Source organism: Cyprinus carpio, chromosome A17 (genome assembly GCF_018340385.1).
Source record: "Cyprinus carpio isolate SPL01 chromosome A17, ASM1834038v1, whole genome shotgun sequence".
NCBI lineage: Eukaryota > Metazoa > Chordata > Actinopteri > Cypriniformes > Cyprinidae > Cyprinus > Cyprinus carpio.
Genome location: NC_056588.1, coordinates 22,469,398 through 23,034,083, shown reverse-complemented (window position 1 = coordinate 23,034,083; position 564,686 = coordinate 22,469,398). Strand labels below are relative to the sequence as shown.

Sequence of the window (564,686 nt, the reverse complement as noted above, 5' to 3'; positions counted from 1 at the left end):
TACTTTTGAGAATAAAACATGTTTATACCTGTTCTCTGCCTGTGCTTCGCTCTGCTAGTTTCTGACTGTATATAATCGAGCTCAAAACTGTGTAGATGTTTCTAAATGTATTAACAGCAGGTACAGTTGCTTATAGTTACTCAATACCAGCGAATACAAGTAATCCCAGTGATTTCTTAAATTTAGCTTAAATGTCTTTAAGGGTGTTCAAAGGTCATATTGTTTTCTACTTTGTGCTCTTTTTTTCAGTGTAGAAATGTGGTGAATGTGTAATGGTTTGGCTCTGTAACAGCACTCTTCTCTCTTCAGGGTGCGGTTATGTGCTGTATGCACTGATCGATGCAGCGCCTGCCCAAGAAGAAGGCTTGAAACACGCCTCCTCTGTTCATGTGTCTGATCCTCTGATCCGAAAACCATATCCTGCCTGTCAGTTATTCTCATTACAATGGATTCATATTTATTGATTGTAATGTAAAGCGCAATCATTATGTAATAAAACGTTCCACTGTACCGGCAGTCTGTGCGTTTTGAAGATGTGTTTCCATTCAGTTTCATTCTATTTTCATTTCATTCTTTTCTTCCATCCCTGTGAATCCTGTGCATCTGATTGAAAATGGATTATGGGAAAGGATGTAGGGTGGGACTTGGGTCTGTGCATTTGTTGTTGGTTGGATGTTGGGATGTGGGCGTGGTACTCGTGGGGCGGAGCTTACCGTCCTAGTCTGCATCTCCAGAGGAATGTCCTGTCATCCGGGTATGACACTGGATTTAAACAGTTCAACACATAAAAAATACATATTTAAACATGTTCATGGATGAATCATGCATTTAGAGAATGGTGAATTTTAATCATGTTGACTTTAAAATATAAGTACCTCTCAAACCAGCATCTTGTCTTGTTCCCATTCTTCAAACTTTTTCTTTGAACTGAAGAAGGAATATAGTCCCTATGTATATGAGCCTCCATATTATATGGTGGATAATTGTTCAGCTCTGCTCATAGTGTACTACAAATTAAGTTTTAAATAATAGAATCATTTTCACACAATTTTCCATGTTTTATGTCGAAGAGGTAATAGCCAACAAGTTAGGCTACATATTCCTTAATTAGTATTGTTAGAAATAATGAATTTTAGTATTTATATTTGCCAGAAAAAAACTGATCTGCACTGAAAATAATATGTTTGTTGGTATAATTTCCTCAGAAATTGCTTTTACAAATAATATAAAGAAACGGCAAGTACCCATAAACAGTGAAAATCCTTTAAGCAGAAAAAGTGTTGTGTGTATTATATGTGTGTGTGTATGAGAACATCGCCATCTACCGGTAGCAGGTAGTATGTACTTGTAGTAGCAGATGTAGGTGTAGTGTGTCTTTGGTCGCGTCTGTCTGTCAGCTCCAAGCTATCTCATTACAGCCTAATTAACACGCACTGTCGAACCAACACAAAAAACTATAATCGACTTTTCCCCCCAGTATATCTAGTGTGTGATTTAATTCCATTACGCTATGGAACTTAGCCTACATTTCACAAGAAAGTATATTTCAGTCATTCCAATCATTTTTCGAGTTAGTAGTGTGCCCTTCTTTTTCTAAGCACATCCTGATACCCAGCATAATTGATCTCATTTAGAAGAAAGTATTTAAAACTTAAAAGGGCGGGGCGCCATTCTTGAGGAATTTTCGTAAGGGAGTGATGTTGGGAACATCCCACTATTTTAGTGTGCAGGTTAGAGCTCATCAGCTCCGCTCTGCCATTCACTGGCTGGAGAGAGCGAGAGAGGCTCTCACAGCAGCCTGGACTTCACGTGCGGACACTGTGCCGGACTAACAGCAGGTGCTGGATATGTATTTCTGCATTTCATTCAGACATCTCAAAAAAATGATTTAGATTTGTGTGGATTTTTGGATTTTTAGTAAACGTGTCCAGGGACATTAAATAGCCAGGCGTTAAATGATAGCTATTACTCGGGAAGTTTTAATGTCTGAATGGTTTCTACGTGAGTTTGGGATGTATGCTGACTATAAGAGGGGTGTATATCACAGTTTTTTAATTCACTATCTGCTGGCTTGCTTTATCCCTGCCACGTTTTTTTCTTTTTAAATTTATTGATAAATACGACAGGTTTTAAACACGGTATGTTTATGTCTAGCAGAAAAGCGATACTGAACATGATTATTAGGTTGGTCACGAAATGAAAACAATAAAAAAAAGAAAAATTCATAGCTGAAACAAACTTCCATAGAAGACTGTATAATTGCTTGCAAAATCATTATAAAAAAAAAAAAAAAAAAAAAAAAAAAAAAAAAAAAAAAAAAAAAAAAAAAAAAATTTATAGAGAATGGTTAGCATTTCTCAGTGCACGAGGAGGCGGGCTCGTGACCGTCACGGGCGGCATCACCGGGTTTCTCTAGAAGTTATTCTAGATGTTAATTCTCGTGTTCTAGAGTAGCTAAGTGCCATTTACATGCTCAGTTGTTAAAATTGATTTAGCGCTCTATTTAGTCACAAATAACAGAAAAATACCAGGCACACTCTTGAATTGCAATTGGTGTAATAATAAATTAAAATAAGTGTACTAATGGCACTATAGACGGTCCCATACTGCATGAACATAATGATTTTTTTCTGTCTTTTCTTTTTGTCTGATTTATTAATGCACGTCGTGCTGTATCTGTGTCTGTGTAAACGTGAAGATCAGGCTGTCTTTGGCTGTCTCGCTGCAATCTTTGCTATATTAATGAATTCCGTAGAGGGCGCAAGGTTATAGTCCATTCTTGTCATGCCTGTCTTCGCTTTCTTCAACTTTTTAAAAACGTGGTGGGGGTGGGGGGGTAAAATTAGAGTTTTTTTTCTTTTAAATATGTTGTTCATATAATTGATAGATCCAAGAAGACATCATTTACTCTTTTGAAATATTCTAATATAAACTTGTATTTTCACTTGAACTAAAAATCAACTTCGGTCCCATATCTAATTGACTTCTGGTAGTTTATATAGTTCACAATGGGAAAGTCTTAGAAATAGTTCTAATAATAGGAAGGCTATTAAATGAACAATGATGTGCTCTGTTTGTTTCAAAAAAGTGTTTTACTCTTGACCAGCCAACGTTGTCTGTGATATCCAGTCTACTAGTAGGACTAGCACCCCCCCTGGCTGTGTGCTTCTGGCACACGTCAGCAGTCGATTACAAAAGAAAAGATGTCTAGTTTAAGTACTTTATAACCCTAGACATGTTACGCAGTGAAAATAGTCGTTCGGCCGCCATCTACTGCCATTATGTTTGCGAAGGCATTTCCTCAGCAAGTTCTTGGCAGTATATGAAACAAAGGCTGTCTGGGATGGTCAGTCCCGGCGACCGATTGACCTCCTTCTTATGAAAAGCAGTCATTATTGCGCCGCCATAATGACACGTAACTCATTAGTGCCTGGTAAATTACAGGAGGGCCGAAATGAAAACTTTGTTACAAAGAAACAAAAGGTTAACACTGCAAACACTTTGGCAGTAAGTTACTAACATATAGCTACACAAGATTTTTAACATGCTCTATAAAGTGTTCATTGGCATGGACAGTGAAGTCTCGTCAAGTTCAACTTCAGTTGTGTGCAGTTAGATGTCAAGAGTCAGAGTACGATGCTCAGCAGCACTCGACCGTCAGTTTTAAACTTTGTTGTGCGTGGTTCGCTAGATCAAGGGGGTTGGGGGCGATGCCAGATTGGCAGATATATTTTTCAGGAGCTCGAAACAGGCTCAAAACTCGCAGCATATAGGTACAATGAAATCTAGCTCTAGATGTTCCAATGCCAGTCCAATAATAGCTGACAGATGAGTTAAAAAGCACGTTAAATGGGCGATTACTAATAATCTTGTATATACAATTCTTCATAATAAGCATGCAAATTACATTCTCTGATAATTCTCATTTCATAGATGTATTAATCAAAACACCCTTGGCAACCCTGCAGTATTGGGATCCACGCATAAGAAGATGCTTAAATAGATCTAAAATTACTTTTAATAGGGCCCTAAGATTGTATTTTATGGGGCTTAACATAAATGGGCTTCCAGAAGTAAAATGGGATAAGTGTTTTGTACCATCATGATATTAAAGTTGTTATGTTTAAGATGCGAGTCTGGTAATTAAAGTCAGCCCACACACAGTGGAAGGGCATCTAGTTATAGCGCCATCCGACAAGGGCTGTCTCGAGTCGGAAATGGGATGTGAGAGAGCACGTGAGGATGGATGCTCTGATTTCAACTGGGGGGAAAAGCCAAAATGGAAACAATTCTCTATTTTGTGCATGCTGTAACAGAATGGAAAGAATTGTAACACGAGAGCCGTGCGCCTGAATTAGTTCTCTCAGGACTAAGCACAGAAAGAGCCAACAGGGAGCCTTTTTTACGGTTTCTCTGTGTGTTGCGTGCAACATAGCGCTCAGCGAAACCGCTTATTTGCATCGAACTTTGTGACAGACTGTTGAAAGTTAATTATGCAGCGTAAATGTTTAAGTGTCAGCATTCAGCACAGCTTTGTTGTGGAATTATCTTTGTTGCAATTCTTGGGTCTGCTGGGGGCATATGTGCTCGTGCTTCGTTGCTCCGGAGCACCTCCGAACCGTGTCTTTTCGCCGAGTCTGCCTGCGCACGGGTTCTCAGCCAGACAGAAGAATGCTCCCCCCCGCCCGACTTGGCTCGGAGGTTTCTATTGACATGGGGGCAGCTTTCTTCCGTCTCTGTTCCGGGGGACATTTTATGTAGTGTCAGTCCTGATGGGCTCCTTGATGGGCTCTCCTCATCTGAAGTTACCGCTCCGTCTCTCTCTTGCCGGCACGAGCCGACGTTGTGTTCCCTTTCGTTATTAAACACTGTCTACAGAGGACAACAAAGGCGGCTCACTTCCGGATTAAAATACACAGTTGCTGAGCGCTCGTATTGAGAGGCTGCAGGTATACGGTGAGCCGTTTCAGCACATGCGTTTGGCTGGGCAGCGGAAAAGTGCTGGTCCCGGTGGTGGGCGGGGTGGCCGCCGTGACACAAGAGCGCCTTATTCGATCTGTGAATCGTCAAGACTCATGGGTTCGGCCTGTTCTTCGGACACATTGAAGGGGAATCGGCCTCAGACCGTTAAGAAGTTTGACGCGTCAGGTTGGTTGAGATTTCTTCTCGACCCAAGAGGCAGGTCGTGTCGGTTGGTTTGTCGTTTTTCCTGGTGTGTTTCCTGTTTTCCTCCACCGTTTATTTTTTGAATGGATATTCTACTGCTCTGGCCTCCATTCCACGCACACTTCGTTTCCACCCAAAACTTTCCTTTTGTCTTTGCGCGATACGCGGCATGACATTTTTGCCACGTCCATCGCTCATTTCAGGCTGGCCCCCTTCAGTCGAATTAAGAACAGTAGTGCTATGGAAGAAAGATTGATGCAAGATTTATCTACAGGGAAGATCTGCTCATGAGACTAGTTGATTGAGTAAATCGGTATAGGGCAGACGCACTGTGGACTCTCTCATCGGCCCTATGTTGATGAGAGTAGTAAATAAATATTCTAGTTTTACAAAATCTACATTCATTCTTAAAAATAAAGGTTCCGATTTCTTGATAAAAACTCCATATTCTGAGGCTGCAAAACACACAAAATACTGATCCTGAAGAACCTGTAATGTACGGTAACATCAAAAACTTTTTAAATCTCCAAAGAACGCCAACGTTTCAAGTGACCTTTACTTTTAATAGTTTGACGCAACACTATTGTAAACGGTCTTAAAAATAAAGGTTCTTTATTGCGCATTGATGATTCTAAGAGCAGAACCTTTAACATCATTGGATAAGACTTTTTTTAATTGCACAAAACGGTTCTTTATTGTGGAAAAAAGGTTCTTTAAATCAAAATGTTATTCAACAGTACAGTAACAAATTGGTTCCTTTGACGAACTCTGTTCACTGCAAAGCGTTCTTTGTAGGGCACCAATATCTCGGTTCTTCTGAGTGGCCATTTAGGAACCCGTTATATTTAAGAGTGTAATATTGCATGCTGGCACTCTGCTGGTTTAATATATGGCTGAATTCATTTCTGTAGATATACAATCATGTTTAATAGCATCGTTGATTAGGACAGGTTGCCTGTTTTTTCCTATGCATTTCTTTATGCATTCAAGACATTATTCTGACAGCAAGGAGATTTACATCAGACTCATCAATAGCATTCTCATTGCATGCAGATGTACAGCATGGATGCGGAGTACGTGAGTGGACATCACCGACTGCGACCTGCTGATGATGGTGATCCACGACTAGGTTTGATGTAGATTGCATGTCAATAATGTCTACTGACGAGAACTATCATTTTGAAAATACATTTTGTTGTGTTGTCCTTTGTGTTGTACATGGAAAACGTTGTAATAAGTTGTGGTCACCGCCATGTACATACGTGTGCATTGACACGTTTTGACATCGACCAGAACGAACCAGATGCGGATCGATTGACCTCCTCATATACATGCGTGATTTTGTATTTATTAATTTGTTGTGTTGTACATTTTCCTTCATATACCACTTGACTTATTAAGGAGTGTTTCTTGTCACACAACCATACATCTATCTTGTTTGAAGAGGGAACACTACACACAAAAGTCTGTCCCTACAAGTTGTGTATTCGTGGGGGAGATTTGCGACAATGCTTACCGTGGCCTTTTTAAAACTCGTATTCACCTTTACAAGCTTGTTGGAATTATGTTATTCGTATACAAACATATATATAACAGATAATGTAATTTTTCTCAAGTATATAACATATATGTATTTTTCTTACTCCGGTACAGCCTATCTGGACAGTGCTTATGACATCTCATCTCAAAACCGCTCGAGACACAACTGATTCCATTGTATAGATCAATATTTTGGGAATGGAAACATTTTCTTGATATGATTCTTTTTTGTCACCAGAGTTCATTTTCCAGTGACTAGGGCATATGCATCGTAATTGAACGCAGTCAGCATGTATTGGATGGTTTGTCGATCGACATTTTGTTTGTGATGAGTTTTGAATAGTGCTTACTGTGCTTGAGTTGCAGACTGTGAGATTTTCCAGGTTTTGCAACCTCAAGAAATGGCATTGAACGCAATGTCTTCCGGCACTCTCGGGTTATGGTTATGTCGTTTTTGTCACCTTTACTGGTGGTTCCTGTTTGTTCTCGCCCAACAAAAATAAACTAAACTGCAGTCCTGAAAGTGTTTGTCGTTGGGACTGGCTTAAAATCATCCAATGTTTTCTCTTCACAATTTATTATTAATTCAGGATATTTAAAGTTGGTCCTCATCGATTCTTGCACTCTATTACCCTTTGATGTGCCAGTGGAGCGGACTCCTTCAGTACTTGAAATTTAAAATCCTGAATGAAAACTGCAGTTGCATTATCTGTCCATGGAGGAGTGCCTTCGTCTCGATGTATTTACAGGGCAATACAGAACATACAAGGTCAAATACAGATACACGGTGTCGGGAGGTTCTACACTAGCCTGATATGTTTTTTGATCAGCTTTGAGGACTTCATCTTTCTGACTTTCTCGATATGTCATTAACCTGTTTCCAGATGATTTGAAGATTTGAGTCTTCCTGCCTCCCGGCCACGAGAGACCTCAATTCACAGATTTAACTTACTCAGACTGTCTGACCTATTCAGCTGGCAACTCAATATTCATATTGGATGGGTGTGGAAGAAAGTATCTCCCCTATTGTGTTGGACACAAATAACAAAGGTAAGTGCACACCAGAACCCTCCTCAGTGTCCCGTTTTGTCCTAGTTTCTTGTATTTGTAAAACACAGCAATATTAGCATTGCACGTAATGTATGGTAAGGGATTGTTCAGTTCCTCTTCAAAAATTTTGGCATGAAACTTCTTGACATGAGTGATATTTACAAAAACAGTTCCTGTGACTTATGTGGATAAGAGTAGAGATGGTACACAATCGTATTTTCATGTGAAAAGAGTGTAAGTTTTTATTGCGTCTGATGTTGATACATGCCGACTGTGCAAGACTCACATGTTTTACGATTTAATGTCTTAAAACATGGATCTCTTATTTGTGTTTATTAGACTATCAAGTTATCAAGAACTAATGTTAACCATGAGTTTCCCGTGACATCTTAAAACAACATGTGAGAGTACACATCTTCTATTATAATTTATATAATATTTTATTTTCACAATAGTCTATTAAATCATATATTTTTTTTCACCACAGGACGTTGTTACGAGTCTCACTTATCTACGTCTTTGGTGGATGAGCACACCACATCACACCATCCCACCACCACACAAACAGGCTATACACCACTACAATATACATTAACTAAAAGTCTTTTCTAAAATATGGCTTATACAAGATTAAATACTTTAGACTCAGGCATTTGAATTCGATAACAATGAACACATAAATTCATAAACATAATTGCTCATAAGTAACAAGATTCATTTTAGTCATTGAGTCTCAGAAATATCTGTGTTGAGGAGTGTTTTGATATTGCCTACATAGGCACCATTTGTAACAAATCACAAATCACATAGCAATGCACATAAAATACCCAAGACTCATGGCAATGCTACTCTTTTCAAACCACTCACAACACACTTCAATTGTGATTGTTTTGAGTTTTAGTAAAAGCACCCTTCATATTGCTGTTTCAGAAAATGCAACAAATCCATTTTAGTGTTGTGATCTTCTGAACAAAAATTACAATAAATTGATAGGCCAATTTGTTGATGTCTAACATTGTATTGGATAACTCCATTTTGTCTCAAAGCAACCTGTGAGCCTCCAAGAACAAAATACTTGTAGACGATCTATAAATTTCTCTATTATATATTCTCACTATGTCCCAGTATCAAATGCCAGCAACGACTAGTTTGGAACAAGGCAAGGACAGCCGGTCAGAGGACTATCAGTGAGTATATTCCATTGCAACCATGTTTTCTATTCTTCATTCCAAAACATGTGCGATTTTTCTTGCCATTCTATGTCACCCACTGTGAAAATGAAATTTTTTATATGCAATGTATTAGGATCGCAAATTTTGACCTCTTCTTAAACATTTCTTTGCCTGACCAGTGCAAGACCTTTACATTGGACAGCCTTACTGGCTTGCAAAGAAGAAAGATTGCATCAATGATGTGGTTTGGCAATGTACCAAAACGGGCCTGTAATTAAACATGTCCTTGTAACATAGGTTACCGAGAATCAGGGCGCCTAACACATTTTACTTTGTACCAAATAGCGTACGGTACCGAGTAGAAAAGAGACCCCGTAACCAGGTTGTAGCACTCCAGAAAAACTTGGGGGTGCCTTCAGTTTATATTGTCATATTATAGGTGCTTTCGACAAAACCACACCCAAACAACTGGGAGATCCATCCTATACCACTAAATAGAGGATCAGGATCCGCCCAGTTAACCAACCAGCACTATACAACACACATTGTCACATAAAGCACCACTGTGTATACACTAAAACCAAATAATACAGGTGGCTTAGCCTAACCTTTAATGTGCCCTGGTATATAATACTGGCCAATGAATGAACTGGCAGAAAATACATTATTAAAAAAAAAAACAAAAACTTTATAAATCTTACAATAGGAGAACCTACTAGAGCCTGTGGGGCTGACTTTTTGGTCTTTGGATGCATTGTGCTTCCAATATTGCAGGTACACTATTTAAGAATACAAGAAGTAATTGTTCTTTTTTTTAAAATTAGTGCAACTATTCTTATTCTTCTCCATATCTTATACATAGACTTACTCCAAACATAGAAGTTGGATAAGTTAAGGGAACAAGCTCTGGTCGCTCTTTCTACACCCTCATTAACTTGTTCATGTACATGTTTCCGCCCCCCTTCCTACCATTACTTATATACCCCACAAGTCACATCTAGCACTCCTCACTTTTGCACCCTCAGTCTTACACAACTAACTCCCCTCGCCCCCACCATTTTTTCTTCGGCAACATACGCCCCACGTCTATTGTGTCTCACCACCCCCCTTCCCCCCCCCCCTCTTTCCCCCCCCCTTTCCCTTGCCGTAGCCTGAGCTGGTTGTTGGTGTGGTTGCTCAATAGAATCAATAATCACGTTGCTGCCCATTCGCCCAAACTGAATTTGCCCCGAAAATAACAAAACGCGGGTGGCGTCGAGTCCGCTCGCTGTGAAGTGTGAGCGACCTCGGCAGAGGATTCCAGCTTCGTTGTCTTAAAGCTTCCTGTTCTTGTCGAAAGGCTATGTTATGCAAATGAATACAATGATTTGCGCCAAAGAAGAACGTCAACTAGCAATGTGGAGAAGTTGTGATGCGTATTGTCTGGTTGTCATGCAGCTTGTTTGCCGGCACAGACAGATACAGCACGGTGTTCCATTACTGCGCTTTACAATTCAGAGCGCTTCTTTAATTGCATATACGGCACACTACTCCATATTATACACAGACGGTTTGGCAAACACCTAGCTTTGTGATATCCAGGCCTCATCCTCCGCCTTGTGTCTCGGTCGTCCCATCACAGGCCCAAATTTTTTACTAAAGAATTTAAGCAAAGAAGCTCTGCACAGTTTTGCGAGCTAGCAAGATTCTAGTCGAAGATGCTCTACGTGTTTAGAATGTGTGGAAAACATCTCGTCAAAATTATGCTGGGTTCACAACGTCACAGCTCACAGCTGCTTGTTTGGCGGATTGGTTGGCAAGTCCGAAGGTCTGCAGATTTTACTCCCAATTTTTGATTTCAATAAAATCATTTAAAATATTAAATTACATTATAAAATAACAGCTATTGTAAGCTAACCAACACTAGACCAGTTTCTAGTTACAAAGACCAGTTTTTTATTAAGAGTATACATAATTCAGCTGTCATCTATTTTTCATAGGGTGTCCAGCTGCCACTGTGTGGTGGCACTGAGGCCCCACTCCTTGTCACTACCTGTGGCTTACAACCACACGGTTCTTGCTTCTGTTAGAAAAGTGGCTGGTATATGATACATAGCGGAGGCGTCAAGAGAGAGCGCGATTTTCTCAGTCTCTTATTTTATTATTCACTACTTCCTTATAATTCGGCCAATCGGGAGAGTAACCGCTGCCAAAAAACATCGCAATTGGACAATTCCAGACAACCAGTTCTCCAGATATACATTTCACATCAGTACAGCAGTTGCTTTTGGAGTCCAATCCTAAGAAACAGAAATAATTTTATTGAAGGTTTTACGGCCTGTTGCTTATTTTGACGATTTCATTTTTTCATTTAAACTGTCCCATTATTTGTAAGAAAAACAAAGAAGGAAAAATGAAGCAAAGACTGCTCACTGAGACTCACAAAAAACCGTTTTTCCAGTACTATTAGATGACGTTCTATAATGCTTCTCTGCTGGTTCCTTGGCATGCAGAGTTGTTCCAGTTAGATTGTGCTATAGCTGTATCTGGTTTTTCCGGATTCACGATGGCTCTTGGGAAGCGTGCGTAAAAGAAAACTATTTAAATCATCCGGAGTTTTAATTTTGTGTCTCCTAGCCAAGAGTCCTTTGACATTCGAGAGGCTGCAAAGAAACCAGTAGTCGTCTGTGGTGCAGTACAGCGCAGATACCATGAGACAGAAGTTCAAACCCCATGAGAAAACGGCCCTTATACATTTTACATTTACACAGGCGGGCCCTGATGTCTTGCGAGCCATTTAAAAATCTGCCCATACAAGGCTGAGGCGTAATCCCACTACAGGTGTGTAGAAGTGATTCTAAGAGATGTTACCATCCGTGTAATTTGTTGACTTGTGTTTTCTCGGTATTGGACAAGATCCTCCTTGTTTGGTCCTGGCAAAAACACGACATACTCAACATCACCAATCCCTAATTCAGGGGTTATGGGTCTATTATGTGAAATGGTGCACTCAGTCGGGTTTTGGTTTGTTGGGTGTTATGCACAACATTCAGATATAATATCAAGCGGTATACAGGCAAGTAACCCATGTTCGAAACTGCACACAACTGCCTCAAAAGATAGTTAATGATTACCCTCACAAAAACTAATTAAGCAAAAGGCACGTTCACACAAAACTGACGAATAACAATCCCCACCCAACACTAGTTCAACAATACTACGCGCTTTCTTCCTTCAACATTAATGAATTTGTATATTGGATTCTTACATGCGTCACCCAGTTGATTGCCATGGACCAATCTTACTGTGAAAAACACACCGTCGACTTGTGGGGGCTGGAGGCCATGAAAGTTACGCAAGTAAGTATAAGCCAGGATCATATCACACCGATGGAAAATCAGCAAGACTCAATTGGCGTAGTTATGCTGGAACGGGCTGATAGAACATTGGAGTCAGAGCGTTTGGTCTGTATGTGTCAACAGCATTGCGACCAATAACATGATAGGTGAATCAGTTTTGATTGTACTTTATTGCTTTTGTTGGCCGATGGCGAGCTTTGCTATCCGTAAATCCCAAACTATATCGGAACACGTGTTTCAAGCCTACAGTTTATATGTCTATGCAGGTAATCAAGGGCCCCTATTATGATGAGCTAACATCAAAACAGATAAGAGCCGATGTGCCTCCGCTCTCCACCAGCAAGCATATCTATAGAGGTCCCCAACTTCAGACCTTAGACATCACCGACATCAGGTTGCAGATCTGGAGCTCATCAACTCAGGGTGATGCTTCACCGTTGTGGCTACGACACTTCCACCTCAAAATGTTCTCTCGCAAGCGTCTAGGACGGCAAGTATTACTACTGCCCGTGCCTCACATAAGCCCACTAAAGCTCACAGAGAGTTGACACAGGTTGTACCTGCGAAGATCCTAGTAAACATAAAATATTCTTTTAATGTCCTGTTGTTGCTATCCCAGGGGTGCGTATGAGCCCAGGCTACGGAAGCTCAGAGTAACTTACCGGGGGGGAATCTCCTCTCCCAATCCATCGCAGACTTACACTGCGGTTCGTCTCCTGGACATCTCAGGCTATAAGCTGGGCAGGTCTTCCCCACAGAATTAGCTGCCGCTAAGTCGCGGTTGCTACCAGTATAGCAGAGTTCGTACACTGACTGCAATGGTTAAGCTCTACTGGGACCAAACTCTCTTACGCACCCTTCATTACTTCGTCACTAAACTATGATGTGCTGAGAGGGTTCACGCGTGCGGCGTTAAACGCCGACGCCGTATTGTTTGCCCCCGCCTGAGACGAGCGAGAATCAATCCTGTTTGCCCTCAAAGGATCTGACCCCCTAGTAGTCCACAATTTTGATCCAAACAGCTAGAAAACACAGCCTGTGAAGGGTTGTCTACAGGTAAATGCTTAACAACATGTGGTCATTTTCAGCATGCGGCTGAAGGCCGTGTTACAGCTGGTAGTAAATGCGATCTGGTCCACTTCCATCACCTCTCCTCGCTCGCGTCGCCTTGGGATCGCAGAGGAATCCAGACAAGGGTGAGTACACATGCCTGTTTTACACCTGGATGTTTATAGGAGTATCTCAACATTGATTTTTCCATTTCGAAACGTGACGACCATGCCTGGCCTGAGATTTTCTGAGCGGGGAGGATTATGGGGCGCAGTCGTTATGTATGTGGTATTTTTTTTTTTCTCCTTTTTTTTCCTTTTCTTTTTTTTCCACGCTCCTGAGTCTGTTCGATCCTAATAGTGTGAAAGAAGCTTTCGCAATTTACATAAGAACCCAAAGGAGTGCAGATCGAGGGAAACAAATATGGAGAGCAGGCCAGCTTATAAAAATCACTCTCTGGTAATAAAGCATTGACATTTGTTGGTTGCCTTAAAAACAAACGTATGAGTTCAGATGGCAAAGTTTTAAATCTTGTCTGGCTACACGTCCTGCAGTGTTGTAGATTTAGGTCAGTAGCAAGAGAGAATGCTTTGTTGTGGCTGTTTGATGTAATTCTGACCAATGAAGGGGCCACCTATAGTGTCGAATGTTGGTGTTCCTACTAGTGTAACCCTTGTAAGTGGTCAAAAGTTTACAAGCTCAAAACATTTTACAACCCCATTCACACCTGTATTTAGTGTATTTACACACAGCTTAATATCAGGTGTAAAAAGGCCCAAAGTATTCATGTCACGGTGCATTAAGTTTGAAGTGCAGACAGCCTATGAACAGAGATCTTGGTGCACACTACAATAATCTTTGGCCGAGTTGAATTGTTTTGATCATGTATCGCAACTTGTTCTTGGGTATCGACCTTCTTATGGATCGTGAATCAACGGGATCCTTTTCGCGCATATGCGCGAGCCTGAAACTATAGCCGTCAGATCCTATTTAGTACTGAGTTTGGAATAGTACTACATGACTTGTCTGACCTAGTCATAGCTGCTAATTGTTTTTTCAAAACCTCCGCCAGACCTGTCACACTGGTGGTACGAATAATGGCAAAAAGTCTGGGTAAGATGTGTTACCCAAGCCATAGTTTTATCTATGGGTACTGGTACTTGCCATTGTTTTGTCAGTAAGTCACTATGTTTTTAAACTTTATCCAAACAGCACAGCGTTTGTATGATCGTGTATTGTGTTTTGTCTCCCACTATAGCAGTGCGCCCGTAGATCCGTCAACATGGTCCACGCTGATATTGTGTCGCGCCTGGTCGATGGCTCGTAACAGTATAGGACTGGCTAACTTTGCTAAACGTTGAATTGCTTCCTTGAAGGGCTCGTCCCATTTTCCTTTTGACATCGGTCATCGCTACAAAGTTGCCAGATCAGGCTTGGGTTTCAGCTAGCATGCGGAACATCCGCAAACTGAGTTTCCCATGAACAAGGCTCCCCCCCGGCAAACACAATAAAAAAAAAAACCCAAAATGACATGCAGCTGTGCTCATGCAGTGAGTCCGCACCTTCCGCCCTAACCGCGGAGGCCTTCCACCAACACTGGCAAGGCCATTGAACGACATAAGGGAAAAAGAGCGTCATTTCCAGCCCTTGTCTCTCGTGAGAACGTGGCCCCGAGCCATGGTGCTCATCACAGACGGCAATGTTCCTCAGATTCTTTTCAAAAACCCTGCCAACAAACTAAGGGAGGCAGACGTGGAGATTTTTCGCTGTGGGAGTCAAGGACGCCGTGCGCTCCGATCTGGAGGCGATTGCCCACCACTCCCTCTGTTACCATGTGTTTGAGGTTGAAGCACTTTGACTCTTTTCCTTCAGCGGATATCCAAGGAACTAACCACATCCATCTGTCTAAGAATTGAGCAGGGAGCTCCATAACATCAAGAAAAGAAGTATGTGCCACCTAGATTAATATCCGTTTATTGGTTTTTCTGTCATTTTTGTTCATGTTTATGTGAGTGAGATTTATTGGATATCTTACCAGTGCTTTCCAAGTAGGACTGTTCCTGGGGTTGGAAACATCCTGGATGGACCTGGAATAACATTCTTATCCACCAATAACATTTTACGATGCAGAAAGTGATTAAGGTTAGGCCAGGGTTAAGAATCGTAAATCTATTCCCTCAGATAAGCAGTTTACCTACTGGGTAGTTAGTTAAGGGATAGGGTTTCAGAACCCCCCCCCCGATTTTTATTTGATGGGGAATGTTGTTCCAGGATCAACAAAAGATCACAACACCACACAGGCTCTGGAAACAGCTGTTGAGGACAGATTCGATATAATAAACAATAAATAATCACATCTCAACATCATCATAATCAATACTAACTAAATTGTTGGTATATACACCACAAATATTGTCAATTTTATTATTGTTAACCGTCGTCCCTGTATTCGCTAGAATGTAGGTTCTCTTGGAGCAAATCTGCAAGCAGAACAATCGTAAAGCATTGAGATCCAGATGATAAACGTTCATGAAAATATACAGTGTAAATGTGAATTATAGTGATGTGTTTCTGTCATACAGGTTTGGTTCCAGCCAAAGTCGCTAAGCTTCTCTGAAGTCACCTCCAGAATGCTTCAGACCTCGGTGGATTTCTGATGGAGCGATATCCTGGTCTTTTCTGGTGACGCTTCATGCCAGCGCTGACATAACTGGAGACTACATCTCTTTGTGGTGGTTTCCTCATGACACCTCCTCTACGATTTTGCCCAATCTCACGCCCCTGGCCACTTACGAGGTTAATGTCATCGCCCAGTATGATAAAGGAGACAGTTTTCCTTTGACAGGCGAGGAGACGACTTTAGAAGGTATGTAATCATAGTCAAAAGTCGTTTTATTCACTGACTCTACAGACAGCTTTTTTGCTGTGGCTGATAACACGCACCTGCTCTCGTCTTCAGAATTAGGCTCTGTCCGTAACCTCGTGGTGAGTGAAGAGACTGTAGACAGCTCCGCGTGTCGTGGAGAGCCGCTCCTAGGAGCAGTGCTGAGGTACAGACTGTTGTATGATCCAGTGGTTGGAGGAGATAAACTGGAAGCAGAGACTGATGGGAGTTCAGGTCACCGGACCACTGTGCTCCATGAATCTGCTAGCTACCCGTCACCACCTACCGTGTCACAGTGGTACCCTGGGAAAGTATTGCAAGCGGAATGGGTCTCTCTCCATGGACACTGAGGGCAACCACCAAAGAATGTCAGCACTGTTCGGAAGTTTTGTTGTTATTTACTTTTGGATTCTGTTTTCTTGAAAATTCAAAAACAAGTTAATTAATACCATATTTATGATTCTTTCTAATTTCGGGGCTCTCCACGTGACCTGAGGGGTCCGTTCAATGAGACCGTAGCCAGCATGATGGTCTCCTGGCGGGCAGCTCCAGGGCAATGGTGCTTCAATATCATGTGGGGCCTCCAACCCTTGATGGTGGGGGTGAAAGGAAATGAAATGTTGTTAAGGAGACACCAAAAAAGTCTACACAAACAAACTAAGCTTTGCTGCAGAATTTGTCGCCGGACACCGAGTATGAGCTGTTCGTTAGTGCCCGTTACACCTCTGGCCTCGGAGCTCCACTGATGGGAACAGGCACCACTCCTGGAAGGTAAGAGACAGTTCTGTATTACTTTTGAAGATTGTGCTTTCTACAAAACAATTCCTTGTGTCTGCAGTAACACTGTATATAATGAAAATACAAACTGATGGGGGTTGGCAGGCATTAAGACACCCGTGATGCAGTCTGCACACAGTGGTTGACCTACACACTGCTTTTTTTGGCTACTATGAGAATGCCGATCTATATGAGATAATACACATATTGCTGACACAGTTATTTTAGCAGCAAAGTCACTTTCAAAATTGGTTTGAAAAAAGTGCATTTTCAACTGACAAGGGCTGTCAGAAATGCTGGCAAATTCTCTCAAAATACGGATCATTCGCCCAAGATTGGCCAGATATTGAACTTTAGGAAGAAGTGGTGAAGGGAAACGGCACTACTGACTGCTACCCTAATTGTGTCTTGTGCACACTTCTATATCACACTCTTAACAGAGTACAGACGTACCTAAAAGACTTTCGGTGATGTCTGTCAGAGTGAAGTAAGCTCTAAATTTGGGAGCCCAAATGGATGATCCTTTTGATGTGTCATCTAATGACTGATCTCACTGTGTGGATTCCCCCATGCTCTGGGTTTATACATTTGGTGTGTGGGCAGGCAGATGTGAATTAGCTGATCTTGTAAAAATGTCCTCACTCATGCTTGGCATTGCAAGAAGAGCGAATGGAAACAAATCCTCGAAAGATATTGGTTTGGATTCATCTTTTCTAGTGTCTAACCGTGGTCTAGCAATCAGAATTTGGGGTTTTAAACTTAAATCATACAGTGTATAGTTCTGTTCTACTTTTCTAAAGTTACTAATTTAAAAACCACATCATGTCAATATATAGATTGCATACTTTTTTGATACTGTGCTGGATTTTTAGTGATTGCTAGTTATTTGTGTCTGGCTTATACGAGTGGTCTCGAACCACTAAGAGCCAGTTTATTTAACGTAAAAAAACCCTTCCTTTTTTGTGAATTACATGTCTCTCTCAATATTCTCTTGATAAAACGTCATGTCAGAAATATCATTACACTTGTGGGTTTGTTGAATATGAGCCACTGCCATAACATTCATCCCAAGGTTTTAGCTTGAAAATAAATCGCCCCAAACTCACTGCACGTCTTTCTTTTCTTCGGATTTATTGCAAGCAGTGTCATATTAAATGACTGATTACAGCATCTCTAACCGGGACCGCTCATGACTGTCCTCCTCTCTTTGTACAAAAGCACATATTTTCAGAGGCTTGTCATTAGGTAGTGCTGACTCAAGCCGCCTTTCAATGACGAGTTAAAGGAAACATGTGACTTAATTTTTTGGCCGATGACAAGGCGTTTTCCGAACGGAGCTTGCGTTAAACATAAACTCCTATCCTGAAAGAGCATAACACAGCTTTCTTTGTTTCAGCCCCCAGAAAACTCAGTCAAGGCAATTAGGAAGTGACCAGTTAAACAAGGGCTGTGTAAGGGCGGACCGACCAGCGTCACACTCCATCCATCTCCTCTTCAGCAGCCTATTAAACTGAATTGTTAAATAATGCCATTACACAATGCCGTTGGGGCTTGCATGTCCTTCTTAATTCAAAAAATGTAACTTAGTTTTTTCTAAATCTGCCAGTTTTGGTCCAGGGGGTCTCGTAGCATCTTTGTGTCTTAACATCTGTTGATGTGGTTGCAGTCAGCATGAGTTTTGTCTCATGATGTAGTTTTTGTGGAAAAAATGGGCTTGGCTGTGAGATCTTTGTCAGCACCAGATCTCTTAACCAAGACTCTGCCCTGTTTTAACTGAATATGAGCTGAATTCTCTGCCGAGAGTAGAGAGGAGGGTCCGACCTCATTTTCTCATCAAGTGCCTGTCACGTTTAGATCCCAGGCAAATTTTGCAAATCTTAATCAGTGTGCTATTTGATATATCCCAAGTGTAAGTCATGCAAGATGAGTTTGAGTATTTTTCGTCAGCTGATGTATGGCAGTTGATGTTCAAGAGATTTTTATTACCACCAATAGTGTTCTCATTTTGTGGCCACCCCTCTGGTGTCATAACTTCTTAAAGAGCGATTCTTAGATGTGGTAATCCTTTTCAGTGGCAGAGTTTGGCTTTTCTCTGAATATGGACACTGGATGAGAAGATCCAGAAATTTAACTCTATATGAGTCTATATGGCAACAGCTTCAAAGAGGAAATCAATGGAAAATGGTGCTAAATTGTTCATTAACGTAGATATAATGTTTGTTTTTAGCTAAATTTGGCACCTATGACCATAAGGCGCAAGCTTTAGCTGGTTCGATTTAGCCCCTGCCTGTTATATGTACTTAAAAAGCTGCACAAAGAAAATGTAGGTTATGTAAGCAACATGTAAAATATGTTACAATATACGTCCAGTTCTGACTTCCTGTATGGTTTGAATGAGGATGAATATGGTCCCTTGGTAATATGCATGAGGATGGTCAGTCAGAGTTACAGAGTGACCTTGCAGGCAAGTGGGCAAGTTCAAGTCACAGCTCTTTTCTGACCCTGATCTCTCCACTGCCTCCTGTGGTAGCCTGGCAATCTCATGGTCCTGTTCGAATATATAGGGCAAAAATCCTTCATATGCATGAGGTGGTTGGTCAGACTCTTCTGTCAAGAGAATGTGTTAAGGGGACAGCTAGGACATAGCCATTGGAGAATTTGTCTTGCTTCCAGGCACTCCAAACTTTTCCAAAGTGAAATAATTCAGGGTGGAGCAGTCCACGTTATGTGCTGAAAAAACTCCCGGTTCCAGTTAACAATCAACATTTTGGTTGGATTGGATTTGCTAAAACAAGGATAAAAGAGGGAAAAAATAGCATAATGTGAAGGTCCGAAAGATGTCTGGTTTTTAAATCTGGCTCGTCAACACATAACAATATCAGGGACAGCATTAATAAACTTCATGCATGGTATTGCACTGTTGTGTCTACTGTTTTAGATTGGTGCTACATGGTTTTTAATCAGTGCAAACCACAAATGGAGTAACCCATTAATAAGCATGTTGTTTTCTGAGTAGAGGTTGCCTGCAGGTGGCATGGCATTGGCGCACTTTGTCTTTATTTTAAACAATCAAAAAGCATCCCGTCAGAAGGCAATAACATACAATCTGCTCTCTTCCTGTGCTCCTTCAGTAAAAAAATCAGACCTCTATGGCTGGACGTAGAAACAACTTCAGATCGTCAATCAACCCTGGCATCAGAGTCCCTAAATTCTCGTCTGATTCATCTTGAAATTTAGTTATTGGTATTCTAAGGCATGCATCATTGTATTGGCTTAGTTGATTTGAACAAGCACTTTCAACTATTAACTATTAAACTGTCAGTTCATAACTTTGGTGTTACAAATACGAATGTGTGTGTTTGCTAGCTTGTACTAAGTAATTATGTTTTTCACGGTCTGGTGGGTAATAAAGAAAATGACCGAACCAATCAACACATCATGCAATCTCACCAACTTTTGCACAGGCAACCACCTTCTCACATATTTAACTGGAACACACTCCTTTCAGAAAGCAAAATTGGGATATAATTCCGCTCAGCAGTATTCCTGTCATTGCAGTTACCCTAACCTCCCAGGTCTGTGAGCTAGTCTAGGTCCCTGTTTTAGCTATACTCAGAGCCTGGTAATTGCACTTTGACCTGGGCTTGTTGTTTTAGAATCGGAAACTGGCCCGTTGGGTTTGTTTAGGCCCAGCAGAGCTCAATATGTGGGAGAAAAGGTGACAATCCTTAAAGTCAGGAGAACATGAGGACTGCGGTGTTGTAGAGAGGAGAGGTATTATCCGTTGGACGTGTTTAAACTGCAAGTTTATTCTAGTTCACGATGCAGTCAGCACAATTTCATATCATTTCAAGTCCAGTCTCCTCTCGTCTGCTTCTGGCGGGCGACGCAACATAGGACTGGCGAGAGAGAAAGAGAGGAAAAAGATAGGTAGGTGCGTATGGTGCAGATCAAAAAGCGAGCTACATCGGCAGTTTTAGCAGTCGGTGTTTAATGGATCGGGTTTACTTTGCAATGGAAATAAAGGTGATTGACAGATGTGTGGCAGCAGGGAGAGAGAGATTATGTTTGCAGAGATGTTGTTTCCGGGTATTCATTACTGACAGAGTAAACAAAGCACATCGACAAGATCCCGGCGTTTAGAGCCCAGACTAGCCGAAGAATTAGATATAATGATCGATTTAATTGAAGAAGTTCACTCAAATCCCTCTAGATGCTTTTGTTGTTATAAACTATATAGTTTTCTTACTTTCGGGGGAACACTGAAAAGAGAACACTTGCGTCCTTTTCTTTCAGTGTAAAGGATAACTTTTATCCGTCCTGGCAACCTCCAAAAAGTACGAAAAGCCTTATGGGCCATTTTCCAGTCAAGTTCCAAAATCAAAATCACAAAATGATTCTAAATTGCACAATCTACTAAGCGTTAATGTAATAACCCTAAAAAATCGGGTCCTTATTTTGGCTAATCCGTATCTAACCTGGCCAACGGGTGTGTTACAGGTTGTAGGTGATTAGTATGTTCTGTCTCCGTGTTGAAAAACCCAGCACTGGTGGTCACCAGCATAGGTATGTTTTTGCATGCTGCGACCAGCATTTGGATTTGATTTTTTGGTTTGCTAGTCCCAATTAACGGAAGCAAGAAGTGCTTGGTGAACCTAGCTACTTCAATTCATGGCGTGCTTGAGAACAGAAATAAAGCGCTGGGTGCTCCACCAGCTAGACCAGAACTATACACCTCTAACCACAGCATTAACCAGCCAACCGCTGGACCAGCATGGAATTCATGCTGGTTGATGCTGCCAGAGACGATGAGTCATCAGAGCTCTTAGCTCTGACTAAGGGTGTCAGAAAACATCCTTAAAAGCATCAAAACATGCCCGTCTATACAAACTGGGACAGCCTGGTTTACCAAACACAGCCTGGATTAGACCCACCTACAGTATTTCAACCAAATCTTTTGTGTCTTTTGTTCTCAATCATTCAGAACTTGGTTCACCTACGAATCTGGTTACTTCGGATGTCAACGTGAGAACAGTTTTGTAGCATCCTGGACTGCTGCCCCTGGTTCACACGTCTACCGCCGCTGTATCGTCACCTGGAATTCCTCTTTTCGGAGGAAGCTGGAGCGAGAAAACCGTCCCCGGGGACATAACCACCACTGTTCTGGACGGACTGACACCCGGAGACCCGCTACACGGTTTCTGTCTACGTCTGCCTACAGCAGTAAGGAGGGGTAGAGCCGCTGCATGGAGAGGAGACCACAGATGGTAAGTCCATTCCCACCTGTGTAATGAACTGCCGCCGTATGACCACAAACGCTCTTTTACCTCGCTCTGTTGTGTCTGAGGTGGGCCCTCTCGTCCTGAGGTAACCTACCCCAGAGAGGAAAAAACTTGAAAATACTGTATATAATGTCAGAATATTTCCACTGACATGCCACATAAACCTCAGGAAGTATCTGCCCCACCCAATCTGAAGAAGTCTGCGGAAAAATTAAAATACACGCAAAACAATTCAGCTACTGGCAAATAGAGTTCAGTCATTTATTTTTTTTGCAGACGTGAGTGATGCCTTGACAATGAATGAACACATTTTTTACCTAAATGATGACGAAACCCAAAGACTTACACCCAAGTCAACAAGCAACCACTTAGGTGCAGTCAAATCGAACATTGCTTATGAAATCCTCCTTGGGCGAAATCTAGTAATAAGCATAGAAATCTATGTGTGAGGGTTAAAAATTTTAATCAAGCAAATTTCAATCATGTTCAGGTGGCTCCATGAGTTGGTGCAACAGAAAGCTGCATTGCTAGACAGTTTCACCGAAATCACTTTTTATCTTTTAAATTTGCAAATGACTTGTGCAAACTTTAGAACACCCAAGCAATCAATATAGAAATATGCAACTTGGACATCTGGGGCTCCCAGTCAACACCCTACCAAGAGTTTGTGGATTTTGGGTGTTAAGCATCCACTTACATTTCCTTCAGAAAATGACAATGTCATTTCTCAAGTTTACTGTCTGTTTGAGAACACTTCTGGCAACGTAATGACCTGCTCTCTGAAGTATGCTGGAGACAAAAGCTCTAAAACAGAAACGCCTCAGTGTTCATTTGATGTGACAAAAAAAGTGAAAGAGTGACTTCCATTTACTTTCATGAGCTCAACACCAGGACGGGACAGAATGTCATGCCATGGGTTTTAAGCGTCATTGCCTCTAAAATACCTTTGCTGTGGGCTATTGTAACATATGGGTAATGTCATGGAGTGTGTGTCGTGGTGGATTTAATGATTTAATCATGCTCGCTATTATCAAGGGATGCAGGATTTCAACCCACTCATACGCACTTGCTGTTCACCTCTTACTTATTCAGTGGGCAAAAACTCACTCAGTTTAGAACTGTTATAGCATGCTGTAAATCTGTAATGGGTTTATCTTGCTGTCTGGTGGTTTATTGATTGTCCTGTCATCTAAAAAAGTGCAGCAGTTTGAGCTGAAAACAGTCTTCTGGCTTAGGCAGCTCCATTTAATGGATGCTGCCATCACAATATTTTCTTCTTACGCCTTATACCAATACATTAAACACACATTGTTCTGGTTGGATCAGGGAGTCTTTTGTTGTCATTTGCCATCCATAAAACCCGGTAAAACACTTGTGTCACGGCATAAAAGAGAACATTGCAGACAGTCTTAGAGTGTCTGTGTTATGCATGACGTACAACCGTTTCGGCGTGTCTGGATTCACCCCGGTTTGGAGATCGTGGTCTGTTTGTTGGTATCAAGATCTATCCTTGGCAGACAAACTTTCTTTATTCAGGTATGGTTTGCTTTTCATGACCCATAGGAAATGTGCTTGAATCAGTCCAATGTTTAATGGACATTGTCTTTCATTTATCTCCCCGACAACACCCCCCCCAGACATATTACATACAGTCACAGAAGAAACAGAGAGGACCATGCGAGTGACATGGCAACCAGCACCTGGCAACGTTGTCAATTACAGAGTGACTTATAAACCTCAGGGTGAGACACGCCAGTTGGCCTCCAAAGCACCAGGGGGCACTAACACTTTTAGTCTGAGACGACTGCAGCCACCTACAAACCCCCTACGTATATCACAGTGGTTCCAGTCTACAAGTTTGTCGTTTTGGAAGACCCAAGACAAGGAGAAGGCACCACGTGTAAGTTAATAGCAGATATTTGACAACTTGAGGTGAGCTAGAAGTTGATATTTGACTGTGAACATGTTCATCCTCTTTGCTGTTTAATTAGACACCCTTTATTTTCTCTGCAGTGTCTCTATATAAAGCTCCCAGAAACCTGCAAACTTCAGAACCAGACTAAAACTAGTTTCAGGTGACTTGGGGCTCACGCTCCTGGGGACAAAGTGATGGGTACAAGGTCACCTTCCATCCCACTGGGGAGGAAAGGGACCTGGGAAGAGTGCTAGTAGGCCCCTAGACAACACAGTGGTTCTGGAGGAGCTAAGGTAAGAGACGCCGGTGCAGGATGCACATGCAAAAACTAACAGACGTCTGTTGCTCACTGAGATATGCCTTCATAAACACCTTCAAAGTCAGTGTAAAATCAAATGGACAACACGTACCTTCTTAAAACATGTTAATGGTAGTTTTCAGTCACGAAGACCTGTAGGGCAAAACATCCATAGAACTTCAGCACAGGTCTATCAATTTTCCATCTGCTTCAAGCCACAAATATTTACGATTGAACACTGGAAAATCAACACATTAAACTAAATTGAGCTGATAATGACACTGCTGTCGTCTGTAGAGCTGCTTATAGCTTGAATTACATTAAATTTGTTTCTAATTAAAAAAAGTAATACAGTGATATTAAAAGATCAAATTGCAGTTGAACTCAGAATATGAATGCAATGCACTAAATAGATTTTTTTTTTATATTATGGTTTTCTATGGGAAAATGCTTAATATGAAACTTTGTGTTGCTTTTATATTCTGTGCTCTTTTGCTTGCCTATACATTTTATGTTTAATTAATAAAGTGTATACTGAATTTGGTCCTAAAGCATTAAGCTACATAAAGTATTTTCTTTATAAAAGTTTTCTATGGAAAAAAAAATTAGTATATTGTGTTCATTTTCCAGATGCAGCTGCTTGCCTGTATATAGTATGCAACACCAATAATGTATTCTGAATTTAGTCTTTTAAAATCAGTCTTAGTATATGAGTATTTAGTATAAAAAATTAAATAAAAAAACAGTGGACAGCAGAGAAGGCCTTGTTTTGCCTTCCAGGTGGCAGCTCCTTTAAGGGTGTGATGTCATGTGAAAACCATGAAATGTGGATCTATTAGCCTTTTAAGGTTGATGAATAAGAACGTTGACTGATTGTGTTCTGTGTCTCATCTCAGGGCCCGCACTAAGTATACAGTGAGTGTGCTTGGTATGTGTTGATGGAGGAGAGAGTATGGCCTCTGGCTGGAGAGGAGAAGACCACCCTCTCTGATGCCCCTGAACCTCCAACCTTTGAAACTCCAGGTGTGATTAATAAATTAAAAAAAAAACTACTCTCTTTCTGAGAAACCAACCAACTGGATCTCAAGTTACTGCAGCGTATTCAGCTCAATATATAGAAAGTTACTTGAGTTCCAAAACAATTAGCATACAGCATCCCTTCCAACAGAGATAGATGGAACAAATCTACTGCATCTGCTCTTCATTTAGTGAATCCATATATAACAAAGCGTAGGTTCTTTGTCAGTTTTTGAATTGGAAAAGCAGGCTGCAGTCTAGTGCTTTGAGTGATGGCAAATACCTTTCAGCACAGCTAATTGTGTTGTGATAAAGAGCAGACAGGGTGATCTGCGCCACATGGTAGCCATGTCTCTGCCTTTGCATGGAAGGACTCTTGAATTTCAAGAGCGAGGGAAGATTATCTGCTCACAATTACTACATGCTTTACAACGGAAAAAAAAAGTGATACAGAGAATGAAAGCTTTGCACGTGGTCGGTTGACCCTGGTCTGGAATGTTGCTCCTAATTGGAAACAGATCCGATGGTGAGGGTCGGGTGACTGACACCGGCAGGAGAGGGGAAAAAGCAAAATATTCCCAGACTAGAGCTCTGAGGTTTAACACTCAGCTTGTCATTTGCATGTGACACGCACTAACAAAAAAAATAAAAAATAAAAAATAAAAACGCCACCAATACTGTGACTTTTTGGACTAGTTCTATGGAAATATTGGGACATGGTTAACACTGGTTCCCATTAATTATATTGAATTTCTCATTATATATATAAAAGTTGAATGGTTTAATTTCTAAAATCTTCAGGTTATTTTTGTGCAGTGTTAAAATATATTTGCTATAGCAGATTTTCAGTATTATATTTTGGCTCCACTATGTATTAACAACATCCACTAGCATTCAAAAGTTTGGGGTCAGTATTATTATTATTATAATTTTAATTAAATGAATACTTTTATTTAGCAAATGCATATTAAATTTATTAAATTGAATGTATAATATTACATAAGATTTCTATTTCAAATAAAATACTGTTCTTTTCGACTTTGTATCATGAAAATAATTGAAAATAATGTATCATGGTTTCCACAAACATTTGATGCAGCAAAAAGTGAGAAATGCTGATTGAATCAGCATATTAGAATGATTTCTGAAGAATCATGTGACACTGAATACTTGAGTAATTGAAATGCTGAAATGCTGAAAATACAGATTTGATCACAGCAATACATTTATAATCACTTTTTAAAATATTCAATAAAGAAAACATTACTTCTAAATTGTAATATTATTTCATAATATAACTGTTTTTACTGTATTTTGGATTTTTGAGGCTTAAGGACACTCACCTTTGTCTTTCCTTTCAGTTATTCACAGACATTTTATTTTTCATCTTCCATTACAAAGAGCATTTCACTGTATCTTTATAATAGTACAGAGAGGGAAGGTTGCTGAATATTGATTGTGTTTTCATTAGCTGTTAAAAGTTAAATCTTTAATTTAAGGCATATTTTTAATTATCTTGTATTTTATTTTGGCGTGCGGGGGTAGATGACCGGTTTGCTTCTGTGTTTGCTGACTTGCCTAAAGTATGTTCCTGGCTTTAGTGTTTAGGGTACAAGGGGTCATAACTTAAATGTGAGTATTCCATATTACAATGGAGGATAAGCACCTGTTTGGCTAATAAATCTCTTTTAAAGCCTTAGATAGAAATTCCCACACAGGTATGTCTAGATAACACATTTTATAAACATAATAACCACAGCATTTTAACATATTAGCTGGCTATATCCATTGAATATTATCTTTTCTTTTTTCTTTTTTGCTTTAGGGAATGATCTATAAATCAGACAATTATGCAACATGTTGTTTTTGAGCAGGGCCAGACGGGCGGCACTTTCCCCTCTTTTCCCTTCATTCAGGTGTCTGGAGAGACAGCAAGATGGGACACAGACAAAGACATATCTTACAGAAATGGATTTTATTTTAACATAAAATGTAAAAAAAAAAAAATGAGTGTTTCCAAAATGCCAAATAAACAGTTTTGTCATGTTTGCATGATTGTGTGAATGTTTTGTGTGTTGAAGTATGTCTAATCTCTTCATCCTTTATTACAAATCACATTTTGATGTTTACATCTGCTTGCAAGTTTAATTCTTATTTTCATTATTATTCAATTTTATGATAACTGACTGAATTGTTCTCTGGTCAAACAGAGGTAATGTGCAAAACCACAGCCCAGGCTGATATTGTCCTGCTTGTTGATGGATCTTGGAGCATTGGTCGTCTGAACTTCAAGACCATAAGGTCTTTTTCATTGGTCGCATGGTGGGTGCCTTTGACATCGGGCCGGATCGTGTCCAGATTGGTAAGAGAAATTTATCCTGTATCCAAAGTGAGAAGATCCACAACTAAGTGCCATGCACAGGAAAGAAAAATCACAAAACATCTCAATTCTTTCTTTTGAATTCTCTCTCAAGTCTCAAGTTTCTCAGATGTTGATTTCTCCTGAGAAAAAGACGCTTGTCATCTCATATGTGTGCTTTAGAGTTTCAGAAGATATCACAAAAATGTCTAAATCTTTGATTGAGTAATCAGGATACTACATTCTCTAATCAAAAAATCAGATCTCAGTATAATCTCCAAAACCAAATGATCTGCTAAATTATGTATTATAGCTGTGTACTCATACTGGATGTCAAATATTCTCTCATATGTGTCCCTTGAGCACAAAACCAGTCTTAAGTCTCTGGGGTATATTTGTAGCAATAGCCAAAAATACATTGTATGGGTCTTTTATGCCAAAAATCATTAGTATATTAAGTAAAGATCATGTTCCATGAAGATATTTTGTAAATTTCCTACTGTAAATATATTAAAACTTAATTTTTGATTAGTAATATGCATTGCTAAGAACTTCATTTGGACAATTTAAAAGGTGATTTTCTCAATATATATATATATTTTTTTTGCACCCTCAGATTCCAGATTTTCAAATAGTTGTATCTCGACCAAATATTGTACTATCCTAACAAACCATACATCAATGAGAAGCTTATTTATTCAGCTTACAGATGATGTATTCATCTCAGTTTTGAAAAATTGACACTTAAGACTGGTTTTGTGATCCAGGGTCACATTTGTTTCTTATAAATTTTTTACTGCTCTTCAAACATTTTAGGATAAAAAAATGTGTGTGTGTGTATATATATATATATTAGGTCTTTTGAACTATAAAAGAGAAACGAGAAACTTCGAGCAATGGCATCTTCTTATGTGTTTATTCATAAAACACTGTATTTTGTCCGTTTTATAGGTCTGGCACAGTAACCAGTGGAGACCCAAAGACTGAGTGGCACCTAAACACTCACAGAACCAGAAAAGAGCTGCTGGATGCCGTGGCCAGTCTAACCCTACAAAGAGAAGGGAGAAACACTCTGAGTAAAAGAGGAGGAAGCAATTGCAGGCAATCAGAAGAAGTTTACAGATACCATTGTGACGTCTCGTAAAAGAGGAGGAAGCAATTGCAGGCAATCAGAAGAAGTTTATTGATATCAGAGTCCAGAATGTAGGCAATGGAAACGAAGGTCTACGGTGGCGTGAGAAGAGCTGGATGGTGAAGTCGCAGGTGAAGGTGAAGACGGTCAATGGATGAAACCAGGAACAGACCGGGACACTGACACGAAGACGACAACACGAACACAATCCAGCACACGAACACGGAAGACGGTAATCCAACTAGGAAGTGGAGACATGAATGAGGGATCTGACAACAGACAGAGAGATGGGTGAGTATATGTAGCTGAGTGGAGATGAGGATCAGCTGGAGCGAGACAATCAACACACAGGTGACAACAATCAACCAAACGAGCACATGGAGACTACGTGAGTACAACAACAAACACAAAACATGACACGGAGGAAACAATGGATTTCCTACCGTGACAGTACCCCCCCTAGCCCCTCCCCTAGGACGTCACCTGACGTTCCCAGCCTGCTTTACCTGTAGATTGTAATCATCAATAAGGCGGTGATCCAGTATGTCCCGAGCCGGAACCCACCTTCTCTCCTCCGGACCGTAACCTTCCCAATCCACCAAGTACTGAAATCCGCGCTCCCCTCCGTCTAGAGTCCAGAATACGATTAACCAAATATGTGGTTTCCCCATTAACGATACGAGGCGGGGGGGGGAACCGGGGCAGGCGGGGTAAGACGGGAAAAAATCACCGGTTTTAATTTGGACACATGGAACACGGGATGAACCCTCCTGTACGCCGGAGGAAGGCTAAGACGCACTGTTACCGGATTAATGATTTTGGTAACAGAAAAACGGGCCAATAAATTTGGGAGCAAGCTTATTCGAAACGGAACGCATCTGAATATTCTGGGTAGAAAGCCACACTCTTTGACCGACGACGTAACGGGGGAGGCTTCGACCGGTGGCGATCGGCCTTAGCCTTGGTGCGCGACCTAGCCTGGAGCAGAGCTCTTCGAGCTCTGGTCCAGGTGCGGTGACACCTCTGGACTAGTGCGTGTGCGGAGGGGACCGAAACCTCGGATTCCGTACTGACAAAATTAGGTGGTTGGTACCCTAAACTACACTTAAAATGGAGACATGCCCGTAGATGACACTGGTAAAGAATTGTGTGCGTACTCCACAATTGAGAGTTGCTGACACCAGGACGAAGGATTATTGGAAGCCAAACATCGCAAAACCCTTTCGACATCCTGATTGGCTCGCTCGGTTTTGACCATTGCTCTGGGGATGGAACCCGGAAGAAAGACTAACAGTCGCTCCTAACAAATTTACAAAATTCTAGCCAAAATTTGGACACAAATTGGGGACCCCTGTCAGAAACCACGTCTGTCGGAAGGCCATGTATACGGAAGACGTGGTCAATGACAGCTACCGCTGTTTCCTTGGCTGATGGTAATTTGGGCAAGGGAATAAAATGAGTCGCCTTCGAGAACCGGTCCACTACGGTTAAAATCACCGTATTGCCCTTAGAGGGCGGGAGGGCGGTAATGAAATCTAGCGAAATGTGGGACCAGGGTCTCGAAGGGACAGACAGCAGGTAAGAGTAACCCATCTGGAGGTCGATTGGAAGTCTTACCAATAGCGCAAACTGAACAAGCCAAGACGAAGTCGTGGACGTCACGAGCCATACCAGGCCACCAAAATCGTTGCTTGACTAGAAACCCTAGTTCTACTAACCCCTGGGTGACAAGCAACACTGGAACAATGACCCCACTGGAGAACGTCTGACCGTACCCCCTCCGGCACAAACAATCGGTTCGGTGGGCAACGAGCCGGGGGCGTTACCCCCTTCTAAGGCAGTCAACACCTTCGATTCGACCTCCCATCTGAGCACGGAGATAATGATGGTCCCCGGTAAAATGGGCTCGGGAGTAGCAGTACGATCGGAAAGCTCAAAAAGACGGGATAAAGCATTGGGTTTGATGTTTTTGGAACCCGGCCGGTAAGAAAGTGTAAAATCGAAACGACCGAAAAAAACAATGCCCACCGAGCATGCCTGGAGTTAAGTCTTTTGGCGGTTCTAATGTATTCGAGATTCTTATGGTCCGTCCATACAATGAAAGGTACACCCGACCCTTCAAGCCAGTGACGCCATTCTTCCAGTGCAAGTTTGACTGCCAACAACTCTCGATTGCCAATGTCATAATTAACCTCTGCAGGAGATAAACGGTGAGAATAATACGCGCAAGGATGCACCTTTCCGTCTGAGGATGCGCGTTGGGACAACACTGCTCCTACCCCCACCTCTGACGCGTCGACCTCCACTATGAATTGACGTGAGCGATCAGGGGTGACGAGAATGGGAGCTGAAACAAAGCAGCTTTTCAGTTTGGCAAACGCAGCCTCGGCTGCGTTTGACCACCTGAACGTCAAACTAGGGGAGGTCAAGGCGGTCAGAGGAGCGGCTAGTTGGCTGAAATTGCGAATGAAACGCCGGTAAAAATTGGCGAACCAGACAGAAATCTCTGCAGGGCCTTGCGAGACTCTGGGGATGGCCAATTTACCACAGCCTTAACCTTCTCAGGATCCATGCGAACACCCTCAGTCGAAATGATGTGTCCTAGAAAAAGAAACAGACTGTGCATGAAAAACGCATTTCTCCGCCTTGACAAACAATCCATTCTCTAGCAACCGCAGAAGCACTCGTCGTACGTGTTGCACGTGTTCCTGGAGAGACGAAGAAAAAAAAATCAATATGTCATCCAGGTAAACATATATGAACAGATCGACCATGTCTCGCAACACGTCATTAACGAGTGCTTGGAAGACTGCCGGCGAGTTCGTTAGCCCGAAAGGCATCACGCAGTACTCAAAATGGCCTCTAGGGGTGTTAAATGCAGTCTTCCACTCATCCCCCTCCCTGATGCGGACCAAATGATAAGCATTACGTAAGTCCAATTTAGTGAAAACGGACGCTCCCTGCAACCTCTCAAAAGCTGAAGACATAAGCGGCAAAGGATAGGTATTCTTTACCGTTATGTTGTTTCAGCCCTCGGTAGTCAATGCAAGGTCGCAAGGATCCGTCCTTCTTTCCCACAAAAAAGAACCCCGCCCCCGCTGGAGAAGAAGAAGGGCGGATGAACCCCCCCGTTGCTAGAGAACTGGATATATATTTCTCCATGGCCGCCGTCTCTGGAATAGACAAAGAATATAACTTGCCCTTAGGCGGAGAAGTTCCTGGCAATAACTCTATCGCACAGTCATAGGGACGATGAGGAGGAAGAGAATCAGCCCGAGACTTACTGAACACCTCCTTCAGGTCGTGGTACTCCGCGGGCACGTTAGCCAAATCCACTGCTTCCCCCTGAAACACAGACTCAGAAACATTAACACCAGCAGACAAAAAGACAAGACAAATGACACTCCTCGCTCCAGCTAACCACAGATCCGAGGCGCCAATCGATCCTGGGGTTGTGTTTCTGGAGCCAGGTGTGACCTAGAACAATGGGGGATTGAGGTGAGTCCGTGATGTAAAAATGAAATCTCCTCCGTATGGTTGCCAGATGTGATGAGAGAAACCGGTACAGTGGTCTGTGTGATGACTGGCAGTCTGTGTCCATTGAGTGCAAAAGGTGCAATGGGGTGTTTGAGGGAGGTGAGAGGAATGTTGAGTTTAGTAGCCAACTTACAGTCCATGAAACTACCCTCTGCCCCAGAATCCAACAATGCGTGATGATCGAGTGCGTGGGTGGACCACCGTAGACTCACCGGAAGGAGTGTCGATGTAGATGAGGTCTTCCTGGCAGAGATCCCACCCGATAGTAGCCTCCGTTTTACTATCGGGCTTGGTCTTTTACCGGACAGCGCTGGATGTGATGTTCTTGGCTGCCGCAGTATAAACATAGTCCCAGGGATCTCCGCCTGATCCTCTCCTCCCGGGAGAGCCGAGCTCGCCCCACCTGCATGGGTTCAAGATCTCCCGGTGGGCTGACCGCAACCTCTGAGCGCGCTGACGCTGAGCCTCCGGTCTGGTCGCGAGAACTGCTCTCCCCCCCTCCGTCTGGCGGCTTGGTCGAGTCGGTTGTCTACTCTGATGGTGAGGTCGATCAGGCCATTGAGAGAAGTGGGGTGCTCGACGGCGCGGATCTCCTGTTGGGATGCGGTCAGCCAACCCATGCAGGAAGTGATCCCACTGCGCCTCTTCGTTCCACTTACACTCCGCCGCCAGGGTGCGGAACTCAATAGAATAGTCGGCTACAGGACCTGTCTTCCTGACGTAGGTCCGTGAGAAGTCTAGCCGCCTCCCTCCCGGCGACGGAGCGGGTCGAAGACCCGTCTCATCTCCTCCGAAAGGGCGTGGAACGAGGCACAGCAGCTGTCTTGGTTCTCCCACACCGGCCGCCGTCCCCCAGAGGGCAGCCCTCCCCGTCAGTAGTGACAAGACGAATGCCACCCTCATTTCCTCGGTGTGAAACGTGCGGGGCTGCAGGGCGAAGTGCAGAGAACAATGAGACAGAAATGATCGACAAAACTTTGGCTCACCCGCATATTTCTCAGGGATGGGGAGGCGTGGTTCGGACTGGGAACTCCCTCCGGAGACGATCGGCGGTGTGGGTGGCGTGGGAGGCGCAGCGGGTGGCGGTTGTTGTTGTCGTTGAGCCTGGAGAGCGAGCTCGGACACCTTCGTCACCATTGCTTGGAAAGCTCGACCCATCTCATCTATCGCCTTGTCTTGGCGATCCATGCGATCAACGGCTCTCTGCAAAAAACTCCTCTAGATGAGATGGGGAGCGATCGCCTGCTGCTTCCATGATGGTCAGATCCTACTGTGACGGCTCGTAAAAGAGGAGGAAGCAATTGCAGGCAATCAGAAGAAGTTTATTGATATCAGAGTCCAGAATGTAGGCAATGGAAACGAAGGTCTACGGTGGCGTGAGAAGAGCTGGATGGTGAAGTCGCAGGTGAAGGTGAAGACGGTCAATGGATGAAACCAGGAACAGACCGGAACACTGACACGAAGACGACAACACCAACACAATCCAGCACACGAACACGGAAGACGGTAAACCAACTAGGAAGTGGAGACATGAATGAGGATCTGACAACAGACAGAGAGATGGGTGGGTATATGTAGCTGAGTGGAGATGAGGATCAGCTGGAGCGAGACAATCAACACACAGGTGACAACAATCAACCAAACGAGCACGGGGTTGGAGCTGAAATCTGCAGGACGGTATCTCCAGGAGCAGGGTTGGAGACCACTCACTTAAAACATTAAAACGTGTGGTGAAATCCTCAAGTTTGTATTGAAAGTTTGTCTTCCACTTGTTATGTTGATGCTTGCAGCACCAATTTAAAAAATGGAGCAGTTTATTGAATCCTTAGAAAATATCTAAAGAAAAAAAAAATCTTTGCATGTGTTTTGTTGGGTATTATAATTGATACATCAAGTTTTATGGCTCTCATAGTAAAATAGAGTAAGAATAATGGAGCTCAAACTTGTGAAGGAAAAACACCTCAGTTTTATTCAGAGACCCAAACTAAGCAAAAATATGCAATTTGATGCAGATGTTGATATTTTTGTGACTAAAAAATAAGATGTATGTAAATCAATGAGATCTACATAACAGTAGACTACTGACATTAATTGGTTCTTAATATAGGTTTTCACTCTATCTCCCAAAATATGTCTTAGTAATATGATATTTAAATGATCAAAACATATAATGCAATGCAATACAATAATGATTGAGTGATGATCATATTTGAGACTCACATTTAAACATTTTTTCTACAATGTAATTTATTGATAATCAAGTAAAAGGTTTTCTTCAGTCAAGTGTTTATCTTACCTTGTATTACTAACTATATAAAAGTTATTCTTATGTGCACTTTATAAAAAATTAGTTAAAGATTACACAGCAAAAAAGACACGTGAAGCACGAGCTGAAGGTGGAAGTTTGTACAATTACATTAAAAGGGCTTTTACTTGCAAAAAAGTATAAGCTATTAATCAGACGACAGAAGGCATTTTTTTTCAGCAAGGTTTTTATCCTGTCAATCCTTTAGAGGCCATATAAATTTGCATATCAAATATGATACAGTAGCTTTATATGGTCAATACTGGTCTTCAGTAGGTTGACTGCTCGTATTGTGTATTTAGACTAATATTACCAATATTCTCTTATTCCGCAGGCCTTGCTTTAAACTACATCCTTCAGAACAATTTCAAGCCTAATGTTGGAATGCGTCCGAACTCTCGGAAGATCGGCGTCCTGGTTACTGATGGCAAATCTCAGGATGACATCACGGTAAACTCTCAGAACCTGCGCGACCAGGGCATTGAGCTGTATGCCATTGGTAAGAACTTGATCTGATATGAATAGTCACTGAAAGACAATGGATAATGAGTTTAATTGGGCTTTAACATGTCTTTTGTGGTTTTGATCTCCAGGTGTGAAGAACGCAGATGAGAATGAGCTGAGAACCATTGCTTCCGATCCCGATGACATCCACATGTACAACGTGGCTGACTTCTCCTTCCTGCTGGACATCGTGGACGACCTGACAAACAACCTGTGTAACAGTGTCAAGGGTCCAGGTATTACTGAGGTCACACTCGCTAAAACAATGAGGCTGAAAGATACAGTATTTCTAATGGAAAAGGGATATGCAATAAGAAAAAATGTAGAGGGAAAAATGGACTGGACTGTGAAAAGTGGGCGATCTATATGAGAATGAAGGTCTAATGCCAAATTTACACTGATGTGTAACTGATGCGGCATTTAGGCATCTTTACAAAAAAAGATTGTTTAATGCTGCTCGGAGGTGGCATGAATGCATTTACACAAAAATCACAGTTGAATACTTTAATACTAGGTGTTGAGCTGGGTCAGAGCAGGCATAATTTAGTCTGGCTTTTATGTTGCCTTACATCTGTATATTATATTACATTACATCAAGCAGACAGTCTAGTGAATGCAAAGTTACTTATTGTTGGTAGAATGCCTAAATTGGACTATCCAAATAAAGTGTTACCTGTATTTCTGATCAACCTCATTTTTAAAAAGTCCTTAGGCTAATGATACACACTACTTAAATGTGGTGAATGGTGGATAAATGCAGTGTCATTATGTCAGCGACGGGGTTGATGGGGTGCCATCCATAGCTATGTCCTAAAAGCTTCAAGAATTAGTCTTTCCCTTTCTTTTTCTTTTTCACCGAAATTTAACTACCTGAATGCTTTGACCTTTCCTTGGTGAAAACTTTGACATGCTGAAACTCGATCCATGCGCAGACAGATGTTTACAGGCTCCACCACCACCACCACCAACAACAACAACAACAAAAAAAACTGCTAGAGGTAGCCCAGTTTAGAAAGTAACCTGGAGAAAAAAAGACATAACACTGCTAATATTCTCCGTACTTGAGTTTATGACTGATTAATAGTATCTTATCCCATTTGAAGACTCATTAGAGTATTGTTAGAGTATTGTTCAGTGTAGCAAAGTAAAAATATGATACATGTAAAATATGAGTCCTGTCATGGACCAAAACAACCAGCTCTGAGATGATCATACTATTACAAAATTCCAAATCTGATTTGAAGCAAAAACGTTTTTGACAATCAGAAACTCTCAGAGCTATAGACTCATTGTGAATGTAAGTGTAAAAAAAACAAAACAAAAAACATGTACAATACAAAAACCTTGACTTATCATTGATTATACATAAATCTTTGAATGTAGCACATCCAACTCGGCTGTGTTATGTGTAATGCTGTATTGTCATCTTATAGTAACATTGACTTCTCTGAGCTCCGTTGTGTTTGTTTACTAACTTCAAATTTGCTCAGAAACAGCCCTGATGTGACAGTCTAATGTTGGAGCATGTGAGGGGTCAAAGGTTAAACCCTAATCACCATCATTACCCCTTATAGGAGGAGGCCCCGAGCCACCACCACTGATCTACGACCTCAGAAGTGACCCAGTACTCCTTCCGTGCCACCTGGGTTCGGCCCCGATGACCCCGTGGAGAAGTACAGAATAGAGTATGTGAGCACTGCAGGAGGAGAACCACACAAAGGTATGAACACGTCACATGTTTGAAAACGCATCACAATTACTATTGCCTATTATGGAGGTTTAAGGATTTGAAGCGACCCTAAGTACTAAACTTTATTGTGCAAAAAACTCATCTAAAGCTCTTTAAAGCAATGCACATTAACAGCAAGAAAGAGCAAAAAAGACTAAGTGAGGCTTGATGCATTTTCATGTTGAGCCAAAACTATCCGGAGACAATTGAAAAAAAAGGCTAAGTTTGATAATGAGTCTTCTTTGCAAACACAGTCATGTCCTGTTCTTGTGAGTTTCTCACTGTTTCTTCTGTTCCTCTGTTGCAGTTGCTTGTCGACGGGACGGGGTGACGACTGTGGTCTTGGAGAGACTCACTGTCCGCTGACGGAGTACATAGTGAAAAGTTCACTCAGTGGTTGGGAGAGGACAGCAGCGACCCCCTCAAAGGCTCGGAGACAACATGTAAGTATGCATTTAACCCACAATCCACTCCACACCCAGAACAGCCAGAGCCAATTACTCAACAATATGTTTCTGAACACCAAAAAAACACTGAAATCATTCATTGTTTTTGCATAACTGACAAATGCAATTGTTGTTTTAGAAGTACATATTAATGAGGATATGGTTCTGCACTTCTATATACCATAGTAATACAGTTTACTGCATTGTAATGCCTTGTTTTTGGACAGTTTATACAGTAATACTACAATATTCTTAAAAGTACCTTGGAGTACCATGGAAATACCATGATATTTGAATGCAGTAATCATTTCAATAGCAGGTGGTATTACAGTCTCACACCATTAACTTTACCATGGTATGCCACAATACAAAGATAGACACTTTAGTAAGTATTGTATCAAACAATAATCAATTTAATCTCAAAAAAACATTTCTAATTTAAAATAATAAAATAAAAAATGGAAATACAGATATTTAAAATTCTACAAAACTACAAAAAAAATCCGTACTTTTTAACACACTAATAATAAAAGAAAAGATTTCTATTTCCAATAAATGCTGTTCTTTTGAACTTTCTATTCATCAGAGAATCCTGAAAAATAAAACTGTATCATGACTTCTGCAAAAATATGAAGCAGCACAACTTTTTTCAGCATTGATTATAAGAAAAGTTTTTGAAACAGCAAATCAGCATATTTCTGAAGGATCGTGTGACACTGAAGAAAATTCAGCTTTGATCACAGGAATTTTAATTATAACATTTTAAAATATTGTGGTATTTCACAATATTTCTGTTTTACTGTGTTTTTCGAGTTGTTTTAATGCAGCCTTGGTGAGGATAAGACACTTCTTTTATGAAAAACATGAAGACAATCTTACCAACAGATGAAATGAAAGTGATTCTTTTAAATAATGTGTCAATACAAGAACTGTAATGGTACTGAAAAGGCTCTTAATTTTTATCTGCAAAGTGTCATTTCCTATATTTTTCCTTAAATGCTATTGAGTTCTTGTCAGGTTTTGATACTAAATATCTCTGTGAAGTGAAATTTTACTGTTTAAAAATGATTTTGTGATGTTTAGCCAGTTACTGCAAATAAAATGCTATGCAGTGTGTATGTGCTAATGCTGCTGTACCCTTTTTTGCCACATTTATTATTTTTAATTTACATTATGACTTAACCCTAACGTCATCATTCCTTTCACAGCGCTCTGAATGTAACAATGTTTCATACCGGCATGATGCTGCTTTGCACCGCAAAGTGTCAGGCAATTATTTCATTTCTTGATGTCTGTGTGTCGACATTTTTGCATATCTGTTTGTCTGTCTGTCATTCATTTCCATCACGGTGAGTACCCCATGATTATTCTCATCCAACCATTGTCTCTCATGGCATTCCATTCCATCTTGTCACACATCCATCAATTCCATCCGGAATGCTTCCATGTTCCCAATTCGAAGCTTCAGTCTGCTTAGATGGATAGTCAGGGATCAAATTGCACAAGAGAAAGAGAGAAAAGTCATGTTTCCCCTCTGTAGTGCCTCTCAGCGCTGTGAGGAAACATGAACATCTACAAAGAGCGCTCCACCACCATGAATGTGAGATGGGATGCGGCCGAAGGGTGCCACAGGCTACATGCTTCTCTACAGCGCCCTTAATGGCACCTGAACCCTCTGTGGAGCAGGAGGTACGGTTGACGCCCACACATTTCAACCACTGCCCAGTCTGCTGTCCCGCCGCATCTAGTTAAGTCAGCCTTTTGGAAAAAGTCCAGTCTTGAAGCTGAAATTATTTACAAAAAATAAACACAAAATGTGCTAATAGTTTTCATCTGGACTTACTGGAACAGAATAAATGTTCTAATGGGAACCCAATGGTGCCTATGACAGCTCAAATCTGTCCAACAACTGTGACATACTGTAGCAGCAGAAGAGGAAATGGAAAGCATTTTTGGGAGACATTATAGATACCACAGGTGGGCAGGTCTACATTTATTGGGGTTCAGAATAACAGCTCATTAGCGCTGTGGGGCTTGTTAGGACAGTTTCTCTTTCAAGTATTTCTCATATTGAGCTGACCCAGAGGTCTCGACGTCAGTTTCTGGCTCTGAATCTGATGTCCACAGGGCTTGTCTAAGAGGGCTTGTCCTAAAAAGCAGATGTTTCAGAATTGCTCTTCAATTTTTATTTTCGTTTGTGGGTGGGTGGGGGGGAGAGAATATGCTTAGAGTTTATGTTGTAGTCGGTAGACACAGAAACATTCCATGAGAAGCAAAATTAAGTCTTGTTTTATGAAAAATGTCCAAAAAAGTTTGTTTAGAAAAAGAACAAAATCCCAATAGGGTAAGAAACTTTATTTTTATCCTTGTTTTAAACAAAAAAGCAATAAAAAAATAAAACATATTTAAAATATATAATAAAGTCATCATGATTTAGGAATGTTTAGATATTTGTTCTGGAAGTATGAAAATCTTTTTTTGCTGTTGGGATACAAAATGAAATATCTCAGTTAAGACTGAAAATCGTAATTTCTAACATTATAGAAAACGGTAGAAAGGATTTATAGGTATTTGTGCTAAAACTATCCTGCTGAAAAGACCAGCGAAATGTTGTGTTTTGGATATTTATCCCCTGCATTTCGGCACCCTTTTCTTGAATAGCTTTACATCAACATGAAATCAGAATGAACATGAAACTTATTTACTTTTTGGCCATTTTTCTTCATGGTAACTTTGTAACTCTTTCTTCTCTGAAATGATTTTCATTTTGGTTGACATCATGGCCACGAGAACTGAGTTCAGCCTAGTGTTATTTTAGTATCACTGATAGCTTTTTTAGTAATCACTGATATTTGTTTGTTTGTTCATTGGTTTGAATAGATTTAATTAGTGGTAATAACCCTGGTTCAGCATCTACATCCATTCATAAACTATCTTGGAAATTTATGCTGGTTCAGCTTGGTCAGCATTTTTTCCATTATGTTTCCCTTGATCAAGTCTCCACCATCCCTTCATTTGTGATGTGGTTGACTTTCACAGATGCGTTGTGAAAGGAACAGTTACTGATGTCCAGCTGAAGAAAAACTTCGTCCCAACACGGCCTACAGCGTTTCCCGTCTTCAGCCTGTTCGGCGATTTTACGCCAGTGACCCCCTCTCTGATCAGGGGGTGACCCGTAGGTGGCACTAGGGCTGTCTTCCCCTCAGCAGGGATGTTTAGCTGGCCTATTTGTTTCTCATCGTTTGTTTGTCTGTTTTTTTTTTTGTATCTCTCCCTTCTCTGTAGTGCCTATTCCTCCATCTGGTGAGTTGAGGATCACAGACATCACCCACAGCACCATGCCAGCGGACTGGGATGATGCACCCGGGCGCTGTTCGCAAATACATCATCACTTTCAAGCCAGATGGCAGGAGAGGCGAAAGAGGTAAGGTCGATCCTGTCAGCTTTCTGAGAAATTTGTCCTTTTTTTCTGACATTTGAAATAGGACATTCACGTGATTTGCAATTATGTGAATGAATATCTTACTGTTTTCAGAAATGTTTCAATGGCATTTTCTTTTTCATCTTACCTCCGTATGATGCCTAAAATTAGTGTTTATAAGTGCAGTGCTGCTTTACATATGATGTGTCCAGGGTAACCACTGTATTTCTGATTTTCCAAAATCACCACCTACCGTCCGTGATTTGCATTTTCATTCAGCCCATCTTTAATTTTTGTTCAGATAAATTACATCTAGCATACATAATCACAGATTAGGCAGAAATGTAAGGTTTATTATTTCATAAAACTGTCAAATCTCATATGACTTGAACTGTAAAGTTGTTTAAATCATAGTTTTAAATGATTTCATAAAATCTTTACAAGTTTTTCCACAACAATATATTCTGTTCTAATATCAGAATTATCCTAATTGACTTCAACTGCTGATTCCAGTACATTTTTAGAAAAATCGCCGGTCTGGACTTTGAACGTACAGTATAATAACCACTGAAAGCAGAAAGTTCTCAAAGCAAAATAAAATCACAAGAGAGTGTGGGAGGTCTAATAGTGAAAGTAATTTGATCATGTAATATTTACATTTGTTTGATGATCATATCACACCAGCCACAAACACAAGTGGTCCGAGGGTGAATGTGGCCTGCGTCCACATGTTGTGTAGCACTGCATTTGGGATTAATTGAAAGTGAATGTGACGTGTGGCTGAGTATGGTGAAACCATACCTGGAATTTGTGCTCTGCATGTAACCCATCCACGTGCACACACACAGTAGTGAACACACACCTGGAGCTGCTGCCCGGGTGCTTCTTTTTCTTAGGTTGGCAGCCATATTGCTGCGGTGCTTGGGAAGCGTTGGGGATCCAGTGTCTTGCTCAAGGGTCTCATCTCAGTCGTGGTATTGATGGGACCTGGGAAGAGAGTGCTGGTCATTCACTTCCCCCACACCCTGCCGGACCCTGAGACTCAAAACCCGCAACCTTTTGGGTACAAGTCCGACTCTCTAACCATTGGGCCATGAATGCCAAATGGCCAATGGCCATGACTGCTGTGTGCACAGCTTATCAGCTGTTGAGCAACAGTCTTGTTTTCAAATGTGCAAAGCCTTCCTGGGTCACTGTGGAAGCCTTCCTGTGAAAAGATTCCTGTCTGTTTACACAATGCATCCAGGCAGACAACCAAGAAAGAGACACATGTTGACTGAATTTGGGACCTTTTAACATATCAGCAATTACTTGCACAAGTCAGAGAGAATACAGCTGCTCTCCAGAGCTTCGGTTATGGCAATCGTCTACCAAAGATTGGGCAAGAACAGACAGACAATAAAAAAAGATGGCGTTTTGAGTGGCCACGCAGCAATCCAGTGCTTTGAGAAGTGTATTTTATGGGTAGGATTTTTTTTCCCTATGGTTGTTTTTTTTTAACTCTCAGTGGCAGTTTTGGCCTCAGCTTTGCTCCACTGTCCTGAGGCATTAAATCATGACACAGTGCTGCTCATAACTCTTCGTTCTGGGACGAAAGATGAAACAAACAGGTGGATGTAAGCCTGAGAAGACCGACAGATGGCGGCAGCTCCTGTTACCTGACACTGGATCAAAGATCAGGTCTAATTCTGCAGGAACTTAAAGGGCTTTTATATCTATTGAGGGCTCCATTCCTCCTCTCAATTTCCAACCCCTCTCTAGCAAAAAAAATGCATCACAAAGGTTGCTGTCATTCGTGATTTTGGTAGGACAGTCTAGTTTTGAAATATCATGTTTCGTTCCTGAATGATCAGTGTTTCGGAACGAATGGGGCGAGTGATGATTCAGTTAGCCATTAATAAAGACAGCTGGCGTAGTAGTATACTGCTTTACTATTTTTAGCATATCTTTCAATGGCATAAATAGCAAGAGTAGTATGCTAGTACACAGTGCTGAACTCAGCAAGTCACTTCATTCATTCCTGAATGAATCAGCTGTTTGAACAAATCGGTTGAAATGAGAAAATTCAGTGACTCTAAGGTGAGAGACTTGTTGCCACCTACTGGTGGTTATAGTTTCATATTTAAAGTATAATTTCATAGTTTTATATTCCTAACATTATTTATGCAATGGCAGTATAAATGCATCTCTGAGTTATATTAACCATTCAGAGTAAATACATCTAAATGCCACTTCAAATGCAGTTTGTGTGTCGCTTCAGGAGTGCAAAGATGGATTTTGTTGATATTGACTCAAATTGCAAATTATTGAATACACAAAATATGACACAACAAAATTGTTGTAGGATTTACAGTTTTCACTCAGAAATTGCTAATAATTACACAAATATTTACAAATAAAATGGCAAGTAATACATTGAATTAAATGTGACTTTTTGAAATAGAAAAACTGTAATCTGTGGCACAGTTTTTTATTTCCAACTTCTGAAAATCTATAAATAGATCATGTTTTTTTTCAAAGTAGTAAGTGATTACATGTGATCTGGATTATGTAATCAGATTCCAGTAATTAGATATTATGTTTTAAAATACTCAATCAGATTTTAATAACATACAGTATTCAAAGCTATGTGATATAAACGAGTTAAGTTTAAAAAGTAATTAATGAGTAGTCAGATTACATTACATAAACTGTGTAGTCCTAATAGATTATGTTATGTCCTTTGGAATCAGTAATGGATTATAATTTGTAAGTAAATACCCGTCTAATGGCTAATTTCCAGGTCTAACCAGTTCAAACCTTGACCTTCTCATGCTGCCAGGTCTCTTAGATGTGGTATTTTTATGGCCATAACTGCACTTCTCATGTTTCAATTTAGCTCGAAGTTGACGGAGATGTAACGTCTAGAGGACTGGATAATCTCATTTCCCAAACGGAATATGATGTGGCTGTGACTCCTGTGTATGACTCTGGGCCCGGAAACCCAATGCTTAACCAAGCCATTTACAGGTAACAGGCCCAGGGGTCCATTATCTATGAATAACCTCAAAACTGAATTAACATTCGACTGCTAAATATTCAAATGCGTAATTGTAATACCTGAACTCAACTTATCATCCTGTACATTCCAGATGTTGTCCCTGCTCCGAAGAACTTGAGGTTCTCTGAAGTGACCCAGACCAGTTTCAGGGCTCACTGGGAGCACGGCGCTCCTGATGTCTCTCTCTACCCCAAACCCTACCCAGCGGAGACCACAGCTGGACCAAGAGCGGAGAGAACAACTTTCAATCTGTAAGAGCATCAGAGACTAAACTTGAGTCCTGATTATCAGGTTGATCAGGTTGAAGTACTGAAGATTTACCTCTGATTGGGTATTTGAGTAATTGTACTGTTTTGGGGAATCTGAACTGAACTTGACATGGCATATGTGTACTATATAACTCAGTAACATGTACAAAAAATAAATACAATATTTGTTACTCCATTTTAATTTGTCACATAGACTTAAAAAAAAACAAAGTACCACACCATATGACTTTTTTGCTAGTTATTTAAAAATGTAAATCTTTGTAAGACGAGGGTGAGTAAATGATGGAAAAAGTACATTTTGTTGTGGAATGAACTCTTTTCAGACACAGACCCAGTCTGAACTGCAGTAATATAATGTTTTATAATAATCATAATAACTATTGCTGTAGATAGATGAACTTGAGTCAAGTGTGAATGCTGTTCATGATTAGGTTAGATTATTTGTCTAAAAATCACTATTTTCAAGTGTCACTGTATCATAATTTGCTGCTAATTTTTAGCTGAGATTATTCAGGTAACCTGTTTTAAGGGTATTGGCTTGAGTTTAATATCTGCTGTGTCCTAGAGTTGTATGTAATCAGAAGAATGAGAAAATAGTGATTTTTGACAGGAGAACATTTTAGAAAAAATACTAAAATTAAAAAATCACTTGTTTTCAAAAGTCAATTTAAAAAGCTAAGCATGTTTTAAAAGTTAAAAGTGTTTAATTTCTTAGCTTTTAAATACTTAAGTACATTTAAATGTGGATACCACAGTGTTATTTTAGCATAATTAGTAATTATCATAATTTTATTCATATTTTGAATAGTATATATATACAATCTTCCCAATTTCATTTTAATTTTAGTTAAAGTTTTAAGTTTCCAGTTTCCAACTATTTTAGTTCTTCAACTTAATGTTGTTTTTAAATGTTGTTTTGGCAACTAGCTGAAAAAAAAGTTTACTTTTTTCACCGAATGAATTTTTTTTTTAAGTACTTAGTAAATACTTAGACTTTTAATTAAATAACAATTTTTGACAGTGTCTAAATTTTTGACATAGTAACTGGTACTTTTTACTTTAAGTACAGTTTCTCAGTACTTTTTTTTCTTACATCCCTGCATGTAATAGTTTGATTGTTAGTATCCAGCAGTAGTAGTATTTGTGTCTCAGTTTTAATACCACTGTCTTCCTCAGGATATCCTGAACAGCGAGGACACCACTCTCCTTCTAGAGAACCTGGAACCAGACACTCTCTATGATGTTTCTGTCACTGCATTTACCCCCAGATGAGTCTGAGAGCGAAGATCTTTTGGGCAGCCAAGCACATGTAAGAAACCCCCAAATCCAAATGATAGACTTTTTCCATCTGCTGCACTTTAGACACCACATGTGCATTTGACAAACTCTCACTCTCTTTCTCTGCACCCTTCTGACTGCAGTGTCCAAGGTTATTACACCCGGTGAGTCTGTTGTTTTTAAGCTCTATGACATTTGATATTTGGAATGCATATGGATACGAGGATGTGTTAGAACACAAAACTGAATATCAAATGCTGTTCCTTTCTTAGCTCCTAGTGGACCTCCTCAGAACCTCCAGGTGTTCAATGCGACTACCACCTCCCTCACCACCAAATGGGATCACGCTCCTGGAAAAGTGCAGAACTACAGGATCACTTACGTACTGATTGCAGGAGGAAGATCACAATCTGTAAAGAACATTTCAACATTTTTTATGTTCATATGATCTGGCTGACTGATAACAGTATTACAGGTGATGTGTAGCACCAACCACAGTTTCTGTATTGAATTGAACCAACATTCGTTCATTTGGCAAACAAGATGCTGACTGCTTCCAAATGTGATTTGAATGATTATCACAAAATGTTTTGGATCCTGAAATTGTATTGGACCAAGAATTGTGCACATCACCTTTAATTTATGATTCAATGCAACACAACGATGAAATCACAGAAACAATCTGTTGGCTTTATCTTGTTAATGCAAGTACTGTACAGTATTCTTAGCTGAAGAGTCGTCAAGAGTTCACCATTAAAGATGATGATATGAGATAGATTAGGATAATTATAATAATGGCTGATGCTTGTTGGTAGTTATAATCATAATGCCTATGAGCATTTTTATCAACATCAAGAATGTAAAATAAAATTTATAATCAAAGGTCACAGTTTATCACCATTTTAAGCACTTTTTTTTTTTTTTTTTGCTCTAACTAGTTTTAAATGTTACTATGTGACACGTGCACTGTTGAAGGTACTGATATACCATATAGCCTTTTTAATTGAATTAATTAGTCAATTAATGACTAACTGAATCTACATTACTATCAAAACTTTGGGGTCATAAGGTTTTTAATTTATACTTTTATTCAGCAAGGATGTATTAAATTGATCAAAGGTGAACCAATCACAGGTTTTTGATCACAGGAATAAATTACATTTTCAAATATATTCACACAGAAAACAGCTGTTTTAAATTGTAATATTATTTCAGAATATTACTGTTTTTACTGAGAAAAAAAAAGTGCTGGTGAGCATAAAAGATTTCTTTCAAAAAATTCTTACCATCCCCAAATCTTTGAATAGTTGTGTATAATAGCAGCTTGATATTTCTGTAGATCTGTAGTTTGTATTATGTTTTAAGATTAATGCCTGAATCTGAATGCACATTTAATATTCCCTACAGGTTGCTGTTTTTTCAGTGGCATGCTGGTCCAACTAAAACCTTAAGGCAAATCTTAAGCTGTCTTATGATGTTTTTATCTGCAGGACTACTATCATATTACTCATTCCATGTTATCATGCTATCAGAATGGGTGAAGAGATGTTGTTTTTCTATACTACAGTCATTGCAGTGACTTTTCCAGCCTCTGTTTTCTTCATCAAGAAGGCAGAGGATTTACACTGGCAGCAGTCATAGGAATAACAACATAAAACTGCACGGTGTTTTTCGTCCTATCTGCGATCATATTTGTGATGTGCCTTTCCTGACATTATCCAGCATTGCTGAAAATTGCTTAAGCTTATTTAAAGGAATACTCCATTGATTACCACAGAAAATGAATATAACTCGTCCAAAAAATGAAATCTTGTGAAAACGAATATCAAATTTAGAATAATATGTATGTGTGGCTCTACATGTGTTTGTTTTATCATGCTGAGGAACGAGTCAAAATAATTCATAATTTCATCATATTTTGTGGGTGTCAACATTACGTCACAGATACAGCTATAGATACACTCAGTGGAGCTGATCCTTTGACTCATTTGACAACACAATTAATTCTCTCTGTCACAGACACAGATTGGAGGGAAGAAAAACACAGTTATTCTGCAGAAACTGACTCCAGACACTCCCTACTACATCACGGTTGCTGCAGTCTATGCGAATGGAGATGCCAAAGACATTTCTGGCCAAGGAAAGACATGTGCGTCACATGATTTTTTTATGTTTTCATGTATCATTTTCAGATAGTATGTAAATTACATAAATTAGGTCTTTGTCAACATGTTGAACAGAGTTTTATGTGTGTTCCTATAGTACCGCTGGGCAGTGTGAGAAACCTTCAGGTCACGGACCCCACGGTCAGCACTCTGAATGTGCGCTGGGAGCCGGCTGAGGGCAGTGTACGGCAATACAGGATTTACTACCAGACCGTCACAGGGGGCGCAGAAGACATGGTACATCCCACGGCACCTCTTAAGCCTTATATTTCGTTCCGGGGCAATTTGACCCGTGTTTTTGAGTTGTCTGGATGTTTTTCTTGAAATTGTGTGAACGTTTTTCAGTTAGGGTCATAAACATGCTTGCAAAGTTTTGACATGCTGAGGTGTTGTAGAATGTGCGTTTGAAATGTCTTATCATGATTGTGATGTTGGAGTGTCAGTTTGATTGTCTGACATGGTTAAAGGCAGGTGCACCAATCCGAAATTAAGAAAAAGTTATTTTGTTAGGTCAGTTGCTCAACTGCCCTCTGAGGGCATTTACATTTATGCATTTGACAGACCCTTTTATTCGAAGAAATGTGCACTATGTTGAAGGCATAAATTTGTATTATAGTTTATAACGTGTATTTTGCTGAAAATCAAACACATGATCTTGGTATTTTTTTTTGTGCAGTGCTACATTGTTATATATTTATATATATACATATGAATTACTGTTTATAATATTCAAATTCTGTGTAAAAAAAAAAATTGTTCAAAACTCCCATATACCTACATTGAAAGCCAGAATAGTATAATAATATAGAAATCATAGAGACTTGGGGTTTGGCTCGCTTGGAACAGTAAGCCCCTTTCATTCCGGAATATACACGAGTAATGTGTCTTTGCAATTCATCCCGGATCGTTAGATTTTAGTTTGTTCACACTGCCAGTGATTAACCAGAATCTGTGCGTGCGTGCGTGCATCTATACGTGACATCAGGATGTGAGGTGTAATGTACGAGTCGAAAACGCTAGGCTATATTGCAACAAATCGTAGAAAGGCCATTCTAATCTTCCGCTGCCACTCTTTCTGTTGTGATCCAGCACCTGGTGGAATTTTTATTTTTTTCGCAAAGACTTGAGCTTACTAATTATCTGTGATTTCTCACTCGAGAAACCACACTGTTGTGTTTACCGCATCATGTACCATTGCACTGAGCTGGCGAACGATCTCAGCTTCAGCATGGATACTGAGGAGGTCGTAGTCTTTGCCTCAGTCCAGTTTCCGCACATTTCTGTTTATTTATTTTAGTTATTTTTTTATGCGAACACCACTCTCTGCCCCTCTGGCGCTGCAGGGTTGTATTATTGAAAACACCCGCTCAAAGAGTCGCAGGATAACTACGTCATCACTACGACACATCCGTTACGGCATTGGTTCCAGCTTTTGTTCACACAGATCTCGTTCCGGGGCTGAACCCGGCAATGTTACTAGGTCCCCAACCCAGGATCGAGCCCGGAATCAATCCCGGGACGTATTTGTGTTCACCAGAAGGCACTCCAGCAATTTTCGACAATTTTTCGGGACCAACGTGGCAGTGTGAAAGGGGCTTTAGAAAAAAGTGCATAGAAATGTTCTAAATACACATATAAACACTTTAGCAAGTCACACTCTCTGAACCATCCCAAGCATTGTGCAATCTTGCAGAGACAAGAAAATACAAAACGCTTTTTTTTGTTCTCTCAGATCCAAGTTCCTGGAAGCTCCACCAGTACCGTTCTGAAGAACCTGCAGTCTGATACCGAGTACACAGTAACAGTGGTGCCAGTATAACGCTCCTGGAGAGGGCAAGCGCATGTCGGAGAATGGAAAAACCTGTGAGTTGATGCAGCCTTTTCTTATTTAAGCATTATTGGAAAGCAACAAATTCCCATACTCACCCATCATATACGCTCCAGTAACAGGAACGCTTTTGCCAAAGTTTTCAATCCAGAAAATGCAAAGTACAGTCTTCTGGCTTCAACTTTTGCACTTATAAATAGAATCTCAGAGACTTCAAAGATTGAATCAGCTTTATTGGACTGATCACTAAGGGAGGAATGCCGATGGTGCTGGCAACCCATAAATGTGACTCCAGTCTGGGCTTAATGAGCCTTCTTTATGGGGTGTAATGACTGGAGATGCTGGTGTGAGGCTTACGAACAATCTCTTTTACCAAATGGAAAGCCCAGGGAGGCACAAGGACATAAAAGCTTGCCTTATTTTTACTGCTGTCAGCTCAATGATCCTCTTTCAGAGTCAAACTAACAGGTTTTTGTTGGCGTCATTGTTTTTCCACCAGGGAATAAACGTGGTGCTTTGGCTTCCCATCATCTGAGGCTACTTTGGTCTCCAGTTTTGTGTGCCATGTTAATGCAAGTGTTTGTTTTTGGTTTAAATCTGGTACCAGGGTTTTTGCTGGTGGAAATCTAAAGCTTATTCTGTTCTGCTTTTTGTTTTCATGCACCATTCACGATGTGTGTTATTGAAAGCTGTGTGCATTTACTGTTAAGGCAAGACACCCCAGTTGAATAGGGTAAAATATTTCAGTAATAGATATCGTCTTACGTCCCCAGTTGATTGATTTCATTAAGATTTGCAAAGAATTGTCAGCATACAAGTTTTCTTGTGCAAATTTTATGAATTATTTAAATAAAAATGCATTACTTTGCATATATTTCCAGAGCAGAAATGTTTCATTTTGTTGACATATTAGAGTCAAAGGTTTGTAAAAGGTTTTGGATATCTAATTTAAATCAGAAAAAACTGTCAACAACTAGAAAAAAAAAAAATGTTACCATGTTTTTAGGAATAAAATGTTTATGATGTGTACGACCAGGTGAATTGCATATGAACAAACCCCTCTGGAAATAAAGAAATAAGTAAAAGCTACAGATGCAAACAGATAAATTGCATTAAATTAAACACTTCTCTGTCGGCATCAACAGCCTTATGGGCAGGAATGCCAACATACAGCGCAGTTGCGCTACAGGCGTCCTGATTTTGAGTCCCGACTCCAGGACATTTCCCGATCCCACCCCCCTATCTCTCACAACACTTCGCTTCCTGTGAGTTATGATTTGTCCTATTGTTAAAAAAAAACAATTAATAAAAAAAGTAATAAATAAACAAAACTAAAGATTTACACGTTTTTGGATATTTTTCTTCCCACTAAATCTGAAACAACACTTGAAAATGAAAGCCAAATAATCCAAAATCTCAAAATTGACTAGTGTACTGTATACTAAAAAAACAAAACCTTCAATTTATTGTAGATAAAAAAGCTGAACATATGTCTTTCTTTTGATTTTAGGGAGAAATCCACCCTGGATATGCCCCCAAAGCTGCAATATTTCTTAAAACAAGCTGACTATCAAGTGTTTACATCGGTTTTAGTTTAAAGGCCATTTTAATAAAAATAAGACGTCTCTCTTAAAGCCTTTTTGAAATGTTGTTGTAACTGTGGTAGTTGACATTGAAACTGTTATTGTGTTTAGACCTGTATGTGTTATCACGTAAGTAATCACATAAATCCTGTTTTCAGGCTTTTGTAAGTAGTTTAAATTTCTGTTCTGCATTAACCACTCTAACCACTCACCGCTTTTACTGTCTTTGTTTTTTATGATGCTGCTCCCGCTCCTGTCTGAAACAGTGGTGCGGACCCCTGCCAAGAACATCCGGGTTTACAACCCCGGCACAAACACCCTGAACGTGCGCTGGGAGCCGGCCTCCGGAAATGTTCTGCAGTACCGCGTCGGCTACACCCCCCTCTCAGGAACCCGTCCCCTCAGTCTGTAAGGCTTGTCATTAGTCTCGCACGAGAGGTTGTTCAGGAAATACTGTCACAACAAATGTCAGTCTCTCAACCTGCGCGTAACGATCTGCTCGCAGTCTTGCCCCTCTGAAAGATGTTTGTGTTTTTAAATGTCGTGCAACCTCGTTCTCACATGAACTTTATTGCCTGAGAGGAATTTTCACTAAGCTCTGAAATCCATAAATGACTTTTATTGTCGTCAGAATCCTTGCATAAAGAAAGCAGCTGTGGGAAATCTTGAGCCCAAACCTGTTTTATTTTCACCACTGAGGAAAACGGAGTTCCACATTCAGTCTTAACAGAACTAGCTTCTTATCTGCAGCCACAAAGCTTTGTGGAATATTGTTATGGACGGCAGAACCTTTTTTCCGTTATTATAGCCAGTTTTCCAAATTCTCTGCGCTTTTATTTTAAACCCTCTGAACCATGATGAATTTTTTAACTTTTCCACTGGAACCTCCAGAAGTGTAATCAATCGTCCTGGCCTTAGTCTTCAAAATAAAAGGACAGTGTTATCCATTAACTGGGAAGTCAGTGACCCCCTGACCTGGCATTGTGAAGAGCAGTGAAAGGAGGTGATTGCGTGACACTGTCAGCACATCATTCACTCGAATTGCTACAACTGCTGCACTATTAACACATCAAAGGAATGTTTCCACTGCACTGGCGGAGTAAGTGATCACTAATGGTTGGGTTGGAAATCAGTCGTGACACAAACATCAGTAAGTGCAAGAGGTCATCTGTTGAAAAAGAAAGACAGACGTCTTTCTCAGGATGTAATATATCAGAGATTTGAAACCAGCAGTTGTGCTGTTGTGTGATCATAAGAGATTAAATATTGATTTTGCATAAAGATTTTTTTTCCTTTTTTTGCATGAAGCACTCCTCTCAAATCAACACTGTAGTATTTTGTTGTAAACACATGGCTGGACAGAATGATTGTCTTCGCGATATTTACCAAATAAGACTCCAATAAGAATAAATGGTAGATTTTCGGTGAACAGTACAATTTGTAGTAAAATATGCTGATTTAATTGTATTTTTATTAACTCAATTGTGAACTCAATCCTTATGTAAATGAATTAACATTATTTAAACAGTGACACTTTATTTTTAGGAATAATTCTCACTATGAACTAGTTGCTAATTATCATGAGTACTAATAGCGTATTGGCTATTTATTACTACTTATAAAGAAAATAAAAAAAACCTATTAAATCTACCCCATACCTAAACTTAACAACTACAATCTACCCCATACCTAAACTTAACAACTACCTTACTAACAATTAATAAGCAGCAATTACTGAAGCAGAAGACATAGTAAATAGTTAGTTAATAGTGAGAATTGGTCCCTAAACTGAAGTGTGACCAATTAAACTTGATGCTAAAATAAGCTTATTTTTGGTACAATATAATATGATCATTAATTTTCCTTTAAATTTTTGCTCAGATGTGACATATTCGGCATATCTCTTTGTGAGCTTCACTGCATTATTTAAGAAGTATTTAAAGTATCATAAGGTGCTAGTTAACAAAGACCGCCTGTGTGTCCCTGGTGGTTAATTATTACTTTTTATTTTGTGGGTTAGGTGCTCGTTCCAGGGAACACCCACACTGCCTTGCTGGAGCAGCTCGATTCAGACACAGACTACGCTGTGAGTGTGGTGGCTCTGTATGCTGATGGCGAGGGCTGCTCCTCTGCGTCTGATAATTGGGAAAAAACATGTGAGTCTGACTGCAGGAGACGCCTCTATCAGAGCTCCGTTTGTTTTGTGGGCACTCTCAGTGACATTGTCCAAGAAATGTCAGCATTTATATTTGTTATTTAATTATTTCAGATGTAAAGGTAAAACAGCTGAAATCTCAGGAAATCTAATTTTCCAACTTAACCCAAAAGTACGAGGGTTGTGATTTATTATATATTTGTTATCATATTCAAAAAAAAAAGTTTTTTGAGTTACTGCCCCCAATCCAAAATATGAAGTTGTGGCCTTAAAGTACAAATTGCTATTTACTGTTATGAAACCCTAACCCTGCTACATTATTTCTACTGCACCACCGCTACATTTGTGCCAAAACCATTTCTCTAGGGGAAAAAGTTGTTTACAATGATTTTTTCCCATGGCAGAGAAACTTTGAAGCACTTGAAGCAAATTTAAGGGGTAAACTAGAAGTACTGATAGAGAATGTAAAAATAAACTGGCTGCTCAAAGACTTCAATGATTTCTCTTTCTCAAAGGATGTCAGAAGGAGAAAAAATATTTAGATGAGGAATTCCATGTCATTAGGACATCTTTTTTATATATATGTACAGTATATATTACCCGTTTAACATTTGTATGTAGACGTATAATGATTGTTGAGAGAATTTCTGATGTGATCGCAGTGCCCCGCGGTGACCCCAGGAACGCTGCTTTGTGTATGGATCCGACCACCAGCCACGTTGTCCTGTCAGCTGGGGAGCATGCAGAAGACCCGTGCTGCAGTGCCAGACAATTGGCTATGCACCCACCACTGGAGATCCCATCGAGGAGTTATTGTAAGTGTTGTTGTATTTTATAGTAGTGAATATGAAGGACAGCGGCATTATATGTTAACATTAGGTATTGAGAATCAATGAACTTTAATACGAGCCCATGGACTTTATTTGACTAAATTGCATGCTAGAAAGCTGATCTTGGTCCTGCTGTTTTTCACATAGACAAGTGTCCCTGGCAACAGAAACTCTGTCATCTTGCAAAACCTGCAGCCAGACACTCCGCTACAACATCAATGTAGAGGCATTTATCAAGAGGGCCTGGAGGACGTCGTCTCTGGAGATGGAAAAAAACATGTAAGGACGGTTACCACAATCAGATTTCAGCTTCACAGATAGATAGATATAGATGGCTGAATGGATGGATGGACGGACGGACGGACGGACGGACGGACGGATAATAGATAGATAGAGTAGATCTGTTGATTACTATCACAACATTATGATTACTATCACAACATTAGAGCAAAATTTTCCCCCCAAATTCCAACAAATTAAACCAAATTTTATAAACATTTTTATGGCAAATTTTATGGCATTTATGATGAAAAAATCAAGTCCACATTTTTAGCGGCGAAATTCCAAAATGATCACAACAGCAGAGCAAGATATGTATCAGCCTGTCACAAAATAAGACTGTCAGCCAGTGGACAAAAATGAAGCAAGAGCATTTCCTGACATGTACTGTTGTGCATGCATAGATAGAGAGATAGATAGATAGATAGATAGATACAGACAGACAGACAGGGACAGACAGGACAGACAGATAGATAGATAGACCAGACAGACAGATAGATAGATAGATAGATAGATATAGACAGATACAAATACAGACAGACAGACGACAGACAGACAGACAGACGACAGATCAGATAGATAGATAGATAATAGATAGATAGAGACAGACAGACAGACAGACAGACAGATAGATTATAGACAGACAGACAGATAGACAGATAGACAGATAGAATAGGTGAATAGAATGAGGAACTGACAGATAGATTGTTGACTGTAACAAAGAAGCTGCTGCTGAAAATCAGTGCACGCTGGGAAAATTTCAGTGTCTTGGCTCCGGGTTTAATGTTCTTTTCTTCTCCTTCAGTGGTTCTCCTGGAGCCTCGTAACCTGCGTGTTTCAGATGACATGGTACACGTCGTTTCCGTGTGTCCTGGGACCCCTGTACCTGCGCGGGTCCACGGTTATAGATCTGGTCTATAAGCCAGTGGGGTTTTTTGGGTAAGAGACCATTTTAGATGATTTTACCGTGTTGTCATAATCTAGACATCCTTTGTAGGTCATGCTGACACATGTTCTAGTAGTCAAGTGCGTTCCACGTGTTGTTCCAGGCACGGATACAACACCATGGAAGTGTTTTTTGTTGGAGATGTTACTACACACATTCTGCACAAAACTGCAGCCTGGCACCACGTATGATCTGAAGGTTTTTGCTCAGTATGACGCAGGCGTGAGCGGCGCTCTGGTTCGGACAGGGAACACACCTGTACGTGCTTGTTTCTTTGACTGAGAAATCGTAAGGGGACATGTTACGAGATTGTTTTAAGCACCTGCTTTAACTGTGGAATGCTGTTTTCAGTGGTACCCTCAATGTGACGACCTCAACACATACAACGTCGGCTATGACTCCTTCTGCATCAGATGGACCCTCATCGAGCCGCCACCTCTTACAGGACTAAAACTCAATCCTTTCAATCGTAAGTTAATAGAATATGAGAGACGGGAATTCATTGAACATAAAACTCTTTAAGTATTTGCATTGCATATATATATTATCTATATAATTATATATGTGTGCTAATGTGATGCATATTTATTAGTCATGATAAATGAAACAGGTCAGATTTCTGTAATAGTAACTAATAAATTTAATGTTTTTAAACAATAACCAGGTTTCTATATTTATTACAATGAATCAAAGTAAGCTTCAATGTCATACATTTTTAAAAGATATTAATAGATATCGCTTGTCCACAAGACAGTCTGATTTTAACCATGTTCATATTTTTATAACTGAATAAATGTAATTGTTTTCAGAATGAACAGATTTAGCTGATTCTAAACTATTTGAATTTTTTTGTATTTTAATAATATATTTTAAATAATTTTAATCTCCTGTTAGTTTGTCTAATAATATTTTGAATTGTTATTAATATTTTGTTTTTAATTTAATTTTAATTTCTTAATAGATGAAAGTTAATTAATAAATGTCGGCTTATTTATTTTTTATATTTGTTTATTTATTGCATCACTATTAAGCTTTAGTTTATTTATATATTTTATATATTTATTTTCTTTTTTCTGATTGTTGAAATGGAAATGCATGGAACTTGCAGTTCAAATAACATAAATCTCAATGTTTGTATAAAGCTTTCTCACTTCCCTCTCATCATTAGCTTGCTAACCGTGGGGCCTGTAAGAGGTCACTATCACCGCTGTCTGAGAGCCCAGAACTGTTTTTGACGGGCTGACGCCAGATCGTGCCTGTACAATGCCACAGTCTACACACACAGACCCCCCAACCAAGAGGGGCCTGGAGTCAGTGTCAAAGATGCGCACATGTAAGTCACGATGCCGTCTAGAAGCATTCAGTCTAGCAGTTCACAGTTTTACTCATGGTTTATTGGTCTGTTCTGTCTTGGTGAAGCCACTGTACGCCAAACACTACTCCAACTCTCCACCAAAACCCACCATCCCTTCTGCACGCGAGGGGAAAGACACAGATCAAACAATTGCAATACTCTGAAAACTTTTGGACACTGTAGAGCTGAATGGAATTTTTAGGTCTAGGTAACAAAAACACTTTAATGCACAGTGCTCCCACAGTGGGTAACTAAACGAAGATTGAAAGGGGTGATATGTGTAGTAATACCATGCATTACTCGTTTCACTTGTTTTGTAATGCCAGTGTGCAAAGGCGCCAAGCGACCTGGTGTTCACTGGAGATGGCTCGTGGATGGAGTATTGGAGAGATGAGAGCGTAATTAAAGTCCGTCAGTTTGTCTTCCAGCATGATCGGAGCCGTTGACGTCATCAGCCCCCGTAAGGCATGCAGGTAACCGACCTGTCTGTAGTCATGTGATTGATCTGCTGCTCCTGACGTGCGTGGATCATTTGTGGCTTTTCTATGTAGCTCTCTGTGCTGAAAAACAGTGCTCCTTCTGTGTCTAGTAAACCAGTGATGATAGCTAAAACAGCAGTACAAGAACACGCTACACGACAAGGGAATGGTGCTGTCCGCCCTCAGGATTTGAGGATCAAATACAAGATGAGGGAAACACCCAAAGCGGGTTTGTGAAACATTGTTTTTTATCGTTCCCTACCTAAAGGTGTCAAAAGAAGAAGAAAACAAAATGGCTATGAAATGACATGCTTGGTTTGTATATAGATAGTCTGTCGTGTGAAGTGCTTGTACACGGGTGTTGCGCTGAAAGCATATCCGCGGAGCTGAAAGTGTTCACATCAGTACAGTGGCAATTGTAGGAGAAAGCGTTATCCCAAGGTTCTGTGGTCGTAGTAACTGATTGGTCGTTCTCGCGCAAGATGAAGGAATGAAGAATGCTGCGAAACTACAGCATGCATGCTGTAACACTGAGTAAAACAACAAAACAAAACAAAAACAGCAAAAAACAAATTTAAGGACAGGATTTGCAGAGCAGAGTTTTTAAAATCAAGCTCATGTGCTTTTTAAGGCCTTTATTTAGAGACCTGCATTAAACCAAATGTCCATCTAGAGCAAATTAGGGTGGGCGATATCGCCAAAACAAAAAAAAAAAAGATCATGGTTATTTCTCTCCCAAGGCAGATATTTGTCTGTTCCCTGGGTCCGTCCTTTAACGTCTGTGGGAGGAGTGTAGACACCAGACTCGTTAATTGTGTGTTTGTAAACTACTCTTTCGAGTATGGTCATGACAGTTCATGGTTCCAATCATTTTAAAAGAATATAGGGTAATAAGGTTTGTTTTCTCTGTTCTGATCAGGTTGTTTTGCCTGACTTGATGACACCGTATCTTCAGCACAGTTTTGCATTGCAGGCTTGCAATATCAATAATATTACTTTTTATGGCTCGTTAGAAATGCCACTTTTGACAGAGCTGAGCGTGGTGTTGAGTTGACCGTAGTAGTAGCAGCTTGAAGTTTTGGATGCAGATGTAAATTTTGGTTGGTTATCCAAAAACGTTTTGTAAAAATGGTAACAACCTCATTTTTATTATGGTGAGATGTAATTATTCTGAGTGTTAGAGTTTTATTAAAATTAACCATTGGCCTTCCATCGTAGCATATGTTTAGCATAATGAGAAACCACAGTTAAAACCACACATAGCACCTCAATACCATGGGTAAAAATATAACTACATTGTTTCAAGGTATTTGTATGGAAAACAGCCGTCTAAATACATTTAGTATAAATGCACAAATGCTATTAGCTTAATCACAAAAAATACTGTAATTATATTCCCCTGCTAAATTAATAATAGAATATAATTCGAAATGAACTATCGCCACATTTTCTGACACATTGCCGATCTCAGTGGTCATGCAAAATAGACCTTACTTTCTTTATGCAACATATAATTGTTAACTTTTTTGTGAAATACGACCCTGGAACAGAAAGTTCTTGACCAGGTTTGACAGGCAATGTATCTTCAATTACTTCAGACAAGTCTCTCTAACATGCGGACCCTGTGTGTGCCTCAGTGTTGTCTTTTCCACAGGCTACAGTGTGTTTGGTTGTTGGTGTGTCGCAGACGTGGACCACCGCTGACTCAGGAAACATTGGAAGGCAAAGCCCAGCGAGACGACACGTCTTCATGCGTTGATGACTTTGAAGCCTATGTTACTAATATCCAAGACACCATCACTCATACATTCTCTGTGAAACGGCCAACATCCAGTAGGAACGTCATTCTTTGGGTAGTCTGCATTGCTTTGTTCACCATTATCGCCAACATGAAAGACAAGAGGTGAAACTAGTTTCCTGAATTCTTTTACAGCTTGTCCTTTGATTTACCGCCTTCGATGGATTCACCTCACCAGGTCAAGAAACCAGACTGCTGAATCCATATCCGATATCTATCATAACTAGTCCTTATTTTTCTCTGTCAGTACCGGTGCTGTTGTGGACCCTCGTGATGTACCATGCTTTTGATGAAAACTTACAGGATTCAGGATGTGCTGGCCAGCTTTTAACATCACTCTGACAAGACGTTAATGTCTGGCATGAACGGCGCGTCTCCAATGGAAAACTGGCCTCCTTCACACAGTTTACATTGCATACAGACTCCCATAAAGGGAAGCATTCATTTCCCCCATCCAACAAAGTAGGTGAGAAGTGCAGTGCATGTCGTCTGCATAGTTTTACTGCGCTGCTCTCCCTACAGAATATAATAGGTAGTCAAGCGAATCACAGTTGTTTTTAATGCTTTAAAGGCTTGCAGTCTCTGAAGTCGCTTTAAGCGGTGCATTTCTTATTGTTTGTTGTAGCGTTTGTGTGATATAAGGGTCAGATATTGAGAAAATCACTTTAAAGTTTTAAAATGAAGTTATTAGAATGCATATACCAATCAAAAAAGTTAGTTTGATAATTACAGTAGAAATTTACCAAACTATCTTCAGGGAACATCATCTTACTAATTCCTAATGATTGTGGCATAAAAAGAAAAATCTAGAATTTGAGACATACCAGTATTTTTGGCTATTGCTACAAATAACCCCAGCGACCTTAAGACTGGTTTTGTTTCTCCAGGGGTCCACCCCCCCACCAAAAAAAACATATACTAAAATAGTTTTATTATCATTTTATTATAGTTTAATAATAATTATTTGTGTATTATTAATTCACTAATTACATTTTTGACAGTGCCAAATTGGTGCTTAACTATACCTGTATTACTCATTACATTTATTTATTTATTTATTAATTTATTTATTTTTACAAAAGTAATGCAAATGATTACTAAAATTACTAATTATTACATAAAAACCTCAGGCTTTTTTTTAGATTGTTCACATTGCAATTGTCAAATATGCTAGATTGATTGTCTGTACACTCTTAGATCAAGAAGTGTACTGTACCTAAGCCTAAAGATGGGGTGTGAATGTCTCCGGCCAAAGCATGCTTGTTTAATTTAGCTCTAATGATTTTTTATTTGTGCGTGGGCTAGCAGCTTTTCAAATGGAAACATTCTGAGCACCAGAGGAGGAAAAATACTTCAATGTGTTGCCATTACTCAAGGCTGCGAGTCTGTTTGCATTTTTCTCAAAGGACACTACATGAATCTGTTCTGCACTTTTTGATTTAAGTCTGGTTTCACTGCACAACATTACAATATACTGCACAACTGTATAAAGCCCTTAATTATTTTCTTGTCATCAGACACATGCAATATTCCCACGAAACCCATCAGTGCAGGTCATATTTTGCCGTGGTCCCATGATTTTATGAACATTAAGCTGTGGGCGGATGATCAATGAGCTTGGTTTTCTTTGAAGGGAAATCAATCCAGATGGTCATTGTCTCCTGCCTACAATATGATTCTCCTCTTACGTCTCCTTCCCGACACCGGCAAGGATGCGTTGATATTTGGCAGATATCAAACAGGAACAACAACCATGAGTCGGGCTCACATTGACCGTAAGGAACATGTTCATCTCCATGTCTAGTGTGTGTTTGGTGTGTGTGCATGCAGTAAACTTGTGGTGTCTTCTAACTGATTACGTAGAAACAGAAAAACCCTCTACAGGGGTTCCAGATTTTCAAGATTGCAATGATTTTCTAGCAGGTAATATTCAGAAAGGCATAATCAGCCCTTTTGGAGCATCAAGGTCAGCTCTTAGATGGAAGTTCCTGTTTGGTTTTTGTTGGATTATGTATATATTGTTTTTGTAATGTTTGCCCGGCAGTCAGAGCAGAGCCCGTCCTGTAAGGGCTGTGATTGTGTTCTCAGCCTCCAGCAGAAGCACTTAATTCTTACAATAAGGACAACCAGAGGTGAAATTCAGAGATCCGCCTTTGGATAACGAAACCAGGTGAAGAAGAAAGTTTTCCACGGCAGTTTCCACAAGTTAGGAATGGTTTTCTACTTGGTTATTTAACATTGATCTTAAAAAGAAAGGTTCCAAAATAGTGTTTTCACTGTGATGCCATAGAAACACCACTTTATTCTTGACCTTTCCTTATCTCGTCTTGTGAATATTTGAATTGTCTGATTGATTTGAACTTAGGAGCATTCTTTTATTAATTATTAAATAACTCTTGGCTGGATAAATTCAAAATACGTTTCCAATTGATGACACGGTTTTAGTTCTTGGAGATCAAATAAAGATTTGCCACTGTTGAATTTTGCCTTTGGCTTTAAATTGAGGATTTTAAACAACACGGGTCATATGGTGCACTCAACACCCACCAGGCAATCAGTCTAGCGTCAGGTTTGTGACAGAGCAGCTCCCCACTCCTTCATGGTGATGTGGTTCATGAGAGTTGGGCAACATCAATTGATCTATTGACATGGTGTAAACGAGGACAGTAATGCATGTTTATTTTATATATAAAGGTTTTGCGTTCCCAGAGGTTTGTTCTAAAGCCCAGTGCACGCGCAGATTCTCTTTTAAAGCTAAACATGTTCAGCATTTGTCATGTTGTTTTCCCAATGACCCGAGGCATAGTTGAATTGCTGATGCAAAAAACGCATGACCAACCAGGAGACTGTAATTTATACTGGCTGGGATTTGCAGTTTGAGTTTAGTTTTGGTCTATTAAGGTGCATGCTGGCAAAGCAGATTTCAAGATGTGCTAAGTTTTACAACCAACCCATGAATAGAGTTTCCCTGTATGTGTGGGAAATTTGAAAGCACACTTGAGCAAGTGGGGTGGAATCTCAAAGATACCACGGTAAAAGTCAAGAAAAATAATTATGATGCTTAAATTAAATGAAGCCTGTTGATGCATACTGAAGCTTTATTGCACCCCAATGATCCTTACTGTAATCATGGGCCGTTGAAACAACACTTGACAAGAGCCACCCCACTTTTTAAGAGCAATGTCCTATATATGGAAGTACATATGGACCCACGCACTTTAAGCGCCTCTAATCATAGTTGTTAAAACTTTCAGAGCGCCATCAGTCAAATCCTTCCCACTCGAGGAATGCACTAAACACAACTACAAGGGGGGTCCTCCCGTGCATTTTAAGACCAGCCGTGATTTCAGTACGCTGCTGCTATCCTCAACATCCATTAGATCGCGCTTGGTGCTCTTGTCACTCCAAAAAGGGACCACAATAAATAAAAAAAATACACAACTACACATTTCCGGTTTTTTAGGTACTTTAAGGTGCTGCCACTGGGCATTAGCCCCACCCACCCCACACATAACCCCCGACACATCAAAGCATAAATTCCGCTCAGGTGGGTCTGGATGTGGCTCACATAGCTACTGTCACTAAACCAAACTGCTATTTAACTGAATGTTCATCAGTTGTTTGCCTGTGTAGATTTGAAAGGCCGGCATCATATAGGTCTTTTGTTGCAGCAGGAATGAGCCAGGTACACTTACACTATGTTGGAGCCACCCACTTGTGTGTTGGCAGGACCTGTAAGCCTAAAAATGATGATAAAGAATGTTGGGGTAAAAATTGTTAAAAGCAGCGGTGGAGACAATCAGTGCATATAGGGGATCCGTGCACTGGTTAACCGAGAAAGCGATATTGTAGTCAGTTTATACAGGTAACAAAAAAAATTATGATTACACACAGGAAGCCACAACAGCAGCGGGGCACCACACACAAAGGGGGGCAACACAAACAAAACACCACACACGACACCGACACCACACACACACACACACACACAAAAAAACAACAACTTATTTGTAATTGATGTGGTATGTAGAAAAAACTGTGTGTCAGTGGAATTCCACTATTGACAATCATTTACAGACACTTTCAAGTATAACAATGGAAGGTTTGCATGCCAGAGAATCTGGATTGTGACGGCGGGGGCCCCATTGGGGGGCCAGGGGTCCAAATAAAGAAAAAGTGGTTGGCCACGCGGTGCCATTTTGTTGTGCAGGAACCGACTGCAAGCCATGGGGAACATGACACGAGAACAAAACAAACATGGGACTATACAACATACAAGGGGTTGGGAAGTATGACATAGACACGGCCGGGGGGTTGGGTTGCAGAGGGGGCGAAACTGGGACTAAGGAAATCGTGTGGGGGGACAAGACAATCATGCTTTGCGAGATCAGAAGTTGAAAGAAAGTGAAAAGAACTTTTCTCTTGTCTTCCCTCTTCAGGTCTTGTTTGTGCTTACTAAGGCAAGCATCGCACAAGGACAATTTGCTCCATATTTTGGTGTTAGGAAGTATTGAAAAACCAGACCCTAACAATAAATATTAAAACAAGGGAGACACTGTTTACCGCATCATGCGCCAGTTGTAACTACAGGAGCTATTGAATGTATTAGCTTCGATGAGGGTTATGTTGGTTTATTTCTTGTCTAAATAACTGGACGTATCGACAATCATTAAAATGAACAAAAAACTCCCACAGAACTGGAGGAACAATGAGGACCGGAAATCAGAGGACTGCGGGTTTGATTTGGGTCGCAGTAAGAAATACTTTAGCAACCACAGAAGCAAACACCCTAGCATCAACGGTTGGTGGAGAGTTTTGGCATGGGGAAAGCTTATTGAGTGAAGCTCATGAAATATGTCAGGATCACACGGCAAAGGCAATAAAAATCATATTGCTGTAAAGGAAACAAAGAGTATTGGCTTTAAATGTCATTGGCACAGAATCATGCCACTGCCAGTGGCGGATGACCACAAGGGCCCTGACGGCAGGGGTAGTTTGATCATTTTTTTTGGAGTAGTAGTTAATGAATAACATGACAAGCCATTAGATTGGAAGGAAGATGCGAAGAAAAGGAGAAAAAAAGGGAAAAAAAAAAAAATAAAACAAAATGTGTACACTGTGGCCATGATTATGGGGAACGAGAGAGACTAGGGAAAGACATCAGCTGAGTAAGTGGGATTCTGTGGGCAGCCACCACAAGAACACACAGAACACTGGCCTTTCTTTGTGTCATTTCCTTTACTTTCGGTATAAAATCCCAGAGAGGATGACATTGAGTAGCGAAAAAATCAAGCCCGGTAATAAAAGCTTTCCAAGTTAGATTTGAAGTAGGTCAGGTTCATGTGAATGCGTTTGGGGGAAGCACTGTTCACAAGAAGCTTGAGTGAGGCAAGACGCATAATTACTTGTAGGTTTGAAACTTGGGGGGGGCCGAATTGCCCACGTGATCTAAGGGTCCCCCCAGAGTTTCCTTGTGCAAATTTGCCGTTAGTGTTGATTAAGGTTTAAGGCGCTGTAACATTCAAAACCAGTCATTTCAATAGGTCCTGAATAACCAGGAGTTTGTGCAGGGGAGGGTGAAAACGTTCCCCCATAGATGCTGCTTGTGTTCAAGTTGGTCTCGCAAAATCACTGCCATTGACCAGAGTTAAACTGGTTTTGTTTCATGAAAATATTATGATTACTTGCTTTTGAAATTTATTATTGTGAACACTTATTATGCCTCATTGCTATTATATATGTATTTTAAGTCATTTAAAATTCTATTGTTGCGTAGGTCTATTTTTATTACCACAAAAATTCCCATTACCTGCATGTGGTCAGGGACCCATCAGAACAATCAAATCTATTTAACAACTGGCTACATTAGTGCCTGTCTGAAATTCTTTAGTAGGGGCACAAAGATTTCAGAAGAGGCAGGAGAGATATACAGGAAGCAGAGAGCAGGAGGAAAGTATAGAGACATAGATAAATATAGGTGGATATATATATATAGATACCTCTGTGAAAAAGTTTTTGCCCCCTATTTTTTGGCTATTGCTACAAACATACCCCAGCTACCTGAGTTTTGCAGCCTCCAGGGTCACAAATGTGAATGAACTCATTGAATTCATAGATGGCCAGCCAGCCGCAGCAAACCATGAAATGGAGGCCGACAGATATAATGATGGCCTAAACATTACAGAGGGGGAAGCACTTAGAGCAGAAAGCCGGTAAAATGAAACCACATGCCAGGTATATCTGCCATTACGGAAGCTGGTAGAATTGAGGATTCGAGGGAGTGTGAATGCACAGTGCCATACAACTGAAATCGCATTCCAAAACACTTTGGCTTTTTTGGCCATTCTGGAAAGTCTGAGTTGCGGACACACACCTTATTCATCACAAAAATGTCTCCGCATGAAAAAGGGAAGCTTCTGAATGAGTTGGTCTGTCACATTTCCTCAGCTTTCTCCATGAGCTTTGAACTACTTATGGTTAAGCTTCTAAAACTTTCCATCTAAAGCCAGAACTTCAGACCCCTTCTCCTTGTGGGAAGCCAAAAGCCGGTTGCCAAAGATGTTGACGGTATTGTGGCAAGAAATATGACCTTGCCTTTGGAGTGCTGATCTACAAAGTATGAATATCAGATGTATGAGCTGGTCCAGACTTTTTGACTGAAAAAAGCAACTGCTCAAGTCAGGGGAATGAGCACATTAGACGGTCAGCCGCAGAATGACATAATAGCAACATGTGGTGACGCTACATAAAGAAAACGTTGTATTCCCTCTAGAAAAAAAAGGATGGAAAAAGCATTTTGGTGGTTGCTTCCGAGTCTCATGGTGAATGCAATGGGGCAATTACAGTCGGTAAACCAGTTAATATTATCTGCTGACATGAAGATTTGTATTTGTGTTTGGCGACTGGCATGTCTTTACATAATTAACTAATTAAACTCATTATAGTTGGACAGAAACTGTTATTGGAAGAACTGAGAGCGTAACTCTAAACATAGTTTACAGGCCGTAGGGTTGATGTTCTCAGGGATCATGGGAAAGGTTTCCGAAAGGATGGTTTTTGCAAATTTTTGTCAGTCGGGCAGTTTTGTGAATCCTTTTCATGAAGATTTAGGAAGCAAGTCAAGATGCCCAGAGTGCTGAGTAATAATTAACTGATGCTTGGATTGCACCGCTGAGGTATTCACACTAATGCTGTTTTATTTTTGCAGCTTCACATTTCTGTTTCACCGAAAAATGTCAAACTCAACATTGACTGCCAAGAGGTGGCTGAGAAAGAGATCAAAGAGGCCAAAAACATATCCACAGATGGCTATGAAGTCCTCGGAAAAATGGCAACGTCTGGCGGTTCAAGGAAGCAGTCAGCCACAGTAAGTACAGATTGCTCTTTCCCTTCAGTACACCAAAAGATCTAAACACACACTAAATGATTAATCCAAGGAATCTACCCTGCTGTTCCCGTTGTCCCCTCATACTCAATCAAGTGCAGGTCCTCCCACCCATCCAAGCCTGAACGGATTCGATTCTGTCTGTATTGCTTTTCAACACACTGTTGGGTACATGTGGGGATGTTTTTTTTATTTTCGAGTCCCGGGGCTCAATGCAAGCCATCTGTAACATCCGTCTGTGTTCCATTTTTCTCTCTCAGTTCCAGCTCCAGATGTTTGATATTGTCTGCAGTTTGGGCTGGACAAGTCGAGACAAATGTTGTGATATTCCAGCAATGGTAAGTAGGGATTGTATATAGATTGTCATCTTAGGGGTGGGTTTTCTGACTCTTTTGAGGTTTCGTCTACTGTTTGGTCAGTACGTTGGAAGCTTTTAGTGAAAGCACACTTAACCCCTGCTAAGAAAACACTGAGTTTTAGCCTAAAAAGAACGGAAGGACATTTAAATGCTGCCTGCTTTATAACCGAAGTCACGGCGACGTCTTCTTTCCCTGATGTCTTAGGGGAGTCCCTCAGGGCTGAGTCTCCAGTCTTGAAATCAGGGAAACACCGAAAGGCAAGCTCAGTTCAAGGTTCTCATCTTCCTCACCATAACGATCACATGCCTGATTCTGTTGAAGTGATCGGAAAATAACACACACTCAGCAACAGACTATGGATTAAGATATATGAAAATATAAATGAAATACAAATAAAACAGTGTAATTTAGGCATGACTTTAAACACCTCGCAACATGTACACAAAAAATGACTGTTTAAATGAACATTATGGTACAAGGGAAGACGATGCAAAAGTCAAAAGTCATGTTCCCTGACATTCACCCCAATGAAATTTGACCTTTACATTAACGATAATAGGGTAAATATGGAAAGAATACTGACTAGAATCAAAATATTTATATACAGTTTAGACATTTCTAGTATTTCACAGGAACATTAACCCTCACGACAAACGCCGTTCCAAACTTACAGTCTTCCTTACACGTGGATTTTGTTTTTCCTTTACATTGTCTTCACAGGAATTAAGAGCTTAGCCAAAAACCCGTTCATTAGATGGAGTGTCGTGCGCATACTTCTTAGGCACTGAACATAGCTGAATAGGCAGGTAGCTTACACCACTGTGTTCCTCCTGTGGCCCAGTGGCAGCATTTATTGCTTTTATCTTTATTGAAACTGTTACTTTGATACCTGTAAAAAATCTGTAAAAAAAAATAAATCAAAACTAGGCAAACTGTGTTGATACTTCGAATCCACTAAACACACATGACACTGCAATAATGCAATAAAAAACCATTAATGTTAACAACATAATATGAAAACTAAAACCCAGAAAAACGGCCTAAAATGAAAAGTTGTGTTTCACTGAAAAACAGCAACAACTACGACCTGGGGACGTTAAATTTTGCATGTCCCCATTAGATCCCATGTGTACAGTGTTCAACCGTAGTACATAAGTACAACTAATTAACAATGTTTTACCTTTGAAATGACATCATACCTGCCAGCTGTCTGTATTATTGCGCGGGCTTGCTCCTGTTGTTCTCTTTTTTTAAATCTGTTGAGGGTCCGTTTAACATTTTCAGGAGGGTTGATTTGTAGCGGTCCATACACTCTGTAGAGAGACAGCAAGACCAATATTGGTCCCAGAAGCTCTTGGCGCACTCACGAATCGTCTGGAGCGGGGAGAGGCGGAGGAAAGCCTGCACCACAGCATAATGCTGGTCCTCCAGGCCCCTGCGGGCCCTCCTGGCCTAACGTCATGGTCAACACAGTTGAACTCCCATGACATTTCCGCAGTCTCTGAAGTCCATCTGTGCTACCCGCTGCAAATCTCGCTTCTCCACGATGAGGAAGAAAGGTCCAAGTTCCAGGGACGGTGGGATTATCTTCCCCAAGCCCCAGTTGCGGTAATTTCAGTCCTGCCTCTTTTACATTAAGCACAGGACTATTTATTATGGGGGCTTCTTCTCTCCACACCACTATTATGCATGGATTGAACATCTGGGGTTTAGGCGTGGGTTAACAGCCAACGCGTGAGCTAGATGACTAGTGACTTACTCGTGGACATTAGGGAATACGCGTTAAAGGTTCAGGAAACAGAAGTTGAAGACTTAGGTGTGACCTTAAAAAAAACATCACTCTCTTTAAAAAGCGCGTTTGGACAGTTTGTCTTATAAAATAGAGAATCCTCTGAAATTCTTTTCTCTCTTCTTTGTGTTTACAGGGCCAAGCCCCTGGTACAAAAGGCCCACGAGGTGGAGAAGAGGAGACTCCTGGCCCCAGGTAAGCTGATCATCCTCCATCCATCTCAGTTTTCATAACGACCTGCTGAAAAATGTCAATTGGTCAGATAGTGAATTTGAAAACAGGTTCCTCCATCGATACCATCAAAAAAAACAAGTTCTTCAGCACTTCTTCCTGGAGTGCTGACACTGGGTAATTTAACCAGGATTTAATTCAACCTGTTCAATTTTGCAATTGCAGGGTTCATATTGGGCCCAAGTGGGGAATCAGGGTCAACCCGGACAAAATGGTACCACCAGGCCCACAGGGCCCTAATGGGATCTGTCCTATTCGTCTGTGAACCAGTAGTAAAGCACAGCACGGACTTAGTAGAGGGGACCGAATTAGTAAAGATTAAAGTACCTTTCTTCAAGCCTGAAACAGGGTTTGAAAATAGTGGTTGGTATTGTTCACTAAAACTCAAACTATTACAAATGTTTTTAGTTTAATGAAATTTAGCTGAAATATGAATAAAATAAAATAAAAATAAAAGAAAATAAATGTAAAATGTTAGATTAAACTTAAAATGAAAAACCTTGACCGGAAATTGCCGCTTTGGCAACTAACTGAATAAAATAAGTTTAAGTAACTAGAATTTACTAGAATGTATTCTAAATCTAGAAAAGAGTAGATATAATATAATATATATATATATAGTGGAGTATATATATATATATATATATATATTATAGATATGCATAGACTAAACAACTAAAAAATTGTACAATGTAAACAGTTAACCTAAAATGAAAACTAAAAGTAGAAGAAAAATAAAAGCTAATATCAATCAAATAAATATTAAGAAATGATATTTAATTATATAAACTTTATAATGAAATAAACTATTTGAAAATCAGGCGATGCTTTACCTTTAAGAAATTTTTTGCTCTATCTCAGGAGGTTAAACATAAATAATTGATTTTTTGCCAACTGAAAATGCAACAATGTTCTACAAAGACTACGCCATGGTTTTTATAGACTGATTTGTTGAATGTCGATGAACACATTTCAGGGGAGGTATCAGGAATCCATGTGCTATTTTTATGTTATGTTGTATTTTCTCTCATTTTTATGACTTGTCAAACAATTTATAAGGACACCAATGCCTTCTGGTTTGACTTTCTTGTGGGGCGGTAAAATCTTAAATCCTGTCCTGGCTATCAGTACTTGCATAGTTTTGTTGTTGTATAATGACTAAAAGAACTCGGAACCCATTTATTTAAACTAGCCAGCACTTACTCGCCCCCTCGCTCCCTTCAGCCACTATTGTGGCTGAGATGTAAAATTCCGTTGCAATGTCATGTAACAGAGGAATGAGTGTGAAAGCTTGCTTCTCTTTCTTTTCCGTTTTCAGGGCGGCCTGTACTAAAGGGAGACCCCGGTGACCCAGGTTCTTACCTGGACAGCGTTAAGTTGGGCTCTTTTGTTTGAGCTTGTTGTTTTAAGTGCTTGTGGTTGTATTGGATCCTGGAAAGATTGTGCAAGTGTGGGATTCAGACAACCATTTTACCTGTGTATTGTATCAGATAAATGGCCTTTTATGATTACATTCATAGCTTAAATAACAATCCAGGCAAACACAACCCACATCCTCATAAGCAGAACAGACTTTACAGTGGGGTAACAAAACAGAAGCGGAATGATTGCTAAACACCTTCATCATGACGTCATTTTATTTTGGCTGTCCAAAAGAAAAACCACAGATCAGAAACACAGATTTCTGTACTTGATTTCTGTTACAGGATGAAGGCACTTTTTTACTTTTCAAGAAGTTTATTTTGTACACGTATTCATATAGTTTAGAAAAACCTTCCTTCTCTTCCATGGAAAGGGTTGAATTTAGTCATATCCCTGACAATATTTGAAAATTTGCTCAGATTTGATCCATAAATAACGCAATTGTTGTTTGATACCGAACACTTGTAATGAATGACAGTACTGTAAAAGTATTTTTTCCTTTCTTTCGCAAGGGCTCGATGGGTGCTCCAGGTCCGTTTGGCCCTGTTGGACCCTTCTGGAGTCAAGGGTATATTGAAGTTTTGAGTCATAGTGCAACGACCCGCGCCCAGTGTCACGGAACCTCGATTTTGAAAGTGAGATGTTTTCCAGTTTTTAGCATTAGTCAGCTGAACATCTGAACTCGCTTGTCTCTTCATAGGTGTCGGAGCAGCACTGAGGCAGAAAACAAGCGTGGATATATCTATGTGAGGCCGGCGACGGCAAGGGGCATGCCTAGACGTTTCGCCAAAGGAGACGTGAATCGGGGCGAATGCTATTAGTGGTGCATGCCTGGACAGTTTCATGATGGCATAGTTTTGGTCAGTGTGTCCACCAGGAAATGAAGTCCCTCCAGGATCCAAGAGGATCCATCGGGAACCAATGGCTATAGAACTGCGCGGGCATATGAATATCTGATGAGTAGCAGACTGTCATTGATCAGGGGACTAAAAAAACAATTGGTGCAATACAATGCGCGCGGTGCAGGCATCACAGGTTTATGACTGTCTGCGTGTACTCGTAAATCATACGCAGGCTCCCAGTGGTAAGAGGGTTCTTTCACAAATACAGTGACTTCAAGGACTTAATGAATTATATTGGATATACAAGATATATAGACACCACACACAACACAAATTAATAATATAATTTTGTAATATAATGCAAAGACATTTTACACTGTTTTATTATGGCTTAACTGTCTTACCGACTTTTTGAGGCACCACTTTAATTTCAAAGAAACATAGTTTGTAAGTAAGAACAGTAACATTGTGCATACAATACAACAACCAAACCCAAACATTAACCGTATAATAATTATACTATAACAGCAGGCATCCTTAATATTAAATGTAAAGCATTTTTGGAGCCACTGGAATTGACATTTTAAGAGTTATTATTACCCAGTAGAATTTAAATGTGTGTATGGTTTTTACCACAACTATGCAAGCTGTCATGTCTAATAAGACATGTGCTGTTCGTAAGCCTATTATAGTTTACTAATCCTAAAACAAGAAACATGTCACTTAAAGTAAATGTTGACATAAAAATACGTTCGTTTTCCAAAGGAAAATGTGTTGTTTTCATTTAGTTTAGCTTGATGTACTAAAATAACTAAAACTAAAATAAAAAAGACATATATAAACAAAAATTAATAAATAATGAGAATGACAAAATGCACCCACATTACTAAAACTTTAAAATAAAATAAAATTAAACAACAACTAGAAAAATATAAAAAATAAAAACATAATTTTTCATACTATGAATAAAAAACTATAATGAGTATCTCAGTGATACTAAAATAACACTGCTGTTTATGATTTCAAAGTGACCTGTGCTGAGCTGGTTCTCTAGTGTTAGTGATTGTGAATGAGCTGGTATTGTGAGTTCAGGGCTATTTTGTCAGTAACTGAATGGTAATTATAATTTATATGAGTAATTCTTAATGAGATGAATATTTTTAGGGACCACCAGGATCACCTGGAATGCCAGGACTTACAGGAAAACCAGGAAAGCCTGGAGACACTGGCCTCCCGGATGTACATTTGGCTCATTCTAAATATAATAGACTTGTTCTTAGACATTTATATAAATTAATAACATGTAAAAATTCGATAGCAACCTCTTATGTGCCATTCAACCTACCAAACCTATGGTCAATAGCTATAGGTGATCGTGATTGGAGTGATTTCTGACTCATCTTTTTACTCATCTGTCAATCCAGGGGCTCTGTTGGCATGAAAGGAGAGACGGGGGAAAGGGTATGTGCCACGTACATACACATTTGCATTTTTAAAGTATTGATGCAATGTACAACCCTAGGAAATGCTTAAAATAAATACTTTAGCAACCCACCCTGCATATGTACCTAGTAACCATGAAGAACACTCTTGCAACTGCACTGCAGCAACTCCTAATAAAATCCTAGCAACCAACCAAGCAATGCTTTTGCTTGAGCAAGAACAGTCTGAATTATTCTGTTTTCTGTTTTCCAGGGAGACACTGCGTCACAGAATATGATGCGCTCTGTAGCAAGACAAGTCTGTGAACAATTAGTCAACAGTAAGGCACTCAAAATAATAACAAAAAATAACTAAATATTCCAGCCACCGCTGCATCAAGTTTTGTGTTCATGTTACGCAAATGTCATTTGCTTGTAGGACAAATGAGCAGAATCGATATGATGCTGAACCAGATCCCCAGTAACTACAGGAGTAATAGTCCTGGTCCTTCTGGACCTCCAGGCCCACCTGGCAACCAGGGACCCCATGGAGAGCAAGGTCAGCCCCGGACCCAACGGGTTCCCAGGAAATCCAGGTTTGCCTGGGCTCCCAGGAGAAAGAGGTATGCAGTTACCTCACATGGGAAGAAGTCTTGTTAAAAGATGGCAAAATAAGGCATCTTTATGTATCATAGTCATAGAGATTTGAGGGTGGGCTCAAAACACCTTGAATGTATTTGTGTATTTTCTTGGTTTATTTTAAAAAAGGGGGTTTCACAACTAAGATTTGCCTCAAAAACGACTGAAACAAATGTTTGATGCACATGATTGTAATAGAATTAATTTTACCCTAAAATCAGTCCTTATGTATATACTTACCGTTTGACGTTACTGCCAATCAGACACATATGGTTTGCATTTTTTTTAATGCATTTACCCTTAACATCTTAGGATCACCAGGAGAGAAGGGTGAAAGAGGAAGTCCAGGCATTGGCACTCGTGGAGAGAGAGGATTACCTGGACTCCTGGTATGTCTTTGTGCAACCGAACGCTCCACCATCAGCCTAACCGGTCCATTTCACTGCTAATTATAGCCAGAGTTTGTACACACACTTGCCTTTCCAAGGCTTCCAGACACAGACTATCCAAAACCCTCCGGATTAATGGAACCAATTCAAATTATTCGTTAACTTGTATTTTAACAACTGTGATTTCTACGTTGTTATTCCATATCACCAATGTTTCTCCTCTGGGACTGTTTAGGCATGATAGATGACCATTAGCGCAAATTGATGATCATTAAGACATGAATGGCCTGTTACACAACTGCTACCATTAGTTTTTCCAAATGATCAGGAAACCACTTAACCCACCTGGATTGTTTGGATAGGTTGGCTCAAATGAGTGCTAAACTCATCAAACCCATGTTGTGACAGCTGGGAAGAGGTAATAAAGATTGCTATCAAATAGCACCCCTAGGTTCTTAACTGATGACGAGGAATTAACACTAGAGCAGCCATCAAGTGTTAGACAGTGTTTTAGGTTATTACATGCAGAGGTTTTTGGTCCACAATAATAACACTTTCTGTTTTTTTCAGAATTTAGCAGTAGGAAATGACTAGTCATCCAATTTTTTATTTAATTTAATTTAATTTATTATTATTTTTTATTTATATCAACTTTGCATTCTGTTAGTTTTGAGAATTGGTATGGTGAATTGGTATTGGGGTTTTGTCGGCCCATGAAGAAATAAGAGCGCTGAGTATCATCAGACAGGAAGCAGAAGTGATTCCAAGCATACAAGTATTTGTATTCCTCAGTTTTGATTAATCTTAGTCAAGTCAAAGTCACCTTTATTTATATAGCGCTTTTAACAATACAGATTGTGTCAAAGCAACTGAACAACATTAATAAGGAAATAATGACAATAATGCAAAATGACAATAGTAAACACTCATTTTTCAGTTAAAGGCAGTTCAGCATTGAATTCAGTGATGTCATCATCCAGCTCAGTTCAGTTTAAATAGTATCTTTGCAATCATTTTGCAATCAAGTCAACGATATCGCTGAAAATGAAGTGTCCCCAACTAAGCAAGCCAGAGGTGACAGTGGCAAGGAACCAAAACTCCATTGGTGACAGAATGGAGAAAAAACCTTGGGAGAAACCAGACTCAGTCGGGGGGCCAGTTCTCCTCTGGCCAGATGAAACCAGCAGTTCAATTCCAGGCTGCAGCAAAATCACATTGTGCAGAGGACTCAACTGGTTCCTGTGGTCTTGTCCCGGTGGTCATCTGAGACAAGGTCTTTTACAGGGGATCTGTATCTGGGGTTTCATCTAGTTGTCCTGGTCTCCGTTGACATTCAAGGCTGTAGAGGTCCTTTCTAGGTGCTGATCCACCATCTGGGCTGGATACATACTGGAACCGGGTGACTGCAGTGACCATCTGACCTGGATACAGACTAGATCTGGTGGCTATGGTGACCTCGGAATAAGAGAAAAACAGACTAATTTTAGCATAGATGTCATTCTTCTAACGATGTAGCAAGTACATCGGGTGTATGGGAAGTGTTCTCGGTTCCGGTTTTACCTAATTAATGCAGCCTAAAAATCCTTTAACGGATTTGGATATTAGAAGTGTATTAGTGTGTTACAGTATGTGTAAGCCAGGTTAAAGAGATGGCTCTTTAATCTAGATTTAAACTGCAAGAGTGTGTCTGCCTCCTGAACAATGTTAGGTAGGTTATTCCAGAGTTTGGGGCGCTAAATAGGAAAAGGATCTGCCGCCCGCAGTTGACTTTGATATTCTAGGTATTATCAAATTTCCAGAGTTTTGAGAACGCAGCAGACGTGGAGGACTATAATGTAACAAAAGCTCGGTCAAATACTGAGGTGCTAAACCATTCAGGGCTTTATAAGTAATAAGCAAGATTTTTAAATCTATACGATGTTTGATAAGGAGCCATTGCAGTGTTGACAGACCGAGCTAATATGGTCATAGTTCCTGGTTCTAGTAAGAACTCTAGCTGCTGCATTTTGGACCAGCTGGTGTTTGTTTATTAAGCGTGCAGAACAACCACCCAATAAAGCATTACAATAATCTAATCTTAAGGTCATAAACTCATGGATTAACATTTCTGCATTTGACATTGAGAGCATAGGCTGTAATTTAGATAGATTTTTGAGATGGAAAAATGCAGTTGTACAAATGCTAGAAACGTGGCTTTCTAAGGAAAGGTTGCTATCAAAAATAGCACACCTAGGTTCCTAACTGATGGCGAAGAATTGATAGAGCAGCCATCAAGTCTTAGACAGCGTTCTAGGTTATCTACATGCAGAGTTTTTAGGCGCTATAATCAACATCTCTGTTTTTTTCAGAATTTAGCAGTAAGAAATTACTCGTCATCCAGTTTTTTATATCAACTATGCATCCGTTAGTTTTTCAAATTGGTATGTTTCGCCGGACCGCGAAGAAATATAGAGCTGAGTATCATCAGCCATAACAGTGAAAAGCTAACACCGTGTGGTTCCTTATGATATTTCCAAGGGTAACATGAAAAGCGTGAAGAGTAACGGCCCTAGTACTGAGCCTTGCGGTACTCCATACTGCACTTGTGATGACGATATGATACCTCTTCATTCACTGCAACGAATTGATGGCGGTCATATAAGTACGATTTAAACAAGATCCAATAGCAATAATAGAGAGATACAACCACGATCAGATGATAAGAGCAGGTCATTTGTCAATAGTGTCGAACGCAGCACTAAGATCCAATAGCAATAATAGAGAGATACAACCACGATCAGATGATAAGAGCAGGTCATTTGTAACTCTAAGGAGAGCAGTCTCAGTACTATGATACGGTCTAAATCCTGACTGGAAATCCTCACAGATGCCATTTTTCTCTAAGAAGGAATATAATTGTGAGATACTACCTTTTCTAGTATCTTGGACAGAAAAAATATAGGAAAAAAAAGAGTAAAAAATAAAACTAAATATATTGTAAATATTTTTTTTGGAATACAAAATAATCCAAACATCCCCCCCCCCCTTAAGTACAAAAAAATAAAAATGAAGAAAATAGAAGTAAGAATATATTTTATTCTAAAAATATTTATGTTCATATTTAGTTCCATTATCAGTGGAACATCTGCGTTCTTTCAGTCGACGTGGACAGAAAACCATATACTGTAACACGCAAATATGAGCAGCAGAGCCACTGTTAGGTCAGTCAGCACGCTTATTTCCTGCTAGCTCTACCTTAATCAACAGTCCAAATGATCTTTCTGTTCAGTTAAAATCTGAATGACCTCATGAAATGACTCCAGAAATCTATGGGTAGTTTATTCAATAAGAACAGAAGACAATAGTGTTATTATTTAGCTCAGTTCAGTTCAAGCTTTGTTCTCACCTGGCAGAGCACTAAATTGATAATATTTCTGAAATATTCTTAATATGAATGGTCTTTTAATCCCATTGCCTGTTAGGGGCCAATGCAGAAGATGTCACAGATGTTGTAACAGTAATAATCTGCACCCAGGCCTCCTGAAACACAAAACCTGGAAACAATTCTGTTTTCAGTCAACACGGCACTTCCATTATCATAAGAAGCAAAGCTGGCCAAAGTGGTAGTTTCCATGCTGAGCCATGATCACAAAGCCGCAGTAATCCAGTTATTATTGGCGAGAGAATTTGTACAGACATGCTTAGCATTCTGAACGCAGTCACTCCTGATACACTCATCCCAGAGCAACACAAAGGCTCTGAATGAATGATTCACTCCATGGTAACTATAACAAACACAATTCTGCACTTTCTCCAGTGGACGCATTTAATTACTATCCAGTCTGCTTAATGTTAAAACACACACATTTCCAGGAGCTAGAAAAACTTTTAAGAAATGGAAACATCTCCCTGGTGCAACAATGCCAATGATGTCTCCATGAATGAAATACACAGCGATTGTATATGTACATAGGAGGAAGCTTGCGGTGACTCACTGTTTGTAGTTTGACTTGTGTTTTCTGCGCGGAGGCTTTATTGGCAACACATGTGCTGACTTCAGAGTTCATGGGAGCGAGAGTCGAGGGACAGCATTCCAGTTTGGTTTATACCGTCTAGACAGAAAAGGGTTGGGGTGGGGGAGATTTACCCCTTCTTCCTTTTAATTAAGAAGTCAAAATATTTAAATTACAGTGCTCGAAATCACTTTTCCCCATTCACATCCAGTGAAAACCTAGAGGCGAAATAAAGGGCACTTTCTTATACCTCATCTGTCTGCTTTTTTCCAGGGCCACCAGGGCAGTCTCAGATAGGACCCCCCTGGTCCCTCAGGACTCAGCGGGGCCCGTGGCCCACCAGGGCGGCAGGGGTGGACCGGAATCGGAGGACCACCTGGACCTCCAGGGTACTGTGACTCATCTCAATGTGTAGGCATCCCTTACAATGGACAGGGTTACCCAGGTGAGCACAGTACGGTTGATTTGAAAAGTAGTCTTGAGCTCTTTCCCAAAACCTAGTGAGACTGACCTCGTTGAGGTGGTGTTTGAGCTTCTAAGGCAACATTCTAAATGAAACAGAAGCCTCAAATAATTTGAAAAACAAACAAATCCACCTTATTTTTTCTTTTAAAGTAACATGTAATGTAATATAAGAGCATTTGACATTTATTTTATTAATTTCATTATAAGATTGACCGAATTTGAAAGCTTTGTTCTCACTGATAGAATTGAAAAAGAAAATGTATTGTCTTGCTACATATACCTAATAAATTTAATGTGTCCAAACAACATAATACAATATAAACAGATTATATAGACACATGATTAGATCAGTTAACCTAAATACCGTTTTGACTGAAATGTTGATATTCAGCTGAAATGACAGAATGAAGAAGAGCATATCTATTAATGCAATGTGTTGAGGTGAGATTATGACAAATCAAGGTCTTTTAGAAGGCAGTATAATGCCGTCTAGCTGGGCAGATCAGAGGGGTTTGGAACAGAACTCGAGAGTAAGCGGCTTATCATATGATTACTGTGTCTTTGCTTAATATTATAGCTAATCGATGAAGAACTGCATGTTATACTTTTGAAGGTAGCGGTTTTGCCACTGAAATGAACTAACACAATCTTTAACCCATTTCAGGTTATGCATAGTTTGCTATCTAGACTGCCTGATCCCTTACACATCCCGTGTCAGCGAGATTAGCACTCGCTCTGAGCTAATAAGGATAACCCACCCATGGATATGATTGCTGAATGATTGCCAACTCTTAAAAAAAAACAACCAAACCAAAGAAAGGACTGGACTGCCACTAACACCAGCTGAGCGCTACTATATCATACTGGAGCCAGTTTTATACCCGTGGCCTGTTTGCATCTAGAGCAGCAAGAAAGAGCTTCGTTTGCTGAGAACGCATGTGAAACTACTAACAATGAGCGTTTATGTTAAAAGTATTCAACAGTGGTAGCTCTTTATGAGGGTGAGATGACTGTAAATTAACTAATTTTGCCTTGTAAATGTTATTCGATGACACAGTGGGCTAAAGTTAACATGTTAACAGCAGTCATCAAGCTTGCTCCTGATAACTTGCTTCTTGCTGACATTTCATTTTAATTGTGGTTTTCATATTTGATGATACATGTAGGCAACGCTCAGGTTAAAAATGCAGTGTGTGCTATTAGCATATGCAACCGTGAAGTTTTCGGTATGTTTGCAGAGTGCTACGGTTTTCTTTCATTTTTTGATATTGTGATTTATATAATTGTATGATACCTCACAGCAAGTTTTCACAAATGCCATTTTTTATACGTGTACGTTAGATTAGTGATAGTTTGGGGGGGAGGGGAATAGTTTTTGGTTAATATAGTGCTCTGCCATATTTTTTTTTATTAACACTATGTATGAATGAAGAGTTGAAATGACATGTTGGAATCCAAAAAACACATGCTCAGCTGGCCAAATAATATTTCCAAGCAGGCCCCTACCAGCCAGAACCTGACACCTACGTAGTGCCCATACCAGCCCAGCCGTCGGAAGATATCGAGACACAGTCACCAGGTTTACGAAACCAGCGTGGAAAAAGATCGCTATCAGAAAGGAAGCTAAAAGTATAGAAAATATAGAGTGAAAGTGTATCTCGTGTACTGTAAAACTGCATTTAAGTCCAGATCTAGCCTCGTTCACATGCACATTTAACACAGTCAAGTGGAGAGGCTCGTAAGAAACCTGTGTGCTTGCCGATGGTTTCACAGTGTGTCTTTGCTTGTAACATAACTGCATTTTGTATTTGTAAGAAACTCATGTTTAGCACTATGTCCTATAAACACTACGAAACTGATTTGCTGCACATTTGAAAGTTTGCAAAGTGTAAACGAGCTTGCTGCAGTGCATTGTGTTGTTCTTTCTCTCTCAAGGAAAAATGGACTCTTAGTTCTTAGACCTGGCTTTTGTTTTGTTATCCTAAACCGAATATTTATCTGTTGTATACCAACTCACACCAAAAGAAGAATTGCATGCCTGTGTTGTATATTTAGTAAGGACGTTTTACAATCAGAATATAGTTGTTTTTCCACTGATATCAGTTGAAATGCAGTTGGAATTTGTTGCAAGTCTATGGACATAGAAGAGTTTTTTTCATGTCTGAATTGCACATTGTGAATTCCACAGCCTTATGTTCTTATTTATTTCTGAATCAGAAGAGGCATTTTTCAATAAAACTACTGAAAATGTTTAAGTGCTATTGTCATCTGTTCTCTTATTAATAAACTATATTAAAAATTACATTCAGTTCCTAAAAACGGGATGCAGAATTGTGAATTGAAATGGAATTAAATTCTAAGAAACAGCAAAAAGTCTAGCTTTTAACAAACAAGATAAACTGGTGTTTACCTAAATACATAAATTTATTTGGCCATAGCTATTCTTTATGGGGGAAAAATCAGGAACTAATAGCTCTTCAAGGTAACAGTTGCAGGTTACCTCTTTTTTACAGTCAAATAAAGCACTTTAGGTGACCAGTATACAGCAGTGGAGCGTGTATTTCCAAAGAAAACAAAGTATAGAGGAGATCAGATGTTCCTGCGAATGCCAAAGATGTTCATTAAGATATATTTTGTTCTGCTACATTGGAATTATACAAGAAATCATTGTAAGAAATCACCATTTGTGCTCTGAGATTTACTTGACACATTAAAGGATATTTGATATCTGATAAGAGGAGAGGGTTCTCCGTAAAACACACTTCTGAACTGCTCGTCTATTTCAGTGGATATCAAGACTTTTTTATCAAAGGAACAGAGGAGATCTGAATAAATGAATGTTGAATTATATAACCCTCAGGTTTTTGATATTATACTTGCCTTATAGACACTGTTTAATGCAGTTTCACTTTCATTTTAACTCTTTGATGCTGTTGTTTCACCACAGGAGCAAATGTTTTCAAGCCAAATTTTTACCATTTTATGGTGAAAAGTTGCATCCAATCCACCACGGGTGTTTCTTAACCATAATTCCATTTTACTGACCTCTTTTGACATTTTTTTTTCTTTTCCCAATATGAAAAGTTCCAGCTTCTAGAATACCAGCCTTTCTTTTATTCAAGGAAGGGTTAAGAGCCATCAGTCAATGAAAAGTCTTTTTATAACCAGCCTATAACAAAGCAACAGGAGTTCATAGGAAAGCCTAATACAAAGCTGTCTGTTCCTGGCAGTTAGCCTAATTCACATCTTCACAATTAACATTTATTCATACCGTTTTCATCAGAAACTCTAGCAACATCCTCAGTTTGTTGGCTTTTTCTAGCAGCTGTGAAGCCCCTCAAGGGATCTCTTGTTTTCATGGTGTTTCCTCATCAAATACATATGCTCTCAATTAGAGCCGATTGTTTTATGTGGGCTGTTTCCCTCCATCTTAAGCCATAAACTGAAAAAAAAAAAAAAAAATCCTTTAAAAGCATTTGCCACAAATGGTCTATTCCTCTGTGCACTTCCTCATCTCTTTCATCTGTTTCAAAGGAAAGCGGTTAACTTTGATCGTTTCACCTACTGCTTTTTTATTCTAACTCATAAAATAAAAGCAGAGTGCATCACGCTAGTACATACAGTAATTATTGTACTTTCGAAGCCCAGATAGGGAATATTTTGTCATTCTGGAGAGTACGGCATAGAAGATGATTATCAAATCAATTTTTCAATTACTACATCACGGTTTATGCGTCCACACTATAGTACTATACATCCCATAATTGTGTGTTTAAGTTGCAGGATAATTGCAGGGTTCTGTGTTCACGTGCAGAACAACATGCACATGTAACACATCTTTAGGCTAAATATCTAGTTCAGTCATGAAACTCTAATCCTTTACATACAATCTGCAAACAATCACATCATTTCCCTTCATGGCACAAGCTGGTTAGCCTCTACTGATTCTGCAGCCAATGAGAATAAATGGTTTTCCTCTGAAACCCTCCACCTCCCCCAGCACCACCTGTCTAGATCTGCAATGGGAATTATGTATGCCTTTTGATGCAGCAGCAGCATGTGAAGCAGATCTAGGCCACCAAGACCAAAATACATTACCATTGTCATATCCATTACAATGCTAAATCTATTCCGAAATTTGTCATGATTAAAATGTGTTATTAAACACATATTACTGTGTTCATCCTTTGACTCACATGTTGTACTACTGATTGGAATAACAGCAACCATTCAGAAGATACAGGAAAACTGGACAATGTTTATGTTAGGGAATCTATGTCTGAAACAATAGCTCGGATGAAGAACAGCCTGGTGAAACAATTACTATGGTTTTTGTGCTCTTTATGTGCGATTGCTTTTCTTGTATTATACTGTAGGTCAGATTTCTTTTGGCAGACAATAAATTGAGTAAAAAATATCACAAACATTTATAATGACCAAATAGGGACCACAATATCAATAAGCAACCAAACAACCTAGCTGCTGCATAGCAACACACCCAAAACCTCAACACAGGCAAATACTGCTCACTTATTCTTTTCAGAAAATATACAAATCTAGTTGTATTACAACAATCTGTTCAGGTTCAGCAGACATGACCAATGCTTTCCATTTCATGCGACATTTCATGCAGCTTGTTGCTGTGGGACTTTTCAACGATAGGGATAAAGTAGAAACTGTATGGTCATGTCATGGCCATTTTGACCCATGAGTTGGCAGTCTGTGGAAAATTCCTTTGACTTTAATCATGTCATCATGGGTGAATCATGGAAAAGCATGAGAGCAATATCCCACAATCTCTGGGAATCTAAACAGCATCTGATATATTTAGTTTTGACAGTGATATAAATCGCTTCAGCCTGATTAGGGGAATGTACAGTGCTGGATAGTAACCAGGGGCGATTCTAGGATTTTCATTTTAAAGGGGTTCAGCCCCCAATAAGGGTATAAGGTTTTGTTGTTGTTGTTTCTTTTTACCTAAACTTCATTAGGTTCAGACCTGATCATTTTGGGATAATGAACTGCCTGTACATGATTTTTATTGTGTTACACTGTAAGAAAAAAAAACGTCGGTGATTTTCAGCCAGGACATTATCCATTAATTTACAGACATTTCATTGAACCCTTAAACACAACATAGTGCAATACGTAATTCAAAATATGGGTAACCAGTAAAAGCATAAAATACTGTAACACCAGTGAAAAATCAATATAGAAATTTCAGTACACTTTATAATAACTTTAATAAATAAACCATTAAAGGCACAATAACTTTTCGCTGCTAGTGGTCGCATTTTTCAAAACAATAACAAAGGCGAAGCTTGATGACGCTATGAAGGATAGAGTGGAACGATGAGAGATGTCTTTCCACCCATATTATATATATACTCGTGTGTGATTGGTTAGAATGCGCAACACTGTAAAAATGCAGAAAAAGAATCATGGTGCAACATTGAGCAGATTTAAATTTAATGCTGCAGTCATCACTTTTCATTTCATATTCCTTTTACTTGCAACAGCTGTAGTGGATTTGTTTAACTGAACAACAGCATTTTTGTCCACGTGTGTTGCCATAGTTTCTACAAGCGGGAACCGATAGCATGGATATTACGTCATTGATAGGCCATCCATTATTTAAAATGGGAAAATTTACACAGCTTGGGAACTTTTTGGGATAACGTAAGAGCACAACTGCATGAAATATATAACACTGTGAAGGTAGTTTTTGGATATTTTATTCATAAAAACTTACATATTTATCATTAAACAAACATTATATAATGTTTAGCAGATCATTAGTTAACATATATTCACATAGCTAGAAACATGAGATAATGTGCTTGTTAATGATTACTAATGTACTTATTAAACATTATCTAATGATTAACAAATCATTATTTCATGTAAATAATCATGCTTACAAATGTCATTCAATTTATATGATCACGCACTTCTTGAAAATCTTCAAATGATTTTAACAGATGTTACACAATAATTTAAAGCTCGTGTTAATGCAAAACACTTTTGCTGCTATTGAGGTGTGATACAGGTAATGAAGACCAAATATGTGACATTTACAGACTGTGATTAATAAATGTATTTATTTTTCTTTCCCAAAGCATTTGTAAATGTAAAAAAGAGCATTATGAAAAGTAAAGTACATTAACAAGTAAGCTTGTAATTATTGTATAATTTCTGTTAAAATCATTTTTAGATTTTTAAAAAGTACATGATCATATGAATTGAAAGTTTAATGACATTTGTAAGCATTTCAAATTACATTAAATAATGATCTGTTAATCATTAGGTAAGGTTTAATAAGTACATTAGTAAAGATTAACAAGCCTGTTATCTCACTTTTCTAGCTATGTGAATTTATATTAATTAATGATCTGTTAAGCATTATATAATGTTTGTTAATGATTTATTGATGAAAGTTATTATAAAGTGTTACCAAAAATTTCTTCATATTTGCACAGCATTTTATGCCCTACTTTTACAGACTTTTCTTATCTGATCCCAGTCATTCAATTCAATCTCATTGTCTTATATGTAAACGTAGGAGACACGGAGTAGAATTCACAGTCTTTAATGATGAAAACACGGGATAATCCTCAATAGGAGCTGGGCAAACACATGTAGAAACAAGCAGACCCGACAGAGACAGACTGCACAGACTGGGACTTAAATACAGGGGATGATTGGGAAAACACTAAGAGATAATCAAGCTAAACTAGGAAAGGAACATAACCAAATAAGGAAAAAACAGAAACAGAAACAGGGGCAAAACACGACACAGAACAGTCCAGAAACCTGACAATATCATAGTTCTTATGTTTCTCTGATTGGTTATTAAAATGATATGTTTCAGTTTATCCCTGGTGCCCATATGTTATCTAGTAGGCTAAGATAATATAAGCACTGATAAATCTGCATCCTAACAACATTACTCATAACAGCGTCCCTCATCTGTGTGCCAAATGGAAAATTTTACAGTGTGGTTCTGATGCTGGTCATCTTCCGCCCTGTTGGTTGGCCTTTGAACGCTGATGGAGCTGTGAGATAATCGAGGGAGTAATGGGAAGTCAGTAACTAGGCCATGGCAAACGGTCAAGCAACTGTCAAGAAGGACTTTTCCTTTTCTCCCCTTTCTTGTTGCGTTTTTTTCAGTTTCACATCCAGAATCTGAACCATGTTGCTTGACGTTAAAGAGGTCAGCACAAACTTTTCCCTTGACAGTTTTTGGCCTTCTGTAACTTGCATACTGCATGAGCTCAGCTTCTGGAGCGCTCTCATGTAGCTGCTCCCAAGAAGTACACTTTACTGAATCACAATCTCAGAGGAAATGTGTTTTTATTCCCTTGGCATAATTCAAAGAAGGGCATTTATTTAATTTTAACCACATATGTAATCATTTTAGGGTATGATTTTTTTGAAATCCCTTATATTTCATGGCAGCGGCTTCATTTGCGCAATGTTCTCCAAAAGCGATGATGGATCTGCGGATGGGATGAATTTGGAAATTTTGCATAATAAAGGCACTGAAAGAAGACATCCTATAATAAAAGTGTGCCCAAAGTAGTGCTGATTTTGATTTTATCCTTTAAAATTATGCCTAATTTTTGGCTTATTTGATTGGCTCAAAACAACCTGGCTGCACAACCGAGCACAACTGAACTGCAATTTTAGTTAATAATAACATATATTTTTATGGCCAAGCCTTACAGACTACTTTAATGACACTTTTAGAGGGTTTTTGAAGCTTTTGGAGGCATGGCCACTATTAACTATTGAAATAAGTCAGGTTTAATAAAGATTCCATGAGTTTTCACTTGCACATTTAAATTAGAAAGCTATAAGTCTGCAGAAATGGCTTGTAGCATACAGTTAAGCCAACAGGTTGTGACCTGAAGACAAAAGCTTTGATTGTTTCACAGAGTATGAGTGAATCAGCTGTGATTCCTCCATCTGAACATTAGCCATCTTGGCCCCTGTTCATGTGTTTTGGTCCACTGGGCCAAGTTTACAACTCAAACAAATTTAGTGCTGCGCCATGAGCGCTGAATTGCCCTCCCTGTGTTGGCTGAACTACTCAGCTGAGTGTTAACCGATTTCAAGGGTCTTTGCACACTGAGTTTAGTGGCAACGACCTTTCTGAAGCCTTTTCAAAACCCACTTAAAAGGAATAGAAACTAGACTATTAGTTTTCAGTGTCCGATCACAGTTGAGAGCAGCGAGATTCCAAAACAGGGCCTTAAAATAAATGTTTAGTATTGATTTAATTTATTCTATTATTCATTCCTTTTTTTAAAACATTGGATGATACATTGTTTAAAATGTGAATATAAATATGAAAAAAAAATGTGATTATGTGATACACTGCCATCCATAAAAATTTCTACTATACAGTATATCAGCAAGAATTTTGGCCCATTTTAAGCAAATTTTACTTTTCCATTACACAGTTCTTTTGTTATGTTATTTCATTTTATCACAGTTTTTTTTCTCAATCACTTTAGCTCAATTCTCCAATGAGAGTTTTTCTTCCCACTCAGAACAATAATTTTAAAAAGAATTTAGATTAATATATATATATATATATATATATATACATATATTAAAAACAACAACAACATAGCTACGTGTTCTGTGCTAGACTAACTGAGACTTGTCATGACACTTGTATACTGTTGTTGTTCTGATTGCTTATATTGTTCATTTAATCATTTAGCAGACGCTTTTATCCAAAGCGACTTACAGTACAAGTGATTAAATGTGAATGTAGATGTCTGAACAATCAAATGTGTTACATGTAAACTGAAAATTCCCAGTTGCTTGTTGTGGAGGAGGAATAAGAGAGATATGTAAGAAAGTGTGGTGGTGGTGTTAGGGGAAGACAACAGGGTGTGTATAATATCAATAAAGTAAGCAATGGGTGAATTTTCAGTTGACGTAACACATTTCTACAAAAATAAATATTGCTAATTTGCTTTTTGTGTACCACAGTACTGACTTTTCCCAATACAGTTTTATGTACTGTTGAAATCTATATCTAAAATGCTCAGAGTGATACAGAGACAAAACTGAGATTCCTAAATAGTACAGAAGGCAGTCTGTCAACAACAACAACAACAAAAAATTGCATATAACAAAATTAAATATGCATATAACTTGAGATGAAATGTGCATATAACAAATACATCCATGGTGAAAAAATATCTAGACATTTTGACAAGTGTGGCTCACATGATGACAAAAATACTTTTTAATTTTGTTTTGTTATTTCTGTTGGGGTATATGGGCGTGTTTGTTTTGGTGCTTTCAAATATCAACATCGTTTGGCAAAAATCACTTAGTGCACCTTTAAATGCCTCGTGATTACCATTTCCCAAGCATTTCCCCATTACAGATGTGTGTGTTATACTTCTAAAATCATTTTACTTCTTTAGCTGCCAGCGAGAATCCACCATATACCCATGGCTAAGCCATATACAATACAGGGGGGGGGGGTTCAGTAATCACCTTAGATTCAGTAATCCAAAAAATGCATTCAATTCATCAGCAAAGAACCCTAATCAAACACACCTGAACAAGCTGATCAAGGTGTGAAGGGTTATTAGAAACCAGAGTTCGCCACCCCCCTCCTAACCATTTTATTTTTCTTCAGTATCTTTAAGAACTGTATGGTTGGGCTACAGGCGATGAGATTTAATTAGGATTGGAGCTGAACTCTGCAGGGCTGCGGGTCTCCAGGAACAGAGTTCACCACCCCTGCATTATATGAATGAGTGGGATTCGTTTTCTTTTTCCTTCCTTCCCGTCCTCACATTCAATCCCCCACATGCTTGCTTCGCATTACCCTTAAAAAATTACCTTTGGTTCTGGTTTTGTATTCAAATTTAGCACTTTAACTTTTTGGATTCATAATTTTTAGATCTTAGATGAACCAGTTCTTATTATTTTGATATACACTCTATGCACAGTTTTTGACTTGACACACAATTACCCTCACAGAAATTTAAAAATAGGATTAGTAATATCATGAATGTTTGTCACTTGTATTAAAAATCAATTGCCAGTCCATCTGTTCAAAACAGCCTCTCAGCTGATGAATGTGGGTTTAATGAATGTGAGTCAAGCCAAGTCAAGTCACCTTTGTTTATATAGTGCTTTATACAGTACAGATTTTGTCAAAGCAGCTTTACAGTGTCAAACAGGAAAAACGTGGCTGATAATGCAAGGACAACAGAAAACTTGTTTATATCAGTTAAAGACAGTTCATTAGTGATTCAGTGATGTCTTCATCCAGCTCAGTTCAGTTCTCTTCCAATTGCGTCTGTGCAATTCAAGTCAACAATGTTGCCAGAAATTGTGTCCCAACTAAGCAAGCTAAAGGCGACAGTGGCAAGGAACCAAAACTCCAACACTGCGAGAAACCTCAAGCAATGATTTCTGATGTGAACAGGGAACTTTAGGACATTCTAATGAAGCCCAGCTCACTCTCCTCCTCGTGTGAAAGCTCTTCGGCCGCTGCCACAAATCCAGGGCCCACACCCTCCTCCATCTGCTGTAGGTGAACCAAAACACCTGATAACCTGGAACCCAGTGTGCCTGTAGCGTACTCTTTTATCTGTTTTTGTAATGTGATAGAAGGCCTTCTCAAGCTGTATGGCAACATGTATCTAATCTGCATAGCCTATTATGCATCAAACTAAGGGTGGTCACACTTGATGTCTGTTTTTGACAAGAAAAAGTTGACAAGGGCGTTTTTTTTTTTTTAGTTAAAAAAAATTTAAACAGGGAGGATAATGTTGGCATATTTTAGACTAAACAAAACTCTAAACTAGTATACTGTAAGTCTATTGCTACTGGCACCTTCTACATTTTTTCTTCTTGTCGACTTGTTGTTATGGAAACGACTGGTCTCATACTTGTTGAAGGTCAGCTGTGAAAAAGGTGCTTGACGTAGGGTGTTTTTTTTTCAGAAAAGGTGAACTTTTTTCAACTTAAAAAGACGCTGCGAGCTGCTGAAAAAAGACGGGTGGCGGTGGCGTTTAAAAAATCGCTCCAGAATTTTTTGAAAACACTGTTACCTTGATACGATTATAATGTAAACAGACACTGGCAGCTTCAAAAAGAAGCAAAGTGTGAACATAGCCTAATATTGTTGTGGGGGACAAAAAGTAATGCCGTCAAGTAAGCAGGTTTTTAAACAATTTAAATCTGGTTTCTGGACCGCATCACAGCACAGAGACAGTCCTTATAAAGATAATAAATTATACAGTATTTGCTAAATACTGATTCTGGCAAAATATCAGAGCTTGTACTATTCGATCTCAGTACTGTGTTTTGACACTGTCGATCATAAACAAACTTCTAGAGAGACTGGAAAACTGGGTCTGGCTTTCTGGGATGGTACTCAAAGTTCAGGTCATACTTAGAAGAGGAGAGGTTATTATGTGAGTATAGGAGAGCATAAGTCTAACTGGACATCCATGACATGCTGAGTCCCTCAAGGCTCAATTCTGGCACCACTCTCGTTCAACCTGGTATATTCTCCCACTAAGTCAAATAATGCGAACCAAATTGTGTTTCACAGCGATGCAGATGATACCCAGATTTACCTAGTCTTATCGCCAAATGTCTACAGCCCCACTGGCTCCCTCTGCCAATGCATTGATGAAATTAACAGTTGGATGTGCCAGAACTTTCTCCAGTTAAACAACAAAATGAGAAAACTGAAGTCATTGCATTTGGAAACACAGATGAAGTTCTCAGGGTGAATGCATACCTTGACTCTAGGGGGACCAAAACAACTAAAAATCAAGTCAAGAATCTTGGTGTGATTCTGGAGACGGACCTTAGATTCAGTAATCTCTAAATCAGCATACTGTCATCTCAAAAACATTGCAAAGAATTAGATTTTTTTTCCAGTCAAGACTTGGAGAAACTCGTTCATGCCTTTTTATCACAGCAGGCGTGGACTATTGTAATGGTGGTCCTCACCGGCCTTCCAAAAAAAGACCATTAGACAGCTTCCAGCTCAACCAGAACAATGCTGCCATGATTATGAGTAGAACCAGAAAAGCTGAGCATAGCACACCAGTCCTCAGGTATTTACACTGGCCTTCCAATTACATTTAGGAATTGATTTTAAAATATTTTTTCTTGTTTAAAAAATCACTAAAATGGCCTAGGACATCAACACATTGTAGATATGCTCACTAGAATATAAATCTACTGTAACAGACCACCTCAGGACCATTATAGAGTCTCTAAGTCAGGGTAGACATACCAAGGTTTACTTCAATACTAGGGGAATCTGCTTTTAGCTGTCATGGTCACCCACAGTTAGGAAACCAGCTTTCCTTCGAAAAAATCAGATGTGCTAAATCAGTAGCTTTAGTAAATCCAGACTCAAAGCACATCTGTTCAACCCTGCATTTACTAAATGAGCACGGTGCTATTGTCCGAAGGTTGGTCTGCAGTGTAGTTTTTTGTGTATCTTTGATTCTTAGGCGAACTGGTTTATTTAATTTTTTTAAATCAATTTTTAAGTCTTTGCGCTATGTATTTGTAATGAAGAAACGTTATCAATAAATGTTAATTTTAAATAACAAATATATTTTTGTACATCAAAATAAATGAAAATGAAAAAATATACATATCCAAAAATAAATACAAAAAAATATTATATATAGATATATCTATATATATATTATATTATTATATATATTATATTATATATATATACCATTTACTGTAATCCAAAGTAACCTGTCTGTAAAATTCCAGATGTTGGCATAATTTTTAGCGTGAAGTTTTGTAAATGACTCCTGTCCTCTCCTTGACTTTTGGATGGTAGGTATTTTTATTCATTTTTGAATGTTCTAAACCCAGGGACATTCTGATTGAGTGAAAGTCATCATAGTATTTTATAATCATTAAACCTTGAATCATGCACAACAGGACATTCTTGTGTGTAACAGCTCTTGTAAAAGGGAAAACCATTTAGAAAAAGTGAATATAGCCAAGAATGGACACCATTTTTGAGAGTTGATCTTCAGCTGTGCTTTGTCAGACCTTTACACACAGCTGCTTTCCCCAATCATGTTAGGAGTATGAAGAATAATGTCACATGAATGGCAGAATGATTTTTCCGAAGAACTGAAGTTGCATGATGTCAGTTTCCCAGCACTATACTCCGCACATTGTCGCATGAGAGAAGGGGACCATCTATTAGTGTTTTTCTTTATCAGTAACATCGCACTGAGGCAGCCAATAGCAAGCGAAAAACTAACGGGTTTCCCTCTAAAAATAGATGTTGTAGGATATATATAAAAACAAAAGTTCAACACAACACTTTGATGTTGGCTTGACAAAAAATCCTTCCAAAAGGCATTGTAAGACAATAGATAGATAGATGGGGAGATGGATAGATGACTAGATAGAAGATAATAGATAGATAGATAGATGATATATAGATAGATAGAGATAGATGATAGAGAGATAGATAGAGAGATAGTGAGAGGGATGGAGGATGGATGCTGGCTCCTCCTACGACGTCACTTCCTACGCAAGCACTCTCTGCCTGCTGCTTCCCAAAAGACAGCAACTCACTCTTATACCGTACTTTGAAAATTCAGCAAATCCAGACTGAGAACGGTGCAACATGTTTAGGTCTGACTTCACCATCTCCGGGCTCATTATTCCGAGTTACGCACTGCTGGTGAAATGCACTCATCTTCATGATTTACAGAGACACGCCGGATCCGCCCCCGTTCTATAACACTCCTGTGTAAACCTCTCCACAGTTCCATTCTCACTGTTTCCCGTTTCCTCCCACTCATCCAACCGGTTACAAGTCAGAAGACGATTTCCATCTCTTCTCACATTCTCCTTTCACCCCTCATACGCAGGCTTACCGTTCACTCATGCGGGGGGCCGATATAATAGATCTGCTGCTCAATTGAGTTCACGTGAAAACACTCATGTGCTCTTCCAGATAGGTTGCTTGAGTCGCTAATTGCAGCAAACGGACCGAGAAACCAGCCAATCGATTTTGGGCTGGTGAACGAGAGCTTTTTGCCGTCCCATTATGGCCACAGGCTGCCTCTCGATACTTTTTTCCTCTTCTCCATCCTCCGACCCTCTCGGCCACCGCTGCACTGTCACCAATAGAATCCACATTACCAACGGTAGCATATGGGTTGATCCGGGTTCCATATTTTTGGTTTTGGTCCTGTAAATGTTTTCTGATTTTTGGGGCAAGTGACTTTGGGGGGGGGACTACTTGTGATCTTCGGTTTTTTCATGTTTTCCGATGCCTGGCAGGGTGGAGGGGGTCCAAGGGTGTGGAAATCAGGTTCTCGGTTTCCCCTGTTGTTCCCGATTTTTAGAGGTGCTCTTTTGGGGGGCGGAAGTCGGAGTCAGGGCTGGGGTGTGGGGGTTTTTTTTTTTTAATGCTGTATAATTGCAGGGAGTCAGAGATATTCTTGGTTATAGGGGATTTCAGGGTCTTTTGTCGGGGGAGGCGGGGTTTTATGTTGGGGGGGAAATGGAAAAGCGGCGCCGTAGAGCGGAAACGAGGCGGGTCTGAGACTCCACAGCCGCCACCAGTGCCTTATTCGGGAAAGGAAAGGGATGGGAAAACAGCATAACAAATATCACACCAGCTTCCGTTGTTTGTCAAGCTATAGATTGTTATGTGTGAATATAAGAGATATGATCCATAACATGACCAGTCAAATTTTTTTTCCTTACCTCTGTAATATAGTTGAAAATTAGTTCTTTAATTCTTACTTTATTTTATTCTTTCAGCATCATCACTCCAGTCTTTTATTGTCCATTATCCCTCAAAAGATCGTTCTAATATTTAAAACATTACAATTTTTTCCACCATCAGCACCAGGATCACTGTTGAAAACAGTTGTGTTCTGTTCCTGTTGTTTTTTTGTTGTTGTTGTTGTTGCTTGTGGGAACCCGGTTAGACTTTTTATCAGGATTTTGTGATGAATAGAAAGTTCAAAAGGACAGCAACAACACATTATAGATAGATTTTCTATTCTCATAGTTCTTCTATAACTGTATTAAGTGGCACTTATTATGACCTACGTAGGAGGTATGTAACTACAAGAGGAGGTCTGTATATTTTAGACGGCTCCAAAAAAGGAAAGAAAATAAGGATTAAACTCAATATGTGTATCCTCAACACCAGTGCAAGAAGCTTTAAATCAGTGTGTATTCAAGTGGAAAGGCCGAAGAAGCATTCATGATCAGTATAATCGAGCTGTTACGTATGCTTATTTAGAATGTACTGAGTCATTATTGTCCTCAGTGCCTTGTGAAACATTTTTTTCGACTCTGGGCTTTTATGTCTTGTTGATTATATTGGGTACGCAAATTAATGTCCCACAGCTATAAAAGAAACCAAAAATGTCAAAGAGCTTTAGCTCACGAAAAGGGACTGTGGGGGTGCACCGCTCTAACTCAACTAACTGAACTTTCTAAATCGCACGACGAGGTATGTACTTTCCGATCGAAAAATGTATACAAGTTTTGTGTAATGACATCATAGATATATGCAAAATGGTGTGGGAACGGTTTTGAGGAACATGATAAAGAGTTTGAGGTGTTGCCATTGACCTATAAATTCCCCTGATCTCAATCCCCTGATTGCAGATTAAATGCAAACCCCACAAATCCTGTCCAGGAGGCCCGAACCTCGCAACTTGAAAGACTGCACAATCTACTGATGACTTGGTACCAGAAAACCCAAGGACATGTTCAGAAGTCTTTTGTAGTTCATGTCTCGATGCATCAGAGCAGTTTGGGCAGCACCTACACAATATTGCCCCTCTAGAGGAGAAATGTTTTTTCATGCCAAGGCAACATCACTCTCAACGTACAGATAGCACAGCTGAGTGAGGTTACTGCTAATGCAAAGAAAAAGTTAAAGATCCCTCTGTAAAACACTAGGTGTGGGCTGTGAAATAACATGAAACCCATGAACCAATTCACCTCAAAACTAATATGTGACTTAACATGATACTTGAGATCACTATAAACTTGAACTCAGTAGTGATCTTGAAATTACCCACAAATGGTCTCATTCCCCCAGTGTGTAATGTCATTTGTTTACCGTGTTACAGCATACCGTAAACTCTGAACACAAACGTTTTTCACAAACAAAATCAAGATTCACCAGACAAACTTTCATAAAATGTATGCGGGATCAAGACCTGCTTGGAACTACTTTAGCCATCCAATTTAAAGCATTCACCCAGCCCCATAATGTTAACTACTAGGTTTAATCACTATCCATGTGAAAGAAGAAGACTTAGCTATGCTATTTGCTCAAGCTTCTGAGGTTTCTCTGTTAACCCCCGTGCGATTACATGCATGCACATGTTACCCTCAATGTCTAATTGCATTTTTTTCCAACTTCAAGTTCTTTTCGACTCCCCCACAAACTCTAAAAAACACATAGATTAGATCAATCTCAAACACCTTCGGACGTAAATTCACCCAATGTGGATATTCAGATGAATGATCGCAATACCTGCAAAAAAAAAAAATAGTGTAGCCATTACTACGAAGATTTGAGATGAGACTTTGGGCCGTCTATGATCAAGAAAAAATAACCCTGGAGCCTTTCCTCTCATGGCCCTAAATGCGTCTGTAGTTGGCTAACTGTAAAAACTGATTACAGAATCTTCAGACACGATCAGACATTGCAAGACACCCTGATGATTAATAATGGCATGTTAGAGGGTTGTGAAACACAGATATGATAAAACCCCTGTGAACTTCTAAACCATATAATTATGTTGCAACTAGTTCCTGTTTTAGCGCATTACAGGCTTATGGTCAGACAGGAGTTTTCATTTGTGGAAAAATAAAGTGCTCAATCTCAAAGGAGCAAAAGCTGTAGGGATGATCGAGACTGACTGCGTGAGACACACAGGCTATTTGGTTACAAACCACAGGGCTCCAGTCGGGTTCCTGGATCACTCTGTGTGTCTCCAGACACTCTCGACCCACTCATTCCCCCGTCCTAAACTCAGACCTCCACGCCCTAGAAGCTCTCTCTTTGAACTTTTAATTTAAAGAGCTCCCTCTACATTTCTGACATGGCAATATGCCCTCATAAGAAGGAAGCATGCAAGTTAAGCAAGAGCATTACAACAGTGAGGGACACATCTCATAGACTTCTGCTGTTTTCATATCAGGCTAAGGCACAGTGGCCATCGCACACACTACAGCTAAATTCGGTTGTCAATGCACATTTGTAGTTCGTAGTAATTCCTCTGTATGTACACACACAGGTTTAGTAGTTTACAGGAGTAACAACAATATTCTACAACCAAAACCTGTCTCCCAAAATGTGTGTGTACGAAGTGATGATACTGACACTGAGTTGTTGATGCCATACTTATTCTGTTATACAGAGTTGTGGTACAAGAACTCACAAGAAACGAGGTATGTCTGCCACATCTTGCTTAAAACATAAAAATATATAAATGATAAATGATAACAAAAAACTTTATGTAGCCCCCACCTCAGAGCCCAGAGTTTACTTTTTTGGGGAGTCGAACTACCTATAGCTTTCCCGTTGTCTTAAACTAGTGAAAGTATTTTTCAAATTTCACCAAATTACATATTTTTTTTAAATATCTTCAAATAACATTTAGTTATATGTGCTCTGTGGCCACTGTTTATAATAGTATTCTAAATAAAGAAAATCTTTCTGCATGTGAGTATGTAATTCATCACTCCCAAACTCCAAATGTTCCAACTTTAAACACCATTTTGAAGTGTGTGCTAGTCTTTTATCAACGACTGACATGTTTGGCTTTTGCAGCCCAGCAGCCATTTTAGATGTGGTCTGCGACATGTGAGCTGGCAAAGATAAAAAGCATGAGCTGGAAGAAGGAAAACTGTTTGACAGACAGTGAAGCTCGGACAGATGGAAAAAGAGGTTACAAAATCAATGTAAGTGCTGCCATATGTTGATGTAAATCGGATTTGTAGGTTACTCCATCAAATTGTCTGATCACAGTACCTTGACTTGTGTGTGACTGCATGGATATTTTAATATGGGCCATGGAAAACCCAGCGTGTTTTGCATTCTTGATGTTAGCATTACCTTAAAGGTCATGTGCTAGCATATGAATAGTTTTTCTGGCCCTTGGAGTTCTTCTCACAGTGTACTGCCATATGAAGATGTTACTCATAACTGAGATTATTCTGATTTTTCATAATCATTTAGTTTGGAATGCACACACATGGACAACATAACTTTTACAGGAACTTTTAAAAGAATAGATCTTCCAAAGATGACAATTCTATCATTTACTCATCTTTATGTTGCACTTTCCTTCCTCAAAAGGAGATACCATTCTCATTGCATACAACTATTAGGCTGATGATACACAGGGCAACTATTTGAGCAATGTTGCCAGGCAACTTTGGCTAAAAGTTTCCATTAATGGGCCAACCAGGTGAGACACAGGGCCCATGACCGATCTACAGTCGGGGCCAAAAATATTGGCACCCTTGGTAAATATGATCATAAATGGCTGTGAAAATTCATCTGCATTGTTAATCCTTTTGGTCTTTTATTTAAAAAATTCACACAAATGTATCCTTTCATTGGATAATAAGAATTTAAAATTGAGGGAAATATCATTATGAAATAAATGTTTTTCTCTAATACACATTGGCCACAATTAATGGCACCCTTTTATTCAATACTTTTTGAAAACTCCATTTGCCAGTTTAACAGCTCTAAATGTTCTCCTATAATGCCTGATGAGGTTAGAGAACACCTGACAAGAGATCAGAGACCATTCCTTCATCCAGAATCACTCCAGACCCTTTAGATTCCCGGCTCCATGTTGGTGCTTCTCCTCTTCAGTTCACTCCTCTCATTTTCCGTAGGGTTCAGGTCTGAGGACTGGAATGGCTATAGCAGAAGCTTGGTTTTTGAGCTTAGTGACCCATTTCTGTGTTGTTTTTGAGGTTTGTGTTTGGGTTATTGTACGGTTGGAAGATCCAAACATGGCCCATTATAAGATTTCTAACAGAGTCAGTCACTTACTGATTTTTTTATCTGTTGGTATTTGATAGATCATGATGCCATGTATCTAAACAAGATGTCCAGGACCTCCAGCAGAAATATAGGCCCACAACATCACAAATACAGCAGTATATTTCATTGTACACATGGGGTACTTTTTTCTCTGTGTTCACCCAAACCCATCTTGAGTGTTTGCTGCTAAAAAGCTCATTTTTTAGTTTCATCTGATCATAGAAGCCATTCCCATTTAAAGTTCCAGTCGTGTCTGATAACTGACTATGCTTTAGTTTGTATTTTGAATGAGCTAGGAGAATTTTTCTTGTAACCCTCCCAAACAACATGTGTTTATTGTAGGTTCTGTTTGACAATTTTCTAAGGGTTTTCTGAACCAGAGACTCAACTATTTTCTGCAATTCTCCAGCTGTGACCCTTGGAGAGTCTTTAGCCACTCAAACTCTCCTTCTCACCGCACATTAGGACGATATAGACACACATCCTCTTCCAGGCAGTTTCATTGATTGGAAATTCTTAATTATTGTCCTGATGGTGGAAATGGGAAATTTCACTGCTCTAGCTCTTTTCTTAAAGCCACTTCACCAATTTGTGAAACTCAATTATCTTTTGCTACACATCAGAAATATATTCTTTGGTTTTTCTCATTGTGATGATGATTTGGGCTTTGTTTTCCCTCCTCTTTATTTTCCGTGAAACAGGAAGCCAGAGCTGGATGATTTCATGTTCATAATCACCCTGGAGTGCTCAAAATTGTGAATATGAATGGGAATATACTTCAGAGATATTTTACTCATAAGAATTTATAGGGGTGCCAATAATTGTGACCAACGAGTATTTGAGAAAAAACATTTATTTCATAATGATATTTCCCCCCATTTTAAATTCTTATTATCCAATGAAAGGATAGATTTTTGTGAATTTTTTAAATAAAAGAACAAAAGGATTAACAATGCAGATGAATTTTCACAGCCTTCTTTGATCATATTTACCAAGGGTGCCGATATTTTTGGCCACGACTGTAAAGTGTCCAGATATAAATTTGTTACCCATTCTCAATGGGAAAGTGCCCAAGCAACATTGCTCAAAAAAAAGTTGCCCCGTGTATCATCAGCCTAACGGCATTTTTTGGAGCTTGACAGTTTCTATCCTGTTTTACTTGCATTGTATGAAAAAGAGCTGTGTGAAGCTCCTTTTGCGTCCCATGGAAGAAAGAAAGTCATGGCAGAAAAAAATGTTGACAGGATTCAATTTGCCTGAACTATTCATTTAAGAAGAAAGGTAACTGTGTTCTGTACAAGGCTGAGCCTGTCAGATGGGTGTTTTGAATCACTGAATACATTCTGTTCACTGACTACATTTGCTTGTTCTACACATGTACTCTATAATGCAGTCATTCAGACACTAGAATGAAAAATGGAAGCACACAAGCCATCTGCATGCCATGTCAGCTTTGTTTAATTGAACTGCTTGTTTCATCTGGCCAGAGGAGAACTGGCCCCCCGACTGAGTCTGGTTTCTCCCAAGGTTTTTTCTCCATTCTGTCACCGATGGAGTTTTGGTTCCTTGCCGCTGTCGCCTCTGGCTTGCTAAGTTGGGGAAACTTCGTTGACTTGATTGCAAAGATACTATTTAAACTGAACTGAGCTGGATGATGACATCACTGAATTCAATGAGAAACTGCCTTTAACTGAAACATTTTTTGTTTACTATATTTTGCATTATTGACACACTTCCTAATTAATGTTTTTCAGTTGCTTTGACACAATGTGTATTGTTAAAACCGCTATATAAATAAAGGTGACTTGACTTGACTTGACTTTAAAAAACACTCCTTTCCTTGCATTTCTTACTAGCATTTCATAGCGGATGTTGTGGTATATATTTATTTTGTTGCATAGATTATCAGGCCATAGAATGGATCATATAAGAACCACTTTTGGTTCGCCAAAGAAACATTCAGTGAAGAGTTCTCTGAAGAACCAATTTTGCCTTAGATTGAAGAATCTTTATATATATATATATATATATATATATATATATATATATATATATATATATAATCTTTTGTGCTTTGAAAGTTTCTGTGTAGTTTAAAGGTTCTTCATGGAACCACTGATGCCAATAAAGTGTTCCAAGTCTTCTGGTGTGAAAAACTAGACTAAAATGGACCGGCAGTGAATAACAACTTAAAAATAGCAGAAGATCATAGTTTTACGGACCATGTTTATGATACTTTCATGATGCACACTTGAAGCTTGAACACTGCAGTTTCCACTGTGTTACAGTCCATGTTCCCTGTGTCTTATCTGGACTTTTATGTTGAAGTGTTTTCTGTGCTTTTATTTGTAGTAATTTTTTAGTCCATTTGTTTATTGGTTCCCCTTGATTAGTCTCCCCAGGTGTATCTTGTTATCTTGTGAAGCTTGTTAGGGTGGAAGAGGGTGAATTATGACAACATAAACAGGTAGCTACAGGAATATAAAATGAGTGGATGAACTCAAGCACAAATTATTGTATTCTTGAGGTAAATTGGGTTAATAAATAGAATATAAAGTATATATTTTTATTTTTGTAAAGTTCTGTTAGTCACTCTGGTCCACACTCCAGTATAGTAGGTGGCGGTAATTCACCTTAACGTTGGATGCCACCTGCCATAAAAGAAGAAGAAGAAGAAGAAAACTAATTATTTGTTTGCAATCCGCCATTAACCAAGAGAAGAAGAAGAAGAAAAATTCACTTTACAAAAATGGTAAAGCACATCTCAGAGTGTCAGCTTCCCAGAATTGTAGTAATATCAAAATGCTTCAAAAGTTGTAGTATCAGTAGTACTTCGGTGCTGTTGGTTGTGAGCAGACTGTGAGAGTGTGAGTATTTACACAGTATAAATGGACAGAGATTTTCCACTAAGATCTGTCAGCATGGAATGAGTGAAAGTCTGTTTGGATCACGTCCACCAAAGGAAGATTCCAGATTAATGCTCTTGCCAATAATTTAATTCAGACCACATGTGCTGGACAGCAGAGAAAGGAAGCTTATGAGTGAGAGGGAGAACATAAGAAAGTCCGCTACTGCATTTCTTGTGAGTATGAAAAAAAAAAGACTCTGAAACACTCATTGCCTTATGCATTTCACTGCTTTATCTTGACATTTTTCTCTGTGGAAGCCATCTATAATCACCCAAACAAGGGCTGAATGCTTGACAATAAACACCTCACTGATATTGTCTGGGTTAGAGAGTTTCTTGTGTGTCTGGAAAATGAATCAGTGATGACATCAATTGAGGAAAAATCATGGAATGTTCTTGTGGCTCTGGACAGACGAGTCATTGATTAATCTGACGCCATTAACGAACATGCTTTGGCCGGTGTTGGTGTGAATTGAAGCACATTTGGGTTTCAGCATCAGTAGATCTCATTGTAATTTTGGGAGTCTCTTCTTCAGGGTGGCCACGTCTCACATAGTTGACTATTTTACTTTCTGAAGTGGTGGTATTAACCAATATGATTCATTATTTAAACTGTTGATGGTGGTGTTTTCATTGAAAGTATGAAGCAAATGGAGTGGTTTGTGGGTAAACTAAAAATGACCTGTTTGTTGGTTTTTGGTGTTTAGAGTAAAACTGTAGTCACATGCTTACAGTCCTGTAAAGACAAGTTTAAAACCTAATCTGGAATTTAAAAAAAAGATGTATACAATGTTTTTGTCCTATTTCAGTAAATAGTATGACACCATTACTAAAATTATATTTTCACATTTTCTGAAGAAAAATCCTCTGCAAAACCTGTTGATAAAATGCCACAACTTTAGACATTAGATTTTTAAATGTTCACTGAAAGGCTCTTTGGGGAACCAGAAAATGGTTCTTGAGTGGCATCACTTTGAAAACCTCCTTTTGGAACCTTTATTTTTCATAGTGCTTGACCGCCAATCATCTATCAGCATTATTGATGTACCTCATTTCGACTCTAATATAGACCTTCAGGTAGCAGCCAGACTAAATTAATACAACGTGAGTGCTGATGATTGAGAAATCACTATCAGTAAATTAATGGCTGACAGAACATTTCAAACACCCTATAATTTAGATGAATCATTGGACACGTCTCATCATTCATAGACTAGAAGTAACATATGCGCACAAGCATCCAGAAACTATTATATTTCTTTGCTTTTGACATATTTGTGAGAGGAGCCCATTTGTGCATTGCACTCCAAAGGAAATATGTTTCACTACAATAAGTGTGAAGAGATGAGGAATATTATTTTAATGTCCTCTCTAAAGGTATTATTTATAATATTTAATTATATATATATTTATAGATTTTATATATGTAATTATTTATTTAAAAAATGCAAATCTCTCAATTCCACAACCCTCAAGTTGTTTCAAACCTGTATGAGCTTTCGTCTTTTGTTGAGCACAAAAGAAGATAATGTAAAGAACGTAAAAAAGGAAGTGAATATTTACATCAGCTATTACAAACGTCTTTCAGTCTTCAAATATCTTTTTTTTTGTGTGTGTTCAACAGAAGAAGGAAATCCATCCGTTTGGAATGAGTGACAGTGAGCAAATAATGGAAGAATTGTCATTTTAGGGTGAACTATTCCTTTAAGGCTGTAAGTTTTGCAGATATAAGGTTTGAAACACATCAAAGAAAGGCAACATTTCTAATGCTTGTGTAGTATTCCTGAAAAAAAGGAGAGACATTATGAGACAAAGGAAGAGATGAATACTGGCTTCCTCAGCGGTGGTTCACCATGAATGAAGCACATCTCAGATGTTCTTTTTTTCAGTGTGCGTGCCAATGCATGCATGCAATTGCGGATGCGTGACTAATCACATGCACATAACAGATTATTATTGCTTATAACAGATTCAAACAACTGATTAATAATTATTACATCAGATAATGGGAAATGATGAATCTTTTCTTTTTGTAATGAAGCAACTTTTCCAGAAAATAAATGAAGAATAAAAAAATGGAAATATAAAAATGTACAAGAATCATATATTTCAGTATATCACACTTTATAAGCATATTCTTAATTCATTATAATGCATGCATAAAGCCTTATTTACAAATAAAATAAAATTAAATAAATAAAGCCTGCAGAGTATCTTGCATCTTATGAGTGGTTGTTTACTAGTAATAAGTAATATGTTGTACATACATCCAAAAAGCTTTATTATGTAGTTATGATAATGTATTATGATAAAAATCATAATAATGTAGTCATAATATTTACAAATAGGTCTTTGTCTGCCTTAAATAAAGCAACATGCTAAGTCTTCTTTTAAATAGCCATTGGATATCATGAATAGTTTATATGATACATTTGCTTTGAACATTTTTATAGTAATTTCAACAAAGACATAATGCATTGTTTCAGATGTAAATGAATATTAAACATTCTCATGAGACGTAGTAAAATACTGTGCAGATTAAATAAACAATGTCACGATATGAGACTTATAATACATTACTATGGGAAATTTAATCCATTATAACTTCAGTGGAAAACTGTGTGTTAGAAATGTATAATAAATTATCATATCCTTAAATGTTATAACCACCGAAAGGTTGGCATTAAAATGTATGAATGTATGCATGCAAATGAATAATAAATGCTTTAAGAATTGTGCCATAATGCACTGTATACAGGATTCCCAGAAAGTGTTAAAACAATTAAATGCAAACTTATTGTTAAATGATGATTCCTGTAAAAATGTTCATATATGGGTTGTACAAACAAATACTTGTGCTTACGCGCAATTAGTGTATGAGACCTAAAGTGTGTGTTTGTTTTGTTTGGTCTGTTTTATGTTCTGCAGCATGGCTTCAGTTCTAGAGACACAGATTTAGTTTTTTCTATCAGTCAGGAGAAAATAACAATAAACCATGGCTGACTTCAGTTCACAGGTTAGATTACAAGAGAGAGGGAAATAATATTCTGTGTTTGATATGTAACATTTACGAAGGCTTTCCCTAAATATCTCACTGATCACAGAGCACACAAGCAAACGTTGAGCTACACAACCATTTTATGGTGCCCAGATTACCATGCTGTTGTACTTCTCAAAGCTGGAAAGAAGAGCATCATTCCCTTCCTTGAGTTCTGAAAAGTACAACTCTGACTGTATCATGGGTTTCTGTTTCTCTCCTCTGATGTTTCTCCTCCAGCTGTATGGAATGCATGGAAGAATCCCTCCCACAGCATAAGCCAAAAGATGAAAATCCTAAAAATGCTCCCGTTATGGAGTTGTACATCTGCTTCAACATTGACAGCTTTACTATTTTGTTTCTTAGATTTAAAGTGGCAAAGGGAAACAATGTGTTACAGAATGTGGATTTAGTTTAGTTAGGTTTTACTTTTAGTTTTCAGTTTGTTTGAAAATAGCTGGGTTTCCATCCAAAAATGAAGTGAATCTTTTCAAAGTTTGCAAAAAAGAAAAAGAAACAAATGCGAATTAGGTGCTGTTCCATCAATGATTATGACGGTGGTATTGGTAACCTAGTAACCACCAGTAAATAAAAAAAAATGGAAAGGCACCATCAGCAGAAACAGCCGTTTAGTCCCATGGGTTTAATGTTCGTTAAGTCATTTATTCGACAAATGGGTTTCCATCTCCCATCATTCACATTAACTCTTTTTCAAAAGCCAAAAAATGAAATGACGAGTGTAAAAATCTTTCTGCAAAATTAAGGGATTTTTAATTTTCTTTTGAATCAGGTGTTTCCATCACTCCGTTTTGATGCGATACTTCAAATAGGCATGAAACAGGGTGATGTAAACATAGCTAACAAGTCAAGTCAAATTTATTTGAATAGCGCTTTTAACATTACACAGTATCTATGTTTCTGTCTGAAGTTGTGAATGAAATTTAATGCACAAAACTGGAATATCATATAAAACATTTGCAAATAAAGCACTGTTTCCATCCAGTGAGTCTAAGAGAACAAACGCATCACTTCCTCATAAACTGGTGCTAAATATCAAAAAGACAAGTAGGAGAAGACACCGTGGGCATTTTTTGTCTATAATGAACTACTTGTGACTCAAAGTGCACAGACTAAATGCAATAAACATGGTCATGTGAGCCTGCTCTTTGGAAATGCAGTGAAGTGAGACAGTTCTGGGAGGTAATTATACAGAATACATGCTCTTTTTCCCATACACGTCCTGGCCAGGCTTTCTATATTGCCTAAAATATCCAGGTTTTGGCTATAGGTGTGTTCACGCCATAACGTGATTACGAGATACCAACTTGTAAAAAGCGTTCACGTCCTCGTAGAACTTGTAATTACGGCTTGTGAACTGGGAATTTTCTGAGAGATACAGTATGTCTGAGCCTGTCCTCCAACTAAAAACGACCATATAGGTCGTTTGTGCAAGCACCTTATTACGACCTATTTTTACGTTTTAAAGTTAAGCAACCTCTAGCGGGCGTAAAAATAATGACAGTATCGCATTGCGTCTCGTGTCATGAAATGACGTATAACGTCATTACCAATCAAAACGCACGTTTATTTAAATGCAATGTGTGGATTTTTACTCCGATCTCACAGTAATTCATACATATTTTACTAGGTGGCTTATTCGTTCGAATGACCACACCTAACCCCACCCCCTAAACCTAACCCTCACAGAAATCATGCTAAATTATGATTTTTTGAGCATATACATTTTACGTGCACGTCCATTCTCGGGGATCGAACCCATGATAGCATGATTGCATTTCAAGGTATAACGCAATAATCTACCAAACTGAGCTACACGAAACGCAAATCACGGTGCAAATAAAAGAGTACAAAACATTAATATGAACACGACCTTTTGCCGATAGGGGCGCAATTGTAGTATACGCTCTGATGGGTCGTATTTCAGGGATTTGGACAAACGACCTATACGAGCGTATTAGTTGGAGGACAGGTTGGAGCGTCTTGTACCACTTGACCACGTCAGATTAATTAGGTGCTATGTTTAGGCATTGATAGTGCGATAGTTCCGAGTCCAAGGGTGTGAACAGCTCTAAGTAGAACGTCCCAAAATTACAGTAATTACGACATGGCATGAATGCAGCATTTGTTTTCCTGTTTTCATACTTGCTGAAGGTAATGATCAAAAAGTAGGTTGACCAATAACATGCAGGCATTGTACAAAATCGACCAATCGTGGCACGTGAGAAGGCGGGACCTACAGAGAATGGTCAAAAGCGATACAAATATGTGTACATATTAGATGTGTTCGTCTTGAAGCAGTACTGTGCAGACCAATCTGTGTTTGACATCAAAGTACCGCGAGAGCGATTCGAATGCCATCTGCTCTCTATAGCTCTCACGGGACTGTGATGCCATACACCGATTGGTCTGCGCAGTGCAAACAATACAGAAACCCTGGTCAGGACGCGTGTCCAGGAAAAAGGGCACACATTAACTGAGTCTGAAGGTCCAGATACAAGAATTTCCATTTTATTCTCATTGAAATTCAAGAAGCCTAGAGACATTCTGAAAAGCAGGCCATGAGAGTGTCCAGACTGTCTGAATTTCATTGGCAGATAAACTTGGGTGTCATCAGCATAACAATGGAATGACAGCCCATATTTCCTAGAAATAGAACCAAGGGGGAACATGTATAAAGAAAAATAATAATAATAATAATGGGAGCCGATTATGATGTATACCCTGCTGTATGATCTACTGTATCAAATGCAGCAGTCAAATCTAAGAGCAGAAGTTGCCAGAATCCCAAGTTACTAAAACATCATGTAAAACAGTGCTGTCTCAGTAGAATGATATAATCTAAAATCAGAATTTTCAAAAATCATATTATCAGCTAGAAAGCTCTGCTACTGTTGGAGGACTGTTTTTCCCCAAATCTTGACAGAATGGAGATTGGCTTTCACCGTGGGGTCTGGGTTCTGTTTTTTAAGCAAGGGGTGGATTATTTCATGTTTTAATAAATCAGGTACAATACCAATGTCTAAACAGCAATTTGAGATGTGGACCAACTACATCAAAAAACTTGCTAAAGGAAATATATAATAATAGATATTATCAATAATATCAATATATGTGAGTGTACTGTATTTTTGCTAAAAAAAGGACATTCTTTTATACCTAGCTTTAAATAGCACTGAGAAAGATTATAATTACAATTGAGAGGCAATTGAGATTTGTTATATATTGCTTTATGTGAGTGAACTGTATGAATGTGAATAAAGTTGGATATAATATATACTCTAACTTGATATAGATATAGATATATAGATATAGATAGAGCTGTGCAATAATACCGTTTATATGAGATTTGATATACAGTATATATCGCTATACATATGCATGTATGCAAGTAGTATATACTATTCACACTATGAAATCATACATGTGTATATATATATATATATAGAGAGAGAGAGAGAGAGAGAGAGAGAGAGAGCATGTGTGTGTGTGTGTGTGTGTGTGTGTGTGTGTGTGTGTGTTTGTGTGTGTGTGTTTAAACAACACAGAATATACATACACAGAATATACATAAAGTATTCAAGCACTCAAAAATCCTATAAAGAAACCACAGCTCAGTGTGCTCAAGCTCGGAGGAATTGTCTGTAGAGGAAATGCTGTTGAATGCAAGTAATTTCACAAGATTTGGATGTAATTGTTTTTCCACAATTCAGCGCTGTAAAATGGTTTGTGGGCTGAGTCGAAGTGGACACACTCCAAGAAAAGCTGGAGCTGTTGTCAGACAAAAGATCTGGTTATTAATCACATACTCTACACAGTGAAGTCTTTAAATCTACATTTGCCAATGCAACACCCAATAATGATGCTGTTTGAATGTCATTGATGTAACGGTTATGAACTTTTTTGTTGTTTTTTACTCTCTTTGGTAATCAGGGGCCCGTTTTAGAAAGCTGGTTAAGTGAAAACTCTGAGTATGTTAACCCTGAAATGAGGGAAACTGGGTTTTTCGTTTCAGAATGGGAGGTTTGTCAAACCCGAGAAAGCAGGGTAACTCAAGCCCGTTTCTGAAAGAGAGGTAACTTTTAATCAAAGTCAGTTACTGTGGTAACTTACTCTTTGAACCTTACCTGGTCGGGAGAAAGTTTTCTTCGGTAAACCCAGAGTTTCTTATGGTTTCCTCCCCCTTTTAAAGTGTAAGTGATGTTTAAATACCTCATTCATTCATTCATTCACACTTTAAAAAGGCTTTTCTTACTGAGTATTTCTGTCTTATTTTAAGTACATATATCTAAAAATTCTTAAATCATGATGCATTTTATATAAGAAAAATTATATTGCCTAACTGTGTGTCCACACCGCCACCGTCGAGAGCGTCAAAATGGCCGGAAGTCATGATTTTCAATGTGAGCCAGCGTCGAGCAATGTCGAGGAGCGGCGCGACTTGGCCGTTGAGAGCGTCGAGGAGAGTTGAAATCAGGGCAACTTTATGGTAATAAGCTATGACGCGGTTCGACAGCAACCAATCAGATTGTAGAAATCCACCGCTTGAGAGGATTCCAGAGAACGCAGCTCCGACCACATTAGTTCCCAAGAAAAATATAGGACAGGTTGATTATTGCTGTAGCGGGTTTGCAATAATCTATGATGTGTCCCTGTTTGCGTACAGGGACATAAAAAAAATTAATAAAAATAATACGTATGATATCATAAATAATAGTACATTAGTCCCAGTTTACTTTTAAACAAATTTCCTTGATTATACTTACATTAAGTAATGTTTATACTTGGTTATATTAACTTAAGTAACATTTTCAATGCAGGACTTTTACTTGCATCAGAGTATTTTTACAGTGCTTTATACATTATTAGGTAAAGGATCTTAATACTTCGTCAACAACAATATTTAATGAGGTTAACTTATAACGTTACCCTCATTGTGGTTAGTCTGCACAAGTTTAACAAGTTTGTTTGCTTTGCGCCGCTTTAAATACAAGATAAGCATTCGATCTATGTCAGCGTGTCAGAGCACTCACGAATTTTTCTGCAGCATTGTGAGCAGGGCGGCCAGAGCGATTTTTGATGCTCTCGATGGCAGCAGTGTGAACGCACAGTTAGATGTTTATTCTTGTTTCCTGGGGGGATGCAAGTGCATTTAAGTGCATTTTACTTAAAACAAGTAAAATTATCTGCCATGGGGTAAGAAAAATCATCGAATTCTGAGTATGGGTCACCATACTTGGCTGTATGTAAAAGAAAGAAACAAAGAAAGAAAAAAAAATATTTGATCATGATCATGACTTCTCATAGTCATGGTGCACGCACTAAACTCAGAGTCAACTTACTCAGAGTTGACTGAACTAACACAATTCAGCTTTTCTGAAACTCAGGGTAAATCAACTCAAGAGTTCAAGTTTTAACTAAGAGTTGGTTGAACCTCCTTATTGAAATGTGCCCTTGGTCTGTGATTATTTTGTCTGTGCCCATTGTTCCTGTCCTAGATTAGTTCATTGATTCATTAGTACTCATTAGTTAATTCCCATCACCTGTTTGTCATCAGCTCCCTGCCTTATTTATACTCACTCCTTTGTTCTATTCTTTGTCCGGTATTCTGTTTGTATTGGTGCGTGCGTGCGTGCGAGAGAGAGAGAGAGAGAGAGAGAGAGAGAGAGAGAGAGAGAATACCTCATCTCTGTGGATTATCATCTTCCTGGATGTAATTAAAGTACTTATTGATTCTATCATCATTCTCGTGTGCCTTTTTCGACACAACCGTGACACAATACCAGACCATAAAAAGTTAAAGTAGCAACGCCCCTTCTCTCTCTTTTGTTTTTGTTTTTTTGTCAGTTTTTATTTTTGTTTATGGATTACCTGCAAGATCTCCTTCCCCTCCTGAGGCAGGGACATCATCCCCATGTCCTCCTACTGCTGCAGAGGGAGATGCCTCTCGAGGTCCACTCAGTGATCTTCGTAGAGGTCGCCAACCATTCCAGCAAACTGGACAGCAGCCTCTGCAGGTTCTTCCTGGTGAGCCTCAGTGAGGAGTGCAGAGCGTGGTTGTCCGGAGGTGGACTTCGGGATTCATTCCCTGCCTTTGTGGAGTGGGTGCTGGTGAGCAACAAATCGCCATTCACCATCAGCCCCACCGGGAAGCATCTCACCAGTCCCACCCCAGAACCCAGCCAACCATCACCCCGCTGCATGGAGCCAAAGCCTGAGCCCATCACAGAAGGAGAGCCAGAGCCGCCGCGACTGATGAGCCATCGCCAAAGGGAGCAACAGAGCTGAGATCGCCTCAGAGCTTGAGCCTGACCCGTCTGACCAGGTGTGAGAGCCAGCAAATGAGCGTGCGCCGTTGGAAGATGCAAGGGAGCACGAGGGCTTTTGAGGATAGCCCCACCCACTGCACCACCACTGAGGGTGAGCTGCTGCTGGACTCAGTGGACTCTATTGACTAGAATTTGTATTCATATGTGGACATGCTCATTCTTCTCCCACCATTCTATGAACATTCTATCTGTCCTGTTGCAACCATGGAGGTCATTCCCCTGTCTGCTGTGCTCCCAATGTTGGGAGTGGCAATCTGGTGTGTGTGTGTGTGTGTGGGCAGCACACCATCCCTGAAAACCCTGATGCTCACAAATCCCCACCCACCCTCCCTCTCCTGCCTCATATTACCATTGCTGCCTCAACCCTGCCATCTTCTGCCCATTTGCTGCTGCTGCCTGTCAGCCCCTCTGCTCACCCTCAGCCCACCGTCTGTGCGGTGGGATTGCCGCGGGTCTGTTAGTCTCCACCAGCATCATGGTTGGAGGCTCTCTCGTCTCCTTCTCCAGCCTCCAAGTCCCTGACTCGGTCTCGGCCCGTCGATCCGTCTGCTCCACCATGGCTCCTAGCTCCCTCGTCTTCACCGTGACCCGTCAGTCCACTAGCTCGACCGTGCTCCATCATCCCTCCGGCTCTACCTTGATCTGTTGTTGACCAGCCGCCGCCTCGGAACTCTTCCAGCTACACCTTGTCCCTCCGACTCTTTCAGGTTCCTCCTTCCTTCTGGCTCCACCTCAGTCCTCTGTCGGTCCTGCTCCACTGCAGCCTTCCGAATCCCCGCCTCCACCGCGGTCGCTGGCACCATCTGCTCCGCCTTGGCCCTCCGGATCCTCCCCGTCACCCTGGCTCTTTGGCTTTCCGCCTCTGGCTCCTCCTCCACCTGCTCCGCTGCTGTCGGTCAGCCCCCTGGATTAGTCAGCCCTTCCTCCACCATGGCTCTTCCCTCTGTTGGCTCCACTGTGGGTCGCTATCATGGCTGCAGCCTGGGTCCCACCTGGCTCCAGTTCCCTTCTGTCATCACCCTGGCTCCTCCCTCTGCCGTCACCACCTTGGACTCTGTCTTTTGTCCTTCTCCCTGTTGGTTCTTCTATTGCGTGAGGTCACGCCTTCCGGGAGGGGGGCGAACTGTAATGGTTATGAACTCTTTTGTTGTTTTTCACTCTCTTTAGTCATCTGATCTGTTTAGTTCGTCTGTGCCCCATATTTGTTTTTGTTTTTGTTTTTTTTCCTGTCCTTGTTAAGTTCATTGATTCATTAGTGCTCATAATTTAATTCCCATCACATGTTTGTCATCAGCTGCCTGCCTTATTTATACTTAATTCTTTGTTCTAGTCTTCATCCGGTATTACGTTTGTATTGGTGTGTGTCATCCCCTCATCTCTGTTGTTTATCTTCTTTCCCGGATGTTATTAAACTACTTATTAATTCTATCATTGTTCTCGTGTGCCTTCTTCTACACAGCCATGACAACTTAAGTATTATGCCCATAGTCAGCTAAAATACTGTTGAAATAACAACGGGATCAGCAGCATAATCAATTACACCCAGCAACCTCCAGCTCACGAAAAGCTGGAAAGGAATACCTGCACAACCTCCCACTCTCATGACTTGGTGGAGTTCTCCCATGATGCATTTTGGAAGAGAAATAACTATAATATTTGTTTGTGGCTTTCAAGTCTGGATATCAGTTTCAAGACTACACTGCACTTCTAAATCAAATGTGCAATGGTTAAAATAGTATTTATAGTATAAACATAGTAAAGTTTGAAAGTATTTATGAATAATAATGCTAACAGTGAAATGTGTCAGTCAGAAAAGCAAAACATTTCATAGCCAGGGATATTAGAAATGTGAGATTTATGAGGTAGCTTTAAAGGACAGAACCATTTGGTCTAAAATTGTTCTCATTTCTTGTCTGCAATAGTTCAAAATAGATAAATCATAATGACTTTTGCCATGTCTCTGTCAAAGCTGTTTATGGGAGCAGATGCCAATCTCTTGCTTTATATTGCAATTCTGAATGGAAATTAGATGATATTCTATCATAGATTTCCTCCGGTATTCTATGTCCTCTCTTGTCCCTGTGCCAAAGTGGTGGGAAAGTTCCTTGAAAAAGTCTCCAAAAGCAACAAGAGCAGACGAGCTTTCCAGGTGATTTTGTGTTTAGCGGAAACGGCGGGGCTCAGGATCATGGCGACTTCAGCAAATTCAGCGCCTGAGAGCCAAAGTGTCTGGGGTCGCCCATTACTCACAGAACACTTTTCATGAGACAACTGATATATTTGTGTGAAAACAGAACAAAGAGAAAGCTCGCTTGGACTGACATTGTTTGCACAAAAGCTGTCATTTTAGATTTATCCATACATGATTATGTCTGCTGTCTCACTATATATATCATCATATGCTGTTATTGCTGTTTTTCTGACTGTCAGTCATTTTAATATTAGAAAAACAAACTGCTGTCTAATGACTTACGATCAGCTACAGATGTTCTTTTAAAATGGCTTTAAGAGGTAATATCTTAATCCTCTGTTTTTATATGTGGGTTTGGCATTGTGTTTTTGTTGACAGTAAATCTAAAAAATTATGACCAACAGATTTATTTATGTCATAGTTGTAATAGCTAACTTAAAAGCTGCAAAACTACAAACTTAATCTAAGCTTTTTCAGTAGTGTAACAGTAGTTCAGATGCATTTAGTAACTTTACCACTTTCTGACTAAAGATAACACTGTTTTTTTTTGTATGTGATTAATTTTAGTGAATAAATAATTAGTAAAATACTATAGTTCGCCAATTTTAAAATCAGTTATATCAATAAGAGCATTTTCTAGCTTAATTATTTATTTTTCATGTAAATTTGTCTGTTCAAGTTCAGTGTGTCATTATAATTGAGATCTTTGCTTTGTCTCATTTAAGTACTGCTAAATATTAAAGTCGTCTGATAATAATAATGATAATAATAATAATAATTATATATATATATATTGGTAAAATATTATATATATATATATATATATATATATATATATATTTAATGATCATCATAACCTTCACTGAACAACGTTTTTTTATTATTATTATTATTATTATTGAGTAAATCACAGCAATAAGGACCTGTTGAGGAATAACAGTAAATCAATTCTGACAATTTGCTGTACAACTACTAGTACCGTTATGAAGCTTGTGTGAAAAAACTCTGAATATAACCAGTATAAGCAAGTACAAGGTCAGGACATGCTGATGTAAGAAATATGCTCTGGGCCAATAATAAATGTGGTGATGAGATTGCTCCGCTCTGCAGTAATGCCTGTGACACCGAAGTAAAAAAAAATAAAATAAAATGTCAAATTGGACAAATTGGTGCAACTAAAGTGCTTCAATTCAACATTTAAAGGTAATTTCCGATTATTAAAATCAGTCATTTTATTTTGGTACTGATATATGAATGATATCTTAATGGTAAAAAGATAGCAGATGTGGTAAATTAATCAGAAAAAGTAATTTACCCAGGTTTAATGTGTTAAAGCTATTTTTGTCTTTACCTGAAGACATTGTAGAATGTTGACCAATAAATACTAACCAATCAAGGATAGAAAGTAAGCTGTCAAAGAGGTCACATTCTGAAGACACATACAGTTGACAGAGTAGTGGATACTGGGGGAGCAGATTCAGACACAAGATCAGACTCAAGAACATGGGCCGTCGAGCCACTAAGTCTGCATTTACGCTGCAGATCTGGATGCCCAAATCGGATTTTTATTGATGACCCCCGCCTACACCTTCTTTTAATAGTGACCCATATCTGATAACTGCATTTACAATACAGGGCCATTAGACAGTGATATTAAAAGACGAAACTCTGCACACACTATTAATAAAGCATACTTTGTATAGTTAAGCAGTTGAGTCCAGAATATGAACGCAAAGACTTTAATTTATTGACAGAACTCATAGACACATTTTTAATGCAATAGACTAGTTTCGTCCTCACATCAAAATCATTTAGTACCAATTCTTCACAACAGTGATTATATACACAGATCTGCAGGTACTAATGGTCAAAAACTAGAACCTGTGCTAAGTTAGCGGATCTGGGTTCTAATTTGTCCTCACTATTTTTTTTAAACCAAATGTTTATCAGTGATTGTATATCAAGAGCAGAGAGATGTTTGTCTGCATTTTATTTTGTGATTTCACCCGAACAAATAGAGAGTCTCCACAAGAGTTAGCAATTGATTGAAGCACTCGTCTGTGCACAAACCACCATCACAGTTAACAGCAGCAACGAGCACTCAGCACAATCGCAAAAGCAACACATTTCAGCACCAGATCGCCTCTTATTTAACAAGAAAACCAAATTAATACTCTGCTAGTCAACTAGAGATATTTCATCTGTAATAGATATATCTGTATTCTGAGATGTTTCAAAAACATTTGACATCCAACTCGCTTTAACAGGCGAATATCAGATCTGTCAGCTTACACGGCAGGCACATGTCCGATTCATATCTTATTTCCACATATGAATAAAACCAAATGAGAATATCGGAATCCATGTGTTTATTTCCTGCTTACACGTTCAAGGGCCATATTCGATCTATGCCACATGGGAGGAAAAAAATCAGAATTGCGTCACTTCAGCCATGCAGGTGTGCTTGAGCTGGTTGGAGCAAAACTTTGCAGGACGTTAGCCCTCCAGGACCAGGATTGGACATACCTGTTATAGATTCAACAACCCCCAGCAACCAACCCCCCATACAATGTCTCCCATAATCAGGAAAGCTTTTCATGTTGGATGATATCATCTTCCTGCTTTCCTTTGCCTAGTAGACCCCGCTGGGCTCTTTTTAGGAAGTTCAGCTTTTCACCTGAATAATTCTGTATTCCTCTATCAGAGGGGTGTCCAAACCTGGTCCTGAAGGGCCAATGTCCTCTAACTTTTCCCAACAAACTTGCCTGAGAGATTCTAGTAAAAACCTTGATTAACCTGGTTCAGGCATGTTTAGTTAGATTGAAGCTAAAAATGTAGGAGAGTGGCCCTCCACACCCCTGACATGGACACTCTCCATCAGACAGAGAATTCACCCTTTTAGCAACGACTCTGATCCAGTACCTGATTCAGGTGTGTTTGATTAGGAAGCGTTTGAAAATATGAAAATGTGTAGTTTTAGGGTGCCTTTATTAACATGGCTGGGAAATGCCTGTTCTAACATCCCAATCACATGGCCTAACCCTTTTCACCAAGTTGTTAAAATTTCAACTGTACTCAGCCACACCCACAGAGCTCTGCCAAAAGCTTATTAATTTAATAACTGGGTTTAGATTATTTTCAGGCATTCTGTAAAGTAGGTGAGTCTCAGACAAGCAAAGGCTAAACGATGTGCATCTTTGTTGAATAAATCAGTGCTACAATTATAAAATTCCATGAAAAAAAAAAATCAAAAACAACTGCAACTGACCATAAATGACAGAATGAAACTGGCAAAAAAGACTCACCAAGAAAACACATGATTCCATGGAAAATGATAAAGTGACAAAAAAATAACATTTGAAAAGGACCAAGAGAAACACAGGACTATTTATGCTAATAAACAAACTAAGATAGAAACTTTGTAACCTTCCCAATAATAATCCCCAAAATCACAAATCATCCTTAACATTAATGGTTATTGGTACTACTAGAGCTGGGGTAAATTCTCATTCATTCACCAGAGCAACAATTGGTGTAAATCAGGGATTTTCTGACCCTCAAGGTCCACTCTCTTGTAGAGTTTAAACCCTAATCAAACACACCTGAACAAGCTAGTCAAGAGGTGCTTCTCAATATTCAAATTGATGTTTCCTTGTTTCCTCACTTCTCTGTCCTCCAGCCTGTGACCCAGAAACCAATCAAAGTTAGCCATCTTGAAGGACACCTGGGGTTCCTTAAGATCGTAATGAAACTTGAACTGATGATTAAGCCCATGATTACTTTCAGCTGTATTTAAAAGACACTCATGTGCCTCTGTTAAAAAATATTGTGAACAAGCATTTGGTTTTCATTTAGACTGTATTCTGCAAAAGGAAGAGGGAAAAAAAATTATGGTAGTCATTATAATCTATCATTGCAGATTTTAGACATTGACAAATCATACCATCAATTCAATTAGAGTTTCAACTAGTCTGGTTTGATTCAGCCCTGAAGAATAAGATTTAATGAAGAAAGAAACAGAAATAAAATATGTAAAAAAAAATATATATATATATAATATATATATATATATATATATATATATATATATATATAGTCAAAGAGAAAACTGAGACAGCTGAGGCTTTGAAAACGCACTGCTGTGTATATGGGGGCAAAGGTATTTAAAAAGCTATTTAAAAAGCTATTTAAGTTTTTTTGGGGTCAAACGCCCAAGCAGTCCCCTGAACTACTTGGAGGTCTCAGACCTAAACCATCTAGTGCCACCATCAGCTCAAATTTGACTTTTCTTAATTTTAAACGTTTATAATGTTTTAGACCTTTGTACTACAGTAGAAACAGACAGAATTAGCCTTTTTCTATTTCATTTTCTCTTCTCATCCTGAGTTGATTCATTCAGGTGTTAATTTACCAGTTGGTCATGTTAACAAAAAAATTGAATAATAATAATAATAATAATAATAATAATAATAATAATAATAATAATATATTTTAATAATGCACACTTAACTGAAAATTGCAACATTCAAAAACAGCATTCGTCCATTTAACTTTTATTGAGCTCCAATGAACTCATCCTTGTTTAAGCAACACATTTCCCAAAAACTCTTACCTCATCTAATAGGAAATTCCCATAGATTCCCATAATAACAAAACTAATAATCACACAGCCGTGCCCTTTGAGCCAGAGTTTAACAGCCTTGTGGCCAAAGGAACAAAAAACTTTTTATAACGATTGTATCTAGACCTTGGGTACGAAAATGTTGACCACATAGAAGTTGATCAAATTCTGGATAAAGCACATGAGAAGGGTCGAGTCATTTTCCTTGCCTGTTTAAGAATAATTTTGTTAAAAATAGACTGAAGATTGGGGTAAACCCCCAGACCAACCACTTTCATGTGCCGTATCCACCAAACGGTTCAGCTGAGATCTAAAAGTAACTGTCAAATTACTGAACCAGGCTGCTATACCATACAGAAAGATGGATACAGGGATGATAAAACAACAACATAACCCTCTGAGCAACTCAAAAAAGTCTGAACCGCCGTAAAAAGAAATTTTTTTGCTACACCTTTCGACACAGATTATCCACATGCATCTCCCATGAAGGTTTATGATCGATAAGAAAACCTAAATATTTGTATGAAGTCACCTGTGTAATGGGCTTGTTGTTAATCATGATAGATGAGTGGTTGCCTACTAATTTGGAATTAAAAATAATTTCCTCTGTTTTTCTAACATTAATTAAAAGACTGTGTTCTTTACTCCATGTAACAAAGTTAGCAATCTCTGTAGTATAGTGTTAAATTTCCTTATACAGGAAACCAAGAATGGCAGTATCATCCAAGAATTTTACAACAAAATTTTTCTCAGGATGGTGACTCCTGTATTCATTGGTGTACAGTGTAAATAAGAGTGGTGAACATACACACCCCTGGGGGACACCAATACTGATAGACCTACACTCAGAGAGAGTCTGCTTGATTTTAACTTGTTGAGTCCTGCCAGTAAGAAATGCATGGAATCATTTGATGCTCTAGGATTAACAGACATACTATTTAGTTTGGAGAGCATAAGGAGTGGCTGCACGGTGTTAAAAGCAGAGCTCAAATCAAGAAAGAACAACCTAGCATAAGCATTGAGATCCTCCAGATGTTTTACAATATGATGCACCACTGTAAGGATACCGTCATCAGTGCTCCTATTGATTTGATAGGCAAACTGATAAGGATCAAAATGGTCCTTAACCTTTTCTTTAAGCTTCCTCACCATAATCTTCTTCAAACACTTCATCACAATGCAGGTCAAGGCAACTGGGCGATAATCGTTATGCTCCTGAGAACCAGGTTTCTTTGGGACTGGTATAATAATTGACTTTTTCCAAATATCTGGAAAAATATCTGGTGAATCAATAGACCTCTGAAAAATGTCCACCCATGCAGGGGCTTAGTCCTCTGCAAAGCTTTTCAAGATAAAAGCAATAAGATCATCTGTCCCAGTTGCCTTTTTAATGTCAAAGCCTTTAAAAACTTTAGCAACATCAATCAAACTTATTTGAGGTTTAGATACAGAATTGTCAATCCTAATAGCCCCCAATACATCACTACAGTCATAAGAATCAACATCGAACCTGCAGTAAAAATCATTAAGCCTATTTTCCAGAGTCTCCTCATTTGCAACCTGCATACTTATCCTTTTAGGTATCATATTAGTTATACACCTTACTTTAGACCACAACCTGTTTGGATTTTTACTCAGATCACTATCTGAGTAAATCTCTAATTGGTTAAATCTCTGTAATTTTTATGAGTCTCTCTTATTTTATGATTAAGCTTTTTCTAAAACAGTTTTAAATGTTCAGGGTCCCGTTGTTTAAACGCCAAGTGTTTCTGATTTATACACTCTTTAACCTCATTGGTGATATAAGGCTTGTTATTTGAAAAATGCTTAACCTGTTTAACTGGAATCACAGGATCTACACAGAATTTGACATATGCAGACCTAATTTCAGTATGCCTGTCAATATCTGGATCATACAGCACCTCCCTGTCAGTACAGAGAAAACAGCCCTTCGATATCCCCACTTTTTCCGAAGACCAAAGTCTCACTGCCTTGTTCACAGGCTTTATTGACTTCATCAAGGTACGGTAAATTGGAATAAGCTTCACATTATTATGGTACGAGTTTGCTAATGGTGGTTTAACTTTCACAGTGTATGCATTTGATATGAATCCAGAGCAGGCAGGGCTGAAGACCACCATGGTGGAGCTCAAGAGCATAAGGGTGGAGCTGGTGGAGCAGGAAACTAGAGAGGAGCCGTTAGAGCAGGAAGCCATGGCAGAGCCGACAGAACAGGAAGCCAGGGCAGAGACAGCAGAACAGGAAGCCAGAGCGAAGCTGGCAGTGCAGGGAGCCAAGATGGAGCCGGCAGAGCCAAAGACCACCAAGGCGGAGCAAAAGAGCACCAAGATGGCACAGACTGTGCAGACATCCATCAACGTGGAGCTGACAAGGCACGTGACCACCATGGCAGATCAGGCAGGACTGCAACAGGGAGCACAGAGAGGTTAATGATGGCCTTTGCAACCAAAACAGGACAGGCAGACAGTTCAGAGATGGCATCTTTGGCAGTCATAGGACAGGCGAAGAGCTAGGAGACGGCCTCCTTGGCCCTAACAGGATAGGCGAAGAGCTCTGAGATGGCCTCCTTGGCCATGACAGAATAGGCTGAGAGTTCAGAGTCTCATTGACCATGGCAGGGTAGACAGGGAGTTCATAAGTGGGCATCACCACCATGAGAGGAACTGAAGTGGACGCCTCTGCCTCTGTTCTCCAGTGGAAGCCGCCACCTCAGGTGGAGCTGGAGAAGGTTCTGGAGTGGATCCATGGAGTGGAGCGGGCTCAGAAGTGAATTCATGGACTGGAGCAGGCTCAAAAGCAGACTTATGGACTGGAGCAGGCTCTGGAGGAGTAGTAGAGCAGTGTGTAGCCCAAACACACAGGATGTCTACCACCATTACAGGGAGCACTGAGGATAGGGAAACAGTCTCTGTGATAGCCAGGAAGTTCTGCAGCGGAAGCCGCCACCTCAAGTGGAGTTGAAGAAGGCTCTCCAGTGGATTCATGGACTGGAGCAGGCTCAGAAGTAGATTCATGGAATAGAGCAGGCCCAAAAGCAGACTTATGGGCTGGAGCAGGCTCTGGAGAAGTAGTAGAGCAGTGTGTAGCCCAAACACACTGGATGTTTACCACCATTACAGGGAGCACTGAGGATAGGCGAACAGTCTTTGTGATAGCCAGTGCTGAGGCCCTCGGGATGCCAGCTGATCCGAAAACCAGCGGTGGGTCTGCCAAACTGGAGATCAGTCTCTGTTGCCTGGGTACTGCCTTGCTAGCTTCATGTGCATTGTTGATGACGGCTGGAAACACTGGTATGGCGTCCATGACAGCTGAAGTATGTGGCCTAGTGTCTGTGACGGTTGGAGACTCTAGCATGGTGGCCATGATGACTGGAGACTATGGATTGGTGCCCATCTTGTGACGAGACTCTGGGCTGGCGACCATCTTGTGAAGAGGCTTTGGGCTGGCGGACACCTTGTGAAGAGGCTCTGGGCTGGTGACCATATTGAGAAGAGGCTCTGGGCTGGTGGCCAACTCGTAAAGAAGCTCTGGGCTGGTAGCCATCTTGTGAAGAGGCTCTGGTGTTAAAACTACTGGGCTTGGGGTCCGGGTATGGCAAAGCATGTAACAGACGAGCGTAGCAAAGGACTGGAGGATCCAAGTGCAGAATTTATCAAAAAAAGAGCGTAGTCAAAACAGTCAAAGGCCAAAAACGACAAAATCCAAGAGTCAGACAAACAGAGTAATCCGTAGTGATGTTACGCTCAACACGGAAGCTCCAAAGCTTGTATCAAAAAAAAACAACACATTTTACATAAAAGCACTGTAATGATGTGAAACCAGCAGCGGTAATGGAACACAGCACTTTAGAAGGTGTTATTCGTTTTTTATGACCACTAGATGGCCACAACATAAACCGTGTTGAAAAGCTTTGAGTAATGAACCTTTTTCTGATGCAAACTGTGTTGAAAGCTTCACTGGTTCAGAACACTTCACTTTGTGGTTTATGGTCACAGGTTCACAGGTTATGGTCAAGGCATGCATTCAACGATCACAAAAATGCAAGAATTACAGTCCAAGATCAAAAAGATTGGCAATGCAAGAACAAAGTCAGGTAAACAAGGGAATCCTGGTAATGTCCGCAATGCTAAACAATACTTCACAAGGTGTGTGTGAATGAGTGCAGCTTAAGTAGTCTTCTTCTTCTTCTTCTTCTTCTTCAATGTTTTATGGCGGTTGTAAATTTGCATTTACTACCACTTGCTGGGAGTGTGGAGCATTGATATTATGGCAAATTTAAAAGTGCTGGCTAATGCTAAACGTAGATACAGTAAGATTGTTATTCACGCCGGCGCTAATGATGTTCGACTTCGCCAGTCGGAGATCACTAAAAATAACATTAAAGAGGTGTGTGAACTTGCAAGCACGATGTCAGTCACTGTAATATGCTCTGGTCCCCTCCCTGCTTACTGTGGTGATGAGATGCATAGCAGATTGTCATCACTCAGTGGCTGGATGTCTAAGTAGTGCCCGCAGAATAACAAGGGTTTCATAGACAATTGGACGAGCTTTTGGGGCAGACCTGACCTGTTGAAAAGAGATGGTCTTCATCCCTCCTGGGGTGGTGCCGCTCTTCTCTCTAGAAATATGGCACATAGTCTTAGAGTTTGTTACTTGACTAACTGGGGCCAAGGTCAGGAAGCAGACAGACTGGCTAAACCGACCGTCTGCTAGCCGCCTCACGTCAAAGAAGTCAGTTAATTCTCAGCACACAGAGACTCTTTCACCTAGATATCACACTATAGAGACTGTGTCTGTTTCCCGAACTAGAAAATACAAAAAAAATGTCCAAACCAATTTAAAAGCAACAATTTAATTGAGGTTAAACAAATTAAAAAAACAATGCAATACGGATAAACAAATGATAAAGCTTGGCTTATTGAATATCAGGTCCCTTTCTACGAAAGCACTTTTTGTAAATAATATGATCACTGATCATAATCTAGATGTGCTCTGTTTGACAGAAACCTGGCTAATACCTAGGGCTGGACGATTATGGCCTAAAATCAAAACCTTGATTACTTGAACATTTTACCTCGATAACGATTAATGAACGACTATTTTTTTTTTTTTTTTTTTTTTTTTTTTGCCCTCATAGTTCACTGACAAGGTTTGTACTGTAAATATGATTGACTATTAAAGGTGGGATATTTTTTCCTATTGAAAGAGTGATCTGACATCATAGCTTACTATCAGCAGTTATTTTATCTATGTTCGTAACATTTCTTACAGATTATTGCTCGTTGTAAGAGATAAATAAAGATCAGATAAATTAGCACAGTACCAGTACGAGTGATTGCGTGTGTGAATTAGTCATACCGTCTCTATATTAATTGTGAAGCTGTGGGTTGTAAATAGCCTAGTTCCTTCAAAAGTAGAAAAATATGCTATAATAAGTTTTGAGATTCTAAGCTACTTTAGTGATACGTAAATCACAGGACAGCGCTGACAACTAGTTTCTGCATTCCTCTATGTGCGCAAATCTCCACAGCTACTGTTTATATGAGTGTTCGTGCGACAATGCAGCTGCGCGAACATAGTAGCTCGATATAATAATACACATCCGATCGTCTAATTGCTTGAATGTCCAGACCATAAAACAAAATACAACTGACAAAGTTTAGTGAAGACGCAAGGCTCACCGCTCGCACCCTCTCACTATGTGTTGAACCGGCGTTCAGCTCCGAGTTTTGCTTTTATGCCACTGACTGGACGGGGCAGAGTCATGTGGCTACACACGGTAGTATGTTTTTAAGGGAGAAGTATTAACAGGATTAAAAAAACGAAATAACCGACATGGATTTCGATTACTTTTCGATTAATCGTCCAGCCCTACTAAAACCTGATGATTAAATTATTTTAAATGAGTCTACACCCCAAGATTACTGTTATAAACATGAGCCACATCAAAAAGGTAAAGGGGGAGGTGTTGCTTAAACTTATAACAATGATTTCAGGATTTCTCAGAGGGCAGGCTTCAAGTATAACTCGTTTGAAGTAATGGTGCTTCATATAACATTATCCAGAGAAACAAATGTTAATGATAAATCCCCTGTGATGTTTGTACTGGCTAGTGTATACAGGCCACCAGGGCACCATACAGAGTTTATTAAAGAGTTTGCTGATTTTACATCCGAGTTAGTGCTGGATGCAGATAAAGTTTTAATTGTTGGTGATTTTAATATCCATGTTGATAATGAAAAAGATGCATTGTGATCAGCATTTATAGACATTCTGAACTCTATTGGGGTTAGACAACACATCTCAGGACCTACTCATTGTCGAAATCATACTCTAGATTTAATACTGTCACATGGAATTGATGTTGATGGTGTTGAAATTATGCAGCCAAGCGATGATATCTCAGATCATTATTTACTTTTGTGCAAACTTCATATAGCTAAAACTGTAAATTCTACTTCTTGTTACAAGTATGGTAGAACCATCACTTCTACCTTAGAAAAAGACTGCTTTGTAAGTAATCTTCCTGATGTATCCAAATTCCTTAGCATATCCAAAACCTCAGAACAACTTGATGATGTAACAGAAACTATAGACTCTCTCATTTCTAGCAGTATAAATACAGTTGCTCCTTTAAAATTAAGTAAGGTTAAGGAAAACAGTCTGACACCATGGTATAATGAGCACACTCGCACCCTAAAGAGAGCAGCCCGGAAAATGGAGCACAGCTGGAGGAAAACAAAACTAGAGGTATTTCGTATTGCTTGGCGGGAAAGTAACCTATCCTACAGAAAAGCATTAAAAACTGCTAAATCTGATTACTTTTCGTCACTTTTAGAAGAAAACAAACATAACCCCAGGTATTTATTCAATACAGTGGCTAAATTAACAAAATATAAAGCACAAGTTCCCAACATCACAGCAGTAATGACTTTATGAACTACTTTAGAAGTAAAACCGATACTATTAGAGATAAAATTGTAACCATGCAGCCATCAGCTACAGTATCGCATCAGACAGTGCACTATAGATCCCCTGAGGAACAGTTCCACTCATTCTGTACTATAGGAGAAGAAGAATTGTATAAACTTGTTAAATCGTCTAAACCAGTGGTTTTCAACCTGTGGGCCGTGATGGTATTGCAGGTGGGCCGCCAATTACTATTAAAATAAATAATAATATTGTTAATATATGTAAAATGTCTAAGTCATAACATAATAACATCATTTCATATATATAATTAAATAAGCCCGAGTTATTTTCTGTTCATTGCCAGTTCTAGGGCTGTGCGATAGAAATTGTCATAAAATCATGATTTGAGCGTGGGCGATTTCTAAATCGCTTTATAGCACGATTTTCCGTGGCCCTGACCTCCCGCAGTATGCCATAGGTTCACACACTGTCTGTGATGCGCCTTTTTTTTCCGAGCCCATGTTAACGGATCAGAGTGTTCACACTGCACGCGGTAAAAAGGTTAGAAATAAAAAACGTGCGAAAAATAATTGATATCTAGCACATGAGCATAGAGAGAGTTGTGAGTGCACACAGGACGCAGGTTGAGAAGACACGTTTTAAGTGTGCGCGCACTTTCTCCGGTCGAGAGCAGCGTGTATCTGAGCAAGCGCATCTGGTTTTGTGACAGAGCAAAAGAAATGTGCGTGCGTGCGTGCGTGCGGACAGATTCGCGCTCGCGCATTAATTTAATGTGCTTTCGCGTTACATTAATGCGCTCTCGCTGCTGCTTCTGAACTGCATACACATACTGTATACACACTGCAAACGGAGTACGTGTGAACCTGTATAATGTACAACAAATCTATTTCAACACCTGAGGCACCGCTACAATTAATGAGCTCTAAACGGCATGAACAACGTATGGCAAAAAGAAAAAAAGTCCCTGGACACAGGATTTATTTATTTATATTTATATTTATTTATTTGTATTTATATATTTTTTGCCATAAGTCTAGAAATTTTGTTACACCTTTACTATAGTGATTATTTTGACTTATGTCTGTTCTAGAGACATTACAACTTTTTGATAAAGCTGTAATTGGTTTTCTTTTGGAACTATGTTTCAAATTCATCCTGAATGCATTTATGACTGTAAAGCATATCTGTGTGTGTCAAAATTGTGATTAAAATCGAAATCGCAAAATTGATCAAAGAAATAGCAATAGGTTTTTAGGGGAAGTCGTGGCCTAATGGTTAGCGAGTCGGACTTGCAATCCAAGGGTTGTGAGTTCGAGTCTCGGGCCGGCAGGAATTGTAGATGGGGGGAGTGAATGTACAGCGCTCTCTCCACTCTCAATACCACGACTGAGGTGTCCTTGAGCAAGGCACCGAACCCCCAACTGCTCCCCGGGCGCCGCAGCATAAATGGCTGCCCACTGCTCCGGGTGTGTGTTCACAGTGTGTGTGTGTGTGTTCACTGCTGTGTGTGTGCACTTTGGATGGGTTAAAAGCAGAGCACGAATTCCGAGTATGGGTCACCATACTTGGCTGTATGTCACGTCACTTTCACTTTTTTTTTTGTCCATATCGCACAGCCCTAGTTCATTCAATAATTACAGTTAACAATCTAGCTTCTGAGTACTAAGTTATTAACCCAACAATAGCGGGGTCAGTTATTTTTTTTTTTGCAGTGGGCCGCGCAAACATATGTGTTTGGTTGTGTGGGCCGCGAGTTGAAAAAGGTTGGGAACCACTGGTCTAAACCAACAACATGTATGGTAGACCCTATTCCATCTAAGCTCCTAAAAGAGGTGCTTCAGGGAGTCATAGATCCTCTTCTGACTATTATTAATTCCTCATTTTCATTAGGATATGTCCCCAAAACCTTCAAACTGGCTGTTATTAAGCCTCTCATCAAAAAACCACAACTTGACCCCAAAGAACTAGTTAATTATAGACCGATCTCGAATCTCCCTTTTCGGTCCAAGACACTAGAAAAGGTAGTATCCTTACAATTATATTCCTTCTTAGAGAAAAATGGTATCTGTGAGGATTTCCAGTCAGGATTTAGACCGTATCATAGTATGGAGACTGCTCTCCTTAGAGTTACAAATGACCTGCTCTTATCATCTGATCGTGGTTGTATCTCTCTATTAGTGCTATTGGATCTTAGTGCTGCGTTCGACACTATTGACCACATCACTCTTTTGCATAGACTAGAACACTTTGTTGGAATTAATGGAAGTGCATTAGCATGGTTTAAATCGTACTTATATGATTTAAATGATTTTATGATTTTATCATAGCAGTGAATGAAGAGGTATCATATCGATCACAAGTGCAGTATGGAGTACCTCAAGGCTCAGTACTAGGGCCTTTACTCTTCACGCTTTACATGTTACCCTTGGGAGATATCATCAGGAAACACGGTGTTAGCTTTCACTGTTATGCTGATGATACTCAGCTCTATATTTCTTCATGGCCCGGCGAAACATACCAATTTGAAAAACTAATGGAATGCATAGTCGATATTAAAAACTGGGTGATGAGTAATTTCTTACTGCTAAATTCTGAAAAAACAGAGGTGTTAATTATAGGACCTAAAAGCTCTCCATGTAATAACCTAGAATGCTGTCTAAGACTTGATGGCTGCTCTGTCAATTCTTCGTCATCAGTTAGGAACCTAGGTGCTATTTGATAGCAATCTTTCCTTAGAAAGTCACGTTTCTAGCATTTGTAAAACTGCATTTTTCCATCTCAAAAATATAAATAAATTACAGCCTATGCTCTCAATGTCAAATGCAGAAATGTTAATCCATGCGTTTATGACCTCAAGGTTAGATTATTGTAATGCTTTATTGGATGGTTGTTCTGCACGCTTAGTAAACAAACTCCAGTTAGTCCAAAATGCAGCAGCTAGAGTTCTTACTAGAACCAGGAAGTATGACCATATTAGCCTGGTCCGGTCAACACTGTACTGGCTCCCTATCAAACATCGTATAGATTTTAAAATCTTGCTTATTACTTATAAAGCCCTGAATGGTTTAGCACCTCAGTATTTGAATGAGCTCTTGTTACATTATACCTAGAATATCAAAATCAACTGTGGGTGGCAGATCCTTTTCCTATTTAGTGCCTAAACTCTGGAATAACCTACCTAATATTGTTCGGGAGGAAGACACACTCTTGCAGTTTAAATCTAGATTAAAGACACATCTCTAACCTGGCTTACACATAAAACACTAATATGCTTCTAATATCCAAATCCATTAAAGGATTTTTAGGCTGCATTAATTAGGTCAACTGGAACCGGTAACACTTCCCATAACACCTGTTGTACTTGCTACATCGTTATAAGAATGGCATCTACGCTAATATTAGTCTGTTTCTCTCTTATTCCGAGGTCACCGTAGCCACCAGATCCAGTCTGTATCCAAGTCAGAGGGTCACTGCAGTCACCCGGATCCAGTACGTATCCAGACCAGAGATGGTGGATCAGCACCTAGAAAGGACCTCTACAGCCCTGATAGACAGCGGAGACCAGGACAACTAGAGCCCCAGAGACAGATCCCCTGTAAAGACCTTGTCTCAGACGACCACTGGGACAAGACCACAGGAAACAGATGATTCTTCTGCACAATCTGACTTTGCTGCAGCCTGGAATTTAACTGCTGGTTTCGTCTGGCCAAAGAAGAACTGGCCCCCAACTGAGCCTGGTTTCTCCCAAGGTTTTTTTTTCTCCATTCTGTCACCGATGGAGTTTTGGTTTCTTGCCGCTGTCACCTCTGGCTTGCTTAGTTGGGGACACTTCATTTACAGCAATATCATTGACTTGATTGCAAATGATTGCACAGATACTATTTAAACTGAACTGAGCTGCATGATGACATCACTGAATTCAATGTTGAACTGCTTTAACTGTCATTTTGCATTATTGACACACTGTTGTCCTAATTAATGTTGTTCAGTTGCTTTGACACAATCTTTTTTGTTTAAAGCGCTATATAAATAAAGGTGACTTGACTGCGGAACATAAAAAAAAAAAAAACTTTTACATATTCTTTCTTAAATCCTGTTTATTAATCCTGTATCTTTTACATATTTTAACATTATATTGAACACTTTTGTATCTTTATTTAACAGATTTTTCAATGAAAGCTATGCTTCTACATTTCTAAGAGCCTCTATTAGTTGTTGTCTTTCAGTCTCATATACTTTGCATTTTATTAAAACATGCTCGACTGTTTCAAGTTGCTCACATTTGACACCACACCCATATTCATGTTTTCCAGCTTAAAGTAAATAGTCTGTCTGATGGGCAACAGGTAAGCATGTAATTAGTTCCTAGGGAGATGATTATGGGAGATGGAGTCAGGGGTGAATAGGTGATAGACCAGGTGACCTCTGATGGTGAATGGGAGGAATGGCAGGGACCAGATTCATGACAATATGGCTCTGAGAGTGCAATTACAGTAACTTCTAATATACTATGTGAATTCAATTCATTAATTTAGTGTGATTGATTTAAAAAATATAACACAATAAAAAATTATGCTCCCTGCCCCATATACAGAGTACTATTTAAAATACTACATATATTTTTACTACAGTTTTTTTCAAACGCCATAGTTGAAAACCTTCCTCACCAAGACCCAGTTATATTGTTCAAAACATAACTACAGTACACGTGATGGGGGGGCTTTAGAATTCAAAAACAGCTAGACAAGTTTTTCAAACTTAACGTGTAACACAGTGTCTTTAAAATGTGGTGCTCATGACATGAGACATTGAAAAACATGACAATGCAATGGACTGCATGTACATATAGACCGATGGTTAAAATATATTGCAGGCAGAACACAAAAGCACTCTGACAAGTTCAATAATACATTGACTTTTAAAGTCACCTTTTAAAATGTTTCTTCAGTGTCTCTACTAATAATGTAATGTCTTAGAATTATCTTCATTTGGAGGCTTCATTTTATATTTATTTATCGATTGTCTTAATAAATACACATTGTATACACATCTGCTCCATTCTTTTTTTTATTCATCCCATGACTGACACTATTTGTATTTGTCTTTGTACACATTCACCCGTATGCCCAAGTTATTTTTAGGCCTTATAATGGAAATAACATGACAGATGCTTGTTCTTTGATGTTTCTCTCTCTCATAAGAGTAGTGTAACTATCTACAATGATGCATGTAGAAGAATGGGATTAATGAGCAAATCAAAAACATTTTGAACGTTTTGACATTTGCATTTATATTTTGCTATTTATTTATAGGTGTGTAATTGCTGGCATCACCAAATAAGACTGCAAAAATAATGACTGTTTTCTGAAAGTTTTCCTAAACATTTGTCTGGTCAGTTTGCTCAAAGAAACAGAGTGCATTTGGAAAACGCTACAAAGCCACAATGTTTACTGATTTTCAGGAAATCAACCCACAAATCACATGTTTTACTTATACAGGTAGTTTCTTTCATTTTTTCTTTTTCTCTTTCTTTCTTTCTTTCTTTCTTTCTTGCTTTCTTTCTTAATTTCTTTCTTTCTATCTATCTTTCTTTCTGCAAATTAAACTGGAAAAGGGAAAAATGCAATTAATGAAAGTCTTTTAACATAGTGGGCAATTCATTTACAGTTTATTAACTTATTGTTATTCTATGAAGTCTCATCTGGCAAAAACTACATAATTTCATGTTGCTGATATTTTAAAGAATTATTAGTGTACCCAATCAAACCCTTGCTTAATGATGTATAGATTTTTACAAGTCATTTAAACCAGTTACAAGCAACCCTTAACCATAATTCTATTTCTCTCTCCTCTTTATATTTCATTGTTTCATTATGACAACAAAAATCCAGCATAGCTGAAACAAGTGGCAGTGCAATCAATGCACAATTTAAAAAGAAGAAAAAGTAAAATTCTTGAAAAAAACATTGACTCTTAGTTACCTTACCATTAATGCCATTTTATTTAAAATACCATTTTATTGTAAAATGAATTTTTCAGTTATTTACTTTTACTTTATATGTAAAGTAATACATTTATAATAAAAATGTAATTTTAATTTAAAATTATTAAATGTATTTAAATCCTATTTTGTTAACAGTTATGTATATTGGAGTGTTTTTATGTTGGATTTTATTTATTGATGTTAATTGCATTATTTTAGTGTTGTGTTAACACTGTACACTATATCTGTTATTCAAGATTTGATGTTATTACAGTTTTCAAAAGTGTAAAAATGAATATTATGTAAATTATACATTCACCAGAATCTGTATTTTTTTTTTACTTTTATTTTTTACTTTTAAGTTCGCAACTAAAGCAATTTTTACCGTAATCTAACAACAGGATAACTTTTTGCAATTACCTTTATTTCTTTACTGCTTATCTTGTAGTGTAGTGAACAGATGTGTAACTCTGTCAAACATCATTATTTTCTTGTTTTGAAAGATTAATAGGAGGGCAGCAATAAATGCAATAAATACAGTGAAAGGGATTTTAAAGTCTAATCTTAATGCCAAATACAGAACAGCAGGACCTTCAGGTGTGATCTTTAGTATTATGTTACATCTTGAACCAATTTGGAGCAACTAGGGGTTAATTTAGCCTTGTTCAATGGCTACAAAGGCAGATGAAGTGCACTGTGGCTCCCTGGTTAATTTTTTTGGATGACCCAACTGAAATTTTTGCCAACAACACCGTAGCTCTACACCACTGAATTCATTAATAGAATTAATAATGTGAAGTTTAGCGTGAACTCAGCAAACATAATCAAACATCTGTTACAGGGATGTTCCTCCATACTGACTTGGTCTTTGATGATTACTGTGCATAAGATGAACTGAAAGCTATTTAAGTCTTATCCTTTTGGAGTTAAATTAGCACCTATGTATTTTTAAAGCCTGACACTTGCCTGTTTATCATGTACTCAGCATTCTGTCATAGCCCCTTTCTTGTTGTATTTGGCTATCATTCATTTAACATTGCACAACTGCTTTGACAGCACTAAAGGTAAATTATTGCACAAATAACAATCAAATTTTTTTCGGTTTCACAACAGGCACTTCCCTATTTTGAACAATTAAACCTTTGTTCCAAATTAATAGTTAATGATCTCAGTGTTCTCATTTGAACTGCTGAATGCCAAGGATAACCCAAGAGGAGACACAGTGCTCCAGAGAACAACAGCGCTGATCAGCAGAGTTAGGGGAGGGCAGAGATAAACTGCTTAATAAATCTAATAAATGAAACATTAAGAAACATATGCACAATGAACGCTGAAAAAGGTGAAATTATATGAAATTATAGTGAAAGTTGGCCATAACGTGCAATAAACCAATCAGAGTCTCATCTCCCATTCCCTTTAAAGGCCAGTTGCACTCGTGCCATGACGGATTCGCTATTTACATGGCAGAATTTTCAAGAGTAAAGACTAAACGCTTCTCCAGAGATGAAAGGTTCTGCTCATGAGGTTAAAGCACGTGAGCAGACCATCTACAGGGCACTACATAATTTTTTTACATTGTAATACTTTCATTTTTAATATTTGGCATGTTTGTGCAATGCTGCATGTCCCTATGTGTGTAATAAACAGGGTGTATGTGCATTGTTCACCCGCCTATAGCCGCATATTACTAACGCGCTAAAAAAAAAAAATATTGCACCAATGACTTTAGACTAGGTTTTAGTTGGTCAAAGGCGCAGTCTATTTCCGTTTGTTTTAAAATAGCAATGCATCAACAATGCACCTGAACACGCCTCGTTTTCAGACCAGCACGCCCATGGGCACACAAATGGGTGCAAATGCATTTGCTATTAAAACAACGTTGTCACGACACGCACACAAACAGGTAGATCCAATTGCAGTGTTTTATTGAGATAATCCAAAATCAGAAACAGCCAGGCAAAGGTCACAATCCAGGTTAGCAGTCCAAAAACAAGAAACATAAACATCGGCCAGGAAACACGAAAAACCAGGGTGACATTAAACAAGGACTCTGTAACAAAGACAGAAACAAACCAGGTATTTATAGACAGGTGCAAACAATGTAAGTGGGAACAGCTGAATACAATGAACAGTGATGAGTATCAACAAGACTTGTGGGAAATGTAGTTCTGTAGTGGGGTGACGATAAGGGGAAGTGAGACCTCTAGTGGACACCCAGGGATACACAAACCAGACACTGTGACATTACCCTCCCTCTAAGGAGCAGCTTCCAGATGCTCCTAAGGACACAAAAAACAAACCCAAAAAGACCAGGAGGGAGGTGGACTGGTGGAGGTAGAACAGGGGGAGGGATGGAGGGCCAGGCCCGTGTAGGGGAACAGGGACAGGCACCCGAAAGTTCAGGGGACCACGAGGGACCTCAGTCAGTTTCAGGGGGCCAAGGTTGGACCCGAAAGTTCAGGGGACCATGAGGGACCAGGCAGTTCAGGTGGCCACGGAGGATCCGTCTGTTCCGTTTGTGCCGACGGCCAGGGAGGAACCCGCCATTTGAGCAACCCGAGCGGAACCTGCCATCCCGGAGGCCCTGCGGAGACGTGAGGGCACTCTGGACAGCCTGCAGAGACGTGAGGCGCCTCGGCTTCGGGCACCGCCTCGGTCACGGCATCGAGAGCGGCATCGGGCACCGCCTCGGGAACGGCCTCGGGCACCACCTCGGGAACGGCCTCCACATCGGGCACCGCCTCGGCCTCCGGAACAGCATCGGGCACCGCCTCGGGAACGGCCTCGGCCTCCGGAACAGCATCGGGCACCGCCTCGGCATCAGGCCCCGCCTCGGCCTCCGGAACCATCTCGGGCACCGCCTCGGCATCAGGCCCCGCCTCGGCCTCCGGAACCATCTCGGGCACCACATCGGGCACCGCCTCGGCCTCCGGAACAGCATCGGGCACCGCCTCGGCATCGGGCACCGCCTCGGCCTCCGGAACAGCATCGGGCCCCGCCTCGGCATCGGGCACCGCATCGGCCTCCGGAACAGCATCGGGCACCGCCTCGGTCTCTGGAACAACATTGGGCCCCGCCTCGGCATCGGGAACAGCATCGGGCACGGCATCGGGCACCGCCTCGGCCTCCGGAACGGCATCGGGCACCGCCTCGAGGACGGCAGCGGGCTGCTCGGGAACCTCCTCCGGGACGGCAGCGGGCTGCTCGAGAACGTCCTCCTGGCCTTGAGGAACGGTAGACGCCCATCTCCTCCGCCCTCTATGATGGCGAGTCGGTGGCCCCTCGTCTGGAGACTTAGGCATTGAGTCGGCCATCTTGTCTGGCGACACAGGTGTAGATTCGGCCATCTTGTGCAATGGTGCTGGGCTGGCGGCCATCTTGTGCTGTGGTGCTGGGCTGGTGGCCATCTTGTGCTGTGGCGCTGGGCTGGCGGCCATCTTGTGCAATGGCGCTGGGCTGGCGACCATCTTGTGCAATGGCGCTGGGCTGGCGGCCATCTTGTACTGTGGCGCTGGCTCAGCAGACGTGACGTGAACACTCTTGGGAATCTCTAGGATATTGGACAGCATAGAAAAATAATCCAAAAATGTTCCAGCGGCCGTCTTGTCCGAAGACACAGGCTCGGCAGACGTAACGTGAACTGTCTCTGGATCAACAGATGTGTGCTTCCTCCCCCTTCTCCGTCCGTAATGGAGAGACGGCAGCTCCGATCCGTCCCTCACGAGCCCAGGGTCGAAGGGGGGCCATGGTGGAGAGCGATGCCGGACCTCCTCTCGACCACTCCACTCCTCTGCGACCTCCCGGATCCCACGAAAAAAACGACCAGTCGGGTTCCCTCAAACCCAATCTCTCTCTCCCGCTCGATGGCTGGGGGAGAAACCTCAAAAAACATACCGCTGGATCTAGGCATGACGGAGTCCTTCTGTCACGACACGCACACAAACAGGTAGATCCAATTGCAGTGTTTTATTGGGATAATCCAAAATCAGAAACAGCCAGGCAAAGGTCACAATCCAGGTAAGCAGTCCAAAAACAAGAACCATAAACATCGGCCAGGAAACACGAAAAACCAGGGTGACATTAAACAAGGACTCCGTAACAAAGACAGAAACAAAACAGGTATTTATAGACAGGTGCAAACAATGTAAGTGGGAACAGCTGAATACAATGAACAGTGATGAGTATCAACAAGACTTGTGGGAAATGTAGTTCCGAAGTGGGGTGACGATAAGGGGAAGTGAGACCTCTAGTGGACACCCAGGGATACACAAACCAGACACTGTGACAAACGTGGCGCAGGACGTAAAAATTATAACTGCGTCAGGCTGAAACTAGCAAAAAAAAAACACTTGCTTCTGGCCTGGCACCACATTGTGCAGGGAAAATAATAAGGCCCTGGATGTGGTAGATTTAAAATAAATGATGTACAAACCCGATTCCAAAAAGTTGGACAATGTACAAATTGTGAGTAAAAAAGGAATGGAATAATTTACAGATCTCATAAACTTATACTTTATTCACAATAGAATATAGATAACATATCAAATGATGAAAGTGAGACATTTTGAAATGTCATGCCAAAATATTGGCTCATTTTGGATTTCACAAGAGCTACAAACTCCAGGAAAGGTGGGACAGGTAGCAATAAGAGGCCGGAAAAGTTAAATGTACATATAAGGAACAGCTGGAGGACCAATTTGCAACTTATTAGGTCAATTGGCACAATGATTGGGTATAAAAGAGCAAGATGGGCAGAGGATCACCAATTCCCCCAATGCTGTGGTGAAAAATAGCGGAGCAATATCAGAAAGTTTCTCAGAGAAAAATTGCAAAGAGTTTGAAGTTATCATCATCTACAGTGCAAAATATCATCCAAAGATTCAGAGAATCTGGAACAATCTCTGTGCGTAAGGGTCAAGGCCGGAAAACCATACTGGATGCCCGTGATCTTCGGGCTCTTAGACGGCACTGCATCACATACAGGAATGCTACTGTAATGGAAATCACAACATGGGCTCAGGAATACTTCCAGAAAACATTGTCGGTGAACACAATCTACCTTGCCATTCGCCGTTGCCGGCTAAAACTCTATAGGTCAGAAAAGAAGCCATATCTAAAAACAAACAACAAGCGCAGGCGTTTTCTCTGGGCCAAGGTTCATTTAAAATGGACTGTGGCAAAGTGGAAAACTCTTCTGTGATCAGACGAATCAAAATTTGAAGTTCTTTTTGGAAAACTGTGAGGCCATGTCATCCGGACTAAAGAGGACAAGGACAACCCAAGTTGTTATCAGCACTCAGTTCTGAAGCCTGCATCTCTGATGGTATGGGGTTGCATGAGTGCGTGTGGCATGGGCAGCTTACACATCTGGGAAAGGCACCATCAATGCTGAAAGGTAATATCCAAGTTCTAGAACAACATACGCTCCCATCCAGACGTCGTCTCTTTCAGGGAAGACCTTGCATTTTCCAACATGACAATGCCAGACCACATACTGCATCAATTACAACATCATGGCTGCGTAGAAAAAAAGGATCCGGGCACTGAAATGGCCAGCCTGCAGTCCAGATCTTTCACCCATAGAAAACATTTGGCACATCATAAAGAGGAAGATGCGACAAAGAAGACCTAAGACAGTTGAGCAACTAGAAGCCTGTATTAGACAAGAATGGGACAACATTCCTATTCCTAAACTTGAGCAACTTGTCTCCTCAGTCCCCAGACGTTTGCAGACTGTTATAAAAAGAAGAGGGGATGCCACACAGTGGTAAACATGGCCTTGTCCCAACTTTTTTGAGGTGTGTTGATGCCATGAATTTTAAATCTACTTATTTTTCCCTTAAAATGATACATTTTCTCTGTTTAAACATTTGATATGTCATCTATGTTGTATTCTGAATAAAATATTGAAATTTGAAACTTCCACATCATTGCATTCTGTTTTTATTCACAATTTGTACAGTGTCCCAACTTTTTTGCAATCAGGTTTGTATATCACTCTATTGGTCTTACAATTTTACAGCTTTTTTACTGTTACATTAAACCACATATGTCCATTTAATCTGACTTTGTGTATTTCAACATGTTTAACATCAACATCTGACTTAATTTTGCTATACATTTAATTCAATGACTGCTGTTTCGAAAGTGAGAAGCTTTAGACTAAACAACAGCATCACACTTCCCCCTGCTCTACCCTACGCTGAGCACTACATCAGCCTGTGCGTGTAGGGGATTGTGTCTCGGATTCCCAGTGGGGCGGAAGACATGTGAACTGGTGTTTGCCCCAGAGCAAGACATTTCGATCAAACGATCAGAGTGGTTTCCTCTAGCCTTGAGGCCGGCTCAACAGTCTTGAGTTATTGTTTACTGCTGAGGGGACAGGGAGTCCCTACTTAAATCTAAATCTTGTCATTAATGCCTTTGTTCATATTACCAAAGGTCTTATAGTCTGAAAAGAGGTCAAAGTTCACCAACTAAAGTGCTTTCACAAATGCTGGAAAGTTTGCTCTGAAAAACATATCACTTCACAATAGAGTCAATATTTCAAATACAGTCACAAGTTAATTTGCAATCTTTTTTTCAAATTGTCAGACTTTTGTCACTTTCATTGTATGCAAAAAGCAGCTTTGCTAAACATTTCCTTACACAGAGAATGGAAAATCATTTTGTTTATACAATAAATGATGAGAGATTTGTTATTTCGGGCTGAACTAACCCAGTATAGCCATGTAATTGCTAAATATATTGCTGTTGAGTAGAAAGAAACACACAAAATAATGGAGGGCCGGTTACGCAAATCCTGGACCCACTTATGCAAATAGTGTGGAAATTCTGCAGACTGGAAGTCTCTGGCAAACAACTGCTGTCATCCTGCATACTTCAGACCTTGAGGTAAATTCTTGTGGAAATCTTTTTTGTGTTCCCTACTGGTTGTATAATACAACTAGATCATTATCACATAGCTTTAAACCAACAATATAGATGTGAGTCAAAATCAGTGTTACTGCACTGTCATTTAGATGCTGTTATCATTTTTATTAATATTACTTTTGTTTTATTCTTGTATTTTCTTTGTGTGTGTGTGTGTAGTTTTTATTAAATTTTATTTAAGTTTTAGCTGTTTTAGCCTACAATATTTTATATTTGTTTATTTTATTTTAAGTAACATTTTTTATGGTTTTAGTTTTAGTTAATAACCCTGATCAAAATTGTTTGTCAAAATGATACAAGTTATCAAAATGGTGTTAACATTTACAGCAGTTTGATCATTTAAGCAGCGTTTTAACAATGTTCTGTGAAAAGTTATTGCACTTAGATATAGATGTTATGAGTTATTGCAGTTTAAAAACAAAATGCAATCAAAGCTTGAAGGGCAGAACTACAAAGACAAGATACATATATTTCTTTAGAAATGTCTAACTAACTAAAACACATTCCTCATGGAATTCCCTTCTCTGAATATCTTAGTTGGGGTCAGTTATCTTAGCATGTTAGAAAAAAGTGCTGCGCTTTACAGACTCTGTGGTTAGTGGACAGAAACGTGTCTGTATAATGTCACAAGGTGGTTAGGAGACATTGTAATGGATGGAATGTGAAAAAGAAAAATCCCACTTTAACACAGCTGAATCTTCTTCCTAGATAGTCTATGAGAGAAAACATTCAGAGGTCTGAGTGTAAAAATAGTCGTTATTCTGTACCATGATCTCAGAATATATCACTGCTTCTCAACTGACTGGCTTGTGGTAAAGATGTTTATTGAAATTTTATGGAAAAGCAGTGGGACCACAAGTATGCCAAGGCACAAGAGGATGCATGGCTTTTAGAAAATGTCCTAATATGATAAATGAAGTGCCCAAACTCACATATCTGACAGCACTGCCCAAACCGCCATTTCTTCTCATCTACTCACTCATAATGGGTATAAAAACAACAACAACCTAGGCTCACTGCAAAATAGTGCACTTGTAGCATAATACATTTGAATGTTTTCCTACATTTTTTTTATTATTTTATATAACCAGCTTCATATGTATGGCTTTTTCTGATAGTAGGCTATGCACTTGAGATGCAGAATGCTCATCTATGAAACACAAGTCACAATAAAAGAGGTCAAAGACTTGTAGCAAGCTAAAAAGATATGGTTCAAGCTAAAAAGATATTGTAGAAGCAAGATGAAATGGCATAGTTGCTTCAGCAAATGTGTTTCTATCTCACATTTGCTTTTGTAACACTATTGATTAGGTTTAGTGTAGGTCATGATAGATCTTTAACCATTTTCCAAATTGCCACGATACATACAGCAACCATTGTAATAAAACGTTCATCTCTTTTGGAGAAAAACTGAACACTCACTGGACATTTTGAAAGTGTTGGAAAACATGCAAGAAGCAACGTAATATAATTTTGCAGAAATGTTATCACAGGGATGTTCTTTCTGGGTTAGGTAAATGCTTGTAAATCTTCTTTTTCAGTTGCAAGGGGGAAAAAAATTATATTGATGTGTAAATGATTAGTTTAAACTCCAGAAAGCCACCATATTTTTCTTTAAATAAATCTTAAGGCAATGAATCCTGCTGAGACAACGAGAGTGTAATGTTTCCAACATTGTGTGTCTTCTCCATTCCAGGATATTTGTAATTGATCTCCCAACATACAAATCATGAGTATATCTCCATGGGTTGTAACGACAGTGTGGAACAAGACCCTGGAGCAGGTCCAACTCAAATGTGTCTGAATCCAGTTCCTCAATACACACAATTCTGCTCTTCTTAGTTTTACAAAATAACACACTGCATATTCAGGTACTGTAAGGCGTTTTACGCAGTACTGTATATCTGTCAGAAGAGTTTTGCCAAGGGCAATACGTCACTCTCCATCTGAGGAGAGGACATGGTGCGTATGAGAACTGGGCAACTCAAACTGGCTTCCTTTTGGTCTTTAGAGTCAGTCTTGAGGAAATACAAGAAACCAAAGCCTTCAATTGGGCCTCAGAATTATTATGTCAGCTTTCTATAAGACATTATATCAGCCCAAGAGAAAAATTCATAAACTTTTATTTTACACTGATGAGAGATACCAAACTGAAGCCATTAAAAAACTCAATTATAAAGACCCATAATGTAGCATTATTACTATTTATACAGCAATTCTAAAAGAAAGAATTTAATTTCAAATTTTGTGCCCAGATATTTTGTTGCAACAAAATTGGCTTTTGCACAAAGTTGCAAAATAGAATTCCATGCAACAAACAGACAATTGGAATGACTGAAACATTTAAGTGCAATCATGAAAAATATCAGCATTCTTGGAATGCAGCATGTACAAGAAAAAATTAAGGCTAGTGCTAACTTCTGAATTGTATAAAAAGACTATAAAGACTTTAAAATATGACATCTTTGTTATGTATTTTAAGCCGAACAAAATGTAAACGCACAGTTAACGCAAGTTAATTTTTTCATTCCATTGCTAGGATTTTTTTCTAACTTACTGCAATTTTCTGTTCATTAAATAGAGCAAAGACTAATGAGAGAGCTCATAAAACAGACCACAAATTGAAAAGGCAATAAAGTAAAATGACCTTATTTTCATAAAGTCACATGGACTGTTATGGGCATTTCTTAGCGCTCCCGAACAGATGCTGCACATAATAAAGCCCTTTGCCATTCATATGAACTGTAATTTCATCAGTCAGATGTGTGTAGAGCCGTGTCAGGCTGCCCCACTTAACCAGTAAACCCTCTGTCCCATACATGCATATTTGCATGCGTGGGGGGATGCAGGGAGTTAAAACACTGAAAGAGGAGAGAAAACCATCTAAGAGAAGACACACGCTGCTACTTCAGACTTACACTGACACTTAGTGGTGAAGACTGTGAACGTTAGCATATATTCAGTGTTTCCTTAAACACATTTGTGCCCGTAAGAAAAAAATGACAAACTAGAGAAACTGAGAAATACGTTTTAAAAGTTTGGTTAGATAGATCCAGTACGAAAAAGTGAAAGCTAACCAGCTAGGTTAGAACATTTTGCAAGCATTGTTTTAAGTTAATTAAAATACTTAGCTTGTGGCTAGCATGTTTTTTAAGATGTAACAAGTAATAATTAACATGTTTTAGCACATTGCTAGAATGTTCTATGATTTGGCTAACAAAATTTGCATGTTTTAGCATGGTTTTTGCTGGAATATTTTAACATTTAATTAGTAGTTTTAACATATTGTTAACATGTTTTCTAGCTTGTTTTAGCATGTTGTTAACATTTTTTAAACATGTTGTGAGCAAGCGGCAACCTCCCGCTCTCTCTCGTGAAGCCAACAAGGAAGTGACTTAAACTGTAATTCGTCAACTGCAAAAGGGAGTCAATCCCATAGACTCCCCATGTTAAAATGCCCAACTTTACAGCAAAAAAAAAAAAAAAAAAAAAAAAAACGTTTACAGCCTGGTTCTAAATTTTTTTTTTTTATAACTTATCCGTTTAAATATATATAAGCCTTAAAGTTCTGCATAATTAGGGGCGCGACTACTTGAGTGACAGGTGGATTGCCGCTGCTGACACTCCCTTCGAGCTATGTGGGCAGGGTTTTTTTTAGCAACCAGCTCCCGCCTCGTTAGTCCATGTTTGATTATCCAAGGAGTTACGTGCTGCCAAGATGGTGACGGCCGGCTCCGCCTACTTTAGGCTTCAAAAATGCTCTTCGGAAAAACTTATGGGTTGACGTCACTACGTCCATGTTTTTTATACAGTCTATGGTTGTGAGCATACACTGCAAGATTAATATTGAGAATGATATTGCCAGCATGGTTTTGTGCAAAAAAAAAAAATTCTAAACATGTTTTAAGACCATTAGTAAAGCATGTTTTAACATGGCTTTAGCATGATGTATGGCTTAATTTTTGCTTTAATAACTGTTTCTAACATATTTTAACACATTGCAAGCATAATTTAACATTTTAACCATGTTGCTAGTGTGATTTCCTTCCAACCTGCTTTAGCTGTTTTAACATCTTAATAAAATGTTTAAACAGCATTGGTAACATGTTTTAGCCACTGTGCTAGCATGTTTTGATATGCTATTTTCTATTGCTTTGATAGGACTTGGTCTCAAAAGAAGCAGCATCGACCAGCAGTAGTTTAAAGAGTAGCTATTTGGTTTGTTAACTTTTTTGTTCAGAATTTACTCCATTTTCTCCCAGATTATCTGAGCTCTGCAAATATTTTCATAGTGATAAATAATTAATGTATGTCAGCAGCTTGCTTTTATTTTAACAAAAGAATTTTAGAAGATCGTTTAAAATGAACCGATAACTCTTGAGCTATGGAAAAGAGCTAACGCTGAGCAATAAACCCTTCTCGGGTTTCCCGTGTCGTTGTCATGAGAAACAAAACACCGGCCGAGATCTCCTCTTTCCATGAGTGCACTTATTTGCAGATACTTTTCTTTCACCTTTAAACCTTGTGCCATTGATCACTTAAAACATTGTTGTGATGTCATCCCTCATGATGTTGGTCAGCACTGCCTTTCTGAGTCCAGGTCAGGAAACCTTTCCATTATTCAGAGTGAAGGCAAAGTAAAAGTCTTTAAGCCACCCCTGATAAATAATCAGTCTGAGAGGCTGTTTGATCAAAGAGTTATATGCTTGAATTTAGTTTTATAACGAGCAGAACGCTATTTCCAGCATGTCGATTACCTACAAAGCTTTTACAGAAAGAGTGCGTGATACATAACAGTTTAATAGCTGTGAGTTTTTATAGCTGTTACATACTTCTTGAAGTCTGGTTCTCCTGATGCTTGAGTTTTCAGACTCAAGAGTTACCTTTTCATATGAATGTTTTAGCAGTACATTTGTTCAGATACTATCATAGATTCACTGATGGTTATCTTCTACCATCTCCTCAATTTCAGTTGCCCCCAATGAAAGAAATAAACTCGTCCCCCCCAACCGCCGTTGACTTGACGTTTCCACTATTTTGACTTCCTTCTCTCCTCCCCTTCTCTTGAAATTTAAGGTTGTTAATGGATTGCAGGACTTCCTGACATTGTCAGTCTCTCTCTCATTAAAACAAGCCACACTGTGCCTATCCAGTATTCCCTGATTTCCACTGAGGTCTTCAGCAAACCGTTTCGAGCTGTTCATACTGCTTCTCTAACATTTTCATGCTGATGTCTGTGTACCATAGAAATGTTTTATAGTCAGTCAATGAACGAATTCTGTAGGGTTTCAGCTTTTCAAAGACTTTCAGATGGGGATAATTATATTTTACAGACAAAAATAAATAAATAAGGCACACGGAAATACTTTGGTCTGCGATATCATAAATACATAATGATTTTCGTATGAGATTTCCGTACCCTTAGTTACAACAGCAATGGACTTCAATTGCTGCAAAAGTGCATGAACTTGCATGTCCATTCCAGAATGACTGAAAACAACTGCAAGTTTTTCATTTGTACTGACAGCGTTGTCTTTATCACTGTGAGCTAAATATTGTTGAATCAAATTATGAAAAGAAACACTTTATTACATTAAAAGTGGGAATTTGTTCAATGCCATAATATTCCTGTTACATTCAGCAAAATGCATTTCCTGTTAGAAAATGACTTAATAGCGAGACAAAGTAAAGTCATAGGACAATCTAAAACAGATCTTTCATTGTTTTATTTAATTTAGACATTTTATTTTAGGACACTGTGTTATTCTTATTATGTCTGTCACTAAATGTATTGGTTTTCCACAGTCTCATCTTTTTCTTCTGGACCACAAAAACATAGAGGACAGAAATGTTTTGGGGACCTAGAAAAGCCCTTTGGTCATTAGTCTGGAGTTATACAGGATGACAACCCCAAGTAAACCATTAAGATTGTGGGATCATGCCAGCATAGAGGGTTTTTTGCGGGTTGCATCTCATGTGCGGATCAGTATGTTTAAAATCCAGCCATTAAAAGGAAATTCCATGATATTTTAGGAAAAGCTCTTTAGATCCTGGTATGTGGTTATTCTTATAGAGAGCTAAGGACGAGAGAAAAAATAAGACAGAGAATGTGAGCTGAAGAGGGGGCGAGAGTGAGGCCGGTGAAGACTGTGGGCTGAATGGGACATGGAAACACTGGCAGAAAATTGCTGCCGTCTGTGTGTCTTTCAAATCTTGTAATACATTGTGGCCATTCATAAATGTTCAGGCGTTGATGGCCTAGTTGAACCGGATCTGGTCGTTCCCATGGATAAATCAGTGCGTTTAAAGTGATTAAGTTCACCCAAAAATGAAACTCAGTTACTCACCCTCAGCTCATTTCAAAACTTGAGGGCTTGAACCACAAACAGGCGTTTTTCCCCCTCAGACATGTGTCCTGTTTTGTGGGGGAAAACTATAATAATGTTCAACTACCAACACTTGAAATGCCCATCCTCTTTTTTTTCCAGTTCAAAACAACGATTTACCTTTATATGCATATAGCAGAACGCCCTTTTATTCAAAGCGATTTAGTGCATTCTCTAGGCTTACATTTTTACACTTAATGTGTTGTCCCTCGGGAATCATTTTTAACCCAACAACCTTTAGTGGTGCGTAACGCAATGCTCTTACCGACCCACTGCAGTCCACAGAAACACAATATAATATATTTCTAAAGATTGTGCGTAACCAAAAACTTTTTGCGTTCCCAAGTAAGACATTTCACAAAAATATCTTCTTTTATTTTCCAAAGAAGGAAAGAGGTAACACTTAATTAGTGATTAGTACCCTTAGACATTCTAAAAAAAGATATGCTTAAATCATTTTAGTACACTTGGCGGTCAGACATCAATCTTGCGCTTGCTGCACTTTATGAATTCTAGTCACTTGAGACAGAAACTAACTCAGACGACTAAGGAAAGAAAGCAAACAAATGCCTATGATGGCATTTGTTCAAAAAGGTTTTTGTGGTTATTGGTGTTGTTTAAATAAAAAAAAAATAAACCTGGATGTTAATGAAATTAAAGCTTTCACTTTTACTTGTAATATCTATATATAGATAGATAGATATATATATATATATATATATCATATAATATATATATATATCTATTATATCTATATATATATATTAGTCTATATATTCTGAAATTGTATGATCACTTTGAAATGCTAGCACTTGCAATAAGTCACACTGAGGTATCTGTTTTCAAACGGTGTGGATAAGGTAGCTCAAAGTTTTATACAAACCCTATTTTCAAAAAAGGTGCCTGGTGCGCGCGCGACACTTGTGTAGCTTTTAACTTCTGTGAGTATAAAACTAGCGCATGAATAATTTTACAGACTATCTCAATAAAACTTGTATATTTATCACAAGGATACAGATAACATATCAAATGTGTGAAAGTGCGACATTTGAAATGTCATGCCCACATATGGCTTCATTGCGTTGGGAATTTCATGAGACTAGACACCACAAAAAGTTGGGACGTTAGCAATAAGAGCCGGAACACAAGTGTTAAATGTACGATAAGGTACATAACAGCTGATGACCATTTGCAACTTATTAGGTCAAATTGGCAACATGACTGGGTATAAAAAGAGCCTCGTCAGAGTGGCAGTGTCTCTCATAAGTCAAGATGGGCAGAGGATCACCATTCCCCCCAATGCTTTGGCAAAAAATGTGGATCAGTATCAGAAAGGAGTTTCTCAGAGAGCAAAATGAAGTTATCATCATCTACCAATGGCATAATATCATCCAAAAGATTCAGAGAACAATCCTCCTGTGGTGTAAGGGTCAAGGCCGGAAAACCATACTGGATGGCCTGTGATCTTTTTTTTTGGCCCTTTAGACGGCACTGCATCACATCAGGAATGATACCTGTAATAGAATCACACATGGGCTCATGGAATACTTCCAGAAAACATTGTCATGAACACAATCACCCGGTGCCCATTCACACGTATGCCGGCCTGAAAAGTCGATAGGGTAAAAAAAGAAGCCTATCTAAACAGATCCAGAAGCCGCAGGCGTTTTCCTCTGGGACAAGGCTCATTTAAAATGGCCCTGTGGCAAAGTGGAAACGTTCTGTGAGGTCGACTAACAACATTTGAAGTTCTTTTTGGAAAACTGGGACGCCATCTGTTTATCCGACTACAGAGACAAGACCACCCAAGTTGTTATCAGCCCGCCAGTTCTGCAGCTCTGCACTCTGCTGGTATGGGTGGCATGATGTGTGTGGCATGGGCATCTTACACATCTGTAAAGGCACCATCATACTGAAAGGTATATCCAGTTCTAGAACACATATGGCTCCCATCCAGACGTTGTCTCATTCAGGAAACCTTCAATTTTTCCAACATTACCATGCCAGACACATACTGCACAATTACAAACATCAGCTGCGTGAAGAAAGTAATCCTGGTACTGAAAATGGCCACCTGCAGTCCAGATCTTTCACCCAAGAAACATTTGGCGCATCATAAATCGAAGTATGTGCAACGCAACCTAAGACGTTGAGCAACTAAAGCCCTGGATTGACAGAATTGGACAACAATTCTATTCCGCTACTTGCAACTTGTCACGTCCTCTTCCCATACTTTTGCAGAGCTTTTATAAAAAGAAGAGGGGATGCCACACAGTGGTAAACATGGCCTTGTCCCGACTTTTTTGAGGTGTGTTGATGCCATGAAATTTAAAATCAACTTATTTTCCCCTTAAAATGATACATTTTCTCAGTTTAAACATTTGATATGTCATCTATGTTGTATTCTGAATAAAATATTGAAATTTGAAACTTCCACATCATTGCATTCTGTTTTTATTCACAATTTTGTACAGGGTCAACTTTTTTGGAATCAGGTTTGGTACTCCGCTATACCCTCAGGACATGCCACAAGAACAAAGAAAACTAAGGGGGGGGAAAGGGGAAGAAGCAGCGGGGTGTTTTTTATTTAAAAAAAAAAAGCCAGCGGGGTGGTACGGTGGGACGCCAGTTGGTAACAGTAAGGCGGTCCTAATATTTTTCCCGGAAGAATGAAAATAACAGGATAGTTGGGGAAAAGGGTGGAAGAAAAAAACTGAGTCCGCGGTGGCGACGGACAGCATGGAGGAACAGACGGAACCGGTCTGAAAATGGCCGCAGCGCTCAGAAGGAGATGAAGCACGGAGACGAGGCACTGCTGCTCGAGTACTTCTCGCCAGGGATTGCGGCTGAAAGCTGACGACGTGTGACCGCGGTTAACGAATGGAAATAAGCACTGTGGGCGAACTGGAACATGTTTTTGGGCTCTAGAGCCGGATTGAAGCCCAGGCTGCCGGGGGGTTCCTACAAGTATGTGCTTTCAGTTCTCAGGGTAGCACATTTACTCATGCGGAGTGTTGTTAGCAGGGCGGGAACGCGTGGGGATGCACGGGCATCCTGGACTTTCGAACCCAGTAAAGAAGTGTAAGACGCCCACGGAAGTAATGGGGCTGTGATGGGCCGATTTGAGCCCCGTCATACCAAATATGGTTGTAAATGAATTAGACCACATTGGTTTTGCAGCGTACGAGCAAAGACCAAAGAAACTATAACAAGCAGCAAATCGAAACGTGACGGCACGATTCCTCTCGACATGCCCCTTAACGGCTGCATTGCTTCTAAACAACGAAGGTCAGTCCACAGTTAACAGACGATACGGCTTTGTTGGATAAAGACATCGATCATCAAAATCAGAATTTGTGTCGTCAACAGATGAAAAAACTGTAACTCCACAACTATTGCATAGCCTTCGTGAAAGATCTGTGCATGAGAAATGAATTGACTGCAAATTATTTTAATGACGTGTCTGAGTGACTGAAAGATCAATTTTAATTTTTTCACATTCACCGATGGACTGTTTTTGTGAAATAATTCTAACACATGTGAAGTAACCCTAAAACAAAGTTTTAGAACCAAAAGCTGATAAGAACAAGGTATCATGTTTGAATTATAATAATTATAAATATTTATGTATCATGACTCCTTTTGTGTTCTGTTGGCCTTAGCACCCCCCCCCCCACCAACACCACCACCACACCCATAACTACTACTTACACCATTATCCTGTTGCATTAATTAGTGAACTGGTGATATGACGATAGAAAAATATTTTTAGTTTAGGTGTGCCCCCAAACAAATGATAAACAAAACATGTGTGCAAAACTCTTCAGCATGTCATTCTCTCAGCTGTCACTCTCAACACAACAGCTGGTCCAAAGAGCATTGAACATAAAATAAAGCATGATATGCAAATCGTGCTAAAATGTTGCCATCATGTTTAAGGAACATATCGTCAAATGAGAGAGACAAATCACTGTAGCACTTGTTTGCAGTTAACAACAGATGTCAGTTTAGAAAATAACATTCACCACATGGCAATTTTACATTTTGGTGCATAACTCATATAAATCAATTTTTTAAGTTTTAATATGATGTGCTTACAGCCCTCTGATGGTTAGGTTTAAATCAGGTTGATAACATCATGCGCAACTGAGCAGAATATACAGGGTCAGTTTAAATATACTGTTTTAAAAATGAATGTTTTATATAATATAACTTAATTAGATCAACACAATATCATGTGGCCTTTTATTGTAAAGAAATATAGCACAAACACTATTCGAGCACAGCATTTCATTAGACAAGTTGTGTTAGATTTAGATAAACAAAAGAGATGTATTGTTCAAAATTGAGACAATGTATTTGGCCATTTTCTAGTTGTTAACTTTGTGGTCACTTGCTAGGGTGCCTTGAGAGGAAATGAATTCATACATCATCAACATACAAGTGCATTTCACAAAAGCATAATTTGCTTGGAGATGTTATTTCTGATGTTTTATAATCTAATGTAATGATGTTCATATACAGTATAGTGTAATGATGTCATAAGTTTTTTGCCCAGTCTATCAGTGTTACTTCAAGTCATCCAGAATCATACTATTTTTGTAGTACAAAAAAATGAGAACCTGGTTTGTTTCAGACAGCCTGTTGCTCATTCCTGTGAACTAATTACCAAATCGACTATCATTCCATGACTCAGTCCTCATCATCTCTGTGTTCAGTCCCAACACATCTGTGAAGGCTTGTGCTGCAGAGATCTGTCTCGTGGTTTATAACTAACTAAGACTCCTGTGGTTGGTGGGGATGTATCATTGATGTATCATCATGATTTAGCAATGGACAAGAAAAACGTGACGAACGTGATGCCTGTTTCAGTCTGATTAGTATCAGATATACTGTTTTAGTTTTTAGTATTATATTTAATAATTTTATAATGTTCCGTTTTCATTTTCATTTTAGTTAAATCTTTAGTAATAATACATTTTTGTTTCATTTTTATTATATATGTGTGTGTATATATATATATATATATATATATATATATATATACATGAAAGAAAAAAATCAATAAATTTTGACCCATACAATGTATTTTTGGCTATTACTACAAATATACCCCAGCGACTTAATACTGGTTTTGTGCTCCAGGGTCACATACTGTATTTAACAATAATAACTCTGGCCTGCTTGATGCATCTTTTTCCCTTCTCTAACTGGCATTATAGGCATTACAAAACGTTGCACTGAAAGTAGAAAAAAATTTGATTAAAAATGCAAAGGCCACAGGGGAAAATGGAAAAATGTTCCAAGCACATGCTAAACCCTGTGCACACTTGAGGACCCAAAGTCTCTTATTTTCTGTGTGTTGATGCACACACCAAACACTAATTAAACCTGCGCGCCTCAGTTACCCAATCACTCCTCCCATGTCTGCAGTGATGATCCCGAAATTCCATTTCGTGCACAAACAACCATGAAGGAGGGTGTTTTTTTTGTTGTCAAAGATATTCTGCCAGTTGATGGTTTGTTTGTTTTGTCACTCCTCAACCCCTTGCACTGGCTTTTCATCCTCAGTTTCATGCGGATTGTAGTTCACTGGCTGCTCTCACTGTCGGAAACAATGTACACGCATGACTACGTGAGTCGGAACTGTGTGTTGTCTGAAAACTGGGGCATTCTGGTGGCTGAATCAAAACAAAAAAGGCCCTGAGCTTCTGTTTTTGTAATGTGCTCTAGACATAAGAATTACCTTTTGTTATTTTCCATTCACAACCACAAGTAACCATCCAGGTGTGACTCATGCAGCATAGAGGGTTTTTTGAGGGTTGTATTTCATGCTGCCGGAATCCAGATGTATAAATCCAGCCATTAAAGGAATTACATGATATTTTAAGAAAAGTCTTTAGATCCTAGTATGTTGTATCTTCTAGAGAGATAAAGGAGAGAGAAAATAAGGACAGAATGAGACGAGAAGAGAGGGGGGGAGAGGGAAGAGGTGAAGAGTGGATGATGGGACATGGACACACTGTCAGAAAACTGTGCCGTCTGGTGTGTCTTTCAAATCTGTGAATCCCTGTTGCATTCATAATTATTTCAGGGTTGATGCAGGAACAGGACTGTCGTCAATGGCTAATAATGGTTTTAAAGTGATAATTACCCAAAAAGTGAAAAATCAGTTACTCACCCTCATGTCATTTTCAAACTTTAGGAGTGACCACAAAACATGGGTTTTAAGCGGACATGTGTCCTGTTTTTGGGATAACATAATAGTGGTAAAACTACTCCCACCTTGATGCATCTCTTTTTTCCTGCAGAACACAATAGAAGATATTTTAAAGATTGTTGGTAACCAAAACTTTTGGTTCCCATAGACATTTCTCAAAATATCTTCTTTTATGTTCCAAGAAAGAAAAGGGTAGTACTTTGAATTTTGATAGTCCACTTTTAGACATTCTGCTAAAAATAAGTATCTTTGCAACTGCATGCCATATGAATATATTAAATTTGTGATTACATGTCTACAAACTCTCAATAGAGTATTATGTTAGAGTGTTAGGTATTATGGTTAATGTTACTATAGAGATTAGAGTAGCTTCTAAAGTTACTTATAGTCCAGCAAGAATCAAGGTCACTTCAGGATTACTAGAAATAGATTGTCTTACTATTAGGGAGATGAGAGGGTCTGTATTACTTACTATTGGAGAGAAAAGCGTTAACGGTCGACTTGGATCGGCGTGTGCCTTAATAACCACATTACAGACTTGACGTCATTGAATTTCAGGCACTCAATCGCCATTTACAGATACCATAGGGAATGCAATGGAGAAATAGGCGTATTAAGCTGAGTCCCATCTGTCACAAAATGTCATTGACTTCTCTTATAAACAACCATGTTTTTTTGGAGTAAACTCTAAAAAAGGAGTTCAATCCCAAAAAGTTTTGTTTAGTGTAAAAACATGTTGAAAGATTAGCCGATAGGCTGTCGATTCATTAAATGATCAGCTGTTTCTCTAAAAAAGCTATTTATTCAGCATAGTGAAGCCTCTCATCCACCAATAACATCCATTAAAAAAAAAAAAAAGCCCTTATGGTCTCACTTTCCATGTTACGTTACTGCCAAAGCAGAAGCGTTTTAGCAGTAGCCGTTATGTTTTTTGGGCTAAAGTTTGCAGGGCTTGCCTTCTAGTGAAGCTCTGCTAGAAACTTCCAAGCAGGTGTGATTTGGAGAGGGTTGGAGCTAAACTCTGCAGAGCATGTGGTCTTCCAAGAACTTAGAATTTGGGACCACTGAGCTAATGTCTTTAGGCAGCTTTACGCAGAATCTGGAACTTTATAGCCAAATTTCTAACTGATTCTGCTCTTCTCTCCTTTTATCTCTATTGAAGTTGCTTTGACCTTAATCTGTATTGTATACAGCACTACAGAAATAAAAGGTGACCTTGACTAGGTATTCTCTTATAATATCATTATTGTGGAATTAAAATTTAGTAGTCTCATAAAAGCCAGACCTTCAGACTGAGCTTGAAAGTTTGGGAACCTTGGCCTGCTCTGAATGGCCAAGGCCCGCCAAAGAGGCCATATGATGACTGACAGATAAAACAAACCAATCATGTTTCGTTTTGTGCCTGCCTCATGTTTTAGTGGTGTGGAAATGTCTCCACAATGACAGACCGGTGTGTGTAAAAACTCTTTAAAAATTTTTAAAAATTCTATGCCGTGAAACTTAAAAAACAAGGCTTTCTTCTTCCATAAGGTGGTTTTGGCATCATGGCATCTTTGTTTCCAGGCGGAACGTTAAAGAACCGCGACACACCGCGTCTCCCAGAAATCACCAGCATAAATCACCAATCCAGTTGATGACTTTGAAACTCATCTGAAGTGTTTTCAATTTTTGTGTGGCCTGTATGCATCATTACGATTAGCCAGCCAGCGGTCCTTGAGCGTGACATCTGAGGCTGAGACTAACCCATGTGAGTGAAAATCTCATGTGTGTTCAAAGTCTAAATTTCAGTCAAAAGTTTTGTAGCGTACCTTATGCACAAGTAAAAAATGATAAGAATTTGACAGCTAGAATCATCACCACGTCAATTTAGGGTAATTTAAAAGCGAAATCATTGAAATTTCCCATTTAAATGATTATCACAGCTCCCGTTTAGAGGACCGCAGCTGTTGTCTCTCCTCCTCAAACTCCCCACACTCTTATTTTTATCAAACACAGATGCTGATCTGTCCATTTGCTGCATCTCATGTGACTCACGGTTGAAAATGCGCTGCACAGAGACTGTGTTGGTAAATGATCTCCTAATTTTCTCTGAAAGTCTGTTACTTAGGACCACCAAAGAGATTTACTGAGTGTGGGATGAAAAAGCATGTATTGTGTCTTAGAGATGTTCCGGGTCTGGTGTGTTTAGGAGACTCAAACGAGGACAACAAAGATGGACAATAGTGCTGTCAAGTCTGGTTGGGCGGAATGTGTGCAGATCACGCACTTGCGGCACTCGACTGTCAGAGATATTTCTGAAAAAAAGTAATCTGTCGTAATTTACTCGGCCCTAAGTGGTGCCAAACCCCTAATACTGGTTCTTCTGTGGATAGAAAAGAAGTTTTGAAGAATGTACGAGTTGCTCGACTCTCATACACTAACATGAGTCTCAAAAAGATGTTCCAAAGATGTTTTGCTAACATCCCCGTAAAATTTATTTTCAAACTTTACTTTTAAGGTTCAATTTCGAAGATATTACCTAACTTTTGCCTTAATAAACTCCTCATCGAGCTTTTCAATGTTAGTAGGTCGGCGTTGTTACGAATAAATAATACTAATAGTACTACGCACTAATAAACAGTCAATATGCTAGCATGCTAATAAGCAACAAGTTAATAATTAGTCTCTAAACTAAAGTGTTACCAATTTAATTATTAAATTATTTCTAAATATTCTCTGAACGTTCAAAATGTCCTTTTTTAATGTTTATAAACGTTCTTCTAAAGTGAACATTCTATTTTTGTCATTTTGCAAACATTATGGGAGTTCATTTTGAATGTTGTCTAAACCATCTGAAACTTGTATTATGATTGCTCAAGAACTTTAAGAGAACCTTGCCAGAACGTTCACCAAATTTCTGTGAATATTCCAAAAAGATAATCCAAAGTGATCGAAAAAGAACAAAAAACATCAAAAGGATGTTGCAAAAATCGTTTTCTGATCACATCTGACAGCTTTGTGTGAGAAACAGATTGAAATATTAAGTGTTTATTTGGTTTTGAAAATCTTCAGGCTTCAGAAAATGTGTATTATATATCACACATTACTTTTAAGCATCTTTTATGATACTCTTTTTCCTTTTTGGAATTGACAAACATTAGTCAATGTGTGCTGTGTTGGAAAGAAGCACCTTGGACATTGGACATGGCTGGGTGTGTACTGATTTTAATGATGACCAGAATTGTCATTTTTAATAAACTTCTCCTTTGAAATGGCAAAAAAAATAGGCTTTAGGAGAGAGCATGCATACTGCTCAAAAGCATTCAGTTTCTGAGAAATGGCAGATTCTTGGTAATTTACTATTTAAAAACGAATACTGACATGCTGATGATGGGAAATGTATTATGCAGACAAATGTGAAATGATGACGCATTCCAGCATTACTTGGTGTCATCACTCGGCGGATGGAAAACAGAGCAAGATTTCGACCAGGTGTTTTAAACCATCATTGAGCAAGAGTGTATGAAATGCAATAGTGGCCTTGCCAGACTATTAATATTGTTCCTGCTGCAAGAGAGAGAGGAGTCTATTTGGAAATCATTCAAATGGCCACATATTTGATATGCCATAAATACAGAGAAAATAGCACACAGTCTAGAAGTATTCACGGCGATATTCATCTATAAGGTTGTGATATGCACTTAAGTTTGATAAACATACACTAAATGACTCAAGCCGAGATTCTCGTAATGATTTTGGTAAGAACACTCATGAAATAGACAAAAAAAAAAAAACCATGAAGGGTCCTTTTCCCAGCACAAGTAGGTTATGCTGTGCCAAAAGAACCAATGCAAATTGTGGAAATTTCTCAGAAAAGGCAAGGGAAAATATTACCAGCAGGAGGTTATTCTTCTCATCCCTCCTGCAAACGTCTTCAATTGTGACAGGCCATTTTAGATAAAGTTCAGCCCGTTCAGTCTCAGAAGACCAGTGGTACCTCGAAGAAGCTGGTCAGGATGTAAGAGAGAGAGGAAGAAGGACTTGTGTGTATGACTGTCTGCCGGCCGGCAGCAATTTATTTTCCCCACTACTTTTTTTCCTCATCACCAACATTTAGAGGTTGGAAAGTTCTCATTAGCCGCAAACGGATACGAATTGTATAACAGCATTACATTTATTTTAACAGCCTGACCATTCATCCACCCCATACACTTTGCTACTGCCTATGGGTTTCATATCGGCCGCCAGGCCCATTAGGCCAGACTTGTACGGCGGACTCAAAAAGCACAGATTAGCTTTATGTTTGCCCCGACTCATTCGCACAGGGATGGTGTTTGACATCATCAAAGCGGCGGCAGCCCTCTGGTTACTTTTCCACATGGTGATCTCTCTATAGCACGCCACATGACCAGTCATGGCCAACTGTTTCTGATTTCCTATCTGACTGAGGGAGTGTGTGGTGACTGTGTGGGAATTCGGCACATTGATATACTCTGCATATAAGAGACGAAACTTCTCTTTAGGCCATCGATGTTGATTGCCTTTCTAAGACATGTCATTGTGTCATGCCCCATGTTCACAGGCTTTCTCCTATATCAGTTTAAATTGTGGGCAGACTTGCGAAAAGAGTGTACAAAACACCGTTGTTCTTTCCAAACCTCACTCTGTTGGTTTGAAAAGCCGGGACATGTCACTTCTGACTCAAGCACTGCGTTGTGGAGTTCGGGGTGGGTCCTACCTGGTCTGTCCAACCAAGGAGGGAAGATGAGGACATTACAGAAGTGATGGGAGAAAACATGTTTGGCACAAAGAGGTTTGACAATGGTTAGCATGAGTCAGTGAGACACTCTGTGGAAGTAAGCTGAACTAAACTCTTAAAATAAAAATGTTCCAAAAACACAGTGGTGCCATTGAAAGAACATTTTGTGAGTGTCCCAAAGAACCTTTCAGTGAACAGTTCTTTTTCACTATAAAGAGACTTTGTGGAAAAGAAATGTGCATGGATGTTAAAAAGATTCGTTGTGGATACAACAATGTCAATAATGCGCCCAGCAAGAAAGCTTTTGTTGCTGAGAAGGTTTTTTTTTTTTTTTTTTTTTTTTCTCAGCATGGTGGACACGAGTCCACAAGACTCTTAAACAATACCGTTATCCGTGTTATACAAGTTCTGAGGGCAAAAAACAAAAAAAAAAAAAAATTCTGACAAAATATAAAGGCGCTTTCGGCAAGCAAACAAATAAATTCCACAGTATTTCTATACAGATGTTTTGCACATAGTGAACATCTTAATAAATGTTAAGGGTATTGCTGGGCTTTTTTTAGCAGCACAGTCAGAATAGGTGCTAGGGAAGGATTTGGGACTGTGATTGTTTTTCTGGTGGCTTCATCCAGTCAGACATGTTAGGACATCATTCCTATTCATCTCAGGGATTAGTCACAACTGAGATAATAGGAATGCTAATGGACGAGCTTTCAGAGGGTATTCTAAGGTCTCCTTATTCCTTTTATTAGGTATTGCTTAACGGCTAAGGATGTTAAATTTGCAGCCAATTACTGCAGTCTTCAGAGTGTACGCACCACGAGCCTTCAGAAATCATGCTAAGAAACATTTCTTGTTAATATCAAGTTCACAACTGTGCTGCTGCATCATTTTTTCGGAAACTGATACATGGCTTGACGAATAGAAACTTAAAAGCACAGCATTTATTTTAAAAAACAGTCTTTGTTTAACATTCACATGTCCGTTCTAATAAACAGTGGTCTTTGCTATATTTAATGTGATCTTACGGAAAAAGTCAATCGAGGGTCAACACATGACAAACAAAGTTTCTGTGTGTGTTGTGGGTTGTGTGTGTGGGCTAGTGTGTGTGTGTGTGTGGATGTGTGTGTGGTGTGTGTGTGTGTGTGGTGTAGAGAGTGTGAGAGTGTGTCGTGTGTGTGGAGAGCAGGAGGAGAGAGAGAGAGAGGAGAATGCACGAATTGCACAGATAATAAAAGGTAATTTGGACATTGTATTTAATATTTATTTCTATTGCTTGCGTCATGTCTGGGTTTTCTGTTTCTTTAGATGAATGTAGGTTGTAATTGATTTACATAACGGTAATAACTTGGTGCCAGATGATTTAGGAAGTAGCCAACAGTCAACAGACCTGGAACTAGTTTATAGCTGTGCTTGCCATGGAAAATAATTGTGTACGCCTTAAAATATTCATCAACCACTACAGATAGAGTTCAATGTCAAAGCATTCAACCAGCCATGGTCATATTTTATATTTTATTAGTTAACGTTGCTTTCCGGTAACCCAAAGTTTCTTTTAAAGCTTTATGACCTAATAATCTGATCAGAACCTGATTGAAAATGTAATTACAATTTAAAACAGCTCCTCTGCACAAGTGTGTTGAGGGTTAAAAAGATGTCATAGTTGAGAAGGAGGACAGAATAGGTATAGGCATCACTTATCACATGGACAACTGGGCAAGATCTGGAGTGGGCGGGGCAACATGTTAATGTGACTGATAGGGTGTTGTCTTTGGGTTAAATGCTAAATGCTTAAAAGTTATGTTGACTTTTTTTTTTTTTACAGCTCACAAGCTTGATGTGTGAACAGCTGCTCAAAACGGCATGGTGTCCTATGTGTGTAAAGTCTTCACTTTAAACTTTTACAGGCTGGTGCATGGAGCCATGACGTGAACAGTACAATTAGAGGCTGTGTAAACCGGGTGGGTGGGATGCAACTCAAGAATTTTCCATACATATTCTGATGGACTTAACATGTCCTGCCAAACAACTGCCAGCGTCATGAAAAGCAGAAACCCCCACGGCTCACAAGAGCCCCACGCGTATTTCCTAGCTAGGTTTACGCCTTTTTGTGTAGACCCCTGAAGGGATGCCGGTCGTCTGGACCTTTCAGTACTCAAGTACCTGGTGTTGGAGCAGTTGTTTGTTCAGTCATAAATGACAATTTTCACCATGAAGCTCGAATACTTTGAACATGACCACAATAAAAGTAGCAGCTGTAATTTGAACAAGAATGAAGTTTCTGAAGGCACTCAGTTAAACTTATGTGGTCATGTTTTCTCGTTCGATAATTGTTTGTGGTATGTTTACTTTAAAACTAGCTAACAGTTGTAATATAGTTGTATGGAACAGTCAGAAACAATGATGCTTTTCATAAGCAGGAATCATCCATGTATGTTGTAAATTAATTATTGTATTACACTGCATGGGTTTCCGTTGGATTTAACTTAGCTCTGCCTCCCTCCTCCTAAGAGCAAAAAATCACAGGACATAATTCAATGCTGCCACTAGTGTCCTGATTCACAGTGACATGGAACAGGAGTTTATTGTGCCTGTATGCTTGAGTTATCGGAGTAAATTCACTTAAAAAAATTAACGATTAGAATTCCGGTTATAAAAGTCAGTGGTCAATTTTGTTATTCACTGGTTTCTGTAAACAGCACAATTCTGTGGTATACTAATTATTACCCCCTATATACAATTTTAACAAAAACACAGAGCAGTGGTTTCCAATCCTGGTCCGGGAGAACCCCAAACACTGCACATTTTAGATGTCTCCTTATTCACACACACCTGATTCAGCTCATCAAGCTCATTAGTGAAGCAAGACTCCAAGACCTCAAATGTCTGGTGTGAGATAAAAGAGACACCAAAAAGCGTGCAGTGGTGGGGGTTCTCCAGGGACCAGGGATTGGGAAACACTGACCTAGGAGGATACAAAACTAAAAATGTATTATAATATATACACATATACATATATACACACACACAACAATACATATATATATATATATATTCAATTTAGTTTGCTTTGCTTGCTTTGAGTGTAATAAAATAAATAAAAATTAAAATAAAAAATGAATTAAAACTAGTATAGAAATATTTTCAAAAGAAATCCAATACAAAAACAACAAAATTACTAACATTTCTAAATTAAAAAATAAATTACAGTGGTGGGAAAACAAATTGTGCCCTTTCTGATTTCTTATTTGTTTGCATGTTTGTAACACTTTAATGTTTCAGATCAACAAAAAAAGTTTCAATAATTAGTAAAAGATAACACAAGTGAACCAAAACATGCAGCTTTTTAAATGAAGGTTTTATTATTAAGGGAAAACAAAAATCCAAAACTAAATGGCCACTGTGTGAAAAAGTGTTTGCCCCCTAAATCTAAAATACACTGGTTGGACCAACTCATTAGCAGCAACAACTGCAATCAAGGCGTTTGTGATAACTTGCAGTGAGTCTGTTAGAGCGCTGTGGATGAATTTTGGTTTCACTCCATCTATGCAAAATTTTTGTAATTCAGCCACATTGTAGGGTTTCTTCGAGCATTGAACCACTCTTTTTAAGGTCATGCCACAGCATCTCAATAGGGATTCAGGTCAGGATTAATATTGACTCAGGCCACTCCAAAGTCTCTATATTTAGTTTTTTCTTCAGCCATTCAGAGCGTGTGGGACTTGCTGGTGTGTTTTTAGGATCATTGTCCTGCTGCAGAACCCAAGTGCGATTTAGCTTGCGGTAACTAACAGATTGGCGGACATTCGCATAAGGAGTTTTGGTTAAACAGCAGAATCAATGGTGCCAATTTATCACAGCAAGTCTTAAGGTCCTGAAGCAGGAAAAGCCCAGACATCACACTACCACACAAGATTCTGACTGTTAGTATTGATGTTCTGGCGGTGGTCTTTTACGGCAGACGTAATGGGACACCACACTTCCAAAAAATTAAACATTTTGCTCTCAATCAGTCCACAGAGTCTTTTCCCCAAAAGTCTGGGGATCAAGATGTTTTCGGGCAAAACTGAGACGATGCCATGTTCTTTTTGCTCAGCAGCACGGTTTTGGCACCGTCTCTTTTCTTCTGGTGGAGTCATGAACACCGACTCTCTTCCTTAACTTAACGGGAGAAAGTGAGGCCTGCAGTTTCTGTGGATGTTGTTTGTGGGGTTCATTTTGTGACCTCTTGGATGAGTTGTCGCCTGTGCTCTTGGAGTAATTGGTCGGCCGACCCGAGCCGACTCCCCCTGGGAAGGTTCTCTACTGCTTCCATGTTTTTGCCATTTGTGAATAATGGCTCTCACTGTGGTTCGCTGTAGTCCCAAAGTTTTAGAAATGGCTTTATAACCTTTTCCAGACTGATAGATCTCAATTTACTTTCTTTCTCATTGTTTCTGAATTTCTTTGCGATCTCGCATGATGTACTAGCTTTTGAGGATGTTTTGGTTCTACTTCACTTTGTCAGGCAGGTCCATTTTAAGAGCTTTCTTGATTTGTGAACAGGTGTGGCAGTTAATCAGGCCTGGCGTGTTGGCTAGAGAAAATGGAAGTCAGGTGTGATAAAACACCGTTTTAACAGGGGGGGGCCAACACTTCTTCACACAGGGCCATGTAGTTGTGCGATGTGTTTTTCCCTTACCATTAAAACACGTCATTTAAAAAAATTGCATGGTGTGTTTTAGCTTGTTTTATCTTTGACTAATATTAGAATTATTTTGGATGATCTGACACAGTTAATCGTGGGACCCAAAATGCCACAACGAAACCAGGAAAGTGTCGGTCAACACATGTGCACACACACGTGAAAGTACATAAAAGGGTAAAAGAAAATAAAAAACAAATACAAACCGAAGTGCGGTGTAAAAAGTAAGCCATAGCAAATCAGCTTAAACAATGATCGATTAAACATAACTAAAGATAAAGACATAAATAACCTTTACTGTTTAATTAACAATGCCAAAGTCAAATTACTTGCATTCAAAGACCACAAAGACTTCGATTTTACTTTTCAGGAAAATGCACCTTTTAGATATGTCTTTATTTTTCACTATGTTCTTGGATTTTAACTAATTTATTTAGTTATTTATTTATTTATTCATTCGTGGCTATTTTTTTATGTAGTTTTTTTTTTCAAGGAAAAAAAAAATCTTCCTAACCTACAAAATGTGACTGCAAAACAATGACTGGGCAGTTTTGATGAATGTACATAGGCAATTGCTGCTGCACTTTATTTTGAGAGCCCCAGCCCCTGGTATGCTGGCAGACGGCACAGGTTCTCCCACACTGTCTCTTTCTCTCCAAACACAGGCTTATCAAAGCGCACAAGCTGCTTTCCTCTTTCAGCCATGGGACCCGCTGTGATCTGATAGCAGTGTTCATTGAACACGCAAACTTCCATCCCTCCTGGAGAACTGGAAAGGATGCAAAAATCCGTTAGATAATAAAATCCCTGGAGCAAGTATGCCAAAACAAAAGGGAAGAAGTCTGAGAAGGAATCAGATCCTCTTGGGAATGAAAGCTCATCAACGATTAAATACCATACCTAAAAAATACAACATACTTTAAACATACTATAAATCTAAGCGTTTTTTTAGCAAATCTCTTTTAGTCATGAAGTTTCGTACACACGTTAATCTCTGCAGGTACTAACTTTTGAATCATTTCATTGATCCCATTAAACTACATCTTGCACGTGTGTCTAGGTTTTTACGTGTTTTTCCAGCCTGCTCATAGTGTTTTCTGTAGGGATTAATAAGTTAACAAGCACCAAAAAACTGTTAAAACGTAAAAGGGCGTACCATATTTACAGCTCAAAAGCGTAAATATTTACGAATCTGTTTTTACCATTAAGATAAGGACCCTTTTAAAAAAAACCTATGCCCAAACCTCAACCTACCCATTTTAAAAAGATATATAAACCATGATAAACCCCCAACACTGCAGGTAAAATGATCCATTTTAGTAACAATATAGCATTAAAATATATATTTTATAAGTGTGTTAATCCCACTTCCTACCTCTAAACCCTTTCAAATAAACTATTTATTAAAACTATGTACAGTATAAATAAAAATATGACAGTACTGATAAACTCCCAGCTAAGCACACCAGATATCTGTACCTTTTACGGAACTTGGTACTTTTTGGGGTCATTTATGACTTTATTAACTGACAATCGTAAATAGGACCTAGTAGCATGCTCGTAAATTCATTACCATCAAATTATTCACCTTTCTTATGGTTATAAGATAACCAAGAATGCCCCATTTACATACCATTTTTGTATATTTTGGGAATTTCATGCTTATTGGCAATGTCACGGCAAATTCATGGGCCGTAATTTAGGGTGTCCCAGCAACACAAAAACAACATTGGGAATGCCTGCATTACATGTTAATAGGTTGAGCGAAAAATAACATTAATTTGTGCCTTTTTAAAGTGTTTAAAAAACTGAAAAACCTTCCAAATACATAGTATATACATGGTATAAATAATCTACTGCTGATAATTCCAATAAAAATGAATTAGTGGTTCTTCAGTATTGGATGCAATGTTAACAGTTCTTATACCTGAAATGCTTTCTGTAGAGATCGCTGAACACAGGCTCAAGTTGGGGACTTGTCCTCGCAGTCGTTATTGGATTCTAAGATGTAGATTTACACCGCCACAAATAAAACTGATTCATTTAGTAATCATGTTGATATTTTTTGGTTATGTGTTCTGTTTTATGGTTCTGTTGTCAGGTCCACAGCATGTTGGAGAAAAACTGCCTTTTTGTTGTGTCCCATGGCAAACAAAGTAAATATTTACATGATAATAACGGTTAAAGATTTCAGAAATGTTAGTTCATATTTAAGGGTTTTTTAAAGTTTAGTTTTTGTTTAAACATTATGTATTCTTAGAAACAGGCTGGGCAGCAGAAATCACACAAAACAAACTAAATGTTAGTTCATTTCATACTAGGTTTAAGTAAATGAGTAAACAATTTTAATAATGGCAATAATAATGCAACTGAAGACAATATAGTAAAATGTTATGCTAAGATTTCAGTATGCATAAGGATTCATTTGTCCGTCTGTGAAAGTTTTCATATGTAAATACATTTACATTTTAGTTGTTTGTTATATATCAATATTGTACATTTCAGTGTCTTGGCAAGCGTAACTAAATGCACTATTTTGTATCGGAACTACATTTTACATAAAATACATACAACTTCCTCATGAGATCACGTCGGTTTTTCCATGCTTTAACAATAATATGTTTGATTCAGCAAATGCTGAAAGAAATAAGTTTAGGACTTACTCAATGTATTTCAACACTGGTACGAGCTATTTGGATCAGCTATCAGGGGTGAACTCCAAATCAGAACTTAATCCTTGTTTATACAAAAATTCCATGAAAAAATGGAAGAGCAAGAACAATAAAATACTTTTTTTATATATTTTTAAGTGTGTTGTTTTATTGTCATCATGTATCTTCAGTATACTTAAAGATTACCCAAAACAATTCCATGTTCGAAGCTACAAAATACCACTTTTAGCTGTCCTTCATTGGGTGATGAGAGAGCTTGCAAAAAAGATTTGTGCAGGCTTCAGAAATGTCATTTGCACTTAGCTGCACACAGCATCCAGATGTGAGAGAAGTGCACTGTATATCAAGTAAAAGCAACCACATTGAGGATCTCTGGATTCATTTTGCCTGGTTGTCAAGTTTGCTGTACTGCAATAATAAAGTTCTAAATTCCCCCTGTACTATCAAGTTCAGATGTGGCTTGTGTAGGGAGGGGGGAACAATCCCTTCTGAGTTAGTAATTTTCTAAAATGAAAGGAAGAGTGGCCCAGTTCACCGTTTGACTGACTGTTTAATGAAACATGCAGCCTGCAGATTTCAGATCTGCTCAGAATGACTGGAACATGTCACATAAAGACAGACTGAAATTTTGTTTATTGGTTTTGAAATTTTGAAACACCTGAAACATAAATTACTTAGTTCAAATTTTTTTTTGTAAGATGAGCTGAGAATGAATGCTGAGTGAATGGATGATCATGAATGAGCTTAGTCCTGTTTGTAGTCTTTGATACAGCGGATCGCTGCATTCTTAATTCGGTGTATATCTGGTTGATACTGTATCAATTCTTGAGCTGTTAGGAATTTTTTGCTGTGAATAATATTGAATACTAATAATTTTTATATCAGATAAAGTATTGTGTATAAATTCTACTGTACAGTATATTCTGCACAATGTGTATTTTGAAAATGTGGAGATATTATGTTCCTGTAGTAATAGTAAAATTTACAATTCTAATCATCCAATTTTATGTGAGAAGCTACATAGCAGTAAATGTGTCGTCTTGTTGTAATAATTATAATAAATAAATGCTTTAGAGCCTTGGATTTATGACCTGTGTCTTGTAAGATGGCTATTAAAATTCATAATAAATCTAAAATCTGAGGAATACGGGATTTGGTTTATAAGTTATCACGATCCGACTGGCCTTTTCAAGGTAGTTGAGTGTAACTCATGCATTCACTAAATCCAACACACACACACACACACCACACACACACACACACACACACACACACACAACCACAACACACACACACACACACACAAATACAGCTATAAATACTTTTTAACCTAACCCTAACCAACACCTTCTAATTTATATATAGAAAACTTTTATTTAGACACCCTCAAAGGAGGTTTTCATATTTAGCTCACTTCTGGGTACGGATTTGTCCCCAAAATATTGGTAAATTGTTTGTACACCACACTAAGCTGTAGGCATGGGAAACTAAATTGCTCTCAGACACTGGCATCAAAAACAGAAAACAAACCTGTTTGAGGAACAGCCAACAATGCTGAAGATAATATTTACCATGAGGTGAGAAGTGAAAGCTTTATACTCAGTGCAATATTCTTTAAAAGAAACATCATTCTATGGGGAACTATGGGGAATTTTAATCTGGAATTTCATCCAAAGGTGTGAGACCACATGATTTTAATATGGATTATAGTATGAAATACTGTAAACAGTGCCCTCCATAAGTATTGGAACAGAAAGACAAAATTGTTTCTGTTTGCTGTGGATTCAAGAAATCCGTGTAAATATGATTTAAGATGAATATGAGACAAAACTACAGAATGTCAAATTTTATTATTGGTGAGGATTCAACACAAAGATGTTTTACCATCTAAGAAGATCAGCACTTTTAGAGTTTCATTCCACTATCTGATGTGAGCATAAGTATTGGAGCAGTTGCCTCACAGGTCTTTCTAAGTGTTCAGCTGTGCCCTGTTGCATTAATTCTCCAGATATTAAACGCAGGGAATGTGTCTTATCAGTTATATCCATTGCTTCTGCATTCTAAGTCTTGCATTTGATGATGACACACACAAACCAGGATGAAGTCGAGGAAGCCGACTCTGAAAGAAAAGCAAGCAATTGGGATGCTAAAAGAAAAGAGGAAGTCAATTAGAACTATAGGAAAAACAAAGGGCATGGAGAAATCAAGAGTTTGGAAACTACCGGTGACATCAGGAACCAACGACATCCTGATCGGCTGGGAAAAAAACAACAGTAGTTGATGACAGACAAATCAAAAAAGCTGTGAAAATGACCCCTAAAATAAAATATTATGTGTGTAAAATCACCAACAACCCCCAGAAAGCTGGGTGATGCTCTGACAATCTACAGACCGCAGGAGAATTTGACACAGAATTACAGAAGATACACAGCAAGATGCAAACCTCTGATCAGCACCAAACATAGAAAGGCAAGATTCTTCACAAATGTGAGCCAGTAGAGTTTTGGAACTGAGTTGATGGACCGATGAGGCACGGATTAACCTTTATCTAAGTGATTGGAAAGCAAAAGTTTGGAGAAAAAAGGGAACTGCAAATGATTCTCCAAGCATACAACCTCACCTGTAAAGCTTGGTGGAGGTGGTGTCATGGCATGGGCATGCATAGCTGTCTCTAGAACAGCACCTCTTCATTTTAATGATGACTTAATGTATGATGGCAGTAGCAGAATGAATTTGGAAGGGTACAAAATCATCTTGGACTAACAATATTCAAGAAAATGCCACCAAACTCATTAGAAAGCACTTCATATTGGATCAGGAGAATGACCCAAAACACCCTGCCAGTTCAGTCAAGGACTTTATCAGGGCAAAGAAATGTAAAGTCTTAGATTGCCCAAATCAATCTCCAGATTTAAATCCGATTGAACATTAATTTCATCAGCTGAAGAGGAGAGTAAAGACAAAAACTCCCCAAAACAAGCAACAGTTGGAATTGGCTGCATTAAAGGCTGGAGAAAAGCATTTCAAAGCATAAGACCAAGAGTCTGGTGATGTCTATGGGTCACAGACTCACTGCTCTGATTGGCTGCAAGGGATCTGCAACTAAATATTAGCATTTAATCTTTTACATCTGCCTTGAATCCAACTGTTCCAATACTTATGCTCACATCAAATAGTGGGATGAACTCTAAAAGTGCTGTCCTTTTTATTTGGTAAAACTTGTATGTGTCGAAAGACCTAATAATAAAATGTGACATTCTGCATTTTTGTCGCATATTCATCTTTTAATCATATTTGCAAATGTCTTGACTCCACAGCAGAGAAAGAAATGTTGTCTTTACTGTTCCAATACTTATGGAGGGCACTGTATATATATGTCATATTATTGTATAAAATTATGCATTTTTGCCCTGATTGTTCTTGTGGCAGTAGATTGTGTAACAGCATGGATTTTTTTACCCATCACCTTTATTAGAAAGGCCAGTAGGAGGAGAAACAGGAATAGTGGGAGAGCTCAAAATCAAGTCACCCAAAGTCTATCTGCTCCATATGTTGGAACACTGCCTTACACTTTTCAGAGACTTACTGTTCACAACATCCATTACTCTCCATCCACAGTGCTCCTCCACTTCCTCCTATTACCTCACTGACTGCTACTGTCTGCTGACTTCTGTCACAGCTCAACCTGTTATTCTGGCCTTACAATCCCACAGTCCCTGCTCATATTTCTTTTTGCCTTTCACATACCTCGACATGGATGAATAATCGCCCCCTTCAGCTCACACAGACAGAACTCAGGGGAGTACAAATAGGAAGTACAAATAGCAATATATACTACTTAAAGTAGTGTTAGATACTGTTAGATACTTTTTATACTATAGTTATTTGCTAATAAGCTCTACAAGAAGCAGTCAGGATGGAAAACATCTTTTATTTCTATTTTAATTTGTGTCTGTTCACCTTATTTTTATTTATTGATTTATATATATATATATATATATATATATATGTATATATATATATATATATATATATATATACGTAAAATGAACCCATAACACAATAGAATAATGCAAATTAAAATAGATTGTTAAAAATAGACATATAAAATACACATTTTTGTGTAAGTTTTCACATGGATGTTTAATGTTTTTCATAGTGTCTGCAAATGTTTGGCAAAGTGCATGGAAACCAGTGTACCCACAGCTTATTAATTCATTAATTAATTAATTAATTAATTTTTTTAAACAACATGAGGCTTAATTTTAAAAACATAAAATGGATTTTGTCCTGTCTCCTGTCATACATGTCACAGCTCATGCACATGCACAGGAAAGATTGTCACCAGTGAAGGCCCTTATAGGGCTGTGTGTGTTTTTATGGCTCCTTCAGCTAAAGAGTGTGTTCTGGACGTACTTCAGCTCCAGAGCAATCAACGGTTCAGGTAAGTGGCTCACAGAAACGACTGGGAACGTTACAGTAGATAGTTCTCTCCAGTTATGACACACATCATTGCCATCAAATCCCTACAAAAGCATGTTCTGCACCACTAGGTGGCACCACTCCCAAAAGACCAAAGTCACCTGCCTGCACTTTCTTTTCTAACACCCCTTTAATGTAAATCTCGGCCCCAGTGTCTTTCACAATAAACCAGAACTAATTTTTTCACGAATCTAAAAATAGGTTGACATTTGTTGTACCATTCATGCTGATTTTATTGTAAATCCATATGTAAATAACTGCATTTTGTGCAAGTGTTATATATTATCCCACTGTTAAATAAAGTAATGTTGATGAGAAAGTGACAGACTGAGGTGTAACTCCTGAGATTGCCTTTTTTTATAGGCAGTAAGCAGGGACAGTGGGCAAGCGGTGATCTAAGCCAGTGCGAGGAGGTAAATGTCATGCACTGCTTGTTTTTATTGGAGGTTCTGGTGCAATCTGCCCTTTCCGTTCCTAGGACCTATTGTTTAAATAGGAGCTTTTAATGCAGGGCACCAGATGGGCTCTCAAAAAAGTGTGGATAGAGGCATGTTTACCGATCAGCGGTGTGTGCAGATCAGGTGAAAATATTGAATACCCTGCTCCATGGCCATGAGGCAGACGTGATACTTTTACTTGTAAAGCTTTATTAGGCATGTGCAACCGTGGAGAGGATATTAGCATACAGAAGGGAGGATATGAGAGCAGATATGTGCAGTGATTTGAAAACACATTTAAAGGGAGGTGAAGCTGTTTTTCTGCACTAGACAGGATGCATTATTATTTGAATAAGAGCCTGTTTTATGACAAAGTGCCAAATTAGTATAAATGGCTGATGGGGAGGGTTTGAGCCACCTTATTTTGCAACATGGAAGTAAGCTATTTTCTGTAAATGTGCCAGACTTCTGATTTATTAGCTGCTGTAGGTGACTAATTAGATGAATAAAAAAGTGCAGTAAACAGTAAAACTATTGCACTACAAAGTGTGTTTATGATTATAATTATAACACTAAATAAATATTTGCAATATCAAGCAGCATAACAGAATGTTATAGAATGTTATAGAAGGGATAGTCACATTAAAGTTATAAATGGCTGCACCCACTCATGTTAAAAATAAGGTCACTAAAATGCACTTGTCTTGTTATTGATGTCGGAGATTAACAGTATATACAGTGATGCATATTCCCCAAACAGACACATCACATTTTTGAAGATGCTCATAAGGCTATTATCTTTTTCTGTGGAGAATGTTTTTTTACATATTACTGTGATATTTCAGTAATCAGCGCGGCTCTGAAAAACGGGTGGAATGCCCTTATTACTGTCTTGTGTTCTATCTATAGGACGTGTGTCGTGGATCGCGTGTGTTTGAGCACCTGGCTCTCTGTCAACACAGGATCAGGTCACTGTGTACATTACGCTGCTCACAGCCATCGCAGCCAATGACAAAGGTTGCTCGGTTTCCTGTGATTAAAACTGAAGGCCATTACTTACCACACCAGGCCTTTGCTTATATCTTTGAAATATTTTAATGATTATGTTTTTTTTTTTTTTTTTTTTTTTTTTTTTTGTCCATACAATCTGCTTCTGACTAGCACTGGTTTTTGATTGAAGTTTGAGCTCTTTCATGGACAGTGGGTTTGTGAAGCTCCCTGTGGTCTGTTTTGGAGGAAACAGCGTCTTCTGGTGAATTTGGAGGTTTTCCTGTCACTCGCTGTAGTAGTTCTTTGTTGTTCAAACACAAAACTCATCTTTAGTGAATCAACAGTCCCATTCATTCATTCATTCTTCTTCGTTAATGAAGTCTTGCATTGCTTTTTGTATGCAGTTCCAAGAAGCCCACAAGTCACCCACTTTACCCACGGCTTTTACTACACATTGCTGAAGACTACAGTGATATACAGGGGGGGGGGGGGATGTTTGTTTTTTTCACTCTAGCCTCTATAAATTATATTAACCCCTATGATAATGAGTATTCTCATTATTTTGTCCAACCCCTGTATATTCTCCACATTTCAATGCAAATCTTAAAGAAAAAAGATAAATTAAAAAATAAAGGCATGCCTTTTGTGGATGAAATCAATGGTCATCTAGTTTGGGCAACTCTGATTTTAATGATTTTACTCTGATTTTAATGAACCAACAGCCATGAATTTCACATTGTGCATATGGTTGAGAGCCTTACATACTTTTACATTTATGCATTTGACAGACATTTTTCATCCAAAATGTCTTGTGGTGTATTCACAGGTAAATATTCTCTCAGTATGTGTGCTCCCTAGAAATCAAACCCACAATCTTGGTGCTACAGGAACACGGGACACCTCGAGACCAAAACCACAAGAACAGCTTATTTCTCATGCCAGTTCAGTATTGATCATTTTTATAGCATTAATCAGGATGCTCATCCTAACACAACACACAGAAAGCCGCCACCTTCTCCTCTGGCCTTACCAGCTGCCCTTTGACCGATGGCCTTTTCATACTGGCCATGTGTTGCAAGACAGAAGGGTCTCCTCACATTACTCACAGGGACAGCCAAAGAATCAGCACAAGACGCCCTCGCAAAAAATCCCTCGGACAGAGACGGATGACCAGCAACCTTCTCCCTTCAGTGACTGGTAATAATGAGGGGAGTCAATGGAGTGCAGTTCAGCTCAAGTTTGGAGCCTTCAGTGTGGGACAGTCGTCAAGCAATCAAATCAATCATATTCAGCGTTAGGAGCCAAGATCTCGAAGGGGAAGCTGTAATGGACTGCCACATTCTAATATGTATGATGGCCACTTTTATAGCTAGTTTGTGAAAAGACAACGGGTGAAAGGGTGAGTACAGACAAAAAGATTTACAACACAACAACAAGGGTCAGTAAGAAAAGGCACAATGGCCAAAACATGTAACGCCTTCTTGGCCATCATACAATAGGGTAAATATTCTCACAGAGGAACATTTTATTGCTCAAAGGTTGCCCTCTGAACATTTATCAGCCACATTTCGTTAACTTTACCTCAGAAAATTTAGAAGAAAAAAAAAAAAGTATGTTGAACAAGAAAATACATTTCAGTCTTTTTACCTCAAACTTTCAAGTTTAATTCAGTGTCACTTGATGATTCTTTGCAATTATTTGTGAAATTTACTCTGAGTGAAAATTGTTTTTTAAAGTAAATACTACCAAAAAAGATTAAAAAAAAAAAAAATACAAAAATACAAATTCAGTGCATAGGAGAACAATTTTTTGGTTCTCGAAAGAACCTTTCAGTGAACAGTTTTAAATATATGTATAAATATTTCTTAGTGTGAAAATAAAATCTAAAGAACCTTTTCCCACTATAAATGGAATGGAATATTTGCATGGATGCTAAAAGTTAAAAGTCCTTCTCTCTCTCTCTCGTTCTCATTCATTCTTTTTGTCATGTCACAGAGCATCTTTCACCTCTGCTGGCGATGCTGAAGGAATGCAGCCTCAGATTAGAGCCACCTGTCATTTGAAATAGCAGCGCCACTCTCCCTCATTGACATTTCAACATGACATTTCAGATCCACTCCATCTCACTGAGTGAGACTATAAAATACACCTTCCTTTTGCATTGCCCCATTATGTGCAAAAGACACTGCATCAGAACATTTACAGGATAAAAGATTTGGCCATTGTGTTGAACACATTAACTGGATAACCTTTAATATGTGACAGACGCTTGGGCTACAGTTTTCATTAAAAAAAAAAAAGAAAGAAAGACAAGCTTTTAACGGTAAAAGACTGTAAAAATACTACAGTAAGAACCAGTTAATTGGATAACAGTAAATTGCCTTACTCTGTATGGTAGAAAATAGTAAATCTAATGAGACATTTCAGTAAATTTGCAGGTTTTTTTAGTCTTATAATTTACATTCATTTTTTAGACTTCATCATGATATTACATTGTATAATTACACTAAATTCCCTTTGTGACAACTCACATTAGATGTTTTTTCCTTAGTTTGTCTAATTTGTTATGCACAGTAGGGTTTTATGTTGTTAAATTAATGTGTTTTGCATTATATATATATATATATATATTTTTTTTTTACTATTTTTTTTTTTTTTTTTTTTTTTTTTTGATTGCTTTTGTTAAACTTTGTTTTGCCATTTTGAAGTTTATATGGCCTCTGAAGATAAGAATTATGAAGGGTTATAAGCAAAGCTTGATGTTTTTGCAGTGTTAGTTGGCACACTAGACCTATTGATTGGCTAGGAGAATTTTTATCTTCCACTGCTTCTGTCCCCTGTGGCCTTCCGCAAGGCTCTATTTTGGCCCCCTCCCTATTTTCATTATATATACTACCTCTGGGATCTATTTTTTAGAAAACATGGAGTGTCGTTTCACTTTTATGCCTATGATACTCAAATCTATTTGCCTTTTAGTCTAGATGAGGTTAAATCCTGGTTATATCAAAAAAAAAAAAAAAAAAAAAAAAAAAAATAAATGATTAGAAAACTGAAGTAATTGTTTTTGGCCCTTTAGAAAATATGAAAGCATTTACTTTTGACCTGGGATACGTATTAGCTTCTAGGTTTTCACTGGGTGTTATTCTAGATAACTCATTAAAATTCTATAAACAAATTTCTGTGGTGATTGGGTCCAGTTTTCATCAGCTCTGTATAATTGCAAAATTTAAACATTTCCTTGCCTCTGGAATGACTTGCCAGTGGAGATCCGAATGACCCCTAGTCTGACCATTTTTAAGTCTCTTTTAAAAACCCATCTATTTTGATTGGCCTATTAGGTTTTATATCCCTGCCTATTATATTTTTTATTTGTTTTTTATTTTATTCTGGTTCTTTGTTTTAGTCTGTTTTGTGTGTTCTTACTACTCTTATGATGCTGTTTCTTTTCTGGAGCACTTTGGTCAGTCTTGTGGCTGTTTTAAATGTGCTATATACAGTAAATAAAGGAAACTTGAAACTATTGATGCAGACACTTGGGGGTGGGCTCTTCTGACCTTTTGACCTTTTGACCAGTAAGCCACCATCCTGCAACCAACTACAACACTCCAGTAATCATCCAGCAACGCTCTAGCAACCACCCACAATCCCTATCATGGCAACTAGTGTCTTATGCATGGGCAAAATTACATCTCTGTTTTTAATTCCTTCTGTCCTCATTTTTATTCACAATTCTTCATTATAAACAATGATTTTGAACCTTACAATAAGATAAAATATGACATGATTCAAAAATGATTATGAACAAACAACATCAGCCGAATGAGAGTGGGTTTTTGATTTGATTATCTAATCACATTCCTTGTAATCTCCATCAGTCCTCTTAGACCCTTCCAAACGGGCTGATCATGTGATTGACGGAGGCACGGCATCACAAATCAGCTCGGAGGATCGAGAGCAGCACATGGAGAATGCTGGTGATTAATACACCCATCATGTAAGGGAGAATTAATTTCTACACAATTAGCATATCACAGATTGTCTCAGATCACACCCTGTTCAGACATCAAGGGTCATGATACTGTGGTCATATGGAAAACAAAAATGATCTGAATTGCACAGACAGACAGAGACAGATTCAAACAAAAGAAAATTCTTGGTAACACTTTAGTATAAGGACCAATTCTCACTATTAACTATTTGCTTATTATAATGCATATTACTAGCATATTGGCTGTTTATTAGTACTTATATAGCATATATTCTGCATGAGCACCCTACCGAATACCTAAACTTAACGACTACAGTGAATATAGAAAAGAATCACCCCCCTTTAAAATGATCACATTTTGTTGCTTTGCAGCCTGAAATGATGACGGACGCAGTTTTTGTTTTATCCGGCTGTATTTATTCAGTGCAACTCATCACATCCAAGTGAAAGATACAACACCAACATGTCCGAAAAAAAAAAAAAAAAAAAAAATCAAACAAACAAACAGAATCACTGAGTTGGAAAAAGGATCAACCCAGACACATCGTCTGCCAGACACATCGTTTGGTGTTGACACCAGATAATTCAATTTTAGTCTCAATCTTCTTGGTGTGTTTTTGCAAAGCTCAGTTGTGACTGCATGTGGCTTTTTTCTTTAAACCTCCATGCAAGCCACATTTGTGGAGAATTTGTGATATTGTTGTCACATGCACACAGTGACCAGTCTTTGTCATAAATTCCTGCAGCTGCTTCAGATTTGCTGTAGGCCTCTTGGTCTCCTCTCTGATCAGTTTCCTCTGGCTCTTTCATCTGGATTGGAGCGACGTCCTGATCCAGGGAAGGTCGGAGTTGTACCAAATTCCTTCCACTTCTTAATAACAGACTTCACTGTACTTATAGGCATTGATAAAGTATTTGAAATGTTTTGTATCCATCTCCTGACTTGTGCCTGTGCACAACTTTATCCCAGAGACCTTTTGACAGTGCTTTTCCACCCATAGTTGATCATCTGCTGGAGTTGCACTATCAAGGACTGAGACGCTCCAGGAATGCTCTTTTTAAGCTGAGCTCATCAAAATGATCACAGCTGACCACAGTTGAAAGTCAAATGGCTTTGTGTGCCATTGAGAAGGTGATCAGTTACACCTGACTGAGTTTACAAGTCAATTTTAGGAGGGTGGACCTTCATGCTTACTTTTTGTACAATTCGCATTGTATAAATTTATGCAAAATCAGCACATCGTAAAATGCAGTTAGATTATCTCATGAGGTCAGGCTGGAATTACTGTCTTGATTTTATATTAGAATAATCCTGATTCCAGCATGACTAATATGTTTTACTACTATGGATATGCGCTAGAATACAATCTCGATGGACAGCTTGCAGATGCTGAATTTCTTTTACCAAATCATCATCCACACCACAGCCTACCGTGTCAACCGACCTACACTAACTGAGCCCAGGTCAAACTCTTTGTCATGTCTAGTTTAAAGCAGATGTAATGGCATTGCCTTAAGCTAAGCGTCTGAGCTCATTTACAAGGTCTTATTATGCAAGCCACTCCCTGACGCCCGCAGTCTAATTAGGCCTAAATTAATTTGAGTCCAATCTTTTATGTCTCTGGCCCAGGCTGTACCACTTCCCTCCATTTGCAGAATCATATTAATGTTTGTGTGGGAGCACTACTGCTGGAGATGAAAAGACTGATACAATTAATTAAGTCCTGTCTCTGTTCTTGCCTCCTGTTGGCAGAGAAACGATAAGTGCAATGAGCTGCCTCTTATTAACCCCATTATATGGGCTAATAAGCAAGATCATATATAAATCAAGGATGATGCACAATTATACGGGAATGCAAATGATGGCAGCTAACGAGCTGTGTGTCAATGTTGGAGATGCTTTGTTTGGGAAACGCAACATTCAGCATTCTTAACGTGGGCTTGTTTATTTATGTGCCTGTGTGAGCGTCTGCGCAGGCATTATTGCATGCTGCATGTGCATTCCAGTGAGTGTTTGATGCTCCTCTTGCATCCTCTTTATTCAGTGTCAATGCGGTCAAGAAATTGGATGTTCTATACTTTTAAAAAGGTTCTTTAACATCCATGGAATCTCTGCTTTGCACAAAAGTTTCTTTACAGAAGAAGAAGTTTCTTCTGATTATTAAAATGTTTGTCACACAACAAAAACTGTTCACTGAAAGGTTCTTTTGGGAACCCAAAATGGTTATTCTATTGCATTGTTACAAAAAAAAAAAAAAAAAAAAAAATCCACCTTTTTTAACCTTTATTTTGCAGCATAAAGGTGATTTGTGAAGCAAAATGCTGCTTTCAGAACCATGGACAGCAGCCATGAGTCCCAGTGTTTTCCGACTGTGCAGTGCTCAAATGCCTTTAGCTTTGCTCCAGAAAACGTTTTATTCATGGTTTTGTTTTGTAATATGGGTATCATATTCCTATGCTGACTCAAATGTATGCATGTATTCTCAATTTATCATGACTGATTAACATGCTGTGCTTATCCTTGCGACAGAATATCTTACATGTCTTCACATAAGCCAGAAACGAACCATTTAGCTTTTCTGATTTAAAGAGTTCTTCATAAACACTGGAAAATTTAGAGAACACAAAATACTCATGTAGTGTTTTGTGTGGTTGGTGAAGTAGCATGTGCCATCCTGTAGGAGGAGCAGTGGAAATGACCCCTACCACACAAACCCTAATAGTAAGCAATTAAACATTTAGATTTGATTATTACTTTGACCTTTTAATAACTTTAAAGAGTTATTGTTTAGGAAATCAATAACTCTTTGAATAGCTTTATATTCTTTTTAAACTCCTCAACACAAACAACAGTCAAACCTATTGCTCACACAGATGTAATAATGCCTGCTCTAGTCTGTGTTTTACTTTGCCATTAAACCACCGAGCTTGTAAACACATATGGCTTTCGTTACGATGGCCACATTTGTCTTGTTATGAGTTTAGAGTGATATGTTGATAAGACTTTACTGTGATCGTATTGAGAGGGGGCTCGTGCCCAGTAGGGGAGGGGCGCGCACCGGCCGAGCAGCTGTATGCAAATGAGACGCGACAAGCACGCGCCACACAGCAAACGCGCACATACGGCCGGTGCGCACGCACACAATCTCATTAAAATGCCATCGAAGTGCATTGTGCTGGGTAAGACCTACACAAACAAACTTCACAGAATGTTAACACAGAGCAAAACATGTTCTGATAAAGGGAAAATGAGGGAAGAATCTGAATTTAAGATTAAGTTAAATATTAAATGAGCGCAAATCCAGGTGGGTGCAGATACGTATGTACATGATTTAAGCAGAACTTTAGATGATGCTGGGAACTTTTAGATGGCGCAGCGCAACTATGCATGTTATAACTTAGGAACGTTTCAGTCCCGTTTGTGTTGTTAAACTCCGCTAGTGTTGTAATATTTCTGAAACTGCAGGGGAGAATAGTGGCAGGCGCATATGCCAATGCCTGAGCAATTATTTGACTCGGTCATACTGCAGCTTTATGCTAATGAGGGGAACAATAGATGAATGCAAACCCGTGGAACACGTCTGTCCAATTTTGCGCGCAAAAGAGAATTTAAAGCAACTGTTTCACAGAGTAAAAATAAGATCCTTTGGTGCTGTGATCTAAACCTAAAGTCTGCATTTGCTGATATAGTACACTAATGTATTGAAAATGAAGAGTACTGGAATCATTTGGAATTCAGTATTTCATTTCTAACTTTGACTCTCCTTTTTCTGTGCTTATGACTCAAATACACCACGGGTGATTTTATTTAAAAGTAAACGAACACATTTCGTAGTTTGAAGAGCATCAGTGAAGTTAACACTAGTGAACTTCATGCACGGTGGAGCCATATTTCGAGGAAATATGTGTAGCTTGGGCTGCAATTGAAAGCGTTAAATAAAACATTCTGGCACACGCTTCAGCGTCTGAAGTTGTCACCGGTCATGGTGGTTTGAAGAAATGTAATGATGGCTGACCCCTGGCTTGACCTCGAGGTCAGTGCTCATCTTTGATTGCGTCCAGCACGCGTCTCTCTTTTGGCCAGATTGCTCGTGTATCCCTGTAGAGGTCAATTTGCTTTTCAAAGGCAAAAAAGCCTGTGACGGCTGGCCAGACGCGGCTATTGTGTTGAGAGATGAGGGCTTCTTCTGATGACTTATGCATGCGTTAGCCAGCTGATTTATACTGCCCTCAGACAGACGCGTGGCATTACAAATCTCTCCTAATATCCAGATTTGCAAACACAGGAAGCACTTAGGACTAAGGCCTATTTAGCATGTTCTTGCTGTAATTCTATGTGTAATGTGTAATTCTACGTTGTGGAGCTGCTTGTAAATAGTAAATGCAGTTTTTAAGTATACGTTATTATTTACACGAGACACGCGTGAAATGGAAACTTTAAACCGTAAACATGAGCGACACAGACACGAAACACTTTCCCATCTAAATTATGCATTTTACTAAGATTAAGTTGTTTTGCATATATATTGCATATTCTGAAGATGATGACAGTGAGTGACATTTCCTTCTGTGCCCTACAGCCGCGGCACGCGCTCCTCTCCATCCATCTCCATCAGACCGTGTATAGAGAGCAGCGCGCATTACTACAATGAAGGCCAGGTACATCTGCTCTGTAGCGCCCGGTCCGAGTCTCTCAGCCCTCCCACGGGCAATTCCACAGAGATCCTCGCTCGCTCCTGATTGGATGAGGACGGAGCGAAGAGGGGCGAGAACAATAACATCATTCCAGCTTAAAAAGAGTGCAGCTATGCGTTGAGGAGCAAAAGCATCTCTCAGAGGGAGGGAGGCGGACGGCGCGTTTGTGGCTCTGGATCTAGTCTTGTTGTGCCTTGTCATCCTCGCCTCATCCATCCGCCGACATGCCCAAAGGATTCCTGGTGAAAAGGAACAAGAAAGCAGTGCTTGTTTCGTACCGGATACGCTCGGATGAGGATGGAGGATCCGCTCCAGAATGTCAGATCGCACCGATCGCCGCGTCTCCACCCGCGCCCAGCGCCCCCAAGCCGCACAGCATCACCTCAGCCTTCCCGTCGGACGGAGCAGAGGCGCCGGTGTCGGTCCACAGCGCCAGGCCGGTGCAGTTCGGCAACCCGGAGATGGTGTACCAAGCCCTGTACAGCCCCACCCGGCCCATCAGCAAGGAGCATGACAGGAAATATTTCGAGAGGAGTCTCAATCTCGGCTCGCCCGTCTCTGCTGAATCGTTCCCGACTCCCGCCTCTCTCACCAGCCTGGACCATCATCTTCTGTTTGCGCCGGTCGACTTAAAAATCGGCACCAGCAACAGTAACCGCGGCGGAACGGCGCCCGCCATCCGAACCGGCGCCAAAAGACCTTCTGAAGCCGCCGAGCGTAAAAGCAGTAAAAGCGTCAAGAAACCCAAAGCCATACGCAAACTCAACTTCGAGGACGAGGTCACCACATCCCCGGTGCTGGGCCTGAAAATCAAAGAGGGGCCCGTGGACCTGAAGCCCCGAGCGGCCTCGGGCAACACCAACAAGCCTCTGGGGGAGTTCATCTGCCAGCTTTGCAAAGAAGAATACTCGGACCCGTTCTCTCTGGCACAGCACAAGTGCTCCCGGATAGTGCGGGTGGAGTACAGGTGTCCCGAGTGCGAGAAGGTGTTCAGCTGTCCGGCGAACCTGGCCTCCCACCGGCGCTGGCACAAACCGCGAGTGCCAAGCGCGCCCAAACAAGCCCTCCAACCCGCCAAACCTTTCCCCGAAGAGTTCCCCAGCGACAGAGACTCCCAGAGTCCGGGTCTGTCAGAATCCGGCTCCGACGACGGATTCTACGACTGCCAGCACTGCGGGAAGAGGTTCAAGCGCCAAGCCTACCTGAGGAAGCACATCCTGGGACACCAAGCGCTCCAAAATCAAATCCTCGGAGAGGCTTTTCGCACCACAGAGAGCCCGGACATCGTGCCCTCGGAGGACAGCCAAAGCCCGGGTCCGCTCAATCTGAGCCCCGCGGACTGTCTCGCGTGTCCGGTTTGCGGAGAGAAGCTGCCGAACCGGGCGAGTCTGGAGCGACACCTGCGTCTGCTGCACGACGACTCCCAGGCGTTTCCCTGCAAGTTCTGCCCCGCCACTTTCTACAGCTCCCCGGGTCTCACCAGGCACATCAACAAATGCCACCCCACCGAAAACAGGCAAGTCATCCTTCTCCAGATGCCCGTGCGTAACGCCTGCTGAAGACGAACCCACACCGATCAGTCCTTTCAGAACGATCCATTTTCTTCATCCAATCCCACGCTAGAAAAGTCTGGAGAAAAGTATTAGTTTGTTCCTTACAAAGGTATTTTTCTAGAACCCTTGCACACATGGTAATGTAATAGCTCCTAGACCTAAGATATGTTCCTGTACCTCTGCCTTGAATTCACATGCTGTGCGTTTCACGTCTGTAGCTTTAATCTAGTATGTGAATTACAGGATTGAAAATGTTCTCTCTCTCCTCGTACTGAAAACTACATCAACAAAACTTAAAAAGTTTCCCTTTAGTAGCCAGAAATGCCTTTAGAGAAATACATCAAACTACTGCCTTAAGAACTCTTCAGTGTAATGATTGTTTTTGAATGTCGGCACACAATTACAGCTTACTATCATGATGTAAAATTATTGTAATATGTTTATTCGTAATATTTATTTTATTTATGTATTTATTTATTTTCAATGGCTTTGTATAAATTATTGGGTGACTTTTCTCCTGTCACATGTTGCAGTCGAATCGTTGTGTCGAGATCATCTTGTCTTGGGTTTTGTGCGCTCTCTTGAAACGTGAAGCTCTTATAGATGCAATCTTTTTCTACGTACACAGTTTATTTTCCTAAATGTTTGCCTACCTAGCGCTTTATATGTGCGTCTGTGTTGTCTACTCAAATAAAATATTTTCAAAATGAAAATGCTTCTTGTTCGTGCATATTTGCCACTCAAAGCCACCGTGTACTATGTGTAAAATAGTTGATTTAAATAATATAGGCAGTTATTATCGCTTAATATGAGAACTGTAAATGACAACGACCTTTCGTGTAGGCTTCAAACACAATATAGCTATGGTCACATTATTGGAATTCCAAGAGCCAGTTACTCCGCACAGACATAACTTTGCATAAATCTGTAGATGAATTTGGGATAGAACATTTAACATAAATATATGACTTTAAGAACAAAGCATGGGTGTAAAAGTAATTTTGTGCAGTCTACTTTACTTCAGCAGTTAATGTGCAGCATGACCAACTGTTATTCCACGGGTGTCAAGTGCTCAGATGATATAAAGCCAACCTCTGGCAATTCACACCTTTACAGTTTCTATCCCAAACCCCTTCCCATGCTTTAAATGGTTTGCAGTATTGATTTTTAATTGGTCAGGTCACGCTGAAGTCATCATGTAAGCTGTGCTTGATCAATGAAATAATGTAGTTGGCCCACTGTAAATTTAGCTGAAATCCTTTCAAGGGTGACAACAGCCTTTGTAATAATGAACTCAGAAATGTACAAGGGCATTAACCCGTAAGGCATTTCAGCACAGGCATTATTGATTCTGAGCAGAGTCGGATCCATTCACATCAGTTTTTTTTTCTTGACCATGAAACATCTGTAAAGATGCAACCAATCCATCATGTTCCTTTTACATGATAAAAGAGTCAATAAATCAGTGTATAAGATAAAATATGCTGATACAAATCAAATAACAAAGGCACGATCAGGGTGAAGTCTCCAAAATGAGCATCTTCATGAGCAAGTTTGAACTAATGAATCCTCTGTGCAGATTATTCATGTGTAAAGTTCTGCTTCTCACTAATGATTGTACTCTCGATTCAGTTTATGCAGAACCATTACTTCATGCAGACTTGTGCAATTGGCAAGAAAATAATAAAAAGAAAAATCATACTTGTTGTTTTGGTCAGATTTTGTGCACGCGCGCACACAGTCAGTAATTAAACGGGAGTGTGCTGGAGGCCACCTGCATGAGCTGTAGGTGTTGGAGCATGTGCACCTGTACTCCAGTGTAGAACGCATCTGTGCTCATGGAGCAGCTGGGGAGACAGATGGGGCAGGGGTCAGGTTACCCTCAATATTCCCTCAGCTCCAGCAACAGAACAACCTCTAACCCCGAGCATCACTTGCACCCACTCGCTTGAACATGCAATATGGTCATGCATTCTCTCACAAGAGCACAGAGTCACGGATGATTTCAGACACACATGTACAACAGCACATCATCATACAGTTTCTCCAGGCCAGAAGCAGGAAAGCGAGAGGTCAAAATCAATGTCATATTTCATGCACAAAACACAGGGCTTTGATAATGACAAAATGAGACTTCATTTCTTGTGAAGAACATAAAGAGAGAGGTATTTGGTAGAATTAACCAATTAACCACATATTAAAAAAGGGTACTTGACAAACAGTATATGTTTAAACCTTTAACCTTTTATTCAACAATAAACATTTAGGTAAACATTTTTTGTGTTTCTATTTTAGTTAGTGTAACTGGGTAGTAACCATTTGCTTCAAGATTTCCACCATTTTTATTTTTGCAGTTCAATAAAACACACCCAATTTATTTATTTTTTTTGTAATTGAAACAAACAGTACTGGAAAATCTTTAATCGAAAAAAAAAATCATATTTAAATTTCTATAATTCAGTATTTCATGTTTAAACATTTAAAAAACTTACAAGCAATTTCAGAGTGAAAACTCTTCAGCAAATCTATATATTTCTTTTTTTTTTTTTTGACAATTTTTTCGGTACAAATCAAATGTTCCAGCATTTGCTCATCTGTTAAATTTGTAAAAATGCTGTTAATTGTAATACATAGAAATACAGTTAAAATGAAATATGAAATTGCAGGACACAGCAACTACCCATGAATCATGAAACAATGAGAAAAAAAAACAAAAAAAAAAACAAAACAAAAAACAGACCAACCAAACGCATATAAACATGAACTTCAAATCGATTTAATGAATTGTTTCGATTTCTTCACATTTCTAGTAAAGATAAAGCGATTACTTCTATTAAAAACAGTCTGATATGTTAACAAGTCATGACAAAATCTTCAAGCTTCCTTATCTTCAATATCTTATACAAAGAATATATTACAGGCATTAATATATTTATACCCTTCAGAATTTAGAACATTCAAAGAAAGAAAAAAAGAACAGAAAAAAAGAGAGACACAATATACAAGGTTAACAACAAAGTCTACAACGAACATGTCATGATCAAACAGAAGTTAGGCCAGTTGCAGTATTTTCAACCCAAAGCTCATTTAAAATCCCATCATCTGAGTTGAGATTTCAGGTGGAATCTGGGCTGTGGGTTTGCATACATTCGTCAGCGTTTTTCATTCAGAGCATGGTGCTTAGCATTTAGAAGAGAGAAAAAGTATCAGGCGAAGCGAGACAAAGACAAGTGTACAGGTAAGGCAAAATAGTGCAACATGTGTCCTGTTGCAGCCTGGGCGGAGCCTGCAGCGTGTGTAACACCTGGCCTCCATGACAACCAAGGTGGGTCTCTACAGGAACAGAGAGGGGCGGCAGGGCGTTGGCAGAAGAGAGAGAGAGAGAGAGAGAGAGAGAGAGAGAGAGAGAGAGAGAGAAGCACTGGCATGCTGCTGGTACGGTAAAGGGCACTCGGAGAGGCACGCGGGATCAGGGAAGCAGCTGGAAAAGAACTCCCATCCAGCATCTAATCAGACAGAACCAGCTCTCACAAAACGCAGACAATCTCATTCAATTTACTCCAGTGAAATGTAAGACTCGTCGGGAAAACATGCTGCTCTCCATGTAGGAAGTGTGGGATCAATTAAATGACGGCAGAAACCACAAAGAAAACACCAAAACTCTGAAAATCCGGACAGGTGTTACACAGGCACTGTGAACAGCTCCCTTCACAAGCAGCCAGTGCAGGCATCAGCTTCACCTGAGGCGCTGGAGGCTTTTCCTCCGTTTAGTCAGGAATAGTACGATGGCAGATATTTCTCCACATATATCTATATCTATACACACACAACATGAAACAAATATATATATATAATCAAATCAAATCCAAATAAAAGCAATGCACATCCAAATACAGAGGGAAGAACGGAACAAACATCGATCTACGGCATCTTCACCACTGAGTGAGTGCAAAAACATTGGAATGTTGGAGTAGATTTACATGACAGGAATGGGAGACGTTCAATTCTCAAATTAAGAAGCTCAACCTTCGTGCTACACCTCGACAGAATCACAAACAATGGGAGCCTTCTCGATTCAGCATGTTGCATAAATACGTTCCATAAAATAATCAAACGAATCACTTAAAAGTAAATCATAATAACAAAAGAAATCGTGATTTTATTGCAGTCTGTTGCACTTTAGGCATCACTCAGTACATTATGAAAGTAGTAAAAGAAGACTCTCTTTTTTTGATGATTCAAAAGTGCATCTCAGTGCTGGGACGAGTCTCTCCCACATGCATCAGTGATTGGGTTTTCAGTGTTTGACATGAAGAAAAGCTCAAAGAACTGGACAATGAGAGTATTAAAAACCAGCTAAAGCCTCAGGGTTTTTGAAATGTTTCCTATTATTCAGTTGCTACTCAGTCGTAAGGACATTTTTGGGACAATAATAGATCCGAATGCGTAAATCCAGTCCAAATGCAGCATTATTTAGAAAATTGCAATGAATTTCACATTTGAAGATTAACTTCAGCGTAATTGCAGTTTCTCTTTCTTCACGACAGGTGAAGCTACATAAGTTTGTGACAACAGTTGCATCTTTCACTGCTACTCGGCTTCAAAAAGGAAAAAAATGACAGGTGGAAAACATTACGGTCAAATGATACATTCATCCACAAAGTTTAAGGACAATGCAGTCTGACGGCCGGCGGAAGTGTTCAGTTAGAGGACTTGCTGATGGCGCTGGCTGAGCGGCGGAGCTTTCCGGAAACCCGGTTCTTAGAGGCGCGGGGTAAAGTGGGCGAGACCTGGTCGCTGGAGTCGTTGGCCGTCACAGTAACACCGAGGTCAGCACTCGTGCTGCAGCTGAGGGAACCTGGGAAGGGAGGACATATTACACGCAGAGTGAAGAATACGCTGAAATGACATCAATATGCTTGCTTTCAAACTGATAGCATGCCATTACTGAAGCAAGAAACCTCCTCTGATAGAGACGGATGTGAATGGAGATTGAGTAAATTAGCCCTCAACCATTTGACTTTTAATTGCAATAACTGTCATTCTACAAAGCAGTTCCACTTTGCTACAGTAAAAAAAAAAAAGACATGCAAAATTTTGGATTCTGCTGGCGATTTGAGATACTGGTACTCCAGAAAGCATCTAAATTAAACAAGCTTCCTGCTTTGTCAAGATGGCATCTGCTTGGCTATTTTCTTTCTTTCTTTTCTTTCTTTTTTCTTACGGGCATCTCAAGTTTCTGCGAGCAGATGGTGTGGGGAACATGCGCTCATTGGAGAGGACCTCCACTCCAGGGCTTCTTTGAAAGAGGGGGAGGAGAGCGGAGAACAACAGTCTCAGCATGTGAAAGGAGTCGGGGAGGAGTAAACGAGTGAGGGGTGCTGTCCGTTCCACACGTCCACAGAGAACATCTCAGGAGGACTCGGGATGCCAGCAGAGAGGATACACACTTACCCACAGGTGCCTCCTCTCTAATGCTGATTGAATTTCTACTATTTATAGATTCAAGAGATGACTGGCCGTCTTACGTTCCTACACTGAAGCTGAGCCGGGTGGAGAGCGTAAAGATCCAGAAGTGCTCGTCATCACAGTGATTGACAAACTACCTGATCATCAGATTTATTTTAAGCATGGTGAGGTGTGTGAATCAATCAAATCAAATCAATCAATCAATCAATCAATCAAGCAAAAAAAAAATGCATTGTGTTTATATATATATATATAAAACATAAATCTTTCGATTGAAATGAAAAAAAAAAAAAAAATCCCGTTTGGCCTTTATATGTGCACATGCATGTATATATATATATATATGTAAAGTAAGTGGCCCTCATTCCCATTGGCTCCCTGCAGCAATCCAAACAAAAGCATAAGTGACAAAGACATTTTCCAGTAGGGCAGGTGTTAGTGTCAGATGTGGCCTCAGGCAAACAGACACACACCATAGGACAAAGCAACAGGAGAAAAGAGGGGAAAAAGAGAGAATAAAGCAGAGACATGCAGGAGAGGAGGATTGCGACCCATTCATGCTGCTACTGTGTTACGATTACTCCGCTGGCGTCCATAATCAGAGCGCGCTCAGAACAGCCAGCCCCAATGCAGCTCTGCCTCTGTGTTCCTTAAAAAGCTCTGAGCAGACGCAGCTCATTAGTGGAAATAAAGAGGGAAGATGAGTAGACGAGCCGGGGAAAGGGGGAGGGGTCTCTGTGACAGAACGCAAGCTCCGTTCAGACCGAGACTCTTACCTTCCGTTACTGTACTGACACCTGTAACACACTTAATCTACAGAGGGAGAGAAGACAATAGAGCAACACGTAAGCTGCGCACCATCACGGGTGTGTGCGTGTGTGTGTGTGTGACAGAGAGAATGAGAACGCTGCTGAAAATATATGTGTTAGATGTAAATCCTGAGGGGTGAAGGAAGGACAACACAAAGAAAATGTCAAAATAACATACAGTGATCATGACAGACTGTGGCTGTAAAGACAAGCAGACGGTGAAACACATTTCTATTCACACTGGCCCACTTCACTTCTTCTTTGTGTTTTCTGAGAATGAAAGAACGTTTAACATGGGGAACACAACAGAAAAGCTGCAGGGTGCAAAACACACAAACTTGTGATTTAACAGCTCCTTTTCAAGAATGTGCATTAAACTTGTGTTACATAACTGAAATGACAAACCAGAGCACGAAGCTCTGTGTGAGGTTATTTCTGAACGAAGGTGACCGTTTCGTGCTGGAATAACGGTCACAATGATGCAAGGTGATGATATAAGTAACAAACATGATATTTTAGTTTTTGTATTAGTGAGAGTGTAAATGATATTTGTGAAGAGCTGCTGGCTTTCATACCTGTATGTTTAATGAAACTATCTACTATCTGTCTGCTATATTTCAGAAAAGCTTGTCTACCAACTATGAAATTAATCAAAAACATACTTTCAACTCAACTGACCAAACCCTGCATGGATACAACCATAATTTTCTATTCCCTCACACATACTGTAGCTGACCCTGACCTCAAAGCTCTGATCCAAAACCTAGTGAGCTGCCTACCTAGACAGCATATTAAGGCATCATACAGACATGCTTTTGACGCAAAGGCTGTTCCAAAAGATGGTCAGTAATATATTCTGTCATTAACGATTAACTACCATTCAAAAGTTTGGAATCTCTAAAATCGTTTTTTTTTTTTTTTTTTGGAAGGAAGAAGTCGTCGTCTCTAATGCTATATATGGATTTTTTTGATCAATTGAATGTATCCCTACTGAATTAAAAACAATAAAAAACAAATAAATAAATCTTTCCATTCAGCTTAGGATGCTATTTTGGAAAGTAGCTGCTTATTTGGTGGCAAACTCATGCCACGTTTACACTAGTGCATTTTAAAACTACTCCGGCGTTGTCGACCCTCGAAAACGGAGACTTTTGAAAATGCTGCTGGAACAATGGAATCTTTTTCACTGCACTGCATTCCACAAGTTGACATTTTTTTAAAAGAAACGTTCTGAAAAAAAGAGGAAATTCTACTACCACTTTTCCACCGTGGGCCGGTGCCGGAGCTGGAGCCCAACTGAGAACCGGGCCGTGCTTTTCCACTCAAAAAAAATCCTGGGACGGTGCCCAGATCCTGGTTCCTAACTGACCCGGAAACCTTGCTGGTTTTGAACAAGGAAATCTGTGATGTCAGTAGGCGGAGCTTCCACTAAAGATCGCAGTTTGAAAGGAGTCATTAAGCTTGTTCGAGATGCATCTGCGCTGTGCAGACTGATTGGCATATGAAATCAAAGTACCGCGAGAGCAATCGGAGTGGAATCGGCCAGTGGAAATGTGAGCCGGTTCTGAACGAGTGCCAGTCTTGACCGAGCACCGGCTCCAGCCTCAGTGGAAAAACGGTATATGTGCTCAATTCACTACCATAAAACGGAACATGCAGGGTGTACTGAAAAGAGGGAGAAAGAGAGACAGAGATAGAAACAGAGAAAGACAGGTTTGTGTAACAGAAGTGTGGGGCCACATGCCTAATGAAGGAAGCAGGCAGAAAAGTCTTACAGTCCAGCTTGGCCCAGAGGTAATCCATGTCCCAAACCATCCCTGGCCAACGCCTGCCTGCTGTCATGGGTGAGATGGTGATGAAACATGGAGAAGCATCATAGACTGTAACCCACAAAACAACTCAAGTCCTACTGGATGAGCTGGTGTTTTAAACGGGTCTGTCTGGCCTGTCCAATCTGTCATCATGAGTGAATCTATGGCTCTGTTCCAAAACCCAGTGAGCTGCCTTCTTGTACCTTCTTGTGTCTATATAAGAAGTTATCTCCTAAAACCACCTTGTTCTGAAGTCACTGCAATGGCTTCACTATGTCTCCACTGGAACCAGAACCTGTCCTTCATGTCAGATTGTAAAATAAGGAGAATGGGTGAATTATTAGGTATCCAATTTATTTTCAAAGGAAAACCATTAAAAACTGCCTTCCTATATAATTATTACAATATTAGTTTTGTTACAGCTGCAATTACATGTGATAGAAAAAAATAAGCTTGTAATCTTTAAAATATTTGATTTCAGTTGGATGTGGACAATAAAATGGTTCTGAAGTAAATCAACTAGAGAAAACGTGTGTGTGTGTGAACCAGTCAGAATCAACTATTCAATATAATTATTCTGTTGTAACTGCTGTCTAGCTACACAACTCTCTAGGGTTTGGAACAGAGCTTGAATTTCATGTATGTATACATAGAATGACTTCTTTCCAACCTAAGCCTGGATTTATGGGTAAATTATTAATTGAATTATTAATTGGTAAATAAATATTGAATTTGGAGTTGGTGGCACAAACAGAAGAAACAGAAAAAGAAAAGAAACAGGCATGACAACTGAGGTTAAGAACAAAAAAGAATGAAACTGAGAAAATAATTAGAACAAAAGAGACTGAGAGGCATACAAGAAAAAAGAGAACAACAATCTGGGGACGCAGTTTTGATGTGTTTGATGAAGGTACAAGAAAGCCAGAGAAATGGCGTTTGAAGTGTCTAATGGATGAGATTCTCATTCTCTCTGGGTTCAGCTGCTCCCTATGCAGTCAACAGAGGTCACCACAGCGATTTCAACACCTTTCTAGGAAATAAACGGGCGTCACTACAGAAATCAAAACGGTCAGAGCATCATTCTGCAAAATTATCCCAAAGAATGTATCCTGAAAAGTGCACTACATCTGCATTCAGGGATTGGGCAAATTTAGCATCCACTTGCAGAATAAAGTCCACATATTAAACAAAACAAGATTTACATAACAAAGAAAAGTACATAAACTCTGCATGCCCAACCAAACATATAGAACAGTTTTTGAAAAAATAAATAAATAAATAAATTTGGAATATTCCAATTCCACAGAATACTAAATAACACAGGCATGATTGTCATGATTGTAGTATGAGAAACAGTGTTATTATTGATATTTACAATTTAAATCATGAATAGAAACAGATAGAAACACATATATATATATATATATAAACATATATTAATAGCAGATATATTCACATAGCTAGAAACATGAGATAATGTGCTTGTTAATGTTTACTAAACTTATTAAACATCACCTAATGATTAACATAAATGACAATGCATACAAGTATCATTAAACTTTTAATTCATATGATCAGGTACTTTTTGAAAATCTACAATTGATTTTAACAGATGTTACTATTAGGGAACATGGTTCAATCTGTTTATATTTCATAAGTTTTTTCTTGAAAATGTTTTTTTTCTTCTGCTGATGTATGACTCAAGGAATACCCAGTTTAATGATAAAGTATACTAATAAAAGTGTTGAGGCAATAAAAACGTTTTGCACCCAGACTACAAAGTGTGTTACAAATGATGAATAGTTTCCACTTTAGATCGGGTACTGCAAAAACATTGATGTTTGTTAAGATGTGAAAACAGTAGGAGTCAACAAACGGAAACCAAATATATGGTCTTTACAGACTGTGATTATGAGTTAATTAATAATATGTTAACATGAATAGTTCAGTGAAATTACTGATTAAGCTCATTTTTTTCACAACATTTGTAAATGTAAAAAAGAGCATTAAAACAATCATACGTGAACAGAGCTTTAATGACATTAACAAGTAAGCTTGTAATTATTTTATAATTTCTGCTGAAGTCATTTGTAGATTTTTAAAAGTGCATGATGGTATGAATAGAAAGTTAAATGACATTTGTAAGAATTTTAATTTACATTAAATAATTATCTGTTATTCATTAGGTAATTTTTAATAAGTACATTAGTAAACATTACCAATCACATTATCTCATATCTCTAGCAATGTGAATATATATTAACCAATGATCTGTTAAGCATTTGTTAATGAAAGTTATTATAAAGTGTTACCAAATGTCATTACTTGAAATAAACATTAACTGAAATAAAATTGAATATTAAAATTAATTTCAGCTAACTGCCAAGGGAAGATTTCTTTCATTTCTGTCTGGCTGAAACTAGGCAGAAAATCCAGGCAGACTATAAAAACAAAAACATATAAAAATGACAAAAACACAACAAACGTGCTAAAATTCGAAAATTAAAACAGAAAAAAAAAAAAAAAAAAAAAAAAAAAAAAAAATATATATATATATATATATATATATATATATATATATATATATATATATATATATATAATTATTATTATTAACAAAAATTACAATATTATATCCATGAGAGTAAAATATGAAAAACTGGATTACTGGATAAAATAAATTTGTGAGATAGGACTCCCAACTAAATATTTTAGAACTAAGCATAAGTAAATAAAATTGATATTCATTACATACATTTCTAAGACTTTTTAATATTTGATGATTCCCTGACATTTCTAGGTCTAGAAATCACACAAACAAAAAATATTAACCTATAATTTCCACAAATGTCGAGACCCTGGTTCTTACAGTATTTTGCAGGTGTACTTTAAATAGAGTTTTGCCCACATCAATTTCTCCTCTCAGTTGTGTAACTCATTAAGCTTGTACTACAGTGCGTTTTCAGTTTGATACACTGTGCTTTCACAGTCGAAGGCTGTATTGATTTTATTTTGGCTGTTTTAAAATGAAACGCCTGAATGGTCAGGGCAGGTGCATTATCTACCCTCTACAGAGGCTGACGACACATTTGAAAAGTAGCTCTACCAGACAATCTATCTATTTTAGAGATTTCCCAATCTTATAAACAGCGAAAAAAGAGGAATGCATGGGTAAAATAAAAACAAAATACTTGCACTTTATTTTACTGTATGTGCACTTACTGTATACTTACAGTGTACTTAAAGTACTGTAAGGTACCTGGACTGGACTTGAACTAAACATGGTATAATGTTAGGTCTAGGGTTAGATTCTGGGTAAGTGCAGCGCTTACTACCCAACTGTTGCAATTACTATAGTAAGTACACAGTATGTACAGGGATATGCAGAACAGAAATGTAAAAATAAATTGCTACCCACAACATAAAGGAAAATAAAAGAGCAGTCACGGTGTCTCACCTGCACCTCCCGTTGGCCAGTAGCTGGGGGAAGGTGAGAAGACCTGGGCAGCAAAGTCCTCAAAGGTCATGTTCTCCTTGTGGTTCTGAATGATGGCCTCCAGGTAGAGAGCCCTCTCCTCATAACTGAGAGCCCGTCAAGGAAAATCACATCTATATAACACCAAATCATCACAGGCTTTGAAATTACCCAGCAACAACAAATGAAATAGCTTACCAAAATAATTTGGTTTCTATTGTGTGACTGTGACTTCAGAAGCACAAACACACAAATTAAATTACAATGCATAACATGTTATTTCAATATTTTTTAAATGTTTTTATAAGAAATCTCACCATTTATTTAAAGGTGCTGTATGTAAGTTTTTGACTCTACTAAAACATAAAAATGGCATAATATGTTTGCAGATATTTAAGAAACATGCCAAGTTAACATGTTTATCTGAAAAACAGTGCTACAGTCAGTTATTCTCCCTTGAAAATGTTGGCAGAAAACAGCGCATTTCATTTCATTAATCTCAAGTGCGGTCATTTCTGTTGATGTTGTCAATATGGCAACCTGCGTCTGAGGAGGAGGGGCCTGGTTGAAAAAAAAAACCCCTCTCCAATATTTTGAATTTGGACTGCAATACCTAGTTCAACCACTCGGTGTCAATCCTACACACAGCACCTTTAATCAAAATACTGCAAAAACTGCAATATTGTGAAAAATTATTAGAACATAAAATAGCCATTTTCTATTTGAATATATTTTAAAATCTAATTTAATTCTGTGCTGAAAAGCTGAGTTTTCAGTCTTCGGTGTCACATGATCTTCAGAAATCTATTATGCTGATTATTATCAATGTTGAAAACAGTTGTGATATATATATCTTTACTGTCACTTTTGATCAATTTAATTCAGTCTTGCTGAATAAAGGCTAATCAACAAAAGTTAATAAAGAAAAATTGTAATGAGCTTAAACTTGTAGGTATTGGTGACAGTATATGCTTTTAATGCATGCAAACAGCAGTGTGAATTTACTGCTCATCATCTCCTTCTGTGTTCCATCTTTTTACCTTGTATAGGCAGCTAAAATAATTAGGGGAAATAAATTAAAAGGAGATGTAGTAGAAGACTACAGACAGGGAAAACTACAGAGAGAAGAAAAAAAAAGTTTATTCCGGTTCGCTTTAATTAAAGTTTTGCTTTAGGCTCCGGCACATTCCAGTTTGCATTTCAGAGCAAACAAAAACTTCATGCAATAGGCTGGGCACTATAGCAGATGAAACAAATCAGATCTTCCAGCAGACTCCTGAAGCCATTTGCACTGGAGTCATTACACACATGGTGAGCGTAGCCTGTTCAGTTACAGCTACAGTCTGTTAACCGTCCAAACAAATGCACGAGCAGGTGTTTCTGCCTTGATGCTCACAAACACACCAAACCAAGCCTGCCAATCACTCAAGAACTAGTACACATATACAATCTGTGTGTACTGCTGTATTCATATGTAGCTTGTGTGTGTGTGCACGCTATAATGTCTAATGAATAGGTTGTGGAGTGGAGGCAGGGGCGTTTCAGGGCCACATGCCTGCCTGCTGAAATTCTGGAGGGCCCCACTGATGCCATTCCCATCTCATTAGGGAGGCTGCTTATTCCGCCAGGCGCTAGGCTGTTGCCAAGGCCTTTGCACTCCATCATGACCACGCTGGCTGCATCACCACTCTGTGTTCGAATGAGCCAGTGTGTGTGTGTGTGTGTGTGAGCCACGTGTCGGCGCAGCAGGGGCTGAGGCAACCGTGACAAATTGTTGAAAAGGTCCGTCTGAACCCAGCACTGACGAGCACCTGAGCCTGAGGGCTGCACACAAGGAGAGAGCAATCTGCTTCACTTCTGCATGCTTTTCTACTAAAAACACGCAGCAGAAAGGGAGGGGGCACACTTATCTGGAAGAAAAACTTTATGCACATTAGTCTGAAAATAAAACTGGCCATTCCTGCAATCAAAATGACCAGCAACAGACAGCACACTGTGTTCTGAATGCATACAAACAAGTCTGATTGCACTTGCTCAGAGCTACTGTGGAAACATGGACAGCATTATGGTAAAGAGTTCTTATGGCTCACCAGGAATGAAAACTAAAGATGGAAGTGTTAGAGAAATAACAGAAAAAACTAATTGCAGACAATGCAAAGGGAACAAAAGAAAAGTGTATGTGCATGAACTAGAAGAGAGGAAGAGAAAGAGAGGGATGAGAATAAGGGATAATAAGCCTGATCCCACAAGGTCAACAGAGCCATATGGCGTTCCATTATCAGAGATGCAGATGACTTGAGCGTGGCTCAGCTATTGAGATTCCTAAAACAAATATTGACCTCAGCCGGAGTCACCGCTGCCATCGGCCAACCTGCACTCCCACTTCCTGAGGATGAAAAAAAATCCTATCCTCTCATCTACTGAACAAACTTATGCAGCAGTCACAGCACATTACGTATCGTACATTCATCTGCGCCTAAACAATGTTTGTGGCTTCGCATTAATTCTGGCACACCTCTGATTTTCGTGATACTGCGTAGACAGTATCGGCAGCTGTTTACATAAAGATGTGGGAATGGCTCTTTAGTGAACATCATAATAAGAAAAAGGCGTAGACAATTATGCATCAGGAGTCAAAACAATCAAGAAACTTAATTTATGATTTGTCATCACTGCCCAACATCTCATCTCTGTCTTGGGTTTCTGTAATTGTTGCGGCACAGGTTGTTCTGTTGAATGCGTGAGGTGTGCTGGATGACGGTGGTGTGCATTAATTCAATAAAGCAGAGAACAGGCTCCACATGCCATCCGAGTGCTCGTCTCTGTCGGAAGCAGGGGGAACAGAACATACAGGAAATATGCTGAATGTTTGCACGGACAGAGTTCGCTTGGATAACACCATTCCAGAATGCTAGCACTCAGAGAAAAAACAAACACAAGACATTTCTGTTTTTTAAGCAGATGAGCGAGAACCTACAAAACTTGGAGATGAAAAGAAAACTTTCTAAAGTTTAGGGATTTCCCAAAGTGACTGTAATTTAAGTCACCCTTTCAGCACCTGCGATGGGAAGTTCTCCAGTCAAATGGAAACGAAGCATAGTGGGAATTTCCGAAAGCATTAATTGCAAGAACACAACTCCCAAAGGTTCGTGCACCCAAAACATCTACACAGAATGTTCTAGAAAGCGCTGGAGAGAGGGATGTGGTGTCAAAAGGGCAAATTTAACGTCCCCTGCCATGTAAAATAATGTGATGACCTCATTCGAGCACAGGTCAGATTAAAGAAAGGGGAAAAAAGTGTGTAAACAAATAATACAATAGCGCTGTTACAACAGAGAGGGAAAAACAGATTAAGCAAATCCACTTTGGAGGAAAAACGTCCTCTAAGCATTTTGCGGAGGGGTTTTAACAGATAATGCTCTTTTTCCACTCTTTTGGAGGCCACTTTGCCACCCCACGGTGCACCAGGTGACAAAGGCGAGGCATTAAAGGCTGTCGAGAGCAGAAGCCCAGGGGACACACTGTATTCAGGAACAGTCCAAAACAATCTATTCAACTGGGTCTTCAACCAGAACACAGTCGACTGTTTTGTACAAATTACTACAGCAAAATCAACAAAGGATTGGATTCAAATACGAATCTGAATGATCACTTAGTGCTGTGCGATATGCATCGTCTACAATAATATCGTAATTACTGTTTTAACAATGACGAAGCTGACATTATCAAGTATGTTGCTCACTTTGTTTTGCTGCATGATGTGGCCTAGTATAATGCAGTTAGAATGATCCCAAAATTCAATATATGTGGCCAGAAAAGCCCCAGTATGAGTTTTTGTCTCATATTTATATCATAGGGTTAAGTAGTATTACGAGGAAGGGTGCTGTTTTCTTTCCAAATATCAGTAAGGCTATAAATGTGATTGATTACATGGTTAAAATTGTAAGTTATATCGCTAGACTCAACGAAAATAGTCAAAAACAAAGCCACAGCAGAACTGTTGTGCGTCTCTGAGCCATGTTGCGTTACTGAATGAATCAGTGTTTTTGAACTAACTGGTTGAGTGAATAATTCAGTGATTTATACTTAAAGATGGCAGTCTCTTCCTTTGTTCCTGAATGAATCAGCCATTTAAATCAATCGGTTAAATGAATAACTCTCATCATACACACATATTGCCAGTTTTAGTGTTAAGTATCATTTCATTTCTTATTTCATATTTCAATATTCATTTTTAAAAACACTCATATTTATTGCTTAAATGTAAGTTTGTTATAAAATAGAATGCATACATCCAAGTACAGTAGATTATAGAAACATGCCATTATAAAGGTAAAATGCCCTAAAATCAATTTAAGAGGGAGAAAAAAAAGTGCTGAGAATGAAAAACTTCACAGAAAAAACAGCCAAGATTCCAGCACAAAAATACACTCGGTAAAATATTGTCTAATTATTGATATTGACAAATACTAGAAAATATTGAGAGATCGTTTTTGTTGCACAACCTACACATAAGTGATTATTTGAAGTGAGCTAAAACAGATCCATTCGTTTATATCACCCAACCTCTACTAAATTAGCTGTCATGAAATGATCATTTTTCTGATGTGTGTGAGTGGGTGATACAGCGAGATGAAGAGTATGTGTGCTGTTGTCCAGATGGCAAGGGGAGGCCAGTGGGGAATTGAGAGGTCAAGCACTTTGGCAGATCAAAGCCAAGGTCAGGTGGCAGTAGTGTGGCCATGTTCAAGGTGCACAGGGCCTCAGATGGCTTCTCATTAGCAGTCAGCTCAGGGGCCAGACCCCTGGGACCACCTTCTGAACACAACCCACCCAGAAACCCCTCCCCTCTGTCCACACACATAACAAAAGATCTCACCCCCAGGACACCTCAGCCTGGATATAATGGCGCTGACTCAGTTTGACAATACGCAGAAATCTGTCATTAACATTCATGGAGATAAGGAAGTAGCAGATGACGCAGGGTAACAGCAAAGTACCCGTGGTTAAGATTACATCATGAAATATGACAAAATCAGAGAGTCAGAGTAGACACCATTTGTAGGGTGACGTGAAAGAAAGCAAAGCCTTACATTTTTTTTTTTAAAAGAACATTTTTTTAATTTTTTTTTCTAAAGAAGAAAATTACTTTGGGTGCTTCTGAATGTAAGATGGTTCTTGCCAAAGACACACAAGTTGAAACTTTTTTTACATTTTTTTTTTTAAATTTAAATCTTCACAGCACTTTGATCAAATGGAACAGGCTTGTGACAGAACACAGATGGACATACTATCCCAGAGGCCTGAGGAAGAGGAGGTGGTGTACAGCTAGAGCTGATGAAGTTGTGTTTAGTGTTTTATTAGCATCGCAGGGGTCAATTAGCAAACATAGGCTTGAGGCCTTGCGCTGCTGTGTCTGGATAAGCTGAAGAAAGGTGAGGTCTGATCAGAGATGGAGGCTGTAAATGAAACACTGGGGCTTTCGCACCGCTTTAGTTCCAGAACTAAATGTACAGTAATAAAGTACTTGGACAGTTTTGCACGAACTAGGGTTGCATTCGTACCAAGTGTGTGTACTAGGACATGACGTAAGCCAGTCGACCGCGAATGTCTAATCAATGTCTACTTATGTCATAGGTAGCACCAGTTGTGCTGGTTAGACCCTGCTCCGGAGTAGGAGCTAATCTGTGTCTAGAAAAATGCGGTCCGGTACTAAAATCGCACCCTGTTCCTGCAGTGCGAAAACACCAAAAAGTAGGTAGTTCCACAATTAGTTCTGGTACTATGAAAAGGTTCCTGCGGTGCGAAAGGCCCTATAAGGAGCCTCTGGAGTTCTAGCTTGATGACGGGTCACTGTGCTAAGCTTCTGCATTTAACTGCAACAGTCACAATGTTGTGTACCCTCCTGGCTTAACATTATAGGAATGTTCTGGATTCTGTTTGTAAAAAAAAAATGCAAAAAGGCACTGGAAGTTCATGGAGCAAGGCACTCACTAGGACAAACTAAAACAAGCTGTTTTAAAAGCATACTAACATGAGACTAGTGTGATGGAAAATCACTAACCAACATTGTTACATTACCATTCAAAAGTTTGGGACAAGAAAGATCTATATTTAAAAGAAAGTAATAATGTTATTCAGCAAGGACACATTCAATTAATCAAAAGTGATGATAAAGTCATTTATGGTTAAAAAAAAAAGGTTTCCATTTCAGATGTTCTTCTTTTGAACTTTCTGTTCACAATTGTTTCCACAAAAATAAGCAGCAGCACAACTGTTTTCAACATTGATAAAAATCAGAAATGTTTCTTGAGCAGCAAATCAGCATATGAGAATCATTTCTGAAGATCATGTGACACTGAAGACTGGAGTAATAATGCTGAAAATTCAGCTTTGCTTTGTCATCAAGGAATAAATTACATTTTAAAATATATTAAAATCGAAAACATTTATTTTAAATTGTCATATTAGTATTACAATATTACTGTTTTAACTGTATTTTTGATCAAATAAATACAGCCTTAGGGAGCAGAAGAGACTTCTCTGAAAAGCACAAAAAGCTTATTGACCCCAAACTACTGAACAGTAGTGAATAAGCAACTCTGTCATAACCATGCAAAGTTGGAGGTCAAAAACTGACAACTTTCACATAATACACACAAGGCTTCCAAGAGACGCAACTATCTATAAAACACTGCTCATTCACCCACCATTAATAAAATGACTTCGAAAACTTCAAAGTATTTCTGTATAGAAGAATTTACAAATTACAAACGTAGGAATGCCCACAAACTTTCATTGTATCTGCACTTCTGTAATCATGACAGAATTTTTTGGCTTTGCTTTGTGTTTTTACAAACTGAGTCAACATTACTTTAAATCCAGAAAATTCCATTTTATGCCATATTTAATGAATAAAACAAATTATTAACAAAAAACACAAGAAAAGAAAAAAGGTACTTTGTACTTCAAACAGTATAATATTTTACTAAAAAGTGACTGCTCAGCGTTCAGCATAGATCTTCCTCATTACACTGCTATTAGAATGTTGTTTTAATTAACCTCTATGTAGACAGAAATGATGGACAGGAACTTTTAAGGACAGACATTTAGAGTTTAAAGAGCAAATGTAAATTTCCGTCATCTCACCGCTGTCACTATCAAGACACGGCAAAGGTTAACAATACCTTTCTGCTCGGCCCTCTCTTATTTGGCCTCTGAATGGGCTCTTGTGAAAGGACGGAGAAGTTGAAGAACTGGAGAGTGACCATGCATGCTCAACCTCCACTCCAGCCAAGCACCAGCCATTAACCTCCACCAATCACATTGACCTTGCCGTCTAGCCGAGGAAGAGGATAATTGGCTGGTTTTGAAAAAAAGGCCCCGCTGCTTTTAGGATATTGTCCGAGCGAGTGTACTGCTGACATTCTCTGTCTGTGAATGGAATGTTCTGCATACAGATGCCTTTCTGCATTTCTGCTGCACTTTTGCTCTAATTAGGCGCTGACACCATCAGTCAGATCAAACAGACGGCAGGGCCTGACTCATTTCCACAGCTACGCTCTTGATTACATAGTATCACCACCACAGACTGATATTGTGTTATGCTGAGAGGGGCTTGATCTTGTGTTTTCCGCAGAATTTCGTGCAAGTAGGTTGTCCCCTTTGTTCGGCAGTCTGAAGAACAGCTAGTAGACTGATTTCTCCGTGGTTGGTTTTTGAGGAAACAGTGTTTTCAAGGTGAATGTTGAGGTTTGCTGACATTTTGCTGCAGAAGTCCTGTTGTGTTTAGAAATAATCCCTTTTAGTGATCGACAGTCCCTATCATTCACTTAAAGTTTTTGCACGCTATTCTTCTTTGTGTTCGCAGTCATAATCGTAAAGACGCTCCTGAGTGCTTGTACTAAACACTGCTGAACACAACACTGAGATACAAACAAGAGAATATAGACAAGGAAAAGATAATCACAGAATTATTATTATTTTATACTGTAGCCTGCACAAATTATATTAACCCTGTTATAAAATACCCATTTTTTGGCGGGGTTCCACTGGTAAAATTTGCATTCCAGGAGCTAAATATCATGTTAGGGGCACTTCAACCCACGGCAACAATGTTAAAGTAGCCCAAGAGAAAACCGCATACTTGGCAACACTGCTGCTGGTGTGATATCGCTTATCATATGATATGAATATGAGACACAAACTTTTTTGCCCCAATATCTTGAATTTTAATGCATAACTGCTTTAATCATATTTGTTAACAGGCAACTGTATGAAATGTAAGATGATGTACAGGTCTGGGGGTGGGGCCAGTGCGTTAAAATGCGTAAAAATATTTTAATCGCGTTATTTTTTCATAACTAATTAATTAAGTGAACTCGTTAAACTGACAGACTAAATATATATATATATATATATATATATATATATATATATATATATATATATATATATAATATATATATATATATATATATATATGCATATATACATATATATAAATGCCTTGCTACATGTACTGCGTTAGGCTAACCAACGGCCCAGCCACAAAAGTTCAAATGTTTCACCGCAACTGAAGATCTTGGATAAAAAACATTCCACATACACATGCAACTCCCGTACTACTCTCCACTGGAAATGCATGACTTGCAGTATTTAAAGAAGTACACTGAGCCCTAAAAGTGAACTCAAAACAGACTCTAAATGCTCCGCCAATGAAAGAAGTGAAGAATCGCTTCTGTAACTAATGAACCATTTATGAGGGCTTTTATGGGATGGAAAAAAAGTGTGTCGAAAGCACATCTGAGAAGAGCTAGCAGCAAGAGATGCACCAATAAAAATGGACTCACAAATGGACTTGAAGCCAGTTACCGTCAGCTCTAGTGCCCATGGGATAGCAGGTGTTGATTGGTGGCTTTCTGTGGCACATAAATAAACATACCTTCACTCAACTTAACGGACGCACGAAGCAAAGCACGTCTTGGTGGAAAAGCCCAGAGGAGGTGTGAGGTGATTATGGGATGGATGGGGGAGAGAAAGAGAGCAAGAACTCCGGAGGGATGAGTGAAAAAATGCTGCTGATGTGCTTGTCATTAGCTCAAGGCCCTGGCGTCTCATTAGTCAGCTTGTTCTCAGAAAGAGATCAACAGCGCCAGAGCGAGCTAGAGAGAGAGAGAGAGAGAGAGAGAGAGAGAGAGAGAGATGACAAACTACAACAAACAAGGGTGGGGAAGCATCAGAAAGCACCTCTTGTCTTTCATTTAGTAATGTCAGCTTCTGAAGGATATATGTGAGTGTGTGTGTGTGTGTGCGTGGGTGTGTGTGTGCACGCATCTTCCACTTTAACGAGAGGCTAATTAACCCAGAGCCCAGAGCTGAGGGGACAGGAAGGGGAGTTGAGACAGGTTAATTGAACCTCCAGGGAGACGTACACACCCTCCACATCTCACCTCTCCAGCATCCATCTCAGTATGAGATGCAGCGACGTAGAATTACGAGTGTGACATCACTGCCCATGCAGATTCCCACATAGAGCTGCCAGGCCGGACGAATCTAAGCACAGATTTATGACGGGTCTAAATCAAACGTCTACGGTTTCTCTGCACTACCCGAGCGTGACACACAAAGGCTCCTCTGCCTACGGCGCTCAAAGTATTGATCCGATCTACGGGTCAAAGGAAAGGGCTTGTCGGCATTAAGTGAGAATGTAGAGAGGTTAACAGGTCACACCGTACTGAAAGATCCGGCGCGGTGATACAGGTGGCACTCATGTTATAGATCACAGGGGAGTTGTTCATTAAGGGGAGCTGTATGTGACTCAGCAGTATTCCACTGAGAAGACGCCGATCCAGTCTGTCTTTTTTTGTATAACTGACCTAAAAAATAATGTGTATCCCATTTATATATATATATATATTAGGGGTGGAATGGTTCAACTTACGGTTCGGTTTGCATCACGGTTTTAGAATGTTTCAGTATGTTCTATATTTAGGCAAAAACGATACAGTCAAATAAAAATAAAGAAAATGAGAATAATCCATCTAACTACAAGCAACAGCACAAATAAATACAATAGAGTAAAGATACAAATAAAAGAAACAGTTTTTTTTTTTTAGGTAGGCCTAACATTAGTTTTTAGGTACAGAAATTGAATAACGTAATGAAATGTAAAACAGCTTTGCATATTGGACTGTATAAATGAAAGATTATTCTTTATTAAAGTTACAAAAGCTATTCAATCAAGAGCAGTGAGTGATTTCTTTGTTGTTGCTGTTCGATTAATATTAAGAGAATGCACTGATCCAGTGCACTGATATTGTGTGTTCAGTCGGCTATGTCTGCTATAGGATACTTACCAAGATGGGCATTCTGACATAACTTTTGTGTGAATTTGTCCATTTAAACACAATACTCCAGAGAGAGCTTAATATTTGTGCACGTTCTGAGACGCGTTTTTGCGCTCCACATAATCATCTCACCACTCCCCCAACCTAACATCACATCCACCATAAAATAAAAAAGCAAAAAATAAATTAATTTAAATTAACAGATATCAACGTGTGCTGTACAGGTCTCACCTGTGTGCACGCTCATCAGCGCACAGGTGATGACGGAATAAATGCTCATAGTCCAGCATTCGGCATTCGCATTGAACAAGAGTGAATGGGCTGTCCATGCTTTTTTCATCGCAGTTGTTGTAATGTATTGGAAATCTAGAATTTGCATCCCTCAACAGAACCATATATAAGCCGAACCCTGTTTGTTTTACATGTTATTTATAGCAGCCTATATATATATATATATATATATATATATATATATATATATATATATATATATATATATATATATATATATATATATTATATATGTGTTGACAGATTAAAAAACCGTGCCGAACCGTTGTGTGGAGAAACATACAGTTAGATTTTTTCTGGCAACCATTCCATCCCAAATAATATATTCTATATATATATAGATCTATATACTATATATATATATATATATATTATATATATATATATATATATATATATATATATATATATATGTATATATATGTGTGTGTGTGTGTGTGTGTGTGTGTGTGTGTGTGAAGAAATTATGTATTTAAATAAATTATTTAAATAGTGGTTGATGAATTGGTCTGTTCATTACATATTACTAGAAACAGCACATTTTTATTCGATCAAACTATTTTTTTTTTCTCTATCTTGTATGATTTTGTAATCCTTTTCCTGATAAAGGATTTAACAAATTCAGATTGTTGGATGTCCAATAAGACACAGCTTTTCTTACTCTTTGAGCCAAACACTGGCAAAGGCTTTAATGTGAGATGTAATGAGGGAAATAATCAAGCAAACAAACCGCTACTATAAAAGGGAATTGGCAACAGCACAGCTTTTAAAAGAAGTTATAATAAGATGGAGACGAATCTCAAGTCAGAGGTGGGCAGTGCAGGTTCTTTGAAGAGCTCTTCTGTATCAGACACAGGGCTCTTTGTGATAAAAAGCTCCAGCATTTATAAAGCCCTCCTCACGGAGACAATGAGATTAATTCACTCGTGAATATGCGTTGGCTGCTGAATAATCAGCTAAACATGTGGCTCTGAAAGGATGTGGATTGGAAGAGAGAATCTGTAATCCACTTGTAAGGTATCAGACAAATGCATGAAAAATTAATAAAGGTGCTGAACAATGCTGCAAAATCTAACAAGGACCAAAAACCTACCTCTAGTTTCAGTGAAAAATGCTACACCAGTCTTTCTACAATATCAGTAGTACAGAGTATCAGCTCAATTCATGCCTACACCACAAGCTGTTAATTAGCAACATGTTATCAATACGGTCTGACCACTGACAGTCAAAGATGAATTACATATTTAAGCTTTTAAATGGTCAAAAATGAAGACCATAACACTGTGACGTGTGTGTGACAGAGATGGGTCATGCTGTTTTTGACCATTCATGTATCAAGTTAAACCTAGAATTTGCTATGAAAACGCACTCTAAGAAATGTGTCTGATCAGGGTCAGGTGAACCTGAAACCAGCCTACAGTAACTACACACAACTCTTATGATTCACTAGTCATTCAGGCAACCCATGAATAGTTCATAAAATATGTAGTTTGAAAATATGTAGTTTTGCACAGTCCTAATGCATGGATGTCCAATATGTGGAGTTGAGCAGTTTTCTGTACTTCAGTTTGTTTTATTGTTTTATTGTTTTGTTTCTAAAATACAGATTACTTGAATAAATACTTATGAAAATATTGTGATAGTGTATTGATAAAAGCTTGAAGGCTTTTTTTTATATTTATTTATTTGACTTTAAAGAAGTATGCTCAGTGGCTATTAGTTTTGCTGTGGTATCAAAATAGTATCAAGAATCATGAAGTTTTCACTCCATAAAATGTGTATTTTACCGCCTGGAATGCCAGTGGACCCCCTCGAAACGTGATTGGGCTAGTTTTGAGTATCAATTGGGTGGGTTTTGTTGTGAAAACCTGGCAACCCTGGCACGCCACACGCGGAAAGGTTTGAAAGCGTATATAATATGAACGTACTTCAAAACGGCATGTTGAAATTACTCAAGCAGTAACAGTGTTATGGTGCATTTCATTACTGAAGACTTCGACCTTAAAATAATATATATAATAAGATAATATATATTCTTATTTATTTAATCAGGTAAAAATGTTAGGTAAAAAATGTTAGGTAAAAAATGTTAGCCTGAATGCACTGTAAGTCGCGTTGGATAAAAGCGTCTGCTAAATGCATAAATGTATATGTAAATGTAAATTTATTTAAAGTCTTTCTAAAGCAGTGGTTCTCAAAGTGTGGGGCGCACGAAGCAGCAGAAAGAGAAAATAAAAAAAAACAGCCGAAGGACGTAACTTAGAATGGGAGATGGACTGGTTTGTGAAAAGAAAGAGAAAAGCCATAGATGATGTCACACAGACCCAGGCAGATGCTGGTCATTCAAAAGCTAAATGTAGAAAATATGACGTGGCATATCTTGCTCTCTGCTTCACTCACTGTGTCTATACCGGACGCTACAGTTCTCACGTTGCGCCGCAACAGCTCTACTGTACACTGGACACAACAAAGCTACTGTTGCAAATCATTTTATCCAAAGTCCCTTTAAGACAAGTCGTGTCACTCGGTGTCTGGGCGATATATCGCATGCGATTGTCACGTGCATTTCGTCAGTAAAGCCGGTTCCCTGATTAGCGCTAAATCGCCATCACCTGCTTTCAAATGGAGCGGCATTTAATACACAGAGCCGTAGATCACTGACAAGCTACGCAATATCGCGTTCATTATCGAAGGTGATTCATCTGCGATAGCGGATTAGCGGACAGCATGAAACCCACAATAAATAAATAAATAACAGAGAGAATAATAATAATAACAGTTATTCTCTCTATGCTATTTTTTAATGTTTCGAGTGATGCAGGTTTTTTTTTCCCTGTAGGTTTTTTAAATTAAAAAAGCATTAATTTTTCATAATGTTTACTGAAATTATTTGGCGTGACCAAAAAAGTTTGAGAACCACCTAAAAAAAACAAAAAAAATTTTTAAAAAAAGCACACCACACATTTACACATATTTATAACACAACTACTAATAATTATACCAACAAAAGTAGTGTGGTAAAGCAATAGATTTGTTTTTATATTTCTGCAATCTACTATAGTTTGTGTGATTTGTTACTGACTTTCATATTAATGTTTACACCAGGCTTACTTGTCAGTGCTTTATGTTGTCATAATTATTACATGCTTACAAGGTTGGAAGTTTAACAAATCAGTCAATATACTACTCTGATTGTAGTTGTTTAATAAAAATGTCATTCATATCAATGCATCATTCATCGTAACATAGGCCTGGCCTACAGAAAAGAACATTTCTGTTTAATCTAATATTGTGTTGGTCATACAATGATTTTTTTAGCTTGTCTTTGTTGAATAATACAGAACATAAAGAGCTTTAAAAAAATAATCGCATATTAAATCGCAATACTGGTAAAAAAAAAAAAAAAAAATCCCAATTAGATTATTTTCCAGAATCGTTCAGCCCTAATATATTATATATTTTATATTTTCATTTTAATTATTTTAAGTCATTTTTTTAGTTATTGTTTTTTTTTTAATATGTATATAGTTTTGTATAAAGTATAAAACTAGGAATATGTACAGTAGTATAAATATGTACAATATATGTATAGACTGTAGTTTTTCTATACAGTGATTTTTATTTAGAGTTTAGTTATTATTTTAGTACATTAAATGAAAGTGAGAAATTTTGCTTAGGCAACTGGCTGAAAATAACTTTAAATATATAAAGATATTTATAGTATAGTATATTATTATATTATTTATAGTAAATATTTCAGTTAGTTTATTTTTATTTCACAAAAGTTTATTGATTTAAATTTATTTAACTATAAACACCCTGGTATTAGTATTATTACTGAAATTCTGATCATGACAACTTGAACAATTAGGAGGGGATGGGTCAATAGACTTCTGGTTTAGCAAATCTTTCTCTCCATTTTTCTTTTTTGGTAATTTCTGCCTGCAGGCGCTCTGTGCAGTCAAGCGCAGTATTACGAGGCAACAATTAAGCAGGATGTGGAAGCCGGCACCTGGTCCAAGGCATTCAGTGGCTTTCAGCAGCAGCTGACTGTACAGTGTCCTCCACACCAGGTGGTCCTCCTTCAATGACATTAGCTAGTGACTCCAGGGTTAATAAAGGGCCCACATATGCCATTCACTTAGCCACAGACACTGGCTCTTTAAATGGGCTGACCAAACAATGTGCTCTCTCAACGCCCACATAAAGAGAGCTCAAACACACAATTTGGGAATGCTACTTGTTATCAGAAAGCATACAGGTTGTCTTTAAAATGTAAATACATCTTATGGATAAACTGCTGGGGCAGCTGTAATGTTGTGCCACTTCATTCTGGGCTCCTTTCGTGCACAATTACAGTATTGAACAATACAATTTTCTTACATTATTTGAAGAGTTTGGTTCCAAAACGTAATAAATCCATTTTGATTAATTTGAATAAAATTGTGTTTTCTTTACCAAGAAAGTGGCAAGATGAAAACCACTATTTTCTGTTTCAAACTTTCACGTAGCATCTTCAGGTTATAATAACACTAAAAATTAAAATCCAGATTTTAATTTTCAAAGATTTATTATAACATTTTTATTATTTTTTTCCCCCCAAAATGCAATAAATCCATGATAAGTTTTTTTTCTTTCAAAATGCAATAAATCCATTGAATCAATATGAAAGTAATTTTTTATATTGAAACTGTTGAAAATACACAATGTAGTAAGTTGATCCACACATGACAGGCTCTGAACTTGGTCAATACTAATCTTATATACAGGCACTGGACTAAAAATACATTCAATCAGTCATCGCTCCCAAAATGAATTCAACATGTCAACTTGTTTGCTATAAATTAATTACAACAATAAAAAAAAAAATTTCATCATGAACAAGAACATGAACAACAATATCACATTAGACCACAGAAATTCCAAAATGATATTTCCCCTACATTCAACTTCCAAAAGTGCATTCATCTTTGCCATGTTACATTTATTTAGTTGACTAGTGCTATATGCTGTATTAACAAAAACACTGATGTCATTAATAAAAACACTAACACTTACAAACTACGCAATATCACGTTCATAATCGAATGCGATGCATCTAATGAACACGATATTGCGTAGCTTGTCAGTAATCTACGGCTCTGTGTATTAAATGCTGCTCCATCTGAAAGCACGTGATGGAGATTTACCGGCTTTACTGACGAGATGCGCATGACAATCACATGCGATTTACTGTGCAGCCCTTGTTTGTTGATCACAAAGTAAAAAATAGATGAGGAAAACTAGGATGCCGGGTGTATTCAAAGCGCCACCATTACTGTCTAGAGTGTGTGGAATGGTGCGCTGTGATTGGTTGATTGGACATATCGCATTCTGCAGAGAAGGGAGACTGCCGTTTGTTGCGGTTTTGATAAAAAAGAAATAAACATGACAGAATAACTCAGCGAATATCGCATTTTGCATAAAATTAAAAAAATGACTTTTCAATTCCGACCAGATACAATACAGATTTTGGCGGAATCTATTTTTTTTTTATCACGTTTTGGAACCAAACTCTTCATTTATTATTAGTATTATCACTATTACTTATAATACTATTATTATTATTAGTCCTCTACCTAATCCTCCTACCTTCCCCTCATTCCTGGTGTAATGAGTTTATTATTATTATTATTATTATTATCACCAATCATTAGTTTTTACTATTAATATGTCTGTTTTACATTTCTAGATGTTCCTTTGTTTATATGCTTCTACAACCACATCCAGAAACACTAACACACACACACACACACACACACACACACACACACACACACACACACACACACACACACACACACACACACACGCACAAATATTTCTACATACAGGAGTTATCAGAATAGATTTGTCATGTTGGCTGTTGATATGAATGTTTGTTTGCCTTGTCTATATTGTTGTGACACAAATTTTGTTTCTGATTATGATTAATGTTGAAAACACTGAAGACTGGAATAATGATCCTGAAAATTCAGCTTTGCATCACAAGAATAAATGACATTTTAAAATAAATACCCAAAATAAAATTCACTTTATAAAGGAGAGATTTAAAGAAAAAAAAGATGAAGAAATTGTGATATTAACTGCAGGAGAAAATTATTTTTGACCAGAAATACACTTTCTGGTCATGCTCATCCTAACTTCACAGCTTTTTGCACCAACCGTGAATAAGAATCATATACAGTACATGACAATAGCTATAGATCTGAATTGGCTCTGACACATTTATTAAAAGGCTGTATGAAGTGTTTGAAACCAAGACGTGCAAATTACAATGAAATGCTAAGTGCTTCCATTTCAGCAACATGCTGGATTGTCTGGCAAGCAAAAATAAAAGCAATCACAGACACGTAATGAAGTTCCAAACAGGCGCTCAAAAGTGAAAAGGACTCCGGTTGAGGCACTACTTTATAATGAGCATTTCGTAAACAAATTAATAAGAACCACAGGGAACATTACGGCAATCTTACAGGCATCCAGCGTGAGGTTCTGATGGAGGAACGTTAGCAGAGCTTAGCCCTTCACCAAGCAAACTGCACTCTTCTACTTCACAATGTAAAGAAGCTCCATTTCCACATCAAAGCCAGACTGGAAAAAAGCAGGATGCACACTTTTATGTCGCTCTGCCGTTTTCGCTGTTGTTTTGTTTATTCACCCATCCTCTTCGCAGAGACTCTGTTTTGTGTGAACATGCAAATGGAGAAACACAAGGACATCCTTTAACCCAGAACAATCACGGGCAGCGCATGGAGGAGACGTCTCTGCCTTTGAACTGTTTAAAGTGGTATTAATGGCCAACTTATAAATAATCAACTAATTCCTCTTTAAAGATATCCGCCAGTGGGGCGCTGTAGTCTTTAAAGAAGCAGCCCTCTCTGGTCGAATGCGCAGTCAAACAGCTGCATGGAACTCTGCATACTCTGCAAAAACTACTATTTACTATAATATTTTAAAGCTAAAAAAGTGCTTTACTTGTGTATGTGGCAAGTTGCCCCCTCATTGTATTTCAGGATGTTGGAATGTTTGACTAAACGTCTGAGAGAACCCTCACACTCACTGGCTGCCGCCTCTGTAGATACACTAAGAGCATAGTGAAAATTATATAATAGAACACACTTAATATAAAAATCACATAGAACTTATAAAAAACCTCAGAGACGTTCATGCTGCTCCTTGTTGATAGATAGCAGTGCAGCATCTAACAACTCTGTGGCATCAGTAGACAAGGAACAGCAATGCTAACGCTAGCTAAACAACAACTTTAACAGACACTTCATTTGTGGTGCTCTCTGCTTTTCTGCTACGTTTCTATGGACAGTAACCTTCAAGTCTGATCTAAGAAACAATTGCAAATGTGTTTTTGGTTGAGTATCATATTTGATTCATTAACCTTTTTTGGTTCATATAGTATGATAAAGTGAGAATATGGAACTCATACTCGAGGAGGAAAAAACAGCTCAGTTTTATTCAGAGGACCAAACTGAGCAAAACATGCCAATTAGTGCAGATGCTGATATCCAAAAGTTACAATGACATTCTGATAGCTTGTGATGTAAATCAACAAGATCATTATAATACGTACATAAAACGGCACACAGTAAATCAGTTTCAATATATATCTCTAATAATAATAAATAATAAGACAAAATCAAAATTATTAGATACAAAATCAAAACAAATAATGCAATGTAATAAAATGATTATTGAGAGAAGAACAAATGAATGTTCCAAAAAAGACATAAGTTTAGATTTGTACATGATTAGTATTATTTATTTTTTTAAATGATGTCTGGATAATCAATTAATCCTAAGCTTCAGTCCAGTAAGTGTTCATCTTGAAATATTACTAACAATGACAAAGTTATTCTTATGTTTACTTTATAAAAACCAGCACAGATTTCAAAGCAAAAAAAAAAAGTCAACCACAAGCTGAAGGTGGACTTTTGTACAATTATACAAAAAAAAAGTATAAACTACCAATCAGTATACACTTTCTGATCCTGCTGATAATTTAATTCACTTGTGTTTTAAATATGATAAAGAAGGCTTTATAGGGTTAAATATTTTACATGCGCTTAAACTCAAAACACAGGCATTTGGTTAAAAATACCCCAGAATATTCCTCATGAGAGTCATTTCTCATTTATGGGTGAAAAAGTGTTTGGTACAAGTGCAAATGTTCAAATGAAATTTGCCTTTAAGGTGATGATACACAGCGCAACTTTTTTGAGCAATGTTGCTTGGGCACTTTCCCATTGAGAATGGGCAACAAATTTCTATCTGGAAACTTCAGATCGGTTGTAGGTCCTGTGTCTCACCCGGTCGCCTGTTGACAGGAACATTAGCCAAAGTTGCCTAGCAACATTGCTCAAAAAGTAGCCCTGTGTATCATCACTTTTATCCACCTATATTTTATCTCGGGGCTGCCAACTCTCATGCATTCAGTCATGCATATTGAAAAGCACCCTCAAACGAAAGCAAGATCACCCTCAATTTAATCTGTAATAATAAAATATTGGCAAAACAGATCTGGCAACCTCTCCAGTGTTTATTAGTGTTTGCGCTCTGGAAAGCACCTAAGTCTCTATTATCAACGTGTTTTTGTAGCGCTGAGCAAAGTAGCCAATCAAAGACAAATCTGTTGATTTCTTGAACACTCCTGGTTTGCTATTGCGTGCAAGTTTAGTGATTCAAGTCAAGTCAAGTTAGTGATTGTAAAGAGAGCACTCTTTGGACGCTGTCTAGGCTACATATGATCATCAAATTAAATCCATTCCAAATTGGAATAAAAGCTTTGTTTTTTGTTTTTGCGAAGAGGAGGACCATATGTACATACCTTGTACACGCAGAAAGTCTCGAAATTGCAGTGATTGACAGCCTAATGATAACTATAGCAATGGATGGGAGAAAATATAATTTGTCAGAGCAGATGTGCATTTTGAAATGTAAAGTTTTTTTTTTTTACAAGTAGAACTTAAAGGGATACTCCACCCCAAAATGTAAATTTTGTCATTAATCACTTACCCCCATTTTGTTCCAAACCCGTAAAAGCTCCGTTCGTCTTTGGAACACAATTTAAGATATTTTGGATGAAAACCGGGACGCCTGTGACTGTCCCATAGACTGCCAAGTAAATAACAGTGTCAAGGTCCATAAAAGGTATGAAAGTCATCATCAGAGTACTCCATCTATCATCAGACGTGCAATCTGGGTTATATGTAGTGACGGGAACACTTTTTGTAAGCGAAGAAAACAAAAAAACGACTTTATACAATAATTCCTTTGTCAACAGTCTCATCTGTGTCTCTCCATATAACTGTATGCTCTTCTGTGTCATCCGCACCACAAGGATGCGCTGTTTTCTTTCAAATCAAAGCTAAATACACGTAGAAACAGCACATCCTTGTGGCGCGGATGACACAGAAGAGCATACACAGCATAAGGTGATATGGAGAGACACAGAGGAGACCGCTGACTGTTGAATTATTGAATAAAGTCGTTAATTTTGTTTTCATATTGCATGTCTGATGGCAGATGGAGTATTCTGACAACGACTTTCATACCTTTTATGGACCTTGACACTTTTATTTACTTGGCAGTCTATGTGACAGTCTCAAGCCTCCCGGTTTTCATCCAAAATATCTTAAATTGTGTTCCAAAGACGAAGGAGCTTATATGGGTTTGGAACGACATGTGGGTAAGTGATTAATGACAAAATTTTCATTTTGGGGTGGAGTATCCCTTTAAGTGTTACATTTTCAAAACTCTTAGTACTAATATGACAACTAATAATCAAAAGTGCACTTTTTTTTTTTTCAAACGTTCAGTTTAATACATTTGTTTATGATTTAATCAAAGTGCTCTTAATGGTTAATAAATGAATAATCTGGTAAACCTATACATTTCTATGAATATATATTCTATAGATATAGTTATTATATTATTACTTATTTGCAATTTCCAATATGGACAACCAAATGTAATGATTTTTTATGAATGAATGATTTTTTATAAATGAACATTTTAAGTGACTTATCTTAGATGATAACCATTATGTTCAAAGTGTGTGCGTGAGAGAGACAGGATAGAGTACAAGAGAGAGGAAACCCTTACAGTATTGACTGTAGAACATCTGGTTGATAAGAGATGTATATGAAATAGGGAGACAGATGGTTTCAAATATAGCATTTTACAATACAGTATACCATGGTGATACAATATTGTATGATACACTTACATTTACTGTATTGGCAGCAAAATCTGTTCGAGCACAAAACCTCATGGTTGTGTCATACTGTATTGCAACTTTTAATGACACACTGCATAGATACTATTACAAACATTATTACATACAAAAAGATTTTATGTCAATTACATAATGTAGCCTAAATCTATTTTCTAATATCATCTGCAGTCTGTTACTGTAAATATTTCGGCAACAAGGGTGATTTGAAACGTGTATCTTGCATTGTTTGCTATTAAATTAACTGTTGTTCATCCATAATGTTCTGTTGTGTTTCTGTAATTAAAACCAAATGTTCTCATTACATACTATAATAATCTTGTGTTTTGAAACAATGATAATGTGGACTGAAAGTAGGCCTAGATCTGTAATGAAAGCATGAGACCAGGTTTTGAAAGCTCTGTTACAAGTTTGATCAGTTTGAATTTTTGTACTAAGAGTTTTGAATATGTTTTGAATAGCACCAATAATAAGTGAATAATAATAATTATTATTTTTTATTTATTTTTTTTTAAATTAGTGTCAAAGCTCATTTACAAAACCAACACAACAAAAAGAAAGAAAAAACGTATCATGGGACACTATAGTTGGCAGCTTATATGGTGGCTGACATTTGAGTGACATTTATGGAAGAATTGGATATGCGTGGCATAAGAGAGGATAAGCAGTCTTCATTCAGGCCCAGAGAGCCAGAAATGAGTGAGCGAGCTCTGGGAGACTGAATGGTAATCAGAGCACTGCTGATATTCACAGATTGAAGACTCCTTCTCACCATTGGAGGTTTCAGTATCACAAGAGCCCTAGAGGCAGTATTCTTATCAGCAGCCGCCTCAGACAAAGAAACCCCACGAATGAGAGCTGAGCTTTAACGAGGGCTGGTGCTGAACAACTGCGACGATTAGCGAGAGGAGAATCAGGCATGCGTGAAGACGCAAACACAAAGGCATGAAACCCCTCTTTTGCAAACAAACGTGTATACACCCTGGCACGCACTCGTGCGCAAACCAACACGAGCCTTGAGAAAGCAGAGATCTTTTGAGAAAGACTATCATGCGAAGACTACCTCTGCTGCCGGAGGCAATCTCATTCTAATGAGCCAGAAACAAAACACAAACAAAACAAAAGCAACAGTGCTCTGGAAACATGCGCTCTCATACATTCAAATACTCCCACACTTAAGTGCCCAAGCTTGCCAGAATTGCTCATTATCACTCCCTTTACAAGACTACAGACAAAGCGTTAGAGACAAAACCCACACACGGCTCATCAATGCGAACACGTTCATTGTGCACACGGGCAACAAACAAAAAGCGGAGCGACATCCATTTGGATAACCTGAGAGGGCTAACAGCTTTCTCCCAGAGTTGGCAGCCTGAGGAGGGAGGAGAAGAAAGTTCATTAATTAAACAGGGCTTGTGCAGACAGATGGAACCGCTAGCTGGATGCTAATTACTCTGAGAAGATGCGCAGGTTTAACACTCGTCTTCCCCTCCTCCGCCATCAATCACAATTAGCAAGGCTCCAAAATGTCCATCCTTCTCAGAGGACCAACAACAGGATGAGCGAGAGACGGAGATAAAAATAAACAGAGGCAGGAACTATAAGCAACTAGACTGCTTTATGTCCATTTAGAGATTTTTAGATTTAGAAGTTATGAGACCAAAATTTCTAGTGGCCAATATCTACAGTAGCTGAGTGTCTCCAGCTCAAGAAAGTAAGCTCTTAGAGTCTAACATTTAGATTGAAACTTTTATTTGAAATCAAGTTGCATTTACTCATGGTAGAAATGAATTCAGCATTCAAAAGTTTGTGGTCGGCAAGTGTTTTTTTTTTTTTTTTTTTTTTTTTTTTTTTGTTAATGTCTGTGAAAGCAGTCTCTAATGCTCGCCAAGGCTGCATTTATTTGATCAAAAATACAGTAAAAAATGCAATGTTGTGAAAAACTATTACAATTTTAAATAACTGTTTTCTCTTTGAATATCTGTTAAAATGTAATTTATTGCTGTGTTCAAAGCTGATTTTTCAGCATCATTATTCCAGTCTTCAGTGTTACATGTTCCTTAAGAAATCATTCTAATATACTGATTTGTTTCTCAAGAAACATTTCTGATTATTAGTGTTGAAAAACCTTGATACATTTTTATTTCCCCATGATTCTTTGATAATTATACTGGTCAAAAGAACAGTATTTAATTAACATGGAAATAATTTGTAACAATGTATTGTCACTTTTAATCAATTTCATGCATCCTAATAAATAAAATCATTTTTGTTTTTAGTTTTTTTAGTAATAGAGCGGCACAACCATCAATTTCTAGTGTATTGTGGGGACATTGCAATTGAGCAGGGGACAAACAGATATAAATATATAAATATTCCATCTTAACAAGAACAGGTAATCAGCCATAACAGGCAGTTTCATTGTGTACATGAAAACATGGTGCATTTGTATAGCATTTTATTGTTTAAATCTAATATACACCCTTGCTTGGAGGCAATCGTTTCCTCATTGTTTCACATTTAATACAGTTGTTTCCCATCCTCATAAAATAAACAACAACACAGCAGAAAACACTATAGCAGAGTGCAAAAACACAAGCTAGCAGGTGCCAACAGGAGCCGCTCTCATGCTTACAGGCACTTTAGTAACGTCACTCCTGAGGGAGCATTAATAAAGAAGCAAGCTCTGCGTAACTCTAGCTCACACACACACACACACACACACACACACACACACACACACACACACACACACACACACACACAAGCTGGGGGATCCCACCCTGATCTGGCAATGGCTCCTCCATTCACAATAGTGGCAGAACACAGACAGATGTCAAGCATGAATGCCTAATGGAGTGCTAGAGATTTTTTTTTTTTTTTTCATTTTGTGTGGGAGGAGACAGAGGCTCAAGTTTAAAAGTAGATTGTCAAATTCAATCACACTGGCACAGACGTTCTGTGATGCAAAAAATGTCAGAGCAACAAACACTTAATAGCTGCTACAACGAGGCTCGTTTTTAAATGATCTGTTGTCCTTACTAAAGCAACCATTGCTATAACACATACTAAAGGGACTGTTTTGATTTACACCAGTACACAATAATAATTCTTTACGGGCTTCAGTGGATCCATGAAGAATCTTTAGATTTCACAAAAGGTTCTTTAAAGTGAAAAAAAAAAAGAGGCCGTTTCAATTTTTAAAAACATCTTCACCAAGAAAAAAACTCATAAAAAAAAAAATTCTCAATCAATATCAAAACTCAAATATAACTACTATAAAAACTCTTAAAATTAAAGTTTCTTTATTGGCATCTCTGGTTCAATTTAGAACCTTTAACATCACTGAAATCTTTGCATTGGATGAAAGGTTCTTCAGATTGTCAAAATATTCTTTACTGAAAAAAGATTAAGAACTTTAAAGGTTCTTTGGGGAACCAAAAATGATTCTTCTATTGCACTGCTACAAAAAAAACCTTATTTGAAACCTTTATTTTTAAGAGTCCAGTACACCCTGGCAACCACACAAAATTAGTTTTGCATGAGCAAACTCCACAAAATTGTGTTTAGAAATTGTAAAAATCAAGAAACAAATTGTCACTTCCCATATCCACATCCTCTTTACAACCCAGGAAAAATAAATATTTAATGCATTAAAATTGTGGTTAGAGAGCGGCAAAACAAAAGGAAAAAGAGAATATCATCAAGTGCGTATTTCATTTCAGGTTGATGAAGTATGAAGAAGTTTGACCCAGTAGCTGTAGCTGTATTCATATCGAATTAGACACGACTCGATGACCCGGGAGTCTTCCTGCTCCCTGCGGAAATTTGATTAAAAAAGCTATTGAGGATTCCGAGCATGATGATGATGTGCAGAAAAGAAAGCCCAGGCAGAGCCAAGGCTGGATAAACATGAAGTCCATGAGATGCACACATACCTATTACATCTGCCACTGGTCTTTTTGTTTTTTTTTGTCACAAAGTTGTTTACTGACCTGTGTTTAAGTCCTGGCTTTACCATAAGAGAAAATCCCCCACAGGCATTTGTGTGTGTGTGTGTGTGTGTCACTACTCTTTGTTCCAGGCATCACGAGCAGCAGGAGGGGTAGAGAGAGCGAGAGAAGAGTAATGCTATGAGTCATTCAGTGTTAGAGAGAGAGGGTGGGTGGCTGGGTGGGAGAATACTTGAGTATTTCATATAAAGAGGCAGCAGTGAGACGCCATATGCCATATGGGCAAAACTGACTTTCCACTCATGACTGGGCTTGACAAGCCTGTGGACGGGAGCCCCCCTTGAATGTGTGTGTGTGTGTGTGTGTTAGAAAGGCTATGTTCAGAATAAAATACTAACTTACTGAATGCTGTGCAGTATATACTGCCAACTATTTGTGAAAATAAATGAAGTGAAACGGTGGGTATTATTTCACGCAGTAATATGCTACACTGCTGTCACACTCTCAACTATTTTCTTACTATTGTCCCAAGTTACACTACATTGTTTGGTCAGTTTGAATTTGTTCATTCACTATATGCAAAGCATTTCATTAAGCCAATAAATTCATTCAGAGAACTACAGATTACTTGTTCAGCATATTTAACACATTAAATTGATCTGCCATTTATCTATCTATCTATCTATCTATCTATCTATCTATCTATCTATCTATCTATCTATCTATCTATCTATCTATCTATCTATCATCTGACTATCTATCTATCTATCTATATATTTGTGTGTGTGTGTGTGTGTGTGTGTACACAAACTATAGCTTTACAGGATACATAATATGTGAAATGAATTATGCTGTTCTGAAGACACAATTGCCTTAAAATCTCAAGAATAATGATAAAATGATAAAATCACAACACAACAAATAACTAACAATAATGACAAAACAACAAATGAAATGTGAGTTATCATCTAGGAAATCTAGGAAAACTATTATTTTTTAACTATTACTTTTGAATCTATGTTTGTATAAAAATGTCTTGAATGGTTTAATTTCTGCACCACTATAGTCTGACATATATTAAAACAAATGTAACATTTGTCAGTCTCAAGTAATGAGCCAAGAAATCATCCATCGAATTGGAAATGGAAAGCAATAACAAGGGTGGTAGATAGCCTTACACTGTTTATGAACATGTGCAGACATGGACAAGAAGAGAAGGAGAGAGAGAGAGAGAGAGATTGGGTGGGTGGGTGAGTGAGGGAGTGAGTTAGTGTAACTCAGTGATCTGAACACACTGGACTTTGTCAGGACCTCCAGTAACAACAGGTGAGTTGGGAGACCCAGGAAAGCAGACAGAGGAGGGGGACTCTTCAGAGTTTTCCATACATTTAGAGAAACTGCTGCACCCATTTTTTGAATACAGTTGTCTGCTATTATACTATGTTGGTCTATTATATCAGTATCATTCATTTCACATGTACATGGCCTCAATCGTCATGCAGAAAAAGCTGAAAGGGGTCAGTTGGACAGCCTCTTCAAGTTCAACTAGGCTGTTATCAGCCAGAGTAATCTGCAAAGCGAAGCAAGCTAAACCCTGACACATGATTTGAACATGTATGTGTATGGATTTTGTGCTTCAATAAGAAACTAATATGAACACAGTTAGATCTGTGCTATATGACAACCGAACGATCGCATTCATCGTTCTCTTTCTAAATTGCTGGTACTTGTATTACGGTTTATATGAGACCACATTCCTAACTCAAATATCCTCCAACCATCACGGGTGCTAGAAGCAGAATCTCACATGACTGACGGCCGGCAGGAACAGATTATGGCTATTGATTGGTGCCTAGAGATGGATCTGAGCCAGGAGGAGAGAGGGAGTAAGCAGGCTGACACCATCGATTCTTGTTCAGCAGGGAAGGTCAGTGAATCTCTGCCTCACTTCTTAAAGGCCATTGGTCTGTCATCGCAAACCCTACATGGACTAAAGCATGTCAACTTCATGCAGAGACTGACAGAAAGAGAGTGAAAAGGCAGTGTATGGCTCACTGACCAAGGAAGGGCTCAGTGGTAAAAGAGTTAAACCAGCTGCCCACTCTAAATAACTGGATGATACGGGATGTCACGCACAGCTGACAGGAGCAGTCTTTGACCTGTACTGCAACAGGACTTCTTGCAAGTCAATGTGAAGCTGGCTGAATTAGGAACAAGAGCACAGCATCTGAAGGCCTGTTCACACAAAGACAAACATTCAGTGTGACAACTGAATGAACGGCTGCTAATATTATTAAGTTTGTTCAGACTGACAGGAACATTTGCATGCTGTCAATGTGAAGAGCTGTTCTAATCTCCATTTCATTGCACTGAGAAGAAAACTGGCCAAATGATAGGATTCACCTACCCAGAGCTGCTGCTGTCACTTTAAATCATGACCTGATGCCGCTCACAAACAGTGGCCGGATTCACAAAAAAATGTGTCAATAACTTAAGACGAATTCATTGTAATCTTTACAAGTATTGGACTGATATTTTTGTCCAGCTTTCAAAAGTGTATTAAAAAGATCCAATGATTGCCATTTTTGGGGTGATTTCTGTTCCTTTCTTTAGTAAATATGAAAGACAGTGTATTTATTTATGGTTCTTGCAAAGAGACTGATTCTTCAGAGATGGAAACTTGACATTGTTCCAACATTCAATGTGTTGCTGAGTGAGCTAGCGAGCATTATTCATATTGAGAAGTAACGATTTATTAACAATGATGAGCTGGATATATTTTGGAAGATATGGAAGCCTGTATTAAATCACTTAGGAAGTTGATAACTTTATACTGGTTTTTATACTGTATTATACCTTTGTAACTCTTAAACTTATTTAGCTAAATATTATTATCGTGTTATTGTAATATTTAGTTATTTACTTATATATATGTATACATGTATATGTATGCATATATATTATTTTCACACCCTATTGATGTGACCACTGTGATACCTGTTTGGAACTCCTTTATTTTATGCATCAGGGATATTTATTTGTAACTAGTATACCATACTATCGTTTCCTTTTTGGACCTTTGTTCTGAGAAAAAAAAAAAAAAAAAAAAAACCAATGTCATATTATAAAACTAAATAAAGCAAAAAAAAAATAAAAAAATAAGTAAATTTCTCAAAATAAATAAATACATAGTATAAAAATAAAAAAATAAAAATAAAGTTCTCAAATTGTCTTAAGGACTTTTTTTGGCAAAAAGAAACAACAATTTTATTTTATTTTTTTCAACTCGTTGATCAACTCAAAGCTCAAAGGACTGCAGATTACTACAGTGTAATCATCTTTTATCTCTTTCCATTACTAAAATAATTTAAGACTTAATTTTTAGGTTGGAGTTTATCCTGACGTTAGGTTATTAACAATGATTTTTAAGAACTTTCTTTTCAATAGGTAAAATTCTTATTTTTAAAACAACCTTAAGAAAAAGATGAGAACATTGTTTAGAAAATTTTGGAAATACAAAATTTAAGTTAGAAAATAATAAGATCATGTATTTGACGCTATCTGATATACACCACAGCAAATACAAAAATCTGAAAGGCTGTTTGAAAATGTGCAAATAATGTTTGACTTCCTTTCTGCTCTGCGGCAAGCAAGTGTCGGAACAGAAACAGAAAGTTACGAAGCGATTTGTGTCCTAAAGTGTCAAAAACTGAATTTTTGTGTTGAACAGGCCTTGACGTCCTATAGTATTTGTGATATATCACAATCTAATCGCACTGAAGACCAAAAACAACACAGGGATTTGTGAATGTTCAGCAGCTAACAAACATGGTCTTATGCATCAACTCCCTTCATTTTTAGTGATAATGTAAATTATGTAAACAGTAGTAGAAAAATAACCAGATGGCTTGAAGCTAGTGTATTTAATTTTAATCTTAAGCCCTAAGAGCACTTGAAATATACAGTACGTCACAAGTGACATGGCATCATTCTGTGACAATATTTGCTTCTTTTTTTTTTAAGGCTTGAAGCTTGTCACTATTCACTGCCATTATACTGACGAGAGCGAGCGGGACAATTTTAAATCTCTCCATTGTGGTGTGAAAAAAGAAAAAAGGTCTTATGGCAGTAGAACACCAGGGTGAGTAAATAACGACTGAATTCTCATTTGTGGGTGAACAATCCCTTCAAGAGAGACCAATCTGCTCCTAAGCAATATAAGAAAATGTCAACAAAAGTGAGAAGATGAAGGAACAGAAGGCTTATGTATCAGCTAAAGAGTGAATTTTCTTCATTTATTGATTTTGTAATATATCCTGCACTGGGCTTCAGCATGGCTCACTTCAAACTCGTGGCAGATGATGAATCAATAATCACCACACATTATGCGCACTGTGAAAGGTGTCAGCAGGAGCGGGACTCTCCATTCAAGCTAAGCCCTTTGGAAAAGCATAATCCCAGAGCCGGGCGGGATAGAGATCCATAGATTAGCTCCGAACATTCACCTGCATACACGGACAATAGAAGGCAAGGGTGTGGGACAGCGCAGGGCACGGGGGTGGACTGCAGTGCCCCATGCCAAGCACTGGTGGTCATTTCACCAAAACCCATCCAATTACAGCTGAGTGATGGTGTAGCCCGCTGGAGGCCCCTCCATCTCTGCGGCAGGGCCAGAGAGAGACACCTGCTTTTATCAGCCTGTGCAGGGAGCACAAGGACTCTCTTTCAAGAAATATTCAACTAATTACGCTGGAGCACCAAGCACAACAAGCAGGAAGATTGCAGGGACCCCGACCATTGTGAAGCAGAAAACTCCAGAGAAGATTTCATCTCCACACAAAAGCACACATCTTTCAGACTGTGAGGCAAGGTCATTGTTCTGACGGGGAGCGACAAACTGTAAGAGAGAAGAAAGAGGACTACATTCACACAGCAGTTTTTTTTTCCCCATGTGTGATGCAGATCTGTTTTTGGACGAGAGTGTAAACGGGTAAAGTCACTCGATCTGGAAAATAAACTTGATATGTATCAGATTTTTCATAATGTAACTTCAGTGTGAACATTAAGGATGAAACTGATGCTTGTCATAGCGCAACGTCATGCTTTGAGAGCCTGGCATACATAGCAAGGTTGCTCTAGATATGAAGTTATTTAAAACAATAGTGCTGAGGCGCATGATGAAATGGAGGTAGCGACAGATCTTTCATTTCGTTTGCAATGCACATCAGAGTTAGAGAACATGTAGGGTGGGAGTTGGTTCTGTTCATCGGTTGTTGATTTGATTTTGAGAAGTGGAAGGCAGGTCTGAATGCGAGTTTGCAGTCAAATGTTTGAAAGGGGAGGGGTTTAAGCAAACTAAATGATTGGAGGAGCCGATAGACGTCGGTTGCAATTTTATCGTTAGCTAAAAAATTTAAAATGAGAAATGTTGCCTTTGCAACGAACTGAAATAAAAGCTGAAATACTAAAATTATGAACTGAAATAAATCCCCCCAAAATTTTTACTATTTAGAAACACTAAATAAGACCAGTAAAATTGACAAAAGCATGTAACAAAATTTCTAAAAAATTAAACAATGAAAACTGAAAACATAAAAATAAAAGCTAATTCAAAATATTTATTAAAAAGATAATAGTAAATAATAATTAAAGTAACTAAAAAGTAAAAAATAACTAACAATAGGTTTAATAAGGTTTAAGTGGAGAGGTGAGGTGTCCAAGTCGCAACATAAAACTACTGGGGTGCCTCAGGGCTCAGTTCTTGGACCACTTCTCTTCTTTGTCTACATGGCATCATTAGGTTCAGTCATTCAGAAACATGGCTTTTCATACCACTGCTATGCTGATGACACTCAACTCTACCTCTCATTCCATCCTGATGATCCGACGGTAGCTGCTCGCATCTCAGCTTGTTTAACAGAAATTTCTTGCTGGATGAAGGACCATCCCCTTCAACTCAACCTTGCCAAGACAGAACTGCTTGTGGTTCCAGCAAACCCATCGTTTCATCACAATTTCACCATCAAGTTAGGCACATCAACCATAACTCCTTCAAAAACAGCCAGAAACCTTGAAGTTATGATTGATGATCAGCTAGCTTTCTCAGACCACATTGCTAAAACTGTCCGGTACTGCGGATTTGCTTTATTCAACATTAAGAAGATCAGGCCCTTTCTTTCCGAACATGCTGCACAACTCCTTGTTCAAGCTCTTGTTCTGTCCAGGCTAGACTATTGCGATGCTCTCTTGGCAGGTCTTCCAGCCAGTTCTATCAAACCTTTACAATTAATCCAGAACGCGGCAGCAAGATTAATTTTTAATGAGCCGAAAAGAATACATGTCACACCTCTGTTTATCAATTTCCACTGACAACCAATAGCTGCACGCATAAAATTCAAGTCATTGATGTTTGCCTACAAAACCACCACTGGCTCTGCACCCCTTAACCTAAATTCACTACTTCAGACTTATGTGCCCTCTAGAAGCTTGGGTTCTGCAAGTGAACGTCGCTAGATTGTGCCATCCCAAAGAAGCACAAAGTCACTTTTACGGACTTTTATATTAAATGTTCCCTCCTGGTGGAATGACCTGCCCAACTCAATCCGAGCAGCTGAGTCCTAAGCCATCTTCAAGTATCTGCGAAACACATCTCTTCCATCTTTATTTGACCCTCTAACTTTAGCACTCACTATTCTAATTCTATTCTCAAAAAAAAAAAAAAAAAAAAAAAAAATCTAACAACCTTTCTAATCTTTTTGTATTCTATCTATTTTCTTTTCATTTATTATACAATTATAAAAAAAAGACCTCTAACACTAGCTTGATCTATTCTTTTTCTATTCTATCTGTTTTCTTTTTATTTATTATATTATTTAAAATCCCTTGCTACGTGTACTGCATTTAAGCTAACTGAGACTTGTTATAGCACTTATATATCATTGCTCTTTTGTTGTTTTTGATTGCTTCCATTGTCCTCATTTGTAACTCGCTTTGGATAAAAGTGTCTGCTAAATGACTAAATGTAAATGTAATAAGGTTAATAAGATTATTGCATTTAAAAAAATAGATAAGGTGAAAATTCATATAGTGAAAGTGAAAGTGACATGACATACAGCCAAGTATGGTGACCCATACTCAGAACTCAGATTTAACCCATCCAAAGTGTACACACACACCGTGAACACACACCCAGAGCAGTGGGCAGCCATTTATGCTGCAGCGCCCGGGGAGCAGTTGGGGGTTCGGTGCTTTGCTCAAGGGCACCTAAGTCGTGGTATTGCCGGCCCGAGACTCGAACTCACAACCTTAGGGTTAGAAGTCAAACTCTCTAACCATTAGGCCACGACTTCCCCTTGATTTAGTTTCTTTACCCTCATAATTAAAACCACTGTAGTTTTAAGTATGTGGCTCAGTTTAGGAGCACCATCTGTTCAGGTCAGTGACTGTCATGGGACAAACTTCATATGTCACAACCTCAAACCAACAACAACAACAACAACAAAATGATTTGGAATCAGGCCTGTGCTGTGAACTTTGACAAAGAGATGGGATGAGCAATGGAAAGACAAACAGAGACAGAAAGACACACAGAGAATGAGTGAGCGAGAGAAACACACACACACAGCATGCACTTTTGTGTGAATATAAGAAGTGACTGTCGAGCAGATGTTCTTGTGACGGACAGATAAGAGACAGTGGTATAGAAGCAGCACCAAAAAGCAGATCAATTATTCATAGAGACAGATCAAGTCATTGCAGGAAGCTGTGAAAGCAGAATATCCTTAATGGCCTTTCACACCCTATTCACAAGAGACAATTAACAGTCACACACACACCCAGTCACGATAATGATCACACTGACGCAATATCACTGCAGACAGGAAAGAGCAGAATTAAAAATCAGACATGATGCATCAATATCTACTTATGATCTGTTCCACATAGTGCTATAGGTGTTAAATAAATGTAGTACACAGTGCTATAGGAATACACTTAATACACAGGAATGGTCAAAATTGACTGTTTATCTGTAAAATTAATGTTGCTAGGCAACCATTTTCCTCACTTACACTCACTACCATCCATAGTCCAAGTAAGTAAAACTTTTATTCATCAAGGATGGCTAAAATTGACCAAAAGTGTAAATAAATAATTAATAATTTATATTTATATTTTATAATTACCTCAATTACACTTGTTACAAATGATTTCTGTTTCAAATAAATGCTGTTCTTTTGAACTTTCTATCAAATCTATTTTTTCTATTTTTCTTGGAAATAAAGTATTGCTATTTCCACAAAAATATGAAGCAGCACAACTGTTTTCAAAACTGATAATAAGAATACATGTTTCTTGAGGAGCAAATCAGCATATAAGAATAATTTCTGAAGGATCATGTGACACTGAAGACTAGATTAACGATGCTGAAAATTCAGCTTTGATCACAGGAAAAAATTACATTTTAAAATATATTCACAAATAAAAAAATTATTATAAACTGTAAAAATATTTCACAATATTATAGATTTTACTGCATTTTTAAAAATTAAATTAATGCAGTCTCTGAAAGAAGAGACTTCTTTCAAAAACATTTAAAAAACTCAAAAAATCTGACCCAATTCTTTTGAACAGTAATGTATCTGTATCTGTGCTAGCTGTGTGCCTCTTGGATCACTCAGCACTTTCTTCTCGGATACAAAAATTATTTCCTGTCAAATCAACATATCGTGACCATATTCGTATTTATTTGGAAAGTAGACAGTCAGCTGATCATTACCTTAAATTGATTTCATTTTGTGAAAATTACCAAATGACTTCATATTTTCCCATATACCATGGCAGGTCAAATTCTTGATTCTAATTGACTGAAACTTTCCAAGAAAGGCAGCTTAAGCAGTTTTTCTAAGCAAGATACTCAACTGGTGGAGAAGGAAAGAAATTCTACAAGCAGATAAAAAGGTTATGAGATAAACAAATGTACATTTTAACCATGGCATAACAATTCATTTCTGGCCAAAACATTATTGAAAATTAAAGGATACTCAAGGTGTAAGGCTTCCACAGTTAAATGTGGGAATTGATTTGTAATAATTCACCAGCCGGAGACAATTATTTCTTACATAACAGACACAGCGGGTCTGATTCAAACTACTCCCTGGTTCAGTAGGGCCAGTGCACTGAATCTTCTGCTCCCTAAAAATTCCCAGTATAATGTACACCATAAAAACCACTTACTTACCGGAAAATGGTGCCCTGTCTTTGCCAGAAATGGACAAGCTGTACTTTTAACAGTAACAACAAAGAAGAAGACACAATGCCAAAAAATAATAAGTTATAAGCAGTGGTGTCAATGCACACTTGCTACATATTAACAAATCTGAGATATCAGTGGAAGTCATGTTCACTATAAAGATGCACGGCATAGGGAACTACAGAGTGGAATGGGACACACTTGAAGTCTGCTCTACCTACAAGCAGAAAGTTAGCGGCAAATCACATACAGATACTGGAACGCTGTGATCTCTCAGTTCACTGGTTACCCACCGTGAAGGTGAAGGATACAAACTCTGGTAAAGCGGCAGTCGAGACTTCACAGCCCTGCTCGCATTGATGCACGTGGCCCGCACTAGACTCGGCAACAGTGTTCCAGTCACTATCGCCCCGTCGAACAGAGGCCCAAAGAAAGGAACCTGGTTGAAACAGAGCAAATAATAAAGAAACATATTTTACATTTTAAATCAATTTACATGAAGTCTCAACCCGATGTGATATATGTACCCCACAAACAGACTGGAAAAAAAAATCAATGCGCGGGACAGCTAAATCTAGTCGATGGATAATGCAGCACTTCCATTTGCCAAGGCTTGCATTTCTCGAGTGGATGAAATGAGAGTTATTTGAGTGGAACAGCAGATAGCAGTGACACAGCTGAGGGAATTTCACTAATTGCAGCTGGAGACATGCTTCAGGAGCCATACATCCGACAGCATCCAGGCCACTCGACACACAGCAGTCAAGTCTCGTAGAGGTGACGTGTTTGTGAGAAATTACAAATGATGCACGCTCGGTTTCTCTGGGGATCTAGTGGCAGACGCAGGAGGAGGAAGATGAAAGGCAGCTTGACCGCGATGAGAGTGGCGTGCCGACAGTGCAGTAATGGACTTCCAGCATTAGTGCTTTCAGAGAAGAGACAGGAAGAGATATCATCCAGCCCTTCCAGCCACAGTCTACATCTCCTGACAATCAGCGAAACATCGCACATCCTGACGAAGATCTTAAGACGCCTCGGGAGAGGCATTTCACGTAATATATGAAAATCTGGTCAGTTGTGGTGGATTGGTTGTGGTGTTTAATGTAACGTAATGTCATTATTTTCACGACGAGGGACGTACCTGGGGTTTTTTCATGATCTGAACAAAGAACATGTGGTTTTTCATGGGGTAGATGATGATGAGGACATCTCCGAAGTCGGTGGGAATGATTCCTCGCCTGTAATCCCGAGTGTGCTCCGACCACACAATGTGCACTTCATCGTTTCCCAAGTGACGAAGCTATGAACAACCAGAGGCAAAACACATTAATAAATCTGACATGCAAACCAACAAAATACTGTCAGCATTAGTCAGAAACATCATGAGGGCTGCACATCAGGGGAAAAAAACAATCACAGATAATCATTTTCACAGTGCATATGTACTGAATAACAAAATGAAAAAAAAAATCTTAGAAAGACAACGTAAAAGTACCGTGGGCATCAAAAAATATGACTCAATCTCACAAACATGCACGTTTTCCTAGTGATCAACAATAATTCCAGAAAGACTGCACATTTATTTTAGTACATAACAACTGAAATTATTTTTGGGAATTTTCAATCTGAAGTCAAATGAGCTACAGAAATTGGGTTCATTATGTTTCAATCATTTAAACTAATTGACTTCAGCCAGACAGTTGGACAGATTTTCATTTTACATAAACATATACATACATTTGTAGGAAATGCATTTTTTTCGGAAGCTATTTTTGGGACCGCAGGAACATAAACTACATGGGTGCTGAGAGTCTGATTAATATGTAGTTTAAATGTTGAAGCTCCAGTAATATATTGCTCTAATTTGTTTAATGTTGTACATGAGGAAAGCTGTATATCAGAGCAGTGGGTTCAGAGAAGTGGTACTACTAGCTGTCAATCCTGTAAATGCTTTTATATTCAGGCAGGAGACGCTGAAACAATAAGCAGTAGAAACTGTTTGACCCATATGAGTCAGATCTGATTCAGATATCTAGACAGCAGGGAGCATTCTGGAACTGAAACGCGGAATGATAGCTTTTTGTAATGCGTTAATCATCAACATTTAATGGCCAATATAAATAAATAAAATTAATTAACCTAATAGGTGTAATGACTAATTCCTACTCGTCTTCAGCAGCTGAAGCCACTTTGAAAAATTCTGATGTTTGAATTGAACTGCACATTGTTTTGATAGCAATGTGGTTTTGGAACAATACAGCACTTATAAACACTACTTTTAAATATTATATGGAGGTAAGATTAACAGAAAATGCTATAAAACAGTCAGTTCCCTTCAGAGTTTCATTCATATAAAGCAATTTGTGCAAATCAAAGGATTTTTGTGTGTCACGAATCATGTGAACGGCCTATTTCAATGTCAAAACAGAATTTTTATGAAAGGTGACAAATGTGCAGGTATGCAAATGGACATTCCAATCTTTTTAATAATGGAGAAAAAATTCTAATTTATTATTATTTTTTCTTACAATGTATTTGACTGAACAATAAATCTACAAAAATGTTGAACTTTTTTAATTTATTTAATTTCATTGATTTGAAATGAGTGTATACTACAGAATCTATTCTTAGCAAGCCATCTGAGAATAACGTGACAGAAATGCTTACATCATCCTAATCTAAGCTTAGTAATGTAAACACAAAGAGATAAAAATTATTTTTCATACAACACACAACTGGTTCTTTGTGGGGCTCACAGCATCATTTACTGTCAGAGACTAAAAAAAAAAAGAAGCAGCACCATGAAGATGTCATTCCAAATAATTAACAACAATTAAGTGGACTATTACCAAAATGGTGAGAAATTAAAGTGACCTCTGTAATCAAAAAAGAGGAGTCTTGGAAGCATGTCGCTGCGACGGTACGGCCTTAAGCGAGCGTCTCTCAATGGGTCGTTAAACATCTGCCGATGCACCCATGCCTAATGAGCCATTACCAAAAACATGTCCTCTTCACCAAAAATGCAATTACCACATTTCCCCATAAGCCCTTCATTATGCTAATGGGCTAAAATTAAACAAATCCACAACAAGCTGATTGGGTCTGCACATACCGATCCATTTGGAGAGTCAGCAGAAGAATTGGCGGCATGTAAACAGGTTGGGCGGAGAAAGAAATACACAACACATTGTACACATATGCCAGATGCCATTATCAATTAAAAGGAGCAGATGTTAAAGACCGCAGACTTCTAAGAAACCTGAACTTTAGAATAGTCTTAAGTAGAGTGCCTGTGAAGGTGTTGTGGCTGGTTGCCAGGGAGTTGCTATGCATTGCTAAAATGCTCCATGCGGTTGCTAGGGTATTCTGGGTGGATGATGGATTCTTCCCACACAAGCCAATAGAGTCCATCTCAAAGTCCTTCTGATGTGCTGGTCTTCAGATATGGCTCAGGTTCTTCCACCAATGAAAAGCTTTGGAATTTTTCATCCATTTTAGCATCCACCAAAATGACAGAATACCTCTTCTTAAATCACATGCTTTGCAGGATCATTCCTGTCTATAGAATAAACAGTGTTTAATCCGGGGATCTGCAGATACTTGATTATATAGGTTCTAGGGCACACACCGGGTAACTACAAGTTTAAAATACTCAAAACATCTTTTATTTATTACATACATATGCTTTTTAACAATTTTTGGTACATGTTATCTTTAACCTTAAGCATTAATAGTCTAGCATTAATATATGAATTCACAATAATTCAGTTTTGTTGAGTGTGGTCATAAAATGAGTAAACATGTTGATGGCAACAATAGTCACTGGTGGGATAGCAGTGCATTTAGGTATACACATACATCCATTTGTAGTTGTTTGTGGAGGTTGGACTAAAACGTTGCAATGACAAAGTTACAGTGAATATTGCATTAAATTAAAAGTTGAAATGTTACAAATTTTTGATATTGTAATACTGATTCAAAGCGCGCACAGAGAGCCGCATTTAAGACAATGTGCATACACAGAATTGATTCCTCTTTAACATATCCTTGCATCTGAATGAACGCATACACAAAATTGTCTGAAAATACCAAAAAAATATCTCGTAAACACAGTCGGTTATGTCTTAAGTGAATGTAAACAGTGGTGAAATAAATCTCAAGTGCATCATTGTATTGGATCCGTGCATTCGGTCTTAAGGGGGCAGTAGCCTATAAATACCTGGTGTCCATTAGTGGCACCAATTGTCAGAGAGTGACATTTGCGTCTCATTCACAAAGCTAAAATCAGACCATTCTGTTTTTGCTTCAAATTTCAAAATTATATAATCTAATTGCAATCTAAATAAAATGTATGTAAAATCATGATTAAAATGCAGTGGTTGCCTCTGATTTTAAATGGAAAGAGCACAGCCAAAGCCTTAGTTTGTTTTTATGAAGAGATTTTATTTTATTTTATTATTTGATTTGGGATTTGTTAAAAAAAATTTCAAGTTAGCTTTATTATTTGACATATTTCAATATCACAAAGAAATGTGCAGCATTTGGTTGGAGAAATAATAAAAGGACACCTTTTCATTTATAATTTGTCTTAAATCTAATTTTGTTAAAAATAAATAATGTGAGAAAACTGTATTGTGACATCAGCATCGTGAATAGTTTCGCATCGCATCGTGAGTTGAGTGAATCTTTATATCCCTACATGCTACTCGTTTTTGCTGTGGTATCAAAGAAGTATTCTGTTATTTAAATAATAAAGAACCATATTTTTTTTGCTCATCTGCAAAATGATCTGATACTCAAAATCTGATATGATAAAGCAATATTATTCGAGCCGTGGGTTTTGTGATCCGTTGCACCCCTACTCTCTTGACTTGTTATTTGAAGAAAAAAAGCAATTACTGAAGTTTTTAATCATGCTGATTTGTCCGCAGTGATGGTCAGCCGATGACATTTTTTTTTTTTTTGGGGCTACTTAAATGAATTTTGGGCTATCAAAATCTGAAGAATGTCTGCCCAAAGGGCTATCAGTGATGTTGAAATTTTGCGAGCCCTGATATATAACATTTCTGACAACTGGAGAATTACATTAATTCAGTATACACATTATCCCTACGGTCACAATTATGACTGACCATAAAACACCTGTCAGTGAGAAAATATGGGGAACACAATAGATGCAGCATCTGTATAAATGGTAAAGTCTGTTCAAATTAATGTAATTAGTTGTTATTAGTTTTTTTTCTGAATTGGAAAAAAAAAACCATTATCCACATCATACATTTTTTATGTAGAGTTAAAAAGTCTGTAGAATTTTATGTAGAAAAGGGATATTGCCACCTTGCTCTGACAAAAGTGACTTGAACACACCTGATGTTGTAATTATGACTTTCCATTTCAAAATTTCAATATTTTATTCAGAATACAACATAGATGACATATCAAATGTTTAAACTGAGAAAATGTATTATTTTAATGGAAAAATAAGTTGATGTTAAATTTCATGACCAACACATCTCAAAAAAGTTGGGACAAGGCCATGTTTAACACTGAGTGGCATCCTCTCTTCTTTTTATAATAGTCTGCAAATGTCTGGGGACTGAAGAGACAAGTTGCTCAAGTTTAGGAATAGGAATGTTGTCCCATTCTTGTCTAATGCAGGCTTCTAGTTGCTCAACTGTCTTAGGTCTTCTTTGTCGATTCTTCCTCTTTATGATGCGCCAAATGTTTTCTATGGGTGAAAGATCTGGACTGCAGGCTGGCCATTTCAGTACCTGGATCCTTCTTCTACGCTGCCATGATGTTGTAATTGATGCAGTATGTGGTCTGGCATTGTCATGTTGAAAAATCCCTGAAAGAGACGACGTCTGGATGGGAGCATATGTTGTTCTAGAACTTGGATATACCTTTCAGCATTGATGGTGCCTTTCCAGATGTGTAAGCTGCCCATGCCACACGCACTCATGTAACCCCCATACCCATCAGAGATGCAGGCTTCTGAACTGAGCGCTGATAACAACTTGGGTTGTCCTTGTCCTCTTTAGTCCGGATAACCTGGCGTCCCAGTTTTCCAAAGAAGAACTTCAAATTTTGATTCGTCTGACCACAGAACAGTTTTACCACTTTGCCACAGTCCATTTTAAATGAGCCTTGGCCCTGAGAAAACGCCTGCGCTTCTGGATCATGTTTAGATATGGCTTCTTTTTTGACCTATAGAGTTTTAGCCAGCAACGGCGAATGGCACGGTGGATTGTGTTCACTGACAATGTTTTCTGGAAGTATTCCTGAGCACATGTTGTGATTTCCATTACAGTAGCATTCCTGTATGTGATGCAGTGCTGTCTAAGGGCCCGAAGATCATGGGCATCCAGTATGGTTTTCCGGCCTTGACCCTTACGCACAGAGATTGTCCCAGATTCTCTGAATCTTTGGATGATATTATGCATTGTAGATGATGATAACTTCAAACTCTTTGCAATTTTTCTCTGAGAAACTCCTTTCTGATATTGCTCCACTATTTTTCGTGCAGCATTGGGGAAATTGGTGATCCTCTGCCCATCTTGACTTCTAAGAGACACTGCACTCTGAGAGGCTCTTTTTATACCCAATCATGTTGCCAATTGACCTAATAAGTTGCAAAATGGTCCTCCAGCTGTTCCTTATATGTACATTTAACTTTTCCGGCATCTTATTGCTACCTGTCCCAACGTTTTTGGAATGTGTAGCTCTCATGAAATCCAAAATGAGCCAATTTGGCATGACATTTCAAAATGTCTCACTTTCAACATTTGATATTATATCTATATTCTATTGTGAATAAAATATAAGTTTATGAGATTTGTAAATTATTCCATTCCTTTTTTACTCACAATTTGTACAGTGTCCCAACTTTTTTGGAATCGGGTTTGTATATACATACACAAACGCACACACCGTAAACACACCCAGAGCAGTGGGCAGACATTTATGCTGCAGCACCTGGGGAGCAGCTGGGGGTTCGGTGCCTTGCTTAAGGGCACCTCAGTCGTGGTATTGCCGGCCCGAGACTCGAACCCACAACCTTAGGGTTAGGAGTCAAACTCTCTAAACACTAGGCCACGACTTCCCCTATAAATAAATTCAATGCACACAGACTGAAGTAGTTTAAGTCTTTGGTTCTTTTAATTGTGATGATTTTGGCTCACATTTAACAAAAAACCCACCAATTCACTATGTCAACAAATTAGAACATGGTGACATGCCAATCAGCTAATCAACTCAAAACACCTGCAAAGGTTTCCTGAGCCTTCAAAATGGTCTCTCAGTTTGGTTCACTAGGCTACACAATCATGGGGAAGACTGCTGATCTGACAGTTGTCCTGAAGACAATCATTGACACCCTTCACAAGCCACAAACATTCATTGCCAAAGAAGATGGCTGTTCACAGAGTGCTGTATCCAAGCATGTTAACAGAAAGTTGAGTGGAAGGGAAAGTGTGGAAGAAAAAGATGCACAACCAACGAGAGAATCGCAACCTTATGAGGATTGTCAAGCAAAATCGATTCAAGAATTTGAGTGAACTTCACAAGAAATGGACTGAGGCTGGGGTCAAGGCATCAAGAGCCACCACACACAGACGTGTCAAGGAATTTGGCTACAGTCGTCATATTCCTCTTGTTAAACCACTCCTGAACCACAGACAATGTCAGAGGTGTCTTACCTGGGCTAAGGAGAAGAAATACAGATATCTGGCATAACTCTAGATGGCGCAGTCTGATGGGTCTAACTCAATCTGATCTAATAACATCATCACATTGCACAGCTGATTTTCTGCTGTATCAGTAGCCAATGAGCTCACTGCTCAATATTCAAATACCTGGCTTTGTTTCTGCAGCGCACTTCAGAACAGATGAAATCAACATCTAAGATAAGTGAATGCTATTTTAATCCATATCGCTATGTATATTTGCGTGGTCTGCCTAATTGAGTACATGAATGTGCAACCATAAACTAGTTTGAACCTAAGTGTCATGTTAGCAGTTTGCATTGTATGCATCAGCGCAATGTTACGGATATTAGCAGCAGCATTTAGCATCTGTATTTCCAGCTGAAGCAAAGGCAGTTTAAAGCATGTAATCACTCTGAGGAAACATGTTAAACGAAATAAGCATTATTTTGTATGCATTTCAATTAGGGTTCACCATATACATTGGTGTAATCTCAATGTTCACGTTCGTTTTTCAAAGGTCAATGTTTTCATTGTGATGAGTGTGTGGTTGATTTCAGCTGCATGGAACCTCAGAAACACGTGTTTATCGCAGTCATATCAATGACAGTGTTGCGGAAAGAAGCGATTTTAGAGTTATTGCTTAAGATAACTATCTATGGTTGATGTAATCCTGAATGAAATGCATAGTTAGTGTAGTTCGGAGAAATGTGCTATTTGATCAGGTGGATGCTGGGGTCTTATCTATCGGATTGCATCATATAACATTTTTTTAATTAACATTAAACGTAGTGTGCATCTAATTTAAGTTAAGCCGGTCGGCGTGGTAGCCAAGGCTCACATAGACGTAGGCCACTATTGTTAAGCCGGTTGGCGTGGTAGCCAAGGCTCACATAGTCGTAGGTCACTATTGTTAAGCCGGTTGGCGTGGTAGCCAAGGCTCACATAGTCATAGGCCACTATCATTAAGCCGGTCAGCGTGGTAGCCAAGGCTCGCATTGTCGTAGGCCACTATCGTTGAGCCAGTCGGCGTGGTAGCCAAGGCTCACATAGTCATAGGCCACTATCATTAAGCCGGTCAGCGTGGTAGCCAAGGCTCGCACAGTCGTAGGCCACTATTGTTAAAGCCGGTTGGCGTGGTAGCCAAGGCTCACATAGTTGTAGGCCACTATTGTTAAGCCGGTCGGCATGGTAGCCAAGGCTCACATAGATAGTAATACATGCGGTTTACATGGCTCTTTGGAGCATTTTTCATAAGTTTGTATGCACAGAGATCTGTTGTGGGTGTTTTTGGTAGTTTTTACGAGGCTTTTTGAATTGTGTTCATACTGATATCGGAATTTTATCGTATCGACCGAAAAAAAGAAATATATTGTGATATAAATTTTGGCCATATCGTCCAGCTCCTGCTTTGTTGGGGTGTTATTTATACGTGTTATATGTGCAGCAGCAGTCTTTCCTACATGCTCACAGCAGCATGTTGTGGATGTATTGGCAGTAGCAAATCTTGGTATTTGCTCTGCTGCAGCAGCAGCGTAGCAGATCTATTCTGCCACGACCAAACACATTACCATGTCAATCTCTCAGAGAATTGTCATGACAGAAATACAGAGTTCTGGCATGAAACTCTAGATGGCGCAGTCTGATTGGTCTAACTCAATCTGACCTAATGACATCATCACATTGCACAGCTGACTGGTTTTCTGCTGTATCAGTAGCCAATGATCTCACTGCTCAATATTCAAATACCTGGCTTTGTTTGCTGTAGCAGTTCTGCAGCGAACTTCAGAAACCCTCCACCATCCCCAGCTCCACCTGTATAGATCTGCTACAAGATGCATGTATGCTATTGGGTTATTGATATGTGTTTTATGTGCAGCAGCAGTATTTCCTACATGCTCACAGCAGCATGTTGTGGATGTATTGGCAGTAGCAAGTCTCGGTACTTGCTCTGGCGCAGCAGTAGCATAGCAGATCTATTCCGCCAAGACCAAATACATTAACATTGTCATGTACATTACCATGTCAATTTATCTGAGAGTTGTTATGACAGCTACGGACTGTTGCCCAATGGTCCAAAGTCCTCTTTTCAGATGAGAGCAAGTTTTGTATTTCATTTGGGAAACCAAGGTCCTAGAGTCTGGAGGAAGGCTAGAGAAGCTCACAGCCCAAGTTGCTTGAAGTCCAGTGTTAAGTTTCCACAGCCTGTGATTGATTTGGGGTGCAGTGTCATCTGCTGGTGTTGGTCCATTGTGTTTTTTGAAAACCAAAGTCACTGCACCCGTTTACCAAGAAATTTTAGATCACTTCATGCTTCATTCTGCTGACCAGCTTTTTGAAGATGCTGATTTCATTTTCCCAGCAGGATTTGGCACTGCCCACAGTGCCAAAAGCACCAAAAGTTGGTTAAATGACCATGGTGTTGATGTGCTTGACTGGCCAGCAAACTCACCAGACCTGAACCCCAGAGAGAATCTGAAGATGAGCTGAAGGCCACTGTCAAAGAAACCTGGGCTTCCATACCACCTCAGCAGTGCCACAAACTGATCACCTCCATGCCATGCCTTATTGAGGCAGTAATTAAAGCAAAAGAAGCCCCTACTAAGTATTAGGTACATGTACAGTAAATGAACATACTTTCCAGAAGGCCAACAATTCACTAAAAATGTTTTTTTTTTTTTTAATTGGTCTTAAGTATTCTAATTTGTTGAGATGAATGAAACTGATTGTGAATTGGTGGGTTTTTGTTAAATGCGAGCCAAAATCATCACAATTAAAAGAACCAAAGACTTAAACTACTTCAGTCTGTGTGCATTGAATTTATTTAATACACAAGTTTTGCAATGACATTCTAATATATTGAGATGCACCTGTGTGTGTGGGTGTGTGTGTGTGTATATATATATATATATATATATATATATATATATACACACACACACATATATATATATATATAGATATTTAGATTTATATCATTTACGGCTTTTTTATGACCTTGAATTTGAGCTAATATAAGATTTTAAGACTTTTAAAGCCCTAAGATATAATTGTTTAATGCTAAGGACTGTCCAATACTTTAAGTATGAGCAATAGTAATATTGACATTTGCCATGCCATAGAAGAAACATTTTGGGATCCCAAAGAACCTTTCAGTGAACAGTTCTTAAAAGAACCATTTTTAAGTGTGTAGAGCATATCATACACATGCAGACTGTAAACACACAGACACTGAGCTGAGCAAGAGATGCCCTGAAGCTTAAACGCTGCCTTGTGAGGAAACAGCATCCCTCCCTCGCAACAAAAGAGTGTGTGTGTGTGTATGGATGACTGGCTGCCTCCTGACACTGTGGCCTCGCATGGCAACACCCTCCCAGTAACTGCATTACTAGCCCAGCCAGCTGCTCGGCTTCGTTCTGCCCCCCAGCATTCAATTGGATTCAAGAATTCTTCTCTTTTCGCCTTCTGTTTTCCTTGCTGTCAGCTCTTCACCCTCCTTTTCTCTCGCTACCTCTGAAAGTTGCATTTGTAAATTAGAGGAATTACTTCCTGTCTGCCTGTAGCTGATAAAGTAGCCCTTTCACCCCTCCCCACACAAGTGCCGCCCAACAGTCGCCCTCTCTCACTGCCAGAGCAGGAGCCCTGCAATTACAGGGCCTGATGGACAAAATGAATCGAGCATGGCTCGCGGCACATACGCTCACTTCCCATGCCGCGAACAGAGTGTGGCTGCGATGGGCTAATATGAGCTCTGACAGTGAGAGGCTTCAGTGTCCGGGAGCCTGATGAATTTTTCTCACTGCATGCCTGTGCATGATCGGATTGAGCGCTCAAACTAAGCAGGTTCCTACCGGCTCATTTCGCCAATGTTAACCTGCTAACGCATGTCGATCGCCGTCCCGCCGACACGGGCGGAATTCGAAAGCAGGGCCCTGCTGGTATCCGGCAGGCCTTTTGCCCTTGTGGCGTGAGTTATATGCTGATCGGGGCCCCGGTCACAGCGCGCACAGGAGTCCAGAGAGGGAGAGCTGTTACTAAACCTGCACATACTCAGGTCCCTCACTGATGACACGGCCTCACAGCTCTCAGGGATCTGACAGAGTCATGCAATCAGCAGCACGGTTCAAAAGTCACGCTCTACATGCGTGTCACTCACCTGCTGTCGAGTCTGTACGACCAACTGCAGTCATTAAGTAACCATTTTAAACTGAATAACAGTGTTTTTAGGTGTAGCAAACATTTGTCACAGTATTCCCAAAAAAATTTGGTTTTAAGAAAAGACAACAACAACAACAAATACAAAAAAAAAAAATACATGTCAGAACCCACAATTTTTAATGGCGCTGACTTATTAAAATAAAAGCTACATTTTTTCTTACCTGCAATGTTGAAATAAAAAGTTACAGTAACACACACAACATTTTTAAATTTTTTGAACGTCTTTTCTTTAAAAAATTTTAAACACACACACACGTGACAGAGACTGTGAGTCCTCCATCACTGTATTTTATCATGTTCTTACTGTTCATGTGGATTTTCGTTCATAACATATGTGAGGGTCGCTATTCTATTTCCGCGTGTTTTTTTTTCTGAGTGGGTGTGGCCTTTAAAGGAAGCGCCAACCTAAAGGGCAACATTCATTTTTAGCTATTTATGGAAATGTCTTTGCAGATGTATTTGTTGTTTTGTATTTTGTGTTTGAGGTTTTTTATCTGTCCTATTTATTTGTATTTATTGATTTAATTCTTGATCTTAATCAATTTATGCATTTGATAATGAAGTGAGACAATACAATTTTAGCAAAATTGTATGTTCCAATTAGTACGAGTGGGGAAATGAGGTGCTTGAAACTACCTTTTTGGTGATGGAGTCATCTGAGTCAGAAGGCATGCGAGTCGACACATGGAAGATGACCTCCATGTTGGATGTAGCGTAATATGGTGCTGTGCTACCTGTGCTGCCGTTTCTCTGCAAACCACCCATAAACCCACAGTGAGTGGCCAGATTCACCTGAAGAGAGGGAAACTTCCTGATGCTCTGATAGTCCCAGCACATGACATCCATACAGACTCATTAAGTGGATTTGATGGCTGTATTTCACCTCCCATCCCAGCCCAGAGACAAAGTCCTCATAAGCCTGACTGCCCTCCGTGTTGGACAGAATGGAGCATTTTGTCCTCCTGGCCTCTCCAATGTAGAACACTGCAATCTTGTGCGTCTCTCGACTGGAAACAAAATCACAAGATGAACCAACACCACGCAGGTGTCACCATAATTGATGTGGTCTGTATATGTAATCAAAGTGTAGAAACATCTCAAAATATGAAATGGGATGCATCTGAGCCAAATTTCAAACACAATAGCATTGGTTCTGAATACTGACTCAATGTGATAGTTCAGTTTTGTCTTTTTAAATAAATTCAGAAAATTTTCACAAACCTGGAATTGCTTTGCATTGCTGGAGTTTAGATCATGCTATTTTAGTAACCACTGAAATACTATTAATATATTGAGATACTAGAAGTATATTTTTTATTCATATTTTGAATTATTTTTATTTTCTTTTAATTAAAATTGTTAGCAATTTTCTTGTGTTTTCATAATTCTCATAAGATTTGTTTTTAAAAATGTCTTTATAATTTTTTTTTTTTAATTTAATTTAAAAAAAAAATTGTCTGAGTTATTTTAGTACATCAGGTTAATTAAAATGAAAATGTGATATGTTGCCTTGACAACAAGCTAAAATGGAAATGAAAATTTTTTATTTATATTTTTAGCATGAGTTGCATACATACATAAATACATTTGCTTCATATTCTAAATGATCTTAATTCCAAACAAATCAAAAAATTAAAAAATTTTCTAAATTATCTTAAAAACACATCATCACAAACAAAATTACACCACACAACATCCTCTAAAAGAAAACATTATCCACAATATTTAAGCACAAAATATGGAACAGAAGTAAAAATTATGCTTTTGCATGTTAATAATTAATAACAATTACTTTAACTCATAGCTAATAGTTCTCTCTCTCTAAAGAATAGTTGTGGCTTTCTTTAAAACCTGTAGGTAAGTAATAGGATCTCAGGATGGATGGCACCACCTCTGTTATGCTCATCAAATCATACATTGTTTTTTGACCAAAACACACTTTAATACATTTCTTTTTGCAACTATTTGCTAATCAATCAAATCCAGGTATGCAGTGTGTATGTGTAAGGGGTGTGTGTCTCTTTGAGCAGTGTTGCTAAGGAAGCGTCATGCCCGTGCAGTGTGATGTTTGGCATGCTCAGTCAGCGGTTGCCATGAGTGGGCCGGCTATGCATGAGGAGGGTAATGGTGGCCCGATCCTGGGGGTATTCTTTAATAAGCCTCTGTAATTAGCCACTCTGAGTGCCTATTGATCGCTGTTGGCTGAGAAGTGTGGAGCTGTGATCAGCCAGACATGGGCAGGATTAGGCCGTGAGGAGCAGAGTATCTGAGAGTGGTCTTAAGACATGTCTCCTTAATAGTGCTTTAAAGGATTTAGCCACTCTCTGTAGACTGGCATTAGGCTGCATGATTGAGCTCTCCAAATGCATGCTGTTGTTTGCTGCTGATTTTTAGCGTTTAAGTGCCGAGGAATCAGGCAGAAAGTCGCTAATTTAATTGGTATGCGATTATCTGTATGGAACTTTAAGGGATGGACATCAGATGTTGTGGTCTTCTTAAACGAGCAGAAACACTTACCATTGCCTTGAGTCCAAATTCTTCAGCTCTCTCAAGAGCTTGGAGTTCTTCTTTAGAAGATGAAAGCTTTTTCTATGAAGAGAAAAAGAAATGGAACAGTCATAAAAAAAAAAAAAGGAAAAACTTTTTAAAAGATAAATGGTGAGACACAGACGAAATACCTCAATTTGTATATTTTTTTTTTTAATGTTAAAATATTTTCTTCTATCCCAGTTCAACCAAAGTAAAACCAAGTAAAGTAAGCAATCTGCAGGTTTACTTACTCCTCTGAAGACCATTAACACTGTGACACCACAGTATCATAACATGCATGGGATTAGAAATTAAAATTCCAGAAAAATAAATAAACAAATCTAAAATATTTAGAACTCATGCAACTATATATTTTATGATCATATATTCTGAAATGCAAATAGGCCCTCAAAAAATAAAAAAAGTTACTCAAAAATTTTCTCCACTTCCTCAAAATCATATAAAAGAGAAAATTAGTGGAAAGGCCAAGCTGCTCTTTTCCTTTCAGAAAGAACAAAAAGGCAGCATACAAGTAGATTTATGGAAAAGTATGTTATTTAACCATTGTTTGAACTGGCAGAGCGTTTCCTCTCTCAAACATGGGATTTTAAAAAGTGTCCACCTGTCCGCAAGCCTACCCCAATCAAAGGGAAAGAATATTAACATGCTTAACAGGTCATATCTATCTATCTATCTATCAGAAGAAGAAGAAGAAGAAGAAGAAGAAGAAGAAGAAATGAATAATAAAATGTTTTTCTAGAGCAGCAATTAGCATATCAGAATTATTTTTAATATAATAAGTAAAGGCTGCTGAAATTTCAGCTTTACCATCACAGGAATTAATTATTCCTTCTATTTTTACTATTATTTTTACTAGGGCTGTCAGTTTAACACGTTAACTTAATTAATTAGCTATGAAAAAATAATGTGATTAAAATATTTTAACGCAGTTAACACACTGGCCATGCCCCCAGACCTGTCTGTACGTCGTCTTGCATAATACAGTTGGCTGTTGACAAATATGATGCAGGGCAGCAACTCCATAAATGCAATTATGCCTCAAAATTCAAGATATTGGGGCAAAAATGCTACTGTACAAGTTTTTGTTTTCATTTTTTTTGTCACATGATAAGCAATATCACAGCGAGATAAAGCAGTGAGAGCAATATCACACGAGTACTGTTTGTACCGAGTGCAAATGTAATTTTATACAACAGTATAGTAAATAAGAAGTTAATATTGTGTTATATTTTACACACAATATTGTCTGTTTTTGCTCAGTTTTGCCAACAAAAATATTACCTATAAACCTACAGCAGAGCTGTTGTGAATCTCCGAGCAACACAGCTGTGTTTAGTTTCTGAATGAAAACCGTGTTTTGAATGAATCGTGTTGAATCAATGATTCAAAAGCCCCATTGATAAACTGAGAGAGACGTTTACTTCATTCCTGAACAAATCAGCCGTTCTAATGTATGAATGACTCATATAGACATTCACCACCACCTGCTGGCATTTTAAAGTTTCTAAGAGTATCATTTCATTTTAAAAAAAGGGGGACTGAGGCTACTTAATTTTGTGGAACATAAAAGAAGGTTTTTTGAAGACTGTTGGTAACAAAGCTGTTTTGGTTACCAATGACTTCCACTGCATTAATGAAGAAGAAGAAAAAAAAAAAAAAAAAAACCTGACATGTTTCTCAAATTATCTTATTTTATGTTCTATAGTTTATGTTAGCCTAAACATTTAAGTTTAATAAATGTTTTAATAAATTTTATGTTGGATCAAATAAAATATTTCTTTCTAAAGCTAAAATGTATAATGTCTACTTAATACTTTCTCATTGAACACAAAAATAGCATTAAATAATCTTTTGGTATATTTTCACAGCCAAATGTAATTTGCGATTAATCAGAATAATTAATCGAGACATTGTGTAATTAATTATATTAAACACTTTAATCGACTGATAGACCTAAATTTTACAAACAGAAATGTTGTGTATGTCGTTTAAATTACATAATTATTTTGTTAAAATGACATTTTCTCATAATAACAAGATATGTTGTTAAAATTGCAATTATCTAGTGAAAACAATGTTTTCTTGTAAGAGAAATAAAGAGAAAAGACGACCAGTCTGATGATGATTTTTTTTTTTTTGAGAAAAAAAAAAGAAAAAAACTTTAATATTTGTTTCATATTTTTTTCACATGCGTGGGCAGCCCTGAAACGCCACTTTTCAACTCAACCTGTCTTTACTCTCTGTCCCTTCACACAGAATAAGAGTTCACCTGATGTAACCGCTCTGCAAATTAGAATGGTTTTTATTCTTCATACTGTTTTGGCTGTTGCATATGCTATTTTTATTGCCTATATACATCTCATAGACTCTGCAACTCTGCACTTTATGGGTCTGCGGCACTGTCGTGTCCCTTTCATTGTGATAACAGCGGAAAGAAATGTAAATGTCTGCTTTAAATTGTGTATACCCACAATAACAACAAAATGTTACAAATTGTAAAATTGTAAAATAACAGAGTGTGCTCAAACTCATTGAAACAATTGAAAACAAAACAAAAACAAAAAAATTGTGTTTACTTAATTCATATAAATCCAACAAGAGCTACAGTCTTTCCCGTCTGTTCGTTATTTGTATTGTGGTCACACGCAAGTGCAGCGCAGCCTATTCATACAGTATAAAGCCTGGAATTTACTCCACAAGAAGAATGTGATGCTATGTGCACTTGATTCAGCTGAAGATATCATTTCTGACGAGTAAATAATTCATTCTTATAATCAGACAAAAACGGCCTATCAAGGCAGCCCACGCATGCGAAACAAATATTGAAGCAAAAACTATTTTTAATTTAATCATTAACAAAAATATTAATTTCATTTTTCTGTTTATTAAACAAAACGAAAAAAGTTTCTAATTTCTCTTTATTTCTTTTTAAAAAGAAAATCAAATGACCAGAAGAGGCAGGCAGAACTGAGTGCAATTATTGGATGCCATTATATTGTAGACAGATTGGAGAATAATCCTAATAAACATGCAGCTACAATAAAAACAACAACATTAAAACTCATTAAAACAGTGTATTTCTATAATTCTTCCTGCATTAACTTCAGCAGCATGCAGACCCTCATTTATCTCAAGACAATCGCCTCGCTCACATAATATCATGATATATAGGACAATATCTTCTTTAGTGGGAAAAACATATCTTTTTTTTTTTTACGTCATTATTACGAGAGAAAAAAAAAACATTTTAATGTGATAATTATGTCATTTAAACAACATAACATCTGGTTATTACGAGAAAATATGTAAAATGTTAATGAGAAAAATAAGTTGTTTTAAAACGACATAATCTCGTTATTACGACAAAAATTGAGTGGAAAAAAATATATCAGTGTGGCACCAATGCGTCACCACAGAAAACAGATATTTGATATTTAAATAATTTTCACAAAATTGCCATTTTTACTGTACTATTTACACTGTACTTTCACTGTTTTGATTAAAATAAATGCAGCCTTGAAACATGTATATTTTATAGCTATGTGACTTATTGTAAACTTGTTAAAAATCTAAATTTATGGTTTGTGTATTTATTTATTGTACCTTTTTATAAAACAATGGCAGCTACCAAAGTCATCTTCTTCACCACAGTTCTCAAATCTCATTCACACACATTCAAATTTTGCATCAAGAATGGTCTCAAGACCCATAAGAACCAATAAGAACTGATGTGAAAAAAGAGCAGCTTTAGAAGTGGGTGACTGATTTTTCATTTTGGAATGTGCTACAATGTTTTCCAGTAACTCCTAAGAAATACCATACCTGCGATCCCATGAGTTCATGCCGAGGTCATTGAGGAGAAGTCTGCAGAGGTAAAAAGGAGATTTTGGCTCGTGGTGCGTGGGCTCTCTCTGCCTCTCTGCTCTGATGCTGGGGTCTTCAGTCTGTCGCCGGGCCAGCTCCTCATCCTCCTGCCTGGCCTGTCTGTGGATGGCATCCATGATGAGCCCTTCCATGTCAGGGTTCATGCCGATGGGTGGAGAGGGCGGCTGGGTGAGCCTCAGCTGGGGCTGCGGCAGGCACTCAGGGCTGCTGTATCCAAGGACTTCCAGTAGCTGGTCCAACACATCCACGCCATCTTCCACTTCCAGCTCAGAGGAGCATTTACTGGAGCGCACAGAGCCCTGCTTTTCAGAGTGAGTGGCGCTGTGTGACAACTGATCTTTGCTGCCACCAGAACTCAAGCCAGTTCCATCCAAAGTGCGGAACAGTACACCGCCGTCCCACGAGTACTTTCCCGAGATGTCCCTGACGATGACGCGGACATCAGAGGAATGATCCCTCGGGTTGGCACTTACTTGGGCCATGCTAGAACTGTCAGAAGGGATCTGCAGGCATGAGACCAGTGTGCTGTCATTGAACACAAAGAGCTGTAGATTGGGGCTTTTGAAGACTTCAGAGGAGAGCTCAGAAGATTCTACGTAGGGGTTGTCGTGGTTCTCACTGACCAGGCTGTTTAAGAGGGCAGGGCCGCCACTGAGAGGATGGTGGCCCAAATGATTGACCAGGTGTGTCATTACCATCCGAGCGGTCAGAGGAATCAGCTCCAGGCTTCTCCTTTTCTTTTCTGGGACATGAAACAACACAAGTTTAGTAAATTAGAAAACATTTAGCTTACACAAAGGATTAGTTGACCCAAAAATGAAAATCCTGTCATTAATTTATTTGATCTATGTTTTTTTTTTTTTTTTTAAAAAGGGACAATGCACATTAATAATAAATGTACATGTGCTTGAGAAAGGTGCCGCAGAAAAGGAAAATGAAAGCAAGAAAGTGAGAAAATAACAGTACAGCACAGAAAAGAGCCCATGCAGCTCAAATAAAAATACAAATGAATAGCACATATTACACTGAGATTATAAAAGTATAATATTTAAATAGTTTTGTTAAGCACCTGACTATCAAGAACCTTAAATTATATTAAAATTAAGAAAAAAGTGGGTGTATTTACACATAGAGCACATGAAATACGGTAAATGGAAGCTCAATCATGCTTGATGAGCAAGAACAAACCTTATTGGCTTTTGTGTGTCAATCAAGTACGCCTGAGCTTCTGATGATATATGATGTGCTTCATATATATGTGTCTGTTCATCATATAAAGTGTCTCTTCAGAACACTTGGACTGCTCAATTCATTTGGAATATCTTTACAATCTCTTTATGAACGTTTTGAAGCATCAAAATTTGGAGGGACAGTCACAGTATATTTACTTGTGTTTCCAAGGTGATCCAAAGTCTTTGGGCATTATGTAAATGTAAGTGTAACTGATAAAGGAACTATCCCTTTAAATGCAAGTTGTACTGCCTCAACACTGTTATGTAGAAATCTGCTCATCACCCTGTTATATTTCACAGCTGTGTGGGATATGTGATTCTGATATGTCAGGTGTGTTATTCTGCAGGTCAGCTGACCGTTTTAACTAGTGACAGACCAATATGTCAACCAGGCCAATTAGGTGGCCATTATTTGCAGATTTGTTATAATTTTGTTTAATGTCACGTCCAGTTGGTCAATTAACAGAAGTGTTACTTATTACCTGTATCAGTTTTAAAATGTCCTGCAATCTCAATTTCATTTTTTAGTAAATATATACAAAAGATTTTTTCAGTTGATCTTTTTGTGTATCAAGTCTTATATGCCACTCTGATATGTACATATTAGTATAGGCAACAGACACAAAAAAATCATATTGGTCAAGCACTACTTGTCAGTGGCAATCCATTCCCTACATTGTTGTGCTAGTTTCATTTCTCTCAGATCACTCTGAACTCTCTTCTCACATAATCAAGCTATTTCAACTGATATTAATATTTCATCCGCATTCGTTTAATTCATTTCTTGGTAAGTCACCATGTAAGTGGGATAATTTACAGTCAGCTGGCCATTATCACAAATGATTACACATCTCTCTGGAATACTTGATTCTGATTGAAAAACACAACAGGTAAATATTTTTTGTATAATGACTGCTGTATGACTGACTTTTTGAGGGTAATACAAGGCCTAAACCAGCTGACTATGTACAGTATCTTCCCACACTTATTCTCAAAAGCTGGTCAGTATACTGGCTTTCAGCTGTCATGACCAATGGAGGCCATTTTTCAATGCTTGCACCATGTACACGGGTGTCCACCCAGATACCTTTAAAATATCTATTCATTCTCCTAAAACAAACTCAAAGGGCTGCACTAATGAGCATCACACCTTTCGTGATGAGTGAATAGGGCTCTGCAAGCACTATGAATTAAAGCCCTCTGAATGCTGAACACCTCTCAAAAAGTGAGAAATCTAGCGATGTCATTAGTGGATATTAAGATTAAGATGAGAGAAAGAGAAGGGGGGAAAAAAAACCCTGAAGTGCTCACATTGTGACAGTGCTATCAATACCATCATCCCCATCAAAGTGGAAAAAGCTCTTTGCAAAGACGAGCAAGTTGCATTAGGGATGCACAGAGCTTTGAAGTGAACTAATCAATATGAGCTAGGTACTGGAATATTGCTTATTTGTTGCTCTTTGGCTGAGGTTGTTTTTTTTTTTTTTTCGTACGCAGAGATATAAAAGGCATGTCAATGGATGGAGATGTTTGTGCTGCAAAAGCCAGCATTCTTTTTCTTCATCTACTCCACAGATATAAATGTACTGTCATAAAAGGCATCCCTGTTGAAAGAGGAAAGAACAACCCCCCACAGCCCAACCCCACCCTGACCAAAAACAGATGACATTTGATGACATGCCGAGGTAGAAAACACGCAAGAAATATTGCCTAATGGATGAAGCAAGGTCGGAGGAGAAAAAATGATTTCTTTAATAATTGGCATAAATGGGCTTGCTTTGAGTGGATGAGGGAACTAATGCACACCTCTTTACAAATTCTATTTCATTCCACATTGTGCTACATTTGCTCTAATATGATTCAAAAGAACTCAGGATAAGAACTCAAAGGACAAATTAAAAATGTTCATTTTTTTGTACTTTCTTTGCTTTTCAAGGGAGATGCAGCAGTTTCATATTAATGCTGAAAAAGTTGACAAAGTAAATTTAGTCAAAATTACCTTTAAATTACAGACATTAAAGAGTGATTGATGTGAAGCAAAAATTCTTACATTTAATAAGGTTTCATGACAAAAATAAACAAAAATGAGTATTTAAGGTGATGAAATATGGTTAATCTTACTATATATAAATATATATTTGAAACCATTAGTAAATTTAAAATAACAAATACTACCATGATGTAAACATAAACTGTATTTTACAAATTGACTTAAAAAAGGCTAACTAAATAAATAAAAACATAATGTTAATAATAAAAATAATATCATTTAAAAAAAAAAAATTCTTTCCCAAAAGGTGGTTTAAAATTGCAAAATGATGCAAACATTGTTAATGGTCTTAAAAACAGGTCCTTTCAGCTTTCTCTTGATTTTGGGATGAAATATGACCCCGTGACAGTTCATGACAGATTAGTCATGAAATTTCCCTAGGCGCACTGTAGACACGTGCTGTAGACAACAACATAACACAATTGCAATAAGATTAATTGCACTATCTATGTTCCTTCTGAAAGCACAACAGGGTCCTTACCTTCAGCCACAGTGAGGAGATTTCCGAAGTCTCCCATGACATTGTGTATGGGTGGTGGTTCAAAACTCTTGACATTGCCTAAAGTAAGGAAGGGTTCATAGTCTGTCGACAGATCAGCGAGGCTGAGGAGGTAGTGACTCTGCTGAGTGTGCAGATTAGACCCTGATACACAAGTGTGCAGCACCTAAGACAGCAGAACAGTGAATTAAGTACACCGGTGATATACTACAAAAAAGAATGGCTAAAGAAAAATAAATAAAATGAAATAAAAAGAAAAGAAAAGATGTGTGGGCCTAATACAGAACCCTGGGGAACACCTTCAGAAAAAAGTGAGATTATTTATTTAATAATGGGATGCATTCCTTGTTGTTCTAGACTGAATTACAAATACAAAATGTAATGCATAAGATTCTAATGGCATTGTTATGATATTAACGCATTTTGAAAGCCTAACGAGAATGCATTAAATAGCAAGCTCTGTTAGGATCAACAACTCAGAGATTACTTCAGCCATAAAGATGCTCTTCTTGGCACTTCACTGAGATGCATTAAAAAGAAATCTGTAATAGATTGAAACATTGTTGTTACACCCAGACGGTGTGGTTGAGCGCTACAGGGCCGCCATATGGAGATGGGACGATATTTACAATGCTAAGCCAGGAAACCCAGCGCGAGGGGCTTTATGGGCTAATAATCTATTTTCTCCAGTGATATTGGGAGTGTATTGATGTGCAAAAACAGATGGCCATGGCTCTATTGGCTGAAGAAGATAAGACACAGTCCAGCACAGTTTATCACAGTGCCTGAACAGGTTTGGTCTGTTTGATTTAATTAAGGCTTTATCCCTTGGCTCATTCTCAAACACCGCACACTCACGCAGCAAACAACCACCCTGTAAGCTACATGAACATGATCAGATATAAATTCATGTTCTCAAAATACCTAAAGATAAAACCACAGAACTTTAACTTTGCCACATAATCACACCATAGAGCTACTAGTGCCATCTGGCTCAAATGGAAATTCAGAGATTTCTTAAGCCATAAACTGACTGCTTTTGTAAAGAAAAAAAAAAAACTGGCACAGCATAAAACAGTCAAATAGTGACAAGATGAGAGAAAAACAAAACAAATTCAGGAAAATTCATTACTATAAGTGTTAAACTGCATTTGCTGGTTTTGAGGATTCAGAGTGATTTTCATTAGTCTATAAATGTAGTAAGTGGCACTTCTCAAACTGTGCTGCATAAATGAACCAAGACTCCATAACATTAAAGGACAGTCATTACCAATTATTATTTGAGTAGTACTATAGGCTTGAGATGCTAATCATTATTCCTTGCACTTAACTTAGACACAACACGAGTACTGGTTTGCGGTCCTGATGAGGGCTATACACATGTGCTCGTGCCAGACGATATTCAGCTCTGACAAATGGGAGATTAAAGTAATCCCACTGAGCATATAATAACTAGCAGAAAATGATTAACAGTCAAACGAGTGCAGAGGAAAAACAAAGGACATTTATTCTTTCCTTTTCCCCTTTGCAGCAGGTGCATTTTCTCTCATATGATGATGAACTGAATTCTTAAATTCAGCATTCATTGGTGAGCTTATCAATCCAACAATGGGACATTTAAATAATTTGGCCATTTTTTTTCTGGGAGCATGACATCTGCACAAAGGTCTGTGGTCTGTCTGCATCTGCACAACAGGCCCGGGGACTAATATCTCATTTATTCTGTGCCCCTCAATGCCCTCTCATTAGTGTCTGATGACTAAATATGAGCTCTGAGGGGACGAGTGCATTTATATTAGAACGCACACACATGCACTGGAATATTTCTGCTTTAATTTTAAGCAACAAACTGCCTGTACCCACCCTGTAAATGTAGTCGAGTAGAGGGGCTTTCTGCGATGCGGGGTCATCCAGCACAGGCATAGTGATGGGCTCCAGCAGGATGGAGAGAGGTACGGCCATGCACCAGTCCAGCAGGCACAGCAGTAGAGACACCATTAACTAGAGTGCACGGAGAAAGCATTCATTCAGCACACTCTTGACATGACTACAAAACAATCAATAAACCTGCCATAAACAAGCTGTTAGGAAGGATGGACCAATGAGTAGAAAGACTAGATGAACTGCCGTGTGCTACTAATTCTGAATTCCCATGTCCAACACTGCTTACACAAACAGAGATGTTTTGCTTGCTTACCTTTTTATCTGCCTCAACTGTTGAGTGTTCAGCACTGGGCAGAAGAAATGCTATGGTTGCTACAAAAATCTACAACAGACGAAAAGTGGACATTAAGCAGGCGCTCCTTACACAATACTGCAACAGATGCATCATGTGATGGAGATCGTACCTCTATAATTCTTTTTGGAAGGGACGGATCCAGTCTCTGTAAGTGCTGCCAGTGAGAAATCAGTAGCTGAAAGATGTCACAGGCCACACTGGCCACCACCTTATTTCCAAACTAAAAAACAAAATTACATTCACTCTCACGTTACAGTCCAGACAAAAAAAAAAAAAAAACTTTTTTCACTAAATGAACATGATCAGGAAGAAAGACATTTAATTTTTTCTTTTTTATATGCATAATTTGATATAATACTAAGTAGATAAGGTTATACCTTTTTATAAAATATACATTATCACTCAAAAAAAAACTTTTATTTGAACAAAAAATGTCAGTAAAGACATTTAAAATGTAACAAAACATTTCTATTTCAAATAAATGTTGTTCTTTTGAACATTCTATTTATCAAAGAATCCAAAACTATTAAGTAGCAGAACTTTCAACATTGACAATAATAAGAAATGTTCCTTGAGCTGCTAATCAGCATATTAGAATTAGATTTCTGAAAAATCGACTTTTGAACAATAGTGTATTATAAAATATACTGAAAAAAAAAAAAAACTAATAAAATACATTCCACTTGCAATTCATATTGAACGCAATACAAACTCCACTTTGAAATGATCAGAGAAAACAACTAGAATGTTCTTAACTCAAATGTACCATTTAATTTGATTATATCTGAACTATGGTTTTATATACACACACACACACAGACACACACACACACACACACACACACACACACACAGACACAGACACACAGACAGACACACACACACACACACCTTTTACTGTAAAACCAGTTGTCCCAAAATTTTTTCAATATCATCTGGTATTAGTGATAATAGCATTAGTGATAAAACATGGTATTTTTAATATGATGTTATAAAAAGGACAATTGTTATTTCTATTCATCACCAACTTATTTTACAAAGAAACATTGCTGGGAGATCCCAGGTTAATGGATTGTGTCTACTGCTCTACCCACAATTCTCTTTTGCTCTGGGCTCATGTGGAATCTGAGGTGAGAGAATGAGTGTTTTCTCAGAGTAATAGAAGAGAGGCAGCCACACATAAACTCCCAACAGTTCAGCACATGCCTTTTAGAGATGGAAACCCTGTTCCTCTGCCGAAGCTTTATTTTGGTCTGAGCTGCTTTGAGTCAATATGAACAGGATGTGATCAGTGCTGCATAAGGAAGGGAACGAGGACACTTAAGATGGAAGTTATCATTCGAAAATGAGTGGTTTTAAATGACTCAACTACATTTTCAGACTATCTTTTCCATCTATACTGCAATTGAACAATAATACAGGTGCTAACCGTTTGGAATTTGTATATAATCAATAGATTTGTGGTAACTTTACATGTTATGTTATACTGAAGTACCATTGGGGACCATTATATTTATTGTTTATTTACATATAAATAAAATTGATCAGGAAAAACACAAGCCTATTTGACCTGGCAAAACAAAAGGTTTTCCTTTGAAGACTGAGCGTAACAAACGTTCGCAATCCTATGTGATCTTTGGAATTTCATGGTTGTCTTCAGAGATACAGTTCAAAACCAACTAACTAATACAGACTAGTAGAAGAGACTAATGGTGAAAAACAGATCAAATATAATCACCTTCAACGTGACGCCCAGGACATTAATGGCATCTTTGACCTGATGGTGAGTTTCTGTCTGCCTCAGCTCCTCACACACCCACAGCCCCAGACTGCAGATTGCTACACACCTAAAACATATCAGTGTGGTTGCAATCATGCATGACATTTGAATAGGAACAAAATAAAATATCAAAAATGAATGCAAGATCACTACACATAAGGCTCAGTGGCCTGGATCTATGTCAGTCAGGAGAATGGTGGGTAAGGAATGTTCTGGTTGTGGAGTACCTGGCTCCTTCACACATGTCTCATTGCGTGCCGTCTTCAAAAGGATGTTCACAAGGTAGTCCTACAGACAGAAAGCATGACAAGGACAGTTAATACTAATACATCTGGTAACATATATCAAGGCTAATCAACGGTTCAAGGTTCAGTCTTGTGAGCATGGTTTACATATTTGTATACCACATGTATTAAACAATAGTTTAAAAAAAAAGTCATTAGAAAATGTGTAATAAAACAAGGGATTTGGTTAACTTTTGTAATGGCATACCTTCATGTCCTCTTTGCCAACTACGATATCCTCAGATCCGGGAACAGACTGCAAAGAGGGGATCTGTTGATACAGGTTAGGGAAGCACACCAGCGAACCAAGAACTGTCTGAGCCTCGATCCGTGGAGCCTGACATGAGCATGAGTGGAGAAAACACTACATGAAGCTGTGTGCTTCTGTGTAAGTAGTGTAGATGCAGATGTATTTTTTTTAGGACTGACAGCAGCGGTACCTCAAAGGAATCAGTGTTGAGGACACGAGCAGCCGCCGTGATGAAGTCCCCCACCAGCATGGTGAAGCCCGGCAGGCCCAGGAAGAAGAAGCGTGGTGAGCACCACCTAATCATCGCGTTCAACACATCCTGAGCACATCAGAACATGAGAGAGGAGGGGGAAAATTAATAATGATAATCTGTTGGGCAGTGGTGGATGAAACACACCAATCAAGTACTTGAACAGGTAAGGATAAACTAAAAAAAAAAATCATCTTATTTTATTAAACCGTATATATACCATAAACACATTAAACTTCAATATACTATAATATCTTTTTATCTTACTGCAGTTCAAGTGTGCAAACAAGTAAAAATAACAAAATATACTATAAAATACTTAAAAGAGTGCTGTCAAATTGATTAATCACACCCAAAGTAAAAGTTTGTTTCCATAATATAGTATATATATATATATATATATATATATATATATATATATATATATATATATATATACTGCATTTATATGAATTTAAATTAATTAAAATATTTATCCAAAGCGACTTACAGTGCATTCAGGTTATCAATTTTAACCTATCATGTGTTCCCGGGGAATCGAACCCCCAACCTTGCGCTTGTTAACGCAATGCTCTACCACTTGAGCTACAGGAGTACAATATGACAGCACTAATTTAAGAATAAACAAAACCAAATGTGTGGTGAGAATTAGTATAAACATAGACTGATAAATCCTATAAAAGTTAAAAGTTAGAAGTCACATGGGGCAACTTGTGTTAACATTTTTTTTTAAACTTATGCAAGCATACTCTTTTTTTTAAATCACTTGAATCTGCTACAGCAGCAAAGAAATGTGCATAAATTTGTGCCATTTTAATGTTATTTATTGTTTTTACATACAAATGTGGACATGTCCACTATCAAGCATTTCACGCTATGGGTTTACACAACCAGCGTAGTTCACAAAATAACTCAAGTATGTAATATGTATGTGTCATGTAATCATCAATACTAAAATCCAGAATTAATAATTATTTTTCACACCATCAGTCACACGCACACTCAAGCTCAACACAAGTATAAAGTCAGATAGACATGAAACAGTTCAGTGCCTTGCTAACGGACTCACTTTAACTGGATAATGAGTTGTTTGGATCAATTCAAAAATGAATCATTGACTGTGATTCAGTACAGATTCACAAAACGATCACAATTGGAACATTACTATTGCGTTTCTGAGTGGGTGTCAATTTCTTCAAAATAATGAGGAACTAAATTTTTTTATGAAATGTAATGCAGTGAAAGGGTGTGCATTTTTTTTTTTTTTTTAATTACCGCAATAAATTAGATACATTTAAAAAATTTACAGTACTGACAGATTTAAACTCAGGTTAACCGCAAACAACATTTCGAGGCACAATCTCTAGACTTCATAAGTTATCTGAAGGTGTGAATCATTACATAACTCTGTGTATGCTTTAACCACTTTATAAACCACCAACCATTTCTGCCTCTCTCAGATCAGTTTTTTAAACCACTGTGCCATGAGCACAAACAAACAAATGCATAAACACGGGCTGCTCCGTCCTGGCCACATTCATCTTTCTTAATTGAATCCTTTGTAAACGCTGTCAGACGAAGAAAAAACAAAACAAACAAACAAATAAACAATATAGACAATCCTAGCGGCAGAAAAAGTCCTGCTGAGAGGGAGATGTGAAATTGGTGGAAGCGATGCATCTGCAGGGACATTTTACCCTCATTCTGCAATAACTGACCTTTGCAATGCTTAGCAACCAGTAGTAATTAAGCGCCACCAAACTGCTGTGTGATTACCCAAAATGAGCATTTTGGAGGAAGCAGCAATTCTGCAAAGCGGGACTATTATGCAGCGGGTAAATACAGCAAGCACAATCTGAATCCACAGCATGTGTGTCTGTGACAGTTAAACACGGCCAAAACGGTTTAAATTGTCAGAGCAGTGCAAGGACATTTATATGTACAGACACATGGGTGAATGTGCCACGATTGGTCCTTTCCATCTGAAGACTCCAGATGTACTGCAGCTCTTAGACAAATACCTCCATTTTTGACCTCTACGTGACTCCAAACGATGGAGGTAAAAATCAATGTGATGATGGCCAGTGTGTATTTCACTAAAATCCAGCCAGCAGTACAACTACTGTTAGCAGTGCTCTTATTTGTTGACTTTTCTGTTCCTATATCAGTGCACAAAGAAAGGTTTAATCATTATCTACAGAAGGGGTCGGCAACCTACGGCACACGTACCAACAGTGGAACGCTGAGGGATAATCACTGGCACGCGAGCAATAGGGAAAACTGCATACTGACAACCCTCTACACTGCGAGTAAATCACTAGCATATGCGACTAAATCTTCACTCTGGGCGACTAAATGATGTCTAATATTAGCCAATGGCTAATAAATTCTCAGATTTTTACCCGCCAGTGTGTTAGCTGAAGGCTAAGTATAAGTTTAGCACACATTTATAGAGAGAGAGAGAGAGAGAGAGAGAGAGAGAGAGAGAGAGAGAGGGTGAATTGACGCGCTACATTTAAAACAATATTTTTTGTTTTATTTTTCCTGGTCAAAAATAACAGCGTTCCTTTGGACGTCTTCAGCTCTTAAGAACAGCCGGGTTTTTCCAGTAGTGGGTGGAGTTAATGCGCAAAATGGCAATCTCATTGGCTGGCGCTCACCTATTATCGTCCCTGTTTTGATTCCAGCAAATCAGTTCGACATACGCACAAAACCTGATTAATATTCATGTATCACAGCAGCTCATGAATCCTTAGTAATCCTTAGTGTGTTTTATAGTTCTTATTTTGAGAATTCGTATCATTACTATCTTCTCAGTATTTTTACTAGTTTTTTTCCCAATGTTTTTTATTATAATTTTTTTTTTTTTTACAGAAACACTGAATGACAAAAAAAAGCACCACCACAAGTCCAGTTAAAATGTTCAATATGCATTCAGACATGGTTATCAAGTTTACTTCTAATTACTAAAGTTATATTATTAAATAATACTGTATATGTGTGTTGATTATTATAAAGCTTGACTGACTGATGTTAATTAATAGTGTACTTTCAGATATTTAAAAAACTGCGCCATTTTACAAATATTATATATATATATATAGCCAATGGTGATTCAATTTATATATTTCAGTCTGGCGATGAAACTAAAATATTTACTAGCCAATGGTGATTCAATTGCCAAGGTGTCTGTAGAGGGTTGATACTGACGTACATTTTGAGGTATTAACTTCTCATAATCACACAGCCAGTTAGGAGCTAAAATACTATAAAAGTGTGAGAATTAACTCACGCTGGTCTATGGAGCATGCGCACAAACGCTGCACATACTAGGCGCTTCAGATCAAAGCCTCAGCGGTCTAACAGCACTCGTCAACGTCAAAATGCCTGAGATGGCCAATCATATCAAAGTAGGCGGGGTTTACTGTTCACAGAAGCAGAACGCAAAGTGTCAGTTTTTTAACATTAAAGAGAGCGAGGTAACATAAAGCTGAAAGAGAGAGAAAGATGTGTAAATTGTCTGCGTCTGTCTCTCTCTACAAACAATGGAGCTGAGTTTTAGTTACTTAAAGAAACAGCGATTTTGCCCTCCTTGTTGCTGAGAAATATACTTTAGCGATTCAGTATCAATTAATAAAATTTGCGTGGCAGCGCTGACAAGTTTATGAGCTTCTGAATGTTACTTTTTGCACAGTGCGATCTCAGATCTCTGTGTGCGAGTGGTGTGTGTGTGTGTGTGTGTGTGTGTATGTAACGGTGATTAAACTGTTTTAATGGCATTGGCCTTGTCACACACACCACACACACGGCACACTGTGTATCTGTTATTGTGTATCAGTATTTTTTTTTTTTAAAGTTTAAATAATTTATTAAAAAATCTTCAGAAACTATTTGCATGAAATGGGGGTGGGGGTGTGTGTGTGTGTGGGGGGGGGGGTTGTTGTGGTTGTGGTTTTTCAGTGGTTAACCAGAAAAATTTAAAATGGCACATCATGCCGAAAAGGTTGCCGACCCTGATCTACATCTTCAGTTTGATCAGGGTACCTGCACACATACATAGCATAGCACAATTTCTTTTAAAACAATAAAACGTATATACATCAATAAATATTGATGTATCAATCACTCAAAGGGATATTTTGTGCTGGTAATTCTGTTTGTGAACCAGCAACATTCTTACGGATACAAAATCACCATAAAATTACACTACTGCTTATTTATTTATTTATATTTTATGATGCAGTGTTAATTACATGCACATCATTATTATTTGACAGTAAATATGGTGCCCATTAATCTTCAGTCAAATACATAATGTCCCATTTTCCTCACAACAGCATCTCTTCTCTGATGAAGGCAGAGCAATAACTTTAGTTCTTTCTTTCCAATATTCTGCCAGTTCCCCATTTAATTTGCACTTTCTACAGTCCGAAGGTCAAAGTCAAGACCCATCCTTAGGGAGGTCACAATGTGAATTTTAACTGTATGATTATTGTCTGATTAAAAAAACAAAAAAAAACAATGATTTGTATGATTATCTGCAAATTTACCTAACAATAAACCCGCCATACACATATCACAACTTAAGTTTTACTGCAGTATTTGTTACGACATACTTTTAACTGAAAACCACCTTTAAAACCTTAAAAAAAACACACTGTATGTAATTTTATTAATTATTCATAAAATAAAATGTAAATTAAAATACAGATAAACAAAATGGAAAACAACAACTTAACATATTACTGCGTGTTTTAAAACTCGCACTGCATGTTTTTAAGCTTGACAGTGCAGAAATTACTTTACTAGATGTAGATTCAAGTGTTATTCAAAAGTGCTTTTATCCGTGCTCACAATCTATTGCAGTGTTTGAGCATTTATAGGATATTCAATAACTCTCCTTGTGAGCTTACACAATTTGCCAGCAGTTGCAGAGAAACTGTTGTATTGTATTTGCACTACTCTGAGGTAAAGCATATAGTTGCACATATGATTCTAAATTATTAAATGGTCAGTGCACCAGAAACGAATGAAACCATCACTGAACTGTGTTTGAACTGCAGCCCCATAATCCAACCACCCAACTCACATTGTTTTTGCAGTTGGCTGACTGTTAAACTGTACTGTCGTGAACACAAACAGTTCTTTCAGAAGTGTATAAGATGTGAACTCTAAACTTTAAAGGGCACCTATTATGCCCCTTTTTACAAGATGTAATATTGGTCTTGGGTGTCCCCAAAATACCCCGCAGATCATTTATTATATACAACAAGTGGAAAATGTCTTTTTTTGGGGCGTGTCTAAAAAAAGAGCTGTTTTGGTGTGTATCACTTTAAATGCAAAGAGCTGCATATTCCAGCCAGTCTTCAGAAGAGGGCGTGGCATATACATTTCTGCTTTGCATACCTACAGCAACAAACAGCCGGTAGCAACATGGACTGAGAGCGAGAGAAGACCGTACATGTATGGAAGTCAAACACCGATGAAGGAGAGACTCCAGCAGAATAGACACTTATGAGAATAACCCATGTCGTCTCTGAATGCTTATTTGATACATTATATGTACTTGTAGAGTTTTTCACAGCTCATTTTGCACACAACGGCCATGGAGCAACACACATTCACACAAACACTACGATAACATTCACTATGCGCTTTACCAAAATGACACACACACAAATACGGTTAAAAACATTAGCTAAGCACTATAACAACAAAGAGAAAATCAAGACTCTTAGGTTCAGTCTTACGTCCAAACACCGAGCACACACGATTGTTTTGAACTCCCTGAGGGCGTGATACTACGGTAATGCAGGACTGTAAGTCAGCGGTCGTGGGCGGGGCCTAAAAATGTGATGTCACACTGCTCAGAGAATCAAAACTGCAGGTCTAATGAGACTGATTTGGTTTAATGGGGACTAAAAAAATAAGTGGGTAGATTTTTATTCATTGTAGGGTGTTTGCGTTCACAAACCGCCAAACACATCATTTATGTCCAAAGTGGATTTTGCATAATAGGTGCCCTTTAACTTTAACAGCTCCATCAAGCGAGTGGTGTAAAACACCAGCAGGAAGTGATGCACTTCTACACATCCCGCTCATGTTGTCTCTGAGCTCTATCTGGCCTTTAGATCTGTTCCTATGTGGATTTTGAGTGAGACTTCAAGCCCACAGTGACACAAATCGAATCTGTTATCGACACACAACAGTTCGTAGATCCACAAAAGTGTTAAAAATCACTTTCACTGCCTTTTTTTCTGTCCAATCTCCATTGCAGCTCAACATCCAGGGAGCTCTTATTTTTTGACCAAATAAAAAGAACCAGAAATGAAAGAGAGAGGACGCAGCGCAGTGCCAGCACACACACACGACTGGTGATCTGAACATCATCTAACCAAAAAAAAACCTGTTTAGGGATAAAACCCTAAAGAAAAAAAAAAAGGTTAATGTATATCAGTCAAAATCAGATCAGTCTAATAATCTTTTGATTATTCAATAATGATTCTTTGTGAATGTTTAGAGGAGAGAGCATACAGGTCCTTCTCAAAACAATTAGCATATTGTGAAAAAGTTCATTATTTTCCATAATGTAATGATAAAAATTTAACTTTCATATACTTTAGATTCATTGCACACCAACTGAAATATTTCAGGTCTTTTTATTGTTTTAATACTGATGATTTGGCATACAGCTCATGAAAACCCAAAATTCCTTTCTCAAAAAATTTGCATATCAGGCAAAGGTTCTCTAAACGAGCTATTAACCTAATCATCTGAATCAACTAATTAACTCTAAACACCTGCAAAAGATTCCTGAGGCTTTTAAAAACTCCCAGCCTGGTTCATTACTCAAAACCGCAATCATGGGTAAGACTTGCCGACCTGACTGCTGTCCAGGAAGGCCATCATTGACACCCTCAACAACGAGAGGGTAAGACACAGAAAGAAATTTCTGAACGAATAGGCTGTTCCCAGAGTGCTGTAATCAAGGCACCTCAGTGGGAAGTCTGTGGGAAGGAAAAAGTGTGGCAAAAAACGCTGCACAACGAGAAGAGGTGACCGGACCCTGAGGAAGATTTGTGGAAAAGGCAGGGCCAATTCCAGACCTTGGGGGACCTGCGGAAGCAGTGGACTGAGTCTGGAGTAGAAACATCCAGAGCCACCGTGCACAGGCGTGTGCTTTTGAACCAGAAACAGCGGCAGAAGCGCCTGACCTGGGCTACAGAGAAGCAGCACTGGACTGTTGCTCAGTGGTCCAAAGTACTTTTTTTATTTTTTTCGGATGAAAGCAAATTTTGCATTCATTCGGAAATCAAGGTGCCAGAGTCTGGAGGAAAGACTGGGGAGAAGGAAATGCCAAAATGCCTGAAGTCCAGTGTCAAGTACCCACAGCCAGTGATGGTCCTGGGGTGCCATGTCAGCTGCTGGTGTTGGTCCACTGTGTTTTAAATCAAGGGCAGGGTCAATGCAGCTAGCTATCAGGAGATTTTGGAGCACTTCATGCTTCCATCTGCTGAAAAGCTTTATGGAGATGGAAGATTTCGTTTTTCAGCACGACCTGGCACCTGCTCACAGTGCCAAAACCACTGGTAAAATGGTTTACTGACCATGGTATTACTGTGCTCAATTGCCCTGCCAACTCTCCTGACCTGAACCCCATAGAGAATCTGTGGGATATTGGTGAAGAGAAAGTTGAGAGACGCAAGACCCAACACTCTGGATGAGCTTAAGGCCGCTATCGAAGCATCCTGGGCCTCCATAACACCTCAGCAGTGCCACAGGCTGATTGCCACCATGCCACGCCGCATTGAAGCAGTCATTTCTGCAAAAGGATTCCCGACCAAGTATTGAGTGCATAACTGAACATAATTATTTGAAGGTTGACTTTTTTTGTATTAAAACACTTTTCTTTTAATTGGTCGGATGAAATATGCTAATTTTGTTTTTGAGATAGGAATTTTGGGTTTCATGAGCTGTATGCCAAAATGCATCAGTATTAAAAACAATAAAAGACCTGAAATATTTCAGTAGGTGTTCAATGAATCGAAAATATATGAAAGTTTAATTTTTACATCAATTACATTAGTGGAAAATAATGAACTTTTTTTCACAATATGCTAATTTTTTGCAGAAGGACCTGTACTATCCACATACAGAATCAGGCCGCTTTAGTAGAGCCTTACTGAATTCACAGGAATGAAAAAACTGTTGCACCATCTAGTGGTCAACTGCATTGATGATTTTATTTATATATAAATTCTTTTAAAGGGAATATTTCGGGTTAAATACTTAGGCCTAAGTTCTAACAGACATAATTGTCGCCACCACTGTCAAATTAATATTCTTAACATACCAAGAATCCGCAGAATGAAAAACAACTACCAGCACCTGCATTTTCAAGTTAGAGTACCAGTATTGTCTAAAACCTCCTCTTCATTTGTGGATGTCCTTTTTCTTGGAAAATGAGTATGATTTATAATTTTCCCCTCAGGACAGCTTCATCAATCCCTCCTATGCCAGGAGTCCCGTCCTGGTAGTCCTATTTTATATCTATCCCCATAATTATTTATTTATACTCCTATAATAGTGCCAAATACAGAAGTGTTAAAACCAAAGAACATGCATGCAGAATCGACTTTGGTACCTGATCGTCGCTGGGTGAAGCCTTTGTGCATGACGTGGTAGAGGTGCCCCAGGAGAGTCACTGTTTGAGGCAGACACAATTTCCTTGATGGTTGTGGATGTTTGGTCATCGATCCTCACAAGATCAGGCTTATACGCCTGGAGCTTCCGTCAGCCATTGGAACTCATGACGGCAAGCAATGGTGAGGCCTGAACACAACACATCACATCAGATTCATATTTCAACTCTGCCTATTCCTGAATTCAACACAACAGCTCCCGAGGAAATAACAGTAAAGCCTGGGCCCAAATACGCATATTCATGACATCACTGGGAGATGAGGGCTGTATTTGCATTCCACCTAGTTCTTATCATGCGGTTTGCACCTTCCTCGTCCCTACACACGTTGCTTATTTCATACAGATTAATTCCCAATAATCTTGTGGCCTGTTCACACAAGAATGATAACCTTAAAGATAACTATACTATAATATAGTAACTATCTTAGCACAACCTCAAACCAGTGTCATGGTAACGTTCTACCTAGCAGTTCTGTCATAGCAGCCACTTGTAATCTACTTTAAAGTCAGGGGGATTCTGATTGGTTGCCATTGTTTTTAATCAATCATCGCCGTGGAAATTCCGAAAGTGATTCCAAATATAAAGTTTCCTCTATTCCATTATCGTTTAGTTGTTGTGTGGGGACTCAACTCAGTGATTATTAAAGCTATAACTAGTATTTTTGGTCCATTTAACAGTTATCACTCATTCTGTTCCTCAAAATTTTATATCTGTGTACCGAAATTGACAAGAGCCAGGAGGGCCCGCATGAGCGCAGCTGGAGGGCATGAACAAGGGTCTGGCCACGGCTGGTCTGTGTCTGTATCTCACTTCTGATCCTCCAGATTATCTCTGATCTGAAACAGGAGTTCAAGGGACGACGTCATTCAGATCATTTTATTTTCTAAAGTAAACTTGTGAACAAGGTTTTTGTCAGGGAATGGAGGGGAAACCTACCCGGGTTGTCCGGGCCAGACTTGTGCCAGAGCTCATAGAGGTTAACTGAAGAACCTTGGGCGTGGATTAGCGGGCACCAGCGGTACTGCTGTTCACATCCACCGGAGAATGCCCCAATATCCTCTCCTCCAGAGGAACGAAGGCCGAAGTCGGCGTGGCAACCGGGTTAAACTGCCGCCGGCAGAATGATGCTGATGTCATCAGCCAGAAACTCACTGCTGTCTGGAAGGAAGAGGCAGACCACACAGAGTGGAGTACATCACAGGAACTTTTAAAGAGGTCCTTGAACGAACGTTTGACTTTTTTGGCATAAACCAGATGCTTTTTATTTATATTATTTTATTAATTATTATGTTTTTTTAGAATAAAATCATTGTTTCAAATGAGAGTCTCAAATCTGATCCTCCAGGCTTTTGTGATGAAAGTAATTAGTTTCACGGAGAGAAGAACTCTCAATCATCAATGTTATTGCACGACATTATATGTTTTATATATAAAACTAAGCATTTAAATACCCAGTTACTAAGACATATTTATTAGAGATATATAGTGATGACTGATATTTTCTATTGTTTTTAATAAATTGCAAGTATTCTGCCATAAAGATCTCACGAGTTATCATTACATAGCAGACATTCATCCTATAATTTTTTGGGTCATATAACATAAGTCCAGTGGGGGGACATCTGCCAACCAAACTGGCATAATTTTGCTCAGTTTGTGTCTGAAGTGCTTGCCTGCCTGAAGTATGAGCTCCACAATCTCACTCTATCATACTATAGAGATGCCACATAAAATTCTCATAAAACAACTAGAATATGGAAATAACTTTAATTGTAACCTTCTGAACACCTTGCTAAAAAGCTCTTACTTCTAGTTTTTATAGTCTTGCTTTTTTCGGTTCAAGATGTCCTAAAAGATTCTTAAATCAAAGTAACATTTACTGTGGAGCAAGTTGTTTGTTCCATGATTAGAGCATTGCTCGTTAGGCAGCGCAAAAGGCTGGGGGTTCGATTCCCTAGGGAACACGTGTTTAGATAAAAACTGTTAGCCGTGAAGCACTGTAAGTCGCTTTGGATACAAAGCCGTCTGGATAAGATGCATTAAAATGTAAATAGTGCCAATGGGCTGAAAAAAAAAACATTCAAAGGAACGTTTTGTAGGATGTTTTATACTCCATTGAACAGATATTTGTTCTTGTTTAATAAGCATTAAACATGAAATAAAGTAGAAAGTTTACACCAGCAAGAACAGCAGGCTAATGAAGAATAGAGCAATGTGTAGCTCGGCAACAATTTAGGCAAGTCAAAATTTAAAAGTCCCATCCACCCCTGACACCATGGGACTAAACAGAAAATCAGACAATGCTAAATAAATAATAAAAAAAATAATAATAAACCTATAATACTTCTAAAACTAGTGGTTAACACCATGCTGATGCCTTCGGTCCAGAAGAGCATTTCAAATAAGAATGTTATCATGAGGTTTCATTTTGGTTAAGAATGTTGTCTTTAGAAGAAATGCTGCTGCTTATATGAAAGGTTTGGAATATAGTTTCCTTCGATCGGCTGGAGGCCAGAGTGAAGTATCACAATATTGATTGTGGTCTGAGGGAGGTTGCAGAGGATGAGTGCAAGTACCAACAGATGGTGAGGACGATTCCCTGGCAGCCTCCAGGAGCTGAGGGGCCCTCAACACGCACTGCCATGATAGCGCAAGAGGAGAGCCGAGAGACCCGGGGGGACAATCTGACCCCTACACAACAACGACAGTGATGGGATGGAACGGGTGGTGGTAATCAAACATTTCCACAAGGACGAACAGGGCAAATCAAACACACTTAACCGAACACATGAGACCCCGAACATGCTGATCCCTGATGTAACTCAATCAACTAAATCAGTATGCAGACGCTAGGATGATTTAAAGCCCTGACACTTCTCTGAAAATAAACTTCAGGATTACAGGCTTTTGAATGCACTTCAAGGCTTCGCCTCTTTTTAACCAACCTGAATTTAACCAATGCCTTTTACAGTCGTATTGTGATTACCTAAATAAAGGGTGTCGGGATCACACTAAACTATCAATCATGCAATATTTTTCTTTTTGGACACTGCAGCAGTCATGATTATAACGTCACCGCACTCTGCGGTGGTATATTTTTTGTAATCATTGAAATCACCACAAAAAATAATAAAAATTTAAAAAATGCAATAACACAACAATGATTATTACAGAATTATTTCATTTGTTTTGGGGGTTGTTGGCTTTATAATGAACTCCCCTGTTTTTATTTACTGTCTCCCACAGAATCCCTTATAAATAGTCAGATTTTTTTTTTTTCAAAATCTTTCTAACACATAATTTTACATCCAATAAATATATGTATTCATAAAAAATGTCAATTAAACTATTTTGTAATAAACTCACTTTATTATGGTGCCCTGCAAATCTGCAGGTATTTCCCAAAGGCAATGGAAATCAAAAGTTGTGACAGAACTGAATTAAAAAAAGAACTATCCTTATATTTTTTGTTGTTGTTTTAGCCTTTGTATCATGAGATCACACTTTTATCCCATTTTTTTTTTTTTTTGTTTTTTTTTTTTTATCACCCTGACTCCCCCTTGGACGTTAGTGGGCCTCTCGGAGCTCATGGAGAGCACCCACCGATTAAAGGTATGCTCCTGGGTTTACATTCCTCTCTCGTACAGCCACCGGTGCTAACCAAGTCTATGGATAAATAATCTGAGTAACAAATATTGTGTTCCATTATTATTATTTTTTTTTTATGTGCCTATATGCACATGTAATAATAAGGTGTTTTATCTCGCCATCAGCCACCCCACGTCTGGCTAATCATCATAGTTCACCATCGAATGTAAATTTATAAACCATTCACATTAACTCCTGCGTGTCTGATGAATATCTATTGTAACGTTTATTCTGTGACTGTACAATCACCGTACAGACTCAGTGTAAGTGGGGTTACATTTGTTCCACTGGAAATCCAAGATACCCCCACAGATGTGCGTATTTAGCCCGGCATTCCATAATATATGGCTTATGCTTTCAGCTCATTCCAATACTGAGACAAAGTACATGGGCAAACAATAAGAAGAAACTATCAAGAACACCAGCAAAATTTCAAACACGAGGCATGTGACAGCACTTGCTGCTGTGGGTTTACCACAGATGGGGACACATGAGTGTTTGGTTTGGATCAGAGAAGAGCTGGGTTGAGTTCTGGTACCCTTGCCAGTGCTTCACGTGTGGGCTGAGCAGGAGGCTCCTCTGGCGCTTGTATCCACGGTGGCACTCATGCTCATGTCATGAGTATAGGATGAGTCCGTGCTGCCTCCTCGAAGCCGCATGCCACGCCTCATCTCGTTCAGATAAACATTAGCCGTCTCACGCTCACACGCTCACCTGAAACAGACGAGATGTGATACTGGACATAAATTGATAGTTAACGGGTCAGTCACAAAAACATTTCGGGGTCTTCTTATTCCCGAATAACTGACCCTCCTAATAGCAACGCGCCATAAAACACCTTGTTGGCCGCTTCTATTCATGTCTCTCATTAATCACACCACGGATTCACTCTCCTTTTGTTTCAGTACACATGCAGCTGGGGACATCTTGATCTTTGGATGGAAGCTGTGTTGAGTCAGCTAATAATTCTCTATATTTTATTTTCATTTAAAGCAGCCATGTAATCATGCAGCATTAATGTACCTCCAGCTAGTTGGTCTCATTAAAACATTATAATAACATAAATAAGTTTAGGTCAAAGCAGGCTATATATACATTATCATTACTTTAAGCAGTTCTCAGTTATATTTATAACTGCATACTGTGATGAATCATTTCTTACAACACGAGTACCTTGTGATAGGTTTTCTTTTCTTCATACTGTATACTAAATACAATAATATTATTCAATAATTATTTGTCTGTTAGCCGGATATCAGTCTCCTTCCATTCTATAGCCTTACATTTCTTAGCCTTTGGCTTTTTTTAATAAAATTAAAATCAAACAGAACTTGGGGATAGATAGTAGATAGGGCTCGAAAATTATTTTTTATGGTCACAACAAAGCAAAAAAGAATAAAAGAAAGCAAGAAAGAAAGATAAAACAATATTCGTAACAAAGGAGGGATCATTTGGACAGAGCCACTTTTCTCCCGCTGTTTAATTTCAGGAAATGTTGGAGCTTCCGTCTGCTGGATAATCCAGATCTGCTGGACTGCTGCTCCGCCCGGATAAGAATCTGAGAATATCCACAAAATCTTCAATAAACTTAGCATGTGAAGAATCATTTACTGAATCAAAGGCCAATGCCAATTGTACTGACCGTGGGAGCATCGTCTCTCTCTCTTTCCCTGCAGAGCTGCTCTCTTGACACAGGACCTATCATCTCTTCTGACCTGTATTGCACCACCAGCAGCCAACATCATCAGAAATCATGACTGGCACTGTGATTTTCCAAGCAACTTCCTTCAAGCAGTCTACAGAGCAGAATAATTCTTAGTTATGTTTTGCATTGGCTCATCTGACAACTGTGACAAACAATCCACTGGCGTATATTTTCATGTTATTTGTTTATTGGCATTCTTTCTTGATAAGTACTATGAATAAACATCAGTATCACTAATACAATATTGATGTGGCCCTCCATTAGTCGTATCTGCCCACTTCCTTCTCAATACAAAAGTTCTCTAACATTGTGCTTCTTCTGCGCCACTGCTTTGGCCAAAGCATTGCAATATGGCCTCAGTGTCATTTGCAGAAGGCTGAGATTTATTTAAGCAAGCATACAGTCCATCTGCATTTCAAAGCCATTTGTAAACCTGCTTGCATAGAAACTGAACTAGCTGTCCACAAAAAAATAAAAGCTCTCGAAACTGACTTTATAGACTTGTTACACAAAATAATAATTTTTAAATTTACATTTGTTTTTATAGTGCTGTTGAATTCCAATTGTTATATGTTACAAGTCCTAAGGGATAAACATATAAAAAAGGTTTTAGGTCCGGGTTTTAAGCCCAATGCTAAAAATACTTTTCAAAAGTACTGTTACTATTCAATAAATAAGTTATTTCTAAACCACCTACAGTCATGCGTTCTATTAGTGTGTTTGTTTAATTGTTTTGTTTTTTTTTTTTTTTTGGAAAGTTGTGTTGTTGTTTTTTTTGTTTTTTTTTTTTTTTTTTTTGCTTTTTGCTGCGGGGCAGAGGACTGTTTCCATACCCCATCTCACATTCAGACAGGCTGACACTCCTCCACATCTAGTGGACAAACACACATATCTGTCACCAAAAGCCCACCTGACACCAGCACCATGCTTACCAGAACTCACAAGAAAAAAAATCTATTTATGCGGCCCTCGACTTCTAACAGGGGCATAACACATGCATGCTGAAAATCTGATCATAAACTGTGGTTCAATAATTAAGTGGAGGGCACTAATGGAAAATCACCTTTTGCATTTGCATGATGATAGAGAATCGAATAAAAGAGGGTATAAGAGTGTGCTTACTAAGCTGCATTTTATTAATATGCCGGCTTTTCCATTTAGTCGTGTGAGGGTGTGTTCACTCTCACTGGTTGTCTACGAGGCTTGCATTACTCCTGCAAACACACTAAAGTTTAAAACTTGATGCTCCACATGCTTATAGAGACACTCTTTAATTCAGTTCTTGGAACGCGCAAAGGAAGTGAGTGAGTGTTTCCATTAAGTGCTCTCTGCACTTCCTCTGCAGTAGGGTCTGGAATGAAAAGCAAAAATCGTGAAGTATCCTATCTTAAAACAACAAACTACTTTATACATATGCATCATCTGCCTTTGTTCCTGGCTATGCTAAATCTTAAATGAAAGCAGATGACGGCCAAGATAGAAAACAGGAAAAGAAAGTTCTGTGACGGAGACAGGAAACAGGAAGTTACCTGAGAGTCTGTGAGAGCAGTGAGAGTTGTGAGAGATACCAGGTAAGAAAGAGCTGACAGTGTGGAGCAGCATGGGCACACTCTTAGTGGTACGGCGAAAGCCCACAGAGATGCACACAGTTGACTGATAGACTGACTTCGCTTAGCTGGCCCACAGAAGAAGCAGAGGAGAGCAGAGAAAGAGAGAGTGATGAGGATGAGATGAGAGAGAGAGAGCGAGAGAGAGAGAGAAGAGGAGAGAGAGAGAGTATGAGGGAGAGAGAGAGAGAGAGGGGGAAATTATCAGAGTTGCATTCTACAGCTGTGGGAAATAGCCCAAGACAATTTATTACAAGGATGATGAAGACGTGCATTTCTGTGCAACCAAACTCACGCCTCTGACTGAGCCTCAGGCTTCAGAATTCATAAACGTTTGTGTGTGCAGATTATTCTGATGAACAAAAAACCTTTAAGAATCATAAAACTTTTGTGGTCACAGAGCTTTTTTTTCTGCAAAAAATCCAGAAGCCACTGCAATGGAAAATCGGGGTATGTTTTTTGTTGTGTTGAAGGGAATCAGGGTGATGCTGGCTTACTGGGCCTACAAAAAAACGTCAACACTGCCTAGCTCTTTATGCTACTGGTGGTGGCGGTTGCTCAGATTGATGGCTTGAAAAACACCCTTACTTAGAAATGTCTCGCATTTTAAAACTGGAAGAGGAGACCCCCCCCAGTATTTAAAATACCTCAAAAATGACAAACCCCACTTCACATTTCAAAATGAACCAAGCACGCCCCAAACCCGGTAGGAGTAACAAACAAAAAAAACATTTTTTTTTGTTTTCTAAGAAATACTGGGATATGTACTTTGAAAACTGAAATCAAATGGGATTTAGCGCAAAACAATGATGGAAAATTCCAATTATGCCTAAAAGTCATATTTCTCAGATCATGAAACATAAAAAACGGTTCCAAAAAACAAAACACACAAAAAGAACCAAATGAGACGTAAAAAAAAAAAAAAGGATAGTTGTCCGACACACAAAAACTTCTGTAAACGTCATATATTTAAACCTGAGGACCGAAGTTCAAATCGGATCTGAAAATGTGCACACAAACTTTACTTTCAAATAGACAAAAAGCGGTTTGTCGGGAACATGCGATCAACAGTCTAGAAATAAATGACCGACAGCTTTTCAACTTTACCTAATAGACCTGTAAGAACAGATCGAATGATTAAAGTGCCGTCTGACGCGAAAAAAGCTACACACCTCTCCTCTCTTCAAGCTCCACTGATAATATCAGTCGTGTCGATGTTGTAGGATAGATCAGGGTCAAGGGGCCGTTGAATTAGTAAACAGTGAACAGAGGCCAAACACACAGACTAAAAGCCGCAGATTCTGTTTCTACGACTCATGAAGGCTCACATCAAAGCACAACCTGAATGAATTCGGCTGCAAGTGTGTGTTCGTGTGTTCTGTAAAGAGCTTTTTCGCAAACAACCCGATTGGTTATTTGAACAGAAAATAAGCTGAAGTCAAACCGAGGGACACACTGTTTGAGGATTTCTACCCGCGCTCTCGTTCGGTCATGGCATCCTTTGATACTCAATCGCCGAGAAGGAAATATGAAGCCACATTATTTTCAAGTTTGCTCTGGCCAGCTCTGATAAGACAAAATATTAGCATTGTGCTTTTTGTTTTTTGGCCATCCATGGTCACGTCTTGGAGAAGAGCCCCGTGAAAGCGGAGGGCTATCTATTACCCTCCATACGGCGACGCTTTAATTACCGCATTTTCTTTTAGAATTACATCGCGTTTCGCTCGAGTTACCATTTATGCATATTAATGAGCATTAATTACGGCTCTTAATGAATACTATCAAAAACAGGCAGGCAGTTTGATGATGAGGCGGCTCTCCTAACGAGGAGGGGAGGACGATGGGGCTGTTTGAAGAGTATCAAATGTTAGGAGAAAATCCAATTAGGCAAAAGAAAAGCCACGTGTTTCATGTGCGCACACACAATACGAGGATGTTTCGGGGGGCGGCGTGTGCGAGAGGATCCTTCCTTCAGGCTCAAACGCATCTGCTCCAAAACTCACAACAAGCAGCTCTCCACCGATAAACAGATACAATCATCTCCAAACCGAGGAAAGATTAAAAGGAAAATATTTCTGTGCATGTCGTGTAAGGATAGTTGACCAGTAAACAAAGAGACAGAAATTATGTTTGAGTGACAGTTTGTACTCTAATACTAATTCAGTTGAAATGTGGTTTGTGTGGGTCAGCTAGTCTTGGATCACATGGCTTCAGTTCATTTGTTCTAAAACATGGTTGACAGCAAGAAAAAAATCCATAAACTCTGTCCCATGGATTGAACTGTGGAGTCATAAAAATGGAATTTACAAGCACAATGCGGGAATGTGTCACGGAAATTGGCAAATCTTGGAATGAATACAAATCAAAAGGCAGAGCCGTACACTAAATCAAATAGTTGACAAATAAACTAGTGTCTGTGAATATTACAAAACATGATATATGTCTGCATGTTCTGCATGTATCAGTGTGGAGGAGCTCAGTTTATCTACTACAAACATTCAAGCTTGAAGCAATTGTGGGAGAAAATACATTAGTATGTACAGTATTGTGCAGCACTTGCAAGACCAAAAATAGTGTTTTATGTAAAAAAAAAAAAAAAAAAAGATTCTAATTTCTTTAACAGTTTTTATTTGACAGCATTTATGAATCCTGTGGATTTGCTCTAACCTGATGCTTTCTGCCTGACGTTGTTGCGAGCTTTCTCCACAGCGGGAGCCTCAGTGGTGGTGGCACTGCGGAACCTCATGGGCTCCGGAGCGCCCCTGGTCTCCAGAGCTCCTCCAGCTCAAAGAGAACGGCCGCGCTCCATCTGTAGACTTCTGGGAGTCCTGCATCACTCCTGAAAAAACACACACACACACAAAATTACTATTAATATTATCACTGTCTCTGATTTAAACTCCACAATATCGGAATTATTTCTGCAAATGAGATTTTAATGTTCAGAGAAATCAGAGGTGTTATTTATATGCAAAGCCAACATGTCAAAATGGTGTCCATTTTATTCTTTCATGATCTGGCATTCAATATAGGGGGGTGAAAATTAAGATTAGTTTCATTACACAAAAAGAAAGTGATGGTTTATAGTTTATGGTCAATAAACTTGAGGAGAGAGAAAAAAAAAAACATACTGCACAGGAATTAACTAAACTTGAAGAGTAATTTAATCATATAAACTACACTGCATGTTATATGGTTCAACATGTATTGCACTATCACTCAACTGTTTGTGGTCAGAAATATTTGGTAATGTTTATGAAAGCATAAGTCACTTATACTTAACAAGGCTGCATTATTTGCATATCACAAATAAAGCAAATACATTTTAAATAATAATTTATTCCTGTGATCAAAGCTGTATTTTCAGCATCATTACTCCAGTCTTCAGTGTCACATGATCCTTCACAAATCATTCTAATAAGCTGATTTGCTGCTCAAGAAACATTTCTGATTATTATCGATTTGAAAACATTTGTGCCACACTCATGTTTTTTGGAAACCATGATATATTTTCTTTAGAGTAAGCTGCTCTGAAGTTATGTTTTCCTATTAAGCTTATTTTTAATAAGAACATTAAAATATGAAATGCTTTATATAGACACTTTAAGAATGCATGAACCTAATTAATGCATTATTTCAAAGCTTATTTTTCATTTTTTGATTTGTGAGTAAATCAAAATATACTTTTTGCAAACGTCATGCTTATTTTTTAGTTCATTTGAATTTAAGAGTAATCAGTTACTGAAGTGAAGGACTTGACTGCATTATTTGAAGAGTCTACCCAAGTCAAAAGTCGGAAAAATATCAATCTATATCACACAGGCCTTATCTATTCCATGTCATTTACACACACACACACACACACACACACACACACACACACCCCTGCCACGCTGCTTCTTTTCCTTCTGCTCTGAGAGTTTGTCCAGTGGTAGGTTGTGGAGGTCCAGGCCGTAGACGTGACGGGCCAGTACTGCGGTGAGAGAGTCCATGATGCTGGCCCACTCGAACACCAGCTCCTCCCAGTGGCTGAGAGAGGACAGCACAGCCAGCAGCTCGTCCCAAAGCTCACGAGAGATAACACAGTCAGGTTGGACCGCACCCACGCCACGAAGATCGTCTGCAAATGACAGCAGCACACAATTCCACCACATCAACCCATATCAACTACATCATCATACGCAACAATAACAATAAAGTACTACACAGGGTAAAACATTCCACTGGCATTAGAGTTTTTGTTTAAATTAGACAGAAATTAAAGAATGTTAACTTTATTGTCTAGCATTAAAATCATTCTTCAAATAAATTTTCCCATAATAAAATCACTTATTCTGTCATTTTGTTCTGCCTCTGGGTGTGGAGTAGATAAAAATGGCTTTAATGCAATGTTTTACAAACTTATGCATTTGTTAAACTACACTGCAAAAGGGCCTCTTTTAGCTGTTATGTGGTGTATAATTAATGTTGGCTTTTTGTAGAATATGCTTGAGCTAGTAATTTTTATTAGAACTTATTATTAGAACCCCCTAATATGTTGCCTGTAAACAGTGTTTTGCTTCAGTCAGTGGAAGGTACAGTATGGTATGTGTGTCACATGATCAGGATGGTACCACCTCTGGAGAAACCCTGTGGGTTGTCATGTTATACTCCCTTTGAAGAGGATGCTGGCCAGGCGTGGGCAAATGTGTCTTTCCTTTGGTTCTGTGGTCTCTTCATCACTGCTTCTGTGATCCAGCAACACTGCAGCAACTGCTCCCTGGAATAATATGACGCACACAATAAGCTCAGTGTTTGTGAACACCAGGTAAAACCAGAACAGAGCTCTATACAGATTCAGTGTTATGCAGTGTGTGACTGACCAGGTCGGGCGCGGTTCATGTTTTGCTCCATAATAATGTGACGGTAGACGCTGAGCACAGCTCGGCACACCTCTAGCTGGTTCTCCAGCAGCTTGGGCACATCCTGACACGGCTCCAACAGGAACACGTTGGCAGAGTTTGTCAGGAACACCTGAGAAGACATTAAACAATTTATTCTCAACTACACAAAAGTTGGGAAGAGTTAAGATTTTTTTTAACTCTCTTGTGTGTGTGAAAATCCAGGTACTGCTTTTGTATTGGGGCCCTATTAAGTTCTTATAAAAAAGAAAAAAACAACAACTATATTATAGCTATTGTAGCTTGTCACCAACACAAAATATTTTTAATTATTTATTTATTTTTTTGTCACGACTACTTGTAGTGACTACTTGTACATGAAGAGCAAATAACTACAAGTATAAAATATCATCTAACATTGTACTTAATTTTAGTAGTATTAATTGCTATTTCAACTTCAATTTCTTTTTCTCAAACCCTTGTGAGGGTAAACTGGGTTCTCATGTTTCTTTTCAGTGCTGCAAAAGTCTAATAATTTTAATAATAATAATAAAAAAGACTGTGACTGGGAAACTTAGATAAAGAAATTCACTGTTTAAAGATTCTTTGATATATAAAATGTTTAAAACTTTTTTTTTAAAACTTTCTTGGTATATATATATATATATTTTTTTTTTTTTTTGTATCATTGTTAATGTTTTACAAGTTGTACTTTTATTTTTTAAATCAATTTAATGCGTCCTTGTTGAATAAAGCTATAAATTAGTAGTAGTAAGTAGCATTTATTTTTATTTCTTTTACTTGCTCCGTACCTTTGGAGGACACAGCCCCCCCCCCTCCCCAAAACAAAAAAAAAAAAAAAAAATAAATAAAATTAATTAATAATAAAAAAATTAAAATTAAAGCAGCACAATTATTTTCAACATAGATAATAATAAGAAATGAGCAGATCAGCATATTAGAATGATTTCAGAAGGATCTGAAGGAATTTAAAATATATTTAAACAGAAAAACAGTTCCATTAAATTGTAATAAATATTTCTGTTTAATGTTAAGCGTGAGATGAGAGGGCTCATGTTTGAGCACCTGCAGGGTGGGCTGGACGCCAGCTTTCACGTCCTGGTTCTGTTCTTCAGTCAGACAGCCTCTGCTGATGGCATTGCTGAAGGAGTAAGTGCGCCCCCAACTGGACGAGCGTTTATGCCCATGAGTCTCCAAGACCTGACGGGTTGATCCAGAACAGGTGAGTGGGAATAACTTAATCAATCAGCATCAACAGCATTTTTTCACATGACCATACCTGCACGTGTGCACTGTCCGTCTCAGATATGAGGTGCTCTTCCTCTCCATCTTCCTCCTGGCTTCGCTCTGGCTCAGCCATGAAATTGGGTTTCTGCAGAAACCACTTCCTGTAGACTTTGATCACCTTGCGAGTGGCTGAAGCTTCACAGGCCTGGCAGCAGGAAAGCCTAAGTAATGATTCAGAACAAATGATACACAATTTTCATTTTAAAGTTTCTTCTTCTATAACAGGGACTTTTGAGCTGTTTGAATTAACAGACAAAAGAATTCTTCTGAAGTAGCCTGATTCTGGCCACAGGATGGCAGCATCTGAACAAAAGTTATATTTTCTGATACAAATAATAAATTACTTGATTACACACTACTCACAGATGTACGCATTATACAGTGGCTCCAAGACATGAATGTGTGTGTATACATACTGATGCTAACACTGGTAAATCCACATACTGTTTTATTTTAAAATGTCTACCACTTTACTAACTATGAGGGAGGTTAAATATGCACTCTTAGGACAGTCTACAGTAACAACATATACTGCCACACATACAGTAAACACACATTAATTCATCAATAGTTGATCTTAAATAATCTATTGGCCTGTACAATGCACAACTGCACCGTGTTTTTACTTTAAACGTGCAGCAATCATATTTATTTGATTAAATCACATGCTTTTGAAGTGTAATAATAACATTAGGCTGTATTGTGATTTCTGCTTTTCCATCCTCAAACTTAAGACCTCTTAAAATGATAATTAAGACATTTGTGATATAGCAGAGCATATCATATCATGACGTATGCCATAATACGCATTTCAATGTGAGGCAGCAAACAATACCCCTGGACAAGTGTCCAAATATTTATTAGACTCACTGTATCTATAACCAAGAAGAACATGTCTAAAAACATGCAAACGTAAGACGACATGATGTAAGCTACAGACTGGAGCACTCGGTCTCTGACCTGATGGAAGACCTCATTGACGAAATTGACGTTGTCTCGTGTGGAGAGCAGGATGGACTGCACCATGTCGTAGACGGCGCGATGCTCCTCCTCGATGCTACACAGACTGGAGTTACTGCCCCTGCGGTCTGACAGCGTGCTGCTGTTCGAGTGATTCTTCTCCTGTTCCACAGGACCATTGGGCTCAGAGTCTGCGCTCTTCTCCTGACTGATCCCACCCGCAGTCACAGTCTGAACACAAACACAGGGGAAAAACAGCTAGCTGTCTTACATTAACAACTTTGCTACAGTTTATAGTAGTAATATTTTCTAAGAATGACTAAGATTTCACAAATTTAAAACAAAATAAATTAAATAAAATAATGTGGAAAAGTGTCTACACTCCTTGGGAAAACACATTCTTAAATGAAAATAAATAAATACACAAACAAAAGTTTGTGAGGCAATAGTAGTTGTAATGCAACATGTTACATGAGCAGAGAAACCTCATCAACATTTGAGATGCAGAAAAATCCTTCAGAAAAATACATTTTGCCAACCATTTTGTATTCTTATGCACATTACTGATATAGAGGATGAAATGTGCTTATGTATGTTAGCCAAAAGCCATTCTTAGATGTACAGTACACTATTATAAGAAGAATATTTTCTGCACACTGTAGACTGTACGTGTATGGCAAAATGTTTTAAAATGCTTTGAATGCATGTTTTTGCATCTGTGCTTAAAAAAACAAACAACAAAAAAAACACACTTTTAAAACTAAATAAATGAATGAATGAATGATATATGCAACCTAGATGTTACTGTATCACAACAAATGTGAAATTACTCAAAATTACTAAATATTATTGGCATGGAAAAGTAGCGCTTGGAAATTCTGCTTTTGTTTTTGAAACAGCATAATGAATTTGCAAACGAGTGTTAGTTAGGAAAAATGATATTTCCAGTTAATGAGTATGCTGTCTCAGAAGATGAGTCCATGTATCTACTGTAGTTGACAGTGAGACAGTGGTTCTCTGATCCTCCCACCTGGATGATCTTAGGAAGGACCTCTCCTCCGTTCTTAGAGCTGCTCGTGGCCGAGTTCACATACTTCTTCTCCAGGAAGAAGTTAACAAGCCACGTGATGAAGGCCACGCGGGGAGCCAGGTATTGATCCCTAGTGCAGTATGTGCTCTCACTGTTACGCGTCTCAGGAACGTAGAGAGGCTTTGGTCTGTTAATGGGAAGATCTGAGAGAGAGAGAGAGAAAAAAACACAACATTGTTTTCCATTGATTACATAGACTGTTTCATAATGAACCAAACATGAGTTTTGAGCCATTGCTCTGGCACAGCTTCTGTCAATCGATATAAAATTAAAACTGTGATACTGTTATAGTGTGTTTACTGTATCAAGCTGCAAAAGGCTAACGCTAGGGATGTAACAATTTACTCAACTCACGATTCGATTCACGATTTATTTATTTTTTACAAAATAAGATTAAGACAAATTATAAATTAAATGTGTACTTTTATTATTGCTTGGATAAAATGCTGTACGTTTCTTTGTGAAATTGAAATAATAATATACTAATGTACCAATATAACACCATCACATTATTGCTTTTTTTTATTTCTTCAATTATCTTCAAATGTCCTCATTTGTAAATCGCTTTGGATCAAAGCATCTGCTAAATAACCAAATTCAAATATAATGTAAATGTAAATAACAAAAACTAAATTAAACAAACCATTTATGTGAATCTGAGCTGTACGCCGGCAGCGTACACTCTTCTGTGTTAGCTGGGTGATTCTCACGAAAACTTAGTTTCAAAGATTTCATATATGACAAAAAAAAAACATGTTTGTATCAACAAATTTCCTTTTTAAGCATTAATAGCAAGGTCTGAAGTGTTGGTGACCACAAATTTTAAAAAGTTTTACTTACAATTTAACACCTTTTTGAACATATTTTCCAACACATGTCCTTAAAAATCTCATTACCGCTACACTCTGAAAAGGTCAGTGCCACAGGGAAAAACTAATACATTTTCACATTTTTAAAAAATGGGTTATTAACAGTCATGCACATGAAATATAAACTATAAATAAAATATTTTTATAATAACATTTTTTTTTTTCGTCATTTGATTTTCAATGATTTCTCTCATTAACGCAACACCTTCTACAATTTGCAGCCTAATATTTTTTTTATTATTTTATTAAAAACTGACATATTTTCAAAATGCTGTGGCAAACCTGAAAGAACATAATGTATAGATTCTGCACATACATTTAAAAGCAAACTACTATTTTTCAATTTATTAAATAAATATTAAAAGAAACACATTGCGGTAATGATACATAGGTTATGGAAATGATGTTCATGATTTCGGTAATGATAATAGGCATATTAAGAATGAGGTATAGTCAAAACAAATAATATTTAATGTAGAAAATAAATTTAGATAATATGTGGCATACATTATTTTGCAGTGCTTCAAAACTAGATAACATATAGGGTAAAAAACACCAGGGGCCATTTTCACAAAATATTTTAAGACTAAATGTAGCTCCTAACTCCCCATTTTTAGGACTACAAAATGTTTGTTCATAGAGTATTTCAAAAAGTGTTTTTATGTAAAAATCAGCTCTTAAATCTGTGAAAAAAGGTTAGTGGTAGTCAAGAGGACTCCTAAATCACAAAGACCAAATCATAAACAATCCTAAAATGGCTGTTTCCACAGCAATCCAATTTGGATTTCTTTTACCTTTGTACTAAGTCTTATTGTCATGTCAGCCATAATAATTCTAGTCTGTTAATTAAAAGGCCGCTTATACATATAACAATTATTATACATATTTACAGATTATTTACAGAAAAGACCTGCTAGCCAACACTACCACAGGATACTTCATCACTAATAGTGCTTTATGTATCGTACGGTTTGTTTTGCTGGTTGATATGACAGCAGCCTTGGACTTCACTTTAACAGCCATCAGTGTGAATACAGCATCACACAACAGAAATGTTTCCACTACAACTGCTACTGAAGAAATGGACTATTTACAGGTGTATCTGTAAAATACATCAATTTATAACAGAACGATCAAAACATTCCCCAAACTGTTTGATAAAACACCCCTCACATCCTCTTCCCTAGTTTTTTTTTTTTTTTGCATCCTGTTCCAGTTCCAGTTCATTTTCTTATCATTGTGTTAAGCTTGACCAGATCCTATTTTCCAAAGTCTGGTATATGATTTTAAAGAAATATTTCTTTAAACTGCAACAAAACTGAACTATTAAAGTGTTAACAGAGAGCTTGGATGTGAACACTATATGTGATATACACTGAATAATTATTCATTATAATTTAGTCTTTTGGCTGGTTCTTTATACACAACCAATCAAAATGTGAGCTGCTAAAAAAGGTTTAGAAAGAAACATTTCTTGTCTCAAACTCACCTAACTGTGGCTTGTAGAGGTTGGTTTGTTTTGTGAAAGAGGGGAAGAGGTGCGACAGGTAGTACTTCTTGAAGAGGGAAAAGAGAAATCTGAAGCCCATGTCCTGGCTCTCTTTGTTTTTCCAGTCCAAGCTGGATGCCTTTGGGAGTTAAAATTCAGATTCAGATTACATCACAACTATTCAGTTAGGAGCAACGTGCAGACTTCAGAAAGAAACAAAGCAGGCCACAAGCATTATCAGCCAAACACTGATAAGAGCAGCTGTGTCTCACCTGGAGAACCATGACCTTTAGCACAATCTGGAGGACGGAGCAGGTGTGGTCTTCTGCCACCTTCTCGAAGCGCAGGCACCAGCGGGGTGATCTCCTCTGGCACAATCTTGGCTACAACACCACAAACACTGAGTCTGAATATACTCAAAACACATCTGAAAGTTGAGGTGTGTAATACATGATTCAGAAAGCAAAACTTGTCACAACGCTATTCTATGGTTTCTGCTGCTCTAGATCAAAGGTCCTCAACTTTTTTGACTGCAAATGGCCAAAGTTTTAAAGACAATATTCACTAGGTCCCAAAAAATATAACTAGTACTTTCTGCTGTAATAACAAATTTGTTTTTTTTTTTTTTTTTTTTTGGATATGCGACAAAAATTACTTTCAAATACTGAGTTTCTTACTCTCTGGAAGATTTCCTACATTTGTTTTTTTTTTTTTTTACTCACCCCTTCAAGATAACCAATTTCTACCCAGCTTGACATATACAGAGAATTTATTATTATTTACACTTAAATAATATAAGAAATTAGATACTCATTATAGAAGTTTCCAGGTCTAGAAATTACACATTTCAAATTCACTTATATTTAGGTTTTCCAAAAGCGTGAAAATTTTGGTTCTAAAATAATACTATTGTTGAGGAAATAATGGAAATAAAAAAATATGGTGTCAGCTTAAATCAGGATTTTTTTTTTAATTAATTTATTTCGTTGTTTTATCTTATTTTTAATGATTTTGAGCCATCTCAAGGCACCTTCGGAAGTTTGAAGAGGCCTCCATGTGGGTCCCCTGCTTGATATTTCAGTGTATGTTTACAGGACATGACACCAGTTAGAGATCATGAGTACAATCACACGCAACCACACAGCAAGCTGCACATATAACAATACTCCAAAAACAGCGGCACAGTCTGTTCCAGTGTGCACTATTATGTTAAAGAATCTATATACATCTGAATAGTAAATATACATTGCTAATACTTTTTAAAGTCATCTACATACAAACTGGAATAATATTTTAACTTTTACAAAAAAAAAAAAAAAAAGTGATTTTAATAATTAGATCTGCATCATGCTTATTTTTATCACATGGATTGTGTCAGCTCAAAGCACCGTGCCACAATGTCCCTGCCACTACTGTCTTTGTCATGCAGAATGAGTGTGTATGTTTGTTACCATCAGGCGGGTTGGAAAAGGGGTTGTATATGATGGTGTCCAGTGTGCAGGGTCCTGCTGGATGAGGGTACAGCAGGGAATCTGGGATCAGACAGGCGAAGATGAGGAGCTGTTCTTCAGCACAGTTACTCTGCAGAGCCTGCAGCCAGAGCAGGAACAGACGCATGCCCTCACAGCGGATCTGCACACACACACAAACACAACCCCACTTCCTGCATTCACACTGATCCACAACAGATGTGTATATCATCATTTGAAAGTCTTATGGTTCATTCATCATCTCACCTTGAAAGAGTTTCCAGTGTGCAAAAGTTTTTTGAGTATAGAACCTATAAAAGAAATACACAGTCAGTAACAGACTTGATCATTACAATGCTTTGTGATGCACAAACCTAAATGTAATTAAAAATGTTACAACTGACTATGATGAAGTGATCTGAAGGCTGACACCTTCAACCCTAAAATGTTTTATTTATTACTAGGGGTGTGACGAGATCTCTGACTGGTCTCGCGAGAAGGTGACGATATCCTCGTGCAGACCTTTCAGATATCTTTGCATTACACTGGCCCTTCCACCAGTGGTATGTAATGTAAGATATGTAAGATATTATGTTCACATCACGCAAGTGGCCGCATGATAAGCGGGAAAAATTATGCAGTTAAGTCTTTATCCAGTCATAAAAAACAGAATTCACAGTTTAACACGGAATGTTACAGAATTACACTTAAATCAAATCACGGTATGGACTAGTATCTGTAAATATACAGACGCGCGTGACGCTTCGCGTTGATTTCAGCTTCTGCTGTCTCACTAAATTACGGTTTACACACACATTGAAGTGTGCGTCACGCTCGCGGTGATTTCAGCGTCTGCTGTCTCACTAAATGAGGACATAAACACATGAACAACATCTCCAGAACTGCTCTGAGTCACTTTATGAGCATTTTGCCGGTTGATTTGAGTAAAACTAGCATCATATCACATACACAGAACTGTAAAGGTATTCATGGCAACCCGTCAAAATAAAAGTCCGGTTTGAAATAACGATAATAGAGAAATGTACACAGCCTACTACTATTACTACTACTACTATTAAAATGAAACAAATTTTATTTTAAAGGAATAATCACACAACATTTATTCCATGTTTTAATTTTAATAGGAAATCTTCTTTGTTTGCCAAAAAATAAAGTTTGCTTAATTTTCAATAATTAAATGATAATGATTAAATTAATGTTTTATGCCTTAATTTGATAACCAGTGTTATCCATGTTAATACACAACACAGAATTTCTGTGGGCCCATTCATAGGGCCCTAAACATGTATTTTTTTGGTTAAACTTTGAATAAATTGATGTGAAAATGTACATACTATTAAAAAGGAGTTGAGAAAAATTAAATGAAAAAAAAACTAATTTTTTTAAATTAAAGTGGAAATCAGTTTACTAAATAATAAACTTGACTGACTGCTACTTTAAAGGGATATTATTTGTGTTGTTTATTATTTATTTTTATGTATACTATATAATTTTGTGCAATTACTTGCACGTCAGTTGAGTTTGTGGCAAAACCTTTTTCAGTGTTTACATGTTGTTTATACCTGCTTAAAATATATAAAAATAGATGTTTAAAGTACATAAAGTACAATTTGCATTTTGTGTTTTTCAGTTGAATAAAAGACAATTTTCGCTATATATTTCATCATTGAGGATTTCTTTAAAAAAGTTTAAAAATCTCGTCTCATTCTCGTGAACCCAGTCTCGTGTCTTGTCTCGTGGGATAATTGTCTCGTCACACCCCTATTCATTACACATCTCTAGATTTAATCTAGACTTTACTTATAAAAAAAAAGCCACAACAGTGTCTAATAATATTTGCTATGGTGTCCCATGTACCTGTATAGAGTGCGATGGCCTTTGCTAAATTTATTTTTAATGATAACTTATAAAACTTTAAAGAAAGACCTACTGTGAGTTGTTAATATTTCCTTCTGTTAAAGCCATCAGTGCATTATTTAAACTTTTTTTTTTATAATTACAAAATACATAATACAGTCAACTAATTTCTATATAAAAATGCATATTTTGCAACAAATGATTGTTGGCAATAATAGTCTCGGAATCAATGTTGCTAATAAAGTGGTCAACAACTGTTATGCCCTATTCACCCTGTTGTCGTATAAAGGCTCAAAAAAAAAAAATTTAAAATAAAAATTAAAAATTACATTTAAAAAAAAGAAGGTCCATTTGTTGAATTGTATAATGATATGCCAGTTGTGGCATTGCTTGGCAATCATAAACAACACTCAGTCACACAGTATCTACAGTACACTGGAGGATCAGACTTGCCTTCAATCAACTGAGGAACTACTTCAGCACGGTCTGGACCTGGACTGAATCTATTAAAAAGCCAAGCTATGTTCTAATACTTTGGCTGACAGAGAGAGGACTGCGAGTGTAAGAAAATAATTGCCCAGCAAAGACATATAACAGAAATCAGTAACAATAATCTTAGATACTGTTGCATCAATTTTTGCTTGAATTCCCTTTAGGGATCTGTCTGTCTGTCTGTCTCTCTGCGCAGGGCTTTAATTGAGGTTATTGCCTCCTTAGAGGGTCTTCCTGTAAGGAAGACTGAAACCACGAGACGCATAATTTCATTTAGTAATTTGCATTTCAAATGAATCCTCTCATTTATTAACCTCCTGCTCTCCCACCTCTCTGTAGCTTATTATTTTGAGAAAGAGAGAAAGTATTAAACCAGGTTACACTGACTCTCCCCTGAACCTGCCTTAACAGAAGAACTCTCACAGACTAACTCTTAAAAAATAATGCATAAAGAATATTTCAATTTCAGCAGGTAAAATGTGTGGCATGGACCACATCAGCGTAACAAGTGGTCTGAGCAGCACTTACCTATACTGTGAAACTGCCATCGACTGTTGATTTTCTCAGGTAGAAGTTGCAGAATTTTCTGAAAAGAAAAATAAGGACACACGGTGATTACGTTAAACTAACAGCAATCAATTCAAGAGCTCAATGTCATTTTTCACCCAATAATAGTAAACTGGTGGGATTAAAAAAAAAAAAAACATGCTAATTGCCAAGTTTGTATGATATGCTCTTCTGTCTCATGTTCCTCCTTCAATGTACAGTAAGTCTATGGTTTGTTGTTCACCAGGCCAAAACACAAACTTTTCTCACAGAGAAGTAAACCTTTTATTTATCATCCATGTTCTGCTGCCCACTAGAGGAATGTGATATGTATCATATGATATAGTTAAATAACATCACTTAAGCAAGTGTGCCGTTTTCCTGATTATGAATTTGCAAATGTGATACTGATTTTTTTACAACAGTTTAATATTATGAGTTACATTTTAGACTTTTTTGACTTAAGTTCCAAAACTTAAACAAATGGTTTTCAAAAAAGGCACAACAGAACCGTTGTGCTTCTTAGAACAATACACAGCAGTTTTGTTCCTGAATAAATGAATGAGTTTTTGAACAAATTAGAATTAATGAATGAATGAATGAGTGACTCAATGATTAAAACTCGCTGCCACCTACTGCTGATTTTAGACACCATATTATTAGTGTCAATTCACAGACAGTAAGACGATACATACAGAGACGGGTGGGTTAAGATTCACACTAATGGACAACGATAATGTCATCAGTGACAGTGCATTATGAGTAATGCTATTATAAGACACTCAACCAAAGAACAGCAACATGGGATCGAGTCTGTCACCACAAACACACGTCCGCAACTCAGAGAGAAGCATCCGTGACACTCTACAAAAAGAAGACCCCATAATCTCATGTGTGACGCGACAGCCGTCACTCAAGGTGTTAACATGTCATTCTCATTTACGTCCTGTGTTGATGTGGAACGTGCTGACACATGAGTGTGAGAGCTTTCAAGCACCTCCGTATTGATCTTCTGCGTGTGGAAGGACAGCTCTGGATTACAGCCTGTCATTGTCGTGAGGAAACTGACAAATAACTGGAGCTGATATCCAGTGGCGGGATCTGTTTAAGCCTGCACACTTGGGGATCGCAGAAGAAGCCTGAGGATTCGGTAATGCTTCTTGCAGCGGTAACAGAAAGCGCTCCCCTGCCGTGCTGCAGCGGTGTCTGGGATGGTGGATTTGAGACGGGTGGTGTGGAGTTTGCGAGCCGCTGCCGGTTGCCAGAGTCTGTGCTAATCTGCCGCAGCTCTCTAAGCATAAGGATGAAGCATTACCACAGGCTTTTCTGCATCGCTGTTATCCACACTCAGCGTGCTTACCACATGGTGAGCATGACTGAGAATACACCAGCCGTGAAGTGATGGGCCTGAGCCCCTCTGGGATTTACAGTTTCCACATGTCATCGCATCTTCTGAAGCAGCGCATTTGAGAGGAAACTCCTGGTCACTGTAACTTCACCATTCGGTCTGCAGTAACAGGAGCACCATGGACAGACTCAATAGAATTTTGAAATAAAATAATAAACACAGTTTTGTAAGCCAAAACCCAAAACCAATTTTGCACTTTAGGACTACTAGTTCCATCGTCTCTAAATGTTTTTTTTTTTTTTTTTTGGTTAAACGCCTGAAATAAAGTGTGTGATTGAGCTCAAAATATTTTCATTTTTTATTCTATGACATAACATTCATCAGTAAAACCCCCTCGTGACTTTTTTTTTAAAAGCTTTATCTCGTTTTGAAAAAGGCTAACAACTGTTTAAATGGGACTACAGAGGTTGCTGGGACATTAAAGTTCATCAGACCGAACCAGAAAACTCATCTAGTCACTACTCGCTTTCACAGTCTCAATGTTTATAATCGTGCTTTTGAAAACCATTCTAACTTATAATTAGACAATTTTTTTTTTTTAATAAAGACTGAAAGACTTCTCTGAAGCTTAATGGTGGTGACACTGAAGTCATGTGCCTGTTCGTTTCTAGCCTACATTTAGTTTTTTGCTTCTGACACTTGTATTTTGGCTTCAAAATACATAAAAGTTGTGTTCATTTGTGAAGATTATCATGATGAGCAAAAAATGTAAGAATCATAAACGTCTGTTGGGCACAGAGCTCATTTTCTGCAATAATGAAAAATCCAATTGGTTATTGTGAAGGGAATCAGGGTGATGAGAACTTCCAGGTTGGTCTACAAAAAAAAAAATCGGCGTTCAAGGTATCCACTGATATGAGGCTGCTTTCAAACACTTCCATGCATATTTGTGTTTGTGCTCTGAGAATCTCAATGGCTTTGATTTACACAGTGTTTTTTGAGTTATGCTGCCAATCACAGGCATGTCTGTTAGGTGACTCATTATTTCGTGGAGGAAGCTTCTGATGATGATTTGTTTTTGTGAGTGCAGAGCTCACGCTGAAACAAAAGCTTCAGTGATTAGAAATGCCACACTCTTTGCTTGATGTCTTAATTACTTAATGTATGTTTGAATAAATCTGTCACGTAAAAAAGTCTTTAAGACACCCACAGTGTAAGTTATCATATTTCCACAATGAATTAAAGTAGAAACATAATACAGATATCATCTGAGTCAAAGTGACTTAAGTAATCGGATATTTATTTTGTGGTAATAAAAATAGACCTAAGTGTACAATAGACTTTAAAATTATATAATAGCAATGAGGCAATAATAATTGGTTTAAATAAAATATCAAAAACAATGTAATAAAACAATATAACTTCTGTACATTATGTATAATACCAAATGCCTGCAGAGGGCAACAAAGGCCTGCCGATTGTTTTTACACTTTACAACGCAATCTAATACTGTACTTGTTAAATATTGACTAAACATTTACTTCAAATGTCCACTTAATATTTGGCCACTTTTTTATGGGAAAAACTTTTATTTTGAAGTCGCGATGAACAGTTAACATATTTAGAAAGATAATGTATTCTGCTGCGTTGGTGTTGGTTTATAAATGATCTACCTTATAAATCTGATATAATGGTGCACATTGTTTCCAGATGAACATTACACGCAATTCAGACTCACAGCATATGAGAAGATGGAGTTTGAGATGGTCCGTGCATGTAGATGATGACTGTTTGTGTGGAGCAGCATTTACTGTGAGCCACTCTTAGATGCACGTAACCATGAGCATAGCTACGTGGTGACCATGACTAAAGCTCCAGCCAACCCTGTTCCACAAGCATTTTGACCACATTAACAGCTGTCTTTTCTCTGTTCAAATAACTGGCACAAAGGAACACACTCCAACTGAACTAAGTTGTCACTTCACCTCTTAATATGTAACTTGTCATAAGCTCAGATGGATATAAGTGTACATGGCAACACTGCAAGTGTGCACTTGGCGAAGCAGCTTTACGAGCATAAACAAATAAACACAGCAGAGCAAGATGCAAACTCAACAGTCAAACATGTCCATAAAGCACATTTACATAGAAAAACAATAGAAAAGTAGTGCAATGGAATGGCAAGAAAAACCCTTTAGGTTTAGCACATCAAAATTGACAAATATATTTAATGGTTATACACAGGAGGGGTGAGCAGGGAAAAAAACTGATATGAAATTGTGGCGACGTGGGGGTGGCGCTGCAGTTTTTACCATTATTATTATTATTATTTTTTTTTTTTGTAAATGAAAGGGATTTCTATATTTTATCCATTCACTAGCATACTAAAGCGATCAGACCTTCACACATAATATAAAATCAACTTTCCTTGCATGGACCAAAAAATAAAAAAAATAAAAATTTCACAATATCTTTGTTTTGTTCTAAGAAAAGAAAGTATGTTTTACATGTTTTGGATCAGTATATTTTTTCATATTTCAGTGACCAATCTGTTTACGACCTAGTCATGTAAACAATCCACAGATGTGCTGAATTTAGATAATGTTTAGTTTTATATCAAGTGCACAGTAGAAATCAAAGACGGGTTATGAGTTCAAGCAAGTCAAAGTCCATTCATAATACATGTTAATGGCGTGGAAAAGGCAGTCATATGATACAAGCACCAGCAAGCAGTCTGTAATACAACCAGGAAGATCAGAGATCACAGTCTGTGAACACATAGTTTGTGCTACAGTACATGATGTTCAATCTCATAATTTTACAATAAGAATTTAGCCCTCAAGGCACAAAATATGAAACATTGCAAATGCACTGCTGGAATTAAGGAACTCCTCAAGTCTCTACAAGAAATACATATGTTAGAGATAATGGAAGACAAATAAAACCATCAGATATTCTTAATCACCTTCTTCTTCTTCTTCTTTATATAACTGATATTATTTTAAAGAGGAAAATGGTTCATTTAGGAGTTTGTCTTCCGGGTCTAAAATCAACATCGAGTCAAAGTCACACAGACAGAGCAAGAGGCTTTCAATCAATGACAGACACCTCTGACATGTTTGTGTGCGACAAGCATCTATTAGGTGAGAGATTTATGGAGAAGTTTTGCTACAGGATGTCCTACCAAATATAAAAATCTGACAAATCATTTTATAATGTGACGTATGTAAGTTTGAGTGCATTTAAGTTTTAATTGTGTATTACAAAACAAAACAATACACATTTTAAACAAAAAATAACTACAAAAACTAAACCCAACACTAAAACTACCACTTTTTAAGGTGTTTGTATTTTTTTTACACTAATTTATGCATCATGTAAGTATGTGTATTTCTTCAAGTTTTTTACCTAAAAAATTTAAATTCATTTAATTAATGTACTAATTTATGCATATGTGTATTTGTATTTCTTCAAGTAGTGAAAACTTTTATTAAAAATATCATATAAAAGAAAGAAAGACAGAATGTGTCCAGACAGGACGATTATCATTACTGAAATAAATGTACTACATTTTAGAAAATCAAAGTCCATTCAGAACAACTTGCTGAATCTAAGTGTTTACTGAATTAATATTTGATCCACTTGCTGACATGATGTTTATGTGAAAATTAATTGTTAACAATATAAATTAAAACACTATTTTTATTTTTAAGATAAAAAAAAATCCATAAAAAACGAACAATTCACAGACATCTCAGACAGTAATACATGGTCCAATATTAGTTATTTCAGAATAATTTTCTTTCTTAGAAAGTGTCTGTTTATAATGTAAAATAAAATCAACACTGATCATTTTTTAACATGGTGAAAACTTTAGATTTAGAAGTCAATATCTATGATAGTGTTTTCAACAAACACAACAGGGACAAAAAAAAAAAGCTGCCATTTGCTATTTGTACAGGCAACTGAATGATATGAATGACTTTACTGATTTAATATTTTGTATAATGTGCCAATAAAAACCTTTGAATAAACAACATACTGAAAATCAACCAATGATCAAGCAACATCTTGTTTAAAATGCAACAAAATTGCTCCTCTGCAGTTTAGATTTTAGAAAACATTTGTTGCAATACACAGACACTCCAGAAGAGGGAAGCAACTCAATACAAGTCCTTTCAATTCAACAAACGTTCTGATATTTGCACCATTCCAAAACAGGGACTATCAGAAAGAGAGACAGAGGAATAGAGGAACAGGACATGGCAGAATTTCTCAATCACCAACTGAAAACAGTATACTGAGTCTGACATTACTACTAAGGGTGTTATGACACATTTTGCCAAGCATTGTCACATATTCATGCATTTTTGTCAAGTTCCTGCATATATACATATGAATATGAATACACATACTGTATTCATGCATATATATGTGTGTGTGTGTGTGTATATACAGTATATATATCTTATGCTCATCAAGGCTGCATTTATTTGATCAAAAATACAGAGAAAAAAAAACCCTGTAATCTTGCAAAATGTTATTACAATATAAAATAATGGTTTCTATTTTAAAATATAATTTATTTCTGTGATGCAAAGCTGAATTTCCATTCTGTACATCAGCCAGACTCAAGTATAAAGTGTCACATGATCCTTAAGAAATCATTCTAATATGCTGATTTATTATTAGAATTATCAATGTTGGCAAAAGTTGTGCTGCCAAATATTTTTTTTTGAAAACTGCAATACTTTTTTTTAGGATTCTTTGATTAACAAAAAGTTTAAAAGAACAGCATTTATTCAAAATATAAATCTTTGCTATCACTTCTTAATTTAACACATCCTTGCTGAATAAAAGTTTTAATTTCTTTCAAATAAAAAGAAAGAATAAAAATGTACTGATCCCAAACTTTTGAAAAGTAGTGTATATTGAAGGGCTGCAACAACTAATCGATAAAATCAATTATTATCGATAATGAAAATCATTGACAACGATTCTCATTATCGATTAGTTGGGTCTGCTCACAGTGCATGTCCAACTTCAACCGGTCGCGTCAAATTATAGCACTGAATTACGCATTTCTATGGACAAAATGCATCTAAAAATAGTGGAGAAAAAACAGAATGAGATGCTGCGGGAGAGTTATGTGATCTAAGCTGCCCAAAACATGAGAATTCTTTATTTTAAGCTTTAAGCTAACGCATTAGCGTAATGGCTTGTCAGGCGCTTTGACAGATGCGTGTACATCCTCAGCGCAAAAACTTTCAGTTTACGTTCATATACATATTTGTAAATGTCACAAATTCACGCAAGCATTTCCATTTTTGCATAAAGGCCTGCCCCGACAATCTGTGTTCTGTTTAAATTGGACAGACGGAACACGGACAGATGGAGACAATTAATACTCAGTGCAAAAACTCTGTATCTGTTGTTGAATGTTAAATTAAGGTTTAAGTCAATATGCAGTGGACATATTTTATGGGAGTAGGAACTTTAAAGGGATAACAGCATGTAATTGTCTGAATATAGAAATCAGATGCTTCATAACCGCCTTTTACAGGATAAAGAATTGACACAGAAGAACATGACTGTGATCCAAAGTGAAAGTGTATTCCTGCAGAACATTACTCTATCTTGTTGGTCACCACTGAGTTTGCGCTTTATACGTCTTTTTTCATTTTAGAGATTTAAACCATAGCCTATTCAATATACAGTGCTTAACAAATTTATCAAAACAAATATATGTAAGGTTATGTTTGTGTTTATGTTTGGTTTCAAATTATGTTTGTGTCAACTGCTACTCTAAACTAATAGTATTGGTGATTACCAAGTAATTTAATTATTAACTGTTGTCTATAAAAGAAAGGATAAAAAAGTAACCCACTAGTCACAAATGCGCTTTATAGTTTTTTTTTTCCCTTCCCAGATGCCCAATTACGAAAAAAAAAAAAAAAAAAAAAATTAAATAAAACCTAAACAATGCCAACAAGAATTCAAGCTGTTATGAAAGGCACAGGAGGGCCATTTTTGTATTATGTGATACCAATACTATTTATTTGTTTCAGTTTGTTATTTGCCCAATATCTATGACAATAACATTTTTTAGTTTTAAATAGGTTTTTGACAGATTCCTAAAATATATATATATTAAAATATATATATATATAGTTATTATTAGATTCCTAATATATATATATATATATATATAGATATATATCTATATATATATATATATATAATATATTATACGATAATATATATATAATATATATATATATATATACATACATACATTATTAGTTACAGAGGGTATAGAAAAGAATCCCACCCCCAATGAAAGACATTCAGCTTTTTCTCCTTCAACCTCTGTGTGTTCACTTTTTCTGTGTGCTTTGGGCCATTGTCATGTGGAAGGTAAGCCTTCTTTCCATTGACAACTTCTAGCAGAGGGCAGATTTTCCTCAAGATGGTAATAACAACAACAAAAAACTGCTCTTACGGGCAGCTAAGGTAAATCAATTCCAGGAGGCAAATATCGCTGCTTAATGGAAAAAGTCATTTCTGACCCTGGTATCCATAAGTTCTACTTGGCTTTTGATTGCTGATCCATGAATTTATCCAATTATAATCATGACTTAGGCTACACAATCCAAACATAATGTCCAGATCAGCACATCACACAGACAATGCATCCAAACAGTAAAAAGATCACATTCAACTAATTGTCCATAACCTAATTAATATTCGTTCGTGAGCTGGGGTGACATCACAACTGCCACAACTGGTCAAATTTTTATTGAAAATGAATGCATGGTCCTTCATTATATTTAATAATGTAGTAACAAATTTTCATAAAAGCACACAAGGCACTTCAAATAGCTGCGCTATACCTTGCGCCACATTCTTGACGCACCATTCACAATACCAGCACAGTGCTATTATAAATACCACAAAGCCAAAATATCAAAAATCCAACAACAGAGGGTTAAGGTCATTTAGATTGACAATGCAAAGGGGGAACATGAGTGATCGAGGAAGAGAGCGGAGAGAGCAGAGAGAGAGTTAGGAGTTACAGCTCCCCTTGTTTGTCTCTATTTATGACCCTCTATGCTCCCATTGCACTACTGATGTGTCCCCTAATGGGCCTAAATTGAGATCACTGATAGCCCAATATCGAGAATGGCCCATGAGAAAACCCCCAGGCATGAGATACACACTGGATTTTCTCCTACTGGCCAACAACCCTTTTAGTAAACATTTGTTTACAGGAATTATTATATTGACATGCTCTCATCGTATTAGTGCTGTGCTGATGTCAATCAATCATATTGATGGCATTATGATTATTTCTCTCCATGATACCTGCACCCCAATACACCTTCGCAGACCAGACTTGTGTGGGCATCATATATCACTATCATAGGGATATGCCAGGTATCAACCAATTTCCGTTGCGATTAATTGATACTGTTTTGTCACGGTATGCAGTATTATCACGAGTAAAAAAAAAAGTATTGAAATTTAGTCATAATACAGTATAACAGCAGTTTAAATAACTTTTTTCTTATAACAAAAATAACAACATTTAAATACAATAAAGCAATACAAAAATATAAAGTTAAAAGTTTTACACATTAAAGTGCAAAAGAACTTTAAAGACCAATAGGTATCACTTTACAATAAGACATCATAGTTAACCTTAGTTAATGCATTAACATTCACAATGAGCAATAGCTACATTTGCTACAGAAGTTAATAATCTTGTAACACAGCTGCAAGTCTTCGTTCATGTTAGCTCATTAAATAACACAGCTGCAACTTTCGATTTTAACGATGTGTTATTAATTATTGGACGATACCTAAGATTAAAACATGAATGTTCAGAAGAATTTTTCATTGGCAGTTTGTGTTAACTAATTGAACCCCTAATGTAAGTGTTAATGAACACTAAAGAATCAAACACACTTTCAAACACAATATCTAGGGCCTGTTGTAGTCCAGATTAAAATGAAAATAATTTATGGAAATATATAAATATTATTTTATATTATTTAAATGTTTAGAAAGTAGCAGCTGCTTTTATTTATGGGGTTTCCAGGGTAAGGGCTGCATTTTCTGCAGTTTAGCGCCATCTGCTGTGAGAGTGAATGTGCGTTCATTCAGCACGTCTCTCACGTGTTCCCCCATGTGCTTCTCCTGCGTGCTTGTTTGAGTCTTTAAAGCAGCATACAGCGGTGTTGTGCATTTTGACCAGTTGATGGGAAAAGTATTCTTAAAATGCATTCCAAATTCTGAATAATTTGTAATATATAATTATTCTCAGGTATTTGAGGAAGTGCCCACGATAACAATTCCGTGCATATCCATTACCGCGATATATCGCATTACCGAATACCGGCACAAGTCTACCTATCACACACTCCATACTGCAAATATTTTTTTCTGCCGGTGCGACTAAGTTTTGTGAGTGGCCACTGGTGCAACCACCATGTTGCCCAAACTCATAAGTGCTGCCATTTCTGTTGCAAAACATCAAACAGACAAAACAAAAGCGCAACAAAACTGCACTACTCCATTGAGCTGCACAGCGCTGACCGTATTATCAGCTCGGGCCAATAATTGAATGCAGCGCAGTGAAAACGCAAAAACTGGTCCAAGCTCAGAACAGGTTTACTCGGGAACCAGTGTTGATCTCGCGACACCGTTACTGCGCACAACGCTGCGTGATCCAGTGAGAAGTAGGGCGCTGGGTATCAATTGGGTTTTTTACGATACCAGGTGCCAAATCGATACTTTTACAAACAGTACCGGTGCCTGAACCGATACTTCAAAAAAAAAAAAAAACACAAAAAATATGGATAATCATTAAAGACAGTAAAAATGTTTTTAAAATAATAAATACACAGCGTTCACACGCTTATTGGATGCTCTCATTTCCCAAGTTGTGCTTCCCTTACTCAAGGCTAATAAATGTATTTCACGATCTGGGTCATAATTTAATACAAAACCCACACATAATGTTTCTACTGTATCTCTGTCAATCACTCTGAACTTTTAGTTAAAAGTGGGTGCTGCCTGTCACTGTCTTTTAATCAGTTGTGAAGTTGAAAGAGTCATTTAAGAATTTAAAGAGGCACCAAATTAGGCACTGAAATCTAGCGTTTTGATTCGGTTCGGAACATACCGGTTTTTACAAGTGACCGTTATCTTTACAACATTAACATCAAACAATTAAACCATAGTGAGAAAGTGCATTAATTCGCACGCAGAATTCCTATAAGATTGCAGCAAGCGCTGATCTTTTGAGAACCAAATCTCTGTACAGAATTCTCTGTTTAATAAACAAGTCAAACAGTGCTGACATAGAAAACGCAGAAGTAGTAATGCCGACAATAACCATGGTTGTTGTGGCAGGGAAAAGTCGAATGTTATTACATCATTCATTTCAGGAGTTTGTACAATCTTTTGAGAGAGAAATTCCAGCCAGCGTTTCAATAGGGATGCGCGATACCTCTTATTTTATTTTCGATCCACTATCCAGGGGCTTGACAAAACCAAGTATTTTCGATACGATACCTCCTAAACTTCAACAGATTCTTTTAAATATTAAACGAATAAAATCCAGTAATTATACTGACTTAAAATTATATTTGAAAGGCAAGGTTTTTTTTTTTTTTTTTTTTACATTTCATAGGCCTTTTTTATTTCAGATATATGTACTAAAATTGTAATTTAGCTCTTTACTTGGGCAGTAACCTCAAAGATGCACCTTCTCTAGCCCTACCCCGACCGATATCCAAGTAACACACATTTAAGGGCTAGACTATAGGTATAAAGGGTCCCGCCTTTGAAGAGTACCTCAATGAAAAATAACCACTGCTGTAACATAAAGTAGCTAAAATGTATGATTATGAATTAACCACTGGTTTTCGAATACAAATATTATGATTAAAAATAATGTTTCCTGTAGTGGCAACCATGGAAAATCGTGGTTTACTGGAGTTTTACTACTAATACTAGAGGTCGACCGATGTATCGGTTTTGCAGATTAATCGGCACCGATAGTTGATTACTGGAGCGGCTAAGAAGGGTCTGTTTTCATTATACAGTGCGAGAGCGGCCTCTAGTGGTTGAAATCACTGAAAACGTACTATTTGTTTAGACACATGATGCTACATGCTGAACAGAGAGAGAAACTTCAGACCCGGATTTAAATGCAGCTGACAGAAAATCCTGGCGCGCCACAGAGCGCCATTCACATAGTTTTCCATTAAATTACATTATATTTGTCCCGAATCATTGTTTCGTAATGTACATAATTTGAATTGTATATTGAGCATTTTCATCAAAACTTTTTGTCTTTCTGTGGCCTCGTAATAAGGTCACGTCTGATTCATTTTAGTGCCTATAATATAAACATGATAGATATAATTTAGATTTTTTTAAACACTGAACTTCAAACTTATCTATGCCTCATTGTTCACTCTTGAAGTAAACTTGTGTCTGTTTGGTGATTAAATAAAACTAATTAGACCGCTACTCGACCTGAACATGACCCATATCCGGAAAGATCTCCCAAACACAGTTAAGCTCTCCAAGACTCAGATCAGATATATAATTTATATTATAAAAAAATTAATGAAATCCAAGTAATAGAAGCAGTATACATTGTGCTGGTATAATTGTAATGTTATGTGCATCTTTAAGCATGACTGTTGAAATTAAATGTAACACTTTAAAATACGAGTCCATTTGTAACATTAAGATTAATGAAAGCTGTGTAAGTATTGTTCCTTGTTAGAGGTATGTAATTCCACATTTTACTCTTACTATTATTATTACTATTATTTATTATACTACAGTATCGGTACTGCTGGAATTAAGGAACTCCTCAAGTCTCTACAAGAAATACATATTTAGAGATAATGGAAGACAAATAAAACCATCAGATATTCTTTAATCCCTTCTTCTTCTTATATAGGCTGATATTATTTTTAAAGAGGGGAAAATGGTTCATTTAGGAGTTTGTCTCGGGTTCTAAAATCAACATTGAGTCAAAGTCCACACAGACAGAGCAAGAGGCTTTCAATCAATGATAAGACACCTCTGATGACATGTTTGTTGTGCGACAAGCATCTATTAGGTGAGACAGCGATTTTATGGAGAAGTTTTGCTACAGGATGTCCTAACCAATATAATACAAATCTGACAAATCATTTTATAATGTGACGTATGTAAGTTTGAGTGCATTTAAGTTTTAATTGTGTATTACAAAACAAAAGGAGATATATTTTGCATTATGTAACTGCAATAACTAAACTCAGTTCTCATTTTAAATTAATAATAATGAGGAAAATGTGTCCTGACAGGATAACTACCACTTTTTAAGGTGTTTGTATTTTTTTTACACTAATTTATGCATCATGTAAGTATGTGTATTTCTTCAAGTAGTGAAAACTTTTTACACTAATTTATGCATCATGTAAGTATGTGTATTTCTTCAAGTAGTGAAAACTTTTATTAAAAATATCATATAAAAGAAAGAAAGACAGAATGTGTCCAGACAGGACGATTATCATTACTGAAATAAATGTACTACATTTTAGAAAATCAAAGTCCATTCAGAACAGCTTGCGAATCTAAGTGTTGTACTGAATTAATATTTGATCCACTTGCTGACATGATTGTTTTGTTGAAAAATTAATTGGTAACAATATACATTAAAACAATATTTTTATTGTTTAAGATAAAAAAAATCCATAAAAAAAGAACATTCACAGACCATCTCAGACGTAATACATGGTCCAATATTAGTTATTTAGAATGATTTTCTTTCTTAGAAAGTGTCTGTTTATAATGTAAAATAAAATCAACACTGATCATTTTTTAACATGGTGAAAACTTTAGATTTAGAAGTCAATATCTATGATAGTGTTTTCAACAAACACAACAGGGACAAAAAAAAAAAGCTGCCATTTGCTATTTGTACAGGCAACTGAATGATATGAATGACTTTTTACTGATTTAATATTTTGTATAATGTGCCAATAAAAACCTTTGAATAAACAACATACTGAAAATCAACCAATGATCAAGCAACATCTTGTTTAAAATGCAACAAAATTGCTCCTCTGCAGTTTAGATTTTAGAAAAACAGTTGTTGCAATACACAGACACTCCAGAAGAGGAAGCAACTCAATACAAGTCCTTTCAATTCAACAAACGTTCTGATATTTGCAACATTCCAAAACAGGGACTATCAGAAAGAGAGACAAGGAATAAGAGGAACAGGACAGGGCAGAATTTCTCAATCACCAACTGAAAACAGTATACTGAGTCTGACATTACTACTAAGGGTGTTATGACACATTTTGCCAAGCATTGTCACATATTCATGCATTTTTGTCAAGTTCCTGCATATATACACTGCATATAATTCATACTGTATTCATGCATATATATGTGTGTGTGTGTGTATGTGTATTTATTTCCTTATTTATGTATATATTTATTTTTTTCCATATTTATTTATTTCTTCTTTTATTTTATTTATACATTTATTCATTTATACATTTATTTATTTCTACATTTATTTATTTTTACATTTATTTATTTCTACATTTATGTTTTTCTACATTTATTTATTTCTTCATTTATTTCTTCCTACATTTCTTCCTGCGTAGGGTAATGAGGAGGGCGTGGTTTACCTCAGACATAGCAATCGAGCTCAGAGTAAGCGAAGGCGAAGGGTTGAGAGGCCACAGTGACACCCTGTGGCGAAATACAATAAGTATCACTGACGTTGATACGGTCTGTGACTGCGAGGTATATGGTTAAAATCTTACTGTGTGACATGGATATGCTCGTCTTTATTCCGGACATGGTCGTAGAACATCGTTTGGTCTGGATTTGTAAAATGTCCTGGGCTAACAAACATGAAACAGGGATAGGGAAGACTGTAGCCTTTATTTTTTTTCCATTTTTCGGTCAAAACTCACGGAAAGGAAGCAGGGCACATAGGCTACAGTGAAGTCAACGCAAGCATATAGACCAATGCTTTTGAAACGAGACCATTGCATTTGAATGTAGCCTAATTTCCAAAAACAATACTGACAGCAACAGCCTTATTAAATGTATGAACGTCACGTTAATCCACATCGATAAATTCAGTTAGAGGATAAGACTGTAGCCTATAGGGCAGTTAGCCTACCACTAAAATCCAACCAGATCTTCATCAGAGCCATCAATACAGAAGAGATCTTAATGCATTTACACAGCAATTAGCCTACAAGTGCATACAAATATTATGAAGTGTCTTACGCCTACATTTTGAAGACATAAAGATGACATGATGGAATCAATGAAGTGATAGCCTACGTTTAATATGAAACTAAAACAGACACCAGGTGGCAGAAAGTCACTGTCTTAATGAGTGAGTTCAATCCACTCGTTTGATACACCGAATCAAAAACAACTCGACGTGTTGAAGCGATTTGTTTCTGATCATTTATATTTAGGCCTATGCGTTATCTAAATAATTATAATAGACTAATAATAATAATAATAATAATAATAATAATAATAATAATAATAATAAATAAATGACCAAATGCTCAAAAAGTTGGCAGAGAGGGGTCATGTTCGGGGAAACAACATAATTGTTGATAGGCTATATTTTTCGGGGCCATGGGTTAAATGCGCAAACCTGCGTGACCATATAGCAACTATTCAGAAATGGAAATAACGAATGCATTAATATTTTGTTTTGAATTTAAGAAAAGTCGATTGAATATTTACAGGTTTTATCTCGTTATTATTTTCAGAATATTAACGTCTTTGTAACCAACCACAGTGATCAAAAATCTCTATCTAATAGGCTACTTCAAAGATCAAATCAAATTATATATTGTAAAAGTTTGTACAAATTTATGTAGCCCAAAAACATAACAAAAAATAGTCTACATAACTTTTTAATTATTATTATTATTATCATTCTTTTCTTTCTTTTTATTATTATTATTATTAGGCTATTGTTATCATCATCATCAGCAGCAGCTGGCAAACCATAATGGAATCTATTTAAAGGGAATGATTGTGGTGGGGAGTTTGGTCAAACTATTGCAGTGATAGCCTACTGCGAATATAACGGGTTGAAATAAAAGACGTCGCCGTCCACAGAGACATTTCTATGTGCACTATTTCATCCGTGAAAACCTTAGTCCCCTGGCTATCATTTCAGAATCTGCAATTCAAAATAAATTTTGCCTGCCACTGCAGCAAATTCAGCAGCTTTTAGATATTGTTGTTGGTCCGACTTTGTCAAGACAAACCCGACGGAGCTCAGCCCCTAAATTCAACTGCTGTCGCTCTTCTCTTTCTTTACTTTCCGCTGTAGCTGTTGGGTCCGTGTATATTTTGGTCATTCGATTTTCTATTTAAAAATAAATAAATAAAGATAAATGAGAAACGGTTTGATTTTCGTTTTTTTTTTTAAGTTTTTTTTAAGAAACGGAAAAAGAAAATGTAGCTGGATTTTACGTATTTTTGTTTGTGGGTAAAAAATGAGATTATGTTTTAATATCTGTTTGAATGTGTGGGCGGCGCTGAAACGCCCCTTTCATCCCTTCTGTACCGCACCGACAAGCAGCAACCGCAAGCTCAGCAGTTCATTTTCACCAGGAGAGAAGCGGCAGACAGCAGAGTTTATTAATCCTGCGGATTCTTTGCTAGTGGTGCTTGCAAGAAAATAATAATAATAATAATAATAATAATAATAAATTAATTAAATAAATAATAAAATAAAAAAAAAAAATATTATATTTTTCTAAAATTCAAATATTATTTAAAAAACAAACTTGACAACTCTACTCATAAAACACCAATTGAATTCTACTTTAGCCGGTGATCTACAACGACATGGAATAAAATATAGGCCTAGGCTACTACTAATTTTTTGCCTACTTATTTTATTCTAGGCCATTCATAAAAAAAATAAAATGGGAAAAATCCAACCCCACATTTATAATAAAATGTATATTAAAATAAGTTTTCCCCATAATTAGTCTACTTTAAATGTTTTAATTATAGGCTATAGGCTACTTAGAATTATGAACTGAATTCACGAATTCTGTAGATAACCTTTTGAATATAGTGATGGTGTGACATAATTACAGATAATGAGTTCAGACGGGAAACACTGCACCTCTGGTTGGTTTCATTTGAATTACATAGGCCTTATTATTGTTATTCTATTTAAATGGCTTATTTTAAAATTAAACATCTCAATCTAAAAGCACACAAAAAAAGCCAGACATGGTTCGTCTGATGCATGAGCCTGGTTCATTTCTGACATTTCAGAAAGAAGTTAATGTAGACCGAGATGGCAGAAAGCAAATCCTGTTGAGTTTTGTAAGGTTTTAATGTTATTTAGGGCAGGGCCGGCCCGAGGCATAAGCGAACTAAGCGGCTGCTTGGGGCCCCCTCGCCACCAGGGGGCCCCCCAATATTTTTTTTTTTTTTATTTTTTTTTTTACAATTAAATAACTTAAACAAGTGATATAAATGAATGAATGAATGAATAATGAACGAATAAATGAATAATTCAAGACAAAAAAAAACTTATTTACCAACAACTGCTGTGTCTGCTAGCGTTTCAGTCATGCGCAAGTGCACATAGACACCTCGCGTGCATTGACAATTCGCGCCGGCACGCAAGTGCGCGTCACTGTAATAAATGATAAACCATGTCACAAAAAGGATGTATCCCTCTGGTGCCGAAAAGAGAAAGAAGAAAAGGACATAAAGGTGGCTTGTCGTTGTACGTTCGAGAGTCTCAAATTTAGGGACCGTCTCTAAAGTTACATGCGATATTGTTATACACTTTTCTAACGTCAGTAGCATTTGAGGAGAATGACTTACAGTCATAAAAACCACTGTAATTGTTCATCTAGGTGTCAGCTATAATGCACAGTTGAATATAATGTTGAATATTTATTAAAACAAACTGTAAGACATATGTAAATTATGCTACTTTTTCACATGGGCTCAAAGGCAAATTTGAAGCTCATTAGCATTTGAGGAGAAAGACTTGCAGTCACCTTATACATTTTTAATATATATTAAAATAAATTATAAATCATTTAGGTAAAAAAACGAGGCCCGTTTATCACTTTCAGGCACATTCCTGTTAAAGTTTTTTTTTTTTTTTTTTTCTTCTCTCAGGTTCCCTTACAAAAATTACCCATGGGTTTATCAATAACACCACAAATCATTGTTCTTGTAGCCATGGCAACTGCAAATTAACCATGGTTTTGTTACTTCAAATAATAATTTACAAAGAAGTATTAATATACTGTAATATTTTTGTTGTTGTTGTTGTTGTTGTTGTTGTTGTTGTTACAGACCTAAGCCATCAATAGCCTTTAAATTAACTTCATATAAATTATTGCATTATATATTAAAAAAATATGAGGCAATAATGATTGGTTAAAAATAACACTGTTAAAATACATATTGTAGGCACATACAAAATAAACAATTTATGTACATGTTATAACAAATGCCTGCACAGGGAGCCAAATGCCATGTAATTGCTGCTGTTACATTTTTGCTATAGATTACACAGCCTATATAATTTCTTCAATTTGGCAAATTATTTATTTCATGTTTTGTGACAGTTTGTATTCAGAAGTTTAAGAGTAAAGTATGTTAAGTATTGATTTTTATATTTATTTATTTTGTATTAATACATAACCTCACTGTATTCATTTATAATGTAACATTATAGTGTGACATTTGTTTCAATAATCTTGAAGCACAGGTGACTCCGCATGGTGGAAGGGGGGGCCCCCAAATCAAATTCTGCTTAGGGCCCCCAAGAGGCTCGGGCCGGCACTGATTTAGGGTGTCTTACGACCCAAACTGACGGAGCTGAAGCTCTTTCCTTTTATCGGGATGGAAGCTGTGGATCGGGATCCGGCGATCGGAGAAGTGCAGCAGACTACACTCTACAAGATAAAGCTTCAGTTGCTGTTGTTTGTATAGCAAATGAAAACATGTTCTGAGGTTTTTCTTAAATAGGCATAAATTAAAATTAGTAGGCTAAAAATCTGCATATTTCATACCATTGTAGATCCTACAGTAAAATTCAAATGTCATTGAATAAATTAATTTCTGTTTGGTCAAAAAAAAAAAAAAAAAAAAAAAAAAAAAAAATATATATATATATATATATATATATATATATATATATATATATATATATATATATATATATATATATATATATATATATATATATATATATATATATATATATATATATATATATATTATTATTTTATTTTATTCATTTATTTTTTGACCAAACAGAAATTAATTTATTCAATGACATTTGACATATATATATATATATATATATATATATATATATATATATATATATATATATATATATATATATATATATAAAGCTTGCAAGCACCCCTAGCAAAGAATCCGCAGGATTAATAAACTCTGCTGTCTGCCGCTTCTCTCCTGGTGAAAATGAACTGAGCTTGCGGTTGCCGCTTGTCGGCGCGGTACAGAAGGGATGAAAGGGGCGTTTCAGCGCCACCCGCACATTCAAACAAATATTAAAGCATAATCTCATTTTTTACCCACAAACAAAAATACGAAAATTTTCGTATTAACTAATTTTCGTTTTCCGTTTCTTAACATTTATCTTTATTAATTTTTATCAAATAGAAAATCGAATGACCAAAATATACACGGACCCAACAGCTACAGCGGAAAGTAAAGAAAGAGAAGAGCGACAGCAGTTGAATTTCGGGGCTGAGTTCCGTCGGGTTTGTCTTGACAAAGTCGGACCAACAACAATATCTAAAAGCTGCTGAATTTGCTGCAGTGGCAGGCAAAATTTATTTTGAATTGCAGATTCTGACATGATAGCCAGGGGACTAAGGTTTTCACGGATGAAATAGTGCACATAGAAATGTCTCTGTGGACGGCGCCGTCTTTTATTTCAACCCGTTATAGACGGTTTCATCGGGCGCACGCGCCTGGACCTAAGTTAACTTCCGGTCTGTGTTATATCGGTCTGGCTGCGGTGCCATCTACAAACGCAGTTAAAGCCAAGGTGATGAGTAGACTGAAGTTGGGCTCAGGTGGTTGTGCTGCGGGATGTGTTTCCCATACATTTATTTATTTTTGGAGACTCGACACAATTTTAAAACTGATCGATTTTCAAAAAGGCTTCGTTAAATAAACATGAGTAACATAACATTACGTAACGTACTGCACGTTTAATAATAATAATTCCTTACATTTATGTTTAAATATCAAAACGAGGCACAGTTGTTTTTATATCGCTGTATTTCTGAAGTAGGACTTGCATGTTATATGCCTGATAGCAGCGTATGAGCGTACCAGCTCTGCTTTGTTTACAGCTGTTACTGGGGAAAACCTCTATTTCTCGCGCTTTATGTCTATGCTTTTAAAACATCTCCTGCTGGCAAAGAATGAATTTGCATATTCATTAAGTCCGCCTGATCCACGCAGCAAACATATTTTGTTTGTTATCAAAAAATATCTACTCTAGAGGGACTTGACTGTTGTTATTGATTCCATTTGGAGTCTACCGGAAGTTAAGTTAGGTCCACAAAAGCGCTCACGCGCATTAACGTTTGTTTATGTTGATGCCGTTGAAACCGTCTACATTCGCAGTAGGCTATCACTGCAATAGTTTGACCAAACTCCCCACCACAATCATTCCCTTTAAATAGATTCCATTATGGTTTGCCAGCTGCTCATGATGATGATAACAATAGCCTAATAATAATAATAATAAAAAGAAAGAAAGAATGATAATAATAATAATAATACAAATTAAAAAGTTATGTAGACTATTTTTTGTTATGTTTTTGGGCTACATAAATTTGTACAAACTTTTACAATATATAATTTGATTTGATCTTTGAAGTAGCCTATTAGATAGAGATTTTTGATCACTGTGGTTGGTTACAAAGACGTTACTATTCTGAAAATAATAACGAGATAAAACCTGTAAATATTCAATCGACTTTCCTTAAATTCAAAACAAAATATTAATGCATTCGTTATTTCCATTTCTGAATAGTTGCTATATGGTCACGCAGGTTTGCGCATTAAACCCATGGCCCCGAAAAATATAGCCTATCAACAATTATGTTGTTTCCCCGAACATGACCCCTCTCTGCCAACTTTTTGAACACAACACAACTAATTTATTATTATTATTATTATTATTATTATTATTATTATTATTATTATTATATTATATTATAATTATTTAGATAACGCATAGGCCTAAATATAAATGATCAGAAACAAATCGCTTCAACACATCGAGTTGTTTTTGATTCGGTGTATCAAACGAGTGGATTGAACTCACTCATTAAGACAGTGACTTTCTGCCACCTGTTGTCTGTTTTAGTTTCATATTAAACGTAGGCTATCACTTCATTGATTCCATCATGTCATATTTATGTCTTCAAAATATAGGCGTAAGACACTTCATAATATTTGTATGCACTTGTAGGCTAATTGCTGTGTAAATGCATTAAGATCTCTTCTGTATTGATGGCTCTGATGAAGATCTGGTTGGATTTTAGTGGTAGGCTAACTGCCCTATAGGCTACAGTCTTATCCTCTAACTGAATTTATCGATGTAGATTAACGTGACGTTCATACATTTAATAAGGCTGGTTGCTGTCAGTATTGCTTTTGGAAATTAGGCTACATTCAAATGCAATGGTCTCGTTTCAAAAGCATTGGTCAATATGCTTGCGTTGACTTCACTGTAGCCTATGTGCCCTGCTTCCTTTCCGTGAGTTTTGACCGAAAAAAATGGAAAAAATAAAGCGCTTCCGTTTCAGAGTCCCTGTTTCATGTTTGTTAGCCCAGGACATTTTACAAATCCAGACCAAACGATGTTCTACGACCATGTCCGGAATAAAGACGAGCATATCCATGTCACACAGTAAGATTTTAACCATATACCTCGCAGTCACAGACCGTATCAACGTCAGTGATACTTATTGTATTTCGCCACAGGGTGTCACTGTGGCCTCAACCCTTCGCCTTCGCTTACTCTGAGCTCGATTGCTATGTCTGAGGTAAACCACGACCTCCTCATTACCCTACGCAGGAAGAAATGTAGGAAGAAATAAATGAAGAAATAAATAAATGTAGAAAAACATAAATGTAGAAATAAATAAATGTAAAAATAAATAAATGTAGAAATAAATAAATGTATAAATGAATAAATGTATAAATAAAAGAAGAAATAAATAAATATGGGAAAAAATAAATATATACATAAAAAAGGAAATAAATGTATAAATAATTATTTATTTTCGTTTTTTTGCTTTTCTATGTATATTTATTTATATATATAAGTTTTAATTTATTTCAAAGAAAAAGAAAGAATAAAAATGTACTGATCCCAAACTTTTGAACAGTAGTGTATATTGAAGGGCTGCAAACAACTAATCGATAAAATCAATTATTATCGATAATGAAAATCATTGACAAAGATTCTCATTATCGATTAGTTAGGTCTGCTCACAGTGCATGTCCAACTTCAACCGGTCGCGTCAAATTATAGCACTGAATTACGCATTTCTATGGACAAAATGCATCTAAAAATAGTGGAGAAAACAGAATGAGATGCTGCGGGAGAGTTATGTGATCTAAGCTGCCCAAAACATGAGAATTCTTTATTTTAAGCTTTAAGCTAACGCATTAGCGTAATGGCTTGCCCTGTCAGATGCGTGTGCATTCTCAGCACAAAAACTTTCAGTTTACTTCATATACATATTTGTAAATGTCACAAATTCACGCAAGCATTTCCATTTTTGCATAAAGGCCTGCCCCGACAATCTGTGTTCTGTTTAAATTGGACAAAACGAACACATACAGACAAATAAAACTCAGTGCAAAAACAAAAACTCTGTACCTGTTGTTGAATGTTAAATTAAGGTTTAAGTCAATATGCAGTGGACATATTTTATGGGAGTAGGAACTTTAAAGGGATAACAGCATGTAATTGTCTGAATATAGAAATCAGATGCTTCATAACCGCCTTTTACAGGATAAAGAAATGACACGAAGACATGACTGTGATCAAAGTGAACGTGTATTCCTGCAGAACATTACTCTCACTTGTTGGTCACCACTGAGTTTGCGCTTTTATACGTCTTTTTTCGTTTTAGAGATTTAAACCATAGCCTATTCAATATACAGTGCTTAACAAATTTATCAAAACAAATATATGTAAGGTTATGTTTGTGTTTATGTTTATGTTTCAAATTATGTTTGTGTCACTGCTACTCTAAACTAATAGTATTGGTGATTACCAAGTAATTTAATTATTACTGTTGTCTATAAAAGAAAGGATAAAAAAGTAACCTAGTCAAGCGCTTTATAGTTTTTTTTTTCCCTTCCCAGATGCCCAATTACAGTAAAAAAAAAAAAAAAAAAAATTAAATAAAACCTAAACAATGCCAACAAGAATTCAAGCTGTTATGAAAGGCACAGGAGGCCATTTTTGTTATTATGTGAATAAATACTATTTATTTGTTTCAGTTTGTTATTTGCCCAATATATGACAATAACATTTTTAGTTTTAAATAGGTTTTTGACAGATTCCTAAAATATATATATATTAAAATATATATATATATACTTTTTATAATTAAATTCATAAAATATATATATTTAATAAAATTAATCCTGACAATTGTGATTATTTCAAGGTTATTCGATGACTGAATTTAGTTACAGAGGGTATAGAAAAGAATCCCACCCCCAATGAAAGACATTCAGCTTTTTCTCCTTCAACCTCTGTGTGTTCACTTTTTCTGTGTGCTTTGGGCCATTGTCATGTTGGAAGGTAAGCCTTCTTTCCATTGACAACTTTCTGGCAGAGGGCAGATTTTCCTCAAGAATGTAATAACAACAACAAAAAACTGCTCTTACGGGCAGCTAAGGTAAATCAATTCCAGGAGGCAAATATCGCTGCTTAATGGGGGTCATGACATGGGTTTTTTTATTTTATTATTATGGTCCCCTAGGTGCAATTATAGTATTACGATAGTTTTTTTAAAAAAAAAAACTTTTAAAATGTGGTGAATTATGACATTTTCCCACCCTGTTTCTCATCCTTTGATTCAAATAGTCTGTTTTTGGGTTGTTTCCCCTTTAAGAGTTCAGTGTTAACGCCCATTGTTATGATTGGCTAACAACAGTGCCTATGGATCAATTATTAACACCCCCAGCCAGAATATTTGCGGTTTGAGCGTAACTGTTTAGTAGCGGGTGATGCATTCGAAGCGATGGCTCTTGCAATGATAAAACCCTTATATGTTTGAGCGTGGCATTGTAATTTCCCTGTACACAGACCCACTCGCTGTCCATCAACTGAACACTTGTGAGGCGCGCGGCCGCGACAAGAATACGAAATGAGCGTAGTTGTCTTGTGCTGGAGGCGGTCATATGCAAATGGTTGGAACGTCACTTCCGTGACGTCACTTCCTTACCATGATCCAGAACGAGCTGTATTTAGAGCTTGATTAAATAAATGGCTCGTTTATAATGGGGAGGATGTCTTAAGCTATGAAACTTGCAGAACGTTTTAATGGTACAAAGACCTCTTATATTCCAAAAGATCAAGGCAAATTTGGTTTCTCATTTCATGACCCCTTAGGCTACAAAAAGTCATTTCTGACCCTGGTATCCATAAGTTCTACTTGGCTTTTGATTGCTGATCCATGAATTTATCCAATTATAATCATGACTTAGGCTACACAATCCAAACATAATGTCCAGATCAGCACATCACACAGACAATGCATCCAAACAGTAAAAAGATCACATTCAACTAATTGTCCATAACCTAATTAATATTCGTGAGCTGGGTGACATCACAACTGCCACAACTGTGTAAATGTTATTAAAATGCATGTCCTTCATATATTTTAATAATGTAGTAACAAATTTTCATAAAAGCAACAAGGCACTCAAAGCTGTATAATTCTTGAGCCATCACAATACAGCACAGTGCTCAAATACCACAAAGCCAAAATATCAAAATCCAACAACAGAGGGTTAAGGTCATTTAGATTGACATGCAAAGGGGAAATGAGTGATGAGGAAGAGAGAGAGAGAGAGAGAGAGAAGTAGAGTTACAGCTCCTTGTTCTCTTATTTATGACCCTCTTGCTCCATTTGCATACTGATGTGTCCGAATGGGCCTAAATTGAGATCACTGATGGCCAATCGAGAATGGCCCATGAGAAAACAGGCATGAGTACAACTGGATTTCTCACTGGCAAAACCCTTTTAGTAAACATTTGGTACAGGAGTTATTATATTGACATGCTCTCATCGTATTAGTGCTGTGCTGATTCAATCATATATTGATGGATTATGATTATTTCTCTCATGATACTGCAGCAATACTTCAGACTTGTGTGGGCATTCATATCACCTATCACACACTCCATACTGCAAATATTTTTTTCTGCCGGTGCGACTAAGTTTTGTGAGTGGCCACTGGTGCAACCACCATGTTGCCCAACTCATAAGTGCTGCCATTTCTGTTGCAAAACATCAAACAGACTTAACAAAAGCGCAACAAAACTGCACTACTCCATTGAGCTGCACAGCGCTGACCGTTTATCAGCTCGGACCAATAATTGAATAATTGAGTGCAAGCAAACTGGTCCAAGCTCAGAACAGGTTTACTCGGGAACCAGTGTTGATCTCGCGACACCGTTACTGCACAATGCTGTGTGATCCAGTGAGAAGTAGGGTTGGGTATCAATTGGGTTTTTTACGATACCGGTGCCATATCGATACTTTTAAAACAGTACCGGTGCCTGAACCGATACTTCAAAAAAAAAAAAAAAACACAAAAAATATGGATAACATTAAAGAACATTAAAAATGTTTAAAATAAATACACAGCGTTCACACGCTTATTGGATGCTCTCATTTCCCAAGTTGTGCTTCCCTTACTCTAAGGCTAATAAATGTATTTCACGATCTGGGTCATTATTTAATACAAAACCACACATAATGTTTCTACTGTATCTCTGTCAATCACTCTGATATTTAGTTAAAAGTGAGTGCTGCCTGTCACTGTCTTTAATCAGTTGTGAATTGAAGAGTCATTTAAGAATTTAAGAGGCACCAAAATTAGGCACTGAAATCTGCGTTTTGATTCGGTTCGGAACATACCGGTTACATAGGTACCGGTGCCATATTGGCACTGGTCTTCGGCACCCAACCCTAGTGAGAAGTGCTTAAATTCGCCGCAGAATGTATAAGATTGCAGCAAGATCTTTTGAGAAACAAATTCTGTACAGAATTCTCTGTTTATAAACAAGTCAAACAGTGCTGACATAGAAAACCAGAAGTAGTAATGCTGACAATAACCATGGTGTTGTGGCAGGAAAAGTCGAATGTTATTACATCATTCATTTCAGAGTTTGTACAATCTTTTGAGAGAGAAATTCAAGCACTTTTCAATAGGGATGGGCGATACCTCTTATTTTATTTTCGATCCAATATCAATGGGCTTGAAAGCCCAGTATTGTCGATACCGATACCTCTAAACTAAACAGATCTTTTAAATTATTAAAAGAATAAAATCAGTAATTATACTGACTTGTAATTTAGCTCTTTACCCAAGCATTAACCTCAAATATTTTAACAGAAATATGTACTAAAATTGTAATTTAGCTCTTTACTTGGGCAGTAACCTCAAAGATGCACCTTCTCTAGCCCTAAAGGACCATACAAGTACACACACTTTAAGGGTAGATATAGGTATAAAGGTGTGCCTTTGAGAGTACCTCATGAAAAATAACCACGCTGTTACATAAGTGCTAAAATGTATTATTATAATTACCATGGTTTTTGATACAAATATTATGATTAAAATAATGTTCCTGTAGTGGCAACCATGGAAAATCTGTGGTTACTGGAGTTTTACTACTAATACTAGAGGTCGACCGATGTATCGGTTTTGCAGATTAATCGGCACCGATAGTTGATTAGCGGCAAAATCGGTTATCGGAAAAAAAATCCATGCCGATAGTTTTCCGGGTTGCAGAGAGAGAAACAGCGGCTAAGAAGGGTCTGTTTTCATTATACAGTGCGAGAGCGGCCTCTAGTGGTTGAAATCACTGAAAACGTACTATTTGTTTAGACACATGATGCTACATGCTGAACAGAGAGAGAAACTAAACACCCTTAATTAAAAAAATCAAACATAAAATCCTGGCGCGCCACAGAGCGCCATTCACATAGTTTTCCATTAAATTACATTATATTTGTCCCGAATCATTGTTAATGTACATAATGAATTGTATATTGAGCATTTTCATCAAAACTTTTGTCTTTCTGTGGCTCTAATAAGGTCTGTATGATTCATTTATAGTGCTATAATATAAATCGATAGATATAATTTAGATTTTTTAAACACTGAACTTCAAACTTATCTATGCCTCATTGTTCACTCTTGAAGTAAACTTGTGTCTGTTTGGTGATTAAATAAACTGTTTTAGACTGCTGTTCGAGTTGAACGTGACGCGTCCGGAGTATGTGCGATACTGGTAAGTTCTCCTAGACTCAGTGCTGCTCTTTAATTTTGATTAGATAATCATTATGTGTTCAAGAATAGAAGCAGTTAAAGAGTGAGAGGTTACATTGTGTTGGTATAATTGTAAAAGTATTGTTCCTTGTTAGAGTGTTGTAAATGTGCATCTTTAAGCATGACTGTTGAAATTAAATGTAACACTTTAAAATACGAGTCCATTTGTAACATTAAGATTAATGAAAGCTGTGTAAGTATTGTTCCTTGTTAGAGTGTTGTAATTTCCACATTTACTATTACTATTATTATTACTATTATTATAATTACTACTACCAGTATGGTTCAGTACTGTTTTTCTTTTAAATAAAGAACTATTTTAGTTTTTGTTCAGTATCCATTTTAAAAACTATCAGTTAATTAATCGGCATTGGCCAGTGTGGTCCAACCTAGCTATCAGTATTGGCTAAATCCACTATCGGTCGACCTCTAGTGGTTACTGTAGTAAAACCATGGTTAATATTTGTAATAGACTGCCAGGCTGTTGTACCCCTAAAGGTGAAACTTTAGACATTTTTTTCTGACAGATTTATTAACAGCAATTACAAAACATAACAAAATTCATTTGAACTTGTAATGACCAGTTTAAATAAATGTACTTGCACAAACTAGCCTAATTAAAATACATATTACATGAACACTATGCTGTTCAAAAGATTGGGGTCAGTAAGATTTTGTAACTGTTTGACGCTAACCAAGGCTGCACATATTCGAACAAAAATACAGTAAAAATAGCAATATTGTGAAATATTGTGTAACAATTAAAAATAACTATTTTCTATTTTTATATATTTTAAAATGTAATTTAAAATGTGTCTGCTTAAACCTGAATTTTCAGCATTATTACTCCAGTCTTCAGTGTCACATGATCCTTCAGAAATCATTCTAATATAATTTTCTGCTCAAGAAACATTTTATTATTATTATCAATGTTGAAAATGGTTGTGCTGCTTAATATTTGTGTAGTAACCGTGATCCATTTTTTTCAGAATGTGATGAACAAAGTTCAAGTTGTGCAATTTGTTTATTGTGAAATACTCCAGATTGTTTCACTGTCATCTGATAAGCACTGATTTGGGCTTTGTTTCCCAAACGCATCGTGAGCCAAAGCTGATCGTGGAGACACGTGGTGACAATTGTTTCTTAAGATCTACTTATGCTTCTAATGCTTTTGGGAAATGCAGCCCTATTTGAACAACCACTAGTGCTGGGTAAAAAAATATTGATTTCTCAGTTTTAATCGATTCTCATTTTTATGAAACTATATTGATTCATAAATCCCAAGAATTGATTAGTCTAGCCTGTCAGATAATGAACGGAACATTGTAGCGCGCCTCCAATCCAATAAATTGCAATACAATTAGTTATTTGTTACTTTTGATATGAAACAGAGTGTCAGATTTCAAATTCTGTCCATTTTATTAGAATATTCATGCCGTTTTGGCGCTGTTTAATGTGACAGATCGCTGTAGCACCCCGGTTAGAAGCGGCAGCGTGAACTGATCATCTCAGGGATCTCCAACCCTGCTCCTGGAGAGCTACCGTCCTGCAGACTTCAGTTCCAACCCTGCTCCAACACACCTGTCTGTAATTATCAAGTAGACCTGAACACCTTGATTAGCTGGTTCAGGTGTGTTTGATTGGGGTTGGAGCTGAAATCTGCAGGACAGCAGCTCTCCAGGAGCAGGGTTGGAGACCCCTGGATCATCTCCTCCACTTTAAAAGCAGATACAGCATGAAATAAACATGAATGAACATCCAAAGCTACGTTAAAAGGAGGAGCACAACTTACCGAAATTTTTATCCTGTCTCATGTAATTGCTCAATCAGTGTTTCAAACGTGGAAAGATGGCAATACTGTAGCTTGTAAAACATATGCCACGTAACGTCACATTTACCACAGAAACATATTCGCGACCATGAACTCATAAGTCAGCAAGAAAAACTCCAGAGAGGAGCATTTTGCTAAATATGAACCATATAACAAATTCATTATATTTTTTTTATTTATTTATTGTTATTCAAAATTTAATTTATGTTTGAATAAATTCAAGTTTTTGTGACAACCACCATTTAAATGTTTATATTTCAAAAAATGAATTATAATTATATAAATGAATATAATTATGTAATCTAAAGTTAGTATTATAACTTTAATATTACAAAAACTAGTATATTTTAAGTGTTTGTATAGAAATCAGCAAATTTCAACCTTCCAAAAAACATTATTGGTCTCAGGTATATTTTAAAGCATTAGTTTAGAGATTTTTTTTTCCCCTTGAGAAAATTTGCCATCTCCTGTATATGATATATATATGCAAAATAATCGATACTGAATCGAAGCAAATTGCAAGCTTGTGAAGGATAATCGAATTGAATTGTGAAATTTGTGTCAAAACCCATTCCTAACAAGCACTGTGAGCGGAACATCAGCAGCGAACGCTGTCTGTGATTGATTGGTTGTCTTTCAGCATTTGTGTATGTTCTGATGAGCACGAGAAATAATTCTATCCTACACAAGTATTTGCTGTCTATTTTTCCACTTAGAATCTTATTTTATGCACTATATTTCTTGCTAAATGAATAAAATTAATTCACTTTAGAATCTATATTTTTAAGTGTGGATCGATCTTTTTCAAAACTTTAGGATTGATTTGCCCTTCCCTAATTTTCAATGACTGAAGTATTTCACACAACTATTTCCAGCACAGCTCTAAAATGGATGCAATTTAAATGTTATTTTTAATGGGATGACCAAATTATACCTTGTGATAAAAAAAAAAACACTTATTTAAAACAAAAAAAAATACATAAAATTAGCAACATAACCAGTAGTTGGCAGCAGAGGAACACTTATTGGCTTAGAAGTCATTAATTTTCACTTTTTTTGCTTTATATTTTGATATTATACAATCACTAGTATAAAATGTCAAAAAAATGAATTTTTCATAAGAAAAACTAACTTTTCTTTAATTTGTGACAGAATTACACATATAGCACATAAAGAGCACTCCTTTTACAATCACTAAAGTTGACAGTCAGTTCAGTATAATACTATAGAAGAATAATGGTACATTTAATAAGAGTAGAATATAAAAATGTTCCATATAAAAACTGGATTTTGCACGTTACTGTTGTTAATACATTTTGTATGCTACCCAACTCAAACTCGGTGCTTTACTGTCAAATGTACATTACCAAGAAATAAATGGGTTATTTTATTAGTGACTGCACTTACTAATGCAAAACATATTTTATGATTAAATTATCTTTATTTTTAAATACTAAAATAAAATAAAAAATAAATAAAAGTGTTGCCAAGTGTTGCCAAATCCACACTTTCCCCACGGAATTGGGCTACTTTTTCCTCTGTTGCCGTGGGATGTTTTTCAACTTCGTGGGTTGACGCGACCCCAATAATGCCATGTTTACCTCCCTGAACATGATTGGGCTAGTTTTGGACTAGTTTTGAGAAAGAATTGGGTGGATTTTGTTGTGAAAATCTGGAAACTCTGTTCGTATCGTTCTTTAGCACATGTGGGTCAGTTCAGAACCATGTGCCAATGCCATCTGTTCACACTGGAAATCTGACATTGGCCACATTTAAAACAACAATGTAAACACCTACACAAAAAAATCGGATCTGATAAAAAATTGGAATTGAACTTATACTTCTGCGTCGGACCTACGCCATAGCTTTTACGCGTAGGCTATGCATCAGTTTTCATTTATACTTCTGCGTCGTTGTCCGCGTCGATGTGCAGTACACATGCAAACCGCTAGTCAGCAGTGTCCACGGGCATGTTGCTTGTGTTACCCGCAGTACCACGACAAAAGCCGAAGAAGAAGCGGCTCGTCGGAGAAGCATTATAGCAATGACGGCACCAAATAAATATCAAATCATTAAATCATTATTTAAAACTACAAAAAGGAGACAACAACAGAACAGGAGAAGATATGGCATTCTTTCAATCTCCACAAGGACTTGTACCACGGCAGATCAACACTGTTTGTTGCAGACAACTACTGATGTATAATGCTATGTAGTATAATAAACGATAAGACACTTGTTCTTTGTTTTGTTTTATTTTATATAAGAAGGTGTAAAAATAAAATATATTAAAGTGCACATTATAAACACACACCAAACTCAAGTACATACGGAGGAAGGGGTTCTAGCAGACCAATCACAGCGCTTGCGGTCCACGTAGAATTGACGTGCTGTTAGATTTTTGTAGAGGTGCACATGGGGCTATGGTATAGGTTATGGCGTAAGGTGTGCGTCTATGCATAGGCTATGGCGTAAGTCCGATGCAGAAGTAAAAATCAGCCTTTAGGCTCGCAGTGTGAACGTAGCCTAAGTTACATACCTTGTCTTGTTGTGAACACATTATTGGTGCACAATTGGTCTAATCCAAGTAAGTTACAGAGGGTGGCAGCCACTCTCTTTCATAACATAACAGTTTATGAACATAACCATATTTAATATTTAACCACACACCCGTATTCTGTGGTGCAGCCAGATGTGCTTCAATGAGGCTCCACACCAGATAAAAGTAGAGGAACATGTCCATCAGCAAAGTGCCCCTTATTTACTAGAGACTTAGCAGTCAGCAAAAAAGCCAAGCTAAGGGACAGCAATGACCTAGGGTCAGAGCAGTCAGATGGGCTTCAGGAAAGAGGCACAGGCCATAAGATTAATGATTCAGGGATCAGAGGTCTGATGATGCTGTGGAGCGATTGACCGAAGGGCCTGAGACCACAGCGTCAGGGAAAAGCAGGTCAGGCAATTCAACAAGTTTCTCACAGATGCTGAATTTCTACAACAAACATTCTCCTCTAATAGGTTATTTACAGGGGTCATATGATGAGATTTCAATTTTTCCTTTCTCTTTGTAGTGTTACAAGCTCTTGGTGCATAAAGAAGATCTGTAAAGTTGCAAAGACTAAAGTCTCAAATCCAAAGAGATATTCTTTATAAAAGTTAAGACTTGTCCACACCCTCCTAAAAAGCCTCGTTTAAACACGCCGCCACATGTCACTGTGTGGGAAGATTTGCATAACACCGCCCAGATGTTCACGCAAAGAAAGAAGGTGTAACTTTTATTCTCGCTGTTGCCACTGCCGCCATGTTGTGAAGACACTGTGTGTTTCGTTGTGAAAGTGAAACTACTTTGTTTGGCCTTCCAAAAGAGGACCATATTCGCTTCATCATGCCTAGAGCTGATCCATGCTGGTCACTGAGGAAATACATCAACTTTACGCTGTGGATCACAGGATCGGCTTTCACCATGGACGAAGTGGAGTCCCGCCACGGGGTCATCATATGTGGTTGCCGCAAGCTCGCTCGCTGCTCCTTCATCGAATCCGCCTGTTCCTCACTCAAGTCCGCCGTGTGTGACGCATTTTATGGAGGGCTGTTTCTTGAACCTGCAGAGTAGCCTACAATGGGTCTGTGCTCAAAGGCTGTTCTATAAAGTGGGACAGTTCCAACTTTGCAATGACAGTCTAACACTTCTGACTCACAGCCTGTAAGTACATTTTTTATATTTAAAGAATTTGCCACTGATGATTCAAACCCGAGTTTTAAGCAGTGTAGAGTAGCGCTTGTTGTTTCTCATTTCTCCGATCATAAATGCAGACATGGTTTTATGTTTATACAGTGCGATACGCAACACAATGCTTAAAAACACAGTAGAGTCACTATAATCAATAATTATGTCCCCACTGGATGCAACAAATGCCTCGTTTGTAATGCGTTTTATTGGTTTTGTTTTGTTGTGCCGAGAGATGGCATCACAGTATGTTAAGGGGCGTCACATTTCCATTACGCGCTTGTGGCTTTCGGCCAATCACAAAGCACTGGATAACTGGCCAATCAGCGTACTCCTCTTTTTTGAGAACGATGAGCTTTGTAAAAATCTACGCATTTCAGAAAGGCGGGGGAAAAGAGGAGCAACAATAATGTATATTATGTGGAAAATAATGTGTTTTTTTAACCTTAAACCACATAAACACATTGCATTACACCAAATACACAACATAATGTTCTTTTTAGCAACGTCATATGACCCCTTTAAAATGCAACTCTGTGTGATGTATTTGTGTACTGCTTATTTAAAAGTGTTGAGCATGGTTTAAATTTATTGGCATCAAGTGTCATTCATTCTGACTCTTTTCTTTTAATTGATTAGCGATTTTTTTCTTGTTTAGTTCATTAATCTGAATATTTTCTGATAAGTCGATTAATCCTTTTGTTAACTTACCAATAAATTATAACAGCAACTTCTGCCATTAAACTTATGCGTTATTCAGATTTGCAAATTTTCAGGTGCAAATATGGGACTGATAACTTTATTCTAGTGCTGTGTGAACGCAGCCTATATTCTGCTATTAGTAATAGGGCTCAAAAATAAGGACTGACAGATGTCCCGGGGGCAGCATGAAAGACGTTGGGGACAGTTGATGGAAAGTTTATCATTTGCATGTTTTTAAGCCTTGCCAATTTAAATATTCAAGTGATTTTAAAGCATTCAAGTGCAAGAAGTCATGAAAAACAACTACATTCAGTACTCGTGAACAGCGCACACACAGAGAGCGCATCTCAGTCAACGCACAAGCCTCGTACTGAGTTTCTTTACTGTATGCATCTTCTTGTGCTTAAAATGACAAATACATACAAAAGTGTCAAAATACCCGTCTTGGCGAGTATCTTCGAAAACAGTTGTCTCTTAAAGTTACTGCTGCTGTCACTGTCCTTAATTTTAATGTTAATTTGCAGCTTTAACAAGGATTAATCTATATTTATTTTTACAGTGAAGAATATGCAATGTTATTTTACATTTGATTAATTTTTGTACCTGAACACATACAAACCTAAAAACCTAAAGAATTGTTTAATTTTTTATCTTTGTTATGTTTATTTGTGCTATTGCTTGTAATTTGTTAAATTTTTCTTTAACCCTCTAAGCGCCAAAGTCACAAAATTGCGTCAAGACGTCATAATAAAACAGACTGTAGTTCCTAATATGGTGTAATATCTCATTTGTATTCCCTACCACTAGATGGCAGACATCTAGTACTTCGATTCTAGACCAACATAACGTCATGTTCCTATTCAAAGTGTTCGAGGAAATAGCAGCGCAAGTGAGCTCTCGTGTCATTGATGTGGAAGCAGTTCAGTTCATAGTGCGCGACTGAATGGTGAGATTTGTGAGAGAGAATCGCCAAATGGCTAATAAAAAGTTGTACCATGAGTATGTGTTGCAAATGTTATTCGCCAATTCTTACTCTGAAGGGGAATATTTGCCTTTTGGAAATGAAAATTGGTCGTCTAATAGTCACGCTTCTCCCAGTACATATTTGCAGTGCAGTGGAACTTCCGTGCAAGGCGAGAGTGTTCAAGAAGCACAAACAAGTGATCATTTCGACCCTTTGCCCTTTGGGGATGTGGGTGGCAGGGGTGAACGTGGTCGTAGTGTTCATAGGAGAGCTGTTGTTGATCGCGCACGCTCTAAGGGCCACCAGCAGACAGTACAGGTGCAGTCAGTGAGTAGGTGCGCTCTGTGCTGTGCCATGCAATGAGAGGTTGGTACCAGTACCATACTCTCAAGAACTATAAACTGTGTCACCTAGATATCTCATTGGACAGATAGCTGGTCAACTGATCAAAAAATAGGCACATGCATTTTACTATGGCACAGTAATATAGTAATAATGTACTACTTTTTCCGTTTTTTTTTTTTTCCCCGAATCATTTGGAATGAGAATAAAAAGACAAAAAACAAACAAACAAAAAACTTGCAAATAAGTTCAAACATCCATTCAATATCTATTATTTCCTGAATATGACTGATGAACTGATCAAAAGGTTAACTACTGTTCACATGTGTTTTACTACTATTTAGTGTAGTAATATAGCAATAATTTAGTACTTTCTCCTGTTTTATTGTTGGCCTCCTCTTTTCTGATCATTTGGAATGAGGATAAAAAGACACAAAAAACAAACAAACATGCAAATAAGTTCAAACATCAATTCAATATCTAATATTTTCTGAATATTATGAAATTTGAGATGGCCGCCCCTGATGACGTCATAATATGCAAACTAGATTAGTATGTTTACACCCCACATAAACTTTCGGTCATGCCCAACATTTTTCTAATTCACAGTAGATCTCTATCTTTAAGCCCTTTCAAAGCCACAAGCTTTTGAAATCTTGATGTCAAAATACAGCATTTTTTCCAAAAACCCAGGCGCCTAAAGGGTTAATAATGTTTGAACTTTTTATTTGTTAGTCTATTGGTTAGAATTGGGAATTGTAAAATTTAACTAGTATCTAAAATGTAGCTTATTTATTAGAATACAAGATAACATGGTTCAAAAACAATGATGAAAAGCAACTGTTCTTTGTGGCAAGGTCAGTGAAAACATTGGCAGGGCGAGTACAAATCTGAAACACTGGCCCAACTGGACCAATAGAAAAAATCTTGTTGCCATGAATAGTGTTGAGTATGATTTACTTCAATGGAAAATTTGTAACTGTAATTGTAATATTTTTCTGTTCTTTTTGGGAGCTACTGGAACAGTGATAAAGAAAAAAACACATCATACCTGAGTCTGTGAAACAGGACGTTAAAGGATAGAGATGCTGAAGACTGACGCAAAGAGGAGAAAATACTGTACAGGCAGAGCAAGCTCACTGTTCATGATTTTCGAAATGAATAAAATATAAATATTAAATTGTTGATGAGGGTTTATATTAATGTGTCACTTTTCTGACTGTCTTCAGAAAAGTTTATTTTCTTTTTTAAATCTCGCCTCAGTATAATGCATATTAAAGGTGCACTGAGCGAATTTTGCCAAATGATGTTGATATTTAAAAGCACCAAACAAACACGCCCATACCCCCAACAGGACCTCGCCCCTTATTTTGTTAACTCTGCCCCACACGTACATACAACCCTGTCTGCGACAATAGTGGAATCTGCTATGCCTGCCAGCTGCAGTATATTCAAGCACAAGCCAACACAGAAAAGTTGTGTGAAACAAAGCAAAATCAATGTAACTCATCGATCAGGAGGAAACAATGCAACCTCGGTGTCTGATTCCCTTCCGCTCCTTGAGTTCTCTCCACTGCTGGAAAGCTGCTCCAATATTTACACGGTCCAACCTCTTGCCTGATCGTAACCCTTCTTTTAAATGTTTTTTTAATGTTCCTTTTTTTTATCTGCCATCTCTTGCTGTATATAGTGTTTTGGGACTCTGACACTGTGGTCAAAAGCGCTTTTCAAATATTGCTTAGTGCACCTTTTAAGTAGTGTTTCATTGCTACACTGCTTTATTTAAAGCGGTAACCAAGGAAACGCATAAGCGCCACCTGCTGTCATAGACTGAATCTGCCTCTCATTTAGCCCATCTACTGTTGTTGTTTATATGCAGATGTTTTATGTAGCATAATTTCACAGATAAAGTCACAGAGAGCAAGTAAACAATAAATAAATTTGCTTTAAATTTAAAAAAATAAAAACAAAAACAATAATAATAATAATAATTGACAGCCAATTTACTTGTAGACAAAAAAGGCAGAATCAAAATACAAAACAAAAAAAAAAAACAACAACAACAACGACAACAACAAAGGTTGAAATCTTAACAGGCCATGAAAAATCATGATCCGTGCATCACTACTTAAAATACTAAATAAAAGGCCTCAAATTGGAAGTACAATCTGGGCTGTCTCTTTCTATCCGTTCTTCAATAGGTAGATCTTGACTTTCATAAAGGCTGAGGTCAGCGATCTTGGGCTTAAAATGGTTGGTGGCCACTGTCTTAGAATGTGATTCATTCATTCATTGATGCTTCAAAAGCATCTGTCCCATTATTATTATTGTATAAAATAGAGTAGCATGGACATTATGCTAAATATCTCCTTCTGTACTCCACGGAAGCCTTTCTTTTCTCATTAGCTTACACTTTGTGCCAATTTGAATCTAGTCATAAAGATCTCAGATTTCATGTGGCTCTTAAGAGAAACGTTTGGGCAGGACCACTTTAAGAGGAGATGGAAACGCCATGCAAATGTGGCTTTTTTTTGTGCCAACCATCTTCCTCCTACTATAAGAGGCTCTTTGTGTGTGTGTGTATGTGTGAGTGTGTGGCACCTGCGAGCGGGAGATGGGTCTGTGGGCAGCTCACAGTGAGCTGAAGGCGGAGAGGAAGCCGCCATTATGTGCCCATCTGGATGCCAAAGGAACTGTCTTAAGCTAATGACTATTAAGGGTGATAACAGTGCTCTCATTCATCATCCAAGGAGCTTCATGAGCAGCATCAGTGTGCGCTAGAGACAAAAGAATGCTCGCGTTAACTACAGACCGTAGTGCTTGTATTGAGTCCAGAAGAAAGGCAGGAAAGTTGATCATTTTATTGTGCAGCACTGCAATGCATGACAAAGCCAGATGAAAAATGCAGCCATGCCCTGATTTCACTGCATATGGAATAACAGCAAAAACATGTTCTATACAGGCTCAATGCATTAAGTTGTTAGCATCACATTATTTGTCTGTCCACACTGAACGCTGAAATGCTGTGTGATTCAGATTCAAAGATATTTTCAATATAGAGCTGTGATTTGTGTGACTAAGGGTATGTGACCCACAGTAAAGAACAACAGAAACAAAAAAAAAGTTGCCAACACAATGTCTTGGCTTGCACTTTGGTTAAAGGTGTGCTGGCATAGACATTAAAATTTCTGGAGGTTGCCAAGCTCCTGTAGTATTCTCAACTGCTGGACACACATCAGGTAGGGCTGCACGTTTATGACAAAAATCATAATTGTCGATTATTCCCTTGAAATTGTAATTGCGATTATTAATTATGATTATCACAATTTACATTAAATGATGTGTATACCATTGTTTGATGTATTTTATATGAAAATAAACAAGCTGAAAACACTCTAACTGAAAAACTTTTAGTGCTTTTCTATAGTATTAAGCCTCAAATGTCAACTATTCATTGGATTGGTTTCTTCTTTAAATTATAAAAAAGTAAAAATATGAAAGGTATTATAATGTTATACTAAAACTAAAATTAAAACAATGGAAAAAAAAAACCTTAAGATAACATGTAGAAAGAAAAAACACATCTTAAGCCCACAGAATAACATAAGTGGACTTTAATATAATTAATTGCCGCTTTAAACGATTACTTAATTGTGGCATCCATAATTGTAATCGTGATTAGAAATTCGATTAATTGTGCAGTATCAGGCAGCAGATTACATTGAGCTTTACTGCCTACATTAATAGTGGTCATATTGCTGCACATTTGCATAAAGCTACTCAACTGTGCCAATTGTTTTTGTGTCCATTTTGCTTTGAATCGCTACCACAGGTCACTTTGTATCTTTTAAATGCTCATTGTGAATATGCCTGGGTTAGACTGCTATCTACATTCTCAATCTGCTATTAGCGCATTCATATATTTTGTGCTAAAACAAAAATGAGATGATGTGCTGTGCAATGTTATTTCAGTATCCCTGATGTACTATTATAGTTTTTGTTAATATTATTTTCCCTGTTTAGTGTTTTTAAAATCAAATCTTTGCATAGCTATGACAGAAAACACTGGCATCTATGCATTGGAAAAAAAAATGGGTAATCTTAAAAAATAAAGCATATACATAAACCCAAATAGAAAATAAAAGCTATCGCATGTGTCCTATTCTGTGTCCTATCCTGAAACATTGGTGTCTCATATTTTAGACCAGTCAATCAAAAACAGGCATAACATCTAATTAATATTATTCAACATATCTTGGCTTTTTACAGAAAATGTTCAGATGTAACCCCCCTATGTAATCATGAACATTTTCATAGGTCACTGTAATTGAATTACACATTTTTTTCTCAGTAACAGTAATGGATTAGTTTATTTTGTAATTAAATTAGGCAACACTGTTACATGTAACTGTTTACTCCCCAACACTGCTCACGTGTCAAAACAAACAGCACGTGGTGTCAGTGATTCAGCCTCTAGAGTCCACTCTTATACTGTATAATGACAACAGACTCTTCTCAGCCGCTCCAGCAACTGACGCAACCCGGTGTTGTATCTTAAGATGTTATGTTATGTTAAAATGCTGCCACTAGGTATCACTAATAACCTGGAGGTGAAAGAAGGGAGAAATAAAGGAGAAAGAAGTGTTGAGGTTGCTGCACGTTTGTCACTGCTGTGTTTTCTTTATTAGTAATAATGTAAAATACAACACCCGGAAAATTTTTTTTTTTTTTTTTTGCCACCGAATATTTGGTAAACCTCAAGTTCACTGAAATATAAGTAAAATTGAAGTTTACTTAATTTACATGAATCATTTTGTTGCAACTCTTACGGCGCTTTTCCACTGCATGTTACAGCACAGTACGGCATGGCTCACTTTTGGGGGGTTTTCCACTGTGTACAGTACCTGGTACTTTTTTCAGTACCACCTCAGCTGAGGTTCCAAGCGAGCCGTACCGTTAACAAAATGTGACGTGCAAACCGTGCTGATTACTGATTTGCCAGAGAGAATTGCCACTACCTGCGTCACTGAACTTGCAACACGAGACACTAGACCCGCCAGATTAAATCAGCACAGCCAGCGAGGATCAAACGCAACAGTTTCGAACGAGCGTATCTTTTTTTAAACAATAAAATAATGTCTGCTTCATGGTCTGTTCAGGAAGTACAGACATTCCTCTCGTTGACAGCCGAGAAGCGGATCCAGCGAGAGCTTGATGGGATGACATGGAATGAAATTTTTTTTCAGGAGGTCGGGGCAGTAGAGGCGGCGCAACTATAATGACATATCTATAGTCCCGCCCACTCTAAAGCGGTACTAAACTGCAGTGTAAACGCAAACTGAGCCGAGAAGTACCATGCAGTGGAAAAGCGTCATTAGGGTGCTTTCACACTTGGCTCCCCCCTCCCCCTGCCCCAGCTGGACTGTGTTCACATTATATTATTTGGGTCCAAACCGCGGTTTGTTTGCATCATCAAGCAAGCAGCTGTTTACCCCACTGCATAGTAACAACGGCACAGGAGAAGGCGGCAAAACGCGTAGCATTCAGTTTTATATTTATTGTTTTTGAACTGCTGGTTTTGTTTCCAAAGCTTCAGTGCATAACGGCACCTTATGTCTGTTTTATGAATGTACTGCAAATGCTCTAAAGAACACTGAAGTGAACAGAAATGATACATACAGCTCTTCTGTTTGCAGCACGTCAGTCAAGTTTGTCAGGAAAGTGAGTGAAACATAAACAAACAAACACACATTTTTATCAAAAAATTAATAGCGGTGCGATTACATTCACATCAGCAACGAACGTACCAGAGTTCTCTTGAACCGTACCCCAGACCACCCCTTTTAAGTGGACTTGGGTACGGTTCCCGGGTGCGCACTGAGTTCGGAAGACCACGTTCACATTATCCAAACGTACCAAACTCTGACGTCAATTGAACCCGGGTGTGCACCAAAATTATTGTTTATTATTCTGAACTCTATTGGGGTTAGACAACACGTCTCAGGACCTATTCATTGTCGAAATCATACTCTAGATTTAATACTGTCACATGGAATTGATGTTGATGGTGTTGAAATTATGCAGCCAAGCGATGATATATCAGATCATAATTTAGTTTTGTGCAAACTTCATATAGCTAAAACTGTAAATTCTACTTCTTGTTACAAGTATGGTAGAACCATCACTTCTACCACAAAAGACTGCTTTGTAAGTAATCTTCCTGATGTATCCCAATTCCTTAGCATATCCAAAACCTCAGAACAACTTGATGATGTAACAGAAACTATGGACTCTCTCTTTTCTAGCATTTTAAATACAGTTGCTCCTTTACGCTTAAGGAAGGTAAAGGAAAACAGTCTGACACCGTGGTGTAATGAGCACACTCGCACCCTAAAGAGAGCAGCCCGGAAAATGGAGCGCAGCTGGAGGAAAACAAAACTAGAGGTATTTCGTATTGCTTGGAGAGAAAGTAACCTATCTTACAGAAAAACATAAAAAACTGCTAAATCTGATTACTTTTCGTCTCTTTTAGAAGAAAACAAACATAACCCCAGGTATTTATTCAATACAGTGGCTAAATTAACTAAAAAATAAAGCATCAACAAGTGTTGACATTTCTCAACATCACAGCAGTAATGACTTTATGAACTACTTTACTTCTAAAGTCGATACTATTAGAGATAAAATTGTAACCATGCAGCCATCAGCCACAGTATCACATCAGACAGTGCACTATAGATCCCCTGAGGAACAGTTCCACTCATTTTCTACTATAGGAGAGGAAGAATTGTATAAACTTGTTAAATCATCTAAAACCAACAACATATTGTTAGACCCTATTCCATCTAAGCTCCTAAAAGAGGTGCTTCCAGGAGTCATAGATCCTCTTCTGACTATTATTAATTCCTCACTGTTATTAGGGTATGTCCCCAAAACCTACAAACTGGCTGTTATTAAGCCTCTCATCAAAAAAAACACAACTTGACCCCAAAGAACTAGTTAATTATAGACCGATCTCGAATCTCCCTTTTCTTTCCAAGATACTAGAAAAGGTAGTATCCTCACAATTATATTCCTTCTTAGAGAAAAATGGCATCTGTGAGGATTTCCAGTCAGGATTTAGACCGTATCACAGTACTGAGACTGCTCTCCTTAGAGTTACAAATGACCTGCTCTTATCATCTGATCATGGTTGTATCTCTCTATTAGTGCTATTGGATCTTAGTGCTGCGTTCGACACTATTGACCACACTATTCTTTTGCATAGGCTAGAACACTTTGTTGGCATTAATGGAAGTGCATTAGCATGGTTTAAATCGTACTTATATGACCCCCATCAATTCGTAGCAGTGAATGAAGAGGTATCATATCGTTCACAAGTGCAGTATGGAGTACCACAAGGCTCAGTACTAGGGCCGTTACTCTTCACGCTTTACATGTTACCCTTGGGAGATACCATCAGGAAACACGGTGTTAGCTTTCCGTGTTATGCTGATGATACTCAGCTCTATATTTCTTCGCGGCCCGGCGAAACATACCAAATTGGAAAACTAACGGAATGCATAGTCGATATAAAAAACTGGATGACGAGTAATTTCTTACTGCTTAATTCTGAAAAAACAGAGGTGTTAATTATAGGGCCTAAAAGCTCTGCATGTAATGACCTAGAACACTGTCTAAGCCTTGATGACTGCTCTGTCAATTCTTCATCATCAGTTAGGAACCTAGGTGTGCTATTTGATAGCAACCTTTCCTTAGAAAGCCACATTTCTAGCATTTATAAAACTGCATTTTTCCATCTCAAAAATATATCTAAATTACGGGCCTTTGCTCTCAATGACAAATGCAGAAATGTTAATCCATGCGTTTATGACCTCAAGGTTAGACTATTGTAATGCTCTATTGGGTGGTTGTTCTGCACGCTTAGTAAACAAACTCCAGTTAGTCCAAAATGCAGCAGCTAGAGTTCTTACTAGAACCAGGAAGTATGATCATATTAGCCCGGTCCTGTCAACACTGCACTGGCTCCCTATCAAACATCGTATAGATTTTAAAATCTTGCTTATTACTTATAAAGCCCTGAATGGTTTAGCACCTCAGTATTTGAACGAGCTCTTGTTACATTTTAGTCCTCCACGTCCGCTTCGTTCTCAAAACTCTGGCAATTTGATAATACCGTATTTTTCGGACTATAAGTCGCACCTGAGTATAAGTCGCATCAGTCCAAAAATACGTCATGACGAGGAAAAAAAACATATATAAGTCGCACTGGACTATAAGTCGCATTTATTTAGAACCAAGAAACAAGAGAAAACATTACCGTCTACAGCCACGAGAGGGCGCTCTATGCTGCTCAGTGCTCCTGTAGTCTACCACTGAAAACAACTGAAAACTGTTAACTGAAATATTAACTTTATTTAAAATCCAAGACCAAGAACAGATATTGGTAATCTGGAAAGGCAAGTTATTCAGCTAATGGTACACAATAGTACACAGAACAACAGGCTGAATATGTATGTTAACATAACACATTAACAGTTAGCTACATAATAGCATAAAAACATACCTGGAAGGCTGAATAGGCTAAAATTAACATAACAAGCCAGCGAGTCCAACAGTTACCGGTAACACTAAACAAGTTCACAAAGCTCCCGCGATCTTATTCCACTTCACTGAATCCGTTGAATTCTTCATCCTCTGTGTCGCTTCTGAACAACTCCGCCAACTCCGAAGGAAGATGAAGCGCCGTCTCTTCTTCTTCTGCGGGGCTGTCGTCAGACTCCGCATCAGTTCCAGTTATTCCGGCCTTTCTGAATCCCGACAGGATGGTTTCGGTTGTCACTGAAGCCCATGCTGTGTCGATCCATCCAAGGACTTGCTGATAAGTTCCATGGCGCATTCTCCCGGTTGCCGTGAAGCTGTGCTCTCCGTCCACCATCCACTCCTCCCACAGGCGACGCAAGACTGCCTTAAAGCTCCGGTTCACCGAGATGTCGAGTGGCTGGAGTATTTTGGTTAAACCTCCAGGGATGATGACAGGTATGGAGTTGCACGCTTTTATTTTATCTTTGAATTGTGGCGTTATGTGCGCTCGCATACTGTCCATCACAAGCAGGGCTTTGCGTGTTTTAAAGAAGCCATCAGGACGCTTAATGTAGCACTTTGTAAGCCAAAGGTTAATCATTTCTTGATTCATCCACCCTTTCTCATTCACGGCCACGACAACTGTGGGGGGAGATTCGTCTTTGGGCATGGTTTTCCGTTTGAAAATGACCATCGGTGGCAATTTCGATCCATCTCCACAACATGCCAGCACCACTGTGAAGTGCGAGATTTCTCATGACCAGTTGTCACTATATTCACACTTTTCTGCCCTTTCTCTCCGACACTTCGGCTCTTTGATGTGGTTGACCTGAATCTTACCTCCAACAATCTTATAATATGGTCCGGTGACACGTTGTATTCAGTAACCTGCTTTTTAACGAACTCACGGAAACTGTCGACCTTAGCTTGGAAGTCTGCTGGCAGTTTTCTGACACAATGTTGTCCGTGCTCTGATAGAGAGGCGGTTGCGTTGCATGAAGCGGTAACACCAGAAAGGCCCGCCAGCAAAATCATTTATATTCATCTCCTTGGCTACTACCATGGCGTGGAGACGCAACTGCACTGTTGACAAGCCTCTCCCGGCAGCGCGTTGTTCAAGCACCAATCTGTGGACTCGTTCCTCCAGCTCTGGCCATCTTGCTTTCAGCCCGCGGTTAGCTTTTTTTGTTTTCTTCATTTGAGTTAGAGTAACCCTCTGTTTTACGCCAGTCCCTCACAAGTTTCTCACTCACTCCCAAACTTTCTTCTGCTGCTCGTTACCGTTTTCGGCTGCATATTTTACATCTGCAGTTTGCTAATCTGCAGAATAGGATTTTCTTTTTGGGGGGCATTTTATTTGCATTCATTTCTCAGTTGTCTTTAAGTTAAGATTTCAGTTAACAGTTTTCAGTTTTAACAGGAGCACTGAGCAGCATAGAGCGCCCTCTCACGGCTGGAGACGGGAATGTTTTCTATTGGTTAATTTCTCTTGGTTTCATTTCTCTCGGTTCATTTCTATCAGTTCATGTCAATAAATTGATAGGCAGATCCTTCTCCACTTTACCTACAAAACCAAAGAAAACTATGAAAAAAAGTGCGACTTATAGTCCGGAAAATACGGTACCTAGAATATCAAAGTCAACTGCGGGCGGCAGATCCTTCTCCTGTTTAGCGCCCAAACTGTGGAATAACCTACCTAACATTGTTCGGGAGGCAGACACACTCTTGTTTAAATCTAGATTAAAGACCCATCTCTTTAACCTGGCTTACACATAACATACTAATACACTTCTAATATCCAAATCCGTTAAAGGATTTTTAGGCTGCATTAATTAGGTAAACCGGAACCGGGAACACTTCCCATAACACCTGATGTACTTGCTACATCGTTAGAAGAATGGCATCTACGCCCATATTAGTCTGTTTCTCTCTTATTCCGAGGTCACCGTAGCCACCAGATCCAGTCTGTATCCAAGTCAGAGGGTCACTGCAGTCACCCGGATCCAGTCTGTATCCAGCCCAGATGGTGGATCAGCACCTAGAAAGGACCTCTACAGCCCTGAAAGACAGAGGAGACCAGGACAACTAGAACCCCAGAGACAGATCCCTGTAAAGACCTTGTCTCAGACGACCACTGGGACAAGACCACAGGAAACAGATGATTCTTCTGAACAATCTGACTTTGCTGCAGCCTGGAATTGAACTGCTGGTTTCGTCTGACCAGAGGAGAACTGGCCCCCCAACTGAGCCTGGTTTCTCCCAAGGTTTTTTTTCTCCATTCTGTCACAGATGGAGTTTTGGTTCCTTGCCGCTGTCGCCTCTGGCTTGCTTAGTTGGGGACACTTCATTTACAGTGATATCGTTGACTTGCTTGCAAATTATTGCACAGATACTATTTAAACTGAACTTCGCTGCATGATGACATCACTGAATTCAATGATGAACTGCCTTTAACTGTCATTTTGCATTATTGACACACTGCTTTCCTAATTGATGTTCAGTTGCTTTGATGCAATCTTTTTTGTTTAAAGTGCTATATAAATAAAGATGACTTGACTTGACTTGGCTTGACCAAAAGTGCTAGTGTGAAAGCCCCCTTACTGTGTGGTGGATTGTTATTTCCCAGCATGATTTGCATAGGGCTGGATTGGGAGAATAAATGTTGAAATCAAGTTGTATTTTATGTGTTTTTGAGTAAAGGGAAAGACCTGTTAGTTCAATGTTCAGTAATACTTAACTTTTGTCAGATTAAGTATTTGTTTTTTGGTTGTAGGTGGCTACAAGTATGTTGCTTTACCTAATGAGCAATAGCTGTGCTAATGGCGGTGCAGTGGTCAGTATCTTCCAACTTACTCTGTGCAAGCTAAAATACATTGACTTAGTTCAACTAAAAATGTTAAATGTTCTATGGTAGCTGAATATATATATATATATATATATATATATATATATATATATATATATATATATAAATAAATGTCAAATGGTTTTAGATTTTATTAACGATAATAACCCTGCCGCTGTGTCATCAAACATGATCTTCAGCTTACACATTAACAAGACACAAACATGTGTGCGTGCTTTGGAAAGTGCATTCACTATTCACACACAGGAGAATGCAGCCATAATCCACAACTTTGGTAGATGTCTCGATGGTGCCAGACACAAAGAGAGGCACAGAGGAGGAGGAGGAGGAGGAGCAGAAGGAGGAGAACAATACCAGCCCCTACACCCCCTGCCTGACAGCAGCCTGAGCGATCATCTCTCCTCTGCCGACCCATAAAAAAGGGGGTCAGACACCCACCACATAGAGGTGTTTGCCACAATTCCTTCCAGTGCGGTCACAACACAAAACAGCAGCCAGGACAGGACAAGCTATGACACAGGACGAGGGAGGAATGAGGGTGTGCGGGTGGAGACGGGCCTGTGTAAGATGGAGGTTGTGAAGGTTTCATGCTGCATTAACAGTGTGGTGCTGCCACAGCATGAGTCTACTAATGGTTTCTCTCCTGCTGTTGCTGTACGTACAGTAGGCGCTCCGCCACACAGCCACAGTACGCTGATGCCAACGTGAAAAGCTAATGAGATGTTCGATGAGTACAAAGTTCACTATTCTCATTTGCTGTCAAGAAAAAAGCACATGTTCATAAGTCAGCCATGATTAAATATTTCATAGCTCTTTTTTTGTAGCCAACATTTTTGTTTTTATCTAAATAGGTCATATCATATATAGGTCATATTTATTTTTATCTAAATAGGTCATATTATATATGTGTGTATGTGTGTGTGTGTATACATTATATGCGTGTGCGTTTGTGTGTGTGTGTGCGCACATTTGTATTTTATTTTTCATATTAGGTTTATGTTTGTTTTATATACCAACAAAATTAACTATATATATACAAAGCCCAAGTTAAATATAAATACCAAACCCAAAATCAAAATCAGAATTCCCCAAACACAAAAATAAATTATAGACATTTCAGTATAGACAGAATTTCGCCACGTTGAAACTAGGAGTTAACTTTCTAATGGACTTTTTTAACCCTTATCCAATGTCAAATGTGAGTATCTGAATAAAAAAGTCGTAAAACACGTTCGTCCCCGAAATATTTTGAGGATTGTAATGAAAATCTGAGGATGCCAATAACTGATCCCATCATTATAAAACTCTACACAAACACACATAGAGCCATTCTATCTGGTGAATAAAGTGTCATAAATGAGTGTCCCGTCATTATAAAACTCTCCTTTCACTCAGCGTCTGTGAAGTGGAGCAGGACAACATCCCACCAGTCCTTGTTTAAGACAATCATCCATAGACGACTGGTTTTGGGTGCAGGAAGGGGCATTTTTACTGTTTTATAAAGCAAGCAGTACTGCACAACAGTTCATGTGCTGGTCGTTGCCTAATTAGAACCTAGAGTAGATAAATACCAAGTGTGCTTTTTAAAACAGTATGCCACAACAGTGGGAAACTCTGCATATTCATGCAGTGTGCGCATGTCAAAAGATTAAATCCGATTAGAAGTTTGTGACATAAACACACATCAACCCGATCACTTTATTCAGTGTTCATGTAAACACTACGTTCGGATTCGTCAAACAGAACAAATTCATTCCGATGGAAGCAAAAAGTGTTCATATAAATGTACCTAGTGTTTCTGCTGTTTGTCAGCGCTAGGTCTGCACGATATATCGTTTCAGCATCAAAAACACATCAGCGATAGTCACATTGCAGGATGTGCATTGTTTAGTATAGACCTACTGATCGTAATTCCGTATGGACCAGGTATCAGGGTTAGATTAATTGCAAAGTTTAACCATCATACAATGAAGGTTCATAATTTGCATGTGTTTTGGTCCTGTCAGTTTAAACTTTCAAGCGATTTTAAATCATTCGAGCATGAGAAGGCGCAAAATAGAGCTCAATTATGAACACACACGCAGTTTTCTTTGCTCACCACACAGACACCATGTCTACACCGGACGCGACAGCTGTCGTGTCGCAACAGCTAAAGTCTGTCTACACTAGATGCGACAACGTGACCGTTGCAAATAATTTGAACTTTGTGTCAATACTGGGGCTCGGTGATATATATAAAAAAATTATATCTAAATTTTGTCAAAATCTTTACAATATTCGTTATATATCTCGATATGTTTGCATTTGGTTTTAAATAATAAAAAAACATGATGTTCTTCTGCCCCCATAAAAAAAACAACAACAAAAACAATTTAGATTAAACAGCTATTGTTACAAAATAAATACTAAATGTTTACTGCAAATTTAAGCAGTAAAATAATAATAATAATCTAGACCAAGTGATCACTTACTGCTTTTTATTAAATGAACACATGTAGGCCTATATGTAACTGAAGTAGTGCAAAACAAGTCAAGTGCATTGTCAACTTTTTTAGTGCATGCAATTTACAATTTACACTGTGCAACTGGAGAAAATAATTAGACTGGCATAAGTATTTTTTACAGGCATTTAGCTAAGAACACAAGTCTGTTAACTGTCTCTGGTTTAAGAGAAGCTCTGTGGTATGAAACTATATTCCCACTGGCACTTAAAACCCTCTCAGGTGGGGAGCTAGTTGCTGAAGCACATAGGTATTTCTTTTATATTAGGGCTGGCTCGATACCACTTTTTCAGAACCAATACCGATCCGATATCAATACAGTTTTTGTAATCAGTGTAGAATTTCTATACATCAATGTGTAGTTCAATCACAATCCACTAAATATAGACAGCTTCATTATAAAGAAAAATAACAAACAAAAAATTATATAATCATATTCTATGACAAAAATACTATTACTAATTATTATTTAGTGGGTAATTAACAAGGTTAATGGATATTCTGTAATACTATTACTAATTATTATTTAGTGGGTAACAAATAAAAGTGAAAAAGACTAAATCCGGTAGGCCTACACAATGCCATCTGAATTAGTGGGTAACAAATAAAAGTGAAAAAGTGTGGGACTAAATCCGGTAGGCCTACACAATGCTCTTTGTATTGTTGTAAAATACATTAATGAAAAACAAGTAATATATTTAAATATAAATATACACTATAGTAGTTAGCATCTGAAGTAGGGATGTCAATTTTCAATCATTTCTATGATCGATCATCGTTTAAATTAACGATCAATTAATCAATTAATGGTAAACCTTAATGCTACAAAATGCGTCTATTGCAGCGGCACGCACAAAGGATGTGCAAAAGCCACTCAAAAAAAAAAAAAAAATTTCTCACTTGAATTAAAGGGGTTTTTAGTCTGAATAAAATGCTAGTTGCAGGATTATAAAATGGATAGATGTGATTAAGATCATTTGATAAAATGAAGAGAGCACGCCGTATGTTTGAGATCATTTTACTTTGTTGACTGTTTTCTTTCCCGGCAGGGAGACCGCTGAACGCGCCTCTTTATATTGTTTTGTGGTGCTCGTTGTTGTATTTTAAAACACAATTGTGTTTTAAAATACAACAATGTTTTCAACTGACATTATGGCATATAAAATAAAATCATCCCAAACATAGGCCTAACTGTGGCGTGTGTGGCTGTGCTGTGCAGTCAGAGAACCACTTCCATCCCCAAGTAGGGCTCGCACACTGCTCACATCAAACATTTTTATCGGAGTATTATGACCAGTACTTAATTTGATCCTGTTTGGTTCTACTACCGGAAAATGTAAGATTTTTAATTTTTGCATTCCAGTAGGCCTATTTGTTTTTAAAAATCCGGCATTTACAGTGCATTAGATCGTGAGCATGCGTGTGTGCATACGAGGAAGAGTGAGCGCGTTTGGATGTATTTGGAGGTTATTGCTCACATCTCACTCTGCACAAATCCAAATGTTTCCATATTTGCAATGTATTTAATTGTTAAACTATTATTTATAATGTAAACTAGGCTTGTACTTTACACGCATTCGCAAATAGCTGGAAAAGATCATCCTCTTCACATGAGAAAAACGTCCTTGGCATAACAGCATAGTGGACCGGTATACTACGGTCTATTTAAACTGACCAGTGTAACCTGTTATACGTTTGGTTGACTTATTTAGATAATGAACTGCGATGTAAGTTTGAATTGCTATGAATTTAAATAAAAATATCAAAAAAACAAAAACAAAAAAAAAAAAACATAAAAAAAAAAAAAAAAAATAAAAACTTTTTGGAGTAAGAAACACCAAAAAAAATAACTTACATTCATGCGCACACACAATAAAAACAGATGATTTGTGCTCTTGTAAAAGAGCCACACTTCTGTTTTAAATTCGTTATCTTAATTAAGTCAGATTTTATTATTATATATATATTCTTATATATATAATTCTTTTTTTTATTTAAACAAATTGTTATTTTTATGTTAGGCCTATTTACTTATATAGGCTATGCATTTTCTGTAAAGCATCCCATTTTGTCCCAGGGCTTGAGAACCTATGCCCTAGTTAGTCCATGCAGAAAAACTTGTGAACGCTATACTCGGTGTCACCGTTTAGTGACATCATTAAATGCTCTGGGAAAACGTATTGTCTGTGTTGGTCACAGCACCTTTTAATTGCTGTTTTGAATCCAGCATTTATTTAATTACAAATTATAAGGTCTGATTATGACAAGTGTGGTATAAAAGCTTTGGTTATTAGAGGAATAATTGGTTAGCTGGAAAATGTTACATCGCACCATGCTTTCGGATGTGTTCCAGCCCATAGCCTGCATTTACGCGACTTTGCTCTGGTTTGCCGGTTGGTCACGAATTTCCACAAATTCAATAATATTTAGGCATGGTTTCTTTTCACTAAATCCCCACCATCTAACCCCCTAATTTCACAGGTTTATTTTATTGTCTTTCACTTTTAATCACTGTTTTCGCATCTCTTACTGTGGTAAACATGCGGGAAGCAAAATGAAAGATTTCATTAATTAAGAATTCGTTTGATTTATTAATTTGTTCCCTTATTTCAGTTAAATCATGGGTTATTTAAGGAACAAATAAATGAAACATGGACAGTTGCCACAAAATAATAAGTCGTAGGAACGAATGAACTATTAAGTTGATAGCCTTTTTGTCCTGTGTCCCGCAGCCCTGCAAAGCACACAATATGAAACAATTATCTGGGGAAATGACTTAGTTACTACATTTCTATTGCTTTCCATGTTGAATAAATTTGGGTTGTTTCTATTTTAATGTACTTTTAAAGTTTAAATCTTTAAAAAAAGCTTAATTTGTACATTATGAATGAATGTTGATGCGTTTATATACCGTCACCGTCACTCACAGCCGCTCACACGAGCTGCACGTAGCCCAAAATCAAGCAGGTCTGAAGTGGATGATAAAAACCTTTTCATCAGAATTGTCCTAAACCCAAAACAATATCCGTTCTTGTCTTAGGACAACATTGATTAACTTTTTGATCTACTTCAAATTTTGACTACTGTATAAATTATAAGATATTTCTTTTAAATATATAGCAGAGTAATGAGGCAGCAACATATGATAGACAAGACGAACAAGAAAGTCTATTAATAATCTTTCATTGCGCAAAAGTGTTATAATACTAAAGGCTCCAAATACGGAGTGGCACAAAGCGCTTATGCGCATCCCGTGCACAGAATGACACACTTGAAGCAAACACTGAGTCACAGAGCGCAGCGCTCCGCATAGAGAAGTTCAAAGCACAAAGAGAAGAGATATTGATGCGTATTAAATATGTGCGTTAGTTTACTGAGCCTTTTCTTTTCACAGTTTTAAATTTCAGTTCCTGTGCTCGTTAAGAACAATTCATAGTGCTCTCTACTCCGGTCTTGTGATCTAACCAGATATCTGGTAGAAATTTACACCATTTAGAAACAGCACGAAACTCCAGCAAGATAAATCCCTTTTATGCGAGAAACTATTTACAGATCAAGTATAACATTAGGCACATTTCATCATCTTGGAGAGAGTTTTATCGTCTTGGCTGTCGTAACCGAATGCGACTACGGCGATGTGGAAAGACACAGAGGAGACAAATTGCTAAATAAACTTGTTATTTTTGTTTCTCCGTGTACAAAGTATTGTCGTCGCTTCATAACATTACGGTTGAACCACTGATGGCAGATGGACTATTCTGATTATGCTTTTCATACTTTTCTGGACCTTGACAGTGTAATTTACATGGCATTCAATGGGACAGTCACAAGCCTCCCGGTTTTCATCCAAAATATCTTAAAAGATGAACGAAGCTTTTACGGGTTTGGAACGACATGGGGGTAAGTGATTAATGACAAAATTTTCATTTAGGGGTGGAGTATCCCTTTAAAGCACTGTCTTTCCTCAGTCAACTGGTGTTTCAATTTCATGCCATTCTCATTGTGGTGGTGATATTAAGATAACTCAGATTCACTGATTCATTTGATCAAAAGTAATTCCATTTTATAAGATCAATTAGTAAGACAATTTTGCAAAGTAATTTCCAAACTTTGCCAGGCAGACGAAAACATTCTGTGATCAAACAGGCCACAATCAACTTGTTAACACGCTCCACAGCGCCACCCAGTGCATTTAGCTGTAACTGAATTTTAGGGTGTGCTAAGGATTTATCATGGATTCCCTGCAGTTTGTGGCCAGAAAAGCAACACATAATCATAATAATCATTACAGATTGAATATTCGAATATTCTACTATTTGTGCACACCCCTACAATGTTTCATCTGACAGTATTTCTTGACCTACTAGCCTATGGATCAGTTGGGCAATATTAATGCATGAATAACAGCCAATATTAAAAACAAAAGCTTCTAAACAACATAAACATCAGTTTTTCCACTCGTAATATAATTAATAAACTCAAATGAATTCTGATTAAACATATAAAAGCCATTTCCCCAGTGTGACCTTTCAAGTCAACTTCTGTTTATGCAACACAAACTCTCTTCTCACACCAAGACAAGATTTTTCCAAAAAAAAAAAAAAAAAAAAACTTTCACCGCCCTTAGCAAATGAAACCAGAGAATGCCCTGCCTGCCTATTTGTATTGCAAACTAGTGTCTACTTTTCAGCCAGGCAGGAAAAGACACAGGGGGGACGGCACCTCCAGGAAAAAGCAGGAGAGAGAGTGGAAAAAACCTGTTCTGGGAGAGCAGGACAAAAAAAAAACACCTTCAACTCAAAACCACCTCATAGCTGCAGGTGAATCAGACATAAACAGATCCGCAGATACCTACAGTTCAGCTGTTTAACAACTCAACAGCAACAAACTACATGAAACACTAATGACTACAAGTAGAAAAGACTTACTTCAAAAATAAAGAGGATGGAGTCCAGCTCCTCCCGTTGAGCTTTGTTCCGCCTGAAAGAAAAGAAACCGAAATAGTTATTGTGTCATTTTACATTCACCCTTTATTATTGTTTATTGACTCAGGCTTGTGCTTTTTCTCTGATTAGCTGTATAAGAATGAAGATCTTGTGACTTCAAAAGGTATATATAAACTTTTTAAGGCACCATTTTGGCAGTACTTTGAGGACTAACTGCTTAGCCTGAAACTATTCAAGTGAAGCTATGGCTCTGAAATTGTGCACTGAAGTCTGGAATACATAAAATCACCAAAATCTCGTTGTTGCTCATTGTTAGTTCATGTTAGCTTACACATTAACTAATGTTAATGTACAGAGCTTATTGTAAAGTTTTATTTGGGCAATTATAAAAAATAACTTTAGCTGCCCGCATTTTAGCATGTTGTTACGGGAAGAGCACATTCACGATAGGAGTTACACATTCAGACTAGCAAGGTCAAATTCACATTCCTCTGAAATGTTTAAAAAAATAATAATTATATATATATATAAATATATATATTATATCTATATATAATTATATATATATATATCTTGAGGTGTTACATTTTTCTTCATATTTTTTTTTCTTCACAAGCATGTGCATAGGGATTGGAAAGTTGCCAACCACTGCCAGCATTTTTAATCATTTTCACAAAATTTCCATGGCCCCCAGAATATTTGTTGTATGAATATATCTGAACATGCGCAATGTGTCAATAAATAAATAAATAAATAAATTTTTTATTCTAACTTCATGCAGTTCTTTTTATACCCTTAAAACACTTGTAAGTTTAATTTAACAACAATAAAATTAAAAAACACTCCCAAAGCTTACACAGTCTTAAACCACTTCCTGGATCGACACTTCATTTGGTAGCGTTACAGTTTTGATTTATGTGCTGATTAATGTTTGATGGTGTTATTTTGCATATGCATCTGCTTACATATGTTATCGCTTATTTCTGCTTCTTCTTCACCATGTTTTAATCCAGAAGTTTAATACTCTTTCAAGAAGATGTGTGATAGCGCCTCCTACCGTTATAAACAGTGAAAACATGGAAAGCCGGTAATTCTGTCAATGGCGGGGCAAGGGTTAAGTGCATGAGGTGGAGTGCCAAGCTGTTCATAAACATAACATTATATGAGAAGACTGGTTGTAACAGAATTCTTTGTACTTTAGTTGCCCCCAAAGTGTTTTTTTTTAGCGTGTTGCTAGGAAGAGTACATCCACAACAAGACAGTTACACATTTAAGACTCAAACTATGTAAATCACAGTTGTGTTCAAAAAAAATAACAGTACAACATCAGTACAACCTAATGAACCACTGTTATTAGCAGTAGTAATATTTCTGCATTGCAAAAATTTACTTGTGGATGTAGTGGTGTAATAGAAAAACAACAGCCCAAACCGGTATGACATGCATGCTGCTTGCTCTGAGTAACTGACTAGTGCATTTGAAAGGGTGTGTTTCAAAATAATACCAAGTGTGGAGTTAATTATATAATTCATTTATTTCTGTGAAAAAAAAAAACAGGTGTCATGAATTGTCCTTTTATTAAAGAGAAGGGGAGAAATGTTTCGCACATTGATATAAAACATATTTCCTTCTGAATTGCAAAGTAAAAAATGGGCCAAACAATGGGGAAAAACATAATTTGATAAAAAGTTGATCAGAGAAGGTAAAACTTATAAACGAAGTGCAGCAAATTATAGGATGTTCAGCTAAAATGATCGGCAAATGCTTTGCTTAAATGGCAACAAAAAACAAAATCACACAAATTGAAAACAAGCAACTACTGTTAAAACGGATCAAAGAAAGGTCAGAATGGCAAAGATCAAGCCAATCATTAGCTCCAGAAAGTACTGTAGGTACTGTTACAATAAGACGTTGTTTGTTCGAAGCTAAGCTGTCAGCAAGAAGCCCTTGTAAAGCACCATATGCAGAATGGCATGTGCAGAATCAGTTCAAATTTGCCAAGGAACTTATCGATTGGCCCAAAGAGAAATGACATAACATTCTGTGGACTGAAAGAGAGTGAAACTGTTCTTTTCAAGATCTAGTGGGTCATCGACAGTATGTCAGATTGACCCCCGGGTAGGCTGAATCAAGCCTCAGTACACTGTGAAGACTGTTGAAGCATGATGGTGCAAAAATCCTGGTATGGGATGTTTTTCATAAATCTACAGTGTTGGGGCTACTTATAGTATTCCAGGTATTATGGATCAGTTTGAATACATCAAAACATTTAAAGAGATTATGTTGCCCTATGCCAAAGAGGAAAAGATCCCCTCAAATGGCTGGCTGTTTCACAACACACAAGTACATGAAGCAACATCTTGGTTTGAGGACACAAAGGATTGAGGTAATTGAGTGGCCAGCTCAATCCCTGAACTCAAGTAAGCACAATTGAAAAATTGTGGGGTGACATTAAAAATGCAGTTTCTGAAGCAAAAAAAAAAAACAAAACAAAAAAAAACAGGCTTGATAACATCTCCTAATACTTGATATGTGTACACTATATTTGAAAGATGGAAATAAAAGCTATTAAAATATTTGCACTTTATTCACTTTCATTAAGGCACTGCTATTTATTTGAACACAACTGTACCTCAAGTTTACTTTTGCACTGGTGTCATTGAGTAAAGGACAGATAAAAGTTGTAATATTACTTTTATGTTGTGTCAATATCTGATTTATTTCATATAGGATCAATTTTTGGACTATTATCCTGCTAACCAAAGCACTTCAGTTTACCGGTTTTCACAAAACATAAAATGTTTTACTCAAAATCATTTCATTACATGCATAACCCATACATCATACAAAAATAATATATATATATACAAAAACAATACAGGTCAAAAGTTTGGAAACATTGCTATTTTTAATGTTTTTGAAAGAAGTTTCTTTAGAAAGACAAAATTAAATAGTTTCTTACTGCTCATCACAGCCTTCATTTATTTGATCAAAAACACAAAAAAAAACAAAATGTAATATTGGATGTTATATTATTACAATTACAATAATTGATTTTCAATTGATTATACTTTAAATTATCATTATATTTCTGTGATGCAAAGCTGAATTTTTAGGATCATTATCACATGATCCTTTAGAAATCATTCTAATATGATAATTCATTATCACAGTTGGAAACAGTTCTGCCTGTTGAATATTTTTTCAGAACAATGTGATACTTTTTTAAAAAAAAGCGATTTGATGAATAAAAAAATAAAAAAAAGACCAGATGTTTTTAAATAGAAATATTTGTGTACACAACATATACACTACTGGTCAGTAATTTGGGGTCAGTACTTTTTTTTTCTTTTTTTTTTAATAAAATCAATACTTTCATTCAGCAAGGATGTGTTAAATTTGATAAAAGTGATAGTAAAGAAGATTTATATTATTAGAAAATTTTTTTTTTTTTTTTTTTGAATAAATAGCAGTTCTGTTTTAACCTTTTAAATCATGCAAATATATTAGGCCAGCAAACTGTTTCCAACACATCTAATAAATCAGCAGAATATTAGAATAATATTCTAACTTAGAAGGATCCATGTGATAGACTGATGGATGTCAGGCATGATTCAGCTGAATTACTTGGAGTAATGATGCTGAATTCTCAGCTTGCATCACAGGAGTAAATATTTTTTAAAGTATATTCAAAAAGAAAACTATTATTTAAGTTGTAATAATATTTCAACATGATTAACTGTTTTTTGCTGTAGTTTTGATAAATAAATGCAGGCTTGATGAGCAGAAGAGACTTCTTTCAAAAACATACACAATAGTAATGTTTCCAAACTGTTGACCTGTTTGGTATATGTGTGTGTGTATATACTATATCTATGCTGCGCTGAATATATATATATATATATATATATATATATAATATAAACATGAGTTCATGACAATAATTAATATAAAAGGCTCACAGGACTCCTTTGTTTCATGAAATCAAACTTCAACCCCAATTCCAGAAAGTTTGGATTGTTTTGTAAATGCAAGATCATCAAGAATCTGTTGATTTATTCGATTTCTCTGTAACCTTTATTTAACTGACAGAAGTACAAAGAAATGAACGATATACAATGGTTTCACTGACCAAGCTAAATGTATTTTGTAAATATATTATATATATAATATAATATATATATATATAGATCATATATATATACATATATATATATATAATATGATAATATATATAATATATATAAATTAACAAAAATAAAAGAAGATTTTGACGCATGCAGACACACTCCAAAAAAGTTGGCAGGGCAGAGGCAACATAAAAGTGAAAAGACTCTATAGCATATTCATGTTAAACCTTTTGAAACGGTTTACAGTAAGCTGTTGAATTGGTAATAGGTGAGGTAATCATGTTTGGGTATAAAGTCGTATCTCAGTCTTTGCAAAGAAAGCTGGATCATGTACTCATTATTTACGAGCGAAATTTAATTGTATAAAATTAGTCCTGTACAAATATCAAAAATCACATTTCTCAATGCAAAATTGCAAAGAATTTTGGTTCTTTGTCCATCTACCATACTTATTATTGTGAAAAGATTCAGGGAAGTCCAGTTAGAAATCTCAGTCTGTGTAGGGCAAGGCAGGAAACCTCAGTTGATGTGTGTGACCTTGAGCCCTCAGAATGCAACTGCATGACTAACCGTAATGACTGCCGCTGGTAAATATAGCCATATAGACACACGCCACTAAACGCTGCCGCTTAACACAGTCTGCCTAGAGCATTAAGAAATGCAAATTCAATTTTATTTACACAAGAGAAATCTATACATCAATTCTGGCAGAGATGCCTGCGAGTTCTCTGGGGTTGAACCTCATCTCAGATTGTTCCCAAAAAGACTATCGAGAAAATGTGTGCTGTGCACAGATGAGTCCACATTTCAGTTTTGTTTTGGAGAAAACAAACCTCAAATTTTTTCATGCGGCAAATGACAAAAGGGAGCATCCAGACTTCATCAGCTATCAAGTGCAAAAGCAAATGGTTGTCTCATGGTAGGAGGGTGTAATCAGTGCAAAGCAGCATGGTAACTGAATCATTTTGGTGAAGGTAGCATGATGGGAGGCACATGGTGACTGTACAAGAGATATATACTCGGTTAAAGATAACATCTTTCTTGGAAAGTCCATGGTTCATTAGATCAGGACAATGCCAGATCTCAATCTGAATGTGCTCAAGTAGCGTAGTTTTGTGTGAATGTGCCTGACTCGCTATCTACACGTATGCCCATCATAGAAAGAAGACTCAGACATATGACGCGTATTGATAAAGAGCAGCTTAGCCTTGTATCAAGTGAATTGAGGAAAATTTTGCTTGCAAAACTTTTAAAAATTTGCATCCCTAAATTCCCCACTTGAGTAAACGTCAGATCAAACTGCAAAAGCAAAATTTTTCATATTACAAAATAAAATGAAGTGGGCCAGTGAAAATCCAAACTTTATTGGAAGTGGGGTTGGATCGGTCACATTGGTATAGTCTTTGTGCAAGCCCACAACTGAATCTCCTTCTATGAACACATATGGCATAGGCTTGTCAGTGATCTACGGGCCTGTATATTAACTTCCGCTCCATTTGCAGGCAGGTGCTGCCCGCATTTAGAGCGTTAATCACTGGAACCAGATATACTGACTGATCTTCGTTATGCGCAGTGATCATATCGAGTACGATATATCGCCCAGCCCTCTAAGAGTATAATTCAATGTAAAATATGGCTTTTCACCCTACATTTTATCTTATAAAACTTTTATCATTTTCAATTCAGACTGCAAAATCAAGTAAGATTTGCAGTCTGAATTGATGAAATGCTGCTGTGGGTGACAAATTCTGCAGCTGGAGTGGCAAGTTAAATGTTCTATCACTTTCTATATAAAATATATAAGTAGATACTTAAATTATCATGTGGCTATGAAGGAATTTTTGGTTCCATTGACAAAATTGCCTTGTGAAACAGCCTAACATCCTTAATGTCTGCAGTGGCAAGTTGATTGTTCCATGTGTAATGCTTTAGTTAGGGATGTCTTCTGATCCGATAACAGGCATCACAGGGTTTTTCTTCAGAAATGAGAATCCTATCTTATGATCTGCAGTGCACTGATGCATGCCAGCACTGACAAATTCTGTGTTCCAGCATTTTAATTCCTTGTCTTTATGTTCCTCCAGGTAAAAACTCCGCAGCTGAAACATTAAAATAAGTCAATGATGTGCGGAGAAAATGACTGACGGTCTGAGGTTTGAAACCCAATACTTCTACTGCAGAATTGTGCTTTAGCAGGAAGGCACTAACCTGCCTGAACACAGTGCAACGAAAGTGCCTCGTTGGTCAGTGATTTACTCAAAGAAACAAAAAAGCCTCATTAACTTCACATGAGGGGTGCATGCTGGCAACAGCGAGAGGCAGGGCTGTCACATCAAGCTGAGGAATTGTAGGCTTGAATCTTTTTTTTTTTTTTGCATTATTCAAAAGCCTTTTTCCAAAACCTTCGTCAGCTGCCTTTCTATCTAAGCAAACTACATTCTAATGTACCATACAAAAACTAAATCAATCACAAACAATGACTGAATTATCAACAAAAAAACACAATAAAATGAATAAAAAAAATAATAATATAAGATATGTGTGCTACAAAAAAAAATGTTTTTTTATTTTTTTATTTATTATGTTTTTTTACTAATAAATCAACTGAAAAAAAAGCACAGACAACAATATCTATTTTTTTAGTCAAGATCTTCAAATGTGAACTGGAATGAAATGCTGTTATCTACAGTGGGGGTATAGAAAAGAATCACATTTTGTTGCTTTGCAACCTAAATTGAAGATGGACACAGTTTTTGTTTTATCCAAATGTATTTATTAAGTGCAACTTAAGACATCAAGTGAAAGATATACTTACCTACATATAAGAAAAAATAAAAGAATAAAAACCAGAATCCTAAGTTTGGAAAAAGGGATCAGCCCGGCTTGTCGGTATTTTTTGTTGAATCACCTTTTGCTTTAATTCCAGCCTTTTAGTCTGCAGAGATTTTGCTCGACTAACTTTGCCATTTAGACTTTGCACATATTGCTCATTCTGCTTTGCAGAACTGCGCAAGTTCATTCGGTTGATGGTGAGCATTTGTGGGACTTCATCTTCAAGTCATTCCACATGATTTTCAGCAGGATTCACGTCTGGCTCTGAAGAGGCCATGCAAGACATTCACGTTTCTCCTTCCCTCTGTTGGTTTCACATTGTTCTGTGTCTTTGGTCATTGTTAAATGGTTAGAAGGTAAGCCTCTTCCCATTGGAACAACGTGCTGGCAGAGAGCTCATTCAGTTTAGTGCTCCAGTCTCTGCTGCAGAGAAACACCTCATAACAGGACATCACCGCCTCATGCTTCACTGCAGGAATACGGTTATCTGGATGCTGAGCTGGATTGGGTTTCTGTCAAACATATCATTCAAAATTCCTCATCATGTTTTGGTGTTTCAGGTTTAACTGGTAAAGTCCTCGACCTCGACGTTCGGAGGCATTTATAGCATCAAATCCCAGAAGGGCAGTTCTGCTTCTACCAACGGATCAAAATAGATATTTACATGTTCTTGTTGTTTTTCTTCACGCTATTCAATTCATACAGACAGTTTGAAAATGTTCCCATGGCGGGGTCATTCCAGCAGCCAGGCGTTTCTGCTCGAGCCTTTATTTAAACCCTAAACTCATGGGAAAGCTATTTCTGAACTCACTCAGCAAACACTGCCAGCTGTTTATTAGCAGGTGCAGAGGCTGTTAAGGTAAACACACCAATCAGAATAGATGTCCGACATGGAATACATACATTAATATGAGTTTGTGAGATGGATTTGAACTAGTAATGAATGCCACTGGGTTTATTTCCATATCTATTTTTATCTGTTGTATAATACTGAGAGGGTAATAGATGGGTCGGTGACATATACAGTGGGTATAGAAAGAATCAACCTCATTTAAAAAAATAAATAAAAAAAAAAATCACATTTTGTTGCTTTGCAGCCTAAAATGAAGACGGACACAGTTTTTTTGTTTTGTCCAGCTGTGCAACTTATAACATCCAAGCCAAAGATAAAACAATAAAAAACAGAATCACTGAGTTGTGTTCAGTCTGACTGCATGTGGCCTTCCTAACCTCAACATAATCTCAATCTGACTTCATTCTGACTTCATTTAGCATTCCCTTTTTTCTTTAACCCTACCCTAACCCTCTCATACAAGCCACATTAGTGGAGAATCTGTGATATTGTTGTCACATGCACACAGTGATCACTCTTTGTCATAAACCCCTGCAGATGTTCAGAGTTGCTGTAGCTCTTGGTCTCCTCTCTGAGCAGTTTCCTCCGGCTCTTTCATCAGTTTGGAGCGACATCCTGATCCAGAGAGGCTCTGTGTTTTACCAAATACCTTCCACTTCTTAAAAATAGACTTCACTGTGCTTCTAGGCTTTGATAAAACCTTCGAAATGTTTTTGTCTCCATCTCCTGACCTGTGTATGTCCACATCTTTATCTCGGAGATCTTTTGACAGTGTCTTGTCACTCATAGCTGATTGTTTGCTTCAGTTGCTCTACCAAGAAATGCTCCAGGAAAGCTCTTTTCTTGCTGAGACCTTTTTTTTCTGACATCTGGTGTTTTAGCTTCACTTGGATTTATAAATTGGCCCTGTGATAAACTCCAGCTGGATAAACACAAAAAACCTGGTCCGTCTTCATCTCAGCGCAAAGCACAAGTCCTATGCCCGACTACATATATAGTATATATATATATATATATATATATATATATATATATATATATATATATATATATATATATATATCCAGAAAAGCAGACAAACATGTCTTACCTTTTTTGCTGGTTACTTTCCAGTGTAATGAAATTTTCATAGAAGATAAAATAAATCTGAGCAGTTGATTTAAAAAAAATGTCTTCAGTTGTTCCTGTGAACTAATATCTGGTAAGGAGGAAACAAAAAATAAAGAATTAGAAAAAAACACACAACGGACAATAAATCCAATATGTGCATGACTAAAACATTCCTTTAGGATCACCTATGCAGTCACATATGGTATAATTAGAAACTTTGACTGAAAGATTCAAAGATGGCTGTGTATTTCTAATAGAAATGTAGGTTACCTGAGACCGTATTTCTGGTGACAAATGAGTACTGAAGTTATCTGCCAATGACACCCGCGTAATTATGACTGGTTTTATCTCTGTTAACTCTTTGAATCAACAGTGTTCTACCTATAATAGAGTGATAAAACTGGACACCTTCGAAATACATATATACTGGTATGGTATGTAATGCTAATAGGACTGCATGGTTAATCATATTTTAGTGGTGATCACGATTTTTGCTTTCTCTCTTTCGAGTAAATTGGCTACTAATAGTCTCAATACTTGTCTATAAATTATCTGACATTTTTATTATTTCTTAGATTGACTACAAAGCCTTCCAAAAGCTTTTATGTTTCACGTAATCACATGTTTATGAGTTGAATTTCCCCCAGTCAGAGAAGAAAAAGAAAGAGGGCAGATGATGATCTATATAGGAGAGTTTAGCATCTCTCATTTGTGATATCTCTGCTCAAATAAAATAATACAGCCCAGGAGAGTTCGTTTATGAGGCCACTTGCGCTAAGTATTGCTGGTGACTCAAATCCCATGAAAAAGCACAGTAAATCGAACTGTAAAATAGGTGTCATGGAACCTTGACTATACTGTTTGCAGTTGTGGTTGCTAAATGGGAATACACATACTATGACCTTCCTTGTGCTGCAATTATTGTTTTAAAAGAAAAAAAAAACACTTTTAAATTATTGGAATTAATATTAGAAAATGTGAAAAATCTAATACAATACATAACAATTTTTATTTCTTTGGTTTCAACTATAACCTCTTAAATATTTGCAGTATATGTAAGCTTCTATTTTCATTATTTCTTTGATTATTATCAGTGTCTGAGATGTTATATTCATTATGGCTGTAAGGTTATGTTTGGGGCTTGGGGCTTTAACTTAAAATGCTTTTAAATGTTTTGAGCTGGGTTGGTATATAATATCCCTGAGGCAGCACTTTCATTTCAGAACACCGTTTCCAAAACTCATTTACCCAAACCTTTGTCTTATTGGTCCAAACATCTTTAAAGCTGGGAGCTGAACAGATCTTTGTCCTTAAGGATGATGTTCCAAATGGAAGTTCTGATGCAATAGTCCAATAGTAGCCGTTTCCTACTCTTCATCGCGTGGTATCCAAGTCTATTTTAGTCAAACTGCACTTTGGGCCACATGCGGCATTCATCTAACAAATTTTTAACTGTCGGGATTCAATTAGTCATTCTTATTTCTGATTTAAATTGATAGAATTTCTTTGATTTATTTTTTACCTCAATTACCTTTCACATCTCACACTCCTGCTTTCTAAAAGAAAGTGATCAGTATTTGAAAAGCCCCCTTAGACTAAACAGGGTGTACTGACATTTGTAAATGTATCAAAATGTATCAGAAAATCTAGAAATGTAAATGACATTTCTAGCATTGCTATTACCATAAAAGAAACTTAAAGCTGAAACACTTTACATTTAGTATGGGGGGGTGAAGGCTTGCCCAGAGAAAAATCCACATCTGATTAAGAAGAAGCAAGACAGTCAAATCCTAGAAAATAAAAGCAAGATGTAAAAACCTATCAGGATGAGCTACTTTATTATTACTCAATCTGATTTTTCGGATCTGGGCAAAATGGCTCAAAAATATATGATTTTGAACTGGAAGATGGATTTTGTAAACTAAACATTTCTACCTTTCTCCTCGCCCAGACCATGCCTGTGTCTATTAAATATCAAAAATATATATTAAGGATTAAAATCTCAGGACTCACAGCAAATAATATTAAGATGGGCCTTTCTTTAGTCTGTATGGTGGGGATATACATTGAAAATTCATAATAAATTCATAATGTTTTTCCTGGTTAGCAAACATTGCAAATTATTTAATGTACTTAGTCAGATTTAAACAGAATGGACAATTTATAGGCAACACATTTAATATTGTTGTTTATTAACGGTCTGAAACAAATTATACACGCACACAAAAAAATGCTGTTGTGGAATTTACTTTGAAACTATTTTCACTGAGAAATTGCTAGTAAATTTCACAAATATATTTTATTTATTTTAAAACATACTCCAATCTGTTTTATTTGCAAAAAAAAAAAAAAAAAAAACACAATGTATCTGAACTGTTATGTATTGCCAATTCAGCCAAAATTTTTGATTTCTGCCAGAATTACAAAATTATCAAATGCAAAATGCTTACACAATTAAACAACTTGACTTTTTCAATTGGTGACCTTTAAAACCCTACTAAGTTGAATGAATATAACACACATATCTGATGTGTGTAAATATAGATGTGTTGTGTATTTTCTTGTGTGTGAACTGAACACGCAAACAAATCAAATGTGTTACTGTGGTGCGCTTAGGAAGAGTTGACAGAGAGTCCGGGGCAGAAGACAGCAAAAAACAGCACAGGCGTGTCTCTTATCAGAACCTCTACATCTCTGCTTTTAAACCCCTCATTGTTTTGGGCCTCTTCCTGCTCCCCAAAGAAAAACACACCGATCACTGACAAACCCTGAGGTTTGCCTGAGTGTTTGTGAATGAGAGAGAAAGAGATCATAATATCCAATGAGCTAGATTCAAAGAGCTATGTTAACCCACCAATGTTTTTGGAGATGTAACGCGACCGTACCAAATGTCATTTCTTTCCCTTATTCAGTAACAGCTGGCACTATAATCCTTTTTTTGACAGTACTGTCAATAAAAAAGGGCCCATTTATGTTTCCCTTAAAGAAATATTCCAGGTTTAATTAAGTTCAGCTCAGTTCACAGCATATGTGACAGAACAACTACCACATTTTATAAAAAAAAAAAAAAAAAAAATTACTAGTTTAGTTAGGCACTTACAATAGAAATAAATGGAGCCCACTAAAAAGCAAAAATGTGAAGCTCTGTAATTATTGAGGGGTTGTAGCAATACCCTCAGTCACAATTCGATACTTTATCACGCTACATATGAACTCATAATAAATATTAATTGCGATACTCCAAGACATATGTTAAAAGTTAACAAAAACAGTTTGTTGTTTAAAATGCTAAATTTGGTATTACACTGGAGGTGCCGTTCCTAAGGGTTGTGAGAGAAAGTGCATATGTAACAGTATATTGGATCCGGACTTTGGTCTTAAAGGGGAAGCTGTCCAATATTCGTCCTGTCTGACATTCATGTTAATCAAACAACAGTGAGAGAAAATCTCTCAATGCTCTTGACTAAATCATTTTTGTAACAGAATAAGAAAAAATAAATAAATAGATAAATAAAAAATGATAATGATAATAATTCTGCCTATATAATATATATTATATATATATATATATATATATACATATATTATAATATATATATATATATAGAGAGAAGAGGAGGAGAGAGAGAGAGAGATGGATATAACTTACACAGTGAAGACTATTTAATTTACACAATGTATTTCTTATTTATTGTAGTTTTTTCCTATTGCTTGTAACTAGTTACTCGTTCTTATTTCATCACTGTTTATTTATCTCCAGTGAGCTTGAGTTTTTTTGTTGTTGTTTTTCTTTTCTTCTTGTATTAGTTTTATATCGACACTGGTGACAAGGATTATGAAAATTCTATGGTATCAAAGGTCTTAATACAGGGATCTCCAACCCTGCTCCTGGAGAGCTACCATCCTGCAGACTTCAGTTCCAACCCTGCTCCAACACACCTGTCTGTAATTATCAAGTAGCCCTGAACAATTGAAATTTGCTGGTTCGGTGTGTTTGATTGGGGTTGGAGCTGAAATCTGCAGGACAGCAGCTCTCCAGGAGCAGGGTTGGAGACCCCTGTCTTAATATAATAAAAAAACCTTATTAAAAGAAAAAAATAACTATATCAAGATATATATATATTGTTATTGTTATATAAAATTAATCATATCAACAATTAAGATTTTGTCATATCGCCCACAGCTACTCTGTGTCCTCTAAACCCCGGGTAAAACTTGTTTCACATTTCACACTGCTCTAAATTACCCAGGGTTAACAGTTCACCCTTCGCAAGGAATTTTATTGACAGGTGATCAGACCAATCATAATGCCAAATTTGCCACTTCTCCAGACAAAAAAAATAAATGGGCTCTGAACCCAGCAGAGTAAATTGACTTTGATGGACTTGAACTTGAAACATGGTGGTGATGGTATTGATGTCTTTTAAACATAGACACCTTCTGATGTTCATTCAGGTTTTATTTTGTGCTAGTAAATAGTAGAGGAAATGGTCAGTTCACATGCAGCTTGAACTGAAAGAGGTTGCTACAGCGATCTGTCCGCGACACATTAAAAAGCCACACAAAGCGGTATTTATAGTTTAAATTTTTATATTTTAAAGGAGCACTCACACTTTTTTTTGAGAAAATAGGATCATTTTCCAGCTGTCCTAGAGTTAAACAGTTGAGTTTTAACGTTTCATCCATTCAGCCAATCTGGGTCTGGCGGTAGCACTTTTAACAGCTTAGCATGGATCATTGAATCTGATTAGACCGTTAGCATCTCGCTCAAAATGACCAAAGAGTTTCTATATTTTCATATTTAAAACTTGATTCTTCTGTAGTTACATCGTGTACTAAGACCGACAGAAAATTAAAAGTTGTGATTTTCTAGGCCAATATGGATAGGAAACTATACTCTCATTCCGGTGTAATAATCAAGGAACTTGATATTAACATGGGTGCAGCAGGCGCAATGATATTACACGGCGCCTGAAAATAGGCTTATTGGAAGTTACCTAGCTAGGACTATTTTTTGTTTTTTTTTTTTTTTATAACTCGATGTTTAACTCTAACTTGAATTAGTGCCCTGTTGGCACGATGTCAGTACCAAATTTGCCCTGCCACCTCACTAAACGATGCCAGCCTCCTCTAAGCTCCAATACATCACAAAATTGAACTAGCCCACCTGCTCTGTCTTGTCTGTCAGTCAGTGCATTCTCAGTATCCTCTTTTGCTCTGTGATATTTTACTCTTGTGACCTTTCGATGTAATGGTAACATAGCATTAGGTTAGGAAATGCATTAAATATTCAGTTACAAATACGCAATGGTTCCAGTTCCGAATTCCGGTTCCAGCTAAAATCACATTAGTAACTATTAAAAAAATAATCAATCAAGAAAAAATGGAGCAATACTCCAACTACTCCAGTAGCAACTCTGTTTTATTACTTACCTGTCAACTATCTTTTTTGGATTAGCAGTATCAAAAATTCAACATATACAGTATCACGAAGATCATCTTCATAAGTAGGGTTGGGTATTGTTAGAAATTTTCAGATTCCGATTCCATTTTAATGAACTATTATTATGTTTTTTACTATTTTACCCTTAGTTGAAATGTAGTGTTAAGGTTTTTAGGTAATGTTGAGTAATGCTAGTCCATCAATCAGCATGTGCTTCAAAGTTGATGTTTTTTGGCCAAATACTCCCTTGAGGGCTAAGACACTTGTTAATTTCCCAAAATTACTGAAATAAAAATATTATGGTTTACTTTTTAACCATATAATACCACTCCATAAAGCCCCTTTTTTAAAAATTTAATAATGGTCAGGAGATGGTGTGTTTGGCAATGGGGGTTTTCCCACATTTTTAACATACTTTTTGTTTAACACTCTTGAAATAAACCGTTTTTTCCCGGGGGAAAATTTCGGGGGCCCAAGGGTTGGGATTTTTTGACCCTAACCCTAAATTTGGGGGTTTTCGGGCATCAATGGTTTCCCCCCCCCTACCCGGGAGTGTGTTCATGGTGGTTTTTGGTTCAGGATGTGGGGGGGGTTTGTTTTTGTGGGGGCTTTTTTGGAGGGGTTTTACTTTCAGGGCAGGGAAATTCTGAGTAGGGGTCCCAATACTTGGTGTATTTTCAGGCACTGCCACTTTCACTAAAAAAATTAACCCTTAATTTAATAACTAAGCGGGTCTTTTTTAATTTATTGGCCCCAATTTAAATCAGTATGATAATAATAAAATAGGGGACAAATAAAATTAAATTTTAGGGCCCGGCGTTGCGGGCACGCTGCGGGTCCCTGTACAGTCAGAAAAAAACCGTGTCCCAAAGTTATCAAAGGGGCGAGTGCGCGTCCAGTGTGGGAAAGGGGTTTTGGGGAATTTAAAAGGGCCCTGACCGTCTTTTGGAATGCGGTCTTTGGGAAAAACCCCCGGTTTGTATTTAAAGAAATTAAAAGGGGGGGGTTGGCGTTTTGTTTTTTGGGTTTTGGGGACATCCTTTACGGGAAAATTGCGAATCTCAAAACCCCCTGGGGGAAGGCTGTCACACGTTTGGGGTCCGTTTTCGCACCAAGAACCGTTTTGGGAACCCGGGAAACATGCTTGGGTTTTTCCGATTTTTTCCAAAAAAATTAAAATTCTCAGTTCCCCCCCCTGGGTTTTGAGGGGCACAAGGGTAAATTAAATCCCGGGTTTATTAAAAATTGAAGTTTTCACACTGTAGATCCTAAACCCCGGGGTTTAACGTTTTTTGGCGGGTGAATGGGGGATTTAAACCCAAAAAAACAGGCAAACCCCCTGCCCCAACCCAAGGGTTTCATAACCCCTGCGTCAAATCAAAAAATTTAAACCGTTTTTTTTAACCATTTTTTAAAAACAGAGATTAAAAAACCTGAAAACCCCGGGGATTAAAAACCCCGTGTGAAAACCCCTATTTTTAATAAAAATCTAAAAATTTCACTGCTAATTTTAAAAAAAAAAACAAATAACCCCGTCCCCTAAGCAGCCGCTTTTTTTACCTTTGCAGTTTTGGTTAGGGAACCCCTTTTAAAACTGCAGAGCTCTTGATCTGATTTCAACCCCTTTAAAGGGATTTCTTCTCCCCCCCCCAAGGAAAAACTTTTCCTTTATTCTCATTTCCCCTTTTCATTTTTAAATATTGTGAACCCAAAAAAAAAAAAAAAAAAAAAAAAAAATGTATCTCATTTTACAAAACACAGACCGGAGGGCATTTTTTACACAGAGTGTTAAATCTGCAGAATGGGGTTTGATTTTTTTCCAAACAGGCTGTCCCTATTTTTTCGGGCCGGCTGTTTTCTGTACAGGGCCACAGGCCCACCCAGCATCTTTTTAATTCCATGTGGAAAGGGGAAATTAAAGAAAAAAAACCCCTAACGAAAAGCCCTGATGGGAATATAAAAAATTCAGAGTCGGGCATTCTTTTAAAAAATGAAAGGTTTTTAAAGTGACAGAAGTGATCAAAAAAATGGAAAAAAGGTTTGGGAAATCACGACGGGACTAGAAGGGAAACTGTGAAACCCCAGATGAGCAAACTGGGGGCCATGGGAATAGGGCATAATTTTATTAAAAAAAAAAAAAAAAAAAACTATGGGGAAAAAAAATAATGGAAGGGGAATGGCCCTGAAGGGTTTTTTTTCCCAAACCTTTTTCAAAATTGGTTGTGTCGGGGAAATACAACCCCCAGAATATGTTTTTTTCCCTCTCTTCCTGTTTTCCCTTTAAAATTAAACGGAAATTCCACGTCAATTTTTTTGAATGGAAACAAAAAACATACAAAGACAAACTAAAAATTTTTTATATTAAACAGAAATTTTTTTGGGACAAAGAATAAACATAAAACATGCATAGGCCAAAAAACAAATAATTTAACTATGAAAAACTGAAAATCGGGCAAACACGGGGGGCCCCAAAAAAATAAGAAACATAGAATGTTTAAATTAGAAAAATAAATAAAAAAGTTTGGAGGCAGGGCATACCCCTTGATTTAAAAAAAAATAAATAATTCCCAAAAAATTTTTAAATAAAGAAAAAATCACCACACTTTTAAAAAAAAAATTTAAGAAAAAAAAATTAGCACCCCGCTTTCCCAATTTTTAAGGGGGTCATATGTGCGGCAAAAGAAACGTTATGTTTTTTGGGTTTAAAAGTTTGTTTTTAATTTTGTGGGCTGTGAAATTAACCAAATTTGATTGTATGGGGCATTTCAGTAAAGCGGCCCCGTGTTAGTATAAATCCCCCATTCACCTGCTTTAAGTTGGGGGTTTTTTCCACAAACCCAAAGCCGTATTCACTGAAAAATTGGGCGATATCGCGTTCGAAACAAAAAGCGAAAAAATCTGCGATTATGGGGGCGATTTTCCCCAAATTTGGGCATGAAATACGCTCTGTGTAGGGGGAAACTGCTCAATCTGAAACAGGTGATGGGGTTTTAAGTACTAATCACGGGACTTTTCTTTACTACGAGATGGCGGGGACAATCAAGCGTTTAATTGCAACCCCAGTTTTTTGGTGTAATGAAAATTTTTTATGGGGGTTTAAGGTTAAAAAAAACCCCATTTTTCCCATAAAATTTTATATTATATTTTCTCTTCTATGCCCCGCCTTTCAAAAACTTTTCGTTTTTTTAAAAAGGGCTCATCGGTTTTGAAAAGCGGGGTTTTTACTTGATTGGCCAGTTTTCCAGGGGGTTGTGTTTTGGGCCGATCCCTAAAGCTTGTGATGGAAATTTACGCCCCTTAAACAATTTATGCATCCCCGGCCACAGACGAGATCCCCCAGCTGCTCTGCTCGTGCAAAAACCCATCATCGGTTTTTTTAGCAGTTCAGTAAAGTACTGGTTTGGGGTAACTGATATTGGTAACAATATCGGGATATTGGTTTTTTCCCTTTTCCCGAGGGGGTTTAAGGCATTTATAAACCAAATAACTAAGGTTATTTGTGGATTAGTGCGGATGGAGAAAGCGAAACTTTTCAAACGATTCAGTTTTTTAGGTGAACTGGTAAAACCCCTTTTCAAAAGGGCCTTTTTTTTTGCCCCGTGGGGGAAAATAATTACTATTTAAATTTACTTTACGTCTTTTTTCGCATTTGTTGAAAATCAAAGCTGCCTAAACCGAAAACCATTTTTCTGCATTTGTGTTGAGAAAACAAAACCATCTAAATGCCAAAAAATCCGTTTTAAACATCAGTGGGGAAAATTTTTTAAATATTTTAAAAAATACAGGGTTTTTGGGGGTCCGAAACGCCAGACTGTCCCTTTCAAAGTTTGGAAACTGCTCAAAATTTTTTAGAAACAGCCATTGGGGCACAGAAGATTGCCGGCTATGGTTAAAGGAAAAAAGTCCCCATCCCCATAAAATGGCAGCACACATCTGAAAATTTTTGGGTTTTGGTGTTTGGGGAAAAGTGTTTAAAAAACTTTCCACTGATTTCTAGTTAGTCCCCTTTTTTAAGGGCCCAAACCAAAATTTCCTTCAACGAAACACACAGCAACTCCACAATGGCAGGGGGGGGGGCAACAGAGAGAAAAAAAGTTACGCCTTTTTTTTTTCCCTTTAAAATTGGGGTTCGGGTTTTGCAAATCTTCCCCTAAAAGTGAGTAGAGGTGTGGGGGCATTTGAATAGCCTTTTTTGGGGGGTCTGGTTGAATTTAATTTTATAAAGAAAAATCTCTTTGGGTTTTTTACTTTTTGACTTTTCAAATTTTTCAGATCTTCTTTAGGGACCCCAAAAGGTTTTAACACTCCCAAAAAGAAAGCAAAAATTTAAATCGCATTAAAATGACTCCCTTTTTTTAGTATTGTCGTTTCCCCTTTCTGAAAATAAATGTTTTAATTGATAAAAAAAAATCAAAATGCGGTGGCGGGTGGTGCTGTGGTCGGCCCAATGCATAACCAATGTTCCTGCAACACCAAAATATTGCAAACAAAACCAAATATTTGTGTCAAAAGAAGAAACTTTAAATTTTGGAAAATTGAGGGTTTTTTTTTTTGAAATACTCCCTTTAAGTAAAAGTTTTGGTCACCTTTTTCCCTTAAATTTTTTCATTTATCAAAAAATTAATGTTTTTAAATTTGGTACTGAAAATGAAATAATTAAATAGCGAAACACCGCTGTGTGCTATCAGGACTTTGACTTTTTTTGGATTTCTTTTATTGGCAAAACAAACAAATTCTGTCCCGTAATGAACTAAAAATATTAAATTTTTTTTTACTGAATTTGGCACATTTTTGGGGGGGAAAAACCACCTTTTTTTCTTATGAGAAAAAATCATATTATGTAAGACAAAAAATTTATAAAGACCCCTTTTTTCCCCCCCAAAACTCGAATTTTTGGGTTAGAATTTTTTTTCATTTTAATAGGGTATATCCTGCAGTAAAGTGTTTCACTCAAAAATGCCAGTATTCTATTGCATGCATGGGCCCCTCAAGGTGTGTCCCTTTTTTTGGATTTGCAAAATGATATATTGTTTATTTTGCAAAACGTACATAACCACACCCCTAATACAAAAATTTAGGTTTTATCCAAAAATTGGGAAATTGTGAAATGCCAAATTTTAGTTCCCAAAAGGGGGCATTAAAATGGTCAATAAAGCGATTTCATTTTTTTTTAAACTTTGGAGTGTTTTAAAAATTTTTGGTGCATAAAAAAGGCCTTTTAAACCAAATCCAAAATCCAAGAAATTCTTTATAAAAAATTAAAAACTTTTTCCATGCCCCCCTAAAACGGCCCCATTTAATCCCCTCCCCACATTTTACGTCCCAAAGTGGGAAGTTTGCCCAAAAACCACCCCCAAATTTTTCACCGCAAAGGGAAAGAAAGGGTCACTTTTATTTTTGTTGTTGCCGTGCTGCCATGCTGTGGAAAAAAACTGGTGTTTCGGGTTTGGGAAACGAAACCTTTTTTACCCCCCCAAAGGGAACAACTAGAAAATTTGGGTTTTTAAAATGTTTAAAAACCTGGTTTTATTCAAAAACCCAAAAATTTAGATGTGTGCAGCGCATTTTTCGGGAGGACGGGGGACTGTTTTCCCGTGAGAGTTTGCCTACAAACCCGGGGGCTGTTTCCCATAAAAAGGGGCCCGTTCCAACTTTGAAAGGGCAGTCTGGCACTTTGACCCCACAGCCGTAAGACTTTTTAAAATTTCAAGAATTTTCCACGATTTATTCAAAGGGAGGTTTTTAGGGGTGTTTGAGTACCCAGAGCTTTTTTGTTTGAAATTTTTTTCTCCCCAAACCCCAAATCAGACAGGTTTTTTGGTTTTTGCACGCGATACGAAAGCAACGCCAAAAAAAACATATAAAATCTTATAATCATTAAATTTTGTCCCCAAGGGGTGCAACAAATGCCCCCATTTTAAGGGGCCCTATTGGGTTTTTTCTTGGGCACGCTGGGGGCAAAAGGCATCACAGTAGGGTAAGGCGCATTCCCCCAACCCAGCCCCTTTTATCACTACAATTTGTTTTTTCGACCATAGTACCCTGCGAAGTGGACACACCAGTTTTTCCTCCAGATTACAGTTCAAAACAAGTGATATGTTCCTTTAAAAAGCAAAATGGTGAGCATGATTTAAATTGTTTTTAATTTAAAGAGGTATTTTTATATTCTGGTGTGAAGACGCTGCGGCAGCACGCAGCGAAATCCATGAATGAATGTTCGATTTTGAAACTTTTCCCGATTTCCCCTGCCCGGGGAAGGGAGCAATGACACGTCAGGGGTCAATCAAAAGCAGTTTTGCACGTAGCTCCTTCTAAGAGCTGGTATATGAAAGGGGTTTTTTAATAAGGAGAAAAAGCAAAATGGAGCTGGGGGGGCGAGGACGAGATTGAGAACCACTGTGTTTTAAGGGCATAAAATTTCCGTCACAAGCTTAAGGCATTCGCCCAACACAATGCACTGGTAGCTGGCCAATCAAGCACCCTCGCTTTTTTAGAAAAGAGCTTTGTAAAATTACGCGTTTCAAAAGGCGGGGCATAGAGGAGCAACAATAGTGTACACACGAAAAAAGGGGTTTTTTTTTTTTTTTTCTTTAAAACCCCATAAAAACATTTCATTCACCAAATACACAAAATAATGTCTTTTTTCAACTCAAAAGCCCCTTTATCTTTTTGAGGCATACTGTGGTAATTTACACCCCCTAAAGGGAAAATTATTTTTCAAAGCTGCAGTTTTTCTCGCTCACCATTTATTAAAAAAAAAGTGCTGGAAACAGTACAAAAAAAAAAAAAAAAAAAAAAAAAAAAACCTGGGAAAAATACACCGCAGAAATGTCACATTAACCCAAGTGCACTGGCTCATTTGGGGGGTCTTTGCAAAGGCATTTTAAAAAATTGGAAACTGACAGAGGAAGATCTTTTGACCACAGTGACGGGGTTAATAACAAATCCCTCCCGCAACCGGAGCCAAGCAGATATGAAAACGAGGGCAAAAAGATATGGCAAACTCAGGAGCTTTTACAGCACTCTAGTACAGCGGGCAGCAGCCACTCTAACAGCAGATAGATTCTTGGAACTGCATCAACTTTCAGACACAAATAATCAATTCTTCATCCTCAGTGGGACAGGCAGCTTTCATCATAATGCCAGCTAGAAGTCATTCTTCAAACTCCTGCATGAGCTGCTAAAAAGCATCTGAAAACATGCAAAGCTGGTGACCGACGAGTGTGGCCTTCTTAATATTAACCTGTCTGACAGGAGGTGAAGAAAAGAGCCCTGCAACATCAATAAGCTCAATAGCAAAAGCTGACGCTCTAATAAGGAGGCTACACAAAACAAAGGGTCTGTACCCTTTTTTTCACACTGGGGAAAATTGTACAAAAAATAAAATGCATGCACCATCAAATAGCCAAACCCAAATTGTTTACATTATAACTGATGTCACCATGTAAGGCATTATCGCTAAATATAATGAGAATCTCTGTGTTTTGATATGAAACAAAAAGCCCAAAATTAAATAAATATAAGGTTAAAATACTGGCCTGTTGTTTGCTGTTCTGAAGTACACAGAAAAAAAAAAGAGGGGAATTCCCTGCTGAAAAAAAAACCTTTTTTTTCAAGGTCCTCGGACATTGTTAGTAAAGTAAACAATAGTATGTCGGTCACGTGGCCTTGCTTTTTTTTTAAACCCCGCCGGTTTTGAAATCACGACCAAAGCTTTTTAACTTCCCCTCCCAACACCAGAGTTTTTATGAGTTCCAGTCATGATTCAATAAAAATATAGCCCAGTTTCAGCTATAACATTCCCGCAGGTTCGATCAAAAGTATTCGCCATGGAACGGGATAGTTCACTCAAAAAAAAAAAAATGTACTCACCCCATGTTGTTTGCAAAGACTTTAGTTCATTTTCAGAACAAAAAGATAGTATTTTTAAATTTTTCTCTCATTTTTTTTGTCCATTTTTTGAAAGCCAAAAGAACAAAACGCAAGTACAAAAGACTTTTGTGGCACCATGAAACAATTAACATTAATAATTTATAATTATCTTTTTGCTCAAAAGAGCCAAGAGCGGGCAAAAGCATTAAAGGAAAACGAAGAAATTGAAAACCCATCGTCAGTGTGCTGTACAAATAAATAATATTCAATCCCGCTTTTTTTTCTAGTTTTAAAAGTATTACGATAAAAACTCAAAATTTATTTTTGGAAAAGTTTTTTTTAAAAAATTATTGGGCACCCACCTAATTTTTGGCAAGGTTGCAAGAGAGGTAAATGGAATGTATTTCTTCATTGTTAAAAATACATTACAAAAAGGAAATGACTGAGCAGAAAATTTTTTGTTTTTACCTTTTTTTTTTAGCCAATTTATGAGGCGTTTATAGACATATTTGGATGCTCTGAAGCTGGGGAAGGGACATTTCGAGCCCAAAACCCGTAAGTAAATGTTTGAATCCCAAAAACTGACTGTGAACGCAGCCAAAAGACAACCCTTTTTAAAAAAATTGATCATAAAGTAGGGAATTGCATTCATACAGGATCCTTGATTTAAAGCGATGATCGTGTTAAAACGTGTCCGAAACAAATAACTTTAAAGGGTTAAAATATGAATAAAAACAGAATAAACAACACAGGCACTGGTCAAAAACTATACGGGTTAAAAAAGCGTAAAAACGGGAAATTTTCTCCCGTACCTTCTATGAAAATACATTTAAATACTGTAAATGATGATAACAAAAGTAACAGCAAGCTATTTAGTTACGGTAAATACAGTATTTTTTTTTAGTCAAGGGTGACGTTTTTTTGCGTGGGCCCGCTCATAACGGGGGCCCTATGTTTTTCGTGATGAGAAAAACGCAGCGAACAAAGGGAAATCCAGTCAAAAAAAGGGATTCTATTTTAACGCGGGAATTCACAGAATTTTCAAATTTTTTAATGAATTAAAAAAAAAGTAGGTCTTACATTAAATCAATCGCGATATGATAATATTGAAACTATTAAGCCGCAAATCATTTAAAAAATTTAAAACCTGCATGTTCTGGCTCTCTGTCAATGAAAGGTGCGACCCGGTTTCCATTTTCACCATATACTGAAACACGCATGCCTCGCGGTGATTTCAGCGTTGCGTCTCACCAAAGAGGACTAAAAAACATGAAAAACACTCCGAACTGCTCTGAAGGCACTTCATAGCTTCTGACCGTTTGATTTTTGTAAAACTAGTGTCTTCACATACACAGAATGTAAAGGTATTCACGGCAACCCCTCAAAATAAAAATGGTTTTTATTTGAAGTCATTTTCAGTACATGTACATCTCTAAGAATTACTCACTAAAAAAAGGCTATGAAACAAACTTTTTTTTTGGAAAAACACACATTTTTCCGTTTTAATTTTAAAAAATAAATCCTCTTTTTTTCCAAAATAAAATTTTGCTTTAAATTTTTTTTTAAAAAAAAAGATAAAAAAATTTAAAGTTTTATGCCCTTTATTTGTAACCGAAAAATTTAAATTCAACAGAATTTCTGTGGGGGGGGGGGGGGGTGAATCAAAGAAATTTACTATTATAATAAAAAAAAAGAAAAAATCCATCCCATCCATATTGTCTTGTTTTAAAAAGGTTAAAAAAATTTTATTATTAGTCTATGGATAGGGTGAACAAAAATTTTTTTTGGAATCAAAGAAACAACGATTATTTTGAACGTCACAAAATATTTATTTAACAAATTAATCATTAGACATTTATCGATTATTCAGTTTTTGCAATAAGTTAAAATATACATATTCTAACAAATAAATTAAGGTAATTACTTTCGCGTTGAAAAAGTGCCATATGAGTATTACAAGTATACAATTAATTTATCAAATCATTATTGTCACAACAAAATGGATGAAGGAGAAACGCTCTTAGTCGCCAATTTTTTAAAAATTAAGCCCCTAGATGAAAGTAGCTGATTGACAAGATCACTTTCTGTCCTCTTTAACATCCCTGTTTGGCAGTCATATGTTATAAAACAAAATAAAGGTAAATTGATAGGCGTTTTTATTTGTTGGCTAAACTTTATTCACAACAGAATCTCTATTAAAATACCTTAAATGGGTAGGATTATCAAAACAGCCTGAGCTAGATCAACCAAATAAAACGTTAATGAAATATTTTCTATATAATGTATAAATTACTGTTTTATTCATGAATGTATTTTAACAAGCAATTTCAAAGAGCAATGTGTAACATGTGGGTACCAAATTTTAGACTTATTCACTTTTATTTGTAAATAAATATGTCACTAGATTTTTATAAATTATTGTGCACCGTGATTTTTGCTATGAGGTATCTCCCTTTGCTGCTGAAGCTATCCCTAACCTACGTTTATAATACAGGTATTTTTATCTAGATATATGATTATATATTTTTTAATATTATAAGATACAGCATTCTTACTGGGGGGGGGGGGGGAAAAATCTCGATCGCTCATTCGTTTTCAAACCGCAGGAAATGCATAAGCTTGGTAAACAATGCACGTACAAAACATTTATGTGCTATAAATGACCATTCAGCATTTTTAAGCTTATCAGTCAGTGAAATAAGAAAGAAGCTTAAAGGAGCAGTTTTCTAAAGGTAATGTGCAATTGCATATTCCATAGTTTTACTTAAAGTGGTTTGACATAAAGAGATGCAATGAGCTTAAGGTAACATTAACATTCTGCTGTTATGTGTTGCAAGTTACATATGACAAGACCTTTAGGATGACAACTGATTAGGATTGCATACCTCAAAACTACATCAAACTACACTACACTCTTTTTATCTGTGGAAAAGCCCTGCATCAGGAGGAGGAATTATTTAGAGTTGTTTTTGCCATATATCATATGCTATTTATTGAGCGGTACCCATTTTTCTAATATAACTCCAGGAATGCAGAGCACATTAGTAAGGCCGCTGTAATTGACAGTGATGAAAGGAAACGGTCTCGCTCAATTCTTATGCATATTTGATGTATTTCTTGGCACAAACCAAAGAAAATTCAAGCTGATTACAATGAAATAGGACCACAGGGGTCTCGCAGCCCGATTGGATGGTAGCGCACCAAAGGACATGTATTAAAAACATAATCGGTCGTGAAGGTTATTTTAATGAATCCATTATGTATTTTAAATTTCATTAAACCCCTATTTGATTATAGCGGTTTTGAAAAACTTAGCACAGTAAATACAGACTTCAGCTTTTAATCAAAGTTATAAGAGTCCTCACGCAGGCGCAACACGTAACTTAGAGTAGTTTTCGTTTTAGTGTTGGAAAAAAATTACTGCAAGGCAGACTGCTGAGAGAAATTATATAGAAAGAATACATGATTTAATTATTTGTGTGAATGCATAAATACGAAAAACCGAATGTCTTACAGAAAAGTTGTCGGTTGCATTTGCTTTCCATCTTCGCTCTGTGTAATGCGTAATAAAGCAGTGTGCAGCTCAGCTTTGTTTACAGAGGTTACCATGGAAACAGCTCTGCTCTGTAGTTCATAAGCGCCCTCTGCTGTCAAACTGTGGATTTAACAAATTTTTTCAATTCAGTCTGCCATAAGGTTTTTTGTTCAGACCAATGCAAATCAGACCATAATTATTGTGGTAAATCTTAACTCGGTCATCGATGGAAAAATAGCCTACCTTGTTCTCATAAGTGTTGGAGATTTTTAGAAGATGCACATTAGCTTCTGTAACAACGTTTTATAGTGCAGATAATAAATGTATATTATCACTCTGACGTCATCTTTATCACAATTTAAAAAAAAGAAAAAAAAAAACAACCTTAAAAGGCTGATAGTGTTTATAATTTATAATTTGTAAAAATGAAAAACCTATTGAATTGTAGAAATTGTCCAGGATATTAAACACGTTAATGAATATTTTTTTAGTTCGTATTCTAAATCTGGCACCATTGATTTTTTTAATGGTTTTAGGTTCCCTGTTTAGGCAAATAAAAAAACCATATTTGCTGCCTAATTTTTTATTGGTTGGCTTTTGGTACAAAACTTGGTAAAATTATTTCAGTGCAGGTATTTAGTACTTGTTTAAGATTTCCAGCAGCATTTTAACAACGCCGGTGTCTAACAGTTTGGCTTGATATAATATATAAGAGATTTAATTAACTGTATAACATTTGGGAGCGCTCCGCCGCAGTTTATAATTCCATGTTTTTTAGCTTCTTTTTTTTTATACTTTTGCCCTCTGTGGATACCATGGAAAATTTGGTATTTGTTCAATACTTAACCGTTTCTTGTCCAGTTTGTGGGGTGCTGTTTTCCATGGTGAATCATCAATTTTCGGAGCTCCAGGATCATGGATTTTCATGGTCGTGGTGCATGAGACTAAACTACTCGAAGTTGATTTCAAATAACTTAATTGACCGATCAGTAAGCCCAAAATCAGGTTAAGTCAACTCAGAGTTTCAAGTTTCAAACTCAGAGTTGGTTGAACCTCCTTATTGAATACAGGCCCCCAGGTAGTGTAAATCCCAAAATAGAACGGATGCAGTCTTAGCCATAGACGAGACCAGACAAGGCCTGTGTGTGTGGTGCTGGCTTTTATGGAGAGTTGATGAGGATGATGGCAGGACAGGTGTGTCGTGATGGTGAAGTGTGTGTGCAGGTGAAAGCCAAGTGGCATTGTGGGGAGAAAGTAGTGTGCAGAGGTGGACAGACAAGGTGAAATGATGATCCTGACAACAATCAAGTTAATGCACATAAATGACATGCATGAGAAATTTACAAGTAATAACCGTGACAATTGGGCATTTTTAGATTGTTCACACATGCAGCTTTTTGCAGCGTTGCAGTCACTCTTCACCAAAGCAGAGAGCATGTGCCCAAGCATGGGTTAGCCAGGAATTCAGAAAGCAGCCATCTGTCAGACGAATACAACCGTTACTTTTGATATGAGACTTTTAAAAAAAAATAAAATAAAAAAGAAAGGAAAACACACACCAAGGAAAAGGATGCATTTTAAAAAGTAGTTTTCACCAAATAAACCGGTTTGCAAGTTACTTGCTTTCAGTCACTTTTGGGAACCCCTGAAAGCCACTGTGGTTCCTGACAGAGGGACTCTTAATGCTAGTTGACATTTAATCTTTCTTGCATTAAAGTGGACGCTGATGGACCCACAGTCCCCTTGGTATTACTGGTAAATGCACTCTGAGCCTGGTGGGGACAGAAATACTGGACCGGAGTGGCCACCGACAGGCCTGCCGAGCAGGAAACAGGAGGGGTGCGTCTACACCACTCCCTCTAATTCCCTCCTCGCATTACAGTTCCCTAAAATCAAATTTTGCATTGTGAGCACACTTGTCAATCAGAGTGGGAACGCAGCAGAAGGCATCGCCCAATTGCTAATGTCTTCTGAAGGTCACCCAAACTGTACAGCGTCCCTTCTCACAATAGATAACTGGTGTCAACGTACTGTAAGATTTGAGGCTTGAACAACCTTCAAAATGCAAGTCCTTCCATGTTCCAAATACAAGAGGCTAGCAGATCTGATGTGAGGTGGTTAACAGACAAGGTGTTTAGACCCTGCTTCACTGACCACTCACATCTACCCTTACCAATGACTTTTTCACTGAGGCAGTTTTTGACCTTGATGTAATTACGTGGTTGCCAGTGTCACAATGTATGATCTTTTGATGGCTAACCAAAGACCTTATTCCATTTTTAAATTTCATTCTGTATTAGTCCCTCCTCGAGTTCTCTACAATTGTTTAGCGTCTGAATGTGATGGTACATTTTGGAATGTTGGGAACTTGTAAGTGGTGGGGCAAGGGGCCAGCTTAAAAAAAAGATGTTTACCTTCCCATTGGACTTCAATCGTCTAAGTATGCTTTTCAAAACTTTAACAGTTAGAAAAAAAAAAGAAATCATTATAAAAACAGCTGTCAGAAATTTCGTAAAGTCTTACAATAAAAGACAAAATTATAATTAAACTAATAATCAGACATGCTTGGTAGTGACATTTGAGGCCTTGAGACTGGCAGGTGGATTCTTATGCAGCTCTGTCCTTAACCAAATCCAAGGTTTGCAGGGGACTTATAATATGATGAAGGCCAGACTATGATTTTGCATATTCAACACTTGCATGTTAAATTGCAGAACTCCATGGAAATAGATTAAAAATCAGCTTCCTTGGTAACCTTGCCAAAGGGCAAACAAGTGCTCAGCTATCCTTAACCAATTCAGTGCATTTTCCACGAATATTTTTACCACAAAACTTCTTTCAAATATAAAATTCACACTGAATCACATTTTATTAAATAGTAAAACAAAATCCATGACAAAGATGAAGATATGGCAGGAGGGCAGTTTCATGACTGTGCAGTAGAGGGGCTGTCGCAACTAACCCCATCGCGATACAGTACCAGCTAAGGTGCGGATAGCAACACATATCAGTTTAGAGAGAATAGTTAGGTATATGTAACACTATGAAAAACTCCATAATTACGGGAAGAAAGGAGGGCGTGAAACGGGCGAACATTCAAATAAACCTTCAATAAACCAAAATAAAACATAAAATTAGCGCGGACAGAAGCCCCTCCGGTCCGACTGCCGGGCGGCACTAAACAAAAACCAAAACCACAAAATGATAAAGCCCAGGCCGTGGTCCTCTCGCTCGTCCTTGCATGGTCGTCCGCTAGGGCCTCTTTTGTATCGCTCCTCCCGTCTCCTCCGTGGGACCTCGACTGAACCGGTGAGCTGGGAGCAGGTGGTTGCTCATTTCCTCAACTCACTCCACCGGCCTCGCTCGCGTTCCGGCACGGTCTCTCTCTCCCAGCGCGACCGCACTCATCACATCACCCCATCGCCCCTCGCAGGCCGGGGGGTAACCCCACGAGACTGCGCTCTACACCCCCCCGGCGCGCCGCCTTTGCCCTCCGGGGGGGGGGACTGCTCACGGTTGGCTGCGGGGACGCCTGGGGGCTAGTACATGACGAGGCGAGGAGAAAAGGAGATGGAGAATATGCGGAGCGAACAGAGACGAGAGAGGGGAGATGAGGAGAAAAAAAATATTTTCCGGTCACCCAGACACGCTGCCGGCTCGGACCCTCCTACCAGCTGTGTGAACTCCTTCCGCGGTGGATTGGCTGGTGGCACTTGTACGTCCCTCGTGTGTACGGCACGACACTCCTCCGCCGCCCGGATGGTGCGGCGACGGCTCCTCCAGCTTGTCGGGCAGACCGGCAGGAGTCCCCCGTTCCCTGGCCTCCTCCCCATTCTATTGTCGGTGATTGGCCGGCAGGCCTCGGCCACATGTGCGAAGCGGCGGCGACTTCCTCCGCGTCACTTAACGGACGGCAAGCCCGCCCTCCACATCACAGTTGCGGGCAGTCCGGCGAGTTCGTCCGTCCCCGGCACCTCTGACTCCAGCCCACCGCTGGTAATCGAGGGCGTTGTACACGGTCGCCATACTGCTGACGCCCTGCCTCGCTTTGCCCCGGGCGGATTCAAACCCAGTGTCAAAGGGTATCTTCGGCAGCGGCGTCCCTCCTTCCTCCCGGGTTTCGGCGACCATGGTAAACAATATAAAAACTCCATAATCACGGGAAGAAGGGAGGGCGGGACAACGCCAGCGAACATAGGTCAAATGAAACCTTTTATAACCAAAAGAAACATAAAATATGCTGCGACAGCCCCTCAGACGGTTCGACTGCAGCGCACAAACAAAAAAACAAACCAGCCACAAATAAAGCCCTCGGCCTGGGTCCTCATCGGGCGTCCTTCACGTGTTCTTCGCTACCGTCTTTTGTATCCTCCCGATGCGTCCCGTCCCCGTGGTACTCGAGGACCGGTTGATTGGTAGTCAGGTGTCCCGCGTCATGCATCCCCAAGCACGGTCCTCACCGCCTCGCCAATCCCTTTCCCAGGTGCTCTCCGGGGCCACCGTCCACCGACTCAGTCAACAGTATAAATTATTTTACTACTATCTATAACCTCCTTTTAAGTAATATATATTGATATTATATTTACTATATTAATATATAATATCTTTTGTATTTCTTAGTTTACACAAATTTGTATTTGGGTATACTATTATAGTGAATATTAAAATATTATACGAGAAATAATACTGGCGCATATGTTCTTGTAATGTCACATTAAACATTACGGTACATATGGGGCCAGGGCTTGTTCACGCACAAAAATCTGGGACACGTTAGATAACAAAGACAGTGCAGTGCCCTCATAGTGTGTTGAATGAATAGGAGAAAGTGCACATAGTGCAACATGACGGAATAGTCACTGGGGCCTTCTGTATCAGAAGGTGCCAATCGCTGAATTGACTCTTCGCAAAAAACCCGCCCTCCTTAGTTACTGTTGCTATGTCCAAACAAGCCATGCCGCTCTCACACTAACACATCATGTTGCTTCACACAGAGGGGAAAAATACATTGCGGTAGCAAAGAGGAAGGCTGACAACAACTGCTAAACAGTCCAAGACAAGCAGGTTCACTTCTGGTATGAAACAAGGTCTCACGCTTTCACATTTTGTCATTTTCCCTTTTAGAAGAATTCAAACAAAGAAATACGCCATTTTGTGGCACTTTAAGTGTGTCGTAGAACAGATTGCGCTGTATTTGCCCGCAGTTCAAGCAGGCACGGTGTGAAAAACCACTCGTCTTTTCATAGTGTACGTTAAAGCGCAACTTATGAACATGAATGTATTGACTGTTCATGCAACGTGTTATGGGTTTATTTGTATTACTCCGTGGAAAGATTTCAATACAAACAGTTTCATTTCAAGTTTAAGTCCACCAAACCGTTATCTGAACATCTTACTCTATCTATCAGATTTATTTGTCGGACAAAATTCGTTGCATGTTTTTGGATTTCATGGTCAGCGGAGGTTCTAGTCTCAGCAACCTTAATTCAACCCACAACCAAGGTGCCCTTGAGCAAAGGCAACAAAACCCCCAAATTCGCTACCCCACCACTGCAGAAATGGCTGCCCACTGCTCCGGGTGGTATTCATGATGTGTTCGTGTATGTCTGTGTGTGTTTGTGTGTCACTACTCAATGCTGTGGTGTGTACACTTGAATGGGAAAAATAACCTAGAGCACAAATCCAAAAAGGCAACACCATACACACGCCACACATCACGTCACTTTCACTTCAAGCTCTGGTTGCTATTTGAAACAATAACAATCCTGAGAGAGTGCGGTTAGTCCTGGTCCAGATGCATAAGCAATTGCACTATTATGAGGGTTGACAGTCCTTCAAAAGTTTGTCTTCCTCAATTTCAAACCAAGCGTTCTGTTCAAAAAGTAAAAAAAGGCTTAGCCTATTTTACTTCACTGCATGGCCAACTGAGCCGAACCAACCCACAATGACTAATCACATGCGGGGGTACTGCAAATGGTGGCGCCCTTGCCTTTTCAATCTATAACAAAACATCATTTTTCTTTAAAATGGTAACATTAATCGTGTTTGTTATACCTTTTTTTTTTTTTTAATTAAAGTTGAAATCAGTTTACTAAATAATGTAAACTTAACTGAGTGCTTCACCTCCACTAAAAAATATGCCTTTTTAACACTATTTGAGCATAAGAAACAGAATTTTGGAGACAGTTGTTGTCAGTTTGGTGATTTCAAATATTTAATATTTTAACGCTAAGCTTGGTGGAAACAATTTGGGAATTTGCCCATTAAGAAGAAAATAGGAGCTGTACTTGCATGACTGTCCCCAAAAGGCATTTAAAAAATGGTATCCGGGTGAAATGTCTTGCCTTAAGAGGGACTTTGGGTCTGCTTGTCAGGGGTCTCAGAACGGTTCTCAGAAAATGCCAGAACGGTTTAGTTTGTAGACCTATAGTTGAATAATCTTATTTGCGCGGTTGTGTTGTTATATTCAAATGTAAATGACCCTATCTGGGAAAAACAGCATAATGTAAAGTATGGGGCGAGTATTATTTCACCCATGCACTAAAAGCAAGATGTACACAGATTATAGAGACAAGCCAGTGGAGTGGGTCATCCTGTGACCCGGTCTGTGGTGGTTGACTGTTGTCCTTGTCACTGTGATAGTGGTCATGGGGGTTAGTGAAGGGCATAAAAACAGACTGTGTGTGATCAGTAGGGTTGGGTACCTATGTAACCTGTATGTACTAGAACAGAATCAGAACGCAGATTTCGGTGCCAAATAAATGCCTGAGTAATCTATTGTAATATATTGAAATATTTGTCCTGGTTCTCCGAAATGGACTTAAGAAACATGGCCGCTGTTAGGCCATTTTTAGCGAGGCTAGAGCAATTAGCTCCATAAAACTGTATACAAATTTGTGATCGCCTCAGAGTCAGTCCCTTTCATATTGAAAATGTGGGCAGACTTTGTTTCCTCCCCGTCTTTCAGGCTCGCTGCTCGGCGCAGCGTGAGCGGACTCCCTCAAACAGAAACACGAGGACACAAGGGTGTGTGTTTATCGATAGATTAATTAGATATCTGTATCTGTGCAGATCTATGTCATAAATACAGTTTACAAAAGGTTCACGAGGGGAGCAATGGGTTTCCATCCACTGTAAAGTTCACTGCGTTCACCGCTCATCACACCACAGGCTGGTTTCCTCCATCGAAAATCGTAGCCCTTAACACAGTATGAACGCATTACTTTATAAAACCGATCATGCTGATATTTTCATTTTAAAAAATTTAATATAAAACATTATTACAGTGCATGTGGGCATACCATAAAAGTCATTCACAGAACTGATTAAAGACAGTGACAAACAGCAGTCAATTCACTCATTTAACTAAATATCAGCGTTATTGACAGAAATACAATAGAAAACATTATGTATATGTGGTTTTAGTGGATTAAATATTGTTTTGTTATTAAAATATTGACCCAGATCTTGAAATACATTTATTAGGCCTTAGAGTAAGGGAAGCACAAACTGGGGAAAATGAGAGAGCATCCTAGAAGAATGTGAATGCTATGTATATGTATTTTAAATATTTTTAATGTTAATGGCTCTTTTTTTTTTGTTAGTATCACCTCAACCACCTTAAAAGTATCAAAATTACACCGGTATCGTAAAAAACCCAATCTATACCCAACCCCAGTGATCAGGTGCGGCTGTAATTATCAAACTCAACCAAAAATCAACTCAACCATGCTTAAACCACGCGTGGCCAGTGGCCTCTATGGATGGCTCTATGAATGCACACATTGAATTGAATTAAAGTTGAATAAACTTCAAATTTACTGTTCAGTGCCCTGATGTCAGACCCATTTTGGATAATAAAGTTTATTGTTAAATGCCCTGCCTCCATTACTCTGTCACATCATTATAAGTGTTTGATCGCCACATTTGAGTTATCATTGCAAAAAAAAATGTGTTTATGATATATATTCATATAGGGAAAGTGTACAAACTTTTGACTGGTACTGATACTATATATTATACACAAAAGAATAACAGCCGATAGTATCGATATTCGGGCCTGTTTTTACTCCCTAATATTGGGTATCGGTATCACCCCCCAAAAAAGAGCCAACATTCGGTCAGGCTCATACTAAAAATGACAATTATTCAACAAACAAACACTGGTGTCAAATTCTATTTAATATTACAATCAAAAAAAACAAAAAAAAACAACGCAGAAAATAAAACAGAAAAGTGAGAAAAAAATAAAAATAAATAAAATCAGGCCACTAATGGCCCTTCTCTGTAGCTCCATCACTCATCCTCATTTCCTGTCCACGCAGGAAGTATCCTGTGAGAGGAAATTCTTCCAACCGTGTGAGAGTATACAGAGATCCTAATAAACAGCTGATTGGCAAGCCAGACCGGTTCTATCTAACTCTAATACCCAACTACAAAACCAAGACTGCCTTAAGACGCAGACAGCATCCTCTGGCCTGTGACCTCTGCTCACCTGTCCTGACATGATTCAACCAGAAATGAGTCAGCAGGAAAAGCACTGACAAAACTTTTTATAATAAGACTGAACCCCCTGTGAGACTGCCTTAAGATTTACTGAGATATATTTCAGAGTAAAAAACTGAAACAGCCAAAAAAAAAAAAAAAAAATCAGATGCTCAGTGAAGTTTAAAAGGTGAAACAATGCATCTGAAAACCCAGAGATCTCTGTCAAACCAGACTAGCATTTTTGGACATTACAGGCAGCCAGGGTCTAAATCAGTCCATCACAGGTGAGAGTGCAGAGACAGTGGGTAGTTCACTGCATTCACACTGAACACAGATGATTTTCAGACACTAGAGAAAGTTAACGTTCACACACACTTAACACATAACAACACAAAACAGTGACTGTTGTTGCATGTTGCCAGACCTGTTATCCTTTTGATCAGATGATATCAGTGACTTTTGTTGTATAACAACTCACACACATCATCTATGGCACGTACACAGATTTAATTCACTTAATCGCGAGGGCGTGTGATAAACAGATCCCCATGCATGAGAGAAAACCAGAGTGATGGGGAAAATGTGTCCATAGTTTTATGATATTTGGTACATACAACTTACCACAACATGTGTTGTATATTCAAACAATATCTATGTGAGTAACACGTCTCAGGGCTGTTTTTATAAGACTTCTGTATCGTTCACAACCATAAAGAAATGAGTTGTGTCCATTGTTTACATATTTGGTATATACTCACACATATATTCACAAACAAATGAGTGAGTCACGTCTGCTGTTTATGAATTCTGCAAATATATTCACAGACATATTAAGTGCTATCAGTGTGTGATATTCTGTTCATGTATATGTACAAATATCAGTGTGTGACACTGTATGTATATGTATATATCTATATATATATATATATATATATACACACACACATATATGTATATATATAGTAGTGTAGTATATAGTGTCATGTCTGATGTGTGTGATTATATACCAAATATATAACAACAAACATGACACACCTAATATGTGTGAACTTATACCGAAAATATAAACAACACAAGTCATTTGTTAATATATTTAGTATATATTCTGAATATAGTGCACAGACATACATGTGTATTATGTCTGTTGTTTATAGATTTGATATCTACATTCACACACATACCAGAGTGGCAGGTTTGCTGTTTATGTAATTTTATATAATAGATGATTATATGTATATATATTATATATATATATATTTATAATATATATATTTACATATAACAGGCTGTCAGGTCTGTTGTTGATGTAGCACGATAAGCTAGCTAACGCTAATCATTCAATCCATACATTATTGATCACAAATGGTGAATCACGCACATTACAGCCCCCGTTTCACATTCAAGCGGCCATCTGAACATCTCTGTGGCATTAAACCCCCAGAAACGGTTGATTTAATGTGGATAAACTCGTGTTGTGTGGAATATGTCTGTGAATGTTTCAGTCCTGTCAGAGTCCCACTCACCTAACAGCGCGCGCAGATGCTTCAGACGCGTGAAAACATCCTTCTTTGGGTCCAGAACTTTCTGTGTAGATTTCTTGACGTCTCCATAACCCCTTCGAGTGAACATTCCGCTGTAAAAGGCGATTCTGTAGCCGCTTTTACCTTCCTTTCACCATTCAGACCTGTGTGTCTCTTGTGTGTATGCGTGAATAACAGTAGCTGCCTGACTGACTGACTGACCGACCGACGACGGGGCGCCAGATCCTCTGGAAAAAAATCCCCCAGTCAGGACAACGTGCCAGATTTAGACCGTTTTCACACATGACTGCTTGCATATTTGCTCTTGCCTAATTAAGCGGATATTGACTAACCTAAAAAGTCACACACAAAAGGCAAAAGTACTAGAAAAAAATTAAGTAAACACATTTTTATTGAACTATTTTTAGGCATTGTGCAGTCACAAGTGGCCATATCTTGACAAAAAAATAGACGAAAAATCTACAAAAAACAGAACACATCTGCATTCAGTAGTTCGTGATGTACATAAATGCATTATGATACATCCTCAGGCTAAAGAGTGCACTAAGGTGCACTGACATTACATTTTATTCAAAAACACATTTAGGGTGTTTTGGAAAATATGGCAACACCAACCACCGCCGTTGTTGTGTAAATAAAAAACGGAACAACAAAAAAAAACAAACAACAACACATAATATTATTAATAGTATTAGCATTAGTATTAGTATTAGCATTATTACAGAAAAATTTATTTTCAAACTTGTAATTGAAATAATTAAATAAATAAATAAACATTTGGTATGTTTGCCTAGTTTCATAAACTTAGCAATAAAATGTATAGGTCCTAATATTATGTAATGTGCTATTATTTCACAGTATGAATACAAGAGATGACTACATCCCGTACGTCATGACGTAACCCAAGGCTTCAGATGTAGCAGGTGTACCAGTAGTGATAGATTGTACTGGCGCGCCACCTGGTGTTTGACTTTGACATCAAATGTTTTTAAAATGTTTAAAACGTCTTCGACATATGCTTAAAGAAGCAAGGATAAGGCATGTTTTTTATTAAAAATTTTTTTATCTATCTATAAAGGAGGCGGACAAGTTTGAAGACATCTGGAGTGTAGAAAATCTGTTATGTCGGGCTGAAAATTATATATCGTCTTTCCCTGAGAATACTGAATAATCTAATAAGGTGTTTTGTATTGAATGTGAGTTTTCTTAGAATTTTGTATTAAATATCTCGCTTTAATTCTCCCTCTAAAACCCCTACCATTTAGCTTTGACTATATTCACAAATGCTGAATAAAAAAAAAAACAACACATGCAAAATAACACTAAGTAAAAAAAAAAAAAAAAAAAAATCCCTCTCAGGCAATAAGGCCATGTGTGAAATAAATAATTACGCAAGTTACTAATCATTTCCAGTGATTTTCTGTAACTGTTGTTTCTGGAAGTCTGAAAAAAAAATATATATATATATTTTAAACCTGGAAGACTTTGGGCACGTCATGTCATAGTAGTTTTCATGTTTATTAATGTTTGTTCATATAATGCAGGGATTCCCAAACATTTTTGTCAGCCAAACCCCTTAAAATAAAATATTTACTCGAAATAGCTCAGAGGAAGTTAATATTTTAATAATTTAAGACACATTTACACGTTTACAGTTATCTGGTGTTGGTTAATTGACACATTGGCATGCAGGTAAACAAATTTAATATTTATATTGTTGGTGTTCAAGTGTTTAAATTAGTTTTATTTTACATTTTCATAATATAATTAATTACTAGCTTTTTATCAACTCACAAACAGTTCTTAAATTAAACCTATAGACCCCTTAAAAGTTTGTAAACATTGCAACGTCTCCGGGTGGGCGGGGCTTAGCTGGAGGCAAAAAAGAGGCGCGGACGCAATGTTGACAAGCGTAAACTAGCACGTTTTAGGAGGGATTTATTAAACATGGATGCAGAAGAAGGCTCGGAACCCTGGTTTTATGTAATGTTAAAGGCATTTTATGATGTTGATATCAAAAGATGGAATATTTTCTTTCTCTTCACTTTTTTTTATCAGTATATTACATTTAATGGTAAGTTTAAAACAATTTTAATTTAAAAAAGTTATATAAAAGTAATCTAAAAAGTAGTAGTATTACATTAAGTTATTAAACTACAGTTTTCATCATGTAATCTGTAATCAGTAACGGACTACAATTTGTAAGTAATCTACCCAACTCTTTTTTAAAGGCCCCTGCAGTGGCATGTTGTTTCTGGTATTTCTATTATTGATGTAATATTTATTAGAACTCGTGGAATTATTATTTAATAATTTCATTAATTACATTTTAAGATTACACATTACCCATTGTAACCTATACTACTGGTCAAAAGTTTTACGATTTTTCAATGTTTATGAAAGAAGTCTCTTATGCTCACCAAAGCTGCATTTAGTTGATATAAAATACATTAAAACAGTAATATTGTGAAATATTATTAGAATTTAAAATAACTTTTTATTTCAATATATTTTATAATGTAATTTATTCCTGTGATGCAAAGGTGAATGTTTAGCAGTTATATGAAACAGCACAACTGTTCAACACTGATTATAATCAGAAATGTTTTGTGAGCAGCTAATCAGTATATTAGAATGATTTCTGAAAATCATGCATGAAGACATGAGTAATGATGCTAACAATTCAGCTTTGATCACAGGAATAAATACATTTTAAAATCAGTTCACACAGAATGCAGATTTGTTTTGGGGGGGGGGGGGGGGGGTGTGATATTTCACAATATTTATACTGCATTACTGATCAAATAAATGCAGCCTTGGTAAGCAGAAGATACTTATTTTAAAAGCTTTAAAAACTTTCACTGGTAGCATATATAGGCTCATGGAATTTGTACTCTGTTGCTATTAAGACAATAAAAAAAATGAAGGCCCTATGTATAAATGTATAAATAAGAGTTCTATTGTGTAATTCAGATATGAAAGAGAAGTGTTAGAATGTTAATATAAATGTTATTCGAATTGAAAGTAATTTTTTGATTATTTAATGAGCAATGACCGCAATTATGGCAAGGTGTGTAATAAATATATGTCACACACACACAAAGCTGTCCCGCTGCTCTCTGTATGTGTGTGTGTTGTGTTTGTGTGTGTTGACGGCTGAAGTGTGCTGGGTCAGAGCAGAGCTTTCTCTACTACTTGCACATACTATCATCTGCCAATCACTTCAGCTGGACACAAAACCTCACAGTATGCCAGGAACACCTCCTGTGGAGGAACTGAGCAAAAGGTTGCACTGTGCCATGTTAGGATCCTGTGATATCACACTCCTACCCCCACCCCATATATAAACATTAAAAATATATTTAGCCTTACATGTCATGTTTGAAGAAAAACTTTATTTGTTGTCTGTAACATATTTGAATATATGATACATTTAGATAAAAAAAACAGCAAGGAACATACTTTAATATGTTCCAACCAAATAAATAAAGAAATAAATAAACATTATCCAAACATTTTAAATCTAGTATTGAATCTAGTTTTGATAAACTTTTGCATTTACCCTAAATGAAGACTACTGTAAAATTGGGAATTAATTTTATTGCCCCTGAAAAAGGTTGAAACAAAATATATTTTACATTTTAAAATAAAATTCATTGAGCGTCACTGTTTAAAGCATATATTCAGCAGATGGCGTCTTTGAGCAACATGAAAAAAAGCATCTTCGGGACCTGTTTTCAAACTATTAAAATAAAACGATGAATTTTAGAAGAAAGAAAGAAAGAAAGAAAGAAAGAAAGAAAGAAAGAAAGAAAGAAAGAAAGAAAGAAAGAAAGGAAAGAATGAAAAATTATTTCTTTAAAACTGCTAATTCATTTTAATTTGAATTGCTGTCTGTTTAACCTGTTACCCAAATAGGCTACACATAAGGCCATTTTTGCATTTTACATCTATATTTATGCATATAGCAGACGCTTCAAAGCGACTTACAAAAAAGGAGCGAAAGCAATTCGTCAAAGAGCCAACAATAGTCTAAATTAAATCTTATAATGCCAGGTTTATTAGACGAAAGGCAATCTAGAGAAGAGGAGATATTGCATTAAATTATATTTTTGTGAGCAACAGATCTACGTAGAATTGTAGAATTATTAAAAGTTAGCATCTGTTAATTTGTTCCTAACATAGCCTTCTTAACACGTAAGTGTATCTTTTTAAATGTAACAGTTCCAGATTACTTGTACAGAATGTCTGAAAAATGAGGGGTCTGCCACAGGGTGGCGAGATGACTCCATGAAAAAACCCCACCGCTTCAGCTGTACAAAAACACATTAAAAGAAGGCTTGAAAGCACTTGTCTCTACTAAATTCACATGAAGAGCTTGCAAATACTTGACTTTTCTCTTTGTGTGGTTATGTTTTCTCCTTGATGTGAATCAAAGTGTCATTAGAAGTAAACGTATCCGATTAAGATTAAAGTAAAAGAGCAGGGCCATATTATTCCGAAATAATGTTCTGCTTGCAAAAACACGCACCGTAAATGAATCTTCACACACACCATCACATCACATCCACGAATAGCAAACGTATACTGGATTCTTGTGCAAAGAAGCAGCCCAAAGTAAATAGGCTACTTGTCGGTGATGCTGATGGCCTTTAGTCCTACACATTTATTTATGGAATAAACCGCAACAATTACCACTACAGCAACGAACGCGCTTTTATTTCAGCTCAAGGAAAATTATATTCATTATTCATTACTAAAACATTAGCTGGAGTCCTTCAGGTCAGTTACTAAGACAACTAAAGCCATGCAGTAAAAGCATATGGAAACAATTAATATAATAATAATCATGTGCAATAGAAAAAAAAAAAACACCTCGGGTGAAACAAAAGTAATTGCATATAATATATTAACTTTTTCACGATAACTTTCCTTTTCGCACTCATTTTCTTCATATTTAGTCTAGCGTCTGTTTGTCCTCCAGGGGGCGTTTTCAGGTACAGTACGTTTCTTTTCTAAAAACAGCAGCAATAAGGTGCACTTACAAAGACATTTAAGTTGTGTTTTAGTTTCATACAGTCCTAACATGCTGAACATCTTGAAAATTAAAACTATATACTAATACAACAGTAAATGTAAATATTTTCGCTATTTACTAGTATGGTAACATTTTAAAGGATGCACTTTTGTTTAAGGGCAAAGTTGAACATATAGGAAGGCTAATATATATATATATATATATATATATATATATATATATATATATATAATATATATATATATATATATATATAAACTAAAACTACTGAAAACTCCTGTTTTGCCACAGGATTTACATCCCGTGGTAACTAGGATTTACACAAGCTCCAGTCTGGATCCAGAACACCTGAGAAGAGATGATGCCAACCCCTCAGAGGACCTCAGATGATGCTAACCCAGAGACAACATACAGAACTAACACATTTTGTTATAAGTTTGATTGCATCATATAATAATTGCTGTTAATAGTGTTCATCGTCTGTTTGATTACATCTTTAATTGATTTTTTTTCTGTACATTTCTGCCAAATGCACATAAACTGACAGTCACCACTGATAAGCTACTACTAAATATTGTAGAAACCTAATTTTCTGTGAAGTTGCTTTGCAACGATTTGTATCGTAAATAAGCACTATACAAATATACTTTAATTGAACTGAATTGAAATTGAAAAAAAATGATATTGAAACATTTATGTACCATTCTCGCAAATATATGCTATTAATAAATTGTAAATACTGATGGTGGATGTGCTGGAAATAACTGCTCTGTTCTCAGCTGCTGAAATCGGGATCGCATACACGCGTGGTTCAGATGGACACAGTGGGCATTAGTATTCAAACTGCCAAAGCACCAATCAGTGCTGGAGGAATGGTATGGAGGATATGGGGGTTGAAGAGGTGGTGGGAAGTGATTGTGTTACAAATGCAAGATGGCACCAGAGCAATGATGATGAAACAGGAATCACTCTGACACATTCGAGGCTAGATTTCTTGGGAAATCAGAGCTACTGATTTCTGCTTTATGTTTCTTTTATGTATATATTTAATAACAACATGTATTCAAATGTAAATATGTGCCCCAGTGTTATATTAGTATCTTTGGGATTTATTTTAATTTTCTGCTTTCACTTCAATTTGAGTTAAATTTGTAAAAAAAAAAAAAAGTAAATATATACCTATAGTTTTTATTAATTTGTATATCATCTTCAGTTATTTTAGACATAAATTTATATGTATATATATATATGTATATATATGTGTATATATATATATATATATATACGTATATATATACATATATATGTATATAACTATAAAAACTCTGGTGTGCCTTCACTGAACTGGAAATTAAATCAGTGAGTTTCCATCACAGTCACGTTTAGTTGTTAAAAATGCACAATAAAGAAGATAAAAACATAAGAACAGTCTCTCTTTTGACTGATAACTGCCACATGTTGAAGGACATTGCATTTCAATCTTGTTGAAAACTACAATCTGTTTGTCAGATGAATACTACTATTTGAAAAGCGCTGTTCCTAGTCTGTTATTTTCCGAGATGAATAAATGAAGAGAGAAATTACTTCTCAGTTTAACTGTACAGTTCAAACCATGTCAATCTATGAGTTTAAACGCTAAGTTAAGTCACAGGGCAGGTAATGTTACATTTAACCAAACTCAATTATGACAGAGATGTTTGGATTACACATCTACTATCTCCATTCATAAGTGTCTGATGACAAATTTAATTGGAATCAGATTAAAGAGTAAGAAAAACTGAAGATCATTTCTGTGTAGTCTTTATTACACATTCAACACAGAGACCCCTGCCATGCATTATTCGGCCAAAAACACCTTCCCTCCATTATAAGAATTTCCCTCTCTAATGCTTATTGATTTCACAGTAGATTATCTGCTCAGATACATCTCGTGTTTTAGGAGAGTTTTTTAAATTAATCTTGTGCATGTTTTTTTAAGTTGGCACATTGAATTTTGAATGGAAGTCTTAATTAATGCATTTGAATGTTTAATATGAATTGTAGTGGCCAAAGAGATGTGTATTTAAACTAGATTTAAACAGAGAAAGTGTGTCTGAACCCCGAACATTATCAGGAAGGCTATTCCAGAGTTTGGGAGCCAAATGCGAAAAAGCTCTACCTCCTTAGTGGACTTTGCTATTCAACTACCAAAAGTCCAGAGTTTTGTGACCTTAGGGAAAAATAAAGGTTCTTTATTGGTGTCGATGGTTCCATGAAGAACTTTTAACATCCATGGAACCTTTCCATTTCACAAAAGGTTCTTAAAATGATTCAAATGTTCTTCAAAGTAAGAAAAAAGATGGTTCTTTTAAGAACTGTTCACTGAAATGATCTTTGAGGAACCAAAAATGGTTGTTGTATGAAATCCCTTAAGGAACCTCCTAACCTGATTTTATGTACAGTATTGGAACATGGATGATTTATGCATCGTGTCCACTGCAACAAAATATCAAACATCTCCATATGAACGTGAGCACCTTTCTGTTTTTAAAAAAAAAATCCCCCAAAGATTTAAATAAACACAAAGATGACTGAAAGCATTTATATCATTGTCAAAGGCATGAATGAGAATAACTGAGTTGATTACAGCACTGTGCATTATTATTAAAATAATTATCAAACACCAAAAGTGACCGTGTGTAATATTTCTGAGAAGTATGCTAACGGGGGAAAAACATGCGTTGTTTATTCAGAATATGCTCATCACAAAAGAATATTCCAACTGGTGTGAAGCATGTAAAACTTATTTTCAGAATAAAGCATAAAGGAATTTAAACCTTAATTTGAAGATTGTGTGACTGCAAAAATGATCACTAATTTGCACCATTTTCACTTTCATTAGATTATTTTTGTTTCATTGTGCTACACCATTATCCAATGTGGTTTCCCATATTTTCTTAGTCCAAAAACCTAAAGATTTAAGTAGCTCTTTAGGGACCTATTTAGATGGCTAAGAATAACAGTCTTTTCAGTCTCAGATTAACCTTGTTAGCCCAGTAAGTTTTATTGCTAGTTTTTAAGGGATTGTTTTCAAACTTGTAGCCACAGGGGTGTGAAATAACAAGCACCAGTGGGATTTCACACAAGCCATCATCACACAAACACACACCCAGGCAGTCCTCTGTAACTCCAGCGTTTTGAACCCATTTAGCTTCTCTCAGTGAAACCCCAGTCACTTCAGTGAATTATTTCTTTATGTTGACTGAAAACGCTATAGAGCTCAGCATCATCATTATCTTTCCTTTCCTCTATGCCTCTGACTGAGCTCTGCGATCGACCTCCTTTTTAAGGTTTGTTTTATTAGTATCTTCTTGTCTGTGAAAGGCACGGTTTATCACCGCTATTGCTGGACGGCCATGAAGACAAAGGGCTTCTTTTCTGATGCTCAGACAGAAAATCAATAGCTGCTTTCCCATGGACGACTAATTAACGAAGCACTTGTGTCATGTTGGTTCACAGGAAGTGGCTTTATGTCAGACGATCGTATCGGTTTCAATGCATGAGACACTAAACTACAGATTAAAGTGTCAAGAGGTGAGGAGCAAATACACACATGCGTGTGCATGTACGAGATAATACATTTATTTCCTCTGGTTTAGACCACAAAGTTCTCTAGCTGAAGATTCAGTGGTTGACGGGGTTTGGTGTCATTGGAAATGACCAGTCTGGTACACAGCGCCGAGTGACACTTGCGAGTTTCCAGTGCGGACAAGGTGGCAGTACAAACGCTTGATAGATGGCAGGGAATAAAAGGGCTTCTCGTGACAATCTTTCAGCAAATGTCAGCCTTTCAAGGTGTTGAGAAGGCCCATTTCATATCTATTACAGCAGGCTTTCCATGGCCGATATTTCAGATTTTAGTGCTCGTCGTGCCGCAAATCCTCTGCCAATCTTCCCCATAAGAATCTGTGCCAGCTCCCCCCGACGCATTCTTCCCCTCTGTACCTCCCTCGCTCATTCCTTTGATGTGACAGAACAAACCACGACCTATTAGGATTAAGGCTTTGAAAAGATCTTTGATGCTTCTCAAGGTTCCTTTAAACTGGCAAACTGACAATATGAGCTGTGTGGAGGCAGACTTGAATGAGGAGATTGACTGTCCTTGCCGAGCACCTCCGTTCCCCTACCTTCGTTCTCAACCCCTCGCAACACCCCTGAACCCTGCAAAAAAAAAGAAAAAAAAAAGAAAGAGTCTCGTATAGCTAAAACCTAGTGTAAGACGCCTACAAATGTGTATTTTGTTGTGGGTTTTGTATTGCACTGCTAGCGGCGTCTGTTGCAGAGGACTTGGCTCGGTGCCCTTGCCATATCTGAACTGTTGCCCGGAATCAAAGGAAAACAATAGCTCATTTTATTTTCTATCCCCCCACCCCAACTCGAACCTTCTTTTTATTCCTAAGGACACATAAGCAACGTCAAAGGCAGCAGCAGACTGCAGAGCCGAGGATATGTGAAGGACAGTGATAAATGCTGTGCCACGTTATTCAAAAGAAACAAGCTTTGGAAAAAAAAGAAAACCTTTTTAAAAGAAGGGGAGGGAGAAACTCTCAGTCGATCTACTATCGCTAAATTGAATTTTAAATGCACCAATGAGGGCTTCTGCATATTCCCAAACATAACAGCACACTGTTTTGACAGATGTAGAGACTTGTGGGGAACGTCAACTCAATGCACAGGATGTGGAAACTGTAGTTTCACAATGAATTGACATTAGCTAGACATCTACAGTACAGTTGTTGTAAGCTCACTGTGTCATTGCATTCAAGCAAGAATCTGTATTGATCTCTCAATAATATATCAAAATCATCTCCATCATCTCTGGCTCTGCATTTCAATTCTTCACATTTCTCTCAAGCCTCTTGGGACTAAAAGAGAGGTTCCTGATCTTTTGTTGTTGTTGTTGTTGAAGAAGAGCCTCAAGTTTCCTCTTTAATTTGGAAATTGCATTTTTTTTAAACAGAAACATTATCTTAGATAGAACGACTGGGGAATTTGTTGTTAGAAACACTTGTGTTTTAGTTTTGTAGATTAACATTTCAATACAGCCACAATTACTTTTTTAGATTCTATTTCTATGATCTGATTTGTTTATCTATCAGCTATCTATCTTTTAGTTTTATCTATCTAGCTATTATCTATCTATTTGAAGTCATCTATCTATTTCTAGCTATCTAGATCTATCTATCATCTATCTATCGATTTCTATCTATCTATATCTATCTATCTATCTATCTATCTATCTATCGATCGATCTATCTATCTATCTATTCTATCTATCACTCTATCTATATATCATCTACAGAGAGCAGCTACAGTCGCTCGCAATATTATGTACTCCATCTATCTATATTTTCTGTTATCTAAAGCTGCTATCTAATCTATCATGTATATCTATCTTCTATAACTCACAGGAGAAAAAAGAAAAAAATATTTTTGTTAAATTTCAAGTAGCCTTGCACCAATATAACATTTATAACAAATTTCAAGTAGCCTTGCACCAGGATAATGTTGCTATGGAATTCTGCAGCCCCACGTCTGCTTATGGCTTTCATTTGACATTTATAACAAAGAGCACGTCTCAGCGCCTTATGGATTAGCTAATTAGATCATGACCAAAAAGCAAGATTTAGGCTTCTGTCTAATCAGAAGACTGATCAATGTAAACAATGTACCAAACCGGTGGTTTTATTCCTTCTACACATTGAGCAGCAGCAAACCTTGACCAGGCATTGTTTCTGTTTAGTGGCGGCGTTAGAGAACTAGAGTCTAAAAGACCCAGTGGTGCATTTCATGGGCATTTGTTAGGCCTGCGATCCCCTCCATAATACACAGACACGCCATGAATGACCATTAAACAATAACAAAGTTCACGTTCCAAGGTTTGGAGTAGCACTGGTTGGCCACAGATGACTTTTGTGTACTGCTCCATTAAAATCCCTGGGTGAAAATCCATAATCCATAGACACAGATGTGGGCATATACTGCCAAATTCCCTCCTCTTCAGCCTGTGTCAATTTTCAGCTCCTTTTAACGCGAGATTGCTTGCATAAAGTGGGTTCTTAAGCCATTGTTCAACTAATCATATCCTCTTCTGTAATTTCATTAGATGTGAAAAGATGAGATAGCAACCATTAATCTCTTATTGCTTCATCTAAAATTAAAATAGAGCCAAAAAAGAAAAAGCTCGGGAGAGAACAGGGAATCAATTTGTTATAGTTAGTACATTCACTTGAAAGGAAACATTAATTTGTGCCATTATCTGTCTGAAATCCCATTAAAACTGGGTTAATACGGTAGCAGAAAATTCCAACATTGTCAGATCACTTCTTCATTGATATCCGTGAACGTGTTTCTCTGTAATTCATTTATTTAGGGTTGCAGTATGTTCATCTGATTTTGTTGATAACATCAGGTCAGAGTACTCTGGCAAAGAGCCACCAAGCATGCTCTGTTTCTTAATGAAATATACAGGATAAAAAAATGAATAAACAGTATATTTGTCATATATGTGAATAGATTTAAAGTAATTTTGGAACAAATGGCTGAGATATAGTTGTATAATATTGTGTGGTTGCAGCATTCCATGATTACATATCTTGGAACACTTCATCAACACTTAATAATGTGCATTAATAAGACAGAATTACTTCTGATGGTTTATCAATTCTTTGGTATTTTTAAGTTATTTATAATTATATTAGGTGTTTATCATACAGTATATAATATATAAGGTGTTTAGGTTACACTTACATTTGGATTGTCCACTTCACACATTCTACTAATTCTAGTAGCTCTGCAACTTTGCAACTACATGTCAACTAACTCTCATTAGAGAATAACAGACTGTTAGGTTAGGGTTAGGGTTAGCAGAATAAGCTGACATGCATTTGCAAAGAATGTGTATTGGGGGACCATCAATATAAAGTGTTAGCAGATATTAATCAAACAGTCCACTAGTACTCTAATGACTCCTAGTTGACTTGTAGTTATTTACAGTGACTTACAGTTCGTAGAATGTCTAATGTAGACCATCAAAATAAAGTGTTGCCAATGTTTATAATAATAAGGTTGTCCCATTTGAATTTCAGATGGAAAGAGAATAATGAAAACTTAAAGTCTTACACAATCTATTCATTCTTGCTGATCCTTCTGGTCACACTTTAGTTCGGGGACCAATTTCTCACCATTAACTATGACAGTTTCCTCAATAAACTCCTAATTTGCTGCTTATTAACAGTTAGTAAGGTAGTTGTTAAGTTTAGGTATGTGTAGGATTAAGGGATCTAAAATATGGTCATGCAGAATAAGGCACAAAAGGGATATTTCACCCAAAAATGTAACTTATTCCATGATTTACTCACCCTCAAGCCAGCATATCCCTTTCTTCTTTCAGACTGTAAAGGAAGTAATTTTTTACAATTATTTTAGAATGTTTATTTTAAGAACAGTCACCAGACATATCCAAAAGCTATCTTAGAGCATGATCTCACAATTTTTACAAAAATAAGTTGTGTCATGTTATGCCATGGTGACCATAACACGTCAAGAAAGAATACAAACATCTGACATGTCCACCCATAATAGGGGCATGTTGGTACCTGCTTGCTGTATTATGGCTAGCTAAAGAGAGCCCTCTGAGTGTGTTGCAGGATATTTATTATCAAACTAACCTTTTCTTAACTGTATTAAAGTCAAGAGCTTTATGATTAAAAGAATAAAGTGGCATGCTTTATGCATAGCCCTTAACAATGACTGAGGATATCCGTAGTGAGGACGCTGAAGTGAAACTCACAATTCCCATCAAACACAGATAAATTGAGAGGCATAAATTCTGCATCCTCTGGATCTCTCCTTTATTGTCCTGAGAAATCAAGGACTCTCACCATTATGATTAGTTGTGTTGCTGTAGTAGGCTAAAGATGCCCTGCCTCATCTGCACCTCATCATAGCATTCTGTTTACCTTCAAAGCTTCCAAACAGCATTCTCTCTCTCCTCTTGCTCTCTTTTTCTTTCCCTTTAAACCAAGTCTTTCACTTCACTCGAGATGTGCACGGGGAATGACCTCACATCGGTTTTATTTTGGTTTTGTCTGATATTCTGTGCAACAATCTGCCTTTGAAACCGTCTCAAAGAGCAGATCAAGGATTTTCTGTTCCTTGTGTAAATTTATGGGCAATCCGAAAGGCATTATAAGACAATCTCTCTCTTTGTTTGCAGTTCAATAGTCTGAGCTTTTAGCTTGCTAAAATTCTGGATTTTGAAAATAGACAATTCATTGTGCATGCATGGATCTGTTTCACAGTCACATGTATTTGTCAAAAGCATATGAAAGTGGTGTCTCAAAGGTGTTGTGGTCTTATGTCCAGCCATACATGTATTCTTTTTAAATGTTATGTTTTAAAATGTCCTGCAAAAGCATCTTGAAACTTTTTCACACACACACACACACACACACACACACACACACACACACACACACACACACACACACACACACACACACACACACACACACACACACACACGTTGGTATTGGTGGTTTATGGGGACTGTCCGCACTGTAAAAAACAACCTATAGAATCTACACAGTAAAATTGAGGTAACATTTGCACTAATTGTAACTTGTTTGAGTAGATTCCATCCTAAATATTTAAGTAAAGAATACCTAAATTTAACAGCTATGACAAATTAGAAAAGATTAGGTAAAGTCTACCTAATGTTTATTAATGCACTACACAACTAATTACTTATACAAATTGAGTAAAATTAACTATATTTTAGCAGGCAACAGTTAATTTACTAAATTATTATTCATAATAATTAGCCAATAGGAATAATTACAAATTATTTATTCAGGAAAGGTTGAATTTACCTAAAAATGGACAGACACAGGATATTGCATCTGTAAGGGAATCATTTAAGATTTTAAAGGGAATTTGAACAGAATCACTGTTTCACAGCTGATCACTGAAACGGCCAGCGATTCACTGAACGAGCCGTTTAACATCAAATCTGCGCTGGATATTAATATCCAAAGTATAGTGAAAACACTATTAATTAGCACAGTAACAAGATCTGCAGTTTAAGACATTAACTTGTAAGCACAAAACACAAGATACTTCTCTTTTCAATATGAATAAGGCTTTATTAGATAAATCTAAGACATATAAACTAATCTAACACATAAGCACATGCACTCACATTCACACAAGTTGCAGGAGGATAGAAAGTTAGGGAAGAGTGAGTTTAAGAGAAATGAAAATGTGAAATCCCAAGTTTACAGCAATACGTGAAATTGCATAGACATGAACAACCATCAGTCACTTAATTAACCCTCGCACTGAGTTCCTCAATGAGGTTAAAATTATATTAGATAACACCAGTACAGATGTGAGTCTGGAGGTACGTTACTTGTGATGCCTGTGTAACGGGGTCCCCTTTGTTGTTGCTGAAAAGGGGGTTTCCCGAGGTTGCTGATTGGCTGGAAGTTCAGTAGTCGTTGAAGTGACGTCTTGGGAAGCCCGTGTTTGGGCGTAGGCTGAAGATGCGGAGTTGTGGGCTGGTTGTAGTTTCAGACGGGCATGCGAGGTCAGACTCGGAGACACGGCGTTACAAAAACTTAACTCAGAACACGAAAACTCTCAAACGGAAAGAAAAGAAACTAAAGTAAAAGAACAGAAGTAAAGTTTGACGAGACTAGGTGGTGTTTCTTCTCATCGTGGCTAAGTAGCAGCAGGCGTGCAGGCCGAAGCACGCTGGAATAGCGCTCAAAGAATGCTAAAAGTGATGACAAAGCATGACTAAAAGCAAAAAGCAGGCATGACTGATAGCAAAAGCTAGACGCAAGCTAAAAGCTAAAAGCTAAATTTGATGGTGTCCTGAGTATTTAAACTGGCCTTTTGGCCACACCTCAAATGTTGTCTTGACCAATTAGATATTGTCTTTTTCTCGGTGTGTTGCAATGCTTGTCCACCCATTCATAAATCATATGTTATCTTATCAAGCACGTGGTCCGAATTTTCCCGCTCTTGCAGGGTATAATTTAGACATGATTCCTATAACAAGAATATGATACATTTGACAAATAACTGATGGTCAGAAACCTTTCAAGCAAGGAAGATTCGAACACACACATACTAAACATGAATATGATTCCTTAAGTTATCAAGAGATATTTAAAAAGACATACACAATAAGTGATTAGAAACATTATAGTCAAATGTGTGGGTTTACATGTATGATATGGAGTTAAGCAATGGACTGATATACATTAGAAGTCTTTTTTGAGTTCTTTTTGGTTGCATATATGCATTGGAAGGCATTCTCTGTGCCATTCTGTGGAGTAAGGATATGTCCTGTGAAGACCAGAGAGGTTAACAGGTCTCCTTAGGAATTTCAGTCTGGTTTCCTTCGAGGTGGGGGAAGTCAATCCAAAAAGTTCATGATTACTATCATGGGTTTACATGTGATGGTAACGCTGTGCATCTCTTTGATTACTTGCCCCAAATTTGACAAGCTCTTCTTCGAATTGAAATTGTCAGTAATTGTTCTAATGGTGTTAATGTGAAAGCTGTTCTGTGAAAGAGCTGGTTGGTTATCTAGCTTCAGACTGTGGTGCTAGGAGTTGATTTACAGCATCCTGTTGCCTTTCCGAGGAATTCGGCTTCTCTTGTTTCAACCATGCTCACGATCGAATCTTTAATTTGTCTGGTTCAGGCCTCATACGCTACACATCAATATTTTTTTATTGACCAAATGACAAACATTTCTTTATACATTTAAAATGAATTAATGCATGTACAAAAAAATATATATATATTTTTTTAATTTTAATTTAAAGTGAAATACAACTTCATATCACTCGTGTTAAATAAAACCTCTTGAATGCTTCCCAATAAAAATAAACCAATGTCTTCCTGCAAAATGTGCACTAAAAAAATGCTTTCTCACATTTTATCATGTCAAACAATAAGAATCTGTGATTTGATGTAATGTGCGACTACAATGGTTGCAACACTAGAAATGAGAGGCTGGGTCCTCCTTGGCTGTGGGCAACACCTTCATTATTTGGTTTGTGTGGCCCTCAAGTTCATCCTCCCGTTAAAAACAAAAACAAGAAACATATTTTTTTAACGTTAGTTTAATCATATTAACAGGTTGTTCTGTTGATGTGTCTTTTTAATAAAAGTGGGCCATGATATACTACACATGATATATAAATCATCACCCATGTAATTCTTAAAGGGCTAGTTCATCTAAAAATGAACATTGCCATCATTTACTCACCCTCATGCTGTTTTGAAAATCTTCAAAGCACAAATGAAAATATTTTTAATAAAATCTGAGATTTCTGTCCCTCCACTGAAGGTCTATTCACCCAAAATGGACGCTTCAAAAAGTTCATAAAGAGATTGTAAAATAAATCAATGTGAATTGAATGGTTCAATCATATAAACATTGTTCACATATAAACATTGATTAGCAAACAGTGTTTGCAGCATCCAAATTTGGTAAATGGAAGCTCAAGCATGTTTGTCTGACGAATGAGAACCAACGAGGATCATTCTCGTGTCAACTTGAGGTTTGTTCTCACACATCAACCAAGTATGGTTGAGCTTCTGTTTATGTTCGCTGATTAATGTAAATATGTGAATAAAAGCCTAAATTAAATCTGTTCATCATATAAGCGTCTGTATCTCTTCAGAAAACTTGAATTAAACTGCTTGATTCATAAGTATTCTTTAAATGATCTCTTCATTAACATCTTTAAGCATGAAGAGATTTGGATGAATAGACTTTCAGTGGAGGGACAGAAATCTCTCAGTTACCTTAAAAATATATTCATTTGTGTACTGAAAGACCAACCAAATTTCTTATTGGTTTGGAACAACATGACAGGACAGAATTTTCTCTTTTGGGTGACTACCCTAAAAGGTACTGCCTAAAGAATTAATCTTATAGTGTGTTTAAAGCTGGATCAGTTGGTATTGGATTGGTTAATCACCTGAATCACAGTGTTTGATATTGGAAATGAAACAATGGCATCGGGGCCACATTTTGTGTATCCGTTTAAATGCCTCGAGTTGATCAATCATTTAATAACATACCTGACAGCTCCTCTTTTCCCCAGGATACTCAATGAGGCAACAGACATCTGCATCCTTTTTTTCCTTAATACTCTGGAATTATAAAGAGATTGCATTTTATTGTTAGGAGTTTCCTAAAAGTTTACATATTGCAAAATTATTATCACTCAAACACATAACTCAAAGAGAATTGGCACAAAATATATCAAACTCAAAACATAGAACTGATGTTTCTAAGATCACATAAGGAATGTAAAATGCATTAGGGCAGGCCTACATAATTCTATCTTTTGCTTTTTGTCAGTGTCAACACAGCTCACGCTAATCGCTGTACATTTATGCTAACCATTAGCCTGGGGGCTGACATTTAGATATAATACAACGTTTATATAACATTATGCACAGAGAGACATTTAGTGTACAGTACAGTCTTGTTTACAACTTTATTGGAATGGTTTGCCCGTTAAAAACTTGTAAAGGAAAATTTATATAACGAATGAAAGCAGCATTGTGCAAATGTGGACCTACGAAGATGCACACAAATATACTCACAAAATACATATTTCCAAATATAATCATTTCACATTCAAAAAACTCCTAATCTGTAAAATAATCACTAACTTACCCCTGTCTGTTCTCAGCACATCAACCATCTCTCTGTAGCTCAACCACACGTGCGCTGCAGATTCGCTTAAGCTGTTCACTAATTTTAGATATATACATAACACCAATGGCAGCTGATATATTTTAATCACCAATGTAGATTTGTACTCTCTTTTGCAGGTGGACAATATTCTCTACTTTTAAAGCTAATTTGACCAACCACAAATTCTAACAGTCAATCTGTCAACCTCGGCTGTGGCGCTGACGACATAACGTTAACAAAAAAACATGCCAATACAAAAATCATTTTTTGTTGCTCTTATCACTAAACAATTAACATTTGCATACATTATAATATCAGCAAGTTATAAATAAAACTTACCTGCAGTTCAGACTGTGTTTTATTAAAGTCTACACCTACCCCAAACCTTAAACCTACCCTTACAGTAATGCAGATACATTAAATATGAGAAAAATGATGCAATACTGATGTGCACATGCGTAGTAAACCCTGGTAGGGCAATCTGACGGGTAGGATAAAATGTCAGGATACCGGCATTGACACAGAAGACAAGAATCAGGGTTGCCAGGTTTTCCCAACAAAAACCCGCCCAATTGCTACTCAAAACTAGCGCAAAACGGTTTTGAGGGGGAGGGGGGTTCCCCAGTAAAAATAACATTCCGGGGGGTAAAATACACGTTTCGTGGTGGGGATCCTCCTGTTAAATTCACATTTTCCAGGGGCTAAATATCATGTTATTGTGGTCACTCCATCTGCGGACATGAAAAACAACCCATGGCAACAGTGTTAAAGGGGTCATATGACATAACATTATTTGGTTTATTTGGTGTAATGCAATATGTTTATGCAGTTTAAGGTTCAAAAAACACATTATTTTCAACATAATGTACATTATTGTTTCTCCTCTATGCCCCGCCTTTCTAAAACGTGTTGATTTTTACAAATCTCATCGTTCTAAAAAAGCGAGGTGTGCTGTGATTGGCCAGCTGTCCAGTGGGTTGTAATTGGCAGAATGTCTCAAGCGTGTGACGGAATTGTTATGCCCCCGCCTTAACATACTGTGATGCCATCTCCCAGTAGGAAATGACTCAGTCCAGCTGCTCTGCTCGACATCACTAGACGAGACAAAGCCAATAAAACCAAGTAGATATAACTGCAGGCCAGAGATCTCCAAAATGGGGCGTAAACTCCAAAAGTGGGGCAGAATCGAACTGGAGTTTGAACCTCTGCTTGATGGCCAGTGGTGTTCGGACTGGAGTTTGAACCTCTGCTTAATGATATAAATGGGAATCACCCACAAGGTCTCCTGCGAGCCATCCCAGCGCAGCCGAAAGATTTTATTCTATCGCTTTTTTCTAAGCAACGTGCGTTTGCCAGGGCTCGAACTTTGCAGGGTAGGAGGGTGAGGTCCAGTTAGGGAGTTACGGAATGATCTCATATCGCAAAATCTTATTAACTGTTTATCTCCTTAACTGCATCTTTCTTTATCACGCTATTCAGCACCAATCCCGCCGTGCAGTCACTTTCACTGGTTAAGGTTAGGGTCAGGTGTGGGGTAGGTGTGAGGTTAGCATTTAGTGTAGGAAATCAACACTTTAATCGACACAACCAATAAAATCTTTCGAATTCAGCTGTGGGGCGGAGTTTGCACTGAAGTTGATTGGGGGAAAAAAAAGAACAAATTGCGCATGTGTGTCATGTGCCTGTTTGTCAATGGGAGGAAGCCATGCCCTATTTTGGAGCTCCCACCCCGTTTTGGAGTTCACGCCCCCATTTGGAGATCTCCAGGCTGCAGTTATACCCTGAGATGGAGAAAACTCATGACTAACGAGGCATTTGTTGCATCCAGTGGGGACATAATTACTGATTATAATGACTTTATACTGTCTTTTTACACGTTGCGTTGCGTTATCGCGCTGAGTAAACATAAAAACCATGTCTGCATTTGGTGATCGGAGAAACAAAACTAACAATAAGCCTACTTACACTGCTCAAAAAAACTTGTGTTTGAATTATCATTGGCAATTATTATTTAAATAAAAAAACGTAATTACAGGCTTTGAGTCAGAAGCGCCAGGACTGTCCTTGCAAAAGTTGGAACTGCCCCACTTTATAGAAACAGCCTTGTGTGCACAGATGCATTGTAGGCTAGTCTGCAGGTTCAGGAAACAGTCCTCATTTCTCACTAAAATGCGCAGCACACATCTGAATATTTGGGTTTTGAAGTGTTTCTGGAACAGTGTTTGTAAATATACAACTTAACCACTGATTTTCTAGTCATGGTCCTCTTTTGGAAGGTCAAACAAAGTAGTTTCTCTTTCATAACGAAACACACAATGGACTCCACAACATGGCCGCCGGCGGCAACAGACTTTAACGCCTCTTTCTTTGCGTCAACATTTGGGTGGTGTTATGCAAATCCCTTCCACATCAATGACTTAGACATGTGGGGGCATGTTGAATGCGCGTTTTAGGTGAGTGTGGTTGACTTTTAAATTTTATAAAAGAATGTCTTTGGCAAATGTCTATGACTCGAACGTTCGTAAAGACTCCTTTGCAACTTTACAGACTTTCTTTCTACACCAAGAGCTGGTAAAACTCCAAGAGAAAGGACAAATTAATCAAACAACATGACCCCTTTTAAGTAGCCCATTATTTCTTAACTGGGTTAAAAATACCATGGACTTGGCAACACTGACAACGCAAGGAATCAGCCACACTTTGCGGTTGGCCACACCAGTGTTGTCAGGTGTGTTGGTTGTGTAGTATGTTATATACATTAAGACCAAAAGTTTGGAAACTTACTATTTTTTAATGTTTTTGAAAAGAAGGTCTCTTCGGCTCATTAAAGCCTGCATTTATTTGCTCACAAAATAAGAGAAAAAACAGTAATTTTGTGATGTATTTATTACAATTTATAAAAAATAGTTCTTTACTCTGATATACTTAAAACCAAATCATATCATTTAGATTCCTGTGTGATTGACAAAGCGAAATTTTTAGCATCATTTCTACCAGATCCTAGGAATGTATCCATTCAAAAAATTTTTTCTAACCAGCATCATGATTCATTATCATTCTGGAATAGTTCTGCTGCGTATTATGACGTGTTGGAAACATGTGAATTTGTCTATCATACTTGATAGAATTAAAAAAAAAAAAAAAAGAAAGAAGCTATGTTATTAAAAATAAATAATTAGTTCTAATAACAATACCATTCTGGTCAATATTTTTTCTTGACTTTCTTTTTTTTCATTCTACAGAATCATACTTGCTGAATTAAAAGAAATGATGTTGTGAAATTGTGAAAAAAAAAGAGTAAGAAAATATATTCGTGAAATATAGATTATTAGAAAAGTTTTGGATTTTTTAATTATAAATGCAGTTCTTTTTACCTTAGTCATCAAACTCTATTAGCAGCAGAACTGTTTCCAAAACTCAATTAATTCAGAATAATTAGAATGATTTCTAAATGATCAGTGATAGACGGATGTTTCCTGTGACACTGAAAACTGGAGTACACCTGATGCTGAAAATTCAGGTTGTTGGCATCCACAGGAATGAAATTATTTAAAGTATATTCAAATAAAAAACGATATTTAATTGTAATAATATTCACAATATTACTGTTTTTTTCGTATTTTTGATCAAATAAATGCAGGCTTGAGAGCAGAAGAAACTTTCTTTCGCAAAAAACATTACAAAATAAGTATGTTTCCAAACGTTTGGTCTGTACTGTATACTGTTAGATGTACACACAGGTGGTGTTCATAAATTAGGAATATCATCAAAAAGTTATTTAGTTTATATAATTTCATTTAACAATTTTAAACGTGTTATATATTCATTCAGTACACCCAATTTTGATTTTTCAAATGTTTATTTCTTTTAATTTTTGATGATTATAATGGACAACCTAAGGAAAATCCCAAATTCAGTATCTCAGAAAATTAGAATATAACTTAAGAACCAATACAAAGAAAGGATTTTTAGAAATCTTGGAGCAAACTGAAAAGGTTTATTGAACATGAAAAGTATGAGCATGTACAGCACCTCAATACTTCAGTTGGGGCTCCTTTTGCCTGAATTACTGCAGCAATGCGGGGATGTTGTCTTGTCTCTTTTTGCTTTGCATGGAGTCGATCAGTCTGTGGCACTGCTCAGGTAGTGTTATGAGGACCAGGTGCTCTGATATTGCCTTCAGCTCTTCTGCTATTGAGTGGGTCTGGCATTTGATATTTCTCTTCAAAATACCCCATAGATTCTATGGGGTAAGGTCAGGCGAGTTGCTGGCCATTATGAACAGGGATACCATGGGTCATTAAACCGGGTAACTGGTAGCTTGGCACTGGTGCAGGTTGCCAAGTCCTGTTGGAAAAGGAACTCGCATCTCCATAAAGTGGTCAGCAGCAGGCGGCATGAAGGTCGCTAAAATTCTGGGATACGGCTCGCTAGACTTGGACCTCAGAAAAACCACAGTGGATCCAACACCAGCAGATGACACTGGCCACCCCAAACATCACTGGACTGTGGAAACTTTACACTGGACCTCAAAACAACGGGGACGTGTGCCTACAGTCTCTTCCCCAGACTATGCGGACCTGATTCCAAACGACAAGCAAAAATAGTTACTTTCAGCAGAGAACAGAAATTGGGGACCACCAGCAGCAGGGTCCAGGCCTTTTTGAAGCGAGACGCTTCTGACGCTTCTTTGTTAAGGTGGCTTGAACAAGGAATGCGACAGATGAAACAATGCTTGCATCTACGTCTGTGCTAGTGGTGATTGAAGCAGTGACGCCAGCTGCAGGTCCACTTTGTGGCAATCTCCCCCACATTTGGAATGGTTTTGTTTCACAATTCCTCTCCAGGGTGCGGTTATCCCTATTGCTGTTGTACACTTTTTTCTACCACATCTTTCCTTACCTGGCTTTCTCTATTAATGTGCTTGGACACAGAGCTCTGTGAAACAGCCAGTGCCTTTTTGTTGCAATGACCTTTTGTGTCTTGTCTCCTCCTTGTGCAAGTTGTCCCACTGGTTCGTCTTGGACAACAACTGTCAATTCAGTGTCGTCTTCCCCATGATTGTGTAGCCTTACAGAACTAGACTGAGGAAACCATTTGTAAAGGCCTCTTGCAGGTGTGTCTTTGAGTTAATTAGCTGGATTAGAGTGTGGCACCAGGTGTCCTTCAATATTGAACCTTTTTCTGGCTAATATTCTAATTTTCTGAGATACTGAATTGGGATTTTCCTATAGTTGTTCAGTTATAATCATCAAAATTAAAAGAAATAAAACGTTGAAATATTATTAGTTATGTGTGTAATGAATGCATATACTATACAAAGTTTCACTTTTTGAATGGAATAGTGAAAATAAATCAAAAACTTTGATGAGATACGTATATCTATACTTAGGATACACCACACACACACAACAAACACACACAACAAGAAAAACAAGTAGATAGAATAGAAAGCTAGTGGTATTTTTTTTATAAAAAAGAAAATAAAATAGATAAAGTAGAATTTAAATTGAATAGAACGTGCTAGAGTTAGAGGGTCAAATAAAAATGGAACAGTCATTTCTTGAAGATGGCAAAGGACTCAGCTGCTCAGATTTAGTTGGGCAGGTCATTCCACCAGGAGGGAACAGTTAATGAAAAAGTCTGTGAAAGTGATTTTGTGCATCTCTGAGATGGCACAATAATGCATCGTTCACTTGCAGAACGCAAGCTTCTAGAGGGCACATAACCATCTGAAGTAATGAATTTAGGTACCGGAGTGCGAGTCAGTGTGGTTTTGTTAGAACAAACTATACTGCATTGAATTTACGCGAGCAGCTATTGGTAGCCAGTGCAATTATAGAACCGAGGTGGACGTGCGTCTTTTTCGGACCATTAAAGATTAATCTTGCCGCTGCATTTTAATTATTGAAATTTAGAGGTTTGATAGTAGAAGTGGCTGAAAAGATCCTGACAAGAGAGAGCAATGCAATAGTCCAGCCTGGATAGGAACAAGAGTTTAATAAACAAGTGAGTTGTGTTTGCAGTTCTGAAAGAAGGGGCCTGATTCTTACAATGTTGTATAAAGCAAATCTGCAGGCCTGGGCCCACTCTGTTTCGGAAGGCGTGTTGGTTGATGTGCTGAACTGGATGGGAAATTTTGGATAAAGTGATGGATTGTTGAAACCACAAGCAGTTCTCCTTAGCCAGGTTGTAAGGTGAAGGTGATGGCCCTCATCCAGACAGAAATGTCTGCTTAGACATGCTGAGATGCACGCAAGCTCTCGTCGGATATCAGAGATGGATGAGGAGGTTAGAGTTGGTGTCATCAGCATAGCAGTCGACATGAAAAGCCATTTCTGAATGACAGAAACCAAGTGGAGCCATGTAGACAGAGAAGGAGTGGTCCAAGAATGGCAATGAGGCACCCCAATATTTAGAGTTTTGACTTGAACCACTCATCTCTCAAGATACCTTGAAGGACCTATCTGAGAGGTAGGGACTCCACACCCTGGTGTGTGGTTCCTGACAGATGCCATTTTCCAAAAGGGGTTACAGGGAGAAATCTGGTGGTACACCATATCAAAAGCAGTGGACGGATCCAGCAAAGATAAGTACAGAAGATTTGAATAGGCGGTCTATGAAAGGTCCTTGGTCTTCAAACAGACTGAGGACGCAAGGCAGTCTCTGTTCGAATATCCACTCTTGAAGGCGCAAGATCTGGGTTGCTGTCCAGTGAGGTTGTTCTGTTGAGAAAGGCAGGAGAACTTGGTGTTGAACACAGCCTCGTTCCAGTGTTTTTTGCAATGAAAGGAAAACGGGGAAAACCAGTCTGTAGTTCTCTAAAAAAAGAGATGGGTTAAGGGTGGATTTCTTGAGAAGTGGGTGTGGTAGCAAGCCTCTTTAAATGTTGAGAGAAGAGAAACAATCCATTGTTGAAGGGATGTGTTTATAATGATATTAAGGAGTGCAGGTACAACGGCAAGCGAAATGGCTTGAAGGTAGATGAGAATGGAAAGAGGAATCAAGCGGATAAGTAGTAGGATGATGTGTAAAGGAGGCGAATATAGGGACTTCTGCCTCAGACAGAGGAGAGAAGGATGAAAAGGATGTTGTTTGATAGTAAGATGTGTTTTGACCATTGTTGTTGCGGTTGGCAAGTTTGTGCACCGAAGGTTTTGTAATTTTATTAATTACGATTGTAGGCAAAAGCCTCAGCCATGTTAGAGTTTATGAAGGAGGGGAGAGGAGGATGGACCAAGTGGGAGGAATTGTTGTGATAGTATCACCTTTTAGCAATGGAGACATTAGCAGAGAATGAAGAGAGGAGTGATTGATATACATTAAGGTGAGTATTATAGTTGTGATTTTGCGCCAGACTCTTTCCCAGCCTTCTTCTATGGGGGAGGTGGGGGGCAATATGGGCCAACACTGTGCCACAAAGCTAATTTTATGTGATGCAGTTTTATTACTGTTTAACACATAGGTAGGGTGGTTAGAATTTACCTAATGTCCTTCTTGTTATATCTTTATTTGGCCAAATACATATTACGTAAGTAAACATCAAACTGATTTTCATTGGTGGTGTTTAACATCCTCCAGAGTATTTTAGTTTTATCCATTTCATAGGCTAAAGGATTGTTTTTTATACTGGACAAAAAACCCCCCCCAAAAAAAAAGGTTTTATTGTTTATCGCCATACACTCAACCGTACACCTTATACACACATACTCCTCACAGGAAACCTACTGGCAATTTTCTAAATTTCCATAAAGCACCATTTAGTTTTTTTAAAGCCTTTGGTTTAATGGTGGGAAACAGTACAGTGTCATCCTAAACACCTGTTTATTTGTGTGACACCCATGTCCTTATACAAATTTGTGGCCATCCTAAACCATATAAAACCAGAACACTAAAACACACACACACAAGAGAGAAAGAAAGAATGAGCTATATTAGTGCTGTCAACATTGATGTTAAAATTTATGAAGTAATTCCACCATTGTGCCAATTATTAAATCTAATTAATCACCTATTAATCGCATATCAAAATTTGGGCCTGGAGAAATTACCCACCGGAGAGATCATTAAAGCCATATTGCTGTAACATGAGAAAACGCATGAAATAGATATTACAAAAAGTTGTTCGATCGGAAACCAGTTTGTCACCTATCAACCTCTAATCGGTTTGCTCAGTGTGATGACGGCACCTGCGCCAAGACCAATCAATGGCTGACGACAGCTGTAGAGAGCAAATGGCTCGGGGGGCTTGGTGCTCTGCTGGAATTTGATGTCAACCATGGATCGGTCTGTAGTAGGTTGTAGTCTCAAAAAAATAAATAATTTGATTTGGGGTACTTTATGAAAAATTTACATTTATGAATAAAATATTTTTGCCAATAAAATAATTACCCTACAGTTCATAGCCTATATGCTATATTATCGGATTTACAAGGAGAAAAACGAACGATTCTATCCACAATGTTAATCAATGCCTAATTTGTAAGTCAAGGAATTTTGATAGATCAGTCCCAAAATGACGGGGACAAGGGGCCACATCACGGTCGAAACACTACGCTTCATGAATATGTAAGATGACGTACTGAGGCAATTACTTTAAATGTGACACTGTATTATTAAAAATGCAGATAAAAAATGCTGAAAGACTTTAAGACATGTAATGTGTGTGTTGTGGCAAAAACAAACTGGCCATTTTTAAAAAATCAGAAAACTGTCATTGTGAATAAATGTTCCTTCTAGTTCTGTTAAATAATTTCTTTTATAAAGTCACATTTCTAAAAATGATGTCCAATAACACCAAAACATTTAAAAAAAAAAGGAAGAATAGCCCAAATGGTCAAAAAGAGACAGAGTTACATAGGAGCGTAAATTAAATTCTATGTCAGTTCACGAGTTTATTTTTTTAGAGTGCTTTTTACGGGTACAAATTATTGCAAAGCAACTTTACAAAAAATTAAGTTTAGTATAGCTTATCACTTGGTGACTGTCAGTTTATGTACATATGGCAGAAATGTAACGGAAAATCAAATAAAGACGTAATCAAACAGACGATGAAACACTATTAACCGCAATTATTTGATATGAATGCAAATCAAACTTACAGCAAAATTTGATGTTTCTGTATGTTGTTTCAGGGTTGGCATCATCTGAGGTAACTGCAGTACAAGATTATGAGATGCATTATTTTGAATGTTTGGCCAAAGAGATGTGACTTTATCATCTAGATTTAAACAGAGATTGTTTCTGAATACTCCTGAACATGATCAGGAAGGACTATTCCAGAGTTTGGGAGCCAAAATGACGAAAAAGCTCTAAACCCCCTTTAGTGGACTTTGCTATCCTAGGTACTACCAAAAAGTCCAGAGTTTGGGACCTAAGGGAGCGTGATGATTGTAGTAGCGCGAGTTATGCAGTAATGTCAGTGAGGTGTGTTCTCTCACCTCAGCCGTGATGAAAGGATGGAGGTAGGGAGCTGTGAGACAGAGACGCTCATTTGTTCAGATCATCTCTCAAACGGCTAGTGTTTGACTTCCTCGTCCGGTAGAGTGGGGAATTTAGCAAGCACTTTGGTGAGCTTGTTAGATCACCAAGGCCCACAGTGGCACCATTCTTTGCAGACCCTTGTACAGCAAATATGTAGTATATGATATTGTCTCCAGCTGGGGTAATAAGCACACAACTCGACGCTACACACCACACTGCCGCAGAAATGAGAGGGGAGAGAAGAATTACCCTGAAAATCACACTAGAGGAAAATACAGTAGAAATGTCTCCCAGCCTCTGAAGTGGGTTTTGAAAAATGTTCTCCCGTAGAACTGGACCTCTCAATAGCTCATTTATCTTCTCAACAAAACAAACATGCGGTCTTGCATATTGAGATAGGAATGAATGCATTGAACCAATTACAAGGACATGTGTACTACTGTCAAGTCTCATCACTCACACAAAAAAATCCAATTATCGTAGCGATTTAAAAACATTAACACATAAAATAAAAATTGGAACTATTGTTGTTTCCTGTTTTCACATTTGGTTTTGGTGTACGGTCTGAACCCAAGTTACCCAAGGTAGCAAACTCAGGATTAGAAGACATCATCCTCACTATCTTTCTAACATGCTTTTGTTTGCTTTGGATTGTAAGAAAAAATGGATGATGGACGTTTGATTGAGGAGGTTGCCATACAAATCCAAGCACCCCACACACCCCCAACAAACCCGTTTCCTTCAAAAAGAAAATCTTTTCAAATTGAAAACAGCGAGAGAGCAGTACAATCACAGACATACCATTAAAACATTTCTCTAAATTTAAAAATATCATGCCATTAACACCCACATTTTAGATTCACAAATTATAAAGAATCACCACCCCCCTTCTGATGGTAAAACATCTTTCTAAAATGTGTTTAAAACTGATCTACAAAACAATTCCTCTTATTTCACATTAGCCATCTGCTTGTGACTGAGCTTGTAGTCATGTTGTCTCATGGCGTACTGTGGTCGGGCTTCTTTCTTATTTCCTTTCAGCTGTGTCCAAATGGAGTTTTCTAAGCTGCCTATTTTTTGTTCTTAAGTAAAATCACAATACCCGCTCTTTGACTTGTTGTGTTAAGGTGGGCAACTATCCTCTGCCTTTGTCCGCCATCCCTTCCCACGTGCCAAAACAAATAACTTCCTGTATCTTTTCCTACCTTTCTCCAAACAAATGCCCTTGCTATGTTGCCATCCTTTTCACCTGCATGACAGAAAAATAGCTTTTGATGGGTCTCTCATTGTTTTGACATGTCTAGCAATGTGACCAGGCAAAAACAAAGAGTAATCACCTTCTGAGTTTACCTCTTGAGCCCCTTTTCACTACTGCCGTCTGGTCCCAGAAAAGTGGTTGGATTCAACATCCTGTAGTGAAACGCAAAACACATCCCATAATTGATTCCTGGGATCGATATCCCAGGTTGGGGACCATGGCTAGCAGTTGGGTCGGGGTCAGTCCCGGACCGAGCTCTTTTCACTCTGTTGCAGAGTTAATGTGCCTAGCGTGTTTTCGACTCGTACAGTACACATATCCTGATGTCACGTGTCATTACTGGACCTTAACGTGCGTGGTTTGTGAATGACCAACGCACAGATTACGGGAAACCAACGCAACTGGGCGAGTGTGAATGAACCAAAATTATAACGATCCCGGGAAAAATTGCCGGGACACATTACCACGAGTATTATCCGGGAATCTCAGTGTTGAAAGGTGCTTTTGCAGATCGCCTTGGTCATCTGATGGAATAACCCATTAGAACACTTCTATCTCCTGCCAACTGCAATTTCTAGATTCTGCTTCTTTCATTTGACTGTTTTCAACTGAAATATTGTGTCGTTTTGCAAATGATGTTGCTCTTTTGTCGTATTTAGTCTTATATCAGAGGCGAATGTTTGAAAAGCATTTTGTGGCTTGCTCTGTGAAATTAATGCAGACTGTGAAACATGAGGTTTAGTATTTAGTAGCATTTGGTACAACCACTTACAGCTAAACATTTCCCACAACCTGGATGCAATACCATAGGATACTCTCCACTTTCCATTGTCACCTCAAATTATCTTTCTCCAGTTAATCCAAATCCAGTTTCCCCAACAACTCTAAGAAGACCTTTCCTCTCTTTGTCCTCCACGTCTGCTCTTTTGTCAACAACTTCCTGTGAGAGCACTAGTTAAATGAGCGCGAAGCAGATTATAAGAAGTCTACATGCATCTTTCGACTTGCACAACAATATAAACTTTTCTCAGTTTTGACAAGAACCTCTAGATGATATGTTATCAGCATCAAAATTACCTACTCTCTGTAACACAAGACTTTGGAATGTCCCTTAAAGGACAGCTGGATCTAACAGCTGGCCATTGTTTTTTCAGTTCTTTGATCAAAGAACCCTCGCCCATTTCACATTTCCAGATGCCTTCGCACTGGTGCTCTTGGGAACCTCAAAGAATCATCTGAAAGATATTATGTTCGTTTTGACTAAAGGTACTTCATTGCAGTTTAGTTTTTTTCTCATCCTATTCAGAATTGGATTGGGCAGTACTAACTTCAAACAAACAACTAAATGGACTCCCTCTTTAAAATTTGGAACATTGAAATTTCTCCTGTCTCAATGTAACTATCTGTTCCTCTCAAAAATGATCTCCAAATTTTCTCAATGATATGCATACTTATCGCAGACTTGAGAATTAGTAAACTGATGTTTCATTTTTCTTTCTTTTACTCTAATTGTGCTTATTATCTGGTATGAGCAAAACAATATATTGACATAATAATTATCACCACTTCACAGTTTTTATTTACTTAGAAACTTACAACTTTGTTTCAGTTACCTTTACAGAAAGAATAGGTCTCATAACAACTCTGCCACCAACACTGAGTCGGTTGATCGTTAGCTACTTTAAATCTTAATAATAATTATAAAGATTATTACAACACCCAAATCTCAGTTCTTTAGAAACTAACTAAGCCTTGCTTCAGTACTTTAGAATATTATTCCAATTACGCTCTGCCACAACACTACATCAGGCTGAAATCTGAAACAGAATTAGTGTGTAATAATGCGTAAGAAGCCAAATTTCCTCAGGCCTTGTGTACACTGGAAAAAACAATCAGTAAATTTACTGATAATTTTATATTGGCAAAGTTTTTGTTTTGCACGAGCATGTTGTTTTGTCAAGTAAATTTTGAAAGAACAATTTTGGGGAAATTAAGTAAAATCGACTAGACTACAAGTTAACGTAAAAATCAAAAACGAATAAGTTACAGGGTAACGTGCACCCAGTTAAATTTTATTTGAGTAAATTTTGTCACCTTACAAAAGTCTTGATATAATTTAAGTAAAAATCAGTTGTTCATTTTAAATCATACTTTTACATGTAGTTTTATGCAGTGCCGGTAAACTAATTAATTTAAATTGTAATTTAAGGGGGTGTGGGGAATGTCACACAAATAATACCATGACAATGGGGGTATTTTAAGAGGCTTTTATGAGGAACAAATCATGCAAGAAATAGCCAGCCAAAACAGAAACCTAGGTCTGCTTAAGATCACTTTAAAATTAGTTTCAACAGCTTGAAGCAATGAGTAAACAGCCATGGGGTCAATGGCCTATTAACACACATTACAACGCCAACAATTAGCAGTGTCCTATGCATAGAGTAGACAGCTTATTAATCTCATGTACAGACATGGCTAGTTACAATATAAACCTGTTGTAACTAAAGCCCCTGACCCCCACCCCCAGACAAGAAAACTCCTTCCTGGCCAAGGGAAAAAAACATTTGATAACGTTTGTTTTAAACCGAAAAAAACCCCTGAAAACAGAAATTTTTAGAAATTTCCTAAAACTGTAAAATTACTTTGTCCAAAATTCAGTTTTTTTATCAATGAGGGTAAAATACCGTCCCCTCTCAAATCTGTCCCCCCTCAACCAGTTCCATACAGCAGAAGACCGCACGAAGGACGGGAATGCATTACGTGATCCACTTTCTGCATTAAGAAAACAACACAAAAGAATTGGTTTTTTTAACAGCCTATTTTTAAACTAAAAGTTTGTATTTAGTATTTTTGCATCACATCATTCATTTTCACATAATGTAAATTGCATGAAAAACGAATTGAGGAATTTTTGTTAACCACTTACAGAAACCAGTGGCTTAATCTTTGATTTTGTACTTTTTTTGGGGGGCCCTGTTCCAGACGTTTTTGCAGCAGCGAGAACTATGCGTCTTGTGAAGATCCAACAGACAACTTGTAAAAAATAAAAAATCAAAAAAAAAAAAGAAAAGAAAAAGAAAAAGAAACAAAAACGAAAACCGAAAACCTTCCAATCACTAATGTTAAACCACATTCAAACTCAAATTTAAACATACTGCAAATCAACAGTTTCACCTGCATTTTTCTTGCCATTAAACTACGTTTTTAAATTTAGTTTTCCTCGTTTTCCCCCCAATATTTTAAATAATCTTTGATAACTCTTTTTATTTAATTTACAAGTTTAGTGGTAATTTACCAAAGTGGCCACGACCCCCCTGTGTCAAACTAGGCACCTATTAATAAACACGCACAATGTAGTTAAAAAGTAAACATTAGAAATGGGGGAATGAATTTTTGTATCATTGTGCACGATTTATTTATAGATTTTTATGAATTGAAAACCGTTTTCAGCCCAATTGTTACTTCGTGGCCGCGACCCATACGTAATTTTTGTCCATAAGAACAATGCCACAACCGTTACAATTCCCCATATTTATGTGAAAATCGTTTTTGCTACGTAGACATAACGTTAGCTTATATAAGCTCGTTTACAAGCTAACTCAAGAACACACTAAACTTTTCAAAGGTACAGAATGAAGTGATAACAACACAATCATCTAATGAAATTACGTTTCTTGAATAAATTCAATGTAAAAAATCCGTAATATAATCGCGTAATTTATAGTTTTAAATAGTAGGCCTACTTACCTGTCGAGAACTAATGGAGATCATGGAGAAGCCTTTCAATCATCGCCAAGTGGTTTTCTTTCCACGATGCGCAGATTCCCTCGCTTTAAATTTTTATGTGATTTTTTTTAAATTTGCTTCAAGTAACTTTATTAATTCGAGTAAATATGCTAGATAATCACAAGTCAAATTTACTTCTCTGTTGGATGTATAATATTTACAAGAAAATATTGAGTATATATTTAGCTTTTACTTAATATTCAGGGAGTTTTTAATTTTACTAATATATTTTTTAGTAAAGATGCACTTGATTTTTCCTGTTTTATTTACTGAGCCATAAAATCATTTTTTTACAGTGTATTTTCTTTTCTTGATTTTTAAATATTTTTTGTATTATTTTTATTAAATGAGGGGGATCTCTGCCAAAAACAGCTTTAAAGAAATAAAACCTGCTTCTTGCTTAACTCTTTCCCATGTTTTTTTTTTGTTTAGCTCATGCGCCAGTGTAAAAAAAATAAAGAAATAAATAACTAGATTATATGAGGATGTTGAAGATCTCGATGAAGAAGTTTATTTGGAGCATAGCAATGACAAAAAACATGTTGGTTTTCCGTGTGAGCTGAATGAACCCCAAACATCCTAAGCTCAAAACTTTTTATACAGTTTATAGTTTAACCCGTAATGTAAATGACTTGCTCTGTCATAACAGCTGTGATCTGTTAAAGGAGTAAATTATTACTATATACAGTATAGTATAGTAAAATAGTAAAAAACATTTATAGTAGAAGCTGTATATTTTTTGATCATTTGACCAGCTTATCCTGCCCATCAGGATCTATGTGACACAGTTTTTTAAGTTCTTGAGAGTATGGGTAATGGTACACCCTCTCATTGCATGCACAGCGCAGAGTGTCCTACTCCACACTAATTGCACCTGTAATGTTTTGCCGGCGGCCCTTAAGACTGCGCGATCAGCAACAGCTCTCCTATGAACACTACGACCATGTTCACCCCTCCACCCACATCCCCATTTGGCAAAGGGAATTGAGGGGAAAATGATCCCTTGTTTGTGATTACAGTGAACCGCTCGCCTTATGCGGCCACCATTAAGCTGTAAAGAGATGTGCTGGGAGAAGCGTGACTGATAGGCGACCAATCGTTTTCAAAGAGCAAATATTCCTTTAGAGTCAGAATGTGAATAACATTTTGCTACACATCCTCCACGGTACAACTTTTTTATTAGCCATTTGGCGATTTTTCTCCTCTGGTCTCACTATTTACTCGTGCACTATGAACTGAACTGCTTCCATCAATGACGAGAGCTCACTTAGCTGCTATTTCCATAGACAGTAAAGAAATGGACTGTGACAGTTGGATTCAACCAGGGGGCGGGGGTTTCATATTTTATTGGAAGCATCCCTGACGAAGCATGGCTAGTCATGGTTTACCTGCTGTTAGCATTCATTGACTCCCATTCATTTTTTTGTGGTACTTTGACAATGCGAATAACTTTACATCTGAAACGTTTAAAGAGACTCCATTTTGTCCATTCATTATTTCTAAAAAGAAACCGCGAAAATGTATAAAGGCCCCATTACCTTGTATCTTACGTTCTTGTTACATTAGAAGCAGTTTTTGTAAAATAGGCTACTTGATTGCGTCATAGAGCTGGATCAATGGCCAGTTCAGATTTCTCTTGGCTGTGATTAGGGCTGGTGTCTACTTGCGTGCATGAACTAAGGCTTGATGGCGTAAATGTCCATTGTGAGCAACCTTTCTGACAATTGTAAGAGTCTTTAATGGCTGTACCAAGAAGGGAAATCCTAGAGTCACCCGCAAATCTTACAGGCGTTGGTAATTTTGTCCCGTTGCTTTTATGGACTCTCTATGGGCTTCTCCCTTGACTTCATGCTTCCACGTCCCCCTGATTGCCTTATAGACAGTAAAAGATTGCCTGCGAGCTTCTCCTCCTGTCCATATGGTAATTTCTCTACTGTGGTATAATGTTCATTACTGTGCATAATGTTGGTCTAGAATCGATGTACTACATGTCTGCCATCTAGTGGTAGGGAATACAAATGAGATATTACACCATATTAGGAACTACAGTCTATTTTATTAAGTTTGACATCTTGTCGCATTTTTGCGACTTTGGCGCTTAGAGGGTTAAGCCATTTTGGAGTGGAATCTGGGTCAGGGCAGCCTACAGGTTCTTACAGGATGTAGCAGAATACGAAAGCACCCTTGGTCCTTTAATAATATAATTGTGTGTCATTACATTTGAATCAGTTCATTGAATCAAACTGTCTGAAAGAACCTGTTAGTGGAAAAGAATCAGATTTCCCCATTTGCCTGAGACTCTGAATTACAGGAAATAATTATTTAAATAATGTTCAGACTTAATATAAGGCCTTAATATTTTGTCAGGATCCATGGGTATGAATTTTGTGTTGCCTGTTATGCTTTTTTTTTCTTTTTTTTTTTTTTGACTCTCAAAGTCATTGAGCCATTGGCATTTTATGAATCAGCAAGGACCATGATTTCAGCTAAAAATCTACTTTGCTCTTCTACTGAATTAAAAAAGTCACCCACATCTTGTATGGCTTGAGGGTGATTTTTGGGAGAACTATCCCTTTAAAATGATTAAAATACAGGATGTAAATTTAAAATAACCTGAAAAAGCATGCATTGTAATTCACTATTGCTCACTGATCTCTAGATATGCTGTAGATTATAAATACATTATATGACATTATCTGTATTATAGATCAGAATCAGAATCAGAAAGAGCTTTATTGCCAAGTATGCTTACACATACAAGGAATTTGTTTTAGTGACATAAGCTTTCAGAACACAGACAACAACACACACACACACACACACACACAAAAATAAAATAAAAAAAATTAAATAAAATTGCAAATAATTAATAATGTATAAACAGTTGTACTATAGATGATAATAGCATAGAATAGAGTGAGATGCAGGGATGTACTTGGATGGAGGTGGTAACAAATAAATATAAGAATATTGCACATTTTTATTGCATAAGTGGGAACATTAACTGTTCATGAGGTAGATTGCCTGGGGAAGAAACTGTTCTTGTGCCTGACTGTCCTGGTATTTACGGCTCTGAAGCGCCGGCCAGATGGCAAAAGTTCAAAAAGGGGGTAACTTGGATGAGAGGGATCCAGAGTGTTTTTCTGAGCCCTTTTCCTCACTCTGGATGTATACAGTTCTTGAAGGGTGGGCAGGGGAGCACCAATAATCCTTTCAGCAGTCCGAACCGTTCTCTGTAGTTCTCTGTAGTTCTCTGTAGTTCTCTGTAGTCTTCTGATGTCTAGATCAATAATTTCCTGTAATGTTTCAAACTGACACACTCCTTCTAATGTCACAACTTGTGTATCATCTCGAATTCTGAATTTCCCATAAATATGACTTTGCCATATGCTTGGAACTTGTAATTATAATATTTCTGACTGAAGGGCACCCTAAGGGCACATTACTTCATACAGTATGCAAAGTGTTAGCCAATCATAGCAGGGATTGGCATTTACTGTACATTGAAGTCTTAAAGGAGACACGACCCTTTAAACAGAGTATTTAAATTAGAGAGACAAAATCAGGGTTGAAAATGACATTTTATTTCCAAATTATAACAGATTTTGATGTAAAAAACCTACTAATGTTATAAGTGCACCCCAAGGAAGCATTATTCAATTTTAAAAAATGCAAAGCATTACCTCTTTAACTTAAAAACTGACAGAACTTCACTAAAATATTGATGATAGATTGCTTTTTTTTTCTAGTCAGATGGGCCTTATCATGAAAGACAAACAGAATGAATTTCTGAACGATCTGTTCATAAATCCATTCTTACATAATCTGTTCCACTGGAATGAATGCAACAACTTATGTAAGAGAAATTTTACAAATCGTTTAGACAGAAATATGCTCCACTTGTGCTCCATTAATACGCCCCAGTGTAAACAGCTTGATAGTACTTTTAAACCTTCGTGCATACACTTTCCCACTAGAATGACACCAAAACGTAGTTTTGAAAACCATCGCTAGTCCCACGTCCTTGTTTTTGAGACTTTGGGAGCTTGGACAGATCTTTAATACAGCAGCACTGGGGGGTAGAAACAACAAGTTATCCTAGCCGTAGCGTGCGTTTGGATTTAACATAACAATGAAAAAAAATAGCACCAAAGCAGTGTTTTTCCACAGAACCCTTAATAAACTGTATTTTTCTATATGTATGTTCTTGAATAGTGTTGTACGTATTTCACTTAAATCTTACCTTCAGAATTAACAACAATGGAGAGATCATGAGAGATAGTTGTCACATGGGTTAATCTTGAATGAGCAAGATCTGAGTCAAAAGTTCACCTGTGCACTTATTGTTTAGTTTCGCAGGACTGGTATTAGACAGTTTTCAATACATATTTGATATTTCAAAACAATAAAAAAATGACAGAGTGCAGATTGTAGGGACTAGGCCAGTCAAATAGACACATCATCTTAATAAGACATTATTGTGAACTATAGAGAAACACATTGAAACTAGCCTGTTATACTCTTATGGAATCATCTTCACTTACTTTTGGCCATGTATAACATCAGCAACTTCTCTAAAACATCTGCATGCGCTACAGTTGCTTTGGAACGACGTAAATACAAATCATCACTGGCAAAAAGCATTAAATCTGGTTTCTTTCCTCAGCTGAACAATGAGTGTCCAACGATAACAGACAGTGGACATTGTGGTTAATGATTGTGCATTATTTTCAAAAGAGAAGCAGGAGGGGAATGCTGGTACGACAGAAAAGACTATCAGGTTAAACATGTGGATGATGAGAGAAAATCGACCGAATAATGCTGATACATCACCACACAACTACCAATATGGGGCTCAAGATCTGTCCAAAAACAACCCTTAAACTCCTTGATCATTGAAGGAGAGATTCGGTAAAAATATTTTCATGAAATGTGAAAATGAAGATTATCATCTGTCATACACAACCTGTCTGGTGTTGATCTGTGCAACTTTTACTCTTTGGTACTTCAGATTGAGGTACCATCAGCTGCAGATATTTTGTAATGTACAATTATGTAATGTGATATTGTTTTAAATGTGTTTAATACATGTACATGTGGCACATAAATGATTTACAAAAGCCACAAGTTTTTGTTCAGATCCTCTTACTTCCTCTGCCAGTCAGGCATTGATCACTCATCCACAATTCTCACAAGCCATTGGACCAGATCCAATGTGTCCAGTATCAAGATTTTATAAGCTATGCCAATTTTTACTGTTAGTTACCGCTCGAAAAAGAGAAGAGGAGAGATTATTCATCATTTAAATGCCTTGTAGCACATTTTTAGAAGGTTTTTCCCTGACACTGATAACAAGAGGTGTTTTTTAACCACGACCAGAACATCTCGGTCTTTCTCCCTCTCTCTCTCAGGGTTGCCAGGTTTTCACAACAAAAACCCACCCAATTGCTATTCAAAAACTAGGCAAAAGTTTGAACATAAAAAAATCATGTTCTTTTTATTTATTTTTTTATATTTTGGGGGGTTCCCCAAGTAAAATTAAAGTAGCACAAATACGGCGGAAAACCCGCGGGACCCGCCTACACTGCTCTCTCTCTATAAATATATAAATGGTTTCATTTGGTTTGATATGGTCTGTCCAGTTTGACGTTTAGGTCTGTTCTGGTGCCATTTGGTGTCCAGCAAAATTATTTGACGTTTTTGTTTATTGAGTGCTGCTCTCAAATCAGAGTCCAACAAAGGGGTTGCAATAAACATTAACATGTTTAATGTCTTGGTAAGAGTAGGATTCAGAATGAAATAACCAACCTGTAGCCCATGTTATCATATTATAAAATACCAAAGAAAACTGGAAACCGTAGCCAGGAATCAACTGTTGCTATACCCTGTTCGTCACACGATCCATCACAAGAGACAACTATTTGACATCTCCATTTACATGCTGCAAGAATGATTTTGCTTATCCTCCAATACATCTATGAGACATTTCTATCAGATGTCAAATAGACATTTAGAAGTGTCTTTAAGATGTTCATGATTTATGAATGTCTAATCAGATGTCTTGGACACAGCAGATGCTTTCCAGATGAATCGATCTTTAACAGACATCTTGCCAGACGTACATAACATGGTGCTATCTGGATAGATAATGCTCTTTTTTAGTGGTGATGTTGTCGGAAAATTTCGCAAGCAGTACTTCGTATATTTGACAAGTCAAGTTAAAGAGGGTTAATTGATCATTCATTGACCTTTCAATTTGCTATGTTTTAGTTCAAATTCCCCCATAATTCGCATCATGAATATATCCCAAACAGTTATGATTTTACACTTTGGTCACCCAGGCACGAGAATATGTGATCCATCTCTGAGGTCTGCGCTGCTGATGTCGACGCAGAGGAGCTGGAGTCCTGGTACGGCTTATCGGGCCGACCCGAGCCCTGCAAGCCCTGCAGAGAGACCGAACGCTCAGCAACAATCCAACACAACACGTAACATGTGTATGATAAGCCAATGGCAAGAGTGGGATAGCACACAGAGAAAAGACAATAACAGTGACTAGTTCACCCCCATAAAGAAAATTCTGGTCATAGTTTGGACCAAAGGGTGAATAAAGATGACAGAATAGTCATTTTTGGATGAACTATTTCTAGTCAACAATTAGACTTAAAAAGTGCAAGTCCTTCCCTCTGTTAGTTAGGCTTATAAGTTATATTCTTTTAACTGTCTGTAATGTCTCAGCTCGAGACAGATTGCGTGGGATAATCAGAAGGACTCCCTACCGGCGTATGCTGGAACAGCTCATTACTGGCTGAAAAAATCCACCGGCGCACTGTCTATGAGCTGGACACTGAGAACACGCAAACACAAAATAGACTACATGAACCAAGAGTGATGACTATCACCAACCTCCTGGAGCCAGAACGAGAGAGGTGAGAGAGGAGAGAAATAGCAGGGAGAGAAACGGAATGTTGAATTGTACAGTTCTTGTTATGTAACTCTGAAATGACATTATTCAAACCTTACTTAGTACAGTTTAAACAGGAATAACAATGTGGCAATAGAAAAATAAATATACTTCTGACATATCTGCCCAAGAAAGTACAGTATGTACAGGATGTGACTATAAGAATAACAGAGGTTTCATATTTTAAAACATGTAATATCTAGTCGTAGTGCTTAGGTCCATTTTTTTGGTGTTTGGTTTTAAAAGAATATGTTATTTTAGCAAAGTATTTTTATTTTGAGAACTTTTTAGTTCAATACATTCCAAAGCATAACTCCACTACATCTCTTTAAAAACATGTTGTTCCTCATTATTTTTGACCTGGAGAAATCATCACCCACTCCGAGATGTAATAGCAGTGTCCTATTCATGACGAGGCTGATTCTTTTCTCCCATTGAACCCTGTTTAAATGAATTCATAAAATTGCATTCCGTTGAATGATTCATTTGTTGAATTGGAACTGATGTTGGATCGCAGGCTGTTCTCGAGTCAACAACTCCACAATGGATTCAAATGACGCAGTCAGAGCATACCTTCTGTTAGCATTGCAGTGAATTCACAAGTCTGTTTCCAAAATGAGCCACGAATGGAAGATCTTCGAAGCTTGAATGTGTGCACAACCACATGACCATAAAAAGTAACCCAGCTTATACACAACGTACCAGTTACTTGGTAACTTTTTGGTAAGTGCGTCATTGAGCTTACTACATTGACCATTGTAACTAGGCGTCAATGCTCAAGTACTTTTCATAAATCAAATTAACCAACTCACAACATGTCATACAAAACCCATGGCCCAGTTAGTTACCCGTTTTCGCTTCTTCGTTTTTCATATTATATAGTGTTTTTTGCAAAATAAGATTCATGCAAAGCATGACTAGTCAATACCTTAAGTCAGTCATACTTACTATTTATTTTTCAATAAGGTTGAGAAGTGGCTGCTGAAACACAGAAAAAACATACCAAGATCAGGAAGGAAAAAGAATTTTCTAAAACGTATGCAAAGAGCATCAGGAGAGCTGGTTAAGCTGAAGTCCTTTGCACTCATGATGGTTGATGAACGAGAACTTCACTTGGAGAAAATCGTACCAAACAGAGGCCACAAAATACAAGATCTTCCGTTCAGAAACTCGATGAAAAGGAGAAGAAGACTAGCATGAGGCAGAGAAGAAAAGCAAATGAAGACAGACCAGAAAATCCTTTTGATCATTCTGAGGAGTATGAGTCTCGATGAGCTAAGGACACATACCTCTACAGTTTTGCGCATAACCGAGCAAGACGGATCAGATGTCCTGCAAACACACTGCCCTCTCAGCGCAAGAATCCAACATCAGACCGACGGTCACGCCCAGAACTCTCACATTTGACTTTATTTAAACATTGAACCTCCAAGAGAGCTTATAGAAACCAATGAATCCTCTTTTACAGAAATCAGCAGAGGTTATCTGCGTCCTTCCGAGGCGCGTTAAGGACACAGATACAGACACAGCGCTTGAATCGGTGGCAGTGCGTCTAAATTTTGATGGCAGAACTTGGGAACTTTCGTGCGGGCACTCACGAAGCGTTTTTCTGGAAATGGAGGGTAAGATGCATGCAGAGATCACCAAAACTGAGGAACAAATGCAATGAGTTGAAGAAGATGCTTCTTGTTGAGGGAGACTCACCATAAGGAACCTGAGGCTAGAGGTGGAAGAAACTGGCAACAGAGAATGCACACAGTTAGAGACACTAGAGATGACCTTCAAACATGGGCAGGACAGAATGTTGCCCAGTTGTCAAACATCTTTGGAAAAGGAGAAAAGCTTGACTAAAGACCTAACAGACGAAATTGTGAGCATTAAAATCCGTATGAAGGAGCTCGAATCGTCTGATCTGAAACTGGAAGGATGAATTAGATTGAAAAGAGGATCTTTTGCAACTCAAATCAGTTACTGTAATAATGTTTCATGAGCACAAGAACATGACAGACAGAATTAGGTCTGAGGAAAAGAAGAGAGATGAACTGAAACCAACTCTACAAGGCAGAGCAGGAGAAAAGTCACGGAGGTTACTGAGAGATGGTTAATAGAGGAGAGCAAGAAGCGTCCTGAAACTAAAGTCAGAGATGGAGTTGAAGTTAGCTGCTCTTGGTAAAGGAGAGAGATGAAATAAGCTAAAGCTTACTAAAGCAGAAGAACAGTGTAAAGTTCTGAGCTCCAAGCATGGTATAATGAAGCACAGTACCACGAACAAAGAAGAAAGGGAATCTTTTCAAAAGATGATGGACCTGCAGACTCAAACAAACACACAAAAAAAAAAAAAAAATAAAATTAATTAACTTACTAAATAAAAAAAATGAAGAACAACCTTCAACAACTAGATAGGAAGCCATTGAGCGAGACCTGATCAAACCAGAGTATGATTTGTTAGCAACTGAGAAGGAAAAGGGCACATTTTCTCCCACAGCAGGTACAAGAAATAAGTCAAACAGCATTGAGTAAGGTTATAGAGCAAGGTGAGAAGGCTGTCAAGAGGCTGAGCTGAGACATCGGTTCATGATGGAGGAGGCCAAAACCAGAGACCTTTCAAGCAGATGTGCAAGCCCTGAAGGAGAAGATTCACGATCTCATGAACAAAGAAGACGAGCTATCCCAGCTACAGGTGGATTACTCTGTTCTGCACCAGAGGTTTTCTAGAGAGGAAGACAAGAAAAAAAGAGCATAAGCACTGAAGTTCTAAACCTTACCAAAGAACTTGAGGTCACCAAGCGCTACAGCCGCACTTTACGGCCAGCACCAAGGAAAGCCGGATGATGGATGTTCCAGTGACGTCAACTGGAGTACAAACCGATTCAGTAGAAAATAGGACAGCTGACAGTGACACACCTGCTCTGCGCTTTATCAAGAAGTCCGTCCAGAGGAGAACCGGATCATGAGTAGTCTGCAACAGAGGAGCTTAAAGAAGCCAGCGCAGAGACAGACAGTGCGTGAACTTTACCCTCCAACAGTCAGTGACTATACTGTGAAGAAGTCCTGGATTCCTTGGATGAGGAAGAAAGACAGCAGCGCTTCTGAAGTCTCTTTGGATACCAGTGGGGAGGCTGCATCTTCTGAAGTCAGTATGTCCCAAAAGTATAACCATCCACTGCACGCTAAGGTGATCCCAGATATTCAGAACAATGAGGCAACCTTAGAGATTTGCATTGGCCTTTCTGAGGACTTGACCAAACAATGTTCTGCCAAACTATCACAAGAAATTCAAAACCTCCAGACAACCCTCATTCCTAGAAATGAACGAACCAAAGAGCCAAAGAATCCTGAAAGAGTTCGATCACCAATGACCTTTGCCTCCATCTCGAGAGTAAAGTGTGGAGAGAACATGAGGTCTCCCTCTATGGACAAATCTTTATCACGTGTATCCACTGCATCCATCAGCAGCTCCCAAGAGTCTGTGGACATGATAACAGGTAGAGCTGTGTTTAAGGAGACTCCCGAAAAACGAATGGTCCCCACACCTGTCAAGAAGTCAAATGCTAATGTCATTACCACAGAAGACAGTAAGATTCACATTCACTCAGGATCACAGTTCAAGAAGACCACTGATCATGGCTCAGTCGTCATGGCCAAATCTATTGCCGTATCATCTGAGTGTAATGAAGTTTCTACTGGAACTGTGCTACGCTCACCACACAGTGTGAATGCCAGCAAATCAACATGTAGCAAAGCGATGAGCAGCATCACCATCACACAGGTCACTAAAGCACCAGCCAGACCTACACTCTCTAGTGGTAAGTGTCTCATTTAAACCATATATTCTGGGATATGATTAAACAATACTTTAAGAAAGGCCAAGAATTACATCCTGTTCCTTTCCTCTCTGTTACTCAACAGCAGCCCACCGTTGATGTCCCATCAGCAGCGATCAGGGCTCAGTCCGTATTCCAATGTCTCGGGGGATGAAAACTGGTAAAGCTGGGCTTGGAGCTTTGGGAATCACCACACAGGAGTTAAAATGGGAAACAAATGCTGAGAATCAAGCCATGGCACACTGACCTGAAAAAAACCAGCTGTCATTTATGGAGCCCTGCAGGGTGTGGAGGAAAGGCTGACAGAACTGAGCAAATAACATCCATGTTTTACATATAAGTCTACAGTCAAAGAAACTTAATGTTTTGCCACTTTCTGCAGTTGTTATATGCAAGACACATTGATTTTTCTCGGGAATGAAATAGGGAAGGAGACTTGGGGTTTTAATGCAGGACAAATGCTGCGGTAATAATGACATATTTCTTGTAGGCCAACCATAAGTTAGCATCATCCTGATTTAACTTCTTTATTAAAAAAAAAAGAAATTCCCTGAAAGTTTGAGTTAGAATAGTTTGCAAGAGCACAGTTATAAACACAATGAGGCTGTTTAAAGTGACTAGTATGTAGATGAGTTTACCTGTTCGGTGTGGTGCATTTAATATCCAACAACCTCTGAAGTGCCATTTAGACACTTTTTCAAGACAAGTAAAAACTTAAAAAACACAAACCAATATATTTTATATCAAAGAATAAAATATGACAATACATTGAGATTGATTTAACCACTGACCTGATACACAATCAGCCATTCAGTGTTCAAAACTGAGTGTCCACGAGCAAAGATGACAGCAGGTCATGTAACAGATCTCTCCAGTTATTATAAACCTCTCTGGTGGCAACAGATAATGTATTTGAAGAATATTTATCCAGTAAAAAAGACATATCAAATCAAATCAAAGAAAACGGTTTATATCAAACGAAAACTTTTATTTACAAATGATATCTGCTAAATTATGTTTTAATAGTGTTGTTTATGATTTTTAATGGTGTATAATTTTAGCATTTTCTGGAATGTACATATCAGACCAAGCATTTTCTGTGTAATATTGTTGTGAACTGAAATGCATCAGAGCCTCACCAATGAGTACGATCTGTAACGGAAGACATTTTTATTACTGTTTTCATTTAAAAAAATGTTTTGCTTTCAGATAAGTCAAAATGTATTTCTTTCCACTTACTACATACAAATAAAAACACTTATATATATATATATATATATATATATATATATATATATATATATATATATATATATATATATATATATATATATAGATATATATTATATATATATATACAGGTCCTTCTCAAAAAATTAGCATATTGTGAAAAAAGTTCATTATTTTCCATAATGTAATGATAAAAATTAAACTTTCATATATTTTAGATTCATTGCACACCAACTGAAATATTTCAGGTCTTTTATTGTTTTAATACTGATGATTTTGGCATACAGCTAATCATACAGTATCTCAAACAATTAGCATATCATGAAAAGGTTCTCTAAACGAGCTATTAACCTAATCATCTGAATCAACTAATTAACTCTAAACACCTGCAAAAAATTCCTGAGGCTTTTAAAAACTCCCAGCTGGTTCATTACTCAAAACCGCAATCATGGGTAACGACTGCCGACCTGACTGCTGTCCAGAAGGCCATCATTGACACCCTCAAGCGAGAGGGTAAGACACAGAAAGAATTTCTGACGAATAGGCCTGTTCCCAGAGAGCTGTATCAAGGCACCTCAGTGGGAAGTCTGTGGGAAGGAAAAAGTGTGGCAAAAAAACGCTGCACACGAGAAGAGGTGACGGACCCTGAGGAAGACTGTGGAGAAGGACCGATTCCAGACCTTGGGGGACCTGCGGAAGCAGTGGACTGAGTCTGGAGTAGAAACATCCAGAGCCACCGTGCACAGGCGTGTGCTTTTGAACCAGAAACAGCGGCAGAAGCGCATGACCTGGGCTACAGAGAAGCAGCACTGGACTGTTGCTCAGTGGTCCAAAGTACTTTTTTCTCGGATGAAAGCAAATTTTGCATGTCATTCGGAAATCAAGGTGCCAGAGTCTGGAGGAAGACTGGGGAGAAGGAAATGCCAAAATGCCTGAAGTCCAGTGTGAAGTACCCACAGTCAGTGATGGTCTGGGGTGCCATGTCAGCTGCTGGTGTTGGTCCACTGTGTTTTATCAAGGGCAGGGTCAATGCAGCTAGCTATCAGGAGATTTTGGAGCACTTCATGCTTCCATTTGCTGAAAAGCTTTATGGAGATGAAGATTTCGTTTTTCAGCACGACCTGGCACCTGCTCACAGTGCCAAAACCACTGGTAAATGGTTTACTGACCATGGTATTACTGTGCTCAATTGGCCTGCCAACTCTCCTGACCTGAACCCCATAGAGAATCTGTGGGATATTGTGAAGAGAAAGTTGAGAGACGCAAGACCCAACACTCTGGATGAGCTTAAGGCCGCTATCGAAGCATCCTGGGCCTCCATAACACCTCAGCAGTGCCACAGGCTGATTGCCTCCATGCCACGCCGCATTGAAGCAGTCATTTCTGCAAAAGGATTCCCGACCAAGTATTGAGTGCATAACTGAACATAATTATTTGAAGGTTGACCTTTTTTTGTATTAAAAACACTTTTCTTTTATTGGTCGGATGAAATATGCTAATTTTTTGATATAGGAATTTTTGGGTTTTCATGAGCTGTATGCCAAAATCATCAGTATTTAAAACAATAAAAGACCTGAAATATTTCAGTTGGTGTGCAATGAATCTAAAATATATGAAAGTTTAATTTTTAATCATTACATTATGGAAAATAATGAACTTTTTCACAATATGTATACTATAACATAAATTTTCTCCAATATATATATATATATATATATATATATATATATATATATATATTATATATATATATATATATATATTTAATAACTTGAAAAACAGACACTCAGCTTTTAATGTGCACTTTTAAAACAAATAGAAAATAGCAATCTACAAACATACATTCCATAGTTTGGAAAAGTCAAAGTGTAAATAATACTGAATGGTTAAGGTCCATTAATTTTAAATCATTATAACACACACACACACACACACTGCTGATCCTAGTTGTTTCAAATCATGTGAACAAGTCCATTAAGCTTAAAATCAAATGTCTTTCAACTATCACCATCATACCCTTAAGCCTTATTGTACCTAAGGCAGCAAAAGTTTCATTTCAAAAGTGAAATTACAATCTACAAATACATATTACTATGTAGCACCACAAAAGCAAACAGAGGGTCTGTTTACTACAATAGTAAAGTGGTGAAGTAATGGTATTGGTCAGTAATAGTACTGAATTACACTTGATATTTGCATGGATATTGAAAAAAAAAGGAAAGATTTTTAATGTCACTCTTTTTTAAGACCGGAATAGTACAGTGAATAATTAACAAGCAAACAAACAAACAAACAAACAAACAGACAAATAATAATAAATTTGATCTTTTTTGCAGAAGGAAAACGCAAGTGAAATACAGTTACCTTTTAGTAATTGTGGCCATTATTTTCATGACATGAAATAATAATTATTAACAAAAGTGTAGTCCATTACTGATTCCGAATTACATGAAAAAAAATTGTAGTTAGTAGCGTAATTCATTACATTACACATTTAAGGTAATACAATCAAACTACTTTTATGATTGCTTTTAGATTACAAGATTAAAAACACAAAGACAAAGAAATATATTCCATTCGTTTGTTATTAACAAAAATGTAGTGCATTGACATAACATTACTTGGAGGTTTCCTAAACTGGGGTTCATGGAGGAACTGCGGGGGGATCGTGAGTTTAACGAAAAGCTAATAATTAATTAAATCATAAAAATGTAAAAATAAAACAAATCATTTTCATATAACAACTAAAAAAGGTGAAATATTTTTTTTTTTTTTTAAGTAATGTGTTACTTAATTATTATTAACTTATAACCTTAAAATCATTCAAAAGCATTGTTAAATAACCCTCTGAGTGATAATTCAAACAAACATTAATGTGTTCATCAGTAGTTGATGCAAAACACTTCTTAAAACTGAAATGATTTTTGTAAAACATCAGCGGTCAAATGCCCTGTGACCTCTCTATTTTCTGTGTAATTATACAGCCTCAGTCTATTCTAGGAAGGAAGAGTTAGGGAGAAAAAGAAGAATTAGGGAGAATCAGTAAAATATGAATGATTCCCAGTTGTATGAATAATATTTAATCATTTAATCGATAAAAAAGTAACTGATAAAGAGTATTTTAAAATGTAATGTAATATAATCACAAGTAGGCTACTACTTAATTTTTGGACGCAATCCAGATTAGACATAATAATCAGTTATTACCCAGCACTATTAATGCTGACTTAAAACACTGTATCTGGACAATACATCTGTTATTATTAGTGTTGGGGAGTAACTAGTTACATGTAACAGAGTGTGTAATTAAATTACAGTTACTTCAAAAAAAAAAATCACACACACCCACATACAGATTTAATTAATTTCTTTACCAAATTGCATTGACTGTTCTAAAATATGAGACACCAATGTTTCAGGTGTCCAGGACACAAAATAGGACATCTTTATATGATAACTGTTTTATTTCTATTTGGGTATATAAAGGTTTTTTTTTTTTTTTTTTTTTTTTTTATGATTAATTGTTAGATGCCTGTGTTTCCTGTCATAGATTTTATTTCAAAAACAGTGTCATAGCTATTAAACTGACTCTAATAATTAATAAATAATAATTACATTATATAATCTTAATTCAAGTGCTAAAGGTTTTCAAAAGTCTGACGGTGATTAGTGTTGAGTCCTGCTTTAAATGTTTCAAAATTTATAACATTTGAAAGCATTCGTTAGAAATTTAGAAAAGTAATCAAAAAGTAATCAATTTAATCAGTTACAATAAAAAAGTAATTGAAATAGTTACACTACTTATTACATTTTAAACAGGGTGACTGGTAATCTGTAACCTATTACATTTCCAAAGTAACCTTCCCAACACTAGTTTTTACTGTATTTCAGTAATGAGTACGAGATTTTTTTTTATTTTTTTTATTTTTTGCATATGAACATATATAACAAAAAGAGAAAATACAACTTTGCATATAAATACATCAGTACATAAGATTACAAGTAAAAAAAATAAGAAAGAGGAAGAAAGAAAACAAAATAAATAAATAAAACAACTAAAATAATCAAGACGGTACAGTTTACTTGTCTATTTCAAATTTGCAGATAATGTTAGAAGTCCTGAGAGTTTTTTTTTGTTTGTTTTATATTTATATACCCTATTACATTATTGTTTAAATTCATGAGTACCAGATATTTTTATTTTTATTTAATTTTTTTTTTTTTTTACACTGCAGAGATGACACGTGGGGGGAGGGGCGTCATTTGTTGACGTCACGACGTCGCTTCAGGCTGCTGTACTTCCTTGTTTATCTTCCAGTCCGCTGCGAACATAGCTGCGGAAATAATCTTTATTGCTGTCAATGGCGCGATAAGCACAAGCGACGGCAGCGATTTAATACACACAGCTGTCAATCAAGCCGTCATATCTGAAGCTGTCGTGTAGTGTGCTCGCTGTCTTCGCGGCTTTAGAGGATTAAAGAGCGATGATGGCGTCCAGCTATAACGCGAAGGATGAGGACGGTCATCATCCGGGATCGGTGGGCTCCGGCGGCCCCGGCGCCGTCAAGAGCAAGAAGCCCGACAACACGGCCTTTAAACAGCAGCGTTTGCCTGCCTGGCAGCCCATCCTGACCGCGGGCACCGTCCTGCCCGCCTTCTTCATGATCGGACTCATCTTCATCCCCATCGGCATCGGACTCCTCGTCACCTCTAACAACATCAAAGAGTTTGAGGTGCGTGCCGTCGCCATAGCAACGTCATACTGCGTGATTAGGGCTCTGTGCTCGTGCACGGCGCATGTCATCTTGTGTTGTGGTACTGTAACTCGTGTCGGGTCTGTTGTAGATCGACTACACTGGTGTTGACATGTTCAGCCCGTGTTTCAACTGCTCGCAGAGCTACAGCTGGAACAGCACGAGCGCGTGCACCTGCTCTGTGCCCTTCACCCTAGACCAGCCTTTTGAGGTAAACTACCCACTTCCTCATTTATAACCATCCTCCTGCACCACACTAGAAAGACTTGAACACTTTCTGTAATTCTGCATAAATTTGGTTACTTGGCGATCAGATGTCTTCTTATAACTAAATAAAGACCCAATTAGTAACTTAAAGATCATTAGAGTGATCAACCGGAACAGCAACCAAACCCATTCTCCATCAAGAACAGCTTCAGCGGAGCGGTGTTGTGGACTCACTCAGATGAACAGTCTGGGATATTCTAAATATATTAGAAATTCATGTTTACAGGCCTTTCTAAGCAGGGTTGCCAGGTTTTCGCAACAAAACCCACCCAATTGCTACTCAAAACTAGCCCAAAACTAGCCCCTGTTCCCAGAGAATCCCAAAAATCACATTCCGGGTGGTAAAATACATGTTTTTTTTGCCGATGATCCTCCAGTAAAAATTTGCATTCCAGAGGCTAAATATCACATTAGAGTCGCTTCAACCTGCGAACATGAAAAGCAATCCGCGGCAACAGTGTTAAAGTAGCCCAATTCCGCGGGAAAACCCCAGACTTGGCAACACTGGGGATCTAAGGTGTGCACTTGCTTTGAGGGAGATGCACGGCGAAGGTAGTTCCAGGCAGGTCTTGACCGCATTACATGTCCATATCACTTCACCAAATGATTCCAGTAATTTCAAAGGTCCTTGTGGCTTATAACAGCAAAAGAACCAAAAGCCACAATGACACTGACCAAGCAAATAAATATAGAAAATAATAGGATATAAACGACAACTTGTGTCCATGTTTTTGCCAGAAAATTAAATTTTATTGTGTATGGAAAGCACATACTCTCTTTCTCTCACTCAAACGCACACACACACACACACACACACACACACACACACACACACACACACACACACACACACAGAGTACGGACACACACTCGCACACACACACGGAAACACACACTTGCACAGAAACGTGCTGTTAGCGCTGCTTTGACGATTTTATTAGTAAAATAGTTTAGCATTTTAAAAGCTACTTGTCATTTCTCACTAACGAGGTAATAACGGTGTTTTTGAAGCAGATGAACTTACAGTTTCACTATTAGTAGAAATGCTTCTGCTGATCGCTGTGTTTTTTGAGACACACAGACTCAGGTGATTAATCTCTCTCTGTCTCTCTCTCTCTCTCTCTCTCTCTCTCTCTCTCTCTCATACAACTGCATTAATAACTGCATTACTATCAATGACTCAAGCCTTCATCACTAGGGCTGAAATTGTGTTTTGGAATTAACAACAGAGGCGTGCGATGAGATGCGTAAGAAATGAATCCTACACACAAGACAAATATCTTGAAATACATCATCTGAAGACGGTCTTGAGGTGTGGTAATCGTATTATAAGCAGAATAATTGAATCCAGTTTGTTGAATTATTAGAAATTAATGCACACATGAGGCACACTCCGCTTGGCAACCTGGCTGCATCTGCACTTTGGGTGTGCATTATATTATAACAATTATTACTTGCTTAAAAAAAAAAAAACTGTTTTCTATGTGTATATACTGTATTTTAAAATCTAATTTATTCCTGTGATGCACAGCTGTATTTTCAGCATCATTACTCCAGTCTTCAGTGTCACATGATCTTCAGAAATCATTCTATATATACTATATACTGATTTGCTGCTCAAGAAACATTTTTGATTATTATCAATGTTGAAAACACTTGTGCTGCTGTTTTTTTTTTTGGTGAAAACCGTGATACTTTTTCAGGATTCTTTGATGAATAGAAAGTTTTTGTGTAATATTATAAGTGTCTTTACTGTCACTTTTGACCAATTTAATGCATCCTTGCTGAATATAAGTATTAATTTCTTTCAAAAAAAAAAAAAATCATACAAACCCCAAACTCTTGAACTGCAATATTTAATTTGACATTAATGTAAATAGTCCTGTTTATTGGTTTGTACTGTTGCTTGCTTTGCTATTGATTGTTCCGCCAAAATAACATAAAAAATATATAAATTATCTTTCCAAAAAAGTTTCAGTCATCAAAAACATGTGATACTTTCGAATTGTTGCACAATTGAATGTGAAAATTACACAGTATTTCATTTGATACCTCAAATCAAATTAAATATGGCATGCCAAGTATGTCTATAACAGAGGTGCCTAAACTTTCGAATATGAAAGTCCAAAAAACTTGATTGAGGGCCAAAAGTAAATATTGCATTATACCCAAACATATTTTATTAAAATATATTAAATTAAAAATAAATAATTAAAAATGTAAATATATATTTTTATATTGTTTTTTTTCAGTCAAATTCACTTTACAAACACACACACACACACACACACACACACACACACACACACATATATATATTAGAAATGAATATATGCTTCAATGTAGTGTTTAATTCCTATTTTCCCCCTTCCTCTAGTAACATGGCCTGAGGTCATCACTCAACTTGGAGTCTGTTTTGGGCATTTCTTGTCTATACTGTTGAAACAGAGGCAGCTTTTTATAGTTGGATATATTGGTTATCTGTAGGTCCATTAGGTTGCAATATTTACTTGGTCTGTGGACAGTTTATTGGCCAAAAATATCATCTAATGTGGCATTAGCTCTCATGTATTTATGCATTAGCATTTTAGAGGAGATTTTATTGATCATATGCTTTTCAATTGGTTAAAATAGATTTGTTTCCCGCTCATACATTAACAGGTTTCAGATTTACACTTATGTATAAACAGCCTGTGAATGTGCGTCTTTAAATAACAGAAATAGCCCCAGGACAAAAGATTTTTGTGCCTTGTCACCTGATGGTTTTGTATGCACTTACATCTTTTCTTTTGTAGAGTAATGTTTTTATGTACTATGGACTCTCCAACTTCTATCAAAACCATAGACGTTATGTCAAATCAAGAGATGACAGTCAGCTGAATGGAGATAAAAGCTCTTTACTGGTGAGTGCTTTGAGATCTTTATGATGACTGTCTAAAACACAAGTAACATTTCCTGGCATTCAGTTTTAAATGTACTTTAATTTTGTTGTGTATAATGACATGGTTTTGCTGAACATTATAAATATGCTTTTTATGAAATGTCTGATATAGGGCTGGGCTATATAGCCAAAAAATCATATCTCGGTAATAAAACAAAAGTGCAGAAAATTTGTTTTAGTCCTCATTACAGTTATCTAATGTCATAAAAATACACTTACTTGTAGGTTTAAAATTCTACATATGGCACGTTTATTGTCCAACTACAAATATTTTAGCAAAATGTATGTTTTAGTCAGAATTATTGTGCTCCTATTTTATTGACACTCGTTCACAGAGTGGAGACTCGCATACAGAAGGCTCATGCTCTCCTAACAGCATAATGGAAATATTTTCATAAATTTCAAACATTTACAGACTTAGAATATACCTGTGAAATGTAAGTTATGCACATGAGTCTGTCAGAGCATCTGATGGGGCAAACCGCTTTAAACTACACGTGTTAACTATATCTACCCAGTTATTTTAGACCATTAATATAAAGCACATCTCATGTTTAGAACAATTGGATTATGCGCTTTCCCCGCAGCAGCTCATGTGTATTCTGCTATTTTTCAGATGCACTTCGATCAGACTTCTGTATATCGATATAAACAGTATTGCCTCATTCCATATCATTAGGAAAGAAAATATGTATCATATAAACTCGATTTGCCGCCCAGCCCTAGTCCGATATCTAATCTCTTTATTTGCTTTTTGTTTCATTAAACAGTTGTCGTTTTTCTTAGAGCCTTGATGCCAATCATGACAAGCGTATAGCTTATAATTTGTAAAACTGTCATTGAATGAAAGCACAGAATGTCAAATCGTTTTCAAGTGTTCAAGTCTTTGTTCTGCAGAACCCAAGTAAAGAGTGTGAACCCTATCGAACGAGTGATAAGAAGTCCATTGCTCCCTGTGGGGCCATTGCTAACAGTCTCTTCAATGGTAAGACCAATTCTAACGCTTGTCCCAAATGATGCACTATACACTCGCCATCTAGTGTACAAATATCTTCACTTGTGGTGCATGTTTAGGAGAGAATCTCAGTGAATGGATGATCTTGTGACACAACCATTTACATAAGCGCTGCACTGTTTACAGCAGAGGAAAAGCACCGCTGTACACAAACTGAGCCACACACTACAGACTTTGTAACAAATACTGTATGTGACCCTGGAGCACAAAAGCAGTCTGAAGTCACTGGGGTATATTTGTAGCAATAGCCAAAAATTTACTGATATTTATTTTATGCCAAAAATCATAGGATATTAAGTAAAGATCATGTTCCATGAAGATATTTTGTAAATTTCATACTGTAAATACATAAAAACTAAATTTCTCATATTCCAGATTTTCAAATAGCTGTATCTCAGAAACCTTTTTAAAAGCGATTTTCTCAATATTTAGATTTTTTTGCACCCTCAGATTCCAGATTTTTCAAATAGTTGTATCTCGACCAAATATTGTCCTCCTAACAAACCATACATCAATGGAGAGATTATTTATTCAGCTTTCAGATGATGAATAAATCTCAATGGACCCTTATGACTGGTTTTTGTGGTCCAGGGTCACATTTGTCTGCAGATTTCAACATAAATGAGGAGATGCATTTTTTGTGCAGTGCTTTTAGGGCTGCGTGTATCGCGTGAACAGGCATGATTCTCACCTGAACGTGCTGTGAAGAGCTATTCAGAAGATATTTTGTAAATAAAGACTTTTATGGCTTTATAAAATTTGGTTTAAAACCACTGAAGTCTCATGCATTACTTTTATGATGAATTTATGACCTTTTTGTAGTTTGAAGGTTTTGATTACCATAGACTACACGATTAATCACAATAAAACCGAAATCCATCTCTGCATCTGCTCTGAGTTTTGGTCACGTTAATGTGCATTTTGGAATGCAACATGTGCCAACTATCTTCCCAAGTTTTTATTGAGAAATGGCTTAAAACCAGCTGCTGTCAACAATACAGAAGCTTTAAAGGCTGCCTGCAGATTTCTGTCAAAAAAAAGTTCAGTGTAAGGTTTGTAAATGAAGAAGAAATTGAAATTTTACCGTTGTGATGTAAAATTATGATGATTATTATTATTTTCTTAAATATTTAAATATTAAAAATATTTAAAATAGTATAAGTATTAAATATATTTTTTAAAGTAGTGATACTTTAAACTATTATTATTATTATTATTTAATATTAAAATATTAAAATATTAAATATTTTTACATTTTTACAGTAGTAGTAGTAATAATAATAATAATAATAATAATAACAACAATAATAAATGTAATAATAATAATAAATATTATTATGTAGCTTTATTAATATGTAACCACAAAATTTGAGCCAAATTGTGCAGCCCTAGAAGCAAAGCAAATCTGGAATTTTAAATTGTTAAAGAGTTTTCATCTGAAAAATCGCCCTAACTTAGACTTTCAAAGGATGTAAATTCCTCAGGTTTTATTTTTAAAAAATAAAAAAATAAAGAAGCTTAATTTGTTTTCCAAAGATAAGCAAAAGTTCATTCAGAAGGGTCAGAAGGTCATTTGAGGTGCTCATAGTAAAAGCCAGTGGAATCTTCAGTTTGGCTGAGGGTTTAATACAAACACATATCAGATATGAGTTGCATCAGAAGATTGGATCTGTGCATTAAGCCTTGTGGTGTAAAACTCTGCTGCTTCACTAACATGTGCAACGTGAAAGCTGTAGCCAGTTAATATGAGCCTTAAAAGAAATATCACTGCTTACACAAGCTGTGTGAAACAGACCTCTGCTCTAAGGTCTCTGTCATTTGTTTCACAATTGTAGATACTTTGGAGCTGTTTTATATCCATCCAAACGGAAGCAGAATAGCTATTCATCTGGTGAAGACGGGCATTGCTTGGTGGACTGACAAGCATGTGAAGTTCAGAAACCCAGGAGAAAACAACAACAACCTCTCCATTGTGTTCCAAGGTGCAGAAAGCTGAACCCTATATATCCTGCTGGTACACAGATTCCTAAGGCCTCTAAATGATCAAAACTTTGCTGAAAAACCCGTTGCACACACAATCTGCTCCATGCCTTCTGTCGTCTGATTGATAGTTTAGACTTTACTAGCAAGTAAAAGGAACATTTATTTGTTCATCTCTCAATCGTTATTTTATTGCATTGCATTATGTTTTGATCATAAAACTAAGCATTTAAATATCATCTTACATATTACTGGGAGATTTAGAGTGATGACTAATTTATATCTTTTTATGCAAGTATATGCTATACAGTTTTAAAGCTCTCATTGAATTACATTACAAGCATCGGAATTTCAGCTTACTTTCTGGTCATATAAATATCACCAAATGGCACATTTTTGATTAGGTTGAGCCTCTGAATAAAACTGAGGTGTTTATTCTTTCATATTCTTACTGTGTCGTACTCTATTATGAGCCATAAAAGCCTGATGTGTCAAATATAATAGTCTTTCAGTCTGTAATATTGGTAACCAGTGTTAATGTCATCACAGATACGAGTAAACCTGTAAACTGGCGCAAACCCGTTTACGAGCTGGACCCGTCTGATCCTGACAACAACGGTTTCATCAATGAGGATTTCATCGTGTGGATGAGAACCGCTGCCCTCCCCACCTTCAGAAAACTCTACCGCATCATTCAGAAGAAGAAGGACAACATGACGCCCACATTACCGCCAGGAAACTACAGCCTGGAAGTGATCTACAGTATCCTTGAGAAACGCATTACCAAAATGAAGACTCAGATTAAAATGCTCAGGTTTACTGTATTTTTAAGAAGTGTTTATTGTCAAATTCATAAATTACCAGAACTTAGTATGCTGAAAAAAGAAAATATTTTGATTTTGTTTTTTCAACTTCAAAATTTAACCTTTATTTCAAAGTTTTACTTGCTGTTTTTTTGCAATTATTTGTGAAGTTTACTAGCAATTTATGAGTGAAAACAGTTTTAAAATAAATCCTACACCATTTTTTTTTTTCTTCAGTGTAGCCGCTGGAAACAGGCTCTATGAGATTAGCATATGCATCTAAACCAGCTTTCACGTTTATAACTTAAGCCAAGACACTACAGACAAAAACTTTTTCATGCACTGGGGAATTTGGGGGTCCAAAATCACTCTTTACTGTTTATGTTATTGCACTTTATCTATTTATGTCTGTAGATTAAATATCTATAAAGTATTACATATCTATAAAGTAAACAAACAAACAAACAAAAAAAGTATCTATAAAGGCTGTGAGACTTTCCTATGGAGGCCCATTTCCACCACTTAATAAAAAATAAAACAAGGTGACTTTTTTTCCTTAAAATTGTGTGATATAAACTCGCTATACTGACTTTTTTCTCATTTAAACTTGCAATTGCGAGAAAAAAACTCAGCATTGCGACTTTATATACAACAAACCCAACACAATAACACAAAATTTTGTGTGTTTTGAAGTCAGAAATGCAAGGTATGACCTTGCAATTCGGAGAAAAAATTCAGAATTGTGAGATAAAAAGTCGCAATTATCTTTTTATTTTTTATTCAGTGGCAGAAACAGGCTTCCGTACTTCACAGTTTTATCCCTGTCTTTATTCTAAATGTTTTTACTGGGGCTGCACGATAAATCGCATGTGATTGTCAAGCGCATCTCGTCAGTAAAGCCGGTTCTGTGATTAGGAGTAAATTTCCAGCAAGTGCTCTTAGATGGAGCAGCATTTACTACACAGAGCTGTAGTTCGCTGACAAGCTATGCAATATCGCATAATCGAGTATTATAGTAAATGCTGCTCCATCTGAAAGCATGTGCTGGAGATTTACTTCTAATCACAGAACCGGCTTTACTGACGAGATGCGCTTGACAATCACATGCGTTTATCATGCAGCCCTAGTTTTTACAGAGGGTCTGTAAATTCTAAATTCAAAGCGAAAATTTATTTTTTTCCTGACTATTGAAAGTATAATCTGACTTATAGAGTGATAAAAAAGGAAATCCAAAATCCCCTCTGTAAAAACCTTTGACTACTTGGGCAACAATATCAAACAATTTTGAGCCTGGCTTTATGGAAACGTATATGAATTAGTGCATATTTAATTAGACAATGCCTGATTTTCTTATTTAAACAGTGTTTCAAAAATAGCTACTCTTCATGTAAACATTCAGCTTGGAAAGTATAGTGATTTCTACTATTCACCTGGTGGTGTTTTTCCTTACAGGGATGAAAACTCTGCCATGTTTTACTGAACCCACAGTTGAGGTTGTTCCAAACCTGTACGAATTTCTTTTTTTCTGCGGAAAACAAAAGAAGATATTTTGAAGAATGTTGGTAACCAAACAGTTGCTGGTTCCCACTGACGTCAAAGCATGGAAAAAATATTGTGAAACTTCTTTTACGTTCAGCTGAAGAAAGAAATTCATACAGGTTTGGAACAACATGAGGGTGAGCAAAAGATGACAGAATGTCATTCCTTTATGTTTCCTTAATGAAATAAATGCAAAAAATACAACTGTTAAAATATGTTTGAAAGGGAACAAATGTATGTTGAAACAATTCGAAGAGATTCTTTAATAATGTGAACCCAGATTACCCAGTGCGCAGCTTTGATGGCCGCAAGCGCATGATCCTCAGCACGATTTCCTGGATGGGAGGGAAGAACCCTTTCCTGGGCATTGCCTACATCACCGTGGGCTCCGTGTGTTTCTTCCTGGGAGTGGTGCTACTGATCATCCACCATAAATACGGCAACCGCAACAACAATGCTGACATTCCTAATTAACTACGTAATTATCAGCACACCGCAGTCTGTGTATCTCATGCTGCTGTACACACACAGGTGCACGGAGGGACTACTTGCAAACTTATTGTGTATGCACTGGCAGTGTTTAAGCATTTATTTCATCCGCACCAAAGCTTTTAATTTTATGATCTTTCTACATTAAGTATTTTAGAGTAACTAGATGATCTGTAGTCATATAGTATGACGAATCCTACCACAAAAACATGTCCAGGTCATATTTTACCCCAAAATAATAATAATAATAATGACGTTTTATATATTGCGTATGCATATTTAAGCTGAATAAATAAGCTTTCCATCGATGTATGGTTTGTTAGGAGGACAATATTTGGTCGAGATACAACTATTTGAAAATCTGGAATCTGAGGGTGCAAAAAAATCTAAATATTGAGAAAATCACCTTTTAAATTGTTCAAATGAAGTTCTTAGCAATGCATAATACTAATCAAAAATTAAGTTTTAATATATTTACAGTAGGAAATTTACAAAATAACTTAATATCCTAATGATTTTTGGCATAAAAGAAAAATCAATATTTTTGACCCATACAGTGTATTTTTGGATATTGCTATAAATATACCCCAGAGACTTAAGACTGCTTTTGTGCTCCAGGGTCATAAATATGTTTTTGACAGGCTTTGTGGGGATTATTGCTAATGGTATGTACAATCACAACAGTCATGGATTTTTAATCAGTGAGTTATATACAGTATATGAGAATGCATTATTTCTGATAGTTTGAATTGATTTGATTGATTTGCATATCAACAAGGACTGTGTTACTGTATTTTTTGGAGTGCTAAACTGTGAGCATCTAGATATGCTTAATGCTAACGTGTTCATTTATTATTATTTATTTTAGTGCTTTGAAAATCTTGTTCAGTGCAATGTGTCGCCTATTTAATAAGGATAGGTGTGTGTTTTGCAACTGCTGAGAAATCCTTCATCCAGCTCATGTCTGTTGTTGAGCCAAAATCATGTCATGTACTCAAGAGTTGTGTGATAATAAACAACAAGCGCATGAGTGCTGAGACGTGCTGTGGTGCTTTTAGGACTTTAGCACAATATAACAGCCTCTGGGAGTTGACTTTTCTTTCTGGAAAAGTCTTGATTTCCCACTGAAATGTATTTTAAACACCTGTTGCTACAACTTTTTTTACAATTTTTTTTTTTTAGATTGCCAATACCTGCTCCTACTGTTGTACCAACCAAAAACTGTGGATGGAATGACAGGGTAGATGTTGTATAAAGATTTCAGTTAGTGTAAAGACTCAGTATTTAATGCAGTGTTAATGCAGCAATTTAAGAAAGAGGTTTGGTTTTAGGTGTAACCTCCCGAAGCTCTTTAACCTTTCTCTTGTGAGTCGTAAAATAAAACAAGCTTATCAGTAATACTATTCAGTGATAGAGCAAAATCTCATTTCCAAATACTTAATGCTATGCAGATTTTCGGGGGATTATTACAGTCATGCATATGCCAATTATTAGCAATAACATTAATTTTGATGCACTGTTAGTTTTGTGCAGTAGCTAAATAAATAAATATACATACTCACACTTGCACAGATTTCTCAATGCAAACAAACAAACAAACCACATACCAATACCCACACACTTATAATAACATAATTTCAATTCATATATTCAACTCATAATTTCAATATAATAATTATTATTATTAATTTATTTTAAAAAAGCAAAAGCAAGTATTTGCTCCATAGGTCAAACTCGAGAAAATGTGTGCAATCAGAAGGAAAACACTTTTAACAACGCAGTGTATAATTTTATGCTTAAATGGCACTGGCATTGCGATAAAATGTTGCGGTTTCAGTGGAGACATTTTTATCATAAGATCTTGAGTGTAACCATTTTTTGTAGGCCTACCTAATGTGAAACAGGTTTATGAAAGGAAATGAGGGTGAAATATGAAATTTGTGACGAAATGTATGCTGTTTGCATTAACACCCACACACATACAAAGAAAAAAAAAGACAAAAAACAACAAAAATGTTCCTGCCTAAGGACGGAAAAAAAGAGAAAATGAACGCGAATCTTTTTTTCGAGACATTTAAATGAACGCGAATCTGTCCGACCGAACCGATTCTCTAAAGAACCCCACCTCTCGAACGGTTCTGTCCAGTAGGCGGCAGTAATGCGCCTCTCGCTGCTTATTCTGCGCCAGAGCCGAGCGAAGAAGGAAGTGACATTTTCAAGTGTCCTTGTGCTGGTGCGGCTTCCTGAACACAGCGGGCTAGGAGAAATTATCACCATGTTTAGGCACTTAAGGGTGAGATTTAAGCTCTTTACGCCTGTCCTCACTGCATTTATGTGAAGAAAGCGATCGATTGTCTTCTCATAACGCAGCTTGATTAGATCTGAGCAGAGTTAGCAGCGCCGTTAGCCTAGCATCAGCGCTCATGACCTGACCTCCTGCTCCTAACAGCGATATCGAGTATTTATTCACTTATTATTTTAATATATTTTAGTTTAGCTGATGTTATAAATATGCAAACACTCTAATAGTACATTGGTGTGTAAATCCATGTAATAATTTTAACCAGTCTCTCTCAAGGTCGATACATTGCAGTTTCCTGGAAAGCGTTACAATATGTTGGCGTTTATTAAAATTATTATATACAGTACAGGTCAAAAGTTTGGAAACATTACTATTTTTAATGTTTTTGAAAGAAGTTTCTTCTGCTCATCAAGCCTGCATTTATTTGATCAAAAATACAGAAAAAAAAAATGTAATATTGTGATATATTATTACAATTTAAAATAATTGTTTTTAAAATTTATTATACTTTAAATTATCATTTATTTCTGTGATGCAAAGCTGAATTTTTAGGATCATTATCACATGATCCTTTAGAAATCATTCTAATATGATGATTCATTATCAAAGTTGGAAACAGTTCTGCTGCTTAATATTTTTTCATAACATGCAATACTTTTTTAGGATACTTTGATGAATAAAAAGTAAAAAAAAAAAAGAAGCTATGTTTTTAAAATATAAATATTTTGTAATAACAATACACACTACTGGTCAGTAATTTTTTTTCTTTCTTTTTTTTAAATAAAATCAATACTTTTATTCAGCAAGGATGCGTTAAATTGATAAAAAGTGATAGTAAAGAAAATATATTATTAGAATATATATTATTAGAATTTTTTTTTTTTTTTTTTTGAATAAATGCAGTTCTTTTTAACCTTTTATTCATCAAATATATTAGACAGCAGAACTGTTTCCAACACTCATAATAAATCAGAATATTAGAATGATTTCTAAATGATCATGTGATAGACTGGATGTTACATGTGACACTGAAGGCTGGAGTAATGATGCTGAAAATTCAGCTTTGCATTACAGGAATAAATTATTTTTTTTAAAGTATATTCAAATAGAAAACTATTATTTTAAGTTGTAATAATATTTCACAATATTACTGTTTTTTTTCTGTATTTTTGATCAAATAAATGCAGGCTTGATGAGCAGAAGAGACTTCTTTCAAAAACATTAAAAATAGTAATGTTTCCAAACTTTTGACCTGTACTGTACGTGTAGTTTTTTTTTTTTTTTTTTAGTATTTGAGGCCTTATGAAGGCATTATATATAATCTTACAGAGGTGTGAACAGGTTTGATAATGCACATTAATTCATAAATTGAGTGTTTTCTCTTATGAGCATGAAATTTGTTATTTAAACTCATAAATGTGGTTTTGTTTTTGTAGAACCTGCAGCAGGTCTCCAGGCGGACCCTGTCCAGCACTGCACGCAGACAGCTGGAGAATAAAGTCCCCGTCAAGCAGAAGATGTTTCAGGTTAGTCCTGATCAATTTCAGCCATTGAGCTGCTACATCTTCTTTGTCCTCTTGGGCACTCGCTCATGGTAATGTTAAAGTTAAGACTGCAGTTTGTTCCCAGGTTCTGGACTGATGGTCCAGTGTGGATGAACAGATAAGTATCAAATGATTCGCTAATAGGGTTCACTTGAATAGTAAGCTGTAATTACTAATCATTGCATGTGCTGTCATGCTGAAATAGAGTCTAATTGAACAAGTAGAGTAAAGCTTCACTTATTCCATAACTGTGATATCACTGGCTTGGACGCTGGCACATTCTGCTTACGGCGGTCTGGCGATAGATTGAGGGTGTCTGTTATATATGGTGCTGTGTTTTGGTGATGCCGTGCACAGGAGAGAAACTGACCAAAACAAGTCTTTTCTAAAAACATGAGAGTTTTTTATTAAAGGAGACCTGTAGCATTATTCTTACTTCCTAAATATGCAGAATTCGGCTCTTTCTTTTCAATCTGTTTTGACGCTTTACACTCGTGGCCACCCAGAAGTGCGCGCCGATGTATCAAATGCTGTGTGTTTCTTTCAGGAAGACAATGGCATGCCGGTTCATCTGAAGGGAGGCACGACAGACGCGCTCTTGTACAGGGCTACCATGGCTCTTACTGTCTTTGGTAAGCTGTAGATAATTAACTTGCCATCTTGGCATCCATTTATAGTATTTTTACTTGAACTGCCTTTCATTTTATTTATCTGGAATCTTGGGATTACAATCAGTGTGGTTCATAGTAGCCTAATGATTAATAACTTCAGTAAATGATGTTACATTAATAACGTTTGTTTTTTTTAAATGTTTTTTTAATGTTTAATTTTTTTGTGTTTCTGGATTGCACCCCCCCCCCCCTTTTCACTTTTCATGGATTCTGTTTTAATTATAAAATTTTAATTAATTTAATTATTTTATTAAATTTAGGGCCCAATGAAATCTATTTAAATTTTCTTCAATTATGGCTAATGGTTTAATGAATTAAATTAATGATTTGATTAAATTTAATAATCAAAAATGGTTTATCAACTTATTATTATTATTAATATTATGAATTATTATGGTTATTGCTTTATCATTTTATAATTATTTAGTAAAATATATAATTTATTTATTATTATTATTTTAAGAATTAAAGTTTAACAATTTTATTTTTGGCAAAGAATGTGAAACTCTTAAAACATGGAAGAAAAATTGCGATATTCCTAAAAGTTGTAATGTTGTTATTCTAATAATTATTATTATTATTATTGGAGAATGTGTTTGTGGATCCTGCCATACAACTATGAACAGTAAAGAAACTCTTGTTTGTTGAGTGCTATACGTCGAGTCATGTGACTCTGAAGAAATATGCTGAATGTTTGCATCCAGATTTCAGTCTCACACGCCAGTGACATCTTGTCATTGACACAAAACAAACGGCAAAAATCATACTTTTTGAGAATAAAACATGTTTATACCTGTTCTCTGCTGTGCTGCTCTGTAGTTTCTGACTGTATATAATCGAGCTCAAACTGTGTAGATGTTTCTAAATGTATTAACAGCAGTACAGTTGCTTATAGTTACTCATACCAGCGAATACAAGTAATCCCAGTGATCTTAATTTAGCTTAAATGTCTTTAAGGGTGTTCAAAGGTCATATTGTTTTCTACTTTGTGCTCTTTTCAGTGTAGAAATGTGGTGAATGTGTAATGGTTTGGCTCTGTAACAGCACTCTTCTCTCTTCAGGGTGCGGTTATGTGCTGTATGCACTGATCGATGCAGCGCTGCCCAAGAAGAAGGCTTGAACACGCTCCTCTGTTCATGTGTCTGATCCTCAGAACCATATCCTGCCTGTCAGTTATTCTCATTACAATGGATTCATATTTATTGATTGTAATGTAAAGCGCAATCATTATGTAATAAAACGTTCCACTGTACCGGCAGTCTGTGTTTGAAGATGTGTTTCCATTCAGTTTCATTCTATTTCATTTCATTCTTTTCTTCCATCCTGTGAATCCTGTGCATCTGATTGAAACGGATTATGGAAAGGATGTAGGGTGGGACTTGGGTCTGTGCATTGGTTGTTGGTTGGATGTTGGGATGTGGGCGTGGTACTCGTGGGGCGGAGCTTAATGTCCTAGTCTACATCTCCAGAGGAATGTCTGTCATCCGGGTATGACACTGATTAAACAGTTCAACACATAAAAATACATATTTAAACATGTTCATGGATGAATCATGCATTTAGAGAATGGTGAATTTTAATTTCATGTTGACTTTAAAATATAAGTACCTCTCAAACCAGCATCTTGTCTTGTTCCCATTCTCAACTTTTTCTTGAACTGAAGAAGGAATATAGTCCCTATGTATATGAGCTCCATATTATGGTGGATAATTGTTCAGCTATGCTATAGTGTACTACAATTATGTTTTAAATAATAGAATCATTTTCAACAATATTCCATGTTTTATGTCGAAGAGTAATAGCCAACAATTAGGCTAAATATTCCTTAATTAGTATTGTTAGAAATAATGAATTTTAGTATTTATATATTTGAGAAAAACTGATCTGCACTGAAAATAATAATGTTTGTTGGTATAATTTTCCCTCAGAAATTGCTTTTACAAATAATTATAAAGAAACGGCAAGTACCATAAACATGAAATCCTGAAGCAGAAAAAGTGTGTGTGTATATATGTGTGTGTGTATGTATATATAATCTCCCTCTACCGGTAGCAGTGTAGTATGTACTTGTAGTACGCAGATGTAGTGTGTAGTGTGTGATTTGGTCGTCTGTCTGTCTGTAAGCTCAAAGCTATCTCATTACAGCCTAATTAACACGACTGTCTAACCAACACAATAAAACTATATCGACTTTTCCCCCCAAGTATATCTAGTGTGATTTAATTCCATTACGCTATGGAACTTAGCCTACATTTCACAAATAAGTATATTTCATTCATTCCAATCATTTTTCGAGTTAGTAGTTTTGCCCTTCTTTTCTAAGCACATCCTGAGGCATAATTGATCTCATTTAGAAGAGTATTAAAACTTAAAAGCGGGGGCTCCATTCTTGAGGAATTTCGTAAGGGAGTGATGTTGGGAAACATCCCCCTATTTAGTGTCAGGTTGAGCTCAGCTCGCTCCCATTCACTGCTGGAGGAGCGAGAGAGGCTCTCACAGCAGCCTGGACTTCACGTGCGTGACACTGACGGACTAACACAGGTCTGGATATGATTTCTGCACTTCATTCAGACATCTCAAAAAATGATTTAGATTTGTGTGGATTTTGTTTTTATTAACGTGTCCAGGGAATTAAATGAACGTTAAATGAATAGCTATTACTCGGGAAGTTTTAATGTCTGAAATGTTCTAGTGAGTTTGAGGTGATGTATGTGACGTTAAGAGGATTTAATCACAGTTTTTTAATTCACTAATGCGTGCTTCTTTATCCCTGCCACGTTTTTTCTTTTTAAAGTTTTGATAAATACACAGGTTTTAAAACGTTATGTTTATGTCTAGCAGAAATCATACTGAAATGATTATTAGGTTGGTCTATAGAGGAATGGTTAGCATTTTCAGTGCACGAGGAGGCGCTCGTGAGCCGTCACGCGCATCACCGTGTCTCAGAAGTTATTCTAGATGTTAATTCTGTGTCTAAGTATCTAAGTGCCATTTACATGCTCAGTTGTTAAAATGATTTACGCTTATTTAGTACAAAATAAAAAAAATACCAGGCACACTTTGAATGCATTGGTGTAATAATAATTAAAATAACGTACTATGCACTATAACGGCCTACTGCAGAAATAATGATTTTTTTCTTTCTTTTCTTTTTGTAGATTTATTAATGAGCTGCTGACTGTGTCTGTGTAAACATGAAGATCAGGCTGTCTTTGGCTGCCGCTGCACTCTTTGCTATATTACTGAATTCAGTAGAGGCTCAAGGTATAGTCCATTCTGCATGCCTGTCTTTCTTCAATTTTTAAAACTTTAAATTGTATAGTTTTTTTCTTTTAAATATGTTGTTCATTAATTGGAGACCAAGAATACATCATTTACTTTTTGAATATCTAATATTAAACTGTATTTACTTGACTAAATCAACTTAGGCCAATATAATTGACTTCTGTAGTTTATATATTAATGGGAAGCTTGAAATAGTTCTAATAAGCTATTAAATGAAACTGATGTGCTCTGTTTGTTTAAAAAGTGTTACTCTTCACGTTGTCTGTGATTCCAGTCTACATAGAGGCGTGTGCTTCTGCACACTCAGAGAATTACAAAAGAAAAATCTATTTATACTTAAAACATTTAGCATGAAAAATAGTCACGCAATCTGCCATTTGTTGCGAGGCATGCCTCAGCAGTTCTGCAGATATGAAACAAAGCTGTCTGGGATGGTCATCACCTCCTCTATGAGTCAGTTATTGCCCAATGAAGTACCATTAGTGCTGGTAAATTACAGGAGCCGAAATGAAAACTTTGTTACAAAGAAAAAAAGGTTAAACTGCAAACTTTTGCAGTAAGTTACTACAGGATTTTTAACTGCTCATAAGGTGTCTCTTGCATGGACTTAAGTCTCTCAAGTTAAACTCAGTTGTGCAGTTATCAAGAGTCAAAGACATGCTACAGAATCACTCAGTTTTAAACTTTTTTGTGTGTCGCTAGATCAGGGTTGCCAGATTGCAGAATATTTTTCAGCTCGAAACAGACTCAAAACCCACATAGAGGGAATGAAATCTAGCCTAATTTCCCCTGCATCCAATCATAGCTGACAGATTAAAACACTTAAATGCATATAATTCTTGTATACAATTCTTCATACATGAAATTACATCTCTGATATTCTCATTCAGGATGTATTATCAAAAACACCCTTGGCAACCCTGAGCTGGATACACACATAAAAATATGCTTAAAATATAAAAAATACTTTTAATAGGCCTAAATGTATTTTATGCTTAACTAAATGGGTTCCAGAAGTAAAATGGATAAGTGTTTTGTACCACATGATATAAAGTTTGTCTTAGTTTAAGACGGATCTGTAATTAAAGTCACCACACAGCATCAGTTTAGCCCCACCGACAGCTGTCTCGAGCGGAAAGGGATGTGATGAGAGAACGTGAGGATGGAGCTTGATTCAACTGGAAAACCAAATGGAAACATTCTTTTTTTTGTGCATGCTGTAACAGAATGGAAAGATGTAACACGAGAGGGGCTGAATTAGTCCTCAGACAGCACAAAGACAAAGAGCCTTTTTAGGTTTCCTGCAGCCGCTCACGAAAACGCTGAGTTGCAATCCATACGGAAAGTTAATATGCAGTAATGTTTAATGTCAGCACATGTTGTGGAATTACTTTGGCATCTGTTCGGCTTCTCCGGGAGACTCCAACCTCTTTTCCGAGGCTGCTGGCAACGGTGCTAGCCAGAGAGAATGCCCGACTGGCTGGAGGTTATTGACATGGGGCAGACTTTCTCTCCGGGGGATGAGAGAAGTGCTCTCCTGATGGGCCTCCTCATCCTGAAGTTACCAGAAACTCAACACGAGCCGACGTTTGTGTCACTTTCGTTATTAAACTGTCAACAGAGTCAACAAAGCTGTCACGTTCCATTAAAATAACAGTTGCTGAGCTCGTATTAGAGCTCAGTGTTAGGTAGCGTTTCACACATGGTTTGCCGCGCTCGCGCGCTGGTGCCGTGACACAAGACGCCTCATATGTGAATCGTCAAGACTCATGGGTTCGGCCTGTTTTCGGACACATGAAGGGAATCGGCTCAGACCGTTTGAGTTTGACGCGTCAGGTTGGTGAGCATTCTTTCTCCAGCAGGTCGTGTTGTTTGTCGTTTTCCTGGTGTGTTTCCTCCACCGTTTATTTTTGAATGATATTCTACTGCTCTGGCCTCCATCCACGCACACTTCTTTCCACCCAAAACTTTCCTTTTTCTTTGCGCATGTGACATTTTGCCACGTCCTCGCTATTCAGCTGGAGGCTGGCCCCCTTCAAGTCGAATTAAGAACAGTAGTGCATGGAGAAAGATGAATCAAGATTTCTACAGGGAAGATCTGCTCTGATAGATGATTATAAATCTATAGCAGACACTGTGGATCTTCATCGCCTTGTTGATGAAGAGTAGTAATAAATATTCTAGTTTACAAAAATCTACATTCATTCTTAAAAATAAAGGTTCCGATTTCTTGATAACAAATCATATTCTGATGCTCAAAACACACACAAAATACTGATCTGAAAGAACCTGTAATGTACTGTAACATCACAAAACTTTTTTAAATCTCCAAAGAACGCCAACGTTTCAAGTGACCTTTACTTTTAATAGTTTGCGAAACACTATTGTAAACTCTTAAAAATAAAGGTTCTTTATTGGCATTGATGATTCTAAGAAGAACCTTTAACATCATTGGAACTTTTTTTAATTGCACAAAAGGTTCTTTATTGTGGAAAAAAGGTTCTTTAAATCAAATGTTATTCAAAGTACAAAAAATTGGTTCCTTTGAGAACTGTTCACTGCAAGGTTCTTTGGGGAACCAAATATGGTTCTTCTATGGCCATTTAGGAACCCTTATATTTAAGAGTGTAATATTGCATGCTGCACTCTGCTGGTTAAATATACTAATTCATTTCTGTAATATTACACATGTTTAATAGCATCGTTATTAGACATTGCCTGTTTTTCCTATGCATTCTTTGCATTCAAGACATTATTCTGACAGCAGAGATTTACATCAGTCATCAGCATTCATGCATGCAGATGTAACATGGATGCTGAGTACGTGAGTGGACATCACCGCCTGCTGAGATGTGATCCACGACGGTTTGATGTAGATTGCATGTCAATAATGTCTATGACAGAATATCATTTTGAAATACATTTGTTGTGTTGTCCTTTGTGTTGTACATGGAAACATTGTAATAAGTTGTTCACCCATGTACATGTGCATGACACTTTGACAACCAGACGAATGCGGATCGATTTCCTCCTCATATACATGCGTGATTTTGTATTTATTAATTTGTTTGTGTTGTACATTTTCCTTCATACCTCTTAATTAAGAGTGTTTTCTTGTCACATACATCTTCTGTTTGAAAAGGAACTACACAAAAGTCTGTCACGACAAGTTGTGTATTCTTTTTTTGAGATTTGCAATGGATACGTGCCTTTTGTAAAACTCGTTAGTACTCAAGCCTTGTTGGAATATATGTATATATACAAAGCATATATATAACATATATGTATTTTTCTCTACTCCGGACAGAGCCATCTGGACGTCTTTGACATCTCGAAAACTTGATTCCATTGTATAATCAATATTTTGGGAATGGGAAACATTGTGGTCTTGATATGATTCATTTTTGTCACCAGAGTTCTGTTTCCAGTGACAGGCATGCCTCGTATTGAACGCATTCAGCATGTATTGGATGGTTTGTCGACGACATTTTGTTTGTGATAGTTCTTGATAGTTCTTCTGTGCTTGAGCTGCAGACTGTGAGATTCCAGGTTTTGCAACTCAAGAAAAGGCCATTTGAACCGAAATGGCTTCCGTCACTCTCTTATGTCGTGTTTTGTCACCTTTACTGTTGGTTCTGTTTGTCTCGCCCAACAATAAACAACTAAACTTCAGTCCTGAAGTGTTTGTCGTTGGGACTGTTAAAAATCATCCAATGTTTCTTCACAATTTATTATTAATTCAGATATTAAAGTTTCTCATGATCTTGACTCTATTAACCCTTTGTTTGCAGTGGAGCCTCCTTCAGACTTGAAATTTAAAATCCTGAATGAAAACACAGTGCATATGTCATGGAGGAGGCCTTCGTCTCGGATACAGGGCTACAGAATACAAGTCATATCAGATACAGGTGCGGGAGGTCACCAGCTGCATGTTTTTTGATCAGCTTTGAGGGACTTATCTTCTGACTCGATATGTCATTACCTGTTCCAGATGATTTGAAAGATTTGAGTCTTCCTGCCTCGGCCACAGACACATCAATCACAGATTTAACTCCAGATGTAGACTATTCAGTGTCAATCAATTCATATGATGGTGTGGAAGAAAGTATCCCTATCCTTGGACAAATAACAAGTAAGTGCACACCAGACATCCTCAGTGTCTTTTTTTATTAGTTTTGTATTTTTTTAAAACAAGCAATATTAGCATTGCACGTATGTATGGTAAGGGATTTGTTCATGTATTCAATTTTGGGCATGAAACTTGGACATGAGTGATATTTAAAGTCATGTGACTTATGTGATAAAGACGAGGTACAAACTTTTAGAAATGTAGTTTTGCTTTTGAATGCCACTTGCAAGAAATGTTTACATTTAATGTCTTAAAAAGATCAATTGGTTTAGCTATCAAGTAAAAACTAATAACATGAGTTCCTTACATCTTAAATACACGTGAGAGTACACATCTTTATTATAATTTATATAATATTTTATTTTCACAATAGTCTATTAATCATATATTTTTTTCACCACATGACTTGTTAGTCTCACTTATAACCTGGTGAACACACACACACACACACACACACACACACTCAAATATGAATAAATTTTTAAAATATGCTTATACAGATTAAATACTTATAAGAGGCTTTTTCGTACAATGAACACATAAATTATAAACATGCTCATAATACAAGATTCATTAGTCATTGAGTCTTGTTGAGGAGTGTTTTGATATTGCTACAGGCAAATAACAATCACAATCACATAGCAATGCACTAAAAACCATTCATAGCAATGTCCTTTCAACCACTCACAACACACTTCAATTGTGATTGTTTTGAAGTTTTATAAAGCACCCTTCATATTTTCTTCAGAAAATGCAACAAAATCCAGTTTAGTTTGTGATCTTCTGAACAAAATTACAATAAATGAGGTGTTGTTGATTATCAGTTTGATAAATCCATTTGTCAAAAGCAACTGTGAGCTTCCAAGACATACTGTAGACCTAATTTATTCTCCTATTACAGTTCAATCCAGCAACACAAGTGGAACAAGGAAGACACCGTCAGAGACTATCAGTGAGTATATTCAATCAAACCATTTCTTCTTCATTCCAGATTTGAGATTTTTCTTGCTTCTTGTCACCTGTGAAATGAAATTTTATATGCAATGTATTAGATCAAATTTTTCCTTTTAAACATTCTTTGCCTGACCAGTGCAGACTTGTTATTGCTTGCAAAAAAGAAAGATTGCTCAAGGATGTGGTTGGCAATGTAAAAACGGCCTTTAATTAAAAGCATTAAAACAGAATCAGGGCTCATAAAACATTTTACTTTGTACCAATAGCGTAGCCAGAAAAGAGACTCCAGGTGTGCATCAGAAAAACTGGGTGTGCCACATTTATTGTCAGATTAATGTGCAAAAACCCCCACATAACCATAAAACTAAATAAGATCAGGATCGCCAACAACATAGTCATAACACAGTAGCCTACCTTTAATAGTGCCTGTAATAATACTGCCAATGAATGAATGAAAATACATTATTAAAAAAAGAAAAAAAATTATAAATCTAAAGAGAACATATAGAGCCTGGGCTGCTTTTGGTGCTTGTCATTGTGCTTCAATAATGAGGTCTAATTTTAAGAATACAAGAATGTAATTTTTTTTTTAAATGTGTATTTTTTTCTCTATTTAACATTAACTTACAATAGTGAAAGACTTCTTCCCTCAGGTAGATTGCATGTTTTCTTGCCTAGCTGGATGTTGTGCTCATGATCAATAATCACGTTGCTTGCATTCGCCCAAACTGATTTGCCGAAATAAAAACGCGGGTGGCGCGAGTCCCGCTCGCTGTGAAGTGGGAGCGACCAGTCGGCAGAGGATTCCGCTTCTTGGTCTTAAAGCCTTCTTCGAAAGGCTATGTTTGCAAATGAAACAATGATTTGCGCAAAGAGAACGATCACTTATCAATTGAGAATTTGTTATTCGTATGGTCTGGTGGTCATGCAGCTTGTGCCTGCAAATACAGGACAGACTGTGTTCCATATAGCTTTCATTCAGAGCGCTTCTTTAATGCATAATACGGTACGACTCCATATTATACAGAACGGTTGGCAACCCTAGCTGTTGATTCCAGGCCTCATCCTCAGCCTTGTGTCCGGCTGTCCATCAAGCCAAAATTTTTTACTAAAGAATTTAAGCAAAGAGCTCTGCAACATTTTGCTAGCTAGCAAGATTTAGTCAAAGATTCTCTACTGTTTAGAATGTGTGGAAAACATCTCGATGCTGGGGTCACACGTCACAGTCAGCGGCTGTTTGCGGATTGGTTGGCAAGTCCGAATGTCTGCAGATTTTTACAATTTTTATTTCAAGAAAATCATTTAAAATTTAAATTACATTATAAAATAACATCTATTGTAAGTAAACAACAATAGACCAAGTTTAGAAAAGAACATTTTTTATTAAGAGTATAAATAATTATTCTGCATCTATTTTTAGGTGTGCCAGCTGCCACTGTGGGTGGCACTGGCACACCCTGGCACACCTGTGGCTACACCACTGTTTTGTACTGTTAGAAGTGGCTGGTATAATACAGAGAGGGGGCTCAGAGGCCTTTTCTAGTCTGTATTTAATTCCACTTCTTATGAGTCCCAATCGTGAGTACCGCTGCCAAAACAAATCCAATTGAAATTCCAGAAAACCAGTTCTCAAGATATACATTTCACAGTAAAGTTTTGGCGTCATCCAAAGAAACAGAAATTAAGTTTATTGAAGGTTTCCATTGCTTTGGACTTTTTTTTTTTTAAATGTCCATTAATGTGTCAAAACAAAGAAGTAAAATGACAAAGACTGTCATAGATCATACGTTTTCATACTATTATATGACTTTCTATAATGCCTCTTGATTTCCTTGTCATGCAGAGTGTTCAGTGAGTGCTATAGCGGATCTGGTTTTCCTGGTGGATGGCTCTTGGAGCGTGGGAAGAGAAAACTTTAAATTCATCCGGAGTTTAATTTGGGCCATGGCAGGAGCCTTTGACATCGGAGAGGATAAGACCAGAGTCGCTGTGGTGCAGTACAGCTCAGATACCAGGACAGAGTTCAACCTGAACCAGTATTACAGGCGGCCTGATGTCCTGCGAGCCATTAAAAATCTGCCCTACAAGGGTGGTAATACCATGACAGGTGTGTAAAAGATTTAAGATTTACCATACTGTAATTTGGACTTGTTTCTGTATTGACATCCTTGTTGGTCCTGGAAAAACCTTACTCAACATCACTCATCCAATCAGGGTTTGGGCATTGTGAAAGTCTGCATGGATCGGGTTTGGTTTTGGAGTGTGAACAACATTCTTATCAATCTATCATGCAGTAACAATGTTCAAAACTGCAAAACTGCTCAAAAATAGTTAATTACCTTAAACATAAAAGGAGTTCTACACAACTGAATAACAACACCAACACTTCCAAAATAATCGCTTCTTCCTTCAACATGAATGAATTTGTATCTTGGATTCTTACATGCTCTACCAGGTGATGCAATGGACTATCTGGTGAAAAACACCTTCACTGTGGGGGCTGGAGCCAGGAAAGGGTACCCAAAAGTAGCCATGATCATCACTGATGGAAAATCACAAGACTCAGTTGGGGAGTATGCTGAACGGCTGAGAAACATTGGAGTAGAGATCTTTGTCCTGGGTATGTGTCTACACATCTGTTGAACATGTTTCTGATCTTCGTAATCCAAAACTTTATGGAACACTGTTTCAAGCCACAGTTTATGTCTTCAGGTATCAAAGGAGCAGATGAGGATGAGCTGAAGGAGATGGCCTCCGCTCCCCACAGCAAGCATATCTATAATGTCCCAAACTTCGACATGATCAATCAGGTGCAGAGGGAGCTCATCACTCAGGTGTGCTCCGGTGTGGAGGAGCAGCTCAATTTCCTCGCAAGCGGAGAGGAAGGTACTGCCCGTGCACACATAATCCCACTAAACTCACAGAGAGTTGAACAGTTAATGGAAGATCTATAAATCATAAATATCTTTTATGTCCTTTTCTACCCCAGTTGTTGAACCAGCTACGGAACTCAGAGTAACTGACATCTCCTCCAAATCCATGAGAATTACGTGGGGTTCGTCTCCTGGTGACATCTCAGGCTATAAGCTGCAGGTCTTCCCCATGATTGCTGCCGCTAAGAAGCAGGAGCTCTACATGGGGCCCACATTCACTGTGGCCAACGTCAGAGACCTGTCTCCTGAGACAGAGTATGAGATCAGTCTGTTTGCCCTCAAAGGTCTGACCCCTAGTAAGCCACAAGTTGTCAGCGAGAAAACACAGCCTGTGAAGGTGTCTACAGGTAAGATGCTAACAACTCATTTCGATCATGCGTCTGAAGCCCTGTTTACAGCTGGTATTAAGATGCATTCTGGTCAATCGGATCGCAAGTAGACAAGGGAGACACATTCCTATTTACACCTGGTGTTATAATCCAACATGTTTTCCACTTTCGACCATTCCTGTCCTGATTTTGAGGGGAGGATTATGGGCGAGTGTATATATGGTCTTTTTCTGATCTTTCGATCTAATATTGTGAAATAAGCTTCGCAATTTACATAAGAACACAAAAGGAGGCAAAAGAAAACAATATGGAGAGCAGCAGCTTTAAAATCACTTCTGGTATGACAGCATTGACATTTTTGTTGCCTTAAAACCAAACGTATGATTTCAGATGGCAAAGTTTAAATCTTGTCTGGCTAACACGTCCTGCAGTGTTGTAGATTTAGGTCAGTAGGCAGAGGAGATGGTCTTTTGTGGCTGTTTGATGGTATTCGACCACATGAGTGTCCACTATAAGTGTCGAATGTTTCTACTAGTGTACCTCTGGAAGTGGTCAAAAGTGGACAAGCTCAAAACATTTTACACCCCATTCACACCTGTATTTAGTGTATTTACACACATCTTAATCTAATATCAGTGTAAAAAGGTCCAAAGTATTCAATCACGGTGCATTAAGTTTGAGTGCAGAGAGGTATGAAAGAGATCTGGGCACTACAAAATATTCCTTGAATTGTTTTGATCAAGGATGCAACTGTTCATGGATCACCTTCTTATGGGGACTGAATCAACGACCTTTGAGTTGCCAGCCTGAAACTTTAGCCGTCCTATTATAGGTTGGAATATACTACATGACTTTTCTGAATTAGTGTTGAGTCACCCAGACTGTAAACTGTTGTAAGAATAATGGCAAAAGTTGTGTAGTGTGTTACCCAATCCATAGTTTATCTATGTACTGGTACTGGCATTTTTTTAATAATCATGTTTAAAATTTCCAAACAGACAGGTTGTGAAGTCTTGTGTTTTGTTCCCTATAGAGTGCTCCCTAGAAGTCGAGGTCCAAGCTGATATTGTCCTCCTGGTCGATGGCTCGTACAGTATAGGACTGGCTAACTTTGCTAAAGTTAGATCCTTCCTTGAAGTGCTCGTCAATTCTTTTGACATCGGACGCGACAAAGTGCAGATCAGCTTGGTTCAGTACAGCCGGGATCCTCAAACTGAGTTTTCCCTGAACAAGCACCATGACAATGCAGCTGTGCTCAATGCAGTCCGCACCTTCCCCTACCGCGGAGGCTCCACCAACACTGGCAAGGCCATGACCTACGTAAGGGAAAAGATCTTCATTCCAGCCCGTGGCGCTCGTGATAACGTGCCCCGAGTCATGGTGCTCATCACAGACGGCAAGTCCTCAGATTCTTTCAAAAACCCTGCCAACAAACTAAGGGAGGCAGACGTGGAGATTTTCGCTGTGGGAGTCAAGGACGCCGTGCGCTCCGAGCTGGAGGCGATTGCCAACACTCCCTCTGATAACCATGTGTTTGAGGTTGAAGACTTTGACTCTTTTCAGCGGATATCCAAGGAACTAACCACATCCATCTGTCTAAGAATTGAGCAGGAGCTCCATAACATCAAGAAAAGAAGTATGTGCCACCTACGATTATATCCGTTTATTGGTTTTTCTGTCATTTTTGTTCATGTTTATGTGAGTGAGATTTATGGATATCTTACCGTGCTTTCCAAGTAGGACATGTTCCTGGATGAACAGCCTGGATGGACCTGGAATAACATTCTTATCCACCAATAACATTTTACGAATGAAGAAAGTGTTAAGGTTAGGGCCAGGGTTAAGAACTTAAATCTTATTCCCTCAGATAAGCAGTTTACTCTGGGTAGTTAGTTAAGGATAGGGTTCAGACTATGTTTTATTTGATGGGAATGTTGTTCCAGGATCAACAAAAGATCACAACACACACAGGCTCTGGAAACATCTGTTGAGGACAGATTCTATATAATAAACAATAAATAATCAACATCTCAACATCATCATAATCAATACTAAATTGTTGGTATACACCACATATTTCAATTTTATTATTGTTAACTCGTCTGTATTTAGAATGTAGGTTCTCTTGGAGCAAATCTGCAAGCAAGACCAATCGTAAAGCATTGAGAGCCAGATGATAAACGTTCATGAAAATATACAGTGTAAATGTGATTATAGTGATGTGTTCTGTCATACAGGTTTGGTTCCACCAAAGTCGCTAAGCTTCTCTGAAGTCACCTCCAGAAGCTTCAGGACCTCGTGGATTTCTGACGGAGAGGATATCCTGTCTTTTCTGGTGCGCTTCAGGCCAGCCGCTGACATAACTGGAGACTACATCTCTTTGGTGGTTCCTCATGACACCTCCTCTACGATTTTGCCCAATCTCACGCCCCTGACCACTTACGAGGTTAATGTCATCGCCCAGTATGATAAAGGAGACAGTTTTCCTTTGACAGGCGAGGAGACGACTTTAGAAGGTATTTAATCATAGTCAAAGTCGTTTATCACTGACTCTACAGCTTTTTTGCATGTGGCTGATAACACGCACTGCTCTCGTCTTCAGAATTAGGCTCTGTCCGTAACCTCGTGGTGAGTGAAGAGACTGTAGACAGCTTCCGCGTGTCGTGGAGAGCCGCTCCAGGAGCAGTGCTGAGGTACAGACTGTTGTATGAGCCAGTGGGTGGAGGAGATAAACTGGAAGCAGAGACTGATGGGAGTCAGGTCACCACTGTGCTCCATGAACTGCTACCCGTCACCACCTACCGTGTCACAGTGTACCCTGAGTATGCAAGCGGAATGGGTCTCTCCATGGACACTGAGGGCACCACCAAAGAAGGTCAGCACTGTCGGAAGTTTTGTTGTTTTTACTTTTGATTCTGTTTTCTTGAAATTCAAAAACAAGTTAATTAATACCATATTTATTATTCTTTCTAAGTTCGGGGCTCTCCACGTGACCTGAGGGTCTTCAATGAGACCGTATCCAGCATGAGGGTCTCCTGGCGGGCAGCTCCAGGCAATGTGCTTCAATATCATGTGGCCTACAAACCTGATGGTGGGGAAAGGAAAGAAATGTTTGTTAAAGGAGACACAACAACAGCTTTGCTGAAGAATTTGTCGCCGGACACCGAGTATGAGCTGTTCGTTAGTGCCCGTTACACCTCTGGCCTCGGAGCTCCACTGATGGGAACAGGCACCACTCTGGAAGGTAAGAGAATTCTGTATTACTTTTGAAGATTGTGCTTTCTACAAAACAATTCATTTGTCTGCAGTACACTGTATATAATGAAAATACAAACTGATGGGGGTTGGGTGGATTAAGACACCGTGATGGCAGTCTGCACCAGTGGTTGACCTACACTGCTTTTTTTGGCTACTATGAGAATGCCGATCTATATGATATAATACACATATTGCTGACACAGTATTTTAGCAAAAGTCACTCAAAATTGTTTTAAAAAGTGCATTTTCAACTGACAAGGGCTGTCAGAAAATGCTGGCAAATTCTCAAAATATGATCATTCCCAAATATTGGCAGATATTGAACTTTATGATAAAGTGTTGAAGGGAAACTGCACTACTGACTGCTACCCTAATTGTTTCTTTGCACACTTCTATATCACACTCTTAACAGAGTACAGACGTACCTAAAAGACTTTCGGTGATGTCTGTCAGAGTGAAGTAAGCTCTAAATTTGGGAGCCAAATGGATGACCTTTTAGATGTGTCATCTAATGACTGATCTCACTGTGTGGATTCCCCAATGCTCTGGGTTTATACATTTGGTGTGTGGGCAGCAGATGAATTAGCTGAGCTTGTAAAAATGTCCTCACTCATGCTTGGCATTGCAAGAAGAGCGAATGGAAACAAATCCTCGAAAGATATTGGTTTGGATTCATCTTTTCTAGTGTCTAACCGTGGTCTAGCAATCAGAATTTGGGGTTTTAAACTTAAATCATACAGTGTATAGTTCTGTACTACTCTAAAAAAACTAATAAAAAAAAAACCACATCATGTCAATATATAGATTGCATACTTTTTTGATACTGTGCTGGATTTTTAGTGATTGCTAGTTATTTGTGTCTGGCTTATACGAGTGGTCTCGAACCACTAAGAGCCAGTTTATTTAACGTAAAAAAACCCTTCCTTTTTTGTGAATTACATGTCTCTCTCAATATTCTCTTGATAAAAAGCATGTCAGAACTATCATTAACTTGTGGGCTTGTTGAATATTAGCCACTGCCAAACAATTTCATCCAAGGTTTTAGCTTGAAAATAAATGCCCCAAACTCACTGCACGTCTTTCTTCGGATGTATTTCAAGCAGTGTCATATTAAATGACTGATTACAGCATCTAACCGGGACCGCTAATGACTGTCCTCCTCTCTTTATACAAAAGCACATATTTCAGAGGCTTGTCATTATGTATGCTGACTCAAGCCGCCTTTCAATGAAGAGTTAAAGGAAACATGTGACTTAATTTTTGGCCGATGACAAGGCGTTTCCGAACTGAGCTGCGTTAAACTCCATATCCTGGAGCATAACACAGCTTTCTTTGTTTCAGCCCCCAGAAAACTCAGTCAAGGCAATTAGGAAGTGACCTTAAACAAGGGCTGTAGGGACCGACCAGCTCACACTCCATCTCCTCTTCAGCCTATTAAACTGAATTGTTAAAAATGCCATTACAATGCCGTTGGCTTGCATGTCTTCTTAATTCAAAAAATGTAAAACTAGTTTTTCTAAATCTGCCAGTTTTGTCCAGGGGTCTCAGAGCATCTTTGTGTCTTAACATCTGTTGAATGTGGTTGCAGTCAGCATGAGTTTTGTCTCATGATAGTTTTTGTGGAAAAATGGGCTTGGGCTGTGAGATCTTTGTCAGCACCAGATCTCTTAACCAAGACTTCTGCCCTGTTTTACTGAATATGAGCTGAATTCTGCGAGAAGAGAGAGGTCCGACCTCATTTTCTCATCAAGTGCTGTCAAGTTAGATCCCAGGCAAATTTTGCAAATCTTAATCAGTGTGCTATTTGATATTATCCAAGTGTAAGTCATGCAAGATAGTTTGAGATGTTTTCGTCAGCTTTGTATGGCAGTTGATGTTCAAAGATTTTTATTACCACCAATGTGTTCTCAGTTTGTGGCCACCCCACTGGTTCATAACTTCTTAAAGATCGATTTCTTAGATGTGTAATCTTTTCAGTGGCAGAGTTTGCTTTTTCTGAATATGGACACTGATGAGAAGATCCAGAAATTAACTCTATATGAAGTCTATATGAAACAGCTTCAAAGAGGAAATCAATGGAAAATGGTGCTAAATTGTTCATTACGTAGATATATGTTTGTTTAGCTAAAGTTGGCACCTATGACCATAGGCTCAAGCTTTAGCTGGTTCGATTTAGCCCCTGCTGTTATGTACTTAAACTGCACAAAGAAAATGTAGTTATGTAAGCAACATGTAAAATGTTACAATATACGTCCAGTTCTGACTTCCTGTATGGTTTGAATGAGGATGAATATGTCTGTAATATGCATGAGATGGTCAGTCAGAGTCAGAGTACCTTGCAGGCAAGTGGGCAAGTTCAAGTCACAGCTCTTTTCCTGACCCTGATCTCCACTGCCTCCTGTGTAGCCTGGCATCATCCTGTCGAAATATAGGCAAAATCCTTCATATGCATGAGGTGGTCAGACCTTCTGTCAAGAGAATGTGTTAAGCTGGACATAGCATTGGAGAATTTGTCTTGCTTCCAGGCACTCCAAACTTTTCCAAAGTGAAATAATTCAGGGTGACAGTCACGTTAGTGCTAAAACTCCTAGTTAACATCAACATTTTGGTTGGATGGATTGCTAAAACAAGGATAAAAGAGGGAAAAATAGCATATGTGAAGGTCCGAAAGATGTCTGGTTTTAATCTGGCCTCCACAAAACACAAAAAAAAGCCTCAACACATAACAATATCAGGACAGCATTAAAATAAACTCATGCATGGTATTGCACTGTTGTGTCTCTGTTTAGTGGCTACATTTTTTATCAGTGCAAAACCACAAATGAGTAACCATTAATAGCATGTGTTTTCTGAGTAGAGGTGCACTGCAGTGCCTGGCATTGGCACTTTGTCTTTATTTTAACAATCAAAAGCAGCCCGCAGAAGGCAATAACATACAATCTGCTCTCTTCTGTGCTCTGTCAGTAAAATCAGACCTCTATGCTGGACGTAGAAACAACTTCAGATCCAATCAACCTGGCACAGAGTCCTAAATTCTCTGTCTGATTCATCTTGAATTAGTTATTGGTATTCTAAGGCATGCATCATTGTTGGCTTAGTGATTTGAACAAGCACTTCAACTATTAACTATTAAACTTCAGTTCATAACTTGGTGTTACAAATACGAATGTGTGTGTTGCTGCTTTACTAAGTAATTATGTTTTTCACCTGGTGGGTAATAAAATGACCGAACCAATCAACACCTCATGCAATCTCACAACTTTTGCACAGGCAAACACCTCTCACATATTAACTGGAACACACTCTGCAGAAAGAAATTGGGATATAATTTTCCTCAGCAGTTATCCTGTCATTGCAGTCCCTAACCTCCCAGGTCTGTGAGCTATCTAGTCCCTGTTTGAGCTATGACGCAGAGCCTGGTAATTGCACTTTGACTTGGGCTGTTGTTTTAGAATGGAAAATGGCCCGTTTGGTTTGTTTTAGACCAGCAGAGCTCAATATGTGGGAGACAGGTGACTATCCTTAAGTCAGGAGAACCTGAGGCTGGGTGGTGAGAGGGAGAGGTATATCCGTGGAAGTTTTAAACTGCAGTTTATTCTAGTTCACTATGCTGTCAGCACAATTTCATATCATTTCAAGTCCCTCTCCTCTCTTCTGCTTCGGGCCACTCAACATAGGACTGCGAGAAAGAGAGAAAAGATAGGTAGGTGGTATGGTGCAGATCAAAAAGCGAGCTACATCTGCAGTTTTAGCAGTCTGTGTTTAATGGATCGGGTTTCGTGTTCAATGGAAAGTAGATGTGATGACAGATGTGTGGCAGCAGGGAGAGAGAGATTATTTTTGCAGAGATGTTTTCCAGGGTATGCATTACTGACAGAGTAAATCAAAGCAATCGCAAGCTACCGGCGTTTTAGACAGACTAGCGGAGAATTAGATAAATGATCATTTAACTGAAGAGTTCACTCAAATTCCTCAGATTTATTTTGTTATAAACTATATAGTTTTCTTACTTTCGGGGGAACACTGAAAGAGACCACTGCTCTTTTTTCTTCAGTGAAAGTATACTTTAATCAGGCCTGTCAACCTCCAAAAAGTACAAAAGCCTTTTGTCCATTTTCCAGTCCAGTTCCAAATCAAAATCAAAATGTGCTATTGCAAAATCTACAAGCGGTATTTAATAACCTAAAAAATCTGGTCTTATTTGGACTAATCAGTATCTAAACCTGGCCAAACTGGTGTTAAATGTTTTAGGTGATTAGTAAGTTGTTCTCCTTGTTGAAAATCCAGCACTGGTGGTCACCAGCATAGGTATGTTTTGCATGCTGCGACCAGCATGGGATGTTGATTTTTGGTTTGCTAGTCCCAATTAAGGGAAGCAAGAGTGCTTGGTGAACCAGCTACTCAATCTCAGTTTTGCTTGAGAACAGAACGCTGGTCCACCAGCTAGACCAGAACTATACCAGCTCTAACCAGCATAAACCAGCTGGACCAGCATGGAATTCATGCTGGTTTATGCTGCTTTTTTCATCAGAGCTCTTAGCTTGACTAGGTGTCAGAAACATCCTTAAAATCATCAAAACATGCCCGTCTAACAAACTTGGACAGCCTGGTTAACCAACACAGCCTGGTTAGACCCACCTACAGTATTTCAACAAATCTTTTGTGTCTTTTTTCTCAATCATTCAGAACTTGGTTCACCTACGAATCTGGTTACTTCGGATGTCACTGAGAACAGTTTTGTAGCATCCTGGACTGCTGCCCCTGGCAACGTCCGCCTTTATCGGGTCACCTGGAAATCCCTCTTTTCGGAGGAAGCTGGAGAGAAAACCGTCCCCGGGGACATAACCACCACTGTTCTGGACGGACTGACACCGGAGACCCGCTACAAGGTTTCTGTCTACGCTGCCTACAGCAGTAAGGAGGGGGAGCCGCTGCATGGAGAGGAGACCACAGATGGTAAGTCCATTCCCACCTGCGTAATGAATGCCGCATATGACCAAACGCTCTTTACCTCGCTCTGTTTGTCTGAGGTGGGCCTCTCGTCCTGAGGTAACCTACCCCAGAGAGGAAAAAACTTGAAATACTGTATATAATGTCAGCATATTTCACTGACATGCACATAAACCTCAGTGAAGTATCTGCCCCACCAATCTGAAGAAGTCTGCGGAAAAATTAAAATTACACTCAAAACAATTCAGCTACTGGCAAATAGAGTTCAGTCATTTATTTTTTTTGCAGACGTGAGTGATGCCTTGACAATGAATGAACACATTTTTTACCTAAATGATGACGAAACCCAAAGACTTACACCCAAGTCAACAAGCAACCACTTAAGGTGCAGTCAAATCGAACATTGCTTATTGAAATTCCTTGGGCGAAATCTAGTAATTATCAAGAGAAATCTATGTGTGAGGGTGAAAATTTTACTCAAGCAAATTTCACTCATGTTCAGGTTGCTCCATGAGTTGGTGCAACAGAAAGCTGCATTGCTAGACAGTTCACAGAAATTCACTTTTTTATCTTTTAAATTTGCAAATGACTCTGCACCTTTAGAACACCCAAGCAATCATATAGAAATATGCAACTTGGACATCTGGGCTCCCAGTCAACACCCTACCAAGTTTTGGATTTTGGGTTAAGCATCACTTACATTTTCTTCAGAAAATGACAATGTCATTTCTCAAGTTTAATGTCTGTTTGAAGAACACTCTGCAACGTAATGACATGCTCTCTGAAGTATGCTGGAGACAAAAGCTCTAAAACAGAAACGTCTCAGTGTTCATTCTGATGTGGAAAAAGTGAAAGAGTGACTTCCATTTCCTTTCATGAGCTCAACACCAGGCGGGGACAGAATGTCATTGCCATAGGTTTGCGTCATTGCCTCTAAAATACCTTTGCTGTGGGCTATTGTAACATATGGTGTAATGTATGGAGTGTGTGTAGTGGTGGATTTAATGATTTACTCATGCTCGCTATTATCAAGGGATGCAGGATTTCAACACACTCTACAGCACTTGTTTCACCCTCTTACTTATTCAGTGGGGCAACTCACTCCAGTTTAGAACTGGTTAAGCATGCTGTAAATCTGTAATTGGTTTATCTTGCTGTCTGGTGGTTTATTTATTGTCCGTCATCTAAAAAGTGCAGCAGTTGAGCTGAAAACAGTCTTCTGGCTTAGGCAGCTCCATTTAATGGATGCTGCCATCACACTATTTTCTTACCTCCTTAAATACCAACATTAACACACATTGTTCTTTTTTTATAACAGATACTCTTTGTCATCATCCACCAACAAAAAAACCCTAAAAAAACTTGTGTCACGGCATAAAAGAGAACATTGCAGACAGTCTTAGAGTGTCTGTGTTATGCATGACGTACAACCGTTTCGGCGTGTCTGGATTCACCCGGTTTGGAGATCCGTGGTCTGTGTTGGATCAAGATTATCTTGGCAGACAAACTTTCATTATTCAGATGGTTTGCTTTTCCTGACCCCTAGGAAATGTGCTTGAATCAGTCCAATGTTTAATGGACATTGTCTTTCATTTATCTCCCCGACAGCATCCGCCGCTGCCAGAGTTCTTACAGTTTCAGAAGAAACAGAGAGGACCATGCGAGTGACATGGCAACCAGCACCTGGCAACGTTGTCAATTACAGAGTGACTTATAAACCTCAGGGTGAGACACGCCAGTTGGCCTCCAAAGCACCAGGGGGCACTAACACTTTAGTCCTGAGACGACTGCAGCCACAAACCCCCTACGATATCACAGTGGTTCCCGTCTACAAGTTTGGTGATGGAAGACAAAGACAAGGAGAAGGCACCACGTGTAAGTTAATAGCAGATATTTGACAACTTGAGGTGAGCTAGAAGTTGATATTTGACTGTGAACATGTTCATCCTCTTTGCTGTTTAATTAGACACCCTTTATTTTCTCTGCAGTGTCTCTATATAAAGCTCCCAGAAACCTGCAAACTTCAGAACCTACTAAAACTAGTTTCAGGGTGACCTGGGATCACGCTCCTGGGGATGTGAAGGGGTACAAGGTCACCTTCCATCCCACTGGGGAGGAAAGGGACCTGGGAGAGTTGCTAGTAGGCCCCTATGACAACACAGTGGTTCTGGAGGAGCTAAGGTAAGAGACGCCGGTGCAGACACATGAAAAACTTAACAGACGTCTGTTGATCACTGAAGATATGCCCTATAAACACCTTCAAAGTCAGTGTAAAATCAAATGGACAACACGTACCTTCTTAAAACATGTTAATGGTAGTTTTCAGTCACGAAGACCTGTAGGGCAAAACATCCATAGAACTTCAGCACAGGTCTATCAATTTTCCATCTGCTTCAAGCCACAAATATTTAGATTGAACACTGGAAAATCAACAATTAACTAAATTGAGCTGAATAATGACACTGCTGTCGTCTGTAGAGCTGCTTATAGCTGAATTACATTAAATTTGTTTCATAATTAAAAAAAGTAATACAGTGATATTAAAAGATCAAATTGCAGTTGAACTCAGAATATGAATGCAATGCACTAAATAGATTTTTTTTTTATATTATGGTTTTCTATGGGAAAATGCTTAATATGAAACTTTGTGTTGCTTTTATATCTGTGCTCTTTTGCTTGCCTATACATTTTATGTTTAATTAATAAAGTGGTATACTGAATTTGGTCCTAAAGCATTAAGCTACATAAAGTATTTTCTTTAATAAAAGTTTTCTATGGAAAAAAAAATTAGTATATTGTGTTCATTTTCCAATGCAGCTGCTTGCCTGTATATAGTATGCAACACCAATAATGTATTCTGAATTTTAGTCTTTTAAAATCAGTCTTAGTATATGAGTATTTAGTATAAAAAATTAAATAAAAAAACAGTGGACAGCAGAGAAGGCCTTGTTTTGCCTTCCAGGTGGCAGCTCCTTTAAGGGTGTGATGTCATGTGAAAACCATGAAATGTGATCTATTAGCCTTTTAAGGTTGATGAATAAGAACGTTGACTGATTTGTGTTCTCTCATCTCAGGGCCGGCACTAAGTATACAGTGAGTGTGCTTGGTATGTTTGATGGAGGAGAGAGTATGCCTCTGGCTGGAGAGGAGAAGACCACCCTCTCTGATGCCCCTGAACCTCCAACCTTTGAAACTCCAGGTGTGATTAATAAATTAAAAAAAAAACTACTCTCTTTCTGAGAAACCAACCAACTGGATCTCAAGTTACTGCAGCGTATTCAGCTCAATATATAGAAAGTTACTTGAGTTCCAAAACAATTAGCATACAGCATCCTCCAACAGAGGATAGATGGAACAAATCTACTGCATCTGCTCTTCATTTAGTGAATCCATATATAACAAAGCGTAGGTTCTTTGTCAGTTTTGAATTGGAAAAGTAGGCTGCAGTCTAGTGCTTTGAGTGATGGCAAATACCTTTCAGCACAGCTAATTGTGTTGTGAAAGAGCAGACAGGGTGACTGCGCCACATGGTAGCCATGTCTCTGCCGCTTTGCATGGAAGGACTCTTGAATTTCAAGAGCGAGGAAGATTATCTGCTCACAATTACTAATGCTTTACAACGGAAAAAAGTGATACAGAGAATGAAAGCTTTGCCACGTGGTCGGCTGACCCTTGTCTGGAATGTTTCTCCTAATTGGAAACAGATCCGATGGTGAGGGTCGGGTGACTGACACCGGCAGGAGAGGGAAAAGCAAATATTCCCAGACTAGAGCTCTGAGGTTTAACACTCAGCTTGTCATTGCATGTGACACGCACTAACAAAAAAATAAAAAATAAAAATAAAAACGCCACCAATACTGTGACTTTTTGGACTAGTTCTATGGAAATATTGGGACATGGTTAACACTGGTTCCCATTATATTATATTTTTCTCATTATATATATAAAAGTTGAATGGTTTAATTTCTAAAATCTTCAGGTTATTTACAGTGTTAAAATATATTTTCTATAGCAGATTTTCAGTATTATATTTTGGCTCCACTATGTATTAACACATCCACTAGCATTCAAAAGTTTGGGGTCAGTATTATTATTATTATAATTTTAATTAAATGAATACTTTTATTTAGCAAATGCATATTAAATTTATTAAATTGAATGTATAATATTACATAAGATTTCTATTTCAAATAAAATACTGTTCTTTTCGACTTTGTATCATGAAAATAATTGAAAATAATGTATCATGGTTTCCACAAACATTTGATGCAGCAAAAAGTGAGAAATGCTGATTGAATCAGCATATTAGAATGATTTCTGAAGAATCATGTGACACTGAATACTTGAGTAATTGAAATGCTGAAATGCTGAAAATACAGCTTTGATCACAGCAATACATTTATAATCACTTTTTAAAATATTCAATAAAGAAAACATTACTTCTAAATTGTAATATTATTTCATAATATAACTGTTTTTACTGTATTTTGGATTTTTGAGGCTTAAGGACACTCACCTTTGTCTTTCCTTTCAGTTATTCACAGACATTTTATTTTTCATCTTCCATTACAAAGAGCATTTCACTGTATCTTTATAATAGTACAGAGAGGAAGGTTGCTGAATATTGATTGTGTTTTTCATTAGCCTGTTAAAAGTTAAATCTTTAATTTAAGGCATATATTTTTAATATCTTGTATTTTTATTTTGGCGTGCGGGGGTAGATGACCGGTTTGCTTCTGTGTTTGCTGACTTGCCTAAAGTATGTTCCTGGCTTTAGTGTTTTAGGGTACAAGGGTCATAACTTAAATGTGAGTATTCCATATTACAATGGAGGATAAGCACCTGTTTTTGGCTAATAAATCTCTTTTAAAGCCTTAGATAGAAATTCCCACACAGGTATGTCTAGATAACACAGTTTATAAACATAATAACCACAGCATTTTAAACATATTAGCTGGCTATATCCATTGAATATTATCTTTTTCTTTTTTCTTTTTTTGCTTTAGGGAATGATCTATAAATCAGACAATTATGCAACATGTTGTTTTTTGAGCAGGGCCAGACGGGCGGCACTTTCCCCTCTTTTCCCTTCATTCAGGTGTCTGGAGAGACAGCAAGATGGGACACAGACAAAGACATATCTTACAGAAATGGATTTTATTTTAACATAAAATGTAAAAAAAAAAAATGAGTGTTTCCAAAATGCCAAATAAACAGTTTTGTCATGTTTGCATGATTGTGTGAATGTTTTGTGTGTTGAAGTATGTCTAATCTCTTCATCCTTTATTACAAATCACATTTTGATGTTTACATCTGCTTGCAAGTTTAATTCTTATTTTCATTATTATTCATTTTATGATAACTGACTGAATTGTTCTCTGGTCAAACAGAGGTAATGTGCAAAACCACAGCCCAGGCTGATATTGTCCTGCTTGTTGATGGATCTTGGAGCATTGGTCGTCTGAACTTCAAGACCATAAGGTCTTTCATTGGTCGCATGGTGGGTGCCTTTGACATCGGGCCGGATCGTGTCCAGATTGGTAAGAGAAATTTATCCTGTATCCAAAGTGAGAAGATCCACAACTAAGTGCCATGCACAGGAAAGAAAAATCACAAAACATCTCAATTCTTTCTTTTGAATTCTCTCTCAAGTCTCAAGTTTCTCAGATGTTGATTTCTCCTGAGAAAAAGACGCTTGTCATCTCATATGTGTGCTTTAGAGTTTCAGAAGATATCACAAAAATGTCTAAATCTTTGATTGAGTAATCAGGATACTACATTCTCTAATCAAAATCAGATCTCAGTATAATCTCCAAAACCAAATGATCTGCTAAATTATGTATTATAGCTGTGTACTCATACTGGATGTCAAATATTCTCTCATATGTGTCCCTTGAGCACAAACCAGTCTTAAGTCTCTGGGGTATATTTGTAGCAATAGCCAAAAATACATTGTATGGGTCTTTTATGCCAAAAATCATTAGTATATTAAGTAAAGATCATGTTCCATGAAGATATTTTGTAAATTGCCTACTGTAGATACAGCAAAACTTAATTTATTGATTAGTACTATGCATTGCTAAGAACTTCATTTGGACAATTTTAAAGGTGATTTTCTCAATATATATATATGTATGTTTGTTTGTTTTTTTGCACCCTCAGATTCCAGATATTGAAATAGTTGTATCTTGGCCAAATATTGTCTTATCCTAACAAACCATACATCAATGAGAAGCTTATTTATTCAGCTTACAGATGATGTATTCATCTCAGTTTTGAAAAATTGACACTTAAGACTGGTTTTGTGATCCAGGGTCACATTTGTTTCTTATAAATTTTTTACTGCTCTTCAAACATTTTAGGATAAAAAAATGTGTGTGTGTATATATATATATATTAGGTCTTTTGAACTATAAAAGAGAAACTTCTGAGCAATGGCATCTTCTTATGTGTTTATTCATAAACACTGTATTTGTCCGTTTATAGGTCTGGCACAGTACAGTGGAGACCCAAAGACTGAGTGGCACCTAAACACTCACAGAACCAGAAAAGAGCTGCTGGATGCCGTGGCCAGTCTACCCTACAAAGGAGGAAACACTCTGACTGGTAGATCATATTTTATTCTGATCTATATGTCAGACCAAACACACTTGATTTTGTGACGGCTCGTAAAAGAGGAGGAAGCAATTGCAGGCAATCAGAAGAAGTTTATTGATATCAGAGTCCAGAATGTAGGCAATGGAAACGAAGGTCTACGGTGGCGTGAGAAGAGCTGGATGGTGAAGTCGCAGGTGAAGGTGAAGACGGTCAATGGATGAAAACCAGGAACAGACCGGAACACTGACACGAAGACGACAACACGAACACAATCCAGCACACGAACACGGAAGACGGTAAACCAACTAGGAAGTGGAGACATGAATGAGGATCTGACAACAGACAGAGAGATGAGTGAGTATATGTAGCTGAGTGGAGATGAGGATCAGCTGGAGCGAGACAATCAACACACAGGTGACAACAATCAACCAAACGAGCACATGGAGACTACGTGAGTACAACAACAAACACAAAACATGACACGGAGGAAACAATGGATCTCCTACCGTGACAGTACCCCCTCCCCTAGGACGTCACCTGACGTTCCCAGCCTGCTTTACCCTGTAGATTGTAATCATCAATAAGGCGGTGATCCAGTATGTCCCCGAGCCGGAACCCACCTTCTCTCCTCCGGACCGTAACCTTCCCAATCCACCAAGTACTGAAATCCGCGTCCCCTCCGTCTAGAGTCCAGAATACGATTAACCAAATATGTGGTTTCCCCATTAACGATACGAGGCGGGGGGGGAAACCGGGGCAGGCGGGTTAAGACGGGAAAAATCACACGGTTTTAATTTTGGACACATGGAACACGGGATGAACCCTCCTGTACGCCGGAGGAAGGCTAAGACGCACTGTTACCGGATTAATGATTTTGGTAACAGAAAACGGGCCAATAAATTTGGGAGCAAGCTTATTCGAAACGGAACGCATCTGAATATTCTGGTTGAAAGCCACACTCTTTGACCGACGACGTAACGGGGAGGCTTCGACCGGTGGCGATCGGCCTTAGCCTTGGTGCGCGACCTAGCCTGGAGCAGAGCTCTTCGAGCTCTGGTCCAGGTGCGGTGACACCTCTGGACTAGTGCGTGTGCGGAGGGGACCGAAACCTCGGATTCCGTACTGACAAAATTAGGTGGTTGGTACCCTAAACTACACTTAAATGGAGACATGCCCGTAGATGACACTGGTAAAGAATTGTGTGCGTACTCCACAATTGAGAGTTGCTGACACCAGGTCGAAGGATTATTGGAAGCCAAACATCGCAAAACCCTTTCGACATCCTGATTGGCTCGCTCGCTTTGACCATTGCTCTGGGGATGGAACCCGGAAGAAAGACTAACAGTCGCTCCTAACAATTTACAAAATTCTCGCCAAAATTTGGACACAAATTGGGGACCCCTGTCAGAAACCACGTCTGTCGGAAGGCCATGTATACGGAAGACGTGGTCAATGACAGCTACCGCTGTTTCCTTGGCTGATGGTAATTTGGGCAAGGGAATAAAATGAGTCGCCTTCGAGAACCGGTCCACTACGGTTAAAATCACCGTATTGCCCTTAGAGGGCGGGAGGGCGGTAATGAAATCTAGCGAAATGTGGGACCAGGGTCTCGAAGGGACAGACAGCGGTAAGAGTAACCCATCTGGAGGTCGATTGGAAGTCTTACCAATAGCGCAAACTGAACAAGCCAAGACGAAGTCGTGGACGTCACGAGCCATACCAGGCCACCAAAATCGTTGCTTGACTAGAAACCTAGTTCTACTAACCCCTGGATGACAAGCAACACTGGAACAATGACCCCACTGGAGAACGTCTGACCGTAACCCCTCCGGCACAAACAATCGGTTCGGTGGGCAACGAGCCGGGGGCGTTACCCCCTTCTAAGGCAGTCAACACCTTCGATTCGACCTCCCATCTGAGCGCGGAGATAATGATGGTCCCCGGTAAAATGGGCTCGGGAGTAGCAGTACGATCGGAACGCTCAAAAAGACGGGATAAAGCATCGGGTTTGATGTTTTTGGAACCCGGCCGGTAAGAAAGTGTAAAATCGAAACGACCCGAAAAACAATGCCCACCGAGCCTGCCTGGAGTTAAGTCTTTTGGCGGTTCTAATGTATTCGAGATTCTTATGGTCCGTCCATACAATGAAAGGTACACCCGACCCTTTCAAGCCAGTGACGCCATTCTTCCAGTGCAAGTTTGACTGCCAACAACTCTCGATTGCCAATGTCATAATTAACCTCTGCAGGAGATAAACGGTGAGAATAATACGCGCAAGGATGCACCTTTCCGTCTGAGGATGCGCGTTGGGACAACACTGCTCCTACCCCCACCTCTGACGCGTCGACCTCCACTATGAATTGACGTGAGCGATCAGGGGTGACGAGAATGGGAGCTGAAACAAAGCAGCTTTTCAGTTTGGCAAACGCAGCCTCGGCTGCGTTTGACCACCTGAACGTCAAACTAGGGGAGGTCAAGGCGGTCAGAGGAGCGGCTAGTTGGCTGAAATTGCGAATGAAACGCCGGTAAAAATTGGCGAACCCCAGAAATCTCTGCAGGGCCCTTGCGAGACTCTGGGGATGGCCAATTTACCACAGCCTTAACCTTCTCAGGATCCATGCGAACACCCTCAGTCGAAATGATGTGTCCTAGAAAAGAAACAGACTGTGCATGAAAAACGCATTTCTCCGCCTTGACAAACAATCCATTCTCTAGCAACCGCAGAAGCACTCGTCGTACGTGTTTGCACGTGTTCCTGGAGAGACGAAGAAAAAAAATCAATATGTCATCCAGGTAAACATATATGAACAGATCGACCATGTCTCGCAACACGTCATTAACGAGTGCTTGGAAGACTGCCGGCGAGTTCGTTAGCCCGAAAGGCATCACGCAGTACTCAAAATGGCCTCTAGGGGTGTTAAAGGCAGTCTTCCACTCATCCCCCTCCCTGATGCGGACCAAATGATAAGCATTACGTAAGTCCAATTTAGTGAAAACGGACGCTCCCTGCAACCTCTCAAAAGCTGAAGACATAAGCGGCAAAGGATAGGTATTCTTTACCGTTATGTTGTTCAGCCCTCGGTAGTCAATGCAAGGTCGCAAGGATCCGTCCTTCTTTCCCACAAAAAAGAACCCCCGCCCCCGCTGGAGAAGAAGAAGGGCGGATGAACCCCGTTGCTAGAGAACTGGATATATATTTCTCCATGGCCGCCGTCTCTGGAATAGACAAAGAATATAACTTGCCCTTAGGCGGAGAAGTTCCTGGCAATAACTCTATCGCACAGTCATAGGGACGATGAGGAGGAAGAGAATCAGCCCGAGACTTACTGAACACCTCCTTCAGGTCGTGGTACTCCGCGGTCACGTTAGCCAAATCCACTGCTTCCCCCTGAAACACAGACTCAGAAACATTAACACCAGCAGACAAAAGACAAGACAATGACACTCCTCGCTCCAGCTAACCACAGATCCGAGGCGCCAATCGATCCTGGGGTTGTGTTTCTGGAGCCAGGTGTGACCTAGAACAATGGGGGATTGAGGTGAGTCCGTGATGTAAAATGAAATCTCCTCCGTATGGTTGCCAGATGTGATGAGAGAAACCGGTACAGTGGTCTGTGTGATGACTGGCAGTCTGTGTCCATTGAGTGCAAAAGGTGCAATGGGGTGTTTGAGGGAGGTGAGAGGAATGTTGAGTTTAGTAGCCAACTTACAGTCCATGAAACTACCCTCTGCCCCAGAATCCAACAATGCGTGATGATCGAGTGCGTGGGTGGACCACCGTAGACTCACCGGAAGGAGTGTCGATGTAGATGAGGTCTTCCTGGCAGAGATCCCACCCGATAGTAGCCTCCGTTTTACTATCGGGCTTGGTCTTTTACCCGGACAGCGCTGGATGTGATGTTCTTGGCTGCCGCAGTATAAACATAGTCCCAGGGATCTCCGCCTGATCCTCTCCTCCCGGGAGAGCCGAGCTCGCCCCACCTGCATGGGTTCAAGATCTCCCGGTGGGCTGACCGCAACCTCTGAGCGCTGACGCTGAGCCTCCGGTCTGGTCGCGAGAACTGCTCTCCCCCTCCGTCTGGCGGCTTGGTCGAGTCGGTTGTCTACTCTGATGGTGAGGTCGATCAGGCCATTGAGAGAAGTGGGGAGCTCGACGGCGCGGATCTCCTGTTGGATGCGGTCAGCCAACCCATGCAGGAAGTGATCCCACTGCGCCTCTCTTCGTTCCACTTACACTCCGCCGCCAGGGTGCGGAACTCAATAGAATAGTCGGCTACAGACCTGTCTTCCTGACGTAGGTCCGTGAGAAGTCTAGCCGCCTCCCTCCCGGCGACGGAGCGGTCGAAGACCCGTCTCATCTCCTCCGAAAAGGGCGTGGAACGAGGCACAGCAGCTGTCTTGGTTCTCCCACACACCGCCGTCCCCCAGAGGGCAGCCCTCCCCGTCAGTAGTGACAAGACGAATGCCACCCTCATTTCCTCGGTGTGAAAACGTGCGGGGCTGCAGGGCGAAGTGCAGAGAACAATGAGACAGAAATGATCGACAAAACTTTGGCTCACCCGCATATTTCTCAGGGATGGGGAGGCGTGGTTCGGACTGGGAAATCCCTCCGGAGACGATCGGCGGTGTGGGTGGCGTGGGAGGCGCAGCGGGTGGCGGTTGTTGTTGTCGTTGAGCCTGGAGAGCGAGCTCGGACACCTTCGTCACCATTGCTTGGAAAGCTCGACCCATCTCATCTATCGCCTTGTCTTGGCGATCCATGCGATCAACGGCTCTCTGCAAAAACTCCTCTAGATGAGATGGGGAGCGATCGCCTGCTGCTTCCATGATGGTCAGATCCTACTGTGACGGCTCGTAAAAGAGGAGGAAGCAATTGCAGGCAATCAGAAGAAGTTTATTGATATCAGAGTCCAGAATGTAGGCAATGGAAACGAAGGTCTACGGTGGCGTGAGAAGAGCTGGATGGTGAAGTCGCAGGTGAAGGTGAAGACGGTCAATGGATGAAACCAGGAACAGACCGGAACACTGACACGAAGACGACAACACGAACACAATCCAGCACACGAACACGGAAGACGGTAAACCAACTAGGAAGTGGAGACATGAATGAGGATCTGACAACAGACAGAGAGATGAGTGAGTATATGTAGCTGAGTGGAGATGAGGATCAGCTGGAGCGAGACAATCAACACACAGGTGACAACAATCAACCAAACGAGCACATGGAGACTACGTGAGTACAACAACAAACACAAAACATGACACGGAGGAAACAATGGATTTCCTACCGTGACAGATTTGTGGTGAAATCCTCAAGTTTGTATTGAAAGTTTGTCTTCCACTTGTTATGTTGATGCTTGCAGCACCAATTTAAAAAATGGAGCAGTTTATTGAATCCTTAGAAAATATCTAAAGAAAAAAAAAATCTTTGCATGTGTTTTTTTGTTGGGTATTATAATTGATACATCAAGTTTTATGGCTCTCATAGTAAAATAGAGTAAGAATAATGGAGCTCAAACTTGTGAAGGAAAAACACCTCAGTTTTATTCAGAGACCCAAACTAAGCAAAAATATGCAATTTGATGCAGATGTTGATATTTTTGTGACTAAAAAAATAAGATGTATGTAAATCAATGAGATCTACATAACAGTAGACTACTGACATTAATTGGTTCTTAATATAGGTTTTCACTCTATCTCCCAAAATATGTCTTAGTAATATGATATTTAAATGATCAAAACATATAATGCAATGCAATACAATAATGATTGAGTGATGATCATATTTGAGACTCACATTTAAACATTTTTCTACAATGTAATTTATTGATAATCAAGTAAAAGGTTTCTTCAGTCAAGTGTTTATCTTACCTTGTATTACTAACTATATAAAAGTTATTCTTATGTGCACTTTATAAAAAATTAGTAAAGATTACACAGCAAAAAGACACGTGAAGCACGAGCTGAAGGTGGAAGTTTGTACAATTACATTAAAAGGGCTTTTACTTGCAAAAAAGTATAAGCTATTAATCAGACGACAGAAGGCATTTTTTTTCAGCAAGGTTTTTATCCTGTCAATCCTTTAGAGGCCATATAAATTTGCATATCAAATATGATACAGTAGCTTTATATGGTCAATACTGGTCTTCAGTAGGTTGACTGCTCGTATTGTGTATTTAGACTAATATTACCAATATTCTCTTATTCCGCAGGCCTTGCTTTAAACTACATCCTTCAGAACAATTTCAAGCCTAATGTTGGAATGCGTCCGAACTCTCGGAAGATCGGCGTCCTGGTTACTGATGGCAAATCTCAGGATGACATCACGGTAAACCCTCAGAACCTGCGCGACCAGGGCATTGAGCTGTATGCCATTGGTAAGAACTTGATCTGATATGAATAGTCACTGAAAGACAATGGATAATGAGTGTATTTGGGCTTTAATGTGTCTTTTGTGGTTTTGATCTCCAGGTGTGAAGAACGCAGATGAGAATGAGCTGAGAACCATTGCTTCCGATCCCGATGACATCGGTCCACCTGTACCTGACATCCACATGTACAACGTGGCTGACTTCTACTTCCTGCTGGACATCGTGGACGACCTGACAAACAACCTGTGTAACAGTGTCAAGGGTCCAGGTATTACTGAGGTCACACTCGCTAAAACAATGAGGCTGAAAGATACAGTATTTTCTAATGGAAAAGGGATATGCAAATAAGAAAAAATGTAGAGGGAAAAATGGACTGGACTGTGAAAAGTGGGCGATCTATATGAGAATGAAGGTCTAATGCCAAATTTACACTGATGTGTAACTGATGCGGCATTTTAGGCATCTTTACAAAAAAAAAGATTGTTTAATGCTGCTCGGAGGTGGCATGAATGCATTTACACAAAAATCACAGTTGAATACTTTAATACTAGGTGTTGAGCTGGGTCAGAGCAGGCATAATTTAGTCTGGCTTTTATGTTGCCTTACATCTGTATATTATATTACATTACATCAAGCAGACAGTCTAGTGAATGCAAAGTTACTTATTGTTGGTAGAATGCCTAAATTGGACTATCCAAATAAAGTGTTACCTGTATTTCTGATCAACCTCATTTTTAAAAAGTCCTTAGGCTAATGATACACACTACTTAAATGTGGTGAATGGTGGATAAATGCAGTGTCATTATGTCAGCGACGGGGTTGATGGGGTGCCATCCATAGCTATGTCCTAAAAGCTTCAAGAATTAGTCTTTCCCTTTCTTTTTCTTTTTCACGAAATTTAAATACCTGAATGCTTTGACCTTTCCTTGGTGAAACTTTGACATGCTGAAACTCGATCCATGCGCAGACAGATGTTACAGGCTCCACCACCACCACCACCAACAACAACAACAACAAAAAACTGCTAGAGGTAGCCCAGTTTAGAAATAACCTGGAGAAAAAAAGACATAACACTGCTAATATTCTCCGTACTTGAGTTTATGACTGATTAATAGTATCTTCTCCCATTTGAAGACTCATTAGAGTATTGTTAGAGTATTGTTCAGTGTAGCAAAGTAAAATATGATACATGTAAAATATGAGTCCTGTCATGGACCAAAACAACCAGCTCTGAGATGATCATACTATTACAAAATTCCAAATCTGATTTGAAGCAAAAACGTTTTTGACAATCAGAAACTCTCAGAGCTATAGACTCATTGTGAATGTAAGTGTAAAAAAAAAAAACCAAAAAACATGTACAATACAAAAACCTTGACTTATCATTGATTATACATAAATCTTTGAATGTAGCACATCCAACTCGGCTGTGTTATGTGTAATGCTGTATTGTCATCTTCATAGTAACATTGACTTCTCTGAGCTCCGTTGTGTTTGTTTACTAAATTCAAATTTGCTCAGAAACAGCCCTGATGTGACAGTCTAATGTTGGAGCATGTGAGGGGTCAAAGGTTAAACCCTAATCACCATCATTACCCCTTATAGGAGGAGGCCCCGAGCCACCCACTGATCTAACGACCTCAGAAGTGACCCATTACTCCTTCCGTGCCACCTGGGTCGGCCCCGATGACCCCGTGGAGAAGTACAGAATAGAGTATGTGAGCACTGCAGGAGGAGAACCACAAAAGGTATGAACACGTCACATGTTTGAAAAGCATCACAATTACTATTGCCTATTATTAGGTTTAAGGATTTGAAGCGACCCTAAGTACTAAACTTTATTGTGCAACTCATCTAAAGCTCTTAAAGCAATGCACATTAACAGCAAGAAAGAGCAAAGAAAGACTAAGTGAGGCTTGATGCATTTCATGTTGAGCCAAAACTATCCGGAGACAATTTGAAAAGGCTAAGTTTGATTAATGAGTCTTCTTTGCAAACACAGTCATGTCCTGTTCTTGTGAGTTCTCACTTTTCTTCTGTTCCTCTGTTGCAGTTGCTTGTCGACGGGACGGTGACGACTGTGGTCTTGGAGAGACTCACTCCGCTGACGGAGTACATAGTGAAAGTTCACTCAGTGGTGGGAGAGGACAGCAGCGACCCCCTCAAAGGCTCGGAGACAACATGTAAGTATGCATTTACCCACAATCCACTCCACACCAGAACAGCCAGAGCCAATTCCTCAACAATATGTTTCTGAACACCAAAAAAACACTGAAAATCATTCATTGTTTGCATAACTGACAAATGCAATTGTTGTTTTAGAAGTACATATTAATGAGGATATGGTTCTGCACTTCTATATACCATAGTAATACAGTTTACTGCATTGTAATGCCTTGTTTTTGGACAGTTTATACAGTAATACTACAATATTCTTAAAAGTACCTTGGAGTACCATGGAAATACCATGATATTTGAATGCAGTAATCATTCAATAGCAGTGGTATTACAGTCTCACACCATTACTTTACCATGGTACTGCCACAATACAAAGATAGACACTTTAGTAAGTATTGTATCATACAATACTTGGGTGAATCTCACAAAAACATGTCTAATTTAAAATAATAATAATGAATTAAGTAATACTTTTATTCAGCAAGGATGCATTAAATTGATCAAAAGTGACAGTAAAGACATTTATAAAGTTATAAAATGTTTAAAATAAGTGCTGTTCTTTTCAACTTCCTATCCATCAAACTTTCTATTCATCAGAGAATCCTGAAAAATAAAACTGTATCATGACTTCTGCAAAAATATGAAGCAGCACAACTTTTTTCAGCATTGATTATAAGAAAAGTTTTTGAAACAGCAAATCAGCATATTTCTGAAGGATCGTGTGACACTGAAGAAAATTCAGCTTTGATCACAGGAATTAATTACATTTTAAAATATTGTGGTATTTCACAATATTTCTGTTTTACTGTGTTTTCGATGTTTTTAATGCAGCCTTGGTGAGGATAAGACACTTCTTTGAAAAACATGAAGAAATCTTACCAACAGATGAAATGAAGTGATTCTTTTAAATAATGTGTCAATACAAGAACTGTAATGGTACTGAAAAGGCTCTTAATTTTTATCTGCAAAGTGTCATTTCCTATATTTTTCCTTAAATGCTATTGAGTTCTTGTCAGGTTTTGTGAGAATATCTCTGTGAAGTGAAATTTTACTGTTTAAAAATGATTTTGTGATGTTTAGCCAGTTACTGCAAATAAAATGCTATGCAGTGTGTATGTGCTAATGCTGCTGTACCCTTTTTTGCCACATTTATTATTTTTAATTTACATTATGACTTAACCCTAACGTCATCATTCCTTTCACAGCGCTCTGAATGTAACCATGTTTCATACAGCATGATGCTGCTTTGCACCGCAAAGTGTCAGGCAATTATTTCATTTCTTGTCTGTGTGTCGACATTTGCATATCTGTTTGTCTGTCTGTCATTCATTTCCATCACGTGAGTACCCCATGATTATTCTCATCCAACCATTGTCTCTCATGGCATTCCATTCCATCTTGTCACACATCCATCATTCCATCCGGAATGCTTCCATGTTCCCATTCGAGCTTCAGTCTGCTTAGATGGATAGTCAGGGATCAAATTGCACAAGAGAAAGAGAGAAAAGTCATGTTCCCCTCTGTAGTGCCTCTCAGCGCTGTGAGGAACATGAACATCTACAAAGAGCGCTCCACCACCATGAATGTGAGATGGGATGCGGCCGAAGGGGCCACAGGCTACATGCTTCTCTACAGCGCCCTTAATGGCACTGAACCCTCTGTGGAGCAGGAGGTACGGTGACGCCACACATTTCAACCACTGCCCAGTCTGCTGTCCCGCCGCATCTAGTTAGTCAGCCTTTTGGAAAGTCCAGTCTTGAAGCTGAATATTTACAAAAATAAACACAAAATGTGCTAATAGTTTTCATCTGGACTTACTGGAACAGAATAAATGTTCTAATGGGAACCCAATGGTGCTATGCAGCTCAAATCTGTCAACAACTGTGACATACTGTAGCAGAAAGAGGAAATGGAAAGCATTTTTGGAGACATTATAGATACCACAGGTGGCAGGTCTACATTTATTGGGTTCAGAATAACAGCTCATTAGCGCTGTGGGGCTTGTTAGGACAGTTTCTCTTTCAAGTATTTCTCATATTGAGATGACCCAGAGGTCTCGACGTCAGTTCTGGCCTGAATCTGATGTCCACAGGGCTTGTCTAAGAAAGCAGATGTTTCAGAATTGCTCTTCAATTTTTATTTTCGTTTGTGGGTGGGTGGGGGGAGAGAATATGCTTAGAGTTTATGTTGTAGTCGGTAGACACAGAAACATTCATGAGAAGCAAAATTAAGTCTTGTTTTATGAAAAATGTCCAAAAAGTTTGTTTAGAAAAAGAACAAATCCCAATAGGGTAAGAACTTTATTTTTCCTTGTTTTAAACAAAAACGCAATAAAAAAATATATTTAAATATATAATAAAGTCATCATGATTTAGGAATGTTTAGATATTTGTTCTGGAAGTATGAAAATCTTTTTTTGTGCTGTTGGGATACAAAATGAAATATCTCAGTTAAGACTGAAATCGTAATTTCTAACATTATAGAAAACGGTAGAAAGGATTTATAGGTATTTGTGCTAAAACTATCCTGCTGAAAAGACCAGCGAATGTTGTGTTTTGGATATTTATCCCCTGCATTTCTGCACCCTTTTCTTGAATAGCTTTACATCAACATGAAATCAGAATGAAACTTATTTACTTTTTGGCCATTTTTCTTCATGGTAACTTTGTAACTCTTTCTTCTCTGAAATGATTTTCATTTTGGTTGACATCATGGCCACGAGAACTGAGTTCAGCCTAGTGTTATTTTAGTATCACTGATAGCTTTTTTAGTAATCACTGATATTTGTTTGTTTGTTCATTGGTTTTGAATAGATTTAATTAGTGGTAATAACCCTGGTTCAGCATCTACATCCATTCATAAACTATCTTGGAAATTTATGCTGGTTCAGCTTGGTCAGCATTTTTTCCATTATGTTCCCTTGATCAAGTCCACCATCCCTTTCATTTGTGATGTGGTTGACTTTCACAGATGCGTGTGAAAGGAACAGTTACTGATGTCCAGCTGAAGAAACTTCGTCCCAACACGGCCTACAGCGTTTCCGTCTTCAGCCTGTTCGGCGATTACGCCAGTGACCCCCTCTCTGATCAGGGGGTGACCCGTAGGTGGCACTAGGGCTGTCTTCCCCTCAGCAGGGATGTTTAGCTGGCCTATTTGTTTCTCATCGTTTGTTTGTCTGTTTTTTTTTTTGTATCTCTCCCTTCTCTGTAGTGCCTATTCCTCCATCTGGTGAGTTGAGGATCACAGACATCACCCACAGCACCATGCAGCTGGACTGGGATGATGCACCCGGCGCTGTTCGCAAATACATCATCACTTTCAAGCCAGATGGAGGAGAGGCGAAAGAGGTAAGGTCGATCCTGTCAGCTTTCTGAGAAATTTGTCCTTTCTGACATTGAAATAGGACATTCACGTGATTTGCAATTATGTGAATGAATATCTTACTGTTTTCAGAAATGTTTCAATGGCATTTTCTTTTCATCTTACCTCCGTATGATGCCTAAAATTAGTGTTTATAAGTGCAGTGCTGCTTTACATATGATGTGTCCAGGGTAACCACTGTATTTCTGATTTTCCAAAATCACCACCTACCGTCAGATTTGCATTTTCATTCAGCCCATCTTTAATTTTTGTTCAGATAAATTACATCTAGCATACATAATCACAGATTAGGCAGAAATGTAAGGTTTATTATTTCATAAAACTGTCAAATCTCATATGACTTGAACTGTAAAGTTGTTTAAATCATAGTTTTAAATGATTTCATAAAATCTTTACAAGTTTTTCCACAACAATATATTCTGTTCTAATATCAGAATTATCCTAATTGACTTCAACTGCTGATTCCAGTACATTTTTAGAAAAATCGCCGGTCTGGACTTTGAACGTACAGTATAATAACGAAAGCAGAAAGTTCTCAAAGCAAAAAAAAAAAAAAAAAAAGAGAGTGTGGGAGGTCTAATAGTGAAAGTAATTTGATCATGTAATATTTACATTTGTTTGATGATCATATCACACCAGCCACAACAAAGTGGTCCGAGGGTGAATGTGGCCTGCCGTCCACATGTTGTGTAGCACTGCATTTGGGATTAATTGAAAGTGAATGTGACGTGTGGCTGAGTATGGTGAACCATACCTGGAATTTGTGCTCTGCATGTAACCCATCCAAGTGCACACACACAGTAGTGAACACACACCTGGAGCAGTTGGCAGCCATATTGCTGCGGTGCTTGGGAAGCAGTTGGGGATTCAGTGTCTTGCTCAAGGGTCTCATCTCAGTCGTGGTATTGAGGGTGGAAGAGAGTGCTGGTCATTCACTCCCCCCACCCTGCCGGACCTGAGACTCAAACCCGCAACCTTTTGGGTACAAGTCCGACTCTCTAACCATTGGGCCATGAATGCCAAATGGCCAATGGCCATGACTGCTGTGTGCACAGCTTATCAGCTGTTGAGCAACAGTCTTGTTTTCAAATGTGCAAAGCCTTCCTGGGTCACTGTGGAAGCCTTCCTGTGAAAAGATTCCTGTCTGTTTACACAATGCATCCAGGCAGACAACCAAGAAAGAGACACATGTTGATGAATTTGGGACCTTTTAACATATCAGCAATTACTTTGCACAAGTCAGAGAGAATACAGCTGCTCTCCAGAGCTTCGGTTATGGCAATCGTCTACCAAAGATTGCAAGAACAGACAGACAATAAAAAAAGATGGCGTTTTGAGTGGCACGCAGCAATCCAGTGCTTTGAGAAGTGTATTTTATGGGTAGGATTTTTTTCCCTATGGTTGTTTTTTTTAACTCTCAGTGGCAGTTTTGGCCTCAGCTTTGCTCCACTTCCTGAGGCATTAATCATGACACAGTGCTGCTCATAACTCTTCGTTCTGGGACGAAAAGATGAAACAAACAGGTGGATGTAAGCCTGAGAAGCCCGACAGATGGCGGCAGCTCCTGTTACCTGACACTGGATCAAAGATCAGGTCTAATTCTGCAGGAACTTAAAGTGCTTTTATATCTATTGAGGCTCCATTCCTCCTCTCAATTTCAACCCCTCTCTAGCAAAAAAAATGCATCACAAGGTTGCTGTCATTCTGATTTTAGGTAGGACAGTCTAGTTTTGAAATATCATGTTTCGTTCCTGAATGATTCAGTGTTTCTGAACGAATGGGGCGAGTGATGATTCAGTTAGCCATTAATAAAGACAGCTGCGTAGTAGTATACTGCTCTTACTATTTTTAGCATATCTTTCAATGGCATAAATAGCAAGAGTAGTATGCTAGTACACAGTGCTGAACTCAGCAAGTCACTTCATTCATTCCTGAATGAATCAGCTGTTTTGAACAAATCGGTTGAATGAGAAAATCAGTGACTCTAAGGGGAGAGACTTGTTGCCACCTACTGGTGGTTATAGTTTCATATTTAAAGTATAATTTCATAGTTTTATATTCCTAACATTATTTATGCAATGGCAGTATAAATGCATCTCTGAGTTATATTAACCATTCAGAGTAAATACATCTAAATGCCACTTCAAATGCAGTTTGTGTGTCGCTTCAGGAGTGCAAAGATGGATTTTGTTGATATTGACTCAAATTGCATTTATTGAATACACAAAATATGACACAAACAAAATTGTTGTAGGATTTACAGTTTTCACTCAGAAATTGCTAATAATTACACAAATATTTACAAATAAATGGCAAGTAATACATTGAATTAAATGTGACTTTTTGAAATAGAAAAACTGTAATCTGTGCACAGTTTTTATTTCCAACTTCTGAAAAATCTATAAATAGATCATGTTTTTTCAAAGTAGTAAGTGATTACATGTGATCTGGATTATGTAATCAGATTCCAGTAATTAGATATTATGTTTTAAAATACTCAATCAGATTTTTAATAACATACAGTATTCAAAGCTATGTGATAAACGAGTTAAGTTAAAAGTAATTAATGAGTAGTCAGATTACATTACCTAAACTGTGTAGTCCTAATAGATTATGTTATGTCCTTTGGAATCAGTAATGGATTATAATTTGTAAGTAAATACCCGTCTAATGGCTAATTGCCAGTTCTAACCAGTCAAACCTTGACCTTCTCATGCTGCCAGGTCTCTTAGATGTGGATTTTATGGCCATAACTGCACTTCTCATGTTTCAATTTAGCTCGAAGTTGACGGAGATGTAACGTCTAGAGGACTGGATAATCTCATTTCCCAAACGGAATATGATGTGGCTGTGACTCCTGTGTATGACTCTGGGCCCGGAAACCCAATGCTTAACCAAGCCATTACAGGTAACAGGCCCAGGGGTCCATTATCTATGAATAACCTCAAAACTGAATTAACATTCGACTGCTAAATATTTCAAATGCGTAATTGTAACCTGAAACTCAACTTATCATCCTGTACATTCCAGATGTTGTCCCTGCTCCGAAGAACTTGAGGTTCTCTGAAGTGACCCAGACCAGTTTCAGGGCTCACTGGGAGCACGGCGCTCCTGATGTCTCTCTCTACCGCGTCAGCTGGACCAAGAGCGGAGAGAACAACTTTCAATCTGTAAGACATCAGAGACTAAACTTGAGTCCTGATTTATCAGGTTGAAGTACTGAAGATTTGACTCTGATTGGGTATTTGAGTAATTGTACTGTTTTGGGGAATCTGAACTGAACTTGACATGCATATTTGTACTATAACTCAGTAACATGTACAAAATAAATACAATATTTTTACTCCATTTTAATTTCACATAGACTTAAAAAACAAAGTACACACCATATGACTTTTTTCTAGTTATTTAAAAATGTAAATCTTTGTAAGACGAGGGTGAGTAAATGATGGAAAGTACATTTTTGTGTGGAATGAACTCTTTTCAGACACAGACCCAGTCTGAACTGCAGTAATATAATGTTTTATAATAATCATAATAACTATTGCTGTAGATAGATGAACTTGAGTCAAGTGTGAATGCTGTTCATGATTAGGTTAGATTATTTGTCTAAAAATCACTATTTTCAAGTGTCACTGTATCATAATTTGCTGCTAATTTTTAGCTGAGATTATTCAGGTAACATGTTTAAGGGTATTGGCTTGAGTTTAATATCTGCTGTGTCCTAGAGTTGTATGTAATCAGAAGAATGAGAAAATAGTGATTTTTGACAGGAGACATTTTAGAAAAATACTATTAAAAAAATCACTTGTTTTCAAAAGTCAATTTAAAAAGCTAAGCATGTTTAAAAGTTAAAAGTGTTTAATTTCTTAGCTTTTAAATACTTAAGTACATTTAAATGTGGATACACAGTGTTATTTTAGCATAATTAGTAATTATCATAATTTTATTCATATTTTGAATAGTATATATATACAATCTTCCCAATTTCATTTTAATTTTAGTTAAAGTTTTAAGTTTCCAGTTTCCAACTATTTTAGTTCTTCAACTTAATGTTGTTTTAAATGTTGTTTTTTGGCAACTAGCTGAAAAAAAGTTTTACTTTTTTCACCGAATGAATTTTTTTTTTAAGTACTTAGTAAATACTTAGACTTTTAATTAAATAACAATTTTTGACAGTGTCTAAATTTTTGACATAGTAACTGGTACTTTTTACTTTAAGTACAGTTTCTCAGTACTTTTTTTTCTTACATCCCTGCATGTAATAGGTTGGATTGTTAGTATCCAGCAGTAGTAGTATTTGTGTCTCAGTTTTAATACCACTGTCTTCCTCAGGATATCCTGAACAGCGAGGACACCACTCTCCTTCTAGAGAACCTGGAACCAGACACTCTCTATGATGTTTCTGTCACTGCCATTTACCCCGATGAGTCTGAGAGCGAAGATCTTTTGGGCAGCCAACGCACATGTAAGAAACCCCCAAATCCAAATGATAGACTTTTTCCATCTGCTGCACTTTAGACACCACATGTGCATTTGACAAACTCTCACTCTCTTTCTCTGCACCCTTCTGACTGCAGTGTCCAAGGTTATTACACCCGGTGAGTCTGTTGTTTTTAAGCTCTATGACATTTGATATTTGGAATGCATATGGATACGAGGATGTGTTAGAACACAAAAATGAAATATCAAATGCTGTTCCTTTCTTAGCTCCTAGTGGACCTCCTCAGAACCTCCAGGTGTTCAATGCGACTACCACCTCCCTCACCACCAAATGGGATCACGCTCCTGGAAAAGTGCAGAACTACAGGATCACTTACGTACTGATTGCAGGAGGAAGATCACAATCTGTAAAGAACATTTCAACATTTTTGTGTTCATATGATCTGGCTGACTGATAACAGTATTACGGTGATGTTGTAGCACCAACCACAGTTTTCTGTATTGAATTGAACCAACATTCGTTCATTTGGCAAACAAGATGCTGACTGCTTCCAAATGTGATTTGAATGATTATCACAAAATGTTTTGGATCCTGAAATTGTATTGGACCAAGAATTGTGCACATCACCTTTAATTTACTGATTCAATGCAACACAACGATGAAATCACAGAAACAATCTGTTGGCTTTATCTTGTTAATGCAAGTACTGTACAGTATTCTTAGCTGAAGAGTCGTCAAGAGTTCACCATTAAAGATGATGATATGAGATAATTAGGATAATTATAATAATGGCTGATGCTTGTTGTAGTTATAATCATAATGCCTATGAGCATTTTTATCAACATCAAAAATGTAAAATAAAATTTTATTTATAATCAAAGGTCACAGTTTATCCCCATTTTAAGCGCCTTTTTTTTTTTTTTTTTGCTCTAACTAGTTTTAAATGTTACTATGTGACACGTGGCACTGTTGAAGCTGTACTGATATACCATATAGCCTTTTTAATTGAATTATTAGTCAATTAATGACTAACTGAATCTACATTACTATCAAAACTTTGGGGTCATAAGGTTTTTAATTTATACTTTTATTCAGCAAGGATGTATTAAATTGATCAAAGGTGACCAATCACAGGTTTTGATCACAGGAATAAATTACATTTTCAAATATATTCACACAGAAAACAGCTGTTTTAAATTGTAATATTATTTCAGAATATTACTGTTTTTACTGAGAAAAAAAAAGTGCTGGTGAGCATAAAGATTTCTTTCAAAAAATTCTTACCATCCCAAATCTTTGAATAGTTGTGTATAATAGCAGCTTGATATTTCTGTAGATCTGTAGTTTGTATTATGTTTTAAGATTAATGCCTGAATCTGAATGCACATTTAATATTCCCTACAGGTTGCTGTTTTTTCAGTGGCATGCTGGTCCAACTAAAACCTTAAGGCAAATCTTAAGCTGTCTTATGATGTTTTTATCTGCAGGACTACTATCATATTACTCATCCATCCATGTTTATCATGCTATCAGAATGGGTGAAGAGATGTTGTTTTTCTATACTACAGTCATTGCACGTGACTTTTTCCAGCCTCTGTTTTTCTTCATCAAGAAGGCAGAGGATTTACACTGGCAGCAGTCATAGGAATAACAACAAAAAACTGCAAGCACGGTGTTTTCCGTCCATCTCTGCGAACATATTTGTGATGTGCCTTTCCTGACATTATCCAGCATTGCTGAAATTGCTTAAGCTTATTTAAAGGAATACTCCATTGATTACCACAGAAAATGAATATAACTCGTCCAAAAAATGAAATCTTGTGAAAACGAATATCAAATTTAGAATAATATGTATGTGGGTGCTCTAACATGTGTTTGTTTTATCCATGCTCTGATAACGAGTTCAAAATAATTCATCATAATTTTGTGGTTGTCAACATTACTTCACAGATACAGCTATAGATACACTCAGTGGAGCTGATCCTTGACTCATTTGACAACACAATTAATTCTCTCTGTCACAGACACACAGATTGGAGGGAAGAAAAACACAGTTCCTTCTGCAGAAACTGACTCCAGACACTCCCGCTACTACATCACGGTTGCTGCAGTCTATGCGAATGGAGATGCCAAAGACATTTCTGGCCAAGGAAAGACATGTGCGTCACATGATTTTTTTATGTTTTCATGTATCATTTTCAGATAGTATGTAAATTACATAAATTAGGTCTTTGTCAACATGTTGAACAGAGTTTTTATGTGTGTTCCTATAGTACCGGCTGGGCAGTGTGAGGAAACCTTCAGGTCACGGACCCCACGGTCAGCACTCTGAATGTGCGCTGGGAGCCGGCTGAGGGCAGTGTACGGCAATACAGGATTTTACTACCAGACCGGTCACAGGGGGGCGCAGAAGACATGGTACATCCCACGGCACCCTCTTAAGCCTTATATTTTCGTTCCGGGGCAATTTTGACCCGTGTTTTTGAGTTGTCTGGATGTTTTTCTTGAAATTGTGTGAACGTTTTGGGTCAGTTAGGGTCATAAACATGCTTGCAAAGTTTTGACATGCTGAGGTGTGTAGAATGTGCGTTTGAAATGTCTTATCATGATTGTGATGTTGGAGTGTCAGTTTTTGATGTCTGACATGGTTAAAGGCAGGTGCACCAATCCGTCTTCCTGAAATTAAGAAAAAGTATATTTTGTTAGGTCAGTTTGCTCAACTGCCCTCTCTGAGGGCATTTTGGTGCACTGTGATTTATGCATTTGACAGACCCTTTTATTCGAAGAAATGTGCACTATGTTGAAGGCATAAATTTGTATTATAGTTTATAACGTGTATTTTGCTGAAAATCAAACACATGATCTTGGTATTTTTTTTTGGTGCAGTGCTACAATTGTTATATATTTATATATATACATATGAATTACTGTTTTATAATATTCAAATTCTGTGTAAAAAAAAAAATTGTTCAAGAACTCCCATATACCTACATTGAAGCCAGAATAGTATAATAATATAGAAATCATAGAGACTTGGGGTTTGGCTCGACTTGGAACAGTAAGCCCCTTTCATTCCGGATATACACGAGTAATTGTGTCTTTGCAATTCATCCCGGATCGTTAGATTTTAGTTTGTTCACAACTGCCAGTGATTAACCAGAATCTGTGCGTGCGTGCGTGCATCTCTACGTGACATCAGGATGTGAGGTGTATGTACGAGTCGAAACAACGCTAGGCTATATTGCAACAAATCGTAGCGAAAGAATAGGCGGCCATTCTAATCTTCCGCTGCCACTCTTCTCTGTTGTGATCCAGCACCTGGTGGAATTTTTATTTTTTTCGCAAAGACTTGGCTTACTAATTATCTGTGATTTCTCACTCGAGAAAACCACACTGATTGTGTTTACCGCATCATGGTACCATTTGCACTGAGCTGGCGAACGATCTCAGCTTCAGCATGGATACTGAGGAGGTCGTAGTCTTTGCCTCAGTCCAGTTTCCCGCACATTTCTGTTTATTTATTTTAGTTATTTTTTTATGCGAACACCACTCTCTGCCCCTCTGGCGCTGCAGGGTGTATTATTGAAAACACCCGCTCAAAGAGTCGCAAGGATAACTACGTCATCACTACGACACATCCGTTACGGCATTGGTTCCAGCTTTTGTTCACACAGATCTCGTTCCGGGGCTGAACCCGGCAATGGTTACTAGGTCCCCAACCCAGGATCGAGCCCGGAATCAATCCCGGGGAACAAGTATTTGTGTTCACACAGAAGGCACTCCAGCAATTTTCCGACAATTTTTCGGGACCACGTGCAGTGTGAAAGGGGCTTTAGAAAAGTGCATAGAAATGTTCTAAATACACATATAACACTTTAGCAAGTCATCACACTCTCTGAACCATCCCAAGCATTGTGCAATCTTGCAGAGACAAGAAAATACAAAACTCTTTTTTTGTTCTCTCGATCAAGTTCCTGGAAGCTCCACCAGTACCGTTCTGAAGAACCTGCAGTCTGATACAGAGTACACAGTAACAGTGGTGCCAGTATACGCTCCTGGAGAGGGCAAGCGCATGTCGGAGAATGGAAAAACCTGTGAGTTGATGCAGCCTTTTCTTATTTAAGCATTATTGGAAAGCAACAAATTCCCATACTCACCCATCATATACGCTCCAGTAACAGGAACGCTTTTGCCAAAGTTTTCAATCCAGAAAATGCAAAGTACAGTCTTCTGGCTTCAACTTTTGCACTTATAAATAGAATCTCAGAGACTTGTCCAAAGATTGAATCAGCTTTATTGGACTGATCACTAAGGGAGGAATGCCGATGTGCTGGCAACCCCATAAATGTGACTCCAGTCTGGGCTTAATGAGCCTTCTTTATGGGGTGTAATGACTGGAGATGCTGGTGTGAGGCTTATGAACAATCTCTTTTACCAAATGGAAAGCCCAGGGAGGCACAAGGACATAAAAGCTGCCTTATTTACTGCTGTCAGCTCAATGCTCCTCTTTCAGAGTCAAAACTAACAGGTTTTTGTTGGCGTCATTGTTTTTCCACCAGGGAATAACGTGGTGCTTTGCTTCCCATCATCTGAGCTACTTTGGTCCTCCAGTTTTTGTGTGCCACGTTAATGCAAGTGTTTGTTTTGTTTAAAATCTGGTATCAGGGTTTTTGCTGGTGGAAATCTAAAGCTTATTTTGTTCTGCTTTTTGTTTTCATGCACCATTCACAATGTGTGTTATCGAAAGCTGTGTGCATTTACTGTTTAAGGCAAGACACCCCAGTTGAATAGGGTAAAATATTCAGTAATAGATATCGTCTTACGTCCCCAGTTGATTGATTTCATTAAGATTTGCAAAGAATGTCAGCATACAAGTTTTCTTGTGCAAATTTTATGAATTATTTAAATAAAAATGCATTACTTTGCATATATTTCCAGAGCAGAAATGTTTCATTTTGTTGACATATTAGAGTCAAAGGTTTGTAAAAGGTTTTGGATATCTAATTTAAATCAGAAAAAAACTGTCAACAACTAGAAAAAAAAAAAAAAAATGTTACCATGTTTTTAGGAATAAAAATGGTTTATGATGTGTACGACCAGGTGAATTGCATATGAACAAACCCCTCTGGAAATAAAGAAATAAGTAAAAGCTACAGATGCAAACAGATAAATTGCATTAAATTAAACACTTCTGTCGGCATCAACAGCCTTATGGGCAGCATGCCAACATACAGCGCCGTTGCGCTACAGGCGTCCTGATTTTGAGTCCCGACTCCAGGACATTTCCCGATCCCCCACCCCCTATCTCTCACAACACTTCGCTTCCTGTGAGTTATTGATTTGTCCTATTGTTAAAAAAAAACACAATTAATAAAAAAAGTAATAAATAAACAAAACTAAAGATTTACACGTTTTGGATATTTTCTTCCCACTAAATCTGAAACAACACTTGAAAATTGAAAGCCAAATAATCCAAAATCTCAAAATTGACTAGTGTACTGTATACTAAAAAAACAAAACCTTCAATTTATTGTAGATAAAAAAGCTGAACATATGTCTTTCTTTTGATTTTAGGGAGAAATCCACCCTGGATATGCCCCCAAAGCTGCAATATTTCTTAAAACAAGCTGACTATCAAGTGTTTACATCGGTTTTAGTTTAAAGGCCATTTTAATAAAAATAAGACGTCTCTCTTAAGCCTTTTGAAATGTTGTTGTAACTGTGGTAGTTGACATTGAAACTGTTATTGTGTTTAGACCTGTATGTGTTATCACGTAAGTAATCACATAAATCCTGTTTTCAGGCTTTTGTAAGTAGTTTAAATTTTCTGTTCCTGCATTACCACTCTAACCACTCACCGCTTTTACTGTCTTTGTTTTTTTTTTATGATGCGGCTCCCGCTCCTGTCTGAAACAGTGGTGCGGACCCCTGCCAAGAACATCCGGGTTTACAACCCCGGCACAAACACCCTGAACGTGCGCTGGGAGCCGGCCTCCGGAAATGTTCTGCAGTACCGCGTCGGCATACACCCCCCCTCTCAGGAACCCGTCCCCCTCAGTCTGTAAGTGCTTGTCATTAGTCTCGCACGAGAGGTTGTTCAGGAAATACTGTCACAACAAATGTCAGTCTCTCAACCTGCGCGTAACGATCTGCTCGCAGTCTTGCCCCCTCTGAAAAGATGTTTGTGTTTTTAATGTCGTGCAACCTCGTTCTCACATGAACTTTATTGCCTGAGAGGAATTTTCACTAAGCTCTGAAATCCATAAATGCTTTTATTGTCGTCAGATCCTTGCAATAAAGACAAGCAGCTGTGGGAAATCTTGAGCCCAAACCTGTTTTATTTCACCACTGAGGAAAACGGAGTTCACATTCAGTCTTAACAGAACTGCTTCTTATCTGCAGCCACAAAGCTTTGTGGAATATTGTTATGGACGCAGAACCTTTTCCGTTATTATAGCCAGTTTTCCAAATTCTCTGCGCTTTTATTTAAACCTCTGAACCATGATGAATTTTTTAACTTTTCCACTGGAACCTCCAGAAGTGTAATCAATCGTCCCCTGGCCTTAGTCTTCAAAATAAAGGACAGTGTTATCCATTAATTGGGAAGTCAGTGACCCCCTGACCTGGCATTGTGAAGAGCAGTGAAAGGAGGGATGATTGCGTGACACTGTCAGCACATCATTCACCGAATTGCTACAACTGCTGCACTATTAACACAATCAAAGGAATGTTTCCACTTGCACTGGCGGAGTAAGTGATCACTAATGGTTTGGGTTGGAAATCAGTCGTGACACAAACATCAGTAAGTGCAAGAGGTCATCTGTTGAAAAAAGAAAGACAGACGTCTTTCTCAGGATGTAATATATCAGAGATTTGCAAACCAGCAGTTGTGCTGTGTGTGATCATAAGAGATTAAATATTGAGTTTGCATAAGATTTTTTTTCCTTTTTTGCATGAAGCACTCCTCTCAAATCAACACTTGTAGTATTTGTTGTAAAACATGGGCTGGACAGAATGATTGTCTTCGCGATATTTAACCAAATAAGACTCCAATAAGAATAAATGGTAGATTCGGTGAACAGTACAATTTTTTGTAGTAAAATAATGCTGATTTAATTGTATTTTTATTAAAACTCAATTGGTGGAACTCAATCCTTATGTAAATGAATTAACATTATTTAAACAGTGACACTTTATTTTTAGGAATAATTCTCACTATGAACTAGTTGCTAATTTATCATGAGGTACTAATAGCGTATTGGGACTATTTATTACTACTTATAAAAGCACATAATAATGCCTTTTTCTGCATGACCATATTTTAGATCTCTTAATCCTTACCCATACCTAAACTTAACAAAACTACCTTACTAACAATAATAAGCATGCAATTACTGAAGCAGAAGACATAGTAAATAGTTAGTTAATAGTGAGAATTGGTCCCTAAACTGAAGTGTGACCAATTAAACTTGATGCTAAAATAAGCTTATTTTTGGTACAATATAATATGATCATTAATTTTCCTTTAAATTTTATGCTCAGATGTGAACATATTCTGCATATTCTCTTTGTGAGCTTCACTCATTATTTAAAGAAGTATTTAAAGTATCATAAATGTTGCTAGTTAACAAAGACCGACAGGTGTGTCCCTGGTGGTTAATTATTACTTTTTTATTTTGTGGGTTAGGTGCTCGTTCCAGGGAACACCCACACTGCCTTGCTGGGAGCAAGCTCCGATTCAGACACAGACACACGCGTGACGAGTGTGGTGGCTCTGTTGGCTGATGGCGAGGGCTCCTCTGCGTCTGATAATGGAGAAAAAACATGTGGGTCTGACTGCAGGACGCCTCTATCAGAGCTCCTTTGTTTGTGGTGCACTCTCAGTGACATTGTCCAATGAAATGTCAGCATTTATATTTGTTATTTAATTATTTCAGATGTAAAGGTAAAACAGCTGAAAATCTCAGGAAATCTAATTTTCCAACTTAACCCAAAGTGTGAGGGTTGTGAGTTATTATCATATTTGTTATCAATATTCTCAAAACAAAAAGTTTTTGAGTTACTGCCCCCAATCCAAAATATGAAGTTGTGGCCTTAAAGTACAAATTGCTTATTTACTGTTATGAACCCTAACCCTGCTACATTATTTCTACTGCACCACCCCACATTTGTGCCAAAAACATTTCGCTAGGGGTAAAAAAGTGTTTACAATGATTTTTTTCCCATGGAGGAAATACTATGAAGCACTTTGAAGCAAATTTAAGGGTAAACTAGGCCGTACTGATAGAGAATGTAAAAAATTAAAATGGGCTGCTAAAAGATAAGATTCAATGGATTTTCTCTTTTACTCAACGGATGGGATGTCAGAAAAGAAGAGAGGGATAGGGAAAAAAAAAAAAAAGACCTCGACACATTCAAAGCATTTTAGAATGAGGAATTCCCTGTCATTAGGACATCTTTTTATATATATGTTACAGTAATTATTACAGTTTAAACATTTGGTATGTTACAAGTATAATGATTGATGAGAGAATTTCTGATGTGATCGCACCTACGGTTGCCCCGCGGGGGACCCCAGGAAACCTGCTTGTGTATGATCCGACCACCAGCACGTTGTCTGTCAGTGGGAGCATGCAGAAGGAGCAACCGTGCCTTGCAGTTACCGCATTGGCTATGCACCCACCACTGGAGATCCCATCGAGGAGTTTGTAAGTGGTGTTGTATTTTATAGTAGTGAATATGAAGGACAGCGGCATTATACATTACACATTTAGGTATTTAGAATCATGAGCTTACTTTACGAGCCTTTTGGACGTTATTGGACTCTCTAAATGCATGCTAGAAAGCTGATCTGGTCCTGCTGTTTTTCACAATAGACAAGTTGTTCTGGGCAACAGAAACTCTGTCATCTTGAAAAACCTGCAGGCAGACACTCCTTACAAACATCAATGTAGAGGCCATTTATCAAGATGGGCCTGGAGGACGTCTCTCTGGAGATGGAAAAAACAGTAAGGACGGGTTACACAATCCGATTTCAGTCTTACAGATAGATAGAATATAGATGGCTGAATGGGAATGGGATGGACGGACGGCCGGACTGGACGGTATCGGACGGATAGATCGATAGATAGATAGATCTGTGATTACTCTCACAACATTATGATTACTATCACAACATTAGAGCAAAATTTTCCCCCAAATTCCAACAAAGTAAACCAAATTTTATAACATTTTTATGGCAAAAATTTTATGGCATTATGATGAAAAATCAAGTCACATTTTAGCGGAAAATTCCAAAATGATCACAACAAGCAGCAAGATATGTTTCAGCCTGTCACAAAAATAAGACTGTCAGCCACGTGGGACAAAAACTGCACAGCAGGCAGCAATTTCTTAAATGTACTGTTGTGCAGTCTCAGATCGCCTCCCCCTTCGATCCCCAGGATAGATTAGATCGATAGATAGTTACAGGACAGGACAGACAGAACACGACAGGACAGGACAGATAGATAGATAGACAGACAGACAGATGGGATAGATAGAGTAGGTAGATATAGGACAGATACAAAGAACACAGACAGACAGACAGACAGAAAGACAGACAGGACAGAACCCCTAGTAGATAGTATATAACTAGATAGAGGACAGACAGAAGACGACAGAAGACAGACAGATAGATATAGACAGACAGGACAGATAGACAGATAGACAGATAAGATCGGTTTTGAATCGAATGATGAACTGACAGATAGATTGTTGACAGTAACAACGAAGCGTAGCTGTGCTGAAAAATCAGGAAACACTGGGAAAGGAAAATTTCAGGTGTCTTGGCTCCGGTTTAATGTTCCTTTCTTCTCCTTCAGTTGGAGTCCTGGAGCTCTGTAAACTGCGTGTTTCAGATGAGTGGTTACAACTCGTTCCGTGTGTCCTGGGACCTGTACCTGCGCGGGTCAACGGTTATAATCTGGTCTATCCCCCAGTGGGTGTGTAGTAAGGTGTAGGGTGGTTATAAGAGACCATTTTTTTTAGATGATTTTACCGTGTTGTCATAATCTAGGACAATACGTGTTGTAGGTTCATGCGACACATGTTCTCGTAAGTTAGGGTAAACGTGTGTTCCAGGCACGGACGGATAACACCATGGAAGTGTTTGTGGGTGGAGATGTTAATACAAACATTCTGCACAACCTGCAGCCTGGAAACCACTGGGTATGAATCTGAAAGGCTTTTTGTCTCAGTATGAGCAGGCTGGCTTTGTATATACGCGGTAGCGGGGGAACGGACACTAGTGGCGATCCGCAGTTGGTTCCGCCGACCAAGGGATACAACGGAAGCTCACTTGTAGGCGCTGACTGTGGTTCATGATATGACTGAGAAATAAGTCACGAAGATTGTTTTCAAACAGCACACCTGCTGTCAAGAACCGCGTGGCGAGATGAGTTTTCAGTTGTATCCAAAGACTGATCCATTACACATACACGTCGGCTTAGGACTCCTTCCATGACCCACTATCCAGAATGGGAACGCCTCATCGAGCCGCCACACACATTTAACAGACCTAACAACCTAGATACTTTGCATATCGTAAGTTAATTTAGAGAATTATTGAAAGAGAGAGAACGGAATAAGCAAAAGAAAGATGAGGGCAAGATGCCGGGATGACAGAATAAGCAATCCATGTGAACTATGAAAACTCTTTTGAAGCGATACTTTGCCATCTTGCAATGATTATATGATAGATATATCAGTGATTATATATAATCTATTATTATGTGTTGCTAATAGTGATGCTTAATTTATTAGTCATGATAGACAAGGAAAACAGGTATGCAGATTTCCGATTTCTGTACTCAGTCTAAGTACATTTAATGTGTTTTTAAACAAGAATCCAGAGTCTATTCTATTTATTAAAAATGAACAAATATAAGCTTCAATGTTCATACATTTTACAAAAAGATTTATTAATAGAATAATCGCTTTGTTCCAACAAACAGTCTTTATTTTAACATGTTTCATATTTTATAACTGAATAAAGGTACAATTGTTTGTCAGACTGAAACAGATTTATGCTGATTCTAAATATTTTGAATATTTTGTATTTTACAATATATTTTAATAATAATTTAAGTATGCCTGTTGTAGTTGTCTTAATATTTTTGAAATACCTAGGCTTATTAATATTCGTGTGTTTTTAATTGTTAATTTTTTTAATCTTTAATTAGATGCAAATAGGTAAGCCCAATAAATGTCTCTTGGTGCGCTTCGTATTATTTTTTAGATTTTCGTTTATTTTTGCATCACATGTTGATAAGCTTTAGTTCTATTTATTTATTTTAATATATTTATTTTCTTTTTCTGATGTTTGAAATTGAAATGCATGGCTTAAATGCAGTAGTTCAAATACATAAATCTCCAATTGTTTGTATAAGCTGGTCTCATTACCATCTCATCATTAGCTTTGCTAACCGTGGGGGGATCAAGAGGCTACAATATCACCGCTGCTGAGAGCCAGTAGAAGTACGTTTTTTTTGACGGGCTGAGACAGACGCGCTGTACAATGCACAGTCTACACACAGACCCCCACAACCAAGAGGCCGGCCCGGAGTCAGTGTCAAAGAGCGACACATGTAAGTCACGATTGCGTGCAGAAGAATTCAGTCAAAGTTCACAGTTTACTCATGGTTTATTGTCGTTCTGTAGTGAGTTTGGGGGGGGGGGGGGGGGGGGGAAGCCCACTGTACCGCCAACTACCTCCAACTCCTCCACCACCACCCACAATCCCTTTGCACTCGAGTGTGGTAAAGACCAAGAGACAACAATTGCAATCTCTGAAAACTTTTTGACCTGTAGAGCTGAATGGAATTTAGGTCTAGTAAAACAAATACCTTTAATGCACAGTGCTCACACGTGATGTAACTAAAAGAAGATTTGAAAGGGGTGAATATGTGGTATTAATATATCCAGGCATTACTCTTTTCATCACTTTGTTTTTCTTAATGCCAGTGCGTGCAGGAGCCAAAGGCTGACCTGGTGGTACCTGATCGAATGGCGCAAGTGGAGTGTTGGAGATGAGAGCTTCATTGAAAGTCCGTGCATTTTGTCGTCCAGCATGCCCTTATCGTTTGAACGTCATCAGCCCTGTATGGCATGCAGGTAGCTGCGACCTGGTCTGTAGTCATTTGATTGATCCTGCCGGACTGTGCTGGGATTATTTTATGCTTTTTTTCTCCTTCCTGTGAAAACAGGGTGTCCTTTTTGTGCAGTACAGTGATGAAGCTAAAACAGAGTTCAAACTGAACACCTACCACGACAAAGGAATGGTGCTGTCCGCCCTTCAGATGGTCAAATACAGAGGAGGAAACACCAAAACGGGTTTGTGAAACATTGTTTTTATGTTCCCTACCTAAAGGTGTCAAAAGAAGAAAACAAAATGGCTATGAAATGATGCTTGGTTTTAATGCGTGTGAGTGCTTTAGGTGTTGCGCTGAAGCATATCGGAGAGAAAGTGTTCACATCAGACAGTGGCATGAGGAGAAACGTTCCCAAGGTTCTGGTCGTAGTAACTGATGGTCGTTCTCAAGATGAAGTGAAGAAGAATGCTGCTAAACGCTTCTGGCATGCAGGGTAACACTGAAGTACAAACAACCAAGACAAACAAAAACATTAAGAAATGTTTGCCATCTGGACAGGGGTATCTGCAGCGTTTTTAAAAATCAGTCTCAAAACTTTTTAAGGCCTTTATTTAAGACCTGCATTAAACCAAATATCCCATATAAGAACAGAGTAGGCCTGAAGCGTGCTCGCCAGAAAAAAAAAAAAAAAAGCATCATCCTGTAATTTCTCTCAAGGGCATATTTTTTTCGCTCCTAAGGTAAGGATGTGAAAACCATACCGGTGTACTTATACTTTGTTTGGTTTTTGATTTTAACCTATCTCTATGGTTCATGACCGTCATTTCATCATTTTACGCTGCACCACGAACGCGGGTCATAACAACCTACTTCTTTAGTTTCCTGAACCTTCAGGTTTGTTTTGACCGAAACCCGCTGACGGACGATCTCAGCACAGTTGCATGCAGGCGCCTCTCATAATATACTTTTGGTCTCTTAGGAAATGCATTTTGCCACCCGCGCCTTGCGTTGACCGTTCGTGAACCGTTAGTGAGCAGCTGAGGGCTGACAGAGTCACCTTGCCGGTGGGTATCCACCACCAGTATTAGTGTAAAAATTGTAACATACCTCATACTTGCATGGTGAGATTGTAAGTATTCTGAGTGCGAGTCTGTTATTCCACCTCTCTTTTCCCCTAACGCTCTAGATTGTGTGCTATTTGTTCCATTGCTTTTTTTTTTAGTGCAGTCATTATGCGTGTGAGTATGTATGATACCACCCACAGTTCAACATTCCATTCTAATACATATCAATATCTATTATTATTTAGTCTATGGTAAAATTATAACACTCACACACGACCGGCGCTCAACCGCCCGTATTTGTATGAAAAAACAGCAGTTAAATCACCCATGCGCAGCTTATATAATTTTATTTTTGTTATATAGAATGCTATAGACTTAATCATCCCCCACAAAAATACTGTGTAATTCTAATTCCACGTGTGATAACTACAATTAGACCATAAATTGCGAAATGGACCCATATCCACCAGTTCTGACATCATTGACGATCTCAGTGGTCATGCAAATAGACCTTACTTTCTTTATTGCAACCATATAAATTGTTAACTTTTGGGTGACAACATACGACCCTGGAAACGTTCTTGACCGGTTTTGACAGGCAATGTATCTTCAATTACTTACCGACAGTCTCGTCACTCCATGCTCCTGAGCCTCAGTGTTGTCTTTTCCACCCAAGGCTACAGTGTGTTGGTGGTGGGTGTCTCAGACGTGCGGACACCAGCTGAACTCCAGGAACATTGGAGCAGCCCATGCGAGAGGGAACGTCTTCATTCGTTGCATGACTTTTGACGCATTTACTAAGATCCAAGACACACCTCATTACATTCATCTGTGAAAACGGCAACATCCAGTAGGACGTTCATTCTTTGTAGTCTGCATTGCTTTTTTCACTTTATCGCTCAACATGAAAGACACAGAGTGAAAACTATTTCCATGAATTCCTTTTACCAGCTGTCTCCTTTGATTACCTCGATGATTCACCTCACCAGGTCGAGAAACAGACTGAAACTCCATATCCGATAATCTATCATCATAGTCTTATTTTTCCTCTGTCATACACACTGTTGTGGACCGTCGTGATGACATGCGTTGATGAAAACTTACAGGATTCAGGATGCTGGATCAGACTTTTTAACATGACACTGGACAGGCCGTTTGCTGCATCACTGCAAGCTCCGCCTCCCGGGTTCACGCCATTCTCCTGCCTCAGCCTCCCGAGTAGCTGGGACTACAGGCACATGCCACCCTTTCAACAGTTTACATTGCCATACAGACCTCCATAAGTCTTTTGACGCATTTATTTCCCAGCCCACAAAAGTAGGTTTGAAGTGCAGTGCATGTGTTCTGCATGTTTACTGCGCCTGCTCCCCTCCAGACTGATAATGGTAGTCAAGCGATCACAGTTGTTTTAACTGTCTTTAAAAGGCTTGCAGTCTCTGAAGTCTCTTTAAGGTGCATTTCTTACTTGTTTGTTGTAGCAGTTTGTGTGAATAAGTGTGTCAGAGTATTGAGAAAATCATCTTTAAACGTTGTCCAAATGAAGTTCTTAGCAACCCCTGCATATTACCAATCAAAAATTAAGTTTTGATATATTACACAGTAGGAAAATTTACAAAAATATCTTCATGGACCATCATCTTACTTAATATCCTAATGATTTTTGGCATAATAGAGAAAAATCTATAATTTTGATCCATACAATGTATTTTTGGCTATTGCTACAAATATACCCCAGCGACTTAAGACTGGTTTTGTTCTCCAGGGTCACATATACTAAAATAGTTTTATTATCATTTTATTATAGTTTAATAATAATTATTTGGTGTATTATTAATTTCACTAATTACAGTTTTTGACAGTGCCAAATGGTGCTTAACTATACCTGTATTACTCAGGAGTACTTTATTATTATTTATTTATTATTTATTTTATTTTTACAAAAGTAATGCAAATGATTACATTCTAATATACTAATTTACTACATAAAAACCTCATCTTTGTTTTTAGATATTGTTCACTTTGCAATGTCCGAATATGCTTGTCGATGATGATTTGTCTGTACACTACCTTAGATCACAGAAGTGTACTGTACTAAGCCTAAAGATGGTGCTTTTCCTCCTTCTGTGAAAGTCTCCGCCCAAAGCATGCTTGTTTAATTTACACGGCCTCTAATGATTTTTTATTTGGGGGGACTACACCGGCTAGCAGCTTTTCAATATGGAAACATTCTGAGCACCAGAGGAGGAAAAATGCTTCAATGTGGTTTGCATTACTCAAGGCTGCGAGTTCGTTTGCCTTTTTTCTCAAAGGACACTACTACCCTTTCTATGAAATCTGGTCTGCACTTTTTGATTTAAGTCTGGTTTCACTGCAACAACATTACAATATACGCACAACTGTATAAAGCCCACTTAATTATTTTCTTGTCATCAGGACACATGCAATATTCCGCACGAAACCCATCATGTGCAGGTCATATTTGGCATTATGTCATGATTTTTCCCATGAACATTAAGTTCTGTGGGCTGATAATGAGCTGTGATTTTCTTTGAAGGAAATCCATCCAGATGGTCTTTCCTCCTTCCTATCACTCTGATTCTCCTCTTCCGTTGGCTCCTTACCCGAAACCGGCAAGGCATGCGTTGTCATATATTTGGCAATATATCCAACAAGAACATCACCAACAACCCTGATGGTCGGGTCTCATCCCAATTGACCGTAAGGAACATGTTCATCCTTCCATGTCTCGTGTGTTTTTGTGTGTGTGTGTGCATGCAGTAAACTTGTAGTGGTGTCGCTAAATGCTTATTTACTGTAGAAACCAGAAACCCTCTAAATGGGTTCCAGATTTCAAATCTTGCAAAGGATTTATAGCAGTAATTATTCAGAAATGCATAATCAGCCCTTTTTGAGCATCAAGGTCAGCTTTAGATGGAAGTCCTTTGTTTGGTTTTGTTGTATTATTTTTATATATTTTTTGTAATTTTTGCCCCGGGCAGTCAGAGCAGAGCCGTGTCTGTAAAGTCTGTGTTGCTTTGTTCTCAGCCTCCAGCAGAAGCATCTCATTCTACAATAAGGACACCATGAGGGGAAATTCAGAGAGTCTCCTTTGATAACGACCAAGTGAAGAAAGTTTCCACGGCAGTTTCCACCAAGGTAGAAGGTTTTCTACTTGGGTATTTAAAATTGATCTTAAAATAAAGGTTCCAAAAGAGTGGGTTTTCACTGTGATGCCATTAGAACAAACCACTTTATCTTGACCTTCTTATCTCGTCTTGTGAATATGAATTGGCTGATTGATTTGAACTTAGGAGCATTCTTTTATTAATATTAAATAACTCTTGGCTGATAAATTCAAAATACGTTTCCAATTGATGACACTGTTTTTATTTCTTGGAGCTCAATGAAAGATTTGCCACTGTTGATTTTTTGCCTTTGGCTTTAAATTGAGAATGTTTAACGGCTCATATGGTGCCTAAACACCCACCAGCCATCATTTCTAGCGCAGGTTTGTGCAAGCGCAGCTCCCACACTCCCTCATGGTGATGTGGTCAATGACACGAGGCTGGGAAACATCAATTATTGTACTATTGAACATGTTGTAAAAGAGGACATTAACCTGATGTTATTTTTTATATAAAGGGTTTTGCTTTCTCAGAGGTTTGTTCTAAGCCCAGTGCACCGCGCAGAGTCTCTTTTAAAGGCTAAACATGTCAGCATTTGTCATGTTTTCCCCAATGACCGCAGGCCATAGTTGAATTGCTGATGTCAAAAAACGCCTGACAACCAGGAGACTGTAATTTTATACTGGCTGGGATTTGGCAGTTTTGGTCTAGTAAGTGCATGCTGTCAAATCAGATTTCAAGATGTGCTAATTTTACAACCACACATGAAAGATTTTCCCCTGTCTGTGGTGGGAAATTTGAAAGCACAGCTTGAGCAATTGGGTGTGAATCTCAAGAATACCACTGTAAAGTCAAAGAAAAATAATTATGATGCTTAAAATTAATGACAGCCTGTTTGATGCCTACTGAAGCTTATTTCCACCCCATTGTCCTTTACTGTAATCATGGGCGTTGAAACCACTGACCCCACCACACACTTTTTAAGAGCATGTCTTATATATGGACTTACATAACCTGGACCCACTCACGTTTTATAGGTCTCTAATATATTTGTTAACTTTTCAGAGCGCCATCAGTCAAATCCATTCCACTCGAGGAATGCACTAATAAATGCAAAACTACATTCCGCATTTTAGCAACAGCCTTGATTTCCACGCTGCTGCTTCCTCAAATCCATTCCGCTTGGCCTCATTCAGAGGGTCCATATAAATTAAACCTCCATTCCGTTTTTTTAGTACTTGTTCCTGCTGCACTCCCACCGACACAGAAAGATAAACAAAGCATATCTGTCTATAGCATATATTTCCGCTCAGGTGGGTCTGGGCTGTGTGCTCACATAGGCTACTGTCACTAAACAAACTGCTATTTAACTGAATGTTCATCATTTGTTTGCCTGTTAGTTTGAAGGCATCATATAGTCTTTGTTGCAGCATTGAATTACAGTTACACTTACACTATGTTGGACCCACCCACATTTTTGTTGCATGACTGTAATACTAAAAATGATGTGTTTAAATTGTAAAGCATGTATACATCATTATCATATTTTTGGTACAGAATTATATTTGTATTTTGATGTTAAAAATAATAATACAAATTCACACACACACACACACACACACACACACACACACACACACACACACACACACACACACACACACACACACACACACACACAAAAAAAAACAACAAATTATTTTTAATTTATTTTGATTGTTTTCTTGAGATTCAACCTATTGACATCATTACAGTGACTTCAGTGACAAGGTGATTTCATATAATCTGGATTGTGACTGCGGGCCCATTTGTGGTCCAGGGTTTCATGAAAAAGCATTGGTTTTGCCACTGTTGCCACTGTATGTGCAGTAACCATTGGCATTGCTGGAGACGTGAGCAAAGAACAGAAATTCTGAGCTAAGGTGGTGATTAGCTGACCACCTTGGTTACAAGATTGCAGACTGGTTTTACATGAAAAGGAAATCTTTTGGGTTTTACAAGCCTATCATGCTTTGGAGAGTTGAAAAAGTTAAAAGACTTTTCTCTCTTCTTCTTCCCTCTCAGTTTTGTTTGTGCTTACTAAGGCAAGCATCACAATTGCAATTGCCCATATTTTGGGTTAGGAATTTGAACCGACCCTAACAATAAATATTAAACCGCACTGTTTACCTCATCATGCACCATTTGTACTACAGACATGAATGATACTTCAGATTATGTGGTTTATTTCTTTCTAAATAACTGGACTTATCGGACAATCATTAAAATGAACAAAAAACTCCCACAGACTTGGAGGAACATGAGACCGGAATATCATAGGACTCTTTTGATTTGGGTCAGTAAGCAACACTTTAGCAACCACATTAGCAACACCCTAGCATCAAGGTGGAGAGTTTTGCATGGGAAATCTTATTGAGTGAAACTCATGAAATCTGTCAGGATCACTGCAAAGTCAATAAAAATAATATTGCTTAAAGGAAACAAAGCGTATTTGCTTAAATGTCATTGGCCAGAATCATGCCACTGCCAGTTCAGATGAACACACATGGCCTGACGGATTTGTAGTTGATCATTTTTTTTGTAGTAGTAGTTAATAATAACCTACAAGCCATTATTATTGGAATTAAGAGTTTCGACAAAAGGTGTGTACACTTTGCCATTATTATGTTTAACTAGAGAGCCTAGGGAAAAGAAATCAGCTATTAAGTGGATTCTGTGGTCAGCCACACAATACCACACAGAACACTGGCCCTTTCTTTGTGTCATTTCCTTTCTTTTATAAAATCCCAGAGATTATGAATTTAGTAGCTAAAATCAAGCCGTTAATAAAAAGCTTTCCAAGTTAGATTTGAAGGTCATGTCATGTGAATGGTTTGGAAGCACTGTTCACAAGAAGCTTGAGTGAGTCAAGACTCATATTACTTTTTAGTGTTAAACTGGGGCCAGATTTCCCAGTGATCTAAGTTTCCCACATAGATTTCATTTGCAAATTTGCAGTGTTGATTAAGTGTTAAGGCGCTGTAACATTCAACCAGTCATTTCAATAGGTCTCTGAATAACCAGGAGTTTCAGGTGAGGGTGAAAACGTTCCCCACATAGATTCTGCTTGTGTTCAAGTTGGTCTCGCAAAATCACTGCATTGACCAGAGTTAACTGTTTTGTTCAATAAAATCTTATGATTACTTGCTTTTGAAATTTTATGTGAACCAATTATTATTGCCTCATTGCTATTATATATGTATTTTAAGTCATTTTAAATTCTATTGTTTGCGTAGGTCTATTTTTATTACCACAAAAATTCTCTGATTACTCGATTAATCATCAGAATAATCAATCGATTAACAAAATAATCATTAGTGACAGTCTGAAATCATTAGTAAGTACAAAAATACTTAAATATATATATATATATATATATATATATATATATATATATATATATATATATATATATATATATATATTATATATATATATATATATATATATATATATATACATACTGTATTTTTGGCTATTGCTACAAATATACCCCAGCGACTGGTTTTGCGCTCCAGGGTCACAAATGTGAAGTGAACTCATTGAATTCATAGATGGCCAGCCAGCCGTGCAACTATGAAATGGAGGCCGACAGATATAATGACAGTCTAACAGGACAGAGGGGAAAGACTAGAGCAGAGCAAAAATGAAACCACATGGGGGCATATTCACACGGTAGCCAGAACTGGAGGATTCGAGGGAGTGTGAATGCACAGTGCACATACAACCGAACAAGACGAAAACACTTCGGTTTTTTGGCCCTGTCTGTTATGACACACACCCATTTATCAAAAATGGTCTCCCTGCATATATTTTTAGAATTGATAACTATTGCATTCTCAGCTTCCCATGAGCTTTTTTGAACACACTATATGGTTAAGCTTCTAAAAACTTTCCATCTAAAGCCAGAACTTCAGACCCCTTCTCCTTGTGGGAAGCCAAAAGCTGGTTGCCAAAGATGTTGACGGTATTGTGGTAAGAAATATGACCTTGCCTATGGAGTGCTGATCTACAAAGTATGAATATTAGATGTATGGGCTGGTCAGACTTTTTGACTGAAAAAAGCAACTGCTCAAGTCAGGGGAATGAGCACATTAGACGGTCAGCCGCAGAATGACATAATAGCAACATGTGGTGACGCTACATAAAGAAAACGTTGTATTCCCTCTAGAAAAAAAAGGATGGAAAAAGCATTTTGGTGGTTGCTTCCGAGTCTCATGGTGAATGCAATGGGGCAATTACAGTCGGTAAACCAGTTAATATTATCTGCTGACATGAAGATTTGTATTTGCGTTGGGCGACTGGCATGTCTTTACATAATTAACTAATTAAACTCATTATAGTTGGACAGAAACTGTTATTGGAAGAACTGAGAGCGTAACTCTAAACATAGTTTTACAGGCCGTAGGGTTGATGTTCTCAGGGATCATGGGAAAGGTTTCCGAAAGGATGGTTTTTGCAAATTTTTGTCAGTCGGGCAGTTTTGTGAATCCTTTTCATGAAGATTTAGGAAGCAAGTCAAGATGCCCAGAGTGCTGAGTAATAATTAACTGATGCTTGGATTGCACCGCTGAGGTATTCACACTAATGCTGTTTTATTTTTGCAGCTTCACATTTCTGTTTCACCGAAAAATGTCAAACTCAACATTGACTGCCAAGAGGTGGCTGAGAAAGAGATCAAAGAGGCCAAAAACATATCCACAGATGGCTATGAAGTCCTCGGAAAAATGGCAACGTCTGGCGGTTCAAGGAAGCAGTCAGCCACAGTAAGTACAGATTGCTCTTTCCCTTCAGTACACCAAAAGATCTAAACACACACTAAATGATTAATCCAAGGAATCTACCCTGCTGTTCCCGTTGTCCCCTCATACTCAATCAAGTGCAGGTCCTCCCACCCATCCAAGCCTGAACGGATTCGATTCTGTCTGTATTGCTTTTCAACACACTGTTGGGTACATGTGGGGATGTTTTTTTTTATTTTCGAGTCCCGGGGCTCAATGCAAGCCATCTGTAACATCCGTCTGTGTTCCATTTTTCTCTCTCTCAGTTCCAGCTCCAGATGTTTGATATTGTCTGCAGTTTGGGCTGGACAAGTCGAGACAAATGTTGTGATATTCCAGCAATGGTAAGTAGGGATTGTATATAGATTGTCATCTTAGGGGGTGGGTTTTCTGACTCTTTTGAGGTTTCGTCTACTGTTTGGTCAGTACGTTGGAAGCTTTTAGTGAAAGCACACTTAACCCCTGCTAAGAAAATGTCATTGAGTTTTACAGACTTCAAAAGATGCTTGGAATCAGAGAAGGGACACTAAATACAGCTGTCAAGCTTTTGAGCAATTCCCAGTTTTCACGGCGATTGCCCTTTTCCTCGATGTATCTTTAGGGAGTCCCTTTGTAGCAATATGTCTCTGTCTTGTTCGAAAGCACTGAAAGTGCTCTCAGTTCAAGGTTCATCTTCCTCAAATGACATAACGCATCAACACATGTTTCGGATTCTGTTAGTGACGAGTAAATTAACACATAACATCATGTCAGACTATGGATTGTGTATGATATTATGTATATATAAATGAAAAATACAAATAAAACAGTGTAATTTAGCATAATTTAAAAATCTCGCAAAGATGTACACAAAAATGCTGAATTTAAATGAACACTTACATTACAAAGTATTTAATCAAAAGTCAGAAAGTCAGGTTCCCTGACAGTCACCCCTAATGAAATTTGACCTTTACATTAACGATAATATGGTAAATATGGAAAGAATAACTGGACTAAGAATCAAAATATTATATACATTTTATACATTTCTAGTAAATTTCACAAGGAACATTAACCCTCACGCCTTTCCAAACCTTACAGTCTTCCTTAAACACGTGGATTTTTGTTTTCCTTTAGCATTTGTCTTCACGGGAATTAAGAGCTTAGCCAAACCCGTTCATTAGAAGGGAGTGTGCGCATACTTTTGGCCATGAACAGTAGCTGAAGGGCAGGTAGATGTACACCACTGTGTTCCTCCTGTGGCCAGTGCAGCATTTAGTTTTTTATCTTTATTGAAACTTACTTGATACTGTAAAAATCTGTAAAAAAAAATAAATCAAAACTGGCAACTGTGTTGATACTTCAATACACGAAACACACATGACACTGCAATAATGCAATAAACATTAATTTAACAACATAAGATGAAACATAAAACCCATAAAAAGCTAAAATGAAAAGTTTTGTTTCACTGAAAAACAGCAACAACGACGAACCTGGGGAAGTTAATTGCATGTCCCATTAGATCCCAGTGTTACAGTTTTCACCGTATACAGTAAGGCAACTAATTCACATGTTTTACCTTTGAAAATGACATCATTCCTGCCAGCTGTCTTTATTATTGCAATTTTTTTCTCTTTTTTTAAGCTGTTGAGTCTTTAACATTTTCAGGAGGTTTGATTTGTATCTCCATTTCTGTAGAGAGACGAAGCCAAATGTCCCGCTCTTCCTCACTCCTGCACATGTGCTCAGGACAGCATTGGTCCTCCAGGCCCAGCGGGCCCTCCGGTAAGATCATTAGAGTCCCATGACATTTCCTCAGTCTCTGAAGTCATCGTGCTACCGCTGCAAATCTCGCTTCTCACGATGAGGAAGAAAAGGTCCAGAGTTCAGGGACGGTGGGATATCTTCCCCAAAGCCCCAGTGCTGTAATTTCAGTCCTGCTCTTTACATTAAGCACAGGACTATTATTATGGGGGCTCTTCTCTCCACACTATTATGCATGGATTGAACATCTGGGGTTTAGCGATGGTTAACAGCACAGCGTGAGCTAATGACTAGTGACTTACTCGTGGACATTAGGGGATACGCTTAAAGGTCAGGAAACAGAAGTGAAGACTTAGGTGTGAACTTAAAAAAACATCACTCTCTTTAAAGCCTTTTGACAGTTTGTCTTATAAAATAACGAATCCTCTGAAATTCTTTTCTCTCTTCTTTGTGTTTACAGGGCAGCCCTGGTACAAAAGGCCCACGAGGTGAGAGAGGAGACTCTGGCCCCAGGGTAAGCTTATCATCCTCCTCCATCTCTAGTTTCTAAATGACCTGCTGAAAAATGTCAAATGGTCAGATAGTGAAGTTGAACAGGTTCCTCCATCGATACCATCAAAAAAACATTTCTTTCAGCACTTCTTCCTGGAGTGCTGACACTGGGTAATTTAACAGGATTTAAACCTGTTCATTGCAATTGCAGGGTTCAATGGGCCCACGTGGGGAGCAGGGTCAACCAGGACAAATGGGACCACCAGGCCCACAGGGCCCTAATGGATTGTCTATTCCTGGTGAACCAGTAAGTAAAGCACACAACTTATAGACTCGAATTAGTAAATATTAAGACCTTTCTTAAGCCTGAAACAGGGTTTGAAATAGTGTTGGTATTGTTCACTAAAACTCAAACTATTACAATTGTTTTAGTTAATTGAAATTAAGCTGAAATAAAATAAAATAAAATAAAAATAAAATAAAATAAAAATGTTAGATTAAACTTAAAATGAAAAACTTGACCGGAAATGCTGCTTTGGCAACTAACTGAAATAAAATAAGTTTAAGTACTAGAATTACTAGAATTATTCTAAATATAGAAAAGAATATATATATATATATATATATATATATATATATATATATATATATATATATATATATATATATATATATATATACATGACAAATACAAAAAATTGTACAATGTAAACATTTAACCTAAAATGAAAACTAAAAGTAGAAAAATAAAAGCTAATTCAAGCAAATAAATATTAATAAATGATATGTAATTATATAAATTATAATGAAATAACACTATTTGAAAATCAGGCGATGCTTACCTTTAAGAAAATGTTTTTGCTCTATCTCAGGAGGTTAAAATAAATATATGATTTTTGCCAACTGAAAATGCACAATGTTCTACAAATACTCCAGGGTTTTTATAGACTGATTTGAATGTCAGATGAACACATTTAAAGGGGATGGATCAGGCATCCATGTGCTATTTTTATGTTATGTTGTATTTCTCTCATTTTTGCTTTTAAACAAGTTATAGGACACCAATGCCTTCTGTTTGACTTTCTTGGGGCGTTAAAATCTTAAACCTGTCTGGCTACAGTACTGCATAGTGTTGGTGTAATTTATGACTAAAAGACTCGGACCCATTTATTTAACGTAGCCAGCACTTACTCGCCCCCTCTCCCTTCATCCACATATGGCTGAGATGTAAATTCCGTTCAATGTCATGTAACAGAGGAATGAGTGTGAAAGCTTGCTTCCTTTCTTCCGTTTTCAGGGGCGGCCTGGACCTAAGGGAGACCCCGGTGACCCAGGTTTACCTGGACAGCGGGTAAGTGCTCTTTTGTTTGAGCTGTTTTTTAAGTGCTTGTGTTGTATTGGATCCTGGAAAGATTGTGCAGTGTGGGATCAGAAGATTTAATGTGTTTATCAGATAAATGGCTTTATGATTACATTCATGCTTAAATAACAATCGGCAAACACAACCCACATCCTCATAAGCAGACAGATTTACAGTGGGGTAACAAAACAGAGCGGAATGATTGCTAACACCTTCATCATGACGTCATTTTATTTTGGCTTCCAAAAGAAAAACACAGATAGAAACACAAATGTCTGTACTTATTTCTGTACAGGATGAAGGCACTTTTACTTTTCAAGAAGTTTATTTGTACACGTATTCATATGGTTTAGAAAAACCTTCCTTCTCTTCCATGGAAAGGTTGAATTTAGTCATATCCTGACAATATTTGAAATTGCTCAGCTTTGATCCATAAATAACTAAATTGTTGTTTGATACAGAAAACTGTATGAATGACATTACTGTAAGTATTTTTCCTTCTTCCAAGGGCTCGATTGGTGCTCCAGGTCCGTTTGGCCCTGTTGGACCTTCTGGAGCAAGGGTAAGATTGAAGTTTTTAAAGTGCACCTTGAACTGGTTTGAAAGTGCATGTTTTCAGTTTTAGCATTATCATCTGGCTTGTCTCTTCTGTCTTGTCAGCATATTCAGTGGGTTGTGTTAGGCCCATCTCAAGGGCATCCTTAAACGTTCTCCAAATTGATTGAATCTTTGCTAATGCTATTAGTTGTGCATCCTGTACAGTTCATGATGGCATATGTTTTTGTTCAGGGTCCACCAGGAAATGAAGGCCCGTCTGGACCAAGAGGTCCATCGGGACCAATGGTATGTAATGTGTAAGCTTTTGAATATCTGATGAGTGTGAGACTGTCATGTCAGCTAAAAAATTGTGCAATACAGCACGTGCATCAAATTTTCTGTTCTTCCTTTATACAGTCCACATTTCTTTCACAAATACAGTGACTTACAAGGACTTAATGAATTATATTGGATTACATATATATAGACACACACACACACACAAATTAATAATATAATTTTGTAATATAATGCAAAGACATTTACACTTTTTATTATGGCTTAAATGTCTTACTACTTTTTGAGGCAACACTTTATTTCAAAGAAACATAGTTGTAGTAATAACAGTAAATTGTGCATACATACAAACAACCAAACCCAAACATTAACCGTATAATAATTATACTATAACAGCATCACCTTAATATTAAATGTAAGCATTTTTGGAGCCACTGGAATTGACATTTTAAGAGTTATTATTACCCAGTAGGAATTTAAATGTGTGTATGGTTTTTACCACAACTATGCAAGCTGTCATGTCTAATAAGACATGTGCTGTTCGTAAGGCTAATTATAGTTTACTAAATCTAAAACAAGAAACATGTCACTTAAAGTAAATGTTGACATAAAAACGTTAGTTCCAAAGGAAAATGTGTTGTTTTCATTTAGTTTAGCTTGATGTACTAAAATAACTAAAACTAAAATAAAAAAGACATATATAAACAAAAAAATTAAATAATGAGAATGACAAAATGCACACAATTACTAAAACTTTAAAATAAAATAAAATTAAAACAAAACTAGAAAATATAAAAAATAAAAACAATTTTTATACTATGAATAAAAACTATAATAGTATCTCAGTGATACTAAAATAACACTGCTGTTTATTTCAAAGTGACCTTGCTGCTGGTTCTCTGTGTTAGTGATTGTGAATGAGCTGGTATTGTGAGTTCAGGCTATTTGTCAGTAACTGAATGGTAATTATAATTTATATGAGTAATGCTTAATTAGATTAATATTTTTAGGGACCACCAGGATCACCTGGAATGCCAGGAAATACAGGAGAACCAGGGAAACCTGGAGACACTGGCTTCCCGGTATGTACATTTGGCTCATTCTAAATATTATAGGACTTGTTCTTAAGACATTTATATAAATTAATACATGTACAAATTTCGATAGCAAACCTCTTATGTGCCATTCAACCTAACCAAACCTATGGTCAATAGCTATAGGTGATAGTGATTTGAGTGATTTCTGACTCATCTTTTCTCATCTGTCAATCCCAGGGCTCTGTTGGCATGAAAGGAGAGAAGGGTGAAAGGGTATGTGCCACTTACATACAATTTGCATTTTAAGTCATGCAATGTACACCCTAGGAAATGCTTAAAATACTTTAGCAACCACCCTGCAATGTCCTAGTAACCATGAAGAACACTCTTGCAACTGCACAGCAACTCCTAATAAAATCCTAGCAACCACCAAGCAATGCTTTTGCTTGAGCAAGAACAGTCTGAATTATTCTGTTTTCTGTTTTCCAGGGAGACACTGCGTCACAGAATATGATGCGCTCTGTAGCAAGACAAGTCTGTGAACAATTAGTCAACAGTAAGGCACTTCAAAATAATAACAAAAAATAACTAAATATTCCAGCCACCGCTGCATCAAGTTTTGTTCATGTTACGACAAATTTCATTTGCTTGTAGGACAAATGAGCAGAATCGATATGATGCTGAACCAGATCCCCAGTAACTACAGGAGTAATAGTCCTGGTCCTTCTGGACCTCCAGGCCCACCTGGCAACCAGGGACCCCATGGAGAGCAAGGTCAGCCCGGACCCAACGGGTTCCCAGGAAATCCAGGTTTGCCTGGGCCTCCAGGAGAAAGAGGTATGCAGTTACCTCACATGGGAAGAAGTCTTGTTAAAGATGGCAAAATAAGGCATCTTTATGTGTCATAGTCATAGAGATTTGAGGGTGGGCTCAAACACCTTGAATGTATTTGTGTATTTCTTGGTTTATTTAAAAAAAGGGGGTTTCACAACTAAGATTTGCCTCAAAAACTGAAACAAATGTTTGATGCACATGATTGTAATAGAATTAATTTTCCCCTAAAATCATCCTTATGTATATACTTACCGTTTGACGTTACTGCCAATCAGACACATATGGTTTGCATTTTTTTTATGCATTTTTACCCTTAACATCTTAGGATCACCAGGAGAGAAGGGTGAAAGAGGAAGTCCAGGCATTGGCACTCGTGGAGAGAGAGGATTACCTGGACCTCCTGGTATGTCTTTGTGCAACCGAACGCCACCTCAGCCTAACCGGTCCATTTCACTGCTAATTATAGCCAGAGTTTGTACACACACTTGCCTTTCCAAGGCTTCCAGACACAGACTATCCAAAACCTCCTGATTAATGGAACCAATTCAAATTATCGTTAACTTGTATTTAACAACTGTGATTTCTACGTTGTTATTCCATATCACAATGTTTCTCATTCTGGGACTGTTTAGGCATGATAGATGACCATTAGCGCAAATTGATGAATCATTAAGACATGAATGGCCTGTTACACAACTGCTACCATTAGTTTTTCCAAATGATCAGGAACCACTTAACCCCCTGGATTGTTTGGATAGGTTGGCTCAAATGAGTGCTAACCCTCATCAAACCATGTTGTGACAGCTGGGAAGAGGTAATAAAGATTGCTATCAAATAGCACACCTACGTTCCTAACTGATGACAAGGAATTAACAGAGCAGCCATCAAGTGTTAGACAGTGTTTTAGGTTATTACATGCAGAGGTTTTGGTTCAATAATTAAAACCTCTGTTTTTTTCTGAATTTAGTAGTAGGAAATTACTAGTCATGCAGTTTTTTATTTAATTTAATTTAATTTATTATTATTTTTTATTTATATCAACTTTGCATTCTGTTAGTTTTGAGAATTGGTATGGTGAATTGGTATTGGTGTTTTGTCGGGCCATGAAGAAATATAGCGCTGAGTATCATCAGACAGGAAGCAGAAGTGATTCCAAGCATACAAGTATTTGTATTCCTCAGTTTTGATTAATCTTAGTCAAGTCAAGTCACCTTTATTTATATAGCGCTTTTAACAATACAGATTGTGTCAAAGCAACTGAACAACATTAATAAGGAAAATAATGACAATAATGCAAAATGACAATAGTAAACACTCATTTTTCAGTTAAAGGCAGTTCAGCATTGAATTCAGTGATGTCATCATCCAGCTCAGTTCAGTTTAAATAGTATCTTTGCAATCATTTGCAATCAAGTCAACGATATCGCTGAAAATGAAGTGTCCCCAACTAAGCAAGCCAGAGGTGACAGTGGCAAGGAACCAAAACTCCATTGGGTGACAGAATGGAGAAAAAACCTTGGGAGAAACCAGACTCAGTCGGGGGGCCAGTTCTCCTCTGGCCAGATGAAACCAGCAGTTCAATTCCAGGCTGCAGCAAAATCACATTGTGCAGAGGACTCAACTGGTTCCTGTGGTCTTGTCCCGGTGGTCATCTGAGACAAGGTCTTTACAGGGGATCTGTATCTGGGGTTCATCTAGTTGTCCTGGTCTCCGTTGACATTCAAGGCTGTAGAGGTCCTCTCTAGGTGCTGATCCACCATCTGGTCTGGATACGTACTGGATCCGGGTGACTGCAGTGACCATCTGACCTGGATACAGACTGGATCTGGTGGCTATGGTGACCTCGGAATAAGAGAGAAACAGACTAATATTAGCGTAGATGCCATTCTTCTAACGATGTAGCAAGTACATCGGGTGTTATGGGAAGTGTTCTCGGTTCCGGTTTACCTAATTAATGCAGCCTAAAAATCCTTTAACCGATTTGGATATTAGAAGTGTATTAGTGTGTTACAGTATGTGTAAGCCAGGTTAAAGAGATGGCTCTTTAATCTAGATTTAAACTGCAAGAGTGTGTCTGCCTCCTGAACAATGTTAGGTAGGTTATTCCAGAGTTTGGGCGCTAAATAGGAAAAGGATCTGCCGCCCGCAGTTGACTTTGATATTCTAGGTATTATCAAATTTCCAGAGTTTTGAGAACGCAGCAGACGTGGAGGACTATAATGTAACAAAAAGCTCGGTCAAATACTGAGGTGCTAAACCATTCAGGGCTTTATAAGTAATAAGCAAGATTTTTAAATCTATACGATGTTTGATAAGGAGCCATTGCAGTGTTGACAGAACCGAGCTAATATGGTCATAGTTCCTGGTTCTAGTAAGAACTCTAGCTGCTGCATTTTGGACCAGCTGGTGTTTGTTTATTAAGCGTGCAGAACAACCACCCAATAAAGCATTACAATAATCTAATCTTAAGGTCATAAACGCATGGATTAACATTTCTGCATTTGACATTGAGAGCATAGGCTGTAATTTAGATATATTTTTGAGATGGAAAAATGCAGTTGTACAAATGCTAGAAACGCGGGGCTTTCTAAGGAAAGGTTGCTATCAAATAGCACACCTAGGTTCCTAACTGATGGCGAAGAATTGATAGAGCAGCCATCAAGTCTTAGACAGCGTTCTAGGTTATTACATGCAGAGTTTTTAGGCCCTATAATTAACATCTCTGTTTTTTCAGAATTTAGCAGTAAGAAATTACTCGTCATCCAGTTTTTTATATCAACTATGCATCCGTTAGTTTTTCAAATTGGTATGTTTCGCCGGACCGCGAAGAAATATAGAGCTGAGTATCATCAGCATAACAGTGAAAGCTAACACCGTGTTTCCTTATGATATTTCCCAAGGGTAACATGAAAAGCGTGAAGAGTAACGGCCCTAGTACTGAGCCTTGCGGTACTCCATACTGCACTTGTGATCGATATGATACCTCTTCATTCACTGCAACGAATTGATGGCGGTCATATAAGTACGATTTAAACCATGCTAATGCACTTCTATTAATGCCAACAAAGTGTTCTAGTCTATGCAAAAGAATAGTGTGGTCAATAGTGTCGAACGCAGCACTAAGATCCAATAGCACTAATAGAGAGATACAACCACGATCAGATGATAAGAGCAGGTCATTTGTAACTCTAAGGAGAGCAGTCTCAGTACTATGATACGGTCTAAAATCCTGACTGGAAATCCTCACAGATGCCATTTTTCTCTAAGAAGGAATATAATTGTGAGGATACTACCTTTTCTAGTATCTTGGACAGAAAAAATATAGGAAAAAAAAGAGTAAAAAATAAAACTAAATATATTGTAAATATTTTTTTTGGAATACAAAATAATCCAAACATCCCCCCCCCCCTTAAGTACAAAAAAATAAAAATGAAGAAAATAGAAGTAAGAATATATTTTATTCTAAATAATGTTCATATTTAGTTCCATTATCAGTGGAACATCTGCGTTCTTCAGTCGACGTGGACAGAAAACCATATACTGTAACACGCAAATATGAGCAGCAGAGCCACTGTTAGGTCAGTCAGCACGCTTATTTCCTGCTAGCTCTACCTTAATCAACAGTCCAAATGATCTTTCTGTTCAGTTAAAATCTGAAATGACCTCATGAAATGACTCCAGAAATCTATGGGTAGTTTATTCAATAAGAACAGAAGACAATAGTGTTATTATTTAGCTCAGTTCAGTTCAAGCTTTGTTCTCACCTGGCAGAGCACTTAAATTGATAATATTTCTGAATATTCATAAATATGAATGGTCTTTTAATCCCATTGCCTGTTAGGGGCCAATGCAGAAGATGTCACAGATGTTGTAACAGTAATAATCTGCACCCAGGCCTCCTGAAACACAAAACCTGGAAACAATTCTGTTTTCAGTCAACACGGCACTTCCATTATCATAAGAAGCAAAGCTGGCCAAAGTGGTAGTTTCCATGCTGAGCCATGATCACAAAGCCGCAGTAATCCAGTTATTATTGGCGAGAATTTGTACAGACATGCTTAGCATTCTGAACGCAGTCACTCCTGATACACTCATCCCAGAGCAACACAAAGGCTCTGAATGAATGATTCACTCCATGGTAACTATAACAAACACAATTCTGCACTTTCTCCAGTGGACGCATTTAATTACTATCCAGTCTGCTAATGTAAAACCACACATTTCCAGGAGCTAGAAAACTTTTAAGAAATGGAAACATCTCCCTGGTGCAAACAATGCCAAGATGTCTCCATGAATGAAATACACAGCGATTGTATATGTACAGTAGGAGGAAGCTTGCGGTGACTCACTGTTTGTAGTTTGACTTGTGTTTTCTGCGGAGGCTTTATTGGCAACACATGTGCTGACTTCAGAGTTCATGGGAGCGAGAGTCGAGGGACAGCATTCCAGTTTGGTTTATACCGTCTAGACAGAAAAGGGTTGGGGTGGGGGAGATTTACCCTTCTTCCTTTTAATTAAGAAGTCAAAATATTTAAATTACAGTGCTCGAAATCACTTTTCCCCCATTCACATCCAGTGAAAAACCTAGAGGCGAAATAAAGGGCACTTTCTTATACCTCATCTGTCTGCTTTTTTCCAGGGCCACCAGGGCAGTCTCAGATAGGACCCCCTGGTCCCTCAGGCTCAGCGGGGCCCCGTGGCCCACCAGGGCGGCAGGGTGGACCCGGAATCGGAGGACCACCTGGACCTCCAGGGTACTGTGACTCATCTCAATGTGTAGGCATCCCTTACAATGGACAGGGTTACCCAGGTGAGCACAGTACGGTTGATTGAAAAGTAGTCTTGAGCTCTTTCCCAAAACCTAGTGAGCTGACTCGTTGAGGTGGGTTGAGCTTCTAAGGCAACATTCTAAATGAAACAGAAGCCTCAAATAATTTGAAAAACAAAACAAATCCACCTTATTTTTCTCTTTAAAGTAAACATGTAATGTAATATAAGAGCATTTGACATTTATTTTATTAATTTCATTATAAGATTGACCGAATTTGAAAGCTTTGTTCTCACTGATAGAATTGAAAAGAAAATGTATTGTCTTGCTACATATACCTAATAACTTTAATGTGTCCAAACAACATAATACAATATAACAGATTATATAGACACATGATTAGATCAGTTAACCTAAATACCGTTTTGACTGAAATGTTGATATTCAGATGAAATGACAGAATGAAGAAGAGCATATCTATTAATGCAATGTGTTGAGGTGAGATTATGACAAATCAAGGTCTTTTAGAAGGCAGTATAATGCCGTCTAGCTGGGCAGCTCAGAGGGGTTTGGAACAGAACTCGAGAGTAAGCGGCTTATCATATGATTACTGTGTCTTTGCTTAATATTATAGCTAATCGATGAAGAACTGCATGTTATACTTTTGAAGGTAGCGGTTTTGCCACTGAAATGAACTAACACAATCTTTAACCCATTTCAGGTTATGCATAGTTTGCTATCTAGACTGCCTGATCCCTTACACATCCCGTGTCAGCGAGATTAGCACTCGCTCTGAGCTAATAAGGATAACCACCATGGATATGATTGCTGAATGATTGCCAACTCTTAAAAAAAAACAACCAAACCAAAGAAAGGACTGGACTGCCACTAACACCAGCTGAGCGCTACTATATCATACTGGAGCCAGTTTTATACCCGTGGCCTGTTTGCATCTAGAGCAGCAAGAAAGAGCTTCGTTTTGCTGAGAACGCATGTGAAACTACTAACAATGAGCGTTTATGTTAAAAGTATTCAACAGTGGTAGCTCTTTATGAGGGTGAGATGACTGTAAATTAACTAATTTTGCCTTGTAAATGTTATTCTATGACACAGTGGGCTAAAGTTAACATGTTAACAGCAGTCATCAAGCTTGCTCCTGATAACTTGCTTCTTGCTGACATTTCATTTTAATTTGTGGTTTTCATATTTGATGATACATGTAGGCAACGCTCAGGTTAAAAATGCAGTGTGTGCTATTAGCATATGCAACCGTGAAGTTTTCGGTATGTTTGCAGAGTGCTACGGTTTTCTTTCATTTTTTGATATTGTGATTTATATAATTGTATGATACCTCACAGCAAGTTTTCACAAATGCATTTTTTATACGTGTACGTTAGATTAGTGATAGTTTGGGGGGAGGGGAATAGTTTTTGGTTAATATAGTGCTCTGCCATATATTTTTTATTAACACTATGTATGAATGAAGAGTTGAAATGACATGTTGGAATCCAAAAACACATGCTCAGCTGGCCAAATAATATTTCCAAGCAGGCCCCTACCAGCCAGAACTTGAAACCTACGTAGTGCCCATACCAGCCCAGCCGTCGGAAGATATCGAGACACAGTCACCAGGTTTACGAAACCAGCGTGGAAAAAGATCGCTATCAAGAAAGGAAGCTAAAAGTATAGAAATATAGAGTGAAAGTGTATCTCGTGTACTGTAAAACTGCATTTAAGTCCAGATCTAGCCTCGTTCACATGCACATTTAACACAGTCAAGTGGAGAGGCTCGTAAGAACCCTGTGTGCTTGCCGATGGTTTCACAGTGTGTCTTTGCTTGTAACATAACTGCATTTTGTATTTGTAAGAAACTCATGTTTAGCACTATGTCCTATAAACACTACGAACTGATTTGCTGCACATTTGAAAGTTTGCAAAGTGTAAACGAGCTTGCTGCAGTGCATTGTGTTGTTCTTTCTCTCTCAAGGAAAATGGACTCTTAGTTCTTAGACCTGGCTTTTGTTTTGTTATCCTAAACCGAATATTTATCTGTTGTATACCAACTCACACCAAAAGAAGAATTGCATGCCTGTGTTGTATATTTAGTAAGGACGTTTACAATCAGAATATAGTTGTTTTTCCACTGATATCAGTTGAAATGCAGTTGGAATTTGTTGCAAGTCTATGGACATAGAAGAGTTTTTTTCATATCTGAATTGCACATTGTGAATTCCACAGCCTTATGTTCTTATTTATTTCTGAATCAGAAGAGGCATTTTTAAATAAAACTACTGAAAATGTTTAAGTGCTATTGTCATCTGTTCTCTTATTAATAAACTATATTAAAAATTACATTCAGTTCCTAAAAACGGGATGCAGAATTGTGAATTGAAATGGAATTAAATTCTAAGAAACAGCAAAAAGTCTAGCTTTTAACAAACAAGATAAACTGGTGTTTACCTAAATACATAAATTTATTTGGCCATAGCTATTCTTTATGGGTGAAATCAGGAACTAATAGCTCTTCAAGGTAACAGTTGCAGGTTACCTCTTTTTACAGTCAAATAAAGCACTTTAGGTGACCAGTATACAGCAGTGGAGCGTGTATTTCCAAAGAAAACAAAAGTATAGAGGAGATCAGATGTTCCTGCGAATGCCAAAGATGTTCATTAAGATATATTTTGTTCTGCTACATTGGAATTATACAAGAAATCATTGTAAGAAATCACCATTTGTGCTCTGAGATTTACTTGACACATTAAAGGATATTTGATATCTGATAAGAGGAGAGGGTTCTCCGTAAAACACACTTCTGAACTGCTCGTCTATTTCAGTGGATATCAAGACTTTTTATCAAAGGAACAGAGGAGATCTGAATAAATGAATGTTGAATTATATAACCCTCAGTTTTTGATATTATACTTGCCTTATAGACACTGTTTAATGCAGTTTCACTTTCATTTTAACTCTTTGATGCTGTTGTTCACCACAGGAGCAAATGTTTTCAAGCCAAATTTTTAACCATTTATGGTGAAAAGTTGCATCCAATCCACCACGGGTGTTTCTTAACCATAATTCCATTTTACTGACCTCTTTTGACATTTTTTCTTTTCCCAATATGAAAGTTCCAGCTTCTAGAATACCAGCCTTTCTTTTATTCAAGGAAGGGTTAAGAGCCATCAGTCAATGAAAAGTCTTTTTATAACCAGCCTATAACAAAGCAACAGGAGTTCATAGGAAAGCCTAATACAAAGCTGTCTGTTCCTGGCAGTTAGCCTAATTCACATCTTCACAATTAACATTTATTCATACCGTTTTCATCAGAAACTCTAGCAACATCCTCAGTTTGTTGGCTTTTTCTAGCAGCTGTGAAGCCCCTCAAGGGATCTCTTGTTTTCATGGTGTTTCCTCAAATACATATGCTCTCAATTAGAGCCGATTGTTTTATGTGGGCTGTTTTCCTCCATCTTAAGCCTAAACTGAAAAAAAAAAAAAAAATCCTTTAAAAGCATTTGCCACAAATGGTCTATTCCTCTGTGCACTTCCTCATCTCTTTCATCTGTTTCAAAGGAAAGCGGTTAACTTTGATCGTTTCACCTACTGCTTTTTTATTCTAACTCATAAAATAAAAGCAGAGTGCATCACGCTAGTACATACAGTAATTATTGTACTTTCGAAGCCCAGATAGGGAATATTTTGTCATTCTGGAGATTACGGCATAGAAGATGATTATCAAATCAATTTTTCAATTACTACATCACGGTTTATGCGTCCACACTATAGTACTATACATCCCATAATTGTGTGTTTAAGTTGCAGGATAATTGCAGGGTTCTGTGTTCACGTGCAGAACAACATGCACATGTAACACATCTTTAGGCTAAATATCTAGTTCAGTCATGAAACTCTAATCCTTTACATACAATCTGCAAACAATCACATCATTTCCTTCATGGCACAAGCTGGTTAGCCTCTGCTGATTCTGCAGCCAATGAGAATAAATGGTTTTCCTCTGAAACCCTCCACCTCCCCCAGCACCACCTGTCTAGATCTGCAATGGGAATTATGTATGCCTTTTGATGCAGCAGCAGCATGTGAAGCAGATCTAGGCCACCAAGACCAAATACATTACCATTGTCATATCCATTACAATGCTAAATCTATTCCGAAATTTGTCATGATTAAAATGTGTTATTAACACATATTACTGTGTTCATCCTTTGACTCACATGTTGTACTACTGATTGGAATAACAGCAACCATTCAGAAGATACAGGAAAACTGGACAATGTTTATGTTAGGGAATCTATGTCTGAAACAATAGCTCGGATGAAGAACAGCCTGGTGAAACAATTACTATGGTTGTGCTCTTTATGTGCTATTGCTTTTCTTGTATTATACTGTAGGTCAGATTTCTTTTGGCAGACAATAAATTGAGTAAAAAATATCACAAACATTTATAATGACCAAATAGGGACCACAATATCATAAGCAACCAACAACCTAGCTGCTGCATAGCAACACACCCAAAACCTCAACACAGGCAAATACTGCTCACTTATTCTTTTCAGAAAATATACAAATCTAGTTGTATTACAACAATCTGTTCAGGTTCAGCAGACATGACCAATGCTTTCCATTTCATGCGACATTTCATGCAGCTTGTTGCTGTGGGACTTTTCAACGATAGGGATAAAGTAGAAACTGTATGGTCATGTCATGGCAATTTTGACCCATAAGCTGGCAGACTGTGAAAAATTCCTATGACTTTAATCATGGCATCATGGATAAATCATGGAAAAGCATGAGAGCAGTATCCCACTATCTCTGGGAATCTAAACAGCATTTGATATATTTAGTTTTGACAGTGATATAAATCGCTTCAGCCTGATTAGGGGAATGTACAGTGCTGGATAGTAACCAGGGGCGATTCTAGGATTTTCATTTTAAAGGGGTTCAGCCCCCAATAAGGGTATAAGGTTTTTGTTGTTGTTGTTTCTTTTTACCTAAACTTCATTAGGTTCAGACCTGATCATTTTGGGATAATGAACTGCCTGTACATGATTTTTATTGTGTTACACTGTAAGAAAAAAAACGTCGGTGATTTTCAGCCAGGACATTATCCATTAATTTACAGACATTTCATTGAACCCTTAAACACAACATAGTGCAATACGTAATTCAAAATATGGGTAACCAGTAAAAGCATAAAATACTGTAACACCAGTGAAAAATCAATATAGAAATTTCAGTAACACTTTATAATAACTTTAATTAATAAACCATTAAAGGCACAATAACTTTTCGCTGCTAGTGGTCGCATTTTCAAAACAATAACAAAGGCGAAGCTTGATGACGCTATGAAGGAGAGTGGAACGATGAGAGATGTCTTTCCACCCATATTATATATATACTCGTGTGTGATTGGTTAGAATGCGCAACACTGTAAAAATGCAGAAAAAGAATCATGGTGCAACATTGAGCAGATTTAAATTTAATGCTGCAGTCATCACTTTTCATTTCATATTCCTTTTATTTGCAACAGCTGTAGTGGATTTGTTTAACTGAACAACAGCATTTTTGTCCACGTGTGTTGCCATAGTTTCTACAAGCGGGAACCGATAGCATGGATATTACGTCATTGATAGGCCATCCATTATTTAAAATGGGAAAATTTACACAGCTTGGGAACTTTTTGGGATAACGTAAGAGCACAACTGCATGAAATATATAACACTGTGAAGGTAGTTTTTGGATATTTTATTATGAAAATCTTACATATTGTGCCTTTAACAAACATTATATAATGTTTAGCAGATCATTAGTTAACATATATTCATATAGCTAGAAACATGAGATAATGTGCTTGTTAATGATTACTAATGTACTTATTAAACATTATCTAATGATTAACAAATCATTATTTCATGTAAATAATCATGCTTACAAATGTCATTCAATTTATATGATCACGCACTTCTTGAAAATCTTCAAATGATTTTAACAGATGTTACACAATAATGTAAAGCTCGTGTTAATGCAAAACACTTTTGCTGCTATTGAGGTGTGATACAGGTAATGAAGACCAAATATGTGACATTTACAGACTGTGATTAATAAATGTATTTATTTTTCTTTCCCAAAGCATTTGTAAATGTAAAAAAGAGCATTATGAAAAGTAAAGTACATTAACAAGTAAGCTTTGTAATTATTGTATAATTTCTGTTAAAATCATTTTTAGATTTTTAAAAAGTACATGATCATATGAATTGAAAGTTTAATGACATTTGTAAGCATTTCAAATTACATTAAATAATGATCTGTTAATCATTAGGTAAGGTTTAATAAGTACATTAGTAAAGATTAACAAGCCTGTTATCTCACTTTTCTAGCTATGTGAATTTATATTAATTAATGATCTGTTAAGCATTATATAATGTTTGTTAATGATTTATTGATGAAAGTTATTATAAAGTGTTACCAAAAATTTCTTCATATTTGCACAGCATTTTATGCCCTACTTTTACAGACTTTTCTTATCTGATCCCAGTCATTCAATTCAATCTCATTGTCTTATATGTAAACGTAGGAGACACGGAGTAGAATTCACAGTCTTTAATGATGAAAACACGGGATAATCCTCAATAGGAGCTGGGCAAACACATGTAGAAACAAGCAGACCCGACAGAGACAGACTGCACAGACTGGGACTTAAATACAGGGGATGATTGGGAAAACACTAAGAGATAATCAAGCTAAACTAGGAAAGGAACATAACCAAATAAGGAAAAAACAGAAACAGAAACAGGGGCAAAACACGACACAGAACAGTCCAGAAACCTGACAATATCATAGTTCTTTATGTTTCTCTGATTGGTTATTAAAATGATATGTTTCAGTTTATCCCTGGTGCCCATATGTTATCTAGTAGGCTAAGATAATATAAGCACTGATAAATCTGCATCCTAACAACATTACTCATAACAGCGTCCCTCATCTGTGTGCCAAATGGAAAATTTTACAGTGTGGTTCTGCTGCTGGTCATCTTCCGCCCTGTTGGTTGGCCTTTGAACGCTGATGGAGCTGTGAGATAATCGAGGGAGTAATGGGAAGTCAGTAACTAGGCCATGGCAAACGGTCAAGCAACTGTCAAGAAGGACTTTTCCTTTTCTCCCCTTTCTTGTTGCGTTTTTCAGTTTCACATCCAGAATCTGAACCATGTTGCTTGACGTTAAAGAGGTCAGCACAAACTTTTCCCTTGACAGTTTTTGGCCTTCTGTAACTTGCATACTGCATGAGCTCAGCTTCTGGAGCGCTCTCATGTAGCTGCTCCCAAGAAGTACACTTTACTGAATCACAATCTCAGAGGAAATGTGTTTTTATTCCCTTGGCATAATTCAAAGAAGGGCATTTATTTAATTTTAACAACATATGTAATCATTTTAGGTATGATTTTTTGAAATCCCTTATATTTCATGGCAGCGGCTTCATTTGCGCAATGTTCTCCAAAAGCGATGATGGATCTGCTGATGGGATGAATTTGGAAATTTTGCATAATAAAGGCACTGAAAGAAGACATCCTATAATAAAAGTGTGCCCAAAGTAGTGCTGATTTTTGATTTTATCCTTATAAATTATGCCTAATTTTTGCCTTATTTGATTGGCTCAAAACAACCTGGCTGCATAACCGAGCACAACTGAACTGCAATTTTTAGTTAATAATAACATATGGCCAAGCCTTACAGACTACTTTAATGACACTTTTAGAGGGTTTTTGAAGCTTTTGGAGGCATGGCCACTATTAACTATTGAAATAAGTCAGGTTTAATAAAGATTCCATGAGTTTTCACTTGCACATTTAAATTAGAAAGCTATAAGTCTGCAGAAATGGCTTGTAGCATACAGTTAAGCCAACAGGTTGTGACCTTGAAGACAAAAGCTTTGATTGTTTCACAGAGTATGATTGAATCAGCTGTGATTCCTCCATCTGAACATTAGCCATCTTGGCCCCTGTTCATGTTGTTTGGTCCACTGGGCCAAGTTTACAACTCAACAAATTTAGTGCTGCGCCATGAGCGCTGAATTGCCCTCCCTGTGTTGGCTGAACTACTCAGCTGAGTGTTAACCGATTTCAAGGGTCTTTGCACACTGAGTTTAGTGGCAACGACCTTTCTGAAGCCTTTTTCAAAACCCAATTAAAAGGAATAGAAACTAGACTATTAGTTTTTCAGTGTCCGATCACAGTTGAGAGCAGCGAGATTCCAAAACAGGGCCTTAAAATAAATGTTTAGTATTGATTTAATTTATTCTATTATTCATTCCTTTTTTTAAAACATTGGATGATACATTGTTTAAAATGTGAATATAAATATGAAAAAAAAAATGTGATTATGTGATACACTGCCATCCATAAAAATTTCTACTATACAGTATATCAGCAAGAATTTTGGCCCATTTTAGCAAATTTTACTTTTCCATTACACAGTTCTTTTGTTATGTTATTTCATTTTATCACAGTTTTTTTCTCAATCACTTTAGCTCAATTCTCCAATGAGAGTTTTTCTTCCCACTCAGAACAATAATTTTAAAAAGAATTTAGATTAATATATATATATATATATATATATATATACATATATTAAAAACAACAACAACATAGCTACGTGTTCTGTGCTAGACTAACTGAGACTTGTCATGACACTTGGTATACTGTTGTTGTTCTGATTGCTTATATTGTTCATTTAATCATTTAGCAGACGCTTTTATCCAAAGCGACTTACAGTACAAGTGATTAAATGTGAATGTAGATGTCTGAACAATCAAATGTGTTACATGTAAACTGAAAATTCCCAGTTGCTTGTTGTGGAGGAGGAATAAGAGAGATATGTAAGAAAGTGTGGTGGTGGTGTTAGGGGAAGACAACAGGGTGTGTATAATATCAATAAGCAATGGTGAATTTTCAGTTGACGTAACACATTTCTACAAAAATAAATATTGCTAATTTGCTTTTTGTGTACCACAGTACTGACTTTTCCCAATACAGTTTTATGTACTGTTGAAATCTATATCTAAAATGCTCAGAGTGATACAGAGACAAAACTGAGATTCCTAAATAGTACAGAAGGCAGTCTGTCAACAACAACAACAAAAAATTGCATATAACAAAATTAAATATGCATATAACTTGAGATGAAATGTGCATATAACAAATACATCCATGGTGAAAAAATATCTAGACATTTTGACAAGTGTGGCTCACATGATGACAAAAATACTTTTTAATTTTGTTTTGTTATTTCTGTTGGGGTATGGGCGTGTTTGTTTTGGTGCTTTCAAATATCAACATCGTTTGGCAAAAATCGCTTAGTGCACCTTTAAATGCCTCGTGATTACCATTTCCAAGCATTTCCCCATTACAGATGTGTGTGTTATACTTCTAAAATCATTTACTTCTTTAGCTCCTGTTTCCACTTATTTCTCCATATCAACCAATGCCCCCTGCTCTGCCAGGGGGTTCAGTAATCACCTTAGATTCAGTAATCCAAAAAATGCATTCAATTCATCAGCAAAGAATCCATTATATCAGGGGTGGTGAACGTGGGTCCTGGAGAGCTGCAGCCCTGCAGAGTTTTGCTTCAACCCTAATCAAACACACCTGAACAAGCTTATCAAGGTTTGAAGGGTTACTAGAAAGCTACAGGCAGATGAGATTTAATTAGGATTGGAGCTGAACTCTGCAGGGCTGCGGGTCTCCAGGAACAGAGTTCACCACCCCTGCATTATATGAATGAGTGGGATTCGTTTTCTTTTCCTTCCTTCCCGTCCTCACATTCAATCCCCCATGCTTGCTTCGCATTACCCTTAAAAAATTACCTTTGGTTCTGGTTTTGTATTCAAATTTAGCACTTTAACTTTTTGGATTCATAATTTTAGATCTTAGATGAACCAGTTCTTATTATTTGATATACACTCTATGCACAGTTTTGACTTGAACACAATTACCCTCACAGAAATTTAAATAGGATTAGTAATATCATGAATGTTGTCACTTGTATTAAAAATCAATTGCCAGTCCATCTGTTCAAAACAGCCTCTCAGCTGATGAATGTGGGTTAATGAATGTGAGTCAAGCCAAGTCAAGTCACCTTTGTTTATATAGTGCTTTATACAGTACAGATTTTGTCAAAGCAGCTTTACAGTGTCAAACAGGAAAAACGTGCTGATAATGCAAGGACAACAGAAAACTTGTTTATCAGTTAAAGACAGTTCATTATTGATTCAGTGATGTCTTCATCCAGCTCAGTTCAGTTCTCTTCCAATTGCGTCTGTGCAATCAAGTCAACAATGTTGCCAGAAATTGTGTCCCAACTAAGCAAGCTAAAGGCGACAGTGGCAAGGAACCAAAACTCCAACACTGCGAGAAACCTCAAGCAATGATTTCTGATGTGAACAGGGAACTTTACGACATTCTAATGAAGCCCAGCTCACTCTCCTCCTCGTGTGAAAGCTCTTCGGCCGCTGCCACAAATCCAGGGCCCACACCCTCCTCCATCTGCTGTAGGTGAACCAAAAACACCTGATAACAACCCAGTGTGCCTGTAGCGTACTCTTTTTCTGTTTTGTAATGTGATAGAAGGCCTTCTCAAGCTGTATGGCAAATGTATCTAATCTGCAGCCTATTATGCATCAAACTAAGGGTGGTCACACTTGATGTCTGTTTTTGACAAGAAAAAGTTGACAAGGGCGTTTTTTTTTTAGTTAAAAAAAATTTAACAGGGAGGATAATGTTGGCATATTTTAGACTAAACAAAAGTCTAAACTAGTATACTGTAAGTCTATCTACTGGCACCTTCTACATTTTTTCTTCTTGTTCTTGTTGTTATGGAAACGACTGGTCTCACTACTTGTTTGTGGTCAGCTGTGAAAAAGGTGCTTGACGTAGGGCTTTTTTTTCAGAAAAGTTAAACTTTTTTCAACTTGAAAAAACGCTGCGAGCTGCTGAAAAAGACGGTGGCGGTGGCGTTTAAAAAATCGCTCCAGAATTTTTTGAAAACACTGTTTACTTGATACGATTATAATGTAAAACAGACACTGGCAGCTTCAAAAAGAAGCAAAGTGTGAACATAGCCTAATATTGTTGTGGGGACAAAAAGTAATGCCGTCAAGTAAGCATTTTTAAACAATTTTAAATCTGGTTTCTGACCGCATCACAGCACAGAGACAGTCCTTATAAAGATAATAAATTATACAGTATTTGCTAAATACTGATTCTGGCAAAATATCAGAGCTTGTACTATTCGATCTCAGTACTGTGTTTGACACTGTCGATCATAACAAACTTCTAGAGAGACTGGAAAACTGGGTCTGGCTTTCTGGGATGGTACTCAAATGTTCAGGTCATACTTAGAAGGGAGAGGTTATTATGTGAGTATAGGAGAGCATAAGTCTAACTGGACATCCATGACATGCTGAGTCCCTCAAGGCTCAATTCTGGCACCACTCTCGTTCAACCTGTATATGCTCCCACTAAGTCAAATAATGCGAACCAAATTGTGTTTCACAGCGATGCAGATGATACCCAGATTTACCTAGTCTTATCGCCAAATGTCTACAGCCCCACTGGCTCCCTCTGCCAATGCATTGATGAAATTAACAGTTGGATGTGCCAGAACTTTCTCCAGTTAAACAAAGAGAAAACTGAAGTCATTGCATTTGGAAACACAGATGAAGTTCTCAGGGTGAATGCATACCTTGACTCTAGGGGCCAAACAACTAAAAATCAAGTCAAGAATCTTGGTGTGATTCTGGAGACGGACCTTAGATTCAGTAATCTCTAAATCAGCATACTGTCATCTCAAAAACATTGCAAGAATTAGATTTTTTTCCAGTCAAGACTTGGAGAAACTCGTTCATGCCTTTATCAGCAGCAGGGTGGACTATTGTAATGGTCTCCTCACCGGCCTTCCAAAAAAGACCATTAGACAGCTCCAGCTCAACCAGAACAATGCTGCCATGATTATGACTAGAACCAGAAAAGCTGAGCATATCACACCAGTCCTCAGGTATTTACACTGGCTTCCAATTACATTTAGGATTGATTTTAAAATATTTTTACTTGTTTAAAAATCACTAAATGGCCTAGGACATCAACACATTGTAGATATGCTCACTGAATATAAATCTACTGTAACAGACCACTCAGACCATTAGGATTAAGTCAGGTAGACATACCAAGGGTTACTCAATACTAGGGGAATCTGCTTTTAGCTGTCATGTCACCCACAGTTGAAACCAGCTTCCAGAAAAAATCAGATGTGCTAAATCAGTAGCTTTATTTAAATCCAGACTCAAAGCACATCTGTTCAACCCTGCATTTACTAAATGAGCACTGTGCTATGTCCGAATTGGTTGCAGTGTATTTTTTGTATCTTTTATTCTTAGGCTAACTGTTTTATTTAATTTTAAATCAATTTTTAATTCTTTGCTTTTATTTGTATGATTATTTTAATCACTTTTATGTAAAGCACTTTGAACTGTGTATTTATGTGCCATATATATATATATATATATATATATATATATATATATATATATATATATATATATATATATATATATATATATATATATATATATATATATAATATTATTATTATATATATATACCATTTACTGTAATAAAGTAACCTGTCTTAAAATTCCAGATGTTGGCATAATTTATGTGAAGTTTTGTTAAATGACTCCTGTCTCTCCTTGACTTTTGGATGGTAGGTATTTTTATTCATTTTTAATTTTTCTAAACCATGTGACATTCTGATGAGTGAAAGTCATCATAGTAATGTTTTAATCATTAAACCTTGAATCATTCACAACATGACATTCTTGTGTGTAAAGCTCTTGTATAAAGGAAAACCATTTAGAAAAAGTTAATATAGCCAAGAAGTGACAACATTTTTGATAGTTATCTTCAGCTGTGCTTTGTCAGACTTACACACAGCTGCTTTCATCATTATGAGTATGAGATAATGTCACATGAATGGCATAGGATTTCCTAAGACTTAGTGCCTGATGTCAGTTCCCAGAATATCTCCTCACTTTCTCATGGAGAGAATGACCATATATGAGTGTTCTTTATCAGTAAAACTGATTCATCCAATAGCAATGAAAACTAACTTGTTCCCTTCTAAAAATAGATGTTTTATTATATATATAAAAACAAAAGTTCAACACAAACTTTGATGTTGGCTTGACAAATCCTTAAAAAGGCATTTAAGACAGATAGATAGATAGATGGATAGATGGATAGATAGATAGATAGATAGATAGATAGATAGATAGATAGATAGATAGATAGATAGATAGATAGATAGATAGATAGATAGATAGATAGTTAGATGGATGGATGGATGGATGGATGGCTGCCTCCTACGGAATCACTCTCCTACGCAATCACTCTCTGCTGCTGCTTCCCAAAAGACAGCAACTCACTCTTCCGACTTTGAAAATTCAGCATCCAGATCTGAGACTTCAACATGTTTAGGCTACTTCACCATCTCCTGTCTCATGATTCCCAGTTACTCACTGCTGTGAAATGAACTCATCTTCATGTTTACAGGAAACGGCCTCCGACCCCCTTCTATAACAATCTGTTAAACCTCTCCACATTTCCATTCACTTTTTTCCCGTTCCTCCCACTCATCCACAGTTACAGTCAGAAGAGATTTCCATCTCTTCTCACATTCTCCTTTCACCCCTCATTCTTACCTCACTCAGGCTTTTTCCTATATAATATATCTGCTGACACAATTGATTCACGAAAACACTCATGTGCTCTTCCAGATAGTTTTGAAGCCAATGCACAAACGAGAAACCAGCCAATCATTTTGTGGGAATATATCTTTTTGCCTCCCATTATGCCACAGGCTGCCTCTCGATACTTTTCTCTTCTCCATCTCCGACCCTCTCTTCCACCTCTGCACTGTCAACAATATATCCAACATTACCAACTGTAGCATATTTGTTGATCCTTGTTCCAGATTTTTGGTTTTGGTCCTGTATGTTTCTTATTTTGCAATTACTTTTTTTTTTTTTTTACTTTGATGCTCTTTTTTTTCATGTTTCCTATTCCTGTCATTGGTGATTGTTTCCAAGTGTTTTTAATCAGTCTCGTTTCCCTGTTTGTTCTTATATTTGCTCTTTTGTTTGTCTTAATCTTAGTCAGGTCTTGTTTTTTTTTTTTTTTTTTTTTTAATGCTGTAATTGCAGTTAGTCATAGTTCTTGGTTTAATTTTAGTTCATGGTCTTTTGTCTTGGATTCTTGGTTTTTGTTTGGTTAAATGAAAAGCTGCACTTAGATCTTAAACTATGCTTTCTGAGACTCACAGCACCACCAGTGCCTTAGTCATTTAAGGAAAGGTATGGTAAACAAGCATAACAAAATACACCAGCTTCTGTTTTTGCAAGCTATAGAATTTTATTTGTAATATAAGAGATATGATACATAAAATACCAGTCAAATTTTTTTTCCTATTGTAATATATTTTAAAATTTATTTTATTCTTTTTATTTTATTCTTTCAGCATCATCACTCCAGCTTTTATTGTCACATTATCCCTCAGAAATCTTTCTAATATTTAAAACATTAAAATTTTTCCACCATCAACATGATCAATGTTGAAAACAGTTGTGCTGTGTCTTTTTTGTTGTTGTTGTTGTTGTTGTGGAAACCGTTAGACTTTTTTTCAGGATTTTTTGATGAATAGAAAGTTCAAAAGGACAGCACACACACATTATAGATAGATTCTATTCTATAGTTATTCTATAACTTTTATTAATGCACTTATTATGACCTACGTAGGAGGTTAGTAACTACAAGGAATGTTTATATTTAGAAGGAAAAAAGAAAGAAAGAAAATAAGGATTAAATCAAATGTATTCCTCAACACCAGTGCAGAGAAGCTTTAAATCATGTGTATTCAATGGAAAAGGAGAAACATTCATGATCAGTATAACGAGCTGTTACGTTATGCTTATTTAGAATGTACTGAGTCATTATTGCTCAGTGCTGTGAACAGACTGGTTTATGTCTTGTTGAGTTTATTTGGGACTCAAATTAATGTCCCACAGCTATAAATGAAACCAAAAATGTCAAAGAGCTTTAGCTCACTAAAAGTGACTGTGTGGTGTTACCTCATTAACTCAACTAACTGAACTTTCTAACATCGAACTATTATGTACTTTTCATAGAAAAATGTATACAAGTTTTTTATGACATCATAGATATAGCAAAATGGTTTGGGAACGGTTTGAGGAACATGATAAAGAGTTTGAGGTGTTGCCTTGACCTATAAATTCCCCTGATCTCAATCTGATTGAGTATATATGCAACCAACAAATCCTGTCCATGGAGGCCTAACCTCGCAACTTGAAAGACTTACAATCTACTGATGACTTGGTACCAGAAACCACAGGACATGTTCAGAAGTCTTTTGTAGTTCATGTCTCGATGCATCAGAGCAGTTTTGGCAGCACCTACACAATATTGCCCCTCTAGGAGAAATGTTTTCATGCCAAGGCAACATCACTCAAACTTCAGATAGCACAGCTGAGTGAGGTACTGCAATGCAAAAGAAAAAGTTAAGAAACTATGTATTGTGGGATGTGAAATAACATGAAAACCATGAACCAATACCAAAAACAGGACTTAACATGACTTGAGATCACTATAAACTTGAACTCAGTGTGATCTTGAAATTACAAACAATGGGTCTCATTCAGTGTGTATGCATACATGCATACCTTAAATCTGAACACAAACGTTTTCACAAACAAATCAAGATTCACCAGTAACTTTCATAAAAATGTATGCTGTCAAGACCTGCTTGGAACTACTTTAGCCAATCCAATTTAAGCATTCAACAGCCCCATAATGTTAACTATATTTAATCATATCCAGTGAAAGAATAAGACAAGCTATGCTATTGCTCAAGCTTTGAGGTTTCTCTGTTTAACAGTGCAGATTACATGCATGCACATGTTACCCAAATGTCTAATTGCATTTTTTTCACTTCAAAATTTTTACTCCACAAATCTAAAAACACATATATTAGATCAATCTCAAAACTGACTAAATCTCACAAATGTGATATTCAGATGAAATGATCAAAATGAAAAAAAAAAAAAAAATAGTGTAGCCATTAATACGAAGATTTGAGATGAGACTTTGTGCCGTCTATGATCAAGAAAAAAATAACCCTGACCTTTACTCTCATGGCCCTAAAGGCGTCTGTAGTGGCTCATTAAAAATGACAGAATCTTCAGACACGATCAGACATTCAGACACACTGATGATTAATAATGCATTTAGAGGTTGTGAAACACAGATATGATAAAACCCCTGTGAACTTCTAAACCAATAATTATGTTGCAACTAGTTCCTGTTTTATGCATTAGGCTTATGTCAGAAGGAGCTTTTCATTTTGTGGAAAAATAAAGTGCTCAATCTCAAAGGAGCAAAAGCTGTAGGGATGAGAGACTGACTGCGTGAGACACACAGGCTATTTGTTTACAAACCACAGGGCTCCAGTCTTTTCCTCGGATCACTCTGTGTGTCTCCAGACACTCTCGACATTCCCCCGTCAAACTCAGACCTCCACACTTAGAAGCTCTCTCTTTGAACTTTTAATTTAAAAGAGCTCCCTCTACATTTCTGACATGGCAATATTGCTCATAAGAAGGAAGCATGCAAGTTAACAAGAGCATACAACAGTGAGGACATCTCATAGACTTCTGCTGTTTTCATATCAGGCTAATGGCACAGTGGCCATGCACACACTACAGCTAAATTCGGTTGTCAATTCACATTTTAGTGCTTAATTCTGGTATGTACACACACAGTTTAGTAGTTTACAGGAGTAACAACAATATTCTACAACCAAAATGTCTCCCAAAAATGTGTGTACAGAAGTGAACTGAACTGAGTTGTTGATGCCATATTTATTTATCAGAGTTGTGGTACAAGAACTCACAAGAAACGAGGTATGTCTTGCCACATCTTGCTTTAAAAAATAAATATATAAATGATAAATGATAACAAAAAAACTTTATGTAGCCCCACCTCAGAGCCACAGAGTTTACTTTTTTGGGAGTCTAACTACATATAGCTTTACAGTTGTCTTAAACTAGTGAAAGTATTTTAAAATTTCAACAAATTACATATTTTATTTTTAAATATCTTCAAATACATTTAGTTTATATGTGCTCTGTGGCCACTGTTTATAAATAGTATTCTAAATAAAGAAAATCTGCATGTGAGTATGTAATTATCACTCCCAAACTCCAAATGTTCCAACTTTAAACACCATTTTGAAGTGTGTGCTAGTCTTTTATCAACGACTGACATGTTTGGCTTTTGCAGCCAGCAGCCATTTTAGATGTGGTCTGCTACATGTGAGCTTGCAAAGATATAAAGCATGAGCTGGAATAAGGAAAATGTTTGACAGAAGTGAATACAGATGGAAAAAGAAGTTACAAAATCATGTAAGTGCTGCCATATGTTGATGTAAATCGGATTTAGGTTACTCCATCAAATTGTCTGATCACAGTACCTTGACTTGTGTGTGACTGCATGGATATTTTAATATGGCCATGGGAAACCCAGCTGTTTTGCATTCTTTGATGTTAGCATTACCTTAAAGGTCATGTGCTAGCATATGAATAGTTTTTCTGGCCCTTGGAGTTCTTCTTCAGTGTACTGCCATATGAAGATTGTTACTCATAACTGAGATTATTCTGATTTTTCATAATCATTTAGTTTGGAATGCACACACATGGACAACATAACTTTTACAGGAACTTTTAAAAGAATAGATCTTCCAAAGATGACAATTCTATCATTTACTCATCTTTATGTTGCACTTTCCTTCCTCAAAAGGAGATACCATTCTCATTGCATACAACTATTAGGGTGATGATACACAGGGCAACTATTTGAGCAATGTTGCCAGGCAACTTTGGCTAAAAGTTTCCATTAATGGGCCAACCAGGTGAGACACAGGGCCCATGACCGATCTACAGTCGGGGGCCAAAATATATTGGCACCCTTGGTAAATATGATCATAAATGGCTGTGAAAATTCATCTGCATTGTTAATCCTTTTGGTCTTTTATTTAAAAAATTCACACAAATGTATCCTTTCATTGGATAATAAGAATTTAAAATTGAGGGAAATATCATTATGAAATAAATGTTTTTCTCTAATACACATTGGCCACAATTAATGGCACCCTTTTATTCAATACTTTTTGAAAACTCCATTTGCCAGTTTAATCCACTCTAAATGTTCTCCTATAATGCCTGATGAGGTTAGAGAACACCTGACAAGAGATCAGAGACCATTCTTTCATCCAGAATCACTCCCAGACCCTTTAGATTCCCGGCTCCATGTTGGTGCTTCTCCTCTTCAGTTCACTCCTCTCATTTTCCGTAGGGTTCAGGTCTGAGGACTGGAATGGCTATAGCAGAAGCTTGGTTTTGAGCTCAGTGACCCATTTCTGTGATGTTTTTGAGGTTTGTGTTTGGGTTATTGTACGGTTGGAAGATCCAAACATGGCCCATTATAAGATTTCTAACAGAGTCAGTCACTTACTGATTTTTTTTGTATCTGTTGGTATTTGATAGATCATGATGCCATGTATCTAAACAAGATGTCCAGGACCTCCAGCAGAAATATAGGCCCACAACATCAAAAATACAGCAGTATATTTCATTGTACACATGGGGTACTTTTTTCTCTGTGTTCACCAAACCCATCTTGAGTGTTTGCTGCTAAAAAGCTCATTTTTTAGTTTCATCTGATCATAGAAGCCATTCCCATTTAAAGTTCCAGTCATGGCTGATAACTGAATATGCTTTAGTTTGTATTTGAAAGAGCTAGGAGAATTTTTCTTGTAACCCTCCCAAACAACATGTGTTTATTGTAGGTTCTGTTTGACAATTTTCTAAGGGTTTTCTGAACCAGAGACTCAACTATTTTCTGCAATTCTCCAGCTGTGACCCTTTTAGAGTCTTTAGCTCCTCAAACTCTCCTTCTCACCGCACATTAGGACGATATAGACACACGTCCTCTTCCAGGCAGTTTTGTAACATTTTCTGTTGGTTGGAAATTCTTAATTATTGCCCTGATGGTGGAAATGGGAATTTTCACTGCTCTAGCTCTTTTTCTTAAAGACACTTCACCAATTTGTGAAACTCAATTATCTTTTGCTACACATCAGAAATATATTCTTTGGTTTTTCTCATTGTGATGATGATTTGGGCTTTGTTTTCCCTCCTCTTTATATTTCTGTGAAACAGGAAGCCAGAGCTGGATGATTTCATGTTTATAATCACCCTGGAGTGCTCAAAATTGTGAATATGAATGGGAATATACTTCAGAGATATTTTACTCATAAGAATTTATAGGGGTGCCAATAATTGTGACCAACGAGTATTTGAGAAAAACTTTTATTTCATAATGATATTTCCCCCCATTTTAAATTCTTATTATCCAATGAAAGGATACATTTTTGTGAATTTTTTAAATAAAAGACCAAAAGGATTAACAATGCAGATGAATTTTCACAGCCTTTTTTGATCATATTTACCAAGGGTGCCAATATTTTTGGCCACGACTGTAAAGTATCCAGATAGAAATTTGTTACCCATTCTCAATGGGAAAGTGCCCAAGCAACATTGCTAAAAAAAAGTTGCCCCGTGTATCATCAGCCTTACGGCATTTTTGGAGCTTGACAGTTTCTATCCTGTTTTACTTGCATTGTATGAAAAAGAGCTGTGTGAAGCTCCTTTTGCGTCCCATGGAAGAAAGAAAGTCATGGCAGAAAAAAAATGTTGACAGGATTCAAATTTGCCTGAACTATTCATTTAAGAAGAAAGGTAACTGTGTTCTGTACAAGGCTGAGCCTGGTCAGATGGGTGTTTTTGAATCACTGAATACATTCTGTTCACTGACTACATTTGCTTGTTTACACATGTACTCTATAATGCAGTCATTCAGACACTAGAATGAAAAATGGAAGCACACAAGCCATCGGCATGCCATGTCAGCTTTTGTTTAATTGAACTGCTTGTTTTCAATCTGGTCAGAGGAGAACTGGCCCCCCGACTGAGTCTGGTTTCTCCCAAGGTTTTTTCTCCATTCTGTCACCGATGGAGTTTTGGTTCCTTGCCGCTGTCGCCTCTGGCTTGCTAAGTTGGGGAAACTTCGTTGACTTGATTGCAAAGATACTATTTAAACTGAACTGAGCTGGATGATGACATCACTGAATTCAATGATGAACTGCCTTTAACTGAAACATTTTTGTTTACTATATTTTGCATTATTGACACACTTCCTAATTAATGTTTTTCAGTTGCTTTGACACAATGTGTATTGTTAAAACCGCTATATAAATAAAGGTGACTTGACTTGACTTGACTTTAAAAAACACTCCTTTCCTTGCATTTCTTACTAGCATTTCATAGCGGATGTTGTGGTATATATTTATTTTGTTGCATAGATTATCAGGCCATAGAATGGATCATATAAGAACCACTTTTTGGTTCGCCAAAGAAACATTCATTCCAGTGAAGAGTTCTCTGAAGAACCAATTTTGCCTTAGATTGAAGAATCTTTATATATATATATATATATATATAATATATATATATATATATATATATATAATCTTTTGTGCTTTGAAAGTTTCTGTGTAGTTTAAAGGTTCTTCATGGAACCACTGATGCCAATAAAGTGTTCCAAGTCTTCTGGTGGTGAAAAAACTAGACTAAAATGGACCCGGCAGTGAATAACAACTTAAAAATAGCAGAAGATCATAGTTTTACGGACCATGTTTATGATACTTTCATGATGCACACTTGAAGCTTGAACACTGCAGTTTCCACTGTGTTACAGTCCATGTTCCCTGTGTCTTATCTGGACTTTTATGTTGAAGTGTTTTCTGTGCTTTATTTGTAGTAATTTTTTAGTCCATTTGTTTATTGGTTCCCCTTGATTAGTCTCCCCAGGTGTATCTTGTTATCTTGTGAAGCTTGTTAGGGTGGAAGAGGGTGAATTATGACAACATAAAACAGGTAGCCCTACAGGAATATAAAAAAATGACGTGCAAATGAGTGGATGAACTCAAGCACAAATTATTGTATTCTTGAGGTAAATTGGGTTAAATAAATAGAATATAAAGTATATATTTTTATTTTTTGTAAAGTTCTGTTAGTCACTCTGGTCCACACTCCATTATAGTAGGGTGGCGGTAAGGTCCATTCACCTTAACGTTGGATGCCACCTGCCATAAAAGAAGAAAGAAGAAGAAGAAGAAAACTAATTATTTGTGTTGCAATCCGCCATTAACCAAGAGAAAGAAGAAAAGAAAAAAATTCACTTTACAAGCGTTCGAAAATGGTAAAGCACATCTCAGAGTGTCAGCTTCCCAGAATTGTAGTAATATCAAAATGCTTCAAAAGTTGTAGTATCAGTAGTACTTCGGTGCTGTTGGTTGTGAGCAGACTGTGAGAGTGTGAGTATTTCACAGTATAAATGGACAGAGATTTTCACTAAGATCTGTCAGCATGGAATGATGAGTGAAAGTCTGTTTGGATCACGTCCACCAAAGGAAGATTCCAGATTAATGCTCTTGCCAATAATTTAATTCAGACCACATGTGCTCGGACAGCAGAGCGCGAAGAAGGAAAGCTTATGAGTGAGCGGGGAGAACATAAGAAAGTCCCGCCGCTACTGCATTCTTGTGAGTATGAAAAAAAAAAAAAAAAAAAAAAAAAAAAAAGACTCCTGAAACACTCATTGCCTTATGCCAATTTCAACTGCTTTATCTTGACATTTTTCTCTGTGGAAAGCCATCTATAATCACCCAAACAAGGGCTGAATGCTTGACACCTACTGAACACCTCAGATAGTTGTCTGGGTTAGAGAGTTTCTCTGTGTGTCTGGGGGGGGGAAAATGAATCAGTGATGACATCAATTGAGGAAAAAAATCATGGACTGTTCTTGTGGCTCTGGACAGACGAATTTGTCATTGATTAATCTGACGCCATTTAACGAACATGCTTTGGCCGGTGTTGGTGTTGCAGATTGGTGAATTTGAAGCTTTTTTTACATTTGGGTTTCAGCATCAGTAGATCTCATTGTAATTTTTGGGAGTCTCTTCTTCAGGGTGGCCACGTCTCACATAGTTGGACTATTTTACTTTCTGACTTTATGAAGTGGTGGGTATTCTGTGATTAACCAAATATGATTCATTATTTAAACTGTTGATGGTGGTGTTTTCATTGAAAGTATGAAGCAAATGGGATGGAGTGGTTTGTGGGTAAACTAAAAATGACCTGTTGTTGGTTTTTGGTGTTTAGAGTATAAACTGTAGTCACATGCTTACAGTCCTGTAAAGACAAGTTTAAAACCTAATCTGGAATTTAAAAAAAGATGTCTGTCATACAATGTTTTTTGTCCTATTTCAGTAAATAGTATGACACCATTACTAAAAATTTATATTTTCACATTTTCTGAAGAAAAAAATCCTCTGCAAAAACCTGTTGATAAAATGCCCCAAACTTTAGACATTAGATTTTTAAAATGTTCACTGAAAGGCTCTTTGGGGGAAACCAGAAAATGGTTGCTGTCGTGGCATCACTTTGAAAACCTCCTTTTGGAACCTTTATTTTTCATAGTGCTTGACGCCCTCATCATCTATCAGCATTATTGATGTACCTCATTTCGACTCTAATATTAGACCTTCAGGTAGCAGCCAGACCTAAATTAATACAACGCGTGAGCTGCTGATGATTTGAGAAATCACTATCAGTAAATTAATGGCTGACAGAACATTTCAAACACCCCTATAATTTAGATGAATCATTGGACAGTTCCTCATTCATTCATAGACTAGAAGTAACATATGCGCACAAGCATCCAGAAACTATATATTCTTTGCTTTTGACATATTTGTGAGAGGAGCCCATTTGTGCATTGCACTCCAAAGGAAATATGTTTCCACTACAATAAGTGTGAAGAGATGAGGAATATATATTTTAATGTCCTCTCTAAATGGTATTATTTATAATATTTAATTATTTACTATATATTATTTATAGATTTTATATATGTAAATTCTATTTATTTAAAAAATGCAAATCTCTCAATTCCACACACCCTCAAGTTGTTTCAAAACCTGTATGAGCTTTCGTCTTTTGTTGAGCACAAAAAGAAAGATATGTAAAGAACGTAAAAAAGGAGAAGTGGAATATTTTACATCAGCTATTACAAACGTCTTCTCAGTCTTCTCACATATCTTTTTTTTTGTGTGCTGTGTTCAACAGAAGAAGGAAATCCATCCGTTTGGAATGAGTGACAGTGAGCACATAATGGAACGAATTGTCATTTTAGGGTGAACTATCCTTTAAGGCTGTACAGTTTTGCCAGATATAAGGTTTGAAAACACATCAAAGAAAGGCAACATTTCTAATGCTGTGTGTAGTATTCTGAAAAAAAGAGAGAGACATTATGAGACAAAGGTAGAAGAGATGAATAATGGCTTCTCTCAGCGGTGGTTCCCGCCATGAATGAAGCACCATCTCAGATGTTCTTTTTTCAGTGTGCGTGCCAATGCATGCATGCAATGCGGGGAATGCGTGGACTAATCACATGCACATCACCTGAATTATTATGCTCTCTAAACAGATTCAAACAACGTGCTTAATACTTATTACATCAGTCTAATGGGAAATGATTGAATCTTTCTCTTTTTGTAATTGAACGCAAACTTTTCCAGAAAATAAATGAAGAATAAAAAATGGAAATACTAAAAAAATGTACCAGAATCATATATTTCTTCTATATCCAACTTTATAAGCATATTCTTAATTCATTATAATGCATGCATAAAGCCTTATTTACAAAATAAAATTTCACCGATTCCCTAAATCCAGCCGTGCAGCGTTATCTTGCTTCTGATGAGTGGTTGTTTATCGTAACAGAACGCATATGTTGTATGCCTACTACATACAACACAAAAGGCTTTATTATGTAGTTATGATAGTGTGATCTTTCTGATCACAAATCATAATAATGTAGTCATAATATTTACCAATAGGTCTTTGTCTGCTTAAACTAAATACACCCATTATGCTAAGTCTTCTTTTAACTAGCCATTGGATATCATGGAATAGTTTTATAGCTGAGATTAACATTTGCTTTGAACATGTTTTTATATTTGTAATTTCAACAAAGACATAATACGCATTGTTTCAGATGTAATGAATATTAAACATTCTCATGAGACGTAGTAAAAATACTGTGCAGATTAAATAAACCCCTGTCATCGATACTGAGACGTATAATCCATTCCTTCTGGGCAAATTTAATCCATTCACCCTTCCCGTGGAAACACTGTGTGTTAGAAAATGTATAATAAATTATCATCTCTTAAATGTTGCGTAACCCACCCGAAAGGTTGGCAATTAGTAGATCTGTACCTATTCGAGTAGTGAGCAAGCTGATATGCATGCCTGTCTGACTGTACATTAAAATGCTTTAAGAATTGTGCCATAATGCAATGGTTACAGGCTTCCCAGAAAGTGTTAAAGACAACAATTAAATGCAAAAACTTATTGTTAATATGCTGATTCTGTAAAAAATGTTTCATATATGGGTGTTTGTTTGTTTTGTTGACAACAAACAAATCTACTTGTGCTTACGCGCATATAGTTAGTGTGATGTGAGACCGTGAGAAGTGTGTGGTTGTGTTTGTTTGGTCTGTTTATGTTCTGGCAGCATGGCTTCAGTTCTAGCAGACTACAGATTTAGTTTTTTCTATCAGTCAGGAGAAAAATAACAATAAACCATGGCTGACTGTTCAGTTCCACAGGTTAGATACAAGAGAGAGGGAAATAATATCTGTGTTTGATATGTAACATTTACGAAGGCCTTCCCTAAATATCTCACTGATCACAGAGCACACAAGCATACGTTGAGCTACATCACCATTTTGATGGTGCCCAGATTACCATGCTGTGTGTACTTCTCAAAGGCTGGAAAGAAGAAAGATCATTCCCTTCCTTGAGAGTTCTGAAACGTGTTACAACTCTGACTGTATCATGGTGGGTTTCTGTTTCTCTCCTCTGTTTTTTTATGTTTTTTTTTTTTTTTTCTCCTTTGACCAGTTTTCTTTTTTCTTTTTTACTGTATGGAATGATTTTTTAATGGACAGAATCCCTCCCCCACAGCATAAGCCAAAGATGCAAATCCCTCCCCAGCATGCTCTACCGCTTATGGAAGTTGTATCATCTGCGTTCAACATTGATCAAGCTCCTATTATTGTTGTTTCTTAGATGTTAATTCTATCTGTGGGAAAAGGGAAACATGTGTTACAGAATGTGGAATTTAGTTTAGTTAGGTTTTTACTTTTAGTTTTCAAAGTTTGTTGTTGAAAATAGCTGGTTTCCAGATCCAAAAATGAAGTGAATCTTTTTCAAAGTTTGCAAAAAAAAAAGAAAAAGAAAACAAATAGCGAATTATGTGTGCTGTTCCATCAATGATTATGACGGTGGTATTGGTAACCTATGTAAACCACCAGTAAATAAAAAAAAAATGGAAAGGCACCATCAGCAGAACCAGCCGTTTAGTCCCCAGTGGGTTTCAATGTTCGTTAAGTCATTTATTCGAAACAATGGGGTTTACCATCTCCCATCATTTCACATTAACTGTTTTTTCAAAAGCCAAAAAATGAAATGACGCGTGTAAAAATATCTTTGCTGCAAAATTAAGGGATTTTTAATTTCTTTTGATCAGGTGTTGTCCATCACTCCGTTTGATGAGCGATACTTCAAAGTAGGAATGAAACTAGGGTGATGTAAACATAGCTAACAAGTCAAGTCCACATTATTGAATAGCGCTTTTAACATTACACAGTATCTATGTTTCTGTCTGAAGTTGTGAAATGAAATTTTAATGCACAACAACTGGGTATATCATATAAAAATTTGCAAAAGTAAAGCACTGTTTCCATCCAGTGAGTTCTAAGAGAACAAAACGCATCACTTCCATAATACACTGGTGCATAAATATCAAAAAGACAAGTAGGAGAAGACACGTGGGGCATTTTTTGTCTATAATGAACTACTTGGACTCAAAGGGCACAGTACTAAATGCAAATAAACATGGTCATGTGAGCCTGCTCTTTGGAAATGCAGTGAAAGGAGACAGTTCTGGGAGTAATTCATACAGATATCACAGCTCTTTTTCCCATACACGTCCTGGCCAGGGTGCTTTCTATATTGCGCTAAAATATCCAGGTTTTGGCTATAGGTGTGTTCACGCCATAACGTGATTACGAGATTACCAACTTGTAAAAAAGCGTTCACGTCCTCGTAGACACTTGTAATTACGGTTGTGAACTGGGAATTTTTGAGAGATTACAGTATGTTGCAGTTCTGTCCTCCCAACTAAAAGACGACATATAGGTCGTTTGTGCACAGCACTCTGATTAGACCTATTTTTTTACGTTTTAACGTTACAGCGGCCCTCTAGCGGGCGATAAAAATAATGACAGTATCGCGTTGCGTCTGTGCGTCAGAACCAGACGTATAATCAGTCATTACCAATCAAAACGCCACGATTTATTTAAAATGCCATGTCGTGGACTTTTTACACGATTCACAGTAATTCGTACATATTTTTACTAGGAGGCTTATTCGTTCGACAGATGACTCACACCTAAACCCCACCCCTAACCTAACCCTCACAGAAACTCATGCTAAATTATGATTTTTGCGCCCTATACATTTTTACGTGCACGTCACATTCTCGGGGATCGAACCCATGATAGCATGAGAGTGACTTTTCAACAGGTTATATAAACGCCATCAAACTGACGGCAAACACTGAGCGTACACGAAACGCAACCTGCTCCCCGGTGCAAACTAAAACGAGTACAAAACATTAATATGAAACAGACGACGCTTTTGCACGCTAGGGCGCAATTGTTAAGTAAAATGCGCTTGATGTATGGGTCGCTATTTTGAGGCGGACGCTTTGGCCAGACCCGACCTATACGGCGCGTATTAGTGGGAGGCCGGATTGGAGCTTCTTGATACCACTTGACCACGTCAGATTTAGCTTAGGTTGACTATCGCTTTGACTGGCAACTTTTGATTACGTGCCCCGCCGACTTCCGGATGTCTTTGCCGAGCTGTTTCGCACTCGTAGCGTCGGTCGCTTACGCGATGCTCTAGCAGGCTTTACTCACGTCGCACGAAAATCACCACGTATACGAAGGTGTACTTACCGAACATGACCGCAGTATTATGTACCATGGCAGCATGAGCATTTGTTTTCTCGTGTTCTTCAGCATTGTGAATTTCGCTGGAAGGTTCCAAATAGTGATCAGAATTAAGGTAGGTTACCTCCCTCCTACCACTGTGCCTGGGGCCATTGTACAACAAGTACGACTAGACCCCCGATGGATGTTGTGCACTCGTGCGAGAGGCGGGACTCATCTCACCCGAGGAAGCTAACGCGTAGCACTGTATCCAGCCCTCGCCTCCGCATAGCAAAATTGGTGTTACTATCTAGAAGTGTGGTTCGTGCTTGAGGTACGCCAGTGTACCTGCCTGTCAGACCCATATGTGCTTTGACATCAAAGCTACCGTCGCGAGCGTGATTCGAATGCCAGTCTGCTTTCTCTACGTAGCTCTCACGGGTACTGTGATGCCATACACCGCGATGGTTCTTTTTTGCCGCTAGTGCGCAAATTCAAATACAGAAACCCTGGTTCGCGGCTCGCGTGTCCAGCCACAACACTGAGCACAACCGGGCCCCCCTTAACTGAGGTCTGCCGGATTAATAAGAATAAAGAATGTTCCCTTTCTATTAGACATTGACCTTCCCAAGAAGCCTAGAGCTCATTCTGAAAAAGCGGCCAGATGACGAGGTCGCATGGACTGTCTGAATTTCATTGGACGATAAACTTGGTGGTAATCGCTCACTCACCATTAAACATAGTTACCATCATTATGGAATGACAAGCCCATGTTCCTATGCAACTAGAAACCATAGGGGGGAAGCATGTTAATAAAGACAATATAATAATAATGAATCAATGGGAGTCCGATTAATGAGTGCTATACCCTGCTGTCTTCATGATCTACCTGTTATCATAATGACACGCAAGCACAAATACTAATGAGTCAGAACGTGTGCCACGAAATTCCCACGTTACTAAAACATTCATGTAAAACAGTGCCTGTCTCAGCTAGAATGATATAAATCTAAAATCAGAATTTTCAAAATACGTCACTAATTCATCAGCTACGAAAGCTCTGCTACTGTTGGAGGACTGTCTTTTTCCCCAAACTCTGACAGAGATGGAGATTGGCTGTTGTGACACGTGGGGTCTGGGTTCTGAGTTTTTAACGCCAGGGGTTGGATTATTGTGCAAGTTTAATAAATCAGCTACAATACCATTGTCTAATAAGCAATTTGAAGATGTGGACCCAGAATACATCAAAAAACGTGTCTACAACGAAGACTATTATATATACGATATTATCATATATATCTATCAATATATGTTGCTGTGTACTGTATTTTTGTCTAAAACACAGGACATTACTTTTATACCAGTAGCTTTAAAATAGCATGGAGAAAGAGATTTATAATTTACAATTGAGATGCAATTGAGAGTTGTCTCTATTGTCTTTCTGTGAGGTGACACTGTATGAATGTGAATAAAGGTGGATTATTAATATATAACTTCTATACTGATAATAGATATATGCTATATAGATATAGCTAGAGCCTGTGCACTAATACCGTTTTATATGAGATTTGATATACAGTATCAATCGCTATACATAAGCATGTCTGAAGGTCGTATATGACTTTCACACTATGAAATTGCATACACGGTGTATCTACTCTTCTATATAGGGAGAGTAGCGCGAGCGAGAGAGAGAGAGGTATTGTGTGTGTTGGTGTGTGTGTGTGTGTGTGTGAGTGTGTGTGTGTGTTTTGTGAGTGTGTGTTTACAAACACCCACAGCGTCTACGACGTCTAAGGCATCGACATAAAGTATTCAAACGCAGTCAATAACTCCTATAAACGAAACACAGCTCAGTGTGCATCAAGCTCGGAGGTAATTGGCCTGTCGCGGGGACATTGCTGTTTGCAATGCAAGTCTTTTCACAACGCTTTGGATTGCAATTGTTTTTTCGCGTTTTCAGCGGCTGTAACGTTTGCTGTGGTGGGCTGAGTCGAAGTTGGAGTCACTCCAAGAAACACATATGGGAGTTGTTCATGACAATAAGTATCCTGGGTTAGTTAATCACTATACTCTACACAGTGAAGTCTTGTAACTCTACATTGCACAATGCAACACCCAATAATGAGTGTGTGTGAATGTCATCGCATGTACGTTTATGAACTTTTTTGTTGTTTTTTACTCTCTTTGCGTAATTTCGCGGGCCCGTTTTAAGAAAGCTGGTTAAGTGAAAACTCTGAGTATGTTAACCCTCGAATCATGAGGGAAAACTGGGTTTTTCGTTATCAGAATGGGAGGTTGTCAAAACCCGAGAAAGCAGGGTAACTACAAGCCCGTTTCTGAAAGAGAGGTAACTTTTAATTCAAAGTCAGTTACTGTGGTAACTAATCTTGAACCTTACCTGGGAGGGAAGAAAGTTTTCTTCGGTAAACCCAGAGTTTCTTATTGTTTTCTCCCCCTTTTAAAGTGTAAGTGATGTTTAAAATACCTCATTACATTCATCATTCACACTTTAAAAAGGCTTTTTCTTGATGAGTATTTCTGTCTTATTTAATGTACATCTATCATCTAAAAAATTCTTAAATCATGATGCATTTTATATAAGAAAAAATTATATTGCCTAACTGTGTGTCCACACCGCCACCGGTCGAGAGCGTCAAAATGTGCCGGAAGTCATGATTTTCAATGTGAGCCAGCGTCGAGCAATGTCGAGGAGCGGCGCGACTTGGCCGGTGAGAGCGTCGAGGAGAGTTGAAATCAGGGCAACTTTATGCGTAATAAGCTATGACGCGGTTCGGACAGGCTCTTTCTAACATATCAGATTGTAGAAATTCCACCGCTTGAGAGGATTCACAGAGAACGCAGCTCCGACCAACATTAGTTCCCAAGAAAAATATAGGAAGGTTGAATTATTGCTGTTAGCGGGTTTGCAAATAATCTATGATGTGTCCCTGGTTTGCGTACAGGGACATAAAAAACAATTAATAAAAATAATACGTAGGATATCATAAATAATAGTACATTAGTCCCAGTTTCCACCCTTTAAACCAAATTTCCTTGATATGACTTACATTAAAGTAATGTTTATACTTGGTTATATTAACTTAAGTAACATTTTCAATGCAGGGACTTTTACTTGCATCAGAGTATTTTTACAGTGCTTTATTTACATTATTAGGTAAAGGATCTTAATACTTCGTCAACAACAATATTTAATGAGTGTAACTATAACGTTACCCTCATTGTGGTTATGTTCTGCACAAGTTTACAAGTTTGTTTGCTTTGGCGCGCTTTAAACTTACAAGGATAAGCATTCGACTATGTCAGGCGTGTCAGAGCACTCACGAATTTTTCTGCAGCATTGTGAGACAGGGCGGCCAGAGCGATTTTTGATGCTCTCGATGGCAAGCAGTGTGAACGCACAGTTAGATGTTTTATTCTTGTTTCCTGGGGGGATGCAAGTGTGCATTTAAGGCGCATTTTACTTGTAAAACAAGTAACAATTATATGCCCTGGGGTAAGAAAAAATCATCGAATTCTGGAGTATGGGTCACCATACTTGGCTGTAGTAAAAGAAAGGAAAACACAAGAGAAACGAAAAAAAAAACTATTTGATCATGATCATGACTGCTCATAGTCATGGTGCACGCACTAAAACTCAGAGTCAACTTACTAGCAGAGTTGACTGAACTAACCACAATTCAGCTTTTCTGAAACTCAGGGTAAATCAACTCAAGAGTTCAAGTTTAAACGTTTAGAGTTGGTTGAACCTCCTTATTGAAATTGTGCCTGGGTCTGTGATTATTTTGTCTGTGGCCCCAGTGTTCCGGTCCTAGATTAGTTCATTGAGTTTCATTAGTACTCATTAGTGTAATTCCATACCTGTTGTCATCAGTCTCGCTGCCTTATTTATACTCACTCCTTTGTTCTATTTCTTGTCCGGTATTCGTTTGTATTGGTGCGTGCGTTGCGTGCGAGAGAGAGAGAGACGAGAGAGAGAGAGAGAGAGGAGAGAGCGAGACCTACCTCATCTCTGTGGATTATCATCTTCCTGGATGTAATTAAAGTAACTTATTGGATTGCTGTATCATCATTCTCGTGTGCCTTTTCGGACACAACCGTGACACAATACCAGACCATAAAAAGTTAAAGTAAGCAAACGCCCCTTCTCTCTCTCTTTTGTTTTGTTTTTTTGTCAGTTTTTATTTTTGCCTTTATGGATTACCTGCACAAGATCTCCTTCCCCCTCCTAGGCAGGGACATCATCCCATGTCCGCTCTACTGCTGCAAGAGGGAGATGCCTCTCGAGGTCCACTCAGTGATCTTGGATCGTAGGTCGCCAACCATTGCCAGCAAACATGGACAGCAGCCTCTGCAGGTTCTTCCTGTTGACGCCTCGTGAGGAGTGCCAGAGCGTGGTTGTCCGGAGGTGGACTTCGGGATTCATTCGCTGCCTTTGTGGAGTGGGTGCTGGTGAGCAACAAATCGCCTTTGACCATCGGCCCCACCGGGAAGCATCTCACCAGTCCCACCCCAGAACCCAGCCAACCATCACCCCGCTGCATGGAGCCAAAGCCTGAGCCCCGTCACAGAAGGAGAGCCAGAGCCGCCGCGACTGATGAGCCATCGCCAAGGGGAGCAACAGAGCTGAGATCGCCCAGAGCTTGAGCCGACCGTCTTGACCAGGTGGTGGAGCCAGCAAACATGAGCGTGCGCCGTATGGAAAGATGCAAGGGAGCACGAGGGCTTTTGAGGATAGCCCCACCCACTGCACCCACCACTGAGGGTGAGCTGCTGCTGGACTCAAGTGGGACTCTATTGACTAGAATTTGTATTCATATGTGGACAGTGCTCATTCTTCTCCCACCATTCTATGAACATTCTATCTGTCCTGTTGCAACCATGGAGGTCATTCCCCTGTCTGCTGTGCTCCCAATGTTGGGAGTGGCAATCTGGTGTGTGTGTGTGTGTGTGGGCAGCACACCATCCCTGAAAACCCTGATGCTCACAAATCACCCCACCACCACTCCTCCTCTCCCTGCTCATATTACCATTGCTGCCTCAACCCTGCCATTTATTCTGCCCATTTGCCTGCTGCTGCCTGTCAGCCCCTCTGCTCACCTCAGCCACCGTTCTGTGTGCAGGTGGGATTGCCGCGGGTCTGTTAGTCTCCCACCAGCATCATGGTTGGAGGCTCTCTCGTCTCCTTCTCCATCGCAATCCAAGTCCCTGACTCGGGTCTCGGCCCGTCGATCCGTCTGCTCCACCATGGCTCCTAGCTCACCTAGTCTTCACACGTGACACCGTCAGTCCACTAGCCTTCGACCGTGCTCCATCATCCCTCCGGCTCTACCTTGATCTGTTGTGACCAGCCGCCGCCTCGGAACTCTTCCAGCTACACCTTGTCCCTCCGACTCTTTCAGGTTCCTCCTTCCTTCTGGCTCCACCTCAGTCCTCTGTCGGTCCTGCTCCACTGCAGCCCGTCCGAATCACCGCCTCCACCGCGGTCGCAGTGGCACCATCTGCTCCGCCTTTGGCCTTCCGGATCCTCCCCGTCACCCTGGCTCTTTGGCTTTCCGCCTCTGGCTCCTCCTCCACCTGCTCCGCTGCTGTCGGTCAGCCCCCTGGATTAGTCAGCCCTTAATCCACACCATGGTCTTCCTCTGTATGGCCTCTCACTGTGGGTCGCTATACATGGCTGCAGCCTGGGTCCCACCTGGCTCCAGTGTCCTTCTGTCATCACCCTGGCTCCTCCCTCTGCCGTCACCACCTTGGAACTCTGTCTTTTGTCCTTCTCCCTGTGGTTCTTCTATTGCGTGAGGTCACGCCTTCCGGGAGGGGGGCGAACTGTACTGGGTTATGAACTCTTTTGTTGTTTTTCACTCTCTGTAGTCATCTGATCTGTTTAGTTTCGTCTGTGCCCCATATTTGTTTTGTTTTTGTTTTTTTTCCTGTCCTTGTTAAGTTCATTGATTCATTAGTGCTCATAATTTAATTTACCATCACATGTTTGTCATCAGCTGCCTGCCTTATTTATACTTAATTCTTTGTTCTAGTCTTCATCCGGTATTACGTTTGTATTGGTGTGTGTCATCACCTCATCTCTGTTGTTTATCTTCTTTCCCGGATGTTATTAAACCTACTTATAATTCTATCATTGTTCTCGTGTGCCTTCTTCTACACAGCCATGACAACTTAAGTATTATGCCCCATAGTCAGCTAAAATACTGTTGAAATAACAACGGGATCAGCAGCATAATCAATTACACCCCAGCAACCTCCAGCTCACGAAAAAGCTGGAAGGGAATACCTGCACAACCTCCACGACTCTCATGACTTGGTGGAGTTCTCCCATGAGGCATTTTGGAAGAGAAAATAACTATAATATTTGTTTGTGGCTTTTCAAGTCGGATATCAGTTTCAAGACTACACTGCACTTCTAAATCAAATGTGCAATGGTTTAAAATAGTATTTATAGTATAAAAACATAGTAAAGTTTGAAAAGTATTTATGAATAATAATGCTAACAGTGAAACTGTGTCAGTCAGAAAAGCAAAACATTTCATAGCCAGGGATATTAGAAATGTGAGATTTATGAGGTAGCTTTAAAGGACAGAAAAACCATTGGTCTAAAATTGTTCTCATTTCTTGTCTGCAAGAGTTCAAAATAGATAAATCATCATGACTTTTGACATGTCTACTGTCAAAAGCTGTTTATGGGAGCAGATGCCAATCTCTTGCTTTATATTGCAAATTATGAATGGACATTAGTGATGATATTCCGTATCATTAGATTTTTCCTCCGGTATTCTATGTCCTGCTCTTGTCCCTGTGCCAAAGTGGTGGGAAAGTTCCTTGAAAAAGTCTCCAAAGCAAACAAGAGCAGAACGAGCTTTACAGGTGATTTTGGGTGTTTAGCTGGAAACAGGCGGGGCTCAGGATCATTTGGCGACTTCAGCAAAATCTTCAGCGCCTGAGAGCCACAAGTGTCTGGGGTCGCCCATTACTCACAGAAACCACTTTTCATGAGACAACTGATATATTTGTGTGAAAACAGAAACAAAGAGAAAGCTCGCTTGGACTGGACATTGTTTGCACAAAAGCTGTCATTTTAGAGTAATCCATACATGATTATGTCTGCTGTCTCACTATATGATATCCATCATATGCTGGTATTGCTGTTTTTCTGGTACTGTCAGTCATTTTAATATTAGAGAAAAAAAACAAACTGCTGTCTAATGACTACGAATTACGATCAGCTACAGATGTTTCTTTTAAAATGGCTTTAAGAGGTAATATCTTAATCCTCTGTTTTTTTATGTGGGTTGGCATTGTGTTTTGTTGACAGTAACATCTAAAAAAGGATGACCAAACAGATTTATTTATGTCATTAGTTTGTAAGTAGCTAACTTTAAAAGCTGCAAAAAAACTACAAACTTAAATCTAAGCTTTTTCAGTATGTGTAACAGTAGTTCAGATGCATTTAGGAACTTTACCAACTTTCTGCCTAAAGATAACCCACTGGTTTCTTTTTGTATGTGATTAATTTAGTGAATAAAAGTAATTAGTAACTATACTATAGTTCGCCAATTTTAAAAATCAGTTATATCACATAAGAGCATTTTTGTAGCTTAATTATTTATTTTTCATGTAATTGGTCTGTTCAAGTTCAGTGTGTCATTATAAATTGAGATCTTTTGCTTTGTCTCATTTAAGTACTGCTAAATATTAAATCCGTGTCTGATAATAATAGATGATAACTAATAATAATAATGATATATATATATATCCTATATATATATATATATAATATATATTATATATTATATATCTATCTATATATTTAATGATCATTCATAACCCTTCACTGAAACAACGTTTTTTTATTATTATTATTATTATTATTGGGAGTAAATCACAGCAATAAGGACCTGTTGAGGAATACATCAGTAAAATCAATTCTGACAATTTGCTGTACAACTACATAGTACCGTTATGAAGCTTGTGTGAAAAAAACTCTGAATATAACCAGTATAAGCAAGTACAAGGTTCAGGACATGCTGATGTATAGACATATGCCTCTGGGCAATATAATAAATGTGGTGATGAGATGTGCTCCGCTCTGCAGTAATGCCTGTGACACCGAAGTAAAAAAAATAACATAAAAATAAAATGTCAAATTGGACAAAATTGGTGCAACTAAAGTGCTTCAATTCAACATTTAAAGGTAATTTCCGATATTAAAATCAGGTCATTTTATTTTGGTACTGATATATGAATGATATCTTAATGGTAAAAAGATAGCAGATGTGGTAAATTAATCAGAAAAAGTAATTTACCAGGTTTAATGTGTTAAAGCTATTTTTGTCTTTACCTGAAGACATTGTAGAATGTTGACCAATAAATACTAACCAATCAAGGATAGAAAGTAAGCTGTCAAAGAGGTCACATTCTGAAGACACATACAGTTGACAGAGTAGTGGATACTGGGGGAGCAGTTCAGACACAAGATCAGACTCAAGAACATGGGACCGTCGAGGCCACTAAGTCTGCATTTACGCTGCAGATCTGGATGCCCAAATCGGATTTTTATTGATGACACCCCGCCATACACCTTCTTTTAATAGTGACCCATATCTGATAACTGCATTTACAATACAGGGCCATTAGACAGTGATATTAAAAGACGAAACTCTGCACACCCCTATTAATAAAGCATACTTTGTATACGTTAAGCCAGTTGAGTCCAGAATATGAACGCAAAGACTTTAAATTTATTGAAAGAAACTCATAGACACATTTTTAATGCAATAGACTAGTTTCGTCCTCACATCAAAATCATTTAGTACCAATTCTTCACAACAGTGATTATATACACAGATCTGCAGGTACTAATGGTCTAGCAGTAGAACCTGTGCTAAGTTAGCGGATCTGGGTTCTAATTTGTCCTCACTATTTTTTTTAAACCAAATGTTTATCAGTGATTGTATATCAAGAGCAGAGGAGATGTTTTGTCTGCATTTTATTTTGTGATTTCACCCGAAAAAATAGAGAGTCTCCCACAAGAGTTAGCAATGATTGAAGCAAGCTCGTCTGTGCACCAAACCACCATCACAGTTAAACAGCAGCAACGAGCACGTCAGCACAATCGCAAAAAGCAACAACACATTTTCAGCACCAGATCGCCTCTTATTTAACAAGAAAACCAAATTAATTACTCTGCTAGTCAACTAGAGATATTTCATCTGTAATAGATATATCTGTATTCTGAGATGTTTCAAAAACATTTGACATCCAACTCGCTTTAACAGGCGAATATCAGATCTGTCAGCTTACACGGCAGGCACATGTCCGATTCATATCTTATTTCCACATATGAATGAGGCTAAATGAGAATATCTGAATCCATGTGCTTTTTTTCCTGCTTACACGTTCATGGGTCATATCCGATCTGTGCCACATGGGAGGAAAAAAATCAGAACTGGGTCACTTGAACCATGCAGGTGTGCTTGAGCTGGTTGGAGCAAAACTTTGCAGGACTTTAGCCCTCCAGGACCAGGATTGGACATACCTGTTATAGATTCAACAACCCCCGCAACCAAACCCCCCATACAATGTCTCCCATAATCAGGAAAGCTTTTCATGTTGGATGATATCATCTTCCTGCTTTCCTTTGCCCTAGTAGACCCCGCTGGGCTTTTTTTAGGAAGTTTCAGCTTTTCACATGAATAATTCTGTATTCCTATATCAGAGGGGTGTCCAAAAAAAACCTGGTCCTGAAGGGCAATGTCCTCTAACTTTTTCCCAACAAACTTGCCTGAGAGATTCTAGTAAAAACCTGATTAACCTGGTTCAGGCATGTTTGTTAGATTGAAGCTAAAAATGTGTAGGAAGAGTGGCCCTCCACACCCCTGACATGGACACTCTCTCCATCAGGACAGAGAATTCACCCCCTTTTTAGCAACGACTCTGATCCAGTACCTGATTCAGGTGTGTTTGATTAGGAAGCGTTTGAAAAATATGAAAATGTGTAGTTTAGGGGGCCTTTATTAACATGGCTGGGAAATGCCTGTTCTAACATCCCAATCACATGGCCTAACCCTTTTCACCAAGTTGTTAAAATTTCAACTGTACTCAGCCACACCCACAGAGCTCTGCCCAAAAGCTTATTAATTTAATAACTGGGTTTAGATTATTTTCAGGCATTCTGTAAAGTAGGTGAGTCTCAGACAAGCAAAGGCTAAACGATGTGCATCTTTGTTGAATAAATCCGTGCTACAATTATAAAAATTCCATGAAAAAAAAAAAATCAAAAACAAAACTGCCAACTGACCATAAATGACAGAATGAAACTGGCAAAAAAGACTCACCAAGAAAACACATGATTCCATGGAAAATGATAAGTGACAAAAAAATAACATTTGAAAAGGACCAAGAGAAACACAGGACTATTTATGCTAATAAACAAAACTAAGATAGAAACTTTGTAACCTTCCCAATAATAATCCCCAAAGATCACAAATCATCCTTAACATTAATGGTTATTGGTACTACTAGAGCTGGGGTAAATTCCTCATTCATTCACCAGAGCAACACAATTGGTGTAAATCAGGGATTTTTGACCCTCAAGGTCCACTCTCTTGTAGAGTTTAAAACCCTAATCAAAACACACCTGAAACAAGCTAGTCAAGAGGTGCTTCTCAATATTCAAAATTGATGTTTCCTTGTTTCCTCACTTCTCTGTCCCCCAGCCTGTGACCCAGAAACCAATCAAAGTTAGCCATCTTGAAGGACACCTGGGGTTCCTTAAGATCGTAATGAAACTTGAACTGATGATTAAGCCCATGATTACTTTCAGCTGTATTTAAAAGACACTCATGTGCCTCTGTTAAACTATTGTGATCAAGCATTTGGTTTTCATTTAGACTGTATTCTGCAAAAGGAAGAGGGAAAAAAATTATGGTAGTCATTATAATCTATCATTGCAGATTTTAGACATTGACAATCATACCATCAATTCAATTAGAGTTTCAACTAGTCTGGTTTGATTCAGCCCTGAAGAATAAGATTTAATGAAGAAAGAAACAGAAATAAAATATGTAAAAAAAATATTATATATATATATATATATATATATATATATATATATATATATATATATATTAAGAGAAAACTGAGACAGCTGAGGGCTTTGAAAACGCACTGCTGTGTATATGGGGGCAAAGGTATTTAAAAAGCTATTTAAAAAGCTATTTAAGTTTTTTTGGGGTCAAACGCCCAAGCAGTCCCCTGAACTACTTGGAGGTCTCAGACCTAAACCATCTAGTGCCACCCATCAGCTCAAATTTGACTGTTCTTAATTTTAAACGTTTATAATGTTTTAGACCTTTGTACTACAGTAGAACAGACAGAATTAGCCTTTTTCTATTTTCATTTTCTCTTCTCATCCTGAGAATATATATTTGATGATAATAATAATAATTATCACTATAACAAAAAAATTAAATAATAACAATAAAAAAAATAAAAATAATAATAAAAAAAAAAAAAATATATTTTAATAATGCACACTTAACTGAAAAATTGCAACATTCAAAAACAGCATTCGTCCATTTAACTTTTATTGAGCTCAAATGAACTCATCCTTGTTTAAGCAACACACATTTCCCAAAAACTCTTACCTCATCTAATAGGAAAAATTTTTTGTCCCCCCATAGATTCCCATAATAACAAAACTAATAATCACACAGCCGTGCCCTTTTGAGCCAGAGTTTAACAGCCTTGTGGCCAAAGGAACAAAAAACTTTTGTATAACGATTGTATCTAGACCTTGGGTACGAAAATGTTGACCACATAGAAGTTGATCAAATTCTGGATAAAGCACATGAGAAGGGTCGAGTCATTTTCCTTGCCTGTTTAAGAATAATTTTGTTAAAAATAGACTGAAGATTGGGGTAAACCCCCAGACCAACCACTTTCATGTGCCGTATCCACCAAACGGTTCAGCTGAGATCTAAAAGTAACGGTCAAAATTACTGAACCAGGCTGCTATAAACCATACAGAAAGATGGATACAGGGATTGATAAAACAACAACATAACCCTCTGAGCAACTCAAAAAAGTCTGAACCGCCGTAAAAAGAAATTTTTTTGCTACACCTTTCGACACAGATTATCCACATGCATCTCCCATGAAGGTTTATGATCGATAAGAAAACCTAAATATTTGTATGAAGTCACCTGTGTAATGGCTTTGTTGTAATCATGATAGATGAGTGGTTGCTACTAATTTGGAATTAAAAATAATTTCCTCTGTTTTTTAACATTAATTAAAAGACTGTGTTCTTTACTCCATGTAACAAAGTTAGCAATCTCTGTAGTATAGTGTTAAATTTCCTTATACAGGAAACCAAGAATGGCAGTATCATCCAAGAATTTTACAACAAAATTTTTCTCAGGATGGTGACTCCTGTATTCATTGGTGTACAGTGTAAATAAGAGTGGTGAACATACACACCCCTGGGGGACACCAATACTGATAGACCTACACTCAGAGAGAGTCTGCTTGATTTTAACTTGTTGAGTCCTGCCAGTAAGAAATGCATGGAATCATTTGATGCTCTAGGATTAACAGCCATACTATTTAGTTTGGAGAGCATAAGGTGTGGCTGCACAGTATTAAAAGCCGAGCTCAGATCAAGAAAGTACAACCTGGCATAAGCCTTGGGATCCTCCAGATGTTTTGAAACATGATGCACCACTGTAAGGATACCGTCATCAGTGCTCCTATTGATTTGATAGGCAAACTGCATAAGGATCAAAATGGTCCTTAACATTTTCTTTAAGCTTCTGCACCATAATCTTCTTCAAACACTTCATACACAATGCAGGTCAAGGCAAACTGGGCGATAATCGTTTGCTCCTGAGAACCAGGTTTCTTTGGGACTGGTATAAATAATTGACTTTTTCCAAATATCTGGAAAAAAAGATCTGGTGAATCAATAGACCTCTGAAAAATGTCCACCCATGCAGGGGCTTAGTCCTCTGCAAAGCTTTTCAAGATAAAAGCCAATAAGATCATCTGTCCAGTTGCCTTTTTAATGTCAAAGCCTTTAAAAACTTAGCAACATCAATCAAACTTATTTGAGGTTTTAGATACAGAATTGTCAATCCTAATAGCCCCCAATACATCACTACAGTCATAAGAATACAACATCGAACCTGCAGTAAAAATCATTAAGCCTATTTTTCCAGAGTCTCTCATTTGCAACCTGCATACTTATCCTTTTAGGGTATCATATTAGTTATTACACCTTACTTTAGACCACAACCTGTTTGGATGTTTACTCAGATCACTATCTGAGTAAAGTCTCTAATTGGTTAAATCTCTGTAATTTTTATGAGTCTCTCTATATTTTATGATTAAGCTTTTTCTACAAACAGTTTTAAATGTTCAGGGTCCCGTGTTTAAAAAACGCCAAGTGTTTCTGATTTATACACTCTTTAACCTCATTGGTGATATAAGGCTTGTTATTTGAAAAAATGCTTAACCTGTTTAACTGGAATCACAGGATCTACACAGAATTTGACATATGCACGACTAAATTTCAGTGCGTGGGGGACTGTCAATATCTGGATCATACAGCACCTCCCTGTCAGTACAGAGAAAACAGCCCTTCGATATCCCCACTTTTCCGAAGACCAAAGTCGTCACTGCCTGTGTTCACAGGCTTTATTGACTTCATCAAGGTACGGTAAATTGGAATAAGCTCCAAACATTATTATGGTACGAGTTTGCTAATGGTGGTTTAACTTTCACAGTGTATGCATTTGATATGAATCCAGAGCAGGCAGGGCTGAAGACCCACCATGGTGGAGCTCAAGAGCATAAGGGTGTGGAGCTGGTGGAGCAGGAAACCTAGAGAGGAGCCGTTTAGAGCAGGAAGCCATGGCAGAATGCCGAAGAACAGGAAGCAGGGCAGAGGACAGCAGAACAGGAAGCCAGAGCGAAAGTGCAGTGCAGGGAGCCAAAGATGGAGCCAGGCCAGAGCCAAAGACCACCAAGGCGGAGCAAAAGAGCCACCAAGATGGCACAGACTGTGCAGACATCCATCAACGTGGAGCTGACAAGGCCCGACGTGACCACCATGGCAGATCAGGCAGGACTGCAAAAGGGAGCACAGAGAGGTTAATGATGGCCTTTGCAACCAAAACAGGACAGGCAGACAGTTCAGAGATGGCATCTTTGGCAGTCATAGGACAGGCGAACAGAGCTAGGAGACGGCCCTTCCTTGGCCCTAACAGGATAGGCAGCGAAGAGCTGCTGAGATGGCCTCCTTGGCCATGACAGAATAGACCAACAGTACAAAACAACATAAACCATGCCATGATAGAAACTGAAGCAGACAAGGTAAATCAACACCATGGAGAGGAACTGAAGTGGACGCCTCTGCCTCCTGTTCTCTCCAGTGGAAGCCGCCACCTCAGGTGGGCAGCTGGAGAAGGTTCTGGGAGTGGATCCATGGAGTGGAGCGGGCGATCAGAAGTGATGGAATTCATGGATGGAGGCAGGCTCAAAGCAGACTTATGGACTGGAGCAGGCTCTGGGGGAGTAGTAGAAGCAGTGTGTAGCCAAAACACACAGGATGTCTACCACCATTACAGGGAGCACATGAGGATAGGCAACAAAAACAGTCTCTGTGATAGCCAGGAAGTTCGCAGCGGAAGCCGCACCTCAAGTGGAGTTGAAAGAAGGCTCTCCCAGTGGATTCATGGACATGGGAGCAGGTCTCAGAAGTAGATTCATGGAATAGAGCAGGGCCCAAAAGAAGACTTATGGGCTTGGAGCAGGCTCTGGAGAACGTAGTAGAGCCCCCCCCCAGTGTGTAGCCCAAACACACTGGATGTTACCACCATTACAGGGAGCACTGAGGATAGGCGAACAAGTCTTTGTGATAGCCAGTGGCTGAGGCCTCGGGATGCCGCTGATCCGAAAAACCAGCGGTGGGTCTGCCAAACTGGAGATCAGTCTCTGTTGCCTGGGTACTTGCCTTGCTAGCTTTCAGGGCATGTTGATGACGGCTGGAAACACTGGTATGGCGTCCATGACAGCTGAAGTATGTGGCCTAGTGTCTGTGACGGTTGGAGACTCTAGCATGGTGGCCATGATGACGTGGAGACTATGGATTGGTGCCCATTGTCTTGTGTGACGAGACTCTGGGCTGGCGAACCATCTTGTGAAGAGGCTTTGGGCTGGCGGACACCTTGTGAAAGAGGACTCTGGGCTGGTGCCATATTGTGAAAGAGGCTCTGGGCTGGTGGCCCCAACTCGTAACGAACGCTCTGGGCTGGGAAGCCCATCTTGTAAAGAGGCTCTGGTGTTAAAACTACTGGGCTCTGGGGGTCCGGGTATGGCAAAGCAATGTAACAGACGAGCGTATAGCAAAGGACTGGAGGGTCCAAGTGCAGAATTTATCAAAAAAGAGCGTAGTCCGAAAACGGTCCAAAGGCCAAAAACAGCGGACAAAATCCACGAGGTCAGACAACCAGACGTAATCCGTAGTGATGTTACGCTCAAACACGGAAGCTCCAAAGCTTGTATCAAAAAAACACCACACATTTTACATCAACAGCACTTGTAATGTGGTGCACAACCAGGCAGCTTGTAATGGACCACAGCACTTTCTTTAGAACGTTGTGGTTATTCGTTTTTATGATCACCTAGATGGCCCCACACATAAACCGTTGTTGAAAACGCTTTGAGTAATGCCACCTTTTGATGTGGCAAAACTGTGTTGCCAAGCTTCAATGGTTTCAGCAAACACTTCACTTTGTGGTTATGGGTCAACAGGTTCACAGGTTATGGTCAACGGCCTGCATTAAACGATCACCCCCCCCCAATGCAAGAAATTACAGTCCAACGATCAAAAAGATTGGCCATGCAAGAACCACAAGGGTCAGTGTAAAACAAGGGAAAATCCTGGTAATGGTCCGCAATGCTAAACACACTACTTACAAGGTGTGTGTGAATGAGTCAGGCTTAGTAGTCTCTCTTCTTCTTCTATTCTTCAATGTTTTATGGCGGTTGTAAATTTGCATTTACTACCCACTTGCTGGGAGTGTGGAGCATTGGATTATGGCCAAATTTAAACGTGCTGGCTAATGCTAAACGTAGGATACAGTAAGATTGTTATCACGCCGGCGCTAATGATGTCGGACTTCGCCAGGCGGAGAATCACTAAATATAAAATTAAAAGAGTTCGTGTGAAAACTTGCAAGCACGATGTCAGTCACTGTAATATGCTATGGTCCCCTCCCTGCTTACTGGTGGTGATGAGATGCATCGCAGCTTGTCATTCACTCAGTGGCTGGATGTCTCAAGTAGTGCCCGCCGGCATAACAAGGGTTTCAAGACAATTGGACGAGCTTTTGGGGCAGACCTGACCTGTTGACAAGAGATGGTCTTCATCCCTCCTGGGGTGTGGGTGCAGCTCTTCGCTTCTATAAATATGGCCACATCGTCTTAGAGGTTTTACTTTGACTAACTGGGGACCCAGCGGTCCGGAAGAAGACAGACTGGCTAAAACGACCGTCTGCTTAAGCCGCCTCAACGCCACCGGAAGTCAGTTAATTCTCAAGCCACATTAGAGACGCTGTCAACCTAGATATCACCACTATAGAGGGACTGTGTCTTTTGCCCGAACTAGAAAAATACAAAAAAAAATGTCCAAACCAATTTAAAAGCAAACATTTAATGGAGGTTCAAACAATACAAAAACCAGTATTGCAATACCGGATAATATAAACAAATGATAAAGCTTGGATTATGGAATATCAGGTCCCTTTTAGAGGAAAGCACTTTTTGTAAATAATATGACCACTGATAATAATCTAGATGTGCTCTGTTTGACAGAAAAACTGGCTAATACCTAGGGTGGGACGATTATGGTGACCAAAAATCAAAAACCGAAATTACTTGAAACATTTTTACCCTCGATAACGATTAATGAACGAACCTATGTTTTTTTTTTTTTTTTTTTTTTTTGCCCTCATTAGTTCATGACAAGGGTTGTACTGTAAATATGATTTGACTATTAAAGGTGGGATATTTTTTCCTATTGAGGGAGGGTGATTTTCTGAACATCATAGCTTTAATATCAGCAGTGAGTTTATCGATGTCGTAACATTTCTACAGATTATTGACCTCGTTGTAAGAGATAAAATAAAAGATCAGAAAAACTTAGAACCAGTATACAGTACGAGTGATTTGCGGCTTGTGAATTAGTTCATAACCCGTCTCTATAATAAATTGTGAAAGTGTGGGTTGTGTAAATTAGCCTAGTTCATTCAAAAGTAGAAAAAAATAGGCCCTTAGAATAAGTTTTGACGATTCTCAAGATGACTTTAGTGCTACGTAAATCCAAGGACAGCGCTGGGGACAAACTAGTTTCTGAAGTCCTCTATTGTAGCGCAATCTTCACAGCTACTGGTATTATATGAGGGTTCGTTGAGACAATGCAGATGCGCGAAACCTAGTAGATCGACGATAACAATCAGAGGCGATCGTCTAATTGCTGAATGTCCAGACCATAAAACAAAATACAGCTGACAAAGTTTAGTGAAGACGCAAGGGAGCTCACCGCTCGCACCCTCTCAATATGTGTTGAAAGGGCGTGTACAGCTCCGAGTTTTTGCTTTTATGCCACTGAGGACTGGACGGGGCAGAGGTCATGTGGCCTACACACCAGGTAGTATGTTTTTTAAGGGAGAAGTATTTCACAGGATGTAAAAAAACGAAATAACCGACATGGATTTTCGATTACTTTTCAGATTAATCGTCCACCCTACTAAAAACCTGATCATTAAATTATTTTAAAGAGTCTACATCCCAAGATTTAATGTTATAGCTCAGGCTATGAGCTCACGCAGTTGTTTTGCAAAATGGGTAAAGGGGGAGGTGTTGCTTAGTAATCTTATAAGACGATCCAGCTTCAGGATGTTCTCATAGGGCAGGCTTTCAAGTATAACTCGTTTGAAGTAAGAATGGTGCTTCATATAACATTTATCTCCAGAGAAACAAATGTGATAATGAATAATCCCCTGTGATGTTTGTTTACTGTGGAGAGTGTATCAAGGCCACCAGGGCACCATACAGAGTTAATTAAAGAGTTGGATGCTGATTTTACATCCGAGTTAGTGCTGGAGGCAGATAAAAAGTTTTAATGGTTGGTGCTTTTATATATCCAAAGTTGATTAATGAAAAAAGATGCATTGTGATCAGCATTTATAGGACATTCTGGAACTCCTCTTGGGGTTAGACAACAAAAGCTCAGGACCTACCATTGTCGAAGTCATACTCTAGATTTAATACTGTCACATGGAATTGATGTTGAGTGGTGTTGAAATTATGCAGCCAAGCGATGATATCTCAGATCATTATTTACTTTTGTGCAAACTTCATATAGCTAAAACTGTAAATTCTACTTCTTGTTACAAGTATGGTAGAACCATCACTTCTACCTTAGAAAAAGACTGCTTTGTTAAGTAATCTTCCTGATGTATCCAAACAATTCCTTAGCATATCCAAAACCTCAGAACAAACTTGATGATGTAACAGAAACTATAGACCTCTTCTCCATTCTCTAGCAGTATAAATACAGTTGCTCCTTTAAAAATGAAGTAAGGTTAAGGAAAACAGTCTGACACCATGGTATAATGAGCACCACTGGGGACGCACCCTAAGAGAGCAGCCCGGAAAATGGAGCACAGCTGGAGGAAAACAAACTAGAGGTATTTTGTATTGCTTGGCGGGAAAGTACCTATCCTACAGAAAAGCATTAAAAACTGCTAAATCTGATTACTTTTTCGTCACTTTTAGAAGAAAACAAACATAACCCCAGGTATTTATTCAATACAGTGGCTAAATTAACAAAATATAAAGCACAAGTTCCAAACATCACAGCAAGTACGTGACCTTTATGAACTACTTTAGAAGTAAAAACCGATACTATTAGAGATAAAATTGTAACCATCAGCATCCATCAGCTACAGTGATCGCATCAGACGTCCAGTGCACTATAGATCCCCTGAGGAACAGTTCCAATCCATTCTGTACTATAGGAGAAGAAGAATTGTATAAACTTGTTAAATCGTCTAAACCAGTGGTTTTCAAACCTGTGGGCCGTGATGGTATTGCAGGTGGGCCGCCAATTACCTATTAAAATAAATAATAATATTGTTAATATATGTAAATGTCTAAGTCATAACATAATAACATCATTTCAATATATATAATTAAATAAGCCCCCTCGAGTTATTTTCTGTTCATTGCCAGTTCTAGGGCTGTGCGTAGAAATTGTCATAAACTCATGATTTGAGCGTGGGCGATTTCTAAATCGCTTTATGATATCACGATTTTCCGTGGCCCTGACCTCCCGCAGTATGCCATAGGTTCACACACTGTCTGTGATGCGCCTTTTTTCCCGAGCCCCATGTTAACGGATCAGAGCGTTCAACACTGCACGCGGTAAAGGTTAGAAATAAAAACGTGCGAAAATAATTGATATCTAGCACATGAGCATAGAGAGAGTTGTGAGTGCACAGGACGCAGGTTGAGAAGACACGTTTTAAGTGCGCGCACTTTCTCCGGGCGAGAGCAGCGTGTATCTGAGCAAGCGCGTCTGGTTTTGTGACAGAGCCAAAGAAATGTGCGTGCGTGCGTGCGGAGTCGGACAGATTCGCGCTCGCGCATTAATTTAATGTGCTTTCACGTTACATTAATGCGCTCTCGCTGCTGCTTCTGAACTGCATACACATACTGTATACGCACTGCAAACGGAGTACGTGTGAACCTGTATAATGTATAACAAATCTATTTCAACACCTGAGGCACCGCTACAATTAATGAGCTCTATGAACAACGTATGGCAAAAAAGAAAAAAAGTCCCTGGACACAGGATTTATTTATTTATATTTATATTTATATTTATATTTATATATTTTTTGCCATAAGTCTAGAAATTTTGTTACAACCTTTAAATAGTGATTATTTTGACTTATGTCTGTTCTATAGACATTACACTTTTTGATAAAGCTGTAATTGGTTTTCTTTTGGAAATATGTTTCAAAATTCATCCTGAATGCATTTATGACTGTAAAGCATATCTGTGTGTGTCAAAATTGTGATTAAAATCGAAATCGCAAAATTGATCAAAGAAATAGCAATAGGTTTTTAGGGGAAGTCGTGGCCTAATGGTTAGCGAGTCGGACTTGCAATCCAAGGGTTGTGAGTTCGAGTCTCGGGCCGGCAGGAATTGTAGATGGGGGGAGTGAATGTACAGCGCTCTCTCCACTCTCAATACCACGACTGAGGTGCAAGGCGCAGCAACCGCACCGAACCCCCAACTGCTCCCCGGGCGCCGCAGCATAAATGGCTGCCCACTGCCTCTCCGGGTGTGTGTTCACAGTGTGTGTGTGTGTTCACTGCTCGTGTGTGTGCACTTTGGATGTGTTAAAAAGCAGAGCACGAATTCCGAGTATGGGTCACAATACTTGGCTGTATGTCTACGTCACTTTTCACTTTTTTTTTTGTTGTCCCATATCGCACAGCCCTAGTTCATTCAATAAATTACAGTTAACAATCTAGCTTCTGAAGTACTAAGTTATTAACCCAACAAGAGCGGGGTCAGTTATTTTTTTTTTTTTCACGCAGTGGGGGCCGCGCAAACATATGTGTTTGGTTGTGTGGGCCGCGAGTTGAAAAAGGTTGGGAACCACTGGTCCTGTCGGAAAACCAACAACATGTATGGTAGACCCTATTCCATCTAAAGCTCCTAAAAGAGGTGCTTCAGGGAGTCATAGATCCTCTTCTGACTATTATTAATTCCTCATTTTTCGTTCATTAGGATATGTCCCCAAAACACCTTCAAACTGGCTGGTTATTAAGCCTCTCAATCAAAAAAACCACAAGACCCCAAAGAACTAGTTAATTATAGACCGGATCTCGAATCTCCCTTTTCGGTCCAAGACACTAGAAAAGGTAGTATCCTTACAATTATATTCCTTCTTAGAGAAAAATGGTATCTGTGAGGATTTCCAGTCAGGATTTAGACCGTATCATAGTATGGGACTGCTCTCCTTAGAGTTACAAATGACCTGCTCTTATCATCTGATCGTGGTTGTATCTCTCTATTAGTGCTATTGGATCTTAGTGCGCGGTTTCGACCCACTATTGAACACATCACTCTTTTGCATAGGACTTAGAAACACTTTGTTGGAATTAAGGGAAGGCCATTAGAATGGTGTAAATCGTACTTATATGATTTAACATGATTTTATGATTTTATCATTAGCAGTGAATGAAGAGGTATTTCATATCGATTCACAAGGGCCAGTATGGAGTACCTCAAGGCTCAGTTACTAGGGCCTTTACTCTTCACGCTTTAAAGTTACCCTTGGGAGATATCATCAGGAAACACGGTTGTAGCTTTCACGTTATGATGATGATACTCGGCTCTATATGTCTCGTATGGCCCGGCGAAACACTACCAACTGAAAAAACATAAGGGAATGCATAAGTCGATATTAAAAACGGGAGTGATGAGTCAATTTCGTACTGCGAAATTTTGAACAACACAGAGGTGTTAATGTATAGGACCTAAAAGCTTCTCCATGTAAGAACCTAGAATGCTGTCTAAGACGTGATGGCTGCTCTGTCAATTCCGTCGTTCATCAGTTAGGCACCTCGGTGCTATTGTGATAGCCAATTCTTGCCTTAGAAAGTCACTTTTCTAGCATTTGTTACAACTGCCATTTTTCCATCTCAATAAAATATAAACAGAACATTAAATACCGCCTAATGCTCTCAATGTTCAAATGCCGAAGACATGTTTGATCCATTGCGTTTATGACCCCAAGGTTAGTGATTTATTGTAATGCTTTTTCTTGGATGGTTGTTCTGCTATACGCCTTAGTAAACAAACTCCAGTTTTTGCTTGCCAAAATGCAGCTATGCCCCAGCAGCTAGAGTTCTCTTACTAGAACTAAGGAAGTATGACCATATTAGCTTGGTCCCGGTCAACACTGTACTGGCTCCCTCATCAACAATTCCCTTCCATCGTTATAGATTTTTTAAAATCTGGCTTATACTTATAAAGCCCTGAATGGTTAGCAACCTCAGTATTTGAATGCGCTCTTTTACCTTATCCTAGAATATCAAAAATCAACTGTGGGTGGCAGAGATCCTTTAACCCATCCTATTAGTGCCTAAACTCTGGGACGATAACCTACCTAATATTGTTCGGGAGGAAGACACACTCTGCAGTTTAAATCTAGATTAACGACACCATCTCTAACCCTGGCTTACACATAAAACACTAAATATGCTTCTAATATCGAGAATCCATTAAAGGATTTTTAGGCTGCATTAATTAGGTCAACTGAACCGGTAACACTTCCCATAACACTTGTTTGTACTTGCTACATCATTATAAGAATGGCATCTACGCTAATATTAGTCTGTTTCTCTCTTATTCCGAGGTCACCATAGCCACCAGATCCAGTCTGTATCCAAGTCAGAGGGTCCACTGCAGTCACCCGGATCCAGTACGTATCCAGACCAGATGGTGGATCAGCACCTAGAAAGGACCTCTACAGCCCTGATAGACAGCGGAGACCAGGACAACTAGAGCCCCAGAGACAGATCCCCATGTAAAGACCTTGTCTCAGACGACCACTGGGACAAGACCACAGGAAACAAGATGATTCTTCTGCACAATCTGACTTTGCTGCAGCCTGGAATTGAACTGCTGGTTTCGTCTGGCCAGAGGAGAAAACTGGCCCCCTAACTGAGCCTGGTTTCTCCAAAGTTTTTTCTCCATTCTGTCACCGGATGGAGTTTTGGTTTCTTGCCGCTGTCACCTCTGGCTTGCTTAGTTGGGGACACTTCATTACAGCAATATCATTGAACTTGATTGCACAATGATTGCCACAGATACTATTTAAAGACTGAAACTGAGCTGCATGATGACATCACTGAATTCAATGATGAAACTGCTTTAACTGTCATTTTGCATTTACACACTGTTGTCCTAATTAATGTTGTCCAGTTTGCTTTGACACAATCTTTTTTTGTTTTAAAGCGCTATATAAATAAAGGTGACTTGACTGCGGAACATAAAAAAAAAAAAAACTTTTACATATTCTTTCTTAAATCCTGTTTATTAATCCTGTATCTTTTACATATTTTAACATTATATTGAACACTTTTGTATCTTTATTTAACAGATTTTTCAATGAAAGCTATGCTTCTACATTTCTAAGAGCCTCTATTAGTTGTTGTCTTTCAGTCTCATATACTTTGCATTTTATTAAAACATGTCGACTGTTTCAAGTTGCTCACATTTGACACCACACCCATATTCATGTTTTCCAGCTTAAAGTAAATAGTCCTGTCTGATGGGCAACAGGTAAGCATGTAATTAGTTCCTAGGGAGAATGATTATGGGAGATGGAGTCAGGGTGGAATAGGTGATAGACCAGGTGACCTCTGATGGTGAATGGGAGGAATGGCAGGGACCAGATTCATGACCATATGGCTCTGAGAGCGCAATTACAGTAACTCTAATTATACTATGTGAATTCAATTCATTAATTTAGTGTGATTGATTTAAAAAATATAACACAATAAAAAATTATGCTCCCTGCCCCATATACAGAGTACTATTTAAAATACTACATATATTTTTACTACAGTTTTTTTCTCAAACGCCATAGTTTGAAAACCTTTTCCTCACCAAGACCCAGTTATATTGTTCAAAACATAACTACAGTACACGTGATGGGGGGCTTTAGAATTCAAAAACAGCTAGACAAGTTTTTCAAACTTAACGTGTAACACAGTGTCTTTAAAATGTGGTGCTCATGACATGAGACATTGAAAACTGACAATGCAATGGACTGCATGTACATATAGACCGATGGTTAAAATAGATTGCAGGCAGAACACAAAAGCACTCTGACAAGTTCAATAATACATTGCTTTTTAAAGTCACCTTTTTAAAATGTTTCTTCAGTGTCTCTACTAATAATGTAATGTCTTAGAAAATTATCTTCATTGGAGGCTTCATTTTATATTTTATTTTATCGATTGTCTTAATAAATACACATTGTATACACATCTGCTCCATTCTTTTTTTTGGTATTCATCCCATGACTGACACTATTTGTATGTTGTCTTTGTAACACATTCACCCGTATGCCCAAGTTATTTTAGGCCTTATAATGGAAATAACATGACAGATGCTTGTTCTTTGATGGTTCGCTCTCTCTCATAAGAGTAGTGTAACTATCTACAATGATGCATGTAGAAGAATGGGATTAATGAGCAATCAAAAAACATTTTTGAACGTTTTGACATTTGCCATTTATATTTTGCTATTTATTTATAGGTGTGTAATTGATGGCATCACCAAATAAGACTGCAAAAATAATGACTGTTTTCTGAAAGTTTTCCTAAACATTTGTCTGTCAGTTGCTCAAAGAAAACAGAGTGCATTTGGAAAACGCTACAAAAGCCACAATGTTGTACTGATTTTCAGGAAATCAACCCACAAATCACATTTTTTACTTATACAGGTAGTTTCTTTCATTTTTCGTTTTCTCTTTTCTTTCTTTCTTTCTTTCTTTCTTGCTTTTCTTTTCTTAATTTCTTTCTTTCTATCTATCTTTCTTTCTGCAAATTAAACTGGAAAAGGGAGAAAAAAATGCAAATTAATGAAAGGTCTTTTAACATAGTGGGCAATTCATTTACAGTTTATGAACTTATTGTTATTCTATGAAGTCTCATCTGGCAAAAACTACATAATTTTCATGTTGCTGATATTTTAAAAGAATTATTAGTGTACCCAATCAAACCTTGCTTAATGAATGTATAGATTTTTACAAGTCATTTAAACCAGTTACAAGCAACCCTTAACCCATAATTCTATTTCTCTCTCCTCTTTATATTTCATTGTTTCATTATGGACAACACCCCCCCCCCCCCCCAAAAAGCCAGCATAGCTGAAAACAAGTGGCAGTGCAAGTCAATGCACAATTTAAAAAGAAGAAAAAGTAAAATTCTTGAAAAAAACATTGACTCTTAGTTACCTTACCATTAATGCCATTTTATTTAAAATACCATTTTATTGTAAAATGAATGTTTTTCAGTTATTACTTTTACCTTTATATGTAAGAGTAATACATTTATAATAAAAATGTATTTTAATTTTAAAATTATTAAAGGTATTTAAAATCCTATTTTGTTAAACAGTTATGTATATTGGAGTGTTTTTATGTTGGATTTTTATTTATTGATGTTAAGTGCATTATTTTAGTGTTTGTGTTAACACGTGTAACACTATATCTTTCTGTTATTCAAGATTTGATGTTATTACAGTTTTCAAAAGTGTAAAATGAATATTATGTAAATTATACATTCACCAGAATCTGTATTTTTTTTTTTTTACTTTTATTTTTTTTACTTTTAATTAAGTTCGCAACTAAAAGCAATGACCGCATTTTGTACCGTAATCTAACAACAGGATAACTTTTTGCAATTACCTTTGATTTCTTTTACTGCTTATCTTGTAGTGTAGTGAACAGATGTGTAACTCTGTCAAACATCATTATTTTCTTGTTTTGAAAGATTAATAGGCTGGGCAGCAATAAATGCACATAAATACAGTGAAAGGGATTTTAAAGTCTAATCTTAATGCCAAATACAGAAAAGCAGGACCTTCAGGTGTGATCTTTAGTATTATGTACATCTTGAACCAATTTGGAGCAACTAGGGGTTAATTTAGCCTTTGTCAATGGCTACAAAGGCAGATGAAGTGCACTGGGTGGCTCCCTGGTTAATTTTTTTGGATGACCCAACTGAAATTTTTGCCAACAAACACCGTAGCTCTACACCACTGAATTCATTAATAGAATTAATAATGTGAAGTTTAGCGTGAACTCAGCAAACATAATCAAACATCTGTTACAGGGCATGTTCCTCCATACTGACTTGGTCTTTGATGATTACTGTGCATAAGATGAACTGAAAGCTATTTAAGTCTTTATCCTTTTTGGAGTTAAATTAGCACCTATGTATTTTAAAAGCCTGACACTTGCCTGTTTATCATGTACTCAGCATTCTGTCATAGCCCCTTTCTTGTTGTATTTGGCTATCATTCATTTAACATTGCACAACTGCTTTGACAGCACTAAAGGTAAATTATTGCACAAATAACAATCAAATTTTTTTTCGGTTTCACAACAGGCACTTCCATTTTGAACAATTAAACCTTTGTTCCAAATTAATAGTTAATGATCTCAGTGTTCTCATTTGAACTGCTGAATGCCAAGGATAACCCAAGAGGAGACACAGTGCTCCAGAGAACAACAGCGCTGATCAGCAGAGTTAGGGGAGGGCAGAGATAAACTGCTTAATAAATCTAATAAATGAAACATTAAGAAACATATGCACAATGAACGCTGAAAAAAAGGAAAAATTATATGAAATTATAGTGAAAGTTGGCCATAAACGTGCAATAAAGCCAATCAGAGTCTCATCTCCCATTCCCTTTAAAGGCCAGTTGCACTCGTGCCATGACGGATTCCGCTATTTACATGGCAGAATTTTCAAGAGTAAAGACTAAACGCTTCTCCAGAGATGAAAGGTTCTGCTGGTCATGAGGTTAAAGCACGTGAGCAGACCATCTACAGGGCACTACAATAATTTTTTTTTTTTTTCATTGTAATACTTTCATTTTTAATATTTGGCATGTTTGTGCAATGCTGCATGTCCCTATGTGTGTAATAAACAGGGTGTATGTGCATTGGTTCATTCCCCGCCTATAGCCGCATATTACTAACGCGCTAAAAAAAAAAAATATTGCACCGCATGACTTTAGACTAGGTTTTTAGTTTGGTCCAAAGGCGCAGTCTATTTCCGTTTGTTTTTAAAATAGCAATGCATCAACAATGCACCTGAACACGCCTCGTTTTCAGACCAGCACGCCCATGGGCACACAAATGGGTGCAAATGCATTTGCTATTAAAACCAAACGTTGTCACGACACTGCACAACAAACAGGTTATTATCCACAAGGTGCCGTGTTTTATTGAAGATAATCCAACATCAGAAACAGCCAGGCAAAGGTCCACAAATCCAGGTTAGCAGTCCAAAAACAAGGAAACATAAACTAGCGGCCAGGAAACCGTGAACGAAAAACCAGGGTGACATTAAACAAGGACTCTTGTAGACAAAGACAGAAACAAAACCAGGTATTATAGACAGGTGCAAACAATGTAAGTGGGAACAGCTGACACTACAATGAACAGTGATGAGTATCAACAAGACTGTGGGAAATGTAGTTCTGTAGTGGGGGGTGACGATAAGGGAAGTGAGACTCCGAAGGTCCTATAGTGGACACACCCAGGGATACACAAACCAGACACTGGGACATTACCCTCCCGTCTAAGGGCAGCTTCTCCAGATGCTCCTAAGACACAAAAAAAAACACCAAAAAGACCAGGAGGGAGGTGGACTGGTGGAGGTGTGGAACAGGGGGAGGGATGGTAGGAGCCAGGCCCGTTGTAGGGGAACAGGGACAGGCAGGCGTATCTCTGGCTCCACTGGCAGCCCGAGGTGGATCAGGTCATTCAGGAGGGCCAAGGTGACACCCCGAAGTTCGAGGGGGACCATGAGGGACCAGGCAGTTTCAGGGAGCGGAAGTTGGCCACGGAGGATCCGTCTGGGCAGTTCCGTTTTAAGTGCCGGACGGGCCAGGGAGGAACCCGCCATTTGAGCAACGAACCACGAGCGTAACCTGCCATCCCGGTGGAGGCCCTGCGAAGAGACGTGAGGGCAACCTCTGGACAGCCTGCAGAGACGTGAGGCGCCTCGCTAGGGGATTCTTTCGGCCCGCACCGGCGCGAATCGGTCACGGCATCCTAGAGCGGCATCGGTCACCGCCTCGGTGAACGGCTCGGGCACCACCTCTCGAACGGCCTCCACATCGCTCTGGCCACCGCCTCGTCCCTCCGGAAACGGAGCATCGGGCCACCGCCTCGTGAACGGCCCTCGGCCTCCGGAACAGCATCGTAACTGTCACCGCCTCGGCATTGCAGGGCCCCGGTCTCGGCCACCGGTAACCCAGTCTCGGGCACCGCCTCGTGCATCCAGGCCCCGCCTCGCCTCCGGAACCCATACCTCGGGCACCACATCGGCACGCGCACTCGGCTCCAGGAACAGCATCGGGCCACCGCCTCGGCATCTGCACGCACCGCCCTCGGCCTCCGGAACAGCATCGGGCCCCGCCTTCGTGGCATTGGGGCCCCAGCCTCGGAATCTCCTCCGGAACAGCATCGGGGCCCGCCTCGTCCTCCGGAACAGCATCGCGCACCCGCCTCGGCCTTCCGGAACAGCATGTCGGGGTCACAGCATCGGGCACCGCCTCGGCCTCCGGAACGTCAATCGGTCAGAAGCACCGCCTCAACGATTACGGCGGCGGGCTGCTCTTGACCCTCCTCCGGGAACGGCAGCGGGCTGCTCGAACGAGTGTCCGTCCTCCTGGCCTTCCATTGGTAGGAACGGTAGCCGCGTCTCCTCCTCCTCGGCCCTCTATGATGGGAGTCGGTGGCCCCTTTTCTGGAGACTCAGGCATTGAGTCGGCCATCTTGTCTGGCGACACAGGTGTAGATTCATCTCGGCCACTTAGACATGTGCAATGGTGCTGGGCTGACTGAAGCGGCCATCTTGTGCTGTGGTGCTGGGCTGGTGGCCATCTGTGCTATGGCGCTGGGCTGGCGGCCATCTTGTGCAATGGCGCTGGGCTGGCGACCATCTTGTGCAATGGCGCTGGGCTGGCGGCCATCTTGTACTGTGGCGCTGGCTCAGCAGACGTGACGTGAACACTCTTGGGAATCTCTAGGATATTGGACAGCATAGAAAAATAATCCAAAAATGTTTCCAGGAGCAGTATCGGCCGTCTTGTCCGAAGACACAGGCTCGGCTAGACGTAACCGTGAACTGTCTCTGGATCACACAGATGTGTGCTTCCCTATCCTCCCCCTTCTTCTTTCGTCTCCCGTAATGGAGAGTAGCGGCAGCTCCGAAATCCGTCCCTCCTCACCGAGCCTCAGGGTCGAAGGGGGGAGGGCCATGGTGGGAGAGCGAGCGATGCCGTACCTCCTCCTCTCGAACCACAACTCACTCCTCTGCAACCTCCCCGGGTCACACGAAAAACGACCAGTCGGGTTCCCTCAAACCCAATCTCTCTCTCCCGCTCGATGGCTGGGGCGAGAAACTCAAAAAACATACCGCTGGATCTAGGCATTGCACGGAGTCCTTTCTGTCACGACACCGACACACAAACAGGTAGATCCCATTGCTAGTGTTGTTATTGGGATAAGGTCCAAAAATCAGAAACAGCCAGGCCAAAGGTCACAATCCAGGTAAGCAGTCCAAAAACAAGAAAACCATAAACATCGGCCAGGAAAAAACACGAAAACCATGGGGTCCATTAAACAAGGACTCCGTAACAAAAGACAGAAACAAACCAGGTATTTATAGACAGGTGCAAACAATGTAAGTGGGAACAGCTGAATACAATGAACATGTGATGAGTATCAACAAGACTTGTGTGGAAATGGTAGTTTCCGAAGTGGGTGACGATAAGGGGAAGTGAGACCTCTAGTGGACACCCAGGGATACACAAACCAGACACTGTGACAAACGTGGCGCAGGACGTAAAAATTATAACTGCGTCAGGCTGAAACTAGCAAAAAAAACACTTGCTTCTCTGGCCTGGCACACATTGTGCAAGGGAAAATAATAAGGCCCTGGATGTGGTAGATTTAAAATAAATGATGTCACAAACCCTATTCCAAAAAAGTTGGGACAATGTACAAATTGTGAGTAAAAAAAGGAAATGGAAATAATTTACAGATCTCATAAAACTTATATTTTTATTCACAATAGAATATAGATAACATATCAAATGTTGAAAGTGAAACATTTTGAAATGTCATGCCAAATATGGCTCATTTTGGATTTCACACAAGAGCTAACACATTCCCAAAAAAGGTGGGGGTGCGGTGTAGCAATAAGAGGCCTGAAAAGTTAAATGTATATAAAGGAACAGCTGGAGGACCAATTTGCAACTTATTAGGTCAATTGGCACAATGATTGGGTATAAAAGAGCAAGATGGTCAGGAGGATCACCAATTCCCCCAATGCTGTGGTGAAAAAATAGCGGAGCAATATCAGAAAGTTTCTCAGAGAAAAATTGCAAAGAGTTTGAAGT

General features: G+C 38.0%; 5 protein-coding genes and 2 pseudogenes across 5 annotated transcripts; 6 read left to right on the top strand and 1 right to left on the bottom strand.

Moving 5' to 3' along the window:
- Nucleotides 1-8,871: 8,871 nt before the first annotated feature.
- On the top strand, nt 8,872-109,202 carry LOC122148248 (annotated as a pseudogene).
- A 66,139-nt stretch (nt 109,203-175,341) lies between these two features.
- On the top strand, nt 175,342-177,483 carry insm1b (insulinoma-associated 1b). The gene has a single exon (XM_019074353.2). It carries the CDS (start codon nt 175,442-175,444, stop codon nt 176,774-176,776), a length of 1,335 nt encoding a protein of 444 aa, XP_018929898.1. The 5' UTR covers nt 175,342-175,441; the 3' UTR covers nt 176,777-177,483.
- A 2,039-nt stretch (nt 177,484-179,522) lies between these two features.
- On the bottom strand, nt 179,523-409,598 carry LOC109108381 (ral GTPase-activating protein subunit alpha-2-like). The gene is given in 32 exon segments (XM_042774578.1): nt 179,523-181,628; nt 188,317-188,441; nt 222,774-222,901; nt 223,604-223,762; nt 235,020-235,175; nt 235,267-235,390; nt 236,901-236,972; nt 240,756-241,560; nt 244,582-244,765; nt 246,463-246,600; nt 246,797-246,865; nt 246,948-247,058; nt 248,577-248,700; nt 248,863-248,906; nt 249,111-249,239; nt 249,343-249,471; nt 258,182-258,234; nt 268,950-269,186; nt 269,929-270,079; nt 271,033-271,167; nt 271,247-271,399; nt 271,401-271,415; nt 272,215-272,445; nt 273,245-273,447; nt 275,663-275,801; nt 275,935-276,001; nt 276,003-276,045; nt 277,114-277,294; nt 277,399-277,442; nt 280,030-280,087; nt 333,535-333,586; nt 409,585-409,598. Coding segments are annotated over 32 exon segments (4,431 nt in total). The 3' UTR covers nt 179,523-181,470.
- A 620-nt stretch (nt 409,599-410,218) lies between these two features.
- LOC122148247 lies at nt 410,219-412,726 on the top strand (annotated as a pseudogene).
- A 5,268-nt stretch (nt 412,727-417,994) lies between these two features.
- LOC109088039 (cell cycle control protein 50A-like) lies at nt 417,995-427,902 on the top strand. Its single transcript, XM_042774438.1, has 7 exons — nt 417,995-418,443; nt 418,556-418,675; nt 421,527-421,634; nt 422,570-422,657; nt 424,523-424,669; nt 425,217-425,429; nt 427,290-427,902. Exons 1-7 carry the CDS (start codon nt 418,195-418,197, stop codon nt 427,481-427,483), a joined length of 1,119 nt encoding a protein of 372 aa, XP_042630372.1. The 5' UTR covers nt 417,995-418,194; the 3' UTR covers nt 427,484-427,902.
- Nucleotides 427,903-429,637: 1,735 nt separating this feature from the next.
- On the top strand, nt 429,638-433,273 carry LOC109078117 (cytochrome c oxidase subunit 7A2, mitochondrial-like). Its single transcript, XM_019093433.2, has 4 exons — nt 429,638-429,791; nt 431,237-431,326; nt 431,892-431,976; nt 433,077-433,273. Exons 1-4 carry the CDS (start codon nt 429,657-429,659, stop codon nt 433,133-433,135), a joined length of 369 nt encoding a protein of 122 aa, XP_018948978.2. The 5' UTR covers nt 429,638-429,656; the 3' UTR covers nt 433,136-433,273.
- A 151-nt stretch (nt 433,274-433,424) lies between these two features.
- On the top strand, nt 433,425-509,340 carry LOC109098004 (collagen alpha-1(XII) chain-like). Its single transcript, XM_042774577.1, is given in 59 exon segments — nt 433,425-434,556; nt 435,174-435,279; nt 439,092-439,208; nt 439,292-439,432; nt 440,331-440,381; nt 442,227-442,490; nt 442,839-443,003; nt 443,096-443,269; nt 443,373-443,663; nt 444,679-445,281; nt 445,883-446,161; nt 446,248-446,520; nt 446,620-446,889; nt 451,590-451,859; nt 453,462-453,728; nt 453,842-454,034; nt 454,928-455,052; nt 457,244-457,393; nt 458,340-458,459; nt 464,663-464,827; nt 464,922-465,089; nt 466,427-466,569; nt 466,875-467,004; nt 468,526-468,671; nt 469,970-470,099; nt 470,210-470,346; nt 473,159-473,288; nt 473,411-473,550; nt 474,716-474,848; nt 474,961-474,981; nt 475,091-475,226; nt 476,847-476,880; nt 476,882-476,911; nt 476,914-476,987; nt 477,098-477,244; nt 478,791-478,918; nt 480,741-480,850; nt 480,853-480,885; nt 482,512-482,650; nt 484,688-484,803; nt 484,947-485,033; nt 487,070-487,196; nt 487,301-487,448; nt 495,089-495,150; nt 495,759-495,949; nt 496,231-496,308; nt 497,645-497,731; nt 498,171-498,224; nt 498,414-498,509; nt 499,500-499,553; nt 500,071-500,124; nt 500,352-500,405; nt 501,407-501,478; nt 501,671-501,706; nt 501,923-501,989; nt 502,088-502,270; nt 502,593-502,670; nt 506,907-507,077; nt 508,587-509,340. Coding segments are annotated over 58 exon segments (8,058 nt in total). The 5' UTR covers nt 433,425-434,556; nt 435,174-435,209; the 3' UTR covers nt 508,733-509,340.
- Nucleotides 509,341-564,686: the final 55,346 nt, after the last annotated feature.

What these genes read in the sequence shown, in the direction of transcription:
- LOC109078117 (XM_019093433.2), top strand. Translation starts at nt 429,657, where the DNA reads ATGCGCCTCTCGCTGCTTATTCTGCGCCAGAGCCGAGCGAAGAAGGAA. An exon ending in CCATGTTTAGGCACTTAAGG is followed by an intron (nt 429,792 to 431,236) that starts GTGAGATTTAAG and finishes TTGTTTTTGTAG; the next exon opens with AACCTGCAGCAGGTCTCCAG. An exon ending in CATGGCTCTTACTGTCTTTG is followed by an intron (nt 431,977 to 433,076) that starts GTAAGCTGTAGA and finishes TTCTCTCTTCAG; the next exon opens with GGTGCGGTTATGTGCTGTAT.
- insm1b (XM_019074353.2), top strand. Translation starts at nt 175,442, where the DNA reads ATGCCCAAAGGATTCCTGGTGAAAAGGAACAAGAAAGCAGTGCTTGTT.
- LOC109088039 (XM_042774438.1), top strand. Translation starts at nt 418,195, where the DNA reads ATGATGGCGTCCAGCTATAACGCGAAGGATGAGGACGGTCATCATCCG. An exon ending in ACAACATCAAAGAGTTTGAG is followed by an intron (nt 418,444 to 418,555) that starts GTGCGTGCCGTC and finishes GGTCTGTTGTAG; the next exon opens with ATCGACTACACTGGTGTTGA. An exon ending in GAGATAAAAGCTCTTTACTG is followed by an intron (nt 421,635 to 422,569) that starts GTGAGTGCTTTG and finishes TTTGTTCTGCAG; the next exon opens with AACCCAAGTAAAGAGTGTGA.